The 575,426-nt window shown below is 44.4% G+C and overlaps 10 protein-coding genes across 42 annotated transcripts; 6 read left to right on the top strand and 4 right to left on the bottom strand.

The window, feature by feature from the left end:
• Positions 1-1,162: 1,162 nt before the first annotated feature.
• Positions 1,163-32,554, top strand: ADNP (activity dependent neuroprotector homeobox). Of its 5 annotated transcripts, none has more exons than XM_082773068.1 (8): positions 1,163-1,772; positions 6,588-6,709; positions 11,645-11,803; positions 13,128-13,173; positions 14,357-14,663; positions 24,754-24,866; positions 26,367-26,459; positions 28,359-32,554. In XM_082773068.1, the coding sequence occupies exons 4-8, from the start codon at positions 13,135-13,137 to the stop codon at positions 31,491-31,493; spliced, it is 3,687 nt and encodes a 1,228-aa protein (XP_082629194.1). In that variant the 5' UTR covers positions 1,163-1,772; positions 6,588-6,709; positions 11,645-11,803; positions 13,128-13,134; the 3' UTR covers positions 31,494-32,554. The 5 variants fall into 5 exon arrangements, with proteins under 5 accessions (XP_082629194.1, XP_082629196.1, XP_082629193.1 ...); XM_082773070.1 differs by having other exon boundaries at positions 11,648-11,803; XM_082773067.1 differs by lacking the exon at positions 6,588-6,709.
• BCAS4 (breast carcinoma amplified sequence 4) lies at positions 1,801-76,574 on the bottom strand. 7 transcript variants are annotated; one of them, XR_014318595.1, is made up of 10 exons: positions 76,472-76,574; positions 75,994-76,054; positions 69,305-69,376; positions 63,854-63,910; positions 61,446-61,580; positions 36,995-37,072; positions 15,611-15,833; positions 3,511-3,554; positions 3,351-3,409; positions 1,801-3,222 (listed from the first exon to the last, which is right to left on the bottom strand). XR_014318595.1 is itself a non-coding variant. In XM_082773095.1 (7 exons), exons 2-7 carry the CDS (start codon positions 76,048-76,050, stop codon positions 6,645-6,647), a joined length of 483 nt encoding a protein of 160 aa, XP_082629221.1. In that variant the 5' UTR covers positions 76,051-76,054; positions 76,472-76,574; the 3' UTR covers positions 6,584-6,644. The 7 variants fall into 7 exon arrangements, 4 of the variants coding, with proteins under 4 accessions (XP_082629219.1, XP_082629221.1, XP_082629220.1 ...); XR_014318596.1 differs by having other exon boundaries at positions 63,809-63,910; XR_014318594.1 differs by lacking the exon at positions 69,305-69,376 and having other exon boundaries at positions 63,809-63,910.
• Positions 76,575-83,247: 6,673 nt separating this feature from the next.
• On the bottom strand, positions 83,248-100,422 carry PARD6B (par-6 family cell polarity regulator beta). Its single transcript, XM_082773091.1, has 3 exons — positions 100,183-100,422; positions 95,918-96,140; positions 83,248-87,907 (listed from the first exon to the last, which is right to left on the bottom strand). Exons 1-3 carry the CDS (start codon positions 100,246-100,248, stop codon positions 87,081-87,083), a joined length of 1,116 nt encoding a protein of 371 aa, XP_082629217.1. The 5' UTR covers positions 100,249-100,422; the 3' UTR covers positions 83,248-87,080.
• A 5,860-nt stretch (positions 100,423-106,282) lies between these two features.
• Positions 106,283-172,404, top strand: RIPOR3 (RIPOR family member 3). Of its 13 annotated transcripts, XR_014318592.1 has the most exons (24): positions 106,285-107,066; positions 138,253-138,381; positions 142,687-142,829; positions 146,264-146,342; positions 147,085-147,108; positions 147,246-147,299; positions 148,077-148,226; positions 149,191-149,254; positions 149,659-149,702; positions 150,384-150,509; positions 152,684-152,829; positions 159,603-159,732; positions 160,394-160,975; positions 161,669-161,808; positions 162,009-162,141; positions 162,840-162,948; positions 163,541-163,702; positions 163,847-164,005; positions 165,124-165,326; positions 165,599-165,682; positions 166,616-166,706; positions 167,728-168,392; positions 170,237-170,309; positions 170,843-172,404. XR_014318592.1 is itself a non-coding variant. In XM_082773079.1 (23 exons), the coding sequence occupies exons 3-23, from the start codon at positions 138,281-138,283 to the stop codon at positions 167,826-167,828; spliced, it is 2,829 nt and encodes a 942-aa protein (XP_082629205.1). In that variant the 5' UTR covers positions 106,997-107,066; positions 107,813-107,892; positions 138,253-138,280; the 3' UTR covers positions 167,829-172,404. The 13 variants fall into 13 exon arrangements, 10 of the variants coding, with proteins under 10 accessions (XP_082629202.1, XP_082629198.1, XP_082629205.1 ...); XR_014318590.1 differs by having other exon boundaries at positions 167,728-170,309; XR_014318591.1 differs by having other exon boundaries at positions 170,237-172,404.
• Positions 172,405-172,555: 151 nt separating this feature from the next.
• PTPN1 (protein tyrosine phosphatase non-receptor type 1) lies at positions 172,556-215,232 on the bottom strand. 3 transcript variants are annotated; one of them, XM_082773088.1, is made up of 9 exons: positions 215,036-215,232; positions 185,923-186,013; positions 184,060-184,160; positions 181,975-182,073; positions 179,137-179,274; positions 177,587-177,796; positions 176,672-176,833; positions 175,808-176,043; positions 172,556-173,006 (listed from the first exon to the last, which is right to left on the bottom strand). In XM_082773088.1, exons 1-9 carry the CDS (start codon positions 215,096-215,098, stop codon positions 172,799-172,801), a joined length of 1,308 nt encoding a protein of 435 aa, XP_082629214.1. In that variant the 5' UTR covers positions 215,099-215,232; the 3' UTR covers positions 172,556-172,798. The 3 variants fall into 3 exon arrangements, with proteins under 3 accessions (XP_082629214.1, XP_082629216.1, XP_082629215.1); XM_082773090.1 differs by lacking the exon at positions 215,036-215,232 and adding an exon at positions 210,269-210,285; XM_082773089.1 differs by lacking the exon at positions 215,036-215,232 and adding an exon at positions 207,687-207,950.
• A 100-nt stretch (positions 215,233-215,332) lies between these two features.
• Positions 215,333-387,015, top strand: LOC309884285 (uncharacterized protein). 2 transcript variants are annotated; one of them, XM_082773098.1, is made up of 8 exons: positions 215,333-215,518; positions 215,763-215,900; positions 223,550-223,608; positions 358,711-358,924; positions 363,356-363,529; positions 366,034-366,114; positions 384,962-385,053; positions 385,571-387,015. In XM_082773098.1, the coding sequence occupies exons 4-8, from the start codon at positions 358,818-358,820 to the stop codon at positions 385,591-385,593; spliced, it is 477 nt and encodes a 158-aa protein (XP_082629224.1). In that variant the 5' UTR covers positions 215,333-215,518; positions 215,763-215,900; positions 223,550-223,608; positions 358,711-358,817; the 3' UTR covers positions 385,594-387,015. The 2 variants fall into 2 exon arrangements, with proteins under 2 accessions (XP_082629224.1, XP_082629225.1); XM_082773099.1 differs by lacking the exons at positions 384,962-385,053; positions 385,571-387,015 and adding an exon at positions 371,142-376,977.
• On the bottom strand, positions 376,884-378,588 carry CEBPB (CCAAT enhancer binding protein beta). The gene has a single exon (XM_082773092.1). The coding sequence runs from the start codon at positions 378,346-378,348 to the stop codon at positions 377,365-377,367; it is 984 nt and encodes a 327-aa protein (XP_082629218.1). The 5' UTR covers positions 378,349-378,588; the 3' UTR covers positions 376,884-377,364.
• An 815-nt stretch (positions 387,016-387,830) lies between the features above and the next one.
• On the top strand, positions 387,831-407,418 carry PEDS1 (plasmanylethanolamine desaturase 1). Its single transcript, XM_082773097.1, has 6 exons — positions 387,831-388,078; positions 390,965-391,084; positions 401,921-402,012; positions 403,147-403,291; positions 403,957-404,169; positions 407,237-407,418. Exons 1-6 carry the CDS (start codon positions 387,847-387,849, stop codon positions 407,356-407,358), a joined length of 924 nt encoding a protein of 307 aa, XP_082629223.1. The 5' UTR covers positions 387,831-387,846; the 3' UTR covers positions 407,359-407,418.
• Positions 407,419-454,782: 47,364 nt separating this feature from the next.
• Positions 454,783-526,900, top strand: EPB41L1 (erythrocyte membrane protein band 4.1 like 1). Of its 8 annotated transcripts, XM_082773560.1 has the most exons (25): positions 454,783-454,816; positions 463,823-463,872; positions 492,402-492,594; positions 493,276-493,440; positions 496,502-496,606; positions 496,689-496,731; positions 497,819-497,894; positions 498,234-498,452; positions 498,559-498,646; positions 499,312-499,464; positions 500,221-500,318; positions 500,821-500,996; positions 501,465-501,613; positions 504,511-504,702; positions 506,063-506,161; positions 511,154-513,844; positions 514,423-514,530; positions 515,723-516,121; positions 517,508-517,615; positions 518,063-518,143; positions 518,376-518,438; positions 519,346-519,441; positions 521,099-521,179; positions 522,185-522,301; positions 523,687-526,900. In XM_082773560.1, exons 3-25 carry the CDS (start codon positions 492,427-492,429, stop codon positions 523,693-523,695), a joined length of 5,484 nt encoding a protein of 1,827 aa, XP_082629686.1. In that variant the 5' UTR covers positions 454,783-454,816; positions 463,823-463,872; positions 492,402-492,426; the 3' UTR covers positions 523,696-526,900. The 8 variants fall into 8 exon arrangements, with proteins under 8 accessions (XP_082629686.1, XP_082629687.1, XP_082629688.1 ...); XM_082773561.1 differs by lacking the exon at positions 517,508-517,615; XM_082773562.1 differs by lacking the exon at positions 514,423-514,530.
• Positions 526,901-527,657: 757 nt separating this feature from the next.
• Positions 527,658-533,952, top strand: AAR2 (AAR2 splicing factor). Its single transcript, XM_082773582.1, has 3 exons — positions 527,658-528,467; positions 529,871-530,100; positions 532,624-533,952. The coding sequence occupies exons 1-3, from the start codon at positions 527,711-527,713 to the stop codon at positions 532,789-532,791; spliced, it is 1,155 nt and encodes a 384-aa protein (XP_082629708.1). The 5' UTR covers positions 527,658-527,710; the 3' UTR covers positions 532,792-533,952.
• Positions 533,953-575,426: the final 41,474 nt, after the last annotated feature.

Raw genomic sequence — 575,426 nt, forward strand, 5'->3', positions numbered from 1 at the left:
TGCAAACGGTGTACTTTTAAATGCAGTTGAACTAGGAAGTGTTGAAAAAAGGTAACAAATGCAGTAAAACATCACTAAATTCTTCATGAAATATATTTATGTGAGTTGTGGTGTAAACATTTGCGGAATGTGAGTCATAAAAACATAGGAATTTGATGTTTTATGAAGTCCAAGTAAGTTATGGCAACTTTTCTATGCTTTTAAACTTCAGAAAACAGACAGACTTTTCTTTCTAGCAACTGTTGTGTGTGTCACTGAGGCAGCAAGGCTCAGTGCCAAGTACGGCAGGGATTGAGCTTCACTTCACCTTTCAAGTCTGTGTGTTTTAGAAGCAGCAGCCACCACGGCTCCACTTCACGTCCAGCACCTTTGTGCCGAGCTCTCGCACTCGCACCGAGCTCTCAACTACCCCCAAGCTCTCTCTCACACTGGGCCTCGCTCCTCGCAGCGCCGGGCCCTGCCGTGCCTCAGCCGCCTGCCCCCTCAGCCTGGTGCTCACCGGAAACCACGGAGCCGACAGAAATAACAGAAATAACAGAAATAACGGCTCGGCTGCAGGAGCCCAGCCCGAGCCGTGCTGGCCGCAGGGACGGGCGGTGCCCGCCTGTTCCCGCCCTCACCTCAGCGCCGCTCCGCCAGCTGCGCGCGAGGCTTCTCCCTGAGGGGCCGCCGGGCGCCGCCTTCGCCCCGCTCGACGCCTCCGTGCCCCGTGCCGGGCCTCACCCTGCGCCCCCGGCCCCTGGGGGCCCCTGGGGGCCCCTGGGTGCCTCACGGTGTCCCGGTACCCGGCGCCCCCGCCCCGGGCCGTGCCGCGGCGCTGTCCATGGTGTGAGGGAGCGGCGGGGCCGGGCGGGGCCGCGCTGAGGCGGGAGGGGGCGGGGCCGAGCGGGGCGGGGCGGGGCCGCTCGGCGGGCGGCACGAGGCCGCGCGGTCACGTGCGCGGGCGGCGCGGTCACGTGGGCGCGCCCCCGGCGGCGGCGGCGGGAGGCCCCCTCGGGCCGGGATGTAGTCCCGGCCGGGGGCGGCGGAGGGATACCCGCGCGGCGGTCGGCCCCAGCCGCAGGGCGCGGCGCCTCCTAGCGGGGCCGGGGTAGATCCCGCCGCCGTCTCCTCAGCCGCCGGGGGGGGGCTCGGGGCCTCTCGCGAGAGCCCCCCCTCGCCTCAGCCTCACCCCTCCCGGTCCTCGCAGCCCCCCCCCCCGTTACCGGGAGCCTCCCGGCGGGGGCAGTGCCGGCGGGAACCCAGCTCCGCTCCGCTCCCCTCCCTCACCCCCCCCCCGGGGCGCGGCCCCCTCCCTCCCCTCCCGCCGGACAATGAGTCCCGTATGCTAATGAGCGCCTGGCGTCACTTCCGCTCTTTCTCGGCCGCCATCTTGGCCAGGGCAGGTTCTGGGCAGGAGGGACCCGGCTGTATTGTCCGCAGGGCGCCCGGGGAGACGCAGCCCCCCCCGCACCCCCCCCGCGCCTCCCGCACCCCCCGCGCCCCGGGGACCGAGCCCTGTGAAGCCGCCGCCCCCCCCCCCTCGGGGCTCGCTCCCCACAGCCGCCCCCCTCCCTCCTCCTCCTCTTCCTCCTCCTCCTCCTCCATCCCCCCCTCACGCAGCCCCCCCCCCGCCCCCTTTGTCTCCCCCGCGCCGCCGCCGGCTGCGCTGCGCCCGCCCCGCACACACACACACACACACACACACACACACAGACACCGCTCACACCCCCGAGGCTGAGGTGCCGGGGGAGCGCCCGCCCTCGCAGCCGAGGACAGAGAGCCCCGGGCAGGTAGGTGTGTGCGCGGCTCCGCGGCACGGCCCGGCTGCGGCCGGCCCCCGCCCGCCTCAGGACACGGCCTGGAGCCCCCCCAAACCCCCCTCAGGCGGGACCCGGCCCCGGGGTGGTCGGCTGGGGGGCTGCGGGGGGGGCGGGCGGGCCCCTTCCCTTCCCTTCCCTTCCCTTCCCTTCCCTTCCCTTCCCTTCCCTTCCCCTGGCCGCACACCCGTTGAAGCGCTGAGGCCGCCACAGCGGGCGGCGGGGACCGCTATGCCGCCGCCTTCCCTCCTCCTCCTCCCCTTCCCTCCCTCTCCTTCCCTTCCCTTCCCTCCGGCCGCTGAGGGGTCCCGTCCCGTCCCGTCCCGCCCCGTCCCGTCCCGTCCCCAGCATCCCGCCGCTGCCCCAGGGCCCCGCTGGCGGAGTTGGGGCCGGAGCCAGGCGGGCAGCGGCCCCCAGCCGGCCGGGAGGAGCCGGGGATGCAGCTCAGCAGCGGCGGCGCCGCCTGGCTCGGCCCTGCCCGGCCCCGGCCGCCGACCCCCGGCTGCCAGACAAAGGCGGGGGGGACCCAGGCAGGGCCCGAGCGCCCCGCTCCGCACCCCGGGGCCGCTCCCCCCTTCCCCGCGCTCGGCGATCGCAGCCCAGGGGCGGGGGAGGGAGGGAGGGAGGGGAAGGTTTCCCAAACAAGTACCGCGGTGTGGGTGATGCTGAGCCTCAGCCTGCCCCCTTTTCTGTTGTTTTTTTTTTTTTTTTAATCATTCTTTTTCTTCCCATCCAGCTACCCCCCCACACCCCCCCACTCCGTTCAATCCGGGACCGCGGGTTCCCGGTTTGATGACCGTGGCCGGGGAGAGGAGGGGGAAAAAAAATATTAAATAAATAAATAAAAAATACCAGCCCCCACCCAAAATGCAGCGCAGCCCCGCCGGAGATGAGGGCGGGCGGCGGCAGGGGGCGCGTTCCCCGCGCCGGGCACGGCTGCGGCGGGGAAGGGCCGCGCAGCGCCGCCTGCGGCCCCCCCGCTCCCGGCCGAGCCAGCGGGGCAGGCCCCGGCCGCCTCCTGGCACCGGAGCCGAGGGGCCCCGGCCGGCCTCGAAGCCCCCCAGAGCCCCTGAGAGCCCCTGCACACCCGGGTTGGGGTGGCTGGGGAGTCGCCCCGGGGGCCTGAGAGGCGCCTGGAGGGGCTGCGTGGCTCGGTGAGGCTGGGAGCTGGAGGGCGTTGGGTGTCGTGGTGGGACGCGGTTGTGGCTCCTGGTGCCATTTGCCTTGGGATCTCGCTTGGCTCTTCTCACGCCTTCCAAGCGCGCGGCTGCAGGGGGAGAAACTTTGGGTGTGGGGCGGCACGGAAGGGTTGGCTGCTTTGTTAGGGGCGGTGGGCGAGGCGGGATGAGGGGAGACCTCGACGGCCTGAGACTTTGTTAGACGTGTTGGAACCGTTCGGTAGGTGGGGAAGAGGTTTTGATTCCTGTTGGAAGAACTGCAGGTTTATCTTCTCCAGGTTGTTTTCACTAGCTATGTTTTTGTTCGTTTTTACTACTATTTGCCATTTGGACGTGAACCATGTGCCTGAGATAATGGAGATACCATTCCTACCTGCCAACGTAGCGTGGTCTCAGGTTGGCGTGGCTGCTGCGCAGCACGGTGTGCATCTCCTGCAGGCCACCAGCATTGTTCCCCGCTGCGGGATCTCTGCTACTTAGGAAAACTTTCCCTTGGGGTGGCTGATAACCAACAATTACAGGGCTTACAGCACCTTGCCATAGTTGCCATCCATCCAGGTGAGCAGGATGGATCATCCTGATTTAAAAAAAAAAAAAAAAAGCTTCTTATTTTTGCATTTATTAACAATTCCGGTGTTTGGTTCTGCTTTAGACATAATTTTTACAGATGTTGGGTGGTAATTTGGTACGAGCAGATCAACATCTAACACAACATGTGTTGAAACCTTAAAACATTGAGAAGAGGTAACAGAAGAGAAATGGACAGTTGTTAACAAAAATTGCACTTGAGGCTGATGGGTCATAAGGTGACTGTTACCTTTGCCGAAGATGCTTACAGTAAATGCTTACGTAAACTTCAGCCACAAACCAAAAACTTATTCTCTTCCAAAAGTAATAAAAAGGTGAACTTTTTTTTTGCTTACAGATTCTATAAACCTGTATCTCATTTAGGTTACTACTGCTTGTGCTTGAAAGAGTATTACGTGGATCTGCTAGAGCTGGAAAGTCATTGTGGGCTTGTGAGATCACTTGTGTTAGGCTTTTAGGGGAGAGGTGGCTGGATATGCGAGGGATGTTGAAGGTGAAAGGTGGCTGTGTCTGCCTGTAGGTAAGAGGCGAGTGGTGAGTGTTGTCTGCTCTCAGAGTGCCCAGGAATGAAAGCTCTTCACAGCAGAGGAACTTCTTGGCAGTTTTGGAAAGCGCGTGCCCATCAGCGTTAAGCATTAGCTTCACAAACAAACCATCTAGGAAGACTGTGCTTGCTCTCCAGGATGAGATGAATAACTGATTTTTTTCTCTGTATATGTAGGATAGAAGTTACCAGTTGTCAGAAGATGCCCATTAGCATTTTCAGAATTGGTATGTGTCAGCATTTTAATTGAGCGCGGAAATAATTCGACGGCAGTGTAAAGTATCATTTGTTAGGTACTTCCCAAACTGAGCTCTGCAGTTACCGCATTCACTAGTAAAATAGAAGGGGATGCCAGAGAGATTCCTAGATGAATGCCAGTACAAATTTTCTGTGGAAGGTAAGTTGTGCTTCTGTCACACTGCGGAGTGAATAATAGATGATTATTCCCAACCCAGCTTTACTACTCCATAATAATAGTAAATACTGAAAGTAAATATTAAAATTTCAAGTAGCACTCTTGCAATGCGTAACTCAATCAGAAGCACACTGGTAATCAGAAGTCATATAGCCCAAATGTGTATTCTACACCTTTATATTAAGATCTGATTGATGCTTAAAAAAAGGGCAGAAATCGTTTTATGGGAGAAAAGGCAGTGCTCATGGGTTAGTGTATTTAGTTTTGGGTAGCTGCAAATAAGACTCAGCAGCAAGATAAGAAATGTATTGATCTTTTTATTCCAGAATTGGGAGGTTATCTTTGCTCCAGCATTTGAAGTAAGTTTGAGAAAAAAAATTTGTGCATTGGAGATGGACGAAATAGCATCAGATACGGTGAGACAGTCTAGAGTCACTAGGACATAGGTGTCAGAAGAGGTGCACTGAGTTTGACTTGATCAGTTAGTTCGTGTGGTCCACTGGTGTGATTTGGTCTGCTTTGGATGGGCAAAGATGCGCTTCATTTATTAGTTCATTTGTTAGTTCAGCTGAGTCTGTGTTTTAATAATGCTACATTTTCTGTTTTGTTTTTTTTTTCTTTTTGATACATTTAACATACTTATTTAAAAGAACAACAACTGACTGTGTTGGCCTGCATCTAAATAAGCATTGTTATTTGTGATTGTTCAGATCTGCTCGATGCTTAAAATTATTTTGATGTTGGGTACAATTTTTATTAATACGATTTTAAAAGTGTAATAGTTAATGAGGTAGTAGTCCTGCTCCTGTAAATAAGTATGTTGGTGGAAGTTCACGTTTCCTAGTAATAGTATGAGCTATGGAGATGAGAATAAATGGTACTGGTGTAAGGATAGTGTAACACAAATACCTGTATAGGCATTGGAAGGTAAATAATTCCTAATTACATTAATTTAGTTAAAATATATGTATATATCCAATACCTTCTTTGTATGTGGAAGGTTTGTTTTGACTGACCTCACATATTTTGGGAAAATGCTCTTGCTTTCCTAGTCAGGTTGGCCAAATTGGCTTGTTCATTTTGAGCTTTCAAGAACTACTTAGAACTGGTGTAAGGACCAAACTCAGTTCTAGACTTGAAGAAAGATTTTCAGAGAGGGTGTAACTCTGGCTTACCTGTCTGAGGGCTAATATGCCTCAAGGAAAGACAGTTCTTCAGAACTTCACTGCAGCTGATGGTGAAAGGCAGACATGAGGCTCAAATTCAGCATCCCCTTCTTACTTCACATCAGTGCTTTTGAATGTGTACGGCAGTTGATGAGGCGATGGTTTTGAATAAGAGCGGAATAAATACTGTTCTTTCCTGCAGTGAGTCACTTTTCACTTACCACCCTTTATATATCCTTAGGTGGTTATTTTTTTAAAGGTGGCATGCATAAAAGATTGTTTGGGTCCCTGCTGCCTGTTGGGTCCCAATTACCTGTGTAATTGTCTCTGTGAACACGTCACACCTGCAAGTTCTTGCCTATCCAGATCATGTGACAGAATGGTTCCTTTAGAAGCTACTTAAGAAACAGCTTTTTGGAACGATTCACAAGAAATAGAAGTTTAACTATGAACACCTTGTCCACTGAGATACATTCCTCCAGTCATTTCCATGTAGGAAAGGGCACGGGCATGCTCTCAAGCCTGGCTTCTCTGGCTGCTCTTTCTTCCCTATCTCCATCTTCTTTGCTCCCTTTCAGACCTCAGCCTCCAGGCGTTCTTTCCTTTACCCCTTTTACCTCTTCTGTATATTGATTTCTGATGTGACTCTGTGTATTGATTCCCGAAGTGACTCTGGACCTGATCGTTCTTTGCTTGTGCTGCATCTGGGCCAAAGCGGTTCTTAGTGATGCAGATTCATAGCAGCAACAGTAAGGGGGCAAAACATCTCTTGAAATCTAAGTAGATAAAATACTGGTCTTAAAATGCTTTTTATTTTTTCCTTCTAAGAAATCAAACTCAAGTTTGTGATCTCTTGTTTTGTTTTGTTTCCCCATTCCTCCTGCTGCTGCTATGAAGCCTTTTGAGTATCGAAGGTTCCTGAGTCAGACTGAAGACAGCAGTAGCTGAGGTGGATTAATGCTGGAATGTAGTCAGGGATTGGACCGTTGGGAGCTGTGCTTAGACAGAAAGGGAAAGAGGTAAGAAATGTGGAGTGGTAAGACCGTTTTTTTTAAGCTCTTATTTACAGTCTTTACCCAATCATTTTTTTGGTAAATGCTTTACCCAGCATTTGTGCATAGCATGTGTGAAGTGGTAAGGCAAAGGAAAAACAATTAGCATCAGCCTACTTCACAGACTATTTTTACATTTTAAATACTTAGATGCTAGCCAGTTGGCGAGGTCCGTCAGTATCTGATACATCCTCTATCTGAGAAAACATGTATTGGCAGGATTTTAGATGAGCTTGTAAAAGTGTTTGTATGCTCTCTTTTGTTTTGTTGGTTTGTTTTGCCACTTATACCAGCATGCAAGCAATGCATTTTACTAGTTAGGACACACTAAGGGGTGCAGTTTCACTCGTGGTATAAATATATCTATGGCTACACTGCCTCTGCCAGGAGTGGTACAAGCCCCGCTTCCTGCCACCTCGTTCGTACCAGTCCTAGCACTTCTGCTTGGGAGTGTGGAGGAACTGCTCTGGCTGCAAAAGACTGCTTTTCAGTTGAATCAGTTCTCTGCTCTGGCTGCTGCACAAGTCCTGTTGCTGACACAGTGGTGGTGTCAAGAAAACATGATAGTGAGAAGATAAGACTACTAGTGGTGGTGTAAGGAAAACAGGATAGAAGATAAGACTGCCATTTGCACTTGCAGTCTTAATTTCTGTTTGCAGTTTCACAATCGGTGTAATCTGATCATAAATTATATCTATATTGATTACATGCTTCATTCCTGCACAGTTTAGAGATTTCTATTCAAATGTGGGGATTTTTTGAGTTTTGGATTGAAAGATTATGCTTGGTTTTATTTAATTTGTAACTGCAAATTCCCCAAATCATTTTTGTTCAGGGATTGTTCATGTTTAGTTACAATCCAGATGAGGATCACGTTTGGAAATTGTAAAGCATATTCATGCAGCCTTGGTTTTTCCTGATCACCGAAGTGTGGATATCATGGTGTAAGCAAATAATATCCTTTGTGCTTCAGTGACCTCTAGTCTTGCTTTCAAATTTCTGTAAGATGGGCAGGCTTTAGTACAGTTCAAATAGGAATATTTATGAAATAACCCTAAAGAAGCAAGACTGTTGTATTGAGCATGTACATTACACATTGATTTCACTGCACATATGTGGAATAAACATAAACGGTTATCTTTGGAGATCATGAGCAATCACAAAAGATACTCAAGATAGCAGTAGGGGGAAGCTTACTTCTTGGTGCTAGTGCCTCTGATTTAATATTTCCTATGCACTGAAGTATAATGGATACAATTTAAAACTGATTTTCAGAATGCAGTAGAAACTGACAGAATTGTTGGTGTTTTTATGTGTTCAAAAAATTTTTAGAAAATATTTAAATTTAGCTAACAACGTGCTTTTTAATTTTTAACGTCAGCCTATGTCATCAAAATAAGAAAACCCAACAAATTCCTGGCAGAGTGCAAGGTAGCAGATTACTGATGAAGAAATAAGGAGTTACTGTTCCTAGAGCAGTGGGAATTTGGCCATCTTGTATTTTACACTGGAGCACAGAAATCACACAGTGTACAAAATTTATACTACTAAGCAAAGGTTGATAAGGAAATAGTTAATTTCCTTTTAGCTATGCAGTTAGTGTACACACCCACCAGATGGAGCTTCTGGCACCAGTGGAAAATTCCAGAAATCAAGCAAGAATGAGAAGTGTGTGAATGACTTAGAAGATCCCTGTCTGCTGGGCTGCAGAAGATATTTTTTTAACCTTTAAAAAAAATGAATGGAAAGAAAGAAAGATCAGCCTTCCCGAGCCTTCTCACTAGAACTGTCTTCCATAGAAGTTCTTCCTCTGTGGTGGGAAGTTGGAGTTGTTAGCATCAGAGTCACCAAGTTGAAGATAGACAATAAGCTCAAAAAAAAAAAAAGCGAGAAACAGTTTCATAAACCCTTGCTGAAGTTCACATAGAATCACAGAAACAGCACGTTAAGGTCATTAGCCAAAGAATTTCCTCCAAAGGAATGTGAGTGTGGCTGCTTTTTCTATTTTTTGTTTGTTTGTTTTAGTACTACATTTGAGAAAACCTACTGATGTCCAGAGAAGTGGTATGAACAGTTCTTTTTCTTTGACACACTGATTTAATCTCTGAAATGGTTTCAAAATCTTTTTTAAAGTCTTTAATTGACAAAGGAACTTTTAAGAAATAGACTGTTTGGCTGTGAAGGACAGCCAGGGGGTTTAATGCACAGAGGTCTGCAGACGTTTTACAATACACTGACCAGGTACCAAAATACATTTGCTAATTCCCTTCAGTTCCAATTACCGTAGTTTTAAAACACCATGCCAGATTTTTACAGAAGATTTGATTGGGTTTTCTGTTTACTTTACATCTTTCTAATGTGCCTAGCCCTGTTTTAGGTACAGACACAAGCTAAAGGGCTTGGGGGCTTGTGCTAGCTGAAGGGTCTAACATGGCATTGCGCACACAACTGTCTAGTTGGAGTTGAGGTGTTAGAAGTTAGCTGGCAGCCATCCTGTTACATGGGCAGTAGCTGGTGTTGCAGATGGTGGAGCTGATAATGCTGTGGAGGTGCTCTGTGTTTAAAATGTTGCCAGAAGAGTAGAGCGCATGCTGTTACAAAACAGCCTCTGTCCTGGGATTATAGCAGACTTGAAAAATGAGCTCTTAGTTGTCTGGCATTTAAGATGTGCTGTTAAACTGTAAATCTCATTACCTTCACAGGAGATGTGGGTGCACAGCCCCTCTGAAAACTAGGCCAGAAATGCTTAAATAAGGAGAAGAGTGCAACTAGAAGAAAGTGGAAATGCTTATTGTAAGCCAGAGATAGCCGTGTCAGGAGTACACTCTGTGCAGTCAGTGCACAGAGGAGAGTTATTTAGCTGTATCTTGTACCTTCTCATGGAAGTTTTTGTTAGTTTTTAGTTCTCCCAACTTCTCTCTTTTCATTGGTGTTTCTGCTCCTGGTATTTTTGGTTTGCTCACTCTTCCCCGTGATACCTTTCTGCTTCCTGACTATCACTTCTCCTTGCTCAGCTGTCCTGGGACTTTCAGGTTCTGGAGCCCCAGCCTTCTTGCCAAAGATACAGGCTGTCGTTCTCCTAATGTGACTACAGAACATTATGCACCACACTACTGCATAGCATCATTGAAGCTGCATACACGAGGAGGCTGCATTTCTGTTGCTGCAGGAACCATAGGTTAATTTCCTTGCATATTTTTCTTGCATTTTTTTCAAAATCTTGCCCAGTGTTGCACTAACAGCCTTCCTTGTGAGTCTGTTTTATGGCTGGCTGTTTACGGCATGCTACTAACAATTAAACAGACGAATCATTAAAAATCTTATTTTAAACGCAGTTGGAATAGGTTCTATGATTCTAGGGAGATAAAAAGAAAATACCAAGAAACTAACAGTCTTGTTTCATTACACCCAGGAACACGCAGCTGTTGTCAGCTCTGATACAGGCCACTGTGTTGCACTGTAGCATGCAAACTAAGAACTTCTCCAAGTTAAAATACTATCAAAATAAGGGCTAAAATAAAAGTATTTGGGATTACACAAAGAAAGACAAAATGCCAGAAGCGTGGTGATTCTGGTCAGCAACACAGCACAGGGAAATGATACTGAGTCTTTGGGCCCAGTATGGGATGACTACTTCTGCGTGCTCAGTGCTTGTATCTTCAGACTGACACACTCATTGACACTGATCTGCTCTCAGTCCCGGTCAGTCCTCATCCAGAAGTGTTCTTTCTGCACTGAGGATGCAGTGGGAGAGAGGTAATTCGGACTTGACAGAGATACAGGGACGTAAATTCTCCTTTCTAGCTGGGAAGTAATCCAGTATGAAAGAAAAGAACCCACCACTCTCACTTATTTGAAGGTATGGCTGGTCGTCTTGTTAAAGCATATGCGGCGTACTGTTCTGCCTCACTGTGACATATCTTAAGAATTTTGTCTTTTTTAATTTTGTGAAAACATTTTAGTATCTTCTGTTGAAGCCATACTAGCTGAAGAAAAATGATCTTTAGTTTAAGCTGTGGATGTTCTGTCTGAATGATCAACAGAGAAAAAAATAACTGTTTTAAACAATGAAAACTGCTGTGGTAAACTAAGTGACTCCGCAAATGTTGCTTTTGTAAACATTGCATTTGCTTGTTGCAGTTCTAACGGTACTATTGCTGTGTCTGGTGTTCCTAATATTTTCAAAACTGAATTTCTGTCCATGGGTGATGTGTTGAAGAGATACCAAGTCTTCCTAGAGCAATGCAATCATTTACATGCCATTACCTGGAACGGTGTACTTCACATCCTCCTACTAACAGCCATATAACTGGAAACTTTAATCTGAATACTTCCCAAACGAGCATGTTTCCCTAGGGTTGTGGCTGGCAGCCATGTCACCTGTTTGATCTCCCCCTGTCTTGTAATTTAAGGTGTGACTGTAGTTGTATAGGAATTTTTTTTTTTTTTTTTTATTTTTTTTTTTACCAGTATGAGGGAGTGTTGGTGCTTCTGTAAGTGTGCTTGGTCTACAGGGTGCAGCTGTGCTGCTGGTACGAATAGCTCACGTGCGGTATGAACGGAGGCCCTAGACACTTAAGTCAAAAGGTTACATGAAGTGTAATAGGAGTATTCATCATGGTATCCTGCTGGATTTCTGACTTGGGTAACTTAATTGAATTGTTAGCACCGGAATATCCTTCGGGTAACATCACCTAGAGAAATTTGTTTAAAGCTACAGATCTGCTAAAACTTCCTGCAGCACTCTTAACCTTGCTGGATTGCACCCCACAGTAGCTCCATGTCAGTAACGGTACTGTGTATGTGGTTTTAGAATCCTTCGCAATGAAATGTATGTTATAAATGTGAGATTGCCCTTACTACATTTCTCATCTCTTGTCTTTAACACTCTGTTTTGTACAGCAGGATATGATGCTTCTTCTATGTCCGGGCTTTGGCCTCACACAGTAGGTGTAATATAATCGCTGAGGTGGGCGTTCTGCAAGGAGAATTATTTTTGGAGGCTTTTGCATGAAACTTGTCCAATGAATCTGAGACGCCCAAGCACCATTAATTTTGGAGGTAAATGCCTCATAATATGTACTGAATAGATTGGGAGGAGTTAAGATTTTAATTTGGTGAAGTACGTGCAAAAAATAGTAGAAAGGATAGTTCTGACTGTTTGCTACTGACATTTGGATGTTTTGAACTTAAAGGAACACCAACTTGAACTCTAGAAAAACTGTGGGCTTGGAGGGCTTTGAGCTTAACCATTCTGGCAGCTTTGCTGGACACTGCTAGTTAGTTGGTGGTTTAAAAGTTTCTCCCTCTTTTGGTTTATTAAGACCAACAGAGGCAAAAGTAAAAGCTAATTTTGACTACAAGGGAACTGCCAGAAGAGTGGAAAAAACTGTTTTGTGATACAAAAGTTAAAAGACAATATAATTTAAGTTGGATGTCCCTTTAAGTTATGTATTGGAATCTGACATTTCTTATTTGAATCACCATTTAAATGTTCAATTTTAGAACCTTAAGTATTTTATTATTGATATATTTTCTATCATTTGTCTATAAATTGGTCTGTCAAACTGGGCTGGAATATGCCCAACTGTAGGGGAGGGAGGAATGCTGTAGTTAAAAACAACAAATGGAAAAAATGAAGCCCAAAAGGGGGGGGGAACAAATAAATTAGAAAAAACAAACAAACAAACAAACAAACAAATGAGAGAAAATACAACAATGATGTCCCAAAAGGTTTTTTTTAATGACAGATTTTAAATGTCAGTACTTGTCTGGGGGGCGGTGGGAGGAAATTATTTGCATGAAACTGACTTAATTTAAAATTTACTGATGTTATTATGATTGGAACAAAATCAGGTTACTGATAAAATCGTGAAGATAACATGAAAAAAAAAAAAGCTTGCCATAGCAAACAACAGTGATGTGGTACTGGCACACAGCTGACAGAAATTTAAACCTATTTCAAAGATTGACAGTGTCTGGGTTGCACTGATGGTGTTGATCCTGGATTCTCATTGCTTTCTGGTTTTAATGGTAACTGTCATTGAGAAATACTCAATATTTAAAAAGAGGCTATTTAGTAGAGGGGTATCCTGTAGTTTTTAATGAAGTAATGTTTAGCATAATCTGAATTTTATGCACTAACTTGTTACCAAACTGCATGCATTTTTCTGATTGTGCTGTGTTTCACTCTGCTGCAGCCCTTCCCTTTTAGTATTGTAGATACTAAGAAATTGGGGTTTGAATTACTAGAATGAAAATCACGGGATCACGTTACATACCTAACAAAGTCAATGGACTAGAAGAGTGGGGTGGGGGGATATATTATACAGGGAAAAGGAGGAGGTTTTTAGAATAAGGGTTTGAAACGTTGCTTTTTCTGTAGGAAAAAGATGGAGTATTGCATGCTGGGAACAAGTGCTTTCCATAAGGTAGCTAAATTTTAAAAGTACATTTGTTTCATTTTGTTTTAGGCTTTGCTTAAGTATTCTAATCTAGTAACTTTGTCCTTTCTGCAGTTTTCATTTTGATTAGATACCTCTGCAAAACTATCTTCTAAACAAATTCAGAAACCAAACCAAACAAACCTGGGCCACAACTGCAGTTCGGCATACTTCAGAATGTTGCTCAATGTGTACGGAAGAGTCTTTAAAGAATATTAGCACCAGTATAAATTCTTTCTGTGGTCTGTTTTGTATTCTATGATATCAAAATTGCAGATCTTAACATCAGTAAATTTAAAGATGTGAATGCGTTGGATGACTAAAGAGAAACAACCAAAAGTAAAACAATTAGTTAAAAGGCAGTCTTAAGTGACCTCTTAAAACAAAACAAACTCACCAGGCATGCTTTTGGCAGAAACTGCAATTACATAGTTAAATTCTTTTTTCCTCTATTCTTGTGAATAGCAAGAGATAGCATACTTGGAGAAAGGTTGAGTAGATGAGTCAGGATTTACTGACTCATTACTAGTCACTATTAGTTACTTCATTAACTGCAGTTAAATGTTTTGGCCAGGTTTCCCGAGGAAACAAAGCTTATATAATTTTTCAGATTGTGGCTTGTCTCCTACTGGCCTGTCATTCCTCTCAGCCAGGAATAACGTTGGGAACTTCCAAACAAATCTGAGTGAGGTGGAGGTCTGAAAAGATAAGTGAGAACCTTTTAAGCTTTGTTAAATGTAGATCTCCAGTAAGAAAAGAAACTGAGGTTTGAACGTTAACTAGTGTTTCCTTCACAACTCTCTCCTGTTGGTCTGTTCTTTCAATTGGATGCTGCAATGCCCAAGTGGCTGCTAAAACCTGTGGGAGGAGTTGGAAGGGGGAGGGGAAACAAATCCTCCCGCTTAGGCCCAGGATTTTAAGGGTTTGACTTTTCAATATTGGATGCACGCCGACTGCTAAGGTGCCAGTTAGGTGTTGTGCCTGGAGCTGAATGTAGCAACCTGCCAGGCGTTATCTAATATGGAGCTAGCAGAGGGTTATGATGGAGGGAGAAGAAGCAGTAAATAATCTTGGCTCATTATTTGAAGTATTCAGCTCCAAATGAGAGTTGTTGGTGCCTGACTGAGTGCATGTATAGTATATTATTCCATGGAATACAATATTATTACAGGTACAGCAGCAGCTCATGATGCCCCGTAAAGCTTTTCTTTCCCAGAAAGAAAAGCAGGCTCGTGCCAGGGAAAGAGATATGTTAAAAAAGAGGAGGAGGCGACAAGACTATCTCAAAAGAAGCGTGGAGCCGCAGAAAAATGCAGAAACAATAAAATGGCACAGGGATGAAGAGAAGAGGAGAGAAAATGAGCAAGTTAAGGACAAAGATATCAAGAAGCGGTGGAGACAGGATGAGAGAGAACGACGAAAGAATGTGGACGCTATGAATTGGCGCAGGGAAGATGAGAAGAGGGAAAATGAGCGAGGTAAGGACCAAGAAGTCCAAGAACAAGCAAAAAAAAAGGAGGAGGAGAGGGGAAAAGAGCGACAAAAGGACGGACCTTTTGAAGCAGCAGAGGGATAATGAGGGGGAGAGGGAAGAGGAAAGAGTAAGAACAGTTCCATTTTATAAGTATGTGCAGAAATAACAGACTATTAGTATCATTTGGTTTCAATTTTATCTGCCTTAATGAATTACAGTTCTCACAGAGCCAATTATTTTATCAAATTGATCAGTATAGATGTATGCAAATTCAAAAGTTAGTGGGATAGAAAAGACTTTATGCATTGCTTTTGAAAATGTCTGTTTTGCACGCATGCTCACACCTAATACATTCTTCAACAGTGCAGTTGTTAATACTGTGTTTCAGATCACCAAAAAGTTCAGGTTTTCTCAGTATTCATAATATGAATAAGTAACAGTGTTAGGAAGGGAAGGGTCAACCAAACGTGCACGTAGGAGAAGGTAAAACTGATGTTTTATTTTATTTATTTTAATAATGTGCCCAAGAGATAGAAAGAAAAAAAAAAAAAGGTGTGCAATGACAAATGAGGTAAATTATTAGAAAAGTTGTATGGAAGTGTAAATTTCACTTTTAAGAAGCAGTCAGTTCAAGATGTGTGTTTCTGTTACGAGTTCTAAGGTGCCTGTATCAAGACCTTGGCATCAAATCTGTAAAACTGACAAACAGTAGGTGTTTACAGTAGGTAGGTCCCTTTTTAAAAATTGCACCTGTATTAATTTTTATGTAGGACTTTATCTGGAGTTACAAAAGGTTTTTTGTAGTAGCCTCTGAACATTTATTTTTGGTTTATGAACTGGCAATGCATTTATGCTGCATGGTAATTTAGCTCTTTGGAGTGCTCAGACTCATCTGCTAGAAATGCAAACCAATTTAGAAATTAGAGCCCTTGGAGTAAAAAAATATGGTACCTCTGCAAATATGATGGTAGCTTGCTGCCATTTTACAGCTGGTGATGTTGCAGCCCTTCTTCGAAGACGTCTTTGCCTGCAGCTGTTCACAGTAAACACTGGGGCTGTCACAGTCTTTGGTGCAATAGTGCCTCTTGTAAGCAGTAGTAAAGATTCAGCTACCTGAAAATCAGGCACTGATTCAGTTGGCTGCATCTTCTGGATTTAACATCTGATGAGCAACCTGGAAGCCACAATAATGAAGTGAACAGTTGTGTCATTAGTAAGACTACTAATTGCTCCATGACTGTGTACTTCTAATTTCATTATTCAACAAAGCCAAAATGGTCAACATACTGAATATGCATAAGTTTGGGTTTTGTTCTTTTCCAGTGCCGATCCTTTCAAGCCACAAAATAAGCCTTTGTAAGGGGAAGGGCAAGGGATAGATGTCTCTTACAATGAGTAACTTCATTGTGAGGAAAAATGCTCACAAAGTGAGTTACCAGCTTTCTACCCCTATGTTCCTGCAGGTGGTTTTTCATTGTAGGCCTGGAAAAACTGAGTATCATTACAAACTGATAAATCCAGGTCAAGAAAAAATAACTTGCTTCAAGTAGTATTGTTTTGTTCTGTAGCTTCTTTCTCTATTTGTTTCTAATTTTCACTCGATAGTCACTAGAAGCTTTGATTTTTGTAGTCTTTTTTCTTGACTGACTACTTGTTCTAACTGTTCTGAGATCTGTGAGCTTAGATAAACGTAGAACTATGTTCCCAGAATTCCCAAAGGAAATCAACAGAAGAGCCAGATAGTAACTTTCCAGTTCTTCTAGTATCACTAGCAATGTTGACATCATGTACTTGACTTGTATTAAAAAATGTCTTTCACTGCCTTGGTTCCCCCAGAGGACAGTTGTTTCAGAAGAATCAGTGGACATTGCAAAGAGCAGTAGGATACCTAGCATACAGATGCCTAAATGAGAATAAAATGCAAGAGATCAGTTTTTGTTTAAGCTGTTTAGAGATTCCGTAACTGTTGTTTTTTTTGTTGTTGTTGTTTTATTCACCACTTCACGGCGATGTTCTTTACAAACCTTGTTGAATGAAAATACTTTTTTCAGTTAAATGTTTAGGGTCACCTACAGTCTGTGCTTGCTGGTCATGGAGGGGTTTCCATGATGGTACAACCAGACAGGGTCGTGGTAAAGAAACGGTGTTTGCAGTGATGCATTAAAAGAAGAAATGCTAGAATAGTCCACTGATGCTGTCTTGGTTCCTCTACAGTATAAGATTTTCCTCCAGATTACTTCTTGAGGTTTTTAACCTATTTCTGTATGAAAACCACAATTTTACTAATAGGACTGTGACATCAGTCACTTATACTTGTTTGTTACATCTGTAGCAAACCTCAATCATCAAACAAGTACATTAAGCACTTTGAATAATGTCTAAAAAGGAAGGGGAAAAAAAAAAGGCAGATATGGACTATTTGCTGAAGACTGTAGTTCAGAGAAAAGGTCTGTCTTGATCTGAAACCGATGCACGTTTTCCAGAATCAGAATGGCGGTGTTACCTTGAGGTTCTCCTGAAGTTGTATACCAGAAGATCCTACATACTGTTCTAGATAAAGCTGGCAGAACTGAAACAGTCTTACTATGTTACTTGATAGTATCACAGGTGGTAGGATGCAGGGTAGCCCTTCTGTTGAGGTCCAAAATGCAAAAGACCCACTGGAGTCTTAAGCTTTTAGTTGCACCAAAAGAGAAAGAGCTTTTTGGGTCCAAAGACAGGTGGAAGAACTAGTTCTCGAAGCACAGAATTCTAAATCAGGCATTCAGTATTGCTTTTTATATCAATTTTCCACATAATGGCACAGTAATCCATTTTTTTTTTTTTCTATTTTTTAACTCCTCTTTTGACTCAGTCTTCAGGTGGTTCCAGTCCCTTGGTAACTGATGTGTTAAAGGGCTGAACTGCATGGCTATGTTAACTTGAAGTGCTTGAAGCTGATGCAGTGAGAATAGTTTATTAAACAAAAGGTAGTTTAAAAGTCACTCCGTAATGTAAGGGGAGGATGTGTCAGACTTCACATTCTGGATGTTTGTAGAAGAGTGGCTACAATTGTTTCCATCTGGAATTTGAAGAGCTAGGAAGGGTAGCAAGTGGTAAAGACATAATTTGCAGTTGAAAGATACTTTGAGTCTGTCTAAATACTAAAATCTGTTAAAAAAGAGATACACTGAAGAGTTTAGCATTGGTTAAAACTTCTTTGACTATGCTGTAGTTAATTTGTGCTAGACCTTGTTTTCATTCTGTCTTTTTCTGTCATGTCATAACAAGTCCTGTTCTCCTGTATCTTGAATATTTGCAATGGTAAGTTCCTCAGCTCAGCAGAAATTTTCTCTAGTAATGGGTCTGTCCCTCTTGTTCACTTGAATTATGTTTTTTCCTGAACATAGCTCCCACTGGTGCTCCTGAGAGCATTTCAAGATGATAAGCAATTTTTTCCCCTAGTATTATTTTCTTTCACCACCTATGGCTAACAAGCTCAGAAAACCAAGTAGAGAAAAATCCCTTTGCTTGAAGCAATGCAAACTTACAAGTGAGGTCCGTTTTCTTTTATAGCTATGAACCTGTGTTCTTTGAAGCACTTGATTTTAAATGAACAATATAAAATGTTGTTGCCTCTTCAGGCCTGCAGTTCTGGTTGCTTCCTAAAATGTGCTTATGATTATTATTTAAATCCATCAGTCTGTATTATGTTTTGGCTCCTTCCCATTTCAGGATATGATTCGACTGAGTAGACTGACCTGCTGGTTCCTATAGATTTCGCAACTTCAGAAGTCTTTGTAGTTGTTTTATGCCCTAATTTTGAGGTTGTAAGGTGCACATATCAGAAGTGCACTTGAGATTAAGTTCTTCCTTCCTGGGGCTCCGGAGGCTATTAAAAGTAAAACAGTGCTTCAGTTCTTAAAAGCACAATATCGTGTACACTTCTCAAGTTCTGTGAAGTCACTTACCTGCTGTTCCTCTGCTTACCTTGCAAATATTCCTTGTTTTTTTCTCAGAGCTTTCCCCACCCCTTCAGATTTTTGGATGAAGATTTGAGAGTACTTCATTCAGACCTTTCTCAACGTGTATGCACTAGTTAGGAAACTTGTCTTAGTTTTTGTTCGTGCTTTGAGCAGTGGCTGGTATCCAGAGCAGTGGATAGCACTGCATGAAGTTGTTCTAAACTCTCTGCCTTTGCATCTCCAAAATGTGACTGTGAAATGGAAGCTGAAGTACAGTTTCTAATTTAGTAATGATATTTTGCTCTTTTATAGCTCACCTTTTCTTATATTTGGCCACTGAATTACTCTGGGAATAATACCTGCCTATGGACTAGACCTTTATGCTAGGTACTGCATAAATACAGAGCAAAAGAGAGTTCCAGACACTTCCTATTCAGTTCTTTTGCTTATTTTACAGTTATTTTGTGTCTGGAATACTCAGACCTTTGGGGGAATAAATGCACTAAAGATGAGTGATACCTTATTAAATCAGTCATTTTTTATAATTTCTTATAACTAGGTTAGTAATCCATTTTATTAGGTACCTGAGGATACTACCTGGATGATCTCAGTAGGGAGGTTGTTGGTCTTGTGTAATTCAGCTTACGAACAAGGGCTTCCCAATGTATTTGTATTTGTGGGACCCAAGTCTAGAAATAGGACACAAAAGGGCAGACACAAACTGAATTCTTACATCTGTTGGATCATGAACTTGGAAATAACTGCTTGACTTAGAGGCAGATCCCATTATTCCTGTTACTGCATGATGATAAATACTCAGGTTACTCTGTAGAATCATATTTGCTGAACATACATGGGATCATCTTGGCTTATTTTCCTGTGAAGGTGTGTACAGATGTGCATTCCCTTACAAAGACAAATTCTGTAATGTAGTAAATATGTATCTAGGACTTTCTGTGCACAAATGAATAGGATGGAGTAGAACCAGGCAGGAATATAACAAAAATTAGTTACGCCTTAGTAACCACGAAACAGAATACATGGAAATACAGGGTACCCAGCTAACTGGAATGCTGTGCTGAAATTACTGTTGGATGAGCAATATCAGCTCAGGATAAATTAATTCCTCCTTCATTTAAAAAAAAAATGCCGCTGAGCTTCCCTTGAGCTCTTTGAGATCTCTGAAGATTGAATCTGTAGTATGAGGTAAGCAGTGCTTCTTTAACCATCAGGAACTGGTAGATGTGTAAAACTGGATCTGCTTGTGTCCCTTGGAAAGACTTGTGCCTTTTATTTGTCTTCCCTGAAGTGCAGGGTATTGGAGACTGTTCTCTTTTGGCATTCCAGTAGAAAAACAGAGAAATGGCGTTGAAGTCAGTTATTTTACAGAAGGATCAGTTGTGAGGACTTGTGAATCGTAATTATGGGCATCCTTCCCTGTTGAGCATGACAGATGCAGTGCAATAGCTCAAGTACCAGTTAAAGCACCCACTGCTGCTTGGGGTTAAGTAATTCTTCGGATCTGAGCTTTGGAGCAGTAAGAAGTTTTGACAGTGAAGTAGATGTGTTCCAAGTGTCCTGTCTTAAACATCAACTTTTGGTCAGGTGAAAGATACCTTTTTTCAAGAATAGCATTTGTGCCTAAACAGTGATTTGGGAGACTTAATCCCAACTGTTCTAAAGTCTACATTCAGGGATATGCCAGTAGCGTGTTGTGTATACTGCAGCTACAACTTGAGGTACTGGTTTGAAAAGAAATGAATGGAGGTGCTGAAAGCTCTTTTTGTAGTCACAAACCATAACGATATCAGGCTGTATCTGGCTCTCCACTAATTATGATTAAATGGTCAAGAAACTTCTTAAATTAAATGAACTATATTAACTTAAGGATGAGGTTGCTTCTTTAAGATTAGGTAAGCTGTACTCAGATATCAGGCAGAATTTGCAAAGTAAGGTTGTTCTTCAGTTTTCTGATGGAAAGATCTAATTATATCCTGTATAATGTGATAGAAAGATATTGATAATTTCTTGACTTTAAGACTTGGCTGTGAGGCAGGCGGAAGGCAGAGGCAAGAAGATAGTGCAGATATAATCGAGATTGTTTCTAGGCAGTCCTAAATAATTTGCTTTCTTTATCACCTGGGTTTATATATATCATGGTATGTTTGACACGTGCAGATGTATTGGGCACAGTCATTAAGAGAAAACAGTTGTTTGTTTTGTGGAAAAGTTGTTAGTGGCACTCTTTATTGACATAAGAGGCTGCTGCTTAATAAACATTATTTTGAGAAATGTAGCTGACTTTCAAATTTAAAAGTTATTGCCTAAAGACAAACTCTACTGACTCTTGCTTAGTCTCAAGTTTTTAAAAAAATATATCTATGAGAAAAATGAGCAGATTTCTTAATGTTTGCATTAATCTTTCTACAGTAGGCATTAAGAACTGGAGATATCCTGGAATAAAATTACTAGGACATTATTTCCTTGGATTTGGTATTTTGGAAATGTTCATTCAAGTCCTGAACGTACCTGACTATGCTGTTTCCTATATTTTTTGACGAAAAAGTTCAGCATTCAGGTATTTACAAAGAAGGTACTGAAGGCATACTGAAACAGAACAGTAAGAGCAATGCACATTGGGTTGCCTTTAGAGAAAAATTAATGGAGCCGTGATTAATTTCTTGGCTACATTCATAGTTTTCTACTCTTGCTCTGTGAACTGCAGCAAGAAGAGCTTTTAATAAATGGATGTTACTGAGTTTAAAAAATAATAAATGGTTATGCTGTGCTTTGGAAGTGAACCTGTGCTAACTTTATTGTAATTTAATGTTCAGAGCCATGTTTCCCAACTCTGTTTTGGGAGGAAAGTGAATAGAGTATTAAATACCGTTTTCTTTCCATCAAAGAAGGGATCTATGTTTAAGGATAATACATCCAGTCTGTGCACTGTCCTTTCAGATATGGTGGTGTCATAATGGCATGCCTAGCCATACCTTGTTAATACGTGTTATTCCTGGCTTGCTATTAATGTAGCTCTGGCATCACAAAAGTCAGATTTCTTCTTCAGACATGAAAGAAGTGACAGTGGGCTTAGTACTGGAAGGTATTTACAATGTGACTGGCCTAGGAAAAGAAACTGCAGGTTGGAGTTGCAAGTATTACAAATTCGTGTTTGCAAGGTGAATATCCATTGCTATTCTCAAATGCTTTTTCGCCATTTATGCATTTATTCTTTGTCATAAATGGTATTATTTTCATTTTACATCATCCAAAAGCAAGCTAAGTGTAGTACCAGTAAGAGGATAGAGCCTCTGACCAGAGGTGCTTATGCAGTAAAACTGATACCACAGCATGGGCAAGGATGGGTAGAAAAGCAGAACAGGACTTTACATGTTCTGTAATTATTTGTCAAAGCCTAATACTCAGTACAGAGGTAGAAAATTTTATGTATGCTAAGCAATTTTCTTTTTAAAAAAAAAAAAAAAAAAGCTTCAGTTTGTGCCTGTAAAAATGGCTCTTAATGAGAGAGAATAAAGAAGAAAGAGACATTCAGAATTTGCTCAGAAAATCTGGTAACAGAGCCATGAGCTTGAATGCAGATTTGGATAAAACAACTGGTTTGCCTGAGTCAGCTTTCAAAATAACAAGCAGTTGGAAACTCAGATTCAAACCTCATTTCCTAGTCCCTTGTGAGGACTGAAAAACTCCCTAGCCAGGAGTGAGTAGCATTCTGAAAGGATGACAGGAATCAGTCTAATTATTTAAATGATCCCATTATTCACCCTTGTAGCAGAATGTCTGAGGCCTCGATATTTTTATAATTGCATATGAAATACTTGATTATAAAGGAGTACAGCTGAGAATGGATACGGCGTAGAAAACACCAGTTCATGATTTTCCATACTGTGTCTTTAGAGGCAGTAACTGGGCTGGGAGCAGCGCGTAGTTTATAGTTTACTGCCATGACCCATTTAATCCTTACTTTTTTGAGATGCCAAGGGTACCTGTAGTAGTGCTCTCCGTAGCTTGGTTAGGGTTGGTAAATGGATTATCAGACTCTGCCTATGAAGTGTTTCACGTACATGATAATTCTTCATATTTGTAAAGTGGTTTGAGTTTCCCTCAAATGGAAAGTGGTAGATAGCATACAGAAAGCAGCTACTTTTCATGTGAACTTTAATCTATTTTTTTCTAATTCTAGTCTTTTTAATTGAGACTAGAGAGGAGTGCAAGCTGAAACACCTTTGCAATCACAGAAATTAGTGTGCTTGCATTTAGAGTTGTTGAGGTCAACAAAACAAGCTGTGGTTGTACTGAATTCTTTTAACAAATCTCACTTGGAGGAAGTTAATACAGAACATCGAAATATTTGTTTCCTGGCCCATGGTGTTTTTGTTTGTTCCTTTTTTTTTTTTTTTAATTACGCACTTGGAGGACTTTGACAGTGCGTGTTGAAGAGTTCTGTCTGATCAGACATTTGGTTATTGTAGTCACAACCCATAGCCATTGTACTCTGAGAAAATTTCTTAGGAAGTTCCTTGTAACTTAGAGATTGCCCGTCACCTCATGGCAATATAGGAGATTTTTTTCTAACTAAAATGTTCAATGGTTATAAATTTCTACTGATCCTGAATTCTAGGTTTCTGCTTGAAAGTGGTAAAAAAAAAAAAAAAAAGAAAAAAAAAAAAGAAAACATTCAAGCTTTTTTGAAAGCTCATTTTTAGTTCATGTACGTAGTCTTTGGCCCATATAGTGGATTATGGATTTGATAAGAATCAATTTATTGTTCCATCAACCAACATCTGAACTGTCTCACAGAAATATTAATGATAAAAATGCAGCTTTGTCCTCTGGGGTGACGTTATTTTTGCAGCAGGCATTGGAGCACTAAAGCCCAGTGAACGAGGTAACCCTGACACTTCCTTGCTGTTTAAGAAGCTTCCTCCCTTTTTCTTTGAGGAAAGCCCTGCCTCCTTCTTTATTGCTGGCTCCACACCTCACCCACCTTCCAGAAGAACTGTAAGCGTACAGTGCCACTGTAAAGGTAGCAATGTGCAGACTGAGAACTCCCATAGGTGCAAAATAGGGCTAGTTGTTAGCACTGGGAAGAGATCTTAACGCTAATGGTTGGAGCTGGGAGTCCACGTATCTTAAAAATTTAGACTTTCTTTTAGTTGGACAGCCTCAGGCAATAACAGACAGTAACAGCAGTTTAATTGGAATTAGCTATCTGTATAAGGAGAACTAAAAGGGAGAGTTATCTCGTAGGCTGAAAATACCTGGTTACATTCTGGAAGGTGCTAAGCCATCTCTTTTTTTTTTTTTTTTTTTTTTTTTTTCCCCAGTGACTTTATCTCTGAAGAGCTCTAACCAAGCTTTCAGGTCCCGTTCTGTTAAGAGCAGTGTACAGTGAGCAGCTTGTCAACTGGCCATTCAGACATTTAAAGCTATAAATACAGGAAATGGAGGAAACTGTTATATTTTTGCCTACCTCAGTTTTCCTCAATTCAAGGCATTCTTAACTAACAGTCCTGCTTTAGCAGTCTAAAGGTTTTCCCATCTAAGGTTGCTCACAGAATATTTTGTTGTGGTATTAATGGGTTCCTAAAATAAAAAGCTATGAAAGCTCTGACTTATTTCATAGGCCAATGTAGAGTACTAAGAATTCATGTGTGACTGCAGTTGAATGCAAGAAGCATCTTGCTCACTGAAGAGGTACTCCTACATTCATTACAAGACTGACACAAATCTTAAAGCTCAACTTAGCAGATTTCAAATCAGTTAGAATATATACGCCTAAAACATAAATTGTGGTTTAAGTACCTCAGCATAGGAGGTAGATTTCATCTAAACGCAAACACTTTACAGAAAGTTATTTCCAGATGCAGTTGATTACTCCTATAATAGTTGTTACATCTGTTTTTTTTTGTTTTGTTTTTTTTTACATGCTTTTTAAGTTTGTCAGTATCTAGCTTTATGGCCAGCCTCATTTAAGAACAAACCAGACAAACTGTGGTAGTTTCCTCAGTTAATGGTACAGCTCTGATACTGAATTATGGGTAAAATGAGAGAAAATAATTAAAAGTGCAACTCTTCATCAAACAAAACACATTTGACTTAAACCTTTTCTCTTACTTTCTTTTTCAATAGAAACTATGTTCCAACTTCCTGTCAACAACCTTGGCAGTTTAAGAAAGGCCCGGAAAACTGTGAAAAAAATACTTAGTGACATTGGTTTGGAATACTGTAAGGAACATATAGAAGTAAGTATGATACCTCCCTCCCAAGTGCTTTAGAGTTAGAATGTTCAAACATCAGTGGGACTGTGAGGTCTTTGTGTGACTTTTTTGGTTTTGGGCCTGTTTCATGAAATACTGATTTTTTACTGTAAATTTTGAAGGGTGTTCCTAGAATCCCCTGTATCAGATTCCCATACCTTAGTCCTGTGTTTTCATCAGCTTCTGAGAATGGTTCTAGGATTCCTTTTGAGCCATGTTGGTCAGGCATTGCTACCTCTGCACTACCTTTTTAAAACCTGTACAAAATGGGATTTAATTAATAACTTGAGCTAAAATGTACTTGTAAACACTTAGAAAGTTTAGCAGAGACAAGATACAATTCAGGCTATATATGATTGACCTGGTATATCCTGTAGATAGGTTGTCCTTCATTTTCCTTGGATTCCTAAAAATAATATTTACTAACTGAACACTTAGGAATAAAGCAAGAACTAGATGTGGTAGAGGATGATGTTGTTGGACAGAAGATGGTTCTGAGATTTTCATGGAATGCTTGTTGGTGCTGAACCATAGGTAATCAATTTAAAGAATCACGTATGTACATATCTTAGTTTCTAGAAGGGAAAGGTATTTGTACTGCTCTGCTGGACAAACTTTGTAACTGTTCTTTCAAAAAGGCAGCTCTCTCCTGAGCATGACCTTCAGAGTATGGACAATTCATACAGTTGTTTAGAGTACCCAAGGAACTGTGACTTGTTTGCTTGTCTTTTCTATTAGTATCTCTTTAAAGAGCATTCAAGTGAGATCCTTTAAGAGAAAGAAATACCTGACCTTCCTCTTTGGGAAATTCTGGTGGAGCAAATACGGTTTTTAAGGGTATAATTGTGATATATTGAATATATTGAATATATAATGAATATAATGAATATATTGAATGAAATATTGATAATTGGGACAATGTTACTTTTAAGCATTAATTTCAGTGGAAATAATATTTTAAGATCCTTATGTGCTGCTGACATTTATATGCCAAAGATGAAACGTATTTAATTAGATTTTTTTTTCAAACAGGAATTGGGCTACTAAAACATCATACATGTAGTCAAACTTTTATCTGAATTCCTGTGTAAAATAAATTTAAATAACAAAACCAACAAAAAAAATCACGAAGTTTGTGTTACAGGACCTATAAGATCTTAAACGTGTAGCATTAACCAGCTATTACTATTTCAGTGACTGCTTTTGAAAATAGGGTGGGTATGTAATGACAGCCTTGGGCTAATTAGGAGAATGTGTAAAGAAAAAAAAAATAATTCATGTGTTTTATATTATTGAGACTATTTACAGCTATTTACCTCCAAATAATGCATTTAAATATACAGATTTCCTTGAATTAATGTTCTCTACTATTTGCCAGCAGCACTTGAGAGAGGATCGCATGGATGCTTGCAAGAGTTGCTTAAGGGAGCAGTTGGTCTTGGGTTTTGATTATCTGTGCTCTCTTCCCATCTTCCCCTTCTCTAGGATTTTAAGCAGTTTGAACCTAATGACTTCTATTTGAAAAACACTACATGGGAAGATGTAGGATTGTGGGACCCGTCGCTTACAAAAAATCAGGTTGGTAATGGTTTATCTTGACAAATCCAGTTCTAAAGATGGTTAAAGGGTATTCTGCAATTATGCCAAGAGCTTTCCCTGCAGTTTTACCCATTGCTCAGTTGCCTTCACTTTAACAGATAGCAAAACCCCTTTTTTTCTTTTCATTTTTTTAGAAGCAATGATCTCAGTCTTTTAGTACGTATTGATAGCCGAATATTGAAGAAAGCATTGGTGACAAAATCTTATCCTTTGACAACTGCATGCTAATAGGCCATCTGTTTTCAAGCTTAGTACAAATTCACCTTCCTTCCAGTCAGATCAACTATTTTGTATTTTGTGTTTAATTTTGTTACCTTTTCTTAAATATGTTTTAATCATTTCAGAAAAACTTTAAATGAACCTATCTAACAGCCTCTCTCTCCACTATTGTTGTAGCTGTTTGCCACATCTGAGGATTCTCATAATCTGACTGAGGTTTGGTTTAGACATATGCAGTTCTACACAGTGAATTAAATGACACTAGAAGTCTTCCTTTTTAGATACTTGAGTCAGTAATAAAGGAGATCTGAATTGACCTGGAAGTAGGAGGGAATGATACTATTACAGTTATTTATTTGATTTTCCTGGTTTAACACATAGTGTATTAAGGTATAGATTGCAATAGGATCTACGAATGGTGCAATATAGAGTAATGTCAGCATTTACAGAACGGTGAGAAGGTGAGAAATCTCTCTATAAAATAAGCCCTTTCTTCAGCATCTGAAAGACTGGGTATTGTTTGTTACAGGAAATGGGAAACCATATTATGATGGATTTCTAGTGGTGGTGTTGGTCTAAAAATAGCCCTTTATTACTGTGTTCCATAAAATACACTGATGTTGTGCTTTTTTCTACTTAATTCCAGAATAAGAACCTTAATATAAAAGGAGACAGTGTTTTAGTTTTTGTATCGCGTCTCCAGCCTACCAGATGTGAGGCTTCAGAAGGTGGACAGAAGCATATATTCCTACTTATACAAAGGAAGTCTACAGCTCTAGCTACTTTAAATCATCTGTGTGTAACATGTTTGACACACATGACGAATGTTTGTAACTATGTGAATTTCATATCTTAACTCATCTGAAATGTCAGATTGCTTGTGGCTATCTCTGAGGCCAGTGCAGTTTTAGTTCCTGTTACAACAGATGACAAGAACTGCATCAGCAACGTGTTAAATATAACAGATTGAGGGAGCAGGGAAAGTAGGCAAGTATGGAACTTTCAAATATCCCTTTTTTTTCCTTCCCCCCATCCAAGATTGTTTTAGAGTTCAGGATTGTGCTTTGATCAGAAGGAAAAGGTATGGTTGCTTTAAGGGCTTGTGTGGCCTTAGTATGTAACTTAGCTTAACTCTGTTTGCACACCAAAAATAAGTTTTGAAGAGTGTGTTTCATCTTACAGTTTGTAATAGATTAGGAGACTGAACTAGCTAATGTTTTGTATTTGTCTTACACCTATGAATGTTTAGCAAATTTTGATGGGAAGTAACTCAGGTCTTGATACTGTCTCATTGGACTCCAACAACCATGCTTTCTTTTGCCCCCCAAAAAATGAGATTATGGTGAACTTGTCCGTGCTCAGCTGCAGGGAATGCAGCTTCTGTTGGCTGGAGGAGAAAGATGTTTATGATCTAGCCTTACATGCTGGGTTTACGGTTAAACTCTTGAAGACCTTTTATACTGGCGCTTAGCACCTCATGTATGTTCAGATGATGAACTTGGCCTAATCTGTAGGCCCAAAATTGCAGGGAATAAATCTAAATGTTTGAGGTGGTTGCAGTAGGTTGTGAGACTATAGTTGTTTAGAGAAATTCACAGAATTTCCGTTTTTAAAAACTGCTTTTCCATATTCAGTTTCTGCTTTGTTGTTTGTTTTAAGGACTATCGGACAAAGCCCTTTTGCTGCAGTGCATGTCCATTTTCCTCGAAGTTCTTTTCAGCCTACAAAAGCCACTTCCGGAATGTTCATAGTGAAGACTTTGAAAATCGGATTCTCCTTAATTGTCCTTACTGTACTTTCAATGCGGACAAAAAGACTTTGGAAACGCACATTAAAATATTTCATGCTCCAAATGCCAATACACCAAGTGGAGGCATCAGCACTTTTAAAGATAAAAACAAACATGATAGCCTTAAACCTAAGCAGGCTGACAGTGTAGAACAAGCTGTTTATTACTGTAAGAAGTGCACTTACCGAGATCCTCTGTATGAAATAGTTAGAAAGCACATTTACAGGGAACATTTTCAGCATGTAGCTGCTCCTTACGTAGCAAAGGGAGGTGAGAAGTCGCTCAATGGTGCAGTTCCATTAAGTTCCAGTACCCGGGAGGAGGGTAGTATTCACTGCAAACGATGCCTTTTTATGCCGAAATCATACGAAGCTTTAGTACAGCATGTTATCGAAGACCACGAACGTATAGGATATCAGGTAACTGCAATGATAGGTCACACTAATGTAGTGGTTCCAAGATCGAAACCTTTGATGCTAATAGCTCCAAAACCACAGGATAAAAAGCCTATGGGACTCCCTCAGAGGATGGGTCCCCTTTCCCCTGGAAGTGTTCGATCTCTTTCATCCCAACAGATGATGAACAGACTCACTATACCAAAGCCTACGTTAAATTCCGCAGGAGTGAATATGATGTCAAACGTTCACCTACAGCAAAACAACTACGGAGTCAAATCAGTACCGCCAAGCTATGTTGGTCAGCCAGGGGGGAGGCTAAACTTAAGTGGTAATGCACCAGTTTCTCTTTCACAGCAGTCTCAAACAATGAAACAGTTTTCAAGTGGCAATGGAAGGCCTTACACGCTTGGAGGGGAACAGAGGTCACAGGCCTCAGCAAGATACTCTCTTCAGTCTGCCAATTCGTCCTCTCTTTCATCAGCCCAGTTGAAACAAACATCATTATCTCAGTCACAGGCAGCTTCAAGAGTATTAGGTCAGTCTGGCTCAAAATCTCCCGTAGCTGCTACAGGTCCTTCTGCTGTCAATACATCATCCACACAAAAGTGGAAAATCTGTACAATCTGTAATGAGCTGTTTCCTGAAAATGTGTATAGTGTCCACTTTGAAAAGGAGCACAAGGCTGAAAAGGTGCCTGCAGTAGCTAACTATATAATGAAAATACACAATTTCACTAGCAAATGTCTATACTGTAATCGCTATTTACCCACTGATACATTGCTTAACCATATGCTAATACACGGTCTGTCTTGTCCGTATTGCCGGTCAACCTTCAATGATGTTGAAAAGATGGCTGCTCATATGCGAATGGTTCATGTTGATGAAGAAATGGGACCTAAGACTGATTCCACTCTAACATTTGATTTGACGCTGCAGCAGGGCAGTCACACGAACATCCATCTACTTGTAACCACCTACAACTTGAGAGATGCTCCTGCTGAATCTGTAGCTTACCATGCTCAGAATACTCCCCCCGTTCCTCCCAAACCACAGCCAAAAATGCAGGAGAAGTCTGATGTACCTGTAAAAAGTTCCCCACAAGCGGCAGTTCCCTACAAAAAAGACGTAGGGAAAACTCTGTGTCCTCTGTGCTTTTCAATCCTAAAAGGACCCATCTCTGATGCACTTGCACATCATTTACGAGAGAGGCATCAAGTTATTCAGACAGTTCATCCAGTTGAGAAAAAGCTAACCTACAAATGCATTCATTGCCTTGGTGTATATACCAGTAACATGACTGCCTCAACTATAACGCTGCACCTTGTTCACTGCAGAGGTGTTGGGAAGACTCAGAACGGCCAGGACAAAGGTACTTCGTCATCTCGGCTAGGCCAGTCTCCAGCTGTAGCACCTGTAAAACGTACTTACGAACACATGGAGTTCTCCCTGATGAAAAGAAGGAAAATGGATGATGATGACTCCCCCTCTGCCTTTGAGGAGAAGCCTGAAGAACCTGTAGTTCTAGCATTGGACCCCAAGGGTCATGAAGATGATTCCTACGAAGCCAGGAAAACATTTCTCACAAAGTATTTTAATAAGCAACCATATCCCACTAGGAGAGAGATTGAAAAGCTGGCTGCCAGTTTGTGGCTCTGGAAGTCTGATATCGCGTCTCACTTTAGCAACAAAAGGAAGAAATGTGTTAGAGATTGTGAAAAATATAAACCTGGTGTGTTGCTTGGTTTCAACATGAAAGAACTAAACAAAGTTAAGCACGAAATGGATTTTGATGCTGAATGGCTGTTTGAAAACCACGATGAAAAGAATTCCAGAGTCAATGTTAGTAAGACTGTTGACAAAAAAATAAACATAGAAAAAGACAATGAAAGTTCCTCAGACAGCTATGAGAATATAGAAGAGGAATACAATGAAAGCGGTAGTCCATTTGGTCCACATATTTCTGACATTGGTGGGAAAGCCTCTTCTGATAGCACAGTGGAGAACCCAGATGACAGCATATCCAAGGAAATCATTGAAGAAAATACTTTACAGTCTCCAGAGAAATCTGATCAAAAACAAGAGGAAAGCTCTAAATATGAAGAGATTTCTGCTGACGAGCCAACAAAACTGGTGGGTGATGTTTCAGATAGTGAAGGTGATCAGGATGAGCAAGATGATGCTGTTGAATGGAAAGATGGAGCTTCGCAGTCTGAAAGTGGGCCTGGTTCTCAGCAGGTTTCAGATTTTGAAGATAATACATCAGAAGTAAAACCAGAAGTGTGGACAGATGAATCCTCCCAAAGTGAAGATGCTGGTAGCAGTAAACCGACTGTTGAGACAAAAGAGGGTGGATCTGAAAGTGATGAAGAACAGTCAAAGTGGAAGAATCGTTCCTATGGAAAAGTAGAAGAGTTTTGGTCTAAGGACCAGTCGCAATGGAAAAATGCATCAGAGATTGAGGAGAGCTTGTCAAATCAGCAGATGGAATGGCAGAATAGCACAATTGACAGTGAGGACGGAGATCAGTTTGACAGCGTGACTGACGGGGTAGCAGAACCAATTCACAGCAGCTTAACTGGTGTGGAGCTGAGTAGCCAGCAAGCATAAGCTGCTTGATGCAGAAGTGTCAGTAATACCCGCTCTACAACTGTCTAAACACTTTCATTTCAGTATGACTGCTAAGCTTAAATTCTAACTGGTACTGCCTTTCAAGTGCTAGGTCATGGTGAGTGGTGTTCGAGGCCGCTGTTACTCCAGTGGTTCTGTAAGGATGCTGTTGGCTAATCTCGCTTGAGAATACCTGCTGGGACGAGCACAGTAACTTAATGTGAAAACAGATAAGCCGGTGGCTCCAGAATGCACACAGAGAAAAGCAGAGGTTTGTTTTATCTGCATTTTCAACATTTATTTCACTCTTGTACATGTTCAGTTGTATGTCTTTTTAAACATTACCCTTTTTCACATGGTAGTGTAGGGCCAACGTACAAACTACCAGTTCAACGTGTATAGTAGACTATGGGGAAATTGATTTTTTTCATGTATCATTCTGAATAGTTGAAATGTATATTTGTACAGTCTTTTAGACCTATTCAAGTGAAGCTTATGAAATTGTTCTTGTGTACCCATCATAGATTTGTTTCTCTTTTTTAGTGTTGCCCTGCTGTGTAATAAATGCTGTATCTAGTTTACCTAGCAAAAGCTTGAAACTGCTATAGTATGACTTTTGACAAACTTAGTTTTTGCACATAACCTTGTACAATCTCAAAAACAGAGGCCAGCAACATAAAATATATCTGGACTCTATTGTATTATAGAATTTTCTTGTTCTGAATATCCTTGACATTACAACTGATGATAAACGTATTTCAGAGCCATTTTCTGAAATCTTTTAAGCTAAAAAAGAAAAATCACATGCAAGAAACAAGTTTGCAGCTACTAATTTTGACACCTTTTAGATCTGTATAAAAGTGTATTGTGTTGAAGCAGCACACTGAAACAAAAGTGCTGTGTTTTGGATATTTAGTTTTATCTTTAGTTAACACCAACAAGGTGTTGTATTCATTTATACCATCTAATATATGACACACTGTTGTAGTATGTATAATTTTGTGATCTTTATTTCCCTTTGTATTCTTCATTTAAGCATCTAAATAAATTGCTGTATTGTGCTTAATGTAAATATTTGCTTTATTACATGCAAGTGCCACATGCCTGTTTGGTAAATCCCGCAGTGCTACATTTTTTTTTTTTTTCCCCTTGTCCAAAAAGTGCTCCACAGCTCTGCAGGAGCATGTATGTATAGTATTTTCTTACTGGATAGACTGATGTCTTCAAGGACATTGAAAAATCCTACAAAACTAACTTTGTCTGAATTTGTCTTTAGCATTCTAGAACACTACTTTATAAATAAAGTTATAGTGGTTGTAGTTCTGCATCCTTGAGAAACAGTCTATGAACTACTTGCATTTTTCATCCCTTTATATACTAATGAAGATCCTTTCACATATTAAAAAGTTACCTAGAACTTTGTCTCCCTCTGAAGCACTGTGCATTCAGGGTAGGGGATAGGGAAGGTATTTGAATACTTATCATTTAAACACAAAGGAGCATGCCTTGCAAGCTACAGCTTTTTTTTTTTTTTTTTTTTTTAAAGAAAAAGTAATTTGAATACTTAAACTGATTTTTATGTTTAAGATTTATTATTGGTTTGGTCATTTTGGCATTCTGGCAAGTGTGCAATACAAGACAGCTACATACCCAAAACTTCACTGAGATAATCAGTTACAGAAGGGATTTAATTGTGTTGAGAACAAAGCTATTGTTAAGTACAGCAATGAGCCTGATTTAGGCATATGTCTAATAAAATAACAAAATACTTTCTTAACAAGAATTAAATTTACTTGTGAAATTGTCATGAATGTGCTAAAGGAGGAAGTAGTTTTGTTCAGCATTTTAAGTAGCAAAACTGTTTCACAGAGATCTTTAGAAATGTATACATTTCTATAGCAATTTTGGGTAAGTATAAACTGTACTTTCCACTACTATAACAAACAAGCTACTATATAAGCCAAATCCAAAAATATTTTTATCTTCTCCTGTTCTGCAACTAACTTGTGCTGCTGACATTCTTTGGAAAGAGTATTCCTTTTTTGTTGTTTGTGTCTGAAAACAGTTACCTTTAGCTGAAGATGATTTAGCTTTGCTTATGGATCTTTTTTACCCTTTCACAGAAGGCTTCCGTACTGCTTTTTTAACTGAGAGGTAGAGATGTTGGACTGGGTCCTACCGATACGCTCGTGTTAAGGTAACTTTTAGGAACAATACAGGAAAAATGTTTTTGATGTTTACATCAGTAGATGAGCTCTTAGGGCCTCTCTGTCTTAAAAGGAAAACTAGAGCCTCAAAACAAGAGCCTCAACTCTCATTTTGTTATCAGGCTTTATAATCTCTTGCATGGAAAATACCTTTACAGTAAGGTCAAATGAGACTTAACTACTCCTTATAGATACCAGGTGGTGTTTCTTTTCCAGCAACACCAACTATTTGGAGTCCCAGAAAAGGCTGTTCCCTGACAAGAATACTTGGTTGTGTTCCTGTTGCACAAGGGACTGTCTGAATACATGACATTTCAGAATTTGTTGAGTGTCGTTTCACCTAGGCTTTAAGAGGTTAATTTAGAAAACAAAAAAACAAAAACCAAAAACCACACAACTTAAAGGTTGCTGCACTACCATTTAAGAGCTTTTTTATCTGTTAAGTAAAAATCACTTTATGACTTTGCATCATATTTGTCTCAGTATCCATCAAGGTTACTTCACATTGGTGAAGTTTACAGTTCAGGCCAAATTTCTAAAGTCTGAGCTCCTGGTTGTAGTCAGTGAATAGTGAGACTGAAATATGAAGTCATTAGAAGTGTTTTATTTGCCAGAAAATGCCATTAATAAGAAATACAATTTTATGTAGTGATTAAAGGTCTTGCATAAAAATGTTACTTACCAGAAATATTAAGGATAGGGTTGTTTCACTTTTAGCATAAGCCTTGAGTATTTCAAACAAGTTACTTTTAAAATCTGAGTATTAGTCTAGGCAAGAATTCCTTTCTAGATTTGAGGCAAACCACACATTTTGTTTTTGAGGAAGTCAAAAAGCAGAAGAGGAACAGCCCAATAAAACTAGAGAAACCTTAAATCCAGTTTGCGTAATCTTAGGTTATCGCACTATTATAGTTGTGTGAGGTGGAAGTTACCCAGTGTTTACATACCTTACTAAAGTTCTTTAGCAGAACTCCAGAAACATGCCAGCTGTGTATGCAGAGTAGCCAGCTCAAGCTGACCCATTAAGTCTGCTGGCTTTGGCCAGCACAATATAGCAGGAAGATCATTAACTTAAGAATATGCTACGTAATTTGCATCAGACAGTTTACCTGAATTGAAGCAAAGTTAACTTTGGCTTCATCCTAAACATGTTACCTGAAATCTGAAGGTTTAACTGTGTGAGGAGGCAGGAGGACATCACCATACACTTTGTTTCTAGACACAAGACAGCTTTGCACAACAAAAAAAGTGTGGCCTGGTAATTTGACTTTTGACAAATGCCTGAGACAGGTGAGGACAGCCTGAGATGGTTAGGGGTAGCTGCATTTTTATATGACACAATCTATTTCTATGGGTTTGTAATAGCAGTAATTTTGGACCATCATTTACTGCACTGACCTGCAGCTGACACATACTGCTTCAACAAGGACACTTTTCCCATTTCTTTACTATACTCTGCTTCCATCCCTTCCCCTTCCCTCCTTGAAGCATGGTTACAGAACACGAGCTTTCATCCAGCCTAAACAGTTATTTTCCAGCAGGAACAGAGAGACAGCTTTTGCTAAGCTAGTTTTCTATCAGCAGCACCATACACTAATGTCACACTTGATCTCAGCATTTTCCTTCAGGTACTGTGAATTAGCACTTCATATACACTAGCATTTGTACTCAGGTCAAAATCTTTTACATGATGTTCCAGAAATATCTGCATTGAAGTTGTACTTCACAAGCTCTTAATCTTACTGAACAAGTGACATTTAACACTGCCATCCTCTGTCCAGCTGAAACGTTTCTGCAACAACTTGCCAATTAATGCTTGACCCTTCAGCAAGACAGAAACCTGAATATTTACCCAGTATTTTCATGCTAACTTTCTATCATTATCACCAAAAAATTAGTAATTTTAAATACCTGCTAATACAGTAATCCATTTTGTAGTATGTATATTACAAACACTACTAAGGTAAAATAAGTTTATTTCAATTTTTCATCAGAACCAAAAACAAACGTCAGGAGCATGGTGTCTGTACTGTCTCTTCATTTCTGATAATAAAGCTGCTGCTATTTGGATAAATGGGTTGGTATAATTAGAGTATTTTGTTACCTTCATAATTAATTTTCCTCTCTATAATACCAGTTCATTTGTAATAATCCATTTCAATAACCTGCATTGCAGGGGCAGAGACATTGACTAGGTCTCTCTATTGCTTTATATTTTAATTCAACTTTATCTCCCATCATCAGTTCCACTAATAAATATGAAAAGGTTGAGTTCATTTATTTCTGCATCAGAAAAGCATTGGTCTCCATGGTTACTCAAAGCCATGTAGCTTTACTTTCACCGTAAGATTTTTTTTCCTTTTTTTTCCTCTCCTTTTCCAGTATTTACATTGGATCCTCCATTAAAGAGCATTTATTTCTGTTTCTCCAAATTGTGCTATATGCAAAGCCAATCATCTAAAATTGTTTATTTTTCAGAAGCAATCTACCATCTCAGCCAATACCCCCCTCATTGTTGCCATAGTGAGATTTTCTGTGTATAAGGGAGACGAGTATCTTCTAAGTATATAACCATCTCTTTCTAATGTTTTCTGTTCAGACAAGGGAGCGGGGTATTTTTGATTGCCCTAGACATACTTTGCAGTCCAAAAAAAAAAAAAAAAAAAAAAAAGCTACGGGTGGGATGTTGAACTATGCTCCTTCAGTGCTGGTTAAATAGAATCTTCATTACAAAATGGCACATCCAAAGGTCCATAATAACTTTGCAGAAAGTTTATTCACACCATTCAACTTACGTTACACAACAGCTTTTAAAACCCTACCCCTCATTTGAAGAGGAATGCTGGAAGCTCCAGCCACATGTGGTTTATTGAATTCTTAAATTTTGATACTTATTTTATTCTGCCTTGTAAAACCCGAACATTTGTGAAGCTGGCTTATTAACAAGTTGTATTGATACTGTTAGCATGCTATACTAGCATGCTCTTAAACCTGATCATTTTAATTATAATAATGTGAGGGTAAACAAAGTAAGTTTTTGTGTATTTTCTTTGCTGATTTAGTAAGCTTATAGTGAAAGCTACTGTGACCAAATCTTAGAATAAATGTTCCAGACTCTGTATGGCCACAGTACAATTGGAAAGCTTTAGCTGCTCATAGAAATACAAACCAAAGATCTGGCATGTAATGGTTACTTTGTCATTAGAAAGAAGCATGAGCCATAAGAACAAACCCAGCCTTTTCTAAAAAGCTGTTGGGAGACACAAATTAGTGGTTTGGGTATTTGGTACCTACGTAGTTCATAGGAAAATAGTCTTCAGTTCTGTAGAGTTTTGGCAGATCATAGGAGTGTGCTACTGATGGAGGACGACTCTGAAACAGAAACAGCACAGAAATTAATCTTATTGTTAAACAACAGGAAATAATACCTTGAGGGATTCTTCAGAATATGCACTGGAGCTGCATTCCAACTGAGGAAGAAGATGTGGATGATGAAGTGGCTTGATTAAACCTTTAGTAGCTTGCATGAATGTCAATCAAAAGAATGGAGAGCAGGTATCCTGCTGCTAACCATTATCTCACTGTAAAGGTAGGTACACATTTAGAAATTGCTTGAATTCAAACGTACTACTTAGTGTGCTCTGGCAAAAGACATGGTAGGCTCCAAATGGAAAATGACTTCATGATGTACTATGCTTGCAAACCGTATCTCTCAACTTCCTTTTCCTTTAATGTTAAAGTTAATTGTTTAAAGCTGCAACTCAAAAACAAAAAAGCCTTCCACTCTATATTCTGCTTTACTTCATGAAGGACACTATACTTCCCACCATTAGAAAGTTGTGGTTTTGTCTGCTTTTAAAATGAGTTCTCTACTTGCTCTGGTTCAAGGATATGCTGATGATTACTTCGATTTTGCACCTTGCATCCTAGAATGCATATTTAACCACAGCCTGTTGTAACTACAGTACTTACATAGTTAAATAGTATGTTCAAATTTTAGCACCAGGGGAAGTTACACTCCTTCGTAAGGTAGCTTTATTGCGTTTGTGCCTTTATGCCAAATACTTTTTTTTTTTTTTTTTTTTTTGGAGGTGGGGGAAGCAGCTTTCTTTCAAAACATGCTACTCTAAAACAGGTAAGAGCATCAGGAACTGGAATGGTAAAGTTACAAATGTTTTTCATTTAATCTCCTGCTTTTGCAATACATATCTTGGGAATCCATAATGCTGTGAAAAGATGAGGGACCTCTAGCTAGTAACTTCAAACCAGGTGCATTCCATATGAACAATGGTGAAAATGAGTCTTACTCCTAAATACAGGTGATGTGGATTCTTGATCACCTATATTTTGCACATGTGTTCTTGATCTCTTGTACAAGAGAGATGGGGGGGGGAAAAACCCTGCAGCATCTCATAATTAAAGTTATTTTCCAATACAAGATAACTGGCTCTGTAAACAATTCTGAAAATGTAAAGTTGTTTGCTTTCACACCTGATTCTATAGTCTTAGCTTAGCAATCACCTTAGCTGGATTAATATTGAACAGCTAAAAATAGAGTAGAACACAGGGGAAATCAGTTTTAAAGCACAGAAAATGCAAATTAGTTAGTAACACTGGAAAAGACTGACTAAAGAAATATAGAGAGGGATTTAGTTTTGCTTGTGGGGTTTTGAAGAATTCAAATAATTGATTAATCCTGTACTGAGGAGGATCAAATAATATTTCTACAGTGCAACTATTCAAACCTCTAGCTAAAATCACAGTCTCAACGGCAAATTAAGAACCTAACCCTCCATAAAGCTAAAGGTCTTCAGGCTCTAAACGTAATGTATATTTCCACAAAACAGTTTACTAGGTAGATGTAATCTTCACATTGATCTGTATTTAATTTTTCAGTTGTGTTTCAATTCTGTTTACATAAATTTCTTGATATTCCACTGGTAATACATTGGAATAGATGCTGTCTCTCCACATACATCTAGGCATGATTTAAGACAGAAATATTAATTTATATAATGATCTAGGAACCAGGTACCTAAGCTGCATTGCTCTGCTATCATTGTCAAAGCAGACAGGATGACTGGGGTTCTGCTGACAAACTCTCCATTGGCCATCTAGGAGAACAAGACCACATTCTCGGAGGACACTTACCAGATATTAGAAAATATAAACCTTGCTATGGGAGAGAAACACTTAGTGCAAATCATCAACAGACATATGTAGCTTTGCAGGTTTTATGTGCAGACCCAAGCAGGAGATAAGCTCCTTTTAACGGGCAGAATTCTAGACTCTTTAATGTAGAAGGCAATCAATTTTTTTCCACCTGAGATTGAAAATCAACAGCCAGTCAAAACCACTGAGTAAGAGAAGACAAAGAATCGGAATCGATCATGCAGTACTACTAGCAACTAGGCTCATGTCTGCAAAACAGAAAGGAGAGGAAAAAACAAGCTGTAACAATCGCCTGCGTTCACAGTGCAGTACTAAGATGCTTTGGACTCTCAATAGTAAATGAGAGGCAAAGATACTGATCCCTACAACCTGACAGCATTTTACAAGGAACGGGTCTGAGAAAAGCTCTCCTTCACAATGTACAAATGCCATGCAGGGTTAAAAGACAAGGGCACAGGGAATCTGTGCTGCACACATCACACATACTGAAGATGAAATAATTCCTTTGTGGTCAGGCTGCTTTGAAGCTTAAAGAAAAAGCAATACAGTTGCTAGCTAAGGAGGGGGAAAGGAAAACGGGAGGAGAGGGGGTGGCTTGAAATTCCAAAGCCTATTAAAGTCATAAAAAAATAAAGACTTAAGTGGCAACAAATGGCTTTTCACCTCCAGATCATTTGATTTGTGTCTGTCACAATATAATACAAGCTGGATTACGGTTCTTAGAAAGTTGGTGCTCTCATTAGGATGGCATCCATACCATAAATTAAAACCGCTGCTGGCAGTGCCTACAACAGCAGTTTGTTGAAGGCCAGGTGGCCATAAGCCGTGCTTGTGTCTAATCCCAGCTATAAAGGCCTCAGGACAAGGAGCTGTCATCTCGCTGGCCTCTGTGAGCGCCTAAGGCACCTACTGCGTGCTGACACACAAATCCTTATTTCTCCTCTAACTTGTCTCAGGTCAGGTCTCAGACAGCTGAGCGCAGTCCAGCAGCTTTGCCCTGCACCTGAATTCCAGCAGCAGCACTGACAGGGCTGTAATCCTTACACCTGGCACTAGCAGGAAGCTTGCTCAGCATTTCAAAACTGAACATTTACGACATTGGGTATTTCAAGCCAAAACACGTTTTAGCACAACAGAATGGTATCCAGCACTACCGAACCCCACTGAAGTCCCCTTCGAGAACAGCCTATAACAACACGAAAAACAAAGCACGCATATCTGTCTAAATCTAGGCACAGTTGCAGCCCAATCTGCAACTGCCCTGGAGTTTCTAACCAGGAGAAGGAAGCTAACAAGTAGGGAAGTCAGTGAAACGCGAGTGGGAAACAGAGCTCTGTTGGGATGCCTCATACTGCAGCTTTTCTCCCAAACGTGGAAGCCATTAACTTAAAGATCCAACAACAAGTGAATAAACTGAGGAAATAAGGAATAAAGAAATGATAGAGGAATTTAGCATTTGGAAGGAAGAATAGCAGGTTTAGATGAAGCTAGATGAAGTAGCAGAAATGAAAAGCTTAAAGCACTCGAGAGTGCTTTTGAAAAATAAAGTGCACGCAGTAATTCTGCACTTGCAGGCAACTAAAGGAAGTGGCATGTACAATCATGCCTGAAAGATTAAAACTTCTGGTGGCAGCTCCAGAGACTTCAGCGCGTTACACTTCGACAGGCAGCCCAGTCATCCAGGGAGACAAGTTGTGTGACTTACTATCCAAGGCACTAAAAGCACCCCTTGAGAAAATCAGTTTGAAGCCCCTAAAACGCAAGCCCCCAGCTGGGCGAGCAAAAGACATGAGAGGAGTACGAAGATGACCCATTTAAGAGCTTTGTGGTTACTCTGACAACTGCACCCTAGCATCAGAATGGCGAAGTTGGGTCAAAAGGTGATCGCTTACAGATTATATCACCTCCAGGAAACAGCTTAATTCACAGGCAGATTCCACATTCTGTTGAAGAAAAATACAAATGCTGTGCTGAACGTGTCGGCTGGCTTAATTTTCATAGGCAGCCTTCAATCAGCTTGCCTCAGCTCCGGCACGGCAACCTTACACTGAAGGCAAGTGCTGCAAGAATTCCTGGGGTGGACACAGGACATTGTTGCCTTGCTATTTAAGTATCTAAAAGATGTTCCAGTGATCCACTTTGGTAGTGCTTTGCTGAGGCAGATGTAGGGCATCCACCCCTGAGGGGCCGTGAGCCCAGCCCAGCCAGACAATTCACCCAGCTCTCCCTGGCTCTTTCCCTCTGCACCCCCAGGCAGAGCAGGGACAGGGATGGAGCCCATCCCATCGCCTGGGAGCCCATGGCAGACGCAGGTGGGCAAGCACAGGCCGCGGGGGCTTCTTGGGGTGCAGGGGCACTGGCACAGCCAGCAAAGGCACCAGCAGAAAGCTGTGGCATCACTGTGAGGATTTCTGACCCTATTCCGAACAGTGTGTTTATCTGGGCTATTGCAGTGTGCCTGATCATTACCAGCTAAAACGTTGAGCTATTTTCACAGACAGAAAATAGCAGATTACCTGAGAAAACGAGGAGGGATATTATTTCCTACAGAAAAAAATAAGTTAACCTTTCACATGCTGCATTTCCAGAAACTTAGTCAGCAACTTGAACTTCCATTCTTACTTTGAAGAAAATACAGCAATCGTGCCAGATTGCACACACCACCCTACCCCCCACCACCACCTTTTTTAAGACAAAAAACAAGCAAGCAAACAAACAAAAACCCTCACTTAAGGCTACCCCATTTAAAGCCTTGGTAGTTCAACTCAGCCAGATTTATTAACAATAGCTGTACGGGAGCAGCTATTCCTCATCCACCTGAGCTGAGCTCCTGGTCAGTTCTGCCTCTTCAAAGCTATGAAAATAAAATATTATGTCCACACTGCTGGGCCGTGATGCTGACTTTGCCTCAAGTGCTATTCATGTCTCCACGGCTCCTGAAGCCATTTATCGTACATCTGCTGCCCACCACCTGAAGCAGCACTAACACCTTTCCCTTGACACCAATAAACATATTTGCTGCTGTTAGCTTCCAGTGGAGGACCTCCAAAGCTTCCTGGAGCGCAGCTCAAGGAGCATTTCTCTGCAGAAACCTGCAACAACAATTTAAACTCTGCTATCAAAGATACGAGTTGATTCTTGCCTGTCTGGCAGAAATTATTTTCCAGATTTGGTCATTCTCAGGGGTATTAAGATCGATATGTAGACTGTAGGAATGATCAAAGCCAGGCAAAAATTGAAAGCTGTTTTTTGGGCAGCTCCAAAATCAGGCAAACATCCTCATTTTAACTAAAAGGCCAAAATTTTCCCACAAAATTTCAAAAATGTTGATTTTGGTCCCTATCAATCTTATTTTTTTTTATATACCATTTTATAAAACAATGGTAAAATATTTTTAACTTCAACTAAAATAGATTTAAAAGTTCAACATCAAAAAATACTTAAGAATAAAAAACTAGCAATTTTGACTCTTCTAACCAGTCTTGTTCTGATTATTGCCAGTCCATCTAGTACAGTGCTAGTGGCCTCTTGTGAGACAGTTTTGGGAAAACTATGAAATAGTCACAATATTTTTCACGTCAGCTCTGATGCTGAGCACAACCAATCCTCACCTGCACATTCTTCTCAGAAGGAACCACTCTGAATCAGGGGCTGAGGATAGAACAGTCTGTGAAAGCGGGTCAGAGTCCAAAAAGGCATCACCCAGCCGAACTGTCTGCACCCACCAGAAAGTGCTGTTACCAGCCAGTTGTATAAATGCACTGAAATCTGACCTTCTATACATCCGAATTTTTCTAAAGTAGAAAGTCGTTTCACTGCCCAACATTTCCACTGCATTAATTGCTTATAGTTTACTATCATATTGTCCAGATACCTCATACTGCCTGAAAGAAGTTTTCTCTCCTGCAGCTCCTCTTAACACAAAAATAAGTCAAGCCACCATTAAAATTGCATAACATCTTTGGACTTCTTTTGAACCTTAAATCCATACATATTTAAACATGAGATAATCCGCAGTTCTGTTCTCAGGCATACTATCATCCGTTAAACACTCACTATGTGCTAAGAAAATAATTTAATAAGGACATTTTTAACGGAGGAAAGGGGGTCTGACGTGCACTGCTGCCACATCAGAGACCTCTTTTGCTTTGGATGGCTTCCATGGTAATCCTTATCTCCCGTTTGTGGGGCTAGCAAACCCACTGTGCCAAGACAAACGAGCTCGGCTCTTCTATAGCGCGTGCTGAGTAAAACGCTCCAGTGAAAATACGGCGTCACACGTCATCTACACGAATGTGAAGAAACAAGCGGTGTAAAAACAGTGCTAAGGGTTATCCTTAACTAACTAACAAAGCTTCTCAGAAGCTTCTTAAAGCTTCTCAAAGTTGCTTAACCAGTGTCAAGGAATCACCTTTTAATTAGCAACTTCAAAATAGATCGAAGATTAATCCTAACAATAGCCTTACAAACTAGTCAAACACTGTTACACCTTGGGAAACCAAGACAGGAAGGTTGGATGACAGACAGACAGCAAGTCACGGCAGAGCCCAGATTTAAATCCAGGCTGACAGAGGAATTCTGGCAGATCCTGCAGCACTGGTTTAAAACTTCACTGCCTACAGCTGTCCTCCCCATTCCTCTCCCAGAGGTTATTTTTCTCTCAGGCTCAGCAGAAGGAAGCATGTCACCACACTGCAGCCATCCCAGTCCAGTCTGGCACACTACCTGGAGTCACAGAAGATAGCTGGGTTTGTGCTAAGGTGCCAAAACTATTAATTGCAAAAGCTAGATTATGGGTGTAAATTCTCTTCTTCTCTTCAAGAGAGCAGCTTCTGAAAGGGAGGCCAACAGTAAAGTCAGATCACTCCAATTTTCAGAACACAAGCCTCAGAGCCCGATTTATGCTCATCTCCCCAATTTATACTTACATTCTTTACCCTGTATGACTTGCAAGAATTGGACTTCATTCTCAACTTGACTTGCACTGCATCTTTTACTATGTCGGCAAGGTTAAGAAATTTATCTCTGATTCTTTAAGCCCAGAATACACCTTGGTTAGGAATACAGATTGCAGAATATTCTTCCTGAGAAAATACAAAAGTCTATTCTGACTCTGGGACCTGTGCCTGTCGCGAGCTGAAGCCAGCAGAGCCGGACATCTGACCTCACCACAGCACCCACAAAGCCTTCCAGTACCAACCTCAGTAAATTCATGCTACAGGATTCTGTCTGAAAGCAATGTTACTTTCTCCTTTTTCCTTTAAGTCCAGGGGATTACTGTGAAGGCTTTAAAGCAGTTTATTAGCTGTCTAAAAAAACAGAAGCCACAGAGGCTTTTGCTAAGAGAGCGCGAGACAGCGAAGAGATGCAACAGTTCTGAAGAACCTCACAGCAAGATGTGTTCCAACTGTACAGACTGAGATCTTGTGCTTTATGCATGCTATCCACCAGCCTTTCTTCCTTTCAGTGATGAATCTAGTCTCTCACTAATATAATCATTTCCCCTATATGCTGTTGCCAGAAGGAGCACGTCCTTTAAAAAAAAAAAAAAAAAAAAAAAAAAAAAAAAAAAAGAAAAGAAAGAAAGTCTGGATTCATTTTGCTGTTGCGATTTGTGATTGGTCTGACAGTCTGCATCTATGAGGCTTCCTAAAGGCAGCTTGCTCTGGTTTCAGCACTCTCACTCTCCCAAATTATTTCTCAACAAGAAGCGGGGATACATTTGGGGCCGCTCCTCATGTATTAATCTTCAGGAAAGCCAAAAGGCAGCAGGACTGAAAGAAAGAATGAGGCAAACTAAGATAAATAGCAACAATAATACCAAGCATTTCTATCTGCAGGAGCATGAAAGGCAGAAACTGGACATCTGAAATCACAATATCCTTCTAACACAAGTTAGAAGGACAAGCTCATTTTACTAATGAGACAACTCAATACATCCTTTGTCATGGGATTTACTGCCAGCTCTGCCCCCAGAATTCCCAAGTCCCTCTTTAGAGGTAGAGTCTAAGGAGGTGTGCAAGACGGGGCAGATCTGAATAGAGACTCTTACAGCAAACTGGTAAAAACAACAAGCAAGCGAAAAAACCTAGTGGTGTACTGGACCAAACAGATGCATTTGCGAATGTTTAAGTTGCTGGTTCACATCACTGTAAGGATGCTGTTTGTCATCTTAAAGGTCAGGGCAATCAGAGGAGGTTCTTGATGACTGGAAAAAAGCCAAATGTCATCCTCATCTTCAAGAAGGTCAAGGAGGAAGAGATGGGGAACTACAGGATGCTTAGCCGTACCTCATTCCCCAAGAAAATATGGAGCAAATCCTTTGGGACTCCACACCCAACACTTCAAACAAAAGAAAGTGATTGAAAAGAGACAGCATAGATCTAATTAGGTCAAATAATTGATACCTAACCCAGTTAACAGCTGGCTAGAAAACAGCTTTGGAGAAAAAAGTACAGGAGCCCTCACAGGCAACAAGCTGAACCAGAATCAACGGGGTGTCTCGGCAGTGATGAGAACTAATGGCATACCAGTGTGAGTAAAAGCACAACCAACAGACTTAGGGAAGCAATCACTCCAAACTATCTCGTACCCGTGAGACTGAATCCACAGTACTGTGTCTGGTTTTGGACTCCCCAATTCATAAAGGATTTACTGCACTGACATATTTGGATCAAGTCCAGCAGAAGACAATCAAGATGCTTGGGGGCTGGCGCACATATATTGTGACGAGAGGTTAAGACAGCCAGTTTCCTCAGCCTGAGGAAGAGAAGCGCAATACAGTTGATGTCTTCAACTATCTAATAGATGAAGACAGAGCTACTTAAAGAGAAAACAGAGCTGGACTCAACTCAGAAGAACACAGCAAAAAAGCTACACACAATTCATACGAGTTGCAGAGAGAGAAATACCAGTCAGACATATGCAAAAGATTACAGTTGATGGTGTACTCAAAGACTGGAACAGGTGCCCAGAGAGGTCGTAAAATCTCCATCCTCAGAGATGCTCAAAACTCGACCAGACAAGACCCTGGCAAGCCTGATCTAACTGCAGAGATGACCTTGCTTTCAGTAGGGAACCAGACCTGATGACCTCTGAAAGTTGTTTCTAACTTCTATTATTCAGTAATTGTAACAGAGGCACAGAAGCAATAAATTACTTGAACTCTGTCTGTGGTCTTAATCGTGTTAACCTTGGGCTTTAAACTCAGCATTTCCAGGCTATTTATTCCATTCCCTAACTGCTGAGGAAACCCCACGTGGTATTAGGGTTATGTAGGTTTTGGTTAAGTACGTTTTCTGCCTTCTTGCACAAGTTAAATTATAAATTAAAAGAAAAAAAAAAAACTGTATTCATACTATCCAGTGGCACTTCAAACAAAAATGTGCAAAGTCCAACAGTACTATCTATGTCTGCTACTCATGTCCAACACTCAAAATTAATGTATTCATTACTCACTAATGTATCACTTGCCAACTGTTTCAGTCCAGTTCCTGGGGGACTGAAAGTTACATCCACAGATGTTAGATAGCTTTTTCCCCAAAGGTGCTAAAGTGGAGGGCCAGGGATTCTCCAATAAACCTCCAATCCCATCTCTCAGTCTTTCTGCAGCAATGGGTTAAGGCATAAACAGCAGACTCCAAAGCTGTCAGTTTGAGACTTATATGAGCACTTTTTTCTTTATTAATACGGTGTCTGAGTCGAGCACATACAATGCCAGAATAGTAATAACCTCAAATTATAGGTCCCTTTACAAACCAATTCAAACCAACACATTTTCTTGTCTAAGATATTTAAACATTTGGAGCCTCTTGTGCATGAAACAGCAGCTGAAGTCCCCAAGGAAAAACTCAAACTGCTTTCACTTTCTGGAGTAATATCATAGACAAAAGCAAACAAAAACAATACCATCTATCTGAACCGTGAGGTAGCATTATATCCAGAAGGCAGTCTGTAATTATAATGAGAATCAGATAAAACTAATAAAAAAATAGATTGACCAAAGGGAGACAACAAAACACAAGGAGTTCACCCTCCTTTCCTTGGTGAATGATTCACTCCGTGTCTGTCGCAGTAGCCAAGTCAAGGAAAGAGCCTGCTTCGCAAGCTGGCTCTCTTGTTTCAATATTGCCATAATACAAAATAACCTTTCGACTCCTTGTCTAAGACGATAAAAAAGTAAAAAAGCAATCAGACAGTATGAATGTGCAACATGACTGAACTCAAGCTTATACTTTAAAGGCATTTGGATGTAGTCTACATGACTAAATAAGAATCTTTACAGTTATTGTACTCCAGTACTACATGTATTATCTATAAAATGCGGGCAACTAATCGGTATGAAACTTTGTATGTAAACTCACCTATTTTATTACAGTGGTCCCAGCAGCCCCAACCAAGTTGTCAGAACACCCCAGTGCAATTTATGACCAATGTCTCCTCTTCACCTGCTATGCACCTCACCAAAGAACTTAGCTTCATCTTCTTGGTAACTTCTTATGCACTGGGAGGCTGCTATTAGGTCCCTGTAAGGTTTCTCTTCTTCAGGCTGAATAAAATCAGCTGTCTCAGGCTCTTTTCACCGACTGGGGGCTCCAGCCCCAGTATCTTTGTGGCCCTCTCTAGAGCTCAGTCAAGTTTATCAACATCTTTCTTATACTGAGGCTCCCTAAACTAAACTTTGTATTCAAGGTGCATTGTAAGAAATGCCCAATAAAGAGAATAATCACTTCCATCAATCTACTGGTCATGTTCATGTTGATATTGCCCAGTAAGGCTGGTTGGTGGTAAACTGCTAACTCATGCTTAGCCTACTGTCTGAAAAGATCCCTGGGTCTTTTTCAGCAAAGCTGCTCTACACCCGGTCAGTCCCCATCTTGTACCACAGCAGGGTGTCAGTCCGTCCCAAGTACAGGGTATAGCGCTTATCCTTTTTGAATCTCAAGAGATTCAAGTGAGCACATTCCTCTGGCCTCCTGATGTCCTCAGCAAGGCAGCCCTGTTCTGGAGCACAGCTCTCAGTGTGCTGTAATCCATAAACTTGATGAGGGTGCATTCTGTCTCCTCCTCCGTGTCACTGATAAAGATGTTAGGCAGATGTCTGACAAACTACACCTGTAACTGAGATCCAGGTAGAGTACAATCTGTTAACTACTCTTTGAATCTGATGCTCTGTTTCTTTACCCATTTAGTCTACCCATCTAGATTCTAACATGCCAGGTTGGATACAAGGATGCTGTAGGTGTCCTTAGGAAGCATTGCGATACAGACAAGGTACGCAACATCCACTGCACTCCTCTTATCCACAGTGACATCACAGTCATGGCATTCCCAATGACCTCACAGTTAGAATGAATCTAACGTTCCTAAAAGGGAAATCATGCCAGCAAAAAACATTCATAAAGTATTAAAACAGATAGGTCTTGGTCCTACATTTCCTGTGTTTCCATGTAAGGCAATGGGAAATGAAAGCACACAGCACTTTGGACAATCCAGCAGATACCAAAAACATGGCAAGCATACAGCAGCATTAAATTTAGCCTGACAAAATATACAATATTCTAATGCTCAATGAGAAGGCATTCAGACAGTGAAACTGATCCACCCACAAGTTGTAGCAGATGGAAAATTACACTCAGTTTCCAAGAGTAATACAGCAGGAAACAAAGATCAATGAGGTTTGGCTTGTACGTCAACCTCTAGTCAGCAGCTATGGTGCTGTTCTACAGCAGTAGAAGAAATCTGTCCACAAACACAGGGAGAGCCACCACGCATACGCTGTCAAATCAAAGCTCAGTAACTCATCTCCAGCTGAGACCAATGTCTGATGCATAGGGTATAAAAACAGGGCAAGTATGCTGCATTGCTGCTCTGAATGCTCTCCTAACCGATAGGAATTTGCAGCATAAAGAATCTCAGAATTAGAAAGGTAACTCTGCTAAATGACTTTGTCTGATCAGCTTCAACATATGTAAATCTCTCACTTACAACAACACTGAGTTCCAAACTTCAGTGATATATTACGTGAAAAAAAAATTAGTTTTCTTGATAATAATTTCTACTTACTGCCTCATGCAATTTTAGATTTCAAAAAACTCTAATGAATCCTTCTTTAGTGTGGAAAAGAGAAGACTAAAATCCTAGTCTGCTTAGCTGCTTCTCAAAGACAGGTGGTTCTAAACTGCAGTTCCAGGTGCTTTTGCTAGTTTTGCTGCAACAGGCCCAGAACTTCAGTCAGTACTAAAGATGAAGCCATGGATTTACAGTGGTGCAAGGTTTTTATTTTCTTTCTCTGCACTTCCCTTAATAATTCCTAACATGCAATTTTCTTTCCTGCCTGCTACTGACCTGTGAGCTGAAGGCTTTCATGAGGCTGTGATGCTTGTTCAGAGACCAACACCATGCAGGGCTCACTCACATTAACCCTATTTGCATCACCTTGTATTTATTGACATTTCATTTTGGCTACAAGTTTTTCCACCCTGTCTTTCAATGTTGCAGTCTGTCTACACTCTCTGCAGTTGGCATTCACTTCTGTGATCTCAAAATAACTGTGTCAACAAGCTTTCTCATCTCATTGTATGCCTCATTTTCTGAATCATTTGTGAACAGCATGCTAGAGATACAGCTAGCATCTGAAAAGCTTCTTCAAAGTCTTTTTGATCAGGAGCAGATAAACTCTTTGGGATCCCAACAGGATGAAGGAGTCAGCCCCACACATGTACGCTTTGCAGGCCTGTCGTGGAACATATGTGAATAGAGATTTTAGCAGCTTGACGTGAGCACAGCCATTGTGCCTAACTGGGAAATGAATCAGCCCAAACTAAAAATTAAAGGAAAAAAAGCATAGTCCCACCACTGAGGTCCCATTTCTTTTTTATATAACAGAAATAGGGTTTTGTAGAAGCTATACCTGTTACCAAAAATAATTTCAAGACTGTAAGAATGATCATAGTATTTTGGTTTTACAATCACATACGGTCCCAATGCAGGTGTTCCGGAAATGCAAGAGTTAAGCAGGAATGGTGTGGCGGCTGGGATGGACTAACCAGACTTTTCTGGAAGAAACACGATCAGGAAAGAGCCCTCCATCAATACGGTCAAGTTGTGAACGAGTTTTGTACGAGTAAAACTCTGTGTGGGACCAGGCAAAGGCAAAAGGCCCACCAGGGCTGGGTGTGGGGGGGGTCTGGGCTGAGCCGTGAGGGTGACGGCAGCGCTGCGGAGCTGAGCCCAGCTGCCAGGGTGGCTCTGCACGTGCTCGATTTCTGCAGATTGTCTTGCATTTTTGTTCTTGGCAAGCCAGAGCAGCTTGGGAAGTATTTGCAGGTCTGGCTGCTTAAGCAGGAGCAGCCTCACGAGGAGCACACGACAATTGCCCAAGATGGGCTTACAGCATTACTGCTGCTGGAGGCAGAAAATCGTTTCCACAATAACTGCTTTCCAGCACCCCAGCTACACTTTCTACAGCATTTCACCACCCAGCTGCATTACAAAAAAAAAAAAAAAACAACAAACAACGAAGAGCGAGCATGTTATTTTCGTACCTTTTTTTTTTTTTTTAAGCCATATTGACACATGGACTCTGCGACAAAATGAATGCTACTGGAGGCCCAAAATATCTGCACTGAATATAAATATATTATGAAATAGCTTTTAAACTCAGCCCCGAAGCACCTCGTGATTGGCTGCCAGTGATGTCAGACGTGCACAAAGCCCAATAAAAGGCAGGGGTTAACAAGTCTCCTCGCTCTGCATAAACCCCATGCAGCAGCAGAGCGGCTGGCGGCCAGGCAGGGATTAACGGGACCATCTCGCAGGTAGCACAAATACCCCGACCTCAGGCCTCGGGGTCGAGCGAGCTGCATGCTGCCTGCCAGAAGTGTGCTCCTGCACCGGTCTCAGCAGCGCTTAACTAAGCGTTGTTTACTTGAGAGAAAAGCCTTCCTAAGGGACACCGTAAATCACTGTCAGCTTTAAGGTTTTAAAGATGCACTCGTGCATATTCAGAGCAATTACTTTGGTCTTATCTGGTAGTTAGGATCTTCCATTTCACGTCAGAGCTGAAGCAGCTATAGTCCCCTTTTCAAACAGGAACTTGGCCTTCCATCCTATTTGAATAAACTACTATTAGTAGAGGGAGGACCATATTTTTACAAAACCCTTAACAAAATTAGACTTAAAAACTTATGGCAGGAATATCAACTAAGCCTTTAAAACATACTATTTTGGAACTGGTTGCTCACAATTTGTTAACTCTTCCCATGCACTCATGCTTACAGCTTGCCAGACAAGGAATGCTCATTCACAGGTTGACATAGTTTTGACAAACTAAGCAATCCATGCAGAGAGGGATTAGCTGTATAAAATCCCATGTGCGCATGATTCTCAATTACCAGCAACCACTATTTGTTTTGTTTCTTACTGTGAATGCAATTTTTGGACCTGGCCTAGTTTCAAGTGTTATTAGGTAGATAGCATGTCATATTGTAGGAAGGAGTCTTAGGCATGAACTGAAAATACGCTGAATTTGATCATCCCATTCTAGGCAGTTTTGCTGCCAACATGGGCTATATATAGCCTATATATATATGTAATAGTTTGCATTCATACTTTGAATGCAAGAATGCAAGCAGATCATATAGAAATATGGAAGTGTTGTCTGATTTGCAATATAAAACTTTGTTTTTCATATTCTTGCCTGAGATGTGGGACTATTCAATAGAAATAAAATAGCAAGACATACGATTCAGATATGGAGCTGCTCTAAGGTATTGTATCACTGCCCTGCTCAGAGCACCATCACCAATGCAAGAGAAAATGCTGTATGCTGTTGTCTACTATGGCTCCTTTTGCCTCTTTTCATTTTACTATTAATGGCAAAAATGCTAAAACCCACAAGCTCAGTGTCTAGAAACCTCATGCTTTCCTCGATTACTCCTAAAGGATCCCTTTACTGCTGAACCTCAGCACATACCATCAAATATTTCAAGTGGAACAAATTCATTAACTTGTAAACACTACTTAACTAACTGAACGCCAGTGACAGAAACCTAGAGCACTGTTAAATCAACTTCAAGCAGGCACCGCATTTCATGTGTTAATACTTGCCATCTGCTCATGTTGCATTTTTTACCACAAGAAAAAAATGTGACTGCTGAGTAAAGACACTTCAAAAAAAAAAAAAAAAAGAAAGAAAGAAAGAAACAGGAGAAACCTGGCCTCACTTAGCCATAAACTATGGGTTCATTTTTTATTTTTTATGCACACATGCACTAAGAACAGAAAAAAAAAAAGTAAAATAGTCCTTTAAGTTACTGCTGCTTATAATAGCTACACTAGGAAATTTTAAAGATAAAGAAAAAAAGAAAGTGCCTGTGCATGTTTGGTACTCCAGACAGCAAGAAATTTGCCTCGGGGAGAAACAGTTTGTAAAAGAGCTGGGGGGAGGGAAATATGCTGGGAGACAGCATGCAGAAGGGAACCACCGTGTGAGTGTGCGTGCGTGCACATTTGTGTTGAAGGCCCTGGAAAAAAATGCTAGTCACTACGGCTCCTAGAGGCTCCAGCACAGCAAAGCACCTTTCCTGCAACGCATCCATTACGCGGACAGAAGTGCCCGCCAGCCACAGAAAATGGCCCAGCCAGAAGGGATGGAACCCTGCAGATCGAAGGTTCCCCACTTTGTGAAACATGCGATTTTTCAGCGAGGATTAGAAATCAACTTAAAAACAAACAAACACACCCTCCTAACTTCTTACCCCCTTGAAAACTAAAGGTGTTCAACATTTTACCCTAAAAGTCAGGCCTATGACGTAGGGGATGCTAAGACATGATGGTAAGCTTCATTTTCGTTTGATGGTATTTCATTTGATACTCAGTGTGTTTCTAGTAATATTCCTAAAGAGCACTCAAACCTTTCAGTAATGCGAGTGAAAAGGAATTTGCTATGGCACAAGGTCACCAAGGAATAAATATTTCTGAAGCCATGAAGTTCTGATTAGCTATTGCCAAGAAAAACAAACAAACAAAACAAACAAAAAAAAAACAGATCTGCATTTGTGCCTTTTTAAAACTCATGCTTTGAACTGGTGCTTATCATGAAAGCAGCCGATGGCTACTTTGGGGCATGGCACCTGCCATTAGTATGCCAGATCCGCTGAGGAGCAGCAGCAGCAGGGCAGTGGCTGTTGTCCTGATCTAGATGGGCAAATCCCAAAGCAAGTTTCCCTACAGAACCATGTGTGGTGATGGCGATCAAGGTAGAAACTTACCAACTGGAAAAAGAGACAAAACCTTTTCACAAAATTCACTGTGCAGTAACCATGCATGAACACTGGCTCCCATATACGCTCCTAGTTGCGATGATAAAGTCAGTCAGTGCATGAAACTTGAAACTGTAACTTCTGGATCAAAACCCATGTCATCCTTTTCCTATTACCAGTGCCTAGAACTGTTTTACCTTCACAAAACCACAGGCTCTTTGGATGTCTCTTTTCTTTGGGTGTATTCCTAACTTTACCTGCCATGATTTGATATTAGCAGAATTTTATTTGGCTGTTGGGCTTCTATTTATGATGACTGCAAATGATCAAAAACAAACAAACAAGAAAAACAACATAACTTTGGTCATAACCAAAGCAAGCAACTACTGGCCTACGTTGCACACGACTGAAAAAGGACACTAGCAGGATGTAACCATGTCACAAATATGTGAACACCAGACATTCTTAATTGTGCAAAAAAAACAAACAAACAAACAAAAAAAACTATCTGGCCCCAAATCCTTTGTATTTAAAGCTCAAGCCTCTTTTCTTCCACACCAGATCAATCTTTCCTCTCCACAAAGGAGACCAGGTGTTCCTTAAATTCACTTAGCATTTCACTCATTCTCACATTAATGAAACCCATATGTGTAAGTATTACCATCTTTAGTTCCTTACTTACTGCACTTTTCCTGAAACTTGAATTAATTGAGTAGCTTTCTCTGTACTAAAAAAAAAAAAAAAAAAAAACCGTTGCACAGATTTTATTAACAGCTTGCATAATTTTTAAGACTGCTGCAAAAATGTGTATTTACCTAGGACAGTTTTGATGCTTGAAAACAAGATGCACATCTCCCCTGTAGCAACATACAAGTTCCTGGTTTTGAAAGTATGTTGGACCAAGATTACCCCTTTTACTGCTACTTCAAGACTGCATATATTAAACTGAAAGCACAAAGAGAGAAGAGCTTGCACTAGGACAGCTGTAGTGATTTTCAACCCCAGTTGATTTCTGTCTCTTCTCTAGTGCCCCTCCGCACTGCATAAGCAGCTGCTAAACTGCCCCAGTTAATAGCCCAGCATATGAAAGAAAAACAAACGCTGGTTTCACGTTACTTCTGCATACCAACAAAAGATCCAGCCAAGTTGTCATGTTCATCAGAAAAGCCTGACAGCCACTTCACTTATTTGAGTTCAAGTTATTCCTGTCTCACTACTGCCATGTAATACAGGTATTTATTCTAGATGCATTTAATGTCTACCCATGCTCCTAGATGAAATGCAACTCTAAAAAAATAAAGGTCCCAACCAAAACTGATGTGAAAGACACACAACCACCGAGAGAACAGCAGTCATTCAAGAAAATGAGTCACAGAGGCAGCCAGCAGAATGCTGAAGGAGGCTTCCATATGTGACTGTCTCATACAGAAAAAAGAGAGGCACTGAAAACGAGTTGATAAAATATTTTCAGAAGGTGGTGGGCGTCCCAGTTAGAACCATCAGAGTGGCAGCAAAAGCAGGGGGAGAGTTAATTGGACATCTGTGTGAAAGTGAGGGAGGGCAGACAGGAAGGCAAGAATAAACTCCGTAAGCAGACCACGACATGGGGCGAGAGTAAGACTCACACTGCTCAGAGCACAAAAGTAGGACCCACGTTTGTCAGACTATGCCTGTTAAAAATTATAATTCCTTCAAACTGACCTTGTTTACCCAAGACATTTTGGAGAGCAAGCAACTTCATAACAGACTGTGGCCTTACACTAGATTTGTTAAAACAAAGAGGGGAAAAAAAAAAATGCCAGAGCCTCACTAACTTCACTCCTCACTTCATACACAAGTCATATCAGGTATTTTGGGGAATGCTAAAGTTCGGGCTGATTTCACAAACAACAGTATTTTGTGGATCATTTTGCATGTGAGTAGATATCTACACATACTTAGGATTAATTTGATTTGAAAGTATTTATGCAGGATCAAGATTTTCATTTCTCAGACCACCTTCATATTTCATTCACCTTAATCTATAAATGCACTTCCAGAAAAAAAAAACAGTCATAAAAATAACTTGATTTACAGTGAAGGTCACAGCTGAGTATCACATCAGGATACTGTGAAAATCCACAAGCTACGTGTTCTGCATTATAAAAGACACATCAGAATAAGAATTCCTTTCCAATATTTTCTTGTGCCAACTGCATGCAGATTTTAACAGAGAAATTACTCTGTGTGGAATATCTGGAGTGAGGATTTTTCTGCATAAACCCTTTACTGCCTCACAGTATCTTCTTGGGTCTTGTACCAGTTTATCCGGTTATAAAATTGATTGTTCATTCACTTCTGAAAAATCATGTATTTACCTTAATCCTTTAAAAAAAAGGACTTGAAGTGGAAAGCTGAAGTGTTATCATAGTTCAGCAAACAAGTTTCACGGAGACAGCCTCCTACTTAATGTTCTGTGGACATTTCAATGTAGTGCCAGGCTGTACTGCAGATTTATGGTACAACTATAATAAAGCCATTTTTATTTCTGTACGCCTCTAATTCCCATCAGGATGATGGTACACATCTATCCTTTTGGCCACCATTTGTCTGGTGCGTTTACGCAGCAACGGGTTTGCGCCTGGAACTACCGTCAATTGTGTGCTTCAAGATGCACATCCCGAGCTCAGTTAAGCCATACAGCCCCTACCATAAGTTATGAATTGAACTTTTGTGTGTGTGTGTGTGTGTGTGTGTGTACAGAATAATTAAGAATAGGAACAAAATAAAGACGAATTTCTGTTTTTGTCACACAGACCACAATTTCTACAGACATTCCTCCGATGAGACACTATTACAGAAGTATATATTACATGGTTACAGAAATAAATGGAGGAGCATACCATGCCGTGGAGACAATAATCCACAAAAATATGGTAAAACAAAGTTCCCAACAAGCTCACCACAACTATGGCTGGCAAGAACATAATTTCTCAGTGGATTACAATACATTTGAGATGTTTAACCCTAACATCATGTAATCTGCAGTATGTTTCTGCATCTCAGCTAGAGTTTAAACCGTAGCTGGTAGAGCATAAACCGAGGAAAACAGCATAACCCAAGAAACACAGGAACAGGGAAAATAGTCATCCTTTGTTTAATAGAAGAGAATATTTTTAATATATTGCAAAACATGGTTAATATCTCTTAACACCAGAGATATAAATGGCACACCTGTAACAAAGAAACTGAGATGTGCGAAAAATGCAGAGAAGTAATTCTGCTAAGATATTGACTCAACCACACCTTTCACAACATGCTGCTCGGATGGCCTGAGGGCATTCATGCTAGAGACACAGCGGCCAAGTTTAAGCTTTTCTTGTTTTATTGCTTTTGTTTTTTAAAGAATCTATAGCAGCACAGCACACGTTTATGAAAAGAAACCCCGAACCACCGGAATCGTGAGCTATTTTACATGCATTGTTTTGTAACAATGACTGCACACAGTCCTCTTTAACAATGGATATGATGGCACAGAGCCTCACATGGAAGACAGAAATGACAGTACAAACAGAGAATCTGATACAACCCAAGACATCCTATATTGCCCCAAGAAAACAGGCTGGTGCAGAGCTGCAATGTATAACATGCAAATGCTTAAATCAATAGTGTGAGCAGGAGCCACTGCTTGCTGCATTCCTTACAGCCGCCGCCAAAAGGAATGTGAAAAAAGGGCAGGGTGGAGAGATGTTTACTGCTTATTGCTCTGGCACCAGCTAATATCTTTTCTGTAACTAATTCATTTTAACTCTGCACATGGCACTGTTATGTAAAATGTTTCTGAAGCAAAATTTTTTCCTGCTTTTCATGAGCAAGCATCAAAGCCTAGTAAACCACGTACTGCAGAATATATTTAAAGCTCATCAACACAGACCAATAGAGGCACTGAAACTGACCTCTGGAGGAGGAGCTCTTTACATGCAGAGGTTGGGTTTCTATTTTCTGGCACAGATCAACCCAGCTTATAGAAAGGCAATATTTTACAAATCTTTACATATGTAGCCAGAAGCTTTTGTCAGTGAGATGCAATTATAGTTTAAAAGCAATTTTGATGACAGAAATGAGATGAGAGCACTAATGTAGGTGGCTTTCTGACAAATCAAGTTTTTCCTGTTTTTTTCATTCATTTGATCTCTACTGGAATTTTGCAACAGGAATTGGCTCAGTCTCTTTCAAAACATGAAGGGCCTAATCCCTTCCCACTGGAGAACAGGAAGTCAGAAGCCATTCTTAGCACTGATTAAAAAAGAATCTAGATTGTTATTTTAATTTCACTGTTGAATGTTAACTAGATTCATTTATTTTTTTTTTGCTAACGTTTCAGCGTGATGGCTCAATTAAAAGCTGATTTCCTCCATGCGACACCTGTTTAGTACAAGAGCCCCTTTACAGCAGTCATTCTCTGTAAAGGCGCAATCACACTACAACTTCTCCCTATGGCTGTGTATATAACTCATAACATGTGCTACCCAAGTCCTTATTTACACACCACTGTATTCTCTTGCTTTGGACACTCTAGCAATGACATTTCTAGTGCAAAGACTTTTCACACTTGCTGCAAGTGCATTCAGGCAAAATCATTCAGTAGGGAATGGGCAGCAGTTTGTATTTTGACTTCCATTCGCACCTGCTTGGAAACTACCTACTGTTGTGCATGTGCCTACTGGATGCTACAGCCCACGCTCCCCACTTCTCCTCCCCAGCCTCCTCTGATGTTCTCAGTGCCCTGATGTGAACGTCTGTACTTCTACTCCTGTGTGCAAGCCCCAAGCGCCCTCACCTCCTGTTCCTTCACACCAGTGGCACTGCTCGTTTGCGGTCCATGCACAGTGTTGCAGCTTCTCTCAAGTTGTCCTTAGCAGACGCCAGACTTCTGTAAAGAAGCTCAGACTCCACTTCAACAACTGTGCAAGCTCCCTCAGGGAAGCTGGCGAATGAGGGCTAAAGCTTCAGGTAGCTGAAATCTTGACCTCTGGGCCTTCTACACCCCTTTGCTTGTATCTTCCTATTTTGAAGCGTTGCCTTTCTTGACATACAACCATTGCCACCTCTCTGCGGCTCCCAAAGCAGCTAGCAGATCAGTCCAAATCAGAATGGGACAGGATCAACCTCAAGCATAGCTGCAGGTAAAATAAACTGACAATACTTCATATCCCATTACTGAGTTCCCAGTTCAATTTACTCAAATCTAGGTGTCAGGGGAAAAAAAAATAAAAAAATAAAAATCAACCAAACCAAACAAAACCATTAGTGAGCACCTTAGTCCAGACAAAACAGCAAAACCCTCCTCAGATGACCAGCTGCTGTTCTAGAGATCACATTAGTAGAAAATGGGGATTAAAAACAAACAAACAAATAATCTCTTTCCAAGCTCAGTAAGAAATTCTGAAAATTCCTAAGAGTATCATCAATAATTGACAACAATCTCATAACAATTAAAATTAACATGCTTTTAATATTAAACTTAAAAACTGTTATTGGAAAGAAATACAAAGCACATTAAGTTATGCTCCAAATAAAAATACACACTCATTGCTTGGCAGCACAAACCAAAACACTAAGGACACTTTGTGAGTACAATGGAAAGTAAGAAAATTAAAATGGAAACACTACTTTTTATAAGCTTAAAAGACATTTTATCTGCTTTCAATATGCCAGGCAATTGCAGGTACAAAACCCACTACCACTACAGTATTAAGGGTTTATGAATAATGATGTAAAAAGATCTACTTACAGTGAATTTCTAACTATCTGCTTCTTTACACTATGCGACAAAATTCCAGAACAATTTTTCAAGTACACCTACCATCCCTCTCTTTTCTGTATGCTTCTCAGACTGGGTTTGAGTATCTGTCAAGCCATTCTCATTATGTTTGAAAAGAATATGAAACAAAAATATCTTGGTTTTCTTATTCCTAAAGTTTCCCAGTTTGGATCACAATCACCTTTGAGGGCAGTTATGAACGAATTTTTGCTGGTTTAGATTATGTAAAGAACAGTTTTACAGAATTAAAGCTCCCTAATTTGATGTTTGTCCTTCATAAATTATGACTTTTTCTGAGTACATGATAGCTAATTGTGAACGCCAAGGATCTTTTCTACTTGCATATTTTCTCAGAACTGTGTCTGATCCACCATATATCAACCCCAGTTTTGGCTCGAAGAGGAAAAGGTAAACATCTTGTTAAATAACCCTCTCTTGTACCATGTTCTAGAATTCATGCAACACTGCGTTGGCAGCCCAGTAACTAATGGAATCACTTGGAGGAGAACATTTGCAGCATTGCCAATCACTGCCATTCATGAACTATGCTGTTGGTTTGACAATAAAAAGTCCCTGAAAAATCTAATGTGTATTTTTTCTTCATAGCACTAGTATGAGATTTTTGGAGGTTATAATTTTACAAGCCTTTCCCTGCAACTATACAAGGGTTAAAAATTATTCTAAAAATAAATCTCTGTCAAAAGTATTATCTAATGACACTGAAAGACATTTTCTGGTTTTAAGAAATGGCAGTTATCACAAAATGCGTGAAAAAATTGAAGAGTTACTGATGTTCAGTTTTGATCCATTGGAAAAGATACTAGTGATTTTAAAAAAAAAAAAAAAAAAAAAAAAAAAACTCCCCACACTAAAGTTTTCTAAAATAGATTTCCTGTCCTTTCTCTAAGATTGCTGAACCCCATTCAGCCAGGGCACAGATAAAATCTTTGGACAAAAGATTTGAATTCACAGTTTCTCCCATACAGAGTTCAATCTTTACAGGAGAAAAGATTTTCTGCTACAGAGCTGCAAACTTCACAGGAGAAAGTTATTTCCTCTGTTCCATTCCCCCAGGAGGTGTTATATTCTTATAACCTGTCAGACTTACACAGTCATATTTGTAATTTATATTTAGTATAAGGTCGTTTCTTTTCAAACCACCTCTGGATATTCCTAACACAAAGCGTGAATTCTGATTATTCAATTTTCTCCCACAGGTTTGACACCTCTCCCAGTGTTACTGTGCATTGGAATTCTATAGGAAACAACTTGAATACCCAAACACAGTCAAAGATAAGGAAAAAAAAAATAAAAAAAAGACTGCACCTTGCAATATAATGGCAAAACAATGGGAATCACTTTTCTTATCTGTGTTCATGCTAGCTAGCTCTCTCACCATGCTTTCTAGTTGTACTATATTTGGGGAAAAAGATGAGAGGAAGGGAAAAAGATCGATACAGTAGAAAGTTACACCATTCCCTATTTATTTTTCTCTTTTGTTCACTAATACTATCATTCCAAGATGCTTGCAAGTGTGAATACACAACTACACAATATTTGAGATTTTTCTTTATAAGGACAAAAAAATATATATTAAAAACATTGTATTATCTTTGAGCCCAACTCTAGCCAGCATCTGAGTAACTAGTCTGGCCTTCTCCGTTCTTCTTGGCATCCTGGTTATACAACATTATTTGTATAGGCAGACCAACCTTGCAAAAAAATCCAGCATTGATACTTTTCCCAGACTGGGTATCTGCTGCAGGCTTAACATGTTTGGAAAGTTTTAAGGAACAAAAATAAGCCAATTTAGATAACAAAATTAAGGAAAAGTATGTGTCGTTTAGCCCTTTTGAAAAGCTCCGTTGCCTTCATAATCTACAGCAGAAATTTTAAATTGGCAGAAAACTGTCCTCATATCAGGGACATCTTTTCCCATTGCTATGAAAATATTACCAAATTTGGACAAGTTACACTTTTTACTAGGGTTTTCTAAGATTCACTAGAGTTTGACAGCTAAATTATCCAAAGACCAAATCAGCATGCACCATCTTCTTTCCACACCTCTGCATAATCATTACACTCTGTGAGCAGTTAAGGTTTGTCCTGAACCTGTAGAAATTGAACTTCACTTCTGCAATGGAAGTTTACAGAGGTTGCTCTGACACCAAACAAAAACCTGAATTGGTTCAGCTGTCCCTATTCACTGATACCTGCATATTATTGCCTATCTGGTTTTATGCATATCAGCATAATACTGCACCATCTCTGTGAGGAGAAAAAAAAAAAAGGGGGCTGGGGAGTGAGGGGGGATATATGCACTGCTAAATAATTTCATTGAAAGAATCTTTTTAAAAAAAAAAAATCCCTTCACAGAAGCAAACCACGGGTATCTCTTTTACACAACTTAAAATTAAAAATCAAATCTCCTGGAAGGCCACATTTGATCTATAAAAGGTATTTAACATCTTCCCCATCCTCTGAAAGCAGCTTTAAAAATACTCACGTTTTTAAAAGATGGGATAGTTGCACATTGAAACAGTTTGCAAACAGCATTAAGAAAAGTGCCATGGCTCTTCTCTGCTTCAAGTACTTGCTCTTCTAGGAAGGAAACATGGTGTGCAACCATTTTAACAAATGCCTATGGAGATAGGAGAAACACCTGATGAAAATTAAAAGCACCTGATCTCGATTTCAGCATTACCCTAGATAGAGATCTGAAGTCAAAGAAAAAGCATTAACAAGATATCAGGATGCACTATTGCTAATATAAATATCAAAGGGGCATATATTCAGAAGTAGGCTACAGATACTTATAGCCATCAGAAGAACCACTGTTCATGACCTAAGGCTAGTTGTTTTTTTTTCCCCTCTTTCTAAGGGCACAGCTTTGCTCCCTCTTCAGCACACAAATTAAGTCCTTCCATAGTGTCTAAAGGGCCGACAACATTTCAGCAGTGAGGTGAAAACTCCTCTGAGCCCACACAGGCACTACAACTTCTGGTGGGAGTGAGAAAGTGGCCACAGTGGTAGGAGGGAGGAGAAAGCAGAGGAAAAGATAATAGCAGGTGCCTTTAGCTAAAAAAAGGTCAGGAATGACTGACCTAAAGCATACATCAGTTCAGTTTCAGCTTAAATTTGAGCCATAAGGGAAAGCCAACTAACTAACTAACTAACTAATTATTTGCTAAAACACAAAACTATAAACAATTTTGATACCCACTATTAATGATTATGCCTTGTTTTTTTTTTTTTTTTTTTTGAGAGAGAGGTTGATCACTGCCCATTTTAGGGATAAGGTAAGGTTGAGCAAGTAAATTAGTTATTCCAAACATACCAGTGACAACATCAAAGTTAAAACCCAGCAGAATTTCATTCCATTTACCCATTACACAACAGTCCCTCCCTTTTCTACTCTTGGGGGTACAAGTCATTTTCTCCCTTGAAAATCCCTATGGATGATAAGCTTTAAATTTAAAAGTTCTAATTAAGACATTAACTACTGCTCAAATTGCCAATTTAATCTTGTGTTCTCAGATTACTGCCATTACAGCCAGTAAAGTCAGGGAGAAAAACTGATTTCTAATCAATGTAGGTATTAGCCTAGTCTGATAACACAGAACGTCTATCAACAAAAGTTTGCTGCATTTTTCAAGGGCAACCTGTAGCCTATCATAAAGACGGGCTGTCTTCATAGTCCAAATTATCATCTTCCTACAGCTGTATTAAGGGAACTGGGTAAGGGGGCAGAAAGGGTGTTTTTCCCCTCTTTGTATTAGAGGGGGGGGAAAAAAGGAGCTCTGTTGCTTGCCATACTTTTGGGATAATTAATTGCTTAGTTTTTATTTTCTTCTTCTGTTCAAAGACCCAGCTTAAGTATACATTCAGGTATAGCCAAATTGTCAAGTGTGCTATTTCTTAGACGAGGGTAACTCAGTTCTGAAAATCAGACAGGTTTCAGTTGACTCCCACTTTTGTTCTAAAATGCCTTGCCTCAGTTTCCTGTGGCAATCTTTCTCCTGGTGCTGTCCATAAAATACAAAGTGTTTTGATAAATCTGTTATCAAATATAAGTGTAAAAAGGCAAACTACAAAAAAAAAAAAATAAAAAAATTGCATTTAACAAAACTTGCTGAAAGCAAAGTCAATTGCCCTGTCTCTCCCACAGCTGTATACCTCATCAGAGAATATTACCACTTTGTACAGGGGTAGAGCTTGAAGCTTAAGAACTGCCTATCTGGAATTAATGCCACAAACACTCCGTTTATTTCACTTCTAAGTCAGTTAAAAGTGATTTTAAGCATTACACAATTTATCTCATCATGTTTTAATTATATTCTTCCTAGAGGCAAACTTGCCCTTGGTTGACACAAATTTTAACATACTGCTTACTAAATATGGTGAGGGCATCTTACTGAGTCATACTGGCTTCCCTCAGTCAGGATACAATAAACACCAAAATACACGGCAGAAGATGGGGGCTCAGAGATCTCCCCGCAACTACATAAAGCTATCAGGAACAGCTTGAGTATGTTCAGCACTGGATGCAAGACTTTAATTTTTTTTTTAAATTTATAAGTGGTTTCACAGACACTCCTTTGAGTCACAAAACAAATTAACATTACTAGCATTATTATTAACATCAAAAACATAACTAGTGCTTTTAATCCAGCATTAGGAACTGTAGAATCCACAGCAATAAATTACTCTGTGATCTTCCAAAACCATAAACAATTGCATGGGCTGGACCACAGGTAAGAATCACATTGACTGAAAAACAAACACAAGTGCTTCATGCAAATACCTAGACAGTTAACCTATAAAACACACAAAAAGAAGGATGTAAACTTTCCAATACAATTAACAAACCTCCAATTTATCAATTTTGGCATAGACGTGGTTCATTTCCAGCACCTTGTCCTTAATGAGTGGAATGGTCTCTTCCAGGATCTCTGATGTATCGCTTCTAATCTGCATTGAAGAAAGAATATCACATGAGAATGAGCTTTGATGATAAATTCTTTACTATTTTTTTCATGTTAATATTTCAAAGTACTTCTACTCTGAAACGATATCATAAGGGCCCTTTGGTAAGTATGCTGTTAAGCAGAGATTGGGAAAAACACATTTTCTCAAGTAATCAGAGACAACAAAACAACCCATAGCAGCTGACAGGGCTCTGACCTCAAAACCAGCCTTCCTCTTCTCCCCAGATTTCCACGCTACTCCTCCCAAGACACTTCTCACTTTCCATTATGAAATGCCGCAGACATGAGGGGTAATGAAGGATTTAAAATGAAAATCAATAGTTTTTGAAAAGGATTTGAGTTAGCCTGTGGCAAATTATCCTCATTCAGGGGTAGCAGGAGGTCACTCTTGGCTATCAACTGGTGCTAAAAGACCATTTACACCTAAATAGTACAATTCAATTTGCAATGCAGTCTGATACTAACACCAAAACAGAGAAAAAGCTTGGTCAGATCTTTGATTACACCACTTGTAGCATCTAGTCTCCAACGGGGGCTCAGGACAGCGGGAATCTTCATGCAAAGTTCTAGTGTAAGCACCTCAGAGAAAGTTTCTGCTCCCAGCACCTGTCAGCTTCCACAACTCTAAGTGCCCTAATGCAGGAATTTTGTTTGGTTGCTAGTAGAACTAAGGTTGCTTGTGACCTCGATATGACAGCCTGAATTTTATTTGAAATTCTGTTAATGTTTGTGTTAGCAAGAATTACCTGATTCCCTACATAAACAACTCTGAGTGTTTTGTTAGGTGGCAGTAAGACGCACCTCCAGTCAGAGGGCTACAGCTAACAACGTACAAAAAAAAAAAAAAAAAGATGGATAGGCCAAGAGCTGGGCTATGCTTTATAAATTTTACTAAGTACTTAGAAATTTTATTGATGATACGACTCTCTTTTTTTTTTTCTTTTTAAAAGAAGTAGTGTTTTTAAAGGCTTAGAATGGACGAAGCTAGATACGTATAAAATGACTCCTAGTAAGATTTTATAGCATTTTTATTACCAGCATGAGTAAATGCAGATCAAGTGCTTAATAGTGCTATAAACATTCTGAGATATGAGATCAAACAGACATATCAAAATAGTACTAGCTTTCTACTGTAAACAAACCAACAGTGTCTCCTGTGTTACTGGTCGTAGCACTACATCCACCCGGCGGTGAAGCAACTGCAGACACAGCCACACGCTGTTATCTTTCCACTATGTGCTTTATATCCAACAGAAAACAAGCACAGACAGATGGGCCACATCCCTGTAAATGGAGTCAGACTTATAATAAAAATGCAAAAAGAACAGAAAATGAAGGAGCTAAAGCAGATGAATTCCAGAGTTGTCCTATTGAATTTTTGGGGGGGTCGATAGTAGGCGGGGGCATGCCAAGCCCAAACCTCTATAATAAAGGAGAAGTGAAAAACAAATTGGTGATCTGAGGTGAGGTTCACACTCAGGTAAATTACATCGGAGTATAATTTGAGCCTGTAATTCCCAAAGATAAGGTAACAGACTAAGAAACTTGTTCACTAATATTCCTCTCAGAAAGAACTACAGCAAAGCCACTCTTACAGCTAAATGCTAGATAGCTTCTGTAAATATAACCACAGTTTGGGATATAGCCAGAAAAAGAGAGATGTTGTACAGACCCAGTACAAAAACTATCAACATAACAAGGTCATAGCAGACACGGAACAAATCTAAACCATATTTATTTGAGGGTAAAAGCAAACAAGCAATACAAGATAGAGGAGAGTTGCTTTTCCAGCAAGCAGCCTGTGATGGAAGGGAATGACATGCAAATATGATTCAAGAAGAGTCATTCTGCAGCAGTCTGCAGAACCACAGCGACAGAGGAGTTCAAGAGGAGCCAGCACACGACAAAGGGAAATGATTCTCTTGGTACAGCAACCTCTCACAAGCCAGGGAAAACAGGACTAGTATGAAACCCCACGTTATAAAACAAGATTTATTTTCCGTTGTGCAATTATTTTACTTCATTTACTGAAGACTTATCTGAGTGCTCAGCACAAGCACCAGAACACAGCAGTCCTTGGGGGAAAATAAGAACAAAACTAAACTCTTCTCTTACTGGGTTTTACTATGCTAATTTGAGGAGTGAGTGAAGGGAAGGGAGGTTTGACTGGACTTTGTCTTCTAATAGTTCAAATCAGCAAGACAAAGCCCAAGGAGGCAGCAAAAGTCACTTAGCAGACAGCACAACCAGAGTATGAATGATGAATTAGGACACACACCAGGAACAGCACATTGCATGTAGGGCAGTGAGACCCAATTCCTGCATACACTGCAGTTCAAGCTGCACCAGTTAAACAAGCATGCATCCTTGGTATTTTGTCAAAAAAAAAAAAAAAAAAAAAAAAAGAAAGAAAAAGAAAAAAAAAGAAAAAAAGCTGGAGCCACAAGTAAAAGTAAAATATAGTGTGCAAATTCTTGTTGTCTCAGGGGTTTATTTGAAAGGCTCTCTGTTTTCTTTATATGTTAACACAAAGTAACATCAAAGAACCACCAGCAAAAGTAGCAGTGGTAAACTGAACGGCTCAGTGGTGAGAAAAGGGAAACCTGAGGTTGGCATGTTCCTAAGAAGTTAGCAAACCCCAGCCACAGCAAACCAAACATAACCTCTTCCCCTCCTTTCCCCAGTGACGAAACCAGGATTCACACCTAGGGTCTCAGGGAGGAGGTTCCCAAACTGTAAGTCCGTGAGACAACGATAAGCAGTTAGCAGCTGGTCTGTGGAACCACTGCAAATCAAGATTTACATACACATCATTTCCCCGGGTTGAGTTCTGCAAGAAGGTTCAGTGGTTTGAGAACCACTAACCTGTGGTTTTATAAACTGGTGGGTACACTGGAGAATCAACATATGTATTTTAAAAAAAGCAGAGTATCAAATATAGAGATTTTATATACATCCCCTACATCCTCTTCAAGGATCTGAAGCCAAAGAAATGGAAGTAGTGAATTTGTACCTAAATCAGGTGTGCATCTCTGAATAGCTATCATTTTCAATCAGGTTTTAAGATACACAAGAAGCACACAGAATTATATCCAAAAGATACAAAAATGACTCTGAAAACAATGTGAGAACAGCATATGTAAGAGTCTGGTTATTACAGTGAAGTTTTTTGCCTTTGTGTCACTGGTTCAAACTGTAGCTCAGTTAAAATCACAAGTTGATAATTACACTTAAGGAGCCGTGAAGCCACTTAAAAGACATTGATTAAACTTTGTTGAAGTCCATGCCCTAAGGAAGGCAAAATGTTAAGTACCTGACACTAACATGTTTCTGGCACAATCTTTTCATTGCAAGATGCTCCTTCCATGACAAGTGTGAGGTATAGTGGGCTGCATTTAGTGTCACTGTAACTTACCTACTGTACAGGTGTCTATTTTAAGTGCTGTGCCTAGCCAGTTATAACAGCGTGACTCTGGAACTAGCACGTTGTCCTCCTAGCACTGAAGACCCAGTTTTTCCCCGTTCTAATATTCAAACCTATGCATCAAGAGTACTTTTAAGTGAAAAGCAGCAGCACACTCAAGGGAGAAAAGCCAAACCCCCGAACGTGAATACTTTACTGAATGCCCAAGTGAAATAAGCAAGATTCCCCTTGTCTTTTGTTGGCATAGACAAAAGACCAAATTATTGCTACGCACAGCAGTTGGAATCAATTCAAGCACTACATTATATTTATCAGATTCCCAGATACCACTTGATGTGCTGCTGAAAGGAACCTGACATTAGAGGTACTGGATTGAAAGGAACAAAATCAGCACGCTAGCTCTGGTGCTTTGATGTTCCCAGGTAAGGTCAATAATCTGCATACTAGATAATTATTCACAGCCTGTAGGTCGTGGAAAAAAATATTTTAATGGGCAAAGCAAAGATAGTGTACTGAAACTAGGTTAGTGTTTTCTGTAGAAAAGGTTGGCAAGAGAAGAAGTCTCATAGGAGGTTTACAAGCTCACTGGATCCATGTGAACAAGCTAACCTTCTCCCATATATTGGAGCCAACAATGTAAGATACATGCCTGATTGATGAGAAAAAGCATAAGGTATATATAAGTCTAAGGTCCCACATAGAAAAAATGAATGAATGAACTTAATAGTAAATCAGGCAGAATACGATCATCAGTGAAGAGCTATTGATTCAAACCTCCTGGTTTGAACAGCTGATGTTACATCACTGAAGCAGTCATCACCTTGCAGGAATGAAGTCAAAAGATTTGGGGCCAATTCCTTCTATTCTACATTTTGCAGAAACTACACGTGCCACACTAGAGAATCTAAAGCTAACAAATATAAGCCAAGATGTATCAAAAAATAGACTGCATGCTCTGAGGTTCACATGCTCCTTTACAGCTATTTTTGTAAAAGCCGAATGGAAAAAGAAGCGCTTTAAACAGCCACTAATACTGAACTATTATTTCAAGGCAGCTATTTCTCCTTTTAAGTCCCCTACTAATCATGTGAGACTGATGAGCTAAGCTTTTGTTTCTTTCCACACTATGTCACTTCCTTCTGGAAGTAATGACGCCTCCCTTCCCTAAGCAAAAAATGCCCCACACGCAATAGAGATGTTGGCTGGTCACTTCTTACTGTTTGAGGTGCATTCAATACTTTATTGCAATTAGTAGTTGCTGCAGTTGATGACATACATACACAAAATGCTCGAAGACAGAGAAGAAAAACATTGTGGTGAGTGATAACGCACCTGCATACGGCTTGCATATCAATGAATTTAGGAGAGAGCCCCTCTAGGTAAACTTGGTGCATGCTAGCTAAACCAGCATTCTATGAAGCACTCAGGAAGTATTAAAATGCAGTGCCATTTCACCTAATTTTATATTTTTTAGCTTAAGGAAGAGAAAGAAAAGTCAGCTGCAAAACCAACATCCATTCTTTGCATATCAACCCCAAAACCCAAGCTGCCTTCAGACAGCATGGCCTTATGCAGAAAGCCTGACAGCCTGACGGAAGCTAAGGAGCAACGCACACCTCTTACTCTAGAGAGCTCATCACAGGCGATCAGGCAGTGCCGATGGCCAGCACAATCGGTGAGCTGCGGATGGAGCCCCGGCCACCAGCCCCAGCCCCGGCCCCAGCGGTAATGCGGCGGGGAGGGGCGGGGCTTAGCGGAGGGGCGTGACCTTGCAGGACTGATGGGCGTGGCCTGCTGTGCGAGGGGCGTGGCCTGGCGGCCGCGCTTACCGCAGCGCCACCTGGTGGGCGACAAGATGGCGGCGGCGCTGTCAAGATGGCGGCCCCGCGGGGCCCGCGCCGACATGGCCTCCGGTGCGCGACACGACACGACATGACACGACACGACACCTACCGCCTCCGTCAGCCCGCAGAAGGCCTCCAGCTGACCCAGCAGCTCCTCCACGGCCTCCTCCAGCGCTGCCACCTGCGGGGAGAAGAACACAGACGGCCCCGCTCGTGTCAGCAGGGGGGTCCCGTGCCCGTTGGGAGGGGGCAGGGTTTATTCTGCATTTATTCTGCATTTATTCTACAGCTCGCATTGGGCGTGAGTATCAAAAAGTGATTTATAAAGTCAATGTGAACGCTGGCAGGGAGGAGGGCACAGAACCGAACCGCACAGGTTCTGCCAAAAGCCAAGGGCCTGAGCACACCCCCAGCTGTGGGGGACAGAAGCCAACAGACTTGCTTTCCCTCCGCTAAATGGGGAACACGCCTTCTGTTCTGAGCATACTTCAGAAAACATTAAACTTTCAAAGTGCATGCAAAACGAGATGGAAATCTGGAAAATGAAGACCACTCCAAATCCTGGACTTCCACTGTAATTTAAATAATTTTAAAATATTGAATCTATTCTCTTGTCCTAGTAACATCTCATATTCTACAAAATAAAAATAACCTGAAGAAAACTTGATTCAAAACAACAAGAGCACAGGGAAACTATCCCGTTTGTTGGAGCTGTTTTGCTCATGTGGTTGTTGTAAAAGTAGAACAGCAAGGGTTGCCTCAGCAGACCTCTTTATCATTTCTCTTCTGGGTTGTAATGAATTATCTAGTTCCTAAATAAAGTTTATTATCCCTTCATCTGGTAATAAATTAGGAAACATGAGTGGCCTCTCAGATTCAAAGTGCAGCTATCAATCTAACAGTCAAGTGAACTCCCTAGATTTTTTATTGCTGCTCCTAGAAATGCCCAGGGACCTTCGAAAATAGGTGAGGTCTCCTCTGCATGAAACAACAGGAGAAAGGGAGTTGCTGTTGTGTACAGGCATCAGATAGGAGAAGGGTGTAGGAAAAAGAATAAGACAAACACACTTTGTCAGCAGTGGGTAGAATGGAAAACACCTGGCTCCAAATGTATTTTGGCGTTACAGCAACTCAAACTTGATTCAGGTGGAAGCAAATGGTAACACTGACACATATGTGAGGTTACCCGAAAGGCTGTGCTTCGTGTAGACTGAAGGCAGTCACTGGCGTGCAACTTCTCTCTTAACTCATAAAACCCATTCCACATCAATAGAGGAATCGTTCTCTACAGAGCCCTACAGAGCCTACATCATCTTTCCAGCATGAAGGTGGTGTTCTTACATGTCCGGAGACCTATTTGCAGCCAACTTTTGCAGCAGAAAAGGTTTGAGGGAACAGTTTCAGGTGTGAAGGTATCCCAGGAGGTAGCTTCTGCACTGACACTAGGATGGTGATAAGGAAGGGTAAAGAGTCTGCAAATCACAGGAGCTGGGGCAGGGCTCAGCTCCTAACATCCTTGTGCCTTCAGGGAGGGAGAGCCAGGCAACGTTCACAGCCTCAGTAAACAAATGAGAGCCCTGATACTGTGCTCAAATGGGTTCAGCAATAGCCAATTTAATGTAATAAATTCCTGCTTATCTGTGGAATGCCAGTCCAGATTTCAGCCTAACAGAAGATAAACATGCAGGTGCACAGAGAACTTGCAGAACTGAAAGAGAATTGAAGCGTGCTGAAAATTTTGAAGTAATTCATGCAAAAGATGTGCAAATGTAAAACACCCATCTTCAATATATATCAAATGTTTCTGCCATCATTCTCAGTTTTTTCTACAGAAAGGTATTTACACATTATCAGCTTGAGAATACCCGGATCATGTTCGTATACAGTGACAGTGGGATAGGCTAGAGGCTGGGATGTACAGCTCTAGAGTAGCTTCCTTGGTTAGCAGAAGAGAAGATAGCTTGGTTTTAATGCAGGGGCAGTCAGATCTATGAACACTGGAGTCGCATTCAAGACAGTGATTCAAAAACTAAGAGGACAAGTTATGATGTCACAAAGAGGAAGAAAAAGGTGACAGAAAAGCCTTAAGCACATGGAAAAAACGCTGCCTGTTTTTGTGAGGGCAAACACAGATGTGTATATAAAGGACAGGCTGAGGATATGTACCTATTGAGCAGAATGCAGACAGGAGCTCTGGCCATGGTCCAAGTAGCAGGAACGTGACCCAACTTGGCCCAAAAGCTGTGCAACCATCTTAGACCAGCATTAAGCTAAGCTTGCGTGTATTGTCTCAGAGAAACTCTTAGAAGCTGTTTTGTGTCAGCTTAGTGACCACACCTGGTGGCCTGCTGAGGTTTTTTCCTGAGCTGCCTGTGTCTCGTGTGAACTCTATGTGAAATTGCCATGGTGGTATAAGCTATCAAACTACATTCACAATGTAATGTCACTTATACAAGATTTAAAGCCTATGCAGAAAAGTTTCCCAAGTTTTGTGTACACATCTGGACAGAAGAAACCTCAAGACACATTACACTCCACAGGTTTATCAGAAGAGATCCATGGATGCTGTAAATCAATACATACATTTCAGTAGTGCTAACATGAGGTTACATCCCCTAACAATCTGTTCTGTGTCTGTCTGAAGTAAAGATTTCTGTGTGGAAAAGCTGTTTTCCTTCTGCTGCTCCTTTGCATGCTTAAATAAAGGACCAGAATTTCCACATCTAATTTCTCCTCAAAAAGAAAGCGCACCACCCCACTACACACAGACTAGCTCTGGAAAGATCACTGCTAAACAGCAGGAATATGCATTCTTTTCACATAAGAAAGAGTTCTCACTGACTGTATGTTGTTGAAAGACACATTTAGTTCGTGGAAAAAAACTGGAAGCTTTGCATCTGAAAGTCTGATTTCTTGAAGTCTTCATAAGGCAGAGAAACAAATTGGTAGCGTTTTTGTTAAGTGTATTTTACAGCAGAGCAATCGCAGTGGGTGGTGCATGCATCAGATGGCCTACAGAACAACTCTATCAAACTCACACATTTCTTGGCAAGTCTTTGCAGTCAGCTTCACAGGCCTGAAGCCACTCACACCGCCACATGTTCAGGGCTAGCACAGTTGGCTTAAAGAGATAGGCCAGAGCCGATACCAGACTTACAGCTTTGAAAAGGCTGTCCAATGGTAGCTATCATGAACTGCATAACTGCAAAGCAAGTGGAAATTCCACTGATTTAGTAGGGGATGCATTAAAGAAACATCCACGTAAAGAAGTTGCACTGGCTGTACAGGCTACTGTCCTGCTCTGCCTGAACGTGCAGACCCACTTCAGGTCAGGTAGGTAGCTTGCTGTTACTAGCTAAATATCCACCATGAGCACCTTGCGTTTGTAATGTGCATAAAGATTCAAACAGCGGAATAGCATGTGTTTAAGGGCAGAAGCAAAGTTTATTGACACCACCAAGAATAAGATTGAGCCAATTCCAAACAGATTCACAGTCCTTAATCTTCACTCTAAGTGTTACACAGCCTGAAACGTAACAGAAGACAACAATAATACAAAACAATAGAAAATAGATGCAAACAAACCTTAACACTATTTCTTCAAGGCATGCTACTACAAGACCACAGTAGGCAAGAAAAAAAAAAGCCACAATATGTCAAAAAACAAAAACAAACAAAAAAAAAAAACTTGGCCCCAAATAATTAGCAGTTACTTATCAATTGCAAGAGAGGAAAACAACATTATTAGGGGCTCAGAACATTTATGACACCTTCAGAAATGGTTAAAAGGGACCTGCTGCAAATCAGTGTAAACAACACATTTACAATTATCTTTAATTAGGTGCTTACTAAGCAGACCATAGGAGTTCCTTGCAGGTGATTCTAGGAATTATTGTATATTTATCACTAAGATCTGAAATAAAGCCCATTAAATAAATTTCAAAGTTATGATGAAAACATGGGGTGCCAAGTCCTCCTTAGTTAAGACAGTAATTTCACAATCACTTTAAAAATTATATAAGCTGACATCGATGATAAAAATAGTCTATCCTCTTCCATCACTCACTTATGCCCCTAAAGTCAACACTTTCCATGCGAGAGGAGAAACATTCTCAGCAGAATGAATCAGAAAGCTATTCTGGGTTGAAAATTAACCATTAATTTCTTTGCCAAATCACGTTAACTCAGATCAGTTCAACTCAATTCATAACAGAGCCACACCAAGGCTAGTACTGACAAAGAAAATAGGTAGTGAGGGGAGCAGTGACATTTGAACGTATCCCAAAACCTTAGCCAAAGGCACAACAGCACCACTTCCAGATGGCATTTTAATGTTCCCTTCTATCCACTGTTGATTCTCCTGTTTATTCATGGAAAGAAAACAAAAAAAAAATAATTAAAACCATTACTTTTTTTTGTAACTTAAGAGGGGAAAAACATGCAGTCTAGCTTTGAGGTTAGCTTTCTTTTCAGACTTTCTTTTATGTATTATATACTGTACCCATAGTAAAATCTGCTCCTCACCACTTCCCTTTGCTGTTGAGGAACAAAGGCATGTAATCTCTTTCCCTATCTTATCTAGGGCTTGGAATAGAGACACTTATGTAACTCCCCCCACTGCTACTTTCACTTCACCTCAACCTGAGTATTATGCTCCCATGCACCCTTGAAACTATTTATTTGCTTTGCCCCAGGATACATATATTTATTTTTTCATTTCTAGATTGTTCCTTTATACAAACATTTGGGTCAGGTATTGTATACCATCAATCCTTCATTCCTGTGATATGTGAATATAACATTGTAACTTATTCATTATAGAACATTTAAAAAGAATCAGCATTAAATATCTTCTACAAAGTTTTCCCAAAAAGTCTTCCACTTTCAATCACAATGTTAAGCTGCCTTTGTCAGAACTTGAAGTGCTCTCCTAGCATGTCATTAAGATGAAAAGGTAGGCACAGAAAACTAAAAATAGCCAAGCCAGAGAATCACACTGCTCTTTATAGCATCACAAACTCAACCAGGAAGGTACGTTTCAATATTGCTGAAAGTTACCAGGTTCTTCAGTACGATATCCTCCTATGCCAACTTCAGAACACTGAAAAAACAATCAATGCATAAAAGGAAAACAAGAATAGCAGAATGGCAAGTGCATTTCAGGACTGAAACTATAAGTCTTTCACAACAATTTGCAGGGTATCTTCATATCAGGTAGGATAATATGCCATGCAGCAGTCTTGAAAGCCTTCATTTACTCAAATCTTCCACTGGAGTCCACAAATACCTTATTTTGAATTCCATCATTATCATAGTTTTATTTGCTACAACTGTTACACAAAATTTAAAAATCATAATGAAAACTAGGAATTATATACTAGAGGTAATTTCTAATTACAAAATAAAAATAATAAAAAGCTAAACTACGGCAACTCTCTATGAAAAGGAACCGACAGCCTTCATTGTGATTTCAGCAATACTGTTTGTGATACACAATAAAGCTGAGCTAGCACGACAAGGCCCACAGGAAGAAACACTTAAGAACATGCCACGAAAGCTATGATTAATCCCTGCGTAGGAAAATACCTTAATTATATCACTGCTCTGAACAAACTACCAATATGTGCAAGGATCAAGAAAGATCAGCATTAAAACAAGTGCTTAATAGCAGCAGAAGATGCCTGAAGGAAACAGAATGACTTGCAAGTAGCAAAGAGCACAGGTAGTTTTTGTGTTCCCTGAACGAACTAACAACTTGGCACTCAGTTACAAAAACACACTATCTGCCATACAACTCTATACACGAAGCTTGTTTTTATTATTTGGCAGGTCCTCTTTATTTAACACCAGCTTGAGTGGTACTTGAAAAAAACAAAAACAAAATCCAAACAGCTGACATGAACTAATACTTCAGTGAAACTTCTTCCCTACTCAGCAGTTCACTCTGCAATGTCATCTTAACCAAGCAGGGAAATTCACTTTTGTAATTGTTAATAACGTTAGCAGTACTTCTTTACAGCCTACTATAGATGCCTGGATGACTACTGGAGTGGATCTGAATCCAGATGTAAGACAAAAGCTGTCAGTGGTTTAACCACATGAAAATTATGTGGATATCATAGACTAAGCATTATATCACCTCCATGAAAATACTGAACATGAAAAACAGAACAGTGATTCCAAAATTTGTATGTAACTGGTCTGATTTATTGCAAAGCACATATAGCCACATTTGGAAAAATGAAATTGATGGAGTAACGATGTAAAGGCAGAGAAATGTGGAAAATACTCAGGACAGTGAAACTGAGGAAAAAATTTCCCTTTTTTTTTTTTTTCCCTGGAGACAAATATAAAACCCAAAGTGAAGGAAAGGGAGAAAAAAAGCTGTTTTGAAGACAGTAATTTTAGTGTTTTTTCTCCTTACAAGAGAAAATTGTAAACTAATGTGCCCGAAGAGAATGTCACCTCACAGCATCTCCAGACTCATGTGAGATAGGAGCTACCTGCAGGTCAGAAAGGGAGATACTTGCAAATGCTCTCTATTTTCTGTTTTCATAGATTTCCTCTCTTTTCTAGGGGAACATGACCTACCAAGTGCAATTTCAGAACCTTCCTCTCTTTGGGATCTGAAATGCTCCCTGCCCTTACCAGCACGGTGAGGGTGCTGTGAGCGATCACCACTGTCACCACCCCGACGGAGCTACGCAGCTACACCGTGTCCCAGAGGGGACCACCCGCACCTAAGCTCCTCAAGCTAAGCATCCTTCCACTCCATCACAGCAGCGCTCTGATCCCGACCTTAGCCGCCAGAGGACTCGGTTTCCACAAAAACAAATGACAGAGTAGCAGCCACATCCATCTGCGTTCAAAAACAAACAAATAAAAAGCATGAAAATCGCTTATTCTGCTCTTCAGGAGCCCAGCTGCTGCTCAACTTGCCCCAGCACCGCATCCCCGACACAGGAGACCCCTGACAACCAGGCCCTCCTTCAGCAAACACTCCCTGTCTCCAAACACCACGAAACCACACCAAAACCCTCCAAAGCCCCCAACCAAAAGCACGAAGGGCACAAAGGCGCCGGAGCAGCAGCAGGGAGCCGGCAGCCCCTCAGAGGGGGGCTCGGTGCCGACCCCCGCAGCCCGGAGGCGCCGCGGGAGCTCCCTCAGAGGGCAGCCGGGGCCGGGCGAGCGCTCCCGCCTCACCTCATCCCGGCACCCGGAGCCCCCCGACCACCACCACCACCACCACCGCCAGCCCCCACCTCCCCCTTCCTACCTCGCTGTCCTCAGCCCCCGCCCGGGGCTCCGGCGGTGTCCCCGGCCGCAGCATCACCTCGCCGGGCCCCGGCCGAGCAGCCGGCGGCCCCCGCTCCGCCCCCGGCCGCCGCTCCGCCTCACGGCCCCCGGCGGGGCCTGCCCGCTCCTCGCCTCCCCTCAGCGGGCCGCGCGCGCCACCCAGCGGCGGCGGGCGGGAGCGCGCAGCGGGTAGGAGGGGGGGGACACCCGCCCAGCGCCCGCCCCCGGGGGGCTCTCTGAGGAGAGGGGCCTCAGGGCTGGTTTAAAGGGCTTGGTTACTGCCGTGCCGCTTCGGTCACGGAGCAGCGCTTCGTCAGGCACAGCTTCCCCCTGCCACACTTAAAAAAACAAATTTCTTTTTCTAGTGATGTGCTTCCACAAGCCCGCACTGCAGGCTAGAGGGGAGGTTAGATACTCAGAGATCAGGTGCTGGACTCAGTGCCGCCTTTTGACTCACTTGGATATTAAAGGCGGCTGCAGCTGGCAGCGCAGCTTTTAAGTGCTCGTAATTGCTCTGTGCCATGCGCTTCCCTGCGTGCAAATGAGAATTTAAACAGCCTGCAGCCCGGTTTCTGTGAGGCAGAGCAGAGCCCAGACCCTGACCCCACACCCAAGCTGCCGAAAGCTCCTGGCATCCTCCCCACAGACAGAGCTGGAGGAGGCACGCTGTGGAAGCTTCTGCAACCTTCCGGATTGTTCTGCGTTAGGCTCCTTTACAGTCCAATCTGAAACCAAAGCAGCATTTTAGACAAAGACAGATGATCAAGATGGCAGATCGAACAGAGACAGAAAGGGCCATCTGTTCATGGTAGCTGTTCTTCCTGCCCTACCTGCTGAGTAATGTGCCTCAAGGAGCGCTGCCTGGAGCAGGGAGAGTGCTCACTGAGAAATCCTCTCAGCTGCAAGGGGTCAGCAGCAGCCCGCCCTCGAAAGGTGCCTGGGCCACACAGCCTGTATGGGGCATTTATACTAGGGTCAAAGGGACTCTGTGGCAGCAGGGACAAAGCAGCATGCAGGAGTTCACACTGACTGGCTTGCGATGTCTAACTGGAGTCCATCTGCAGACAGCCACAGCCCAGGGAGAGGAAAATCTGTTAGACGCTGTGGAGAGCAAACCTGAGCAAAGCCAGATAAAATGTCATCCACTTCCCTGAAGAAACTAGAGCACTAACCAGACACCAGAGCATTAGTCTCATTGTGAATTACTATTAAAAATATTATATAAATACGAAATACTGTAAGAATAGTATATAAAACTACTTTTCAGTGCTTGCAGAGCCAAAGACTACAACAGGCCTGCACTGTCATCCAAAGCTTTTCTTGGCTTTGGGCAACACCATATTATTGCTGAATAATGGAAGAAATTTAAATTCACTTCAGCATTCATAAAGAAATGCCAGATTTATAGCCTGTGGTTTGCTGTGAAGATCAAAGAAATCAGGCTTGAAGAGGTACTTGAAGAAACAGAAAAAAGAGCTACCAGTTTGCAGGGTTTCTCCACAACATCATTTTTTGAGTAGGAACAGCCCCATTGATTTGAATCTACCCTATGTCATTCCTGACAATAGCACCAGACAGACCCTTCTATGCTTCACTTGCGACTTAAAAAGCACTTATCTGAAAAATCGTAAGGTATTTGCAGAACCTGATCTTCCACTGACCAGCACTGCATAGAGAGAAAACACATTGCATCTCTGGGTGTAAATCTCCAAACACTCTTTGTTTCCTTTGTTTCAATTGTGAACTCCCCAGGTCTGGGCAGACTTCTTGCTATGTATTTGCACTCCTTAACAACACAGTCCTGTTCTCTGCCACTCCTTTACCATTTATGCTGTAGTCCCCAGGGGTCTGTACTGTGTATGTTTGAAAGGTGCACTAGATTAAACTCCAGTGTGATCTGGAAAGCATACTTGGGAAGCTTTAAGACCAGAATGAAATAGTTCTGGCTTCTGTTGTACATCACAGATTAACTGTTACGAAACTAAGTTATCTCAAATAGGAGAAAGCATGTGAAGTGGTATGTTTAGAACCAGAGTCATGGGAGTGTCAAGAAAAGACTTAACAAGATCTGCTAGACTAGAAATATTCCCATATTAGAAAAAGCCCACTGCTGCAGTTATGTAATAATACTGAACACGCATTTACAATAGGAAGCCTTTACAGGTAAAGTTCTGCTATAACTGTTATAGTTCTTACATCAGTTGCTTCCTTTACTGCACTTAGCAGTTCTGGATTTAAGTTTAAACACACAGCTAGTCAACACTTATTTTAGATGCCCGGAAAAGAATACCACTAAATTAGATTCCTCCTGATTATTCTATATGAACTGTATCATCCACATGAGCAGTGTCACTACGACACTGCTAAATCTCTCAAGAAAACAGTACTAAAAAGAACAAGATAGACAATGCATTTCTGCTGCTTTGACCAAATGGCTTCATGACCTTTGTCTTACCTGTAAGATTGGGATAAATATTTTATATTCACTATCCTAACAAGTAAAGTATCAGTTTAAATATAGTCAAAATACAGGGAAGGTCACATGTTGAATTACTGACATTTTTTTCAAGCTACCAACTTTGCATGATGACTCAAAGAATCTTATTTTTTCTACATTATACAGATCCAATTAGTAACCATCTGAAATATTTTTGAAAGACAGTAAATAGCATTTCAATATTTAATAAAATGCCCAGATTGTCTTTTGCAAGTAGTTTTTGCATTTAATTTTATCCCATTTACTTTAAGTTTGCAAAGATACCTACTTTTTACAGAAAAAGTATGAAGGATGTTGTTAGATTTAAGCTACTATGATTTACAATTTCTGAAATTTAAAGTTCAAACCTTTTATGTAACCTCATGTAGCATTCAGAAAGTCACAGTAATCTGTTTATATATTCAGTGCTTTCTCCTCAGCATAAAGCTTCCAAATCCTTTGCATCTTCCAACAGAAAGATAAGAACAATTTTTATTTTTTTAACTGGGTTTGCACTATCTAGAATAATAACAAAGAAATAAAATTAAAAAATGGAAAAAAATGGAAACCACTGAAAAATCCAGTGTCTCATAACAGGAATACCCTTCTTGTCCATAGAGGTAACAATGTTACAGCCATGAGTCTAAAACAAGAGGCAAGGCTTGCAAATAGAGATAGTATCTCTTATATTAAGCTGTCAGTCTAATAATAGAAAAAAAATTAGCTATTGCAAGTTCGGTATTCCTCTCTGCAGTATGTTGGGGCATCCTTTACATGTATTAGCATCTCTTATTTGCTTTCTGCTGTTTCATCTTCTCTCCATTTTGTCTTGCAGCTGTGAAAAACTAGGCTGCTTATTTTAAGATCTTCTTTAGGCATGCCAGATTATGAGACAAATTCGTCTGTTTTAGCCACACCAATAGGATGTTTTTATTCAAGTACAAACCCCCGGACTGGATGACATCCCTACCTTCACTAGCTCTCGTCACATCATCTATTCTCATCTGTCCCTTGAACTCTATTCCATGTTTCTGAGCACTGCCAATGCATCTGTGACTATACAAAAAAAAGGAAAATAGTCTTATCAGTAACTGGGTATTACACCAGGTGCTCAAAGAAAGCATTCTGAAAAAAAACTCATTGCACTACAGAGGAAGAACCATGTTCTCCTCTAGAACGGAAACGTGGGTGGTAATAAATATGCACTTAAATACTTTCTTAAATGTAACACAGAGCCCAGCATAAATCTCTCACACTGATGAAATGCAAGGTATTTCCTTATACTTTCAGGTAATAAAGTAGTAGTTCAAGTGGAAAGGAATGTTAATTGGAAGAACAGGAAATTATATCTTATTAGCAACACTTCTAAATGGCTGTAACAAGAAATACTGGTAAAATAGAAAATACTTCCTCAAGTCACTTTACACTTCATATTTCCAAAGCACTTTTAAAAATCAAGCATACTACACTAAGTCCTCGGAGAGACGTTTATCTCCCATTTGACAAGGAAAGTACACAACTGATCTATCATAGCTGCACAAGGAGTCTGAATTCTTAGGTCTCGGCTATGATCTCACCTCTCCAAGAACCAGCTGTAACGTTTCTTGCATACTTCTACAGCATCCAAGAACAATACTGTTACCATCCAACGCATATTTTTCAGCATGTTAGTATTGGAAGCTGTTTATGAAGCTACCTCAAAGCATAAGCATGATTCTAGTTGTTGCATACAACAACCATATCCATCAGAAGTAATTCTGTCAAGTCTAAAACTTGAGTTTTAGCCACAACTAATCTCAAAATAACAAGAAAACTTCAAAGGGGTTATTATTTAGCACTAATCTCAATCTTTCTCCTGTATTGATACCATGTGTGTATTAATTTATTCCTTTTGAAAATTCAAGCAAGTTTATCTGCAACCATACATTAATTTTGAATTTCATAAAATAACTGAAGTTGTAACACCTCATTAAGAGCTTATCACCTTGAGAAAAGTTAAATGCTGTTGGTATTTAAAAGACAGACTGGGTAAGAAACAATCTTGAGAGTTTAGAACAAAGTATTTCTCCTTTGGCTTGAGAGTTAAGATAAGAACCTCACCCTCTGTATAAGGTGAAAAGATAAACGCCACTCACAGGAAAAATATTTGCACCAATAAACTCACAAAATAGAGTAAATGTTTGACTGACATAGTGTCTGTAACTTGTTTCTTTTACTTTTTGCTTACATACAACCTGGGTACAAGTGTAGAGATGAGGTCCCAGTTTAAGACCCACTTTGTGAGAAATGCTGACACTTCTTGGTTAAATTTTATGGGTGAGTGTGAGGAGACCTGTCTCCAGTTTTGTTTTCTCATATTTAGGGCAGAATGCATTTACCTATCTGATTGTGCACTGAGTGAAGACTTTTTTGGGCAGCTAATGGCTAGATAGACTGGCTGCTGTCACAGAAAGCAAACTTGTGATCTTGCAAAGTAGTTTTTCCTCAAATATTGTTCTCACATTTTATTGTATATTTTACAGTTACAGTTCTTCCTCAAGGAGGCAGCAGCAGGAGAAGGTAGTCTTCCTTTCACAATTAGTTTAGGAAAACAACCTGTAGGGATTACAGTGACTTGTAGAAAATGTTTATTTGTACAAGTATACATTGTACAAGTATACATTTTGTTCTCGTTCATTTTAAGTGTCCCTAAATAGCTTCCATACTGTGCGTCCCCCTACAGATTCAGTCCAGGTTAATATTAACATTAGTCCAGCCTTCTCTTGTCCAACTTGAAGAGATCTTATCAGACTTTATATCCTCATGGATACATACCTCCTATGCATTCCTGCAGACACATCCCTTAGTCTCTGCTGCTGCAATAACCTCATGCCATTGATTCTTGGTGGATTTTACTGAAGACAAATTCTCTCAGACATGGAAGCTTGCTGGATGGCACAGAAGCATTAATGGGTATTAATGGCCTAGCCATAGAATCCGTACCCTTGCTGGAAAGAGCACTTCCTACCTCTGTAAAAGTAGTACCTGCATTTAGCATCAGTTTCAAGCAGGCCAAAGAGCATCGTAGCAAGTACATTTGCAGAGAGCTTAAGTCAACACCAGACATATTCTGTGAAACCATACCTTATATGAAATTGTTTCATATAGTCTCAATATATTTTTGACCTCTAGGGAGAAAAAATTCACTATTAATCAAGTAACTCAAAGTTACTAAGATGTGGAAATTGTATTTCATTGCACTTTTTCAATCTACCTGATGGTATTTTATTTCCTCATACAAAACTATTTACACACAGGTTTACTGCCTTTTGAATTATATATTTTTCAGGCTGACCAGTCCCCTACTACCCACTTCTGTCACACAGAAAGAAAATCCTAAAATGCAGATAATTGCTACCACACCAGAATTTTCACACAGGATGAATTTTTAAATCTGACACTGTTTCAAGAACATCCTGCTAACTTCAGCATTCCTTTAAGAAAGGGGTGAGCTGTCAGGTTCTGCACAAGGAAATCCAGACAAAAGGCATTCAAAATCAAATGCATGATAAAGTAACTGGATTCTTTCAGCTGCATATCACTATTAAGATACAGTAGTACTGTTTGCAGACTTTGTCACCTCCCATGGCTACCTCATAGGCAAGTTTGTACAGTACTCTTCATACAACTGAAGCTACAGTCATGCACGTATAAAGGAAGGTACAGGATAGAAGTCATATGGTTGGGCCTGAGACCAGCAGGCACAAAAGCTTTACACAAAAGAGCTAAAGAAACTGAAGTGTTTTGTTGCTAGGTAAATGTTTACAAGGGCTGCCAATGCATTAGATATGGGACAAAATATTTGTAAGTGGATCGAGTACAAATTAAAAAACTGCAAGAGTTATAACATACTTACAGTAACAGTGAAAGTCTCCAAATTGCCAGCAGCAAATGGTGAAGGAGGATGAAGAACCTTCTTCTAGTTTCATGTCCTAAACTTTACCGCAAGCAGTCGTCAGACAAGTGATACAATGCAAGATCAATTATTTGCAGCTACTGTAGGAATGAGCACATCACAGGTCAGACAACAGGACTGAGGGACAAGTTTCTTGAACTCTTGCATCCTTTCCACGTGTAAAGATTTGTTTCAGAGGAAGGGAGGAAGGAGCAGAGGAAGCAAACATTTAAGACTACTATGAAAACAGAACCCACTTAGCTGCCCAAGAGAAAACTTAAGCCCAACTAGATTCACACTTCAGAATAAGCAAGGGATGCATTCTTCCTCATTTTTACCTAAGAGTAATTGAGAAAAAAATATTTCATTTCTATATCTGTTTATTATTCCAGTCTGTAAAAATATAAGACTAATATACAACTACTACAGCTAGCTTGATTTTGTAAAATCAATCTTCATTCAGTGAGATACCAATGTACATTATACATCGAAGTTGTAAGAAAAATACTGATATTTGACATTTTAAACAAGTTCATTCATGTAAAAATCACATTGCAAGGAAAATTTAATTAGAAAATACATAATATTCACAAAAATACACATGTTAAAGACAGCTTGTGAGAACATTGTCCTAAATTTAATTCAGCTGTGGAAAAACATATGATTCACAGTTAGGCTTGACTTATCCAGTACCTTAGCAGAACTTCAAAGTAAATGCATCTTAATTCTATGAAGAATTTACTCTTTCCTATTAAGGTGCACTTAAACCTCCCAGTCGCAAGAAAGGAACAACTTCCCCCATGCATGTACACGACATATAACACTACTCAGAGGAATTTTAGTTTTCCACTCCATTTTTGAAATAATTTGGATATTTATAAATTAATTTATAAAATCTGGATTGAAAATACAATTTACATATATATGATACGTAATACACAAAGATTAACATTAATAGCAGCTTAATATTGTCAATCATGCATAGCAACCGCACTATCACTTCTGGATTTTTTTTTTTTTTATAGCTAAAGATAAAAATTTGTATAAAAACAGTCAAGCCTTTAAGCATTTTCTTCCAAGGAGAAAATTGTAAAGATGTTAAAAATATAGGAGGTAGTGAATGAAAGGCTAACGATATCAGCATATTTTCAAAACCCTATACTGAGCCCCAGTACCATTTATATATAAAATTTAGCCATTCATAATCAACCATTGATCATCCTGAAGTAACAATTTAAAAGTATTTCATCATAGTATATGCATTAGTAAGATATGGAAGAACTTTAGAAGTTTCATGGTCACTGCAGCATTAAGTGATTATATGCTGTGCAGTCTGTCATTGTAACTAAATACACTAGAAAAACATTTTTAAGGTTTAATTTTTATTTTTTAATCAAGTCCCAAATGCTTAGTTTTACTATATATGTTATCGAATTTCTGTAAAACAGAACATTATTTGTTAAAAAATATCATTGCATGTATTTAGAGATCAATCAGTTTGCAGGAAAGGTCCTAAGAGGTGAATCCTCATGCAATTTATAGTGGGACCCTAGTTAAGTTTCTACAAGTCCTTAATACTGGCATATATATCCAAAATATTCATGCATCTGTTAAAAGCACAAATTAGGTAACACAAGAGTTTGGTAGCACACTCACTTTGGGTGTTTGTACTTGAGCAATGAATTGCCTTGTAACATTAGCAGTCTCAGACTCAACCCTCCTGTGTAAGCTCACCTTGCACCTAAGCTGCAAAATACTGAAGTACCACAGCAGACCCAGAATGTATTTCCACCAAATGAAACCATTACATCTGAAGTAAGTGCACTACCAGTTCATCTTCTGTATCTGTGGACCTCATTCTCTTCTCATCCACGTGCCTTTATTCCTTCGATAATTCACAATACATTCAAGTAAACAAAAGGCACAGAAGTGCAAACTAGCGTAATAAATGAAAGTCACCATTGGCTGATGATTTCATACAGGAAAGTCTTCTGATAAAGGAAAAAAAAAAGATATCTTAAAGTAAACAATCTTCCTTCAATAAAGGAAGTGTAGAGCAGCACTGACAGAAAATATGCATATTTAAGATGTACACATTGCAGAACCATTTATTTTTCTCATTTCACACTAAGTGGATGTAGTAACTTCATTTTAATAATTAGCAATATAAGTAAAACACTTAAATTCTTGGTCTTGTGGGAAAACATTCCAGGGCCTCTCCAAATGCATACTAAGGAAGCCATAAATCAATCCAACAAAACCACCCTAACCTGCACTTGCAATGCATGCCATTGCCTGTTATGCCAACTCTCCGTAAATCAAAAGGGGCATTAACAAAGCCTTCCTTGACATCTATGAGACTCAAACTCCAATGTTAAATACTTGAGATTATTAATTCAAAATTAAACATCACTAATACCTGTAGCAATTTTGTTTGTATAATTACAAAGAGCTTAAACAAATGGAGTTTTACCCTCTGATGTGCTCTGAAGCCTTTTACAGGTGCCTAAACATTACTCTCATGTTAGTAGAATTACCAGAGGTAGATGTTTCCCCAAGATAGACTGGGGAAAAAGAACAGGATTAGCCTCCTTTCCTGCTTATTACATCTCCCCACAGGGCAGAACATGCGTGCAAAAACCCGAAGTACTGGCTCTGGTAAGCACAGTACAAGAACTGGCCGCATCCGACCTCTCTCAGAGGCTAGCCTAGACTGCTAGATCCCTGCTGAGAAGCTCCATGCATCCTTCTCCTCAACCCTATTTGTTCCTATCTCATTTTCCTGCAACAACTTATGTTCCCACCGTAGGATCAGGTAGGGAACAGTGCCAAGTGGTGAAAGGGGAGATCTCAAATGCGGAGAGTATTGTAGAAACCTTTCCTTACAATTGTCCTAGTAAATTTGCAGCTGATTATGTGCATGCTTGCTTGTACATTTGCAGTATCAGGACTTGTCATCAGTATTTTGCTTTAAATACAGCAACTTTGTAAGATTCAAAACACCCAATCAGCGGTGCACAGGAAGATCAGTATTTATGGTTAAGTTCATTAGAACAAATAGTTTTAATAACAGCTCAAGTTCTATTAAAGCCTCATCCTGACTTCAAGCTTTTTTTCTTTTTAATCCAGGAACTTGAGTCAATTTAAACTGCTCTGAATCATTTAGGTTTGAAAAAAGTGACTTTTCACATTTGATTCACTACAACAAACTTTTGCTAGTAGAAATCTTTACAGCTTCTACTAGGTCTGATTTTAACATAGATTACATAGTATGTTATTTCCATAGCATTATGTTTACATCTGAATTCTTTAAAATTTACTGGGATTAGCAATTAAATCCAATGATATCCTTAAATATAGCAAACTAAAATGAGAACAGGTCTTTGAGATACAGAAGTATTAAGACTTTCACATTTGAGTTCAAAAATCGTAGTGTCATTAAAAGTAAGTTAACACGGCCATAAAAGGCAGATTAAGAACAGTAAAGGTGCCTGACTAATGAGCCTGTGGTTGCACATTCATTTACAAAGGGACACAACTTCAGAAGCCCCCACCTCCAAGCCCTGACTGTTGTCAGGGTGCTGACCCCTGTCACCTACCACTGTTGCTCAACAAATCAGGGAGTTTGACCAATCAAGAATCTCTTCCCACCCCACCTCCTGCTTATTTTTGTTTCCTCGTACGCAGAGCCACACAAACAGCTCTACCAGCAAAACAGCAGACCAGAACAGGAATGAAGTGGCTAAAGCAGCACCACCGTACGTAAGCAGCACTTCAGTTGAACATGAAACCACAGCACATTAGATAATCGACCTCACACAATAATGGAAGTTTGCTTCTATAGAACCAGTAGTATTTCACATAAAAAAAAATCAAGTACCTTTAAAAGAAAGCTCACAGCCATCTCTTAACTATCCTTCATTTTCAGTTTAAATTTTCCTCATCCAATTTCAGTCAGTTATGAACTAACTGTTATCTTTGTGAAGTATTTACATGGAAGTGCAGAATTAACTGAAGTTAGTCAACTTATATCATTTTGAATGTCTCATATTTACTTTTTTCTCCTTTTAATCTAACTGCAGTGCTCAGTAGATGGAGAGGTATAAAACATATTACATATTAAACCAAATCAAAACATGTATGGCATCCTTGCTAAGTACAAAGTACACCAATGTAATTTCATAGCGTTATTATAGTTCCATCTTCTTCTAATGATTTATGATCTGGATCTTGTACTTCATATTCCATGCTAATGCTGCCTGCTGAATGATTCAAGTTCATCTCGCTGGAAGGAAGGAAGCCGTTTTGTGTTGACTCATGGAGTTCAATTTGCGTCAATGATTCTATGCTTTCGCTGGTAGGTGCAGCTTTTGGAATCTGCTGTGGCTCGCCACTGTCTTCAATAACAATGTCCTCTTCATCGCTCTCTTCTTCTCCTTGCAAGAAATTTGCTAAAATATTTGGTGTGCTACTTGGAAGGCTAGATTCAGTAGACTGACCAGAGCTGCCAGAAGTCCGACTGTTCCTCACAACGTTATTTCTCTGGTTTGCTGGTCTTACTGTAATGATCAAGTTACGGCTGTTTGCAATCATCATGTCTGTAACCTGATCAAGGCTTTTTCCTGAAACTTCTATTCCATTCACCTCCAGTACTTCATCATTGACAGCCAGCAAGCCTGTGCTTTGAGCCAGACCTCCAGGGACAAGCCTGGATATGAAAATCCCCGGAACTTTCTCTAATCCATGGGGTGTTACTCTGACACTAGAGCCATCTCGTATATAGAATCCCAGGGGTTTGTCAGTTCCATACTTGTAAAGCCGTACCCTGCGATGGGTTTCTGGAAGGATATCTACGTCTATAATAGAAGATACCGGTCTGAAGTCTTGCGGCATGCTAATGACAATGTGTGGTTTCTTCTTGTGGTTATCTGGACGTAACACATTTGATAAGACATTTTTCTTCCTTGTCATAGTATCGGTACCAAAGGCACTGTAGTCTGCATCTTCTGTAAGACATAGCACATGGATGATTAGATCACTTTATATATGGTCCATATAGCATTGCTATCATGTTTTAGGTTAACAGAATGAAATGCCCAGCCTAGAAGGTTTAAGGCTTGCTATAGTAGAAACATCTCTCTATACTTGAAACAAGAGCTTTAATGTTATGGGATTCATCAACATTTGTAATGGTTTCTGTTTCCTACTACCAAAGGAAAAACAGTACCCAAAAAATGTAAAGGAAGTCAGCAGTAGTAGAGACAAAGAATTATATTCTAGCTGCTCGAGAAAGGTTAGAATGGAAAGAACGAGTACATTCCTAGAAACGCTTTAATTTTATTCAGAGTAATTCCACTTGCTAGTTTTCTCTCCTCAAGTTTCAGATCATTGGAAAAGAAAGAATGAAAAAGGGAAAGCAGCCAGTGTGCCTATTATTGCCTAGCTCCTGGAAGCTGGCCAAGTGACCTGGATTCAAACTTCAGAAAGCTTATTCCATTCTGCGCTCCTTTCCCTGCCCCCCTGTGCAACGTAGGTAAAATGGCTGCGGAGCAGGAACAAAGAGACCTTATACACAAACACTTTTCAAGCAAGATTTTTCAAACAAACAATACTGCCACGATTTGGTACAGAAGTGTACAAATGGCTTAGACTGTCTTTAAAAAAAAACACATGCAAGTCAAATATCTTTAACAGGAAAAAACAGGTTTTGCAGAAATAATCTGATGTCCAAAATGCCTATGTGCCAAAGGAAGCTTTCTTTAAGTATACTCCAAAAACGATGAACTGAAATGCATTCAGATCCAAATTCCTTTGGATCTACACTGGTATTGCTGTGATGTTGCATAGACTTTTCTGCAGTGGATTAAAATCAAGCAGAAGTAGTTTGCACTAACCCTGGGACTCAGAATGGAGGATTTCTTTGTAACATCACATTATGATGCCATTGGTATGGCCACAGAAATAAAAGAATAGCTTTACATTTTAATCTGTGGATTGAAATAACTATGGGAATGCTATCCTAGTGTGAAATTTCAGGAGAACTGTTCAATTGTTGATGAAGTACAGCATGAGTCTGTAAACCAGAAGACTTCCCCCCCCCATACTAAGATGAAGATATGAGTGCATGTGCCAGCTGTACTTGGACTTTTCATTTCAGATGGCTTAACCAAAAAAGAACAGAGAAAGTAATTCCAAAGCAATAATCTATTCCAACTTGCAATACTCTTTCCTTCCCTGACATCAAGGCTACTGAAAATGAGTTGCTTTTTTAAAATATGCAGTTCATCTAAGACAACTGTGGACTTAGAATTCTACAACATAGAATTCAAAATAACACAATTTAAAGTTAGCCTACCAATAAAGTGATTATAAACTCGTTGTGTGTACAGAAAAGTAATAGTTCATCAACTGTTTAAAGAATGTCCTGAAGAGGGCTTAAATTATATATTTATATATATAAATATATATATGGAAGTTTTTAGTTGAAGAAACAGATCACATCTGAACAGGCAAAGCCATCTACTAAAGACTGAACATCTGTATCAAACTAAAGTTTAAAGATTGTAAGTTTCCTTACAAGAGAAGTTGCTTAACACAGAGGGGAGCAACTTCTGAATAAGTTTCTGCTACATTAGTCTTAGAAGTGACTCCTGAGTATATCTCAGCTACTTTCAGATGACATGGATGCCTCACATAGTAATTTTTACTTCCGTTCTTCCTCACATTTGGCCATCTTGTCATCCAGACCACTGCTTCTGTAAAAACTGCTAAATGAAGAAAGGCAATACTAACAGACTGTTCCACGCGTTAATTTACTACAGACAGCCCACGATGCTCTTACTTCACACATACAAGTATATGTTGGCTTCTCTCCCACTTCACACACTCAGCTTCTGTGAAATTTGTTTCCCTGCCTTAGGATCTGCACATGTAATAACAAAGATAATCAAGAGTCTCACAAGGAAAAGTAAGAAAGGAAAAGCAAACAGAAGAATCTACCTGCACCAGCTACACTTGAGCACGTTAAATTAGGTGACTGAATACAAGAAATAAATTTTAGTTTAGTTGGGAACCCAAGAGGCTCTCTCAGGTAAGCATGGAATTAATGCTGTTGTTCAGCAGAATTTTTCAGTAGAAAAAGGTATAGTTTAAGACTAAATTAAAATAATAACAGATCTAACACCAAGCAAGAGAACTTTAGAAATAGCTTAAAACTCATTCTTCAGATGCTTGAGTGTTAAGTCAGTTTTGTGTTGGAAGAGAGGCTCTGTTAAAACAACCACATGCAAAAACAAACTCCCAAACCAAAGAACTTAACAGGTGGACTATGTCTGAAGTGTAAAACACTTCTCCAAATGCACACTTCCCATTTCCTGTATAAAATGCAGTTTGGAATATCCAACTGAAGATCAGCCATTAAAAATCCTGCACTCCATAGCTGAAAACTAATATGTTGATTTTCTTCAGACAATGTGGAGCAATTCTTTTAATCTTTGCTTTAAGTTTATGATCAAAGAAAGAAGTATGAGTAGTAGCTTTGCCCTTATCTACTGACAACCCATCAAACCAGTTTCAAGTTAGACATCTGGTCATTACATTGTGAGGATCTTTGCAATTCAATGAGTTGCAATAGCCTTACTTTATTTGGAACTACAGCTGCTTACAAAACAAGGGCAATTGTGAAATAACATTAGACAGAAGGGTTTTGCTTTAAAGATCTTTCGGTGTTAAATACAGAGTAATGCACAAGTACAGCAAGGAAGTGATAATACAGGTAAAGATTATCAGACAAACAATAGATAATGGTGACCTGAATGTCAGAATTCAGTAACAACGTTAATGAGTGCAAAGGTTAATTTTTAGGTCATGATTTCTCCTTCCCCCACCAGCAGCTGGTATGCATTGTAGTGATTTCAAAAACTATGTAAAAACTTCTGTGCAGTCCATGATTAAGCACTAAGATTTCTGATGCTCTAAAGCTCTGGTTTTTATGCTGCACAAACAGCGGCAAATTCAGCAAGACTAGTGAAAAAATATTTCAAGTACCAGAGAGACACTGCATGGACAAGACACATCGTTTTGCCTCATTTCAAAAGCTTTGCTTCTTTTTGGTTTGCATCGACACATTTCTAGACATCTAGTGCTGCATTACTCCCAAATAACTATTTCTTTTGGAAGTTCTCCATAAAGCCATTGACTAAGTTGGATGCGCTCTGACTGATTAGTTCCATATTGTTCAGACCTTAGGCCATATTTTTTATTAGAGTAAGCTCATCAAAAAAAAAATAAAAGAAAAAATGTACATGCAGAACATTTTGGGTTAGAGCATGAAATACTGACAAAAGCAACGCTAGTATGTAGGTACCAATTAATACTGGTACCAGCGAAACACTAGGTTTCTACTAGCTTTAGTATAGGCATTGCTTTGGAAACAGTATCAAAACATTGTAGGTATTGCTTTTCTTACAACTCCTCTTCCATATCAAGTATTGCAACACTAAAAGGTGTTCACTTTCTGGTTTTCCTCCTTCAATTCAAAGTGCACACATTCAGACTCTCGTCAAAGATTCAAAGTACATGGCGGTTTCATACATCAGCTACGACAGAACGTGTACCGTAGCGAAGTTCCCAGCTTCCTGCAGAGGGCTGGTAAAGCTCCTCCAGCTTCCTGGCAGGCCACATACCGTGATCCCCCTCCTGCCGCTGCCAGGCCCACACGGTAGGTTTGGAATGTGCTAGCTACACAAACATACAGACACTGCGTGCATCCCAGAAGATTTACTGGCTCTTGCAAATGATCAGTCTGTTTCTGTGCTCTACCCAACGGTTAGCTCTAGAACCATGCACATGGCTTTTCACAGCTTCCTTCCCTGACCAGTACAATTTTGGAGCACACAAAAAAGTCATCAGCCTGTGTGGCTTTCCATGACTATCAGCAGATTAGGCCCTACATTTTTGACCAAATCAAGTCTCTCACGTTTGTAAATCATGAAGTGTAGCAGCAAAAGGAGTGGCTTTGAAAGAAATCTTATGTAAGTACATCTGTAAGAACTTATATCAGAGACTCAAGTGCTTCTGAAACTAAGAACAAAAATGTATTGGAAGAGATATGAACTTCTAAAGGCTGTTACAGGACAAACACTATCAGAAATCTTAACACTGAGCTGGTACTTTTGCTTTGAGACATACTTCAAGTTAAATGACGCTTTGCTGAAGTGAAATAGCATCCCAAAATTGCGAGCTATGTACATCAAAACATTTAAGAAACTAAAGCAGAGGAATCTTGGGTTCTTGCATCGCAACTAGTCTTAACAGTGTAAGAATTCAAAACTAGTACAAACCTTAGGATACACAGTTAAAATCGTATAATTTGGAGGGGGGGAGATAGCAAAAGGTTGATGAAGAAAACTCATCTCTCCATATCTCATCCAAACAGCATGACTGTTTAACTTCACTGCTAAACAACTTTTCTAAAGCAATATTCTCAAGTACAAAGGCATCTTTGTTCTGGCACCTAGCTAATCAGTTTAAAGCTGCAGTGCAAACTATTTTGGCATAAAGCCAAAGGACAAGGTGTTAACTACAGATAATGTTAAGAAGAACGTCCACATAGCATAGAATTGATTATTTGTTAACTTCAAACTCAAGGTGGCACCAATCTGTATATGCTTACTACATGAAATTTAAAACAACCAGCAAGTGCCAAATCTGGTTTCAATTTAACGTAGTTCAAGACATATTTACAGTGTTTTTCTGATCTGCTTGCTAGGCAATGTAAAGTTACCCCTCAAGAATTACATTTGCATAAACCCCAAATCCTTACTACAGTGGAGTACGAATGCAGTTTACCATTGTAAAATAAGATCTAACAAATCATGTCTTATCTAGTGACACATTATAACAAAACAGTATTCTCAGAAAAAGGACACGATGCAGCTGGGATCTTCCCCACTATTCTAAAAAGCCAATTTGTCTTTTCACCAAAATAAAGCTTTCTCATAGCAGAAGTCTACTTTAATAAGTAGAAATTAATTAATTCAAGAATCTACTTTTTACTCTATAAACCCATGTACAGTGCAGAACTGATATTGTAATTTACTATTCTTACAAGTGAGCTTCACGGACATTAGTGAAATACATAGTCTGAGTTATTGTCTGTATTATTTATCTATTTATAATGCAAAATCCCCCATGTCAAATTGCCCTTTAGTGCCTGTGGGGACTGTTTCCCCTCCATGATTTTATCTCCAGTAAGATTTTTCTCACAGACAGAGCGACTCCCATGCATCTGGATTTAATCATGATACATCAGTCTAACATTTAAATTCCAGATGTCAACAGTACCTGTTAATCTCTTAAACTGCTGAATAAAACTCCAATAGGCAACTACCTTCTGCAAACAGATAGCCATTCTGAATTTGTGCAATATCAAGTTCTAATTTAGACCTAACACTGAAAAATAAATATTTTACAGAAAGGTACTAATGGTTAGAAAAATTTGAGAGGATTAATACTTTCATTAGAAGATCTCCAGGTTTCTTACCACATTAACTAGCATACACATACTTAGGACAGACAGCTTTCCAGTTTTGCTAAATTAGGAGTCAGAAGTGATTATTAGACAAAAGTATGCTTACTCTGATGTGACAAAATTTCTAGGTTAGACTTGTGTTACCACAACTGTCACATAGCACAATTGCAAAAACACCCCGTTGCTCTCACTTCAACCCGTTGAAGTGTTCTTTGGATGCAGACTAATACTATTTAACCTGGATTTTATTGTAGTCTGCACATATCTTACACTAGCTTTCAAAAAATAATGCATTCTTCTAGACCAGTAAAATACCGTAATAAAATTTCATATCTTAAGACAATACAAACTTTCTTCCCCACACTGCTGTCACATTCCCCAGTGGCTTTTTGCCAAAGACCTTAAATTCCCAACTATCCTCACTGTGTATACAAAAAGAGGACACTTTTTCAACAGAAAACCCATAGGGAACCTTTCAGCTGATTTTATATAGTATAGGAAAAACCACAACAAGCCTTACAAGAAGAAAAAGTTGAATTGTTTATCACTGTAGTTTCAGAACAGCACAGATCAGAGCAGCCCCACTAATAGGAAATGTTCAAGTATTTGATTCTCAAATTTAGAGGTATAGTCAATAAACTGCCACAGCCATGCAGATGAATTAATCACACCTTAACAGTAAGACTGCTGCACATGTACCTCAAACTCCGGCAGCTCAGTATTAGTTACATAACTTATCAGAAATAAAACACAGAACCAATTATTTCCACATTTTCCATCATATAGACACCTGTTCTGCAAGACAATGATGTTAAACCTCAATGTAATCAACAAAAGTGATCAAAGTGGTCACAAATAACTCAGAACAAAGTACAGCACTGGAAGTGCTGGACTCACCGGGCTCCTTATTTCCTAAAGCTCTACAGCCAGAAGACTTGTGTCAAAGGGAAGGTGATGATGACAGCTACTACTTTCTATAAAGCTTTTCTTGCCAATCAATTCCTGTCATGATAAACTTATGTGGGTTAATCTTATTTCACGTTCTGTACATTATATCAATTCTATTCTCAGTTTCTTGCAGAATTGTAAGAAATAATCCATCATTCTCTAAATAAAGATACAAAGAATGAAGTGTTAAAGATGCTACGCTAGTATGAATTGGCATTAAGAGTTTAACGCTAGTAACAATTTAAAAACATATGGTGTTAAAATGTAACCTCAATAATCCCAGTCTGACAAAGTAGCTTATCTGTTTTCGTCATATGGCTACAGTAAGAGATTAAATGGAATCATAGACCTCTTCTACATCACCATTCTATTAAAGCAAATGGTTTGTCCCCTTGGCAATTCAGGGATGAAAGTATATAGTCCTTGCTATACTACACTCAACAAGACAAATACATTGTCAGAAACACAGCAGCTGGCAAGCAGCCACACTGGTTTTGAATATTGTTTTTCTGTCAGGCTGCTTGTTGTGGAGCTTGTTCATTTTGTGGAGTGGGAAAGTCAATAAGAGCTTCTGATGCCCTAGTGTTTTCTAAGGAAAATATGTCTGCCAACAAGCAACAGCCAGAAACAGCGCACATCTGTACAGAATAGCTAAGGAACAAGTCCATTGACTGTGTTATGACAGGAATTGCGCGTGCACACGTTCACATACATACTTACGCACATACATGCATCCACACACACTCCTGTATGCAAGTAGGTAGAAAACCAACAAATGCAGAGATTAATTTTTCTTGGCTTCTCTGGAGTAAAACAATTTCAAGTCCCATTACTACATTCCACCCCCTTCTCCAGTTCCTTATACTGGATATATTCTGCTAGACAAGAACAAATGCAACTTCAAAATTGATTTCTGCCTCCAGATCAAAATGAAAGCAGACACTGAAAAAGACAAACTGAACTTGTACCTAGAAAACATGCTATCTTTAAAAAGCAAGTTGACAAACTAAGCAGCATTTACATTTGCGAAGTTTGCACAATCAATTTGTCGTTTTGAAAGCTTCTGGTTGTTTTATTAGAAAAGTGTGATAAGAATAGCATATTAAAAGTTAGTCTTTATACTGATACTTAATACTTTATGTAGTAAGACCTTCTAGATTCTTTTCCATGCTGTAATGGTCTTTCCCCATGTCTGATCAAGGCTGGAATTTTAAATGAAACACATCCAACATATGGAGCATAAAACCCTAGAAATACTGAGTTGAAAGTTTATTTTCATTTAATTAAATGAAACCAGAATGAAGCATTTGCTAGAGATTTAACTTGATTTTATCCAACCAAACTAAATACAAGAAAAATGCACAAAGCATAAATAGGTTGCCTGAGGAAGAAGCAAGAGAGAAGAATTGTAAATAAATTTCATGATCTATAATTATGGAATTCAGCGTTGTAGAAGAGGGCATTTCCTCCACACGTCATCCTGTTACTGCAGCACGGTACTGCAAACAAATGATTCACCCGCTTCAAGTGTGCTTACCTTTCCTCTGAATGAAAATCCTAAGTAGAGGATTGGCTGTGGAAACTGCTTTATGATAGTTGTCGTCATTATTGATAGGCAGCAGGTCTCCGTGAATGTCTGTATATCCCACTAGAACATCAACATTGGGTATCTTGTGCACGTGCTGCAGTAATCCATAGAACTCCTCAAACTTCCCAGGTTTGGACCTCTCCAGAGAAAACCGTCGAAACTCTGCTCCAAACTACAACAAAATATACCTTTATTTGCATGGAAATCCAACATATACTCAAGCAAAAGTATGTTTTGTAATTAAAAAGAGTAAACAAAACTATAACCAATAATTTTGAAGGGGAGTACAAAGGTCCATTAACATTGTTTTTTCCAAAGTTCTCATAAGCTGCTTTCACTGCTGTTTGTGTCGAAGCATTTGCTAACACGGGAAGCTAGCATTAAGGTGACAAACCAGTGCAAGAATAACAGCAGATTCTCACGTGCTTCTGAAACAGCCATGCTCTGGGTAAGGGAGGGAACTGATACCCAGCACTGTTTGTTGGTGTCTCAAAAACAAGCGTGATTGACTTTCTGTGGTATGTGACTACCTGAAGGTTTTCAAGGAAGTTTCTGAGCACATTAGAATGGCATGCATAGCTTGATACGTGGCTCTGGTTAATGCATACAAGGCTTAGTAGTGTTCGTATTCCTAGCTGTTCAGACCATAAATAAAAAGCCACTTTGACCTGACGAATATAAAGAACGGCTCTCGACTTTCAGTACAAACTATGTACGTGCCCTAAAGCTTTAGTGAGATGGTCTTAAGGCAATTCTGCTGTTGCTTGGAAAGCAATCAAGAGGGAATCCAACCACTACCCCCCTTAAGAGCATTCAGAAGATTTGCCTCTGCCAACAAGACTCAAATCTTGATTGCACAGCCATTTAAAATGTAGCTGCATCCAAAGTTTAAAACAGATGAGATGCAGACAATACACAATGCCACACACTTCATCAGTGGCACTGTGCTTTCAGGGGTTGCATGTGCATTTAGTCATTATGATCATCCAACAACAACAAAAAACCACAACAACAATAAAGAAACACCCAAAATAACCCAGCTCCCTATTCCACTAAAACTTTACTCCCCTAAGTAAGATACTTTTTTTTTTTTTTTTTTTAATAAACTAATGCTAACAATGCTTCAAGCTTAATTGTAAGCAGAGCACGAGGGCACATAGAACAAAATACTGGCTGAAGTCTGAGCTTCAGTGTCCTGTATGTGCTACCCGCAGCAGACGTGAGGATGCACAATACCAGGCCTCCAGACCAACCCTACCTCACATTTGATTACAGCCTTTTGGAGAATAAAAGCTTCAGAGTTCACACATACAAAGAAATGAAAACAAGGAGATAAAGACCCTGATGTTAGTAGGGTGTTAATGTGCTAACTCCAACACTACACAGCAAAGCACCCTGCCCTGCCCCAACACCTCTCCTTCCTGCAAAAGGTGCAGTTAAAGGCTATAAGCATTCCTCTCCTAGAAACACTCCAATAATAGGAACATTAAGTCAGGAGAATGATTCATGTGTGCTTACCAAAAAGCAAACAGCCGCCTGCAGGAGGCCCTCCCTCCACGTCAGAGGCAGCATGCTCAGTTATGACGTCAGTGAAAGAATTTGTCTCGTGTTCCTATTTAATCTTGCTTCAGCTATTTGAAGTATGAACGCTACAGAAACTCTCCAGGCATTGCACCAAATTCCATTTGCTTGGCTTTGAAAAACTATGTAGTTTAAATACTATTACGTTAAAAAAGCCAACAAACCTACTCTCAACTTGAAGGAAGCGTTAAGTCCTACTGTAGGAGGCAGACAAAGGACCAGCTTTTCAAACTTGGGATTTCAGTTTTCCACATGATTTTATATGAAGTTGGTGCAAACACCAAGAAACAAATCATCTGGCTATTACTTCCTAACGGGGCTTGCCAGATGCTCGATGCTATTAGGAAGCAGATAAACACAAAAGTAAAACCATGCAATTTCATGGGCAGTTTATTTTATCCTTCTGAATTGTTTTCGGTTTATATCAAATATTGCACTCCAAGCCATTAAAGAAAAAAAGATGCACTGGCAAAAATTAACAACTTGTAAGAAGTTTAAAGGAGACAAAAGATTCAGAGAGACTAATTTAAGAAAGGAAAGCTTCCTGCTGCTGGAGCTGGTTACAAATACTTGCTGTTACGTGGTAACTCATCTGGGAAAACACAAGCTATGTCAACTTACTAAGAAGTTACTAAAGGACACAAGTAAGACTGGCCTTTGAGAGGAATCTAAGTCCTCTGTAACACAGCCTACTGCTGCTATACTATTAGTGGTCTCCAGCAACAGTGACAGAACAAAACTTAGAGCTACCGTATCCATCTTTGTCTTATCAGTATTAGATTTCATTCTGAAAAAAAATACTGTCCCAAGTCATAAGGGGAGGGCAGGACAGGGACCTGAACTTTCTATCTCAGGATCCAGAAGTTTATCTGGGAGCTTTCATACCATCACCAGAAACTCTAAGAGGGTGTATAAAACTTGTCTGTGATTAGAGAAAGGGTTAGCCAGAACAAATACAGTATGGGGCTTCCCAGGGCTAGCTCAGACCAGTTACCCAAATTGAGCAAGCTAGGCTACAAAAATAGTTTTCCTCATATAACGAGTTGGGCTGTGCTGACATCTTTGTCAGTAAGGGCACGATTATTGATTTGGAGTACCTAAATAAGGAGCTGTGCATCACAGCCTTCAAAGCCAGGCGGTAATGCTCCCCTCCACCTCCCACAGAACCTTTCTTTTCAGAATTCCGTATTTTCATAGAAGGAAGATGACTACCATGCTACATTAAATCAAGGTGAGTTTAAATAATGCATTAGCGACAAGTAGTTCGAGGAATGCCTTGAAACCTGCTTTATAATATGCACTTAAGAGACAGTCCCTATTCATTAGAACTTCAGCACTTCTCTATGAATACCAAAGGGTGCATCGCTCAGCTGATCTCCAGATACATTTTAAATCAAGCAAAGCACATGATGGGGGAACATCAAACCTAGCGATCTGGGCTAAGGCAAGGCATATTCCACAGCAACAGCTATGTTTAATTAGTATTTGGAAGCGTGGCTGCCAGGTATTCCTGTGTATTTTGACTTTGGCCACATGAAGGTTAAGTTAACAACACTTTAAAAAAATCATTACCACCAACGCAAGCTAGAGAAGCCAACCACATGTTTTGTAGTAGAAGTTTCAGCATTTTGCCATATTAATCTTAAAAAAAAAAAAAAAAAAAAAAAAGGAAAAAGAGAAAAAAAAGACACCCATGTCCTAGCTGCTTCACCCACAGTGCAGTCGCGATACCCGATTTGCAGGAAACGACAGGACACAACACAAGCAAACAGACTGGAGACTAATTTAGAAAAAACAGAGACACACGAGATGCATTCACAGATAGAAGAAAACACATTCCTGTAGAGGTGAGCACAGACAATGGAAACGGGTTTTTAATCTCAAGTTATATGTATTTTTTAATAGCTTGACACCAATTAAGATGTCTCAGATCCCACATCTTTACTGTTGTAAATTTTAGTTTGCAAGTAACTGCAAAATGATAAGTCGAGGAAATATTATCCATCCAAACCAAAACAAAGAATAAAATGTTTCAGAACCCTAAAGATTTGCCAACAAGACCATGGCTCAGCAGCACACAGAAATTAACAATTGGAAGAACGGATGCAGAGATAATGGTGCAAGATGATTCAGAGAACCGTGCGAAGCTTTGACAGCAAGGAACTGTTGGTATAAGCCACAAGAGAGATACGGGCTTGATAAAGTAACTCCCAGTGTAAAGTCCTTGAGGAGTTTTTAAAGGCAAGTGCTGTGTTAAGGGAAGGCAGCCAGGTAGCTACTCTACCAAACAGGGCGAGCTGTAAGAATATGCTCTACTTTAAAAACAAATAAACAAAAAAAACAACAATAGAGTATAGAAATGTAGAGCCATTAAGTTAAATAAATACATATATATTTCTTTCCAGGTTTGGACGAAGAAGAGGTTTGGGCTTTCCGCCTAAAACCCCTCTTTCCCCTCAGACACCCGCACCTTCTCCCCCTCCACCTCCTTCCCCTCCTGGGCAGGGCTGGGAGCCCAACACCCCCCCCAAACCCTCAGACCCCTTTTACCCCCCCCCCCCGGGGACCACAGACACCCCCACAGCGCCCCGGGGGCGCTCCAGGTGAGCCCACCCCCGCCCCGCGGCACCCACCTTGCTCTTCACCTCCATCGTGCCCAGGCCCCGGCTGCCCGCGGCCCCGCGGTGAGGCCGGTTCATGCCGCCGGGAGGGGCCGCACCTCAGCCTCGTCCCCTTACTCAGCTCCGGGGGCCCTCCGAAGAGCTCTGGGGAAAGGAGCGAGGCGCCAAGGGAGGGATCGAGGCGGGGAGCGAGGCCCGAAGCCGCCCGCCCCCGGCGCCGTCCGCCCGCCGCCTCCCGCCGCCCTCACAGCGGGGCCGGGGCGGGGCCTGGCGGCCGCCCGCACCTGCCAGCCGCGGGGGAGGCGGGGCCGCGCCGCCGAGCCGTCACCGCGCCTGCGCAGCCGGGCGGGGCCGCGCACCTGCCGCTCGCGGGCATGCGCACTGAGGGAAGGGGGGGGCGCGGGGGCGCGCACCTGCGGCAGAGCTCGGCGGGGTTCCAAGATGGCGGGCGGCACCCCGCTGAGGGGGGGTAGCGGGTGGGACGCGATAGGGAAGCACGGGAGGGTTTTTTTTAGGAAAAAAACTCAGGGAGCGGGCGTGGGATGCGCCTTGGTAACCTTTGGGCTGGAGGAGCTGGGGCTCGTGTGTAAATACGGGGCTGTGGCGGCTGGAGAGCAGCGCTTCGCCCCCCCTTCCTCCTCCTCCTCCTCCTCCTCAGCCCCCGTGCCTGGCCTCAGGCTGTGGAGCGCCCTCTGCAGCGGGAGGTGCCTCTGCCCCTGCTGGGGTATTAATAATTAATAGAATTAAATGATCTTTAAGGTTCCTTCTAGCCAAAACTGCTCAGCAATTCCTCTGGTCCTCCGTGAGGAGCTCCTCGGGCCTGGCCGCTCTGAGGGCAGTGGGCGATGCCTCAGGTGCCCCTCAGCTTGGAGCAGGTGCGCCCGTGTCCGAGGATGTGTGCACAGGTTACGTGGAAGGTATTTACAGTTACACAGAGCATATCTGGAGGAGTGGGGTAAAAGTTTGAGTTCATGCTTTCAGGATGTGTTGAAGCCCATCCTGGCTGCGGAGTTGTTGGAGTTTGTTTTCATTTTAACCACAGCTAATACTGTGGGATCTGGTAACGTGTCAGAACAGTTGGCTTTGTGGCCTGGTTTATTGGCTTTATGCTGACAGGAAATCTATTTTTTCATATAAAGGCCTACTTAGTTTCCTTGTTAGGGGACTGACAAACCTACATAATGGGGAGACCATTTACGTTTTACAATCTGAAGAAAAAAGATTTTCCGTTTACATAATTTTGCATATACAGGCAGAAAGAAAGCGTGTAGATTGATCTAGTTATGTCAACAAACCTTTGAAATTATGTTTTGTTTTTTTTTTCCCCAGCGCATAAAACTGGTAGAAGGGAATTCAGTGTGAGGCATCCTCTTGTACGCTGTGTGCAGACGGCTGTCAGGAGTTCAAACAGCTCCTTGCGGTTGAGGCAAGGTGTGTGTCTAGTCAGTTCTTAAGTCTCAGCTGGTAATCAGTAATATTAAAAAAAAATCCAGTACTGAATCACTTTTAAGTCGGTAATGTTTTGTACAGTTGATCTTGTCATGCCAAAGGCAAAGAAATTGCAGCTATCACTCAAGCCAAGACAAGCTGTAATTACTACAGAGGATATTGTTAATTCTTAAGTATAGTTTGCTGTCAGACAGTGTCTAGGCTAATTCTGGTCTTCCCATCCTTCGTCTAGTATGTTTTGTTTCTACCCTGCAAAAAGATGAGAATCCAGCCTGCAAATTTAGATAAAATCTGTGTGTTGTAAACAGAAGGCAACAGATTACAGCTACGTGAGCAGGACTTGGATAAAACCTCCCATTTTGTCACTCTGTAATTAGAAAATTGGAAAGAGTTTGGACTACTTTCCATTTCTGTCTTCTATGGCGTGCTTGTCTTAGAGAGTCGTAGGAGAGCACCAGGAACACCTTTTACATCTTTTCTTTTTTTAAGCAATTGGTTTGCCATTTTTCTTTGGAGGAAAAGGGGGGAAGAACCTTCTGAAGATGATTTGTGCTTAAAGCCATTGTGCAGTTAATTTTATTGCTATAGATTTATGAGGTATCGTCTAAGATATTTTTTTTCTATCTTGAATTCCTCAAATGGTTGGAGTTCCATTCAGTGGGTGTGGCAGCATGCTTAAGGAGTCAGGGCAAATTCATTTCAAGTCACTGAAACCAACCTAATAAAATGTATTAATCACTGGCTTGCTTTCATCACGAGGAGCTGACGTATGAGGAAGGAATGCAATAAACAATTTGATTTCAGATAAAGGTAGGGAGAGAGGCTTTTTGTGCCAGGAGTAGCACAAGTTTATAGAGCTATTTTAGTCACAATTTCTGGAAAACCAATGACTTGATCACGACTATTCATGGCACCTTTAGTTTCAGCTCCTGTGAAGTTGAAAGACAGGTTGGGTTTCCTAATCTCTGGATAGCTGGGGAAGTTTGTGGGAGGACTTTTTTTTTCTCCTGTTTGTTCTCATAGGGAAATTAGTTCACTAAGTCCACCATGGAGTATAATGAGATGCTTCTTTCCCATCTCAACATTTCCCACTTTTTAATTGGAGTGGCAATATATATATAATATATATACAACCCTCCTGGGGGTTGAAAGAATACTTCTAAGAATAAAAAAATGTCTACCAGCATATATTGACTGTTACTGATGACCTACCAAATCTTTTATTGTGTAACTCAGAGCTTATGCTATTTTTACATTTAACTTAAGATATTTTTTATTTGTACAAGACAGCGCTTGCTCATTAGATCAAGCAGGGGGCAATCTGATTAAATACTGGAGTTGACGAGAGGTTTTTTTCAATAGGAAGAGAAGTTTTATTAAAAAATGATAATAAGGTCATATCACAGATTCTACTCCTTTCAAATAGAATTTGTATGTGTAGGCTTTCATTTTGATACCTTTTGCAGTTTTTGATATGTTCATCTTGTATAGCAGTTACATTTCCCTGCAAAGAGTGGAGTTCTCAAGAACAGTGTATATGCTTGGATAGCTTTGTTTTCAAAATGCTAGGGATATATGTGAGCTCAAGTTGTTTTTCCTTTTCCCTTTATAAGTACGGGCAAGCCGCTCTTGTTGTAGAAGTATCTGATGTTCACAAATGCAAATAATGTTGTAAAGCACTATTTATAGGTACCCATGAAGCCATGGAACATTACGTTCTGTTATTTTCATAATATTCTATTATCTCTTGTGATCCTGGAGTAGGATCCCTGAATTTACAAATGTGGCATTATATAAAAAGAAGGAAGGGTAGCTTGTTATGTTTTATCTCCATGAAATACAATGCATACCAACAGCACTACACAAACACAAGCACAAAGCTCGTCAAATAAACCCCATTATATAGCAGTTTAGTTAACTTATTAAGAACAGTAATATTTAAATAGGGCACATATAATAAGAATGGAGTTCTTTTCCTGGACTCGTGACACTTGGTGCCATGTACATTTTAAGGGAGGGGGAAGAATTCTTGTTTTGCTTTGCTTTTTAGTAACGGATGTATTTCTTTTTTAACTGCATATCTATAAAATAACTTTCAGCACGGAAGTAGTGATATAATAGTATGTTGCTTTTCCTGTATGCAAATCAGCAATACAACACACTCCTATCAAGAGTAGATTGGTAGTGCTGTGGTTGTATAGGTGCAAGTATATAGTTAGAAACCGTGCTGCTGCTAGATCTGCGTAGGTCAATAGATAACACGTTGGTGTTTCCTTCCCTAAGGTAGTATATGAACGTTAGTTAGTTATCTCTCCAGTACCCGCTATTTTTAATCTAGAATTTGGAAAAATTATGATGGACCAAAGGAATAATTGTTCAGAATTTTCATTTAAGCTTCACGTTGGTAGAGTTTGGAATTTTAGTTTTGGCTTAAAGAGAGAATTAGATAAAAAGCTCCACTTAATAAACTTTTTGGAGTAAAGATTTTGCTTGTCTCGATAGCATGTTCCTGCTATTGGTGCATAAAAATGCCCCCTGCTGGCAGCTGCAGCCTGGAATAAATGCTGCTTTAAGTGCTTTCTGCTAAATAATGGCAACTTACACCTTTGGCTACAAAGGAATGTTTTTAGACAGAATGATGTTTGATAGATCTTAAAATTACTTGTGACCACCCATGGTACGCTTAATAGAGCAAATCAGCATGCCTTGCCAGTTGTTAAAGGTAATTAATTACCTATCAAACAAGCAGGTAACATCTGAGCTGTAAAGCTGCCGGGCTGCTGTGGATGCTGACAGTTTCATCTGCACATCGCGCTCCTGTGCCGCTGCAGGGTGGTGCTGTGCCCTCTCTTCCTCCGGGGTGCGGGCTCTGAGCACTCGGCAGTGTTTGCAGCTCCCTTCGCGGATCTCCCGCACTCCCTCACTTACCGCCTCGGGGCTCGGTGCTGCGGGCAGCGCGGGGCGGGACCCGCCACGGGGGCGGGGCTTGTAGCAGGCCCCGCCCATCTCCCACCAGGCCCCGCCCCCCCCCCCGACGGCGTGGCGGGAGGTGCCGGCAGGGGGCGGTGCGGGGCCGCGGGGCGCTGGCCCCGTTCGGGGGAGCTGTGAGCAGTCGCCGTGCCCAGGCATTGAACTGGCCGCGGGGTTTTTGTGCCCAGGGTGTTGTGAGCACACATCAGCGAGGCGAACCCGGTGTGAAGCTACGGAGCTGAGGCAGGCAGACGTGTAGACGCTGACATAATAGGGCTGTCGCTGCTTATTAACCGAGCGGCACTGATCCGCTGTAATAAGTAAAAATAGAAAAGGGCAAGCTGGGAAGAGCAGCGAAGCCATTCAGTTTTTCCATGTATGTCACATTTGGAAATACTGAGTCCATGTGAGTTCAGCCACTGTCACAGTCCTGCTCGGCTTTAAGAGCGTATTCTCTACTTCTGTTGGCCTCTCTTCTGTTTTCCCTCCTGAGCTATAACACTGTGAACTAAAAATTCCAGTGCAGGCAGATGAATGTACAAAGAAGCAAAAACTCAAATGCTTAGAATTCTGGACCTGTGTAACTACAGTTTATTCTTATTATAGCACACTCAGAAAATCTCGGTAAATATTCTTTATATAGGGATGGTGTGCTTGAACTTCTGAAGTTTGTTGTGTTACAATAACAAAAGTGCCAATGTATTGATAATCTGCTTCTATGCAGATTACTTCATATTAATTAACATTGAAGTAACATTTTAAAATGAAAAGAATGCAAAATAAAAAAGGGTGGTGTAGAGAGACAAGCAACTGTTAGCATGCATATTGCTTGCACCAAGAGCTGCAAGAAGAATGATTGTTTTCTCCAGGTTAGCCTGGGGTAAAGGACCATATTAAGACTGCTAACTAGGTTATTAGCTAAGTTATTAGCTACTGCTAGTGTAAACAGAGGTATGGCTCACAGGAGCCTTTGTTAAAAGTCAGTTTAGTCTGGATCTTCCCTAGTAGCCTAGTCTACACAGTTTTCTGTCTATAGTTCAGTTGGTTTAGAGACCAAAAAAGAATGACTTAAGTCCATACTTAAACAATAACATTGTTTAAAGTCAATCTGATAATTATTAAAATTGCTTAAAGTGAATCCGATTTTTCCAGAACATTGGTGTGGCTGGAACAGTCAATGTATAATATTTTTTGCAACTGTCCTGAATATTTCATTGCAGAATGATCTGTGTGTATCATTGGCACACAACTTGATGGATGTCAGGTGGCTGAATTAATATTTGTGAGGTGCTTTGAGGTTACTGGAGAAAACACTCGCATTTTTAATGGCCCTTTAGGTCTGAGAGACATCAGTGTATTTTGTTTTTTTATTCATAAATATTATAATGGTGGCAGCAATTGAGTATTTACTGCTTTTTATATGCGTGAGAATACCAAACATATGTATTTTTAAAGGAAATTCCAGAAGACTGTGAAACTAGCTTGTAACAATAGTCTTTAGGTTTGTGTCCATTGTTTTCAAGAATATGTAAATTGTTACATTATAGAACTCACTTTGAACCCTGCTACATAATTAGCTGCACTAAACATCAGTATTCAATTTGGAAAATCTGTAGCCAAGTGTTTTATTACAATTTCATGGAAAAGGAGAGAATGTGAACAAAACCGTTGAGCAAATAATCTGAAATGCAGTTAAAAATAATGAAAACCAAGCACCAGCCGCATAAACACACCAGATGAAGACACAGCAAATGAAGGTCATAAAAAAATAAACTGGAATAAAAACACGACCAATCCTCAGCTGAACTAAATATGGCCATCTGCAGAGGGAGTGATGGAACCTCGGTCATTTGCGTTAGCTGAGGGTTTGGTCTGTGCAATTTATTATAAGTCAGGAGGAAATGACAGTAACAGTAAAGGTTTTTTGGTCAACAGCAGTTGTGTAGGGCTCCTGCAGAGATTTGGTGTTCTGACAACCGTCCTCCTGCAAATCCAGTTAAGTTGCTTTAAAATAGCCCCTGCGTGCTCCACCCTGCTGCGTGGCTGGCACACTGAGACACGAGTCCGCGCTGTTACGGCTGCAGTTCACAGCCCAGGTTTTAGCATAGCCCTGTGCTGTGTGAGCTGATCTGACACAGCTCACGCTGCTGGGCCTGAGGCAGGAGCACGCAGCCAGCTCTGCTGGCCCCCTGTAAGACTGGTAACCCCAAGCAGAGGCCGGCCGTGTGGCTTGCTCCATCTTAAGCTGCTGTAGTTGTATTTGCCAGGGGGATGCTGCTTCAAGCAGTGTGATTGGTCTTAAAACCCTCAAATACTGGGAAAGGCAAGAGAACAATAAGTAGAGTTACAGTTCTTAGAATATGTAATGTTACATGCACGAGTCCATGTGTTTATATCTCCTTGCAGTTTGTCTTCTCCGTGGGGTATCACTGGTGCCTTTTTTCAGCCCTCCAAGCACCTATCAGCTTCAAGATCAGGTATGAAAACCATTTTTACTTGCATTTCAGCACTGTTCATTCTAAAGCATATTAAACCCAAAGTGCTTGAGTTATTTGCTCAGCTGACTCCATCAGCCCAGCTTCTTTCCTATTGCTCTCACCTTCATGTGTGTCCATTCCCTCCTGCATCTTCTTAAAACCATGCTTTTTTCAGTGATGTGAGAGAAAAACCCTTTTCAAGGCTTTCATTTAAGCAATGTCATAAAGTACTGTAAAAGAGCAATAGCTCTGCCCTGACAGGTTCTTGGGGGAGATCTGTGGTCAGCTGGTGTTTTGGGAGCTTTAGCTTGTGTTTTATCCTCCTGAGACAGGATCATAGGAGGGCCTGGTGCGTGTCCTAGGTCTCGCTGTACGTGGTTAGAAGGGGAGCAAACACGTTTAGTAATAAAGTTATCTTACAAGCACATCCGACTTCCGTACAGTCAGCTCATTTGCTTCGCGGGGAGCGTTGAGCTTCCTGTGCTGTCAGTCAATCAACTTGCTGACTCTGTGGGGAAATGGTGAAAAAACACGTGAAAGTGAAAGAGGGATGAGACACACCGTAATTAATACAAGGTGCTGTGCCCAGGGCAGGAACGCAGATGTGCGTTGGTGTTTACAAAAGGCCTGGCAAGGCATTGTTCAAAAGAAAAGAGATGTGATTGTGTGGGTTCATACGGTGAGGCAGGGAACCTGGGAGGATCTCGTCCTGCTTTCTACATCACAAATTCACATCTTTTTGCCAGGCTTATGTGGAAGGAGTCCAGAAAACAAGCAGAAGGGAGCTCATTCTGGAGGAGCAGTGCCTGCCTGAGGAAGCAACGAGGTCAGTAGTGGGTGCAGCAGAAAGGGCTTGGGTTAGCAGAGAGTGAAACGGAGCAAACGACACATGGGCGGTAATAGAAAACCTCTGGGAGGACGGGATGGAGAAGGGGAAGGGGCGCTAGGAGAAGGAAAGATGCTGCTTAGGGAAAGGCTGGTGAGGGCTGGAGGAGGATGGTGAGGAGAACGGGGACAGGGGGGATGCCGGGGGGACAGGGGTGGGTGGCCCTGCGAGCGGAGCCCCTTTGCCCCGGCCCTGCTAAAGCAGCTGGAGCAAGCGAGGGGGCGCTTGGGATGCTCCCTGATTAATAGCAGAGGGTCCGGGCCGTGACCGCAAGCTCGGCATGTGCCGGAGCTTCGCTGCACTTTCCCAGCCCCCCTGCCAGGATGAGGGGGGTCGGAGGGAGGGAGGAAGGGAGGCAGCGAGCGGGACGGGGCGATCGGCAGCCAGCTGCGAGCCAGCAGCGCTCCGGAGCCGCGGCTTCCTGGAAGCGGAGCCCGGCCGGGCGGCAGCCGGCGGCGATAAGCGGGGCTGGCGGAGCCCTCCCGGCGGCACGGCCCCGGCGAGCCCGCAGGTAAGGCAGCACCTGGCAGCACGACCGAGCCGCGGGGCTGCGGCTGGCGGGGGGGAGAGAGGAGCAGGGTCCCGGTGCCGGTGGAGGACCGAGCGCCGCGGGGCAACCGGGAGGCTCCGGCACCGCGGCGGGGAGAGCTGCGGGAAACGCACAAGAGCTGCCCGGCTCCTCCAGCGGGGGCACCTCCGGAGAGCCGTGAGCCGGAGAGCCGTGAGCAGGCAAGCATCGAGCCCTCCTGCAGGAGCAGGGCGGTGCGGTGGTGGTTTAGCCAGGGGTAAGCGCGTTCGTGCCAGGAGACGCCCGGGAACCCGTCAGGAGGTGAATGCCTGGCTGGAGCAGGTGGAAAAGTCAGAGGAGCAGGGCAATGTTTATGCCATCCTGCGGGGGTTGTGTTTTGGAGGTGTCGCTGTATGGGCTGGTTATATTTTTGTAAGCTCTTTTTGACTGTGTAGAGGTTGTATTTTATTTGCTCATAAATACGGATTGAGGTTTTGGATCATGGCCCGGTTACATTTTGCTTCAGACAGAGTTTACTTTCCCCTTTCAATAAGCTTTAAATACACTGGGCCATATGGAAATTGACTTGTTCATCAACCCAAGAAAGTTGAACGAGTTTGGAAAATGATGTTACGTAATTCTTGAGCGTGCGAGTATCGAACCGGAGTCAGAGCAGCAGTACTCAGAACTCCCGATTCAGTCATTCACTTCATTGGTAACAAGACTTGATCTGTCTCTACCAGTGTTTTCACAGCTGTAAAATGGGAGCTACACCTTTTAATGAGGGGCATTACATAATCTTTTTGGAAAGACTTTACTGAAAAAGAAAAAGCATAGTAATGGTCATTTTAGATCGTGTAAGGGTAGTAAACAACACAACGTACATCTGAGGGAGCGTTTTATGTTGAATGGAGAGAGGTGTCTGAGAAAGATGTGGTGTCTAGTGGAACGTGAACGTTAGAAACTTCTCCGTAATGTTCATTTCTCATGCAGTTGCTCAGTTACATGCTGCTGCCCTGAATTCTGCAGAGTGGATGACATAAGCACTAGTGCTTCCCATATGGGAAGGAGGTGTTACTGAGTAGCAGACCAAGCCCACTGTGTGCCCCACGTCTAGAGAGAAGCTTATCAGGGATGCGACACGTGCGATATGGTAGTGAGCAGCTAGCTTGTTAAATTTTTTCCGCCCATTAGATTCTGAATATTGTTTAGAGGAATGAAAGGGCGTCCGTGAAACAACAGGTTCTGTGTCCTATCCTGTGCTCAATTCTAGAGTCAGTAACTGAAGTGAAGGAGTGGCATTTCTGTTAACAGCATGAAGCCAAGAATGGTGAAATATAGGCCAAACAGTGAGTTATGTAATGCTATTCCCTAAAGGGCAGTATAAAGACGAGATGATTTCCTTATGTCCAGATGAAGAGCAGCATCAGAGTTGCTCTGCAATGTTCGCTCCAGCCCTGGGTTCCTTAGGATCAATCCAGGCAGGGACCTGAGCCCCCATAATAGCAGATCGACCAATATCACTTTATTCCCTTCCACAGCTAATTCCTCCACAAATACTCCTTTGCGATATGCTTATAAAGAACCTGAGAAGTGGCGTGGGGCTATTATAGCTAGAAAGGAAGTCAGTCTACTGGGAGGGGAAAGTTACAATTGTAATGTGCCTCTCTTGAGGGCTTGAAGAATGATAATGTGGAATTGTAGTGTACCAGGACAAAAGAGAGGCTCTGGGTATAGAAAGTTTTGCAAAACAAAGCAAGGGAATGAGGCATGTCTCAAAGGGGTTGTTAATCGTGCCCTTTGGATGAAATAAATAGTAAGGCTACATTGGAAGAGAAGTAGATATTTCATGTAAAATAGTGGGTTTAACATTAGTTTAATATACACACTTGCTCTTAGCCAAAAGACTGAGAAAAAGGGAACAGACAGAGTTGAATTATCCAGATTGTTATTGACCAGAACTGGATTTTGGAAGGTGACTGGCTGGTGACAATCCAAAATTATACAGACAGCAAGTCTTGCAAAGACCATCAGCAGGCCTTTAATGACTACAGGTGCTCAGGGTCCTGGGTTTAATTCTGATCTTAAGATGACGCCTCCACTAGTCCAAGAGGGACTTAAAGGTCTGTTTCTGACTTACCAGTTTTTATCCACTTTTTCCAACTTTTCCATTTCTGTTGCCAGTTTATTCTCCCTCAGTGCAGATTGCTTTAAACCAATATGTCTTCAAAGACATAGTGCCTGAAACCATGATTTCTATCCAATGTTTTGGGAAGAAAAAAAAAAAAACAACAACTTGGTTTTCAGCCAGTCAGTGCATTTAATCATTACTAATTTAGAGGATCAGAATACCAGACAATCTCGCTTTCTTTGTCACTAATACAGAAAATGCTGTAAGTGTAGTTAACAAACCATTTTGTATGTAATTGATCTAGGTTTGAACTTGGCTATTTCTAGTTAAATAATAAAATCTGTTTCACAGGGAACTTAAAATGCAATTATTGCAAAAGTAACTGTGTCAGTGATATTTTCTTACCCATCAGATATGTTCTTTCCATTAATTCATCCCTGATTTACTTGATAGAGTAGTAAAAATCTATTTTCAGTATTTTTTTTTTAAACTCCTGCTATTCCAGGCTGAGAGTGCAATAATCCTTGCAAACTGCTCTGGTCCTTACATCATGGACTGAGATCCACTGTAGTGTTGACATCTTACCGTGTCAATCTCAATTGAACTGTATAATGCTCCTAATAACTTGCTTTAGATTATTCTTACAGATTAGCAAAAGAACATTTTTTTTAATCTCTAATAATGTACAGCCCCAAGTTCAGTTTGCTAAGTTTTTATTCTGTTTTTTCTTTCCTTTCTCTACAACTAAATTGTTCAGACTAGAGATTCTAAGAATGCTAGAAGGCTGAAGCTGGGATCTCTAAAACATAAACTGTTAATAGGTTCCTATAATCTCAAGTAAGAAAGATCTCTTGGTCCTCAACAGCTTAGAGGGCCAAGGACTGCATGCATCAGCATGGCAACAAGCAGTAGAGGCATTCACATCTAACAGACACTTCAGACATTCTGGCCTTACGTGCTTCTGACATATCTCATCTGTAAAACAGTGATAGTACAGTAATGTTTACATAGCATTGGAGGGATGATAAGAAATCAATATCAAGTGTTCTCAATGATGTAGGGCAAGTTACGTTTATGACTAAGAATGAACCTTGTTCCTCTTAGCTGCATGCTTTCCTCACATTTTTCATATGGTAGGAATAGCAGTAACAAAGCATTCATCGTTTTGTTCTAAAAAAAAAAAAAAAAAAGCTCTCAGAATGTGTGCTCACCACAACAGTTTTCTCTAACTATTGTAGGAACATTTTAAAACTTGTACTTTTAAGCTATGGTAAGTATTGATAGTCAACATTATGTGCGCCTATGAAGGCGGAAAGGGTTATATGGTTACATGTATTTGCAGATCTTTTTGCTTCACATTCTTGCAGACCAGAACAACAACATAACTTTCTTCTTTCAGGATAGTTAATGTTCTGGCCCAGAATTATAGCACCAGATGTGTTGCCACAGAAACAATTTAAAGGGAGAGGGAATCGCAAGCGAGTTGTCTTTCTAATGGAAAATATAAAAGTAGTATTAATGTTTTAGAGCATGTCATTGGTTTTCTACGTGTGTTATATGTTTGTGCATGAGACAATAAGGAAGAATTGTACTTTTTTTGTTTTGTCCATCTGTTATTGTTTTAAAAGCTCTATACAGGGTTGAAAATTGAAAAATACTGTATTATGGGCATGTTACATACCTCAGAGACATTTTTTATTAAATCCTGATTCATTTTTAGAAACATTTTCCCTGAAAAGTGTGCAGTGTGCTTGCAGATTTACTTAGCTCCACTTGCGGCATGCTTTGGAAAATATTTCCAGTAACAGTTGTTTCTGTTAAAGTAAGGAAACATATTCAACTATATAAAATTATCCCAGATTTTGATGCTGAGAATTAATAGCACATTCTTACTTACTGTAGTTGACATGCTGATGAAAAGAAGGAATGTATATAGGAAATATTTTGATTTAATCTTGCCTAGGAAGGCTTAAAGCAACCAAAGCCCTGGATTTTAGCTAGCATTTCTTTTACTCTGACTGGTTGCCATAGGGTGCTCTATTCAACATACTGTTTTCTCAACTGTTATGAAAATATTCATCTGGACAAAATGCAACATAAATTGCCTTAATATCTCCTTTTCACTTTGACCACAGAAGGGCATCTTTTTTTCCTACCGTTTTGTACGCTATTTGGGGGTAGAATAACAAGAAAAACATCCATGAAGGCCAGAACTACAGCAGAACAGGTTGGCGCCTATAATTGTATTGGAAACTCTGCAGATATGGATACATTTTGTGTTTACAAAAGGAGATTTTTCTTGAATTTAGGCTGATTTTATATCAATTTAATTTAAGAAAAATGCTGACAATTGTATCTGTACTAGGATTTCATTTTACTCAAAGACTTGTCATAAAATGCAGCATCTGTAACTAACATTGGTGGGCATTTCTTGTATGAAAAGACGGAAAAAATTCTAATATGACTTTGCCTGAAAAATCAGGGAAAATTTTAAAAAGGCCATGATCCACACATAGAGACTTGTTTCCACAGTTACTTGTCATATATGCTGTTGAAAGTTATTTCTCCTTGCAAATTTTGAAATACAGCTGTCTGGGTAGCTGAAGAAAACATAACTGCATTTTTCTTACCAAAATCCAGAGTGAAACTCATGTTGTTTTGAAGCGATGGAAAAACGTGATTATGTGCATCTTTGTGCATAATGCTACCTGGAGTTTTGGGAGGATAATAAGCATAGACTGTTATGCTGAGGAGCCTTTATTATTATTTATTTATTCATTTATTTATTACTTGCTTTCTGTGAAGTAGGTATTTTTTTTTAAATCTTATTTTACAGTGTAACATTGCTTTTTGTATAGCCATACTTTTAAATGTGTCTCAGCCTGGAAATATGTAATTTATGCCCTTTGTTCCCTATCCTTTATACAAATCTAGCATTTTTACTTTTCCGTTGTTGAAAATTACTTATAACAGAAGTATTGGAATATGTCAATGTATACAGGAGTTATGAACAGTTACGTAAGCTTATGAAAAAATGTTCCACCTCTTTATAAGTGTCCTACAGGAGTAATCTTTTGAAACCTATCAGTTTTGGAATTAGAGTGCATAGCATGTCACACATTTGAGTTTTGGCAGGTTCACAGGCATGTACATCACCAAACAAGATGTGCCATAAAGATAAGAAATGCATTTCTCTCTTGCATTCCTTATTCGGGCAGAGCTCCAATTTTGGGTGTGGAAGGAATGCAGAGCTGGGCCTAGCGCTTGTGGCTGCACAGGTTAGGAGTGAACTTTCAGTGTAAAATTTGGATCTGAAAATGCATCTATATTTTGCTAGAAGACCACAGTTATTTAAATCCAGGTTTCTGGCTTGAGTGTTCTTTGGGGCGGAATCAGTTCTTGTTTGCAAGCTGATCCAGACATCCCCATAATTAGTTAACATCCCTTTTGTTTGATTCCACGAGGAGACAGGTTAGTCTGTCTTTAGGTGGTAGAGATTTCCCAGACAGATATTGTAAACTTGAAATATAGGTACTTACAATTTTCTTTAAAATGTCCTTTGGGCCTGAAATTTCTTGTGCTTGGTTTCAATCCAGTGTTGAATAAGACTGGAAAGTCTGAATAATGTCAGTTCAGCTGCATTTGAGTTATTCAAGTGCATTTTAAAAATATGTACTTTCCACTTACATTTTTTCCATAATTCTTTGCACTCACATAACCTCTGTCTTATTATTTAAATTGCCACAGACGTGAAGAGGAAAAAATCATTCTCCAGTACCAGGACTCAACAGATAACCAAATAGGGAGGCAATTGAAAGACCTCAGTGTACTTTAAAGTCATAATGTTTACTGCTTTAGCGTTAGCATGAATAGGTTTACATTTCTAGTAGTGCAGACGAAACACAGTATAAATAACATCCAGTTTTCCTGTGCACTGAATTTCCGCAGTGTTTACTTTCTGTAACTGAAATTTTGTAAGAAGAGTTTTCAGTTTCTCTAGAATGTGAGGAAGGATTTTATTTGATGAGATTTATAAAGTCAAAGTGATAGGCCATGGTTTTCCCAAAGATTTGATGCACATTCCAAATGCATATGTAGCTGATGGAGCAATTATTACAATTATCTTCTCATTTGTGAAAAAGTGGCTAATACTTGATCTATATAGAAAATTCATAGGCTTTTCTCAAGTTGGAAAGATTCGTAGCTATTTAGCTTGTACCTGTGTGCCTGCTGTGTTTTGTTTGTTTGTTTTTATAATGGAAGAAAAAAACATAAATGCAGTTACAATGGATGGATCATGTTCAAAAATCTTAGTTAAGTTAGTTTAGTTCCGTCAGTAACATAACAGTTTCAACATCGCTGTTTGTTAACTGAGCATTAGAGTGTGCCTTTTTTCATGCTTTTAGTACATTAGTATTTGCATAGACTTCTTGAAAAGCCGTCCCTATGCTTTTGTTATTCACTGTCTGAAATGGAAGCCCACAGAGTGATCTTCAAGGTACTGTCACCTTTCAAGGGAGTCCTGTATGTAGAAAGCTGACAGGAAATACTACTTTAATTAACCACAACTCCCACTGAAACAATGGACCTATCCCTTGTGTAACTCTGTTGAAGTCATTGGATCTTATTCCTAATTCCACTGAGGCCGAGCTGTGCCCCTCCCTTTTTCTGAAGTGTTCACATGCCAATGTGTTGTGCAACCAACATAATTTGTTAACAAATAAAGAATTTAAATAACCTTAAAAAATCAGTGCAGGCATCCCAGCAGCCTGTAAACAAACATCAGAAGTACAACACAAATAAGTAGCAGTGCAAAGTACCTTAAAATTGTTCTTCAAGAACAACATAAGTCTAAGGCATATGTGCTCTGAAAGAGAAGGTTTGGAAAAGATCGTGTACTGCATCTTCTGGTAAGATCCAGACATAGTTTCTGTATCTACACAGCCTAACTTTTGCCTCCAGAGCTGCAGTAATACATGGTGAATCTTTTCCCACTGTGTGTGTGTGGATTTACTTGCATTCTAGCTTAATTTAAAGCAATGAGCAAGTATACTATGACCTCTAGTCATAGACCTCTCTCAAGTAAACCAAGTCGTATGGAGCAAAACGCCGTTTTGTCTGTTACAACGTTGAATGGACTGTGTGTCACTGCTGCGGGAAGCGTGTCTGTATTTAATTCTGGATCTGGATTTGTGTATTGCTGGGATTGCTTGTCAACACATCTATATTGTATCTGAGTGGCCATTTCTGAATTTTGAAGAGTACCCAAGTGATTTTCTGCCAGTACGGTCTCTGGGCTGTGCATTCTCAATGATGATTCAGTAGAGGATCACAAATGTGAGTTCGTAAGGTCAATGATCCATGTGCTGATGTTTGGAGGGTCATAGTGCAAGGGTGGGAAAACTGCCAGGGGATATAAAACATCACAGGGACATACAGTTCTATCGACCGCCTCTTCAGCCAGGCATGGTTCTTCGTTAATGGGAAGGCTTATCTCTGTGAAGCTTACAGTGCTGTTCAGCATTCTGAACGCTGCTGCCATCGTATCAGGCTCATCTGGCAAGATGTGTGGTATCTGTCTTTCACAAATCATGCCTGTCTGATGCCAGAAAATCAGGTCATTACACACATTGTTTAATATTGCTGGAATCATAACAATACTGTTGTATTTAAGTGTTTTGCCTGTGTGCTGTCCTGAAATTTAAAGCTTGGTGATCTCATCTATCACCAGAACTCCTTAAATTGTCAGTCTAGCAATAGCTACATGAACATGAACTATGCATTTGGCCATCTATCTTCGTGTTAAATCTCTTTGCCACTCCGACAACTGTAACTGAACACAAACCTGACTGTCATTTTCCTACATACCATGTTTTGAAGGTGACTGTTGTTTGACCTTGTTCTGTTTGGACATTGGAAGCTGACGAACTAAGGATCAGTATGTACAGTGACCTGGCTGACACCTTGCATCCTTTGCTCATTGGTCTTGGGTGACAGCTCTTCATGCTCTTGAGTCAGTGTGTGTGTTAGCACTATAATTCACTCCATCCATCTTGAAAAGGAACTAAGAGAACTTGCTTACAGGGGGATCTGTTTTTTGAAGTGGTGCAATCCTATTCTGCAAGGGTGGCCTGAAATGTAATTGGCTTGTAGGTAAATATTAAAGACTGGATAACATAGATGAAGTTAATTTGCATCACAAAAATAGTTACTGTTTTATGAGGCATGAAGGATTTACCCACAGATTTTTTTTAATAAACTGAGGATTTTAGTTGTTCTATGCTTGTCTTGTGGCCATAGTAATCTTTGTTCTGCACTTAAATGTAATATTGCTATATCTTTGTCTCAGATGAGTTTTTTTTAATGGTATAGCCACCATATGACATTAAAAGCATTTGCAGCTACCTTGATATGGCAGCGTTGTATGTCAATGCAATTTGTTCTTTTTTGCAGATGTTTTATAGCTGTATGTCTGCACTAACAATGTCCTTGCAGTATCTTAAGTGGCGCAAGTAATAAGCCCTTCCCTCTATCTGTTAAGTCCCTGTCTATGCTGCAGATTCCTGCCCTCATAGCTAGATTGGGTAAGGATTGTTGGTCAAAGATAACATTTTTCATATGGCTGAATTAGCAAAAGACACAAGCATAGAAGCAGTTATAGTGAACAGTAAACATGTAGTTCTACTTGTTTTAATTCTGAAGGGTGGTTTTAACTATGCTGCTAGAAAGCACAGCCTTGCTAGATTGCTTTGTTCATTCCAGGAGCACTTTAGTAGTAAATAACACCTATATTCTTGATAGCAGTGAGGTGCTGATAGCATAAATTATGACAGAAAATGGCCACATTGGAGGATTTTTTAAATTTACATTATCTACTACTAATACCTTGCAAAACCTTACTAGATGTATTATACACCCTGGTTTGTATTACACACCCTTGGTTTGTATTACAAACCAAGTTTTTTTTTTGTGTGTGTGTAGCTCTATAAAAGATTTGTGTTACAAAGTTTCTGGCATAGCTGTGAGTGCTAAGAGGAATGCTAAAAAATAAAATCCGTGAGGATTTAGCTATGCTAGCAAAATGCTCACTCAAAATACTCCTTTTGCCAGGATTGCCTGTGTCTTTTGGGGACAGAGGTAGACACAAGCTGGCAGAAGAACTCGGTTATCTCTTCTGTGGGAATTTTGTTGTTGTACATCGATGCAGAGTAAACCAGTCCAAGGTCTAAGAAAAACTCCTCGTGATGCTGAAAAATATGAAACACTAAACAGATGCAACTGCGTCTGTGAAAGCTTTGAGTCCTAAGGGAACAAAGACTTGGGTTCACAGTCTAAGAAGAAGTTTGAGACAGAGATCCGATAGATTCTTTTTTTGTGCACAAACCAAACTCATTTTCATGAGTGACTCACTGTCTTTGTTGATGATATTCATAACATTTCAAGGGACATTAAAATTAGGTTAGCTTTTGGCCTAAGTGTGGTTTGATCTCAACCAATCCTGCTGCTGATCAACTATTGCTTAGCACTTCAAGTTATGTCTGCTTTTTTTTTTTTTTTCTTTTTTTCTTTTTCTGGGGAGTAGCTTTCTTGTGCTTCTGCTAGGTGACTGAGAAGAGCCTGACACTTCCAGGAATTTATTATCTCTAGCAGAAGTCTTGCTTATGTCAGTTATTGATAAGTGAGAAAGTAAACATCTGGCTGATTAGGCACTGCACTTTCAGTGGCTTACCACTAGGCTGTTTTCATTTCTGTTTTTCACAGCACACGGTGGTCTTGCAAAAAAAAAAAAAAAAGTACTACCCTTTATTAATTTCTTAAATTATTTTTTACTGTATGGCTTTGGTAGACAGTTATCTACTTTTTGCTCCTTTCTAATGTAAAAGTATTTTTGTTTACAAATTTCACTTGCATTAAAGATAATTTCTAGTCTTGCTGGAAATGCTTTCAACTTAAGAAGTGTGTGACCAACTGTATTAACCTCTAATGAATATCAAAAGGGAGCCTTCTCATACCCAAACAGACATTCTCTATTTGCTGACTGTGAGATATTTGTATTAAATAGCAGTAACAAAAACACAGGGCTGAAGAAAGGAAGTTTATAGAGGCCAGGGCAGATGTGAACTCTGCAATCAGTTGTTTTGGTAGAAGGCATCACCATTCTCCTTTAGAGATCTCTTGTCAGAACTGTTTACGTGAGCTCTCCCTATCCAACTTCCAAGAAAATAGCTGTTTTAGAATAAACACTTGAAACAGTAGTCTTTGCTAAGCTAACATTTTTAGACTGAAATAGGATTAAGGGAGGTTCCACAGAGTAATGATCATTGCAGATTGTCATGGTCTTTCGTGGGCAAACTATGTCCAGAAGTCAGTCCATGAGTTTGACTCTTGATTTTATAATTTTGAAAATAATATTTTTGTAATTCAGTTTAGGCTTGAAATAATCTAAAGGTATCTTCTAGGCAAAATCAGACTGACAAAACTTGTATATCTAGTTTAAAAGTAAATTCAATCCGTTTTAGACTGCATTTTGCTCGACTGCTCATTTTACCATATGTATCCTAATATACATTACTCTTTCAGCTGTTTCCAAAGCCATCTTCTTTAGAGTGTTAATATTTAAGAACCAATTATATCCATTCTGTTTTGTTTGGATAGTTTGCAATTAAGCATTCTTTCAAGTGGGCTTTATTTAGCTAATTCCATCACAAAAATAAGCTCTAGGAGAATGAAGAGAAGTTCAAGCTAGCCAATGTTTATTTTTATTATTAATAATTTATATTATGGTAGTCCCTAGGGGAAGTAGGGCCCCACTAAACCCAGTTTCCTCTGTGTGTAATGACAGTGTCTCACATAGCCTTATACAGCAGAAGATTCTTTCTTTCTGCTGTGGCTTAGGGATCCACTCTATGCTTCAAGGCAGCAGATTGATGAAGAGCATATGAAGACAAATCAAAAATACATTTTTAAGAAGTTTAAACTAGGAACCAGAGGGAAAACTTGATGCATCTCTTCTATACAAAGCCATCACTAATGCATTTTTCCAGTATGGGAGCCAAATCACGATTGCAAAGGTTTGTTCATCCTCTCTCTGAAGTTATAGCAACTCTATCAGTGTCTTTGATGAGAGCAAGACTGGGCAGAGAAGCAGTGGGGCTAAAAAACACTTCTGAACTAGCAGCATAAGACACTATATGTTAAGACCATTCTGATAGGCAAGGGTAGTTTGATGAAACCAAAACAATTTTTAAATTTCCATCAGAAGTTGACGTTTTCACAGCATTTGATCTGGTCTGCCTCCTGTTTCATGGAATTCTTGAAAAATGTGGTTTAGAGTCATCTTACCCTTGCTATATGCAAAAGAGACACAGGGTCAAATCCTGAACTTTTGTAAATCATAAAATTACTAAGGTTGGAAAAGACATTTAAAACCATCTGGTCCAACCATCACCCTACTACCAATGTCACCTACTGAACCATGTCCCTAAGCACCACGTCCAACCTTTCCTTACATACCCCCAGGGACGGTGACTCCACCACCTCCCTGGGCAACCTGTTCCAATGCCTGACTGCTCTTCCGAGGAGAAATGTCTCCTCATTTCCAACCTATAACTCTATTGCATTCAATAGAGTTACAGCCGTTCATATCAGCTGAGGATCTGGCCTGCTCTTTATGGGATACTCTTGTGAGTTGAGTGGAGATACTGGGATCCACAAGGCTGCAAAGTGAAAGAGCCCTGAAGTTAGTGCAGCAGTGCAATTTTTCATTGTGTATTTACTGCCCTTCTCCCCTCCCCTTGTGTGGAGGTACCAGTCTTTTCTCCACTATTTCCATAATTTCAAATTCAAAATCTGACAGAAGTTTTCCTGTCCTATCTGTTCCATGCTCCTGTCCTCATTAGTTCAGTTTAAAGGGGGTAAAACATCTGTTTCCAAGTACAGCTGTGGTTAGTATGTAGGCTTTTTTTCTCCGTACAAAATCTCTAAATCTGGCCATTTAAGATTTTATGGGAGCTAGAGTTGGGCTGTGCAAAGTTCACCTCATTAAAAACAAACCCAAACCAAATAAAAGCAGAGAATAACAGCGTAAAAAATGTGGGCCATGAATGTCAGACCATATGTATTAGGAATTGGTAGGAAATGAAGGGGAAAGTACAGATATATAAACATAAATTCAGAGGATTTTTTTTTTTTTTCTTCACCAAGGAAAGTTTGTGGCTATGGAGTGTCTACAGAATGGGAAGATTAGTACAGAGTACAGTGTTGGTGTGGCTATGACAGCTACCCTAATTCACTGGAAAATAAGAGTACAAGCCTGTGTTAGAAGATACTGAGCAAATTCAGCCTAGATAAAATGTTCAAATATGCCAAATGATTTTTGAAGATTGTTCTGTTAGCTGGTCAATGAGAGCCGTTCTCATTGTCATGGTTTTGATATCCCCTTCTAAAAAATACACACTTTTCAGTTATCTTCATATACGCACCAAGAGTCACTAATCAGTAATGGGAATACTGATTTTGCAAAAAGTAAGTAAGTCTGTGCCTACTCAGCATTAAAGAAAGTGCTTTGCTTTAAAATATAAAACTTTACTCTCTCTCCAGATGTCTATTTCCCTGCTACATGACATTTTGTGTACTTTTTCCAGTGTTCTTTGGGTTACTGGTCCTAACTGAGCAACTTCATTATTTTTTGGTATGAGATTGTCTTGATAACATTTATGGAAATAAAACATTGTTGCCGTAGAAAGTTGACTTAATGGCTTAATTCTTAATAAAGGGACAGTTTTCATGATCAGACAGCTACATGACCGATGGCTTCTCCCACTTCTTCCCAGGCATGCCCCAGGACATGTACCAGTAGATTGTGATTGACAGACTTCAGTTTTTGAAGATATCAAAAGACATCCCATATACTATTGAACAAATTGCACTATTACTGGAAGATTGTCATCTGTTTTGGTTAATACACCCTTCTCAGTGAAATAATCAAAACATATCTATCCATCATAGGATAGATATGTTTCATTTCAATAGAAACTTAGAACTGGGACTTTGCACAACTCTAAGGCTGAGATAAGGAGCATTTCTTATTTCATAACTGACCTGGCAGTTGGCTTTTAGGAGGCTCCTGAATTAGCCAGTGGATGAAGATGTGATCACCCCCAGTAACTCTGCATGTAACATATACTAAAGCATAGATTGCGGAAAGCGGGAGAATGAGAAATGTATTACAGAAGAATGTTCCTTGGGGTTTTTAATTAAGGAGGGACCTCTCAAGGACAGAATGTAGGATCCAGTGTCTTGCTGCTAGGCAAATTTTCCTTTGTCAGAAATGGAAGAGCCTGTTCATCACTTGTAAATTGCTCTCTCTCAAAGCCATCTGCTTCTTCTCTTGGTAGGAATTTGTTTTTAAGTATTCATTATAATGTAGCTCACTGCAGACTCAAATTCTGCCAAAGCTGAAAAAGCTGCAAGTCAGGCTAGCGTGTGGAGCCTGCCACATTCCTGAATCTCTGATTCAGACTTGCAAGTTTGTCATCAAGTTTGAAATTGAAACCAGAGGAGCTTACAGCAAGCCCTGTGCTCATAAATCAGCTGATAATGGGTGAATTGTTCTGTGCCTTTCCCTGAAGAGGAAAGCAAAGCTCAGTGCAAAAGTACACGCAGCAACCGAAGAGCTATGATGTTGGTGAACATGGAGAAACTACATGTGGCTATGTGAATATGCTGCGTACTGGCAAAGGAAGTAAACAGGGATTTGGGCTATATGCAATCCCTGATCCTTCTCCTATTACAACATTACAAAACAGTTACAGCGGGATTTACAGCCAACTTTGATTCTGGGTAACAAATTTCCATGAAAGAAACAGGCCCTGCACATCAGCGTGCGATCTGTGACAAGGTCTCTGTTGTGCCTTATTTGTTTGATATCTGCTGCCACTAGAGGGAGGTACAAAACTGACCACAAAATTATGCCTTGAAAAATAGTTTCCAGGTCGTTAACTAAATATGGGCCAACTTTGCTGCCGGGATTCTACTGAAAATCTGGAATAAATGACTGATTAATTTCCTCTGGTTGTGCACCAGAGAATCACTGAGTGATTCTCACTGAGAATAGAACTTGGATCTGTATACTTAGAAAACTAATTAGAAATACAGCAACATATTGAGTTGCAGGCTTGAAAAACAGGTCATCAAGGACCTGAAAGTCGAGTCCTGTGTTCAAAGAACTACTCTAGAAATGGTTACGTGTGAGTCGCTACCTCCAGCACAGGAGAAGCTGTCTGAGGGGAGTGATTTTGCTATTTAAATTTATTGCTGTATGGCCAACCTGGAGACTCAGAACTTCATTTCCAGAAGCTGGCATAAAGCTGTAGAAGGGACTAATGACTAAAGCAGTAACCTGGATCAAAGCTGTTTATCTGACTTTCTCCTTATGGCTTAAATATGACCAGGAGGAAAGTATGTCAGATATGTAGCATTTAAATACATATTTAAGAATTGAATCAGCCCAGAAAGAAATAAAAATTTCAAGAGTACCTAAATGAGTAACACACTGAAGCCCCATCTTTCCATATAGTGTGAGTTATTGATGTAATGCTTATTAAAAATCAACGGAACTAGATCCTAAGAGCCTAAATTACTTCTGAGAATGGGATTATATTCCTACATCATGTAATATTGTGACAGACATAAATTTGGTGCAAATAAAAGGGACAACCTAACAATCTGATTTAGGCAGGTTTAGGCCAGGAAGTTGTGGAATGCATGTAGATGCAGGGATGTAGAGAAACAAAATCTTCCACTTGCAGCAAAATTGCTATGTAATTGCTCACGTTGCTCAGTTTTAAATGTGCAGAAATGTGTGGTGAATATGAGTGGAAAAATGACTGCTCATGGATCTATACAGCTGTAGCTACTGGGCTTCACAGCAGTGTAGCTAAACATACCACTTTGGTAGAAGATGGTTTCCTGCATGGATTGCCTTTTTCAGCAAAGAAGACTGAAGAAATCCATCTGTCCACATTGTTTTATTCTCATCATAGGAACTGGGGGGAGGAAGAGATTGTTGTCGACGGTAGGAAGACACAGACGCTCAGTATGAGTGAACAGTGAACTTCAACTTTAATGGATAGCTCAGTCGCCTTTTATCTAGTTTGAACATAATCAACTCATACATATTGCAAAAACTAAGCTCAGGATTGGCTAACATTTTCCCGCTCTTTTCAGGTAGTTTCTCCTTCTTTTAGCTACCTTCCCGCCTTAGGGACTTTCCCCATGGCTCAAGGGCATCGTGTCCTTGAGCCTGATTGGCTCTCAGCCAGCTGCGTACGTGCCCAGACTCTTGTGAGTTGAGTACGGTACTTTACTAGCCCATTGCCTCTTAACTGCCCAACATCCTCGTGTCCTATTTCAGTTAACCATTCTTCCACAATTCCCCCGTTTTTATTTTGCGCTACGAACACCCTCTCTGTGAGTTGCTCTAGTCTCTCAGCTAGGCAGCCAAAGACCACACGTGCAGCAATCACAATCACTACAATTATAAGTCAACTTGCTCCCAGGGACTGGAGAAAGCGAAGTCCCTCTTTAACTAACAAAACCCATCCACCCATGTTCCCAAAAACAGATTTAAGCCAACCTTCAAACCAACTATCTTGTAACGCAACCAGAATCCCTTGCGCCATTAGATCAGCCATGGTTGCTGTTATCCGTACTTGATGACTTTTCTTCAATGGCTGGTTTAACACATCGACTAGGCACCCAGGTTGGCCCTGTAGGGGAAGAGATACACACATAACCTCGCCCCATATAAATCACGTCAGCAGGCCCCAACCATTGTCCCGTTTTCATATCTCGGTACAGTACTCTCATAATACATTTATTATCATTTTCAGACTTAATGTAATGACGTGCCGCGGGTGGTTCCTCATCATCTCCAAATATACACAAATGATTGAGAACAAATAAAGTTTTATCCACCCTCTCTCTAACATCTGTAATGTCTTTAAACTTTTCCAAGTACTGCTTAACTGTTCCATTAGCCCTTTCTACTATAGCTTGACCAGTTGGTGAATGTGGAATACCAGTTATATGCTTAATGTCCCACAGTTCCATAAATCGCTTAAGTGGCCCACTAACATAGGCTGGACCATTATCTGTCTTTATAGTTTGTGGTACTCCCATTACTGCAAAACAACTGGCAAGATGACGTCGTACATCCCGAACTTTTTCCCCAGGCTGCGGTGTAGCCCAAATCATGTGACTATAAGTGTCTATTGTTACATGCAGATATCTCAATCTGCCAAATGCTGTGACATGAGTGACGTCCATTTGCCACACTTCGTTGGTTTTAATCCCTCTCGGGTTTGTTCCGATTCCGATTCCCACTCCCGAATTGTAATGACTACACGTTGGGCAAGCTTTTACTATCGCCTGCGCATCAGCTCTAGACAGTTTGTAAGCCCGTGCAAGTCCCTTAGCGTTCTGGTGAAAAATAGCATGAGCCTCCCGAGCTCTGCAAAAGGGTGACAGTGGTGCTTCAGTAGCTGTTGCGGCGACTAGTCGGTCCGCTCGAGCGTTGCCTTCTCCCAGGCCTTCTTCCCACTGATGACTCCTTATGTGTATTACTGCGTACGGTTCACTTCTTTGAGCTATGGCGATCTGTAGACTGATTATTAATTCTGACAGCCGTTCATTTTTTAAGTCTCTCAAGCCTGAGTCTTCTATACGATTTGCTATGCCTACTACATATAAGGAATCAGATACCACATTTAACGGAATATCTTTCCATTTTATAAATGCCCATACTACTGCAAGAAGTTCTAGTGTCTGTAATGAGTCTTTATCTTGGGCTTGTAAAATTTGATGTTTCCAACCATGCTCATCCTTCCAAGTCACTGCAGCAGTTCGAGAACGTTTTCCTGCGTCAGTGAAAACTGTCACTGCATTCTTAAGTGGGATAGACGATCGTTTTGGCTTAGTTATCCATCCCTGGTTTTCCATCCATGTCAGAGCAGTTGATTGTAACGTTTTTGCTACTATAGTAGCGCCATCCTGCAGTAGTGCAGCTTGTAACTCTTCAGAATTTTGTATATACCATTCCAAATCGCCTGGCTTCATGGGTAACCAGATCATATTTGGAGGAACCCCATCCACCTGCAATATTCGATTCCTCCCCTTCTTTACTAATTCTGCTAATGTTGCAATTTTTTCTTGAATTGTTCGTCGAGGTTGTAACGGAGGAGCTATCCACTCTAATACCACAGTTTCTCCTCCCTTCTCCCCCGTTTTTATTTTTTGCTGTGTTATGGCACCCATCAGGTATTGTGAGCCACATAGAATGGTAAGATCGAGTGGCCTGTCAGATATACGTCGGTGCGTGACACTCGTTGTGATCAATGATGCGATTTGTTGTAATATTTCTTGTTGTTTTTCCGATAGTGTCACTTTTGAAGCAGGATCAGTTCCTTTTAATAACGGCCGAAGAGGATTTAATAGTTCATTCGGAATCCCGACTACTGGCCTGATCCATTGTAAATCTCCCAGCAGTTTTTGAACATCATTAAGAGTTTTGATGTCCGATTGGATTGTAAGTTTTTGAGGCTGAATGGTGGAATCTGTAATTTTCCAACCCAAAAACTTCCAGGGGCTTGTCTCCTGAACCTTTTCCGGTGCAAGTACGAGTCCCATTTGTTTTAAGGTCAGTGTTAAGTCATTTTTCTGTTGTAGAGAAAACGGTTCCTTCTGGGCTAACAAAATATCATCCATGTAATGATAGATTATTGTCTCTGGCCATTTTCGTCGAATCGGTTGCAGAGCTGCGTCAACATAAAGCTGACATAACATAGGTGAATTACGCATTCCCTGGGGTAATACAGTCCATTCAAATCTTTGATCCGGACCTTCACGATTTATTGCCGGGAGAGTAAAGGCAAACCTCTGTTTGTCATTTTCATGGAGGGCTATTGTGAAAAAACAGTCCTTCAGATCCACAATCAATAAATGCCAACCCTCTGGTATCATAGCAGGATTAGGTAGACCAGGTTGCAGTGCTCCCATGGCACACATTTGATTATTAACCGCTCGCAGGTCGTGAAGTAAACGATATTTCCCCGATTTCTTGGGAATCACAAAAATTGGAGTGTTCCAAGGGCTTGTTGACAGTCTTAGGTGCCCTTGTTGACACTGCTCCTGTACTAGTCCGTGAGCATGTATTAGACTTTCCCGTTTTAGCGGCCACTGCTCAACCCACACAGGTTCATCAGTTTTCCATTTTAGTGGGATTGGGAAAGTCCAAGCAATGGCCATACCTATAAATGGTGGTCTGATGTAAGAACCATTCCCATCTGAGCAAGAATGTCTCTCCCTATCAGTGCTTGTACTCCATCTGGCAACGGTAAGACAGATACACTGCATTTTACAACTTTGTCACCTATTGTCCATTGCAGTACTGGTGATCGACGAGCAATAGTCATACCTCCTACTCCTGCTACAGTGGTACTGGATTTGAATGTAGGCCAATGCGGTGGCCAAGTTTGCGCACTGATTATTGTCACATCTGCGCCAGTGTCCAACAATGCCTCAATTTGCAGTTTCTCATCCTTTAAGCATACTGTGATTTTCTGTCGTGGTCTCTGCTGCATGCCAAGCGTTAATAACGCTACTTTTCCTGTGGAGCCAAATGCTCCGAATCCTCGGTCCTTATTGACCATCGGTGGTAGAGATGCCGCCAAGTGTGGCAACGGAATTAATTGAGCTATCTTTGTATCCTTTGGTACATGCATTGGAGGAAACATTGCAGAAACCATAATCTGTATTTCCCCACAATAGTCTTTATCTATAAGTCCAACCAATATTTGTAATCCATTCAGGGTAGCAGACGATCTTCCGATCAATAAAGCTCCCACAGGATCACCATTAATAGTAACTGGTCCCATAACTCCTGTCTTTACCCTGGTGGGTTTAGAGTCCAATAGCATTACATCTACTGCTGTTGCCAAATCCAAGCCGAGGCTCCCTCTGGTGGCTGGTCGGCAGACATTGGTGACAGTGCCGTTCCGGCTGCTGTCGTAAATGCCGCTTTTTGTGTCGTCGCGGGGCGGTCCTTCCCGCTGCTCCAGCCGTTTCCCGACGCACCATGTCGACAGGTCGCTGTGTTATGCATATTGGATTGGCAGTTCTGACACCACACTGATTTCGTTTTGCACTCTCGTCTCATATGTCCCATGATCCCACAGCGAAAACAACGCGGTCGCGGAGGACGGCCTCCGGGCGTTTGCAAAGGAGCAAGGGCAGCGAGTGCTTGATTCTGCGTTTGCTGCGCAGTCTCTCTTAATACCTGTGCCTGTTCTTTCATACTATCCCCTAGCTGTTTTATTACTTCTACCAACATAGCCTGCGTACCCACGGGTACCTGAGCCATCCTTTCTAAACCCTCCTCAATTGTCCAAGTTCCCGGTAACGTAGCTAATATACTACGAGTTGAAGGGTTGCAGTTTTGAATTGCACACTGCTTTAGAATAGTGCCCTTTAGATAATCAGGTACTCCAGCCGCTTGTATTGCGTTTGCTACTCGATCAATAAACAACCCAAATGGTTCCTCCCTTCCTTGCTTGATGCCCATATAGGATGGTATCCCCCCTGGCTCTCTAATTTGGTCCAAGGCTCTCCGAGCCAATCTCATTGATTCTTTAGCTTTGTCTGGACCCATCAATGCTTGTGCTTCTAATCTATAATATGGTCCGAGCCCCATCAATTCCTCCAACGTGACACCATGTAACGGATCTCCAGGTGCCCTTATCGTAGCTACTGCCTCTTGACAAACACTTTGCCAATGCGCATTAAAAAGAAGCTGTTGATGTTGTGTTAGGATCAGCTTCATTATACTACGTATGTCCCCAGGGAGCAATATATTAGTTCCCCAAATATAATCTAACATTTGCCGAGTAGGTTCCCCCTTTAAACCAGAATCATTTACAGTAGATCGTAATTGAGTTAATAGTTTCCAGTCTAAATTTGTCATATTAACCGTCACATTCCCCTGTGCATCTGGTGGCGAGTATACTACCGGAAAAGCTTGTGTTAACTGTGTTGCCGTTTCGTAATTCCCTTCACGCAGTGCCTCATTTGCTATTTGCCTCCATAGACCTTCTCTCCCCTGCGCCCCCGTTGTGAAGGGATTTGTATTCGATAGAAATAGGCTAGCACTGGTCCTTCCACTTGCTCCTTCCTCACTTTCTATTGGAGCGGTTGGAGCTGCTGGTAGTGAAAGCTTCTCCTCTGCTACAGAGGACATTGTTACAGGCACCTCCGAATTTCCCGAGACCCCCTGTGTAATGGTAAAAGTTCTAACGGAAGGTGGCAACGGGCAATCTGTTCCTTCCATATTTATTTGCTGTGGATTAACCTTATTAACCCTTCCTGGTGGTCCTAACTGCTCTGTTGCAGCAGCGGCAATTCTTTGTTCAGCTTTATATATGCCTAATGCATTAGCCACTGCTCTCCATGGATTCATTAAGGTTTTTAGCAGACTTAATATCTTTAATAACATCATCAAACAATTTGTCCCCAATTTACACCACTCTGTTTGTTCAAAAAACTGTATCAGGATTTGTAAAAGCAACCCTGCGCTACTGCGTATGCTAATATCCCTGATAATTCTTTTATCTAAAATGCTCCGCTTTTCTAAAAATCATTCTAAAAATTATACACCGCTTGTCTTTCATACCTTTATATATACAGTTGCAGCCTTTGCAAAAACCTCGGCGGCGCTTTTCCAGCGGGACCCTTTATAGGCTCATCCCGGGTGCGGGGACTCCTGTCCCTTTCACCTTTCCGATGCGGGTGCGGGGATTCTTGTCCCTTCCACCTCCTGGGCTGCGTTGCAGGACCGGTTCCTCCCTTATTCCGTCCCTCGCAGATTCAACTCCAGCGGATTCCCTGTTCCCGTTCAGATCTGTCCCTGTTCGGGCGCCAATTGTTGTCGACGGTAGGAAGACACAGACGCTCAGTATGAGTGAACAGTGAACTTCAACTTTAATGGATAGCTCAGTCGCCTTTTATCTAGTTTGAACATAATCAACTCATACATATTGCAAAAACTAAGCTCAGGATTGGCTAACATTTTCCCGCTCTTTTCAGGTAGTTTCTCCTTCTTTTAGCTACCTTCCCGCCTTAGGGACTTTCCCCATGGCTCAAGGGCATCGTGTCCTTGAGCCTGATTGGCTCTCAGCCAGCTGCGTACGTGCCCAGACTCTTGTGAGTTGAGTACGGTACTTTACTAGCCCATTGCCTCTTAACTGCCCAACATCCTCGTGTCCTATTTCAGTTAACCATTCTTCCACAAGAGATGAGTAGGTGTGAGGTGGGAGAGCAGGCAAATTGCAAAGGAGAAGCAAAATGTACCTCTTAGTGGTTCAGACATGGTTGATAACAGTACGAAGGGGAATATATTCAAAAGCTCATCACAGACATATTTTTCTTTATTACCATTATCTGTTTTACCGTATGAATCTGATAAACAGAATACCAAACATACATTTTCCATTATTTGCAATTGCAGTGGCTTTTCCCCTGTCTGTGTGGTGGACTAGTTAGAGGTTATGTGTATTGGCATGAGACATCAGTTTTGGATAAATGGTATCCTGCAAACAGAATTCCTGTGTTACACTGAATTACGTATAACCTATTCAGATTGTGCTGTGAATTTCCACGAAAGGATGCATCTGAAGAAAGGATCCCTGTTTATGTGTAATGCTGTGTTAAAATGGCAAGAGATGCAGCATCAAGGGCATTTTCTGTCTTCCTAATTCAAGTGTCATTAATCTTTAGAAAAATAACCGCATATTTTTTTCTTAGTTCTGCCAATAACAGTATAAATAGAATGTTCGTTTAATAATTGAACAAAAATGCTAAAAAGTTAAGGGGCCTTCATCATAAATTTGGAATGTTTATCTAGCAAAGTAGCCATTGCTACTGAGGTCAATGGTTTTGCTAAAGAATGCTCGAGAGCAAAGATTAAATATAGTGTGTATTTTCCCAGTGGATTCAACACTGTGCTGTACATAAGATGGTCACTTCATTCGTTGTTCTGTCAGCCTTCATTACATATACCTTTAGAGTAATTAGGGCTGAGTCATGACGTTATCACATCTCAGGAGTTTCATTAAATTTAATGGTGTGGATTCTTTAGATTCCCAATGCTGCAAAGTAAGTGCCAAGATCTAGAAATTTCCAGCCTGTTCCAGGGTACACTGAAATCACAGGAAACTTCAGTGGTTCAGGCCAACCAGCCCTAAGACTGTTCAGAAAGTCTGACATTATTGTAATACGCTGTGGCAATCTGATTTTTTTTTTAATCGGTATCATGAGAGACTCAAATGTCATTGTCTGCTGCAAGTGTTTTGAAGTGGATACCACCCGTCAGAAGCAGCCAGAAATGTTAGCTAACTACACTGTTTCTGAGTTTTGAAATAAATGATAGGAAGAAAAATAATTATGATTACATCAATATGATGCTAGAAAAATTTAGATCTTAACTTGGACTTTAAAAGTTTTCTGATGTTATTATGCCAGGATTGTCTTTTCACCTATTAAGTGCTTGCAGTATTTCTATCAGCTAAAACCCTACTGCCAATGCAGTTACAACAGCAAAAAAGATATTGTACTGGAGTTTATAATAAATTCGGGGAAGTGAAATTAGTAACTTAGAACAAAGATTTTTTTTTTTTGAAATATCAGATGATTTGTTGGAATCACAGATCATTCTTAAAGTCCAGAGAATGTCTCTGGAAGAGGATTATGTTGTGATAGTACAAAATGAAGTCAACTCTTTGGTTTACACAACTAGAAGATAGAATGGCTCTACCACAATCCCAAGTAAAGCTAATGTAACATTTCCAAATAAAATTATGTATAAAAATTACAAGAATAATCAAGGAGAAAGCATCAAGTGGTATAAGGCAAAATGTCACGATGCATGATTTGTCCAGAATCACAAACGTGATCCTAAAGCCACTTTACTGCCATTGGCATTTAATAGTTTTTGTATTTTTCACTGTGTTTATTTTCTACGGTGACTAATAATTTACTTGATTTCTACCTGGCTTTTATTCTGTGAGCAATACGCAGCTGCTGCTTGCTGAAGCCAGGGAACAGCAGTTTCTGGCGTACTTGTTGCCCAGGCTATCGCCTTGATGCGTGTATCCACAATCAGCTGAAGGAGCCAGAAGTCTGGCACACTTTTTGCAGATACACAACTAGGAGCAAGTGTTTGCCTCTTAACCAACAGGTCATTCTCAAATGGCACATTATAATATTTTAAGAAAGCATGAATATCTTACTCTAGCAATAGTTCATCAAATTCAAGTGAACCTCTCAAAGATATTAGACGAAAATCGTGGCTACTAATTTAAAGTACAAAACACAAGCAGAAATATTTTGCAAGAAGTCAGTGAGTCATATTTTCCTCATAAAATTGTTGAAACCATTGTGTCCAGAAACAATTAAGTATGTGACTAGGGTAGGAAAAGTTTAGCCATAAACACAAACAGACACCAACTTCTTGTTTGTAGAAGATCAAGGTCCTTTGGCTCGAGGAATACCCTGATACTAACAGATTAAGTAGAACACGCAGTTTGAGTGTACTTACTGCTGCAAAGAAAATCAACTGTTTGGTCCTGTATGTCTGGATAATTGGTAATTCTGAAGGCTAAATGCTAATACTTTACTGGTATATGGCAACTCATTGAAATAGGGACAAACACACTCCTTTAATTTGGAAAAAAAACAAACAACTCTTTTGATTTATATTAAAAATATATTTTCTAAGACCTGAAATCTCAATCTTACAACACTGCAGGTATTAATGTGTTTGAGTATATAAGCATCCAGCAGTTCAGAGGTCTGTTTACAACTCAGAAACATTATGTTTGATTCAAGCTTTTGTTTTTTTCCCCAGTAGCTCAGTGTTTCTGTCACCCCTGGCAGTAGACTCCATCAGTTTGGCCTGATGTTCCTGTACTCGACACATGCCAGCCCCATGCTAGCTACTGTATCCACATTCTGTGCTTTTTGGGAAGATTAAAAGTGAGGAAGTACCTCTGCTCCCCAGGGTATAATCCTGGCATTTAAGAGATCTGAAGACGTTGACCTACCCAGCAGAGATTACAGGTTGGAAGATAGATTGGAGCTCAGCTTTGTTGGGCTGTGGGGGGGTCCTTATCTGATTTATTTTTAGCCTAAAGGGACAGTTGAAATTGAAGACACGTCCAGATGCTCTTTCTCAGGGCAGTTGTAACATAGCTCAGCACTTTTGTACAGACACTCTGGCTAGCGAAACCCTGTGTTTAAACAACTGCATGTATAAATCTTTCTTACTATTAAAATGTTGTCAAGACATTCTTCTTATGGCCTTCTAGTCCGATGTGTGAAATGAGCTGCTAGATTTCTAGGTTACTACCAAAATACATGTGCCAGAGTGTACCATGAGATATTTGACTTTATCAACATTATTTTAAAATAAGAAAGATAACTTCTTTAACATTGTTTTCCTAGTATTATTCAGATTCTCTCATTGGAAGTGTAGTGGGTTTACGTGGCAAGGTTTTGGTAGCAGGGAGCCATAGGGGTGGTTTCTGTGAGAAAGATCTAGAAGCTGCCCCATGTTTGGGAAGGGCCCCATTGTTTTCCAGATCCGAGCCAATAAGCGATGTTGTTTTGCACCTCTGTGAGAGCATATTTAAGACAGGGAAAAAACGCTGCGCCACACAGCAGCCGGGAGAGTCAAGGGAGTGGGAGAACAGCCTTGCACCAAGGTCAGTGTAGAAGGAGGGGGAGAGGTGCTCCAGGCGCCGGAGCAGAAGTCCCCTGCGGCCTGTGGTGAGGACCATGGTGAAGCAGGATGTCCCCCTGCAGCCCATGGAGTACCACGGTGGAGCAGGGTTCCACGCTGCAGCCCGTGGAGGAGACCACGGTGGAGCAGGTGGCCCTGCACCGATGGAGGCTGCCGCCTGTGGAAGACCCCTGCCGGAGCAGATTCCGGGCCGGACCTGTAGCCCGTGGAGAGGAGACCACGCAGGAGCAGGTGATCTGGCAGGAGCTGCTGCCCGTAGGGGAGCCAGGTTGGAGCAGTTTTCTCCTGAGGGATGGACCCCGTGGTACGGACCCATATCTGGAGCAGTTCTGGAAGAGCTGCTGCCTGTGGGAAGCCCACGCCGGATCAGTTCATCAAGGACTGCATCCCGTGGGTGGGACCCCACAGCACAGGGGACGAGAGTGACCGAGAAGGAGCGGCAGAGAAGAAGTGCTGTAGACTGACCATAACCCCCATTCCCCGTTCCCCTGCGCCGCTCGGGGGGAGGAGGTGGAAAAGGGTGGATGGGGGGGGAAGGTGCTTTTGTTTTTTTTTTCCTTTGTTTTCTCACTTCTCTCGCTTGTTAGTTGTAGGCAATAAATCTTACTATCTCCTTATGCCGAGTCTGTTTTGCCCGTTACAATAATTATTGCGTGATTTTCTCGTCCTTATCTCAATCCTTGAGCCCTTTTCACATATTTTCTCCCCATTCCTCTTTGAGGAGGGGGAGTGAGAGAGCGGCTGTGGTGGAGCTCGGCTGCCCACTCGAGCGGAACCACGACAGTCTTTTATGGCGCCCAACGTGGGGCTCAGGGAATTTGAGATAAGGATGATAGTTAGTAGAAATAACGGGCAAAAATATGTGCAGGATGATTGTTAGGAATGTACAAGTTGTGAAGAATTTAAGAAAGCAGTAACTGTGATGTGTTAGTGTGGTGAAGGGACGAGGGGTGGTGTGTGTGTAAAATGTCCACCTTGTCGGTGCTGTGATGATGTTATGTTTATTTTGGTGTGGTGAATTCTTTTTCGTTTTGATTTAAGTGAATTTTGTGAAGGTTGTTGTGATAATTGTAAAGTGAGAGTATGTTGTGAGTAGTCTTAAATATGCTTTTAACAGAGGCGAGGGGTGGAATGTAGTGGGTTTACGTGGCAAGGTTTTGGTAGCAGGGAGCCATAGGGGTGGTTTCTGTGAGAAAGATCTAGAAGCTGCCCCATGTTTGGGAAGGGCCCCATTGTTTTCCAGATCCGAGCCAATAAGCGATGTTGTTTTGCACCTCTGTGAGAGCATATTTAAGACAGGGAAAAAACGCTGCGCCACACAGCAGCCGGGAGAGTCAAGGGAGTGGGAGAACAGCCTTGCACCAAGGTCAGTGTAGAAGGAGGGGGAGAGGTGCTCCAGGCGCCGGAGCAGAAGTCCCCTGCGGCCTGTGGTGAGGACCATGGTGAAGCAGGATGTCCCCCTGCAGCCCATGGAGTACCACGGTGGAGCAGGGTTCCACGCTGCAGCCCGTGGAGGAGACCACGGTGGAGCAGGTGGCCCTGCACCGATGGAGGCTGCCGCCTGTGGAAGACCCCTGCCGGAGCAGATTCCGGGCCGGACCTGTAGCCCGTGGAGAGGAGACCACGCAGGAGCAGGTGATCTGGCAGGAGCTGCTGCCCGTAGGGGAGCCAGGTTGGAGCAGTTTTCTCCTGAGGGATGGACCCCGTGGTACGGACCCATATCTGGAGCAGTTCTGGAAGAGCTGCTGCCTGTGGGAAGCCCACGCCGGATCAGTTCATCAAGGACTGCATCCCGTGGGTGGGACCCCACAGCACAGGGGACGAGAGTGACCGAGAAGGAGCGGCAGAGAAGAAGTGCTGTAGACTGACCATAACCCCCATTCCCCGTTCCCCTGCGCCGCTCGGGGGGAGGAGGTGGAAAAGGGTGGATGGGGGGGGAAGGTGCTTTTGTTTTTTTTTTCCTTTGTTTTCTCACTTCTCTCGCTTGTTAGTTGTAGGCAATAAATCTTACTATCTCCTTATGCCGAGTCTGTTTTGCCCGTTACAATAATTATTGCGTGATTTTCTCGTCCTTATCTCAATCCTTGAGCCCTTTTCACATATTTTCTCCCCATTCCTCTTTGAGGAGGGGGAGTGAGAGAGCGGCTGTGGTGGAGCTCGGCTGCCCACTCGAGCGGAACCACGACAGGAAGGAACTGTGAAAATGTGCTTGTGAATTGCATGTGAACGTAGCTATATGTTGGAGCTGCACATGACACAGTCAGTGGCCTTGAGGGCTGAGCTTTGTGCTGTCAAAACCAAACAACCCATAAGTATTTTTGAACAGTTATGGCTGTGCATAAGTGAGGTCCAATTCATCTCTCATTTCTACTAATTTGCAATATTTTCTTAAAGTCTGAAATTATATTTGATTTATAAATACATATGTGGCAACAGAATCAAGTCTAAGCAGATTAAGCAATTTATTTCTTTCACCAGCTGAGGTTTGAGGGTCTGTACATTTCAAATGTAACTCTTCATGCTGAGAGTTCTGTACCACAGACTTGTATTTCAGAAGTCATCTCAGCATTTTCCACGTCACTTTCCCTGTCAAGGGTCTCTCTGTTTTTGTTTTTGTTTTGTTTTTGTTTGCTTCCTATTTTTGTGCTTGAAAAGCTTCTGTTCTCTTGCTATACAGGTCTTAGGAATCCTATGAAGTCAGAAAAGCTTTTCCTGCACTTCTTTCCTTGTCCTGTCTCAAGAAATAAGCTTCCCAGGTTAGGGAGCTGAGGAATGGATCCTGGGAATCTGGCTCAGCCTTCAGGAGGGATGTGGTCAATAACCGTGAGGCTATTCCTTTTATTTCTTCCTTTAACAGCTTGTTATGCAATGACATTTTTCAGCAAGTTGCATGGTTTTTTTTTTTTAGTCTACTGATCCTTTTGATGGGGTGACTGTTCACAGACATAAGCATCTGAAAACCAGAGGAAAGAATGGAAAATATTTTGAAACTTCAGCTGTGATGTGGTTCAAGTATGCTCTCTGATTAGGGGTGTTAAGGAGGCATCGTTTCAAAGCAACAGAGCATAAGTGCTGTAGAGTATGATTTAAAGGTGATTAAGGTGCACCTAAATTTGTCCATGTAACAGATTTCTGTTGATGTTACTGGAGCTATGGAGTCCTGTGGGCTTCAGTGCACTAGATACAAAACCACTAGCCATACCCAAGATTTTTTCTCTATTTAACAAACTAGGTAGCTTGCAAAGCAAGGTAGCTTTTTGCCTCAAATGTATCATTTTCACATCTTCTTCTAAAATGCTTTGCCTGATTTTATTTTTTCACAGATGTGTTCATGAGCTTGGCAGATCTTGTAGAAACAGGAGTCTTTTAGCTCAGCTCAGGGCACTAACTGAATGGCTTCTAAAGAAACGATCAGTTCTCAGTTCTCGCTTGCCAACAGGATCTCTGCTTGTGGAAATCCATAACAGTTTAGTGACTGCCTTGGTAGACAATGATACCTAAAGCATAGTCACTTACAGTAATGCCCTGTACTTGTAGACTAGCCCAGAATCAGCAAAACGCTCCAATCTCATCCCTCTTGGGAAGGATAGTTCAACCTTTTAGATCTTTGTATGCAGTCTGGAAGAGCATTGAGTTAGGTTGCTCTCCAAGTTAGTGGCAGAGCCAGGAAAAGTCTTACCCTGACACTTCATGGCTTCTACCCTGAGTAATTGCACCCATGCTGCTGGAATAATGTGGGGGGAATAGGGGTTTAGTGCAGATGTTTCTTTCCAGTACCTACACAGATAGATTAGGTAATCTCACTAATCTTCAAAGTGTGTTCTATAATGTAGGAAAAATTTCTGCATGGAGCATCTCCATGTGGAGGTCTTTGTTGTCGTTTGTACTTCTCTATACAAATAGATACCCCAGCTTTTTCTTTTAATCAGTTAAAAATTCTCAACAACTTCAAATGGAGTTTTGTGTGAGTCAGAAGTAAGAACTAAGAGAGGAAATTAGGATTTGGCCCTCATTTTGGCCTCATTAAAACAATTAAAGCAAAGCTGCAAGTTGCGGTGTTTATATTAAACCAGCTTTGGGGAAAAGGAAGGGAATGCTGTATATTAATTGTCCGGGTGATTTTCTACAGCTGCTTTGAGAGATATGTCTGTTACTTATATTGTAACTTGGATTCTATAGACATATGGCACAGAACACAACTCTCCAGAAAGCAAAAAAGTTTGACTGATGGAAAACAGAAGACAGCAATCCAAAGGAAATCCTGCCAGAGGAGGAGCATGAACCTGAAATTTACTGTTGAAACCAGATTTCTGCCTTGGGCTTAAGTACCACACTCAGCCAATTCTACCATTGATTTCAGTGTGGCTCTGCACAGACGCAAAGAACTATTTTTTTGGACCTGACTAAGTCTGGAGCTTAAGTATTTTTCTGGCATTCAAACTGATTTGGAAATACATGGGTTGGCGTGAACTCCTTAAGCAGTGGGACAATTACAGGGCTTTTTAAAAATCAGAAATGCAGACAGACTGTGAATAGAGGTTATTCTGGCTTTTACATAGTGAATTTGTAAAATCAATCAGCAATTGCAGAGGGCATAAGAGATTTCATTGCACTGTTTAGTACTTTATTAATTGTATTGTGGATGGCAACAGAAGAAACCTGTATAGCAGAGAAGTCTTTTTTTTTTCTATTTAATCTACTGCCTGTTTTTCTGACTTTCCCCTTTCTTGCAGCTCAGCACTTGCAACAGCACAGGTCTAAGCCAGAACTGCCAAGTAGGTTTTGACTCATCTGTTTTTCCTTTTATTTTAGAAGCCAGTAGACTTGCTGATTGGCAGTCATGTCGGTCAAACTGACATTCGTCTCTCCTGGGGATGGCGGTGGTATCAGCAGGAGTTGTTCCTTCACTGGATTCAGCACTGTGCAAAGCAGAAAATTAGCGTAAGTAACACAAAAAAAAAGCACCTGATCATCTGGACAATGAATGTTAGGTACCGTGAATGTATTTTTTAACAAAATCATGTATATATAGAAGTTTTTTCTTAATCTTGATCTTAAAACTTAAATGAGTGTTGTCATGGTTCGCTGGTAAGCACTTACACTTTACACTATACTATCTTACTGCTATATACACTGTGCTTCAGAGGCAGCTGAACTTCTGGTTTGTGAGAGAGATTATGTATCATATTCTTCATAGTGTCCATTTCTTTTAGAAAAATGTTGATATGAAAGGTGTTACCTAATATTTTTTACAATCACTGACCTCCACTTCTCTGCTGTGTTTCTGCAGGGTGAAAAGCAAATGTGATCACAGAGATGATCTCACTTGCTGAAGTTGGTCAGATATAATAAAATCAAGAAGATATGGATAAATAATATCAAAAAAACAGTTTTCCACTTTCCATAAAGTAATGTTTGGGATCTCAGCATGCTCAAGAATCAGTATTAATGTTCCAGTAGGAGGCATTTTGCCCTGACATCTGTTCTAGTGACCCTGGTAGTAAAAGGTGTGTTCTGACTAATAGCAGCTTTCAGATAAGTGGAAGGCCTTCTGAATAGTTATGGTAATTGAAAATCTCATAGACTTTTAAAAAGATGGTGATATTAATGGTGAATCCTGGCAAAAAATGCCATTGATTCCAACTAAAATTCTCCTCCAGTTATTTAAGTGGAGTAGCATTACATGAGAGGAAGGACTGCTTTCTGGCAATGACACAAACTAGAGGAAGGGAGGAAGACAAAGAGTCCAAGAAAGCTACTGCAAATTCACTACTGTCAGTAACAGGTCAATAGTATAGCCAAGGTTGCAATCCAGTCCTTCAGTTTTCAGTCCAACATGGTAATTGCTAAACCATCCTGCACTGTTTTTCCCTTTTTGGTTATTTACAAATTGCTGTGTAGCCTTGCTTTATGCAGATAACTGTGCAGCTTTTCCACTATAAGTGTTCTTGTTCTTTTTCTTAATTTAGTGATCCTTGTATAGCCTGTGGAGTGCTTTCTGAAGATATGATACATAAATAGAAAGTAATATAATCCCTGACAACCAGTGCGTGTTAGAATAATAACAAATCATTTAGAAGTATCATATAGAGGTATTGGAAAGTATGCCTCTAAAAGTATTGTATCCCAAAAAATCCTATTGTGTATCACTAAAATACTGGAGTCATTTAATAAAATATATTTTCAAAGAAGCAAATGATTGTATTACCCTTTTAGGTAAATGTAGTGTGGTAAAGTATGAGCAAAAATGAAATTACAGCATGACTGTGATATGAACAAAAAGTCTTTACATTTGAATAAATTAATTTGTTGTGGAAGATGGAAAATAACACCACCTAGCAAAGACTGGGCATCTAAGATCTTGAAGAAAACACTGACAATAAATTGTTTAAGCAGACTTGAGCTCAAGTGACATAGTAGGAGTTCAAGCAGGGAAAAGATCTACCAGGAAAGGGGCTGAACAGCTGTTTCTCCAACAAAGAAACAGTCCAGTGGGGTAAGAATGCTCAAAACAGAAACGTTTCTATATCCCTTAAGATTATTCTCTTACTTATAGCTGCAAAGGTTTTCTAGCCAGATGCCTCTCTTTATGCATTTTTTTATGATGTTGCTTTTTGTTATTTAAATGTTTAGACAGACAGTTTTGTCCAGGAATTATGACATTAAGAAAAATTTTTGTACTACTCAGTAACAGCCTGGTAAACACCCAAGAGCCTTCTCCAGCATAGCAAAGAAATATTCTAATCACCCTCTCCTAACTTCTCTCTCTCTCAGGCACTGTTGCAAAACACAGCAGGAGATTGCGGGGCCCTATGCAAGGTCTATCCAAAGGATGACACACAAATCAGGTCCACATGGAGATTCTTAAGCAGATGCTAAATATATTTTTGCATTTGTTTAGCAACTTCCTTTTGAGGCTCTCAGTCTGACACACTATTTCATTTTTCCTCACAATGGAAGTAAATATTAGTAGTGATACCAAAATTACTAGGTTCACAAGGGAAAATGACATAGCATCTAACATTAGGTACTGTCCCTGAGGTCCCAAGCTAGCCCTTCAACTTTTCTATGCAATGCGTGGGTTTCTAAACATCAGTGCACTGAGTGCCTATGGGCTGCATCACTCACTAGCAGATACTGAGGAAAAGGGTGACTTTTGGCTGCTTAGCTGTAGTGCTTAGCTGCTGTACATGAAAGTGAAGGGAAATGATTTTCTGAATTTAGGATTTGCAGTCTAAAACTCTGAAGGTAAATATCAAAACTGTTTAATTCCCCCCAAAGTAAACAAACAAAAACCAGGAGTAATTTGGGCTTTTTAATTTCAAAAAGATAGAATTGCCTTATATGTTCTGTATGGTATCTTGCCCTTTGGAGTACTCATCTAAAACATGGAAATGGATACTAATCATTTCTTTGCATGAAAGAATTTTAAGTCATGATCCTTATAAGAGACTCTTTCAACTGTTGTTATTGGCTGGACTGTTACTTCCAGTGTTATTCCTGTTGAAACCCTCTCATTTTGCATGGAATACTCAAAGATTCATTATCTTAGGGAAATGTTGCACATTTCTAATTTAACATTTGTGTTCCTCATTATAGGTAACCTGAGTTCCAAATGGTTTGGTTGATTAACACTTTACATTAAGCCATCATAAAAAATAAGATAATCATTGTGGTGAAGAAACTAAATATCTAGTACTGTTTGGCAACAGATAAGGTGTTAAAAAATGAAGTTAAGTGGAAATTTAGCACCAGGATAACTAAAGTATTTACTTAAAGGTTTCTAGAGTAGGACTGGGAACAGCTCTCAGGTTTGCTGGGCCTATTTAATCACCAAGCTCGATAATCTCTTTAGGCATTGAGTCACATGCCTAGACCTTAAGGCAGCCAATGGATAATTATTAAGCCTGTTGGAGTTCATCATTTCCCCAGGTGAGCTGAATTTAGGACGAGGATTATAGAGAAGGTGGAAAGCTCCTTTGAGTGCAACCAGTTGGCTCAGTCTCATGGAACAGGAAACTTCTTTAGCTAATGTTATTTTAGAGCCTTGACTTACAGGGAGTATTAACAAAACTAGATAAAAATAATTAAGACTTAAAAGACTATATTAGCTAGAAGCCAAGCAGGAACCTGACAATCTGAAAGAACCATTTGCAGAGAGTTCATTTTCTGCTTTAAATATGGTAGATATATAACTAATGGTTAGGGGTGTTGTAATTCATCAGGTTAGCACAAGCAGTCCTGCATGTGGGATTTCTGTTAGAAACAGTATTTGGTTTTGCAGTTTGTCTTAAAAGTAAGTGAAGTGTTAGTTGCTGAAAAAACACTGTAATAATTATATCTTGTATGTAATCTGGGCTTGGTAGTAGGCTTTCCTAAAACATGGTAGGGCTTTAAGTGCTCCCTTTAGTGAGTACGGGCAAAAAGATAGCTGTTATTAAAGGTTTTTTATGTTAGCTCTGTCAATTGGAAAGATAATAGCTTATCCAGTCTCTTGGTAGTATTTTAAAGCTAATTGTGTGTGTTTGTCATAATCTGTGCTTCTTGTGTCCAAGTTAGTGCTTAGAAGTGTAAATGGTTTAGCTTATCTCTGGAGATTACTGGTAGCTGGAGAGCAAAAGTCTCTTGAATTCTACTTCCAGCTCACAGTTGTTAGGCCTTGAGCAGATCAAAAAGTCATTGCCTTGTTTTCCTGAATTGCAGGTGAGAGTCAGAACGGCAATGTCTGTGTCTTGCAGCATGACTAGATCTATAGTTGACTCAGCAGCTAGTGTAAATGTGTACATAGTATTAGGGCCTCAGCTAGTGGCCCAACAAGTCTGTTAAGACAAGTACTAACAGTATGATCCTTTACCTGTTCCAGAAATGAGCTTTTCTTTTCTTTGCTTAATATCCCCCACTTCCTGAAGAAATGGAGACCTGCACAATTCTGCCTTTAAAAAGGGGCAAAAGAGAACCATTAGGCTTCCTTGAGTCTGCTTCAGTCTTGGAGAAGGAACCACTTCTTATTTTTGTTGGAGTCAAAAAAAAAAAAAAAATGTAGCTTTTCTTCATTGGGTATGTGGGGCTGGGCCTGAATGTTCTAATGTTATCCATTGAAGTGTTTTCAGTGTGTCCAAGAGCTTTAATCCTTTTGGTAAAAATATATGGGATTTGGAAACTGGAAACTCTCTGGGTTAGGCATCTCTTCTCCGAGGTGATGTGTTTTGCATCTTTCCCATATTTCTCTTCTTTTTCTACAGAAAGTCTCTCAACAGAAGTTCAGTGAGATCAAGAATGTCACTGAAGTCACCCAAGGCATATTCTTCACTGCAGAAAGGGGCAGTCATCTGGGATCCAAAACCACTGCAGGTGAAGAAAATTTTTGAAGCTTTGAAGAAAGGACTTAAGTAAGGACTCTTTTTAAATATTGTAATTTACTGTACCTAGTCATGCTGCTTAACTCTGTGTATGACATTGTTCTCTGTCTCTGTTTGCCATTCTTTAAATAGCATGCTACTCTGGAGTTTAAAAATCTTTCATCGCTGGGTGGCTTGTTGTAAGAGAAGAGCTAAGCAGATCCCCCTGAAAGACTTAATTGACTTGAAGTGATGAAACAGATCTGTAGTACAACTCTATCTTCTTATGGCAGTGTAAATAAGATTACTAAATGTGTTATTTCAGTTTTATTGCTTTAAAAGTAGCACTGTTTCAGAGTCTTTATTATAGTTGACTGCTGTTGTCTATGGTTGTAGACATTGTTATGTTAGTAAAGACTTGACTAAAAAGGCTAAAGGCCCAATTTGTCCATTTTCTCCATCTGGCAGATGTGAGGTGTATGTAGCAGACATAACAGATCAAAGACTGGGCTGGCAACCCGAATTTGGGGTGTTCTGGCTTTGAGGGAGCTGTCAGTTACATCACCGAAACACTTTTGTTCACTACTGAAATGGCAAATAAAACAGATGAGCTTGCTTTCTTGGTGTTACAGACCAGAAGTTGAGAAGTTGTGGTAAATGCTGTTTGCACTTCACATCTTTGACTCCATTAGTGAGAGGAAACTGATGAAGCTTTAACTAAGTCCTGAAACCTTACTATATAAAATATGAATCATTAGAGTTCATGTTGATAGATCTGGTCTAATATTGCAGGAACTTCATTTACACCCTGAGGCAGCTGTTGGAAGATAAAATGTTGTCCCTTAGATTTGTAAAACCTGTTACTTTCCTGTTACTGCTGCCATCCCACTAACAGTTGATTCATGTATGTTTTTGCTGGCATCCCACTAATGAAGTTCATTTCTATATGTTTCTGCTTCCCTCAGAATTTTGCTACTGTATTAATTATGATTATAGTTGGTTTTTTTCTTAAGGAAAGAACATAAAAAGCACGGTAATAATTTATCGCACACTCATGTTTTTATTCTGATAAAGGACTACTAAGTTCTAGCCCTAAAAAAGAACAGAGGAAAAAAAAAAACACAGTCCATGTCTTTTTATGATTTAGATTTAAAACAAATAATGAAATTAAATGTTTTTGCAGAGTTTAGAATTTATCAGCGCTTAGAGAGAGAAACCATAAAGTGGATTAGTGTTCCCAGTTCTACAGGGAATGCCATATGATCTGAATCATGCCAAAACTGAGTAGCTAACTAATTGACTAAAGTAACCTACAGAAAACAACTGTATCGAATAGCAATAGGAAGTCCAAACTTTAAGTAGATACAGATTAAGTCCATTTGGTGCAGGAGCGACTTGAGTTTTTAGAACAGAATATGTTTTATGTGCCTCCTTCTTTATAGCTATAGCAAATAACTCTTCTGTTAACCATCTGGATACCATTCCATCAAGCTAGCAACTCTAACATGCCTAAATCTAAAAGTGATAAAGCTCTCCTAAAAGGAAAGCAAAATCTTTCTTGCTACCAGCCCTGGCTACTCCTGCACTGAGCAGTTAACAGGCAAAGGTAAAGAGTAGGCTGCTGAATGCTGCAGCCATTGAGTGTCTTGAAGGATCTGTTCTTGTCAACAGTAAGAAAAATGAAATGCATCAAAGCAAATGTGAAAAGTACAGCTGTCTGGCATGAAGTTATTTTGACTGCTCAGCGACTGTGTCTTATGTTGTATTTACAAAGTGACTTTTTCTTTCCTATTTCAACATTAGAGGAAAAAGTTACCTAAGCATGATCTGTATTAAAAGCAAAATTGGAAGGAGATGTCAGCAGTAATAGTTCAAGGCATTGTGAGAACTCCAAAGGGATAACCCATGCATGTAAGCAACTCTGTGGGAGCCAACTGGCATCAAGTGCTTCACACCTTGCAAAATAGTTCCTGTTCTGGAAAAAGTAACGGTTACGTTAAGAAAGTTTCTAGTATGCTAGAAGGTGGTATTCACTTCTGTTTGCTAATACACTGAATGACATCTGCCCTATCTTAACAGTATTTCTACGAGCTTTGTTCTGCAGCCCAAGTGCTTCATGTTGCAGTTCTTTGACTTTGTAAGGTGGAGTTGGTTGAAGACTTACTCCTCAGTGTCTGTAAGATAAGACTTGCTGAACAAATAAACTGTTTTTCTACCTAACAGAAAATGTTCCAGAAGGCCAAACAAAAAATAGAAAATAAAATAAAAGGGGCTTTGTGTGTTGGGCTGTTTTAAAACTTGCTGTTCTCTTCCTCCATCCCTCCTTTCTTCATGCCTTCAGTAGTTCTTCCAGCTCTGCTGCTTTTTTACCTCACATTTATAGAATAAAGCTTATCTTTCACTTTACTTTAAATGAAGGGAAACAACAAAAAAAGTCTGAATTCAGTGTGCATGTGCACATGTATATACATTATGCACCAGTGTTCGCTTTCTTGAATTGCAGTGTAGCATTCTCCTCCTGGAGGAGTGACAAGGATTAGGGAGATTCTTAATGTACATCATCTTTGAATGTTGGGTAGCAATATTGAACATCTGTGGGCACTCACTTTATACTGTCCTGGTTTCAGTTAGAACAGAATTAATTTTCTTCCTAGTAGCTGGTGGAATGCTGTGTTTTGGCTTAGGATGAGAAGAGTGCTGATAACACCCCGATGTTTTAATTGTTGCAGAGCAGTGCTTATACCAAGCCAAGGACATCTCAGCCTTTCGCTCTGTCCTGCCAACAGGCAGGCTGGGGGTGCAGTAAGAGCTGGGAGGGGACAGGCCCAGGACAGGTGACCCGAACTAGCCAAAGGGGTATTCCATACCATCTGACGTCATGCTAAACAATATATAGGGGTGGCTAGCCGGGGGAGGGGGGCCGGACTGCTCGGGGTTAAGCTGGGCATCGGTCAGCGGGTGGTGAGCAATTGCATTGTGCATCACTTGTTTGTACATATTATTAGTAGTAGTATTATTATCATCATTGTGTTATTATTATTATTATTATTATTTTCCTGTCTTATTAAACTGTTCTTATCTCATCTCAACTCACGGGCTTCACTTTCCATTTCTCTCTCCCGTCCCAGAGAGGGACGGGGGAGGGTGAGCGAATGGCTGCGTGGTGTTTAGCTGCCAGCCGGGTTAAACCACGACATATACTTAAGTTCCTCTTCTTACAGATGCTCTTGTACATCTGTCTCCTGATCCTCTATGAGTGTCCTACATATAGGACAAATATTTACTTATGGAAACCATCCCTTCTCATCCATTGACCCATGTTCCTCTATATGGCCATTCAAATATCTAGAGAGTAAAGCAAGAGAAGTCTTCTCTAGAGATGTTAAAAAGTTACTTTTTAACATGCTACTGAAAAAAATCTTTCAGAAGGTGTTATAATGAATGTACCAGAAGGATATAACACTTGAGGTTTTCTTTTTCTCCAGTGAATACTTGGAAGCACATCAGGCTGAGTTGGATTATCTCTCTGGTCGGCACAAAGATACGAAAAGGAACTCCAGATTGGTATGTTGCTCTTAATGTTAATGCCTAAATGACTTCTAAAAGGCTGGCACAAAACTAGATGGTATCTCTCACTTCTGGGACTCCCAGGGGTTTTACAGTTAAAACACTGAGGTAAGATCCAGCAAAGCAGCACACTCTAGAATTTATGAAGTAAGTTAGGTCTAGATGTGAGAAATGAAGTTAGAATTTCTCCGTTTCAACAGCCAACTGTGATGTTTAGATTGTATTCCTTTTCTTACTTAGGTGGTATCTCCGTGCATCTGTTCAGTGATCAGTGTTCATACCTGAGTCTGTATGGAGAGAAGCAGAAAGACCAGGCTTTGTTTTCAGTAGTTGGTGAATGTGTCCTAACAACTTAGATTCTGCTGTGTTCACAATTCCCTAGAACTGTTAGCAACAGTGCTAATGAAAAGACAACTCTCAGATCCAACTTTGCCTTCCATTTGGAAAGTAATATCTAGACAAAAAAAGTCCCGTGCACCATGACCAATGAACATCCAAGTCCTTTTTATAGCTGATGGTGAAAGAATGTCTCATTTCAAGCATCCGTTGGGGTGTTGGAAGTGCCAAACCAGCCACATGCAGAAAATGAGACTGATTCTAAACGTTTTTGTCTGTCTGCTTGTAGTAAACAGTACATCTTAATTCAGTGTCACTAAATGCATAGTGAGTTTTGCAATAAAAGTCAAAATATTGTTACTATGCATGCTCTCCTGTTCAGCCTGTGTTTTTTTTCTTTCAGGCCTTCTACTATGACCTGGATAAGGTAAGATTTGTGAAGATGAGATGAAATATTGTAGGTGAAGGAAAAAAAAAGTGTTGCTTACTGTGTTACTTAAAGGCATGTTTAGGAAATACTGAAATAACTAACCAAGTCCCCCTTCTCTCCCCCCTCTTCAAAAGCAAATTCGCTCTGTGGAGAGATACATTAGAAAATTGGAGTTCCACATAAGCAAGGTAAGGGGGTTTTATATGTTGCATGTGTAAGGCTTACATTGCTATGTAAGCAAACTCTCTGAATAGAAAATACTTTAACTATAATTTGTCTGAAGGGGAATTTCTGGGTACTTTCTGAAAGCTGTAGCCAGTCTGTTACTGAAGGAGGCGATTTTTATTTATTTATTTTCTTGAATGGTTCTATTCAGGCTGAACGTTTGGCACAGTCCAACCTGAGCTTGCCTGTGAAACCAATTTGCGTACTCTGCCAGTTTGTTCGGAAAATAAATAAATAACTCTGCTTTCGGAAGTTTCACACATTATCCCCCTGCCCCCTTTCCCACAAGGGGCCTAGATGGGCTGTTCTTTATTGTGTATGTCTATGATCTGCTTCCAAAGGAATTAAATCTCTCCTCTGACATGGGTAAAGGTGTAGGTGTGTTAATGTATATTCAGGGAATTAACTTTCTTCTCCCTGAGTAATTTTTCCCTGAACAAAGTGTTACTCTACTCCCTGTCTTCCAATCTAATAATCAGAGAGTGAGTTATTTCTCAATATCCCCTCCTTCTTTTGCTGGAATATCTACAAACTGTTGCACTCTGATCAGTCTGTAAAATGCAGGTGTTGCATTGTGGTGCAATACCAAGATAAATGGTTTTGGTTATGGGTGGTTTGAGTGTGTTTTTTTTTTTTTTCTCCCCCTCTGTTAAAGACTGACAATGTTCCTTCCCAAAACATATTAAAATTATGTCATGGTAATTCTTGTAAATTCTTTTCCTCACCTAAAAATCTTGTAGGTGGAAGAACTCTATGAAGCTTACTGTATCCAGTGCAGACTGCGTGATGGGGCCACTAACATGAAACATGCCTTTGCCTTGTCTCCTTCCACCAAAGCCTCCAGGGAGAGTCTAGTGGAGCTCTACAAGAACTTTCAGGGATGCACAGAGGTAGGGAATACTGCTCATATGTAGTGATGACCTGACTGTTTCTTAGCAAAAAACGTACCAGAACTTGCTGTTGGCTTTTTATTATTGGTGGGGGTTTAAAAACAAAACTGAAATACAGGTATATAATGCAAATTGAAGCTTGTGAGATAAATACCTCACAGGCAAAGCTCTTGAGTTCTGTGTGTCATTCCTTCTTTTTTTTTTTTTTTTTTGTCCCCTACTTAACTTGGCTTCATGCATTTGTGAGGACAACTGAAAAATTCATTTAATTTCTGCTTTAATACTAGAGTTAATTATGACTTCCACTGGAAGTAATGTGATGAGAATTAAATACATCACAAGTAAGCCATGCTATTTTTGTAGAACAAACAGTGGAAGGTAACTGAAGGTGAATTGCTTAAGCAATTCCATTCTCCTGTGGAGAGGCATCACAATTTTCTAGCTTAAAGGAGGCTGTAGTGAGGTGGGAGTTGGTCTGTTCTCCCTCGTGCCTGGTGACAGGACGAGGGGGAATGGGCTGAAGTTGCACCAGGGGAGTTTTAGGTTGGATATTAGGAAGAACTTCTTTACTGAAAGGGTTGTTAGACATTGGAACGGGCTGCCCAGGGAAGTGGTGGAGTCACCATCCCTGGAGGTCTTTAAAAGACGTTTAGATGTAGAGCTTAGGGATATGGTTTAGTGGAGGACTGGTTAGTGGTAGGTCAGAGGTTGGACTCGATGATCTTGAGGTCTCTTCCAACCTAGAAATTCTGTGTTTCTGTGAAAAGTGGTATGAATGATCTCTCCATTGGCCTCCACTAGTGCAAATGTTGTTGTCTATGAGTTAAAATATATATTAAAAACAAACAAACAAACAAAAACCAAACAGCCAAAGTTCTTTAAAGATAAGAAAATGGTATGTATGGGAAGGGTAGCTACTCCTCACTGCTTTTCACTCCTAGTGACTGTTCAGTCTTCCTTCTAGGACATGTGCTTTATAGAAGGGGCGTTGGAGGTCCATTTAGGAGAGTTTCACTTGAAGATGAAAGGTATGTTCTTCGCGTGTTTTCTTTGAGATTTATCAGATGAATAAATAGGTTCTCAACAAATCAGATTTCTACATAGGAAACCCAAAATTAGTGTTGGCTGCTTCCACTGTTTTTCTGGATCAGACCCTGAAGAGAATTCTGGCAAACTTGTTTGCTTCAGTGCTATGAAATAGATCTGCAATGGTATCTTATACTCTAGTACAAAAACTGACAAACTTTCTTTCTTTGTCTCAATTTAAGTTTTTCTGAAGAGGTTTGGGCTATAGGAATAGCTTCTGTGTGGAGCTGAGCACAAAGGGGTGTTTACCAGATTGTCTCTTTGTTTATTGTAAGCTGAAGCTTTGTGAGACATTGTAAAACTCGTAAAACTCTTCAAATATGATGAGCTTTTCTTTTCTTTTCAGGCTTGGTGGGCTTCGCACGTCTCTGCCCAGGGGACCAATATGAGGTGCCGTATACAGTGATTCATTTTACCCTTTATTTTACTGCTATGAATTTACAGTAGAGGAACCAGAGTGCAAGGGTGCGACACGTAGAAGGCGAGCGGGTAAACAGACTATGATTAAACCAAGCACTGCTCTGGTGAGGGCAGTGCTGTGGCACACTCATTGGTTGCTCTGGCCTTTGAGACTTAAGAGAAAAAGACTTAAGTGTTAGGAGAGGTTTTAACAGATGGCAGTGATTGTCTATGAAAACCAACCTAGCAGGTCTTTATCTTCAAAGTTGCCCTAGAATCAAGTAACAGTTGCTGCCTGTTTCTTGGAAGACTGCCCTTGGCACGATTTGAATGCATCTCAGTATATTACAGAGTTGCTCTCCTACTTGTAGTGATTCCAAATCAATTCCAATGAGCCTTGTATTTCAGTACTTCTGCACCAGGTAGACATAGTTTTACAAGTCTTTTGGAATGGATGGGATGTGTCGTTAGACATTGATTTAAAGTGTTAAATCTGACAGCCTGAACCTTGCCTCCAGCCTTCTACTTTATACGAGTTCCTAAACGCACAGTGATCAAAAGAACAGCTTTGCCTCTGCAGTACTGGAACAGAGTGAGGCTTGTGGGCCAGAGTGTTCTGGGTTATGTTGACCTACCATCCTTCTGTTTGTGGCTTCTCTTTGTGGTTTCCAGGTTTTTGTGCGACTGGGACGCCAAAAATGGCGGTTGAAAGGCAAGATTGAGACTGACGACAGCCAAACATGGGACGAAGAAGAAAAGATTTTCATACCTAATCTCCACGAGCAGTTTGAAATCAAGGTGTGGTGTATAATGGTTGGATTGGAATCAGTGTGTTAACAGGTCTTCTGTCTTACTGCTTACCTGTTAGTGTACCATGCATTTGTCAAAACTCCTGTATAGCTTTATTTTCTTAGTCTTGTAAAAATAGCAGTTAATCAACGTGTTGTGTATTGAACAGAATTCTACTTCTGTTCTTCCTTACCAGTGCTAGGAGCACTGTGTACTGTACTGGTGCATTTGCTTTCCCATGTTCTGGAGTCTGGTCTGTGTTTTTTTTTCTTTTTTTTTTTTTTTTAAAAAAAAAAAAAAAAATGAAAGACATCTTAAATCAATATCTAGGTTACTGTAGGGTAAATTTTAGATGTGGAGACACAAAGATGTGTATTACTTGTATTACCCATGTGGGATATTAAGTACCTAGAGTTCTGTTTTCTACTGAAAAAGAAAAATGGGTATATGGAAAACATCACTGCACATGTGCATTCTGAATGTGTAGTTCAAACATCCCCCTATGTGGGTGTGCTACAGATTATTTTATCATGTTTGCATTAAGTGATGCTCCATGTTTCCAATAAGCTAATGGCATTTATATGTCAGTACAAGGTGTACTTTAAGTAGTAGTATCAGGTTGCTGAAGAAAGATAAAGTACCTCAAAAGAGGCCTTATCTTTAACAGTAAGGGACCAGTAGTAGTGGTCCTTGATGTAAAGGTGATGTTTTGTGGGTATTTCTTGGAGGAAACTTGTAGTACTTGTGGACCCTTATGCAGCTGGCACTGGTTCTGGTACATACCTAGCAGGTGGAGTTAATCCTTAAACAGCAATTCCAGTGTAGTCTGGCACCTTTCATGGGCTGGAATCTGCACTGTGACTCCTGTCAACCTAAAAGGAGCTGAGATCGAAATCTGTGCTGGACCCTAGTCTATTAGGAAACTGTGCCAGTGTAGTGTTTCAAGCTCTGGCAGTGATGTTAAAGCAGCTATTGCAATGTTCCCCTCCTATCTGGCATCAAGAAGTGGGTTACGTATGTGGGACTTCTTGGCATCTTGCCAGCACAGCCTTTAGAAAAGTGCTTATAACATGTTTTTGGGTGCCGCTGTACAATGAAGATCAGGTAAGAGGCTAATTGAGAGGCTTTTCTTTTTTTTCCTGTAATAGTTGTAAAAATGTGTATTTCTATGACAATGAAAGGCTTTGTTTCATAAGAGCTAATGCAAAGCTTTACTTTTTCTGTCAGCTTATGGAAGTCTGACTAATGTTCTCCACACCATTCTTCTCTTTCTAATTTGTTCTTAATCTTTACCCAGAACAAATTCATAGTAGGTTTGAAAAAATATGAACTTGAAAAGTGCCAAAGAACTTTCTGAGAGGAGCCTAGGAGCACAGCTTTTGCTTATGTTTAAAGGAGATGCAGGCATGGAACTAATTCCTGAAGTGGACTTTCGGTACTTGTGCCAAAATTCTGTACTGTCTGATGCTTTATGCACTTGTTTTGGAACAACTTGATGCAGAATAGATATGTTTTCAATAGCAAAGATGTATAGCAAAAGTTTGATTTAGTTTGTTTTATTTAAGTAGCTGAAAAAACTGCAGGCCTGCACCTGGATTGCTAATGAACTCGGAGCTGCCTGCAGAGCTAGAAGGAAGAACAGGTGCTTATGTTCAGATTTTGCTCCACAGGTTAGCTCAGAACAGTTAGAAGGGTCACAGTAGATGGAGACAGCTGCACTTCGAGATTCTTCAGGCAGGTTAGACTTGAAATATTCTAGTGTAGGTAGGCTAATATACTTGCTTGTGTTATTTATATATAAATTTATGACAGTGTTCTTGTAATAAGATGCAGGCTAGACTCTGTACTATCAATGACTACTTGAGCTAGAATTTCCAAATTTCAGACTAAGTTTGTTCTTAATCACAGTTCTCCAAATAATCACAGTTCTCCAAACTGTGTTATTAGAAGTGCTGTACAGCTCTGTTTCTTTTCATGGCCCAGGCATCTCCTCTTCTGTGTTAGCAATCCATGGCATATTCCTTGTGGGATTATTGGCTCACAGCAGTTTAGGATGTATGAGCATCGAGGTTTTAAGTTTGTTGTGGGCCTCTTAGCAGATCTGAGCCTGGGAAATTTGCCTTTCCATACACATGACTCTTAGGATTGTCTGCTAAGATAAAAATGGATATTTGTCTCCACAGGTGACGGAACTGCGAGGACTGGCCACTATTCTAGTTGGAGTTGTGACATGTGACAGCATAAACTTCTTTACAACCAAGCCTCAGGCAATCATTGTGGATATAACTGAGCTGGGCACTATCAAGCTGCAACTGGAGGTCCTCTGGAAGTAAGTACAGCTTAAAATGAAAAAAAAAAAAAAAAAGGAGCCAGAAAAAGTGAAATTAAGATTCTTAAGTACATGTATGTCACTTAGCAGCATTCAGCATCGTAGTCCTCTTTCTATTTGCAGAGCAGGTGCAGGATAGATAGAAGCCTCACACTTCCTTACAGCAACTCCAGCTGCTGGGCCTGATCTCTGGATCTGTGGAACCAGCCCTCTGGAATGGGAGCACAGGGTGGAAGGGGCAGAACCTATTTCTGTGACCATTCAGTTTTTTCTACAGTTGTTACCACAGCCACGGCTAGCCACAAGAGCTGATTGTAAGCTTTTGCTTACTTTAAGACTGTTCTGAATGAGCATTCAACTCTAGCTCCAATCAATGTATGTACATAAGCAATCTTAAAGATTATGAAATGAAACTGCAAGTAGCAGCTTCTGGGCACAATGGAAAAATATACTTACTTAGAATCTAGGGCAACTGCTATTACCAGGCCACAAGTCATTAAAAAATTAAGCTTCTCTGAAGACTTAGCACCTTCGTATTTGCACTTTGACCACAGTTGTTGATATAAGGCCTGTTTGTGCACAGCAGGGAAGCCTGGTATACAGATGCACATTTAAAACAGCTCATTATTTTCATGGTGCCTGTGACTTGTTAAATTGTTTTATACTTGTTTGTACTAGTTTTTGTAGTTGATTACTGATGTTATTAAAAACAAATTCTCACTTTTGTGGATGCTGCACTCAAACTTCTTCTCTAGACATACCACTATAGATTTTTCAGGTTGTACTGTTACTTCTGCTTTGTTTTCTTATTTGGGTGTACCACTGCAGTCTTGCCAGGATTTATCTTCTAGTTGTTCTTCTAGAGTTCTTCAACTCTAGTTGGTTAAGTCTGAGTAGGTGTATGATGAGCCTAAATTAGTCCTTTCCCAACAGCAGTATCTGATATGTATTAATTTGTAGCTCTGTCTACAGATCATATGATAACTCTCTGAACTTATTAAGATTTTTTTTATTAGTAAGAAAATGAGTGACCTGCTTTCCTGAGAATCTCTGAAGAAGTGAGGAAAATGATTTTGCAGCTCATTAACTACTGCTTTTTCTTGGGTTTGTGAGGGTTTGGGCTGTGTGAATACCCTGATATAACCTTGCCTGTAGGATGCTGGTGTTTTTTTTCCTACCTTCCTAACGTGGAAAGCAGTTATATAATTCAGTAAACTTCACAACAGATCAGATTGGTACTGGGGAAAGCTTCTCAGTTTCTTGGGAAGCAAAGGCAGCAGCTTAAAGCTTGGGAATGTCAGTGCACACTGAGCATCTTGTCTGTAACAAATCAAAACTTCTTAGCTTTTTTTCAATTACTACTGTGCAGGGATTAATTTTAGTTGTTTTAGTGAAATGCCTAATTAAAAAGTGGGACATCCTCACTTGTACTTCTGTATGTGGCTTATTGTGGTGCTCAGTTCTTCTCAGCCCACCATGTCAAAGGAGCTTTTGAACATGACATCAAAGATTGGCCTTTCCAGAAGGTCCTTATGGATCTAGGCTCTCTTAGGGAAAAGCAGAAAACGAGCAATGTTTAGATTAGGAAGGGTACCATGTAATGGCTTGCAGGTCAGACTCACTCATGACACAGCCTTAAACAGTGCTTCTCTGACCTAAGTGGCTTCTTGTTTTCTTAAAAATCACCAAAAATTAAAAATAAAAAGTTTGTATGTGTTTAATGTGTGGTCTGCCAAATAGATCTTACCAAAAGAGAAACGTTTCCCTGCCCTTTGGGTAAAATAACCAAATGTATTTTATAGTCAGGCTTGAAAATCAAGTCTTAATACCCTATTTCTACTTTTAATTACCTTTGGAAGCATAATTAGACTTGAACCTTCACTTAATTGTTGACATAATTAAACCTTGACATAATTTGACTTAGGCTTTTAAGCCACAAACGGGAGAACTGCCACATGAATAGGAATTGCAACAGAAAACCTTTGAGTGCTGAGAAACAGTTTTCAGGTTGACTTTCTGGGAGAGAGGAAAGAAGAGCTTTATTGATCAGCATGCTATTTTCTGCCTGCCTTTTGTGTATACTGTGGTTCTTGAAAACCCATTCTGTTGAACTGTAAATACAATTGGGCTGAAACATAAGGCTTAGCACCAACATCTGAAACTTATTTTCAAACACACACTTTGCTCCAAGTCGATGAGAAACAAACTCACACAGCAGAGTTCTGTGTGCACCTGTTTATGGCAACTTTTTTCCTCCTGAGATCTAACATTGGGTATCAGTAGATGTTTTGGTGAGTTGCTGCAGCTGCTCTGAGGCTTCTGAAGCCTCTAACTTATTTGAGAAGCTGAGCCACTAATTAGTTGGGTAACAAAGCCTTATTCGGGAAGCTTGCTGTGATCATGCATTGTATGTTCTGTAAAGCTTCTTACTTGTGGCAAAGCACATACATTCTCATTTGAATCTGAAAGCAGACGTTCATGTTACAATTATTGACAAGTGTGTGGAGTGAGGATGCTGCAAGCTGCATGATACCTATTTCTTTTTTTTTAATGTAGAAACAGATTTTAAAATGAAAGACCTTTTAAAGGCCAGTTGAACTTTTGGGTTTTGACATTTGCATGTGTTAAAATTGGGAAAGGAAGTAGAGAAAGGGGGTATGGGGCTTATATGGGCTCTTAGACACCCCTAGCAAAGTCAGATGCTAAATAAATATTTGTCACTTCTTCCCACTCACCCCACAGTGCACACATACACCTCCAAAACTCCCATTGGCTTTAATCTGGATGTAAAAATCATCAAAAACCCTCTACACAGCTTTAAGGCAGAAGGGACTACAGGCAGGATACTGTTCGCAGAAGTGTCTTTCTTATAAGGGAAGTCTTTTCTCCCTATGATTTCAAGCCTAACATCCCTAGAAATCTCTGTGGAGTAAAAGAGACATGCTTTAATGAACTCTAGGTATAAAATTTGGTTTTGCCCTTATGGAAAGTGCATGCTGAGCGATGGCATGCTTGTGATGGAGGTTTGAGATCACTTCTCTTTTGTGCTAACCCACACCAATGGCCCTCTAACAGGTTTACTTCATACTTGCTCTTGCTGAGTTTACTTGCTTGGCTTTTGTCACTGTCAATAACTGACATAAATACGTATGTATGTTACAATTTTTTTTCTTCCAAAAGAGCTGTATGAAGAAAAGCCCTTCCTATTCTGGGATACTGTATGGTTTCTCAGATGATAGCCTATGTCTCCAAAGCAAGTGGTATTTGTGACTGAATTTTCTAGAAATGTGTAACTTAAATTATGTTGATACCTGCTTGTTGCAGCAGTTTTTGACTGGCAAAGACGGGCCCTCCCATGGCATTTGGGACAAACATCACCCAGCTTTTAGGGCTGGCAACAAACAAGCTGGGAGAAGGACTAGCAGTGATGCACTTTTTTGGTAGTTAATCCCCACTTGAATTTCCCTGTGTATGAGAAGACTTCAGCTGTGCATCTCTGCTGTGTTTCAGTTCTGTGGAAGGTGTTGGGATCCTACCAAGTGGAATCTCCAGAGCACTTCCGCACAGAAGGCAGGCTGGCAGACTCTTCTTCTTTGACAGCCTGTTTGTTTACAGGAATGAGAAGTTGCGTGGTGATAATTCAGGCTGTTTCTATTTTCAAAGATAAAGCACTCTAAAACAGCTGCTTTTTCTTTGATTCAAGAATGACTAAACAAACCTATCAGCTGTGCCCAAACGTCCCTGAAAGGCAAGCTTTCACTACGGACCTGCTTTGTGAGGAATCCAAGTGTAGATCACTCTTCCACTTCTAAATGTATATTTTCTTTAACTAGGCCACTAGTCTTCTGGCCTCTAATAAAAGTTCCTTCAGCTCCTTTATAGATTATGCCATGAGGAGCATGAATGAGCTTGGGCCTGTTGCAGAATTGCTTTGCTGGCCAGTTTGGCAGGAGCCTTGGTTTTTTTTGCCAACCTAAACAGCAGTCTGAATTCTCTCTCATGGAGGACAAAAAGAAAGCCTGTATTCTCTTCTCAAAACTTCAGTTAGCACCCTGTTCTGGGATCTAAGGGTACCAGCCAGCCACAACTGCTCTTGTAATTTCTGCCTGCTTTGAGCATATGCTGGCCTGGCTCACAAGGGTTCCTGGAGAAGGAGAGAAGACCTGAAGGGAGAATAAAAAAGAAAAAAAGTCTGTTTTTCTTTGGGGGGGGGGGGGGAGAGGGGGAGGGAGCACAAGGGGGGTACATCCCTACTCACTGTCCTGCTATAGCCAAAAACTTATATGAATAAATACTCACACAGGTATGTTTAGGTATTAGTCCATCAATATACTGCTGTGCTTTGGATCCAAATGATGTTTCATAGCTTAGTCCAATAACAAGCTGTGCTAATCTTGACATAGGTGCTCATTATGCCACAACACCAAACTCTGATCACCCTGCTAAAATTGCATCTATGTTTGCATAGTACATGTTTGCATGTATAGTCATTAGAAAAGGAAAAAAAAAATCTCATGACGTGTTAATAACTGAGCCTGCTACAGCTAACCAGAGTTTTTGTTGGGATCAATGCAAGCCTGGATCTGCAGGCTTAATGGGGACGTTCAGATATGTCTATCCACTATGAGCCTTATGGCTATTTAATACGTGGTGGGACTGGACGGAAGGAGGCTGGTTTAGGTGCTGTCCTGCCACTGGGAGAGAGGAGATCAGAGCCTTTGGAGCTGAAGACAGAATTGAGTTCAGCTCTTCTGTGCTCTGCCCCATTACGTCCTCAGAGGAACATAAGTAATCCAGGAAGTGTCCTCCTTACACACCCAACAGCAAAATAAAGAAGGGTGAGGAAATGATAGAAATCTCAAGTATTTCACCCCTCCGCAGGGTGGGGGTTTGATGAAACATCTCACTGGTATCTGTGCATGGTGCTGGCAAGGCTGAGGCACCTGAGCGTGTCAAAGTGCAAAGCTGCTGATGTCATGGGAGGTTCAGTCTAGGAAACACAAGCTCTGATGAGTTGTAAACCTCTTCAAGGTCAGGCTGGGGACGTGTTTTGGACATGAATGCTGAAGTCCTGCAGAGGTGCTAAGGCAAGCTAAAGGAGTGTCATACACAGTATTAGCATTGGCCTTAACAAAGGCGTTGTAATGTCGTGCATTTTGGTTAATGAGTGATAAGCAAAGGTCAACGTGCATTTGGCAATGTAGAAATAGAAAGAGGACAACAAAAATGGTCAGAGCTGGGGTCACTTTCATCACAAGGAGAAACTAAATAGTTTAGAATTTTTCACGCTTGAAAAAGTGTTGCTGTGTAGGCGTAGGTGTTCGCGGTGCACAGTGTGAAAAGGAGGCAACTAGCCACAGAGGACACCCCCAGTCAAAGTACTTGTTCTGTGTTTCAAAGTTAAATAATCAAACTTCTGCATCCTTCTGACCTACACAGATCTTGTGTCAGTGATTACAAGAAGTGGCTAGACAAGCTAAGGGCGAGTTTGTCTGCTAGTGACGATTGATGGCAATATTCTGCTTATGAGGTCTGGCGCGTGACACATCTAAGCTATGGATTGCCTGAAATTTGAGTATATGTCTGGGGAAGGCCTGCTACAGCCGACCTGTCTCCTGTGCGTTTCCTTACTGGCTTCTGTCAACGTCAAGCTGTTGGGTGAGATGGGCTCTTAGATCTGTCCCTACGTGATGCTTTGTTTGCTGTACAATGCGGAGCAGGATGACAGATTGTACCCAAAGAGCTTAAAAGCAAGAGATAATAGATGGTTTTGAGCAGACTTGATTCTTTTCAGTGTGTCTTCACCCTTCTTTTCACTCTCTCTTCCTGCTATTCTGCAGTAACAGCAACTGCCTGCAATTGTGGAGGGCAGCTCTGTCGTTGTGTTTTGCTAGAGGGTACCAGTAATTGTCAAAGGGGCAAGATGATTTACCTTGTTATTCCTGTGCCTTTCCTACCAAGAGTCATTTGGCATTACTGTATTGCTATATTACAAGCTACAAATGAAAAACCTGAGGAATGGATCCCTGTGTCTCTTAAGAAGCACCATGGATGGAAGCAATTTGCTTCCATCAGTAAACAGCAGGCTTTGGCTACGAGGTTCTTGCTGTCAGAAATCTGATTTATTTTCTACACAGTGAAACAATACAGATGGTTGTTAGTGTGACTGCATGGAACTGGCCTGTTTGATGAACCCCAGCTGGGTGACACTGGTTAATTTCGCCAATTAACCTGTATTAGGCGAGCTCCCATAGCGTTACCTCCATGCTGAGGATGACAGTGGTGAGTTGCACTGCGGGATGCTGTCCATGTGCAACGTGAGAAGTTAAGAGGAGGGAAATTAATTACAGTTTTCCTTTATTATATGTTTTATATTTCCTTTCTGTCTGATATGGTGTGTTTCTCACTAGCTGTCCAGTGGCTATCAGCAAGCAACCCGTACCATACTTGCCAGCACTGTTGGTCACATAGAAAACTACAGTGGGACAGGGAACTTGTCAGACTGTTGGTGTGTTGGGCTCTTCTTCCAAAGGCTTTGGCGCTTTCTAAAGGGTGTTGTGAATTCTGTGTAAAATATACACTATTTTCACCTACTTCCTTCTTTCTCTGCTGGTGCAACCAAAGACACTGGTCAGAGAGGCAGTCCCTCTTTCCTATTATTCACCCTGGTGTTTATTAAATGTCACAATTCAAATCCTAACTAATCCTGTTGCTAGACGTAGCTGTACTTGCTGGTTGTACTGACGCATGGGTTTTTGTTTCTTTTGCTACAGACCCTTTGACACAGAGAACCTGTTTTTGTCACCTGGAACCACTGCCAAGTTTTCTGTGGGTAGCAGGAAGAACTCTTTATACAACTGGACCCCACCAAATACCCCCAGCTTCAGAGAGAAATACTATCTGGTCAGTATGCTGAGGAAAACAAGATGCAAAGCGCAAACCTAGGATGTGATTTGTGGATTAGATTAGGCTATTGAAGAGCATACTCAGAAATGTGGAAATGTGTAACATTCTAGAACCATTGCAGATTATCTGGGGGCTTCTTTGTATTTTAGTTTTATTATTTTTATTTTATTTTAACCTCTATTAATTTGAGTTTCATTTTAGATTTTGTAGAAGAAAAGAAATCCCTGCCAAATATGCCTCTCTCAAATATGGCAGTCAGGACGATGGGGATCTGGGCGCGTTTCTAATACTCTGTAGTGGGAATCCAACTAGGATCCAGCCTCAGTAGTCACGGCGCAGAGCAGTACCTTAGAACTGCTATATAAAAAAAGCCTTCTTCTTCCTCAGCTCAGCTTTTTGCCAAGGGTAGCCTAAGCGAATAGAAAAACCTCTCCATGCATTCAAGAGGGTTTTAATCTAGTGGTTGTTTTATACGATCTCTCTGTTTCTGCAATGTGTCTCAAATACTGGTAAGGTTATATATACATTTCCCTAATATCGAGTCTAAGTCAGATTTGGTGTTGCCTCACCATGCCAGGAAACCACAGCTCTCTATCTTAGGTGGTGTCTTATGCTTTTCAGTTATATATGTGCTCACCTATACATTTGTTTGCTGCAGTCTGTTTTGCAACAAAGACAGAACCAAGGGGATGTAAGTGAAGAAGCTCAGCCTCCCAGCATACTGAGCTATTTGGCTGCCTGTGATTTTGGTGTGCATGAGAGGAGTAAGGCTCACGATCCCGTGGAGACGAGTGAAGCAGACTCATTCAGCTCTGAAGATCTGAAAGGGACAGAGTCTAGAAATGCAACTCCAGCTGCAGACCACAGGACATTGCCATTGGTGATTATTCAAGAGGCTTGTGCAGAAGAGCAACATCCACTTCCAAATCATGCAACTCTGGACATTCTGAAGAAGACTCCGTGTGCGGATGGATTTCCAAGTAACCCACCTAGTTTTCTGAGTCGTGGCAAAGGCAGCAGAGCTTCTTTCAACCAGACCAGAAATCGCCATCTGACAGAACAAGAAAACATTAGCCAGAAAAGCTTGAATGCTGCAAATGATGTAAAACTAGATGGATGTACAAAGTCAATTGATAAAACTCTCCAAGAACTGTTAAATTTGCTGAAATTACATGATGTCAGGCAAGCCCAACTGGAGAAATTGGAATACCAAGTTTTATCTATGAGGGATAAATTAAAGGTACGGTGGTGTTTTACTTTTGGTAGCTTCCACTGCAGGTAGTTTCCACTGTTACTCCTGGAGCTGTAAAAATTTCGTGACCCTGTAGTGGGTTTGATATCAGGATGTGTCAGTGGCATGTTCCCCAAAAATAAGTTTGGCCGCCAGAGGTCAGTCAGTACTCAGAAAAGGCAGCCTTGAGAGCTGACTACACAGAAGGGCTGTGTTGCATCTCTCAGGGACAGCCTTCAAATGCCATTCAGAGGTCAATAATCTGGAAAAAAATAAATTGAGAAACTGCATGCAGTCAAACTGGAAACTAGTCTGGGTTAAACAGAATCTGAAAAGTTCTTGGATGCTACACTGACATGCAGCAGCCTGCTCAGATTGCTACTTCTAGATATGAAACAGGGAATATGACACTAATAGAAGGAGATGCAGAGAAAGTCATACCTCGTACCAACCTTCACAGGTGTGGAAATCCAAAGAGGAATACAAACAGACTAAAACCTTGAAGCATGCTGCAAAATTAATTAGCAGCATTATTTTGGAATCAGTGATGTACCAAGAGCTAGCTTTCCTGATGTGTTAAGAATAAAGGAAGAAAAGCAAACTGGTTTGCTGTTCAGAATGATATGAAAATCAACAAAGAAATCATGCAAAATGGTTTGATGCCTGCAAATAACAGTATTTGTCCCTCCATTCTATCAACAGCTAAAGACGCTTCATCACAGACGTTCCTCTATGGAAAGTTTAATGGTGGAAACAGTGCTGGAAAGTTTTGACTTTTTAAATGCTGACTGCAGTGCTGATGAGCTTTCGTTATTTGGAAGTATAAGAACAGCCAGTATCAGGTAGGTACCTGCAGCACTTTATTACAGGGGACAAGGAAAAGGGGCAAGCAAGGCTAATCCCAGGGATACTTACTTACTGATAGACTCTGCTTGGCTAGGTATGAATTGCACAGAGCTGCTAATGGTATGAATATCCAGGATAGAAACAATTTTTTTAATTATTTTTGAATGCTCTGAGCTTCATTTCATTCATTCAACAGCACATACAATGACAGCACGTTTCAGTCCCTGAGCTGTGACATGAAAACAGAAGCAAGAGCTGTAACTACTGGTGATGACAACTTAGATGTACTTTTGATAACTCATCTGAAGCTGTGCAAAGCTCTTTTACAGGTAAGAGGTAGCCTGTGGGTTTCCAGGGCGGTGGTGCAGGATGGCAGTCGTGTCCCAGCAATGCGCCGTGTACATGTATGTGGGCAGATCACATCATACAAAGGTCATACAAAACCTCTGCCTTTTTTCAGCCTCTTGGTTTTTATGAAGTTCTAACAAATACTTCTGTGCCCAAAGCAGGCTGTCGAAGAAGTAGGATAAATTTTGGTTGCACTGTGTGTCAATAAGAGGTTGTTGTTGTTGTTGTTATTATTATTTAATGAATGGAATTACTGCTGCCTCTAGAAAGAACTGGTAGCATATTGGGAAGAAAGAATTCTTCTCTCTCCTTGAGACCGCATTCTCGTGTTGATTTCTGTTAGTGCTCAAGCACATTATTGTCCTCAAAGTATCACCTCTGATTTGGATGGCCTGCAGAGGACAGTTTATCTGTTACTATTGATCTGCTACACAGTTGTCAATGGATGGGGCAGAGAAGAATTTCAAATGCTGGACAGTCTTTTCCAGGAGAATGTGATTTATTTGTCCTGTTCTGCTGAGCAGCTTTGTACTCAGAAGTGATGGGAAAAGAGGCCTTTTGAGAGAAGCTGGTGTTTTCTCAGATTTTAGAAGCTTGATTCTATGAAACAAATACTCGTTCATCTTGAGTTTGGTACTGCCTTTGTTTCAGCTACTGAGATGAGCATGTTGCATTTCAGAAACTCAGATCATCAAACATAGCCCAGATTGTCCAGGAGAGCGTTTTGGAAGAAGTGTCAGAGCAGACACAAGTCCTGGGGGATGTCTTGGATACATCTGTTGAAGAAAGTGAGTAACTGCATATTGTCAAGGCATTCCAGAGGTGTGAGAGTTACAGGTTATGCTGTTTGAGCTTTCCCAGATACATCAGGGTTTCATTCTAGATTCCTTACAAGCATTCATGTAAGTAAAAAAGTTCTAACAGATAAATTCTAAATTCTTAGAAAAAACATGGCTCATGTTCAGAGGTTTGGAGTTTTCCATTTGTGAAGATACATAAGAAAGGATCTCTGAAACGCTACCAGCAAGAGGCATGCCACTTCTAAGAAGTGGAAATGGTTAAACTCACAGAAAGTTCTTTTGAAACTCAAATCAGGTAATAGGAAAAGTTACTAATGAACTGAGGGGCAGTAGAGCTCTGCTAGGCATCATTCAGGTCTCCTAATGGCTGTTTGGTACCACAACCAAAGATTGCTGAAATCAGTGCTTGCAGATGTTTAAAATACTGGCAGCAAATCTCCAGCTTTGAACTAAGCCTTCTATATAACGCAAACACAATTTATGCTGACACATCCCTAGATACGCCATGCAGTGCATAATTTCTTATGAAAAATCCAAAATGTGCCAGAGTTCACTGTTTTCCTAAAATGTGACTTTTCAGTTATTCAGAAGACTAAGAAGAAGAAGCACTATCTGAAAATCTGGAGTGATCTTGCAGATCCTGGCAGTATCTTGTTTGCTTCAGCAGAAAGATTCCATCATGCACTGAAATACACATCGGCGCTCAAAATGAAGGAAAAATACCCTGGTCAATTAGAAGCAGGTACCAGTGCATTCCTTGAACACAAGGCTGCTTTGATTTCATTTTGTTGCAAGGATTAAAATTGTCCTTGTGCCTTTAAAGAACATATTTGTTTTAAGCAGCTTACCCTTTTCTCATTTGTTCTTTTCTGTGTTATCCCTTCAGTATTGCGGAGGTTTCTAGAGCAGATTGTCACCTGCGATGGATTGCTCCCCTCTCCATACCACCAAACAGAACCAGTTACTTTATTCCAATTTTATAGCTACCTGGAGAAACATCATATTACCAGCCTGGACAAACACTTGGGAAAACTTGCTAAAGAAGGTAATGGCAGCACTTGGCTTCTTCACTCAAATTGTCAAGCCCAGGAGCTGCTTCGTGCTTTTCGGGTTACTGGTAAAGATAAACTTCCAGAGCAGAAAACAGCCCTACCATTGCATTGCCAATTTGCTTTGATTTTATTTCCCCTTACAACCATGCAAGTTTAGTTAGAACAGGACAGGCATGCTTGACTCTCATGTCTGACCAGGAAGAAACAAGCAGAGGTGTGAAGGAAACGTTCATCCTAAGTGTTTTAAAAAAAGGGTTCTGTGACGTACTGAAGTTAGAGCAGAAAAGAATTTGGCAGCAACCTACAGCTAGACTCAAGAACTGAGTAGATGTCTGTAGTTTTGTGTGGCTATATCAGCAGCAATGACATAGTTAATAGCAGTACAATTTCAGAGGTTACTAGCACATGCTTTCTAAGAGGTAGCCAGAGTCTTGCCAAAGCTTAGTCCAACAGCACTTTAAAATTTAGCCTGTATCAGAAATGAATTATTTTTAAAATGGTCCTGATACTGGATGCATCTTTAGTCTTATTTTTGATGCAGATGATTTATCAGGTAGGGGACAGGATTTGTGCATTATTAGTGAAAAAAAAATGGAATACTCTTCAAATTAAAATCGTCAATCCAGCATCTGATTCCTTTTTTTTTTTTTTTTTTTAAAACATACAAGGTTTTCTTTTTGACCAATACAGCAAGATTTTTCAAAGCTCCTTAAAGAATTATTTGGCTTGATCATTTTTTCTCCTTATTTTAGGACTGTTCTGGTTGTCCTAATGTCCAAAGGTGCAGGAGTTCTCTTGCATCATATGTTGTACTTGAGGCACCCAGGTCTTATAAGGACCTTGTTGCATCCCATGAACTAAAATTGTGATACTAGTCACTGCTCCGTTTGTCTGACAGTCTGGCATAGGAGGAAATGAAACAATGAAAGGGAAAGAAGACAGGACGGTCAAAGGGGCAGTCATCCTGATGTGCTTCCTGCCGTGCCTAGCTTGCTTATTAGCCATGTGAATAACTTCATAGGCTGAAGGAGACAGAGTTAGAGAGGAGTTTGTCTTGTCTTGAAAATGTCTTCATTTGTCATTTATTGAAGTTAAGTCGTTTCACTTGCAGTGATGCTAATTGAGGAGCTGCAGTGCCCTGGACGGCTGAAGACTCTTAAAAAATTGAAAGGAAAGCGATTGAACAAGCTCCAACCTCTACCGCAGACTTTACGGCTGCTTGGGATTTTACAGCTGGATGACAACCACCGCGTCAGCAAAGCAGCCACATCCTGCCTCTCCCGTGCAGCAGCAAACAAGAACTTTAGGGAAAAGGTTAAAACTTACAGTGCTTATCAGCTTCTCTAAGTAGGTGCTGGAATACATGCAACTTGTTTTATCCTAGAATAGTACCGTTGCACTTCATCAATCTATTCTTGAGCCTAAACCATGAAGTGCTCAACTGATTTCTCTGTATCCTTTATTCAATTTCACGTAGGTAAAATAGTGCTAATGTCAGTCTGAATTTGAGTGCTCAGTTACGCTTAGGTTATAAAACCTTTCTTCTTATCTGTTTTTTTTTTTTTTTTTTTTTTTTTTCCCTTTAGGCTCTGCTTTTTTACACTGATGTTTTAGCTGATTGTGATGCAAGACTTCAGCAAGCTGCGTGTTTGGCCCTTAAAAACCTCAGAGTAAGTATTTATAGCTCTACTTGTGTTTTGCTTCATCTGGCAAAAACTGCTGGGTGATGAAGTGTTATCTATTTTTTTTAAGCTTGTAGGGTTACTTTTACAGCTTCCTTTTTTTTGAGATTGATGAATACTTTGGCTGCCACAGGTCTAAAGTACTATTGCTGTTATTTAAAAGGCAGCAGGTAGAGGGAGCTGCAGTTAGCTTGGAGTGTCTCGATTTGATTTGACCAGCACAGCAAAATGGTAGAAAGGATGCTTCCTAACTTCTACAGTACTGTCACAGCAGACAGTATCTGATGGGGAGACACCTAGTGTGTATGAAAATGAGCACTGGAGTCATTTTATATATGGAGTCGGTTCTTACATTTTAACTGTAGAAATCAGAAGTTAAATCAGTTCATTTTATTTTAATAATAAGCGATTATAGTCAGAAAATAAAAGTAATATTTGTATTGCTATTATAAGAAACTGTCAGAATAGCTTTAAAGCTATCTAACAGCTACAAGTCTGTAATAAATTGTTTGCACACGGGATTATTGTGAGTACAGTTTCTACAAACATGAAGTCACAAGATAGGCCCCACAAACCGGTCTTACTCTCAAATAGTCAGATTTGCAAAGCAGCTGTTGCCATTGCACAACCTGTCAGTGAAGGTCCTGATTGCTTTATGGTAATTTAACAATACTGCAGCAGTGAACTGCATGCTAGAGTTTTAACACTTTCTCGTGCCCTGAAAAGAGAAAGCAGCAGAAGTGAGATTGTTTGTAAAAATCAAGTACAAGCTTATATGTTAGGGGAGAAAAGAAAGATCACAGTTGAAGTCAGATGCAAGAAGGGATGGGAGTCAGTTTGGAATGTGTTTATCTTGCAAAAAAAGTGTTCCTCAAAATGCTTGCTGAAGCTACCATTGGAATTTTACTTTTTTTCTAACAGGCTGTAGAGAGTATAGAGCAGGTCGCCCATCTGTGCCAATCTGAAATAGAGGAAGTTAGGAACGCTGCCCGGGAGACAACATTGTCCTTTGGTAAGTCTTGTGTTCAGCTTTCAAATATAGATTCTGAAAAGCAGCATGAAATAGGTAAAGCTTCAGGCCTGTCTGGTTTTGCACTATGTGTTGTACAGCATGAACACATCTGGGACAATGGAAATGTTTCGTGAACAGCTCTTTCATATACTGTTAAATTACTACCATTCGTAATCTTCCCCTCCTAGCTTTTGTAAAAATGACATTTGAACCTGGCAGAGTACAGTAATGCTGCTTCTAGCTCTGGGAGATTAGCTAAGATGATCTTTTATAAAGCAGAACACCAACAGAATAGTTCAGCCTGGTAGTCTGACGTAGCCACCTACAAACCAACTAGTTAGTGCTAATTTTCCTGTTCTCCACACTGCTGCATTCTGAATATTGGAGTGATCATGAGTACATACAATATTGTTTTGTACCTGTTACTTCACCTGAATTTTGTAGATACACAAGTGGGGTTGACCTGGTAATGAAATGTCAATGTTCTTAATTTACTGCTGTGTAATATGTGTACTTCTACTAAAGGCAAAGGACCATTGTCTAAGATAAGTTTATTAAATGCTTAGCTGCTGGGAGGATGTCCACTTATCAAGGAGATGGTTAATTTCTCTGTTCTTGCTAAAAAACACTTAAGATCATGCTTAGTTCTGGGGCTCTCCAGGCTTACCTCATAGAAATACTAAGATTCACGTGTATTACAAAACAGGTTTTCCAGTTGTGATGCTCCAAATTAATGTGTTTACAGAAAGCTTGATTGTTTTTTTTTTTTTTTTTTTTTTTTCCCCCATGGTGTCTTCTAGCATTTAAAAAAAATAAAAATTATATATATTTATATATACATATATATATATATATATATATATATTCCTTTAGAGATGTGTTTGTGTTTGTTCAGAGCTTAATAAGAACTCTCAGGATCGACAAAGTCACAACAGAAGTATTTCAGTGTAGCACTTTTCTCAGGGTGTTTCTAACGGCTTTCTTTTCCTCAGCATGGGATGTATTTTCTCTTTCTCCATAGGTGAAAAAGGACGACAAGCCTTTGAGAAAATGGACAGAATTTGCTGTGAATTAAGAGACACTGTGCAGCAAGAGGCTGAAATTGAAATCACAGTATTTTAGTAGTGGAATATGAGGAGCTAAATCCTACCTTCCTCACAGCCACAGCTGAGTACTGAGGATTTAGTTTGTTCAGGGTCTGGTTTACTGACACCCTGCTATGTACATGCTGCGTACTGACAGAGTACAGCTTTGTTTCCAAAGTGGGCACAGTTTGCAATCTAAACCAAATAGACTGGAATCTGTATTTTCTTACTCTCAGCACATGATGAAATCTCAAATCCGGGTTGCCACTTGAGTTAAATCTCCATCTCATTGGAACTGGCTGCCCCTGCATGAACTAGAAGTCAAATATGATCTATTTTCACTTAAAATATTTTATTAATTTGGCATTTCTCTAAGAGGAAATAAATGATCACTCTCCTGCAGTCCATCTAGAAACTAGCAGAAAACAGCTTGCTTTTATCAACTGCCACATAAATCAGAAAAATCTAGCAGCCTTATTAAGTGGCTACCATTCTTTTTTTTATACACAATTTAGTTGCAGAAGAAAAAATTGTTACTTTAAAAGCCATTTTTGGGGTAATCACTGCAACTTAGGCCAGGCTCAAGCAAGGCTTGAGAAGGGTAAGTAAGTACTGAGTGTAAATCCTCAGCAGTTTACACGGGGAAGTTATTTATCAGTTATTATCCATATACAGATCAGACTGCCCTATGGACAGATCTATGTAAGTAAGTTTAAAAAGAAAAACAACAAAAAAACACAAAAAGCATTTTATTCCTTTAGTCATAGACCAAGGTTTTGCATAGTCACATACCCATTGTCAGGCTCCTTACTCAACACTTATTTAATGTAGTGGAGGGTAGTCACAAAGAGAAGTCTGGCTTCAGGTAAAATACTTGAAAGGGTTTGGCTTGTGTGTATATATTTTATATATATAGTACTTTTTCTATTCAGTATTTATTTGTTGGATTTCATACTTTTTTCCCTACAATTCTAATAAAACTTTTGAGACAAATTTCTGTAAGTCCCTCACGCTGGTGTATGTCCAGAGTAATAGGAACAGGGATAAGGCAATCAACCCCTCATGGCAGGTAAGATACTGTGTATTGAGCTAGGATGTGTATCAAGGAAGCACGGTGTGTATTCCTTCTAGCTATGGGACTTTCAGGCTTGCATGGGTGAAACAGTCTGGGCTGTCTGCAGTATTTCACTTGGGAACATGCAGCTTCCTGAGACACTTCAACTCTATACTCACGAACTCTGTATAGCAGGACCGTGGTGTCAGGTCATGCTACTCCATGGCAAAGTTTAACCAAACTTAGAAGGGGCTGCTTATCTATGGTTTAACTCTGCTTTCAATTTACAGATTTATTTAAAAGCAGGGGAACAACATTTTCCTACTTTAGTAAGTTTTATGCTTCCCCCTAGCCTCATTCACCTAATCTGCCCCTTCACTACAAAGAAAAAAGAGAACGTTTTGTATATGTACAAAAAAGTTAAAGTACAGTAAAAGACAAGTAAATTCTTACAGTAATATTTAAAACATTTTCCAGTAAGAAAAATAACAAACATTGGGTTAATCCTGAGCTGCAAGTGGTTCAAGATATGAGGCCCTGGCTCTAGCACTGAGAAGACAGGAAGCGATGAGACACGTACCTTCTTTAAAAAAAGAATTTTATTGTAACAACTAAAATGAGAACTGAAAACTTGGATGGGAAATTGAAAAACTGTACAATTTTACTCTAACCTCTGAGGTCTTTGCAGTGGCTTACACAAAAGACAAGATACCTGAAAATGTATTATACCAAAACATTTAGCTTTTTTGTTTTTTATTTTTTTAAAAAAGTTTATTCTATGGCAATCTGTAAAAAAGAAAGACCTGATGAGTAAATATTTGCTTAAGGCATATAGCAGAGCAGCTCACTAACTTTCTAACAAGTTTAACATGGATATTTGTCCATTTTCCAAGAATAGGTTAACCAATACACCCACTTTGAAGTGCTACTGTATATACACACCCGAACTACTACATACATATACAAGACATCAAAACAAAAATGTTTACAGTTCAGTATTATAAGCCTTATACACACCTCACTGGTCTTGTGGGCTACTTCACTGTCTACCCCAGGACAGCGCCAATTCTCCTGGATTTGGAGCAGATGAAAGAAATAGCAAAGTACATTGGTGGAAGGCGGGGGGGGGGGGGGGGTTCAAAACTTCCTCTGCAGGAAGTTTCTCCTACTAGAATAATTTGCAGAAACAGTGCAAGTGAATTATTCTGGATTCAAAGGAAGATGCTTTATTTTACTGTCAAGCCTAAAATTTAAAGCTTTCCTTCTTGGAAAGAGCATAGCTGGGGGGTGGGGGGGGGGGCACTATTTCAAGAACCTCTATTTTTGCGTTTTTGCAGCTCAAAGCATGCTATTGAGATCTTCCAATAAAGGTTTTCTCCCTCATCCTCCAGTGCAGCTCTGCAGGCAGCACAGCAAGTCATACCCAGGAATCACTGAGCTATCACTCGCTTCAAGTGACCAGAGGTGAGGTGTGGATACGGCTTACTAAACACTCTGGAATGTCTGTACTATACTTACTCAGCTGAAATGAACCATGCTAAACAACCGGGTTACACTGAGTACGCAGAAATTCAATAGGAAGTCATGCCAAGTATTGGGCGAGTACATGTTATCTGATAAACACCAAATCAATCTATCGCTGAACGAAGAGACTTTCAGCAACACCCTTTGAACCACAGTCACTTAATGATCAGTTCATGCAAATATACTTTGGGCACATCAGTAAGCAGAAATATGTTCTTTCACCTTTCAAGCACATGGTATTTAATCAGGACACTAGAAGACTTTACATGCATTTTAATACAAATGATGTACAAATGTTGCTTTAGAACAATATTCTACCAGATGATGGAGAGAATAGTGGGGACAAAGCAATCACATACTGTATCTTAAATACACAGATGAGCCGTTATATATTACCATTTTTCTATACTCATTTTTCATGATTCCAATAATATAACTAAATATTGACTGATTACAACATTCCTCCTTTCCAGTACTGGTCTGACCAACAGTCTCACAGGTAAAGTATTGACTCCCAGTACTACCTGAGGATTTATTATTGTACTTGTGAAAAGCCCTTGATGCAAGCTTGACAGAACGCAAAATAGAAACAACTCCCACCCCCCAGTTTACCACCTTATTCACTGAAGGAAAAGAGCTACACTACAGACAGTTTTGCAAAAATAAATATGGAGTGGAAAGAGACTTACGTAAGATACTCCATAGTGATGTCTGCACTGAGAGTGGTGGTTAAGTGCTATAAATCTAGAAAGCATTTAAAGATAAAAAGAACTGATTATTAACACTGTTGCAAACCAGTTGTCATGGATTAGTTTCATTCACTACGTCTTTCAGTAGTGAATTGACTCTCGTCTTCTGCCCCATGACATCAGCAAAGAAGTCTTTGCTGCTGTTGTTTAAACAATAATAATTTGGTACTAACGCGAGGAACAGCATTGGCAAAGATGGTTCGGTGCAGTGCAGGCTTCCAGTCATGGTTCCACCAGTGTGCCCCAACCCTCATTTACAAGCTCTTTACATTTTCACCGAGTGGAACAACTCAGCTGCAGCACGGCACAGGACAAACCCACCCAGCTCACGTTGGGACAGCGACAACCCTGTCTGCAGAGGTGCAAGACTTACCCACCAACACCACCACGTCCCACCATCACTGAACAGTGCATCTTCAAGCCAAACTAAGCCAGTACTTTAAATCTTTGCTTTAGAAAAGCAGAACACGCAAATGCTTGCATCATAAGCCAGCTGATACATTCTCAGACCAACATGTCTTCTGTTGAGCTTTTTACTTTGTAAGGAAGCTGCCACAGCATTAATTGCTCTGGATTTCTTGAAACGCTTTCCTGTTCATTACTTGCACTGCCTCTGAGCACGTTACCTCGCCAGCTGCTGGAGGAAGCATGCTATGCCTTATGAAGCAGATGTACAGATGTAGAGTGAAACTGCATTTTACATTCCAAATGATGAGGTTTAAGAACTGGTCCTTCTCAATGCCAACCGAACAGCTGCAAAATGCTGGTGGACATGTTTTGGTTGAATTTCGTTTCCCGTTTCTCTCCCTCCCCTCACCTTCTCCTAACCCAGAATATAAAAGTAAAAACAGCTTTACAAAGGATGGTGCAATGTAAATAGACATATGTGCAAGTAGAGTGCAACAAAAGTCAATGAGAAGATACACTTATTTCCAAAAAAAAAAAAAAAAAAAAAAAGAAAAAAAGAGCTTGACATGTTGGGATACCCTGAGCAAATGCAGAAGCCTGTTTCTATAAACACATGTAAAACAGTAAGCTCTTTAAGAACAGTTATGCCAAGATTAAATATATCAATACCACAGGCACTGCCCACAACTCAGTCTTTAACAGATGAAGCAAGTTACAAAACAAAACAAAAAAAACACCCAACCACAACTGCCCCCCCTCTTCCCCCTTCAAAAAGTTTACATTCTTCAGGTATGTGGGTTTATTTTTCTTTTTTTGGGAACTCATCAATATAACTCATGTATTTGGTTACAACACTTGGAGAGTACAAGCAAGTTTCACTTGTGCCTAGTTTTTCTGAAACACGAAAGAAAAAGAACTGGCTTTTTAAAAAAGGCTAAAAACAACAATGTGTTGTAATTCTATTATTTAGTTAAAAAAAAAAAAAAAGAAAAAAAAAGAAAAACAGACTATTTGGCATTTTCTTTGCTTACTCCTGAATATTTTAAGGCCCTGAGATTAGAATATTATGTTCTTGGGACCACAGGGCTAGATAAAACCCTAGTGCATCAATTCTCTCTTAAGCCCTAACCAAAGTTCCGGCCTTGCAACCTAAGATCTATCTCCACTGAGACAAGGCTCCCATGCCTCAATTAGCTTTCTTTCACAGAAGCTTATTACAAACCGATCAAATCGTTGGTGTTTTCTGCAGGGTCACTCGTGCTGGCATGTCCATCAATGAAAACACACCCTGTAAAAAAGATAAGCCCCTGCTGTGAGGAAGGTGAACATGCATATATTCACTAGAAATGGCTTCCAAGTTGTCATCATGTTCTCATCATCCTCTTCTAAGTTGTCCGACTTCATTGACTCTTCTTTGTGGGGCGAGAGGTGCTGATTTTCACCAACAGTTCTCCTCCGAATTTCAGTGTCTTGACTATTGCTAAAGGACAAAGAAATGAATATTCAGTACCAGATTTTGCATTTCGGAGAGAAGCCAGGCAGACTTGATGAGAGCATGGCCTCACCCACTGAACATCACAAAGGTGGAAATCTCTTGCTATCACGAGCTGCAGCTGATGACACACCAAAGACTGTCCCTAATGATTACGGTTCAGGCTGTTAAATTACAGGTTTAGAACAGCACTTGTCATCAAAAGCCACCCAGAAAGAAAGGATAGTAAACATCCAGTCTGCACCAGATGCTCAGATTACTTATGCATTCAATCCCCAGGGAAGCTCTTGCTAGGTAACCATGCTTGGGGAGTATTCTGTGCCCTTTACAGAGCCAGGTGACTTAGCTTTAATCACCACCTACTTCCATTGCTCATCACAGATCTGCCACCTGCACAGCCAGAGACAAGAAACGAACTTGTACAAAGCCACATCCAGCTTAGGGGAACATTTCTATACAGTTCTAAGCCCAGGCACCCACTCAGAAAGTGAGAAAGGGGTGGAATTGTGAGTTGCTGCTGCAACTGTAACTTCGGAAGGGTGGCTACACACATTGTGATAGCTTTTAGTGATGGAACTGATGATTTCTCCACCTTTTAACGTTATCTCTGGATACTAGGCCTCCATCACGGTGACAGTATCCTGACACCCAAGGAAGCTTCTAAACTGAGCAGGAGCTTTCAGATCTACACTGCAACTCCTATCTGAATTTAGAAAGCAGAGCACCGCCGTGCCGTGACAACCAGCAGGGAGGTGACCAGCAGGGAGATGCTTTGCATGGGGACTTCCTACACATCTCTGACAGCTCAAGTCCAGAAGGCAGCAATCTGCCGTCCCAGGCACCACGTACCCGTACCTGGGCAGGAAAAAAAAAGCACACTTAAAACTGCTGCCTCTTTTTTGCTCGCTTCTGCCAGCACGTCTCCATGTCTTCCAGCCTCTCACTGTCTCATCCTTTCACACCAATCTGCCCATTACTCTCTGCTCCTTCCCCCTCCTGCCTGGCACATTTCACTTCCCTCATTTCTGAGCTCACTGTCCCAGGCACAAGGACAACAGTCATCGAAAGGAGGCCTCATCTTGCAGCTGCAGCACTAGTGCGGGATGAAAGAGCTCAGGATTCAAACCCTGAGCTTTTCTAACACAAAAATATTGTGTACGATAGGGTGTAACTTAGCAGGGTAACAGGCAGATGCCCAGCCCAAACCAGCCTCTGCGATTAACGAGGAAGATGAGCAGTTCCAGAGGATGACTCAACTCCAGCCTCAGGCAAGTGTCTGTAATAAAATTAATCTAAGCCTCTGCTCTTCAGAACTGGACATCTCTTATGTTCATTTAGACTAAGCTGCACAGAGTCTTTCCAGGAAATCATTTATTCGCTGAAAAATCCAGATTTATATAGCAAATGACAAGATAACAGCTTTAGATCCATACTCCCCATTGGGCTCAAAAAGCATTAGCTGACGTCTCACATCCTAGCAAATATTCTGGTAACAGCACTGTGTTGTCACTGAAGGAAAAAAGAGGGAGGTGCTTCTGTTCTAATGTTTTTGTCTTTTGTAGCTAAGCCTCTATTCGTGCCCTATTCTATTCCCAAGTTTTCCTTTCTTTTTAGTAAAGGTATTTGTAATTTGAGTATTTCATTTTCACAATCTCCCCTGCTGAATCAAAAAAATAATAAAAAAAATTCCTGATCTAAACATTGCATCATGTTAAGTGGGGAAAGGAGACACTTCCAATTTATCTCTTTGCCTCCAGCACAATTTGGAGGGAGATAACAGGTTCAGCCTCTCTGCTCTGCAGAATTAAGAGGAGGTTTATTTTGAAGGAAGACTACTGGAAACACGTCTCACTAATCTCCCGTTTCCAGAGTCACACACTCCCCCACTGGCCTAGCCAAATAAAATATATCAAGTCTGCCAGCTGCATCTGTTAAAAGGCCTTAGAGTTCTGCAGAGAATAAAAAAGTTTGATACTGTTATTCCAATATTCCTGTGAGAAGCTGAATATGTCTTCTTAGGAGACCATCTAGTGGGGGAAAATTAAACTTCCCCTTGATTATCCCTGGTGGGATTTGCCTAGCTGTTTTTGTTTTTTAATTATTATTTTCTATATATTTTAAAATGTTTATTCTTTGTTCTCTGGGGCGTTTAGTTGGTTGTTCTGAATAAAACTAGTTACCATGCAGGATGCCAGCAACACCAAGGCATTCTGACTTTAACCAGCTGCACGCTACACTAATAAGGCAGGAGTGACATCTAGTGGTTAAGCGTGTAGGAACCTTGGCTTCTTTGTTGTAGGTCAGTGACAGGTAGGAAAGTTCTGTGCTCACGAGCCCCTCTCCTCCTTTCATCAAAAGTAGCTTTGCCTGTAATTACTTTCACGTTTCTAAGTGCAACTAAAGCTAGTCAGCCTAGCTTTGAGCTACATGACTAATACTGCCACTAACTAGTGAATGTGCTCCTCTGTAACTTAACACACCGCAAGTAAATTTAGACTAAACCACCCCATTATGCCGTCACTTGTTCTTTAACTATAAGCAGGATCCCATAAATAGCCCTAGTTTATGGGTGAAGTTAACAAGAAAAAAAGCATAAGGCCTTCACTGAAAAGGATCCACCACAGATTTTGTTTCAGAACTGCTATTACACTAACTCAATCATGGGTGTTCTGGGCAGAACCTGTCGTATGAAATGCCATTTACGAGCAAGCTTCTTGTAACTTCTTAAAGCCACAAGGCAACCGGGCAGTCTTTTGGGGGCAGTTAGAGTGGGAAACTTAAGGAATTACCTGTCCGTGATCACTGGCACAGACGAACAAGCTCTGCCATCTGGAACCATCTCTTCCACAGTGCTGACTGAGCAACTGATCTCTTCCTCTGCCACTTCATGCTTAGGGAAGAATTCTGCGTGTTCGTGCATCCTTCCATTGTGCATTTCTGAGGTTCGCTTTGGTGGTCTGGGAGGTGGTGGGGTGTGTTCTGGTGGTGGGTCCAGGTCTTCATTGGAGAGCTCTTTCCACTGTTCCTTCAGGAAAAAAAATATAATGTGAAGTTTCCCATTATTTCTTTTACATAAACTACTCTAACAAGGCAGGCACTCTACAGTCTATTTCATGTATTTTTAGAGTGGCTGTTCATTTGCATCAATAAAAAGGAAAAAAAAAAAAAAAAAAAAGACACAAAAAACTCCAAACCTAAGCTATATCTAGTACATTGAAGACATCAGCTATGAATGCAAGAAATTTTAATCTATGTCTGGAAACTTTAAATAGCACAAAATAGAGCCTAGTTGATGGTTTTGCTTACCATAAAAGAAATATATAAGATTTAATCATAATACTTTTATACATTTTCTGGCATACTAGAAGTGTTCCCTTAAATGAAAGACAGCTGACGTACCCAGTCTACACCCCAATAACAGTGCTGAAAAGCATGCACAGTGCTATCACACAACAGGACTACAGGTAGTTTTTTGGTTTTTTTTTTTTTTTTTTTAAACAAGTCAGATAGTGAAGTGTTCTATTTAAGAACCCCAGAACATAAAAATCCACTGAAGCCAAAGTTAAAGCTCCTTTCTATTCTGTTCACCCCACTTATCTGCTACAGTTAAAGAGCTGCAGCTCACCACATCTGGCTCTGCAGTCAGTACTCACTTGCACTGAAGCATCTCCCATAATGAATTTTGCTCCTTCAATAACAGCTAAGTAGGAGAAACGAAGCTGATCCGCTGTCTGTATAAGTCCCATTCTGTACTTCCTCATTTCTAGAAGAACTTGTTTGACATCCACAGAAGAAGGATCTTTCCGTTTGTCCATCTGAAGGTACAAAATGGGAAACATGCCTTAATGCTCTGATGAGATTCAATACAGTGACTCCTATACTATGTCCTTCAGACCATCCTCCATATTACAGAACTAATAAACTAATTAAAAAACCTGGTATCAGCTACTTATTTGGCTTCTGAAAAGAGAGAGATGGGATACTGGTTCCCCAAAATCTTCTTGTATGTTTTCCTTTTTTTTTTTCTTTTGTCTTTCTTGTTTTTGAAAATACAGTAAATAAAATAATTTTAAAAATGGGTATTCTGACCTAGGCCTAACTTCTGTGTATTAGTTGTTCTTGCACAGTTAATAATAATAAATTTATTAAGTTAAAATTAAAAGTTAATAGTAAAGCCAAAATCTTTCCCTACTTACACAGGGTAAGTTGACTCCCTTAAAGGAAACACATTTAGATGTATTTTATATTGTTTCCGGATAGTTTACAGTATTATTTAATGAACACCTAGTGTTTTTTTTTTTTCTTAACCATAAGGGCAGTCTAGCCTTGTAAATTACTCTAAGAACTAGAGACTTTTCTTCCCCAGGCCCCAAATGGCCAGCTAAGAATGAGCTCTGCCTTAATTTTAAAGTGGAATACAGTCCAACACAGAATAAGAGTAAGATAACGAGAAATAACATGCAAGAATACTCCAGAGAAAACACCACAGCTCTTTGTAGGCTTAAAACAAGCCATTCCTGACCGTGACTCTACTAAATAGCACATTGTCTCGAAGCAGTAGCTCTTACCAGCAGAAGACATGTATCAACCAAACAGAAAGTTCCCGATCTTCCGATTCCTGCACTGCAGTGCACCACAACGGGTCCGTACTCGGGGTTCAGTGAGCCAGATTCTCTCACTTTGAACAGGAAATTGAGGAATGAAGCAGGTGACTCCGGGACTCCAAAGTCAGGCCACGTGGTATAATGAAAGTGCAGAATCTCTCTAGTTTCCTGCGTCTGTAAGAGACAGTACTTCTGAAGTCCTTTAGCTGGGACACACAAGTCAAAGCCATTCAAAGCACAGCTGCCTACAACAACGTTCTAGTGGGCAAACAATTCCTCACGTTTATTTTCCTAGCAAATAACCTCTCATACATTTAGAAATACAGCTTCAGAATTTTGATTTTTTTATAGCTTCAAACGTTAGACATTTTTAGCTGTAAGTCAATTTCAGATTTGTGTCTTTGGAAAAATGTTAGCTTCTTCCTTTGGAAGTAACTCTGGTTTATGCAGCATGGAGGAATGTGCCACCTCGACTTTGCGTGAGATTCAGACTACACTGCTACTTCTTGTACGGTGCACCGACACAACAGCTGACAAATTCAAATAACAAAGTTCCATATTCTGAGGGAGTTTTATAGCTCCAAAGCTAATTAACTAATTACAAATAATTATCTCTGTTTTGAGCAAAGTAAAATGATGTATAAGTCAAAATGTATAAGTATGATGTATAAGTCAATTTCCTTATACATAACCCATCTTAGTTTTCTCAGTACAGTTCAAATGCTTGCATCACCACAGGCAGCTGGCACTGCCGCTGCCCAGTTTTGGATGCCAGAATACCCTTGGAAGAGTTCTCAAATGGAAGTACAAGAAACTACAGAAGCCCTTTCCACTTTCTGCAGTCAAAACCCTCGCACAATCACAGGTGTTCCTTTACAGCTTCATTCCTCACCTGAAAACTTTCTTCCAGGCCTGCTGTATCACCTCTGTTCACGCTCTCTTACAACACTGAGGTACAACAATCAAAAACACGTCTATGGCAGGTGTCATTTTTAATGCACACTGCAAACTACAACAAACAAATCCTTATTCGAGTACAATTTCATTAGTCAAATTAGCATCTGTTTTCTCACTTTTCCTGGCAGAAGGAAGCATGCAAGATGCTAACAGCTGAGCAAAGGAATGTCCGTACCTTCCAGCAGTGAGCAGTATGAGGACAGGTCAGAATTCAGGTGAGAATGTCCCAACATACACACCTAGCTCAGCACCATCAGGAACCTCAGAAATTATCTTCAGTTACCTGCATTCAGTGGAAGTTAATGGCATTCCACCTGAGGCAGTCTCACCCAGGAGCTTCAGATCAGCTCTCACTGCTCTGCATGCTTCTGTTTTTCTCTGCTCTGTTAGAGTAATGCTCTAATACACTGCAATGTTGAAAACAGTCTCATGCAGAATCATCAATTGCAGGACAAAACCTGCTGTATTTCATGACCAGCTTTTTCAAGAGCTTGTTGATGAGGCGAGTCTCATCTCAGAGGTTAAAAAATGTGACTGGTAGTAGTTTAGGTACTTACTGTAAGGTTTTCCAATTCTAGCTGTCGTACTGTGTAATACGATTTTATATCTTCAGATATCAAGGTTAGTTTTAAGTTTGTATCTTCAAAAAACATTTCTTTTTCTTCCTTCCGTGGCCAGTACTGCGCACACTTTACCTAAAAACAAGCAGGTGCCATTTATATTTGTGTAAAATGCAATAAATAACTATTCTTAAATACACATTTTCAAATGAAATTATTTCTTCATTGCTTCTATTATAAGAAGGACTAATTCCAATGTGAAGAATACCAGTCTTCCTTTATGCTGCAGAACCATGTGTTCAGTACGTTTTTTTTTATGAATCAAGTTATTTTGACCCTGATTGAAGTCACAAAGATACCTAGGGATTGTGTAGGTAGAGCTCTCTTTCTCCTACTGAAGCTGAAAGGCTGCTACAGAGCTGCACCACTGTGGAATCTAATCAAAATCAAAGTCATTATTTATTTTGGCCTGTGCCAGACCAATCATAAAAACCAAAAAATTTAATAATTTTCTAAATATAAAAGCTGTTGTAACACTCTGCCAAGATCTGAATTTTTGTCTACTCTGCATTTAATGCGTTGACCTCATTGAAACATTTCCATTTCAAAAGAAGAGATGTTAACAAGAGCAGAATGTACCATAAAAAAATATTATGAATTCCACAAAGAAGCTACGTACAGAGAATTGCAACATTACTAATTTGCAAGTATAACATCAGATGAGATTTTTGTTTACTTCATTCATTTACCACAAAAATAAAAACAGCACTGAGATCATTTTAATTTTACATGGCACGATTTAAGAATAAAGTGCCAAACAAAAAAAAAAAACAACCTGTATTCAGCAAACATTCCTATTTCTCACTGAATTTCAGTTTCACGGTAAAGTTTTCCAGAGAGCTTAGTTTTGCAAAGGCTGCTACATGCTAGAACCTTAAACGAGTCAGTCAAACAGACAAGTAGCACATTTTGTAGCGGTGTAGGAAAAAACAGAACCTAAAGAAACTCATCAGTAACAAGAATAGGGAAGTCTGCAACCGAGTTTATGACCATTAAAACTATGGATATGATGCTGGTGAGAACTGGCCTGCTATTTCTGCCATTAAGCACTGCTTCTCTGAAAAGAGATTATGACCACCACTTGTCCATAGCTAAGCTTTCAATGGGAATGGATTGTTGGACATGGTTAGAGTGCAAATAATATAGATTTAATGCTGAAATGTAAAAACACCGATAAGAGAAGAACAGCATTCTCACCCCAGGATAATTTCTGACAGCATTTTAATGAATAAGAAAATCCTTCAGTATTTTGTTCAGTGGTACATGAATTCTAGTTTTGCCGAGACAAATTCTAATTTTTATTGAAAATGTATCCTCTGGCTTATCAGTGTATAGAACTCGATTAAAATTCTCTGCACTTTTATGGATATTAAAGTTTATGAAACAGCAACTCGCTTTGTGTCTAATTTCTCCACCAAGTGTGTCTGCAAACAATATTGTGTTGTGCTCCACTGTAGGTCCCCCACTGCTTTTTGCTGAGAAGTGTTAGCAGCCTGTCCCAAGGGATCACAGTAATTCGTTTTGTTCAGAACTATGGACATTGCAGAGAATGAGTGGGAATGGCTGGAAAGGAGAAAACTATTGAAAACTATGGTTACTGCATCTCTTGAAGTTTCATTTACACTAAAAAGGAAAAGCAAAACACTTGATATCAAGACTGCATTTCATTAAAACACAACTGATTGCACAAGAATTCTTTCCTGACTATGCAAAACTGTGTACCACCCAGTTATCACTGGTAGATACCCAGCATACCCAGCACCCCTACTCTGAAGTGTCTTTATACTGACTGCATTGTGATGTTTAACTTCAAATTGTGCGTTTCTGTCAGTTTTTAAAACCGCTTTTGTCCCAGATTTGCACAGATTTACCAAGTCTACTTCAGGACCACGGGATGGCAGCTGTGGAGTTAGCATATGAGCAAAGCTCCGAACCCACGGATGAAAAATTAATTCCATGCTTGATGGTTCCTGTCTTCACCACCACCAGAAGGGCTGAGGCATTTCCTCTCAAGACAGCAGCTACTCTGTGTGCCAGAGGAACCATCCCTTTTTATCTATCAGAAGGTTAATTACTTAAAATAACCCTGATTGTTTGTTCACCTATTGTTCCCCTTCATCATTTGTCTGTCCTGCCTAATGTAAACTTCCTAAAAGGTCCGGACAGACCCAAGCCCTCTGCACTTGTCCTAGCGAGCAAAGCCTTGGCTGAACAGCAGGTTCCCTATCTCTGACATCACTGCTTCAGACAGACACCAGTACAAGTACTTTTGATTGTAAAACAATGACCCTGGAGGAGAAACAACATACGTAGCAGGTAAGTTTAGAAATCAGAGCTCTTACTGCATGAAGGAAGCCTGGAGTCAGAGGCCCTGTAATTACTCTAAAGCTGTTTCATACTGCTTCTGAATGAGTGCTTGGTGTGAATAACCTTTGACAGGCTGACTGTGCGTGCAAGGAAGAGTGAGAACTACATTCAGATACCTAGGTTAGCAGTAGAGAGCAAATATTTATTTTTTGTGGAGAATTATGTTGTGTTTGTGTCTTACTTCAGCCAAATGCAGAAGAAATTAGGACCTGTAATTACAAACAATAGTTTTCTGGATTTATTATTTCACCAAGTACCCAACCCTAAACACAATTTGTTAGATAAAATTACTTACAGTCACCTTTTTTCCCCCCTTCTATTACTGTTCTTCACCTTTTTTTTTTTTTTTAATTTAATTTAAACCAAAACATGCAATGAACATACAGCTCAAACCAGATAAATACTTACGGATCCCTTTTCCATCACTCTGTTCAACATGACAACACCACGGCTTTTCTGTTCCCAAACCATCTCCCAAAAGTGACCACAAGTATTTGGCAAAGGTCCCTGCAGAGACAGAATCCCCAGAAATAAGCGTTATTCTCTGTTAAAGTCAGACTAATGTTCTCCAGTAAAAGTTACTGCCCTAGGCAATAAATTTAGGCAAGAAGTAGTAACAAGCAACTTCTAATTTCAAACTGGAAAAAAAAAAAAAGAAAAAAAAGAAAAAAAGTAGTGATATAGCTTTAATTTCCAATTTCCCACTATGAATTCACCCCATGAAAGCATGATTAATCTTCCCTACACACACACATAACAAGAAGACAGAAGTAGTCTCATTTGCAAGAAGAGAACTGGGAGCGAAAATTGCTGAGAGAATTTTCTTAGGCAAGTAAGCAAAAGTAATGGGGAAATAACTTCCCATTGACTAAGAGCAGAATTAACGTATACATTTACCTCTTCTGCAATACATCATTGTTATTCATAATACTTGACAGTCCACTGAACAGAGAAACATCCGAAAGACAGAGAAAATGCCAGATCACTAACAAGTTATATGGTTTTGCAGAATCTTCATGGATGTGCTTTTGGACTGAACAAAATGATAATTCCTTTTAAAGAACTACTGTCTACTTAGAATTTCCTTCTAACTTTATGGTTTTGCTTTGTTCCTTTGCTCTTCTCTACTTCAAAACCATTGTTCTGAATTTTGGGCAACACAAACAAACCTCTCACATTTGCTGTCTACCAAAGAGCACTGCAGGACAGCGCCCTCAAAAAGCCAGTCAAAACCATTAAATATTGGATCAGGAAAGGTAGCTGTATGTGGAAAAGTCAGATATGCTGCTAAGTAGCAGCAGTTCTTCCTTTCAACCCAATGATCAGCCTTCCCTCTCCTGAGTAAGGAAAATAAAAGCTGCACAGAAAAATTTTCATATTGAATGCTCCACTGTCTGCTTCTTCATTACAGATTTATCTTTATTCTCTAGAAACAGGAAGGAAGAACTTCTGAACTTTACTTGAAAATATTAATCCCAGTCTACCTTTATCTAAAATGTGGGAGGAAGGAAAAGAAGAGTCAAGATTAAAAGCCAGGACTATTTCCAGGGAACTGAACATTTAGGACAAACAAGAATTCCAGCACATTTGCCAGCTCTCAGAATAAGACGACAGTACCTGGGTGTTTTTGAATGTGCTACATAATTAGGTGGGGAAGTCACAGATTCAGTGAAAGACAGCAACTTTCCCTCGGCCAAATCCCCATCACTGAAGTCTGCATTCATGGCTTTCCTCTTTTCCTCTTTCATGTTGTAGATAAAAGCATCAGCACTGCCCAGTTTAGACATTTCAGGGACCATGTCATTAGCAGGTACACTATTTGTGAATGCCACACTAACATATTCACAAGGACATTTAACGACAGGCCGTAGAGCGCACTACCTCTTTTAAACTAAATGCAGTTAGGCATTAGGAAATCCCTAGCATACTTTTATCTGTTAGGCTGAGTAGGGCAGAAGTTATATAATGTGTTATATTTAAGTATGTTTGAACATCTTTAAGTCCATACTTAGGGTTCTTCTGTAAATGCAAAACCCTTCCACTAAGCAAAGCTCACTTCTGGTCAGAAAATTTATCAGACAATTTAAGATTATAATGGTCTGAAGTCTTTGTGCTGGCCTTCCATGTAGGAGAAATGTGATATATTTCAACCTCATCTAAATGTTGTTTATCATAAGCCAACACATCATAGGCAGATTTCTAGAAGCATGTTGGCTTCTGTTCTATAACAAAACCTAGGTAGGCCTAAAGTAAGATATACAAAGGGGCCAAAACACGCTACAAAAAGTCTGTCAGTGATGATGCAAAGGAGGAAAAATGTGTAGCATTTCTGTAAAATTGTTCCATGTACACAGTATGTTTATATAGACACAGAGATGTTTGCATAGACTTATCTAATTTCAAAATAAAGTAAACAGGCATGAGGTTAAAGAAATCCTACAAGAAACAATCCCAATCACCATATGATTTTTATGATCCACAACCTGCAATTACCTGGGTGAGGATGTAGCTCCTTTGGGCCTCTTCCATTTTTATCAAACTAGCATTGATATAGTCATTGTCACCTTGGTTTAGCTTAATTCGACTGTGATCAACTGCAGCACAATTAGAAAAACACTGGTTAATGTATAAGGCACAGAGCACAGTCCACGCACAGATCATCAAAATGTTATGATCAAAAAAGCTGAGTTTTCCCAAATAATCAAAAGAACTTAATCACAGCACCAAAACGTTCTCTGGTACTTGTAACTCTAGAAATGCAATATAGCGCCTACAAGAACAGCACTGCACCAGAGCACTGATGGCAAGTCACAGTCCATCTTCTCAGAATACGCTGGAGGAATAGAAGTATTTGCATCTGAAGTGCTCACAGTGGTAATGAGCAAAGCAGATCACACTGACCTATTTGTACGGTTATCCAGTTACTGTTTTTAAATAAATCTAGTTACACAATTGCTTATCTTTAGAAGCTTAAACATTCAAAATAAGCTTGTTCAAGGCTGAGAAAGGTTTGCCTAAACATATATTGAACAAACAGAACAGAGACTTCTTACTCTTTCTGTAGAGATTTAGCGACTTTTCCCAACCCAACCACAGTTTAAAATAGAAAGAACGATTAAAAAAAAAAAAATTACAGTAAATGTAATTTCACTGCTCTTTTGTTAGTTTCAGTTTGCTCTACGTAGAATAAAAAAACCACAAACCCAAGAGTTTCTACATTTTGCAAGAAAGGCAGATTGGAAGTAGTATTATCTAAAGGCAAAAAAAAAAGAACCATTTGTTACTCACAACCCCAAATATTAGAACTGCTTAGTAAGGCAACCTACGTGCAACCTTATTGTTTCTACAATTAACCTGAAGACTTAAGTAACTTCAAAGCACTAAGTATAAAATTTTGCTGGTACACAATGAAACTAGTGCCTTTGAGCAGAATATAGGCATTTGCCCAAATACACAGAAATTCTATAGGTTGTGTTTAAAACAGGTAGCAGTGCTGCACCCTTGAAGAAGAGGGAATGAGTCCTGGGTGTTGTCATTTAGTGCAGAAAAGGTAGTTTAGCAAACCAGCTGTGAACTTTCTCTAGTGTCCAAAATATCAAATATTTTTCACTGATCATTTGGCTACAGTCCTGTACCCCTCTGCACTCTGTGATTTCATTCCTGCAGTCTCTCTTGCACCTCAGAAGTCAGCATGCCAGGCACAGGCAAGTCTGAATGTTAGTGTCTTTCTACTCAGGAACATGGAAGGCAAGACAGGCTGCAACTCTGAACTGAGCTGTCACCAGTGTGCTGGGTACAGAGGACACATGCTCAAAGATGCACGGCCCACCAGAATTCACCAGAACGTGCAATGCGCAGTGATAATTATTTCAGAAACACGTCTCACACTAGTATCACCATCCTTGCAAACTTCCTGTTTTCTCTGTTCCAGATAGCTTAGGATTTATTTCCAGAGGTCATATGCTTTATGCAAGACTTCCCCATCTTCCTATAGCAGCATTTATGCTATATGGACTAGAAGGGTGCTGTAGTAAATATACTGCTATAGAAAGGACACTTCCACTTTTATTAATGCAATTTCAGCCACCATTCTTCCCTAGCATAAGAATTCAATGGTAAAGCAAGTTCCTTTTTTCAGTTTTCTGCTCAAGAACGCAGAATTAGTCAGCTGCTACAGTACAATCCTATGGATATAATGGCATCCTGTGACATCCATATTGTAACCAAAAATATTAACGAAATGAATTGACTTGAATGCATACGCATCTAACAGAAATCTTGTTCTTACATGGTGCTATTACAAGTCATTAGAGGTCAACTGTCTGTTGCAAACAATGGAAAAGAAAGTGTACTTACAGGGGCTGACATCTCTGTACCTATTTCTGTTTTTGTTTCTGGGATGTTTGGCCACTTTACATGGAAAATCACTGGCTTCATGCCTGATGTCCTGAAACAAAACAACAAAAAAATAAGTCTTAGATATGAACCCATCTAATATCATCATGCCATTTTAAGCTGTTTTCAGACAAACAGGCACTTGACCACAAATTTTAACGTGTGAGAGCTTTAGACAGTATGCACTCTAGGATTCAAGTTAAAAACTGTGTTTAAATTTACCAGGATACAACACTATTTGTGTGATAATAATATTATTAACTTCCCCAATAAAGTAGTAAAACATTTACCAGACATTATGCCTTTGCACTCCCGATGGAACAGGCTCTCTGACCCAAAGCACTTTCATATAAACTGCTCTATGCTATTGTTTCCATTATCAGTGGAACTATCACGTATTTTTTCTGTCTCATCAGGAATTAGAAAATATTCATTATGATAGAAAAAACACATCAACACACATGGAGTGGTGACTTGTCAACAACATGCTGCAGTCATGCCTTTCTAGGATCATTTACAACTTGATCTTATCAGCAAGATGCCATAAAGCTGCAAATGGCAAATACTGTTCAATTCACATGCTCATCTAAAACATATGTACCGTATAAAGTATATATTTAGGGTTTCTTCTCCTTCTCCCCCCCCCAATAGCTCAACTATCTGATACAATTTCAAAAGATAGAATAAAAAGAATTCTGCTGTCCCTGGATATTAGCCTCAGTTTTAACACAAGCACAACTTCACAGTGTGAATAGATACTGGGGAAGTACGAAATTCTTAAAAATTGTAGTACAAGGGGCTTTATAGTGACATTGTCAGATGTAATTGAGATTAATGAAAACTGAAGAAATGGATATACTGTAGAACTGATATTTTGATAGCATCATTAGGTTTAAGAAATCTTAAGACAGATACATCGTGCACATACATGGTAAGAAAAAAATAACCTGGCCCAGATACCATTGAAAAATCACCATTACAGAATCACAGAATCACAGAATTTTCTAGGTTGGAAGAGACCTCAAGGTCATCGAGTCCAACCTCCAACCTAACGCTAACAGCCCTCCACTAAACCATATCCCTAAGCTCTACATCTAAACGTCTTTTGAAGACTTCCAGGGATGGTGACTCCACCACTTCCCTGGGCAGCCTGTTCCAGTGTCCAACAACCCTTTCGGTAAAGAAGTTCTTCCTAACATCCAACCTAAAACTCCCCTGGCTCAACTTAAGCCCATTCCCCCTCGTCCTGTCACCAGGCACGTGGGAGAACAGGCCAACCCCCACCTCACTACAGCCTCCCTTGAGGTACCTATAGAGAGCGATAAGGTCGCCCCTGAGCCTCCTCTTCTCCAGGCTGAACAAGCCCAGCTCCCTCAGCCGCTCCTCGTAGGACTTGTTCTCCAGGCCCCTCACCAGCTTTGTCGCCCTTCTCTGCACCCGCTCAAGCACCTCGATGTCCTTCTTGTAGCGAGGGGCCCAAAACTGAACACAGTACTCGAGGTGCGGCCTCACCAGAGCTGAGTACAGGGGGACGATCACCTCCCTAGCCCTGCTGGTCACGCTGTTCCTGATACAAGCCAGGATGCCGTTGGCCTTCTTGGCCACCTGAGCACACTGCTGGCTCATATTCAGCCGACTATCCACCATCACTCCCAGGTCCTTCTCTGCCTGGCAGCTTTCCAACCATTCCTCTCCCAGCCTGTAGCTCTGCTTGGGGTTATTGCGCCCCAGGTGCAGGACCCGGCACTTGGCCTTGTTGAACTTCATGCAGTTGACCTCAGCCCATCGGTGCAGCCTATCCAGATCCTCCTGCAGAGCTTTCCTACCCTCAAGCAGATCGACACACGCACCTAACTTGGTGTCATCTGCGAACTTACTGAGGGTGCACTCGATGCCCTCGTCCAGATCATCGATGAAGATATTAAAGAGGACCGGCCCCAGCACCGAGCCCTGGTAACAAACTACTGAGCTAAATTCATCTCCTTTTGCAGGATGAAATTTACTTTGTAAAATAAACTTAACCAAATCAAGCCAAGTTTTATGTTAATTAAGTTATTTGTGCAGACACATATGTACTTGAGCACAGTGTTGATCCACACATCTACAACCACTGACAGAAAAGAGGTTTCTGTGCACGTAAATCTAGCGCTCCTGTAGGGCTGCTGGTAATGTACAGACCACTTGCATAGGAAGGCTGGGCACTCCTCCATTACCAGTTTCGCCTTAGCTCAGGCTCTGGTTTAAATTGTGGTAGCCTTCCAACATCAGAGCAGAAGGATTTTACACCAGCTCAAAAGCTAATTCCTAAAACACAGGCCAAACACGACTCTTTCTGATCGTCTCTGTTTTGCATAAATAATTATTTATAGTGATTTTTATTATATTTTTGGAGGTAGGCTATCTGCTGCAGCTTATTACTTGTTCATTTTTCTACCCCATTATTCAGGTATGTACTAATTGATACTGAATTTCACATGTAAAGTAAAAAGCTCTATTTTATATATACCTGCTCAAAATTAGTTCAGTATTCTGAAATGGCTCCTCACTGAAATAAGCCATGACATCAGCTGCTATCTTTTTATAACTTAACACATGGCTGCCAGTATTTCTGCTTATGAAGAATGCAGTCTGGAGAATATGATCTTGACTGCCACAGTCTAATATCTCAAACATGAAGCAGCTAAAATGGCTGTTTTCAGAAATTCGTCTCCGATGTTAGGTTGGTGGCTTTGTATTTTGCAGGGGTTTATTTTTCCTATGTACTGACTGAACAGGATTAATAACAGACAAAAACAGGGAACTAAGGAAAAATGGTCTTCTAGATCTCTAACCACATTTCCCACAGAGTCTACATATTTCTTTCTTTCTTTCTTTTTAAGTGTAAAACAGTCCCACAAAGTACAAAAAACAACACTTAGGATCCACGTTAAATATAGCAAAATGCAAACAAAAAAAACTTGCTGTAAATACTGGGTTAAATTAGCAGCAGCACCCATCTACACTGTTTCATTTCACAGCATTATCAAATTGGAAAAGAACTGTCCCCTCTTCAGAAAAGGAAACAGATCAAATGCTTCATTACAGAAATGAAATGATGCAAAGGAATTCTAATATAAAATTATTATACTCGTGTATATGCACTTAAACACTACCTCCAGAACATGCTCCCAGCCTCAGAGCTCCCCACATTCAGATACCAACATCACTCATTTAAGGATCTGACTTTTTATTGTCCAAGGAGTAGAGATTTGGCTATTAACTCACTGCCAAATACTATTTTTTTTTTTTAAGATGCCAAAAGTACAAAAAGAATAAATGAATTCTAGACTCCCGTATGCCTATAAGAAACAAAAAGAAAGAAATTACCCATATGCCTTCCAGAAACACAGGCAATTTTTTAAAAAAATATTTTTTCTGAAGCATGTTGCAACATATAGAGGAGAAAATTAAAGGGTGGGAGCGAGGGGGAGAAAATGAGGGACCTAGATATGGCACCAGGCAAGCCACTGTTTTATGAAAATCCAACTAGCATACAGAAATTCATTTCTGAACATGATACCAATAAAAACGAAAATCCTAGATGGCATGCATGCCTGGATCTCTGTGGTTAAATCCATGTCTGAAAAGACTGGGCATACTCTTCTCAGCAACATGGAATAACAGTGATTTTTTTTCTCTCTCTTTTTTTATTTTGTTTAAAGCTACAGCAGTTGGTAGAACATCTTCTGGCAAGAAACATAGACTGCTTCCAGGACATTAAGATGACTTCAGTGGAAATCAGATGGCCTTCAACAGAGATTACTGGAAGAAACATTCTAGCGATCAGTTCTGTAAAATGGCCACGTTACAGGCTCCCTTGGATGCTTCTCAGAAGCATCTGTGATTGCGGGAGTCAGCTATCAAATTAGGTAATTACGCAGTGTTCCAGAACACAGCAGTAACAGCACCACAGGATCTCCTGCTGGAGAGAGCAGGCTCATTCAAAGCATGGGAGCACTGTGCCACGGGCAGCCTGAAGCCAGTGACGCTGCAAGAACTGAAGTTAGTCGGGGATGAACACAGGGATTGATAAGGTTACTTATCGCCTTCTTGAATCACAGTCACACTGCAGAGATCCTGCCATTTAAAAAGGAAGCTCGACATTTCAGTTAAAAGGTCGTGCAACACAACACTTGATAAAGAGGAAGGGCTAGAACTGAAGTCAGTTTTCCAAAGTCAAATGCCTCTGGTTTTGAGCATGAGTCATCCTCTGCCACTCAGCTCCTGGTTGTAAGTCCTGGACCCAGTGCAAATACCCCTAAACATCGCGGAGTGGAAAGAGGAAGCTTGCCGAGGCGCTGGTTTTCAAACGGAAAGTTCTCATTGCTGGTTGTTTGTAGCAGTGACTGGGGCAAGAAGTTCTCCAGTGCTCTTCAGGAGACGGTTGCTCGCAGCTGCACGATGGGCCCCACGAGGCCTGACAGCATCCCACTGCCTGACACAAAGCCCACGCACAACACAAGGACGGGTGACCGAGCTGCTCAGACACAAGGTCTCAGTGTGGTGATGGTGTCCTCGTGTCCCAGACACCTTCAGCAGAATGGGGTGCTCATGGTGGCCAGAAGGCCTGCCCCAGCCTCCCTTCTGAAACCTCCTCTTAGGAATTCCCTCCGCAGCCCTTTCTTTCTGTTCCTCCCAAACTTCAAAAACTTCCCCTCATTTCAGCCTGTTAACCCCAAAATAGCCAGAGTCCCAGGTCTGCCAATTCCCTCCACCCCATAAGCATTTTCTGCCATCTTTCTGCTTGTCCTTACTGCCACTACTCAGCCCCTTGCTGGATTTGCCACATGTGAACTGGAGCACAACCCCACTGCTTGACCATGCTTTCCTCCTCTTCTTCAGACACCAACAGGAGGTTATAAAAAGAGCAGATCCACCTCAAAATCTTCCAGAAAGCATTAGGTAAGACCACACCAAGAGGCATTCATGACATCAGTCATTCAAGCACTGCAATTTTCAGCGATTTTCACGTCGGTATTTCCAGAGGAGCAGCTGCGATGCGCAGGCCTGAAGGGTCTTCGGATTCAGCGCAAGGCTCCCCGGAAACTCTGCAGCAGGCCTCAGCCCGATGGCACTATTTTATTGCCCCATAAATTCTGCAGTAGCTCAGACTAGGCGATAATGATATACTGCCATTTTAACAGTTCTGTTCCTACGGGAAACAGCAATTGCCAAGATCTTATCACAAGCTACAAAGGCACCCGGTAATATATCTGCTGAGCCAGTCACACTAAGGAAAGCAATTCACAACAAGTATATAAACACTTAAATAAAAAAGCAATTTTAGCTTAAGAGCTTAAGAAAAAGAAGTTTCCTCTTAAAGCTAGCGTTGAAAAAAAATGACTTCTATAAAAGGTAAGAAGGTTTTAAAAAAAAATAAAGTGAAAGCTGCTGTTTTCTAGGATGTCATTAAGGGCTGATTTCAGAATAGAAAACCCTACTACAATTGTATGATGTGGCAAAGACCTGTACAGAAGTCCGCAGGAACAACAGGTACTACTGGAGGATCCACAATGAACAGCTACTTTACACAAATGGGAAAACATCTTTAGTGTGTGAGGGAGCAAATTTACTCACTGAGAAGCAGGGAACTGAGTCCTTCCTTGCGAAGACATGAAGTGTATGTAGATCAACACTGCATGTAAGCCAGTTTGACAAGTAAAACTGAGCTGCTTATCCCTTTGTATCAGGACATTTGGATGGGGACAGGAACAGGGATATAATTTCTAGGTAACACGAAGGTCATCAATGTGCATCTAAAGACCACATGAAGACCAGACAATCACATAACAACAAGCTGCAGAATTTCAGCCAGTTTAGTGAAATAAATGTAGAATTTAATTTCCTTTAAAAAAAATAATAAATGTATCTAGTCTCTCAGTTTTGCTTTCAAGAAAAAGATAGCACTATTGATTTGCCTATTAATCTGCCTCAAAAAAAAAGCCAGTGGGCTGGTATGCCAAGCTTCTTCCTGAAGCCAAGTAGCATGAAGAGAGAGTGAGAAAGAGACAGGCTTGTTTAAAGTTCAACAACACTATTACGTGAGTTAAAAAATATATATATATAATCACACACTTGCAACATGGTTTTCCTAGAAAGCCCCTTGCTAATTCAGCACTATGTGGGCAATCTGGAACAGGTTGTAGCAATGCAGCGTAAGCAGGGCTCCTGACATGGCAGTCAGCTACTTGTAGGCATGGAAATAACCCCCCCCCCCCCCAAGAATGTAAACTGGGCATGATCATGCTATTAAATCATATCAACACTTGGGAAAGTGTACTAATTTCTTCTGTGCCCATGTTCACCACAGATTCCTTCTCACCACCGACTAGTTTCAACACACCTAACTGTAGAAATTTAAGGATCAGGAAAGTAAATCCTGCAGCACTTCACTGCACCCACCTCCTCGTGGTAGGTAACCAAACACTAAATGGTCAATTGAATGCCTGAACCCAAACAGTTGAAAGAACAATGAAACTTGCATACATACTTCTAGAAGCGAGAAAGTACTAACTTGTACCGTTTTCCGATTTTAACAGTACTGTATTTATTTTGTGTGTTGTCAGAAGGAAAGCATTGCTGTAGAACAAATGGCTGCAATTCTGAAGAACTCAGTTGTTGAGCTTCTCATACTGCTTCAGGGCCGTTATCTGCAATGAGCAAAAGCTGATTTTTCAATTCTGATTTTTTTCTGAAGGTTACAGCAGAGATTGGGTTGCTTGTGCCAAGCATTGTACTAAACTCTAATATTTGGTTAAAGAATTACATGAGGCTTCTCAAATTTCAGTAAGTTCAAAATACAGTTTGTCCTTGAAATTTATGACCCATAACAGAAGAAGTTCAGAGTAGCTGGCAGGAACACTCTACTTCTGCTGTTTTGTAGCCATGTACTCACTGCCAAAACAGGAAACAACTGAACGGAGGGTCAGTATAAAAAAATAACTGAAGTTTCCTTCTTCTCCATGTCCATCTCTATTTTTCCTCCCAGACATTCAATCGCTACAGAAGTGCATCTTAGACATTACTGGAAGGACAGAGACTTTTGAGAAGATGAAATGGCTTTTCTTGACAGCTGTTTTGAAGAAGCAAAGCTTTACTATCTTTATCATCAAACAAATTCAGTGCCAGGAAATAAACCACAGTCCTATTAGAGTGTCAGAAGGTTCTAAGTCAGTTACTCATCTCCTATAAGAAAAATAAGAGACAAGATCCAAATCTTGACTTACCCAAACACAGAGGTCTTCAGATAACAAATTTTGGTTTAACCTCATCTCAAATAAACCGGTGCATCCAACAGCCTGGACACCTACAGAACTCCCCAAGGAATTTAGGCTGTGTAGCAAATCCAGACCTTAGTTTGTTTGCGGTATGGATTCTGTATGAGTTTAAAACATGTAATTACAGGCTTCGAAAACTGACAGCTGTGGTTATAAACAGAGTCCTCCTTTCCTAGTTACCTAATACTTCATCCCAACATCTCACAAGCCACCTAATGGCATTATTGCTTTTACAGAACACCTACCACAAAAAACAAGGTAAAGACTAAGTGTGTGGACTTCGTAGGCTTCAGGGTGGGTGGAGAGGAAGGAGAGAAAACATAAAAACTGAAAGTATTAGAGGTGAGGAAGGGACAAGAAAAGCTTCTTCTCACACTTTCTTTCTCACACTTTCAACATGCCACATATTAGACCAGCTGCAAATGACACGTTGCAAACTGGAAACAAACGGAGGAGAGATGCCCTTAGAACCATTGCAGGTAGTTTAAAGTTTCTCAAAGGGATCTCTGACTTCATGAACTAGGAACTGTGGAATGACTTTTTATTTATACTCACTCAGAATCTTCTACAATCTTTCAGACACTACATAGTGTTAACAGCCTCAGTACTAGCTGGGCTAAAAGCATGAAAAAATGCATGACTTTACTGTGACCCCAAATTCTTGCATCATGTATTAGCACCAGTTAATCTTTGAACAAATGAGCTTATTTGATAGGAAAAAAAATTATGGATAAACAACTTTAAGGCTCTCTTGTTTTTGAGTGTCCCCTTTTCTGCAAGGTATACAAAGAGATGGTGACTTTCAAGATACCTACGTCAGTATCACTCCTTGCTCACTGATTGTTCACGAGCACATTGTTCACTTTTATGGTCATTAGTCACTGATTAGTCACTCTTTTTTTTTTTTTTTTTAAATCAAGAAACCTTATTTTTGCTCTAGCTCTCCCCCAAAATCATGCAACTATTTTCAAACACTTGCTAGACTTTGAAATACTTAAATTCATATACATGGTTCTCAGAAAGCAGCTCAGATCAATACACCAATTAGAAAAGCTTCACGTACAAATCCAGAAAGCCCAATTAATTTATAAAGCTCAGTGTTCTGTACAGAAGATGTTGTCTCTTCAAAGGTTTGCGATAGGATAACCTTTTGTTTAAAGAATTTCAAGGATTGTGCTTGAACAAAGATAGAAGACCAGATGAAAGCCAGTTAGTCTGCTTTGCACAGCCAATACCAACAGGAACAGCCAGCATGCATATATGGATTTCCAAAATTTACTATCTGCCACATAGAAATAATTTAATTTATAAAATTTGTAATTTGTAATTTAATTTGTGAAATTCTACAATAAGATTAAAGCTTCCTAATTGCTATCCAACAGCAGCCAACTGACATTACATCTCTCAGCAACCAGAGTTGCCTACTACAACCTACTACAAGATAGTGGAAGGCAACACCATGCTGACGTGGTTTACTCTGTTAGTTTTATCCTAAAAAAGCCCTTTGTTAAAAGGATAAAAATTTAATAACTGCATAATCAAAACTAAGTAAAAAAATGCATTTTCCATTGCAAACAGAAAGAACTGAGACAGGAGAAAAAGCTCGTCTTGTTCATATCTAAATTTTAACAGAAGAGATTCAAAAAAGATGGAAGGAATAAACTTAAGTATTACCCTTTCAGTTTTTAACTGTTTCAGGAACTATCATCAGGTGGTTCTTTATGTGCCATGACTGTGCAGACATATGGATAGCTTATTCTTGGAGCCCTGGAAACAGGTTACTCTACCAGGTAGCGGCTAATTTATCTTCAGAAGAACTAGAAAAATTACTGAAATAAAGACAGGAAGGCAGCAAGAATTCTTCTTCTCTATAAGCACAAACCGGTTGTAAACTTCATCACCATTACAGGAATTACCCTGAATCATTCTTATTCAGATTTAAAATCTCACCTTTAGAAAAACTTTAAGAGGAAAAAAAAAAAAAAAGCTTTATTATTTTAAGTCATTTCAAGTGATATCTAAAATATCGCTCATGCTTTGTTAATATCAGAAGTTTTACTTTAGGCAGAAATCAATATGCAGAAAGTGAATCAGTTCTGCCACACTTCCTGTAAATTGATTTCAGTACACTGAAACAAGTACGTTTAAAAATTTGAAGCACAAGAAGGTTCCTGTAAATGAACACAAGCACATAGTTCCATTTTCTAACTTACCGTCCTCGCCCTCTACACACAAAGTGCGTGTGATCTGATCTTTATAGGTATATATCGTGTGCTCTGCTGCAGGGACAAAAACTTGCCAAAAATTTACTCCCAATTCCTGTCAGCTGTACAGCAACCTTAGCGAGCAATGAAAATCATTACTAGGTCTGAAGATGTCTTTTCCCTCTCTGTTCTGACAAACTGCTTCCTTAATTTTGATAGAGACATCAGCAGGTTACCTGTGGGTTTGCATGCTGCTGGGATGGGTTTTTTCTAACTGCTTTTAAAGCATGTCTTTCCTAAGGAACCTACAGTTGCTGCCTTCCTCTCAAATTTCAGACTTACCGTAAGATTTATTCACACATTTAGGAAAACGATACCCAGATCCTTAATTGAATTGTCATTTCAGAATTTAAGCTTGGCCTGGCATCTGAATGACTCCAGAGAAATATTTTGGCTCCAGCTAGTGCACTGCAGGCAGCCCCCCCCCGGAGCACCACCACCACCCAAGTGGCAACAGATTTGATGCCTTCTCAGGTGAAAGCTGCACAGGTCTTTCCGATTCTTGTTCCATATCTCTCCTTTTTGATCCCAATATATGTCTGCTCCAAGACTTTTCATTCTGAACACATCAGAATTGGGCATGTGGGCACACTGCCAACTAAGTAAGTCTTTAGAATATCTGTCATTTTTATTACTACTGTTAACAAGGAATTTGAAAGTCTCCTAGTACAATACTAGGTATTGTACCAACACAGAAGGACATTACTTCTGCCTAAGGAGAGACTCCAGGCAGTTGTTTAAACTAATATTTGAACTACTGTCGCTGTTTAAAACTCCCTAAATCAATTTACATCTATTAACAAGATCATCTTGTGAACTATAACCAAAGTACTACAATTATTAAAGTACCCAGCGCACCCACACACAGATTGTGCTCTGTGGTCTTGATGAGTAATAGCACACTTAGCAGGTTGGAAAGCAAGCAGCCCTGCACATCTGAGGAGCTCAAGTTTGAGCCTTCCTACTAAGCCATGTTTAAGTTGTTGTTTTTGTTTTGTTCGTTTTTTGGTTTTGTTGTCATTAAAAAGAGACTTTGTTTTATATTAAAACATATTCTTCACATTCACTGAACTACAAACGAAACTTGTCTGTGGTATTTGTGTCCTTTCACCTTTTCCTGGAAAGTATGTTGACTAAAAGCCAAACAAACAGCACAGCACTTTAGCTGCTTAATAGACAAACACTGCAGTCATTTTGCTCAGGACAAATATTTTAAAGAAACAAAACGAAATCCCAACTGCTAGATTAAACAAACAAACAACCAACATGTGCCAACATTTGTGTATTCACCTTATCAGCAGTTTGAACGTACACAGTTGCAGAACTGCAGCACTATTTTTTATCCTTTAGGTAGATGACAAGTTAAACATATCTAGCTTACCAAGCTGTGCTTTAGAAGTATCGGTCACATTACCAGGAGATTAGTCAAGTCACGACATGATGTACTGTCTGGGTTGGAAGGACCTTCAAGGATCACCCAGTCCAACGCCCCTGCCATGGGCAGGGACTGCCCTGTGCTCCCTGTGCTGCAGCCACGTACATTCCTCAGGAACTAACACGACCTTTTAAAACAACAGCTGTCATGGAGAGGACAGGCTATATAATTCCCAAGTCATCTTAAGTTTGTCAAAGTCACTTTCAAATTAAGCTATCATACGCGAGATACAAATCTAATCATCTAGAACAGGTCACAGAAATTGCCAGAGAAAAACAAAGTCAGCACAAGCAGAGCTTTTCAGCAAGCCATCGCTCCAAGTTTAAAAGGACAAGATGCAGTTTCACCGTGGTGCACTTCATTAGCATGGCCCATACAGCTGATTTCCTGATGCATTTATGGAATTATCCATGAAATCATAATGCAAATAAGGCCTTCCAAAGCAGTGGGATTCCCCAGACATTTTGACTGGCATGACACATGTCTCGTGCTTCCTACCCCAGGGAAAGGCAGCTTTGCTCTGAAACTGGAGTGCAGGAATTGCCAGCATGGAGCACTGGTTTTCCACCAGTGAAAGAGTCTGTGAAAAGTCAAGGATTTAAACAAGTCCCAAAATACCAACAACAAATAAACTGAACACTGCCTTGCTAACTCACTAGCTTTACCTTTTCTCCTTAATTGAGACTGATCAGGTAGCATGCATGAAGCATGAGGGATTTTAGCTTACAGCAAGGTGATCAAACTGACTTAAGGGACAGATCTACAAAAATCAGGAGACATACAACTGTCTACAAAACAGACAAGAGCCTAGCAACACTTGGGATGTGGGTAGGATTGCCATCTACTACAAAGTCACTACCTCTCAATTTTATATTTTATAGTTCTAACCCTGAAAGCAAACCCAACAGCCCAGAGAAAGAAAACGTGTTTTCTTAAATAGTCTCCTAGTGGGAAAGAGAAGAAATACAGAACTTTTGCTTTTCAGAGAGTTTGACTTCACATCCATACATTCAGCATCAGAACAATCCCCTGGATGGGATATGACTCCCTGAATAAGATCACTAGGATTTTTAAACACAGATTCAGTAACTAGAAACATGGCTTTCTGAGTTTTCAGCTTGTTCTGCAGCACTACCTTCTCTTGCAAATGGATGAAGAGGGTCTAAGAAAAATAATATACCTTTCTATCTCTTCACTGGTGCCATATCTACATTAAAGTGGTGGTCCAGATACTAGCAATGAAGACCAAAAACAGTTTACAAATACTACTTGGAAATAAGATGACTTCAGAAGTTTTGGTGGGTGCCAAAATGAGTATTAAAAGATAGGTGGAAACAGAGATGGCTACATAACAGTACTATGATCGAAAGCAAAAATGCACTGTTGTCAGAGAGAAGAAACACTAATCCTAAAGAGCTTTTACAGCACTAGAGGTGCCTGAAAACAGAAAAAAAATGAGTTTTAAAAAAAGCTCCAGAGTTCTTTTCACATTTACTTATCAACTTCTTTACAAATTCAACAACTTAACTTGGGGCAATAACTCCTAGAAACCACAGCTAATGCCACAAGTAATAGGGACAGCAGGAGACCTCATGTACTCCAAGACTCATCACCCATTCATGTGGTATGCTGCTAGCACAGCATCGTAATTTGCATGCAAAGGCAAAGTAGGCTGCGTGTAAGAATACGCACATGCACAATCCTTTGCAAGTTCATTAAAGACTTAAATCAACAAAAATATCCTTTTAGAGTCCTTCTTTTATTTTTACAAAGGAAAATATCACACATTTTTTCACATCACTGCTATTGTTCTTTGGATGCCCTCATGTTGTTTGTTTTTGTTGCTTGCATTGCATTCCAAAAGAAACATTTATGTCAACTTGGACTGCAAAACATTAAAGGGTTTCAGTGAGACACAGAAAAACCTTTCAGCTAGAGTACTGATTTTGATCCACCTTATCTCTTCCAAATAGCCATTATTGCAGCCACACCTCCCCTCAGGAGCAGTGCAAATAAACCAGTTAAGGAATCACCCATTGAAGGCAGCCAGGAGATACTTCTTGGTTGCTATTATGGATGCTGCTTGTGTTCTCCAAGCAGATTAGTTTTCATCTGCAATGCTCTAACTCATTTGGTTTCTAACTTAGGAGTCAATGTTTCTCACTACCATTTTAGGAATCCAGCTACTACACTGTAACGCTGGTCGGTTGACAGCTGTGTTGGAACAACTATATACTTCGCCTTTCAGAAGGGAGGATATTTCTCTGAGCAGTTTTTTTGGCTCTTGGAGGAATGCTTTTGTCTTCCCTGGTCCCGAGAGGCAAGGGAAGAAAGTTTTAGATTAGCTTCCCTCCCCCATCGTTAGCACTGCAGCAACAAATTGTCATTGGAAGCGGACATCATTCAGTGCCATGGGAGCTGGGCCTGGAAATCATGCATTTCCTTCACGTTTTTGGTGAGAAAGTCTTTCGAAACACAGAAGTAGATCTAGGTTGATTGTCAATGGCCTATTTTCCATGATGACAAAACCAGAAACAAAAGGATTTTTATTTAGGAATCAGAACTATTTTCTGGAGTTGCCTAGTTTTTCGTTTCTTGATTTAAGCTGGTCTGGAAGTCTCCCACCATCATGAAAAACAGAAATGAAAAACATAAAGCTTAGGAAAACAGGATTAAGTTGCAACCATCATTTTCTGTATCCAACACCAACTAAACTCAGATGTTATCTGCTATAATTTTGAAGAGACACAGTAGGAAAGCTATTGATGTTAATAGAAGCAAAAAAGAAGTAACTTGAAAAAAAACTGAATTCTTATCTGAAGTTAAACTAGTTATATATGCCTTCACAAAGTACAGTCAGTTAAAGCAGTTTTAGACACCAGCATGCCATATGTTATATTAAAATTAGACTGACTAAATAGAAGGATGCAACAAATTCATGCACGAAGTATGACTATTCACTGTATGTGTATCCTGATGAATGCTTTTGCTTATCTAATAATCTTTGCAGAAAGTACCAAATAAAGCTTATTAGCAAACTACTAGGTGCAGTTTAATTTTGAAGTTAGTCTTGACACCATCTCACTGACTGGTAAGCACTTTACACAAAGTAACCTATACCAGTATTGTTTTCCAAACTCTTGGTTTACTGAAGTTTCATAGCCTGAAGAAGTACAGTTAGCTGCAGTGATTTTTAGATCTCTGAACAGAATTTATAACTTTTTTTTTATAGGACCTGTACATCGATCGTATCTTAAGGATCAAGAGAAAAACATTTTTTAATGCAAACAATAGCATGCAAGAAATTCTTGTATAATGGAAAAAGGCAACTTTCTCAGAGGGCAAGAGGAGGGGGGGGGGATATGTATGCTAGAGAGATTTTATGTAAACAACTTACAGAAAACAACAATTACTTCACTCCAGGGATCATGCCTTTTCCTCTGAGGAAGCTTTCAGTTCAAACTCATGCAAGTCACAGACAAGATTTCAGTGTACCACAGCCCAGATGCCACCTGAAGTGTTTTCTTTTGTCTGTATATTCACACTGTTTGTTCAGAGCTAAAAAGCAACAGGCTGGTTGCTCTATAAATGTTGATTGTACATCATTTATCGGTGGGATAAACGCATATTAATATGATTTTTAAAGGTAATAACTAGGGTACCATTGAGAACTAGAGACATTATAAACTGGCTAAAAATAGTAATTTGAATTCCAAGCTTAGTCAGCTTGGCAGAAACAGCTGTGTTCACTGTACCCTCTAATTAGTTTGCATATTATAAGAGTTCCAAAGGTTATTTCCCTTTCAGAAACCTACCAAATTAGCCTTCACAGCACAATACTGTTACCATATCAAATGCAACAGCAACAGATTGTTCAGACTTCAGAGACTTACCACTACTTTTTCTGTTACGTTTCATTTATATAGGCATATATTCTTGTCTGATAAGGTAAAGGCAATCTCCTCTCTATCTAGAACACTCAGAAGAGCCTGTCTTGAAAGGAAAAACACCAATTCATAGCTGTTCACTTATGAACGTGTACTCCTTGTTTAAAGAGCTCTGAACTCTAGTTTCAGTAATCAGCACAAAAGTGTAGCTTCTCTATCTATTTAGCAGCAATAACATGAAACAGACTTAAACACAGCTCTCAAAGAAAGTACACCAGAACTGTCACAAAGTTCTTCTGGGAGCCCTCTGTGTTTTAGAGATAGCAACCAGTATGCTTGTATCTTGGAGCCTTTTTTGTTCAGGTGATGGAAGAAATGGTTTAGAAATCAAAGTTATTTTTTAGCCAAAGTGTACACGCATTATTGTATCTTAAGTGATCCAGCCCCAGTTACTGCTAGATAATCTTCTGAATACATCGCATCACAAAGGTGAGATCTTCAAAATGCTGAGTCCCACCAAAGTCAAAATATCACTGAATTTACTTGGTAGAAGTAGTGGCAGACCAATGTTGAGCATGTTTCAGATTGTTTAGATGGTTATATTAATCGCCAGATTGTTAAAGATTTTAAAATTAAATATAGATGGCTCTACATGTACAAGATTCTTACTCTGCAGGAATAGGTAGACCACTGATGAAGAATGAGAGATAATGAACAGCATGCATTATCACAGTGAGTTTAAAATTAGCATCACAAAATAAGCAATTTTTAAGCCATCATGTTTTTGATTTATAGATATTAACTCAGTTATTTTATTAGTACTTTTATAAACAAGAAAGGTAAAAGAATAATAAAATAATTTATATTGGTGAAGGCATATTTTGAAACCTACTCTTTCTAGAGAGAGTTATGAATAACAACTATAAAAATTTGTTTAAGTTTTAAAAGGACAAACAAAGCAATACCAATAAATGTTTGATATGAAAAAGAAAGGAGTTATTTCTAATTCAAGTAAACCCTGTGCACTGCTTTGAAACACTACTTAGCTGCAGTCAGAGTTTAAACCAATTTGTTTCCTCTCATGGCCATGAGGTGTCACGTTGCATAAATGATTAAAAAAAAAAAAAAAGCAAAAAAACCCACCAAAAATCTAAAAGCTAAGTAACACTTTCTAGTATATTTACAAAAGTTAAGGGAATAGTCTCACCATGACTATGATGTGGCAAACATTTAGAGCATAACAGTATTATTTTTGTGTTTAAGATCCTATGGGACAGGCAATAGCCTTATTTCCAACTTTCTAGAAGTTCCATCAAGATTCTCAAAGTTTTGAGCTCGTATGTAGAGGAAGTACTAAAGCAAACAAGAAAGGAAGTGGCAGGAATTGTTAAATAGGAAGTTGTGAACTCCACATTACCTATTAAAGATATCTACATCTTATTTAGTGGTAAACTTCATTTCCTTGAAGATGTTTTTATAAGACGTTATTTTACTGGCTTTCTTGAGATGCAATTTTTAACTTAAAAGTATGAGGGCAATTACTGGATTTATTTAGTAACAAGAAATGTTGTTCATTAAAAATGGTGAACCATATGCTATGAAAAGTACCAATTCCATAATATAAGTGGGTTTCCCTCTTGTATTGTTTCTTCCCTACAAATAAGGGTACAATCCCAGCAGGTTCTAACACATGGCATATGAACACTTCACTCTAAGGGACATCAGTGAGAACACAGGCAATGGAACTGTACTCTTTATACTATTAGCAAAAGCTTTGTACCATTTCTAACATACTGAGATTCAAGTTTAAAGAGAACGTACGATTAACAGGATTGCGCAAAGCATGTTCATGCCTCTGCGTGCAGAGAGAGGCCAAACTCAAGCTTTGCTCCTACATGAGAACCAGCAAGTAGTCATGCCTTCTAGTACCTAACCTCTTTCAGCATACAATTCCCAAATCTCTTTTTGGGTACTTTAAGTAACTGTAACTGGTTAACAATCATTTGCAAAAAAAAAAAAAAAAAAAAAAAAAAAAGTTACAAGTATCCCTTTCTTAAATCAATTTCAAGAAAGGCTTTTGAACTGAAATTTGAAGAAATATACTGGATGACAAATCTAGATGAGCAGCTTATTTCATTTGAGATCTGCTTAACATTTCTGTTGCTATTATAATCACAGATACCCACTTCACTATCCTTATAATATTCAAATTTGGAAAGGAAAATTTCAGTGATGATTAAAAGCCTACTGAAATCACTGAATGGTGCAACCTACAGGTTGCCAAGCTACTGCAATGCACACAAAAACCTGCTGAGAACAAACAGTACTGCTGAAAACAGATGTTAGATAAAGCAGAATTGGGATACTCCTGTTGTCTCACAAGCTGTCTAATACATGTTTAGGTAACCCAAAAACAGCTACACTAGTTTTACTTAGGAAAAAAAAAAAAAAGCTTACAGCTTTCTAAACCTGAGACAACTAGCTCCTCACTACCTACAGATTGAATACAGTTTTTGGAAGAAATCAAATGCTGGTGCCATCTCCCCTGCCCCACCAACACAAGTTTACACATTCATTTACCTGACTATAGGGCTGCTGGGTCATGTAAGGGCTGAATGTGTCATGTGCCAAATGCATAAGCACGTTGGTCGATGACAGGGACAAACCTGGCTGTGCAGCCTTCACATGGCTCCAGGACAGAATGGCTGGGCACCTCTGTTCTACACCAAGGTTTAAAAGAAGTTGCACTTAAAGCTCAATGTTTACACAACTATTTTCAGAGTAGTAAACTGTTCTAAGAAAAAAGAAAAATCAATACTTTTTTTGGAAGAGAAACTAAACCCTTAAATGCTGACAGCAGAGATGTTAGATTTAGTGAAGTCACATTTGGAGAGGATACTCAGGTCTGAATTAGGTTTCAGAGCACTTTTCTTTACCAGCTGCCCTTCAAATGCAAATCAAAACACACACTAAGACTTCAGTCGCAGTGCGTATCAATACTGGTTTTTACTTAGAATAATTTGCACATGGGAAAGGTGAATAAACCTGTGTCTCTAGAATAGACAGCTTGTAAGAAAATCTATGGACAAAAAGCTTGAGAAATTCCTGTGAAAAGTTACAACTCCTCCACTAACCCAAAGCAAGCCATACTTTTAATGCAAAAATTCATTCTATACTTCATTATTTCTCCAAGTTCCAAAGCAATCCTTTAAGACACTGACAGAACCAATGGTGTTACTAAGGATTGTTTTAACCGTCACTGCAGGTGTGAGGGAGCTTTCCCCTTCAGCTGTGCAGGTCGTCTTCTCCCCATGTGAAAGCAACTGAGAGCTCAAAAAACAAGCCTCAGTGTTAAACAGGCACCTCACACAATCAAGAAGAACTTGCACAGGCATCCTAATGCATGGAGGATTAGCACCCCGCACTCCAGTACATGAAAGGCTCTGCAGAACTAGCCGGGCTAGGCCTTCAAAGGCCTATTTCATCCTCCCCAATGCTAATGAAACAGATTTGTCAGTGAAAGTAACTTGCATGGATCAGACAAGATAAACAACATTTTGCCACTCCATGCATCTGCTAATGCTGCGAGTTTAACATAATTCACTGGGAGAACACCAGCTCATTTGGCAAGGCCAAGCAGCATCCCGGTGATCAGCACCCCCTCGGGAGGCACAGCTCTCCTCTCCTCCTGTGGTCCCCCCACGCTCCCCACACCTCTGGCTCCACTGGGCTGCGCTTCCTGCAGGCCCCAGCCAGCGACTAGACGTGCTTCACCCGCTGGTGGCTACCTCCAACCTCATTTTGCAGTCTTAGCACACACCTGGAACACTTACAGGAGAGAAGATGGAAAAAAAAAAAAAAAGCAACTTCCAAAAATCTTAAAAAAATACCAACAACTTCACCTCCTCACATCCCTTTCTACCCAAGTCCCCACCAAAACACTGTTGCACTAGAGGCTTCTGAGCAGTGATCCACAAATAAAGGTTATTAACGATTAGAGTCACACACAAGTGCCTCCTATTACATAAACAGTGCTGGGGGCACAGCATTTTCACAAGACTCTTGGATTATTTTTCTCTAACCAGTCAAAGACAGACTTTTGTAGGAAGACATACTTTTATCTGGAAGACATTGTTAGAGAACAGTTTAGTATAAGGAAACCCTAAAGGTCTTTTGCTGGTTTTCTTTCTTGCTATTCGAGATCTCATGTATACGTTTATTATTTCTGCATAATAATGTCTGAGTGCTTGCTCCTAACCAGGTAGCACTATTAACTAATTTAGCTACTCCTAAAAAATAAGTACGTAACAGTTTTACCACCCTACAGCTCCACTTCATGTGGTAGAGAGCTTAGCACACAAATAATAAGGAATTTCCTGCTGTCAGTCAGTCATAGAGAAGTAGCCTGTACAATAATGCCATTAAGTAAAGCTTACCATGATGGATTCGGTTCCTAGCTGAGGTTCTGAATGCTAAGCTTTACGCAAACTATGTCTTACTTGTCCTTAATTTCTTGTTTATAAGTTAATCTCCATAAAATCTTTCTCCTCTGCCTGCTCTTGACAAGCTTTAAAAAGCCTGTTGTAAGATTAGACCTCTCCACCAATGTTCTCGTGCCGGCTAATAAATCCAGTAACTTAGCAGCTGTAAAGATTTTACATATTTTCAACCTCCTGTTCCAATCTTTCATCTCTGCAGAAAACAAGACGAGTTTGAGGGAAGAGAGAACAAGCTCTGGAACCCAGTGGTGCGCCCCACACACCATCCTATTGCTCAGCCCGTCTTCAGCAAGGACAAGCGATCGCCTCAGGCCTTGGAGCCTCGGCCTGCTCCCAGCCTTACTTCAAACGACTGAGGCAATTGCCCTCTAAAGGGAAATTATTGATGAGCCATCCATGTCATATCGCTCACTGGCAAATTCCCTCCCCCCCCCAGCTCAATATTGTATTTCTCAGTACACTACCAATTTAATCACAGCTAATGTAGTGCACAAGGATAAAAGGATGGGTTTGTTGGTTCACAACATGTATCGTCCTTCAGATATTTACCAGTTCTGAAACAGTACAAGGGCTGAACTGCTCAGGTCACGGCAAACTTTGGGCCAGTTCTGAGAAGATATCAATACTGGGAATGAAAACACTGTACAAGTTGAAACAAGATTCTCACTCGTCATACCACAGATACTGCTGGGCATTGCACAGTTCCGGGCAGGCAAGTGCAATTTAGTGTGAAAGGACTGCTTAGCCTGATGTTTAAGAACACAAGTAACAATTGTTGCTTTCCAATTTAATTAAACTGTTACAGATAATCCACAAAAATATTTTCTAAAGTTGGGTAGCTGTCCACTCCATCCTCTCTTGCTGGTTAAAACCCTCAATTTTTCTTTCATTTCTGGAAATATTCAAAAAATTTCTAGAACGTGTGCATATGTATTTTGGCTGTTTAATAAGCTATGTAGTATTTTTCCAGTTCTTGCTCCAATGACCCACCCTCTCCCTCTTTCCAAAAGAAGTTCCTCTTACTAAATCCTCCTGCTCATGTCAGTTCTGTTTTTCCCAGCAGCCCACATCCCACAACCATTCAGACCTGCGCAAACCAGAACAGGGATGCACAATTTTACACAAGGAGAGCAGAGGTTCAGTCCTACTTCAGGCAGCTGCAGTGACTGTAAAGAAGACATTGGAAAAAACAGGCCCAACGTAGTATAATGGAATCAAGATCTGAACCAGTATGGCTTATTTTTCCTGTCAGAAGAAGGAAGTATACTCTTCCTTAGTCAAAGATGCATTTTTTAAATAGATTTCACATTTTACTTCCTGCAATCACACTGAAAGGTCACACTGTTTATGCTACTGTAACCTGTTACTGTGGGATTAGCAATGATATAAACAAGCAATTCGCATTCAAATGTGCACAAGGGAAGAAGGTTATGAGAACATTCCTCTTCATGTGTAGACCACTTGTTCTTGTTCCAAATAAATATAAAGAATCTGAGAAACAGAGTGTCTTTTGTAGACCGGCTCACAGCATCAAGTACTTGATGAATCAAGCACTTCACAGAAGAAACATAAAATTCTGGGAACTTGAGATACAAGAAAAAGCACCTGAAAGATCACAAATAGAACAGCTACTTTAAGTTCAAAATACTACTATCTGGTAGCTTTTTCAACAAGCCATTACTTCAGCACAAGAAGTATTGTAAGCTTGCTGAGCAGAGGGCTCAGTTACCACTCTGCCTCCAGCCAGACCCGCACAGCTCCACACTGTCCACTGGAATAGCAAGGAATTTCTCATGTAATTACATACACAGGCAGAATACAAAATTTGCTTTGTTGTTGCTTTATTTCCTACTTCTACGTATGTAGAAACTGTTTTAACCTTCTTCTAAGTACAGGAAGAAGGCTGCACCACACAATTCAAATCTGATTAAACAATATCTTAACAGCCGGTGAGAGAAATCAATCTTTCTTGTTATTGATGTCTGCTGTCAGTGCTGAAGATGTCTTTATATCCCTCTAACCATGTTACCACAGCATCTATAACAACCAACGGCTGAGACGACTATAGTTTCAGATGGTGGGAAAAGGCACATACAGTAAAGGAATGCAGCAGGCTTCTTGCTGTTCTTTCCATTGGAGTACGCTGCAGTGAAAAGAAAAAACTAACTACTACTTCAAGGCCTGAATCCCAACACAGAAGGAAGTAAAATGTCCGACATGCAAAGAAGAAATCCAGTTTCGGTCCCTAGAAATGATAAACAGGCCTCCAAAACAAGTTTTTAATGCAGGTATCAAAATACTACCTAATTAAATCCAAAACGTACCTCCATGAGATTAATGCTGGGTTCAACAAGAAGTTTTTTTTCCTCTCACTTTCTTTCACAAAAGACTTGCCCAACTAGGAAGCAGCACGGCCCCAATATTTTTTCACACCAGAGGTTAACAAAACAGAAACTAAGGTACGTATTCAGTATCAGTGATACCAAGAAATTCTCCTGCTTAAAAGTACAGTGAGTACAGTGTAGCTTATCATGCCAGCAAGGACAGGCAGGAGACAAGAGAGTGGAAGTTAAAAACAAAAGTCACCAGAAAAAAAAAAAAGAAGAAGAAAAAAAAAAAAAGAAAAACACTAAACACCACACAATTTGAGAGAAATAACAGTTGTCCTAGTATTGATGTTAGTATTTTGAGTTGAAAGATACAGACAGGCTTTAGCTACAATGGTTAAAAATTCAGACCTCTCAAGTAAGCTGGCTGTATTTATGCTGCTGTCACAGGCAGATGCCCTAGATAACCAGCTCATTACTTTTAACACTACTTATGAATGCAAAAGACAATTACTTATGGAAATAATGTGTTCAACAGTTCATTTTCTTGGACAAAGTGTTGGGCAAGGTGAAAGCAGATGGAAATAGAACTTGCAGAACTAGAAATCAGAAAAGATTTTTTTTTTTCTCAAAAGTCTTATACTATGCTAGCTCAATTTCCTTCCGACCACGGACATCAGATTTTTCATTGCTGTCCCGTGAACTTTCCTCTTAAATGTAGAAAGCACAAACCCAGTTTGAAAGTAGATCAGCTATCACTATTAACAGAATCACATGAATTTCCAAGAATCACTTTTATCACTTTTTCTTGGTACAATATGACAGGCAAGCTGTTGTATCTTAGCTGTGTTTTGCGTGGGTGAGAGAAAAAGTACATCTAAATTCACAAGCCTTGGTAGAAAATGAATTGGCGTTTGTACTACATGATCTACAAAGTGAACACACAAAGGCATTTTGATGCTGTATCATAGTGCCTCTCCCAGCCAAACCAGCAAGGGCATGTCTACTGGCACCAGAAAGATAAACAAAAAAATGTTTCTTGTGCAAATCAACATGAGACAAGTTGACCAATGACTAAAAAAAACCATCTCAATGGTTAAATGCTGTAAACATCAAAGCTTACAGATTAGATCAAGTTCATATTATTACTTCTGAACATCGCAGAGAATCTGTTACTACATTTCGTTTTCATAAACTGGTTTCTTTTAGGAAAAAATGCACACATTTAGTGCATTGAGGAAGCCCTCCCCTGACAGGTAGTGATGCACCACACACGTTTAGCTGCAGACACAAACATAGTCTAATACTTAATAAAAAAAAAAAAAGTTTTGTATTTACATAATTCAGTAAAACGTCTGAACGCTGACACTTCAAATCAACACTGTGAATATGATATAAAACCATAGGCATGATCCTCTAATGTTACTCTTAGATCTGAATTTATATTAACCTTTTTCAAAATCAGTATTGCAGAAACTAACAGAATTAAGCAGGGTTTAATATATAAAAATCTACACTCAGGAAAGTTCTGATTATCCACTCCGGATAGGTGTGAGGTGGTGTTTGTTTGTTTTTTAACTTGTTAGCCTTGTGCAGTAATACTCAATTTTCAAATATTTATCCATCTGGTCGCTACTAAGCCTCTGACTAAACTCACATTTTGAAAACTACTCTGCACAGATCAGATCCTTCTCCACACTGGACAATAGGCCCCTGCTTTTGAAGAGAACACAATTGCAAAGGAAGGCTACAGTCACAGGAGAAAATCCACATATGATTCTGAATTGCTGAAGCATTACTGGAGCTGAAGTTGTTGTCACACAGCGCTAACCTAATTTGCAGGTATTGAAAAAAAAGAAGAAAAAAATACTAGAAAGTTACTTCATATATTAACAATAACAAAATACTGATACTGTATGCACACTTTTGGTTTCCTTTCTGTGTAATGAAAATAATTTTTTATTAAAAAAAAGCTCTCTAACATTTTACTGAATACAGTTCTCATTTTGCGTATGTGGAGTCTAAAGTAAAAACTAGTTTATTTGACCATGGTAAAAACAATTCAGTGGCAAATCTGGTGACTGATAAAACCTGCCCAATTCTCACATTCATTGGACTACAAACGACAGCAAGACTTCAAACTAATGCTGCTATTACAGACTTTTTTCTTCTGCTCAGACTCTCTTTTCTACTCCACTTTCTTCTAATTAAAATATGTCCACTTTGATTCATACATGAATTCTGAATTCTAAGGAATCAGTAAGTTTCTCTCACATTTGATGAGGCTAAATTAGCAATCCAAATAGATTATTATGTCATGCTGGTGACAGTGATCTGTTAACAAGAAAGTAGCAGCGATATTTCAGTGTAAACCACAGCCTAGAACGTCCCAGATAAAGAGAGCCCTCAGAGAACATCCATTTGCAAAGCAAGTCTTACAAGAAAAGATTTCATTTTAATGTTTAGTTGCCTATAAGATGAACTGTTAATTGAAACCTACCCAGCTTATTTTAAGAGTTATTTTAGTTTCAAAAATACTTAGTGTACCACTCACAAAACACATTTTATTCTCTACTTACAGGGACTATTTCTGTTTGAATTTAACATCACTTGGCATGTGGCAAATGCTGCATTCTCCATAACTGTCAGTTTCCTTCTATGTATATACCCTTACAGCAAACAGAAAAAAAGAGGAATAAGTAATGTGGAAGAACACAGGAAAAACATGAAACTCTTACAGGTATTCAGAAGCAGGTGAAGTACTGTCCACACGTACAATTTCTAGAATTTTGGCAAATGCCATCCCTTTAACAGTAATCCGTAATAGGGAAACACTGGGCTCCATTTTTAAATACTCTACTTACAGCGATGCTATCAGCGAAGATTTGGATTCAAGTACTTAGATTTTAAACCCTGGAGTCTGAAAAACAAGCAAAACTAAGCTGCTTAGTAGCTCAATTTAATGGGACTTGCACAATCGCATGTTTGCTATCAGCCGACGAAAGAGACTTGACCTGGAAAAGTTACCGGCACAACTAACCAGCGCAGCCGAGTGCCCTGGAACACGCTCAATGGTACAAAGGATACCAGCACTGGTAATTGAAAGTAAGCTCTGGCTTTCACGGAGAGGATATTGACTTTGCAAGCCGCAGAGACTCAGCTACTTACTCTGTCATCGTTAGTCTCTCCCATGCTTCTATCAAGATTCAGTGGCTGTACAGCACTGGAAGACATGGATATCCTTAGCTGTGCTGTAGGAAAATAGAGACTCCCTGCAACTATCAGTTCTAAACTAGCTTTCCATAACCAGAGCCAATTAAATTAAGCCTCGAATGAATCAACATAGCACAAGTTAAGAAGTGGCAAAGCATGCATGCAGAGACCTGCATTTTCAAGTAGCAAGAACTGGCAGAATCGAGCACAAAGATGCATTTGTAATAAGTTGTGTTCACGCCACAGTTTATCTGTTGCAAAGAAGTTTAAAGTTTGTGAGCACCAGCGTAAAAGAGAAACACAAATGCTTGTAGCGTGCAGTAGCATACAGTCTGAACTCTCACTGCAGCTTATAAACCGAAAACACTGGTAGAACTTCCTGTTCATTTACTTTAAAAATACAACGCAACCACAATATTATAAGTCTACAAGGCCAACCATTTTACAGTTTGTTACCCTCAACTTTAAAATCTATCTACATATTCCATTAATGTTTTTCCAGAGACAATGAGTACACACACACAAAAAAAAGCTTTCCACATCTTTTATTTTTTGAGAGAAATATCCAAAATATACACAACAGCAGTTTTCTGCATCTCTCCCATAATCTGGGTAAAGCTTATTAACTTTCATATCTTATAGTGCTTTAGCTTAGCTTAGAGGTTTGGGAAAAATAGCAACAGTCACGTTAATATTAGTTTTAAAATACTTTAAAAATTAATAAAGAAATTGAGAACAGTTATAATATTCCTCTTCCAGGCCTCAAATCAAACTGTAACTATCTATACCTCAACATTCCAAAGCGCACACAGCAGTACAGTTAGTACTATTTTCAATATTCTCATTTCTGAACATATTTGAAAATCTGGATTATACCCAGGTCTTTCTTATTTTACTACAGTAACTCAGAAAACAACACAGGATTTTGTATAATTTTGCTACCTTTACACGGAAAACAGTATGAGCTGTCCCCATAGAAGTTTCAGTGAAAGCCAACAGTGTCGAGTCTGCCTCCATCCCCTCTGTACAGGATCCCTAGTTGAATGCTAGATCACTAAGTAATTCACAGGTCTCTTCAATGTTATTAACACATCAAACTTAAAATCATTAACCAACATACTAACATCAACATACCTAGTTTATACAAACACAAGAAGCAACTCTACCTGTATTTGAGGGTTGTGTTTTTAAGATAGTATCTAATTATACCATCATGTGTGTGAGGAGTTAGAAACCAAAACACCCCCTAGAATTTTTAAAGTCTTCTGAATACAGAATTACCATTAAAATCTGATATTGAATTCACTGGTAGTAAGTGAGGATTCAATATTCCTTTGATGTTCTGGTCAAAAATTTCTTCCTGTATCTTGTCTCTCCTCCTCAAACAGCAAGCCTAAACTGTGCTTTTCTTAGCTTTGGGCTACTGTTTTTTGTTGTGACATCTCCAGAATGAATGCTTTTCATTCCTATTGATACTCCTAAAGGTATTTATGCACTCTGCATATCATTCAACTGCCATTAGGTATTTGTTTTCTAGACTGCACACCTTTACCACAATATCAAGTTGCTATCCATTCAAATGAAAGTCCTCGTCCATAAAACAGTAAGTTAAAGGAAAATGGTCAGCAGCTCAAATGTAAGATTTGCATTCTCACCATTTCTTATGCTTAGATCATAAGATAATTAAAATGAGACCTGAGTATGCTTTTCTACAAAAGAAGAGCAGGCCAGTACCCAGACCCTTTTAAAGTATTGGGCCTCTGAACAACCTTTACAAGATCTCATGGCTCACAGTTCTTGTAGTGAGTAAATCTAAATGAAAGTAAGGGATGATACTAGGTGTTTTTAAAAAAAAAATCAAAACATTGAGAACTTCATTTGCATTTACCCTGTTTCCTAGAGAACAGTTCCACTAACCATACAGTGCTCAAGGCAGAATCGTCACGAATACCTACAGTAGTTCTTCATTTTGAAATGTTTTTGTCCCCATCTTGTTATAATTTATACTCTAAAAAAAAAAAATCTTAAATTTTATTCTTTCAGAACTGTACCATTATCATAGCTGAACATAGCTTCCCCTTGTCCAAAAAAAGAAGCTTGGAAAATTTTAACTCTTCAAAGTCACGTGGCACCCAGACTTGTCTCCTTGCAGCCATCCTTCCAATTAGCTTCACCTCCCTGTGTATTCGTAATTCCTCCCTAATTCTGTCCTAACAGACAAGTGTCCCTCTCAATAATAAATTTAGCCAAGAAAGAAGAGGAAGTGACTCTGTTAGTAAACTGTGTTATGCTTCATTCAGAACACTGCCGAACTTCTTTGGATTTTAGCAGTTACAATCATAACACCTAGGCACTAGAAGCATGTGGTACAATTAACTGTGGTGCAATTAACTTGGAAGACTTTTTAGAAATAGAAGACTGCACCAATGACAAACATTTTTCCACTTACTCCATTCTTCAGGCAAAGATTGGATTTATAGGAAAACAGCATTGTTAATGCCAGCCAAGACATCAAAAACGTGGATTACAGTGAAGTACATTGTTCTTCTGGATGTACATGATCTGCCAAGAAGTCATTTTAAACAGCTGATATTTAAAAGCAGGATGTAGTTAGAAACTGAATTACATGATGTAGATGCACATACTTACTAACCAACCTTAAAATACAAACAGCAAGAAAAAAATAAAACACAAAAAAACCCACCTCTCAGGCTTGTCAACAGTTGGATGCAAATCACTGGAGTCTTTTTTTTTTTTTTTTTTTTTTTAAGTTATTTCTCAATCAAACCTCATTCTGTGCCCCAGTCTGAGCAGACTACTGAGTCACATCATTCAAAGAAAGCAGGACAAAAATATCACTGAATGCTACATTGAAAATATGCCACAGGCCCTCATTCTGTATTAATCTTACAGCTCCTTATACATTTCACTTCTGTAACTCAGTTGCACCCGTAGCAGTACACCACCTCCATTACAGAGCTATATTACTCAAAATCATTTCCTGAGCACTGAGCCTGCAACACACCAAATCGTCAAGAACAGTTTAGCAAAAACATAACGTCATATATGCACATGACTTTCAACTGATAGAGTTAGCAAGTGCTGGAACCCTGCAGGAAATGCAGTCCTCTAACAAAAAATGGGCTTTTCTGAAAAACATACTCAAAATTGCATGCTTATTCTCCAATTGCCAAACTGCTGGAGATATTCATCCTGCAAGCTACTGCTTTTACAACTTGCCTATAGTAATTCTGAAACTGAAGCTCATTTATTACATTTTCGTAAATCCAGTTTTTTTTGTTAATGTCTATTGCCAGAGAAATACAGTGAGAGGGATGCAAAGCCCAAGTTTTACATTACAAATATGATCTTAAAACTCATTGGAATATGCAATGTGGAAGCTTAAGCATTCAAATGGATTTTACAGTAATGCTGCCCGATCTGACTGAGCACATCCACCCAGCCATTAGCATGCTTCGTCTTCTCTCAGCCCTCATTTTGGATAAGCGCACACAGAACTTGCTGAAGACAAAGGGCCTAACTTCGGGTCCCCGTACCTCCGAAGCTGTGCGTGGTTCGCACGTAACCTTACCATCGCAAAACCGTTTGCCACACGGCTTTTTAGGAACGTCACAACCAGGCTAAATCAACCAAGTAATAAAAAGCAGCACCAGATCCCTGCACGAGTATCCCTAACAAGCCATTTTGGGGGGGGATCCGCTCTGCTATTACAGCGACCAAAACCTAGGTGCGCGCAACGCCGCTCGCCATCGTTTCTGTTTAAAGAAAGCAGCAGGCGCTGGGCTTCGCTCCCCGAGGTCAGGAAGCAGCCCTGGAAGGCTGCTGAGCACTCGGGGCCGCGCTCAGCCCACCGAGGAGCCCCCAGCAGCGGGGCAGGAGCGCCCCGAGGGCTGCCCGGGGACCCCAGGGGCTCGGTAAGGCAGAGGGGAGCCCCCAGGAGCCTCTCCTCCTCCTCCTCCCTCAGCGAAAGGGGAAGGAGGGCAGGCGAGCCGCGAGGGGAGGCGCAGCGCAGAGCCCCCCCGGCCCTCAGCAGCGGGTACAGGCAGAGGGACCAGCGCTCCCCCCCCGCCCCCCCAGCACCGCGGGGCAGAGCCGGCTCGGCTGCCCCTCACCTGGTACATGGCGGCCCAGCTGGCGGCCTGGTCCAGCCGGTGGAACTCCTTCTCCATCTCCATGGCGGGGACGCCGAGCACTGCCCGGCCCGGCCGCCACCACCACCCCCTCGTGCCCCCCAGCAGCAGCACCCCGCTGCCTCCCCGGGCTCCGGGCTGCTGCCGAGGCCGCCGCCGCCTGGCTCGGCACGCCGCTCCTCCCCGCTCCACCGCCGGAACTACGCCGCCCTCCCCGGCGACGCGATGTCCGGGGCGGCCACAACCGCAGCCGGGGGGCTGGGGGGGAGAGAGGGGGCGAGGGTAGACCAGAGCGCCCCAGGGTGGGTCGGGGCGGGCCGCCTCCTCCTCCTTCTCCTCCTCCTCCTCCTCCTCCTCGCCTCAGGGCCGCTCTCCCCGCCGCCCCCTTTCTCCCCCCCGAGGCGACGAGGAGCCTCTTTGAGGCAAAAAGGGGTGATTTCGGGTGCCTCGGCGCCGCCCCGCCAGGTAGGGCGCTCCCCGCAGGGCTGTGAGGGGAGCGGGCAGCGCCCCGGGGTCGTGTGAGGGGGGACGGGCAGGGAGCCCGCCAAAAGTTGTCGCCCCCCCGGGGAAGGGGCTGTGAGGGGAGCAGTCCCTCCGGGCAGGTGGCCATGGTGGGAGTGCTGAGCCCCGGTGTGCCCTGACCTGGAGGGCTGGAGGCAGCTCTGTGTGTGTTCAGGAGATGGAGGGGTTGTTATTTGCTCTTACACAGGCTGCACGCTGAGGTGGGTGCTGTCAGTTGAAGGAATGAGTGCCATGAGAAAAATCAGAATGGATTTGAGTCACCTGTCCTCTGTTCTCGTGTTCCTACTCAGAAATGGCCTTTACTATCCACGTCCTGTCCCAGCAGGTAAACGTTTGCCATCCTACCCCACCCTAAAACACAACACTGAGTAAAGCCTCAGCCTACACGTCTGGTACTGGGGAGCCAACGTGCTCTTCCTGAGGTCAAGACAAGGCGTTCCAAACATATGGACACAGTTATCCCACGCGTAATGCTAGAGCCCGCTTCGTTTCCAACGTGAGGAATTTTACTTCCCATGTCAGCCAACTTCTGTTTATTAGATTACTGTTTCTCAGGCTTTGTGCCCGTGTTGCTATTGAGGGTTGGTGTAGGCTTGGTGTACCTGGTGTCCCTGCAGCATCAGTGCTGAGCCAAAATGAGATAGGGGGTTCGTGTGGTAGATGCTTTTCAATTGAATGTGCTCACAAATCCCCTAGGCACAATATGGATTTAAGACAGAGTGGTAAGGTTCTCAACAGGCAGGATATATCAATGTCACTGAAGACAGAGGTATTTCGTCTCTTAGCTGCAGCCCTTGCACCACTTGGCTGTTCCTGCTAGCAGAAGCTTTTCCATTGCTTTTCCTAATCATTTGACCAGAGTCTTTGGAAGACTCTGTGTTTCAGTGTTCAGCCCCAAAGTGCCACCCTACTTGAGCCTCGCTTAATGGGCTACTAAAGGGCAAACGGATGCTCTCTGGGAAGAGAGGACTAGTCAGAGACATGAGCTGCACGGCCCAGAATTTGGGGAAGGGGTTAATGGGAATGCCAACAGTAAAGGCAAGCTACAGAAAGCAGCTTAATTGGATAAATGGTATAAGCTAGATAAACAATGAAACATTATTCTCTAATCACGTGCTACAATAGCATGGAGGCATTAGCAGGTGGTATTAAAAAGGTTTTTTTTGCTTTTCTTACTGCTTTCTCTTGACCTGATTTTTGGAAATAGGCAGATGCAATGTTAGCCCTGTGAATGAAAGTGTTTCCGCTTGTTGAGAGATTGATTTTCAGGGCACTAAAAGCACTGGATAGGGGACTGCATCTTCTCTCCTAATCTGGCTGCTGTGAGGCAGTAGCCTTATCTTGAGAACAGGTGGTGAATTTTTAACCTGCTGGACCTGGGAAGATAAAGACAAATTTAGCAACTTTGCTGCTTTCCCTTTTTCCTGTGATTTCAAGGTTAAGAATTATGAACATATCTGGGGAGTCTTGCTGTGTTTCAGTGAGTCCATACAGAAAGATAAGTCTTTATAATGTCCCCAGAGAGCAATGCCTGTGGATGGCCATTGTTCATGCAGGTGTAAACCTGATCGTGCCCAGAACAGGTCGGAGCTTGTGATGCTATAGCTACGTGCAACTGAATTACTGCAATGTGTAAACATTTTATAAAGGAAGATAGCACAGAGTCTTTTATGCTTATGTCACCTGAATGGGTGTAATAAATATAAGCAGTGCAGGTTCTTCAGTCAGTCAGCAGTATGTTCTGCTAAATGTGTACTCTTGTCACAGCAGTAATTGTCTTGAATGACAAAAGCTCATATATTGCCCTGAACAAGTTCATATTTTACTGTAGATTTTGCAGAGTAACCCAGAAAATAAGAGATTATAGAAGTTGGTAGTTTTTTACATAAATGCTCAGTCTATCACAGTTGCAATAAGTGTGACCAATAACACTTTACAATGTGTCAGTCGGGTTCAATGAAAGTTCTTGCTACACAACTGGAAATTTTGGAGGGGATAGACCACGTTGTCAACAGTTGCTTTTGCCTATATATGCTTGTACAAAAGAGGTAAAGAACAATTTGCAGCAGTGATATACATTAAGTCATATTTCAGAAAAGCACAGATAACTGGCTCGCATGCTACTGAATCCTTTTGGCTTTATTTTTACGTACAATTGCATGCAATGACATGTTCCATAGCAAGCCCCTTGTTCCTTGTTCCATAGCAAGCCCCTTCCCCCCCAAACTGGGATGCTCACCATGTACAGTTGGATACTAGTTTATATTAAACAATAAGCTTCAAATCTTTGACATTTTGTACTGCTACAGCAATGTAAAGGGCACATAAGGCCACCTTATGAAAACATCAAGTGCATTCCGTCTGTAGAAGATTCTGGAAGGTTCTAGAATTCCTCCTGTTGAGTTGGGGAGACCGCCCTCCCTTTTTTTTTTTTTTTTTTTTTAAACATTTGTAGGGATTAATAGTAATTTTTATATGGTCCCTAATATACACTAGGCACTAGCTACCCACAAAATAATGTGAAGCAGCCTGGGCTTAAAATGAACATTAACAGAACAATGAAACTAACTCTATTATTTTTATTTCATTTGAAGCCCATAAAATGACATACTCAGCTTAATCACGTTAAAGTCTTTAATTTGCATTTCTGTTAACAATATTCAGCATTTTGAGATGGCCTAGTTTAAAGTGCCCAATGTCATAAATCCCAATTAAACTGTTGGCAAATATGATACATTTTGTTTCTTCACTGTTTGATTTTTGAATACAGCTTTATAGTTGTATTAAGCCAGTTCTAGCAGGCTGTATCTCCAGCGTACAACTGGGGAGTATTTATTCACATTCAACACGCTTTATGCAGTTGCCTGTACATCCTTGTTCCATTATTCTATGTTAACATCTCCTTTTATTTAGCAGAAACATAACCTCATGTTAAACAGAGCTCAGACTTTCATCCTCTAATGCGTCCTTTTGGTATTACATCTTGGGCATTCCTTTTGTTTTCTCTTTTGTTTCAGTTAAGCATTTGGGAATGTTATTGTGGAAAGTTCGTTTCTGCATTGATTTTGCTCTTGCTAATATTACAACATCACACAAGGCTCTAATGATTCACATAATATCCCTTCGGTACTCTGAAGAACCTGCAGGTTCACAAACAAAATCCAGTGCAACTGGATGTTGTCACGTGGTGTAGACTGTTTTGCTACTGATTTTGTTCTGATGTTAGCATCAGCTTTACAGTGATAAAATCATTCTTGATTTACGTAACTGTATGCAAGATCAGGATCAAGCCTGGTATCTTCTATGTGTCTTCTATGGTAAAGCTTGCATTTTTTTTAATACTAAGCTTATGTACAGAAATTAATGTTCAGGCTCAGCTACCTTTAAAGTTCCCTGAAGAGGTAACTGGTTAAGAATTAAACTCGATAAAAATAGTATGGTTAGTGGAGACTCAGGATGAAAGGCTACACTTGGAAGCAGTAGAAACTATGAAATATTCTGTAGTGAGGTGCAAAAGCCAGATCACTTTTTCTTGTAGAAAGAGAGAAGTTAGGATCGACATGGGTTGAGGAGAAAATTACTGCAATCCAGGTGTTAGGACAGAAAGGAGGCTCAGCTTTTAGTCCTGCTGCTTGTGGGTCTTTAATCTGTGCAAAACAGTTTAAGATAAGGAAGGCTAATGGCTCTCCTCACCAGACTACAGAACCTCATGGTTAGGACACTGCTGTGAAAGCTGTGTTTCCCCAGGCAGAGGCAAGAGCTGAATGCAGGTCTGCCACATCCCAGTATTGCAGGAGATCTAACGGCTGAGGGATTTGTTGAAAGGCGATTCCCATCCACAGCTCCTGTCTGTGTGTTCTGAATATGCATCGCTGATGCTTTGAGTATGTTGTCAGGAATGTAAGTGAAGAGAACCTATTTGTGAGTTGAAGGCTTAGACTAAAGAGAAATGCTGTAATTCTGTCAAAAGTTGGGTAATTTTGTGCATGCAAAGAGGTCAGGTAGAGAATTTTATACTCCAGGTTTTAGGCTGATTACTTAAGAGACCTTATAATCTAGTAGAGAATCTGCTGGGCATCTTTTTGATAAGGACAGCTTCTTCCTGAAACCCGTTAGAAGCAGTGGCATTGCTTCACTGCAGAGAAAGCCCTCCTGTGAGTTCTAATCCATGTGAAGTGGTCCACTTGACCTTGCCTCCTAATGAGAACAGATAATACCCTAGAGGCTGGAGTTTGTGCTGAAGAGGAGATAAACAGAAGATAGTGGGAGTACAAGAGTGTGAGCAAGCAAATCACAGTTCATCAGCATGCAGCAGAAAAATTCATTTGATACACTAATGCCAAAAATCTTTGCCCCAGTGCACTTGAGGACTGTGATCATGGGAGATGGCGTTAAGCCCTAAATGCTACAGAACCACTGTGTTCCCATTGCAGCGAGGCATCTTTAGGCAACAGAGGTGGTGTTGTGTACTGAAGGTCTTGGTAGAAGGAGAGCTATGGAGCAGAGGGGCACATGGGTTCTACAACCTCCAGGTACCCTGTCCTACAGAGAGAATCAGCTCCTCCAGGAACGACAGGGAAAGGGGTCAGCGTGGAAGTGGCGTGCACTGCTAGACCTGTGGCTCCCTAATCAGGTAGAGAGCAGTTGTGGCTGTTGGGGTTGGCTCCACATAGGTTTGTGCATGGACATGGCTTCGGATGGAGCATGACTGGAACGTGGGCGCCTTTACACAGCAGCTTGGGCCAAATGGACCTAGGAGCTGGGCTGGATCGGGAGCAAAGGAAGTTGCAGACTGGAAAACAAGCATGGATAACAGCGATGAAAAGGAGATATACATGCAAAAAATAAAATTCTGATGGCAAATTAAAAATGAAAACGATTTAAAGCAACACGGGTTTTCTGACACATGGTTCACGTTCTCATACAGCTCACTGGGTGACAGCACAGCCATGTTAATATTTTGGAAGGTGCCATCCACTGGCTAAAATGCTTTATGTGCTCCAGCACAGACCTCTGGTTTCAGAGCTGGGGAAAGTCACCGTGTTTTGATCTCATCTCTCATATGGTGGTGGTAGATTTGTCACCAGGGTGTCTGTACGTGTGGAACCAGGGATCAGCTGAGCTGATTTGAGTTTCAGAGGGATGACTTCAGCATGTCGTGACGTGATTCATGCACTGACACAGAGCTTGGTGCCCTCCTGCCTTAACCTAACTCGTTGCATGGCTCTTACCAGTTCTCAAACCTTAGTGATTCAACCTGGCCCTGAAATTACTTCTGTTAAAGAGGATTATGAGAGAGAAAAATACTTGTAGCATTAAGAAACACATGCACTAGTCAAAGAAACCGCTTGATGTCACTCTTTTCCATGGTTCATACTCTATAGAGCTAAGGAAATAGCTAATTGTTTGCTTAGTTGGTGTGTCCTTTTTGGAAACATTGCTGTGGACAGCTGGGTAGGAGCAGAGCTGGTTGTGTAAGGAAACAAATGTTTTCCTTTTTGAAATGAACTGCTTTCTGTAATGATAATTATATCAATACCCTATGTTCTCATTACAATGCCTCTGATTCTAAATTTCAGCCTTGTCCTTGGAGAATCTGAATAGTTGTAGCTTATAAACTGTGGGCAAACAGGAAGGGAAGATGGGTAGGGTGGGAGGGAAAGAACAAGATACTGAGACTGCAGCACATCAGCATGTCGTAACTGGTCATTTTTCTGCTCCAAAACAAGTACTGGAACAATTTTTGTAGTCTTTTGTATGGTAACTATGGCCATGTTTTTTCACTTTATGAAAAATATGAAACGTAGTTCAAAATTATTGTTGTGCCAGTGCTGCAGGGTCTCATGCATCAGCTGTCCCCTTTTAAATTAGGCTCTGCATGAAAGCAGGATGAAAAGACCACCATTGAGCCATTTTATCAAGTAGTAAGTAAAGTTCTGTTTTTGTTTTTTTCCCTTTGTTTTAGGGTCTTAAGGCTGTTAGTGTATTTTTTGAAAACTGCTTTAAGAGTTGACGGCAGATTATTAAGAATTGTGTGACTTAACTTTCTACATTGTTCCCTTCCATTCTCCATTGTGAATATGCACTTTTTCTAGTGGCAAATATTTTAGTCTAAAATGCACCTACGTGGAAAATCATCCCTTGCATAACTTGGTTCATTCTGTAAGATTTTTATCAGTGAATTCTGAACTATTTCCTTCTCAGGAGGAAGCAGTAACATTTTTTTTTTATTATTTTTAGAAAATATGGCACTATTTAATGATAATTAGGATAGAATAGAATAGGTAATAGGAACGACTGGTTGGGAGATCTATTGAGAAGGTCTGTTTTCATGACATTTCCAGTTTTAGCTTGCAGTGTAATGAGGATAAATTAATCTCTGGTTTATGGATTTATATTTTCAGTTGAAGCCAAAGGGTACAATGTGTATTAACTAATGCTGAATTTGACTCTACAGGCTCCATGCTTTGGGATGCCTGTCTCAGTAGAACCAAAGGTCTTAAATATATTCCAGTCGAGAATATGGGCTGAAAAGGGCCACTTGGATCTGGGCTCTGACCCCTACAAATGTGTGCAATCATTTAATAGATGTTTAGTCCTCAAATTACACTCTCCACATACATCCACAGCAGCAAAATATTTCCTAACAGCATATATGAAATTTAAGATCCACCTTGCAAAATACTAGAAGTTGCAAAATCTGCAAAGCATTGCAGGAAAATGGCAGGGGAGATAAAAAAACATTACTAGATCCTTGTAATAACGGAGGATTAAGTAACTGAAAATGTTCTGTGATCTCAGGACAGAGCTCTTTTTGCACTTTAGAGACAAAGGCCTATTCCCAAATAATACTTCTCCAAATCCCCAAATAATTCCAACATGTATAGCCTGGGACACATTGCATTTTCACCCCAATATATTCTGCTTCAGCTTTTAGCTGGTAAACTGTCCATTAGAACCTGACAGTGGAAAAGAAAAAGAAAAGGGTTGGATCTCGCTACTTCCTCTGCTGCTGCTGCAAAAAAAGGAAGGTGCTTGTCCTCAAACATACATCCTTCCTTTGTTCTCCATGGTTCAAAGAAATTTGATGAGTTAAGTAGCAAATATGCAAAATGTGTTATGTGGAGCGTGGCAGTATAGGTGATTCTGCATGACTAGCTGCTAGGTTAGCTATCAGGCTTATTCTGTACTACTTGGAAAGAGAAGTCCTGTATGACTGGATAACCTGAATGCTGCCAGCAGGACCAGGATAATAAAAACTGTGCTCACTGCCTCAGAAAAGAGAGTGAGAACAACCTTTTCAAAGCACGTCGGTTTGCACTAAACTAGCTTTAAGAAATGTGTGTAGAGGAAAGAAGGAATATTTACGTGCTATCTATATATTGAAGTTCCAGCCATGCACATTTTGCTGCTTCTGATATTTTTCAGCCTTCGTGGGTTTTGCAGAATGTGTTTAGGGCTAATATTCTATATGGCAGCAGTGAGTAGAAGTAGAAATTTGTAAGAAAGATTCTAAAGAGCATTTTACCACTGGATGGCACTGTAGTCCTTAGTGCTCACAGTAATCACAGCCCTGAATTTTTTTTTTTTTTTTTTAGGTCAAGCTACAGCTAATAGGGAAGTAGTTACTGGAAAGACTTTTCATGGATAATGTGATGTTAATAAAATAAAATTGCACTTGCAGAGCTGGCTTTAATTTCACAGCATTAGATACAAGGAAATCTGTGTTCAAATCATGCCAGGTTGCTTAGTTTTCTAAATCAAAATTTCAAAATGCAATTGATGCTGTTGCATGGTATTCAGGGACTGTGTGCTCTTTACTGGAATGGGAGATGTTATTGTTATGGTTTTTGATTGTAGGATATTTTATCCCAAGGCTTTTTTTATGCTTTAGGCATTGTTTTATATTAATGAAAGAATCATGTTTTCAGCAAGCTTTCTTTAAATAATCCTTTTTCTTTTTCTTTACAACAGGGATGGCATATCTGAATTTGGAATCACCTTCACCTGAATATCCTAGGGCTACAGAATGGGTGAGTGTTTAAGTCTGGCATTATTGTGGAGATCTTGCAAGCATAAATATCTTTCAAGTTGAAGACAAGTGTTTAAGGAAGTGTCTGTAGTCATTCAAAGTTGTGGCTGCTCTTTATACATATGCAAGGAAGCATTAACTTAAATTTGGTTTATTGGTACACCGTTGGTTTAATACTGAGACGTTTATGTCACTGTTATCACTACAACCATAGCATGGCATTCAGTGCAAGCAGGCCAGCTGCAAATTTACCTAAGTTTGCTGTGGCATTTTGCAGTGTGTTCCAATTTCATTCCTGCCAGTACACACAGTCCGAAGCTATGAGAATTATATACATGAACTGCTGACTAGACTTGAAGCTGTATACTCAAAAGCCAAGTGTTTGGCAGCAATATTGACCCAACCTCACCTCCTGTGCCACCTGCTGCTGGTTTCTGTGGCATACCACCCCCTCAGTTGTGCCAGCCCAATTATTTATGCAGCTGCACTTGGAAATGGATCTGGGAACTCATCTACTTGAAAAAATATCCTAGGTTTTCTTCTGGCTAAATTTTAAGTCAGAGCAGGCCTTCAGTATAGGGAACCATGTGGCTAGACAAAACATGTTTTCTAGTAAAAAGGAGTGCAGTAACGCTGGGGCAGGAAGATTACAGAAGACAGATATTAACACCTCAAGCCACTATTGCCACTAAATACTTCATCTTGAGACACCACAACTAAATCTACAATTTCAGCGATTCACTGAAAATTGTGATTTAAGTTAAGGTCATACTTTAAATGATTCTGTCTGGACCTACTTCCATATACCATCTCCTGATGGCCACGGATATAGCATAGGTCCTGACAAGCATAGATAAACAATTAGGAGCACAGCACAGCTCAATGTGGAGCTTAATATTTATTACAAAACAAACAAACAAACAAACAAACAAAAACAAAAACAAACCAACAACATGAAAAGATCACTGTAGCAGCAGAAAATGCCTTGTGTGGAAGGAGTGTTCATAATTCTTTTTATCCAGGAATAGAATGAGTGCCTTCCAGTTTCCTGTCAACCTCTAGTGGAGGAAAGTAGTGATATGAAAATAGGAGTATGTCCATTTTAAGAAGTATTGTGAAGCAAGGGTGGCTATTTTTGTCCTGTCCTGTCCTCTAAAGACCAATTGTTTCTGGAGGCATATCTTACTTCTTTTATAGTGTGTGATTTCTAGCATTCTTAATATATTTCCCATAAAGGAAAAGGAGCTCAGATCGGCTCCTCTTTTACTTAGTCCAAGAAAGGCTCAATATAGCTGCTTTAAAAACCAACACCACATTTGGGATGTCAGTAGCTGGATTTACACATTGTATTCCCCCAGCACTGTAGATAAACAAGTATCTTTCAGCTGAAATATTTTTTCCAAGTCAGATGTAATAAAAATTCCAAAAATGGCCTAGTTCGATAAGCAGGCAAGCCAGAAAAATACTGCTGTGAGGGAAAGAAACCTCAGTGCGTGGCTGGCCTTGGTCACTACCTGCCAGGAGAAAAGGGACCTATGAAACTTTCTTCTAATGTATTATCAGACTCTTATCTACACAAACACTTCAGAGTTCAGGAAGAGCAGCCAAAGTCAATTTTTGCTTAGTGTGTTTAAAACAAAAAATAAACAGAAGGGAGAAGTGCGTGTGCAGGAGGAGGTGTTGGGGTGGAGAATGGATGGGGTGGTGGGATTGGGGAGGGAATGTTTTAACCTGCATTGACTCTTCTGAAGTCCTCTTGGAAGTATACACTGTTTTTTGAAATGACAATGACATTGCACAATGCATAATTGGGGTAGTGGAGAGCTGCTGGCTTGTGTCCAGGGGCCAGTGTTCTGTCTGACCTTAACAGGTAGGTGAGACAATGGTATAAATTAAAGAACAGCTTTGTCATTACTGTATGCCAGTTATCTGACTCTACAGTGCCTGAAAAATGCCTTCTGAAATGCATAAAACAGAAACGGGGTTTTCAGGGCTTAGTGTGTTAATATTTTAAAGCACTAAAATAATAAAATATTTGCTGATCCTGCAGTACTCCAGAGTGCCTGAAATCTTGTGGACTCTCACAGTGCGCACTGTCCAGACACAACAAAATCCTTAGAATTTCAGGAACACTTTGTGAATTTACCTGCCTTGCCAGCTGAAAAGAGGCACCTTAGTGTTACTTCTGTCTGGATCTGTCTGGTGATTGAGAGATTAACTATTCTCTCTTCCCACCCTTAACTGAAAGAGTGTTTTCAGACCAGCTGTCAAGTCAGCTTAGCCCTGTATTTAAATTGATGTGGTAATATTTCATCTGTAAAATTCTCCTTCAGTTTACTAGCACCTTATTTATTGAATGTAATGGCTTATAAAAACTACAGGGGCTAATGCTCTTGGAATAGCTTGCTGTTTGGTGGCCAATCAGCACTGTTGTTCAGAGTTGCACTGATCCAAAGGAAGCTCCAAGAATGACTGTGCCTCAAGAGATGTAATTCCTTCCAATTCTGTAATATCGATGCAAAGTATAAATGGTTTGGCATTATCTTTTATTATGCAGCCTTGGCCCTTTTGTTATGTGCAATCTGCTCTGATATTAAGGAAAAGGGCAAGTTGCAAGTCCCTTGTTTACTACTTCTTCTCTGTTGTGTGAATTAAATAGGGTGATGTAGAGAAATTCATTTCCATGAACAGGATTTCATTAGATTGAGTGGGAATTCAAGAAGGAATTCTAATCTGATATTGTTTAATGTTGCCTGTGTTCTGATTCTTCGAGGATTGTGTGAAAACTAGGGTTGGGGCAAAACTTGCAGCTTGTGAATTTTCCGATTTGTACTATACACACCAGCTAGGAAAAAAAAAAAAAAAAAAAAGGTCTTTATATTTAATGAAAGAAAGGAATTATATTAATGTTTGGTTGGGAGAAATCTCAAGAGGTAATATTAGGGATCAGCTAGAGGGATATTTCTTCCAAGTGTCTGTGTGATTCTCAAGCAGAGAGCTACAGAATATATTGGGAGTGGAAGGGAGTAGAGTATATTGACAGAGCTGCTGTGATCAGAGTGCAAGGTATATCAAGGAGTTGGAGGTAAAGATATGGCTAAGCAAAGCATTTCCATGCTCTTGCCTATTGCCTTCTCCCAGGCACATCTTCTGTTAGCTCAGCAGCTTGCAGCATTGATCTTCCATGAAAATATCTATGTAGGTATCCCTTTCTTATGATTAGTATGAGAAACACTGAGGAATCACCTGAGGAGAGGAATACTAAGAGCACAAAATGTATTGGAGCAGGGAGGATAAGCGTTCAGATGGACTTGAATAGACAGTAAATGGGTGAAGATTCTGTAATACCATCAGACATTCTATTCCAATGCTTCACTATCATCATTATTAGACATTTCCTTCTTTTTTATTTTTTTTATTTTTTCCAGTGCTAAAAGAGGGGAAGGATTAGCCTGTATGTCTTGAAGAAGTGTATAATTTACATATCAGTAATGATAAGTGATATTCCAGTAGAATTTTCATGTGCTAATTTTACATATTAAACTGTTTGGAGCAGATATTTAGGGCATCCAAATGCATATGTAAATGTCCATGAGAATGGTTTGCAAACCAATAAGGAAGCTGAATGTGCATGTGGCTGATCACACTGGTAAGCACCTGTAGGAGGTGTGGGATGTGAGCACAGTTCTGCCAACTGCACGTGTAGTCAGAGTAACGAGAAACCAGTTTATAAGCATTTTGAACTTATATTTGCATGTTTAGCATCTTTAAAAACCAGTTACTTTGTGCCATCAGCCAACAAGAATACCATGTGAATCATTTTTGAGTACTCTGGCTAAAGGACTAAATCATAACCTCTGCTTATTTATCATGAAGGAAGCCTTTCCAGCAGGGACAAATGCCTATTTTGTAGCTGATAAATTAGGAGGAAATTTAACCGAACCAATTTATTCTGTTTTCTATGAAAAATCTTGTCTGTGAAAACAGAAAAGCACTTACAAAATGTCAACATTTCGCTCCTATCTGCATGCAGATCGATACTGATGGGTCACAGCAACCTCTCAGAGAGCAGGTCTGCGTGACAACCAAAACTAATATGTATCTACAGGTCTCCAAAAAACACACACACAGGCCACCGGAGTGTCTGCTCCCTAAGAGCTGATTTACATCAGAGAGGTCTGAATGATCTTGTTTCAAGATGGCCTCTTTTAACTTTTCATTATAGCAGGAATTTCATCAGTACATACAGGCATGTTTAATCTTTAAGTAGGTATTCTGCACTGCTTGGTGTTTCACTTCGCTTCTTTGTCAGATGTCTATCTTATATTTAAACATTTTAATTACCACCACCGTATGCAGCATACATCTGTTGCTTGGGACAGCATTTGCAAAAGCTATTACCAAAGAAGCTTAGAAGAGATTTCTGTGGTACGAATGGTCAAGATGCTAGACTGAGCCAGGAACATGGTGCACACTGCTGCAGATACATTGCTTAGCAACTCTAAGTAATAAAACTGAGGTGTAGCAAAACTCCCTTCTGCCTCACTCCTGATTGCCTCACCTCTCATGATTTAGCAAACCTGTTTCTCATTTGGGTGCTAGTGCTCTGTCATTGTGCATAGATTTGGAAGTGTATGGGATGTGAAAATACCAGCAATCTGTTTGAAAATTAAGGATTCAGGTACCTAAGTACTATAACTCCTTTTGAAAATCACATACGGTGTTCTGTATGGTGTACAGAGTCTGAATTCAGCTGAGAAATAAATGGTAAAACTTTTTTAAACACCTTAAAAATAGTGTCTGGTCTTGATGTCATGAAAATAATTCTTCTTACCTAGATGCATAGTCCAGTAATACTGGCCAGATTTAGTGTACACTGTGATTTATTTTTAGCACCCCTATAATTTAATACGGAGCCAGGTGAAGGTTGATGGACTGAAAGTAGCTTTAATTTTAAAATCTTAAATGAAACAGCAAAGTCAGAATATAAATACTTAGGTTTTAAATTTAGCTCCTAATTTTTGGCAAGTTCATTGGTCAAATATGAAATACATTGCAAAGACCTGGATTTTCTGTTTTTTAAGTTGTTTTCCACTAAAGGCTTTTAATTTACTACCAATTTCATATGTGAGGCCAGATTCAGCAAAACATTTTACTGTACAGTGTATTCATACTGTATTCATACTTATGAATGTGCCTAACAGGTCTGCTGAATTAGTCAAAGTTCTGAAAATTAAATCGTCTATTTAAAAGGTAAGACAGAATACATATCCAATTTTTCCCTCATATGTCATGTTCTTTTATTACTTATTAAGATACTGCGCTGTACTGATAAACATCACATCTAGATATAATATTTAATAGATAAGAAACAAGATGGAAAGATGAATGTGTTCTCTTCTGCCCAAAGAACGAAGCAGTTAAAACTCTAATCAGATTCCTCTGTGTCTGATCTTTTGGTGATGAACACTAGCTCAGTGAAACCCTGAAGTATGTGGGACAAAAATCTGGCACAAATATAAATCTGAATCATTGCAAGCAGTTCTTGTAAACATTTCTCATCCAACAAACCCCAAATTCCTAAACGCTTGATAATGAACCTTTCTTACAGCTCTTTGTAACAGCTCTTTTTAGTTCAGGTGCAGTGAGGGCACGCAGCATAGTGTCACGGTTAAGATGTGGCCACATCACCCAGAGAAGTCAAGAATCATCAGGCCTCATAAATCACTGTCTGCTGAGCTGTAGTCACTGACCATGAAGTCATTTTTAAGCTGTGCCAATTCTGTAGTAAAATGCGTTAAATTAAATCATTGTGAAGGTTAAAGGTAGGGCCTAGCATTACATTTTGGAGGTTGTGTCTAGTCCGTTTTAGTTATCGTGATTGCATTCTTGTAGATTGGAGGAGATTTTAACAGGAAGTTAAATGGCAGGACCCCTTAAGGACCTTACAAAAAAGCAATGCAAAGTGGCAGTCCACATGCACTTCTAAACTACTTAGATTATTTAAGTGAAGGAAGCGAGTGGGAATGGTCATTAGCATGCGGCTAAAAGGTTTATTTTAGTCACGTTATTTGCAGACCTGACAACTGAGACATCAACTCCTCGGGAACACAGGTTATTGTCTGCTCTTTTCAAATTTGAAATGCACATTAGACAATCCAGGATTAACCCAAACTATGACAGTTTAAAGTCATGAAGCTTTTGGTATGTGTGTACAGACATCATTTTTGCTACCTGCCATCTGGAAATCTCAGATATTGTTGCAGAGCTACAAGTGTCTGGTTTACATTCTGTGGGGTTTGAGTAGAGTAGAGCATGTTTTACAAGATCTTTGTTGGGCCAGTTTCAATTCTTTCTCCAAAGCCTTATGCACAGGAAGGGAGGGAGCTGGGAGAAGTGACGCTGTTCCGCTTGGTGATGGGGATGGAGATGCAGACTCCCACCTGTGTAGCAGATACCAAGCATCCAGTAGTGTTACTCCTGATTTAAGTATGTCATAAACATTGGGCTATTAAAGAGTAAAAGTGAGAAAAGAAAAAATCTGTTTTCCCAAAGGAAGAAAATAAAAGGGTGAAGAGGGAAACAATGCTTAATTAGGTCCACTGAATGTGTGCTTTGCTACAGAAATGTGGGCTCATGTGGATTGCGTTAAGGAAACAATCTGCCCATGGGAAGCACCAAATGGTACTGTTGGGTTGTGCTATCTGGCCGCTTGTTGACCAGAATAAAGAACGAAAACCTCCTTTGTCACCTTAGCATTTGATTGACATAGCACCCATCTCAAATTGTGTGAGGAATGGTTCATTGACAGGTTGAAAATCAGGTGATGTATTTTACTAGATGTAAATTTTACTATATGAATTGTTTTGACCAATTTGTAGAAATTCGTTGGTGCAAGTTTAAATCTGGTGAAGATTTGGCCATCAGTGTTATATATCTGTATGAGCTCTCTGTGTACCAATATGCACACATACAATATGTAATTTATATTTTACATATATTTGCAAATGTATTTATTTTTTCTTGTATAAAAAAAATCACAAATACTAAGAATGCCTCATAAAGTAGAGGCCGTAATAATTTCTCAGTACAATGAGAAATTGTTTCTAAAATACAAGTATTCAGTATTGACTCTCTGTGAGGGACTTTGTTTACACGATTGTTTACAAATCTTATTTTTATAGCAATATTTTAGTACTTAATAATGAAGGCAAGTTCCTCTATTTTTTTTTAACAGTCTGTGCTTTTACATGATGGAGTTGAGTAGCATTCATATTCCCTAATTGTAGGCACATCTTAGCTATATACTCAGCTTTTAATTACCTGTACAGTGTAGATAGAGGTGGTGATTTAGAGCCAGGTGCATTGAATTGCGGTTCAAGGATACTGCTGCTCTGTATTGACAGGGGATTAAGAGAGGACAACGAACTTCCCATTTCGGTATCTAGTTTATTGTGCACAAGTCAGTAGTATGAATTCCATCTCTCTTAATAATAAATTTGAAATTACTGATTCTTTTTCCCCATAATGACATTTCTGGCAGTTTGCTGCTCATTTTGATGAAAATGAAACTGAGCTCTTATTGCAGGTCAGGAGACTTTAACGGTTATTTCCATACAACAGTAATTAATTTAATTAAATAAAAGTGGCCAGAAGTCCAGGAGGGAAGCAAACAAACAAAATTCCTTTTTGGAAGGTCTTTGTGTGTCAGTGCATAGCTTTCAGAGTCAGCAAAATCAGATCAAATACTTCTTTTTTAAATAAAATGAGGCATGATTTTACAGTTGGTTTCAGGGCCATTTCAGCTTTTTTCTTTTTCTTTTTCTTTTTTTATAAGGGACTTTTAAAATGGAACAAGGGACTTACTTTTGTTACAGCAAAGCATTCTCTAGTATTAGAACATCATATTTTATGAGGTGAAGACTCTCGCTTGCCAGAGCGTACTTTTAAGTGCTGGAAAAGGCAGTGTCTTCACAAAAAAAAAAGAAAGGATTAGTTTTGAGTGAAAAAGCATGTAGATCTATGAAATACATTCCAAGCATGCAATATTTCACTGAATCACAAAAATCTGTGGCTCAAGGTTTTGTATTCCCTACCTGTATATTTCTATTTCAGAGAAGCTTGTAAAAGCAATGAGTACTGGTCGAGAATGTTTTAGCAAAATAGTGTCTAAAAATGCTGTTTGGTTAGAAGAGAAAACAAGTCTTGTGGATGTAATTTTACAGAAAGCTTCTAAGCTCCAGAATGGAATTTCTAGTCAAAAGAAGAGAATATGGGAAAGACTCCCATTTTGGAAAATGAAGAAGCACTCATAACAGGAACTAACTTTTGTCTCCTCTGTCTCAGAGAAGTGCCTTAAACGAATGGCTCTTTGAAATTTGGCTTCCTGTACATGGGTTATGTGCTCATGTTCTGCTCTTGGAAAAGAAAACAACTGGAAGGTCTTCTGTCTGTTCCAGTCCAGAATGCAGCTAACTGCTGAAACTTTGGTACTTTTCTCAGATATTTTTCCCTGTCCAGCCGTAAGTGGTATAAATAGTAGCTTAAACCCAACAGCTTTTAGCCTTTGTATTATCTTACTGTGCATCTTTGTTTCACTCTGCCTTCTTTGGGCCATGTACGTATCGTGTTTGTCTTACATCTGTTACCCAGATGAACAATGCCATGGGATGCGTGACCCACCTAATGGCTTGAAACTCTGGCACCGTGTCATTGGTTACAATAGGTGGGGCAGTGTACACCCAAAACCAAAAATGTGTCTTTGGACAATGAGATGTTTGGGGCTTGTTTGTCTGTGTTTAGGTTTGCACATTGTGCACATAAGATATTGATCCCAAGTAAATAATGAAAGAGAGAAGATCCATTAAATAAGTTATTAAAAATACCATAGAACTTGTCAAATAAGTGATTTCACATGCAGTACAGCAGTTCCTTAGGGATTGGAGAAAATCCAGACTGTTCTCAAGCAAAATCCAGTTGAGGTGAGATCAGAATTTTGCATTGGAACTTCACAGTCCAAGGGGTTGTAGAAAAATGTTGAACTGAATAAGTTTTGTGAATGATTATTTTTTACTCCTGTAAAGCCAGGCGTGGAAGAAGTACATACATGTAAGACAGTACTATTGCCCAAACAATGGTAGATGCTCAATAGTAAAATCCTGTGAAACAGAAGTGGATGAATGTCCAGTTACCTCATGTCTCTGTAAATACAAGGCAAGGCATGTTCAGTGGTCTCAAATTCCCAGACAGGGATTTGTGTTACCCAATCAATAGCATCTCCCTGTTGGCTCTGAACTATCCTCTTTTCCCCTTCACAAGGCATATCCCATGATTTTCAAAAATAATATCACCTGACTCAACATTCATTTGCTGGGCAAACCGCCGTGCTGTGGCAACAAGGTGGCGTTGCATGGAAAATGATCCTTGTACAAACTCCTCCACAGCTGGGAATAGGTAACTTGTTTTGGAGTATTATTCCCCACAGGGCACACTTTCAAAAAGGGACTTTCTCTTCAGCCTATGCCTTCAAGGTAGCAAACTCAGTCTTTTACCCCCGTGAAAGCAGTTCCGATAGTCTACCAATGCACATAAATCTATGGTTTGTGAAGTGAAGCTAGTAGGATATCTGGTACAAATTAAGAAATAAAGCTGTGGCTACTTTGAAAATAGTCTAATGCTCAAACTGAGAGCAGTCAGTCAGAATAATTTACAAAGGAAATGGAAAAGAATGTTATGATTATGGTTTATGTTGGGAGATTAGGAAGGTTGTGTTTCACAGGTATAACTCTGTCTTTCTGAGATAATGTAAAATTGATAGAAAACATTTTTTTTTTCTACGTGAAGCAATGCAAGCTGTGGTAAGTAGGGAGAGAACAGGAATGGTGCAAAGCATCGTGATGCTGAGTGCTGCAGTTGAGCAAGTGGAAGAGCTGCTGGATGAGCCCCTGGGTATCTTTGCCTATGGTCAGGAAAGGCGCACATCTAGCTCCCATCAGGGACTGCGCTGTGACCAGGCAGGACGGTATTGTAACAGTTCTGAATTTTATCGCTGAGAATTGGCACAGTGAAATATGCCTATATTGCTACTGCTAATTAGCAGGCTCCAGTGATAATGAGAAAACTAAGATATATGAGAGATTTATTAGCCACTGGCACCCTGGTTGAAACTCTCCATGGAACAGATAACTGCTCTTTGGGCAGGGCATTTTTTCCATGCAGAGTGGGTATGCTATTGTCCATATTTGTCCAATTTCAGCCTAACTAGTTCCAGATTGCAATAAAACACAATGTTTGTGAACTTTTTCCTCTACATATGTCTCTAATGACTGGGTATATTCAGCCGAACACGGATTTGAATTCTCCACTTACTAATGCTGTGAGTTTGATGGTCATGACCCAGACCAAAAGAAAATGGTGAAATTGGCTTCTGGAATGTATGTGCAGTGCAATGTGCATGATTCTAGTTTAGCTTCAAACCGCTGAAGGATGTACATCGCTCATTCCCAGGATGTCCATCCTGTTTTGGATTGAACAAGAAAATGGTCCTTAAAGAGCCACTGAAATACAGAGAGCTGCCTGCTGGTGTTTGCTGAGCAACCTCAAATTCCCCCGCCTTTAATTGAAATTCAGCATTTCTGTGAAGAGCTTGAGAACACCAACAAACAAGAGAGTGATGGACAAGTTTAGCAGCAGGTTTTGTCTGAGGGATAACTACAGTATTACATTTCAAACGAGAACAATCTAGTGCTACAACAAGCACCAACGATAATTGTAGTTCTTGTGCAGAATTTTTAGCAGCAGTCTTTGAAGTGCTTTGTAAGGGAAGTCAGTAACCTTAATCCCGTTTCTTAGACAAAATCTGAATCGCAGAGGGATGAAGGGACTTCCCCAATATCTGAGTGCCTGTCAATGACAATTCAGAAATGGGGTGTAAGTGGTGGGCATCTCACTCCAGTGCACTGCCCGTGGGATGAGAGCCTGCCAAAGGAGCGTCGGAAGGGCACATCAGTCTGTCTGAACACCCCCAGAGCCAGCCTAGGGCTGACCTCCTCAAGTGCCATGCTGGGGACCCCGTGCTGCTGCCCACTGTGTGTGTCTGGGGGCTGTCAGCCTGGCATTCTGAACCCACATCAGCAACAAGAATTTGAGTTCTCGCTATCCAAATATTTCTTAATCTTTTCTAGATTTTATTATCTTCTTATTTTTGCATGCTTAGCAGTATTTCAGAAACTTGTTGGCCTTATTTTTTTCCCCAGAGCCTTAGTTGTGGCTATGAAGAGAGTGGAAAGATTGTTTTTCTGTCCTTAAACTGCTTTTTGGATTTTGAGTATTAACACTGCAAACTTTTCAGTCTCTACTTGACCTGTTTAATATTTAACTCAAATAAACACAACTGAGGGTTTTTCATACAAAACTAGCTATTGCAGGCCAAAAATCTTTGGATTATTTTGTTTCAAATAATTTGAAGTAAGAAACATGAAATAATAGAGCTTTTGTAATGCTTCAGCAAGTGCTACAACAACTAGAAGGGAAATCAGTAAGTATTTAAGGACATCTTTATCCGTGTGTGCTGTTCCTGTTAGCATGACCTGTTGGGTGCTGTGAAGAAAAACAAGCAAAATATTAGGCCTGCACATATAGTTTTCTGCTGCTTGTTCTCCATCTCCTCCTCTTAACTGGTTCTACTGTGATAAGTTCCTGCTTGTTGCTGCCTTTTTTTTTTTTTTTTTCCATAGTAAAACTTTTGTCCCAGCGCCAGTACATCATGTTCCTGGTTAGAGTGTGACGTCAAATGGTATCTGGCTCCAGGCCAGGGAATGCTGCTGGGAAGCAGTGAATGAATGAATGGATTTTCAATTCACATTGTAGTTGCCTCGTTCCGAGCCAGGAATCTTCATGTAATATTCAGTCAACTGGCTAATGTAAATTTATCGGTGTTCCTTACTAGAAGTAGAAGGAACTTCAGAGAGAATTCAGAACTGGTGACGATCACTATAACCAAAACGGGAGAAAGATGTGATTCAATGCATGGTGCCTGCTAAATATAGTAAGGAAAGGAGCCTTGTGCCTGCAATAGTTATTATCTGGTGTTCAGAAAATGAAAGGGAGGACAAATTCCAAATTTTAAAAATCTCTGTGGGCTCACACAGTATGTGTTCCTATCAGAATTAATACATCACTAACTCTGCATGGCCATACACTGCTTTGATCTGCACATTTGCAAATTCGAGGGATCACAATTATAATTCAAATTGGAATTTACCCCAGGAAATTCAGAAATTCCAAAGTGCTGATAAAATTTTGTCCGGCAAGTAGTTGGGGACATTGTGTATGTCAGCATGTGGAGGAGGCACATGAGCAGTAGCAGTGGTTTCCAGCCTCCTCTGAAGGAACCAGCAACAAACACAGCAAAACTATTTAGTATATCCTCTTTGATGCTGCAGTGTAAAACCACCGATTTATATGACCTGTGACAAACACAGCTGTGATGTGTGGATACTGTGTGCCCTGAACAGTGCTTGGGATGTCAGCCGATCAGCAGCCACGTGTCTCCGGACAGCTCCAGCTACAAGCTCTGAGCTGCTGAGGTTGGGACCCATAGGGGAGCTTGCGGCACTTCTGTCTGTTAGGACCTCTTTCATTTTCAGAGAGGTTTGACATTGCAGCCTGAGGCTCTTTTTACAGCTGATTGTGAGAGGACGGGGATGCAGTGAGCTGGTATCGTGTCGGAAACAGCCAGCATGGATGGACTGCAGAGCAGGGAATGTTCCAGGGGCTGTATTTGCCGAGATAGCTGGCTTAGAAGCAGTAAGATGAAACTTAGCCTCCAGTGAGAGGCCTTCGCTGGGATGAAATAGTTGTGAGTGGTAGAGCCAAAGGTGCCTCTAGCATGTCTGTAGCAGCACGGGCACTTCGTGCTAACGTGGTGCAGGGGAAAGTTGTATAACGTAGCTGGCCTTCCAGAGAAAAACAGCTCACACCAGCAAGTGCCATTTTCCTGATTTCTCTGTTTCTACCTTACTGGTTTCTCCTAGCACATCTTACACACCTCTCCCCTATGTGATATGTGCCCCCAGGGGTCTGTAGTGTAGACCCAGCCTGAGGCTTTAAGGCTCCAGCGCTCTTTTTCTTAGAAATTGCAACAGCTCCTTTTTTCCCACAGAAGTAAAGGGCACAGCAGTGGGTGTGGTAACTTAGCGATGGGTGGACCTCAAAACTTCGCATTTTATTTGGGTTAATTCCCCAAAATTTCCATGCTGCTCGCCCAACCAATTCAAGCTGTTTTGATCAGCAGAATTAAACACAGTATAATAGGACTGGCTTATATGGTGGCACTTCTGAATCCAGACAATGTCACCACACATAAGTACAAAGAGGTAAATAATGACAAGAAATTAACTGGACTTCCTTGAACCTCCCCAGAAATATTCTGTTGTATTCACAGCAAAGGTTCAGAGCGGCTCATGTTTTAATTGAACCACTTCACTCATCCCTAAATGAAAACAGTTGCAAATAGTGTCCAATGTACATAGCCCCAGGCACTGTAAAACAATCAAATGAAAAGACTTTTCTTTGTTTTATTTATTTACTTGAAGCTAAAGAAAAATGCCAAAATTCTGTCCTTGAACAAATCACCACTTTTCACATACTTTACCCCAGGCAGAAGTTCCAGTTTTTTCCTAACTTACGAGTTGTTTTTGTTTGTATTTGTGTTTGTATATTTTTGTATATCTTATTTGTTTACTTTCCTGCTTCTTAAAATTGTCTCTTCTCTTTAGAAGTGGGGGAGAAGGAAAGGAATTGAGGTGAAACCACAATATGTTTTCATTTTCATGTAACAAACATCTTTTTTTCACAAGCTTCTGCAGGCACTAAATACCAAATATGGTTTGAGACAATAAATTATAATGTCCTTTAGAGAATAAGGAGCTGGGAAGAGAACAAATGCAAGTGTTTGCAACATGTGTTAAGAGAGAAAAAGAGAGATAGCTAATGGAGATTTCTTTGTTAACTCTACATTGTCTCATAATTTATATTTGTAAAAGATAATAATGGTAATTATCCTTGTTCTGATCACTTTCAGTTTGTCTTTACACATGTGAATAAGTATCATTATTTCTGTTTTTCAAATTTTTGTGGTGAAAAAGTAGCAAAATCCCCATGGCAGTTAAAGCTGACATTTTCCAAAGATTGAGAGTCTTACATTAGTCTTCATTGGTGGTATCCTGTGTCGAAGTGTATCACCAAACTGAATCTTAAGTAGAGCAACAGGTAAGCTAACCAGTATTAGAGAAAACACCTGGAGGGAACGAGATAAAACTTCACTTGCCACTGATTTCAAAGACGACTGAATTACCTGTAACGACTGTCCAGGAAGATTTCCTTTTATGTGTCAATGCAGCTTAAAGAGAAGCCATTAGTTTATATTAGTCCAAGGTAAATTTCTACAGTAATGAAATTACGTAGGGGGGCCTTAGTATAGTGGGAACAAAACTCTTGTTTTGTTAGATTTGATGTTATTCTGTATGTGCCTTTTTTCAGAACCGCCTCATTAGGCACCTTCAAGAAAAGGCTAGATATTATTTTGTAGGGTCTCCCAGGGTCACTGGAATTTTAAAGCACAGTCAAATGAGCTGGATCCCAGTGACTCCTCCTTTTGCTAGAACCCAGCTAGAGTCCAAGGAGTCCAGCATCAGAAGCAATTTAGTTTCTCCGCCCTGAATTCTGCCAACTGTGTCCTTGTTTCACCTTCTCCCACCCAAACGTACTGGAATTCTTTCCTTCCTTGTTCATTCAGCATACTGTGCATGTCTTATCACCGGGTGAACCCCACATACTTAAGTGCTCAAACAAACCATACAAAAATTAACGAGGCAGGTCCTATGAAAAGCTGAAACATGTTATCTATGTCCTGCTTTAACCATCTCTACTGAAAAATGTAAATTAGATGGATAATGAAACAATAAATGAGTTAAGGAACAATTCCTACCTTCGAGACCAGTGTGTCTTACACCTGCTGCTGCTGACATTGAGCAGAAGTCAAAGGTAAACTCTGCATTGTAAGACTTGCCCTTAGAAAGCTGAACACTGAAAAAGAAATCTGAGATGAATTGGCTTCATCAAGAACTGCCCTGATTCTTTTAAGTAAGGAGGAAAAAAACAGTCTTCTGATTTTGCAACTCTGTGTATGTAGGTAAATTATGAGGAATGTTCAGAAAGTCAAGTGAGTTCATAAGTTATCCCCTATATTTTTTTGTTTTGTAAACAGATGTGTGTTTGTAAGTAGCTTTTGGATGCAATTAAGCATGTATTAGTTTAAAAAAATTATGCCAGAAAAATCCCCTTTGTGGGTAAAGATTAAGTACCTTTGAAGGAACAGTGAGAATCAGCAAGACTCGAGTGGACGAGGACAATGCCCAGTTACCTTATAGCAAAAACCTGCCCATGAATGCTGTCTCTGGAAAGAACAGGTTTGGTTGAAGGGATAGCTACCAGAAAATCCATAATCCACATAAACACAAATCTTTTGTTTTCAGGACATCATGTATATACTCATAATGAAAAAGCATATGCATTTGTTTAATATTTGGGATTTCTCAATCATCTGCACATTTTTAGTAAATACTACATAAAAATATTGCTGTAAAATCAGCATAATTTGCTTAGACAGGAGTTGGGGATTTCTTGTGAAGAAATTGTAGAATCATAAAATGTTTGTGTCTGGGAGGGACCTCTGGAGGTAGTCTAGTCCAACTCCCCAGCGTACAGCAGGACCAACAAGCACAGAGCAAGTTACTCAGGATCACGGCCAGTTTGATTTTGAATAGCTCCTACAACAGAGGCTCCACAGGCTCCTCTCAGGGCAAGCTGTTCCAGTGTTTGACCACCCTCACAGTAAAAAAACCTTTTTGTTATGTTTATGCCTTTCTGTTTCCTGGGTTTCATTATGTGCCCATTTCCTCCTGTCCTGTCACTGAGAGCTACTGACTGTGGTATCTTTTCTTCCATCAGGTATTTATGCACATGGGTAAGGTCACCCTGAGCCGTCTGTACTTGAGGCTAAACAGTCCCAGCCCTCTCAGCACCTCCTTGTGTGTCAGATGCTCGAAGCCTTTACTTGTCTTAGTGGCCCTTTTGTGTGCTGTAGAGCCAAGGATTGGACAGAGCACTTCATAGGTGGTCTCACCAATGCTGAGCAGAGGGAAAATACCCCCTTCCCTGACCTGCTAGCTAGGATGCTGTTGGCCTTCTGTCCTGCAAGGGTGCATTGCTGGCTCAAGTGTAAGTTGCTCACCAGGGCCCCCAGGCCCTTTTTTGCAAAGCTGTTTTCCAGTGGTAGGTTCCCAGCCTGAGCTGTTTCGTAGGGGTATTCCTCCCCAGCTCCAGGATCTTGTATTTGCCTCTTGTGAACTTCCCGAGGTTCCTGTCTACCCATTTCTCCAGCCTTTCAGGTCCCTCTCTATGTCTGGTGCAAATGTCTATACTTCATTCAGGTGAAGAGTCAGTAGAGGAAAGACTTGAGTACAAGAAAGTATTAAGCATGCACTTTAAAAATACACACTCAAGGAAGTTTGAGCTGAATTCCTCAAATCTGGAGCTTTCAACACACAAAGAAACCAAAATCTGCGTTCATGCATTGCTTAAAAGCCTAAATGACTTATTCTTTCTAGTAAAAATAACACTTAAAGTAAATGACAGTTACTAAAAAGTAAAAATTATTGAATTTTACTATTTCTGCTAACCTTTAATGGAATACGTAGTATGCACTTACCTTCAATGCAAATGATATTCAGATCTACAATATGCTATTTGGATTCCGATTCAGCAAAATGTTTAAACAGATTACTTCAACAGAATTTTAACCTACCCAATGTCAAGCTTGCTGTTGACTAGAATTTTATTTTTTTCATCTATAAAGCTTCTAATAAACTAACCCTTACAACATCAGCAGATACATGAGGCTGTTGCAGGTGTTGAAACATAAATCCTTTTGTATAAGAGCAGGCACTGATCTCAGATGATGCTGGGTTTTACTCTTGTGAGCTTTTAGAAATAGTTTTTAGTTTAGCAAAAACCCCAAAGTGCCTAATATGGGAAATATATTTCTGATGTAAAGTCACTTTTATAATGATTTTAGAGTTGCAAATGTGCTTGGCTGAAAAGTGACTTGTGTGAACAGGAACATTGAGGGCTCCACTGGAGGAAGATCTAAGCCTCAGCTAGGAAGGGAGCTTGCTCAAGATTTCCCATGGCCCCAGAAAAAAAAAAAAAAAAAAAAAAAAAAAAAAAAAAAAAAAAAAAAAAAGAAGAAGAGTGCATTGTGGTGTCAGAGAGAATTATATTTTTCTCTTCTCCCCTTGCCTTGTTGTATCTGATGATCTATTATTTTATGTCACAGCTTGGTATTTTAACTGTGGAACTAACCTCCTCATAAGCAGAGCAAAAGGTGATGAATGTTATGCTTCTTTTTGAAAGCACTCTTAGTGATCTTTTGGGTTTGTCCTTGTCTGTGTAGTGTAAAATTATGTTTGGATGATAGTGTTTTGCTTGGCTTCTTTCCAGACTTTTTGTACTTGCTTTCCCACTTCTCTGTATATGAAATATCCAATCGGTGATACTACAAAGAGGTCTGCTACCCTGTCCCAGGAAACAGAGGCATTGGAGCTGTAATGTCTTTCCATCTCTTTATAAGGGAACAGAAGTGCTCTCAATGTCTATGATTTCAGGTTGAGTAAAATTGCAGAGGTATCACCTGCAAAAGGATGAGACTTGGTAGCTCAGGCAAACTGTTTTCCCTGGAATACATAGTGGCATTGCTACCTTTTCAATTCCAGTTTCTCCTGTATTGTGAAGGTCTGTCATCTCCAGTAGTTGGGCATGGGACGTGGTGTGTAGTGTGCTGTACTGAGGACAGCAGGAAGATGAGCCAAACACATTCTGAAGAGCACTGTTGGTTGCCAGCATCTGCGGAAATCCTGAATCTTACCCAGTCCATTCAAGCAACAATCTAGTGATGGAGGTTTCCTCAAAATCTTTTCCAAAAGAGTTTCCAAAATTGTCATGGAGCTTGTACATACAGTGGAAATGTTACATGGGTAACAGTATAGATTTTATGGATCATATTTGGGCTTTCTTGTTGAGTCATTTTAGAGTCCTTACTCATAAATTTCCCATTGTAAAAATGGAACAGAATTTGATCCATTACATTTAATGGAAAAGATTGTAGAAACTTACCAGCAGAAAGGTCCTTGAAATTCTTCAAGTCTTTATCTAGTACAGCAGATCTCTCCTGTCTTGGTATCATGCTTTGAATAAAAGAGGATGTAAATAGAGTACCCAAATTTGCATGGTAATCTGATCCTTCAATGACAGCTTAGGTTTATATCACTACATAACTACTATCGCTATATAACTACTGTTCTTTCCTTAGCTACAGTACACAGAAGGATTCAAGCAATAACATTATGATAATAAATTTAAAAATCTCAAAAGACAGAAACTTCAGAATTCAGTTTAATATTTAGATTTCTATCTTAAGTAGATGTATTTGTGTCACCAATGTGTGATGTGAAAATTTTCAATTTTATTCCCGACTACCTTTGAATTCATGAGTGATTTTGGATGAACTATTTCTGCCTTACATTTCTTTTAACAGCCTTTGGCATATCTTTTCAACATTCATATTAATTGCTTCTACAGTCTGTATTGAATGCATGGGAAAATCAAAGAGAAAAATGGCATCTTGTAGACTTCGTGTCTGTTTGACTCTGCCACCCAATGGCCTACTTTATTATTACTCACTGCTCTCTGCATTTCTTAGGACCTGTTCCATTATTATTTTATTTCTTTAAATACAGACTTGTCTCCAGTGACACCAAGTTCACATCAATGGAATTACATTGTCCAAAGATAGGACTTGTAACAGAAAAATGCCACATGGATTTATTTATTTTTAATCTAGATTATGATATCTGTGGTGCTGAATACCATATTCAAACAGCTTACATCTTGCTTTTGGAAGTTTCCAATTCCTTTGAGGTCAAAGTTTCTTTGATGTAGCACTGCAAAGGCCTAAGACAAAAGAGAGGACAGAAAAGAAGGGATTGCAATTAAACCCACTACCTTTTAATATCAGTTTTGCCAGAGAAACACAAAATGTCTGCCCCTGAAGTGGTTAAAAATGTGAGATCACAGCATATATAAATGAGAACTTTTAACAGAACTTTAAACCATAAGCCTGAATTGCGGTACAGCCTCCCGACCCCTTCAGATGACAGGTTCATCTTTCTTTAGGATGAAAAGCTTTACTCTGTGTTATGCCAGAAATGTGCCAAAGACATCCAAGCAAAGTACATACGCGCTGCAGAAAGCTGAGTGGGGTGTCGGGATTACTGCTAGACCAGTCGTTCCTCTCAGGTGCTTGTTAATGGAACATGGAGTTTTTGAGGAAATGTACAAACTCATTCGTCCTTATCAGCACGTGGCCAGAAGAAGTGCTGTCAACTGTCAAATCTGGCAAGCGCTGCACATACTGTACCCTGAGCATTCGGTCACGATGCTGTGGGGTTGTTTACTTTGCTGTTCTATCTTGAGAGTTGTACAGGTGTGTACCTTCTGGGAAGATAAAAAAGGGTGGGGGCTGAGAGGGAGGGAATGTTTAAGAAGTAGGGTGATAAGGTGCAGAGTGCTATGTTGGGAAAATTTGGTCGAGCCCGAGTACAGGGGGATTTTATAAAGCATATAAAAGGTCTTAAAGCTTATAAAAGGTCTTCGATGCAGGGAAAAACAAATAGGCACTTTGAGGTTTGGTGCAAGTGTAAGCTTATCCCACGGACAGTGGTCAAATACCAACATCTGTAATGATGGTAATCTGTGTAATATTTACAGGACTTGCAACCCAGCTAGCCTTGAAATAGTAAAAAATGCAGATCCATCTCAAAGCAGATGGGAGCTGGCAATATTATATACTATGTGGTTTTAAATTGCATTCAGGCTTTACTGAAGGCAGGCTGCATGCCTATTTCCCACCCCATTTTATTTTGCCATATTGACACGTGAACATTTGGTTTTATTGACATATGAATATCTGATTTTCTGTTGACTTCAGGATGTCAGTCTTGTCTTTATTTAAGAGAATAATGGAGGTGCTGGCTGGACAGGACCTTTATTGATAAGCTTCTTCGACCTCTTGCTTGAAGCAGGGCCAGTGAGTTCAGTGCACTGTGTAAGTCAGAGCTTTAGGATGTCAGAGTACTGCTGCAAATGCTGAGCTGTTTGAGTGGGATTGGTGAAAGCAGTGGTAGTAGTGATAGATACATACGATAAAGTGAGCCTTCATAGCTTGAGCTAATCAGAAGACTCCTGCCTAAGCTGGGAGGTACTTACAGCTGCTTTGGAGTGCCAAGATTTCAGTAAGAAAAGCCTGAACTCCAACACCCATAGCATTTGGTAATCCTGCTGCAATTGTGGGGCTCACCCGACACCTGGGAAAGCTCTGCGAGGAGTATTTTTGTCTTTTGCTGTTGTGTCAAACAGCAGGCACACGGGCTTCACTGCAAAGTGGGGTGGCCGGCTGGGTTGGGCGGGCAGCCTGCCAGCATCTAGTGAGAGATTATGGGGAATGTAGTTTGCTGCTTTCAGCAGCCTCCAGAAGGAGTGGCAAGGCACTCATTCCCCAAGGCACTTCGGCTAAATCTGCTTTACTCAGAATATGTCAGAGTACTTTGGCGGCCTACTTTATCTTGCACCAGTGGACAATTGCAAAGCCAAAGTGTAGCTTGAGGAATACTGAACATACTGATGTACTTTCACTACCCTATGTGTTAAAAATACATCTCTCCATCAAAGAAAACAGAAGAAGAGCTGGTGTGTTCTAATACTGTATGTTGAACATATGTTTCTAACCCTAAAAGCAAGTGAAGTGGCTTTGTAAAGACATGATTCATGGCTTTCTTTTGAAAACAACGCTGGGTTGAAGTGAACAGTCCCAATATTTTGCATTTTAGTGGTAATTTGTGTAACAGTGTGGATAACAGCTTTTTTCATAACAGATTATTTTTATAAGATTGTAGAATTGTATTGAGATGTTAACTCTGGTTTCCTAATGTTTGTGTGTTACCGCTACGCTGTGTTTATTTAACTAAAAATAATGGCACATAGGAGTAATGACTAACTGTGTATATCCACTGTGCTGTCAGGACATAGGATGGCTTAGGTAAGGGATAAGTTTATTTATTTCAGTTCCTTGTGCCCGTTAGTCACTTGATGAAAAAAGATTAAATTTCCTGGGGCCTGAAACTAACATTACCTATACCAAGGTTCTTTGCCAGTCAGTACCCTCGTTTTCAAGGTATCAGGGACAGCTGTAGTCTTTGTAAATTAGCGAAGGATGAGGAAAATTTATTAGTGTGCCTTCTGTCATGTTAGGACTTCACTGACAGTGCTCAGCAGATCTCTTTGTGATTTCCTCTACAATTTTCCTTCAGTTGATTTTGTGTTAAGGGCTAAGGCTTATCTGGCCTGCATTTTTTAGAGTAGATGCTCAAATATTCTGTAAAGATATCTCAGGGCTAATAAATTATCTCCTTCCTGTCAACCAATATTTCTTGTTGTGAACCAAGCTGAGATTTATTTTAAAGGGAAAGCCAGCTTCAAAGCCCAGCTCCTCAGAAATATGTGTCCTCCCACAGCCTGAAAGCCAGTGATAGTTAGCTACCAGTGCATATGCAAATGCGATTCATTTATTAATGGCTTATGTGCTTTGATGAACCTTACAGGCCTGAACTGTAGCTTGGAAGGAATACTGAGAATTAGTGACTTACAAAATCTTGGGTAATAAATTCTTGGGCCCTGCTTGTGGAGGTAGCGCTGCGTCTGAGTTGTGGGGCTGTGTCCCTGCGTCCAGGCGGTGCCGTGGCTGAGGTCTGGGGGTTTTTAGCAAAATGTAACTCAGATGAAGAGCAGTTCATAGCAGATTGGTGCCAGATTAAGAGCAAAATATTTCAGGGAAGAGAGGAAGTTTGGCTGTACAAGGGAGATAAGCAGAGTGATGCCTCTTGGAAAAGTGCAGCATTCTGTCACCTTTTCTCATGTCCTGCTAATTTCCTAATTTCCCCCGGGCTGTCTGTGCCCTGCCTGCTTCAATCATCTTAATTCAGGCCAGAGCAGAATCTGATATTTAGTCTCCATTTTCTTCTGCCTTACTTTTCGTCACATTGGCAGTCCTTACTGGATCAGTAGTCTGTACTGCAGAAGGCATCTGTCCTGGACACACAAAGTAGGGAGCCTCTTCAACTTTATAGTCATTTGAAAAAGAAGATGGCTTATACTGGGCTCTGCAAAACCTCTTCTACTTCACTGTGTAAGAAGATCAACTCCTGTTGGATGCCTAGTGTACAGTGCGGTGTGTCTTCTGGTATACATTTTGCTGTCTTTCTGAGTGCAATTAAATTGCAAACTGGGGTGGTTTCTGATTCCAGACTCACCAGAGTACAGTTTTAAGCTACATGAACAGCAAAGCCATCCTGACTGATAAAATTCCTTGTAAAAAAAGCACCATTTCCATGTTGCTTTCAGTCATGGTGGAAGCGTATCAGTGCTTCTGTTACTTGAGACAAAGGTCTTAGCTCTAAACTGTGGGTATTAAAAATTCCTTAGTTTACAAGCAGTTAAAAAATGCAAATGCCTATTGTCCATTCAATAATACTGGATATCTACATGTATAGCTTCAGTCACTACTTTGAAGCTAATATAAATGAGAGGAGAAATGGGCCGTTTCATGAAACATTGTTTACGGAAACATTGGGCGTCTAAAAGCAGAACTGATGCTGCAATAAACATCAAAAAATGAAAAAAAAAAATAGTGCTGAAAAGCCGTGAATTCAATTTTACTTTTCGACTAAATTCAAGCTAAATTGACTTTATCCTCCTTAGTTGCTACAGCAAATGCATTAGGTGTCCTAGTGTGGCGGTAAGTAGGCCATCATGCAACTGAGCACACACCGAATGATGAAATTCCCATTTGTATTCTATACTGTGGATATTTGCATATGTGACATAATTTTTGCTGGCGCAGATAAAATAGCATTGAAAACATTATTTTTCAATTCTGGGAGAATGTTTTTTTTCAGTTCATAAATGCATGCAGTGGAAATAATGTTTCTGAATAAAATCAAAGTGCTTAATGAACTGTTCAGTCATCTGAATGTTTCCATTTGGAATGCTGAATAAAGACTCCTATTTCTAATCCAAGACGGTTTTTATTAGTACTCAGTGCATTTAGCACAAGCACAGACCAGTTCTGAAATCAGCCAGAGTACAGCTTGAATAATTGGGAAACTATTTTCTGCATAAACACTAGATTTATTAAGGCCTTTTTTTTCTGTCTCATGAAAGACTAGTTGCAACTTGTTTGAGGAAGCCATCAGAACAATTTATACATTCCCAGGATCTTTAAGCAAAAGAAGGTAGCTTTACTGTACAAACAGTGCTGCATTTAGAAACCTATTGCATCTCCTAGAGAATGCCAAAAAAATATTGGTACAGCAGTAACCTGCTCTGTAACTTCTTCAGAATTTATCTGAAACTGGAATCGTACCATTCTCAAAGTCCAGGTGAGTAATTCAGATGAAAGATGGACAAATTATCAGCTTTCTAAAATGCGAGTTGTTTTTATTTTACCCTCCACCTTGTCGCTTTGTTGGCTCACATTACCGTGTTCCACTTAACACTGCTCATCCTTCAGCTGTACCTTGGTACCTGACAATTTATGTACAGTGCCCAAGAATGTGCAGTTAATCATGGATAGGTATGCAATGGTAAGAACCACCATCTCATAGAAAATAAGTAGTGCCAAGAATATATGAAAAACAGCAGCCACAATTCATATTAATTTTTATTTTAACTAATTCTGTTGTGCAGATGTGTGTGACTTTATTCCAAAGTTTCCTTGTCCCCACATGTGGTACGTGATCAGTTGCCTTACTTCCAGGTCTTAGATAGCTGTGTTCTTCACACTGTATAAATATCCTTTGTGCTGGAAAATTAAAAGGATGCATTTGCATTGGTCTTGGGGGCAAAATGAGGCATCTGCGTTTAAAGCCCATCTCCCAGCTGATGCCATTAGCCATCAGGCTGGTGTTGTGCTGTGGTTTTACAGTACACAAACAGGGTTTCTTTCAGATGGCCTGGAGCTGAAGATCTGCCTCAGGAGCACAGCGGGCAACTCCTGACATCAAATAGGAATTCTGTTCATGAGACATGCTAGAGTTAGTGCTGAGTAAACTCCTGCACAAATGCAGCGTGACTGCTGGGTCCTCCATACCAGCTGGTTTTGGTTTGCCTGGCTTTTTTTAGGCCATGTCTTGCCAGTGTAGACATAGCAAGAGACAGATGAGTGACCTGTCCAACTCCCATTAATCTTGACTTTTTTGAATCTTTAAGCTTTTCATACTTTCTCCTTTAAGTATCTAGCTAACAGAATAAGTCAATAAATAAATTGGTTTTTGCATAGTTAAACTGTCTTTAATGCAGCAGTGAGCAAGTGGTGCTCTGAGTGTTGGTGAGTTCCCGTCCCACTTGTGTAACCTGGCACTAACGATCGGCACTGGGCCATGCAGGGGAGAGTCTACACAGGTGAGTGAGGAAATGATCGAGCCATTCCAATAAAAAGCAATTTTTCAGTAGCTCTCTCTCTGAGTGCCTGTTCAGTATGTCACACAGCAGAGGAAAACTGCAATGTAAGGACCCAGTGCAGTGCCAGTGTATATGATCTTGTGGTTAAGTTACAGTTTTGAGAGGGTAAAGCCTGCTTTCTCCAGGAGTTTAGGCAGTTTTGTACAGTTGGATGTCTTCATTGTGTTTACTTTCATTAAAAGCACTTGAAGTGAAACGCAGTTTTCTGCTGTTCTATCAGGAAAACAAAACAAAACAAAAATCTTATTTAGATTCCAATAATTTTTCTTGACCTTTTATTTGCTGTAGCAAAGCAATAAAATACTTGCATACATTTTTCTCAGCACTTAGGAATTAGTTTGCTTTGGTCATTTTATGTCTTTTCAGTTGGTCATTTTATGCCTATTTGGTGGGGGTTCCTGACACTTTTCGACAGCATATTACCAGTCCAGATCCATTTGTAAATTGAATATGAAGTTTATTCTCTCAGGGTTAAACTTGCAGGCCACACTACATGTGTTTAACTTTGTAGGGGTAATCCCACTGACAGTCATTGTTTATGGCATGTCATATACGCTTAAGTCTGGCCAGCTGCTGGATTTTGGAAGAGGAATTCATTTTTTATTGAGTTTTAAATGGCTATGTAGTTTATAAATCTTTGTATACGTAGGCACATCTATATGCCTCTGTATATGGTCACCAGCAGGGCTTGCATACTAGGGAAAAGCAGGAAAAATCACTTTGCTGTAAATATACCATTAGCTAAATTTCAGTCTTTTTTAAACTATTAAGCTGAAACGGTGCCAGAGTGAGCTGTTGTGTTGCTGGAACTAAGTAAATGCATATTGCAAAGTATGAGATGAAAACGTGTAAGGAATGTTGCCTGTTTGCAACTGCATTAATTTAATGCAACTGTAGGCAGTATTCAGTGTCAGGACTGGATGTGAAGAAAAACAAAATCTTGCCTGATGAAAACATCTGGATTCAAGTTCTGGTGCCAGTAAGTTCTTCCCCCACTGGTAAAAAAGATTGTAAAACCACATTCTTTTCGGGTTATGTGATTCATAGGAATGTTCTTCAGTGTGCTCCAGCTCTTCTTCTAAATACAGAGTTCAGGGTCATTGGCTGGCAGCGGCAGCGTTCTGGGACCAAACCAGAGGGAGGTCAAGGGGCTGTATCCGCACTTCTGCTGAGTTTGCAACTGGCAGGTAGGGGAGGATTGAGCTCCATTTCAATTCCCTGAAACTGGTAGAGTCCAGACCAGTCCTGGAGGGAACTCGGGAAGCAGGAGAGCTCTGCAGTGACTGTGTTGAACAGCGTTTGCTGCAGGGAACGGCTCCATGCTTCGGCTTCCTCTGGCCCTGCTGGTGGTGCTCAGGCACCTTTGGGGATAATCAAGAACTTTGTGCTGCAAAGTCAACAGTGCTGCTTGTTGTACAGAGTTCCTTCTGCAATGGTTATGATCTTCAGCTGCTCCTGGAGCTCATCTCCAGTGGGTTTTGGCTCTCCTATTGGTGGTTTGGAGAAACAGTGAACATGAGCAACATTTCAGCAGCTCCATTAGCTTTAGGTCCTCTACCCCTGTCCCCTGCCCCAGTCACTTCTTCCCAGCCCTCTGATGGCCCCAGCCACTGCTAGAGCCACTTCGGGAGTGGTGCCACCTGCTCAGTAGCTGCTTCCTGCTGGGTGATGTTTCTGCCTGTTCAGTCTCTGCTTCCCTCAGAGCTGGGGCAGCACAAAGGTGGAAACCAGCAGCTGGGAGCGAGCAGCAAGGGGTGGCAGATGCTTGAGCAGTATTGCTGCCAAAGGTCTGACCGTGACCTAGACCAGGGTAGCTGGTGCAAAACCTGAACTTATCCTACATTTTCTGACTGTGAATATGGTAAGGATGTGGTTTCATGAGATGAAGTCTTAGCTAGAAGTTTTGGTTATTTGCCTTCAGCCCAACTCTTCCCCTCGTCCCTGCCCAGTGTAGATCAACACTGTCACCATCACAGATGCACAAGAAGCAGGGTCTTAGCATAGAGAAATGAGAAACTCTAAGGATAGAGAAAGGTGAAGTTTTTGGCCCCGTGAAAATTATAGAATGTGGCACAAGAAGTTAGGAAGTTAGTGCCTCTGTGCTTAACTGGTGCTTTTCATGTATTTTCTTTCTTCCTTTAAACTGGTTTGGCTTTTTTCCTTAGTTATTTGCCAAAAATTCCTGCCCTTCTTCAAGCAGGGTATGTGTTTGAAGTTTGCTGTCTCCAGATCAAGTTTGAAGAGCGCCCATTTTTCATTGATTGGTGTGCAGTCTTAATGTGGAGCATAGCCAAACCCTCATACTCTGCATTTTCTTCTCTACTGGAAGCTGCCACTGTAGAGGGAGAACTGCTTAGCATGTTGCAGGAAAGCTGAACGTGTGCCATGGCTCGTGAAGGCATCATAAGCAACAGAGTTAATGAGCTGTACATGGCAGGACTAGTGAGTGTTCTTCCACTGAGTTATGAGCAAAAAGGGAAGGATGTGGTGGTGATGTACTTTTGAAATTTTATTTTGAAAATGAGAAAATGCATAGTAATCTGGTGCCAAATATGCTGCCTGCAGTTATTTCTAGGAAAAAAAAAAAAGTCAGTTTGTCCGCATTGAGACAGTGGTTCTTATGCAAAGTGAAGTCCCACTGTAGCTGTTCATCTCTAGCAGTGGTTTGAACCTGCCTGGTTCAAGCCTGCCTACCCTAGTCTGTGCTCAGGCCACGTCACAATTTGCTTTAGCTGTCACTAAGTCCAATATGCTCTGTTCCTGGACCCAAACTTTATAAGTAGGTAGAGTTGTTTCAGGATAACTGCAGCAATTAAAGCTACGATTTTAGGTCACGTCTACACTAGGTGTGTGGACTTTACTCAGCTATAATGATGACTGAGATCCTATTTCAAACAAGCCCTAAGGGTATGTCTGCACTAAATCACAGGTATAGATGCAACATGTACAGGCATGGCTAAGCTGCTTTTAAACAATAACAATAATGGAGTGGCAGCACAAACTTTACAACAGATTGTCTAAACCCATTGGGAACTCGGTAGATGTATGCAAATAACCAGTTGTATTGAATTTCATGCCTCTACGTTCCCATTGCTATTGCTAACGCATGTTGTAATTGTATTTTCTAATGCAGTGTGTAGAAATTCTATGAAGCTGTGTAGTTGCCTTGTTATAGAAAATAGGGCATTGATTGGAAAAAACAAATAGTGTAAAGGCAACATGTCTTTGAATGCGAAACTCAAAACCGCAAGAAGCATTCACATAGTGTTTCCTGTTCAGGAGGGGGTACATGGCTGACGTCCTTTCAAGTCAGAAACTAGGTACAAGCTCTCATAATGACCTCAGTGGAGGAGCTACATATCAGGTGGTTTTTTTTAGTGTTGCTCTGGTTTGAAATTAGAACAACGGAAGGAAACACCAGATTGCTCTTTCTAGTGAAATGCTTATCTGTCATAAGAGGCATGTGGCTTTACAGTTGTCTCTCCTGTCTGTCTCTGATGCAAAGAGTGTGTCCTGGATTTGAAGTTCAACCATTTTCTTTTTTTAATTAAAGGCAATGTTATGGTCTGCTTGCAGACATGTCTCTTCCAATTTCAGTTGTTTCAGTTTGTAAGTAAGAATTTTCTGAAGCGAATTTTAGGAAGAAAAAAATCTTCACAGAATAAATGTAAAATGGTTCCTGGAGAGGAGCTGGCTCAGTAATCCTGGCAAGGGACTGGGCAGCTTTTTTGTATGTAGTTTGTAAGTCCTCATCCAACAGGTAGTCATTACCTAAATAGTTGTCTTTATTGAAGAGCTATTTTGTAGCCTACAGAACTGAAACAGTGGGTCTCAATTCTGTTCCTGGAGGTTAAGGGGATCCTTATTATAAAAGCAACATTCTTATTCTAAGTGTAGATTGGAAATAAAAGAAAAAAGAGAGAGAATTCAGAGACAGCTAAGACTAGAGTGTCAGAAAACGTATTTTTTAAGGAGAAATCCCAAAGGGCTTTATTTATTTCACATACCCCAAACAAGGTCACTATAAGGCATAATAAATAATATGAATCAATATCTGGACCTGAAGTCATACAAATTCAGATGAGCAATAAGAAACATTTTAAATGGTTCAAAAAATTACTGAGCATTTTATTAGATTTTTCACCTACACGGTTCTAGAAATATTTTTCTAAAATACGTGTACTCAACCTCAATTAGAGTTATTGAGAAAGGAATTAATTCAAAGGAATCAAATAACTTATTTTATGTAGGAGATGAAGTTAAATGACTGCAGCATGCCCTTTTGACCTGCTCCTATGCTCAGACACATGTAGAAGAGGTTCCTTTAACTGCAGTCTAGTGGTGTGGACTGATGTAATGCACTTTGTGTTATCCTGTGCCAAGAATGAGTAGAGGGCTCCAATCTTCCTAGCACCTTTTTCAAGTCCTACAGCAAGACTGAAAAATAAATGCGAAGTTAGAACAAAGCACAAAGAGAAGCTTGACGAGGAAACCAAACTCTCGTTTTCTGTTTGTGTGTATTAATCCATATCAATGCACAATGAAGCAGGCTTTAGTCACTTGATTCGTTTGGCAGCTACACTGAATTGATGGTTTATTTCTGGATCCTGAAGGAACCTTTCATCCTGTAATGTGTGTGACCTTCCAGATTTGAGTGAGACTCAGCTGTTTCAGTCTTAAGAGGCCAAGAATACTATATCTATAGTGTACACCACATGTACAGGCTCTGTGATAAATAATCCTGGGAAATCAGTCTTCCCAATAATTAGTCTGTTTTCATGGTTAGTCTTCATCCTGTTAGTGATAAAATGATAACCATCAAAAAGATCTCAGTGGATGTGTTTTTCTGCTTTTGAAGTTGACCAGAGGTAGGGAATTCTGCTTGTGTTAGATCCAGTAATCAAAGAACAAGACATACAAAAAACTGGCAAAGCAAGCCATGATACCTGATCAATAAAGTCAAATCAATTCAAAAAGGTTAAGAAATGAGTATTCTTAGCTTTGGAGATTCAACAGCAAAAGCATATTTGCGAATACTTCACAATTAGCCAGAATCTCTTAGTATCGTTTAAGATGAGTATGTCTGACATATGAAACAAATTTCCAAATTAACAAATTAATTTTAACAAATTAAAATAGTCTACAAATAATTTGGGGATGGAACCAAAAATGTCAAAGCAAGGGAAAACAAGATAAAACTGACTCTCCATGGAAAGGCAAGCAACATAAATGCATGCTATTCCGGTCAAACGAAAAGCTTTTAGCTATCTTTTGCCCTTCATGGATGGGTTTTTTGTTTGTTTGCTTTGTTCCTGTTGGTAAGTTGGCTAACTGACTTTGGAAAGTGTTTATTTCATTAGGCAAGACAGATTGAAATATGAGATATACAGATAAATTGGGCTGGCTTTTCAAGACTGCTTATATGTGTTTACAAATATTTCTGTTTACTTAATTTGTGAGAGCTAATACTGTCTTCCAGCTGTTTATCTGGCTGGGGTTTCAGATACTGGGGTTAAGGATTCGTTATGGAAACCTGAGGAGTAAAACAAGATGGTACAAAAATATCATTTAAAACTAATAGGGAAACCCTTTGAATTTGTGTTGTTTCTGTTGTAAATCTTGAAGCTACATCTATTCAGAAGCCATATGTTTATGTGAGATAAAATCTGAAATGACCAATATCAACATGGCAGCACTGTGCTGGAGAGGGGCAGTGGAGGCTTGACTAGGAGTCAGCTTCCACCAAAAATAATGACATAGTTTTACCTTATTAGTTTCAAGCTAAATGTCCTTAATTAAAAGCTTAGTGAAGAAAGAGGATTTAAACCTTATATAGGTCTGAGTTTAAGTAAAACATCGCTGGAACTTGTGACTATCTTGATCTGAGGCTTAGATTCAGATTCCCCTTACGTTTGGCTTCAGGCCAGGTGCAAAGGTCCTTAACATCAGTTTAATCAGGATAATCAGAGTAAGAGCTAAGTGAAATTTGTTTAAAAACCATGACACTTTTGATAATGATTTGAAAGCGAAACATTAATTTTTATTTAGTTTGGCAAATGAGATTTAGTAATTGGATTGACCACAGTAGAATGAAGTGCACTTCCTAGGCCACTGCTGAAGGGCTTCAAAGGTTAGCAGCACGCCAGAGAACAGGGCCAAGACTTACAGCTTGTCCCTGGGGGCTGTCACCGATGGGGCAGCTGATGGCAAAAGCTAAAAAACATTGAAGCAGATCTCTCTAATTCTCCACATTCTGCAAAGATCTGACATTTGCATGGCATTTTTTAGATCTTTAGATAAGATTTTCAGTGACATGGTCATGTGTATTTAGTGTAAATCATTAACGCTTGAAAACCTGTGATATTGTTCTCTGTCAAAAGGAGGAAAACGGGAGGGAGAGGGGGTGTGTGCGAAGCAAAGAGAAACATCTGCCAGAGAATACTGTGGTGTAGGAATGGTAAATGATCAGGCACCTCAGCAGCTGGAAGGAGCTTGGGTTTTTTTTCAGCCTTTCTCAATATGACAGTAAACAGGAAAGCAGCCCCATTTTAGCAGGGGACTAGAGGATTTTTTGAACCTTCTTCTAATCTTGGCTTCCAGCGTTTCTGATTAACCTAGACCTTGCTGTGCATGGCAGAGCTTTTCCACCTAGTCTGCGTGACAGCAGTGCCTGGCTGTGATTTTCCCAAACTACAGACACTGCACTTTCCGAGTGCTTCCTCGCTAGAAAGCAACCAGAATGCTCCAGCACGGCCAGGGGTTTACGACTGTTTGTATGAACTCCTTGCTTCCATGCTAATCTCATTCCTGCTCTGTCTTCTCTGCCATCCAACTCTTCTCAACTGATAATTAAGGAAAAGGAACCAATCTGTTCTCCTGGAGTGTTTGCTGCTTTGTTTGTGTCCCTGTGGGATGAGTACAGTTTTGCACATTCAGTGGAAGAGATGATTTGGAACAGCCAAAGGTACAAAGTTGGAAAGTACTGGATGCCTGAAAGTGGTGTTTGTGTCAGAGGTGCTTGCTTATGAAATACTCAGCTTGAGGCAGGCGTGCAGGAAACAGTAACCTTTTCGTTTTCACTGCAAACTACTGAAACAGCCCTATAGCACAATGTGATAATGTAAGTGCAATGCAATGAAATATTACAATGCCGAATAACAAAAATCACTGGATAGTTGTGTTGCTGCTGGGTACCATGGCTTAGGGGCAGAGCTGTCTTCAGATGACCCCGATGCTGCTTTCCCTGGGCTTCAGGGAGCCCTGGCACAGCGCATCGGAGGCAGGCCCTTCCCTGATCTCTGTGGCCTGCTCTTCAGACCAGTGCAGATATTAATTATGGTTTTACAGCTCTTCTGAAAGCCTCAAAGCAACATTTTCGTAGCAGAGGGAAGCACAGAGTACATCTTGCGGACACCCTCTTTTGCTGAATCATCCCTCATGGTCCTACCAGGCAGGGAAATGTTGTATCGCTTGCTTGCCGCAGTTGGAGGGTCAACACACATGACAGTTTGGGGAATGGAATAACGTTGGTAGCCAGCATTCATAAGACTTCTGCTGATTAAAATCAGAACTACCATACAATGGATAATTGTCCACTGCTCTGCTGACTAGTAGCTGCAGTGCTTGCTCTGTTGTCAAAAGGCTTTTTTTTTTTTTTTTTTTTTTAATGTAAGGTCATGGGTAGAAATACTCAGTTCTGTACCCTTTTACTCATATAATGACGGCCTTGGCTTGTCCTCGCTGGTTATTTACAATGTGGCCTTGTGGCTTAAAACACAACAGAACTTTCTGAAATGATCACTTGCTCTGCACTCGTCTCCCACACTTAATGCACTAGTCTAGATTTTGAACTCTCTGGGGCGTTATGTCTGGGTGGTAATGCCCAGCTACAGGGCCTATAGTGACCCACAGTGCAGCCAGTATATGTAGTTATAGTACATACTGGATATAGGGTAGCTGCTGTATTATGATGAGAAACTGATGGAGTATTGCCTTAAAAGAAAAATTCTCCCTCTGGAGTCACCTGCGCCATATATACTGCTCTTCATTCAGCTTAATCTGTGATCCCACTCTAAAGAGGAATCAATCCTCTGTGTCTGAGAAGGCAACAAAGGAATGATATACACATATTATACACAGTGCTTGCAGCCTCTATAGTGTCATTTTGCCTGTTACCCCAAAATAGCACACAGTCACCACAGGAGCAGAACCTGGGTAAAGTGAAGTAACACTGCGCAACAGCCACAAGAGAAACATGGAGAAAATCGAGCATGGCTCTGTAGATCCAAACTGCTCTTTGGAAAACCAGATCTGAAAAGCATGGTGTACAAGGGAAGGGGTCAGATAAACACAGTGGGGAAAGTGAATTTTCCATTTTGGATTTGTGTATTGTACTGTAAGCTGAGCCATGAGTTTCTCTTGTGTAGACTGAAGAGGAATTCCTGCAAACATCACTACAACCCGGTTGTTCTCAGAATTAAGAACACATTCACTTCTCCCAAATAGTAGTTGAATCAACAGGGATTATATTTTAGACTTAATCCGTATCAAAGAATTGTAGCAAGTTATTTTGTACTGAGCAGTAGTGAATTGCTTCACATATACAGGATAAAAACAGGTCAACAACTAGCTTCCTTGTTCAGTACGTCAGTGCCGCGGGGAGATATACATCTATTTGACAAATTCACATCTGTGACTACGAAAACAGCATGGTTCTGTGATGTGCTGGGAAAAGTATTTTCAGCGGACATAAGTATAAATTAAAACTATTGTGAAATGGATTAATAAAATGGTGTATTGAATGCCTGCTATGCTTCTGGTTTCCCATGCGCTGAGGCAGATGAAGTGCAAAGAAAGGATGAGCAGGGGATCAGAGCACCTAAATTACAAAGGAGTGTCTGGAAAAGTCCTTTGTTCAGCAAAATTGAGGTTGGGGGCAGATGATCATTGTCTTCTGTAAATGCCTCAGGGAACAAGATTAGAAAAGGAGAAAGAAAAACTGGCTTAAGAACAATTAATATAGTTTGGCTAGACATAAATTTAGATTAGACATTGAAGCAAGCGTGTAACTATCTGCCAAAATAAAAACTACTCTTTGTGAAAGCAGGGAAAGCAAAGGGCTGCAGCAATTATCAAATGGAGTTTGGTAAATACACGAACAGGGTTAGACGGCTTGGTTGCCTCCAGTGGCAGGGAGCTGGCCTAAGAGGCATGGAAACCTTTCTGGTCCTTACGGCCGTCATAATGCAAACCCTGCCACCTTCTTAAGGCTGTAGTGGCATTCTGTGGCCCTTACCTGCCTATACACACTGCCAGTGAGGTACAACAATTCCTAAATTTTGCATGCACCTTCCTTCCCTCAAACTTTGCACCTGCAAAGTCACCACAAATTATTCCCAGCCACCTGTGGGGTTTTATTATGCACCCTGCCTCCAGTAGACCAGTGATAGTCACCTGCACGGTAACATCCTGCTTCCTGCAGAAGGAGCTGACTGCTCACTCCTAAAATGTGAATACAGCTTGTGTGCACTACAGCTGTGTGCTCAGCAGATCCTATGGTGTCACGAAGCATCTTGCTCCTACTTGGTGTGAACAGAGATTTTGTGACTGGCTGTCAGGAAATTCCCACTTGTGGCGGCGTTACCTGGCATTGAACGTGCTGTACTCTCTCCAGTTCTTCTCACCCTTCTTTTTTTTTTTTTTTCTTTTTCAAATTCCATTTCACAATAATGTGCTTCTGCCAACACTACCAAAGGCATGTCATCAGTGGCTCAAATTGTAATTTTCTTGTCATGTACTGTTGCTTAATTATTTATGTTACTAATTAGAAATATGGATAATTTAACATAATCTGTGGATAAGGGTAGAAGCATCAATATTCTGCATGTATTTTAAAGGGGAAAAAGTAGATATAAAGAAAATGAAGAATGTGAAAATCACCTAGCATACAGCATTTGGCGTTTGATAATGTTAATTTCTTCTGCTAGGCAGGTCCTGTTGTTTGCTCCCTTACTTTCACATTTCTACAAAAAAGGATTGAGAGAAATAGTTAGATCCAGCCTTTGTATTTAGCATAGTAAATCATGTAGCTCAGTTTCTTTGCCATCATTATTTCTCTGGACCAAATTTATTCCTGATACATGTCCACTGATTCAAACCAGAAATTAATTTAGCCCTTTTTAAAAAAAAAAAAAAAAAAAAAGAAAAAATGCTCAAGTTGGGTGGAACTGCAGCTGTAATTAGAATCAGAGTCTGAAACAAAAAACATTAAAGGACAAACTCTCTTTGGAGAACCTGACCTTGGACATCTCCTATCCATATTATAAAAAGAAAAGAAAAAAGTCCTGGTCTGTTGTCTCTGAGGACAGGAATATATGATGTCAGTGTAAAACTGCAGAGTAATGCCCAGTGGATAAACATCACCAAAGAACTGTAGTTGTATGATTAAGAATTGTTTCGTAACTGAAAATTATTGTGATTCAGGTGATGTAGAAAACCTCAGAGGATCGTGTAGCAGTTACAACTGTGATGCATTTAAGACTGTTTATTCTCTAAGGGCTATATTTTTAAAAAGTGCTTCTAAGGAACCTGCTTTGGCAGGGGGGTTGGACCCGATGATCTTTCGAGGTCCTTTCCAACCCCTTCAATTCTGTGATTCTGTGATTCTGTTGGCACATCAGATGTCATCTTAATAACCGATCTTTGTGTGTCCCTCTGCTATTTTTCCACAAACCTTAAACATTTACACGGATATTTCCTTAGTCACACCAGTGAAGTTTCTGTTTCCACTGCTTTCTGGCTTATCTGTATTTATGCAGGGGCAGCATTTCATACAGGAGCTGTAACTACAGTTGTGGTGAGCATTCAGGCATAGGGCATACGGTGTACAACCAGATGGAACGGACCCGATGACACGGGGGCTGCCCTGCTCCTCCACGATGCTTGTGATATTCAGCACCAGGGCTGATACCCAAAAGCTGGCTGGCACAGGTGTGTGCCTACCTCTGTTGCTTTGGAAGTGTTGTTCCCATGGATTGCAAACACGGTACAACAGAAATGCCTCTGGGAATGGAACACCACATTTACTTCTGGTATCCACATTTGAAATGTTCATATTCTAAACCCAGTTTAGGCAACTGCTACAGAAATTACCTTTGGATTCAAAAAGGCCAAGAAGAGAATGGATTGCCAGTTTACTATATATAACTGGGGGAGGGGGGACAGACTTGAGTAAGTACGAGAATTTTTAAGACGGATTAAAGCATAACAAGAACTGAGAAGAAGATGAAATCAGACATTGAGCTGTAGAAAGGACATCTATTTTTGTCAGTGACTACAGAACCATTGGAACTCCCAGTGCAACACTGTCACTCCGTGACTTGTCTTCCAAGGAATACTGGATTCCCTTCTGAAGGACTTGCTGGAGTCAAGCACCATTACTGGTCTCATTAAAATGGTCACTGGGGTAATATCCAATGACCCATGATACATAAGCAGTCAGATTAAATCAGGCTAGCCCTTTCTGTCTGTAAGTCTTGTGAATGTAAACTAATAAAACTTCAGGTTGGAATTTATAGCAAAACTACTAAAAGGTGCAAATGATGCATAACACAAAAAGTTTTGTTAAGGAGAGGATGAATCATATCTGAGGAAATTATAGCAAAGAGAGTTACAGTGAGGGAAATCCTAACAAGGCGAAAGAGAAAAACCTATTTAGTGAACATCTGACTTTAAGTTGCTGTGTCAACCAAATTCTGATACAGATCTAATGATACATCTCACAAGCCACCTCCAAATTCCCATAGGCATGGCATTAGCATTTCTGGTATGGATTGAATCTAACCTAAGTTCTGCTGAGGATAGAGGGAGGCAGCTATAGCTAGGAGGAAGAGGAACAGGGAAAATCCCAAGCACCTTCCCATAAGCCACCTGAAGAACTTGTCCCACAAGCCTCAACTGTTTGTTTCCATCAATACCACCCTTTGTACACAAAAAAACAATCCATGCCTGGACCTGCTGGTAGCAGGGAGAGCAAAACAGCCGGCGGAGCTGAGATGTGTGTCAAGACTTGTTCCCGCACCACGAGCAGTGTAGCCAAGTATAGGGATTAAACAGAGAGAACCAGCCCCTTCTCCCTTTGGAAAGGCCTGGCTCGTGGTGTTTTGTTTGGAATCAAAATCTTCAGATATTTTAATGATAGCAATATTGAATCTTACCTTCAGTAATGGGAGTCTTAAGATTGACTTAAAGCGTGACACTTCATTCATGAAGACTAGATTTTTTAAGTGAAAGGGGTTCTGTTGATAGCTTCTACATTCATACAACAGAAGAGGCCAAGCTGTAGCTCACTAGCTGTATGGCTCACAAAGAAGTTTAATAGGGTTTGTGAGAACAGCTGAAGGAAGGCAAAAATATACATCATCTTGGCAGAAGCAAATGTGTTCCTGCTGGGTATATCACATATTGAACAGATCTCGTGCAGGACTGCATCCATGTTTGAATCTGATTTGTAAATGTAGCTTATGGCCAAGACAGGGCTGGAAATTTCTGGTGCATCATGTTTAGAAAAACACTAAAATATTGCCAAACTGAGGACAAAATTATGAGTTAGCTCACCAAGGCATCTTACGAGAGCTGGGTGAATACTACTGGCAAGTATTCATTTGACTAATTTGTTTCCATCAGCTTCAAGTAATATGTGTACTGTGTCTTCATTCTTCATCTGGTCGAATTCCATGGTAAATTAAGTATGTTTTTTGTCAGCACAGAATGTGTTGCATATTATTTTTAGCATGAATTATTTATTTTTTGTTCTTGTAAGTGTTACATATTTACACGGGTAGAAATAGTGATACTGAAATCTTTGAAGTTGCTTTGTGTGTTCGGTGTCTGGACTAGAAATGATACTTTGAGATTCTAGGTCAATGCGATTTATGATCGAAAGGCTTCTCGTACAGGGAGTGACAGCACTGCTGTAACTGCTTGTGATTTACAGAGTGAGTGGCAGGATTTGGCTGGACAGAGTCGGAGCTTGCCATGTTAGAAGCTTGTGCCGCCTAGGTATTAGACCTATTTGGGGTTAAGTTGAGCATTGCAACATCTGCTGGGGAGAGGAGTCATGGAACCAAACAAGACAAAATGTTGCGGGAATAGGCTGCATGGAATGGGATACAGCAGAACTGGTGTTCTGGAAAAATGAGGGGATAGGATTGATTTGGGCATGCACAAGTAGACAGAAGTGTGAATAAGCACCTGCAGAATAATGTTGTGTACTTCTCGTGGGGCTGACAACATGAAATATGATGCAACTTGGAAGGGTAAGGGGGCAGAATTTAAAAATCAGAAGTAGATAGATCAAAGCTACAAGCTGAATGAAATTATTTCCTGGCTTTTACATCATTCTTATAATTGCCTGCAATCTGAGGCTCTTTTTTACCCATTTGACAATTGCTGCAATAATTTCTGTCACTCCTGAAAATTCCCTCATAATAACAGAGAGAATATATTTAGAGCATTCTGATGAAATGTGTGAATTTTTGCTTTACTGACTGTGGGATGGTAGCAAAAGCCATCCCAAGCAACAGAGATTGAGCATCTGAGAACAGATGAATCCTGTTCTCAGCTACCTGTATTTCAGTATGACTTGCTCTTTGTGCTGTTGTAACTAGGAGCAGAACTTACGGCAATATAGAAGGATAAAATATGGCTTAGGTTTCTGAAATGTTGTCAGACGTGTTCAAATATATATGGTATATATATGCAGATATACGTAGAGATTTCTGCAGATATATGCAGGTATCTATACGCACACAGTACCCAGCACTCTAAAACCCTGATCTCTGCTATGGCTTCCTTATTATACACGTGGGTTCATAAGGTTTAGATTTATTTAATTTAACATGTACTTTACATACACGCAAATTAGATTTAATTTATTTTTAATTACTGACAGGTCATTTCCTTGCAGCTGTATAGTTCCTTTTCTGTATTCCATAATGGAATACCTTCTGGTTAGCCTGTCTGAAAGCCTTTTAGGTGAAATCCTGGTTTGTGGGAAATCACACTGAAGCCGCAGCAACACAGCAACTAGCAATTAAAAATAAGCTGATGCAAAGAACAAGAACAGCACGTGTAATCAAAAGACAGACCAGACGCACTGCATTCTATGAATTTTTTTCTCATTCTGTTGTGACCTGTTGGGTTTGCCATAGCCTTTCCTTGATGCTTTCTATTGCTCTCATGAATTACAATTTGTGCCTATAAATTGCTCTTGGAAAAAGCCTGTTCACTTTTGCCTTGTTTCCCCTCCTGCTCCTCACCTTTCTCCCCTCCCCTCCCTGGGAAACGCTCTAATTGTTTACCTAGACAAGGATAAATTGGTGCTTGTGATTGTGGTACAAGACATCTCATTTAATTTTACTTGCAATCATAGCTTATTTAATTCTGATGATTAGGGTTGAGTCCCTTCTTATTAGGGAAAGACAGGCTGGAGCAATGCTGAGCAAATGGCACGGCATCGAGTCGGGGCTGGGTGAGGGCACTGGTACCGAAGGAGGAGTCAGACTAAGACAAAATGTAAGCTAGAGGAAAAATACCTGTGCTCCCCAACTCCTGCTGTTATGGCTTCACAGAGTAAGTATTCACACTTCTGTTGCTGTGATTCAGCTGAGGAAAGATGGCTTACGCTATAATTGAGGATTTTTCAGTCCCAGGCCAATTGCCAGCATTCCGTGGCTGTTCCCCAGCAGTCAAATTCAGTTTATTTACATGCCCAAATTTGAGCTTCTCAGCCTCCCCAGGTTCAAAATGTTCTGCTTCAGACTCCTGCTCTGTTCTTCTGTCTTCTTGTATGATTGCAGTCAAATCCTTAGAAATTTAGATACAGATCTCTTAACTTCATGTGTAAGATTTGGTCTGAATGAATCTTACTGCAGTCTGCATTTGGCCTCCTCCTGTAACCATACTTGTATTTTATACTGTTTATTTATATACTTTATATATTATTCTTTCTATTTATTATATTATTCATATATTATTCTTTTATATTTATATACTTTATATATTATTCTTTATATCTACACACTCTTTTTGAAGCTCTGGACCTTTGAAAAGGTTCATCCTATGGCTTCAAGCTCTCATGCCCTGTAAGTTTCAACACTTCATGAGGCTGATTTGTCAATGTTTAATAAGGAGGGTTGTGTTATGCAGAGATAGCCTGTCAGAGGCCCAGAGACATGCTGGCTTCCTTATGGGTCACCTGGAATTTCCAATGGAAGCCAGGAGGAAGGCGTTGCAGGGGAGCGGTGACCTCAGTGTGCCTGGGGATGACTGGGCTGCTATCTGCAGCTCCAGCAGTGCTTGCGACTGAAGCAGCTGGGTTAGTAACACTGCACATAGCTGGTAACACATCTGCAAGTAGTTCTCGGTAAGGAGCCTCTTTGACACAGTCCAGAGTGGAAATCCCCAGCCAGAACAAATGAACTGAACTGCTGGTGGTGGTGTCATTTTAGCAACAAAGAAGTGAGGTGGGTCAGGAGAGACTCACTCACAGGGCATGTGGTTTGAGTGCAGTAACAGTTGACTAAGTTGGGGCAGAGAAAGGAGCTTTGGAATAATGATAGAAAACGTGTGGTTCAGTGAGCTAGCCCTGGCTCAAAGAGTAGGTACATTAGTAGGCTGAAACTCTTGTTCACAACTGGAAAGAATTCTGCCCTGAATCCTAAGGAGCTGGTGGAAGGAAGTGCCTACAGGTTTCTCTTGGTTTGCATATTTCTCACCTTCAGTACTACAAGTATATTGCTCACAGTTCTTTGCAGAGGATTATACAAAACATGCTAAATGTCACTTCTGTTGGCATGCTGAATGTTGTGGGAGATGATGTGCTTTATCTTCCAGGTGGTTAGCACTGACCCTGGTGCTGTTGGCTCATGGGGTCCCATCTCAGTGAATGGGTAGGTAGGTGGGCTTTTTCTTGGAAGCCTAAGGAAGAAAAAGAGTTATAGTTCCTTTGGGTCAAGAGGGGTTTAGGAGTGCAAGTCTGCTGGAATAGGATCAGACTAGACTGATCAGCAGGCAGAGCTATGTGGGCAGTGCAGGGATGATACAAGAGTTCTAGAAAGAGTAGACACAGGGAAATTACTACTACAACAGATTTTGTGAGACAGATAAGCAGTAAACTTAAATGAGTGAGTAACGGTTGACAAAATCTTGTGCCTGGACCATAGGGGATGAAGTTCTGGACCACATCAAGACACTGCAGCACTTCTCATCCATATAGGATCAAGGATGTTGACTGAAAATGCATCCACTATGGTGAATAGCCATAGAAAATAGCTTAGCAGGTGGAAACATGAATGTCTGTTTCATCATCAGCAATGCAGAATATGTAGGAAACTGTCATATTATGTCATATTATATCCCAGTGCCACAGCAGCCTCACCTGCAATAAGGCAGCAGAAGGAGCAATGACCTAGATCCAGGAACTTCCCATGAAGAAGCCACTGCCTGCAACATGGTTTTACCAAATCCAAGGTCTTGCCAGTGAACACAATACAAAAGGAGGTTGCTGCTGGTGGTACTCCTACATTTGTGGCTATGCTCTTTCATCAATGAGCAGTGTGATGCTAGCTAAGCTGTAGAGCCAGCTGCAATGCAATCCCAGCAGCACAATAAACATCTCCAGGCTGAAGAAATGCGACCAGCTGCTGGGGTGTACAATATAGCTAGTTTGAGGTCAATAGACAAGTACATTATGTTGATAAGAAACCTGTGAAAATAAATAGATATTATCACCTGTAGTTTATAGTTGTTGACATACATGTCTGTTGCCTTTGACTGAGCAAACAATAAATTTGGTTGCAATGCAACATTAGAAAAGTCCCAGCATGAAATTAGAGCGAACAGTTATTGGGAGCTCTTGCCAGCATTTGAGAAGAGGAAAAGAGTTTTTAATGGAGGAAAACAGCTAGAGGGAGAGCCTGAATTTAGAAACAGATCTCAATGTTCCATAAGAGAAATATAATACACTGAGTCAACAGTAAATATATCCAAGAGATTACTGATGAAAGTAGAGCAGACATGAAGGAATCCTTTTATCACAATACGGGAGCACTGGGAGTGGAAGAAGCCGTTGGGACAGAAGTTCTGGTTGCTGGAGAGCCAGATGTTGCTTGTGCAGGGCAGTCTGCTAAGTGGTAGCAGGCACAAAGCCCACATAGGTATGATCAGAGAGAACTTGGGAAGGTTTTCTACAAACACCACACCTTTTTGTTAAGATCACACAAACAACTAGCAGGAGAGGACCAGCAGGACCATACATAACAGGATAGAGGTAGTAATAACAGTAATACCGCACGCTGAGTCAATAACAGAAACAGGAACAGAAACAGGAGGAAGAGGCTGATGTGAAGAGCATCATCCTTCTAAGACACAACCCCATCTTACCATAGGAAAGATTTTATGGGAGACAGTATACTTCTAATCTGTGCTTTTTTGACGAGTTGGTGCTTAAACAAAAATCCGAATAATGTAATTTTTTATAAAGAAGGATGTAGCAACTGATACAAGTTTGGAGGGCAGAGCATGTGTTGTAGGGGAGACTTTGCATTAGAGCCCAGGAGCTCAACCAGTTGGCACTTGCAGAGCTGCCACGGGACGAGGGCAGAACTTCTGGGGGCTTTTCTCTCCATGTCATGAACCAGTGAAGTTTGCAAGCAAGGAATCATGTAGTTACACAGAATACAGTACAGAGAGTAGTGGCTTTCTTCAGAATTTCACTTGGGGATAAGTAGTTCAGGTACATCTTTGATCCCAAGTATATTGCTGGTCCTCTGCTTTTTAGCTGTTGCATTTGGTGCTTTCTAAGAATGCTTTCAGTGGCCCCGGAGGGTTGCGAGTACCGCTGTGGAGTCAAACCAGCAGCAAAATTCTGATCGGTTTTCCCCCACCCCCAGGTTTGATGTGAGTCTTATCAACATTTCCTTTGCTTTTTAACCGTTTTTTTAACCATTTTGGCTGGTAGAAGGTTTTCAGTTTCATGCTGTTTTTATGTTTGTTCGGTCCTGTTGTCTCATTGCCGGGCTCTGTTTTGCATTATATTCTGTTCTTATCTTGTCCAGGTGATTACAGTTACAGCTAAACCCCAACCTCAAGAACAGTGTATAAGAATTTACTCTAATGAATTTCTCACCCGTTATTATAATGGTCCAAAAAGTACTTGGAAAACAACCTTTAAACAAATACCTCAAAGGGGTAGGCTGGATAGTAACAGCACTGATTTCTGTAACATTTAGAGCCTGATATTGTAATCAGTGCTGTGCTTTATCACTTAAATTTATGAAATATGTAGAATATTTCTCATCACAAGCTAAAAGTTTACACTCATTTAACGTATTACTTGGACGTGGATAAAGGCAAAAAGAGAGTCTTTTGTTTCAAAAATATTTTGGAGCAGTTTTCCTGTGAAACAATCAGAGCAAGGCCACTCTCCAAGACGGATGGATCTGGCTAGAACCCCAGCATTATCAGAGTTCACTTTTCTGCACAGCCCACTTCACATGAATGTGCCTAAGATGCACAATTTTCTTTCAAATCTTTAGTTTCTGGCATTATGGAAGCAAAAAAAAAGATGTTCTTGGAGTATTTCAGCAAAATTTACAGAGTAGAATTGCAGTAACAGCAAGGCAGTGTTCTTCACCTAGTTCTTTTGATAGTATGTTGCTTTCATGCACTAAAACTAAACCTTTATAGTTTTCCTTAGCATTTGACTGACTTGTGCATATAAAAAGTTATACATAAATGTATAAATTTAAGGTAGCAGCAGCACTTCATGAAATGAAGGCAATGAAAGTGAAGGTCAGAGATCATAAAGTCTGTTCCACCTCCACAGCCTGCGTGTTTGATTTTGCAAATAGATTCTTAAATATTGGTGTGCTGATATCTATTAAAAAAGGTAATGGACACAGTCTTCTCATAGCTTTCATAGGAAAAAAAAAAAAAGCTTCTTATGATTGTATTGTAGCTTTGCTGTGGCCAGATTTTTCATCAGTAAACTGAAATAGCACTATGAACTTTACCAAAGCAATGTTTTCTTGTTCTAGCTGAGGATCTGCTTTAGTGATTTCTCCTTTTGATGTAAAATATTTCCAAAATGAAAGGTATGCTCCCGATCTGTTACAAAAATGCAATCAGGAATACTTACGAGTATAAATCTTGTTGGATCAGACTCTTAAAATGTGTAGTTAATGACATGCTGACTGAAGCATTTCATGGAAGATTTAGTTGATGGAGAGTGAGGCAAGAGGGGAGTGTTTGCTTTTGCGTGTTTATCTTCCCTTGTACTGTACAATCCATTCATTACGTTTCCCAGTTGGGATGTGTAAAATACAGCTGCGAGTACCTGCTGCTTTACTTGACTCTGAGCGAAGTGTTTTACCAAGCACAGAAAACTGAAGTGCTGGCTCGTTCCCCTCCCTGATGCCATCATAATTATGTGATTGTGTAGGATGCTCTTGTGCATCCTCACTGTTCTTTTATAACCCTTACACGGCCCCCTTCTCCCACATTTTGGCTGTATATGCATCCCTTACAATTGAAGAAATGAGATTTCATCTCTGAATGGACACTTTGAACCAAATATTTTGGAAAAAAAAATACTTTGCAAAAAATAACCCCCCTGAGATTCAGGGGCTTTCTTATCACAGAATCACAGAATTTCTAGGTTGGAAGAGACCTCAAGGTCATCGAGTCCAACCTTCAACCTAACGCTAACAGCCCTCCACTAAACCATATCCCTAAGCTCTACATCTAAACGTCTTTTGAAGACTTCCAGGGATAACTTTTGCTTTTGTAAAGCAAAAAGGAAGTGTCTTTTCCCAAAGTCTCAGCCACTGTAGAACTGATGGTTACACCTTTGCTGTCACTGTCCTCAGTGTAATCAGAATGTTCCCTTACCTGTTACCATACTTGTAGATCTTGTGTTTGTTTTCCCCTGTTTTGGCATTTCCCTACTCTAAAATTGAAAGCAGTACGACTGAAGAGTTTGGTGCAGAGGAGCCTAGAGAATGTCTGTTAAACTGCAGAGAAACCCAAATACTGCGTTAGGAGCGTGAAGCAGCTAACAATAGGCGGCGTTCAGAGGAAAGTAATGTTACTTGCAATTAAAATTATTTTATCTGCACTTGTGAAGCTTCCTAGAGTGCTTCATAGTTAACAGCAAAATTTAGCTTCTATGCAAGGAAGAAGCCAAAGAGTTAATGATTATGAAGAAAGCTGGAGCCATCAGGATCCTGACAGCTTAATTACTGTGCTGACAGCATTTGCTGTTTCAGTGCTCTGATGGTATTTTCATCTGTAAAGCCCGTACCGACGTACAGCAGCGGCTGGGACTCAGACACACCTTTTTAATGCACCTGCTGGCAGAGAGGATGTGTGTAGGTGGCTCGCTCAGGCGAAGCAGGCAGGCGGCGAGGAGCAGCAGTGTAAAGTACCTGTCAGACAGTCTGCTCCTGCCCCTGCCGGAGAGGGGATCGAGAAGGTGCTGGAGAGAAGAGAACAGAATAAATGGTAGTCGGTTTAGTTTTATCTGATGTTTATTTTGCAGTTAATCTAGAGCATCAGATGAGCTAATACCATAACAGCCTTTCTTTTAAGCATAATGTGAACTTTGAGTTAGTTTCACTGTTAATGAGAATGAATAAAATAGACTGCCGGTGTCTGATACCATCGCACACGGCCACCCTGTGCAGTTAAAAGGGATGCTCTTTTGTGAACGGGCTGCGGATGTTAAGACTTATCTTTTCCTTTCTGTGGTCTTTGGTGGCTCTTTGTCAGCAGTCAGTGTGCAACTTTGATGTATAAAAGGAGAGAGCAGGAAGTAAAGGTGTGAGGGTATTTATAGTAGCCTGCCTGTAAGACTGCTGTCACACTTTTTGTTAAGAATGCAGGGATGCTTTTCAGTAAGTGTAGTTGCCAGAAAGAAACGCTTTCATGGCTTTCCTAATCTCTCAGTTCAGTTTACCAAATAGTTTAGACTGGCTGTCAGAAAGAACTAACAGCCCCTATTGTGGTTTCATGCACTAGCTTTCATTGGCACAGTGAGAGCTAGTTGTTATTTACACCCCTTTGCAGGATCATCGTATCTGACTGAGGGTCTTCTGTGTTTGCTGGGGAGTACTTCTGCTTGACTTTGAGATCCTAGTGGGTCTGTCTTCTGTCTTCTGCTCAGGGTTTCCTAGCTTGGTAAATTATGGTCAGTCAGGACGTTGTATTTCAAGCTGTTAGGGGTAGAACACGTTGGAACGGAGATGCCTGTAACACACAAGCCACCGACAGTCTCAGACTCACCCTACTGTTTTTGGCTCTGCTTGAGTGCCAGACGATGGGCTGAATGTATGATGTGGAAAGGATACGCCGTCTCCCTGGGTCGGAAACTGGATATGATAAGAAAATGCTGTGTTATCAAAGCTGTGCTTTCCCACAAATAATTTTAACAAATGAAATTGTCCGTCTGTAACTAAGCCTGAGTTAGCCCTGATCAGATCATAACTGCTGGTCATCCTTTACAACACAGACCGCATGTGTACCTAGGGGCAATATGTCATGCCCATCACATGTTAATCCCACAAGACACATGTTTTGTTTCATCACTGTGTTTGTATTTTGAAGTATACTAGTTGTTTGTATAAAGGGCAGAAAAGACAGTAAGACAGCATCCCTTAGCTCACCACCAGCACTATTCATGTTGCCTGTGCTGACGTTAATTAATGCATGATTGTTTTGTAAAAACGCTACTGTAAAAATCTGCCTTTAACCCCTGCCAGCTTTCCATCTCTTCAGGTGCGGTCTTTTAGCTAAGCTTAATCAATACTCTAAGTCTATCAATTTGTAATAGAAAATGAAAATTAATATGTGGCAGATTCCACTGAGAATAATAGCAATTGCAACCTGTATATTGCAGGCAAAATATTGCACTGTGAATAAAGAATCCATTTGATTGAAGGCTCTGTGAATCTGTTGTAAAGAAATGCAAAAGGTATGTTGCTTTTTTTTCAGATACAATGCTTTAATTGCCCCTCAGGAGTAATCTGACTTCTAGAAAACAGAGCAATTATTCTTGGTAGTGTAGGAAGTGACCTACCTCCTGCTTTTGCTGAAGCGTGACCCAAGCGATGAAAGACCACAAATATTTTGAAGAGGTAAGAAGAAAAAACACATCCACATTCAGTAATGCTAGGTGTATCTTACCTGAGTACAAACATAGTCAAGACATTACCATTTGCTTTGGCTGTATTTAATGCACAGTGATTCAGCTGTGTGGGAAAAATGAGTTAATGGCTGTTTAGGAATACATCCATGCTTTATAAACCTAATAAACACAGTATAGTGCACATTATATTCTAGATCAATTATTTTAAAATAGAAAATACAGGACCCCTATAGGAAAGATAGGACTAATATCACTTCAGAGGTCAAAAAAGGAAGCGTTGATGAGCCACATGTTAGAATAAACAGGAAAGAAGACTTAAGGACAGCCTCCTGATACTTGGCAGGATTTGCTGCAATTCCATGTTTTAACCCAAGGAAAAGGTACTTTTATCGTAATATTGGCTGCAGTGTACATTTGCCTTTAGGAACGCTTTTGAAGTTATCTCTCTCAGCATTCTTGTCTGGAGATGGAGAAGGTTTGGACTGTAAATGGGCTGAAGGGCTGCACCGCAGGGCTCCAAGGATAACAACACTTCGTGGCTCAACACAGCTGGTGGGCAGCAAGGAGTGGAGGACCCCAGGGGCTGATACTGGGGACAGTATTATTTGAGAATTAGAAGTTCAGTACTGAGAAGAGCTAAGTTCGGCTGCAGGGATAGGGTGACCTCATGCTGAAAATCAGCTGGATCAGTAGCTGCCTGGCTGAAAAGGAGCTGGGGATTATGGCCATGTCAAACTGAATGTGAACTAGCAGAGCAAACGAGCAGGACAAACCACATACTTGGCTCTACTCAAAAAAGAGCGGCCAGCAGATGGAGGGAAGTTGCCACATCTCCCTCCACAGCACAGCACAGTGCTGGTGAGGCTGCACCTCCAATGCAGCTCCTGTTTTGTGTCCCCCTCTTTCTGCCAGCTCTAAAGGGGTGTGCAGAAACTGGCCATGGTCTGTCAGAAGGCTACTGAGCTTGTGGGTCTGGTGACGAGGAGAGTAGGGAAAGGAATCTCAAAGCTGCTTGAAACTGTTTGAAAGGGGATTACAAAAATGGTAGGGGCAAATTTTCCTGTACAGGGAGACAATATAGCAAGACAAAGTGATCACAGAGTGTAGCTTGGGAGGTTCACGTTGGAGATGGAAAAGCCTCTTCACTGAAGCCATCCTCAGGAGCAGATTAGCCAGAGAGGCTGTGGCATCTCCATCCTTGGAGGTTGTCAAGACTCAATTAAACAAACCCCAGCCACCCTGATCTTGTGTTGATAATAGTACCACTTTTAGCAGGAGATTGGACTACATAACCCCTAGAGGTCCTTTGCAATTTATTTATTTAGAAATATTACGTAGCTTAACTGTCCATCTACCACAGTTAAGAATTTCTTTCACTTCTAGTTCAGTGTATAATTATCACATGTAGAAAGAGTCAGATAACCAAACATTCATGCTCTTTGTAAAAAAAGTCCCTTGTAAAGTTGAGTAAATTTAAGTTTCATTGTGCACACAGAATGACAGCAGTAAGCAGTTCATCCTCAGGCTACAACTGAGAGCTGTGTGAAGAAGGCAGCCTAAATAACTGTTTAAGAAAAATACAGAAAATACAGCAGTCCAGTCAGCCACGAAGCACAGCATCCGTTAATCAGTGAAGGGTACTGACTTGCCTGGTATAATTGGCTGAAAATCTGAGTCAGTACCAGATTTAGGATTTTGCAATCCTTTCCTGCCGAAAACCAGGATTTTCCAACATTGTGTATTAATACGTCATTTATAGCACTCCCCCCCCCGCCAAACGCTAAGGGATTAACATAATCTTTATTGCCATGTGGCATTTTTGGGCCTTACATCATTTTTTCCTGAAAACAACCTAATGATGGTTCAACATGCATGATTTAGTAACTGACCTGGTACATCGCCCAGACTGGAAGATGTCAAGTGTCTGCTCAGCTACCCTTAGTTTTTGGCAAGCGTTCTCTCAGTGATGCATAATAGCTGATGTAGCATTGCCATCCACATCTCGAGCTCCTGCATGTAATTGCTCAGACAAACAGGAAAAAGGCCATTATCTGCATGGATACACCAGTCCAAAATCTATACCTGTTACTGGGGCAAACGTGGCCTGGTCTTATTGTAAATGTAATTCTATTGTAAATAATAAGTGGTAACTGCACTGAATAAGGACTGACTCAAGATCAAGAATATTACTAAGATACTGGGCTCCATTAGGCTCAGTGAGGACAGAATAAGATCCAGGGGAATCTAAAATGGAAAAGGAAATAGATACAGATGTTTCTGTGTTAAAGGAAAACGTGGCAGTAAAAATGGAAGTTCCAGTGTGATCTCTGTGATGTCTGTGGCACTCCATAAAGGATGACTTGTGTGGTTACTTAAACTACAGATCCCACTCCCATTAAAATTGGGCTTGTAACTTCAGAAGAAGTGGGAGGCAGTCACATGTGAGTAAATTAAACATAAAGGAGGAAGTGGGGATAGTTAAGGGTTTGGTAGTTCCAGATGAAGTCTGTGCAAGTAAACTATTTGGGTATCTTCCAATCCTAGTATTGAAGCAGTAAATTCTCGTAAATTGGATTAAATAGAATAAAAGCAATACCAGTTACAGGAGTGGAGGAAAAACACTAACTTAATTTTGTATGATACTTAGCATAACATTAATGACCTTAACCATAGAGTTACTAAAAGATGAATATGAACAAGGATAAAGATCTTAATAAGGACAGATTATAAACTGAGGATTAACTACTGTAAGAAAGTTGTGGCAGATCTCTCTACACAGTAACATAGAACTAGTTAAGAAAAAGCGTTCTGGGAATTACATGAGGAATAATCCGTAGAGACATTAGGAGATTAACTGTGATCTAACACAGCAGTTGCCAAACAAGAGGCAAATCATCACATCCCCCTGCATGGACACTTCTGATACCTGCAGCCCGCACTGCTGCCTGCCTGTCTGTGTCTGCCGCTCTCAGGACGGAGGTGGGATGGTGGGAGAGCCTGGGGGGGAGAGGTGCTAGAAGCACAGCCCAACTTCTCACCTCTCTGTCCAAAAGGAGAAGTGTCTCTGTCTCTCCAACAATTCACGAGACCCCAGGTGTCTTTCTGCCACTCTCATCTTCCCTTCTTCTGGTGATTTTCAGCTGAGAGAGTGTTAGGCTACTGCTCTCACATTCTTCACCCCACTAGGTGCCCTCTACTCCCTCCAAGCAAGTGCACGTGGATGGTCCCCTTCTGGGAGCTGCTCAGGAGCACTCGGTAGCACATCCCCGACCTGGATGCGTGCCGTGGCTCTGGGGCAGAGGCACACACTTGTACAGGCTGGGGCTGGGCTGGTACAGGATGTGGAGACAGACAGATGCAGCCTAAGGAGTTTGCAGTCTGCTTTCCTTCCACCAAGCTTCATCATGTCTTTCTGTAATTAACAAAACCTCTGAGAGACAATGTGCTTTTAGCTTCAGTCCTATTTCTGTCTTTTATTAGATAATTTGAGGGAGCCAATCTCTAAGTCTACCTGCCACTTGGTGTATGTCAGGATCCTGACAAAGCCCTAACACAGCAGTGTGTCATGGTGACGGTAGTGTTGTGTATGTCCAAATCTTCTCCTTATCTTTAAGCTTTGCTAATTCCTGCGACATGAAGTATCCATGGCACACAGCTTCCCATGGGGATTTAAAAGGACACCAAACAAAACATTCAGTGTTCCAAAAGAACCAAACAATGAAGCTAGTTCAATTCTGGATCAACAAAAGTTCTCAGTGCAAAATTAACCTGGTAAAGTCTGATTCTTGTAGTATATGGCAAGATTCCACCTTCATCAGGGCAGCGCCAAAACAAATAAACAATCATACGTGGTGCATAAAGTGAAAATAGTTGAAGTGTTTTACTATGAGAGATTATTTGCCCAGGTGTTCTAAGTGTTACACATTGGTTTTCATAACTGCTGACAGATATGTCAGTGGGGAAGGTTCAGTTATGGGTACGTGCCTTGTTAGGAATCAGGTAATGAAAGAGAAAATCCCACAGACTGTGGCCCTGATTCAGGAAAGTAATGAAGTGTGTACTTAGCTGCTCGGGACAGCAGTGCATCATGTGCTTAATTTTAAGAATGCAGTTATATATAATTCACTTCAGTGAGATTTAAGCACATAGTAAATACTTACATGCTGTCTTAAACCTTTGAGTTAACCCCAAATTAGAAATTATCTTTGTCCATGTTGAATCCATTTCAGTTTTCTTTTCATAAACTCTTAGGCAAACAAAATAGGTTCCTTTGGGGCAAGTGAATGTCAGGAATTCCTTTTATCACAACAAGATTTTTATTTTTTAGTAAAATCATGTTTGTTTTGTGTTAGAGTTCTGGGATAAGAAAGTTGTAGTAGCTAGAATATTATAGCTGGGGAAAGAAAAAGAAGTAATTATGTGAAATTAAGCACCTAATAAAAGAGGTTGACTATCAGTCCTAACTGAGGTCCTGCCATATAATGTACTGTCTTTGGATAGGCAGGATACAGAGTTTTTGTTTGTTTTGTTTTGTTTTAAATATTTCATATAGCAATTACTTTTTTGGCATTGGCATTGGTAATGACAACTTGTCAGATTGTCTGTTTGTTATTACAAACCATCTTATGCTTCAGGTTATATTGTTATATGTAAACTGCTGTGACTGTTTTGTGGTCCATCATTATATGCTTCAGTTTTTTTTAGTGAGCATGTCTGATTTCATGCATTCGGAAAAGTTTTCCTTCTAGCCTATGTTCTTTCACCTAAAATGTCTAAGTTTAGACTTTACTTCATGTGGGCACTTAAACGTGAATTCATGCGTGGAATCAAAGCTAGCTTAAATATGCAGGTTTATTTGAAATTCAAGAAGTGCTTTTTAGCATCAGCTGTAGATCTCATTTTCAATAATTTATTTTTTATTTGCACTGGTACAGTACAAAATTACGGTAGGTCTTTTACGGTGTGCCCTCTGTCACAGAGAAGGAAAAATAAGCCATACCTGGATGCTCAGAGACATTTCAGGCAAGTTCTTTTAGGAAGAACTTCTTTACCGAAAGGGTTGTTAGGCATTGGAACGGGCTGCCCAGGGAAGTGGTTGAGTCACCATCCCTGGAGGTCTATAAAAAATGTTTAGATGTAGAGCTTAGGGATATGGTTTAGTGGAGAACTTGTTGGTGTTAGGTCAGAGGTTGGACTCGATGATCTAGAGGTCTCTTCCAACCTAGAAATTCTGTGATTCAGTGGAAGTCTACCAGTGAGCTTCAAGAGCAAAGAAAAAGGAAAAGCATGACAGAAAGCTGTAAGAAGCCCTTACAGCCCCTTGGCCTGTCTGCTACTCGATTCTGTCAGAAACCTGCTGCAGTTTTTGCATCGTCTCAGTCATTGAAACCAGCAGCAATAATCAGCAACTGCAAAGAAAAGACATCTAAACAGAGGACTCTGATCATGATGCGAAGTCCTGGTGTTGGTAGTGAACAGAACGGAGAGGTTGTGCCCTGCCAGGGGGCAGAGGAGCCACGCTCTTCCACCTGCAGCCCCCAACCACCGCAGGCCCCGTGAGGCCCCGCCAAGTCACCCTGGCACTGCGGCCGTGCTTTGAGCTGGCTGCCAAGCGGCCCAGAGCTAGCTAGAACAAAAGAAATCCCCAAAGGCCACGTTGTGTTAGAATGGGAATTAACATCCTTAACCTTTTAAACCAAGAGAACTCCAAATAATTACTTGAGACAGAACAGAAAGAAAAAGAGCTTGTAAACAAGTCCCGCCGACCAGTGGCTGGGCACGGCCCCTCCGGGCTCTTCCTGGGCCTTGCTCAATCGCCTCGCCCTGCGCCGCTGTCATGTCAAGCCGCGGGCTCCTCGCTCCTCGCTGGGGCTGTCTCGCTCCCATTTGTCTCTCGTGGTCTTTCTTCTGGTCTGGAAGCTTCTTTCCCAGGGCAGATTGCTCTTCAAGGAAAGAAGCAATTTCTCACTCCCTCCGCAGGATTTCTTCAGACCCGAGCCTTGCTTGTTAAAGGAAGAGAACACACGAACGGGAACAAATCAAGCAGATACTGTCTGTCAGAGCGGTCCGTAACAAACTACAACAAAATGGCATTTAAATGATTTCTCCAAAGTCACACTGAGTGTTTATGGCATAAACAGGATTAAACCCCATATCCCTTGACTTTTTTATGTGTATGCTTCCTCTTTGAATAATGCCTTACTCTTGCCCAAAGTGCTGGGGGGTGAGAAGATTCTTTTCACATTCTGTTTTCATATGGGAACTCTGTAGGAATTATTCATGGGGTTGTCTGTAACACTCCACAGTGCACATGGCATGTCGTAAAGGAGAATATAACACTTCATGAAGGAAAATATAGCACTTTAATACTTTCCTAATTGCCTTGCCGTTATTCTATACAAAACAAAAACATTCACAGTACAAACACCTTGCTTTGGTGAGAGTGGCAAACCTCGGGAAGTTTGAGCTTGCTTTGTTGGGCAAGAGAAAGGGAAGCTTATGCGTGTAGGATTGCAAAATGCTGTTTGGGATAAACTCTGTCCAATGCCTGTTGCTATAGGGAGAGCAGCAGTTCTTCTGCTGGGCTACCAGAATTACAGAAAAGCAAAATCTTTTTAGCATTAAAATTACCAAGTTTTGCTCTGCTGCTGGTGAGTCCCCAGTTGATTCAAGGAGGATCTGTCCTCAGCAGGTTCATCGTTGTTCAGAACTGAGTAGGAGACAATTTGCTTTATATCCAATGTACTGGGAGAGGAAACAGGGCTGGAGAGGTGAAGAGACTCATCCACTTGTGCTCAGTGGTACAAGCAAGGCATAAACCTACATTTCTTCCAACTTCCACACTGGTATGCGATCTGCTACAATGCATCACTTTTTCCTAAACCAGTATTGTTTATAGTAAAAATATGAAACCTAAGAAGCTTGAAATGCTCAGAGCTAGGATACTGTGGTTAACTCTAACCTTCTACGTTTGTCTGTGGCCCACATTTCCAAGTCCTGCTGTAAAAGTGCTCAAGCTCTCAAGTAAATTGTCAAAACTGAAACTACTGAAGTATTAACTTCTATTTCAGGACAGACATCCCCTCCTGTGACTTCCTAGACAAAGGCAATCTAGGCTGATCCAGTTGTTTTACATAACCCAGAGCCCTGATGAGGGGTAATGAAGTGCAACACCTTCCTTGGTTATAGCAATGTGTTGGTTAGGGTGGTAGCTCCTAAGTAACTCCATTTTTTACAACAAGCTGTCTTGAGTGGTCAGATTCTGTATTAGGTAACTCAGGCTAGTAGACTTTTGCTAACGTAAGTAAATACACAACTAATCACTTTTTAAACACAATTAATATGCAATCCTTTTCATTTCCTCTTCTAGTTTTTTCTCAGGAAAAAAAAAAAAAAAAAAAAGAAAGAAAAGAAAAAGAATGCCTAGTCCTGTTGTCTGTAATCCTGCTATTGTGTGTAAACTCTTGCCATGATGCCATGAGCAACGTATGAGCTGCCTGCATCTCATCACTTCCCTTTTCCTATTGCTTTTACTCACCCAGTAGGAGCAGAAACAATGGTATCAGTGGGAACAGCTTGCAATTCCATTGCCATTTTTGATCCAGGGAACTTTTATTTTTTCTCAGTAAAGTACCCACTGCATTTAGATCTATATTTAGTTTCTTAGAAAGAGAAACACAGTCACACAAATGCCATATGTAGTAGATGCCGAAATGCATATTCTAAACCAGTGATTAGTTTGTAAGGTTTTTTTTTGTAGTCACCAAAAGCAAAACTGCATTATCCTACTGTGATTATCCTGGTGAAGCTATGGACATCATGGGATCACATGATGCCATGTGGCCAAAAATTAGAGGAACTGTAATTCATCATCAAGGTGAGGACAGCTTTCAGGGAGATACCACAACATCCTGTCGCTTTGGAAATTCTAGCTACATAGCTGGGAAGCTACAACTTGCTTAACTTGTGTTTTTAATTTTGTCTCCCAGATGTGTGGTTCCAGATGTAGAGGGCTAGCACGCAAATCTCAGCCTTAGTCCCATAGTAACTCGGGAAATTTTGATTTTGATGTATGTAATATCAACCTGTGACCTTGCATGTTAGAAATACTGAACATTTTCCATTTGTGGTGAATTAACTTTCTGAATATAAAAGAGAAATTTAGAAAAAGGAGAATTTCATTTTAATAGCATATGAGATGTAATGGTTCCTTTTACGACATGATACATAAAAAACAAATCGAGAAAAAATGCACTGTAATTTTTCACTAAGCTGGTAAAAAATACACCAACACCAATGCCAGAGTGAATGGTTGTTTTACGTGACAGGTTATAGTTATCCAGTGTATTAGTTCTGTAATCAAATCTAATCCCAGTGTATCAGAGCCAAGTAACAACCAAGCTACTAAAATAAGACTCATAAGAAGCACAGACCAAATGAATCATGGTCTGTACTAGTAGAGTGGTGGATCGCATTCAATGACAGAAAAGAAGATAGTCACAGAAAGATTCATAACTACATAATAATAATTTCAAAATAGAACTATCTTCACAGAAATAAATATTACACATAAAATATGACAACTAAATACAAAATTCTTGGGATATATTGTGCTTAATAAATAAGCTCAGAACAATGACATTTGAGCATAATAAACACCCTCCTGGGCCAGTGCAATAGTTAGGAGAAGGAGATGATTTTTAGAGGAAGCCATGAGCCTGGCCACTTTCTGATTCCATTTCCCATTTCTTCATTCTGAAGTTCATTTCCCTGATTTTTCCAGGGCATCTAGAACTGCTGTTTTAGCGAGGGTAGAGAGAACATCTCTGCTTAGTGTCTGTTAACGGTCCTGTTGTCCCTGAATTTATCTAACCCTTTCTCATGCCTGCTGATACTTTCTAGTTCTGCAATTTCTTTTGGCATTGAGTTCCAGAAATTCACTACCTGCTGTACAAAGAAGTAGTTTTTTAACTGATCTGCTTTTATTTTCAAGCATCTCTCAGCTTTTTTATTTTGGTAGTTAATGAAAAATAGCTAAATATTGAGCTTTTCCACCACGTAACTGATTTTGTAATCAGTAATTTGTAATCAAGGGTTATCATATCCCCCCTCAGTCTTCTCTAAACTTGAAGGATTTCAACTTTTTTAGACTATCGTCAAAGGATAAACAAGTTCATTTAACTCATAAGCAGATGGACAGTTTGACATATACATGGATTAAATGTTAGTCCAAAGTTAAACAACAGAGGTGGAAAGGGGGTAAGTTCTTGGCGCAAATGATATGTGTGAGAACTTCAACATTTGACCTGGGATCAGGATTCTGCCTTAGTAGTCGTATTGCTTAGGATGTTCTCTGTCCAATAAGTAACATATCCTGTGATAATGTATTTCATCTGAATCTTTTGAACAGGTGAAACTAACTTTACATTGAAACTATCTTTACATTATTTGAAGTAAGGCCACTATTCTGCTTTGAAAACTGACATACAGCACTCCTTAGTGAATTTGCCAGCAGCAAAGTTATCAGAATCTGCAAGTTTATTCTTTATTGTTGATTTTGGGTGAAGTAAGCAACCCTTTTATATCTCATTTCTTGGATGGGAAGATCGTTATAAAGACCCTTGGGCAAAAGATGCCAAATAAATGTTCATATATACACATACAGACATGATGTATTTCATTGCTGACATTGATCAAAACTCTATTGGCTTTCATTATGTACACTAAGAGTTGTGTGTGTGTAAGAGGAAAAATGAACTATGCCTTCATTCAGCATCTGGATGTTGTCTTCTTGGATAGTCTAAATGAACTCTAAATTACAATGATATGTAAAGAAATTATTGGGTAGTCTGGGTAACAACAGGATAGTCAGGATAGCATAAATGTCAACTGAATACTGCTGCATGCAGAGAATTATCCACAGGCTCATCTATTTCTACAGCAAAATTGCCCATCTCCTTAGGAGAGCTTGATTTTTAATTGGTCTGGTTCCCTCTCTCTCCTGGAGCTGATAGTTTTGAAAAGCTACTGAACTATCTTTTTGAAAGAATATTTTGTCTGGGTTTTTGTTTGTGTCTTGGAATGAAAATGAACTGTAGGAATCTTGTAAGAGATGAAGACAATGGTCAACAGTGTCCCAGTGCAAACAATTGTGTTTCATGGACCAGATTCAGAAGGCAGTTTGTATTCAGAATACCCATCCAGTGGGAGACCTGCATATTAGAGAGCCATAGATCAAGACCACTTATCAGCATGGCAATTGAGCTGTCACTGTTTGGAGCAAAGAACTCAAATCTTGCAAAGGTGAATACCAAAAATTGCCTTTTGTAGCCATAGGTCTTTGCACCAAGTCTATGCTATTTACATGAAAATAATCCTGGCGATGCAAGTTCATCACTGTCCACAGACTTGAGCTTAACTTAAGCCTTGCCTTAGAAATCCTGAAATACTTTGACAGTGCTCAGTTTCTTCATGGCTGCTCAGATAAATAGGTAGTCTACCTTGTACTCTGATTGCAGTGTGAAAGCTGGTGCTCTGATTCTAAAGATTGTTCCTTTTAATTTTCTAAGTCTTAATGAGGCAGGCAGGATGTAGAGTGAGACAGGCATTGTCATCTGTCCTGAAGACAGCGATGAGTCAACTATGCGATGAAGAGCTTGGGAAGCAGCAGAAATTTCTAACCGTCCCATTTACATTTTCAGTTCTTTGTACAGATATAAGGTGCCAGAAACTCCTCTGGAGAAGACCACACTAGAAATGATTGGGTGTTGGGCATCATCAAAATTTGTCACTGACTCTCTGGTCAGTTATACAGAGTTATCGTTATCACAAGACAGCTGTGGCATACAAAGAGTAAGTCAGTTAAAAAATAAAAAAAAGCCTTTCCATCTTACTAGTGCACATATTCTGAATGTAGAAGCACCTGCCCCTCCTTTTTCCTAGTGCGATATAATTGGACTTTGTTTATGGATGAATAAAGGGCTTCATTGTAAAGATTGATAGACTCTAATTGGGAAAAATTTGGCAAAGATTATTTGTCAGTTTTATGGAATAACACTACTTGTCATGCTTTTACCTCCAGGAACTGGAGAGAAGCCAAGGGAGATTGTTCTTGTTCTAACTTTTCATGAAGAGCCTCTTTTCATAACACACACAAAAAAAAGTTAGAGGAATAAAAAAAGAAAGAAACTCCCCCAAACAACATAATTTAAACACACAGGATCAGGAAACGAGTGGCCAAAGAGCCAGGCTGTCACTTTAAGTAGCACAGTTGTGTATGGACTTACATGGCTCTTAGCCCACCCCAGAAAAATCAAAATTATTCTTTGTTAATAATACTGTTACTAACAGTATTACAGTTTTGGTGGTCTTACTCAAAACAGGATGCAAAAGTCCTGAAGGGAAATTGAAAAAACAAAAACAGTCCAGTAATTGGTAAACAAATTTTGGTTAAATTCATTTCAAAGAAATGATTTTAGAAATTACTTGACCACTCTGTGTAGATACCTGCAGATGAAAGACATGCAACGCTTAGGACATTTCAGTCATGCAGACAAAAACATAAGGAGATTCTGTGCTAGAAACAAAAGTTTTTTTTTTTTTTTTTAAAGTATCTCTCAAATTAGTAATATAGAACTTGCTAGCAGTGAAAGTAATTAAATGGTGTAATTGTTTATCAGGGACAGCAGTGTCTTCACCAGTTTTTGAATGTTTAATATGAGATCAGATATCTTTCAAGAATATGTGCTTTGGTTTAGGTTTAAGAAAAATTACAGAATTATTGAGGTCAAATTAGAGGATCGTAATATCCCCTTCTGACTCTTACAACCTCTGTACCTATAAGTCTACTTCAGAGAAACTTCTGTTGGGCTGGAGGCTGACGTGCTGGAATGCTGGGAGTTTCAGCATATCCTGTGAATGATCACCTCTGATGATCCTGTACCTGAAGGAGAATTTCATATTGTAACGTGGACACTTGATAGGATAGACCACATGGGAAGCTGAGGAATTTGTCTACCTTCTGATATTGTAGTGGTGTTTATAGCAAGCCAGTGACTTCATTGTCTCTCACTGCAAGAATTAAACAGGGGGAAAATCAGCTTAGATTCTTTATTTAAAATGCTATCTTTTTCCATAGCCATAGGTTTTTACCTCAGTATGCAAACAGCTAAATAGCCACACACAGAGTATAAGATGTGAGATGAGATGGAGGTGTTACAGATACCAGGTAAAAGTGAGATAAGTCACAAAGTCACAAAGAATTATATCTCAAATCACTGTTCTGTTCCCTTCACTTCTCATGTATCACCTAGTGATGTAAAAACAATTTGTTAATCTCCAGAGACAGGCAGCTCTTTGGGATTGTATCATATGATTCTGTATTCGTCTGAGAATATTCACATAGCGGCCCCACTTCAAATTATAGTTTTCCTTTGAAATGGCACAAAATACCACACTGCCTTAGAGATGGGCTTTCACACAGTTGTGATTCAACCAAACCTGGATGACAAGGTTCCCCTAAGGAAACGGGAAAGTTTTCCGTTCCCGATTCTCTGACTTAAAATTCGTTCTGAGTCCATAAAAGAGAGAATAGTTTGACCCAGTATGGTGGTGATGCATTCTGCACCCAGATGTCTGGACTTTATGTCCAGATGTCATCTGCAGTGTCCTGAATCCTTCTCATTCCCAGAAACATGGATAGGAAAGTAGCCTTCTTCTCCTGTCAGTCTGTGTAATGAGCTCTCGTGTTAATGTTCTGAGAAATGGTCTCAACATTTTTTCTGTATAAACTCCTGCTTATGAAATTGGGAATCAACATAAATAGCTTATTGTTGCTTAACTGCATTTGTACTTTTCAGGTGAGATAACTTCTTACAGTATGGGATGTTCAGAATATGTCTTGACCTCCAGTTGGCCTAGCGTGAAGTAACATTTGCATGATGATGTCCAGCCTTTCGCAGGCAGAAGGAACATATCTTTACATACATTCTTCACATCCATATCTTTTGTTTTATCGGTCAATGTCATAGCAGTGGAATGTGGGAAATCTGCTATTTCTCAACCATTTTGGAGGAGGCTAGACTAAAACACTAAGTGTCTCCTTTTATGAAGTACAAAATGAGGCTCTGGTTATATTATGCTTGATTAATATTTTCCTAATTATTCCCATTAGCCTTTCTCTGTGTAATAACAACTGCAACGAAGTTATGGGTCTGAGACTTGTGTACTCGTAGAACTGCCGTTGGGCGGGCATAGGATATGCTCTGTGTTACGTGTGTGCTGTCCTGTGCATAGTTTTACTTGGGGTTCCCTGATTTTGTTTAGCTGAGATACTTTGTCCACGCTTGGAGCCAGAATTAGCTGTTTGTGTGCTTACTTGTGTCTGTGGCACTGCCTATATTCCTGCATGTTCGTTGAGCTCTGATTTTGTAGCACATTCAGCCTATGTTTTTTCAGACTTTGTGCTATCAGTCTCTCTTGCTGCAAATTTCATAACAATAAATTTCTCAGCAAAACTAACCAGCAGAAACACAGATCTTCAAGGATCAGTGGGAAAGGGGGTGCTACCCCAAACTCGTCTTCACCCTTATAATGCTCTTCTTGCTCCCGAAAGTACATAGCCTTGCCCATATTTCTTCCATGGTCTATTAAAGAGATTTTCAGAAGTAGATACTGGTCTGAAATAAAAGAAAAACAACAACCTAATGTTGCCTAATTTATATCATCTAACTTATTTTAACATTAGTGAGAAGTGAGAGCTGGAAAGCCAAGGAGACTGTGCTATAGTCACAGGAGTGGATGTTATATTGGTAGTCAGTGCCCCTGGCAAGATCTCTTGTGCTGGATGCTGAACAAACAAATGCAGAAGAGAGACAATCTGTGCCATGAGGGCTTCTAAATAAAGCAAAGAAGAGGGCACAAAAAAATCCTAGGTGCTCTTCTGTGTTACATATATAAGAAAACTGTAGGTCTTGAGTTAATGAAAAGAAGGGAAAAGAAGGAATGAAAACAGAAGACAAGGAAAGAACAGGAGAGGGCAGTGGTGGCATTTTCCCTAACAGGAGGAGATCCTGAGATCAAGTTGGAGTCAAATGCTATACCCAAACTGGCAAATCAGTGCTTGCAGTGTTGATGAGAAGCTATTCTGAAGAATTATCCATGATGTTATAAGACCTGTGAGTAGTCATGTTTTCTAGTGTTCACCTCCCACTGTCCCAAACGATTCCATGTTTGGTACTTGCTAAGCAAATCACTTGTACTTCTAAAATTATAGATCATTAATAATAGTAATTACTAACAGTATGAGATATCTTGACATCTTAGTAGTGCACAGAAAAAATGAGTCTTTAGCTTTGCATTCCTTGAACTGGAAGAAAGGTCAGAAGGGAAGAAAATTGCAAAGAAAAGGAAGACCAGGAAGTGTTACCGCTGGGGAGCTGAAGGCAGAATGAAACGGGGCTAGAAGAGCTGATGTTCAGTGGAATCCCTCTTCTAGAGTTAGGGCACTGCGCTGTGGTGTCTGTTTTGCTCTCTGGGGACACTTTGGTTGAATTCCAGAAATTGACGTTCTTTATAGTTTTGAACCCACATTTTAAGAGAGGCTTTAATCAATCACTTGTGAGGAGGTCATGTGCACTATTGTTTGTAAATAACTGAAACACGAAAGAATGTGACTGTGTGCTGCATTGGGAAGTGTATCCTTGCCCACCAGTGAGAACGGAGAGAGAAGGGCACAGGCAGGGGAGCTCCATCTGCCACAAAGCTCCTGAGACACCCGGACGGGGTTGGAGTGGATTGTGGTCTTTTCTGATCGGGTTCTTGCTGCCAGGAGCTGAGTCTATTTCCAGTTGTGAAGAAGCACAGAAGCAAACACTGCGTGACTGGGAATTGCTGTTCACAGTCCAGGAAGGGAGGCAGGCTCTGATGAAGATGGTCATGCCAGCGCTGGGCAAATACTGGTTGAGAAAAAGCCCCTGTCTCAAGAGCTTACATTTCAAAGGAAAAGGAACAAACACATGTTAGAACAAATATATGCTAGCTTTCCAAACAAGATGACACAAGTGAGATTCTAAAAACAGGCAAAAGATTTTGTTCTCTGAAAAAGCAGGAGGAAAACCGGCTAGCTAATCCCAGCAGAGGGAGACTGCAGAGGGGGGACGGAGGGAATGGAGAACATTCCAGCCCATTTGTTGATGACTAACATACTTTAAAACAACAGGCTGCTTTTTAAACTTAGAAGGTGACTTGCTGAGTGGTTATTCACTGTTCACTCCCTGGTCTTGATAAGAGCTCCCACAGGACATTCAGTTCTTTCCAGCGTCTCCCGCATGGGTTTATCTGTGAACATCAGTACAAAGCAAAGGGGAAAGAGGCCAAGCAGGTTTGTTTAATCTCTTCTGTGACTAATAATGGTGTGCAGGGCTGGCTGCTCTTTAATGCAGCTTGATATAACTAATCTGACTGGCCCTTTGAGCATCTTCCTATGGGGTGCCATGTTGATAATTACTGTAGGACAACCAATGATTTTAAGAGCAAGACTCAAATTAAATTCATTTCCACCTAGCTGGGAAACCCAGAGGTCTGGGAGAATATCGCCAGGCTTATCACAAAAACTTTGGCTCTGGATTTGCTGAGGCCACGCAGGACTCTACTTTTTTTGGCAATGGTAGAATTTAAAAAGACCGATTCTGGCACAATTTCCTTGTTCAAGATCTGTTCAATTGAGTTTGATTCAAGCTGGCCTGCTGCAAACGAGGAGTTGGAGCAGATGACCTCCTGAGGTCTCTTCCGACCTAAATTATTGTATAATTCTATAATTCATATTTATATGCTATTTGCATTGTATTTTGTAAAATTAATATTAATTGTTTACTATTAGTGCCATATGTACGCATCTTTAAGCCCTATAGAGATCATTTAACCTGTATTAATGGTGTCACTTTTCTGGGATTCAAAGGTCCCACAGATCTTTTCAAAACTAAGAAGGCAGCTTCATCACACCGATCAGGATCAAATTCTTTTGACTTGTGTTTACTTCCAATATTTGCTTGTTAAATATACCTAGTAATAAACATTCTGGAGGATGGGCATTGTATTCCATATGAAATGTAGTGTTGGGCTCTACAGCACTACTACAGTACAAATAATAAAGATGAGTGTACATTTTTAGCTCCTACCTGGTATAAACTGAGTCAAAATGGGGGAAAGCAGGATGATCAAGGATCAAGCCAGAAGCTAGAGACTGAGGAGCTGGGAACAGAAGCCAAACTGGCTGACCATTTCATGTCTTGGCCCCTGAACTGCAACACAACCTCTCCTCTTCCTCTTTGGTCTCAGAAATGAAAACATAACTACAAGTGGACAAGTGGAATGAAAGCGAAACACTTGCCTGCGGTGCTAGCGCAGCTAAGGAGAAGCCTTCAGACATACAGGCCTACCGGGGACAGCTTGGGATGTTGACTCAAGCGCTTTCTTTTGAAGTACCATGTTATAACATTGTTCATGTTGCCTTAACAGTTTTATTCTATAGTTGGGGTTTTTGTCTGCTGCTCCCATGTTTGACAGCCATAGGATCAGACGGTACAAGAGGCTGTCAGCCTTCTAATTTTCAGCCTTCGTTTACTGGTAGTCAGTTAATGCCTGTTTGCTCCTGTACCAGCAATAATGTTTAGCTTAAACTGCTCACTCCTTCATTTCTTATTTTCCCCTTGATGTATTTATAGAAATCTTATACTTTTTCACTCTTCATTTTGCTAAGCTCACTGACTGTCTTTTTTGTATTGTTCTCTTCTCGCTGAGGGACAATTCACCTTTCTTATTTCTGAAGGGGACCTGAGGACTGGAAGTACACTTCCCCACTCTTGAGCTTGTGGTAAATAATAATCCAAGCAGTAATGCGGGGAGAAATCAAATGTTCTGCAGACTAAGGCCTAATGACTCCGTTCTTACAAATGGGCAACTGTGGAGCATTTTATGACTGGAACAGGAACACATGGAGTGTGCCTTTAGTGTATTGCAGCCTGCTGAAGGACGGGGAGTGGGTGAAGAGGCACTCTGCAGGGCTCCAGAATGGCAGCCTTTGTGCTCGGTGTCCGCAGATGTTGTCCTGTGATACACTGCTGCTGGCCATGAGGCCCATTGCGCCAATGGGGATCTGGCCATGGGTGCTGTGGCCTAACCACACGCCGAGGAAGATGAGGTCGCAGGATCAACTTCTGCACATTTCGTGTTATTGTTTTTGTTGTTGTTGTTGTTTTTTTTTAAGGTTGAACTCTCCCAGCCACATGAAGAACTAGCAATTTTCACCTTAGTAGAGAAAATACTCAACGCATAAGCCATAAAAACTCCAAACTAGAGAGGCAGTGAAAGGACTCAGCACTTTCCCTGGTTGTACTCCCTGCTGGTTACCCAAAGGGAAAGGCACAGTGGGCCTGGCTGCCCGGTGCCCTGCGGTGCTGGTGGGACGACCTGTCCTTCGGTGCCTCACGCTGGGCACAGAGAGACTGTCTCAAGGAGGAGAGTGGTGCTTATTGATTGGGAATCACTGACCCACATTCCTTGTCAGATAACTACCCAGAACGTATCAGGGCCTAGTGTGACAGCAGCAGCAGCATGCACTTATCAGGCTAGAAACGGAATTGAGCTCTTACAGAGTTACTTACATTTTTAGGCTTTGGACAAGCATATCCACTTCCTGTTGAAAAATGTAACGGTGATATTTTTAACTTGCCCTGATGTTATATGTATTTGTCTTTTCACTACTTTGATGCACAGCAAAACAACATTTCAAAGTACCATGTACGTTGTGCTTGCCAGCTGACGAGGATTGGGATGTCGCCGCCCAAGTTACATTTTTCATTGGCTCCCTGTTCTTTCAGTCAGTACCCAGAGAGAAGAGCAGTGGGACCTGCCCTTGCAGCTTAAATTCAATTTGATTAATAGTGATTAATAATTAAGATGTTTGGTTATTTTGGTCTGGCTTTTGTTCAGATTCTTGTTCACTCCCAGCAGTGGGAGGGCTACCTCAGCCAAAAAAAATCCATGCCTAGATTTTTACTTTCGGGAAGTTCAGGGTTTTGAGATCCAAAATTAGGTTTTCAGTTTGTGCCAGAAGGGAATCAGGCACTAGATTAAGAATTTGGATGCTTTCCCTCACAAAAATTTCTGGGAGTTGTGTGTCAGGTCCAGGGTTTCAGATGTATTCCCACTGTAACTTCAGAGTTGGAGTCACGTCTTATCTTCTATTGCATAGATATGAAGAAAAAATGGGCTTGAAGGGGGAGGGAAAAAAAAAAAAGGTAAAAAAAAAAAAAAAAAAAATGGAAAAATAAGATCCTGGAAAAATGGAAAAAGTAACAAGTCACATGGGTAAACGGGGAATTGAACTCAAGGCCACCAGCATGCAGTTGAGGGATCAGATAAGAAACATCGCTTTGTATAAAAGTGTCTCGTTTTCATTGTTCTCGATGGCTCTCCCAGACAGTTCGGGTCAAGGGGTTATTTTTAAACTAACCATTGATTCATACAAGATGCTCGATTATGAAATGTTGGAATCTTCTACCAGCAAGGGAAAAACCTCCCTGGTGAGTGACCGTCTGGAAACCCACAAGAGGGAAGGGGTTAATGGTTGTTCAGTTTACAGCTGGGAATTGCTGGTATCCAGGAAACAACGCAGAATGCACAAACCATAAGACCAGCTGGAGCCTGCTGGAATCCCATTCATTTTGGCAGAGGTGTCTGTGGTCTCTGAATTCTGACATCACTGCCTTTTGCGTCACAGAGGAATGCCTTAACCACTTCTCCCTTTCTATTTTTTCCCGTCTCTCTTGTTTGTGTGCCTGACTCAGATTTGCAAAGCAATGGGAAGAGGCAGCTCACAGACTCCCAAAGTCAATGCTGCTTATAAGTGACTCCATCAAAGATAGATGATAAGATGCAGGAAAAGCTGCACTAAGGAAGTATGGGGTTGGGTGTGATATTTTTCTGTTTCCAGGCTTACGTAGCACATTGCAGTAACAGCGAGCAGTGTGTCTGACTGGGCCCCAAAGATCAATACTGTCTCATGGCACAGATACTTCAGAGTGTATCAGAACAGCTGGAAACCCACTTCCTTGGTGTGCTGTGTCCTTCCTTCCCATATGAGAAAAACAGTTTGAAGACACTACAAGTCCAGGCTCTGGTTCCTCTCTGTAAATAGCTCTTCTGAAACCTCAGTCCCTCTGAGCACAACTGAAAACTCGTAGGCTGTTCAAAGACACATCCTGCATACTTAACTCTTTGTGCTTCATTTTCCTTAGCTATAATCCGAGGATAACAATCCCTGAGCTCTCCTGCCTTTTTCTCCTAGCATGTCCTTTTACATGGTGAGCAAAGCCACCTGGATTTCCTTATTACTGCCTGTGTGCATGGATTGTCATTTTGTGGTCCCCGGTCTTTTTGCAGATCTTGCTGGCATAGGAATAACAGTAATAAATACTTTTTCCTCTTTAATATCTTCATGGCCAAAAAACTCTAGTGTTACTTTTCAGTGTAGTTTGCTGACCAGTAACTAACATAATATATGTGAAAATTCAGGCAGCTGCGTATTGGACTGATTTGCCCAGAAGGTGCACTGTCAGGCACGTGGCACTGCTGAGGTTGGCTGGTGGCAGTGAAAACCCCAGTGCCTAGTGAAAACCTGTGCCCGTCCCCACTTCCCTCTGGAAAGGCCTGACCTAGATATAGAGCGCACTCTGTGGGGAAGATGTTTCATTTCAGAAAGGAGAAATATATTGTGTTTAAGCATTTTAGGACTCTGGTCTTTTGAAGCCTGTTGGTGTCTGGTGTTTGTCCTCAGCTGCTGATGTGCAGCAGCTGATTGATCTGTTACTCTTGTTTGCATGATTAGCATTCTGAGCCTCAACTCGCAGCCTTGATGTGAAGTGCAGAATAGCAACATCTTTGAGAAGGAGTCATTGTTGTAATCCTGAAAAAACACATATGTGTGACTGGGTCACCAGGGAAAGGGAAAAAAGAAAGAAAAAAATGTTCTTGCAAAATTTGGGATAGGCAGACAGTTAAAAGACTAATTTGGGTTTCTGTTCTAGAAGCGAAGTTCTAAGAATTTAATCCAGAACGTTCTTATGAAAGTATTTCACTATTTAATCTCAGTTGTTCAGAATGTATTCTAATTCACTGAAGGATTTACCTTCCTTTTTGTGTGTGTGTGTGTTTACACATGCATCAGCAAATATTTGTTTTGTTATAAATAGATCTGCACCCACCCTTAGCCAGGTTTTCAGACCCTGAAGGAATTTCTATACCTGAAAGATTCCGAGTTGTGCATATACGTAACGCTGTACTGTCAGTATGTGATGATTTCACACTTGAGGTCTACGTGCTGGGGGTCCGTGGTCTGCGCAGGGCTCGGTGTTAGTGGAACTTGGTAATTACCACATCCCTGATTAAAAGTGCCCATAACTTCCTTGTGAGGGGTGAGGAGCACCAGTTGAGGCGGTGCATGCTGCCTGTTCAGCAGCCCACCTACCTCCTGATCAGGCATGGGCTAAGCCATCGCCTCGGTGTGTGCAAGGTAGGTAAGATGAAGGCATCCCTTCTCCTCCCCAAGGAGCTGCACCACGTGTTTGCAGACATTGGAACAATCCAGGCCAGTCTGCGTTTTGCTTCCACAGGGCTCTTACTGATCCTGCTGAGAGATTGCAAGGCTGGGAAAGAGAACAGGACAGAACATGCAAGCACCAGCTGTGCCAGGGGTACAGCAATGAGGCTAGCGTGAGTACCATGGCATACAGGTTTCACAGACTTCCTACCAAGCTGTTATGAAACCACCTCTTGAAGTCTTCAGCACATTGATTTTGCTAGATCCATTGGCAGTACAGAATTTAGATGCGGCATGAATCTATCCATAAATTAGAACTCCTAAAATTAAGGGTTTAACACAAAAAAGCTTCCAATATTCACAAAATCTGATGTTTAACGCTTGCCGTTAGCTTTTCTGGGCTCTGTTGAGTGTTCAGCACAGCAGTGTGACCTCTTGTTTAGGTACACAACATCGGAAAATGTTGCCTTTCACTTTCAAAGCAAGCAGTGCATTTGTATGGCGTTGTTCTTAAGAAAGACTCTCTTAAGAGGCCATGATTCTTTTTTTTTTTTTCTTTTTTTTTTTTTTCTGTAGTCTCAGGAACTGGGCTCAGAAGCTCACGGTTTAGCTTATTAGAGGGTTTCAGCTTTGCAGAATGCTTTGACAGCTTTGCTCAGTGACTGCTTCAGATCCGACAGTCCTGCTGTATTAACGGCAGCAGACCTGCACTGCTTTCGATTTTTGCTTCTTATTTTCATTGGCAGAAAGTAAGGCTTTTCATGGCAGACAGAACAAAAGCAACAGGGGTAAATAACCCTTCCATGGAAAGTGCAATGCTTTTGTTTCACGGCTGTCACAGACAATCCCAATCTGTTAATGGGGCTTCTAGGCAACACAAATAAACACCACAACTGACAATACTATGTTGGGCATGGATCCACACTCACAGATGTTGTTGTCTTCCACTGCTTAAGAGGCAATATCATAGAGATGAGTACAATCATTTTAGTAGCTGGAAGTGGATTAAAAACGGATAGCGGATGCAGTCTTAAGAGCTGAGATGTAGGTTCATTGCTGGGTAGTGCAGGCTGAGCTCTGACGATGCTAGGCTCATTAATGCAACCAGAGCAAACACCTGGCATCATTTAAAAAATTGACTAAAAAATGTTTTTTTTTCACATTAATACTCAGGAGGAATTTGCCTCTGACCCCTCCTGGGTGTGGTATGAGGAAAGCCACAGCCATTGGAAGAATGTCATTAACGTCAATCAGGCAAGGATCAAAACCCAGCCCCACCCACCCTGCTATGGTGTGAATGTGTCACACAGACACTAACTATTAACAGCAAGCAGTGCATGGAATTTCTGTATCAGTCTTCTTTCAGCCCTATATGTTTATTTTTTCCTTCCACGTTCTTTTCCTGTTTACCACACTTTTTCTAATCAAATCACCCATCTTGGATTGCGCAGGCGAGTCAGTCAAGCACTAGTAGTCACTGGTGGAGCCTTTGTGCTTTCCAGTCTCTCCTTCCTGTCTTCCCATTTCTGTTATTACAGGTCCTGTCTTCATGATAAGTAGCTTTTCCGTCTCAAAGCTGCATTTTGAAAGATAGCTTGAATTTAAATCAATAGTATGATCTGGATACCTTACAGATACTAAACAACATGTCTAGCTCTCACCGTGTGTAGACCATTGAGTAGGAGACTGGGCATCCAAGGAACTGTCTGTGCATGACCCTAAGTCAAATGATGGTAAGCAGTAGTTAAGTCTTTAGTACAGCACATGAAATCTTGTACCAATGAGGATGTAGTACTGCCACCATCATGTGAACTCAGCACGCACCAGTGTCAATGGTAGGAGTGCTGTCTTAATCTCTGCTTATTTTTAATGATTGTCCACCTTAAAGCTGAAGTTTGCTCTTGCATTTTTCTATGTGGAATGACAGTGTGTGAACTTACCTAGCAAATCAAACAAACTAATCATTCAAAACTGGGTGCAAAAGAAGGCATACATACAAAATTGGTCTAATTTTGTACCAAGGCTGGGTGCAGATGCCATTTGAAAATCATTTGTGTTGTATTACCTTCACTCTCCATGTACGGTGCTCCTGTTGCATCTTTTCCTTTTCTTGTCATTACTGTTCATACTTCTATTTATGATTAAAAGGGGAACTAAAGGTCTGAAAGATTATCAAAGGATAAAAAACAACACACACAAGTCACTTGCCCAAAGTCATGTGGCAGGTCAGTGGTTGTTCTTAAATCCATTTAAAAGTATCCATTGTATTACACCGGCATCAAAATAATGTAAAATATCATCCCAGCGTAAGCACAGTAGCAACAGTACAGGATACGTCACAGAGCTTGCATGCAGGAGCTGCTGATGGGTTTTGTGTGATCGTATATTACAAAGTTAGTCCTAAGGGAATATTTTGCAGTCAAATGATGGCTGAGAGCTCTGGCCCACCACAGCTTCCTGTCCGCTTCCTCAAGGGCAAGAATCAATGTATGTCACATCTGCAAAGTCACACGGGATTTGGATTATTCTCTACATTTTTCTTTAATTATTTCTCCTTTTCTGCTTCTTAAGAGACTCTTAAAATTTTCAAATGTAATACGAAATAATAATAACCAATTAAAAACCTGTGGGTATTGAGTGGGAAATAACAGACCCTAACAAAAGTCAAGGATTATCCTGGGAAATTACATTTGTAGATGGATCCTGAGCATTCAGTCCTGTGAGGCAATCTGAGGTTTTAGCTGTGCTTACAATGAGGCAGCATGCAAGGTAAAGTTATGGCAGAAATCGCCAGAGTAGATTTACTGCTGGATTCATTGTGGAGGTAAAGGAGCTGCTCTGTCTCCATTCCCCTCATTAGCACTCCTTACTGTATTACTTGTGCTCTGAGTCATGTTGGACCCCATTCATATCGAGGCTGTATCATTCTCTGTGTTGACCAAAATAATTCTGTGGGCAGCAGCCAGGGTGTAGACATACAAGCAAAAAAAATTAAAAAATCCCCATATACTGTGTTTCCCTTATGAAGTTAATACAAACCATATGAGCAGAAGCATTCTTTTTTGTGTGCTGTGACTCCACCAGGACAATCAATTATTATTTATGTACCATTTAATATACACTGAAGAAAAGGGCTAACAATATTCATACAAAAAACTTTCTCAGGCATAAAAAAAAACACAAACTGTTGAGTCGAGTCTGTGATTAGTAGCATCCAAGGGATTTTAACATGCACCACGCTCTCCAGCTGTATGCAGATAAGCAAGGTGTCTCAATAGATAGCTGCCCAATCAAAGAGTTATGGTTGGACAGTATGTTTATATAGAGAGTGATGTCTAGAAATTTTATGTTTTCAGATGGTATTTTCTGTGAAAATACATACAGCCTATGTGGAGAAGCCACAAAGCCCAGATGTTGCTTTGCTTCTTTTATGGGTCAATGCCGGAGTTTAAAGAAATCTCCTTCAAACATAATTAGTTATATCTTCCAAAATGGCCAAGAAAGGTAATATACATAGGACTAAAAACATCCTGGCCCACAAAAACAGCATGTGAAAGCATTGGTCCTAGTTATTTTACCTACACTACAGTTCAAACACCTTAACTTTCTGTAATGAAGACAACACGTTTAGGTATAACTGGACCTGAGGCCGTAACCTGAACTGTGTATGTATAGCATGTACTGGAGTCTGTACTACATGGTTCCTGAATTGTATTCTGACAACACCAGGTAAAATAAAGATGGAGGAAGAACAGTTTAGCATCTCTGCAAACAGAAGAAGTTCAGCAGGAGTGTAGGACCAAAGGATTTATCCTTATCAATTTCTGTGATCATCAAATATTATTTGAAGTTCAGAATAGTGAGCAATTGGCCTAAATTAGCTTCATTGGCATATTTTGAATACTTACCTGTGAAAGGATCGGGTAAAATCTCAGCAAGGATTTCTGGATTTGCTCTTTTTGCGTGTAGGCTTTCTCATGTGAAATCAGGCTTTCAGGATCACGATCAAGGCCCTCATCCAAAGGCTGCTAAAGTCAATGGAAAAACTCTCATTGTCTTTAGTGGGCTTTGGATCAGGCCCCAAGAGTTGAGTCATACTTTGAATGGAACATTGTTTGAAGCAAAACAGGCTCAAGGCTTCATTCACGTAGGGGATTTAACTGTTGAGTGAACTTTCCCAAGCACTTCCTGCTGCCTCCTCTCCTGGGGACACAAACGGGCAGGGAGGTGACCGTGAGCCTGATCCTGGTGGTCTTCAGCCCCATCTCTGCTTCCTTTTCTCTGTCTAATGGTGGGAGATGTCTCTGTCAATGATCAAAATCCAGATGTCCCTCCTGTCTGGTAATGTAACAGTAATGCTCTGGGTACGTCGTGCCCACAATATATCCCATATGATGACAGCATCCACATGCTGACATAACAAGAAGGCAGCTCCCTTTCAGTTGACTGAAAACATGTCCAGCCTCCTGGGCCTGAAGGACCAAAGCTGACTGTCCTCAAGTGCTTTCGTTAGGAACCACTGGCACCAAGAGACTGGGCATCGCTAATCTAATCCATCTCTTTCATATCCAAACTGAATTCATACCTAGCATCTTCCCCCCAGAATGTGGAGGCGAGTGTCTTTACTTATTTTAAATTCAGTCTTAATATTGTTATCTAGCCAGTTAGTATTAGTTTGACGTAGAGTTTTAGTTTCAATTCCTACAAACATTTGTGTGACTCCAAGTAAACTATGGGAGCTTGTTGCTTCTGGATGGAGAGGGCCTGGAGGATGTGGACAGGAATCCTTTCTGGTCAGCAGAGGTGCCATACAGACTCTTCTGTTCAGTAAGGTTTCAGAACAGGGAAATAGTAGTTCTACCTCATCCTTGCTGTGCTATTGCTTATTTCACACCATCAGGACAGGGAAACTGGATGGAAGGATGTGTATGTACTTACTTCTGCATGTGACATTTAAGAGGCAAAAGGAAATGTGAAGATTTTCTCCAGATATGTTTTTGGTAGATATCCAGAAATACAAAGGATGTTTTGGTGCCCTTACATAAAGGCACTTCGTATTGACTAATTTCTGTTTATTAGGAGATGCCAAAAGTGACTATCTAACAAAGCTGTCAGTCCTGCCAATTGATCATATGTCTTCAATTCTTACTGCCAAGTTCTGTGTGTCAAAGTCATAAGAGCCCAAGAAAAATAAGGAGCCAAAGGAAGAAGCCCAGCCCATCTATTCAATCTAAATTATGGTTAACTAAATATGACTTTATGTCAAGATGATATCACATGTGCAAGATGCACTTAAACCATCCATGTACAAAGGAACACGAAGCACATAACCCACACTGCAAGAAGTACACATGTCAAACCACACTGTCCCCAAATACCTGGCCATGTAATCCACATACTGAGTCTACAAACATGTAGCATATACCCGTCTTCAAACCTGAAAAACATAAACATGCAAAACAAGTCACTAAGTATGAAGCAGTCTTTCAGACCAGTTAAAATTTTCAAGCTCTTCAAGTATTTTCTTCTCTACACTGGGTTAAAACGTTCACCTTCCCCAAATTGTAATGAGGAACATGCAAGCATTACCCAAAAGTAATTACAAGCCCAGTAGCTAGGACAATTAGTTGGGTTGTGAGAGATTTCATAAGTCAAACCCAGAAATGGAACTCATGCCCCAAGTCTAATGTGAAGGTATTAATCACCAGCCCAGTGCTTGCTTTAGGGCGCTCCTGTTGTGCTGTTCTGTTTTGATTAAAAATTGAGCAAAGCACTGGACCTAAATAAAGAGATCATTTTGAGTACCAACGGTCAGAGCGCTTCTGTGGGATGTTGGAGACTAAGTTCAATACATATTTAATATTTATACAAAATAGGATGTCTACAGTGCTTGTTCCCATGAAGTTGCAGGTTCAACATAGAATCATTTTCCTTTAAAGAAAATCAGAGAAACACTTCATCGGAAAATTCCCAAGTAGCTTTTCCTCTTGAACTACCTATGGAGTTTGCCAAAGTAGCTGACGTACAATGAGATTTTTGCCCTCTGTAATTTAAATCCATGCTTTTTTTTCTGAGGGTGATTCATTTTACAAAAACACACAACAAATAAACAAACACATAACTGGAGTTAAGGAGCATGTGTTATGGATTAGGAAGAAGAGCACCCCTCGAAAGCTCAGCTGGTCCTGCTCATTATGAAGATAGTTTTTTTTTTTTTTTTTTTTTTCCATTTCATTGTCTTCCTCTTTGTCTGTGCCTCTTTTCTCACAGTGTCTCTCTTCATTTTTTCTCTCTGGTACAGTCTTTACTCCATGTGTAATTTGTTTGCTTTCCTTGCTTCTAGGCTTGGTCTAGACGAGAATGTGGAATGTGTTAGCTAACACCCGTTAGCTGTGCAGAGTAAATGACCAGTTAACAGCCTAGAGTAGATGACTAGGCAGTGAGCCTTTAACTTGTTGGGTATACTGCAAATCTCGTGGTCTAGAGCATTTTCTTTCTCTGAATGCTGGATTTTTTCTAGAGCAGTGTCAACAGCAGTCCCTTCACCATACTTTCTGAACACCTCCCAGTCTCGCAAAAGCAACACTGCTGCAAGCATTTCGTTCTCTCATTCTCTGCCCAGAGGGAGGACTGGGGTTGGAGGCAAATGTGTTTTTTTTTCTTTTTTTCTTTCCATATGCTTGTTTTTGTTTAAAATGACTTATCTGTGCTGTGTTTGTATTCGAGAAGGTGGGTCAAGGCTTGCCTGACGCTTGGAGCGGCGGACTGAGGTGCTGGAGATTTTATTCCAGGGGCTCAGGGCCATCTCTCTTTTCTTAACAAATGAACTTTAACTGAACTGAGCATGCTGAGCAGTGGTGTTTGCAAACATGTGTTGCAGATACAATGGAGAGAGACAGGGAGAAATAAGTACAGGAAGCCTAGGGCACAAACAGGAAGGAAAGTAAAACCATAATTTGATTTAATGTATTATTTTCCACCTAGTTTGAGATTCCAATTTTCCCTCCTCCCTATTCCTTCCCACTGAAGTTCCTGCAGCAACTTCTGAGCTGCTCCAGTAAAATCACAGTGAATGACAACACAAGGAACTTGATAGAAAGTAACCTCATTTTCCCCATAGGTCCATACAACTTTTTGGTTTATAGGAGGTGCATGTGTGTAACTAAATCCAAATTTGGCACAGATTCGACTTCTGAATCAATTCACAATGAGCCTTATTCATTCCCTGTAGCTCCAGTGCAGCATCTCACACTGGAACGTGATCAGCTCCTGCGTACAGCAATATTCCTGCCTTTTCTTCTTTTCGGCATGTGAGTGGGGAGGCAGATTATACCTGGAATGTATCTTGCCACAGCAGACACAACAGCTCTGCCCTTTGGAAACTGACACTCAAAATTTCTTAACCACAGCCCGGCTGTCACAAGAAGAGATGATTAAGTAGCCATGGGGCTGGGGCGGGCCGGGGGGGCTGCGAGGGGTTGGGAACTGGCAAAGAAACAACTGAACAAATTCTGTGAACACTAATGCAGGCCAAAAGCTGGAGAACCGCTGGAGAGATCTCCAGTTTGAAAGCCAAAGATTTCCAGGCAGAAGCCAGAAGGGCTCTATAAACGTAAATGAGTGGGTGGACAGAACAGATCAGCCATGTATTCAGAGGTCTTTGGATTCACTGACCCTCTTTAGCACCAGCCGCTGCCTTTAATGCGCAGCTGGCCGCTGGAGGAGCCCGTCCCTGTAAACACAGGGGGAGATCAATCCGGGATGGAGCCCGGAGCCGTTTGCCCAGCGCCGTACTGCCCGGACGCTGGGATCTTTTTGATCATGTCCCGCACGTTGTACAGTACTCGGATGAATCACTTCCTGCCCCTGCCCTTTCTGCTCGCCGCTGCATCACGGCCACGCTGCACTGGGGCTGGCTCCCGCAGCCGGGGCTGAGCTGTTTGTGCTCTCCGCGCTGTCCTGGCGCCTGCTGGAAGGCAGAAAAGGCTGCTGTGCGTCTAAAGTGCTGTGTCATACTTGGTTATTAATGACCGAGAGCCACATGACACCAAGTTCTGGGAAGCTCAGGCAGATTCCAGGAAGGGGTCAAGGAGTTCAATAAACAGTTTTATTAGAACTTGAATTGCAACCAAAAGGCTACACATTTACTTTTTTTTTTTATTAAATGAAAATTTAGTGAGTGTTACTTGACTTCAGAAATCCTATGAATGGCAGAAAAAGCCCAGAGGTTATCTTTTGATTTTTATGTCACTGCTAGTTCATCACAGTCCTTGGTAAAGGAACCTGAATGCTCCTTTCATTTGCGTTTTGTCAGTTGCCTCTCCAGGTCACTGGCAAACTGGGGGGTCAACTGAACTTCAGTCCTGGAAGAAGTGCATTCTGATCGGAAAGCCAGACACATGTCTCAGTTGTACTGATGGAAATTCAGAAATTAATGCAGCAATGTGAGATTTACACCAGTACATCTCACCCTAAAGTCTAGCGTAGGCATGTCACACATCACGGTTGAAAAAAGAAATGCAGACTGTAGATTAGTTTACTAAGTTAGTACTGTGCTGGGCTGTCACCCAGGATGAAAGATGCTGTACCAGTGCATATTGCTGAGCATATTGCTGAGTCTGTGTGAGTTAGAAGTGGCATTCACACAGACCCCAAGGAACCATGAGGTGTCTGTGAAATGATGCGGGGTGCGTCTCAGCAGGCAGGTGGCCACATCTCCGTGTCCCCATAGCCAGTGGCACTAATTGGCTCTTGCTTGGCAGCAAGCCCATGGACTGAATAAGTTAGTGCTCAGTAAAAACAATTTTTCAGTAAATTGCCTCTGCTAAAGTAATTGCTTTTACATTATCTCTATTGCACACTCGTTAGGACCAAGCCACAGTTGTGTCTCACTGAGCATGCTTTTAATTAGGATTGCTGGCTTTACTTTTACGTTGTCCTTTATTGCCACCAAGCACTAAGAGCTGTCTAGCACTGAGCATGGTATAAATTGATTGATTTGTTCATCCATCAATTTCTATGTGTTAAAAGAAATGGGAAATACATTTCCCTTTGAAGATGACCAAAAAGCATTAATTATAGTGAATATTAATGCTCTGCTGGATGAGCATTGCTGCTCCACTCTTCCTAGTGGGTATCGAGGCACGGAGATTAAGGGTCCAAGCCAACTTATTCCAAAGTAAAATTGAGCTGGTTTTGACCTTTCTAGAAGGTGAATGAACATGCTGAAGTTGCTTGGGAAGCAACTAGTAGAGATAAAACTAAAGGTTAGGCCTTCTGCTTCATAATTGATCTGTCCATGGGACAAAATCTTCTTACTGCTAGAATTTGTTGGCTGCTTGCTACAGACCATAGCACTGTATGATACGATAGCAGTTCTGCATTCAAATAAAGAGAATAAAATTTTCTCCACAAATATCACTGAGGGTACCAAAGTTCTCGCTGGGTCATTCACTGGGCATTGTAGCTGCATTTGGGGTAAAACACAGCAAGTACTCAACAAAACGTACAAAGCTACTTGGCAGTCCTTAATGGAGGAAGTGAAAAAATATTGCATCTGTTTGAAATAAAAGGGGAATTTTAGAGAGGCAGAATGGAATTACCCAAGCTGGAATCTGACTTCAGTTAGCTGGTGTTAACTCTTGCAAAAGCAGCCACAGATTTTTCAATGATCACACTGGTCAGAAGTTCAATTTGACCTCTTGTCCTGTGGGTGGCATTTCAGAGGTCCTGGTACCTCCTTCTGCGAGGAGGTAGGCCGGCCTGTTGCTGACTCAGAGCAGATCACTGTATTTTTAATCTCTAAAGGCTCTTCCACAGCACCTGGAGTTTATCAAAGCCTGAGCCTAAAATTCACCACCACTTGCCATGGCCACTCCAAGGTTCCCCTTCCCAAGGCCTGGCATACCCAGGCCTTGAACATATCTGTTCAGTGCTGCAGGGCAGTGGCTAATAGCTGTGGCTTTTCTGTGGCATCTCTATCAAGAATTTATGGTCTAATGGAGATTATTTGCAGAGGCTGTTGAAATTCTGTGGTTCACACTGCTACAGAATACTCCATAAACTTCATTTCATATAAAAGCTGCAGATAGATATGCAAACAAGATGTATTTTTTGAAAGTCTTTTAAGTCTCCTAGTCCCCTGCATACACATAAGAGTTTTAAAGCTGCAAGTCACCTGAAACAAAGCCATTAAAAACTTACTTGCTCCAAAATATAAACCATTTCTAATCAAACTTGTTGCACGCTTACAGTCAGTCTGTCTTACAGTTTGCTAGGATTTCTAGCCTCATAGGAAATAAAATACAAAAAGCAGAAAACGTAATGAATCTTGGTTTTCTGTGCCCTTCTGTCCGGCTGTGTGTGTTCTTCCGGGTTTGAACCCCATGGGAAGATTTTCCCATAGGTGGGTGTTTGCTGTTCCCACTCATCTGCTTTCCGTGAATGCAAAGGCACTTCAGCTGCAGCTTTTCCCTTCATAGATGCTTTAATAAAATCTTTATCTGACTATTACAATGAAACATAAAATCTTAACATAATTTAGACCTCTGTCTTTATATCAGATTTAGTGGTAAATTGCCATTTGTTTCAAAGTTATAAAAGACTGGCGGATAAACGGAGACACGTGTATGTAATCTATGCAAGCGTGGCACAACCACAAAAATCCACTTCCCTTAGGAAACCAGGTTGAAGAGAAGAAGTCTAGCAAGAAAAAGTCAATGCAGGAAATGGGAGAGATGGCAAAAGAAGACGTAACATTTCTCTGGATAACTATTTCTCCCAAATATTCTGTTGAAATACTGTGTTTTTGCAAAATTTATTTGCTGCTAAAAATATATATATATATATAAAATTAAACTTGATTTTCTATCACTAAAATTTCCATGGAAAAATTTACATCAACCATGAAAAGAAAGCTGAAGAAAGCTTCCAGAAAACATCCAAACAAGACAGGCAGATCTTTTAGTTGGAAGATGTAAGGATCAACAGAAACATGACATGGGAAAATATATATGGGCTGAAGTGAAAGTTCCTAGGAAGTGAGGACCATTCAGTAACTTGCTTTAAATTTGGGCAACAGTGAAAAAATTACCCTCAGAAGTTGTCCAAGCAACAGTGTCCTGTTTATATCTTGTGGTCTTATGAGTAACTGAGTGGAAAAAAACAAGAATGAAAAGATAACAATTACAATAAAATTAAGTTAAATAAGCTAGTGACTCATTACAGAGCAGTAAAAACAAAAACAAGATCATTTAGGACTCAATAACAACAGAGGAATTAAAAGGAAACACAAAAATGGCTAGATTGTTTTCCTTATATATACTGTGATCCACTCTGAGGTAGTAAAAGAGGAGGACTGATCATCCAGTTATTCAGTGGGAGGCAGCAAATATGAATTACAATAATACAGTACTGTGGCAACAACATTAATTTTAGTGGAACAAAGTATTTTTTTCCTTAAGTGCCATAGAGGAACAAAACAGCATACATCCAACCAAGAGAGAGGAGTGGAACTGACGACACCATTTGTCTTACTTACTCAGTCTTTCTCCATAAATGCATTCAAGCTATGGATTATTATTACCATACATTTATTTGGAACCTGATTCATAACTATTTCATGTTGTTAGGCTTTAAAGAAGAATTCTCAGTGAAGACCTATATGTCATCTGCCTCACAATTTTGATAGAGGCCCAGGGCTAATCCCAGAGCAAGGGCAGTCCAAGAAGCTCACAAAACATTTCAGCAAACCAGAGCTCGATTTCATGTGACTCTGCTGGGACAGTTTGTGAAGTCCCTGTGCTCCCAAGGCATGGTGCGACTGTGCACGGCACGTTCCCACCTTGGTGCTTCTCGCCGAAATGTGCTGTGCAGTGCAGGAGGTCTGGCTGAGCCCTGCACAGCCCTAGTGCTCTGATTCAGAAAAGCTCTAAAAAATTTATTCTACAGATGAAAATGTATTCTATAAAGGAATGCCTTGACTTTTCTTCACCATTAATTGCCAATGACAGGAACAAAATGGAAAAAAAAAATCTCCCGTGTTTGTGGTCATTCTTCTGAATAAATGCTCTTTCTCTCTCTTTTGTCAAATATTTCTAATGTTCTCTTTGCCATGATCTCTAATAGATCACTTATTTACAATTCTAAGTATGAAAGAGAGGTGAGCACAGTGACTCCTGGACTGGTTTTGAGTCTTTTATGATATGCTCTACAGACCCTTTGCTCTGCTGCTGTGGAAAGGTTGACCTGCTATTCCTGAAGCCTTAAACATTCTGTGGAAATACATCCTGTTCAGTTCTGCTTTAGCATTGCAATCCAAAGAACAAAAAGCACTTTATACACACAAACAATTGGTGTTCGTACCACTAATTAGGTAAAGTAGTACGTTGGAGGAAAGAAAACAAGACACAGCAAAGTAATTTCCCCTTATTTGCTCTGGGAGTCACTCGGAGAGCAATAAATAGAATCCAGATCTCCTGACTGCTCGTCCTGTGCTTCAGCCACGAGACTGGGCTTCATCTGACAGGCACTGATTTCTGGGGTGTGCATTGTTTTTCTGCACAGATGGCAAATCCTCCTGCAGAGTAAACAGCCTGAAAAGGGAACAGCTGCAGATGCCTTTCTGACAAGCACCTCTCCTGATGCTGGCCATGTGAAGATTTGTACCCGTCAGATGCATTACACTGTCCTCAGCTCTGCTGTGGTGTTTACAGCCCGGTTCCCTGGAAGTCAACACAGCTTTTCACAGCTAGTCCTTCAATTCCTGAAAAGACATGAGTCAAGTACTTTTAACTGTTTTACACCAAGGCTTCTACATTTGTTGCTGTCCTTTGCCCAAGCTGCTTCTGTCCCTTGGCGTGCTGCAGCTGAGCAGGAATGTTCTTCTTAGCGCTCCTGGCACTAAGAGCTGCAGCCGTGAGGTTAACATAGGGCTGAAGAGGTTTCATGCTCGCTTCCATTCACCAGCCCGTACATTTCAAAGCTTGTAAGGCTGAGCAAACACATCCCTCATAAGCAGTTTGGTTCTTTCACTACCATGAATGATTCTTCCTAACTGATATCATATATGGCAAGGCCCCTGTCTCTGAACTGCACGTGGTTTTTTGTTGTTGTTGTTGTTTTTTTTAAGGGAAGAACTTGTCTCTTTGGTCAAGAAAGCCAGTATGAAACATTTTCTTGCCCCAAGCCTCCCCGGTGCTGGTTACCGAAGGCATGACACACAACTCTCTCATGTTGCATGTTTGTGTTCACTGTACAAATGTTTACTGCCGACATCAAGTTCCAATTTGCTGGATGCATGCTCTGGTTTTGATGAAAGTGTGCTGAATTTATACATCTGTTCTAAAATAGTAACTTACCAACTGGGTTTAGTATTTTAAAATGTCACTGCCATTGCTGTAACAGATGCTAGCAATAAGTTGGCAGCCCGGTTTTTCCACTGAGGAGTCATTCATGGATGCTGCCTTTGTAGCAGAATCCGTCAGTTCTCTAAGTCATGACTCAAAGGGAACGCCACTTCGCTCTACTTGAAATGCTGAGGATCATGTCCCAGGTGATTATACATACGCAGTGCTATTCAACCCTGGAGATGTACTTGGTTTGTTACTTGACAAGGATAGTAGAAGAAGCTCCCTCTTTGGAGATATTACAAAATAGAAGGTGATAAAAGAGGGGGGAAAGTGAGGAGCTTAGAGCTGGGAATAACGCAGAAGTGTTTTCTGAGAGTTTTTTGGAAATTCACTGGAAACCACCAAACTGTAAAGCTGAGGCCAGCACACAGGGTGAGTTCACATCGACATGTAGTCCGCTCGGCATAAACTAACAGAACTGAGTCAATCTCCCTTCCACCTGCTCCTAAACCTTCGCTGGACGTGTAGACAAAAAGCACCACGCAGACTTGGCGTGCTGCCGGGCCATGTAAACAGGAAGCAGAGAGGAGGTGTCCTGGCAGGAGTCCTCCTCTGCTTTCTGCGGCCCTGGGAAAACCCAGCTGCACCACTTCGGGCAGGGTCGGCCCCTGCGTCGGGAACAGAGCCGCAGGAAGACATGCAAAGGTCACCCATGATGTGACAGCATGGCTGAAATCAGAAGCCTGAAGGAGTGCTTAGATTTAGGAAAATAGGAGAGGACAGTAGCCCTGGTGAATGGGCAGACAGTGTCCTCAGACCGATGAAGGAACAGGGTAGCAGTAGCAGCTTTGGTCTATAGAGACAATTAATTAGGACTGAGCTTAAAGTTATCACCGCCCTTGTGTCGGTCACCAGCATTCACACTGCAGAGCTCAAAGGTCAGCTTTTGATGGTGATACAGCCCAGACCTGGAATATCCGCTGAGGTTCTACATGCAAGGTTAACCCAGCCTCATTCCCAGCTTGGCCTAAGCCTGTCCTTAACCCCGGTGTGCTTTGTAACTTATTTAGGAACATGGGTGATAGGTCAGAATGCGGCAGCCCTGTGATTCTGGTCCTTCCGTGTTGCACTTGCTTTCTCTATGTCCGTAAATAGAGACAGTCAAGGAAGTTAAAAGTGGTTGTCCCAAGAGCAATTCCTGCTCAGGTGGCATTCTGCAAATAGGAAACTCACTGTGAATGTGAGACAAGCTACAAGGCGCAGTAAAGAGGGCCACCTTTTTTTAAAAATATCAGTATAAGCAGGACTTGCTTTATGACAGAATGGTCCAGCACAATGTTCTAGTATCTCTGTCCATGTAATACTAGCTCTGCTACATGAGTGGCAGAGAAAATTAAATTAACTACCAGAGAGTAAGAAAGTATGTTACACTTTGCAGGTATCAAACCTGTTGTTTTGATTATCTCCCCTGAAATTTTAACAGGCTTATGCCAACAAAAAATGTTACAGGCAGTGAAATTTGTCATCAGTTGAGTTTTGCTAAGCAAATGACGTTCTACTTGCAAAGTGTTTTTATGGCAGTGTATCTGTGTTTGCTGGGCCTTGTGCTAACACAGGAATGTGACAAAACCAAAACTTATAACTGGCATTTGTATTCCAGCAAATGCTTTAGCACAGTTGATTGTGGAGCCAGTGCAAATATTGCCATCCCTGTCTGAATGCTGGGGTGCCACACAGATGCCCGGCAGGCTGCAGCCCATGGGGAGCTGGGGTCCCTTCCAACAGAACCAGGTTTTGTTTCCTGCAAGGCACATGGTGAGGGGACAGGGAGAAAGCTGCAGGCACACATCAAGTGGTCTTGAAGCAGCTAGCCCCTGCCAAAGGAAGATAAGGAGACATGAATTAGTTACTCTGGAGCCAACTCCACTTCTTCTTGAATAACGTCAGCTTTGTGCTTAGTCAAAGCATGTCCTCGCTTTGAATGCCTTGTTTCCATTCCATGTCAATTCTCTAGTGCTAAACTAATTTGCGGAGGCTCTGCCAATGTCTCTGCCAGAGGAGCTTCCATCACTGCTATATTTATTTACTCAGAAACATCACAACAGTATATTTTCGCCCTCTCTTCCTTTCAAATTATTTTCAGCGTCAGTCCCTGTCTATCCCAGAAGCCGCTCCCTGCGCAGTGATACATCTCAGCAAGAGGACAAGGCAAATCCAGCAGTAATGTCCTGGGCACGTGTTGCACACTGAAGGTTAACAGAAGGCTGACTGGCTGGTAACCCTAACCGAGTTCCTAAAGTTCTGCCAGCCAGCAGGCTGCAATGCCACCAACACGCCAAAGCAGCGCAGCCTCATGTGGGTACCTACAACCTGCCATATAATGTTTGCTTCAGTGAGGAACCTGCTCTGCTGGAGCCAGGGTGACTTGTCTGAGCTGTAAGCCACAGTGACGGTGGCTACCTTCTTCTTATGGAGCTTTGTGGGTCGTGAAAGGGAGTGGATGTGCTGCTGGGCTGCTCAGCATCAGTCCCTTCTTTGCTTCTTCCAAAATTCTTTTGAGGAATCTTGGAAGGGCCATGGCTGCCCCATTGCTCGCTGAGCCATCGTAGGCTTTGAAAACTGGTAAGACAGATGACCCTGACTGCAACTGCATGACTGTTTATGTCTCATTTAAGATAAATTGCCATATCCTCCGGGGGCATGGGTTCAGTCCATGCTAATATCTAGCTCTTGTAATGATGTGCTCCCTCAAGACTACTCCATCATTCTTGGCATTCATTATTTGTACTCCAGTAGTGCCTGCAGGCCTCGTTCAGAGTTGAGACCAGTAATGCTGGTGTGTGCACATGGTGGGAACCAAGCCCTGCTGCAACTCCTCTGCAGCCTGAAGAGTGATCCTCATGTACTCACTGCTGAAAATACTGATCACTTTCAGATGGATCTAGAAAAGAATCTTTAAACATATTGAGAGAGCCAAGACCGATTGCTGTTGTTGTTGTTTTTAGCAAGTAACAGCATCAAGAAACAGGGATATACCCCAAGTGCCGGCCTGATGTCATGGACAGGCCCATGCATGCTCCGTGGTCCCAGTGCCACAAACTTAACTCACAGCATCTGAGTCTAGCAGCTCCACGTGGTTTCTTTAAAGCGTTTAGGTCAGGGGAGTAACTACTGATTTGTAACTAAAATCTGTCCTTATGTCTGTCCGTTCTGCCTGTGTCTGCTCCTTCTCCTTGAAGCCTGGTCCGTCCTTGCGTCCTGACGGCTGGGTGGCTGCACGCAGAGCGTCCAGGGGCTGGGGAGGTACCGGGGCAGAAGGCCAATCCCTCCCTCTCTCTGAGGGCCGGATGAGGAGCCTCCCTAGGATGATGCAGGCTGATCCTGTTCCCCAGAGCTAACCCTGATGCCTCCCTGACAGGCAAACGGGCCCTCCCAGGAGCTGAGCCTTTCATGACACGTTCCCTCCCCAGGCAGAGTGCCTCCAGCAGGATAAAGCCCAGGACACTCCCTCTCTCCTGGAAGCTGAAGATACATCGAGAAAACTGTTCCCTACCTTCACGAACTCAGCCATTTGCTTTTTTTTTTTTTACCTTCTTTTCCTCACCTGCTTTTTTGTGACACTTACTGGGACCAGATTTAATGGCCCACTGTTCAGAGCATACCAAGGATAAAGCCTTTCTGGTTTATTTTCTCCGTGGCATAAAGCTCAGGATTAGATTGATTAGAGGTTGTCTTCAGTTTTCTGTTAAATCTTTTTTAATTATACATCTTTTTTAATCACGGTCTCTTGGCTGCTTTTAAAAGGGAACGCAGGAGGTTTTGGCTTTGGAACCGAAGCTAATGACTTTCCAGTAGCTTCAGAACAACAAGGTGCCAGTGCCACCTCTTGTTAGTGAAATCTGATAGCAGCAAGCCAGTGACTAATAGTCCGGGACTAGCCTTTCTCTCTTTCACTGCTGTCACGTAAAGTCACTTCTGAGCTTAGCTTATAGGACTCTTGTGGATGCTGGACAAAAAGTATTTAAGTCTGAGCACCTTTGCAACGTTGACAAATTTTGGAAGACTCGGATCTGCTGTTTGTGCTGGCAGACAGAAGCACAGAAGTGAGTTGGCTTTGCCATGAGCAATGGTACAGGTTGTCAGCAGGAGTTCTGAACTCCAGAGCTGGTACAGAACACAGGCACCTCATCGCCTGCTCCTCTCTTTAGGTGCACAGGTCTTCAGGAAAAAAAAAAAAAAAGAAAAAGAAAAAAAAAGCTCTTTTTACTTGCATTTTTCAATTGTCAGGAAGTGTGTGTATGCCAAGGAACAAGAGTATCACATTTGAATTACTGCTAACTTCTACTGTAATCGTGCCCAAAATCCCAGAGTAAGCCTGGACTCTGTTGCTATGTACTGTGCAAAACATGTCAAGAGAAACTACAGCATAAATGAATGGAACAGAAAAACTAAGAAGAGAAACAAAACCAGAAGGAGGGGAAATAATTTCAATAGGATGTCAGAGCTGGTGATAGAGCTTGGTCAGGAAAAACCAAGTAGTGAGCCCACATCTCCTCTCTAGTTAATCATACACTTACTTTACCATGCCCACTTCCTTTTTTTTTGTGTTAAGAAAAGCGCATGTATCCAAAGGTGTGGCAAATTACAAATTTCGGGTACAATTTGTCTTTTGCCCAATGCCGAGGTCCATTCCACAGCATTAGGAGGTGAGCTGCTGTATGGTGCCCCGCCACGGAGCTGCTCAGCTCCTTCCTTCTGCACCTTGGGGATCAGGCAGCTAGTCCCACCTGCACCTGGGGACAAACCCTGGATACCTGTTCACACCTTGCCCTGTGTATGCACACTCCACCCAAGAAAATGAAGGTGCACTTGTAGCACGTGCAAAAATATCAGTGCTAGCTTAATCTAATCAGCATAAATACTAACAACCACAGAGGTGCACTCTGCTGAGTGGTGTTTAACGTGCTAATAACCAGAGTACACACTTTGAAGGACTCTGCATACTCTGGCTGTTAAACCCAGGTTGCAACGTTTTTGCTCCTGGTGTTACCTAGCTGTGTTGGACTAGCACAGGTAAATGAGCATACGCTGCAGTTAGTCCTTTCCCCGTTTGGGATGCAGGGCACGTTTAAAGGCACAATACTTTACAGAACCCAGCTACACCTGCACTTAAGGCTTTAAAGAATGCTCTGTTCAGAGAACCAGCATACTTTTGTATGGCAGATTGTTACCCTGTCTGATAGAACTGAATATACTGAACTTTTTTTTGATGTTATTGATTTGGTATTTAATGCCTTGCTACCAACCAGCCTGGCACACGTATCGTGGTCTTTGCAGCATTCATACAGATCTCATCTCCCTGAAGAGAGGTGAGCTGAGAGAGCGGAAGGGAGGGCTGGGGTTTACCTGGTGAGCAGTTGATTGATCCATGTAGTACCTTATACATAAGACAATGCAGATTGCCAAACCGTCGTGCTAGGAGGAACAAATTCTAAGAATGTGATTTCCTGAAGGCAGCAGCAGAGAAGTTCCATTGTTACAGCCCAGACCAGGCGCTGGGGCAGTGCCCTGCCAGAGATGGCTGTGGATGGCACTGCCTCCAGCACAGCCAGAGCAGGAGCACACGCTTGTGCAACCCCGGGTAGTGCAGCCGCAAGGGCAGAGAATTTCCTCCCCGAGTCAGCTCAGTCATGCTCCCTTCCTGCACTGGCTTCCTCTACTGGGAAATTCCAGTCTTGTTAACGTTGACTCTCCCTTACCCACTGCAATTTTCAGCTCTCCTCTCAAAGTCTGGGAAGAGCCAGATACCAATATGGATGCAGATGTCAATACAAGCTTTTCTGCTACAAACTGGGGATGACTTCTTTTATCAATGGATGTAATTACGCTGAAATTAATTAGTCCCGCCTTCAGGGTTAAGCATACACTCACTGCTCTTTTAGGATCAATAATATGTATCAGTACATTTTTCTACCAAATAATATAGACCTTGATTATTCAAAATTTGACCTAATTTTCACTGCAATCTCCTTGGCATAAATGTGTTAAAGATTTAGCTTAAGTGCCAGTGTTTGCCAGATCAGGGCACCAGACCATGCTTGGGAGCAAGGTCCTGCCTGTATTTAGCTGCTTCATTCATGATACCAGGAACCCTCATGTTTGACTAGGACTAGAGATGCTGCTGTAATACAAATAATTATTAGGAAGGAAGCTGCTCTGTAGTTCAGTGAAGATTTTTTTTGCCGTTGGCCTGAAAGCCTGCGTCTCAATTCTCCTGCCAAGCCTTGGAGCTCACACCCCATGGACAGACGCAAATGGGTTTTTCCCATCAGTTTCATCAGAATAAAACTGTTCTGTGGTTTCTTGTTATAAACTCTTTACAGAAGCTAATTACTGCTGGCACAGAGTTAACCACCAGTTGTATAAGTGAAATTCTGCTCAGCTTTGTATCCTGTGCTGCATTCACAATACGTAAGAAGAATGTGCTGCCCAGCTGTGTGTGTTGTCCTGCAGATGCTCTAACGCAAGATCGATCCATCTGCCCATCAGGTAGAAGTTAAAAGTCCTCTTTTAATTTTTAAATAAACAAGGAGGAAATCCCAGTGTTCTTGTCAGCATTTCCCCTCTAAACACACTCAATTCTAATATTCAAGGCTATGAGCAGACTGCAGTGGAGCCTGCAGATGTGTTGACATGCTCACCTGAATTTTTCATGTACCTTGTTTCAGTGACATTCATGTAGTATGTCATGTATAAAGACCCACTTTGGGGCTATTTTACCATCTAAGTGCTGAGCAGGTGTTTTTATATCATTTTGAATAGTTGCTTTAGCTTTGCAAATGAAGGAAAAAAATCTGTCTCATGGAGACCAATGAAATTTGCGAGGTTTGCACTTTATTTATGGAAAATTAATTCAGCAGGGTCAATGGGGCATCAGTTTACAGGATGCCCTAGCTCCCACTGATGAGTAATCTGCTAATTAATAGCCTTGGAAATCCTGCCAGGATCCTGCCAGAGTGATTGCAGCACACCAACAGACCTAGCTCAACCCATCAAGAGACGTTCACATAAGCAACCAGAGCTGCTGGGCAGAACAAGACGACTTCGCGCTATTTCTGCCGGTCTGTTTTCCAGACAAAAAGATGTTAGGTCATGTATCTGTCCTCAAACCTGCATCTTGCTTATCATATTCTTGACAGCATTGGTCTCAATTGCTGAAAGTGAGACCTAGCTTCTGTTTTAGCAAGATCTCAGTGTTTTCAAAAGCAGTAATTAAATAAAAAAAATCTGACAGCTTCTCCTTTGACCAACAGGAACTTAACAAATATATCTCTGCACTCTAAATTTAAGAAGCCTTTACACTGAAGATGAGGTAAAATAGCTACCTTTTTTGGAGATAAGGGGTTTATACATTAGGGTCTCGCTTGTTTTGTTGTTCTCTGATTGTAAAGTAAAGGCTATACAAATTCAAACTGAATCTGTCAGTGAGGCATACAAACTTGAAGGATTAGTTTTATCAGATTCCAAGTTATATTGCCAACTGCTGTCTCTTCAGAGTCTTGAATACTGGGAAAATCTGTTCTAAATCTAAAACAATAATTCAAAAACCCGCAAAATCCGCAGACCCCTGTGTAGTATCCTCATTAGCCAACTGATCCTGCCTCTTTGTAGACCATAAGCTCTCGGTGTTCAGAGCTGCGTTATTTGGTGAAGCAAAGTGATAGCTGTTAGGGTAACCCATGTCTCAGATGTGGGAGAGGCCAGTGCAAGAGGTCAGAATCCCAGTCCGTATCAAATATGACATCTATATTGATTTTAGTGGAGTGAATCTGATTTCTGTCAGCCAAGGATTTGGCCCACAATAGGCACAGTGTGTTCTGTTCTTCTGTCTGTTTGGGGTTAGGAAGATGAAGGTGTCTCATATCCAGAAAAAAACATGCCAAAGAAAAATAACAAGCAGCTGCTCTGAGATGTGTCTGGCTCGTAGGGGTACTTCATATTCACTCCTGTTGGTAAGACTAATTTTATTCTGCTGGGGCTTTGGCTTCTATACAATGCACTATTCCCAAGATTGCTAATGAAAACCATTATAAGTCTCTAAATTCTTAAGTTTGGGAAGACGTTCATGATGAATAAGCGCGAGGAACCAAAAGCTGCGTGCTTTTTAATGCTTCCCTTTTCTAACTAGAGCTGCTGGCAGCCAAGGGGCTATTATATAGCTGCGATTACTACTCTCTGCCTTGCAAAGAGGTGCCTTCAGTGTTTCCCCTTCCGTAGTCCTCCTGGGAGTAGAGATGTACTTGCCCCACTTCCTCAGAGCCCACTGACGATGCTGGCCTGCAGAATGAGCCCCGTTCCAGTGTGCTGTCACATCTGTTTGGAATTCACCCCTTCTTTTTTGTTTGTTTGTTTTAAAAGTTGTTTTCTTGCCAGAAGTAGCTTCCTTAAAAAAAAAAAAAAAAAAAAAAAAAAAAAAAAAAAAAGCATTTAAATTTGGGAAGATCTCACGTGGGGAGTGCATGTAAATCGGTATGGATTATCTGCTGTCAAGGTCTTTGCAGGAGAGGGTTAGCCACTTGATGCCAGGGCTGATAGCACTTGTTTCCCTCCGTGTGTGTATACACGGAAATGGGCTCTTCGATTTCTTGTTTACTGTTGCAGTCTCAGAGGATCTAGCTCGTCTTTCAAATCATTATGCTAGTCACTGGGGCACTTGGTTCATGTGTCTCCAGAGGAAGAATTAAATGCTTGTGTTCTCAGTGGGTGTGTGCCTCATGCACCTAATCTTCCTGTGAGTGCCAGTGCATTTCTGTGAAATGTTGCACTGGAAAAACATGTAAAAATAGTTTTCCTCTAAATGTAATGTGGAAACATACGTTGTCAGAATGGGTTTTTCTTTTTCTTTCACTAAGACACAAAGTTAAAATAAAGTCACCACAAGAGAGCATACTCTGCACCTTCTCTGCGGGACTCTTTTACACTGAGCGAAAAATGGCATTCTGGATGTGGGGACAGCTGAGCCCTTAAAGCTGGAAAAGTGAAGCAAATGACACAGACAGCCACAGCAGAACTTCATGGAATCTGTTCCTTCCATCCCCTCTCTAAACATACTTCTGTCTAGCTTCTCAGTGCTGTTTCTGAGAGCTTGCTTTCTTGATATTAAAAAGGTAAGGAAATTTTAAAAGGTCAAATGAGACACAGAAAATCTAAAAAGAGCAGCAGAGAGTTCCAAGAGATTCCAGTCAGGACTTAGAGATTTGGTTTCCTCTTCCAAACCTTTCCAGGAAAGTTCATGCTGCTGCTTTCTAAAGTGTAAATGTTTGTCTTCATAATTCTCTCTTGATGAAATTCATTTGACAAATTAGAAGTATGATTTTGGTGGGACGAGGAGTGGAATACAGGTTCACAAATTAATCCTTCATCTGGGAAATATGTGTGGCATTTTGAATGTCACATAGATCATAGGCAACATCCACTTTGACCTCCAGTGTTTTTGTCACGTAGGAAAGTCCTGAAACTTCCTAGTCTAGTACCACTAGATGAGGAAGATCTGTATCTGTACATAGCACTTTTATGGACTAACAACATACTGCAAGTCGAAGCACTTTTGGAAAGTTTTAATCTCCCTTCAGGACCACAAAGAATGTCAGCTGTTTACTGTTCCTTAATAACCTAATAGCACATCAGTGATAAGAAACAGACTACCGAGCCTATGCTCAGTAGGGTGTTTGTGGATAAAATTACCTATCTCACAGTTGTCTGATACTCTGTGTCCTCAGCTGAATGTCCAAAAATGGAAATGAACACAAATGGCTAGTCACTTTTGCCAAAAAATGGCATCATTTAATTGTTTGCTTGTTAATTTCTAGTGAGCTCAGGAAGGCAGGCAGATAAGAGGGGGGATACATCCTATGACAAAGCTGAACCCCGGAAAAACTCAGGCTAGTTCTTCTGAGTCCAGGTCACGTTCACTAGAACGTAGTCGACCACTTCTCTCATCAGTGGACAGATCAAAGCCCCTCTGATAACTGAAGCTTTCATTTTTATCATCGAAGTGCTATCTTTTCCTTGCTTCTGTCACCTTCAGGAAAGCTGTTACCCAATTCTGGGTGCCATTTGAGGAAGCAATGATTAAGTAATAAGCAGCAACAGGCTATGTATGACGCTGCACCAAGAAACTTCATCTCTGATTAACTGCAGGTTCCGTAAATGTTACCCGTAGTGGAGGGACCCCTGGATGCTTCCCTGTCTGAAGTTCCTTTCTGGACACTTTCCTCATTCACTCACTGTTCGTTCTTCTGCAACAGCGAGGAAATGAAGAAGAGGAAGGAAAGGAGGCAGTAAGCAAACAGACAATGGGGAAGGGGGCAGATTAAGGTACCAGAGGTACCCTTAGAGCTTATGCAACTGGCCTGTGCTCAGCAGTGTCCAAACAAGGCGCAAAAGCAACCTTCCTGTTAGACAACAGCCGTGAGAAGGAAAGCAGAAGTTTGCCTTTTGGTTACAGGAAATCAGCGCGGACCAACCACCGCCCTGTCCGTGCAGCGCAGGCCCTGCCCTTTCCCCTCACCTCCCATATCCCATGTCTTCATCAGTCAGAGAGCAGTCCGGGGTGTTGTTCAGCATCAGCTAATGACGGGTATCTTTGTCCCAAGTGAAGCAATCCCAAGACCCATTCCTCTTGTGTGACTTACCAGAGGCCTGAGGGCAATTCCAGAGACCAGTTTTTCAGCTTATTCAGACTGTTATTTTTGTTATGTGAGAGTCTAATAAGGCAGTAGCTTCACTTCAGACAAAAAGATAGGAAGGGGCAGACTCCCTTCTGCACACAGACGTTGGCCAAGTGTAGTAGAAAAGTCCTGCTTACCTAGGGGAGCTGGCAGCCACAGAGCACGTCTGATAGCCAGCTGCCCACTGTCAGTGAGCGCCTTCTCCCCGACCAGGAGGAAACTCTTACGCACGAGAAAACACGTCAGCTGATTGCCTTGCACCCTGCTTTTGGACCTGAGGATCTTCTTGCAGATTAATCACCTCCTCATGAGACCCCGAGCAAGAAAAACCTTTCCTCAAGCTGTATATGCTTGTTTTGTGGTAAATGCTGTGGCCAGTTTTTTTTGTTTTTTTTTTTTTTTTTTTGAATGACTAATCAGATACTGCATTTTTGCCTGAAATCACATTATCTTTATACACTCTTATTTTGGCCAAGCGTTTGAGCTTTCTAAGTGCCATGAATATCAGATCCAAACTAAACATTTTTTTTTTTTCTGTTGTATGTATCACCAGGAAGTTTCAAATGGAGCTGGGAGCAGACCTGGAGAACCACTGTCAAGACAAATGATGTCAAAGCTTCTTGTATTTGCATTGGGTTCTTAGATGCTTTCTTTATTTAATTCCATTGAATACATTTTTTTACAGAGAATGGAGTATTATGTTTTGCTCAAGCTCCCTGCTCTGTGTGAGGGAGTCTGTTGAAGAGCTGTGGTTTGAAATGAACTCATTTGCAACTTAGAGTTTCAAAAAATATATATTATTATTATTATTAATTATTATTATTGCGAGATGCTGGAACACAAGCTGTCCTTATCTCCCAGTAAAGTCCATAGGGCTAAGCTTCAGCATTCAGCATCTTACAAAATTAAATTATCATATATGATTGTACGCTGAGACTGGAAGATACCCCCCAATACACCTAGGCATGCGTTTAAACTATTTGTGTGTATTATAATGGTGTTTAAGAGTCCCAGCTGTTCAACAGCAGTCTGTTGTGGTGTAAGCGTGTTGGTTCGGGAAGCATGTGCTTTGTTTTTGTGCTGGAGAGATAAATGGGGTTTCTTGAATGTGTCAACCCCAACACTGCCATTCAACTGAGTCAAAGGTACCAGCGGAGTGGGTGGATTTTTACAGAAGGCCTGGCTAATTTTTAGACCATTAGTAACATGTAGTTGGGGGAGATAAGATAATGAACAGCATGATCCAGTCTCATGCTGCAGAGTGCAAAGAGTTCAGCTGCTAGAGTTAAGAAAGAATTATTTTCCTCATCTAGCCATTGCACAATAGCAGAGGTGCTTGAGTGAGGGGATGTCTGAACCGCGGGGTGTGGGTTACAGCAGGAGGCAGGGGATCGCACTTGTGGTTTATGGCTGACCGGTATCGAAAAGACATTTTTCTTACATTTCAGAAGTAGGAGCTATATACCTGGTTCTGGGATGGCAGCCTTGCCCTTCAATTCCTGAGCAGCCTACAAAGGGCACTAAGAGACAAGCTGGGACCTGGGAAGTGGAGTATTGGTGGGAGCCTGTTTCCACCTCTGTGCTGAGCATGGGCTAACAACATTGTGCATGATGACTTCGTGGTTATGAAACACCTTTAATGTTTGTGAGCACTTCAGATGAGAAGGACAAAAGATTATCATAAAGAAAGTGATTGTTTAATATTTGGATGCGCAAGTAGCAACTGCAGGGCTTAACATAAGGGAGTGTTTCCTCAGTGTGGTTTATGTGGATCAGTGTCATCCCTTGAAGTAAGTGATCTTCTAATTTCAGCCTTACCAAGCATAACATCAAGAGGTACTGGGCTTTTATATAATTGTGAAGCTGTTATGGACTCACAGAAAGTACAGGAATGCCCTTTGTTTTCCGTACAAACCCCACTAATTCTCTTCTTAGTGAGTGTGAGTATGATTGGAGACAGGAATTGTCATGCAGAACTTGAGAGAGGTTTTCCCAGCGAAGAAAAATGGTGTTCTCTACTTCAGCTCTAATTTTACCATGTACACAAAAAAAATGTTGGGTGCTAATTTAATTTCTGTACACAACATTATGCAGACCTTAGAATTCCTTACTGATTTTACATACACTGAATACATTAGCTAATATTCATATTTACGAAGAGTATATACATAAGTATTTAGACACCTATATACTGTTATAGCACAACTTTTCTTGAAGTTAGATTATAGCATAGTGCAGGTAATTAAACAGTGATCTCTATACAAATTAAAAGGGTTGGCACATCCTTTTAATATGGAAGTACAATTACAGTAGTTTTATGTGCATACTGGCTGCATAAAAGCACACCTACAGTTCTGAGAACCCGGGCCTGTGTTTTGTACGTGCTAGTGCTGTTTGCACATGCAAATATGAGGCTTACTCACATAGGGAGGCTGCCTTTGAAGCCCTACCGCTGCAGAATTGCTATGTAAATATGCCTACACTCCAAGAGACAGTGGATTTTCAAATGGTTTGGGAAACACTATGTGAAAATGAAGCCTCTTCCCATTTCCTGTTAGCCCTGCCAGATCTGAACAATGCACAGCTGAGCAGATGCGTTTCCTTTTTCTCCTTCCCAGATTGTGCTGGAGTTTCGCTGGAATGCCGCAGCGCTCCGAGCAATGGCAGTTACAGGCTGTCACCAGGCATGCTGCTTGTTCAATTTATTTCTGACTTGTTTACTATTCATTTTAATTTAAACATTGCGCAGACTCGAGGTAAACCAACTATATGAACAGCTGAGTGCCCGTTCTGTGCACACCTGAGCCTGGCAGCTCAGAAGATGAGAAGTGTGCAGATAACCCAGTCATGTTGCGTCTGAGCAGATTTTGGCTTTCCTCATCCTGCTTTGCTTGTGGTAACGTGGATGCTTGCAAGCACAATCACAGTATTTTTATTTTTTTTTTGTGTTGTGATCGGGCTGCCAGCCAGAAAACTGCTGTCAGGGGCCGGTGTAATGGGAGCAGCGTTTCTGTAAAAGGGACCGAGTGAGTAACGGCACGCAGGCGGCACCGGCCGGGACAGCACGAGTGTTAAGACACGGCTTTGTTTGTGAAAGTCTGGACTCAGAATCAGCTGGGAAAGCCACGCAATTCCAAGTGCCTGCTCGCAATGTAGGTCAGCTGAATGCAAAAGCGAAAGCACAAGTACCAGCAGCGTCCGCAGGGGGACGGGTGTCAGCCTGCAAGCGCTGAGAGCCCCGCGCCGCCCGTGTCACCCTCGCGTCCCTGGGGGGCGACAACGGGGGCTGCCCGGGGCCCCTCGCTCCATCCCTCCCGCACCCGACCCCCAGCAGCCCGGATGGCGGTGGCACACGGCCGGCCCCCCCCCAACCCCCGTCACGCGTCCCGGCTTCCAAGAAGCCGAGAGCGGGCTCGGGCCGGGGAAATCCCCGGCGGCCGCCCCGGGGCCGGGCGGAGCGGGGAGGGCGGCTGGGGCTGAGGGGACGGCCCAGGGGACGGCTCGGGGCAGGGCTGAGGGGAGCGCTGAGGGGACGGCTGAGGGCAGGGCTGAGGGGATGGCTCCTGAGGTGGCTGAGGGGAGCGCTGAGGGAAGCGCTGAGGGGACGGCTGAGGCGGGCCGCCGCCAAGCGCCTCGGAGGTCGTCGTCAGGCCCCTCCGGGTCGAGGCTCCCCGTGAAAGTGCTTCGCTAAGCGGGTGTTTTCCTTCCCCGTGGCTGAATAAAAGCGCCGTGCCCGTACAGAGTCTTTCACTTGCATGAAACCTCTTGAGTTTTTAAGCGGATCGCCGTTCCGCGGCGGCGTGGATGCTGTTCCAGGATGCGAGCTGTGTAATGCAAATTAATTGAGCTCCCAAAGTGGATTCCAAATTAGCATCCGCACAGGAAATTAATTAGGAGGAGCTTTTGCCTCTCAAAAAAAAAAAAAAAAAAAAAAAAAAAAGTCGAGCACCGCAGTGCTTTGGGCGTTGCAAATGCAGCAGGCTGGGGCTGAGGTGTTTGAAAAGTGCCCTCACCCAGCTGCCACTGCTCCCAGAAAGCCCCAACACACCGAGTGCCTTCTGCAGATGAAACCAGAAAAGTGGGTCACTGTATTCTAAACTTCTAGACAGCATAATGTATTATTAACAATTCCTAAGGGGGTATTAAATATAATTATTTCTAAGGATACAGCAAATTGAATATGTTACTGTGGGGCAAGGGAAGGTGTGAACTTGCTGCATATCATCTGTGCTGCGGTTTGCCCTGTGTGCTTACTTTTACCCTGTGGTGAACATGAAGCTACCCCCGCATGAAAGAGGAAGTCTCTCTCCAACCTGAGACATCGCAGTGAGCACCTCAGTAGAAGAGTAATATTTTTATTTCTCTTTAATTGTGTGAGGATGTTTCTAGTGCTCGCACATACACCTAATGTGCAAGCTATGTCAAATTCTGGCTATGGTAGTATCCTATGGCAAAGTGTTCCTCCAGTTCACCAGAAAGAGCTGCCAAGGCAGGTGACGAATGAAGAGCTCGAACTTCAGTGCCGAGGGAGGCCAGTCTGTGAGTAATGGTCTGTCACTGCCCTCAGATCATGAGCTGTTTGCATAACTCTGGCCCAGGACAAACCCAAGCCAAAGATGATGGATGATGCCATACAAGCTTTCCCTCTTGCTCCAGTTGGCTCATTCCAGTCTAATCTAGATCAGCTGGCCCCCAAAGTCATTAGCACTCTATAGCCATTTATTGGCAAGGGTGACAGGGTTTGTGGCCTCCCTCCCACTGTTTGCAGGATGACAAAGTGGTAGGTAAGCACGTAGAGGAGTGATCTGCAGCTCATGGTCTACTCCGAAGCTTCAGCAGCAGTGAGGAGAAGAGATGAGACCGAGGCAGGTAGCCTAAGCTGGTGTCGCTCCTCCACAGCAGCCACTGCCCAGCTGATGTCCCTGGTGTGCAGGGCTGCTGTATGCACAAACCAAACAGTATCACTGTGTCCTCAGGGTTCAGCCACTTCCTAAATCTGTGGTTTGGTCAGCAGAATAATATTTAGTGTTTGATGGCCTCGGAAAAGTGGCTAAAATTAGAAACAAGGCTGAATGTGATTTCCAGCTTTTTTTTAAAACCAACTTTCATGGCTGGCATTTCCTCCTTGTCCCTCCTCCTTCCCCCACAAGTTAGCTGCTTCTTACTCATGTTGGGGGCTCAAAAGAAAGCCAGTGGTGTCATTGAGCACTGACTGACTTCTTATGAGTATGTAGGAAGAATATATATATATATAGGACAGAAGCATGTTGGACATACAGGACTAGTCAGAAGCTAGCTAGCTCATGCTGTGCCTGCTGCTAATAGCAGGAGCCCGACTCGGTGACACAGGAATACTTTCCAGTCCAGTGTTCTTTGAGTTCCAATCCATTCTGCTGGGCATAGCACTAGCAGCTTTGACAAACACACCTTGCTGTTTCCCCCATCCTTTTTATATATCTGAAGCAACTAGAGGCAGTAGCATGCCTGCTTCTATTAAGTGGGTTTAGAATCTCCTCCAGGTAAGCTGTTCTCTTCATCCTTAGGAGAACTCGTCTGGCTCCTGCTCTGAGCAGAACCCTTTCCCTTGACAGATGGCAGCAGGCTGCAGTACATCTCCTCTCCCCTTTCCTATCCCTTTCCTTGGGTTTGAGATTCAAACCAGTATGGACACCGAAGTCACAAAGACTTTTTCATCAGTAATCCCCCCTCATTGTTGCTTGGCATTCTCTGTATGCCTTCCAAAACAACCAGATGGGAGAATCATGGTCATGGGGAAGTGGCTGAGCTGCACAGAGGGATATGATAATGTAGCTACCCCTTTACCCCGTATGCAGGCTTGGGCTACTCCTCTCCTCTATATTTTCACTAGAGAAAAATAAAAGGAAACCGTTAGGTCAGCAACTCAAAAAAATCAGGGAAGGAAAAGGCTTGTCAGCAAAGGCAGGCACCTCCAGCAAATGAAAAGGAGAAGGACGAGCTGTACACAGCCTGTGACTTGGTGAATGCTGCCACACATGATGGGGGCTTCTTGGCTGAAATCACGTTACAGTGGGTGGGGAAAGTTCAGAGTGAGGAAGGCAGCCTGCTGTTTGTCCACACTCTGCCGTTGGTAAGGGGCTGCTGAATAATCTTTTCCTCATACTCATATCCAATCCTCTGGGCACAGCACTAATTTTTAGGACAGCTATGGCCTCCCTCTTTTTTCCTCTTTCCTCTTCACTCATATATCTAAAAGCAGAGATGTGGCAGCACTCTGATTTGAGTGTAACCTGCTGCTAATTCTAAGGTCGAGGACCTGTTACAGTTCGGCTTGTTTTCTTGGCATCTCCTACGGCATTATTGCCCTTCAGGAATTCAGGCAAAACCTCTGTGACACTCATCTGAGGAACCTGCTCCTTCCTCCAAGCACACTTGGTGTTCTTGGAACTGAAGACTGTCTCATCACTGCTCTGCAGTGAGTCCTTCTCCAAACCACCTAACGTCAACACTGAATGATACCTGACGGGAGATTTTTCCGTCTCTGTCCCTGTCCTAGGAGGGTTTCACTGTCCGTCTGAATTGAATCCCTTCATTCTTCCCTTGGCTCTCCACCACCCCTTTTGTGTTGAAGGTCCCAGTAAATCCAGGACTGCAGTTCTGCTCACCTCTGTTTAGCTGGGTACTTCTGATGGGCCCTCTCCAGTCCTTTCGAGAATTTCAGTCAGACTCTCCAAATCTCTGAAACCTGAGCTCATATCCGGACCCAGAAGGAAGCACGTTTCTCATGGATGGGGACTTTGCTGAAAGAATGTAACCCGTCTCTTACCTCAGTGACTTCATATTTGTGGGAAAACAGCAAAACAGCAAGCAGCAGCACAAAAACTAAATACATTTTGCCCTCATCTGCCATGCTATTAGTGTTTTCTGTGAAAGGATGGCTGAGCAGGGGGGCTGACTTTTCCTTGTTCCTTTTTCTTTCCTTTTTTTTTTTTTTTTCTTGTTTAACTTCAAAATATGTTGTTGTCATTTTCATGAGGCATGACCCAGCCTGGGGCCTTTTTCACTTCTTTGTTTGTTCTGAAGTGGGGCCGTGGTTTCCCCCCCTTTCAGGCAGTCTTGGCTCCAGGCACCTCAGCAGAGTGGGGAGTTGCTGGCCCAATTTATCTGTGCAGCTTCGTCTTCCCAGCCAGTTGTTCTGCTTCTGGGGCACCAGTGCAAGTCTCCCCCTTCTCCTCCTTGCTGCCTTATCAGAAACCCAGCCTAAAACCCATATGGGCCATTTGCCAACGCATAACTCAGCTCAAACATGGAAACTCTGGATACTGCCTTTTTAACTTGTTTTTCAGGTAGTTCCTACCCTTTGAACACTGATATTTTTCAGGCTGTCATTCAAATAGTTCATCGGGTCTCAACCCCAGGCTCAGAGATTAACAAATTGATGTGCCTGATTTTTGTGGGCTAGAGTAAAACAGAACGGGACTTTACAAGCTACCTAAAGTATCCTATCCTAGTGAATTCCCTTGGGAACTCCTACCTGTGTACCAAACCTCGCTTCCAGAGTTTGGGCACAAAACCATTGTGCTTTCCCCATGAGCATGTAAGCTTGGGTCTCCCTTAGGGCACTCGTGTCCTAAGTTGGGCCAGGGTTATCTATTAATGCCAACAGATGGCTTTTGCAAAGGATATAAAATCGTGTGTTTTCCAGTTTGAAATCAACCTGTAGGAAGTTGGAAAACTGTTCCATGTGGAAGATCCTATCTGCCCGTGATAAAAGGAATCACGTCAGCCCTTAGAGTGCTGTGCAACACACCGTGATCAGCGTGTGCCTTTCTGCAAAGAATGAAACGAAGCCCTGCTCCAGGAAATTAGCAAGCTTGTCCTTGCCAGCCCCCATCTTCAGCCTCATATCCACAGTTCTGTGGCATCTTGAATGCTTGTTGGAGCTAGAGCTGGTGGAGCACATCCCTTCATGAAATGAAGGGCAGAATGGCAATTCCTTGGTTCATTCGAGACAGGGAGGCAGGCGTAGGTGAGAGCATGGAGGCATGAATCACTGCTGTTGTGATCTTATGCTCAGTGATAATGCTAGTTTCAGTTCTGCTTGTAGAAACCTTGAAGTGTCTACCCAGTAGTTCTTTGGTTTCCTCCCAGAAAAAATGATATTGCTTGTTTGTTCACAAGTGCTCGCTTTGGGAATAATGCGCAGAAGAAAGAAAAGAAGGTGTCCCTTCACTTGGAAAATGAAGCCTTTCAGGGAAGTGAAAAATAATCCCACAGAAATGTCCACGTATGTGGAAGACTTCTGAACAACCAGATAAAGCAAAGCAGTGAGACCCTGGAACTTGCTTGTGATCAAAGAGAATAAACTCCATAATTTAAGCTGCTTTTGTAATTGTAGTCCTTTATCAACAAACATATTGCTGGAGGGGCTGGCTGACTGGCTTGTGCAGATGTGTAACATCTGTGCACATTTGGCCTCTGGAGAGTGTCCTAGTGATCGTTCATTCCAAAAATTTTATTGGTTTTCTAGCTTTTCTCTTGAAAAGCTTTTCTCCAGCTAAAGGAAGAATGCTTTTTCCAAGGTCATTTTTGGTGAGGCTGTTTTCTGGTTCACATCCAGCAGACCAGGGGAGGTGGACCACAGCAGCAGAATTAGAGCTCATTTTTCCTTACTGAAGCAGCCCCCCAAAGCCTTATCGAGGGCATGCCATTGATAACAGCCCACCCTGGGCACGTAGCTGTGGGCACTGCTGGTTTACATGCAGTGCAGAGGGGACAGAACTCACCTACTGTTTCACTCTAATCTTTTTTAGCGTGTAAAGAAGTCGGGAGTCTTGGTCACGAAATGAATACTGCTCAGAGATGAGCACTGTGGTACACACTGAGCAGCACTGGTGAAGGCTGGGCTTTTATCCCAGCGTGCACGGCTGGCTACTACAAGTGTACGGGATCAGAATGAGAAGGCAACAGCATCAGGGCATCCCCATCCCCATCACAGCTGCACATAGAAAAGGGCAGCAGACCTTGCTAGGCTGATCTGGCAATGCAGGGGGCATGAAGGTGATGTCCCCCCACTGCCACAACACCGACCCGTGGCTGTGTGACACGGTCCCTTTAGGACAAGATTTGTGTTAGGAGAATTTCTCAGCTCTGCTCGGAAACATGGAGCCAGCTTCTGCAGATGGGAGGGTGTTTCACCATCGTTACTGTTTGAGGATCCGTGGTGCCTGTGAGGCACCCCACGTAAATGGCTGTGCCTGCTTTCCCTCTGAGGGTACATTTTTCCCTCTTGTAAGCAGAAGAGGTCAGATACCAGCTTCTGTAAGAAAACCCTGCCTAATCTTTCTGGCTACACTGTGATCCCAGTATGTTGGCTTTCAGAACCAGATGCATGGTTATGCTTTTGCCAGAGTTTCTCCAGTGCAGACCAACTGTTTAAAACTTGCATTTGTCCAGGTACCTGCAGGGAAGGAGAAGGGACAATGCAAAATACAGTGGCTTTTCTATTCATGTTCTTCATGCTTTGTGGTTTCTAAATTCCTTCCACGTGCTAAGACGATGCGAGGGTCCTTCTGGAGAAGGCTCTTACTCTTCTGCCATCAGCATCTAGGTTTGGGTGGATGTCTTGCTTGCAGCCCCAAAGGGACACTGTCTGTGACCAGCCACTTCCCAGCTACAGAATTCAGGGAGCCCTGAATTTTGTACAGGGGAGGAAAAACTTATTTTTCAACATCTTCTTCCCTGACAGACTCTGATTTCCCTCTCCAACCAGCTGTAGGCTGAGTGATCTTTTGTGAAATACAGACTTCACGAGTAACTTGATTATTTGCTGTTCAGAATGAGTTTTTCTGAATGTTCCTCTATGACCTGGGGTGGGGAGAAAATAGCAACATACAGGCCAGTGTAATAAATGTATTGAGTAATATGAGCAACTGTGTTTCAAACTTACATTCTGGGTTTATACTTCGTCCAAACAGAGGTAAAAAAATAAAAGCTGGTTTCATGGAAGGAGAAACTAAGGCACAGTTCTGCTGGATTATTTGTCCAGTGTCATTGGCTTCTGGGAATAGGAACCAGAGTTCAATCTCATGTGAGAATTGCTAGATAACATGGATCAAAACGAAATGTATTCCCTTCTGGAATATTATTGAATTTCGAGATCTTAGGAAGAGGCAAAAGTGTTTTTTTTTTTTGTTTGTTTGTTTGTTTGTTTTGTTTTGTTTTGTTTTTGTTTTTGTTTTTGCTTTTTTTAAGTTGGGCAAGGAAGTTCCTTCTAGCTCCTTCTTTTCATCCCTCTCCAGTTTATAAAGTCTAGCTTAAGTGCAGCAAGAATATTAATGGAACCTAACTCTGTCTTCCTTTTCCACCTTTCTTCTTCTCCAAAATCCCTAGATTTAGTCTTGCATGAACCAACGCCATGCACTAGAGGCATCTATCAGCTGCCCCAGCCTTTTTGGTTCTTGTTACCTTTATTCACAGTGCTCTGATTTCTTGTAACTCGTCTCCCTGCACTTTCGTTTGCAGTACGTGGCTCACACTCGGGGCCTTGTGGGAGCAGGCAGCCTGCGATCCCGGGAAGGGGGAGTAAGCTCAGCACCTCCTGAACAGCCCCCGCCTCCTTGCTGTGTCAGCCCTACACTCTGTGGTTTCTTTGTTTCAGCCTGGCAAAGTTCCACCACCCTGAAATCAGCTCAGCCCTGCGAGCTGGCAGATGGCATGGATGGTCTAAGGTTGGCCTTAGCTTTTGCTTATTTATTTTGTTTGCTGATGGGTGAGCACTTTGTCCTCTTTGAAAAGCTGACTGATCCAAAATCCAGCTACTCTCTGTTACCTGATTGCACCACAGGTCCTGGAAAGACCACTGACATTAACACGCATCTTGAAGGAATGTTTCCAGATGTAATTTTGACCTGGTCTGTTTTTTTACCATCTCTTGCAATCCAGGAGTGCGTACCAGTAAATATGACTGCAGAGACATCCTGGCTGTGTCACCGTGTTTGCACAGTGCATAGCTTGCATGGTGCCTTTTTAGACGTGTTCGTCACTGCGGGTGCACTACAACTGTCAAATAATCAGTGCAATCATAACTGCACCATCGAATAAACTACAGATTACCTTGGTTTGGACACTCTGATTTTATTTTTTGGACGTTTTGGTGTTTGTTTGTTTGTTTGTTTTTTTCTAAATTAAAATGGTTCTTCGCCTTTCTGTATGTAATACCTCTCCCTTTTAGCTGGCTTCCAGCCAAGACCTCTTCCCCCTGTAGGCGAAGCCGACCAGCTGCTGGGATGACCACGCGCCACTCTTGCCATGAAGAGTGTACCCGTCTCTCCCTCGGAAAGCAGGACTTTTACCATACAAATGTATGGCACAAGATCCCGTTTTAAATGCCAAATGAGATTCTGGGAATCCTCTCCATGGTCCCAGAATACTTTTAGAACTGTTTATCTAAGCTCTCTAGTGGTATGCCAAACCACCAGGTGTTCCTGTATGCCTGGGGCTCTGCTTGTTCTGGAAGGCTTCCTTGTTTTCTGTTTGTACAGTTATCATGGTCTGGATAGTGGGATCGGGGCGCCTCTGCCAGTGCTGTATGCGTGTTCCCGTTGACTTGAGAGGACCTTTTCATGCTTCTCCAAGACCACCAATGTTAAGGTTATTCTGATCCCATTCCAGGGTCTACTTCCGAGGAGTGCAGTGGGCGTTGGACAGGACTCTGTGCTGGCTCTAAGCTGGGTCGTCCTTGATCATCGTAAATACCACCCATGGGCATTGCTTGCTTCGGTACAGCCCCATTCCTTCTCAGGCAGGTGGGACCTTAGCTCTGCGTTCATAAACATGTTTTGTTTAACCTTATGCAGCAGCCATCGTGTTGCTGCTGTGTGAAAATGAGCTTATTGCGGTGAAAACTGGGTGAAATTCCATAGCCTTGTGCTGTGCAGAAGGTCAGACGGGATGTCCGTCACATAGAGTCATAGAACGGCTTGGGTTGGAAGGAGCCTTCAAGGTCTTTTGGTCATTTCCTCATCAAATACATACTCAAAGTGGAAGTTGATTGTTTCTCCCTGTGAGGCCTCCCATTAATCCCATGTTTTCCAGTTCTGCCTGTGTAAATGCAACCACCTGTAGTTGTGTTTAATCAAAATTACTGTTTCTGACCTGATTTTTCAGGAGTACTGAATTGCTGTGGACTTCAGAGAGGGGTGTTTTGTAATAAGCACTTCCCAATAACTGCCCCCAGCCTTATCCGGGATGTGAGAGAGGCAGGCAGGAGGATTTGGCATGCAGGACACTGGGAGGTTAACCAGAGTTGCAGTGCACATTCTGATTCAAGCAACCTCTCTTCAGGTATCCGACAAAATGACAGAAGAAGAAACTGGTCATGAATAACAAATCCTTCCTGCTTCACTGGGGTGAGGGAGACTTTCACTAGGTTACTCGTAACTGATCTGTATGGTGACAGCCAGGGAGAAATTCTTACTGAGGGATTGCTTGGTACAGGCAACTAAATCTAGGTGCCAGTGAAGTGTTGTGCAGAGCCTGATACTTCCATGAGGCCTGTGCTTTCAAGGGTGTGTACTTGCAAATATTATAGACATTGTATAGATAAATAACAATACAAATAGGCTTAAGAACAAAGACCCCAGATTTCTGCATGCTCAGTGATGGCTAAATGATGCAAACAGACATCCAAAACAGAGTAAAATTTAAGTAGACATATTCAGAGGTGCAGAATTGGTTTCAGTGAACATCTTGTCTTGGAAAAAGGTAATTTAAAAAATGGTTTTTAAAGAAAACTTCTAATTGACCCATCCCCTTTTTTTCTTCTCAATGTTCAGTTTGTGGAAGTCAACATTTTTTTCAAGTAGGTACCAGGGAAGTTTTGGAAATCTCAAAAATATTCACAGGAAAGGAGAAGCAATTCTTGCTGATCTCAGCTTGGATCCTTGGGGGAGTATGACATTTTCTACAAAATTGACAGAAAACAGGTAGGATTTTCACTGCCTGCCAGGCAGGTTTGAAAACTTGCTTGATTTCCTTCCAACTCACCCGCCCAGCTCCTCAGGAGCCTGCTGACAGATGGACGGAAAGCTGAGAGCCAGAACCCCATCTCTGCAGCTCTTCCAACCTCTGGGCTGCCACCAGCCCTCTACTGGAGGTCTGGTGGGGTGACTGCCGTACCTCTGTGCAGCCCATCACTGGACTATTTCAAGCCAGGTCATCCAGACTAATGGATCTCCCACAGCCTGCTGGGGTCTTCAGGATATCTGGCTCCTGGGCAGCTTGGTCTCTTTAGCAATATTAACCCATGGGTGCCCCAGCCCCTCGGCAGTTCTACCTCTCCCCAAGGGCTGGGAGCTCAGGATTGCTGGTTTCCACTGGTTGTCTCCTCTGAGGGTCAGGCGGCCGTTCCCCTAGAGGGCAGGTATGCAGACTCTCCAGCTGCTCCATCAAAAAGTATTCAGCCTTTTTGGTATGGTTTGGTTTGGTTTTATTCCACTACAGAGTGAAAATAGCAAGCTAAAATCCAGAATTTCTTTCCTGACAAGAAAGCCAATCCATCCAGTTCAGCTTTCATTCCAAGTAATGTAATTTTTTGAGGAATGTGAATTTGTCCAGTAATTCACGGTGATTTCATGGAAGTAGCTTGTATTGAAATTATGCCAATTGAGGAATATTCTCTAGGGTATAACGAGGAGTGTTTTGTGAGAAATATTAATCCTTTTGGAAGTTGTAGAAGAAGTGAATCCTGGATCACCCTGGGAACAGACCCTTCCCATCTTTGAACACCTTCTGCCCTAAGCAACAGCATTGAGTCAAGCCTGATGTGGGTCAGGCTCACATTATTCAGACCATGTTTGCTGGTTCATGTGCAATACAGCATCATCAGGAAAAAATGCTCTGATAGAGAAACCTGGTCCTAGGGCAGTATAAATCCTTGATTTCAGACATGTAAAATTTTAAATTTGGGAAAGTTATCTGATGGAGAGCCCAGTAGGTCAGGGTTTCTTCCTGTCTTTGATACGTCTTTTTTTGGCCAACAGAATTCCACAGTACCTTGTCATCAGGCTCGTCAACTTTCCTCATGCTGAAGCTCCCTCTTTGGATGTCAGAGAAGGCCAGCTTATGACATCTCCACCGACCATGCAAGGTTTGGCAGAGGCTTTGCCACATGCTCAGGATTGTGTCTGGGACCACGCTAGCTCACTTTGTCCGAACAGTTTTCATTAGCTACTGAAATGGGCTGGGGTGAAAGGTGAAGTCTGGAGATAAAATTTCCATAGAACCCTCCTGGTGAATCACCGAGAGCCTATGGAATATGGCTTGTAGTCAAAAGGTTGACAACATTTAGCGTCACAGAGCTCTCAGGGACTGGAACCTGAGTGCTTTAGCCTTTACTAAACAAATACTTTTAATGATTTGAGCCTTAACAGGAAAGTCCAGTGGGGGCTGTTGAACTCTGGAATTCGCTGCAGGGGGGCACAGGAGAGATTAGAGGCCACGGCTAATCAAAGAAAATCTGCTTTACATTGTACTGCTGCTTGCACAGCCCCCAGTTCCTATCTGTGACTCCCTTCTGCCTTAGAGGGAGCTGCTGCATGTGTAGCCTGACCCTTTCTCTGCTGAGCTTTGCTGCCGAGACCTTCCAGGGCAGCCTCTGTTTCTCAGGTTGGGAATTCATGTCAGCTTTTTCAGTGACCACTTCTCTCCCCTCAGCTGATTGTCCCCGTTCTTGCACCGCTCCTGTTTTGAATCAGCACACCTTTTTCCATGGTTGTGGGGTAAACTGAACTGTCAGCTGAAAGGAATTTTTCAGCTGTTCTGGTCCACTGCACAGCTGCAAAAACAGCTGTGCCAGCAGAGTGGTGAGTGTGGAGAGTGGGGGTTGTCTGTGCCACTGAGTGTGAAACCACAGCCTCTATGGTTACAACTGAAAAATGCTGCGATGCTGACAAACCACTAACGGCACAGGCATTGGCTAGTTCTTCATTTTCCTTGCAGGTAGTGGAAGATAAAGCTGTGCCTTCAGGTTCTGCAGAGCCAGTAGCTCTTCAAACCAGTACATCCAGATATTTAAAATAAAAAAGCCTCCAAACTGAAGCGTAGGTGACCAGCTGGTTTGTTTCAAGGTTCATTCCAACCCAGCTCTCACTAGGGTCTCTTACTTTTAGGTGTTTGTGATAGTTGGAGGCAACCTGGGTGACTTTGTACCGAGGCAGAGGAGACATAAGCACACTGTTCTGTTAACTCATCTTCCCTTCAAGCACTGTGGAGCAATAGCTTTCAGAAACAGCGTGGTAAGATGCAGCCAGAGTGAAGTAATATCTCAGATAGCTTCCTCTGTTTCTGCAGTGTTTCTCTAACTGTGTTCATAAACAGCTTTGAAAATGCTTAACCTTGTGCTGTGCATCCACCGTGGTCCTCCTTAGCTCCTCGTTGCTCCCGTGGAATATTTAGATGGATGGGCCTAAGCACCAGAGCACCGCTCTGCATCAGACAATCTTTTGGCCGCTTTCACATCCCAGTTGGAACATGTCTTTTAAAAGGCAGCTTTTTGCAGTTTCATACTTCAACTACCAACTAAACTCCTTATCAGTGTGATTCTATCAACAGGAAACTGGTAAGAAAAAAAAGAAGTACCCAACCCCTACACCATGATGTTATCTAATCTCTATCCAATCTGCTTTCTGCTTGGGGACACATTCAACAGACTGCAGTAACTGTATGTCAGAAGGTCAAAGAATACAGGCCGGGGACAACAGTACAAATAACCAGTTGGGACTAAAAGAATCCAAAGTTAAAGCAGATTTTTAAAGCTGCTTAGTAATCAAAATATCTCACTGTGCAAATCAGCAAATCAGTTTCTTGTGGTTATAGCTCCTTGCTTTCTTACTGGTTGGAATGTTTGCCACTGCATCAAAGATGTGACAAGAGAGGAAAGAAAGATGCACAGAAGGATGGACATAGGGTTTTGTCTCAAACTGTGTACCTGTAGTTTGCACATTCAGAAAAAAAGTGATTTCATGTGGAGAGTAGACTTTTTCAGAATGCTAAAGTCAGTGTTCCTGAGGGGTTTAGTTGTTACAGTTGTATGGTGATACAAGACCTAGCTAAAAGCTCTAAAAGAGAATGAAAATTATACAGAGGTTTACAGTGCTGAATTGCTAATGTTTGTAATTACAGTTAGACTGCTGTCAGCACCTGCAAAATGCTATGAAGCTGTTTTGATTAGAAAAGATTCAGACTACCTCTGGTGCTTCTTTTTAGGTGGGATTGTGCTCACCAGAGACTGAACACCAGCTGAAACAGCTGAAACGTGGCCCTTACATCATATGCAGCCCTGGCAACAGGGAAAACTCATAGAGCAGATCATCTCCCTCTCCTGCCCTCCAGAAAGAGGTGCAATAAGAGCAAAAGAATACCACACGCCTCCTGACCAGCTGAAACAGATGGCCTAACAATCTTGTCATCCCTTCCCATGACCCCCGTGTTGCCTAAACCCTCCGCGATCCGATTACTGGTTTTAATCTGATTGTATTATTGCTCTAAGCGTATTATTTTAAGGACTCTACAGGTATGGTTAGCTGGAATATGCGTGAGGCTGCAAATTAGATGCTTTAATGAAAGTGGACATGGGTGCATGTCAACAATCTGCTTAGGAGGAGAGTGAGTAGCAGGCAAAGTGGAAAGATCGAGAATGAGAGTTTAGAATCAACACATTCGTAGCACTTTCTCTTATAGATTATGGACTTAACTCATTCCTGGTTCCGGGACCCTTTTCTTGGAATTGGTAGGGATATCCTCTTAGCAGAAGAGGCTAAAGCCCTATGTGACTCAGTTTGGCCATGTGCAGAATCCTGCCACATTTACAGTATGAGTAACAAAAATGGGAGTAGGTTTTAAGTGCATAAACTACTGGAAAGGTTTGTTCAGGAATAGTAATAATTGGAAAAATGTCCTTAATTGGTCTAGGAGTTTAGCAGACCTCACTATGAAAATCTGTAATTGTGAAAGCAGTAATCACACGCTGAAGAACTTTAACCCTCCTTTCTTTCTTCTGCATGGAAAATTAAAAAAAATAAATCTAATCTGATTGAGGCACTTCTTAGTATGCTGTTTGTAAGGAGCAAAATATGCCACTGATACCTGTTTTAGACAAAGGAGAGATGGTAAACCTTAAGGATTGGTCTGGTGCAGAGATCAGAAGATGCTGCACTCTCCATCACTGTGGTGCTGCTGCTTTCAACTCTGCCAATATCACAGTCACAGTATGAATACACAGTGGAAATTGCTTCTTGTTTAGTTTGTCTACTGTTCTCAATGAAGATCTGTACTCAGAGTATTGGTGCCTTTTATTCTTAGTTCAAGTCTTTGAGCTGAACTCATCTGATGATGGACCTTAGGCGATCCTTACATTATTTGGATAGGAGACCATCTGGGACTCTTGGGTATAGTAGGCACCAGCCAGGGAACTGTGGTTGGATACTTGGCTGTATTAGAGCGTGAGTGGAATTCCAGCTTGTTACTGAGCTGGGGAATGAAAATGAAATGTGTTGTATCTTACAAGATGCAGCAAGGAAATGTGCTGCTTTTTCACATGCAGTGAATGGAGCTGACACTTGAGGGATTTCAAGAGGCATTCCTGCTGCTTGATCACTGCTGTTTGAACTTGAACAAAGAATTCAGATTTTTTTATTTTTTTTTTGCGTCCTTGTTTCTGACTGCAAATGTAGATAATGAATCTTTGAGAAGTTCTCTAACCTCTGCAGTTAAAAGAGTATAGACATGTGGTATGTGTGTGTGATGTATATAATCCCAGAATGGATATTAGAGCAATGCTTATTGAATAAAAAGGCTAACTTTTTGCTTGAAATATATGTGTCTTTCTAGAATTTTGGCCTTTTGGTCTTACCATTTCTTAAATTGAATAATTTTTTTCCCATTTCTCTTTTTTTCTCTTTTAAAATCAAAACGTCCACAGCCTGGTTGCAGAAATGGCTGGAGTCTATGCTAGGTGGATTTAGGTTTTGCAGTCACTGAAACCTAAGAAAATTGTCTTCTTTGCCTATTGCTGTTCTGACAGGCAACATTCAACCTGTGTTAGTGGTGTCATCTCCTTGGTCTGATGAGCTGTGTACTCACTTCCCTTCAAGTGGTTAGGTTAGTGGTTGTTTTGTGTCTATAATTTGGCTATGGGAAACAGATCTTCCTAGCAGTGTGGTACTAGAAAAATCCCTAGAACTATTTATTGTTTTTTTCTTCCTACTCGATATTGCAAAACATTGATGATAAATTACAGAATGTGAGCAAATCCTGTGCTGTGATCGTGGCTGCACTGCTGATCTGTGCTTCCTATAGCAGGAAAGGTCTGTAACAGGGGTGGGTAACAGCTGCCTGCTGTAGGTGACACGGGTGGCAGTCAGCTCTGGCACCATGTTCTGGTGCATTTACTGCTCTTGTTTTTCCTTGTTCAGCCACTACTTGAGCTAAAGCAACACCTTGAAGACTTGAAGACAGAGAAAGGGAATTCAAAACCTTGTTTATATCATCTTAAAGTTACACGGCTAAAGCAAGAATAACGCTCACCATGTTTGTGCAAGGTGCCTTTACCAGTGCAGCTCACAAGTTCATTAGGCCTGGTCCTTGCAGAGCACCTGCTCTCATTCAGCAGGGTTTATGGGTTTGGGTACGGGTCTTCACATGGAGATAGCTGTACAGGTGTGAAAGTGCACAGTGAAATAAATGGCTGTGCTGAAATAACTCCTAACTGATGGTGTCAGGAGCAGCGTTTTGGAATGAGGGGTAGGATGATGTATGTACCTTGGAGGAGGAAGAGAAGAGGAGGAAAAGGGTAATTACTGCTGGGGTTAGCTGAAGCATTTCAACTTCTTTGTAAATAAAGCCTTTCTGACGAATGCAGTAGGCTGTGGGTAACACATCTTCTTGCTCCTTACAGCTTGGACACGCTCTCTTCAGTCAGTACAGCCCAGTTTCACAGAAACTGGCTGCTGGTCGCAAGCATCAACAGAGGCAGAGCTGGTCCTGGGAAGCTTCCATTTCCTAACGCAGCCACTGGGGCTCAGGGCCAGCTGAGGTGAAGAGAAAGTGGAGAGAAAATTAGGTGCTAAACCGTCACATACCAGCTTTAAGTAGATCTTTCTGAAGTTAGCTCAGCCTGAGGTTGGGTCCTTTTCCAGAAACTCTACAAGCTCTGCTGTTACCCAGTCCATGTCATAGGCAAATTAGAAGCACGGACCTCCTCAAAAGAGCCTCCTGGAGAGAGATGTGTTGGGGTGGTTTGAACCTCAGCAAAAAGCAATGGTTATATAAACAAAGCATCCTGCCCCCTGCATTTGAAAGAGAGTATTTATGAAAAGAATGCTCTAAAAACCCACAAGAGGTGAAGGGACATGTAGAGCCGCCTACACCCTCCATCCTCCGTACACACTCAGTCACTGCAAAAACAAACAAACAAGACGGGACTGGCTTTGCCGGGATGGCTAGGGAGGCTCAGTCAGACTGTCCTGGCTGTAAAAAGTGAACGTGTATTCTTTGGAAAATGAAACATTGATATGAAGAGCGGTGTGCAAATAAAGGATTAAGAGGAGGGAGGAGTGGCGGCAGGGCAGGCACATATTGCTGCTGAGAGGTGCACGGTGGGGTAAGGGAGTCTGTGTGCATGGCAGTGCGCATTGTACGAGTGTTTAACTGAGTGTGACTGCCCGCACGCTGATACCCACCCTTCAGAAGGGAAGGACGGGAGGGCAGGCTCTGCCACTGCAGCCCTGGGGACAGCTCCTGGCCTTGTAAATTTATTTCTTTTGGCTCTGCCATAGGCTCATGGTGCTGCCTTGAGCAAGTCATGGGTGTGTGCTTGTATCCGTGTGAGCACACGCATGTGCGTCCCCATGTGCGTTTCTGAGCATGTTGCGTGTCTGCACTTGCATGCAGCTGTGTCTGTGCGGGCGCGTGCATTAACACGTGTGATGCATGTGTTTGTGTGCTGCACTCTGAGTAAACATGGATATATCTCTGCATTTCTGTCTGACTTTGTAGGTTAGTGTTTGGTGGAAGCTGTGCATGATACATGTGAAGCTGGTTTTGTGTCTGTGCTTCCCGTGTGCTTAGCCATCTGGGGATGGGGCTTTTCCAGCTTTCCAAAAGCACAGGCAAATCTGAGCGGCTGATCGGAGCAGGATAACTACTGGGCATCTAATGCAGCAGTGCGGTTTTGCCTTGCTCCCTTTGTAGAAGCCTTACCTGTATTTACATCAAACTCTTTGCAGAAGTGGAAGGTGTCAGTTTGGATTCCACCCACATTAGGATTCTTTAATCTGCTCTATGAACATCATGTCCTTTGGATACGGTTGTACCTCAGAAGTTAAGATAAGGCTGTATCTTTTCTGTCTGCATCAGTATGATCAGTTTATTATTTCATGTTGGCTTAAACATAGAGGTCCAGTAACAGCTGAAAGCAACTGGGAGCTCACTGAAACTGGGCAAGAGAATGTTTGGTTGGAGTGCCTCTTAACTTAGTTGGTGACACATGGGACATGTATATGGAAAGTTCCCAGACTCCATAGGCAGTTACACGACATGACTGAGCTCTGAAGAAGGTGGGTAGGGACATCAGATGGGTAGGGACTGGCCTGATTTTAAACAGGCCAGTAATTCACCTAACCCATCTTAAGGACAGAACTGTTTGCCTGAGATGCTTTGATTTATTTCCACCTCTTGTTGTAGACAACATTTCCCTGTATCCTGTTGTTTTAACATCTCTAATAATCTTATGTTACAACATATTATTTTTTTAAAGAAAAACACTTCTCTGTGCCTACCAAAGCTGTTTTTCCCTTCAGACAATACTCTGTATTTATTTGTGAAATAATACTCTGATACTATCTGCACCGTGCTGTGAATCGCAGTAGCTGGTTATTATGTCCTGGCCACATCTAATAGGTGCTGTACTCAGCAGAGCTGCCTTTTGTGGGGTTGGTTGCTCTTGTAGGATGACATTGCCTTGTTGTGGGCACTCAGTGGTATCTTCTGTTCACAGATGCGGTGCCATGGTGTATTGTTTCCTGGCGATGTTTGCTTTCAGTGGTGGTACCATCCAGAGTCAGTGCAGGTAGCAGTGCACACAGTTTGCAATGTTTAGCCCGGCTGCTTTGTAGTTACGCTTGTGGCATCGGTTTATGGAATATTATATGTTGTGAGCCCAGGTTTGCCATGTAATGATAGCCTGTGTAGTCTTCCAGTTTCTTATGGGAGCTGGGAATTTTTCTATTTGAGAAATTCAGCATTGAACCTCTTTTTGGTCTGCTGAGTTTGTGCTAGCCTGTCCATGAGCATCCAGTGCCACTTTGTATCTGAGTGTCAGTCCTTTATAGTTTTGGGCTTCCCATGAAATAGCTGTGATTTCTCTGTCAGAAGGCTTTTTTTTTTCATTGTTTTCCCCAACTATAAGATTAAATGAATCTTCAAAAATAGCAAGTTCATTGCCAAGGACTGTGTAGTAACTATGATCAGTGTTTAATTGGCTTTAGATTCCAGCAAATGTGTAACAAATTAGCTTCAGTCTAAGGAATTCATCTTTCTGCAGGCAAATTAAAAACTGCAAACAGATCCTAATGGCATGGCAGTGATGTGGTGTGTCTCTCCTTTGTGCTATTGAAGTGCATAGTATTGTGGTTCACATGTGACTTGGTTCGTAAAGCAAGTCAAAATAACGCTTGATAATTTTAGCTATTTTACCTGAGCATTTGCGCAAACAGCACCTGATTCTAGGAAAAAAAAAAAAAAAAAGGTAATTTGGTAATTTGAAAGCATGACCATGTGTACAAAATGTATATGTAGCTTACTGCACAATTTGCACGCACAATTACCCTGGTGGCAAATGCAATTACACATGATGTTTCTACAGTTGCATGCACAAATTGGCAAGTGCTATTCAGCTTGGGATTTTGACGTAGCCTTGTCAATTTATTTGGCACGAGAAGACTTCAAAAATGGTGTCAGTCTGTGAATGCAACAAGCAGACCTTTCTGTAGGGTATGCCTCCATCCTAGCTTCCTCCAGAAGTGGGAGCTGAATTCAATATCCATTGCCTGGTCAGACATTAACCTTTTCCCTGGAAAGCACTGAAGATTTCTGAACTTTGTGATACGTCCATCTGTCCCAGTGGAGCAAGCAGCACCTCAGTCTAAGTGATCTGATTACCTGTGACAGGATTTGAGTTCTCTGCTGAAGGCTGTGCCCTGCACCAGCAGAAACGACCTGTATCTGTTCTGATCTTTGGTATATGGCCTGGGAGTGTTATTTAAGATGTTTGCATGGTTCAGTAGCTCAGGGGGTGTTTGTTTGCTTGTTTTTGTTTGTTTGTTTTCATCCAGGGCCCTTCTTTTCTTTGTTTGTCTTTTCCTTTGGCTTAGTCAGGACATTCTTCCCTTGCCCCAAAAGCCTCCTCGTCAACAATCCGTAGCTCTTGCCCAGCTGACAGGTGTAGGTAAGTACCCATACTCCACACATCAAAACAGGTCGGATCCATGTTTCCAGTGTTCAGCACTTGCAAATCAAGACCATATTTTCAAAGCAGCCCACATCTCATCCCAAAACGCCTGTAGTTGTAACTGAGCGTCAGAATGGCCGGTGCCTCGCAGGTCTCTCTGAGATGCTGCATTTTTCAAAGGATGTGGCAACTTCCTGGAAAGGTCATCACTTTTGAGTTCCTCAAAATATTTGAATGCACGCTACTTGTATTCCAGAAGGTAAAGACACTGTTTTCTTACCAAGCGCAGCGAGGCAGTGGCAATAATTACTTAGTGTATATTCCTGCACTACGCAGGATCCGCAGACTGTGGAGTATCTCCTGTCTAGACAGATTCCATTAGTTCTTTCAGGCTTTCACCTCAGGAAAATGCCTCTTGCATTGTTTATACTGTCTGTCCACAGGTTTACATAGCTCATTATCATCCCTGGAGATTTTTCCTTTTATTTTTCATGAATGAAATGTTTTGCAATATACCAGTGTGTGCCTATGTCTCAGTAACGCTGAAGACAAGACGGATTTTCAGACACTCTTTTCTCTTTCTCATGGATTCATCAAGATTTTTGGTGGCTTTTAGTGGTCACTTCTCTGCTTCCTTGACCCCAGGTAAACCTTAGTCTGGTGGCTGCTAGGAATTAAATCCAGGTCCCACACTCCTGTAATCACCAAACGTTCCTCTAACATGGATTTTCCAGAGATTTTAGACTCGGTGATGAAATGACAGCTCAGGTAAACTTTCTGCCTACTTAAAATTCTACCTGCAGTTTCATATTGGCACAAAAGAAAGTTTATTTTCCTAGTTCTGTTTTCCTTGTCTATATGTTTGTGTTACTGGTACTGCTATTTGTACTAATCCTGATAGGCACAGATAAAGCCAGATGCAACTGAGACTGCTCCTGTAACCCAACACAATTCTATAACCAAGAATGGGAGCCACTGCTATCTTATCTCAATTTCAAGCTGAATCTGCATCTTGAATCAAAATTATACAGATCTTTGAGTCCAGCAGGCAATACAGTAGATCAACATGAGTGTCCACAAAACTATTTATTAAATCTCCCTGGCACAAGCGAGCAGGGAGCAGACCGGGTTATGAATGAAGCTGCAGATTTCCTGCACCCTGTGGGTCAAACCAAAGATCTGTAGCAAATCAGTAACCTGGAGGGAATTCCTGTGGAAACTGCTTTTATCCCTGCAGCATATTGAAGGAGATGAGGCGAGGAGGATTCATGGTTACTGACTCCCCATCTCTTGCTGAGGTGAACTCACTGACTGCTGGTGACTGATCTCAAAGGGAAGCCAGCTGTGTAAGTAATGAGTGAGTAAGAAAGCTTGCAGAGGGCTGAAAGTTTGCTATGGGTTAAATTGCGTGTCTTCATTTTCTGCTGTGGCTGGAAGGAGCTAGAGGAGAGCCAGAAAGTTACTTTGCTCCGTGGGAGATCACTGAAATTATTTTTCTGGCTTATGCAAAGGATCTGATTCTCCTGTCATGTAGCGAAGCTTTGTAGACAAGTAACCTTAGCTGAGCTGCTTGATTTACTTCAGTGCAAGTGAAAAGAGAAATCAAGATATCGCTTCTATAGAATTGGGCAAACAGGAGCAGTATGCATTTGTCTCCATGTTGGCCTTCTTCCTTTCACTAAGATCTTTTATTGTTAAGCTGTTACTTCTTGGGCATCTTCTCTCAGTAAGTAATTATCTTTGATTTGTGAAAAGAACATGATTGAAATGATTCTTCGCACGGGGATATGGTGGGAAGCAAGTCTTCCCATCTGTGAAATGTTCTTAGGCAGCCAGGCCTAGTGATGGACTTCTTAAGGGAAAGAGGAAGGAAATTACAAGGCCGTAGCCCCCCTCCCTCGTTAGACCTCAGTTCCCATGTGGTGGAAGAGCATCTGGTTGATTATGCAACCCTCCCTACCAGAGCACGATTATATATACCCTGCTGAGACCTTTTCTATGTGATTATGGCCAGGGCCATATTGCTAACACCATCCTTCGTCATTCTTCTGCGTTAGCCCCTTGTCTCTGTACCCCAGAAATGCAGAACCCTCACATCAGATCGCCTCAGGTCGCTGTAGGGGGGCAGTGTGAGACTCAGGGCCCAAACCCAGCAGACACAGTGTGCCATGGAGGTGACACCGTCCCTGTCCCAGGGGGAAGGTTTGTCATTTGCTGCTCTGCGTGATGAGTCAGGGAGCAGAGGAAGCCAACAGGGTGAGAACATGAGAACAGAACAAGTTGTTTAAAAGAGGCACACAGTGGGCAATCCTTACCTTAGCTGCACGGCCTCTGGCCAGGAATTTGTAGGGGAAAAAAAAGACACTTCTTAAATGCTCTCCCTGCTCAGCGTTATAAATCGGACACCGGTTTGATTTAGTGGTAGCACAGGCAGAAGGATGTTTTTCTCCTGTTGCTGTCCTGAGGAATTCCCTCTGAGACACAAATGTCAAGGTCTGTATTTTGTTTCTTGCGTGAAATCTGCACGTATTCCCAGGTCTGAATGGGAAGTCTTTTGTCATCCTAACAAACTTCTCAGGCTTTCCAGAGAGCTGCTGTGTTCAAACTTAGTTTGAACAAACATCTTTTTATGCTTTCTGCACAGAACCCAAAGTCGACGCTGGTGCCAGTGTAAGTGGCAGCCCGATGGTTCTGGCAGCTGTTTGGGATAAGGAGGTGCCAGGTGCTGGTCCCAGCTCTCCCCTAGCCCTAGCAAGTGCCTGACTGCAGGAATGCAGGCTATTCACACGCTGCTCTTCCTAATCCAGTTGGGATCTGTCAAGGCTTTCTTAACAAACACTTTCCTAACAAATATGTACAAAACTGTAGCCTGATAGAGATCTCTCTTCTGTTCAAAACTACTTTTCATTGAAAATTCCCAAGCAGCTGCAGATGACAAAGCTGTAGTTAAAGCAAGCACCAGGTGAAAGCTTTCCTGGGTCCTTCTCAGCAGGTTTTTGGCTTTGCACGAAGAGCCAGTAGCAGGAGCTACAACAAGGTCAGTAGCTCTGACTAGTACCCACAGGGGACAGATTGCTGGGAGGAACAGGTCCATTTTTCTCACCTCTGTGTTCATACTCGATAATTCTAATGCTGTAGGTTTATTTGCTAAAGAGTGTGAGGAGTTGTAACTGTGACAAAGACATCTGTGCTGCCAGGAGTCCCCAGTACAAATACAGTCCAGCTGGGACAGAAGCTGAGTTCATGCTGGGCATGTTGCTGGCATGGTAGATTGACTTAGCTGTACTAGTGAAGTAACAGACCCAGTTACTGAGTGCCTGAATCATACACGGTGCATTTGTTTACCATATAAACAACGAGGTGGCTTTGCTTGTCCTTTTAGCCAAAGAAGAGGTACTATGTAAATGGAATGATTTAACAATATTTGACTATATATCAGGTTCTCTCCTTCAAAGGCTGTCCAAGTGGTTTATTTACCATAAATCTAACCTTGGACTAAAGCTGAGATGCTTAGATACCGCAGTGATAGGCACCTTAGAAATGCTAAGGCAGAGATAAAGGGAGTACCATCAGATCGGGTGAAATGAGAAGAACTGTCTGGCCCCTTCACAAATACCAAGGATAAACAATAGCGATCTTTGTACTTGGGCTGTAGGCGTGTTGTCAAGGTAAATGAGACCTGGCAGAGGGCCCTATTGTCTCCTTTCCCACAACTCATTAAGATTTACTTGTTTTATCATCAATGAGTATAATAACCTGCGCTCTGATTATGCCACAAGGACATCCCAATGCCAGTGATTCATGGAACAGAGATTGCGTTAATCATCGCAAGGGTCCTCTCAAAGCTTTCCTCCTCGTCCTGTGGGAGGTGGGAATGTTCTTCGAGTGGACGGCTCAGCAGGGAGCACTGGGCTGATATTGCACACTTGTGTGAGGTCCCTCGCACCCTTTATCCAGCTTCACCCCCTTAAGTTTATCCACCAGCGACACCCTTCCCTAATGTGCAGCATCAACACCCACACACGGAGGATGAGTTGCAATAGGGCTGGAGGCTACTTCGCTTCGGAGCCTTTGCCAGCAAGGATTGCAGCACATAATGAATCAGCTGGATTATGCTTACCTTGAACAGGTCTGCCAAAAACTCTGACCTGATTTCCTCTCCCCCCACTCTCATATCATTGCGAGGAGCCAAATGGGCCCTGGATGCAATACAGTGCCACTAGCTAAGTTGCCAACCCACAAAATTTTGCAATAATACACCTTTGTCTTTCAGTAGCATCTATTATCAAACAGTTCATAGTTATTGTTACAGACCTCAGTGCTTCAGTGGAGCAGATAAGTGTTATTCCCCAGAGAGAAGGACCAAAGGAGATACTGAAAGATGAACAAGATCTCGGAGCAATTCAGTAGCAAAAGCAAGACCACGCTGGGCTGCTCTGCTGCACCAGCTCTTTATGAACATGCACCTGGTAATTTCCAGGGGCAGGCATGGTACATGAGATCTCAGCACGCCAGTTCCTTGTGCTACTCCACAACTCACTTCTTAAGGAGATGATAAAAGCTCAGCAATGCAGATAGAGTGGTACAGGGGGACGTCCCTCAGCAGAGGGAAGCTCGAGTACGGCTGTCCCAGCACCTTGAGCTCAGCTCAGGGGGACAATTACTGCTGGCTGTACCAAGCCCTTGACAAAACACTTTATAGATGCTAGTTTAGAATACGTTCTTGGACATATATATTCTATAATACTGGAAAACTGCATTTAAACATTGCTTTGTCTGTGGAAGGGTAATAGACGTGTGAAGGCTTTAGTCTATTAGGCCATGTCTGTGTTCCTGGCAGTGACTTTGCTGGAGATAATGCTGCAGAACAGAAAATACAACATGCTTATCTCTCCTGCTCATTTCTAGCTGAACTAATGGATGTACCCTAGCTATCGGAGAGTTAATTGCCTAAGCAGTGTGACTAGTGTGCCTTGTAGGGATTTGTTCTCACTCCCTTCTAATAGGGAAAGCTGTGTGCAGCAGGGTCTTGTTTTCGGGTTTGTTTTTAATACACATGCAATACATAATAACATTGGTGTACGAGGCAGCGACATCAAAGTGGAGGAGAATGGAACATGGTGAGAACTGTGAGGATTTTTAGTTCCCGGGGAGTTTTTTCCACAGCCTTGGACTGGACCACAAAACCCAGCACTTCAGGGTCTCTCCAGTCCTTTGGTCCCACTCTCCCTGGAGGGAGCCCGTGGCACCGTGCAGGGCGAGAAGCATGGGATCCTCCTGGCTGCAGAGCGGTGCCTGAGGCCTGTGCCTGTCACACAGCACAATGCGGAGCTTGCCCCCATCATCTTGTGGTGTGGGGACAGGGCTCAGCCCATTCCACTGAGACCTGGGATGCCACCACCCCTAGCTGAATTCTTCAGCTTTAAACCCCGGGCAGCCCTCTGCATGCCTGACCTCGGGTCGAGGGCTCACAGAAGAGGGAGCAGAGCTGGTATTCCGCTGAACAGCATTGCAGACAAAGGAGGGCAGGTCTGACTTGTTCAAGCAAATGCATAAACCTGTGTTTGAATATCAAAACAGTTTTGTGATACTATTTCAGCATGGAGGAGCTATGGAAGTAGCTCTTAGAGAAATGAGTCTGGGATCTCCTCAGATCCTTTGGTGTTTCTTTATTCACAGGAGCTATTTAATAGGATGCATTGCATACACCTAGCTTGTGTACTGAAATAACGTATGTGTTAGGTATAAAGACTTCTTTCAAGGATTAACTGTCTCCCCGGAATCTTTATGGTCATGTAAGAGTTCATAAGTGAATTCTTCAATAAGATAAATGACTTATTTGCACATATTTGAAATTTCACAAACAAGCAAAATTTTTAAGCCAATCCTGCACAGCTTTGCCAAGGGGAAAAAAAACTGATCCAAACACCTTTTTGGTAAGTGAATGTTCATGTCAGTTATGTCAGCAGAAGTGAAGTAACTGGCTGAAATAGCCAGGCTGCCCCATGCAGAATGGTACTTCCTGTGAGCCAAGCACTTGACGGTTTCATTGCAAGCACATATTGCATTTGACCTTGTCAAAATTAGTTCAGAAAGTGAATGTGAGTTTGTTGCCTATGCGAATCTTAGCAAGACAGAGATTTAAAAAATAAATGTCATCAAGACTATTTTCAGTAAAATCGTAAGACGTTTCTCCCGATGTGCATTCTCAAGCATTTTTACCAGGAAGACTCTAACAATGATTTTTTTTTTCCGGTCAGTTGGGAAGCATATTTGTAATAGTCTGCAAACTGTAAGTAGGCAACATCTTACACAATGCAGCGTGCAATGCACTGACCATTGTAGCTCCCAGGATATCCAAAAGGCACCATTAAATGATGCAAATGTTTGAGGCGCATTTGCAGGACAAAATTTTAGGTAAAGATTTTGTTCATTTGTATGATACCACAGAATTCTTCCTGTTTTTCTGTGGAAAGGGATGTCCTTGTGACCAAGCAGTCTGCTAAAAGCTCTAATTCTGGTGAAATACAGCAATCAATCTTAAATATGATAGTTTTAGCAGCTGTGTGGGCTGTGTCTGTGTATAATACTCCTCAACGAATGATGAATGTGAATATGTTTCTGCCTATGGATCACTTTCAAAATATTTGCCCCAGCTTCATTAGTGGGGTAATTAACACCAGTCACCAAATGCATCGCCTTGTGAATGGGGAATTCCTAAGAAACTTCAGGGTGGCTGCCCAAGTCTAGCTAACAGAATACAGCTCTGCAGGAGCTCTAGTAAGTCGGGACATTTCTGTGCATAGCCCAGATAGTCTTGGATGTTTTGCAAACTAAACACTTGTTCAAATAAAAAAAGGAATATTGGGGACTGGAGCCTGTTCTGTGGGGGACCTGCCAGTCTTCCTCGGGGTTTTGCAACCTCCGTGATGCATCCTGTGCTCTTTTCACTGTCGTCTCGTCCACAGAGTGTGTTTGTGCGTGAAAACAGGGGACGAGTTCTGTACTGAGTCACGCTGCAATCTGCTAGGTATGTCGTGCTGGTATGCCAGGGTGGTTACGTTGTTCTCTTGATAAGGGTAACAACAGAAAAATAGATAGCCAGAAAAACGAGGGAAGGGAAGTGGGGGAGTGAGCGTCAGGCTCGTGAGTGGTGCAAGACTGATGGTCCAGCTGGCTATCAAGATGAAGATAGCCTGGGTTGGACTTGAACTGCGACAGTCTGTCCCAGGCCGTCTCAGCACATCACCTGAATCATTGTGAACCCCTGTGAGGTTTAACAGGGTTTTGTTGGAGCCGCAGGAGTCGGCTCCGTGAGTGCAGTGAGATAAAACAGGGCTGCCATCGCCACATGGCAGGGCAGGGAGGTGACAGAAAGAAGGGGAAGGCAGGGGAAGGCTGGGCCAGGCACGCTGACCCGAACGGCAGCAGGGCTCGTGTGCCTGGCATGTGCCTGGCCACACGGCTCTTCCTGACACTGCAGCCTACTGAGGGCTAGGCCATGTGCCTCAGATTTGTCCCCTTTATTCTCACACAGCTGTAGGTTGAGTTAATATCCTGAAGTAAAGGAAACTAATAGTAAAATCCCGGCCACCTCTCTGAAGAGGGGCACCGTCCTGGTTGGCGTAGTGAGACACAGCTCCATTGATGCTAGGAGCTGCACTTGCTCATGCCAGCGGTGTCGTTTGTTTTATTAGTCTGCATGGGCTTGATCTAACTCTTGCTAAAGTCAAGGAGTGAATGGGAAGCCTGTCCCGACAGCCAGCCTTATCACCATCCGGAGAGATGGGGCTCCTAGCACGTTACCTCTGCTGCCAAGAATTAATTGTGTTCAAGTCAATGCCTGAGTTAAGACGAAGCTGTGCCTGACTGACAGCTCTCGCTGCGGCAGGAAGCGTGACCCAGGAGGAGCCAGCCTATAAATGAGCCATTTTGTCTGGAGCACCTTCCCTGTGCGCTGCAGGTGGGAGAAGCCAAGCGCTTCACCGGCCTGCTGGCTCCTAGCGGGGTGTGCAGTGGGACTGAGAGCAGCGTCTGCCTCGCAGAGGGGTTCTCACGGCTGGCAGCGAGAGGCTGCCGGGGCTGAGGGGTGGGCAGAGCGGGCCGTGAGCCCTTACACTGGCTGTTCAGTGAGGTGTCCCCATTGCCTGCTGGGTGCTGCGATGGGAATCGCTCCGGTTCAATAACAGCAATCAGAACGTGAACATCGCATCCCTGAATAATACCCGAGGTGTGCCTCAATTCATGCTGTTTTCTTGGGTTTAAGCCAGATCTAGGATCGGTCAGATCAAGCATTCAAAACTGTAGCAGTGTCTGCTCAGTGTCTTTGTGACCCAATGGTGAGAGAACAGAGGAATATTGGGGCACGGAGCACTGGAGGGAACGTAAATAGCTGCTCTTCTGAGTAATGCTTCCTTCATTGTAAATGGATTTTGGTTTTGTTTTGTTCATTGTTTTTTGTTGTTATTTTTTGTCTGGTTTTGTTTGTTTGTTTTTATGAGTTATGAATATAGTCGCAGGGACAATTTCTGGATTAGAGTCTTCAGTTGGTAAAAACTGGCCACGGATCCCTCCCTTGTGCCTAGACACAAAAAGGACATAAAATGCTCCTCGTCTGTTTTGTTTTGGTGCAGTTGTTGTTGAAAATGATGCTAGGTGTACACAGGGCGTGTTGGTGCTGGGCCTTGTGGGTGAGTCTGTCCAGAGGCTGAATAAGCCTGCCTGACGCCCTAGTACTACCTAAAGTGTCTATATTGGAATAAGCAGGGATTTTTTGTTTTCATTAGAGATTATTATTAATTACAACTATTACTATTTCATTTCAAAGTACAGCTTAGGAATTGCAACATTTTCCACTTCTCCCTTGGCTCAATATCTCAAAGCATTTCAGATTAGACTGGGAAACGCTGTCACAAGGGAACAGAAGGGACCTCAGAAGCATGAAAAGGCTTCGGTCTCAGTCAGAAGAACATTTACGAGCCACAGATCCCCCAGCAGTCGGCTGTACAAAGGCATCACCACTGGATGAATTTCCATGCTCCCATTTTCTCTCGATTTTACAGTTCCACCACCCCGGTTTAGCTGAGTGGGGTGTTTGAAGCAGCGCCTGTGGGAATGGCTGTGCCGTGCAGGAGCAGGATGGAGCAGCCCCGGCTGCATTTCTGCAGGTGCTCACGCACCGCCTGGGCCCGGCAGGCAGCGTTGCTGATGGGCTGCGTGCCAGCAGCTCCCTGCTGGCCCCCCGGGAGCTGCCACCCCACCAGGACACTGGCTGGGCGCTGCTTTCCAAGCAGCAGGTACCACCTTCAAACCATAGCTCATTTCAGAAGGGCACCACCAATGCCTCCCTGTACCCCCAAATCCTCTGCTTGCACGTGTGGCTACCAGCTTGCACATGTGGCTACCAGCTTGCATGTGTGGCTAGCAGCCCAAACTCCTTCAGCTGGGGCCTAGCAGAGCACGGGTTGTCCCACTGCTTCAGGAGCACGCTGTGTGGCTGATGCTGCCTGCTCAGCTGCTTGGTGCCGTGTCCCGAGTCCTTACACAGCGTCCAGCTGCACATAGAAGGAATTGAGAAGGGAAATTGCTCTGAAAGCACTGCGCCTCCTCTGTCTCTCCTGAGGGATCCAGTTCACATGTCCAGCCTGCTGAAAGGCTGAGCTCTCCGGGCGAGGAACGTGTATTATCTAGTTTGTATTTTATGGCAGTATATGACTGTTTTGTTATAATAACAACAACAACAATAATAATTAGGGCTGTGAGAGCCCTAAAGGGCTGGAAAGGAACCAAGCCCTGCAGGTTCTCTCAGATGTTCAAGTCTGACGAGCTCGAACCATCCAGGTTTAACCCCCAGCACCGGTGCCCTCTCTCACCCTACCGGCTACCATCGGGAGCAGGAAGTCTGCCTCTGCCCTCCGCGTGTCAGCCGGGAACCAGGATACCCTGGGGCTTCTCGAGGGAGGATCCCGCAGTCACTGGGGAGGATGTGAGTGAAACTCACTGAACTTTCGTGGATGTGGGCTGAGGGTCGTGAATCATCAGATCTTCAGCCCAGGCCAAGCCCGAGTGGGTCTGACAGTCTGCGCAGCGCCACGCTGGTTTGGGATTGCAACACTGGCCTTTGCCCTCCGAGATCTCTGGGTGAAAGTCCCCCTTTCATGCAATTTTAAAAACACTGTGAAGGCACTAAAAGTGAGTCTTTGGTAGGAAGTGTTATAGGTGATGGAAGCCTCCTGTGAAACCTCCATCCTGGTGTCTTTCATTGGCTATTCTGTCTGGGCAGCAGCAGGATCTGGAGCTGATACTGAAAGAAGAAAACAGATTTTTTCCTAGCTCTCCACACTTAATGGACCTGGAAGGAGACAAGGTTGCTGGTGCACCAGAGGGGCTGCACTGATGGCGTTCAGGTCACTGCAGAACTGAGGCACCGCTCTCCTTTCCCAGCAAGGCCGCCCAGCAATGGGAGCGTGGGATGGGGGTCCCGGCCCCGCCGAGCTCTCCTCAGCTCTAATCCCAATTCCCACAGTGTTGCCTCAGCTAATCGCTGCCTCAGTTTTCCTCACTTGTAAAATGTGGGGGTAATAACTGTGCATACCTCACAGAGGGCTGTGAGGATTCATTAATTAAACGATGTTCGGGAAGTGCTTTGAAGATGAAAAGCCCTATATAAATGCTGGGTGTTACTAGTGCTTAGTGAGTACCTTCACAGCCACAAGCAGGGCGTGCCTGCAGGAAGCAGAGCACTAGGCTGAGACTGATGGCTAAGTGCCTTTAAAAATAAATACGATCAGTAAATGCACTGCAGGTCAGCTTCCCTCTCCTCCCCCTTGGGGTAAGCTCCCACCTCAAAGGAGCTCAGGTTTTTCTTTGCCTCCTCCACTTCTGCAAAGCACAAAGGAGCTTTGGGAGTGATGAGGAGAGGATCGTGCCCATGGTAGTGATGCTAGGAGACATCACAAGCAACCAGTTCACTCACAGGTACAAAATCTCTGTGTTCAACGAGCAGCGTTGTCCTGACAGGTCCCAGAAATGGTCTGAGCAGGGCGGCAGCTCCCCCGAGCCCAGTGTACCAGGAAAATGCATGTTTGTGTGCTGAAATGCCAGGGTTGCATGCACGAGCACTGTCACTGTTAAGACAAGCACCCCGCTGACATGCAGGTGGATGACATGTACGAAGTCCCATGACTACCTGTGCAGTCATACTAATTACATGCATACTTTAGGTAGACAAAGGCAAATCTGTACTTGCTCCTTCATATACATGTTTGAATGGAAACACAGATGCCGATTTCCTCTTCTTCCCAGTGCCCCTGGAAAATCTAGTATTTAATATTCACCTGACTAGGCAGAAATAAGAGAAAAGGGATTTTTGATTAGTTTAATTGTTTTTAATGACAGCCTGCCACATTTGACAGATCCTTCTTGCGAAGCTTCAAGACAGGCAGACTCTTCTTTCAGGGTTGCTGTGCGAGTTTCTGTCCTTAGTAAGATGCACTGAAGTTCCATTTTCTGAATTGGGTGGGAAGGTCACTTCTTTCACAATTCTCCCCAGGTTTGTCAGGGAATAACATACCTAAGCAATAACGTCTGACCTGGTGCAGATGTCCAGATGGAACTAATGGCAGAAACTGATAAGGTAAAAGCTGTGTTTACTAGCTTAAGCAAGACTTGATTAAAGAAAATCAACAGCTTAAGACCAAACATTGAAGCAGATTCAAATGTCCCTCTATAAGAGATTGAGGCAAAACCTGCAAATTCTTCTGAGATGGATCTATAAAGTGCTTCAAAAGCAAATGCTGGTTATTCAGTGGACTGATTTATAACACTGAAATTCATCAGACATTTCATTGGGTCTTTATATTCTAAAATTATCTAGAAAAGAAGATGTAAATACCTGAGTCATAGCTAAGCAGACCTTATCTATTATGCCAGGAATAATGTTGGGCTGCTGAAGGGAACATGAAAAGAGATGAACAGAAATATCTTGTAGATATTGAGGGGAGGACAGACGTCTTGGCTTTGGGGACACAGAGACCTCATGGGAGCAGCCAGCAATGAAGAAGCTCTGCTCTGTGCAGGGAGCTTTCTTTCATCCATTCTGGAGTGCCCTTTTGGCTCGTTCCTTCTTATCATAAAGCTTATCAGGCAGCCTGGCCACGTTCTATAACACACAGAGCACTAGGCTGGGACACAAGAAGTAAAGAGTACTGCCACTGGCAGGCTGTGATACCCCGTGCCTCAGTTTACCCATTGATTGAGGTGATAACCTTCCCAGAGTGCTGTGGTGATTAATTATTAATGTTAGTAAAGCATTCTGAAGATGAAGAGTGCTACATGCTGGCTAAAGATATTAATTACCTCAGACTCATGATGAAATTGTTATATTTACATAATGAACCAGGCACGGAAGAGCTGCAGAGATGGTCTGTCCTGGTGAACAAATTCTTCTAATTCAACTATCTCTGCCATCTTCATTATCTAAATCAAATCAAATCCTTTTTTCCACGGGGAATCTGCTCGTGGAGCAGGCAGAGCCCACATGCTCCATGTGATGCTCCCCGGATGGCAAGCAGCCACAGCACCTTTGCTAATTTCAGTCCCTGCCCAGCCCATGAAACTCACCTCACCCAGAACTTGTTTCAACTTCTCCAGCTGTTCTTGGCATGTGTTGAGATTTCATAAAGCTGATGCCATCAACTCCCACACACATGGCAAGAGAGAGTGAGAGAGAAAACCCACACACAGTAACTAATATATAGGGAGAAGAGATATTTGCATGGGAGAGCACAAACATGAGGCTTTTCTAGCTGGCTCCAATGGCTTCTGACTGTTAATGCTCAGATGCAAAGGGATATGCAAAGGAGGAGGGTGACTCAGGGAGTCCTTCCCAATGCACAGCTCCAGGAAGACGCACGCTGCTTTGAGCAGGGCCGCTCGATTAGTTTTTATGGAGGTCAGCTGGTTGATGCTTCCTGCAGTCCCACAGCAGCACAAAGCGGTGTCATTGCTTCGACTCTGCCAGCCTCGGTGGGCAGCAGGTGGTGTCCTCCCAGCGGGAACTGCTTCCCAACAGACTGGTGAGGGATGGAGAGGGTGACACGTCTCGGCCACCAGAGAGGCCTGGAGAAATCTTACTCATGGTCCAGGTTCAGAATGCAATCTACCCCCTGAGTTATTTTTGCTAGATATTATACACCATAATAGTTGCATTCCCCTTATTGGTCCTTTCTGGATTTCCTTTATTTTTTTGGAGGCAAGTGCATGATTTTCCAGGCTTTTCAGTCTCTGAGACTTGTCAGTCCATAATTCAGTATCCAGATGATGCCAAGGCATTTAATAGATCCTTTTAATGTAATAATCTCACATCAGTTTCAATGTGAAAAATCTTGCAGCTGCACACGAGGGAGGGTTTAAACACAAACCCGAGTACAGGCAGTGACACTTTTCCATACTCACATTTAGACCTGGGCAAATTTCCAGGGGAATCCACCTTTGTCTCCTACAGCCAGGACTTCAGAAGGAGCAATGGATTGTTCAGCAGCGAGCAGTCAGACAACAGTCCTGCTTAGGGTCTGATCTACCTAGTACAGGACAGACAGCTATTGTATTTGGGATAAGACAACAGCAATAATACCAAGACTCAGTGCAAAACATGGTTTGTTACACTGAAGTCAATGCCTTAGCTGAGAACAGAGTTGCTTCCTTTGCTCTTCATGCCCACCTTGCAGCCCAGCGCTGCTTATCTGCTCTGCTCTGCCTTGTTCAGTGTGGGATCCAGCTGGTGGGCTGCAGTTGCTTCGTTAATCACTAACGTGCTGCACACTAAGAAAGTACCTAAATGTGTTTTATAATGATTGAAAGGCTACAAGGACAGTGTGCTGACTGCCTTATTGCATACTCAGAGAGCCCTGCAAAAGCTTGGCCAAATTGTGGGGTTTAATGGACGCCAAGCATCAGGCCTTCCATTTCCTCTTCTATTTATGTTCTCTGTTTTAATGAAAACCACAAATCTTTCCGGGTGAATTGTTTCTTAAGTGAATTTAGAACAGTTAACACTTGCATTTATTAATTTTGTAGAAAAACAGGTATTACTGGTTGCTTAGGACTCCAAGTGCTATCTCAGAGCTCATTGGATGCCAGCTGCAAAATCTTGGTGCTAAGCCTTTGTTGATGATTAAGCCAGGGATGTTATTTTCAGTGCCATGGAGCACCTCCAGCTGTGGCTCCACAATGACCCGAGGAGGACTCAGCACCTCGGACAACACCTCTGCAATTAGTCTGCAAAGCAAAAATAAATGCAAAAAATAATAATAAATGTTTAGGACCAGATTTTCGCAACTGTGCGCACAGAAAGGTAACTGTTTGTATAACCTCAGCATGCATCTGCTGAGATCTCTGATACTTTGTGGTGATGGCACATCTGAATTATTCTTATGAATTGCATGCTTAAGCAATAAATGAGAGCCAAGTCCTAAAGCTACTCATGTCCCAATCCATGAATATGAACTGATTGTATTTTTAATATGAATGTTTGGGTTTCTGAGATCAGGCACTGAGTTTTGATATGCCCTTATCTGAGGAAGTATCTGTGGTGCCTTCTCCCTAAGGTAGCACTCCCAGATCCCACTGTGCCCTGGAGTTTTGTTCCACGGTTCCTTGATTGCATGATCAGAAATGCTCTTTCAGTAATTTCACCTCATTTCTTTTCACTAATGACAGATCTTTTCTCTCTGCAAAACCACCTTCAAATTCTTGATTTCTTTTACTGGGTCACTGTTAGCTCTTCTGTGCTGGAGATTTTTTGCAGATAGGCTTTATGCCAGTCTCCTGCATAAAACTGAATTACATCTTGAGCAGGTATGAACTTGGAACAATTCCTACCTCCCAGGTAAAATAACTCATCGGATGCATAGGCATACTGTGAATCCTGCACAGACTGAAGAGGCTGGGAAGCTGAAAGGAAATTTTTCTAACTCGCAGCTGAATTTCTCCTGGTGAAGGATATGTACAACCAACTGCAAGAAAACAAATGATTGTTCTGATTTATTTTCCACTGTAGGAATAATTGGTAACATTGTTCTTCTTGGCAAAGATGAATAGTTGGAACCAGACTATTTCAGAGACAAAATATCCACAGGGAGAGATTTTTGAGGCAGTCATAGGATGCACCCTACAGAGTGTGATTCTCATGACATTAAAGCAGTGCTAATGGCACTGTGATTAACTTCTAATGAAGAAAGAAATGAACCTGATAAACACAGCATAAATGTTCTACGGCAAGGACAATAAAAATATTAAATTTTAGGCAAGGTCTGGCTCTCTCTGAAGCCAAATCAGATGAGCTTACTGAACTTAGCCATAACAGGCAAAAGAATTTATGACTGTGGAGGACGAAGAAATACTGCCGTGAGTCTGAGTTGCTGAATAACTCTATACCACAGAAGAGATCCCCCAGAGTTTTGCAATAGTAACTGTTGTGCTACTTTGTGGAATTCTCTGACCCTTTGATAATGTTTCCTCCTTTTAACAGCACAATCCGCACTGCTTCTTGAAAGCTTTTAGAATATTTTTCCTTATGCTTTTATCCTAGAGAAGAAGGCAGGCCTGCATTTGGTATTTAGGACAGGGAGCTGGCAATCTGGATTCTTTTCAGCTTTGTCACTAAACCGTGGTATGACTTTGGTCTACTCATTGTAAAGCGCCACGGCTTAGGGAAGCTATGGGGAGTCTCTGTGCCTCGCGGAAAGGATCCTGTGTGTGCCTACTGAAGTGACCGCTTTCCCTAGCCTTGCACTCGGCAGTACCAGCTCCTTCACTGCTTCTTTGCCGCCTGGCAGAAAGTACTCCCACCTGTACCACGCTGAGGTTCATGTTCTCGGGGTACCCACAGTCTGTGATATCCATGGAATTGTAACGCCGGAGCTTTGCTCATTTACCTTATCCCCAACATCAGCTAAGCCTCTTAGTAAAACAGGAGTTTATTTAGTAACAATTAAAATTAGACATTTAGATATTAAACTGGGAGGAAGTAATCAAGTAAAATGAAAATTATTCCAATTCTAGCTGAAATTTTGCAACCAGAGGCTAGTGTTTTAGGCTCTCCTCCCCAGAATCTCAAAGAATGTCCACATGCTCAGGCACTGGGATCCATTAGCCCCAGTCCTGAATATACATCATGCTCCATCCTTCTTGGAGCAACTCTTTGAAGTTCTCCACAGTTTTGTTCCCTAGAAATTAAGTTTTATAATATAAATGCATCTCTAATTGGCTTTTACCAAAGCCAGCAGCAATGGATATTTTACCAGTGGTTCCTCTGGGTTTAGACCTAATTGACCAGAAGGTGTGTGACCTCTATAAATACACCTGCTGGCCTTTCCTGGGAGCGAGGTGCCTTATTATTTCTCCTTTCCTCCTATCCAGCCTGCTGGCTACTGCTTCCCACCCACTCTGAGCTGCTCCCTTGGTTTCCTTGTACAGAGTTATTAGTGTTATTCAAACATTGGTTATACACAGATTCTATTAAGCTTATGATCTGTGTTAGTGGTTTCCTATAGAGACCTATACGTGCTACATTGTGCATATAGGTTAGTTATTGATAACAAGTTGCTCAGGGGGGACTCATCTATGAGAACAGGAACTTCTCAGCTTTATGCTCTGACACTGTCACTTAGGCTATAATTTTCAAAACCCTCCAACAATAACATGCTTAATTTTTAATATCTACCTTCAGGTGAGTCACTGAGCACCTCAAGCTTCTGTTAACTTCATTTGGATTTGAGGTGCTGGTCTTGAAATGAGGCCACTGGCATTGGGCACCTCCAACTTCCCCTGACTTTGGCTTTTGGGTGCCTGTACACACTAGAAACAAGCTAAACAAAAACATGTTTGTTTTTTTTTTTTTTTTTTTTTTTTTTTTTTTTTTTTTTTTTTTTTTGAAGAGCCTTCAACATTAAAATGGGACTTCCAATTTCTAAAGGCTGACAGGGAATTAGTTTTGAGTCAGTCTTTGTGTGGTCATTTTTACTCTGCAATGAGCGTATTCTTGCACAGAATTACACTAAAAAAATTGTCAAGAGACATTGTCTTTTGTTTCCATGAGTTTGCAAATATTCCCAAGCAAATGTGATGTAAGCCAGCAAGACCCAGCTTTTATCCTCCCAAATAAAAGACCTTCCTGAACAACATAGACCCTCAGCTAACTTTGAGCTCCGGTGGCTGCCGGAGGGAGCGTGCTGCTGATCTCACGCTGCCAGCAGCCATAAGGCCCAAGCCTTTTGCCATGGCACTGACACGGTGCTGAGACAGCCTCTGCCTGAGCAGGCGTGCATTGCTGTGTGCCCAAAGCAACCAGGAACAGCACTGCTGTAACAGCAGCTAGAAGATTATACAATGTATGTGGCAAAATAATTCCTGTCTCAGTGCACCAGGAGCTCCTCCCCATGTAAACAAACTCTTGGTCACTTATGAAAGTTGGACTTTGCTTCTTAAATTATTTACGTCTTGTAAATTTAAGGTACCCTGAAAAAAATGGAGCAGAAAATAGATATTCAGGTACTTGGCACCATTTTCCAAAATTTCTGTTTGCATTCCCAGCAGCCTAAGCAGATAGATATATTATGAATCTGGCCTTTGATGCTCCAGGCTACTGCAAAAAGTTCAAAGCAGACACACACTGAGGTCACTGTTGCATCTTGCTGCGAGTGTAATGTAGACATCTGGAGCACTGCTAGGTTGGCTCTCCCAGGCAATGGCAGCTGGCTGTGCAGCGGTGTCCTTCTGCCCAGGCAGAACAGTGTAGCTCGTGCGAGCTCAGTGCTGCTACAGCCAGGCTACCACAGCGACGTGGACAAGGGAAATTATGGCTGCAGCAGGGGGGCTCCATATAGTACTGGCATGGCATCACGTTTTGATGAGACTTTAGTAAAACTAAGTTTCCCAAATTCCTCTGATGAAGGACATTTTATGTGTTCAGTCGGTTTCATTGCCTAATTATGAACAGCAACTAAGACTTTCACACACGTAGTTTGTAATTATTCACATTTTGCAAAATTCCCTTGCCTTGACTTCTCTATTACTACTAGTAGTGTAGTAGTAGTAGTAGTAGTACTAGTAAGGCATACTGCACATTTTATTATTTATCCAAGTTCCATAGACCAAGCCACGTCATCAAGCCTCACATCTTCAGCTGACAGCAAAATGGCCCAGACCTGAAGCAGCTGGCTTGATGCTGCTGTGATTGTGGCTCACATGTACCTTGACAGACTCCACAACACCTTAGGAAACTGAATTAAACTGGTAGTACACAGGCATGCAGCACATACCACCGAGGCTGATTCTGCAGATGGTCAGACCATGAGTGAGCTTGCCCACAGGAGCAGTCCAACCCAAGGACTCCCACTGATTGCAACACTGCAGTGAGATTATTTGCATACATGAATCTGTGCGTGTGGATATGTTCTTGTATTTATCAGTCCTGTAGTTCCTAGGTACCATCAACTTCCAGTGACCTTTCTGGGAGTTGGCGGCATTTAGGGCTGCATCGTATCCCGTGCATCTGTCCTAATTCAGCGACTCACTGAACTGCGCCAGTAAGACTCATGCAGATCTGTATGCGATTTACGGAATGGGGAACACGTTGAGTGCCTTTACGCGCCTCTAATCAGCGATTTAATTGTACTTTCAAAACACTGCTTTGAAAACTGTGCTCTCGGTGAAAAATAAAGCCAATGCTAATGTTTTTTTCCTCATGCTATTAGGTTGGGTCAGATTGGGAAACGCGTGTGCAGGCAGGCAGAGGCCGCCAGGCCGGCTGGCTTTGAGGCCTTGTTGGCGAGAGCTCAGCAGGGCCCTGCGCTGGGGCCTGGGCACCAATGTCCCACACAAAGAAAACAGTTCCTCGAGGAGATACCTTGAAGCCAAAGTAACTGAGCAGGGGTTCTGCGTTATGTTATTTCTTTTCTTGTTGGTGTCTGTACACTGCAGCCACAGTGGTGGGCAAACCACAGCGTGGCCTGATTGTCTGGGCAGATGGACGGAACAATGCCGGCCCCTTCTTCACGGGCTGCTTCTCCTGGAAAAGGCTTTCTGACTCGGCTGTGGGGTTTTGCAACAGTATGGAGTGAATATGTCCAAATGGGAAAGTCTCCAAATGGTGACTGGGACATTAGTACGAAGTATTATTAATAAATGAATTGACTTTGTTTTTATTAGCTAAATAAATAAACCTAGGCTCATATTGTTGGAGTGAAACTAAAACTGGGAGAGACAACATTAAGAACACAACTAGAATAAAAGCTGCCACACAGTAAATCAAAGAAAAAGAAAAGTACATGGCTATTAATGTTCTACTATAACATTCCTCACAAGCTCTCTGCAGTGTGGAGAACTGCAAGCCAACATTTTTCAACAGTCCCAAAGAATGCGAAATGTAAATGTTTAGAAGAGTGTTTTTCTTGCCAAGCTGAGAGCAATCATAAACATCAGCTTCTACTAGAAACATTTTAAAAAGATGCACTCCTTGCTGCCAGCTTTGGAGAGCAACACCATTTAAATTAGATTGGAGTGTCCTTGGATTCTTGACACTCCATTGCTACCTTTTATTTGCCAAAAATTGTTGGATCGATGTTATGTTTGAATTTAAAGTATGAACTGCAACTGTATTAAATATGTTGCTTAAATGTTATGTGGATAAGCAGTCAGTTAACCTGCCTTGGATTCATTTTGAGGAAGACACGGGTCAAAAGAAAACGTTGAGGGAAAAGAACCATTGTTTTAATTATTGTACTTATTTTCTGTGCCATTACAAATGTGCATGGTGTGTCAAGTGGCACTCACAGATTTGTTGAGGTGTAGTATTGCCATAGCTAATATCCTAAAAGCTAACCATGACTTACTCCTTACTGTAACTACTCTGCCTTTCAGCTGAGAGGTCTGTAAATATCATTAATAAAATTATCCAGTAAACCGCCATTGTAGATCTGTATTAGGTAATACTAAACTGCTGATCCTGACAGCATGTTATTTCTTCACAATAACATCCTCCTATAAATTGTCATCTGATAATCTTAGCCAAAATGTTAAAATACAGGAAAATTGAAATGCTTTGCGAACTAAAGCCAGTTTCAACTGATTGTTTTAGTTATATCACCCTCAGATTCCAAACAAATCAAATTATATAATTTTAGCATTTTCTAAAAAGTAAAACATTTTAGCTTTGGGATTCAAAGTTTCCATTTTAGTTTAGTGCTTAATTATATTTTTGGAAACCCTTAAAGCAAAATTAAATATTTGAATCAAACCATTTCCGTATGAACCAAAACATCTTTTTTGTCAGTGCTGCGAGTGAATCAAATTTAATATGTTTTTAGAAGAAAGAGCCGTCTCTGATCACAACCCAAAGCATCTCCTTATATAATCAGTGCTCATTTTGTTCACCTCCCTTATTTTGCACCATGAGAGCAGATGGACTTGGGTTCACCTGGTCATTTGTGGATCATAGTTATTCATCTTTGCACTTTTCATTTCAATAAAAGACTTTGAAATAATCTAGGAAAAATCTGTTCTTAGAGAAACTTTCCTGGTGTTATGTATAGCATGCCACTTCTTTGGAACAACTTTGTAAATTTGAAAGAGGATTTTCAAAGGCATAGAGAGCAGTTTGGAGCACCAGTCTCAGATAAACAGATTCTTAAAGAAGGATGACAAAGCTAATGCTACTTTGAAACTGTAGTACTGAAATAGTAATGGTGAAATCATGAGATTTCATTTTCAAAAACAGTAATATATTTTTAGTTCTTTTTTTTCTTCCTTTTTTAATTTGTATTTTGGGATGATCACATGCTACTTCTACAGGATACTTCTGCAAGTGTGGCTGCTGGGACTGTCCAGCTGCTCTGTTCTCCTCCAGTAGTCCCGTCTGAGAACAGCTGAACTTGTGGGGCATATGATGAAAAGCAAGGAGAAAACACCTCGTCATTATAAGCAGATGTTTTGAATGAATGCAGAAGACTGAATTAATTTCCTCTTTTTCTCTCTTTGTTGCTACAGAAACAGTGATCTTTGGAGTTTACAACTGTTACCTGTGTCAAAGAAACAGAGACTAAAAATGAGTGTAAGAGCAGAGAATACCTGCAGCCATCGCAGGGTGGAAGGACATGAAAAAGATCCAACAGCAGCAAATAAGAAGATGTGAGCTATGCTATGCTCACAGTGGAATCATTAGGAATTTTGCCATGAGAACAGAACGGAGTTGTTCTTTCAGGTATGAAATGCACTGTAAATTACAAATATTGAGCTCACATTAAGAGGTTAAGACAGGAAGCTGTTTTCTTTCTAGGATGAGCCAAGAAGCTGCAATAGCTGGGTCTCTAAACTTGTGTATTCTAGCCAAGCCTTGGCAGAAGTCTTGCTTCCAGCATCCCTTGAGGGTATTTTTACTTCCCAGTAATATATATCATAGTTCTCCCATCCCTTCCTTGAGTTCTGGTGTCCTTCTGTCTCTTTTCCATCTGATCAAGAGCCTACATAGTAATCCAAAGTACACTGGAGTCAGTAGATGTCTTTGCACTGTCTTTAATAGGCTCTGAATCAGAACAGAGAGGTCATAGTTAGGTTTGTAATTCGTTTTGCAGATAAATTGGAACATTTTGCCATTGTTTTGATTTGAACCTCAGATAGTCCTAGAAATAGCAGAAATAGCACATACATAAAGCCAGGTTCATGCCAATGGAACAACCAGGAGAGTTTATGTATGCCATCCCAAGAGAAACGGGATCTTGGTGGCGGAACCAGGAAAGCAGTCTCAGAGTCCTCACTTCCCTCCTTGTGCTTTCACCATTTGATCACACAAACTCCCCCAGATTATCATAAAATTGTGCAAAGAGCAACATCCAGTAGAGACCAGCTCTGCCTGGCTCCTATGAGCCTGCCAAGGCTGTTGGGATAGCGAGGGAAGAGAAACACAATTCATTTTAAGAAGGTTTTCCTCCCCTATTTTGTCGTTGTCTTTGTGGTGGTTTGTGAAATGCTGGGAAGGGACATTACAATGAACAGAAAATGTTCCAAGGAAACCAGCCTTCTCCATGCCATTGCCCAACAAGCATCCAGCGTACCAACCGCGGAGCTTAGCATAGGAGTGTATGACACGACACACATGGGGACTGTGATTTCTGCTGGGATAAGGCCTGTCTGAATTCACAGCGCAGAGAAAGGGCAGAGAATTAGAGCCTGTCCCTGCCTGGTCAGGCTCTCCCTCACCTCCAATACAAATGCAGGTGCAAAATTATCAAGACTGTATTTTTTTGCATAATTTAAAGCTGTAAAATGGAAGCTGCCTTTGAGCATTTGGCTCTTCCTCTCTTGCAAGTTAGGGCCAGATGCAAAAGAAGACTTAAGCACCTACAACTCGGTAGGTTCCTCCCTGCTCAGGATAACATTTCTTCCAGTACCAGCAATTTTATGTCTAGACATGCCCAGAACTGCTGTGATCTGAGCAGCTTAGTACATAGTTCCCACCTAAAACCTGTTGGGATCCTGAAAGAAGTAAAGGAGCCTCCATTTTCTCAGGCCAGCCAAATCAAATGGAATGTTCTGAACAAGCCTCATACACACCAGCAGGACCAGTCCCCTTGTATGGTACAGTCATAACTACTTTCTTTTAAATTTGACCAGAGGGGAGTGGTGATATCTGGCTGAACAGTGCTTTTGACTGACAAACACAAGCAAAGTCAGAGACGTTCTTAGCTATTTTGTGTAAGGGTCCAGGCCTGCCCCGGTCTTGTGGGCATTGTCTAGGAGAATAAACATTCCCTTTGGGAATGAGATTGGAAATCTGAAAGTTTCCACCACAAAGAAGAAAGGAAAACACACACACACACACACACATGCCCCTTTCAAGGAAAACATAAATGTAGAGAATTAAAAATAATAATAATAACAAAAAAAAACCTGAAGAAACCACAGTTATTTTGCTGGCTAATATCACGAAGACATGATAGTACTTGCAGCTTCCTGCTTGGACCTGGCTTGCTCCAAAGTTATTTTGTGTGTTAATCATGTGGTTTAGATGATGAAGATTAGGTCTGAGTAAGCTGTTTCAGATAAAAGGGGAAAAAGCAGCAACCAAACCTTCACCCAAAACTCCGACCTAAACTTTTCTAAGCTTTGAAAAGAAAAAAAAAAGTATTCACTTTTCTTTATTATTCTTTTGTTTAGCAATTAAGATTTTATTTAAAGGTACAATTATTCATTAGCTACAGTTATTCATTCAAAGTTTTAAAAGTGCAGAATGTTGTAAGAAGGATTACTGTTATCAGTACAAACACAAAAGTACATTTCTTTCCCTTTTCCTGAACTGAGCTTTCTAATAGCACTTTTTTTTTTTTTTTAATTCTTTTTACTGTTTCCAGTATAACCAACAGCATACTGTGTAAGTTTCTACACAGTTTTTTGTTTTCTATGCATCTTGGCCTGGAATGTTCAGTTACAGATTTCCCGATAAAGACTCCAGCTGACAGCTAGCAATTTGGCCAGTATTTCTCAAAAAATAGGTATATAAAATCACGTTCTAAAACCAAACGGAAGTGTGTAAGGGGTCTGATTCTCAAAAAACAAGAATTGCTTGTTGCTCAGCAATTTTGAAAATTAAACTATGTTCTTTAGTGCTTTACTGTGTAATACTTTTAGATACCTATTTTTAAGTATTTGCCTCAATGGGTGGGATACTTTTGTGTTTGATTTGCACACATTTGGCATGTAGTGTGCAAAGGAAATACATACCTTCTCCATTTATGTGCTGGCTGGGCAACTCTTTGCATATGCGTAACAAGTCCAATATTTGCTTATGCAGACATTATATAAGTACAATTGTAACTGCTGGCCCAATCTTCCATTGCTTTTAAATTATGCAGACTGGGAGCCTGGCACTTCCAGATGTGCTAGACAGGGTTTTACACACCCTGTGGACTTGTTCTGAGTCCCATGGGTTTGGACACAGCTGTAAGGCGGTGGGGAATCGGGCTCTAGGATATTGTATGAGAACACTTCTATTTAGAAAATCAACCTTCTAGAAAATCAAGTCTCCTGCATTTCAGTCCACTATAAAGCACCAGCGTGCAGCAGAGCTGACTTGAAATGACCCATAATGGACTAGCCATGGGGCAGGGTACCGGTCAGGAGATACCGTAACATCAGGCATTTCACAACAGAGCTGGACCTTGATCCTTCCAAAGTTCAGGCAAATAAATGAGATGCTCAAATTAGGAGTCTAGCTCCTTCACTGCAGTCACTGTCAAGAGCCATATAGCTTTAAAAAGAGATTGAGTTTCTGAGACATTAAGGAAACAGGGATTCTAACAGTTAAGCACGATTAATCCAAGCCTTAGAGCCAAGAACATGCAAAAGTGAAGTGTCACAGAAGGACATAAGACTGTGGCAAGCGCTGTCTGGAGACTGCTATTCAGTCGTTTGATTTTTCTGCACATCTGCAATTAGTGATTTCAAGTGGGATTGTTGGAGGGGATCTGCTTTTCGTGACAGCTGCTGTTTGTGCAGCGGTTCAAACCCAACTGCAGTCAGGATATATTAAAAATGGAATGAGTAAGCTGCTCTAGAGAGTGACTTCCATCATTATAAACTAAAGAGGCTCGGATTAGCATTTGAACTTTTTGAATGCTTATTCTAATTAAACCACAGAATCTTCTGAGAGCTTCATCCATCACTAATTAAGACATGCAACCATTTATCTGTGGTTCATCCGTGCACTTAGCAGTTTGTGCTTTAGTGGGACTTAGCAGTGCAAAGTGTCTGCGCTGGGCTAAATGCCACTCAGAGGAACACATGGACTAATGAACTCTGCACTTTTATATTAACCGTCTTACCCCTTCCGTACTCGGGAATACTAGTGTGGCTTCAGATGTGGAGCTAAAACAAATAATCCACTTCAAAAATAAACTGCCCTAGGAAGTATCTTTGAGCTTTTTAATGTTGAATTAAATATAAAAATAAAAACACGTGAATGCAAATAACTCTTCCTGCAAAGAATGCAGCACAAACTTCCGAGTGTTTTGGTAGTACCTGAGAGCTGGGATATAAAACTGCCTGTAAACAACAGTGAATCTGTCTGGCAGCTCTGTTTTATTTCTCTCTCTTCTCCATCTCCCCCAGTACAAATTAATAAATATTGATGAGAAAGAGAAGCAATAAGACTTATCTATTAATTTCTCTCCTTTTATTTTCTGGACATGCTTAATTTAAAAGTGTGTTGGGGTTACCTTTAGTCATATATATGGCTGTTTGAGCCTTTTATTAGCCATGATTCATTCTGCATATCAGCACAAGGTGGTGATCATGCTTTCAGTCTGTATCTGTTCCATGATGCTCGGTTATCTGTCTGCCCCTGAGCTATCGGTAGGTATGGATTTGCATGTACACTGTTGTCCTATGACAATAGTATGCCAGGAATGACCGGTCTGGTATTACCTGGTCAGGTGAGGTTCCATTCAAATAATGTACATGCCACCAAAACAATTCAGATCAAAGGTCTGTCTTTCAACAGAATTAAAATATACGGACTTCTAAAGCAATTTTAGCAGTTGGCTTTACAAATGAACTTATGTCAGCTGCTCTGTATGATGACTGACTAAATTACTTATATATCTAATCTTATCTAGCTATCTGTCTGTCTGTTTTTCAGCATTTCAGTACCCATCACCATATTATCTAGGCGCCACCATAAGATTAAGAAGCTCTGTAGTGACATTCTCAACATGATCTGCTCAGAGGTCATTAGCAGAGCCTTTCATACTGGCAAGGATCGGAGGAGAGCAAGGAAGTGCGCAGCAGAAGGAGAGAAAAAGGAAAAGAGGCGGTAAGCAGTTGGAGCCATTTTAGTTGTGCTCATCCTGTGTGGCTTGCTTAGCTAGTACTGAAATGTAAGAACCTCATGTCAGCTGTCTTTATTTTGATATGAGGACTATAGTACTTGTTGTTACACTGCTGTTACATCAGAAAATTATCTCACACGGCCTCCAGATTGCTGTCTCTGTGCTTTCTTCAGATGCTGTTTACCTGCTTGGTCTTCATGATTTCCGTATATTACTGCCTCAGAGCAGGATACGGCTCTCAAAAATTCCTAGTAGAGAGCAAGCACTGCATCTCAGAGAACCACCTTCTCCAAACTAATATATTAGCTAAGGTTTTATTTTTAGCTTAGCATGTGGATCCTACATACAGCTTGAACTTGGAGAAGGAAAAAAGGTGTTTTTTAATGTCCACAGAGTTACACAGGACCCATGGACTCAGGAGAGATAATTTTGTCCCATGAGACCCAGTCTTGCTTTCACTGAAGTCACCTGCTGTAGGCTCTCTGATTGCCATGGGCGCACACTGAGGACAGTCTGGGGCACTTGCATTTTGGAAGGGTGACACTGGCTCTACTGTGTGTGTTCACTGATGCAGTTTGTTGCTACCGTTTCAAGAAATACACTGGTAAGTGAAAAAATGGCCAAAGCTCTTTATTTCACTGCTGCAACTAGGAAGCCGGTTCAGTCCTGAGGAGGCCAATAGCAGTATGCTGATACACTCAAAAAAAACCCTCTGGGGGTCCTTTGTACCGCTTTTGGTACAAAAACATGGGGATTTACACTAGGGGATAAATAGTTGGTTCCAAAGCAAGAAGGAAAGAGCCAAAGTTGGAAGCTAACCACAATACGTGGGTGTAAGCGATTACCAAAGGCTTCCAGTAACTCTGCTATCATCAGAGACTGGCTTTATGGGTATGGCCTCAAGAAGTTTCCCTCCACTTAATTAAAGAGGCAGATAAGTATCTAGGTGGAGTGTGCAGATAGGTTCTGAATGAGTTATCCACTAAGGCTGGTTCGCTGCACCTATTGTTAAAGCCAAAATATAATATCAGATTAATGCATTATATTTGCCTATTATAGCACTATGTCATCATTATATGACATGTTATAATTAAAGCCCTGCGTTAGAAACAAAACTATTTGGCTTGGGATAAGTTGCCTTTATGACTTCTGTGGTTATGATTTCCTCCTTTTCTTAACCCCTTAAAACTGCATAATATAGCTATTTGTAACTGTATAAAGAAAGTTTCTAGTTTCAGATTCTAATCTCAGGTAATTCAATGTAAATAAAGTCAAAATCTGGCAGATAGGCTTTTCCTGTGTCTGAGTATTTGCTAATAGAGGGAAATGCCACGCTGCCCGGGTTGAAGGAGTCACAAAGATGGGCATTAGATTAAATACGCGCACACACAACTCGCCATCTAGCCCTCGTAATCTGTCCACATCAGTTCCTGATTATGTACAATTCCCCATTACTTTTTAGGAGAAGAAGCCACTCAGCATGCTTTTACTCTTCTTTTTCCTTCCTGGAACTACAGGAGGTAAAAATTGGTTATTAGACTGGTTTCTGGACCTAGCTCTCAGGAAACCATTCTCACGAATGCAAATCTGCAGAATGGGTGTGTGATTGCATGCCTAACTCAGAGATACGATTTAAGATTACAGTTTGGGTAACTGACTATGTTAATGTGTTTAATTAGTGATTTGCATATGCAAGCTTTTAAATTTCAGTAGTTGGTGATTCATGCATTTAAGTGCCAACCTTAGTCTTGCTGTCAGGTTTAGGTAGACAGTGTGCCAGCAGTACCCCCTATCTCCCACATCAAGTGCACAGGGCAAGTATTGTCACCACTCAAAAGGTAATTTCCTGAAAATAGTCAGGCCTAGTCTATTTGAGAAGCAAACGTGCTGTGGGGTTATGAATTTTCCTGCTGTTGTTTGGTAGCAGCTTTTATTATTTAATATTTTGCAATACCCTTATATAAATCTAATTGATGTCTTTTATATTAGTAACCAAACTTTGCATTTGTTTAGTTTGGAGATGACCACCTTAATAAAGGTTAATTATGAGAAGACGATTGCCAATAGCTAGGGGTGATATCCCACTGTCTTAGTCAATCGGTGAGAGTTTATTCTGTTGCTGCAACGCTGTTAACTCAATAGTTTGCTTCCTAATTCGTGGGTGACCTTTCGCCTAGACTTGGACAGAGCTGGGTTTGGCCTTGGTAACTTGCTTGTGCAGTTTTAGGCTTTGAGCATGCCAAGCACTATTTTGTTATTTCTGTTTCACATACATCTTGGAAATGCATGTTCGCTTCACGCAGGAAGGCCCCAGGTATAAATGCCAGATTTCTCAGGTCATCAGTCTGGGATATACATGGAATTTGGATTTATAAAGCTTGCTGGAGACACATTTTTAGCATTTCATCTAAAATAAGAACATTCCTAAAGCGAAAAGTAAATAATGTAAAAATAATAATATGCAACAAGGTGATTTTTTTTTGCACAGAAAAGTTATTTCGTCAGCTTTTGCTGTTGGACCCGGCTCAAGATGGGCCTGTCTTCCCTGCACAGCTGCTTGCTCACACGGGTAAGTCACTAAACTTGATCCCACTGTGACTGCTCCTGTTTGCACGGAAAGGAAGCTCTGAAGGGATGACTCAGAGGGCAAAACGGGATGGAATGGGCCACACATGGGCATTCCAGAGGAGTGTGTTCTCCTCAGTGCTGATTAATTTTCTGCTCTGCAAAATACTTAACAATACAAAACACTGGTAATTTCTTCATTCTTTAAACATTTCCATCAGTCTCTTAAAGGTGCTTTTATGAAGTCCATTCTGTCCTTTTCCATGTTGATTGATGAGTCAGACCTAATTACATCAACAATTTATTATCATGACATGTTGTCCCTGAGTAGCATGTTATTACATACTTAGTAAAACTGCAGACATACCCACCAATATCAGGAATTACATACTGTCAAGGGGAAGGGAGTTTGAAAGGAAAATGCTGAGGAGTCAGAGAAATTCTGTGAACACAGAGCTCGGGTTCCAGGAGAGGAAAAGGAAGATAGTACCCAACTTTAGGATCATTTCAAATACCTTAAAAAGCATGAGGCATGATGAAAATATGGCCCCTGCAGAGGATTTCATCATGAGGGATAGGCTTCTGTACTCTACGAGTCAGAAAAATTACTTTCTAATAGCATCTGCCTATTTTACATACATAATGAGCCAAATTCGGTGTGGTCATGCTGCTGCCTGGAGAGTGTTTGGAGTCAGGGACAATTGTGCTTCCAGTCATTTTCACCAGAAGACTGTCCTAAAGAGTGTACACTATAAAAATAACTGAAGGCTTTCCCTGGTGAACTCATTTTCATTTTTAGCATTTAATACAGACTAAGTAATTGATACGTGGCGTTATTGATGTCTCTTATCTCGTATTTCACACTTCTTTAAACAAATAACACCTGAAACATCCACCTCTGTTCTCTCACATCCAGGAAGTGTCTTTCTTTCTGCGGAATAAAGAAGTGAAGCGTTGAAGGGTGAGGTAGCTTGTCCAAAAAAGCAAGTTTGAAACAATGCCAGAGACAGGACTATACTTTCTTTTTTCCAGACTCAGTAGGCCATCATTCCTGCCTAGTTATATGGGGCAGAGCAGCGGAGGCTGAAAAGCAGCTACCTGGGTATAACATGAAGCACAGGACCAGTGCAGCGTGCCCCTGTACCACACCAGGGTCCCCCAGCTTGCTTGGCTGTGTAGTGAGACCAAAACCCTCCGGAGATCCCAAGCTAATGCTCAGTCCCTGCGGGGAGGCTGGACGAGGACTCAGATTAGCTCAGAGTGTAAGTTCTGTGAAGTGCTTATTTGGAGCTCACTTTTACCCCTTTCCTCCCCTCAAGACATTGTGGCAACTCTCAGAGGGAAGAACCTCACACTGCATTTATAATGCTGGTAGCAATGGGCTTTTCTGTCCTAAATTTGTGCACAAGTGATTTGGTTACAAACAACTGTGGATGTTGACGAGCTGTGGATGCAGGAGGCAGAGTCAGTCAGAGTTACCAGGACATGAGAGTAAAAGGCAGCATTCCTCCCAGGCGAGTTTTATGCAGTATTAAATGTATTTGACGTGGATAATTAATTTTGCCATTTTTCCACTTCCTACCCAAGTGCCAATGAGAAACCCTTCTCAGCATAAAGCCTGTTTTGAAGCAAGGGATGCAACGGCCTGAAACGCCTGAAACGCTGGTGTCTGAAATCCTTGTTTTACACCAGCAGAGCCTAAGTGCTAAATGGTGAGAATAAGGAAGGAATATGGGGCTGCTGGGAGGTGGTCCTCACCCTCCTCTTCTCTGACTGCACATGAGGATGAAGCCAGCTTCTGCCACAGATCCACAGGCAGAAGCACTTCCTGCAAAGATATCTTTTCCTTGAGGAAGAAAACCAACCCTGTAATTTCTGGACATTGGAGTAAGCAAAATAACCCTCCAAATGGGAGCAGCCTGCAAAGAACAGAACAGTGTTTGCCTCGGTGTGCAGAAACCAGGAATTAATAAGCCCAAGAGGTCTATATTGCCATCTTCCTTATAGGAATCTGTTGATCAGGAGATTAGGAAGGCACTACCCTGAGAGCGCAGCTACTACCTTGATTAGCAGTTTCACAGTCTCGTAAAAGGCACCTCGTTTTGCTCTCCCATGTAGGTGGAGCTTTGTTGGCAGGTGGAGCATAGGAAAGGATTGCCAGTATTTTTTTTCCCACCTCTAATCCTGCACTGAATGCCTAAGAGGAGCTATTGCAGAGGAGGGGTTCTGCCGAGGGCTGCCAGCTGCGTCCCCCTGCTCCGTGGGCTCCCTGAGATGCAGTCGCTGCTGGAGGAGGGGACACAGACACGTTACGGGGCGTTTGTCCCTGAGCTGCCCTGTGCTGGAGAATGCTGCCCTGCTCCTGCCTGTCTCGGGATGGCTGGGTACCAACCTGCTGCTACCCTCTGCTACCCCTGGTTAAAGCAGGATTTTGCCTTTTTTTTTTCTCTCTCTTTTTTTTTTTTTTTAAGAGAAACCTTGTAGTTTTACCTGTCACAGTAAACTGGCTCTAATGCCAGTAAAGCACGCCTAATTGGCAGGATTTAGAGACTGATCATTTCAATTTATGCCCAGAACAGGTAGGGCAGCAAAGAAAGCCTCTCCCACCCAACCCCACCCCTTCTCACCAAAGTGCCTCAACCCTGCCCTGAAGGGACCACCTGGAGGGCTGAGAAGGGAGTTCCCTCCCTGCGCGCAATAAAAAGGCACAGTCCTACAGTAAATACCAGGGTAAGCTTATGGCTGTTTAATAGTTAGTGTACCTCTGGTAATAAAGCTCTGGCAGGGCTCGTGCAGAAGAGCACCTGCTAGTGAATTAATGCAAAAGCAGGAGCCATTGGATAAGTCTTTGCCTTCAAAAACTTGGCAAAACCCAGCAGAGGAGAATTTTCACTTCATGTTACCGTGAGGTCAGTGAGAAAATAGTTCAGTGCCCCTAGTGTGTCTGTTGGAAACAGTTCCCATCACTGCCACAGCCTGCAATAGCCTTCCCAGAACCAGGCGCTGGTTGGTCTCACTTCCTTCTTTTAAAGCCTCTTTGCCCCATGGAGATCTGCCTTTTAGTCTTTTTTGCCAAACCCTTTCTAATCTGCCAGCCTCACTTGTGAACTGTATCCCCTGCAACCAGGCACAGGATTGTATTGCAACAGGTTTGTTTGCATCATGCTCACCCATTCCAGGTGCCTCATCCTCCGCAAGCCAAAATCCACAGGAGCTAATTCTGGAGAAAGGCACAGCTGACCCATATTTGGTACAGAAAGAGGAAGAGAAGTACCAAGGAGTAGTGGTTTTCCCCTGTAAAGTGGGAGTATCTGTTCATCTAAATAAAATGCTATGAAAAGAAAAAACAAACAGCAAAGCCCAGTGCAACCACCGTGTCGCTCTGAGCCTTCAGCAGACCCGTCTTATGCAATTGCAGAACTAAAATAAAAATAACATTTTCCAGTAGCCATTAGTGGCACTCAGATTGCCCAATGCAGGAATCATTGCTTTTCTCAGCGTCTGCTTTATCAGTTGCCTTCCAGCCCGTAGAAGTCCCTGGTTCTTGGCAGCGGCTCCTGCTGATGTGGAGTGGGTTGTTGCCTAAGAGTGCTTTGATCACCAGCCAGGTACTAACACCATGCGTTGGAGCAGTGGCTTGCCAGCCCCGGCCAGCAGACACACTGAATGGGCTCCTTCAGCACAGGAGGAGGAAACCAGGATTCATTTTGGCCCATCTGGGTGCATCTCATGCAGCATCTTTTGAACACCCAGAGTTTCTGCCATATTTTCTGTGCCAGCGGCACAGCTGCATCACAGCAGTGATCCAGAGGCCAGGTAGCTATCCGTGCCTCGGACTGGAATGGTGTGTTTCAGCAGAGCACTTAGCACATCCAGAACTTGCAAGCTGGTGTTCAGCTTTGTTTTGCTTCTGCTCAAGTGCTTTGTTACACTGGGACCCACTGGTAGCTGTTAGAGCACAGGCAGTGTCACACTAGTCAGATTTTCCTTCTGTCCTGAGGAGTACAAAAATGCTGAAGCCACCATCATCACCTTTTGTATGGGAGGGGACAGCCAGATCAGACCATGTGCCTGGGTAGCTCTGTAGAAAATTTCCTAGGGCATGTGGTGCAAAACAGAGGATGGCACAAAAATCTTCCCAGAGACACAGTGATCTCAGATCCATGTATATACAGATCCATGTAAATGCATCCATGTAAATACCGATCTGTGCATTTATCATTACTCATGGGAGTAATAACAGTTCCACTGAAATCACTGCAGCTACATGTATAAAATGAAGCACATATGTAAGATCAGGATCTAAATATATAATAGGCAAATATACCTGCAGCTATGGCAACTGCACGTTAGAGATGCACATATGTGCACACAGTTCCTAGTACATTTAGGGGCTAACTATCTAAAGATATATGATAAACTGGTGAGAGGACCAGGACCAGAAACTGTGTCCTTCCATTCTCATACTTTCGTTAAAGCTCGGTATTTATGCCTTGCTGCTTCATTTCTGTCAGAGTTCTGCACTCATTAACTCTGCAGCTATATAATTTGCTTTGAAAGTGTTTAAGGACACTGCGAACCCCATAGCTAAAGTCCTGCATGAAGGCCTTCTGCCTCCCCTCCTCGTCCTTCAGATCTGGGGACTCAACACAGCAGTCGGAGCTGTTCTTAACTTGGAGCAGAACAATGTTTTCTGCCACCATGAGTGGGCATCAGGAACACATCAGCGAAACCACAGTGCTGCTTGGAAGTTATCTGTCTTCATTGAGCTGGTGTAAAAGCCAGCTTGCATGCAGAAGTTAGGCATAAGTGGCTATGGTCCAGCTTACATTCCTGTAAGCAATCAAACTCCTTGATGATTACTCCTTTTTTTTTTTTTTTTTTTTTTTTTTTTGTGTAATTCTACTCATCTCATTGTGTCAAGTTATCCCACAGATTTTGTTCTGCTTCTTGTACGTTTAAACATTAGACACACTTAAGTATCTCGATGAATTACATTCTAGGTTCCCTTTCTGTCCTTTTGTATTTCAGAAAACAATAGAGGCAGAATCCATGTCCTCCCTGTTCCCTGGAAGACACCTAGACTCGGAGAAATGTGGCGAATCACAGTCAGAAACATCCACCCCCGAGTTATTGTCTAGATGACAGAGGCTGGGGAAATTAGCAAAACAATGTTTCTGCTAGCTAGCCACCAGTGGTCTCTCCTTCTGCTTCTCAAACCGGCTCCAGGCACTTTCTCTTGTTCTTGTGATTCCCTTCCTGAATTACTTCAGCCAAGTAATTGTTTCATCATGTTGCACAGAAATATTTTCCCATCGTGTCACCGTGACATTCATTTCTAAAAGCAAAGCCTCTCTGCTCACTTACACAAAATATAAATCAAGCTCACAAAACTTTTGTGGACCTGGATCACAGGTGAGCTAATGTAGGAGGGGAACGCAGTCAGTGGATGAGGCATTAGAGGGATTTTTGCATTGTTTGAAGGAGACTGATTCCTGTTACTGTAATTTCTAGACAACATCAATGAGCTACCTACCACAGGCTTAATGAAGTGCTGTTGCAATGGACTAGCAAACGCAAGGTATTTATAGAAAACAAACCAGCTGTTGCACTTCTTTTATGTGGGGATAGGGACCATAAGCTTTCGTAGCCTCTATCAAAAACTCAGCTCCTTACTCTGCCTGGCATGCTGTTCAAGCCCATCAAAACGAGGTCTGCTGACAAAGCCAGCGCTTCTGTTGTGTGCTGTAGGGAGGGAATGCGTGAGTTCTGAGATGATTTATTATTCTGCAAATTTTATGAAATTGTGAGCCCTAACTAAAGCCTCTGATTTAAGTACCCTGGACTCTGAGAAAGTGCTTTGATAGCTACGTAATGTGTGATACAGAGGCAGGAGCAGATGGGACAGGGAAAGGCAAAAAAATGATGTAGATCAAAGCCTTCCTTAGACTGTAATTAGCTAGAAAATATTATTGGAATTAAATACCCCAAATTTGTGGTGGCTTCAAAACAAATGAGGGTTAAATTTGGCTCTGCTCTGTGAAAACTGTGACAACCAGTCAGAAGGTTTGGAACCAAATGTGTCCCTCTGGTAAACACAAATCAGTTAGTTTCAGCAACTATTAACCCATTTATCCGAGTTGGGAATTCCAGCCCTATTGTTTTTCACACCCATCCAGATCTAACCACCAACATTTGTAGGAGGGGTAGAAAGCCCTTTATTCAAAACAGAACAGTCAAACAATTTAGCAGGTACGAAAACAATCACAAAGGGATTTTAGTTCCCAGTAGATAGAACTACCCAAATCAGAATCGGAGCTGTGCTGAACTTGAGAGCTCTTCTTTACTGAGGCTCAGGACTCAAATCCCACAGCGGTTGTGCTCCCGGCTGCTGAGCTGCAGGGTCTGGTATCACTGCAAAGAGAAACTGTCTTGGGATTTCACGTAGTTTTGCATCAGGCTTACACTGCATCATTCATCTCACATGGTCCTGATGTCAGTGCGCGGCTATTTCCAGGTGCTTACATATTCCACATGGTTTGGGCTGCTCAGCTGCCCAGGCTGGGTCAAAGCAGGCCTCAATTCACATGATAGAATCAGAAACCTCCGAAAATCACGGGATATTACCCAAGTTTACAGCTTGTACAAAGTTTAGCTTTCTGCTGAAAGGATTGAACTTTCAGAATATGTTTTGGGTCCCAGCAAATAGTTAAGTAGAACTCCATTCTTTTAATCATTTCACTAGTCTGTTCAGGGTGCATTGCCCAAAAGAAGAGCCAATTCCCTCATGTATTTAATGTATAGATAGTGCCACTTGGTTCTACTTTTACTTTACTGAGTAGTTAAAAACAGAACAGAATTGTTTCCGTGGGAGTAGTTCATTATATGCCTAGTTTCGTTTAGATTTCTTGATTGTACTACGATCCTTGCAACATACATGCATAGGTTTACATTTTTCTTAACACTTCACATTAACATATGAGTTTTGCCCTAAAATTCTGACTACTAAGCATGTGCACAGAGATAAACATGCCAAAAAAAAAAAAAAAAAAAAAAGGCTAACCTGGAAGAGAGCTTTTTTTTTTTTTTTTTTTTTTTTTTCCTTAGTTCTTAGTAGGAAAAAGAGAAGTGGATTCATCATTACCCCATCCACCACATGATCATCTCTAACCAGAACAAACCGAATGCAAAACCCTGCTGGTCTAGTTCGGTGGTGGTTTAGTTTGTGTTGCTCAGAATAACAGGAAAATGCAAGACAATACTTATTGTATCTTAAGTGATACCATTATAAATGACAAAAGAAGATGTGTAATTTGGCCTCATATACATTTTTGTCTTTATTAAAGCAGATACTAAGTTGCATTGACTTTTATTCTTGTCACAGCTAAGGAAACATTGCTTGAAAACTACCTAGTACGAGAGTAACTTCATATTTTCATACACATCCACATTAATAACAGTTGGTCTAGTGAGGAAATTGTAAAGGTAAACACAAATCCATGAAGATTTTTTTCAGGTTGTAATTTTGATAGAAGAAGGCTATGGCAAGAATGAGGAAAAAAACAAAATGTGATCGAGTCTCCCAGCCCAGTAACCCATTGGTGCAATTTGGGTGATTGTATTGGATAGAAGATAAACAATTAGTATAGAAACAAGTGTAAATTTTCCTGCATCTTCCAAGAGTCAATAAGGGAAGGCAGCGGGCAAAGTGTCAGAGCAACACCACACAATGCCAGAGCTGTATGGGGCTATACATGCTTTGGACAGATAAGCAGAGGCTAGCAATTGCTATTAATAGACAGAAAACCCGCTAACAAAATAATACTTATGTTTTTTAAATATTTTGGCTTAAAATTGTACATATGATTCCTTTTGCAGAACTAAGCACAACTGAATTTGAACGTTAGCAAATGATGAAATGGTGCTAGGTGCTTTGGACACCAGTGCTAGGGATGTGGTCTTACAGACTTATTTCTAAATAGGAAGAAACTCTGTTATTTTGGTAGTAACAAGAAAGATCTGTACGAATCAGCCGGTGTAGCATTCAATTTGAAAGGGGAAAAACAACCCCGAACCAAATGATGTTTATAAACTTCCATAAAATTCAAAACAGACTCATGGCGTAAAGGCCATAACTCCTCGGCGTGGTTTACCTGCAGGTAGCCTGCAAAGTCCTACCGCAAATTGCCCTGAGTCACTTTAGGAAGAGAAGCTAAAGAAACCTTGTGAGAAGACAAGTGAGATGCACCACGTACTGCTTTCAGTCAACCAAATCTTGCTTGTAATGGGAAGCTATATCAATATTTGGAGCCGAGCCCCTGTTCAGACAGGGATTTTCCAATGTCCCCACCCCCACCCCTGTAATTAGAAAAAATATTTGGACTCTTTTGTCTGCTTTAGTACTAGAATTAGTGCTCAGATTCATTTCCAAGCTACTTTTTCCCAAACTGTTTCCAAACTTTTTTTTTTTCCTAGGAAATGTTTTAATTCCAGGGGCTTTTTCATATGCTTGTTTATAAAGTAGGGTATTTCATGACCTCTATGCATTTAATCATGCTAGAAAGCTCCTAAAATGTAAGTTCTGTAGCTGACAGAAGATTAAGAAGGAGTCAGGAATTCTCTGACTCTTCCAGGTTCCTTCTGAGACTAGTGTAAAATCAATGCATTTGTGCTCTCAGTTTTCCTCTCTGTAACTGCGTCCTTTTGACAAAAACTCATCGCTGCACAAGTTTCCTCCTGAATGAGAGATCTTTAATACAAATGAAGAGATACATGGCAATACAGCAGGAATTTAAACATTCTTTAAATTGCAGCAGCGCTGCCCTGACTCTCCTGGAGCAGGCAGAGTTTAAGGACGGGGATTAGCTCATTCGTGCCTGACAGAGCTCTATCTCCAAAACTGGACTATTATTTAAACAAATATAAATACCTTTAGTACATCTTATCTTTCAATCTACCCTGCCTCCCAGCCCTCATAAACTGAACTTTTGTTGGAAGCTTTGTCATTTATAAAGAAAGAAAGAAATGTATCTGAGGACATCTTCAGTCCTGCAGCAATTCTGCCCTCAGCAGCACTCAGCTCCGACTGGGAACGCAGCTTGTGAGTTTGGGTAACATTACATGGCCTACAGCACAACAAGAAAATAGGATCTAACGATGTGGATAAGTTTCGTAACTAGAAGAATAGTAGAATAAACAGCCACAGGAGGCTGGAGAAATCAGCGTCACGAGGGACAGTCAAGACAAGATCTAACGTCTATCCTGCCTGCAAGAACTTGAGTCAAGCCGGTGCAGGAGCTAGCTCACCCGAGAAAATCTATTCTTAGGGTCTCATAAAACCAGCTGAACTGTGCTGTACAAATTAAAACAGCAGAAATCTGTAACAGGTCTAACACTTTGTGCTTACAGTGCCCAACTCCTAGCAGGAGCTGCGGAGGCACTGCGGGAGCAGGGGACGCACAACAAATTTCAGGAAGAGCGCCGGGATTTTGCCCCGCCAGAGGAAGATATGATCTTAAGTGTCAAAAATGCACAACAGTTCTTTCAGTAGAAAACATGCTTTGCTTTGAGAAACATTAGAAATAAACAACAAACTCAATATTTGTCCTGAAATCTGCTGCTTTTTGCATTGGAATGTATAGCAGCCAATTCCAATGCATTGGCTCGATCCAGAAAAGCCCTTCTGTATTCAGCTGTCCAACAGCACAGACAGTTAAGAAGTTTCTGTTTGGAGGCACTCGACTTAAAAACTTAGTGCTTAAATTTGGCCTGACAGGAAAATGGAAAATGCTGAGTAAGAGCTGATCATTTTCTCAACTCCCTGCGCGTAACCAGCTCGGGACTGTTAGCTGCTCGCAGAGCTGCATACGGCAGCGAGCAGCGGGGGCTCAGGAGCCGTGCTGAGCCTGGCTCCTTCCATCAGAGGCAGAGCCCCAGCTCCCCTGGGAACAGAGGTGTAGCCCAGCACCAGCATCCTCCTTCTCTGCCCCCCAGCTTATCTGCCACTGTTCCCCAAGCACAGAAGCACAGAAACAAACACCTCTCAACAGAGAAACTCCATCTACAGGTTTTTCGGAAAATGCCTCAAGAGAAAGGATAAGGGAGCTGTTCGTGTGCCTCTCACCTGGCCGGCTGCAGGAGAGCTTCCTGAGCAGTGACCGAGTTACCAGCATCCAACAGACATGCTACTTTCTGATGTTTGTTCCTGTAAACTACAAACATAAGAAAGGCTGAATCATAGCTTAGAGAACAGAAACTCCTTAAGGAAAAAATAAATAAATTAATTAAAGCTTCCTCCCTTACTTTTTCTTCCTCCCTCCCACTTCAGAGTCGGAGTTACTTTGCCAAGGACCGGCCCCGGTTTGGACAGCACACCTCGCTCTACACGTTGGGAACAGCAAGAAGTGCAAAACCCGAAAACGCCAAACAACCACCTCCTCCCCACACAATACCCAAGCGGCAGCTAAAGCAAGTGATTAGAGGAAATAAAATGAGGCAACGAGAACTGGCTGAAGCTTCCAGCCCTGCTCTTTGCTGGCTTTCTCTTGGGGTTTTTGTTTTTGTTTTTCTCTGAGTCACAGAGAAAGTGAAAAGACCAACAGAAATCCTGCTCCCTGATCACAGCACCGAGCCAGATGCAGCTAGAGTTTCAGCGCTGCCTTTAAGCTAGCTTCAAACGTGCCTTCCAAATAAAACAAGCTACTTTTTTTAACCTAGTCATAAAGTTTATTAAAATTGTTCATTAATGCTTCAAACGTAGCAAGAATGCATAGATCCCAAAATATACATATGTATTTTCTTATAGAAATAGATTATTCTTTATAATAAAAAAAAAAAAACAAACGTAGGAACATCTTTAACAGATTACTCAATCCATGACTGACAGTTACACGAGATTGCATCATGTACGCAGCATTCCCAGCCATGCTTCAAGGATTGCATCACTTCGCCCTGCTCTCCTCTCGCTGTGTTAAATACCCCCAGCGCCCAGCAGCCCGCAGAGCCCCGCGGCCGCCGGCCCCCGACCCCCGACCCCCGGCGCGAACCCCGCGCCCAGGCGGCCTCGCCGGGCCCCTCCGCCGACGCGTAAATAAAGAGCAAACCGAGCAGAAAACCCCGCCGAGCCCGGGGGGAGCCCCGGGGGCACGCTGCGGGCCCCCAGCCCCGGGCTCCCCCGGCATATGGGGGGGGGGGGGGGGCGCAGCGGGGAGCCGGCCACCGGCGCTCCCCTCCGGCCGGCCCCGGGGAAAGGGGGTCAGCAGCGCGGCGAGGAGGCGAGCAGGGGCTCGGGCAGCTGTTTGAACAAGTTCCTGAGGGTGCTGAGCTCCCGGGAGAGCTGCTCCACCTTCTTCTGCAGCCGCTCGTTCTCGGCCGTCAGTTCCAAGACTTTGTGCTGCGTCTCCAGGTTGCGCATTTTGGCTTTGTCGCGGCTCTTGCGCACCGCGATGTTGTTCCTCTCCCGGCGCAGCTTGTACTCGTCGCTGTGCTTGTCCACGCACTTCTTGGGCTTGTTCTTGCCCGCGGGGGGGGCCGAGTAGCCCCCGCCGGCCGCGGCCGACTTGGAGGACTCGGAGGGGTTGGGGGTGCCGGGGGGGCTGGAGGAGGACGAGGTGGACAGGTTCCCGCTGCTGCCGCTCGGCACCGACTGGTAGCCCAGGTAGGAGCGCACGGTGCTGCCGTAGGGCGAGGACATGCCCCCCGGTCCCGGCCCGGCCCCCCCTTCTTCCTTACGGGGCCCTTTGCAAGAGTCCAGGGTCTCGAAGACCGGCTCGGCTTTGGTCTCCACGATCTGGGGCGGGAAGCAGCCCGGCAGCCCCCCCGGCTTGTGGCTCTGGCTGCCGCACGGGTGGCCGTGCCGGCCGAGGCTGATGTAGGTGTAGTCGGGCTTCTTGCCGCCGCTGCCTTTATAGTCCTCGGCGAAGAGATCGGAAAGGAAATCTTGGCCGCCGCCGCTGCTGCACGGAGGCTCAAAGTTGCCCCCTGCTGCTGCTGCGGGAGGAGGCGGCTGCGCCGGCTGCTGGGATGCTAAGGGGTCCAGGTAGGGGCTGAAGTCGATGGCTCGCTCGTGGTCCCCTACGGTCAGCTCGGTCATGGAGCGGCCCCCGGCCGCCCGCGGGTGCAGCTTGTTGAGAGCAGCCAGACAGTCCGCCTCGTAATAGAAATTCGCCACTTCCATGGATTTAAAGGCGGGCGGCTGGATGGGGAGGCATGCTGCGTCCCAGGCCACCAGGCGTTGCATGAAAGCAAAGGGGGATGCGGGGAGGAGAAGACGGCGCAGGGGGCCCCCCCGGCAGAGGATCGAGCTGCCGCCGTCGGGGTGGGGGGCTCCGGACCCTGCCTCGGGCTCCGGCGCTGGGCACCGCGGCTGCTGCGCTGCCCCCCCCGGCGCCGGCTCAGTCCCTGCGGCTCGGCGGGGCTCTGCCGCTCCGGGTGCTGCGGCTGGAGCTGGCGCTTCTCCTGCGGACCATCTGGTTGCGGGGCCCGCGTCCTAAAAGCCTCTGCCTTAGGAAAGTTCCTCCGCTCGGTTATTTATAGGGGCGGCCGATCCCATAGCAACAGGCGCGTCACCGCCTGGCCGCCTGCCACGCCGAGCTGCCGCCGGCCCCGGCCCGCGGGTGCGGAGCGGGTGCGGAGCGGCTGCGGGGGCCGGCACCGCCGCCGGGACCGCCCGGGACGGGGCTGGGACCGCAGGTGCCCCCCGCTCCCTGCCCGGCCCCGGGGAGGGGGCAGCGATGAGCCCCGGGGGGGTGCGGAGCAGCCCCGCACCCTGCGAGGTGCGCGCGTTTGGGGACGCAGGGGTGCAGCGCTCCCCGCCCCGCCGGGCTCGGTTTGCCCCCGGGGAAATGCAGGCAGCGAGGGGTTATTCAGCTGGCTGGTTTGGCTTTTTCCAAGCGCTTTTGGCAAGGCGGGGGAGCGCTGCGAACGGAGGGCAGAGCGCGGTGCTCGCCGTGCGGTGCTCGGGGGAGGAACAGCCGGCGGCAGCTCCGCGGGCAGGGGAGCGCAGCGGCATTGTCCAGGGGCCGGCAGGGAGCGGGGAGAAGCGGCTCCGGGCTCCCTGCTCGCCGCTGGAGCAGTCACAGCAAAGCCACAGCTCCCCTCCCCAGCCCTTCGTGCCGGGATGGTGGCCTTAAAGTTTGTCTCGGCGTATTTACTTTGCACGATGTGGTGCAACTGTCAGGGTACACAAGCGATAGGGGATCTGTGCCCTGGACCCAAAGGGGACCCAGGCGGTTCTGAAGCAGGCCGGTACGTGCGCGGCTACATGGGAGCCCAGAGCCTGCAGAATGGCAGGGTAAGTTTGGGAAGGAAGACTGAATCTTGATGTCCGTTTTAATTAAAGACACCCACCTTGGGAATCAAACTTATATTTTCACTCTCTTACTCCCACATTTACCTGTCTACAAGCCGGTGATTCATCGCCAGAATAAAGGACATTAATTTAAAACAAAACATATAATTAAAGGAAGTAGGAGTGTCCTTCGCCTCAGTAAAGAAGACCTAGCACTGCAGGGAAAATGACACTGCCTCTTAGAATAATGTGAAGCAATCCTGCGGTGTGGGAAATATTGTAACGTTAAGCCAGAGGAACAGGTATTGCATTATACGATTCAAACAGTCAACTGTTCATAATGTTCAAACCTCAGAACTTTGAAAAGAGGAAGAATTCAGAAATCAGTCAGTGGACCATCACACTTTGTCTTTCTTGCATTTTTTTTAGTTTTCTTTGCCTTTTCTTCTCGTGTTCTAAAGGGATTTTTCTTTCCATAACAAAAGTACCCTAACTGGTTTTCAGGCTTCAAATATTTCTAGTTCCATCTTTATCTACCAAGTTAATCTTTGGTGAATGCACCAGAGATTAAATTGGAGCTGGGCCTGGCCAGAGATCTGGGTCTGGAGGTTGTAGCTGGAGCCCATACCTTCCTAAATACAAACATCTGTATTGGGTGCAAATACTGGCAAGTCGCAGGGAGCCGGGGCTTGTTCTCCTGGCTGTTTACCCTCTCGTTCTGTGTCTTTATCCTGCCTTCTGATCTGGCAGTTACATCCAGCGGCTGCCCTAACTGGCCCTTGCAACTGAACTCTTGAAAATCAGTCTCATGCGCTTCCTACCTCCAAAACAGCTCGGGAACCCACAAGCAGAAGATCTCCTGCTGAAACGCCTGTTTGGTTTTTCCTGGCATTACCCCGACGGGTTGCCACGGCCACTGGCTAAAATTGAATGCTAAAACCGATCGATAAGTTTGGTGGGCATTTTTTCAAGACACTCGTGGAGATCTGAGTTTGCCCTCTCCAAATTTCTGCCCTGTTCCCTGCAGCTCAGCGGCAGAAAGCCGTACTCCCGCCCAGGCTGATCTTCCCTAACAAAATAAAACGTCTGTGCAACTGTCATGTGAAATAGATTATATCAGGGATGGTGTGGCCCACACCTCCTTTTCCAGGCCAGTGCTGAGTAATCCCGTAGTCACTGAGATCACACGTCAGCCGGAGTGGTAATTGAGGTTGGATGCCCAGCTTGTCCCCTCCTTCCCTTCTCCCCCCTCACCTCCCTGCTGCACCGAGATCTCTTTAAACTTCCTCCAGCTCACCTCAAATCCCAACATCCACTCTCACGGAGCCAACGTCCATTCTCAGCTTCTCATGGGAACCTTGTTGGCGGGACTAACCACTCATCCAAAACCCTAACGTTCGGCAAGCAGGTTTTGAGCTAACTCCGGTCTCTTTTAAATTGTTTCTGCACTTGTCATAACAAATGCATGGCCAGAAATGGGGTTTTTGAAATGGGAACAGGTGTAGGGCGAAGCTCGCACCACAGAGGGTTGGGTGGAGGTCTTGGCACACCGAGCTCCGTCCCTGCAAGTGCCACGGCTTGGCCTGGCCAGGTGTGAGGAGGCTGCTAATGGTCCTGGAAAGCCTTCTCCGCACAGAGGTGCCTGGATAGGAAGAGAGATGCAGACCTTCCTGGTGAAGGGATCTGGGCACTGGCCTCACTCTCCGTAACAGGTCTCCCGACAGAGCAGATTGCAGCAGAAAGGCAGCATTTCTATGAAAAGCACCCTCTTTTTACTGATTTAATGACTTAGTTTTTCAGAACTAGTCAGTTGGGGAAGGAGATGGCATTAGTCACAAATTACTTAGTGAGAACATCAACATTTTTGAGCAGCAAAAGATGTTTTTCTGATGCAATAAAATCCAGATTCCTCTTTATTTGCGTGTGAAACAATATAGATACTGGAAGGGTAAGACAAGGATATGAAAAGAGGCAAAGTGGAGGAAAGAATTTCATTGTCACTGCTCAGTGCTGTCATGAATTAAATTCTGCTCTCCAGTTTCCCTTTTGTGCTGTAGAAGCCACACATTTCCAGCTGCAGGCTCAGACCTACAATAAAGCATTGCAGAGACTCTTTTTTTTTTTTTTTTTTTTTTTTTTCCTGGAAATTGTCTCCTTTTCTAGGATTTCTTGCAAATTTTCCAGTTCCCACACTCCAGGTCTATAGCAGCTGTCCCTAGAAGGACACTCACTTTGGGGAGGTGTTATTAGTTTAATGGTCACAGATCAAACACTGAAGCATTTCTAAGAAGGTCTGTGGGCTGGGGTTCGTACTCTAGATAGAGGCTGTCTATAATTTCTTATGCTTCTTGCTATAGACCCGTCTCATGTATTATTTGCCTTGCAGCAGCTCATAGCAGATCGATAAGATCAAGGCTCCATCATGCTAAAAGCCCAGTGTGAGCACAGCTGCTCACCCACAGACCTGCAGTCTGAAATGTGAAATGCGATGTGGAGGAGCAGAAGAGGAGCAAAGAGGCAAGAGGGTAGTGCTAGAAGCTGACAGCAGTGAACAAGGTGCTGTAGGTGGTATGCTCAAGGTGAGCACAGAGGAGAACGTGAAGGGTTTCAGAGCAGAGTGGTGTCCCCATGTGTGAGCACACTGGGGGAGAGCACAGGAGTGGTGTGGGAAGGTCTCAGGGGGTAGGATGTGACCTTGCCTGAAAGCCCGGCTTGAGCAATGTTGCAATAAAAGCTGCAAAATAGAGAAGTAAAATTGAAATTTATTTCTGAGCATGTTGTGTGCTCTGTTTTTAACTTCTTCCTAGCCCCAGGTCCCTCTTTATACAGCCGCACACCTTCTGCCAGCAACGACTCATAAGTTGTACCTGGCAGACGCCAGATTTCAATCTATTGCTTTCAACTTGCTCTTCTCCACTGTTAAAAAACAAACAAACAAACAACAAAAAAGCCAGCATTTATGAAATGTCAGGCAGGGACAATGTCTCAACTCAGAGAGAGGTTGGCAGAGACAATGTCTCAACTGAGGGAGGTTGGCTCTCCTTCCATCTCCCCCAGCTCTTAGACCAGGCTGGAGACTTTGCCTCATTTTAACATAAAAAACTATTGCCACATGCCTTCCTCTCTTCTTAAACCGCAGCTGTGGTACTCTGCCTTGCAGTCTCCAGTGGCAGGGAGCTCCCCAGGCGGGTTGCAGGCTGTGTCTCCTGGCCTCCTTCGGTTCTTTTGTTACAGACCAGAGTCCTCCCCCTCCCCGAGGGCTCCCTCACCCCTCGTTCCCATGTGACTTGGGGATGCTCGGGTGTTTGTTGGTCTTCTGCTCATTTTCTGCTCACCTCTGACCTAGCATGCTTGGCCTTTGCAGTGCTGGGTTGCTCAATCCCCTCTTTATCTACATGTTGCTCTTTGCCCTACCGAGTGCTGCAGAGACGACACCTGGAGATTGGCACCACTGCCTCCAGCCAGTGGGACAACATGAGCAAAATACCTTCCCCTACCAGACTCTGAAAAATTTCCAGAGCAAATTGGAGGTCAGAGCACCCACTCTGCAGCTCTGTGGAGGAAAGAAAAATAGGGGGCGTCTGAATGCACACAAATGCCCATGGAAGGGAGCAGTGACAAAGCAGAAGCCCTAGGCGCCAGTGCTGTGTTGCAAAGTCTGTACTGAAGTCATTTGGCTGGCAAGATGTGGGTTTTCTTTCTGAGCAGGGACAGTAAGAGGTGACTCTGTGTTTTATGAGTAGCCTGTCTCCTTGCACCCTCACCACCCTCCGCTCCACCCCAAATAAATTAAAAAAGTAGAGAAGTTGCTGTCCACTAACTTTCCAGAGGTTCTCCATGGTTGTCTCACATTTCCTAGGTAATCATAATCTCTGAGTTTGATGAATTTGTTGCAGAGCATGTGTTAATCCTTTTTTTTTTCTTCTTCTAGAGTACTCAGACTTTCAAAAAATCCGTCAAGGGAACAGGAATCTAACCCTTTTAGGGCACCCTGACAAGTGTCAGGAGTTCCCAGGAATAGATATCGGTAATACATTAAGGAAATTTTTAAAAGAGGGGAACGATTCAGAGGACCTGAAGCTGGGGCCAGGTAACTGGAACCTCAGGGTGTGTATTGGTGGGGGTAAGGTAAACCGAAGGAAGTCTTAGGTTGACAGGAGAGTGAGCCTCAGTGAAGAATTATCAGATTTTTGATTAAAAGCATTAAAGCTCCACTCCACAGCCTTTACAAATACTTTTTATTCAGCTGCTCTCGTGTTGAGCACCATGGGATAAGTGGGGCTGCCAGGGGATCAGTTAGGACTTGGTGGTGGTGAACGCTGGCGTAGAAGAGCAGCCCCCGGGCTGGTCTGTGTCAGCTGGCGGCTGGCCTCGATGGCCTGGGCACCAGGTGGGGATAGCCGCCGTGTTCGTCCTCCACGCGCTTCGTTTCTGGGTGCCAGTCATCTCCCTATCTTTGCATTTATGGCTTTGGAAGGGAGCCGTAGGAGTGGCTATTCTAGCTCTCCCACCCACTGACACTTTCCCATGCCAGAGAGTCCAGCAAGGGAGCTGCAGCCAGTTTCTGCTCCCTTCGTGCCTCACGGATTAGGAAGAATTGCATAAGTGAGGGTAAGAGGCAAGAGAAATTAGTCTGAACTCTGGCTGCTGTGCACTGCGGCCAGCCCCGTTCAGTGCTTTGTGAGCAGGGGGTCTGTGTTCAAACACGGCTCCCAGATCTTTGTGGCGGGCGGCTCTTGGGCACAGGTGGGTAAGGGGAAATACAGAAATGAGGCGAGGTGGCTGCTGTGAATTCGCAGGGTGACACAGCCGCCAGGACCTCTGGTGCCCTATAAATCGAAATCATTGCCACCACTCAGCCTTGGTTGTGAGGGCTGCACTCTGCTCCTCTCCAGCACGCTGTTGAGCCTGCAGCTGGTGATAACAGGAGGCAGATGAAAGACCAGATAATTACTTTCATGAAGAACACGTGAAACCTTGTTTAGGTGATGCCTGTATATAGCCGAATTGGCAGACAGGCACAGAAGCTGGAAGGGGACATCTGCCCCACGCTCCCCTTTGGCTCTGAGGAGGACCCGTCACCGGGGCAGGGCTGTGCTTTGTGGGTTTTATTCTTTATTTATTTACAAGTTCCGTTGCTTTTCCAAACAGGGGAAGCCTGGAACCGAGGGCCGACGGCCCAGGCCTCACCTGTACCCGTGAAGCCAGCGGCACGGCCCGGCCGCGAGGTGGCGGTACGAGCCTGGGCACGGCTCAAGGCCCAGCCCCAAGGGCCGGGCTCGTACCGCCACCTAGCGGGGCCACAGCGCCCTCAGCCCGGCCGTGGCCGTGTCCTGGGCCGGGGCGAGGCGGGGAGAGAAGCCGGCAGAGTGTCTGGCCCCTCAGGGCAGCGGACATAAAGTCCCTGCAAAGCCTTCTCACGGCTTGGTGCTCTGAGAGGCGACCCGTCACGACGTGGCTCGTGTCTGTGTTGCTGGTCTCCTTTCAAAAATAAACAACACAAAACAACCCTTTAAGTCTCTATTCTTTCAGAACAACCCTCTAAGTCTCTTTGTTCTTTCAGATACAGCCACAAGGCAAGAGAAGAGTGGAGCTGGACTCTATTTGCTCTCAGAACTTCTTCGCCAGACTCCCTGCACGTGGTTTGTCAGTGCGGTGAGTTGAACCCCCTGGGTTTCGAGCCCTGCCGTGGCTGGGCACACACTGCTCTTTGTCGTCTGGAGCTGTGTCTTGACAGACTTTACAAAGCTGGAGAGAACTTGTCCCTGCTGCCTGTTCCCTGTGCGTCCCCAGCACCACCAGGAGCTGGCAGGTTGCCCTTGCCCAGGGTACCTGCACACAGCAGGGCCTTTCACAGTACAGAGCAGGGAGCTGAATACAACCAGCACTGCGGGGGCTTGGCTATAGGCTACCCTTAAATAAAGCAGCCAGGGATTTAGCTCTGTTATAGGCCTCTTTATGGTAATATGGTCTATGATGTGCTGCCAATACAGTCTTCATCTTCTCCAAATAGCATCAAGATTTTACTGCATAATTACCTTTTTAATACGGATTTCTGTTCAGAATCTCAACAATGTTGTCCTAACTATACTGACACTGTACTATGTCACCAGTATGTTGTCTGATGCATCACTTTAATTCGCTTTATTTTATTTTTCTATATTTCAAAAAGGCGTTGGACTCATGCAATGCTGAATCCTCATGGCTTACCCCCCTGTCGTGGGACACAGTCATAATAACTGTTCCAAGTCTAGGAGGTTCACCTGAGTCTATGAACTAACCTGCAATTTCTCCTACCTCCTCAATTAATGTTAGAGGAAAGAATGTTCTTCAAATGTGTCCTGAGCATTGGTCTGTCACTAGGAAAGGACCAAACCCTTTCCCCAATGGTCTTCTGCCTTGTCACAATGAACTGAGATTAAAATGGGCTGCAACAGCACCTTTTTTCTTAGGCTAGGTTTCACTCTAAGCAGTTACACTGACATTATTATGCAGCTTTACTCTGGCAGATACCAAGACAAAACTAAAAACCATTTTCCAGGAGAACATTATTATGCATTCAAAGCCAAAGCTTGCTAGCAATTTGCTGCTTTTTTCATGCTGACAGCCCTATTGCCTTGACAAAACAAGAAGATTAACAGATGTTGAAGGTATCTTGGCAAACCCTCCAAGAACCGTACCTCATATAAAACTGTTTATATATTACATCTAGCTTACATGTTTGTAATGGAGGCATATGCTCACATATCTCAAAACACATTTAAAGGTGCCATATCCTACTGAAACAACATTAATTCCTTCACATTTATACCACTTCCACACTAACACTGTCGAGGTCACTGTGACCGTAGCAGTATCGTAGAAAACTCCTTAGCATCAGAGCAGCGTAACCTTGTAAATGTCTAATGAAAACATCAGTATCCCTTGATGCCAGACTGTTCCCATCACTCAGTCTAAACAGAGCCCAGTCCAACAAATTGAGGCACCCCAAGCTAATGCCTTTTAATTGGTTTATTACCCAATTAATAGAAAACACAGAGAAATCCTCCCTCAGACAAATACCTTCTTTTGTCAGCAGCAAATCATCACTTATAGTTTACAAAACTTTTGATACAGTAAATGGACTCATTGAATTCCTGAACCAGCTTTTCATTAAGAACTGATAATTTGAGCATATGTTTCCACCTAATAATCAACTTGTGATCTTTCAAACAGCATGGCAGAGTGAGGCTCTTAACCTGCTCCAGAGACATGGTAATTTTGGCACATTGCTAAGTGACAATGTGGAGCAGTTCCTTGATGGTTAGGTTTGCTGGGTTCTGTGAAGTTCCAGGACAGAACAGCCTGGTCACAAGCAGTGTTTCTCTCCTGCTGTCTGGAGGGGAGCCCACATGTCCCCCCTGAGGGAACAGGAACCACATTTCCCCTGGTGGGTGTGATTTGCTGGAGTGCAGCCGTCAGGGTGGGAGGTGAGCCCCAGGCCCAGCCAGCACCAGCCCAGGTTGTGCTTTCCCACCACGTGTGCCTCGCTGTCCAAGCGTGATGTGTCTCATCCCTCATGGTGCATCACCTGTGGACACACAACCTTCGAGTTAGACAGACATCTGGCTCAGCATTTTGCCCTCTCTAAATGAATCTGTTCTTAATTATTTAAACGGAACCTGCTTAATTATTTGAAAGACTTCTATTTTTTGAAGCCGTTTTATTTGATCATCAAATAAATATGTTTAAAAAAATTAACAGGCATGACGCAGTGCTTAAACATCGCTTGGGGCTTGTTTATCTGTCTTCGTGTTCTGTGCTGGAATGTGTTTGTTGGGGCCCAGCGTACCTCAGTGAGTGTCTGTTAAGGAACACAGGCCTGATTACCAAATAAAGGGACCGAAATTAATGGTACTGGCACGGAAAAAAAACAAACAAACAAACAACATGATTGGCAGGACCGCAGCCTGGGCGCCCCAAGGAGCAGAAGGGCGCCCAGGGAGGCGCTCAGGGCTGCACCCGCCGATAACCGCACGCCTCCCCGCCCCGCCTGGCGCTGGGTGGCGGCACCTCGGCGGGCAGCGGCGCCGCCAGGGGGCGGGCGGGCCTGTGGGGACGGGACAGAGGGACAGGGGGACAGGGGGACAGAGGGACAAGGGGCTGAGGGACGGACAGACAGACAGGGGGACAGGGGGGCAGCGAGCAGCGCCCCGCCCTGCCGCCCTCCCGCCGCCCTCCCTCCTCCAGCCGCCCTCCCGCCGCCCTCCCTCCTCCAGCCGCTCCCTCAGGGCAGCCCCTCCCCTGCCGCCACCCCATTGGCTGCCCCTCTGCGAGCCGCGCTCCCCATTGGCTCTCGGCTCGCGCGGCGGCGCTGCCGATAGGCGGGAGGGAGTGGCAGGGGCGGGGCCAACCCCTCCTCCTTCCCCCCCCCCAACTTCTCCTTCCCCCTCCCGGCCCCATTTCCCGATGCTGCCGCCGGGCGCCTCGGCGGGGCCTGGCCGCCCCGCGCCGCCCGCCGCCCCTGGGGAGCGGCCCCGCGGCCGGGACATGGCGGCCGGCACCGGCACCAGCACCGGCACCGCCCCGCAGAGCCTCCAGCACGGGGAGCGCGAGCAGGAGGCCGAGCCCGAGGGCGGCAGCCGGCGGTGGGGAGCGCAGCACGCCGGGGCCCGGGAGCTGGCCGAGCTCTACTCGCCGGGTGAGGGGGCGCTGAGGGGGCTTGGGGGGGGGGGCTGTGAGGGGGTTTGGGGGGCTGTGAGGGGATTTTGGGGTTGTCGGGGTTTGGGGGGTGCCGGGGTGGGTGCCCGGGGTGCTGCCCTGCCGGGAGCTGCCTCACGGGAGGCCGGGGAGGGGGCTCCAGCTGGGGTCTGCCTGTCACGTCCTCATTATTATCGCTGTATTATCGGCGTTATTGCTGCTACAAAGCCAGGTGAAGGGGGTCGGTCGCAAAGCAAGGGAACAACCGGAGCCTTCCCTTCAGGATATTCCCTAGGGGCCTTGGGGTGCCCGCAGGAGGGGCGTTGGGGTTTTGGTCGTGGTCTGACAGAGCCCAGCCCAGCAGGTAATTCTCTCAGCCCGTTTGTGAGGAGCAGGGTGTGAGGTTGGCCGTGAGCTGCTTCACGTGTGCAGGCTCAGGCACAGGGAGATGTCGCATTGCTCGGTGCCGTGTGCCCACGGTTCCCGGCAGGTCGGCCCAGCTCATGTGTTCAGAGTGATCAATGGGGCAGCAGGAACTCTGGCTTGCACAGAGCCAAGTAACGATAAGCAAACACGCGTTCGTTAATTCGTCAGTTCTCTAGGCTCTTCAGGGCAAGTCTGTGCCCATTCCGGCTTGTGTTGGTTACATCATCCGTGCCTTGAGAGAAGGAGCAGGGTGACCTTTTCCAGCCGTTGGTAGTGATCACTTCTCTGTAAAGCCCAGGAATCAGTCACCAATGTAACCTGCTCACTGTGCTCCTGCTCATAAGGAAAAGACTTCCCTCCCCAAGCAACCTGCTGCCCTCATGTTTACCTGCAGACTGAAGTTCCTGGGAAATCTGTGGAGCAGTGAGTGTAGGGGTGTCTAGCAGAAGTGACTTGTGGTAAGCTTTTAGATGTGTGTATTTCTCCTGTCATTACATAAATAACTTATGTAAACAGTGTCAGGACACGTTATGGCGGAAGCATGTGATGGTGAACTACTGAATTCTTGATAACACAGATTACATACAACCATGCAGAGCGAATGTGGCTCTGGAGTACTTCCACAGCCTCTCTGGGTGTGTACTTCCTGAGTTTGGCACCTTATCCCTTCCTGTGGGCCAAACATTTAAGTTTGAGTACTTTTTAAACATGAATTAGTGATCTTCTGGCCTTCAGGCCTTTGACTGCTTCATCTCCCGGTCTGTCCAGAGCCTGAGCTGTTTTTCTGGACTCAGGTGTCCTCGGATGGGTGGTCTTGGGATCCCCACGTTCAGAATACGGGCGGTGTTTGAACAGACTGAACTCGTGGGACTTGCTGGTAAGGAGCCCAGCGCTTCCTTGCAGTTAGCTAATTGTTCCGTGAGGACCTACCCATTTAACTCCTCTAATCAGGGTGTGGTTTTCTTAGGCTGGAAGTGAGTGTTAATTAATTCTTCCTTTCATTACCCCAGGGATCTCTTTATAGAATCTCACGCATTGTGACCTGATGCTGTACTGAAATACACTTGTTCTTGTGTCTTACTGTTAGGATTCTCTCCTCTGCTGCTCCAGAGGACATGAGGTTCGGTATTCGTGCCCTTTCTAGAGCAGATCTCTGAACAGTAGGAGTCTTTGTTCAGGCTTCTTTAAAAGCCGCTGCTGTAGGCGCAGCGGGGATGATACCGGTCCTCTTGGATGTTCCCAGCCTCCCTCTTGTTCTGTGGTGTGGCGTTTGGAAGGAGAACTGCGAGCAGGCAGTAGGTCAGCGAAGCAGAGCAGTGGGTTGGGAGCTCAGCTCCTGAACACGAGGTGCGGCCGTGCCAGGGCGTGCTCTCAGGGTGTGCTCTCAGCCTGTGCTGGCGGCTCGCATCACGCCCAAGTGGCGCAGTGCGTGCGGTGCCGCAGGGGCAGCAGCAGCAGGAGGCTGCAGGAGCAGCTGCTCGGGGCAGCCACGGGCGAGAGGCGGCTGCACTGGCTGGCCCCAGCAGAAGGCAGAGCCTGACCCGGCTGGGCCGAGGTGACAGCCCAGATCTCACCCTGGGATTTAGCTGTTCACCTTCTGTTTCTGGTGCCTTAATCCACGTGGGTCTCACGTTGACTGGTCTCTTAATCTTAACATCAGTGCCTTGTGAGGATCTAGTGGTGATTAGCAGCAGAAAGCTGCCTCTCCGTCTGAATATTCAAAACGCTACCACATCCTGGTGTCTGTTCTTTTTTTAATCGGCATTAAATTAGGTTATTGTAGAGGTGCTAAGTAGTATGGAGGATTCGTGCCAGTTATTTCTCTCTATGTGTTCAGTGTCTTGTCATGACAGGACAGCTGAGAGGTTGTAGTTTGCTGTCTGAGAGCAGGAAGGCAAAGGCAAGACCGCAGGAGTTGAGGGTTAAATTAAGTAAGCTCCAGAAGTGTGCTTGCAGTGTTAGGAAAGCAATTCTACGGCCACCAAGATACAGGGTGATGCTTTTTGCTGTTAGTACAACAAGGTCTGAGATTTTGAACATCATGTCCCGTAAGGTGATTTAACTGCAGGGCTTCTGAGGCCAGAAGCCCTTGTTCCCAGATTCAGCTGTACCAGCAGCGCTGATATTGAGCACCACGCGAATTTGAAAGATGTGATGCAGAGGAGCTTTATGCCAGCAACCGCAGGGAAAGCAAACTAGGACAACATGAGTTGATGTCTGGTTTGTTGCTGTTATTTTGGGCAAGGGCAGAGGGGAAGGGGTTAGCAGTGGCTCAGGGAAGAGGAATGTCACTTGACAAACTACTCACACCTCTGATGAATAATAAGCCTCTGTTTCACTTCCCTGTCAGACCAATGGAGCAGGTCATCCAGGCAGTAGAACAGCTGTCTGTATTATTTCAAACTTCAAAATGTCCTCACAGATAAAAGTAAAACATGCTCTTTTCCTTCTTTTCCAACAGGGAAGAGGCTACAAGAATGGATCTCTGTCATCTTATGCTTCTCTCTGATCTGTTTCAATTTTTACAATCTTCTCTTCTACTTGCGACTGGAACACACGCCCTCCATTATTGTTGGGATATGTAAGTAAAAAGTGCTCGCTTTTGTCAACAAGGCAATATTCTCTCTTGTAATGCTGGAAACAAACATCTCATCTCTTATGCTTCACTTCCTACTGGAACAGGAGGGAGACAGTTGTGCACACGCAATAGTTCCTGCAAGTGTAAGGGCTCTTCAGAGGGAAAATAGCTGTCAAGGCTGTTGGAAACAACAATCTAATCCACAAAATTAGAAGAACTTCTTGGAAAGCAAAAGTTCAAGAGAAATCTTACAAAAGGTGTCTCAGGCATCAAACAGGCTTGATTTAGAAATAGAGAAATAGGTATTTGTAGCATTATGTTTTCACGTCAGGATGTGAATTTTGGCCTTTATCCTGAATGCTGACGTCTTTCCAGCAAGGTAGCTGGAAATTCCAGGTGCAGCTCTTGTGTAGTAAATGTGACTCTGGGGGTCTCATTACTTTGATTGGAAGTGGAGCCAAGCAAGCTCAGTCTCATATCTTTGCCTCAGATGTGTGGAGCTGTTTAAATTGCCTGGATCTTGGCAGTACAGTGCTGGTTCTTCTTGAATGACCCTTCAAGTATAGTGTAAGTTGCAAATGCTCTGCTGCTTCCTTGCAGCGACAGAGGTTATATCTTCATGTGGGATGACAGAAACATCGCTGTTCTTTGGCTCTCTGCTCGTGGATCTGTGATTGCTTTTCTTTGAATTTGGAGTTTGGTAACCAAGTTGTTCTTACCAGGATTGATACTTTGATTTAAATCAACTTCCCTCTTTCTGGGTGTTGGTTGGGGTGGGGAAGGGGAAGGAAGAACTTGTTTCTGCATCCAACCACGGACTTTCAGAAGTTATTAGGAAAGCAGTAATTGGCTTTTCTGCCTTACTAAAGGAAATGCTTAGCTTAGAATTAGGTGGCTATTAAATGGGTCTCTACAAAGTTCTTTACATCAACCAAAGTCTAAACATGCGCAGAACTTGAATGCTCTCTAACACTTGGAGCAAAAAGTACTGGTGTTTCTATGAGCTTCCTGTAATTAGCATAGTAATTAAATACTTTTGCACAGAAACTTCCTGGAGAGTGAGCAGAAGAGAGGGCAGGGGAAGGGGCTGAGCTGCAGCTGTGGTTATCTGTGGCTGACTTGGTCTGTCGGGGATGTCCAGCCAGCTCCGGGTAGCTGGGTCAGCCTCCTCTAGGTGACAGTGCTCTGGGGGCAGAACTGTCACCGTCTGTAATGTAACCCTACTCATCTGCTGTCTGTGCCATGTGTATTTTTTTCTAAGTACTGGAAGGCTTTAGGGATTTCCTTGGAAAAGATACAGGGAGATAAACTGTGAGAGAAGCTCTGCAGACTGTGTCTATTGGCTACATATGTATGGGAGGGAACATGAGAAAAGATTTAAGTTTAGAAACTGGGAGTCAGCTCTGCAGCACATACCCTTTGTTATTGTCTGGTTTGGTGTGAGGGGAAGAAGAGAACAGTAACTTAGCACTTCACTGGACTTCCCGTATACCTGTGGTGCATACTGATGGCTATATTAACGTCTACCTTTGGATGTATGCTGCTTACATGTTTTTATATGAAATGTGTCCTTAACTGGAAGGAGAATAAATCCATTAGGGCACCATATAAACTGCCTACAGGTGTTCAGCTTCTGAGCTTTACAATGAAAGCAATTTTTCTATGGACTGTGTGAGGCGTTGCATGTTTCAGAAGTGATAGTTGTTCACTATCACTGTTGTGTATTACTAATGATTAAAAAACACAGCAGATTCAAATATTGAAAGGTGCTGTGAGTTTTTGTCAAAGCTGAGAACTGCTAACACCTGCTGTCTGCTCAAGGTTGCTGGCTTTTACTCGGTTGTAAGGAGCAGCAGTGTCCTCCCACTATGGATTACACCAGCCCTCTTGCATAGCTTAGTCTTGCCTGCTCTGACTGATCAGGTGGAGGTGCTGAGAGGAACAGAGGTGAGCATGGCATGAGAACTGCTCCGTGCTGATGGGGGCAGATGTGGGAGAATCAGTAACGATTGCCAGCCTGGAGTGCGTGCAATCTGTTTGCAACTGGCTTTCATCTCAAAATTAATATTGATAAAAGCTCAAGTTCTCTGATATCCTGTTTACCGGTGTAACTGATAAAGCAGCCAATTCACTGATAATGTTATTTAAGCAGTAGTGAATGATTAAAGCAGCAGAATCTGGATTCTGTGCAAATAAAGCAGTGTGGAAATAACTGATAATATGTACAAAAATGAGTGCAATAAAATAAGGACTGTGCACACTGTTGGTTTTGCTGTCAATGTATTACTTCGTCAGGCGAAGCACGGCTGATGTCTCACTCACAGCGATGATTAGCTTTTATGAAGTTTTGTGAGACTTCTCTGTGCCACGGGTAATATAAAGGAATATTGCCACGGACGCTGTCAGGTGGCTTTCTGCTGAAAGCTTTCCTGATGCTTACGTTAGGATATTGACCTTTGAGTTGGGATCACAGACTAAACCTCCTGCTAATAAAGGAGCTTGAACCAGCTCTGTCTTGAGTTCACATCAGGTCTCTGTCTCTGGAGATTACAGTGATGTGAGAAATCCTGGGTGATCCCTGATCCGAGGCTGGCTCTGATCTGCTGCCGTGGCTGTTTGGATGGACTTTTGGAGGCCCGTGTGCTCCTGTGTAAATGCCTCCTTCCCGTTCAGAAGCAGGGAGCAGTGTGGACGTCCCGTGTCCCTAACTAGAGGCTGGTATCCTTGGTCCCAATGCCTTTACAAGCACGCAGCTGTAACGCGGTTATGCTGTAACTAACTTAATCTGGAGATTGCTGGGACAAAGGTGGTCTGCTCCTCCTCCTGCTGCCTGCCTACAGGCACCCACTTCCTTGTGTGATGAGCGTGGCTTGCTCAGAAGCTCAGGCGACGTGCTGGGACTCCCGTGCTGATCCAGCTGCAGGTGCCTGGTGCAGCAGGCAGGCGCCAGCGCTGGGGTGCTGCTGCCCAGCTCTGGGAGCGGCTGTCTGTGCTGATAAAAGCTCTCGTGGGGGAGAGGAAGAGGAACCCACGTGGTTCTCTCATCTCCTGCCGCTTCAGCAGGCGGGAGGCAGTTCCTTTCCCTTCGCGTGGTCACAGAAGTGTAGGCAGAGGATGGATGACTTTTCTCCTCCGTGTTCAATCCAGTCCCGCCCTATTCTGAATGCCTCCAGCTGCTGAGCAGTGAAAATTCCCCTCTGTGTGCAATCTGGCGGCTGTGCAGACTGGAGCCTGGTGCTCTGGCTGTGCAGATGTGTGTGGTTAACACCGGGGTGGGCCTGGCTGGGTCGGCTGGCTGTGGTGGATGCTAGAGCCCCCCGTTTTCAGCTGTAACCCGACTGTCCCTGCAGCAGGACTGCATCCCAGCGCTACGGCCGAACCGCAGCAGCCTCAGCCGCTTCGATAGAAGCTCAGCAGTGCCAGGAAGGCTGGTGTAGGTGGCCTTTGTGTGTAAGCACCAAAACAAATGAGATTACTCTTGAAAGCTCTTACACCTCCAGGCATGTTTGTGGTGTCGAGCATATTACTCAGCACACACGAGGCACGCGATATGTGCTGTGCTGATAGCAGCTAGAGAAAGGTGGGAAGTTGCCGCATGGATTCCCTTCCCTTCTTTCTCATCCTCATGACTTCCTGTAGGGTTTTAAAGCCTTTTTTTTTTTTTTTTTTTTTGCCACATTGGTTGCCTTGCATTTTATCTCCAGACATCTTATGTTCTTAATGGATCTTGTTTAATTGCAGCCCTATGAAAATTAGTTACTAGGCTTGTGTTACCTGTTCATATGCATAAAAGTCCCCCACATATGCTGATACATTTAGGGACATCCTGTGACACAGCACAAGGTAAAATGAGTCATTGCTGACTTGAGGGACAGTAAACTAATTCCTGTAAGGCTTTTATCGCGTTTCATTATTGCAGAAGTTGTGGGCTGGCCAGAGGGCACTTGCAGAAAGAAATCACTTGTTTCGTTTTCAAAACAGAAACCTTTGTCTCAAGCTTGAGCAGCTCTGCTGCAAAGCTGTACCTTGCTCAGCTGCATTGCAGAGCCGAGTGATGACCATGTAATGTGTGAAAGCTCTGGCACAGGGTGGAGGAAAAGCACTCCTAGGCACAGGCACTTCATGAAGTGAGCTGCTTTGCATAAGTATCAGCTGCTTTGATTCCTGCTGCCCTACAGCAGGAGGCAGAACCTTCTGGTACAATCTGATGTTAAGATGAGTTTCCATTTGAAATTTTGATTTAAAAGGTCTTTGAAATTACAGCAGGGAAACCACAGCTAATGAAGGAAAATTCTCTGTTGGGTGCTGGCCTGAGCAAGAGAAGTCCCCTAGGCACCTGCTGTCTTGTCCCATCTCAGTAACTGTACTTGTATGTTCTAAACTGTATCACCGTGTGAAGACAGACCCCACAAGTTGTCACTGAAGAGGTAAATCTTCGATTCAACTACTTGTTGCGTTTCCCCTGCACTGACACCGCCTGTTTGTACCGCACCATCTCCTGTTAACACACAATGCAATGGAGGAACTGAGGAGCTCCAGGGCCTTCCTGCTCCGAAGGATCCTGGGGGCTGTCGGTCTCAGAAGTGGGGTTACGGGGCATACTTGGCCGATGATTTGGCACCAGCTACGTGTTCTCCGTGTAGTTTGGTGAGGGATGGACTCCCCCAGCGTGCTAGCAGCCGTTCTCAGCAGGACGGATGGAGGAGGTAACCTTGGGGGGGAGGTGAGCTGTTCCCCTGCTGGGTGCTGGGGACGTGGCCCCATCTGTGCTTCCCTGCTTGTGTGCACAGGACGTGTTACTGCTCTTTCTGTCAGCCACGGGGGCTGAGAGACAAAGGAAGCTGTGTTTGCTCGCTGTGTTGTCAGGGGCTCTCTTAAAGTTGCAGGGACTTCGGCTGGAGGATTTAACAACAGGTCTCAGCGGCCCTGGTTTGCTCCAGATAGTGCCTCTTTCAGCTCAAAACGCTGGCAGTGCCAGAGGGCTGCCCTCATGAAGGAGTGGGCTGTAGGGAATGCTGCCAGGAGTGGCCAGCTCGGTGAGTGCAGACCTCGAACACAAGCGGCGTTATCGCTGCTCACGTCCCCAGCCAGGCCAACGTGTAGGTGTTGGGTCTCCCGGGGGTGCGGGCTCCTGTACACAGAGCTGCCCGGTGCTCCTGAGAGCTGAGCGCACCCGGGTGGTTCCTGGGGGACTGTTAAGTGGGGGAAAGCAGAGAATTGGCTTGGTCATTCATACTAATGAAAGTATTGTTTGGGGTTTTTTTAGCGAGTGGAAATTTTGCTCTTGATTTTCATTTAGTAGCCATTATTCTGTTCTCTTCGTTTTCTTCTGGAATGGCGTAATTGTTTTGTTTTTTTTTCTGAGCATGTGTCACCCACAATGGAGGTACTTGTTTAAAAACCTAGCGCTCAGGTAAAGTTGGCAGGATTTTGTTTAAATGTGCCAGCTGTTTTGCAAACTCTTCGTCAGCTGAAGAAACAGTAGGAATAGCTTGCTGAGCACTAACAGGCTGAGGGTAAAGACAAAAATAAAACCGGGCCGTTCCTGCTATTGAGTTTATCGGGCAGTGACTCTAGCCAAGTCATGCCTCTGGTAGATCAGCATTTGCTCCAGGATCTGCTGATGCTTGCCTTCAGGTTGGGCAGTACCCAGGTTCCTCGAGGCTCTCCTTTCGCTGGTAGCTTCTGGCAGCACCACAGGCTGTGTGGGTCCTGCCCCTGAGGCTCACGTTTGGGTCCCTCTCAGCTGGAGGCAAGGTGAGGGATGTGTCCGTGCTCCTGGCGGTGATGCTGGGGGCAGTGAGCTCACTGAGCAGGGAGTACCTGGGAGAAGAAATGTTTTTTGTGTTAACATCCTTGCACAGTAAGGTTGTGTGACAGGCTGGGCTTTTCCTAGTCCCTGCAGTGTGCATATCACAGACACTGTTATTTGAAAATCCAGCTAAAATGTAACATGACTGTTATTTTAGGTGGGTCTTTAGACCCTTCCTTTATTTCATAGTTGAGCTGTTCTCTGCTCCCTCACACCGATAGCTGTGCGTCTAACGGAATGGTTCTCCTATGACTTAACCAAAGCAATTACCTCTTCTCCTCTGGGCTGCCGTGCTCTGTGCTTGCCCACATGTCAGGAATTTTCTTAGTGCCCTAACTTGCCACAGGACCAAACCCCTGCCTGCTCTGTGATAGCAGTGACTGCACTGCAGTAAAGCACTGACAGTGGGTGCAGATGATTCCAGTTTTATTTTTATAAGCATACATGTAACAAGTGGCTGATACTGCAGCATCTTGGTGTCCAGAAATCCCAAGATTTCTCTGTGGAGTTGGCCGCTCTGCCCTGGCTCAAGCGCTGTACTGTTCAACTACTTCCTAGTCACTGATTCGAAATGACTGTGCTTACTGATGTTTTATGTGACACTACTGTATAACTCTTTGTTGCAAACGTGCAGCATAGCTGATCTGCTGACACCTGGTGCCTGAAACACGCAGCTCTCACTGGGCTTCCTTTTACCCTGCGAGCAGCCAGGCTGCAGGACGCGGGCTGCTCAGAAGAGATGCCCCTGTTGAGGTGGAAGCTCTCAGCCCTTAGGTTGGTGCTCCAGGAAGAGGAGGAGCAGGAGCTCTTCTGTGACGTGAGCTCCTGCACGTTGTGTGGTTTCTGAACCAACCGCAAGCAGCAGCGAAAACTCCTGCTCTCAATTCCACACCTGGGTCAGCTGCACTTCAGCCCTGCCACGCCGTGCCAGCAGGTGCTGGGGCTGCTGTCTGAGTGCTTCTGCAGCCTCTGGCAGGTCCCCGTGGGGGTCAGGTGTGGGGCTGGGATCCTCAGCAGAGCCCCGAGGGTGCTGCTGTGCCTGTGCCAAGGGTCACAGGTACAGCATGGCTGGAGGAGAGCGGCCATCCTAGTACCTGCGTGCATCACTCCCGAAATGTCTGCAGCCGACACAAGCTTACTTGTACGCCTTTGCTCTCTCTCAGTGTAGGCCTCTCTCTGTTCTCCTGATTCAGCAGTCTGCTTGCACAGCCAAGAAATCCTGGTGTTCTCAGCGTGTCCTGCAGCCCACTTAAGTGCAGTGCCTTCTGTGTTTTCAGCATAGCTGCTTCTTCAGCAAGAAACCAGAGCTGGGCTGCTCCTCCGCGCCCCTGCCCAGCAGGTGGGAGTAAAGGAAGCGCTGTGCATAGAGCAGCAGTTCTGTCACAGATCCTGCTTCTAGGAGCGTGTGAATCCACTGGCTGCAGTTCATATACGTACACTGTCAATAGCCTCTCTTCCTGACCTTATGATTAATTTATAACTCATGTTCAGGGTTGTCAGGCTATTGTACCTCACCCTCCCGAACCTGATGGCAGAGCATCAAGATCTGTACCACACTAGAGAAGTAACTGGACACCTGAACCTTGATTTTTTTCCCCTCATTTTTAACTTGGGGACAGTGCTGGGTGATGAGAATATTGAGACTAATTCCTTGCAGACAGGATGCAGTGTTACAGTGCTTGCCGTGTATAACCTGTGGTACAGTCTCTGCTCCGTTTTTACATCTCTTCACACATGACTGCTGAAGAAGCAGCAAGCCCCTCCGCGGTACGGCTGCAATACGGCTTGTGGTGGTTAGCTTTTCCAGGCTGCCATAGTGTAATGCACTGCTGCAGGCACCCTTCATTCTTTCCTCTGAGCTTTTAGCAGTTCACAACAAAGTAAGATGAAATGTCTATTGAACTGTCAGTATTTTGTCTCCACTCTTGTTGTTCCTCCTGCTGTTATTGCAGACTCCGAGGATAACGTGTGCTGGAGGCGCTGTGGGTTAACCGGGTGATTAGCTCAGCAAGAATGGTATTTGAGTTGTTGTAAAGCAGAGTGCTGCTTAGATATCTTCCCCCTGAATCAAGGCTATTTGCTCTTTCAGTTGCTAGATGCAGATCCAAAAGCTATTGTGCTCCACCCTGTCTCGCTGTAGCCTACACGTGTGGTCTGAAATAAAACAAGCATACAGAATGTGCTGGTTCGGAAAACTAAGCTGTGTGCACCACAGTAAGGTGAGACAGAAAAATACCTTCTGTATACAGAAAGTGTCTCCTACTGTATTGAAGAGTTTGGGCCAATGGGATTGAATCTGGATGGATTCAGCAGTGAGGACCTAATTTCAACATGGAAGGAAATCGTTTGGGTGTAGCAGGTGCCGCAACAGTTGATCCTGATGTTTTTCTTCATTTTTAAAAAAATGACAGGGGTGGCAAAAGGCATGTAGAAGCGAGGAATTAGCTAAGCAAAAGGTAACCACGAGGAGGGGTACATCTGTACTGCATGCACTGTAGGAAACTGCTGTGTCCTGAAGCTTAAGAGCACTTGATCAATAGTAACAGAACAGCCTGGTCCTCATCTGTGCTCTGAAAAAATGCCTGCTCTTTAGCAATCCTGCTGATGTTAAAGAACCTCACCAAGCTGGGCTCTGGAGGCAGCTGACCTCAGTGCCCTGATGGAGCAGGAGGGTCAGGTGAAGCCCAGACTGTGGCCAATGTAAATAAGTTGTGGGGCTTCAGGGAAAGATGCACATCAGTGGGTTTTTCTCAGATTGTTTTGAGTTGGTGAGAGGGGGGGGAGTAACAGGATGCCCTGCAGTCAGAGCAAGGTGAGCTGGTATGCCAACAACTCCTGATTTGGATTACAAGTGAGTTGGAAGTGCTCTGCCACCTGCATAGCAGGCAGAGGTGTACCTGCCCATTGCAGAAAGCCTCAGTCCTGTAATTGAGAAGCTGTGCTGGGAAAAGTCTGCAGAGAACCAAATGCTGGCCGGTGGAGGAGAAAGCCAGGAGCTCTGCTAGCTTCACAGCCCTCTGAAGAAGAGTTGGTAATGCAGTGGGAGCAAAACAACCCTCCCGCATGGCACCTGGCCTTGCAGCTCCCTGCTGCTGCTGCTGCAAAGGCTGCTACAATGGGTGACCTCCCGAAACACCCTGGCTCTTGTAAACATCACTGGGGGGAACTGCAGAACGGCATTCCAGCCCTTCTGAGGTGGCCCTGTGACTACCTTGGTTTATGTGGATGGCTGTGGGCAGTTATCAGGCTTCTGGGAAGTGAACTGCGAGGCGTGCCAACTGTAAATGAATGTGCCTTGTGCTCTGAGTCAAAGGCAGTAGGGCATTGCTAGCTAAGCTGCTTTGAACACACCATCGTTGTGGTTCTGTTGCTGTGACTCATTTAACAAATGACTGCAAGTTCTGTGTGTAGCACTTGAATTGGCATGAGGTTTGTTTGATATCTGGGGAATTTGCACTGGGGTCAGACAGTATCAATTCCCAGGTGTGTATATAAAGGATTTGACTTCTAACCAGTAGCTGTGCTGAAATCTGGGTAGTGCTTCTGCTGTTTGCTTTTTGTAACCAGAGCTGCAGGTAAGAGGTGCGTGCTGCCTCGCCCTCTGAGAGTGTTAGTGCTGACCCCACAGGGAATCACCAGGTGGGCAGTGAACAGCCAGCTCTTGCTGTTCATGTGCTAACCTGAAAGGACAGCACTGCAGTGAAAAAGGATCCTGATTCGTAATCTGGTTGTTCTGCAAATGTGGGCCCCATTCAGGCAGTTAATCTCTATCCAAACCTTCTCGGAGCAAGACGTGCAGGCTCACGGTGCTGCCTCTGGATGCCTGTGTTCTTTAGAGGGCAGCATCTGATCATCTTCAGTCCCTCAGGCATGGAGGTCCCAGGGCAGTGTCACTCTCTGTGCTGTGTTGCCTTGTTCCCCCAGCCTCCCCATTAAAAGTAAGGGCATCTTCTCTGAATATTCTTCCTCAAAAGTGCAGTGAGCCTGGCAGGAGGGCTGATGCAGGAGGGCATCTCAAACTGTGCTGGAGGCTTTGTAGCTCCAGGTCTTGGGAACCTGATGGTAGGGTTTCTTCTACAGATGAAGAATGATAGGGTGCCTGTTAAACACCATCCAGCAGATCGGTGACTGACCAGGAAATGTACTGCTGTTCTGATCAAATAGCATCTACTATCCTTACTCCTAAAGGTCAGTGTTACTCAGACACTTGGGTGAGAGATTATCCAGAACAGGAAGGCAAAAATGTGACTTTGTTTGCCAGAACTGAAAATCTCCTTTACTTGACCACAGTTCTAAAGTTCTCGTGGTTGGCATCTAGAAAAACCTTGTTGCAGCAACCTCTGTTGGATGGTGTATCTGAGTTCGTATGGACACATCACAAGTGTAGGCTGCCCTTGCACAGAATCGTCAGTTTGGATTCCAGGGTCTCTGCCTCTAGCATTGCGAGTGATACGATCACAGTGTTGTATGACATTGCAGTCTTATTTAGTCAACAGTCTTGCTGTACCAAGGAGTGGTTTCTTAATTGGTGCTTATGTAGAATTACTGGTGTTCAGTGTTCCTTGCTTACAGATGTAAGGGACCCAGGGAGAGGAAGGGTCTGCAGATAGAAATATCTCTTGGGGTAGCTTTAACAGATGTTCTGTGGCCAAGTAATCCGTTAAACACCATGAAAGAAGATGGGCATGTCCAGGGAGAAGGTGCGTCTAAAATAAGATCTAAGTGACTCAATTTAATTTTATTAGTATTTTGTGTACCAGCAATTGCAAAGATTTCCGAGCTGTTCTGTAGAGGAGTGGTCAAATACAAAGTCTTGGTGTAGCTATAGTGAAGATAGTGTCCAAATAGTGTCTCGTTAACCATTACTGCTAGCTGGCTGATCCTAGTCAGATAAAAGTTTACAGCCACATGAGATCTGCCCAAAGTTAGAGGTAGGTAAGCAAATAAACTTCTAAAATGAATAGAAAATGTGAATGCTAGTGAAAAATGCTTTTGTGTATCTAACTGTATGTGTTTCTTCATTCAAGTTGCAGGAGTTATTACTGCTGACTTCCTATCAGGATTATTTCACTGGGGAGCAGATACCTGGGGATCTGTGGAGCTACCAATAGTCGGAAAGGTTTGAGATTCTTATCCTTAAGCTTGAAAAAAAATTAATGACATGCTTTTCTGAAACTCTTCTAGTGTACTCAGCTGTTAGACAGGTACTTTTCTTGTAGTCTTGCCAGTGTAACCAGCTCTTCCACCCAGTACCCTCCTCCTCTTAAGTGGCACTTGGTACAGTGCTCCCAGGGCTGTGTTTACACTTGACCTAGGTGACATGTGCAAGGTGACACTGTTCTGTTTATCGCCCCGATTAGGGTTTGCACACAGTTTTGCAATACCAGTGTTCACAGGCCTTCCCGACAGACGGTGGGCACAGCCAGTTACACACCAGCGTAGAAACCTCACTAGAGACAAGACTTGTGTAGAGCTTCCGAAAGGCTAATAAATGCCAAGAAGTGTGGAATTTACCTGGCCTGCTTCATTGGGAGTCTATTCCTGGAGCTAAATTCTCTAAAACCTCTGAAAATACAAAGAAGCTTTAGCAAGAAACTTTCTAGTTCTGTGTGCACCTGCACCTTGTTGTGAATGTAATAGTGTTAGAATGGTGATGACTGAATATTGAGATTTGAGGTGTATTATACATCTGTGGCTACAAATGCTGGATGCTTAGATGAGATTGCACTGACTTCTATAATAAGCTGCAATCTGTTTGTTTTTTTTTTTTAAATAAATTTCTTTATAGCTACTATTAATTACTCCTCACAGTGCAATATTAGAAGGATCTCTGTTTTCAAAAAATATGTGGGATATTTCTTGTAATTATCCAGAAATGAATGAACCAGCTCAGCAAAATTAAGCCTGTTGGGTTTAGGTTTATTTTTATTTACCTTCAGTAGATTTGGTAGTCCTTGAATGTCTGTATCTGTGGACCATAGTTCAAGGGGGAAAAAAAAAGGCACTACAGGAAGCTATGCACTAAATAAACAACAGAGTTCAGCCTGCTCAGGATACCTTTGCGTAGACTGTACATGATGCATGTGTTGAAGGCAAATAACTACGCATACTTCACTGTCCCTTGCCTACTTAACAGATTTGCTCTTTCCTCTCTGAGATTGTATAATTCAGGTGCTATTTCTAGTTTTTCTATTTTTCTTTCCCATGATAACTCCTGAGTTACAGTGTCATGTTTATCAATTTGTTTTCTCAGGCTTTCATTAGACCCTTCAGAGAACATCATATTGACCCTACAGCAATTACCAGGCATGATTTCATAGAGACTAACGGAGACAACTGCTTTATGACGCTAGTCCCATTGGCAAACATGGCATACAAATTTGTTTCTTTTTCCCCAGGTAAGCTGTTACTCATAACTTCTGTGAATTTAGGATTTTTGATATATAAATGAGCAGTTCTTAATATGAGGATAAAAGAAGCCAATGTATGGGAAATGACTAGTACTAGCTCTTGGAAGCGTGATGCTCCCTGGTGGAGGGAAGGGAAATTTTTTCTTGAAAGGGGAGCAAACTGTTCCTTCCAGCCCAGCAGTGAGTCTGGCTGAGGAATCTTTTAAGGAAGCATTAGAAGTAAATGTACTTTCTACAAAAGGAATCAAACTGCACACGAGGAAATTCATTGTTCTAAACATTATAAAAATGCTTCATCTGTGCATAAATAACTTTATTTGCACACTAGAAGGGCAAGAATTAAAGGGTGAATTTAAATGTATGGATAGGAAATTCAGACTTTAGGTTCCTGTTTGTGGTGAGTTGGCAGATGTTGGCGCATCCTGGTCTGTCTTGTGACATTCTGAAGTTGCTTATGGTGCACTGCTCTTGTGACACTAGTGCTAAAGCAACTTCGTTGAGGCCCTTGTTAGTTCCTGTAGCAGCAGCCAGGTCTTAGCAAAATGTGTTGTTTTTTTTTTTTGTTGTTGTTGTTTTTTGTTTTGTTTTGTTTTTTTTAGTAGAAATTCACATTTTTGTAAGAAGTACTTAAAGATATAAACCTTGTTTTGCAGAAGCATTATATGAAACATGTCCTTGGGAGTGTTATGTCTTTGCCCTCATCATCTTCATCACCATGACGAACCAGATTCACAAGTGGTCTCACACATACTTTGGTCTTCCACGCTGGGTCATATTTCTACAGGACTGGCATATTATCCTGCCACGGAAACACCACAGGATCCACCATGTGTCGCCTCATGAGACGTACTTCTGCATTACAACTGGTACTGTCATCAGGTTCATAGCTGCTCTTATAGTCTAGTACCATTCACCTGGCAAGATGTAATTTAGTGACAGTCTATTAAATACAGAAAGACATTGAGACATTGTGAAGCTAACTGTACTCTTAAGTTTTGCTAAAGTTATATAAAGCTGTAGTTTTTGCATTAAAAACGTGTGAGGAAAATTCATAATTAGGCACAGGGTAACTTTCAGTGGGGTAGGCAGTGGTACTGAGGTCTAATTGCTTACTATCTTGGGAATCTTATGCTAGCGATGCATTTTGCTCATAAAAGTGTTAACGCAGGTGGTGGGCCTTCTTACACAAGGAGCATCGTAGCACCTGCAAGTGTGGCTTACCTTGAATGCTTGCTTCTGAGGCAAAGCTTCTGGACTTCTAGCATTCATTCATTGTGATTTGGGGCAGAGGAGAAGACAGACTTGAAGAGGATAAGACAGACTTGGAGGAAACCGGCTTTAGGTTCTTCTTATGTCTATACTCCATTTTACACCCACTGTACAGGCTGGGGTACTCAGTCACCAGTGTTGCACAATCCTGAATAAGTTACCAAGTTAATTGAATGACTCGATATAAGCTGCTCTGGTTCTAGATTCTATCATTGGCTTTGGCAAAGAGTTTGTCAGTTCTGAAATCTCTACCAAGAAACCAATCTAGTTCTTACAGCCAGAATGTCATGTAAAAGCATTGTACAATTAAGTCTGACTTGACAGATCATGGCAAAAATCTTGTCACTGTAAGAGCTTTTATTCAGTTCTCCTGTTTTGAAGTGGTCCAGGTAGAACACTGCAAGTTGATGCTTGACCATTTAGTGTTATTCTTTAGTTGCTTTTGTGTTCTTACCTACAAAAAGTTCTTCTGTTCAGTCAGTGCTTTCTGCAAGTGTTCATACCATGCTGATCTGCCATAAGATGGCACGACAGGTTGTATGCTTGCAGTCTTCCAGTGGAGCAGTGTGTCTGCAGCCCTAGTTCTTCTAGGGCAGAAGCGAGGGAGAGGACAAATATGCAAGCATGTGCTATTTAAAATCGTGTCTTTGCTTCATAAAACATGGCCATTAACTGTAATGCACCTGTTAGTGGCTAAGTGCAGAGCACATATAAGAAAAGACTGCCAAGCCCAACGAGTGTCAGAGCTGACCTGTGCATGTAAAGGTCTGCCACTGCGCCACTGCCAGGGAAGGGGTCAGGTAACAGAACTCTTTGGTGATCCGACTGCTAAAGCCTTTGGACTGCCTCCCATTTTTAGACACTGGGAAGAAGGAGCCTGCACCTTGAGGGTCTGTGCCTGTGCTAATGAGAATTACATGAAACGACTTCCTAAAAGGCATCAGCATAGAGTGAGTTGAGCGGGGCTGCAGTAACACATGTGCACAAGGAAAAGTCATATCCAGCTACAGGAGGTGGCTGAAAACAGCACCCGTTCCGATGGATCGTTAAGGCTATAATTATGTCTGGTTGGGAAGGATAGCTGTATAGAAATAGGTTGCTTTTCAGCAGTGGATATCCTGAATGTTCTTTCATTTTAGTGTTTATCAGATAAGTGCGTAGCCCAAGGCTTCAGCAAGACGCGCATTCCTTCTGCTGCCCTTGTCCCTGCTGCACGAGTGCTGCTTGGGTCTGGCAGAGCTGGTTCTGCAGCAGCTTTTCTGTGTCCCAAACTGGCTCATAGTACCCTGCACTTGAGCTATCTATCCTCTAGCGTGAACTGCCACTGCTAGCTTACTGTTTCCATTGTGGTAACAAAAGCTCCTTCATTCCTGCCTTGCCTTTGCTTTTTTCTTTTTTCCAGGACCGTATATGAAATAAAGTATAATGTGTGTATTTACAGAGCAGCTCTGTAAGGGTGGGATAACAGAACCCAATGCATATCCGTTTCTTCCTGGCTGTAGAGAAATGTCTACAGGAGAATAATACTTCCCAGTGCTGATTTTTTTTTGTAGCCATTGCAATATTTAATAAGAGGCCTAAAGTTACTATAATAATACATTGTAATAAAACCCTGTGAAGTTGCTTCTTTGTGCACTCTGCAGCCAATTATTTGTGGTTAGGTTGGCTTCAAAACACAGTATCAGAAAAGTGAGTTAGCTAATGTACTAATTAATATCCCAAAAGTGAGATGTAAAGCCCTTCTGAATTCAGCATGAGGCCTATTAAGCCTGTATGACTTCCAGGCTTCCAGTCTGTATAACAAAACACTTCTACAGAGCATTCAAAATATGCTAAATTTGTAGGCTAGGAGAGGTACATTTAAACTCTTGCTGCATGGAATGGAGGATGATGTTTACTGTTATTTTTACATAAAATGGTAGAAACTGGTCCCGTATCAACTGTTAACAGAGGCTGTTACAGGGAAGCAGAAGTGGTAGCTGAGCTGCACGCTTTCAGGTGTGTGCTGCTAGCAGGGCTGCCCTCTTAATCCAGGAAACAACCACCTTCAGTGTCATTAAGTGCAGCATGGTACTACAGCAAGACCTCCCCATCACAGGCTTCATTAGCAATCACTTACGCAGACTTAAAAAGTACTGTGCCCTCTCTTGGTAAAACTAAAGTATGAAAATTTTAAAATAGAAAACTGATATTGGAACTGTCAAAACTTGAGGTTTTATTTAAGGAAGAAGTTGGTTTACTTCACTGAGCCTTATTGTTTAGGTTGCAAACTGCAACCTCAGTTTTTCTAGGAAGTGTAGCATTGATAATGTACTTCAGTACTATGTTGTGCACTTTTTTTCCTGCTGTACTAGTTAATGAGAAACATGGGGAAAAGCCAAGCTGGCTTTGGTGATTGGGGGGAGGAATAGCTAAAATTGTTGAGTTGTTCTTTTGTTTGAATTTCAACACTAAATCTAAGGTGCTACTGATATAACTGTCTTGTTTGTAACACATCCCTTCAACTTGGTTTCTTCTCTGACAGCTGTTCAATGGCTGTAGAGTAGTCCCCTTAACTAGTCGCATTTCTGTTGTGTTTAAAATAAAGAATATTAAATATTGCAATACATTGAACTTTGGATGCTATGATGAACTAATCTTTTTTTTCCCTTTGATATCATTTAGGTTGGCTGAACTATCCGTTAGAGAAGATAGGATTCTGGAGATGTTTGGAGAACATTATCCAAGGACTTACGGGGGAGAAGCCAAGAGCAGATGACATGAAATGGGCTCAGAAAATTAAATAACTTTTGCCAGCCTTCTGCAGTCCTTATCTTTGTTGCCAATGTTTTTTGTTTTTTGTTTTTTTTTAAAAAGCCATCAGCCAAACTCAAGACCTGCAAAGAAATAAGACTCTAAAGCACAAACTAAAAAGTGCTAACAGACTGTAATTAAAAGAACTAATTCTTAAAACAATACTTGAAATGAAGATGATTACTCTTACTGAGCACCTTTGTTTAGCCATGTCGCTTACATCTTAGAAAATACTTCATCACTGTATTTCATAAAGCTGTCAGGCAAGCCAGAAGGCAAGACAGTCACTCCATTGGTACGTGGTGGCATTGTAAACGTGTTGTATCAACATTATTTAACACTTCAGAAATAGCTTGTTGCCTAAGACCTATGGGAGAATGGTGACAACAGTTTGTCACTTCACGTTTGAGTCCAAATACACTGCATGAAAACAGTGTGTCAGTACTGGAAGCCTATAAAACCATCACTGTTCAATGCACTTAGTGTTTGGCAACCTTATAGTTTCATCTTCACTAGTAAGTAAAACTAACTGATGTAATGTGGAACAGACTTTGAGAATCCCACTCCACCAGTGGGCCACGAATCCTCAAGTGTCTTCAGTTTCCCTTAATGTAAAATTATTCTACTCTCTACGTGGAATTGAGCAAACCGTTTCTGCATAAGCCTTCAACTGTACCTTAAGAAGCCTCTGCAGAGGGGGAGGGCACCCAGTACAACACTTGCTCGCATTTGTTTGTGTGGAGTGCTCACTGATGAGCTTTCTATTAAGTGTTTCCTACCCTGACAATAAATGTTTAAAATAGTTATAGCATTGGGCACATTGCAAATAGCCGTATTCAAGAGCTCAAGGTATCAAACTTGTAATGTTAGAAGGGAAATGTCAATGACTGGTGTTTTGTTCTTTTTTTTTTTTTTTTTTTTAAGGTGCTTGCTTGTTTCTGTAAATAATATAAAGCCTTAATCTCTTCTGGTGTAATGGAATAATATTTTAATGTGATGTTTGAATGTATATAATATATTTATAACAAAGCAGTTGGATAATACTAATCATGTCTGTCTTGTTGCTCTTCATTCATATATTCTCGATGTTTAATACAAAATCTTGTTGCTATTCCAGGCAGCTGAATATTTTTCAGCCTGCTAGGTCTTGTTTAGGTTGACGTGGTTATTTCTTCAGTTCAGTAGGACCTTGACCCTATGCTTCTCCAGACTTCAGCACCTTTCCAGAAGTGCAACTAACTGCAACAGCATTGGATGACAAGGAAGAGCTCTGCTGCATTGGGGGGGGGAAATGTTCCCTTAGGAAATTCTGAAGCGTTTACATCCAAACATCCAATAGACACTTAAGTGGATGTAATTTGCATCTTGTTTCCTTTCTAAATGAAAGCGTAATGAAGGTCAAGCCTAAGACTAGTTGTAAACTATTACATTCAAACTGTACTTCCTTGAAGTGCCTGGTATAGAAGGGTTTAAGTTCTAGGTTCAGAATAACCTTGTTCTCAGTTTTTAAATATCTGTTTCCAATGATGGATCACGTTTTAAAGGGTTGGGACTTGGCACCTCTCCTTCAGTTGAGTCTGCTCAATACTGATGGGCCTGAGCTGGCTTCTACAAATTAAAATTGCAGTTGGCACCGTGGTTACCAAGTGTTTAATATGTTTAATGATTCAGACCCTTAGGGAGAACTTTTTACCATTCCATGAAAATGTCTCCAGTTACCATAGTCAATATTGTGCATCCACCTACATTGGACAGTAAAGAATGCTTCTACTTTAGTAAGCATTTAGCTGTACACCTGTACCATTATGAGGCCAAGCAGGAGAGTGGTGCTCTGCTCTCAGAGGCATTGAAGAAGTATGGAGGAGCCCGTCTAGTGAGCAAAACAGAGATTTTGGGGAGGAGCAGACAAAAAATGAGGTGGTGGTGAATGAGGTTATGCCACCCTTCTAGTACAGGGCTAGTGGGCCAATGGAGGCATCCCCATACATGGGACCTGGGCTGATGATAATTTTTTTTTATTTATTTATTTTTTTTTAAGAAAAAAAAATCTTTGTAACAGTAGTTTGTTAATTTGCCTTGCCACAGATGTTACTGAGTAGATGGTTTCTTTGTTTACTTCTGTTTTGAAAACATTCAAAATTTTTGTATAAAAAAAGGAAGCAATCTTCATTTTGGACTTAATTTTACCTTAGTTTTTGGACCTGCTAACAAACTTTTTTATAAGAAAGGTTTAGTTTTCTCTGAGTACAAACCTAGGTAAAATATTACTTGGGAGTCATTTAATACAGTAAATCTTGTAATAGAGTTTTTCTTGTTTGGTTGGATTTGGGTGTGTGGTTTGCTGTTTTTTTATTGTTTGGTTTGTTTATTTTCCAGTAAAACCTGGAATGCATCCATTGTTCCAGAAAAGTAAAATATGAATTATCAACCATGCCTGTAAGCATTTGCCACATGGTATGAAGACGTTGGAGTTGGCTGCTCTCTTGGTACCTGCCTACAGCCACAGAGAGCTTAACCAACCTCCTCAAGGTCATTAGCAGCAGATCTGTGGGTTTCAGCTGAAATCAGGTGTGGGCCTGAGATCTTTCATGAGATGGCACAGAGGATCTTGAAAGGCTGTTGTTGTCACCATGGTGGTCATGCCACCATATCTGTAGTGATGTGCAGAGAATTCTGCACTGTCTCCAGCATCTGGTCCTGCTCCAACACAGAGCTGTCATAAGGTGGGATGAGCCCTAGAGAAAGATGTCCCACAGTCATCTCAGTCAGGGTATTGCGATGATTGTCAAAGTGAGAGCCCCAGGAAAGGCCTGAACACCAGGGTCAGATGCTCAACATTTTGGAAAGGTAGGTATTTTTAGTTATTTCCTGAACCACCACCCACTTCTGAAAACTTCTGGTCTTTGCTCGTTGTCCTTGGAAATGAATCCATGAGCTAGCTCATAAGAGATTTAGGTGCAATTTGGTCAGACAAATCTTTAGGAGTGTTTAAGTTCTTGCAGCAAATCCAACCTCCCAGGATGCATTTAAATTTGCCTTAGTCATGCCTTTACATAGCCCTAGCTTATAGTCTCTATATGTAACAGCTACATAGGCAGGTACAGGGCTGTAAGTGGAAAAGGAGACTGCACAGGTTATGGTGAGAAGTTCTGGTATTAGAGCTGAAAACCTGTTAAGCCATTTGCAGGTACTGTGGGAGAGAGATGCTGATTAGGCAGTGTAGGAACTGGAGTGAAATGGTTGCATTTCAGCCCTGCACTCAAACACTTGGACAGGGAGCGCTGTGAAGGCGAGTCAGAAACTGGCCCAGACCTTGCATATCCCATGCCCTCTCTGGGATAAGATATCCCTGATAAGATATATAAGGGTTGAGGTATATCTGGGAAAGATATATTTAGATAAAATATCCCTGATAAGATATATCAGGATAAAGGAGGAGTTGGTTGATGAGGATTGGGTTAAGGACCAATTAAGCAAACTGGACATCCATAAATCGATGGGTCCTGGTGGAATGCACCCGCAGGTGCTGAGGAAGCTGGCAGAAGTCATTGCTAGGCCACTCTCCATCATCTTTGGTAAGTCATGGGCATCAGGAGAAGTGGCTGTGGACTGGAGACTATCATGTCAGAGCATCCTCAGGTCATAGAATCATAGACTCATAGAACGGTTTGGGTTGGAAGGGTCTTTAAAGCCCACCCAGCACCTCTCCTTGTTGGCTCCTCTGCCACTTGGAGAAGGAAGTTATCAATGCATTGCAGGAACCTCCTGGATTGCTATGCCCTGCTGTGCTGTCCCTCCAACAGATATTGGGGTGGTCCTCCATAAGGACCAGGGGTTGTGAACATGAGGCTGCTTCTATCTATAGAGGGCCTCATCTGCTTGATCTGTGGTAGACTCCCACTATAGTGTCCCCTGTCCCTGCCCTGCCTTTATTCCTGACCTATAAGCTCTCAATAAGCTCCTCATCCATCCCCAGGTGGAGCTCCATGCACTCCATCTGCTCATCAACATAGAGGACAACACCCCATCAATCATCACCCCTGTCTGTCCTTTCTAAAGAGCTTGTATACTTCCAACACTTCAGTCATAAGAGCCATCCCACCACATCTCCATAATGCCAATGAGGTTGTAGCCCTGCAGGTGTGTGTACGCCTCTAATTCCTCTTGTTTATTTCTCATGCTGCGTGCATTTGCATAGAGTCATTTAAGTTGGGCCTTCAATGAGGCTTTCTGGCTGGAATTTCTTTGTGCTGTTTTTCAGGTGCTCTTCTCTGTACCTGTGGTCCTTTTCCAGGCTCTGGGCATCTACTGCTGCCACTGGCATCAAACTGGGAGGAGTGGGATGGATTGAGGTTCCTCTTGCCCAGCAACTTTAGCCCTCTCTCACCAGCTTGGCAAGCCTGTGACCAAAGATGCTCTTCCTCTCTTCTGACAGATGGACTCCCTCAGCTCCCAGCAGACCAGGTTTCTCAAAGTAGGTGGCATGGTAGCCGAAACCCTGCCTGTGCCACCAGTCCTGTGACCATCTGTTTCACCAGATTCAACTGGTCCTTTCAATCCCCTTCCCTTTGACTGTGAGGACTGATGAAAAAATATCTGCACTCCACAGTCCCTAACTGCTGCTCCCAGGGCTCTGTAATCCTTCTTGATACTCCTCAGGCTATTTCTGGCTGCATCATTGGTGCCCACGTGAAACAACAGCAGCAGATGTCGGTGGGCATCAGCAGCAGGACAGTCAGTGGACTGTACTAGGCTTGGTAGTCTCGGTGTCATCCCCCAATACAAGCCTCCAGTAAGCAACACCTCTCTTTAGAGAGTGCATCAATTCAGCAAACGGGTGCCTCTGTACCTCTGAGGAGAGCCATCTAATACTATCACCTGCCAGCTTTTCTTAGTTGTGCTGGCTATTACATGGGGAGCAGATTGGCTGCCTTACTCAGCTCCAGCGTCTCTCCTAATTTGACAGGCCTTTCCTTTTCACTCTGCAGAGCAGTGAAGGGGTTCTGTAAGGGCACTTCATGCTGTAGGGAAAGTCTCCTCTTCCTGCTGGTGCCTGTTATTACAAGCTTCCATCATTCTGCATTATTGGCTCCCCTCCCTTCTGTGTGTACTCGTGGGGGAGTTTTTGGCTGTTTGGCCGTGGGCTGTAGGGCCACTGCAGGCTGCACTTGGAACCAGCTAATTTGTTCTCAGCCTTTCTGATCCTGCACAGCTTTCCCACTGCCGCCTGCAGCTCAGCCACCTGCTGCAAGAGATCCTCTCCTGGGCAGACCTTTTGCAGCTGCGGTGGTTTTACTGAAGTGGGCAGCCAAGCTCCACCACAGCCGCTGTCTCACTCCTCCTCCTCAAAGGGAAAGGGGGAGGAAATACGACGACAAGGGCTCAAGGGCTGAAATAACGATGGGGAGATCGCTCAGCAATTATTGTCATGGGCAAAACAGGCTCAGAGTAGGAAGATTAAATAAATTTATTACCTATTACTAACAAGCTAGAGAAGTGAGAAACAAAGAAAACAAACTAAAAATACCTTCCCTCATCCACCCTCTTCCACTTCCTCCCCCTGAGTGGTGTAGGAGAATGGGGAATGGGGGCTGCGGTCAGTTCATAGCACTTTGTCTCCGCCACTGCTTCTCGGTCCCTCCCTGCCCCTGCTCCTCATGGGGTCCTTCCCCAACTGATCCTGCGGGGGCTGCCCACAGGCAGCAGCTCTTCAAGAACTGCTTCCACACGGCTCCGTCCCACGGGGTCCATCCTCCAGGAGTAAAATGCTCCAGCAAGGGTCCCCCATGGACGGCAGCTCCTCCCAGACCCCTGCTCCTGCGGGGGCTCTCCATGGGCCGCAGCCTCCTCCAGGCCACATCCACCTGCTCCACCAGGGCTCCTCCACGGGCTGCAGTATGGAGATCTGCTCCATGTGGGACCCATGGGTGCAGGGGGACAGCTTGCTCCACCAGGGGCCTCTCCACAGGCCGTAGAGGAACTGCTGCTGCGTGCCTGGAGCACCTCCTGCTGCACTGACCAAGGGGTCTGCAGGGCTGTTTGTTTCTCACTCCTCTTTCTCCCAGCTGCTGTTCTCCAGCAGGTTTTTTTTTTTTTTTCTCTCCACATTTCATAAATCTGCTCTCACAGAAGCACAAACAACATTGCTTATTGGCTTGGCGCTGGGCAGCACTACAAAAACCTTGCCACATAAAGCCACTACAGCAGGCAGATCTGCTGCCCGTCCCTGCCCAAGGGGAAAGGTCTAGGCATGTCCAGCAGTCTGAAGCCTTCACTTCAGCCCCCACCTTCAGCAGCTCTGTCTGGGTGTGGGTATCAGCCACAGCTGGGGTAGATGATACAGACCCCCAGCCAGAGCTGCAGCCTTTGCTCTTAAGCAGGTGCTTTCTATTCCCTATTAAGGGTCAGGCAGGAGTAATGTCCTTGACCAGTGCAGATGGTCACAGAATGGTGCTGGATGCTTGGCTATGTGTTCTTGGAGTCGCCCACTCAGTCAGTGGGATGGCCTTCTCTGAAGATGTGCCCTCTTTGAGCACCCTCCAATGCACACTGCCACACCACGCTTCTCCTGTTTGCAGCGCTTCTGGCCACTAGTATGCCATTTAATTATTTAATTTCATTGTATTTTATTTTTTGTTGAGCCATTTCTCATTGGGCTGAGACAAGAGGGCCTGCTCAGAGTCATCTTTGCTTCTCATTCCTGGATCCATCTAAACCTACTTCAAATCTGTGTAGGACTTCATTCAAGGTACTGTTTCCACCAACCTCTCTCTAGCCAAGGGCAGCTCAACTGTTCTGCGCATCAGATCTGAGTCTCAGGTGAGGTGTAAGTGAAGCTGGGAGCAGCCAAGTGGTACTCACTGTATTTTGGGTGGCTCTGCTGGTGTCCTGGAGCTGTGGGGCCAGCTGAAGGCATTCCACCAGTCTTCTTGTGAGAGCCTGATTCAGAAGTTCATTCGTCTCTTTATGTAAAGCCTCAGATAAACTCCATTATATTACAAATTACTGTTAGTTTTTTGAAGACCTACTGCTCAGAGCTTGCTGAGGCATAGAGCATGTCTAACATGGGACAAAATGGAATCTGGCCCAGAGGACCCAGAGTTATCATTGCTGCAGATGGTAAATGCCAGTTGTGGTGCCCAGCAGACAGGTGTTCACGGAGGCCCCCTGTTACTATCTTCTTTTTCTCTCATCACATGAGCATCCATTATCTTGGCACACAGAAGGAAGTGATGTTTTTGCTTCCTGCCTAGCAAAAAAGAGGAGGGTTTTCAGACTTGCTAGGTGAGGGTTGCTCAGTGTGGAGTGGGACATGGACTAGGTCTGGTGGGTCCTAAGCACGGTTCCACAGGGAGTCCCTGTATCACTGTGCCAGGATGCAGCACCTTCCCAATCCTGGGTTACAGTAGATCTTGTGGATGAGGGTGGAGATGAAAGAGGAAGCTCTGACCCCAGTGCTGTTTTGGTGATTTCCGTAATGTTGGGACTCTGCTGGGCCATTCTGCTTTGCTCAGCAGTTCAGGTGCTGATGCTACAAGCTGCTGGATGCTTCCTACATCCAGCCAACGTCCTCTGGTCCTCATACACTGAGGGACTGGATGGTAGTTAGTGCTCCAGCATTTACCTATTGGTTTTCTTTGATTCATGAGATGTTAGCAAAAATGATCAAAGCAGACAGTCAAAACTCTTTATTTTCCCCTATGGATTATTGGTGGCAGAGTTTTTGATCACTTTCAAGGGAAGACCTAGTTAGTAAGTAACTGAATTAAATAGTAGGTGCAATGTGTGAACTGACTTTTTACTGCTTTTGTGGCTGTCATGAAGATTATTCATACCAATGAAATAATGGTTTCCATAGCAACTAATGTACTTAGGAAGGGAAGAACTGGAGACACAAATAACAAAGACAAAGCCCAAAGCTCTAACACTAAGAGGCATATACAAACATAATAAACCACAGTGCAATGCACTGGGAAGGTTTCAGTATGTGCTTCCTCTGACACTATACAAGATGGCATAATGGGGTTGCCACAAGCAGAGGGGTATAGGGAAGAAATTGGCGAGGGCAAAGGACTGGCAGGATAGCAGGCTGTGTGACTTGGAGCAAGGGCCATAATATCTTCCAATGTGTTCAGGTGCTTGTTACTGCAGAATTTCTTGGTGAGAAGCTGCCACAGCTCCCCTTAAAAGCGTGGCAATCTTAAAGCTAGGTCAGTGCATATAAAATCAGCAATGCATATAGAAGACACAAAGGAATTAAATCTTACCTTCACCTCTGCTGTTGGGCCACACCTGACTTTATCTGGATAAGTGATTCACCAGCTGTGTGCCTTATTCTGGCTGTAAATCCTGTTTCTGTAGCCCTGAAATGCAGTGATCCCATAAGCAAGAGAAAACTGCCTCAACCTGGCAGCATCACCCTCTGAGTTGTTTGCTGAATTACAGGGGCTGCAGAAGAATGTGTCCATGAGCATCCTGGCTCTAACCTACAGACCCCAGCTTATCACCCTTGGGCATTACTGCAGGTTGAAAATAGCTTTTATATCTCAGCCTGCCAAAGAGCCTTTTGGAGGTTATTAAATGCAAGAGTCTAAAGAACAGGTTGAATGAGCAGCCATGAAGGCAGGCCTGGATATTGTCATCCTTTCTCAGTGCATGGGCGGGACACTGACTTCTAAGGAGTCCACATTCCAGTAACAGCCTGTTATACTGCCACTGCCCAAGGAGAAGTCCTTGTTTTCTGCACTACATTTCTGTCTTTGTGGTTAGAAGAGTAACCTGCTAGTCAGGGAAGAAGATTTACTCATGCAGCAGTCCAACAAAAGGTCTTAGTTGTCAGCTTTTGCCTGAAATGCACAAGCCTAAAGTCTCAGCTCGGCAGGAGCCTAGAGTGCTGTGCCAGACTTAGTCCCAGCACTAGACTGTCACCATGGAAGGAGACAAACAAAATGAGAACTGGGCAGGCATGTTGGCCACCCCTTGGTACAAATGCAGAACAAGGCATAGAAGGATTGCAGGCTGGTTTTCCAAATCTCCCAGCATCACTCTGCTCTTCCCTTGTAAGAATCCTGGTTCCGCCGGATGTCAACATGCATGGGAATCCCTGCTGGTTTGGCTGGACTAGGGTCAGATGAGGCCTGCACACATGAAACCAAGACTCATCTCAAATGACCTAAGTGCTGGAGAACTACAAGTATCCTATAACCAATATAACTAGTTCTATGCCCATCAAATACTCCTGCCCCACCATCTGCTGAAGCCACAGGTTCTTCCAGGCTTTCTGTACCAGAGTCAAGAAGAGCACAGGAAAGATTTTATACTGGTTGGTTAGTAAACCAGACAAGTCAGACAATTGTTTCCCTGAAGACCTACAGCCATGCACTTTTGGTTAGGAAAACCACTGTGTGTTTTGGAGTGTCTCAAACCCTGTGGCCAATGTGCTGTCTGAAGTGTGTGGGCAGTTTGATGGCAGGGGTTGCTTAGGGAAGAGATAAGGAAGGAGGCACTGTGCTAAATCTAAACAAGCAAAGGAGGACAGTTAAGACTGACAGTTCCCTTCTGGCTCTGGACCCTGAGCACTGTGAGCTGTGGACAAAAGGTCCTGCAAGGCAACAGACCCTGAGACTTCAAAGGCTGTGACAGCCTTCTGAAATCTCTCTTGCAGTCTTTCTCTTTTCAGAAGCAGACTGTAAGTACAAGCTAGCAAGGAGGATGTCACCCCTGTTCTTCGTTCTCCAGGAAAAAAGGCCTAAAAGTGCCATCACGACTCAGGGTCTGCAGTTTTTCCCTTTCCCTTTCTCTCTGTTCCTTCCTTCCTTCCTTCCTTCCTTCCTTCCTTCCTTCCTTCCTTCCTTCCTTCCTTCCTTCCAGCAGTTCCCTTTCTGCATTTCCAGCACACCTAGGCATATGCTATATAAAAAAAAAAAAAAAAAAAAACCACACACATGCACACTTCCTGCATGCTCAAATGCTTTTGCCTATTGCAAATATCCCCTGAGGTCTTTTACATAAGTAAGTGATGGTTTGCTGAGACAGAAGAACATTTGCAAGAAATACAAGAAACAGCATTGCTCCTTCCTGAGGTAAACCCAAATCTCAGCTTTTAGGTCAGGAAGATGAAAGAGGGACAAATTAAGATGCTATTTTCCAAGACAAACCAGAGTTCTGCCCTTTTCAATCCACAAAGCACTACAGCAGCTTTCATGTAAAGCCAATGACAGGCTCCACATGGTCCCAAAGGGACCATCACCCCACCAGAGCATCATTCGTTGTGAGGAGGGGCCCTGTAAATAGCTCAGCAGAGGCTGTGACTCACCTCTGAACACAAGATGGTCCCCAAGAGGTACTTCCCTGCTTGAGGCAGGTAGGAGGATTTGGCTGGTTGTTTGTGTCTGTGGGCTTCAGACACCATGCAGACACCCCCACCTGGCCTCCAGCTGCATTTGTCCCATCTCCAGGCATTTGGTGCCCCTCACAGCACCCTCCAGCATGGGGCTGATGCGGAGGCAGGAGACCCACCATCTCTGAGATGGAGACTGGAGGGCAATGCAGTGGGTTGGGGGCTCTGGGAACTCCTTGCTGGCTGAGACTGCTGGGGATCTCCCATAGTGTTAACAAGCAGCTAAAGATCCAGTGCTGTTGTCTGTGGCCTTTTATGCCAAAGTGAATCCAGAGAGGATAGAAGAAGCTTGCCTGTGGCTGTCAATGCTATTTTTCTGCTTGGGAAATGGCTCTGCAAGTTCTGGCACCTCTGGTGGCTCCTCTGCCACCATCTGGCTCTGCTATTCTCAGCCCTTTGTCTACAGTCCTTCCAATTTTCCCCTTGCTGCCTTCATGGTTCTGTACCTGCTGAGTTCCGGCTCCTTCTGCCCAGGGGGAGGACTGTGGTTGCACATGGAAGGATCAGGCCAATGTTCCTCGTCCCACATCTGCAGGCCACACTGGGGTTTCTGTGAGAGCAGATGGCACCGAAGTGGCTGAGATGTCACCCTGGTTGTGTCCAGCTCTAGAGGTGAGCTTGGTACACGGTCTCACGGAAGCAAGAGGCCTGCAGTGCTCCCCAGCTGATGGTTATCGTTGAAGAGCATCTTGGCAGAGATACCAGGGCAAAGTAGCAAGAGAGACAGCACCTTTCCTTCAGCCATCTTCCAGCTGGAGTACTGCAACCGACAGTAAACCACCAGGCAAAGTGCTGAGCTGTGTCTGGAGTGTTAGAGGGACTCCGAGAGTAATGACTGCAGCCTGGCTGGCTGCAGGGAGAGCTCATGAGCCTAGCTTTGTCTTCCCTCTCTAGGCCATCATGCAGAACATCTGCCTCCCACCGAGGGCAAACAGCACAGCGCATGATTTTGGGGAAGACAAATGGTTCAGGCATGATTGTCCTCAGAGTTTTTTTCACCTTTGGCCACCTCGGAGGTATCTGGGCACAGAGCAGATAGGCCAGGATTTTCAGAAGCAGCCACTGATGCCAGGTACACGGACATTTCAGTGATCTGCTATGAGATGACACCTGCGAGACTCAGCAGGATGTGAAATGCCTCCCCTCAGAAAACCTGAGCCGAGTGGTTGCTCCCAGACTCTGACCCAAGGTCCCTCAGCTGGAGGTGTCAGTGTCCTGTATGCTCCCCTGTCCCCTCTGCAGGTTATTACTGCTCTGAAATGGAGTTGATGGGATGAAAGCAGCACTGCACCTCTGCTTCTGAATGAGCTCCAGTGCCCTGGATAAATTTGCTTGCGTGGGTGACTGAAGCCAATGCAGCGAGGTGGGATTCTGCTGCCAGACAGGTGCTGGTCTGGCAGCCGCTTCTGGGGGTGCTGGAGACCGGCACTGGGGGTCAGTGGTGCTGTAGCCAGGGCACACCAGCGCACATCTCCATGAGCCTGCCATTGCTGGCAGGGGCTGTAGGTAGAGCCTCAGTCCTTGGTCTCCAGTTCTGACCATCAGGTGGCAGCAACAGGGCAATGTCATCATCGCAAGGCAGATGAATCAGTGTTAACTCCAGCCAAAGTTAAATCCTAACTTTCCAAGCTGCCTCATAAGAGAGGTGAAGTCTTTGGTAACTTTGTACCTCTGGTTAAAGGCTTTGCTTGCCACCATATTGAAGACTTCAAGGTTGAGCAATGCCATCATCCCAGATCTTGTGCTGCTGCTTTTACTATAGAAAATCTTTAATCACCTCCTATCAAATTTCCCCTCACTGTTTCTAGGGAGTAGGACATTTTCAGGCAATTACTTTATTTTACAAAATTGTGGGGGCTTTATGAAAGGTGAGCTCATTGCTGCGGAGGAAAGGACTGCCTTGGACCAAGGTGCATTTTGGTAGTACTGCAGCCACATGTCTGGGCTCTATGTGGGGCTTTGGTGCTGGAGCTATGGAACGGGCAGGGTATGGTATGGCATGGTGTGATCATGGTATGTACTTTCTTGCACAAGGACACGTCTCCCTGCAAGCCACCATCAGCAGCACCGTGTTCCCAGGAGGCCAGTGTCTAGGCAGTTCACTTCCCAGCCCTGTAACAGGTTGTTGCCTGAGTTTGGTCCTCTCAAAGCAGCCGTCTTCCCAGGGGCCTGCTGGATTTGCCCTGAAGCATGACCTGGTACCCCATCACCACAGGCCATACCCAGGAACCACATGTGGCACTGGGCAGAAGTCATGTCATTCCTCTGCCATGGGTGCAGGGGACCGGGGCTGTGCCACGGCCCCTGGGCAGAGTCTGTTCCTGCCACCTGGGCAGCCTCAGGTTGCGCCTTTGGTGTGGGGCCAAACCAGAGCTCCTCCTCTCTTGGTCAACTGGAGCACAAATCTGTGTTTTCAAAACCTGGTGAAAAAAGGCTTTTGGTTTTAATATCTCTCAGTGCCTCTGGATTTGATAGTGAGCTGGCAGTCACTTAGCACTCTTCATGAAGCAAGCTTAAGTCTAAATGTGAACAACCTCAAGCTGATAACCTAGTGCTCACTAAGACATCAGCTTATTGCCACATCATTTCCATTTTCCTTAATTTCCTCATGTTGATTGTCTCTCCTTCCTCCGTCCCGTCTGATAAGAGAAATAAATGTACAATTGATTCACATCCAGAGCTCAGCGTTTCAGGAGAGGTCTCTCCAACCCTTTACTAAAGTGGGAATAATCCCATTTAAACTTTATGGCTATATCTAGGACTAGTTTGGACTTGGGCACAGGGTAGGTTCCCAGCAGTACAGCTCATAGCTACCCAGCAGTGTGAAGCCTTCCTGCATTCAGCTCCCCCCGTGGGCTCTGCCTGCTGCTCCAGGACTGTGGGAACCACATCCATGGGTGCAGTGCCAAAGTGGCACGTGCAAAGGCTGTGGTGAAATGCAGTGGCACAGGGCTGTGCTTTAAGCACTACAAAATACCACCTCTTTCACAAGAATCTCCACTGTCTCATTGCTCTCCTGATAGATAGCTGTCCAAACAGAACTCAGGGCCTTTGGACAATAGTGAGTCTTCTTGTTCTCTTCAGCGGTGTCAGGTCAGGTGTTGCACAATGCCTCAGTGACAATCCAGACTTTACATGTGCCATGCCCCTTTCCCCATGGCCTGACACCTTGTACTTGATGCAAGGACCTCCTAGCACAGGAAACTCTGCAGGTTAATTGTCTACAGGTGCAGAAATGTTAATTTGACTTTTTCCATCTTTTCTGACATTTGTCTCCAGGATCACAGGATTCACTCTTTCCACACAAACCATGACATTTTCCATGTAACCTGTTGTCTTCGTCCCGTTTCTCCACATCTTTTATCCCCTGCTAGGAATATTTTTCTTTTTCCCCATCTGTGCTCCAGGCTGACTACCTATTTTACAGACAGGATCACCTTGCATGGGCCACCAAATAGCCTTAGCGTTTGGATGAGACAAGCTGCAGGGCTTGGGTTTGCATTTGTTTTCTCCATCCCTTCATACCCTTTACCTACAAAAGAACCTGATCTTGGGCCATCTTCCAGAGCTCCTGTAGCACTTATCTGCCAGGAAGGTCTGCTCTCAGGAGACTTTGTATGGGCTCTAGTCCTGCTGAGCATGTAGGCTGTGGTTCAAAGACAAAGAAGAGGCAGAGGAAGTGGCATTTTTCCTGAGCTGGGGCTACACTCTAGGGTTGCTGAGCTCAGTGGGTGAATGGTTCTACTGCTTATCAAGGCATTTCCCCCAGTCTGCCCAAGAAAAACAAACAAACAAACATGATTTTGATCCCTAGGGCTTCTCTAGAGTATTGCAGAGCTTCAATTCACCAGCATGCACAACGAGTGCCTGAGTAGCACTTGAGGAGCAACTGATTAGCTCAATATAATGAGTCTTAAATACTTCCTTGTCATCTCCCTCTTCTAGCTGTTGCCTGTGTCTTTTTGCTCAGGCACGTATTCAGGTTTCTATAGGCATTCAATCCCATTTCTTTGCTTGTGTGATTACTTACAATTCTTGTTTAAATTCTTCTCATTTTCACAGAGTAATTAGGAAGAGGAACGACCTTTGTTCTCGTAGTTAAAAAGTAATTAACTATGCTTTTTGCTTCATGGTTGTTTTTTAATTAGGACTTTGTTGATGTCTTTTGTCCTTGGAAGAAAGTAAGGGCTAGAGCATATATTGGATGCAGCTGTACTGCCCAGGGCTGAGAGGGGCGCTGCCTGGCCTGGCAGAATCCACAGAGGTGGCCACAGATGTTCCTGTTTGCACAGATGTTCCCCACCATATTCACATCCTCTGCCCATTGTAATCAGGGGCATTTCATCTGCCCTCAGCATTAAGGTAACTGGAAAAGGCTCTATATAAGTGGGGTTTTGCCCACTTTTCCTTGTTCAGGTCTGTAAGTATTCCTTGGCACTTTTCTACCAGAATGGGGCACCTACACCATCACTAGACAAGCCCTGTCCCTTCCTCATAGCTGTCATCAGCATACCCCAGTTATCAAGCACCTGTCCTAGAGTGATGTGTATATGACACCAGCATGGCTGAGGATGGAGACCTGTGTAGGGGTGTTCACTGATATTAATCAGTTTCTGAGGACTGAAGATATGCTCTGAAATCAATTTGCTTCCAGAGCTGCTGGTTACTGTGTAAGCAATAGCAATACACACATGGGGCTGAGTAGGAAATGAACACTTAAATTCCTCAGACCAAAATATGTGGAGTTGCCCTGCCCTTTGCATTTCAGGCTGGAAAGTTCTCTGTATCCTGTAAAGGAACATCTTCATATGAAGGATATGTTTCAAATGAGGAGTAGTAAAAGGATCCCCAATCAGGGCTGGGATAATGCAGGTGGGCTGGTAAACTGGAGAGGAAATCACGAGCTTCAAAAAGCAGGCTCAGACACCATGGCAGAGCAGTGCTCCATGCCAGTCAGGCTCCTCTCTGTTCAGTTTCCAGGAGGGGTTGATGCAGAGGAGTGGGGCAAGTTGGTTGTTCTGAGAGGCACCTCTCTGGAAGGCATGTTGTAGGTATTTTTAAGTCCATGATTTTGCTTGCATTTACCTTTTTGTTCAGCATATGTGGACTCTGATCCACATATTTGATCCACACACAAGGGGACAAACCTGGAGCTGAACTCCTGAGCAAGTGGCTAGGAAGGCACTGGTGGGGCTGGAGTGTGATGGAAGTACTGGCACGGCATGTGCCTGCAAGTCGTAGGTGCAGGTGGTTGATGGCAGTGTGTTGGCTGGGATCAAGGCAGTGCAACAGCTCCATCCTGCATGTGTACTCACGTGGTAGGCCGTTCTGGTTTGCTGCCATACACATGGTCCCCATCATCTCAGTGCAGGAAGGTGGTGAGGCATGGCTGTGTCAGGGCTACAAGCAGCCATGTGTCCCCAGAAGGAGGTAGTCTTGAGACAGTTCAGTTTGCAAGAGGAGGAATCCTCATGGGACTGTTTGGTGGCTGCGCCCTGGGCTGAAAGAGGAGCGGGTGTCCCATGTGCTGCTCCTCTACACCTCCTGTCCTCACCTGCACAGAACTCCTAGTCAACTCTCACCTGAAGGTTGCCAAGCAGAAATGTTTCTCAGGAGAGCCTGGGAGTTTTCCAGGCCCAAAGCGTCTGTGTCCTGTCAGCTTGTTACTTGCGTTCCAGTGCTTGCCGTGCTCTGCTGACTGCTCCTGAAACTGGTCTCATCTGACCTGACAGCTGGGCTTTGCTTCTTGCTGGCAAAAATCATATTTGTAGAGTGCAAGTTTGGTTCATTCTTCATATATGCAAAGGAAATCAGTATCCCCCCTCTCAACTCACTCTCTGTGTCTGAGAGCGTTGTCCAAATGCTTCTCAAACTCTGGCAGGCTTGGTGCTGTGATCATTTCCCTGGGGAGCCAGTGCCCAACCGCCCTCTCAGTGAAGAACCTTTTCCTACCACCCAGCCTGACCCTCCCCTGTCCCAGCTCCATGCCATTCCCTTGGGTCCTGTCGCTGTCCCCAGGGAGCAGAGCTCAGCGCCTGCCCCTCTGCTCCCCTCGGAGTCGCCATGCGGCCTCCCCTCAGCCTCCTCCTCTCTGAGATGAACAAACTGAGGAACCTCAGCCACTCCTCATACTTCTTGCTCTCCAGACCCTTCACCATACTTGTAGCCCTCCTTTGGATACTCTCTCATAGTTTTGTGTCCTTATTCTCTTGTGGCACCCAAATCTGCACACAGATGCACACCACTCCCTGCCCCCAGACCATCAGCAGTGTGTCTGATGGTGAGGGCCAGTTCTGGATTTTCACAAGGTAGATGGGTGACAGGCGCTGTCACACCCAGCAGCATCACCATGACCCTCCTGCTAAGCTAACCCTTCCTGTGTGAGTGCTGGGATTAAATGGATATTTTCCTTTAAGGAGCGCTTTCAGTGCTGTTACGTAGGCCAAAAATATGAGATGTCATGCATATATTGAATGCAAAGTCAGGCACTTTTGAGGCTGATTCTGTTGGAAGATGCAAGATAATTACATGTTTAAAATCCTTTCAAGGGAGCTTGGCACCAGGCAGCTGTCACGGTGGGTAGGGAAGCAGGCCAGACAGCGCCCGTCTCCCTGAGTGCCGGTACCAGGCGCTGACAAGCTGTGACACAGCACGAGGATGGCACCAGCAAGTGCACTTGCAGAGGAGGTCCAGGGGTCTCAGCTGACACCTGGGCAGGGTCTCAGCCTTGCGGTGCTGCCTGCAGAACCATGCTAGGGCACCACAGCAGGGCAAGGCACAGATGCTTTGATGACAAACCGTTCCCTGGCCCTCTGGATTTCCTTTTTTTTTTTTTTTTCTTTTTTAATGCTTGTCAGATAATGGCTGCAATTGTTAGCTGAACATTGGTTTCAATGTTATGAATGGCAGGTACTTTTGGATGGAGATTATTTGCATATAATAACACAAAAATTCATCCATAGAACAGCTCTCCTGGAGCACAACGACATCTTCTGCTGTGCAGAGAGCCAGGACAAAGCCCACTCCCCATTTGTAATCCCCTGGAAGCCACTAAATAGCGCTTGAATGGTGCATAAGCAGGGTGAGGGCTGTGTGCCAGACCTCTCCTTGCAGAGGAGGATGTTATCCCAGATACATTATTCAACAAAAGGTGTCAGTCCAGCTTTTTGCACTAGCTGAAAGAAAAATCATAGCCATTTGAAGCAAGCTTTTTGGAAACTAAAATTATCTTCACGTTGCATTTCTCCTCCAGTAATGACAGCAGTAAATTTTCTAAAAGTCTGAGTCAGACGTCAAGAAATAGAGTAAAAATGTAATTGGCTCAAATACCATAAAATTTAAAAAAGGATCAGAGTGCCAAGATGTTTTTCTTCTTTCTCCTGTTTCTAACTAAGCCTTTAAGATGCTGGTACCATGGTTTTTCGGGGTGTGGGGCTTGGGGACTTGCAAGGAACTATAGAAATTTCCTGTTTCTTATTTATTTATTTATTTATTTATTTATTTATTTATTTATTTATTTTTAAGGCCAGTGCTTACCTGCTTTGGTCTCTACAATCATCTCTCACCAGCAAAGCACTCATGTTTCCACGCTGTCAGGCCAGGGGCTCGTATGTGAACCCTTTCATTCTCCATTTCCTAAGGTATTTTTTGCCAATGACCAAGTGTAGCATCTCTAAGAGACAGGAGCCCTTAATATTATAACTAACAGCTGAATGTAAAATGAAGAGAAAAAACCCTGTCCATTCCTTCTCTTCCACCGACACTTGCATTGGCCAAAGAAGCACCTGCATTTGTACAGGGCAGGAGTTTCTCTTACCAGCTTGTCTGTTTGCAGCAGGGCACAGGGGCTGTGGATGTGGACTTCTCTCCAAGCTTAGCCAATAGACCCACTACAGTAGTGCCCTGGACAAGGAACTGTGCCCGTGGGCTGGCCTCACTGGCCCTTGCTATCTAGGCCCCTGTAACTACTGCCTTGGAAGCTCTGTCTGTAAGCATAGCTGTGAAAAGCAGCTGTAGCCCTGAGCAATGAGCATCGCGTGGTGCCCAGTCATCCATTCTTTCTGGAGACCTTCTGCAGGCTTTTGCCTACTCTGGGAAGCAGCCTCTTGTCCAAAAGCTTGCTGGGTGCCAGGGCAGTGGGCACCGCTGGGTTTGAGGTGGGGATACAGATGTCGTAGAGAGGTGCTGCCTTTCCCAGCTTCCTCCTGAAACCCCTGCCCATAACGAGGGCCACTTCATCTGCTCTCCTCTCCTGCAGTAGATCTGGCTCCTCACATTCATCATCTCTGTCTGCTTGCTTCTCTGTGTTGTTCCCACCTTGCAAAGCACTTGTGCAAACTGGCCGGTGTGGAAGCTGCCTTGGACTGCCTCCTCATTCCTGCCCCAGCGGTCTCCTGGGGTGCATTTGGAAGAGTGCTGCAGGGAGGGCAAGGGAGGTGATCCTGCCCCTCTGCTCAGCCCTGGCGAGGCCACACCTGGAGCACTGTGTCCAGATCTGGGCTCCCCAGTACAGGAGGGACATGGAGCTCCTGGAGCAAGTTCAGAGGAGTTCAGGCTGTGAAGATGATCAGGGGATGGCAGCACCTGTCATATGAGGAGAGGTTGAGAGAGTTGGGACTGTTTAGTCTGGAAAAGAGAAGACTGAGGGGAGACCTCATCAATGTGTATAAATGTCTGAGGGGAGGGTGTTGAGAGGATGGATCCGGTCTCTTTTCAGTTGTGCCCAGTGACAGGACAAGAGGCAGCAGGCACAAACTGAAGGACAGGAGGTTCCAGCTCAATATGAGGGGGCAATTCTTGACTGGGAGGGTGACAGAGCACTGGGACAGGTTGTCCAGAGAGGTTGTGGAGTCTCCTTCTCTGGAGATACTCAAACCCCACCTGGATGTCATCCTGTGCAACATGCTCTAGGTGATCCTGCCTGGCAGGGGGGTTGGACTGGATGATCTTCAGAGGTCCCTTCCAACCTCATTCTGTGATTCTGTGTTCTTGCAAATACACAGAAGAAAGTTTCTCTTTGCTCAGCACACAATTTCCATCTTAACCTTTCTTAGGCCAGTACTGTAAATAACGTAGGTCAATAACCTTTCTTAGGCCAATTGTCTTCTTAAATATCACTCTGCTTTGCGACCTAATACAACCTTTACCAAAATCAGTGCGAATCTCATCAGAGCCAGAACACTTTGGACTGGTGTCTTTTCCTGGTTTCTAGCACAACAGAGGGAGTGAAAGGAAGAGAGGTTCCACACTGCTGCCTCATCTGGCATCACACACACTTTGACAAAATGCTGAGCACTTTTGTTCCCAGGCATAGCAGTTACACAGGTCATGCTGTAGGACACCGCTCTCAGCCAAAATGTAGCTGTTTGTTAGCATATAGTATACAATGGATTTCCGAACCTGATCCAGGAAAAACAGGGCTGGCAGGGGACTCAAAGTGTTGAATCCCTGCCTTTTTATAAAAATGGAAAAAGCACAAGCACCATTTTGTCACACTTATTTGTGAGTGGGAGGTAGAGCAGCTGTGCAACGACGGGTCTCCTGTATGGTGGAAGCTGTTCCCACATTGGTGCATGTCCATATGATCATGTGCAGCAACATCTATCACACATCCAAGAGCAGATCTGCTGAAGGCTTGTAAGCAGTCCAGTGCAGGCACAGGGAGAGAGGAAATCCTCCGGGGCTCCACCTGCTGCTCGTCACTGGCAGGCAGCCGCCTGGGCACGGGCTGCCAGCAGCCTCGGATGCTGACCTCCGTCTGCATGCAGCCGGGGGGTCCCTGTGGTTCTGTGTCCAGATGTCAAAGGAAAAAAAATAAAAAAATTTCTGCCTCAATCAGTGTCTTTTTGGAGTTCAGGAAAGATAACACCTGTTTATTTGTATGAAGATGAAGCAAAAATCATAATCTCAGTGTCCTTTTTAGTAGCTGGTCTGCCAGACTTACCATTGAATCTCATATATGGCAGCCTCTGAGTCTGCTTATCTCTGGCTGTACTAGCAATGCATTTGATCAGCTCCAGCAGTTGTGGATGAAATCACATCTGGCTCCATTTGCAAATGATATGTCATGCTGAAGTGTTTTATGTATTTTTTTTTTTTCTGTTAAAAATGAAAGAGAAGATAATGTAATTGGAAATGTCAGGCTTTGTGTGGTGTGGGTGGGATGCCTGTAATTTTTCAGCCAGAGTAAAGCTGTGTTATTGAGAAGCTCTTTAAAGGCAGACAAGCTGAAAACATGTTTTTTTTTAAACAACACACAAGAGGTTTACAGTCTGTCATATGCGTCTAATTGGCTTTTATTATATGAGCATACTGATAGCCTCCAAATATGTGCTCCATCATTCATCCTCTGCTGCTGTGCCTCACACATTGCCTCCTGCGGCTGTGCTGTCATGCTGCTGGCCAGGCAGCCCACAGACTTTGCCATGACTCTGATTCCATCCATCTCCCCACCCCTTCTGAGTACACCCCCTTTTAAAAGGAGACCTTTTCCCCTGGCGATTATTGTTCATTTTATTTCAATAAGACTGAAAAGCCCTTCGTATGCTAGATGCTGTGCAGAGAGAGAAATGTTTGTTTCTGGAAGAATATGAGTAGTATAAAAAATTAACAAATAGTCAGAGAAGTCATGTGAAGTCTTCAGGTGCTGATTGCTGGGTATACCACCTCAGCCAAAGGACAGATCACTGACAGGTGCCTTTCACTGCAGATTGTCCTACACTTATCCCAGTGAGCATGGGTGAGGCTCTGAGCCAGCACTACCCTCCCTGCAGCTGTACCATCCTTTGCTTACTCACATTCACATGCCACATCTGCAAAAAGCAAGGTACAGACCCCCTCCCACCTAACCTCTCCCTCAGGGGCCAGGAGACAAGCTAATAGCCTGAGATAACCCAGCTCACACAAGAGCTGGATGAATAGTTTACTCCAGGGTATTTTTCTGAAAGCCATTTTACTGCAATCAGACTTTCTGTATGAACTGTCGATGCTTAGTGACTTATGTTTCTTTAAAAAGTTCTTAAAAACCCTTCCTTTAAAGCACATTCTGAAAGTATATTTTTTATTGTAAATTTATAATATAAAACTCTTTAAATTATCATAATGAAATGTATAAACTTTGTTGAAATATAACACTTCCAAAATGACTTTTGGCATGAACATACGAACATGACAATTTTTACATAACTGCTTCAGAAGGAATTTCAAAATGTCAGAATTTCGTGAATAATAGTGATCCTGCTGCCCTCTCTCCTCTGACTTTGAGTGGGAAAATTCTGAGCTGCTTCGTGCAGAGCGTGGTGTATGTTCTCCAGGTGTTGAAAGCAGCTGCCAGGCTTCAAAGGCTGATTATGGGCTCCCTGTGCACAGGTTGTGTGTCAGAGTGTTCAGTTGGAGATGACATAAGATTGTTGCTGCTGTTGACAAATCTTTTCCTTTGGGTATTTCAACAACAGTCAACAAGTTTCTTCACAATTGCTCTCCGCAGCTTGCAGTCCTGGTAAGCAGATATGCATAAATGAAGTGCTCTCTCCAACATTGGTCATTTCCAAAGGTGGCAAAAAGAGGGCAGAGCTGGTGAGAGCTGAAGTTGCACACCCTGGAACCCAGGGTCAGTCTGAGGCTCCTGGGAAGAAGCAGCCAAGCAGCCTGGCAGAGGCTGGGGCTCTGTCCCACAGACATTGCTGCCTCCCTCCTGCTGAGAAAGTGTGATCCTGGTCTGCTAGTCATTCATGTGCCTGTCTGGTGCTCCTGGGGCCCTTTGAGTTTGTGTTTCTGTCTCTCATATGTAGCGACATTACCACATCAAAGGGAGCTCAAGCTCCCCTGACACTCATGGTGTTGCCAGGGGCTTTGCATGAGAGACGTGGGTAATTACTTCTCTTCCTCTCTTGCTAGACATGAGAATTTATTAGCTACTTTATTTTGATTAGCTAGTTTCTGTCCTCCAGGATATCATCTCCTTCAGTTACACATATGAACTTTGATACGAGGAACAGTGTTTTGGTATTACAATCCCTGCTCACCTGGACAAGAGCCCAGGACAAAGAAAGAAGAGGAAGAGGATCTGCGCTGCTCTTTGGAGACAGACCACCATCAGGCATTTAAAACTCTAGGATCATCTCATCTATAGCAAGCATGGAAAAACAAAACAAAAACATAACAACAAAATAAAATAACCATCCCTTTGACAAGCAGATGTGACAGGTTCACTTTGCACAATATTTTTTATTACACCTTTACCCAGCACACATGCAATATAAAGATTTATTCAGGTTCTTAAATCAGAGTTATTCACCCTGCTTTACAGGTGAAATTAATCTTTTCCTTCCTGGGCAGAGACAAAGCCTCCATCCTCAAAGCCATTGCTGCTGGGCATTCGGTGTCCTTGGCAGGCCAATCAGCTGTGAATAACTATCACATCCAACATAACCTCCTTTCTGCATGCAAAAAGAATTGACACACTTTCTTGTTTTCAGGCAAGCTGATCGTAAGCATGCATTCCCAGCCACATCCGTGCAAGCTGGCACTGCCACAAAGGCATAGTAGCCCACAGCAAAATCAAACTCCACTGCAGATTATGCAAGCCATCTACAACTGCTTTTTTCGGGCTGCTTCTCCCATTGACACTTGCTTTTAATATTACAGTCTATTGATTTCCATCCTGCCTGCACTGTCTTCTCAGCCCTCAGCATTTAGCGAGGCCAGCAGCTGCTGGGGATGGGCTCTGAACATTTGCCTCACCTGGCAGCAGCCCCTGCTTTGCTTTGTTCAGGTACAATTCCATCTCCCTGCTGTTCTGCATGTGTCAGTTTTTTCTGACATCAAATAAGAGGTGTAAAAGGAGATTGCCACCAGGCTGCTGCTGCCTTCATGCCATCCACACACAATGAGGCCAGGTGCTCCAGCTTCAGTGACTGATGTCTGGGTGGGAGCGGGTCACCTGTGGCACAGGGACATGCAGGGCATGTTGTTTTTGTCTTGTAGGATTCCCTGCTGTGTTCCCTGTGGTCAGGACATAAAACAAGTAAAAGCAGCAACAGAAAAGGAGTTAGCCCCTGGCTCCTCGGGGAAGCAGGGATTAATATTTCCATTCTCTAAATGGGAAAACTGAGGCACAGAAAGTGATACAACATCTAGCAGAAAGGGAACAGAGGTAGAGCAGACTGAACAGCAGAGAAAAACTACATATGTTTTTTTTCCCGTGGAACATCCCTGTTTCCCCTGGTTTTGTTTATCCTTCACGCTCCCCATTGGGAACTCCGCACCCAGCTTGACATACTTTCTTACTCCATGGTGGGTCATGGATGTGCCATTGTTTTCCTTTCAAGTGCCCTGCTTACTTTGCTGCTGTCTGGGTTTCTGGGTGGTGACTGTGTCCTGCAACTGGTGCCTTGCAGAGATGGGACATCTCGTGCTTTGGACGTGCTCAAAGCAGCCATGTCCTCTGCGTGGGCAGCCTATGTACCCTGCCACTGTCCTTGGCTTTGGGAAAGCAAGTTAGAAGAAAAATGGTCACATAAAATGTCACACATGTTAAAAGTTCAACTTTCACCCAGAAGCAAAATGTTCCTCCCCTTCACCATGGCATAAGCAGGCTAGAAATCTGATGAGAGCCCAGCAAGCCAAGGGCAGTGTCACTGGGAAAAGAGCCTCCTTAGCTAGCAGAACAAAATATTAATGTTTTCAGAGCCCAAACAGCATGTTCTGTGTTCAGGGTTGCATTTCTTCCATCTTCATATCTGCACCTCCAGGACAGCCTGGCTGCCTTGTGCACATCCTAGGCCAGAGGACCGGCAGTGCCTGCTGAGCCCCGTGCCCCTGGCACTGCCTGCCCTGCAGGAGCCTGGCCGTGTCATGCTGCGAGCATGGTGCCTGGGCAGGACCCACGCTGGGCCATTCTCTTTGCTCTGTAAAAGCCTGGTGTACTTTTAAGAACTGTATAAATGTCAACCTGCTGGCAGCACTCCCGGGTAAGACATGGAAATGGGTGTCAGGGCCCAGAGGCATTGCTGATGGGAAGCCATTCTTCATGCAAAAAAAGGGTCCCAGTGCAGCTTCCTTTCTGACCCTCCTTCGGCTCTTCTTTTCAGAGGCTGCTGCAGAGAGCTGTCCAGGCTTTCAGAAAACATCTTGGCTGGAGGTCAGCTCAAGGCCAGGCTTAGCAAGGATGCTGGAAGTGCCTTGGCAGTTCTCTTACGTGGCTGGTGCCAGTCCCTCCAGATTGAGAGAGAGAAAATGAAGCAAACCTCATATCCTAATGACTGGGATTTGCTTATCATTTGCCTGGGTTTCCCACTGATTTTTTTCCCCATCACTCACCAGGATAGACAGTGCTAGCACAGTGCCCGAGCAGATAGAGCCACACTTGCCTGTGCTGCCTGCTTTGCTGCAAAGTGTGGCTGATGGCCAGCCGGACATGCTGTGGCAGAGAGCTGTGTCAGAAAGGAAGAAACAATCAATTTGGGAAAACCCAATGTGAGGCTCAAGGCATCTCCTACCTCCTGTCTCACCTGAACATCTGCCTCAGTTTCCTGTCTGCCTTCAGTCACCTCTCTGCCCAGGAAATGTGTGTAACCTCCAGCTTGTCTGAAGGCCCTGTGAAGCACTGTCTCATCTGCTCATCCCAGACCTAGTCTGCTGTGACTGCAGCCTTTGGTGTCAGAATAATTCTGGCTTCTGATTTTAGCTCATCAGTGGCTGTAGAAACACAGCTGTGGCCTCTGCAGCTTTGTGAATGGCATGGAGTTCACACAGCTTCTTTTCAGCAGCTGGTCAGATGCATCCTCCTCTGGCTCTGGTGGTCTGCCCAGTGCCCTCATCCTGACATGTCCATCCACAGGTGGTGGCTTGGGAGCAGAGAGGATCCCTCCTCCCCATTTCCCCCTCCTGCTGTGGGAGCAGAAAGCAAGGAGCCACCACCGAGTGTGGCAGAGCTGGTGTAGGATGAGGTGGGGAGCTGGGGACAAAGAAGTCTGAAAGTGCTGCTGTGTGTGGCTGCCAGTGCTCCCCAGGTGCCACGCTCAGGACCCAGCAGGTCATGGAGTCGCCAGTCAGGCACTGGCCTGGGGGCCTCAGAGATGATGAAGGGTGAGCCCAGAGCACGGGACAACCCTGGCATCCTGCCCACAGCCTTGCACTCATCACTGCCCTTGTGGGAATGAGGGAAGGTTGATAGATGCCATCGCCCCACCTTGTTTTTCCCAAGGTGCTTTTTCAATGCAAAATGCCAGCAAGTCTGTGCAGTGTGAGTAAGTATCTGCCTATTATGGCATCTGTGGTGAAAATTGCCTGCCAGACACCCAGGCAGGGGGTACAGAAATGTACTGAAGAGCAGCCTGGGGACATGAAAATGGAGCATTGTTTTAACCCCCTGCCTTTTGCAGAAGGCCCTTCAAATGAGAAATACACTTCTCCCTGCCAACATCCATCAATCTCAGCTGAATACACAGACAAGTCCCCTTCTCCCGAGGAACGTGAGTGAGTGCTGGCATGGTGTCAGGGGCCAGGAGGAGGAAAGCCACCCGCAGGCAGCAGCGTTGTGCACTGCTCCTCAGGCTCTTAGCACCACAAGGGCAGGACAGTGGCATGGGTTTTGCTGTAAGGAGGGAGTTCCTTGATGTCCAAGTACAAATTCAGTTTCCCGAGAAACTGAGTCTGGAGAGCCCAGAAGCTTGATGGCCATCATTAGGTGCTCTAGAGAAAATGTGGACACCCTAAATTAGCTATGGTGGAAATACGGATCCAGCCTTAGGTCTCGTCTTGAGTTATGAACGTCATAGAAATCAATTGCTAGAGGACTTTCCCTGTAGGTGAAGGCTGGGGGAGAAAAGTCCCGACCACTGTAAGCGAAGAACAGGTTCAAGACCACCTGATGAAACCGAATGAGTACAAGTCTATGGGGCCCAATGCCATGCATCCCAGGGTCCTGGGGGAACTGGCTGATGGAGTTGCCAAGCTTCCCTCCATCATATTTGAAAAGTTCTGACAGTCAGGTGAAGTCGCTGGTGACTGGAAAAAGGGAAACATCACAACCATTTCAAAAAAGGGTCAAAAACAGGTTGTGGGGAACTACAGACCGGTGAGCCTCACCTCTGTGCCTGTGAAGATCATGGTAAAGGTCCTCCTCCAGGAAGCAATGTCAAGGCACATGCAAGACCAGGAGGTGATCTGAGACAGCCAGCATGGCTTCACCAAGGGCAAATTATGCCTGACCGATCTGGTGGCCTACTAGGATGGAGTGGGCAGCAGGTGGAAGGAGGTGACTGCGCCCCTCTGCTCTGCCCTTGTAAGGCCTCATCTGGAGTCCTGCATCTAGGTCTGGGGCTCTCAGCACACTAATGAGGTGAGTCTGTTAAAGTGAGTTCAGAGGAGGTCCACGAAGTTGGCTAGAGGACCTGTTGCTGGAGCACATCTCTTATGCAGAAGGGCTGAGAAAGCTGGGGCTGTTCAGCCTGAAGTAGAGAAGTCTCCGGGAAGACCTCAATACAGCTTTTCATTACTTAAGGGGGGTGGGGAGCTTATAAAAAAGATGGAGAGTGACTTTTTTTTTTTTTTTTTTTCAGGCAGACGATGACAAGACAAGGGGGAATAGTTTTAAACTAAAAGAGGGTAAATTTAGATTAGAGGTTAGGATAAAATTCTTTGATCAGAAGGTGCTGAGGCACTGGAACAGGTTGCCCAGAGAGATTGTGGATGCCCCATCCCTGTAGGTGTTCAAAGCCAGGTTAGGCAAGGCCCTGGACAACCTGATCTAGTGGACATTATGCCTGCCCATGGCAGGGGGGCTGGAACTAGATGGTCTTTGGGGTCCCTTTTGACTTGGGTTAGTCTGTGATTCTATGATTCTGTGAGCAATCCACCACAGCCAAGGGGGCAGGATGAATTCACTACTGCTTCCCTAGGCTTATGCAAAGGGAAAATCACTGGCATTTCTGTGTTGAGACTTCTGCCTGGTTCAGGTCTCATCTACAACAGCCTCAATTTTAGCATGTTAGGGCTTTCAGACATTTGACATTTTGTCTCTGGTGACCTGGGCTCACTGAACACATTAGCACTGTCTCATCTTCAGCACAAAGCCTGCCTGCACTACCCGCTCATGAAGGCCATTAACCACCATCTTGCTGTGCCAGCATGTGGGGCTCTGCAGACAAGAATCATCCTGAAACATCCCAGGGGATTGGGAGGGGATAGGCACTCTCTGCCCTCCATCTCCGATGTCATCATGCAGTGTCTAGACAGCTCCAGTCACCACATTTAATATCTGGCCAAGTACCTCAATGAGGGAGGAAGACATCCAGCATAACACAGGTGCTTCTTCTGAACTATGGAGCTTGATAACCTTGCAGACAAGCTTGTTGGTAGGAGGTACAGAGCCACCCATGTTTGTAATGCTACCATTGCAAAGTGTGCACAACCTCTTGCTGTGCCTCAGTTTCCCAGTGTGTAAAACAGATTGCCATATCAGTGCCCTGTTGTTGGTATACACTGTTGTTGTGCTCAGGGATGGAGGGTAAGCAGATCTCATTTACACATAATGAATAAAACTGTATCAGCAGAAGGGAGATCAAAACAGCAAAGTTGTCTGTTTTTCTCATCAGTATTCCCGTTAATGACTGCAGTTAACCTTCTTTGCCCTCACTTAAGACAGATCTGGCATGTTGGATGTTCTTTTACAGGCCTTAATTACCAATACATTTCCTGTTCTCCCAGACTGGAGGTCTGGCACATCTGAGCAGGCTTGTCTCTGTCATTTTTTTTTTTTTTTTTTTTTTTCCGTTTCTATCCACAATGGCTTTGCTGCGTCAGCCAGAGCATCAGTCAGCCCACCTCCCTGGCAAGGGTTAGTGCTGCTTCCTGAACCGCTCCCTGGAGAGCAGAGCAGCTCCTCAGGGCTCACCTATGCTTTATTCTGACAGACCCTGTACCTCAGTGCATGCATATGGAAGCATCTGAGCCACCTCCCCTTTCTGCCAGCACTCGCCACTTTTTCTCAGCTAACTTGCCTTTCTGAAAGCAAAACATTTTCCTGTGGTGCTGGAGCAGCTGCACTCTTAATTCAGTTGAGCACTTCCGCTGTTTTAATTTAATGCAAGTTGCTTGTATGGCATAGCTGAGCTGGGCTCATTAGCCACATTGATAAGATTGTCCTCAGCCTTCTCCAGACTATATAGTTCCAGCTCTCTCATCCTTTGCTTGTATAATGCATACTCTGAGCACATAATTATCCTTGTGACACTTTGCTGGGCTCTTTCTCTCTCCAATATGCCCACATCTCTTCTCACAGGGGGGAACCAAGAACTGGATACAGTGCTCCAGGTGCAGTCTTACCCAGAAGGATTTCCTCCCTTACCCTGCTGGCAATACTCTTCATAATGCTGTCCGGAACGTTGTTGGAGATTTTTGCAAGGGCACATTGCCTTCTCATGTTCAACTTGTCCACCAGGACCCTGACTGGGTCATTAATGAAAATGTTAAACAGTCTTTGCCCTGGTACTGAGCCCTGGAGGACACCACTGGCATCCACCTGGAGTTTGTGCCACTGATCACAACGCTTTGAGCCCAGCAGTTCAGCTAGTTTTCAGTCCATGCCACTGTCCACTAGTAGATCAGTTCAATAGTTCATTAGTTTGTCTATGAGGATGATATGGGACACAGTGTTGAAAGCCTTGCTAAAGTCAAGACAAGCAATATCCACTGTGCTGGGTCTGTCTGGGATGGAGTTAACTTTCCCTGCAGCAGCCCACACAGTGCTGTGCTCTGCACTCGTAGCTAGAACAGCACTGGTGTCACTCCAGTGTTGTGTCTATTGCTGCATGGTGCTGGCACCACATCAGGATTCCCTCCAAGACCACAAGAGCCAGCAGGCTGGGAGTGGGGAAGTGTTGGGGAGGGGACATCACCAGGGCAGCTGACCTAAACCAACCAAAGGGATATTCCATAACACCTGATGTCACAGTCAGCAACAAAAAGGGGGGGGGGGTGGCTCTTGTGGGAGAGGGGGCTGTCCACCCAAACAACCATTACGCATTTTGGGGCCCTGCTTCCTAGGATGTGGCCAAACATCACTTGTAGATGGGAAGTAGAGAATAACCTTTTTTTTTCTCCCTTTCTCTGTGCTTCCAAGCGGCCTTTTTTTTTTTTCTTTTCTTTTTTTTTTTTTTCCCCCTCTTACTTTCCCTTTAATTAAATCATCCTGATCTCAAACCTTGAGCTCTTTGTATCGTTTACAGACCTCCAACTAGACTCCAAGCACAACCCTCTGAGCTCTGCCATCCAGCCAGTTCTCAGTCCACCTCACTGTTCACTCATCTAGGCTGCACTTCCTGAACTTGTCTATGAAACGCTCTGCAAAGCAGCTTGCTTATGGATTATATGAGGTACAGCCACACAGTCTAGATGCTGGCTGTTCTGCTGACGTGTGAGGTGAACTGAGGCCACACATGACAAATAACAATTACAGACTGCTGTTTCCTGCAGTTTATTAGAGGTTTGCATTCTGCTGCTGGTGTGAGGGCCTGATGGAAAGAGCAGGTTGGTCAGTGGGGCTTGCTTTTAGCCAGGGACAGGGGATGCCCCAGGCCATACAAAGTCTCTTACATTTTGCTGGCAGGGTAGGGTGAGAAAATCAGCTCTGAAAATAAAAGCAGAACCTCCTTCTCCCATGTCAGCACCCAGTTCTGGAGTGTGAAGAAGTACACCGAAACCCCAGGCAGGGAAAGAGAGAGCCATGCTGAGGCTAGCTGAGGCTCCCAGGAGCTGCACTCTGGGCTGTCCCTTATGGTAAATGTCACAGTCCTCAAACTGAGGGGCTGCAGCCACCTGGTCCCTATTAATCAGTAGCCTCCATGGTCAAGCCATATTCAAGATGATTCACCTACCCAGTGCTGCTACAACACACCTGGGACCACAGGTGAGACCCTTACAGTGATGTGTCATCTGCTCCTCAGGCTGGGCAGCCCTTGAGCCTTGGCTCCTGCATCCCCATGGCTCTCTGCATGACTGCTAGCACCTTCTCATTTCTCCCTGACACCATGTGGTGAAGGGGCCTGTATAGGGTTTATGTGGCAAGGTTTTGGTAGTGGGGGGTCTGCGGGGGTGGCCTCTGTGAGAAGAATCCAGAAGCTGCCCCATGTTAGGTAAGACTCAGTTTCAGCTGGCTCCAAAGAGACCCACCACTAGCCAAAGCTGAGCCAATAAGTGATGTTGTTTGTGCCTGTGTGAGAGCAGATTTACAAAAGGGCAACAACAACAAAAAACTGCTGGGGAACAGCAACTGGGAGAGTGAGGAGTGAGAAACACCCCTTGCAGACCCCAAGGTCAGTGCAGCAGGAGGGCAGGAGGTGCTCCAGGCACACAGCAGCAATTCCTCTGTAGCCTGTGGAGGAGCCCCCGGTGGAGCAGGTGGATGTGGCCTGGATGAGGCTGTGGCCTGTGGAGATCCCCCACAGGAGCAGGGGTCTGGGGGGAGCTGCTGCCCGTGGGGGACCCAGGTTGGAGCAGTTTGCTCCTGGGGGATGGACCCCATGGGACGGAGCCGTGTGGGAGCAGTTCCTGAAGAGCTGCTGCCTGTGGGCAGCCCCCGCAGGCTCAGTTGGGGAAGGACGGCATCCCATGGGAGGGACCCGACGTTGGAGTAGGGGAACGGAATGACTGTGAAGGAGCAGCAGATGATGAAATGTTGATCTGACCACAGCCCCTATTCCTGATTCCCCTGTGCCACTCAGGGGTAGGACATAAAAGAGGGTGGATGGGGGAAAGGTGTTTTTAGTTTTTGGTTGGTTGGTTTGGTGTTTTTTGTTGTTGTTGTTTGTTTGTTTAGTTGTTTTTTAGTTTCTCATTGTTCTAGCTTGTTAGTAATAGATAACAAAATTCATTGATCTCCATAAACAGTTGAGTCTGTTTTGCCCATGATGATAGTTGGTAAGCGATCTCCCTGTCCTTATCTCAACCCTTGAACACTTTTCATTGTATTTTCTCCCCCTCTCCCTTTGAGGAGGGAGACTGAGAGAACGGCTGTGGTGGAGCTCAGATATCCAGCTGAGTAAAACTACCACAGGGCTGGGAGACACCATCCAGAGCTTTGGGTGTTTCCTTCCCAGTGCTCCATTCCCTGCCTGTTGTCAGCGTTGATGGGCCTGGTGACAGTGCAGCATGGTGATAGAGCTCTGGAGTTCCTAGACGAACCACGATTTTCCTTGGCACCACTGTACTATCTACTGTCTTCCTCCTGTCTCAGCCTGCCATTGAGGTAGAGGGTCCATCCCAGACACCGCAGAATCAGACCAACTCAAAAGGAGAAAGAACTTAATTTCCCATGCAATCTCATAGTGATGTCAGACAAGCTGATTTGGGGTGTTTTCTTGGGTATCAGCTATCCCAACAAATTTCTTGCACCTTCTTACTGCTCGATGTATCTCAAACAATTTCTTAAGCACTCCAGAACAGTCACACTCTGCAGAACTTGTCTTGCTCTTTTTAGACTAGCTTTTGATGGACTTCAAAAGGGCTTTTGCACATTTCTACCGTCACATCATGAACTGTATGACTCATGAAAGCTTTAATTTCCTAAAAGCAGGCTGACTTAGTGCTGACAGAAGGGAACAGGGTTAGAAGGGAAGGTGACAGTGGGAAGGAGGAGGTGGAGGAAAACAGGAAGAAATGACGAGAGAGAATCTTCTAGGCTTGGGACATGACTTGGGGACAAGAATGTGATATGTAGTGTGAGAAGCAGAGTGCTCTTGAAATGCAAATATTTCTGAATATCCACAGTTCCCAGCCAGTGTGGTCCAGGGGGAGGATGTGGCTGTCCCTTTACAGGTCCCCAGCCTCAGCAGCACATTGGGTGCTGAGCTCTGCCTCACAGACTGAAATTCACAGGGCCTGGGAGGCTTGATGCTTACAACAGTGGAGTCAGCAGCGGGCAGGGGACCTTGGTGGCTGTAGCTCTGGAAGGATGCTGGAGACAGCACTTCCTGGGACTAACTGCAGTGAAGAGAAAGGATCCAGACTTCTAAGGAAACCGCCTTTCTTTGCTCTCAGAGTTTTGGGAAAATGTGCTTTGATTCAAGAACAAGGCTAATATTTACCTTTTTTCTCAGTCTCCAGCTATCAGCTCAGGCCAAAACTGGTGATAGGGAAACCAGGAAACCAAGGAAGAAAGGAGTGAGTAGAACACTGAGGCAGGAGCAAGAGAATGGGACATGAGGAGAGATGCAATGAAGAATAGTAAAGAATGAAAGCAGAATAAGAACTGAACATGGAGGCCACCAGTCATATTACTCAGCAGTCCTCTCAGCCAGCCTTTCATGGATTGTAGTGTTTTAAGTTTCTCCAAACCTAGAAAATTCCCACATCAAGAATTTTTAACTTATCACCAAGACTGTTAGATACAACCCAAACTAAGAGACATTACATGAGAACAAATGCTTAAATCCATGAAAATCACAAGCAAATACTACATTTTATTATTTCTATATCAACTCCAAGAGCTTCAGAGCTGATTGGAGATAGTAGTGGGAGAAGAATCAGCAGAAATCAAGAAGAACCTAGGAAGAAGGAAGATAAGAAGCTGAGCGTTGTGTAGGTACAAAACTCATAAGAAAATCAGATTCAGATTTATATAGGCGGAATCCCATGTCACCAGAGAAACACTGACTTGCCAGCACTCACATAACCTGAAATCTGATTTTGCACCACACTTACACTTTTTGTTTCAGTCTAGGAATAGCTTTCTGTTTCTTTCTAGCCTTAAAATATCAGTTTGTTTTTGTGATTTAATGCCTTCTGAGCGGAATCCGAAGCATTTAGCATTTTACTACACAGCAAGCTCCCTTTGCATTTCCTTATGCCTTTGGGAACATATGAAATTTGTTTTTGTACCATGGACTCATTTTGCCAGGTGGGGAATCATCACTGCTTGAAAGATATCCAGGCAGTCATCATCCTGAAGGTTAGAGAAACCTCTATGACAGGTACAGGAACTGGCTGCTGGGATGGGTTTTGTGGGGCTATAGGCTGCCGTTGGCTTTGCAGAGGCTCATCCTGGTACAAGTGGTGCATTCTGGAAAATCTGGTCACTCTTACAGGCACTGATCTATTGGACATGACTCTTTAAAAAGTTCAAACCAAGATGTCTCCACCTGAGCATCTGAGCTTTTCAGCAGGCAATCTTTTGTCCAGATTCTGCCATCTTTACCACTTCTCAACTTCTCAGCCCAGTTGATAGCGCAACCCCATAACAAAGATCTGTGGTGACATATATCCTATTCCAGATCCTATTGAGCCAGACACGATGGGTAGCAGACAATGCATCACCAGCCTGACCAGGTAGCCACATCCACCCAGGTGAGATTTGCAGTGTCAGCACAGGAACATGGCCTCTACATCCCAAGAGCTGGCAGCAAAGTGGGGAAGTGAAGGATGAGGGGTGGCAGCAAGTGGGTGAGTTTTGGGAGGCCTGACACACCTCCTAACATCTGTTGTTCCAGCCGTATTTGCAATGCCACCTCCCTCCAGATGGCTCAGCTACCCCAAAGCTGGTCCCTGCTCTCTGTGCCCTGAACATTACAGCTGCCTGCAGTGGGTCAGGAGGTGCCTGTGGAGGAAAGGACTCATTGGACATCCAGCCATGGAGCTAATTGCTTCCCCTCCTAACTCGCACGGCTGGGAAGCAGGCTGTGGCCATGCAGCTCAGGTGCACATCCAGCCTCGAGTACTCCAGAACTTCAGGGCTAAGACCTTAGGATGTCTGGGCCAGGCAGGACCCACGAGTAGTTTTCTGGCACAACCTCCTAGAGGACCTGCTGGGGACAGCGCCCTTTCCCAGTTCCCAGGGGAGATCTCCGCACTCCTTCTGTCAGTGGCTTCCCGGCTGTCTCACCAGCAAGCAGACACACATGGTAAGCAGCAAAGCTTTGTTCTTCTGAGGGCAGCAAGGAATGGGGTCCCCATTTTGCAGCCTGCAGGAGCCCAATTAATGGGTGATGCAGTAGGGTTTGCTGCTGCCCCATATTTCCCCCATTCATTTCCTGGGGAGCAGGAAATATGTCCAGCTCCATCGGAGCAGCCTCCCCATCATGTCCAGGTGCCAGAAGGCTTGTCCATAGGAGATCAACCCTCAGTGCTATATTGCCAGTGCCATGGGCAAAGCAGCCTTTGGTTGCCCACCTAATAAACAGCAAATCTGCCCTGGTGCCTCTCAACCTTCTTTGTCTCCAGTTGCTGGAGACCACCTGGGCAATGCCTCAGGGCATTTAGGGCTGAAACTGACAGGCAGACTGCAGCACTGTCAGGAATTCCTCCTGAGCATCATGCTTATTCCTTTGAAGCCTAAACCCATCTGCAGTGAGGGGGTGTAGAGCCTTAAGCACAAGCAGGAAGCACTGTCAAAAAACCCTCGTCAGTGTTGTTATGCTAGAGAAATCTTAAAAAAAAAAAAAAAAAAAAAAAAAAAAAAGCATCACCACCTGCAAAAAGAGCAGGGGCTATCACTGACAGCCTTGGAGCTCCCACACACAATGTCAGCACTACTAGCGACAGGCAGAGGGCTCATTTCTCAGGTCACTGCGCTCTGTACAACCAAGTCTCCAAGCCCTGGATCTAGCTGAACCCTTCTCAAGTGACATAGCAGCTCAGGATCTCCTCCACTGCCCCACCAGGAGCACTGCACTAGCTCCCTGGTTCTACATGCCTGAAAAAATCATGGAACAGATCCTCCTTGAAGCTATGTTAAGGCACATGGAACACAGGGGGGTGATTTGGGACAACCAACACGGCTTCACCACAGCTTCACACAGCAAAGAAGAGCTCTGTTCTGGGCTGTGGTAGGACCACCGTGCTCCTCCTCAGCTGATGCCACACCAGGCTGTGTCTCCTGTGCAGGGACTGATCCCTCCTTGGTGTGCCTGTGCAGGCCAGCTGTGACCATAGGGCTCTGGTGAGGCTGAGTGGTCCTGGCGGTCCTCTGAGCTCATAGGATGTCCCCAGCAGGGTAAAAGTCATCAGCTTGTGCATGTGGTGCAGAAAGGGCTTGGCTCCCTTAATAATATGGCTGGCCAGAGCTGGACACCCTACCTGCTGAAGGATGAATGAATATCCAAGGGCCGCGATGGACCTGTCCTGTGAGCAGAGATTTATTCCCTGTCTGAAAAGATGAGTGACAAGAAACAAGGGGTGGACACAAGAAAGCTGGACAAAAGCCTGGATCCCCAGGATGGGTGAGAAGGTGCTGTGGAGGCTGAACAGGACTGAAGGAGAGATCACAGTGCAGACTCCTGAGATCTGAGTGGGACAAACATAAATGCCAGGAGAAAGGGGACAAAATGGAATTGCTGAGAACATCACCTAGCCACTGAACATAACAGGGACTCGGTGGGACAACACAGGCTGGGTACATCAGTATAGAAGGCAGAACCCATTCAGGATGGGACAAGGGAGTAGGGCAACACTGTTATACATCAGAGATGTATATATAAAGATGAATATAAAGGTAAGTACAAGCGTGGAGAGATTAAATCAAACAGACTAAGACAGAAAATTAGTTCTGCCTAGATGTAATAAGACTAGAAGAAGAAAATCTGTGCACGAAAGTCCATGTCCACTTCTAAGTGAGATAATTAAGCAAATTCTAGATGATATGTGAGAAGGCTAAATAGTTCAACACCTTTTAAGCTTTAAATATTTACAGAAGGGTTAACTATGACCAGAGTACTTCTAGCAACAGGAGACTAGGAACAAAAACAGAACAACAAGTTTGGAAGATGTAGCATGGACAATTTGAAATTGACAAGGTATGATAAAATTTACCCTGGAGTACATAAGGAACTAGCCATAGTAATCTCTGACCATTAGCAATTATCTCAGGAAACAGATGGAGCATGTATGAGGTCCCTGAGGACAGCAAGAGGGCAAAACTTAGTACACTGCATTGAAAAGGGAGAAAAGGAAATTATACATTAGTTACTTTGGTGTCTGAAAAGATACAGAATGAAATTATTACACAATCGCTTGTCAAGCATCTCAAGGATAATATGTGACAAGGAACAGCCAACGAGCATTTGCTAATAATACAACATGTTAAACCAATCTAATTTCCATTATTGACAGGGGAGGTGGCACTGCTGATAACAGGCAACAGAAGATATATGTCTTGACTTTCATCGTGTTTTGGTGCTGTCCCATGGGATGTGCTCTGCAGAAAACTGAAGTGATGGAGTGCATTTGAAACATCTCTGAGCTGGATGTACAACTGGTTAAAAACTGCTGCAAGCAGGGACTGCTTAGATGCTCTCAGAGTGGGAAGACATGTTAAGTGAGGTCACTTTGTGGATACGTCCTGTTTGCTATTTTCATTTAGCCAAGAGGTTGATGGAATAGTGATTATGCTTATAAAATGCTGAAATAATAGAAAATAGCAAAGGGCTGCAACAGTTTAGAGGGACATGATCAGATTTTATTTTTTTTTATTTAAATCTTGATCACTCAGTAATTGCTTGCAATTTATAAAATGCAATTCAGTGAGAACAAGTGCAAAGCAGGAAAACTGGAATGCACAAATACCAAGCAGATACTCACTGACTGGAGAGCAATCTTGCTGCTGGGGAGTTTTTGTGAATCCCTGTAGATCAGGCTGAGCAGCCTGCTGCTGCTGTGAGTACATGAATGGTGGTGTAAGCTGGGTGTCCCTCCTAAAGCAGGGACACAACACTGTTCTGCTCTCCCTTGGGGCAAGCTCAGCCAGACGAGCATCATGCTGGATTTTGTGCTAGTCATTAAAAGGAGGAGTTAATATACATGAGAAAGTACACAGAAGATGCTACAAGATTAGTCAGAAGTTTGGAAAACATGAGATGCAAGAGGAACAAACTGACTCTGTCTAGCTCTGAAACCTGAGAACAATGAGCACCTGAGCAGGGGTATGACAACAGCCTTCTGAAATGCTAAAAATCAATTGAAGGAGATCATTTTTTTTCAGGTCTACCAATGATATTTTGTGTAGTAATTGGCTTGACTTGCCTACAGAGAGATTTAGGGAAGGTATTAAGATTGCAGGAAGGTTTTCCTTGGCCCATGTCATGAAGTGTCAAAGGCTGGCTGGGATCTAGCTGCTCCAGAACAGCATGCAGAGAGGAGCAGCTCCTTGTGGCCTCCTTTGCCCTCTGGGGCTCTCTGGCACCCACAGTGGTGCCGGCACATGTCCTCCAGCAGGCTTCCCCAGTGAAGTGGGACCAGGTGGGGCAGGTGGGGCTCTTGCTAAGAAGCTGCTCATCCTCCTGCAAAGGTCCTGTAGGGGACCATTACCCAGGGTTAAGGGGTAGAAGCAGTTTTGGTGAGCTGCACCAGTGAATGTGAAAGCCAGCTCCATAACTACATCTTCAGTTCTTCCCGTTCTGATCTGCTCCTCTGCCCCACTGCCCTCTCCCCTCCCCTAAGTCTGCCTCTGTTTTGCATCTTCTCCATCATCTTTCTGCTGCTGTACCCCTACTGCTCTCCACCTTTCCCATCCCTGCAGCTGCACTTCTCCTTTCTAGTTCTTCCTATTTATTCTTATTCCTTCTCACAGCAGCTATTTAATTCAGTAGCAAGACATTTCCATTTGAATTGCTTTCCTGACTCTATCCAGGACAGGAGCTGAGCCAGGGTGCTGCATCCTGTCCTAGCCTCATATTCATTAGTGTCACGTGGACAGTGCTGTCTGTCACCAACAAGCCCGCTCTGTATTCATGGCAGCATGCTCCCCATGCCCTCCTTTCTGCCTGGTTAGCATCAGCCAAGCATGGATTACAGAATGCATGGTGCTTGAGTCACTGTGTGGAGAGAGCCATGGCGAACCTTGCCTGGCGACAGGTTGACTGCTCCCCATTCTCATCCCAGAAAAAATAAGACGGCAGCCCTGCAGCCACTTGGAGGGGATCTGCTGGGTTTACAGGGTGCTTTTCTGAAGGTACAACACACACATACCTGTACTGCCTCTGTCTGTCAGTCCTTGTTGGCTAGCCTGAGAACCCCCCAGCCAAGTCAGGCACCAACTCATGCAGAGTCCATTGAACTGGGCCTGGAACTCGCCATGGAGGCTCTTCTGCCTCCCCTGGCAGTTTCTCCTGAAGGGGCTTCCCCTTCTCCTGGACGATGGAGATCCAGGAAATGCCATCCTGTAGGTTACTTCTCCCCAGATATGAGAGGCCCTGTTGTGAAAAGCCCAAGACCAGGACAGAGTTCTGTTCCCAAGCCCATGCCCCTTGAGGTCCCTTGGGCTGGAAGGCAGATTTTGTGTGGGAGCCTGTGGGCACATGGCTGCACACCCTCACCACCTCCTTCTCTTTTCTAAGACTCATTTGGTTGTTCCACTTCTCAGAGCTCTACCTCTCTCCTTTGTGACCTTGCAGTTCACCCAGGCTAATTAAGATTGATTATCCTCCCAGCACCAGGTGGACACATGGGCAAATAGTTTCCAGCCTCATGGGACATTTATTTCCTTCCCTATTAGGTGCTGGTTAATAGTTAACTTTCAGAAGTTTTCCTCCTGTCAAGCGGGAGCTTTTCAACATTTTTTTTAACCCCTTGGTTAAAGAAAACCCAAGAGCCAGTTGGTATGTGGTGAACTTCTCTCCATGCAGGGTGGAACTGCTGTTGAAGATGCCTCCACGCTGCTGCAGCAGGAAGCAGGCAATGACAACACTGCCAGGTCAGCATGAGCTGCAGGCAGCCACCTACAGGTGCCAGCAGCAGGATACAGGTGAGGGTCTGGGGAAGGTTTGATTTCACTTAGAGGATGTAGAAGACTGGTCTGATGGCAGGCTACAGGTGCAGCTGAGGATCTGGGGGAGGTGGGCACAGAAGCTACCTGGCTTTTTCCCACCAGAAAAAGAGCCTGCACCAGGCAGGACTATGGGCAAGAGGGGCTGGGACTCCATAGCCCTCTGTCACATAGGTGACTCAGGAAGGTGAGCACCCAGCAGTAAATGCACAATACATTCACAGTAGTTGGTGCTAAGGCATCAGGTGCTGGGAGCTCCCCAACAACTGTGACCTTCAGCTCTCTTCTAATGGCAGGAAAAGAAAAAAAAAAGAATGCACGGGTTACTGCTTATTCTATCTACTAGTTGTGCTGTTCCCCAGCAGTTTGTGTATTTCAAAGAAAAAGAGGGTCTGCTATTAACAGTTCAAAGGGGTAGAATATTTCACAACCTTGTTTTTGTCTTACTGATGGCCACTCACAAACCTTCAGCACATGGTGACCCTCATGCCACAGAGGTGAGTAATTGAGGTTGCTCCCTGGCAGACAGCAGCATGGCATAACGCCTTGTCACTTCACCCAAGGTGGGGAATAGCATTTTTTGACAGGTGTCTTAAAATATCACTGGATTTACGTTCTCTCTGCCACGATGGAAAAAGCAAACAGACATAGAGACTTTGCACTTGAATTGTTAAATTTTCATGGCAACTTAGCAAGGCTGATTGAAAGTCATTTTCCAGCTAATTTCAGTTCCTCTGCATTGCTCCTTAGCTACAGGGCCAGGGCTGCAAATGCGACAACAGGGAGCCGCTCAATTGCTGCTCAGAGTCTTGCTGTGGAATAAAGCTGACCTGGGAAACATTGTTATCAGCATTTGATAAGAGATCATAATACTAATTCTGGTCCTAAAATCTTTCCATAATAGAAATGATCGACTCATATTTATCCCAGCAATTACAGCTGCAAAGAGCTCACATGGTTAGAGGACAGCCACATTCTGCAGCTGAAAGAGATATTTACATGGATAATGTGAACCAGCTAATGTTAAACCAGCACCTAACTTTTAGAAATTGTCCTGCTACCCCATGGACAGGCTGTCCCCATATCTGCCTGACACATGGGTGTCTTGCCAGTCCCCTAAAACATCTGACTTTTGGCCTTGTAAGACCAAGGAGGCAGGACCTGGCCTTACTCCAATGCCAGCGTGGGTTTGGGCTTGAGGTCTGACATTTTCAGTGGTATTTTTGAGGATGTCTGCAAGGTGCTTTTACCAGAAAAGCACCTGACTAGTGTATCCAGCAGTGAGGACTGTCCGTCTGTGCCTTCATGGGGGTTCAGAGCAGGGGTGTGGGGTGAACCGCACAGCTCCAGGTAGGTTTTGGATCGGTTGGTCAGTGCTGGGGCTCAATTAAAGAAGTTCCCCCAGGGGCTTAGACCATTTGGGAGTAGCCATGTGCTCCAGAACAGGAGCAGTATGAGAAAGAGGCACTTGGAGAGAGCAACAAGCAGGGCCTTCCTAGTTGCGGGAGGCTGGAGAGGGCCATGGCTTCTGACACCATGGCACTGCCAGACTGCCAGATTGTTTGTGCTTTCCCTAAGATATGTGTTCTCCATGCCCTTGCCCTCTTAGAGATGGTCCACATGAGTGGTCCAACAGGGTCTGTCCTTGCTGAGGCCCTGGTGTGCTGGCTGTGGGACATGTGCAGTAGTGGGACATGGCAGGGGCTGACAAACAGCTCTGATGCGTGGTCCTTCTGCAGCCCCCTCATCTTTGGTCCTTCACTGAGTGTGAGCCATGAACGTGGGCTTTGAGCCTCACCTCCTCAGGAGGATGCATGCACATTTGCAGGCACCCACCTGCAGGACAGCAGTGTGCAGGGCACAGCTGCTTGCTGCCTGTCTGGCGGGAGAAGGCAAAACACAGTGACAGGCATATCTTCCAGGGCTCCTTGAAGTCAGCATGGAGAGCCTGGTATTGTTCAAAGGGAAAGTACCTTTTTAGTTGTCATCTTCTTGGCTGCCCACGTGTGCCTCCTGCACAGCTTCCCACTGGCTGTGGGCAGGACCTGGCAGCATGCACCCTGCCCGCCCTGTATGCCAGATTCAGGATGAAGAGGCTGAGGTGGTCCTTAGCTGAGATATTGCTGAAGCAGCCAGATCAAGGGTAGATTAATTTGAAATAAATCCCCTTCCTTCTCCCCCAAAATGGTTGGTATCTCCTCATGGGTGCTCTGCAGTGTGATTGTGTCTTTTGGGAAGATGTGTGAGACCTGTCTCATTCAGGGAGGGTTGGAGCACTCTCCAGCTACATTTGGAGCACCTGGGATCTGTTTCCATCCAGTGAACTGCCTCTGGGTGAATTTCTGGCATGTCTGTTGGCATATTTGGCAGGAGATGGGAAACATGAATCATGCATTCAAACCCATGAACACCTCGCCAACATCCAGACCTCCATCCAGACTGTTTAGGAAAAAATGCGGCTTCAGCAGAGGTTTTGCAAGCTGTTCATCACTCCCCACGTGCTGATCCCAGGTCTAGGGTCCTTTTTTACTCTTCCTGGCAAGTCCTTGCAGCATAGCTCCCACAGCAATGTCACTCAGCCCTGGCGGTTTTATATCATTACATTTTGGGGAAAAGTTTTCAAGGGCTCCTTTCATTTAGAAGACTTTCCTGGAAGATACTGTAAGTAACCATGGGTGTGCTAATTGCCTTGAAGGCACTGGAGGAACCTTCTGCTCCTTGTGACCCACGTCCCTGCAAGAACTCCCCTGCATCAGCAGGCAAGGGGGTTGTGCCCACCTCCCAGCCAACTTCAGCCCAAGCATGGAGCAGACACCTGGGAACCCCTGATAAAGTGTTTTTCTTTCTTCACCCATCCTGAAGACTTCGTGTATGAAGTTGAGTCCCAAATGCACCTTAAAATCACAAGCGTTCACTGACATTATGTTTAATGTTGAAAGAGGTTCAAAAAAGGGCTGTAAGCCCACTTGGGTCATAAGAACCTGCCTGGCAGTGGGAGTCTGAAGAACTTGTGTTGAGTTTCTTCAGAAGAATGCTCAGAAATGCAAGTGGGGGCTGTTAGGCATCATGGGGGGAAGGGGGAGGGGAAGGAGGGGGGAAGTCTGTGTGTGAGACAGCTCTTTAATCATGGATTTGACTCCATTCACCACGACGCTTTGGGCCCGGCTATCCAGCCAGTTTTTAGCCCAACAAAGCATACACCGGTCCAAGCCATGAGCAGCCAGTTTCTTGAGGAGAATGCTGTGGGAAACGGTGTCAAAAGCCTTACTGAAGTCAAGGTAGACCACATCCACAGCCTTTCCCTCATCCACCAAGCGTATCACTTTGTCACTAATGTGAGAGAAGAAGATGCTTTGTAAGCGGGTGCTGCCACATCAACTGAATCTTTCCTGCCTCAGAGCACTGATGTTGGCAGAATGGTGTTTGTGTTAAGGGAGTAAACACTAGCATGTTTGTGCTCCACAGTTTCTGCTTTGTTCTTCATCATTTTCTGCTTTTTCTCTCCTTGATGCCTAGGGTTTCTGCTGGGTGGGTCTCGGCTTGGCTCTCAGTGGGTAGTCTAGTGTCAGACTCATTTTGGTCAACCCCTGCCATTCTCAAGCTGGCAGTTAATTAAGCTGTCAGAACCATCCATTTAATCAGAATATGTCAGACACATGCCAGGGTCTCCCCTCAGGAGAACTGATAATTTCCTGGCAGCATCAGAATGGAAAGACACAGGATATCCCATCGTTCTGCTGATCTTATGACGTTCAGGGTAAATCCTCAGCCTCACTGGTCTCTTATCAGGATGGAACTGATGCTCTCCGGGGACTCATGACCCAGGACTGCATCTGGCTGGTCTTTGCTGAAAGCCCATCAAAGGAATGAGAGTCTTCCACAAGGCTCTTGCCAGCATGGGGAAGCACATGCAAAGAGGGCAAAGGCTGCAACTGGGAACAGAACCTGTCCAGCCCTTCCTCCTTCCCCTTACAGCCCATGGAAAAGAAGTAATCGGTTGTCAATGTTGTCACTCTTTTCACTGGTGTCTCCTAAGCCTATCACTGACTTACTTTGGACCCCATCTGTGCCGTGGGTCTGCTGAGATGGACACAGTGAAAGTGCTTTCCTGGTTACTTTGCAGTTTATAACTCGTGGCAAGAGGCAACCCACATCCTGCCCTGGTCCTCAGGTTCCCTGCCTAGAAAGTGGGCAAATATGCCTTCCTCCCTGCGCCCCAGAGATGCTGCAGTTCTTCCCACTGAAATCCTGTTACCCCTCCAAGCTGGAATGTGTTACAACTATTAGGCAGGTTATGAATCTCTTTTGATTAAATTTTAAAAATTTCCTGTCCCTTGTGTTCTTAGTTGTCAAGGACATGCATAACTACCCAAAGTTGTGCTCAACTATCTGAAGATCGGCAGGCCTTGACTACATTTTGCCACTAGATCTTGTTACTTGGGAAGCAGGATGAAGGCAGTGGGAGGGCTGCGTATCCCCAAAGACTCCAGGGCTCCAGACACATAAGGATACTACGTTTGATCTAAGTTATCTGGTGAAGAAGTCTCAGAGACTTCTTCAGGCTTTGGGTCCCACTCAAACAACCTGGAGGAAGATGGCACAGATGGCCCTGCATGAGTACCAAGAGCTGCATGTGTTTTCTTTGGATGGAAACATTGGCCTGAAGCTCCTGGAAGCTCACCAGTGGGTTCCCCACATCCAAAAGGCATGCAGGGCAGAAAGTGCCCAGGAGTGCAGTGCCAGGAGTCATGCTCCCTCTCCAGCAGGGCTGACTGCTTCTGCAAGCCCCCCTCAGCCCTCAGGCACGCTGTACCTCACAGCAGGCACAACTTTGCCAAGTGGGAAGGAGATGAGGAGCACATGGAGTATCTCACTGCTCCCAGCTGGCAGCTGGCTCCCTGAGAGCCACAAAGGGCCTTTTCATGGCCTGCATAAACAAGAGAGGCAAGAAAGGTTGTCACCGCAGAGCATTACTTCTAGCAGCAGCTCAGGCAAGGATTCTCAGAATAATCTCTTCCCAAAACCACATGCTCTTCTTTCCATGCTGCTGGGTTTTATGGATTAAAAGCTTTCGGTGTGCTCAGTTCCTCCACTGTCCCCCACAGCCCAAAAGCTGGTCACAGGCAGGGCTTGACAACTGCAAGGCAGATCTGGCAGGGAACCAGATCGTGCTTGTGTGTGCTTGTGCGTGTGCACGTGTATGCACATGGGGATGTGTTCACCTCCTGTTGCAAGTGGGCAGGAACATGATCACACTGACTTTTGCTACATCCTTGTATTTGCAGATCTGATGACGAACACTTTGCAATGATTATTAATAACCAGAGGTGTGCTTCCTTGACACTGTTATTGCAAGGACTAATTAATAGTTTGCTCTGTGCCTGGAAGGAGTGCTAACACTGCTTCCAACAGGGAAAGCGGTCATGATGAGACAGGAGTTAATAGAAACCATGTAACAGCAAGGAATGTAGAAATGCAGTCAAGGGTCACTACTGAAGTATGTCCTGACCTTTTTTGGTTTCCATCCATAAATCCAGGGCAGACTCACTGCAGATATTAGCTGTAATGGGAAAACTTGCCGGAAAAATTTAAAAAACTATAAAAATACAAGTTCTTGAGGAGATCTAGTAAGAGCCCAGTGACCAAATCTGTCTTACCATTGAAACATCAAACATCTGCAAGACCTTTCCTTTTATGCCAGTCCTCATTTATTTGTACTGGTATTAGTATTTTCTTATGTTGTTTTTTCAGGCTGATTCTGCCAGACAATGGGAGTGTGGCCAGGAGATCTCACTTCAGCTGCGAAAGCGTGGGTCCCAGGTGGTCCAAGCAGTGAGCAGTGCTTGCAGGCTCCTCCATCACCTCGCCACTACAGGAGGCTCAGGGATTTCCCTTGTGCACAGCTGAGCAACAAAGGTCTCCATGTCCAACATGGTGCAGGTGGACAGACAGTTCCCTAGGGCTGCTAGTGGGTCATGGATATTTAAATGGATATTTAAAAATATATATATATTAAATAATATATTTTAAAATTGATATTTAAAATAATTGGATATTTGAAACAACTTTTCTAATGAAAAGCTAACTTACTGAGAAATTTATTTGATTTTTCTGAAGAAACAACTGAGTAAGTATGGGCTGCTTTGAATTTCTGTGGGATTATTGTTGTTTCAGTTAAGCTCCCAAAAACCTTGTAAAGTTCTCACTTCCTCAGTGCTTTCTGGGAAACAAACAAGCAAACAAAAAACAACAACAAAAAAAACCTGTTCCCTTCCCACCACCCCATTTGTAATGTGTGGCCTGAGCAGGTATCTCTATTGTTCCCATCACTGAGCAGGAATATGATGAGGATGTACAAAAGCTTATTTGTCTGTTATTGAATAACCAGAAGAGGATCCATCATAAGATGGGGTGATCAATATTTAGCAAATTAAGCTCTTCCTCATTTCAGTGGGCAGAGGGCTGTATGGCCAAGAATGCACATAAATTATGTTTTCCATGTCTTCGGCACTGCTGAGGGCATTCGGTTTTAGCTGAAACTGTTATTTTAGCTTAAACTGAGGAGTTTTAACTTCCTAGTAAGTGGAAGACAGCTCAGGCTAGGCCATTTGTACCAATGCTAGAAGGGATTCCTCACTGGAGGAATTTGTTTTGCATGTTCCTGTTCTGGCTCCTTGGCTTCACAGAGGGAATACTGCCATGCTAGGTATTAGAAAACTATCAAGAATACCTTATGGATGTGGTCAACCACTGTTCGTTTTTGACCCCAATTCACTTTTAACATTTAAATTTCTTTTCAGAGGATGACAGAATCTGACCCATCAGACAGAAACTGTTATTTTTCCAATTGGATGAACCGAAAGATGAAAACAGGCAGTAATAGTCTTCAAGACTGTGCACAGATCTACAACAGTGCCTATTTTAGCAACACTATTGTTCAACCTTTATCCTGTAAAAGTTCCCTACAAAACCAGCACAGCACGACAGGCAAGTGATGCCCCTTGTGACTGCAGTGCAGCTGCTGCAGCAGCAAAGGGTGGCACCCATTCAGCAGCACCTGGTAGCACAGCACTGTGGTAGAGGCTTGAAGGCGAAAACTATGTCTGCAAGGGGAATCTGAGCAGTCAGATGAAATGACATTTATTTGTAAATGAAAGCCCTCCCTCAAGCTTGGCAAGCTTGGCCCTGACACAGTGCTTTTTTTTTTTTTTTTTTTCCTCCAAGAGGTTCCTTCTATTTACCCAACTTTCCAGCTGGGTTTCGCTGCGGCACAAAGAGGCAGGACCTGCCTGGGTTTGCACAGTGAGTCAACAGCTCAGCGGGGGATTAGAGCCCACAATCCTGCTGGCAGTGCTGCCTTGGCTCTAACCACTGGACCATGCAGCCTCGTTTTGTGACTGGTGCTCTCTGCTGCTGTGTGGCTTGTCAGGAAAAAGCCTCGATGTGGCTAATAAAGGGACACTTCATAAAGCAGTAGAAGAAGCCAGACTCGTTCCAGTTCCTTGTCCCGGTGAGGGTGCTGAGGGCTGGGTCAGACCAGTCAGACCTACATTTCCTGGGGTTGCTGGCAGAACAGGGAAATCCAGGGACACCACACAGTGCTTGGAGCCCTGCGTGCCCCAGCTGGAGCCCAGCACAGCACACGCTTGCTGGCCCTGGGCATCAGGACAAGAATAGCCAGGAAGGGGGAAGCCCAGCCACACGTTAACCTGTGCCTGACACACCACTTCTCTCCTCCACCCTCAGCATCTGCCGGGCAGAGAGGGCCGCTTCAGCTTTGTCCTCCACAAAGGTTTCGTGGATGGCTACAGCGGAGCCTGGTGCTGGGGGCGTGCACGCGTGGGTGGAGAGCAACCGCACCCCCCGGAGAGGGGCAGCCAGAAAATATCGAAGCCAGACAACCACACCGAGCTCAGCGACAGCCGGCTGGGGCGGCGGGGCTGGTGAGGCTGAGCCAGGCGGGGCTCACCGGGGACGAGCCTAGGAACAGCAGCAGCAGCAGCAGCAGCAGCAGCCCCCCCACCCTCACCCGTGCCAGCGGCTGCTCCGTGCGGGGCCGAGCCGAGCCGGGCCGAGGCAGGGGCGGCTCCCGGCAGGCGGGGCTGTGTCTGTGGGCGGGCAGGCGGCGCGGCTCGGGCTCGGGCTCGGGCTCGGGGCCGGTCCCTTCCCGCAGCGCCGCCCCGCGCTGCGCTCCCGCCGCACGGCGGGCAGGCGGCAGGCGGCGGCCGCTGCGGCGTGGGGCCGCGCCCCGGAGGAGGAGGAGGAGGAGGAGGAGGAGGAGGCGGCGGAGCGGGCCCAGGTGAGCGCCCGGGAGCGAGGAGCTGGGGATCGGGGTAGGGGCTGGGGCCGCGCTGCCCGCCCGGGGTGCGGGGAGGAGGCGGCGGCGGCGGCACGGGTCGGGTCCCGGCCCTGCAGCAGGGAGCCGCCCGGAGCTGCGGGTTGCTGTAAGAGCCGCGGGGCTTTGGTTTCGGGGAGGCGATTTACGGTTTGAGGGAGAATGCGCGGAGAGCCAGGAACAACTTGGAATGGGTCCGCGCATATTTCTGCGGTTATTTTTGGAGTATCGTCATATGGCAGGAGGTGGGCTCTGGAGGTATCCTTGAGCTCAGCATTTTCTCCATAGGCTGGTTACCCGGGAGATCGTCTTAGGGGATCCGTGTGGCCCTCTTCTCTGTCAGTGCTTTCTGTTGAAAATGCCGTTTCCATTGCTGCTTCTGCAGTGGTATTGTTTCCCTCCTGCACGCCCAGCCCTTCTCTCGCAGCGTGTTGTGGTAGGGACCCTTCTGTGGACAAACAAAGGTCTGGGTATGTGCAGCTGGATATTTGCAGCAATGCTGCAGGAGCAGGCGATGGAAAAGCCGCGTTTGATGTAGCTGTCGGTGGTGTGAGGTGACTCCTGATCTGCCACCCCCCGCTGAAATGCCCTGAGAGGTGTGGCTTTTCCAGCTACCTAGGGAGGCATCAGCCTCTGCCTGCACTTAGCTGTCATTTTCCCTCATATTCTCACACCGGGCTTGTTGAAAGTGGCTTTTGCATCCAAACGGCTTGAGGTGTGGGAAGCCTTTTGTTACCGAGGTCTGCTTCTGGCAGACCTCTGCTGCCTGGCAGCCCTCTGGCTCCTTTGCAGCCCTCTGTCCCTGCCTCTTGTCCTTTTGACTTGAGCTGCTACAGCTACGCAGGCTGTGGAACTGTCCTTGTGGCCTTCAGCAGTGTGCCCATGTTGTCTTCAAGCACATTTGGAGCTGAGGGAAGGCTGGATTTGGGTAGTGATCCTGACAAGTCAATTGCTCTTTAATTGTTTGTTTTTGGCATTTGGTTTGGCAGGCACGGAGCCTGTGCAAGTCTCCCCAGGGTGCTCAGAGCCATGCTCTCCATGAGGACCCCCAGCCTGGCAGGAGAGGCAGGGTGTGTTCTTTGAGCTGTGTCAGACCCTTGTTATTGTAGCATATGGCAGGTATACAATTACCCTCTTTCGTCCAAATCATTCCCTTCTTATGCAAGGGCAATCCCCAGATTTGGTGAATCATCAGCTTGTAGCCATCCCCTGGGGGCGTGAGCTGCCTCCCCTGCTTGCAGCCACTGCTGTGAGCAGAGCATTCACATCTCTTCACAATCATTGTGCCATGTTTATTTAGTTATGAAGCTGCTTTAACAGCAGCTTCAGATGGCGATGGAGTCATTAAACCAGACACTGCTGTAAATAGCAGAGCCCTGGTTGTGACCGCAGGGGTTCAGGGTGTCTTGGGAGGGTGTGATGCTGCTCTGGGTTAGCTGCAGAGCCTGCATGTTTGCACTGACGGTAGGCTGGCTCTGCATGAAGGTTTTTTCCCATCATTTTGGTTAAGCGTTGATGTTGTAGCTAGAACTATCCAGCATTTTTATTTTTACTGATTTTTGAGACATCAGCCTTTTCCAAAACTCTCAGGAGAGATGTTTTGTTTTGTACAAAGCTTCTAAAAAAAAAAAAAATGTCTGGGGTTATATTTCTGTGCAAAAAGCATGACTGTAGAAAAGAGCCTGCACTCCTGGTGCACAAGGTTTTGGTACCTTTCCTGTCTAGTGCAGGCAAAGAGCTTAGTGAGTCCTGTTTGCTGGGCCGCTGCCATCGTCACCACGACATATGACAGCCTTGCAGGGCAAGTGTCTTCTGGCATGCTGTTCATGGGAAGCCAGGAGAGGTGGCCAGGTTGGCTGAAGAAGGCAACCTTGGTGGAAATTTTTCAAAATCAATTTTCTTCCCCAAGGCAGCTGAGTTCCCTTTTAAGCTCTGGTTGATGACCTTGGTCCTGGTGAGGAGGTGAATCTCTCCTTGATTTACAGAATAACCTCTCCTGCTTTCTGCTTGCAGCACCAAGCCCTTGTCCTGTATATAACTGAAGTGTCTCTGTGTTGCCTACACTCCTTGCTCTAGCACTGCCGAAGAGTTTTGCATAACTAAAAGAGGGTTGCATGGACAGAAAGACAGGTCAGGTGCCTGGCTAATTTTGTTCCTAGAAAAATATTTCCTGAAGATAATTAGGATTTCTAAATTAGGAAGTTGTGGAGAATGGCCTGTTGGTTAAAGAACAGGAGGTGGGCTTGGCTGTTCCCAGGCTTGCTCTGGGTTTCCTGCCTGGTCTCACAGGCTTTGCTTGAGTGTCCTTTGCCTTAATTTTATTCAGCTATGAAATGATGACAATTCCCTGCTGCCTTGGGCACAGTGATATGCTGCCTGAGCGACAGCTGGGATGCTGATGGGGAAGCGTGCGTGAGGAGATGGGTTGAGCATGGGCTCAGGCTTGGTGGCAGATCTGTGTGGGTGTCTGGAAGGCCTGTGTTTAGCTATATAGTAGACTTTCATGTGGTGCCTGTCACTTGAAGGTCTGAGCCTATTCTGAAATCTGAAGCTCTGTTTTGAGCATAGATAAAAAAAACAACACAGAATGGCGGAGATTCCCAGGCCTGGTGGCTGGAAGCTCCTGCGCAGGAAGACTTGTACGGTTACAGATAAGTTACTCTCACACAGCATCTAAAAACGTGCTTGTGCTGAGGCTGTGACAGTGACGGCTGCGTGGCTTATTGTTCTCATTAGAGCAGTCAGGTGGCTGTGAGTCAGCAGGTTTGGGTTTGTCACAACCGTGGCGATTGTGCCAGAAGACCTGGGAGGTTCGGCAGCTATGAACAGTGTGGGCTCTTCCTCCACCTGGGCGGGTGGGGGTTTGAGCCTGGATTGGGGCTCACTGTTGGCTTGTGCTCTCCTCTGAGCATGGAAGAAGTTGTGGTGGTGGTGGGAGTCTGAGAGCTGTCTGCCTTGGTACCTCCTTCCTGGCTGGATGGATTTGCCTGCCTTGGTTCTCCCTGTTACTCAGGGTGGCAGCCTGCGAGCGAGCGGGTTTTCTCCTGCTCATCGCCTTGTCTGGATTACAGGAGATGGGAACAGTGGTGGGAAGAGACTGTCCTTGGTGGGGACGTGGCACAGTACTTCCTTGTGGTTCCAGACCCATCTTTCCTCTCAGCCCTTGAGTGGAAGCTTGTGGTTTGTCCAAGGCCTCAGTGAGCGTGAAAGGGAAGAGATTTGGGTGTCTGTGTCTGCTGCCGTGGAAGCAGCAGCTGCTTTCTGCAGCAGCTCTTCTGTCCCCATGGTGTGTCTTTGGTGCAAAGCAGGATGTTCAGCCCAGGCCTGTGGATGTCCCTCATCTGGGATGATAGTTGCTCCATCCACCCTTCCTTTCTCCAAGGAGGTGAACTGTTTGGGGGTATATAGGGGCATCCGAAACAGGAGGTGTTTTGGTTGAGCTTTTCTACAGCTGGGGCAGAAGCCAAGGTTTGTTTTCCTTGTGCTGGACAGGGGAATGTAGGACTATATGGAAAGGGAGGGTCATCTTAGAACTCTGTTTGGTGATTTGGTACAAATGCTTCATGTCTGTTTGTCTCAGTACACAGCTGAGGGTGCTTTGAATTGAAGCTGAGAATTATGTAGTGCCCTGCTTATAGTGTATGCATGTACATGTGCATAGTCATGCACACATCACAGGTTTACTGTCTGGGAGGGAGGGAGTAATGGACAGAGCCTGAAACACAGAAAATAATGGTCTGGAAGGGGAGGGAATTTCCTTCCATCTTATGCTGATGGTCCCCTCCATAGGGGGCAAACAAAACAAAACAAAAAACCTCCTCCAATGCTAGCTGTCCTGTGGGCTTGATGGTGTCTCAGGACGAGTCTGCCCTGTGTGGGAGCAGCTGGGTCTGGGCGAGGAGCATCCTGGCTGGGTCTGGTGTGATCACAGAGCGGAGAGGAGACTGGGCTGGCCCCATTGTGCTCAAACCACGAGACAAATGAGGTTGAAGCTGCAGATCTGCTGTTCCCAGCAGATCAGCAGTTTTATTTGTGTACTTGGCCTCTTTGTAGAGATGAAATGTGGTATCACTTTAATATCTGATCCATTTCCCTTTCAGAAGCCAGCTCTCTCCCCATCAGCTGTAATCAGACCCCATGGTAGTCTTGTTGGGCTTTGTTTTGCCTTATCTCTTCTGTTTCCCAGTCCAAAAGACTGATGCTCCTTTCCAGGGTATTGGAGACGTGGTCAAATCTGGCTCCAGGTGCTGTGCTAGTGTAAAATGCATCCCGCGTTTGAGCTGATGCTGAATGAGGATTTACAGTAGAATTTTTCTGCCAGGTTCCACCCACCTGACTCTTTCCTCTTCTGTTCCTACTAACCCACTGCCTTGGCCCTACTTACTGACTGGTGGCGGAGCAGAGATGTGTGCTGGTATACTTCATGGAGTATCAGATGAAGAGGAAAACACAGGGTGGAGTCATCTTTTGCACAAAGGAAATGCTGAAGTATCGTTTCTGACTTGGGTGGATTTTTAGGTGGCTGGGGAGAGGTTAAACAGGATCTTAACACATTCACAGCCCCCTTCCCACTTCATTTTCCTGTGAATCTGTTGCTGCCGTGGTATCCTTCAGAAGGTATTTTTAGCTTTGCTCCCCCGCTCCCTCTTTCTGCCCGTATCAGGCTTTTGAATGGAAACAGATTTCTATGGCAGAGCAGAATAAGCCATTTCACGAGGCATTTTGTTACGGGTAGAAGAGACGGGAATCTGAATGTTCATTTTAAATGACATATCCCCTTTGTAATCAGCAAATTGTGCTTGCTGTGGTGACTGCCAGCAGAAAGCTGTCCTGGCTCATCCGGAGGCAGCTAGGTGTGCACCCTGGCAGCCTGCTGCAGGGGTGATGGGCTGCAGGGGGGACGGGCAGCTCCTTCACACCCTTCCCTGGCCCTTCGGAGCCATCATCCAGGTGGCCCAACATGAAGGGCTGCAGCACTGGGAGCGGTCCTGCAGGTTTTCCTGTCTAATTATCCCGTTGGGGAACAGTACCCCTGCATACGAGAGAAGCAATTAAATGTTCTCGTTAGATGCACTATTGATCTGGCAGTGTCTGCTCCTGCTGAGCACAGTATGGCATGGCACCTGACAAAATGTTGAGTCTCATCTTTGCCAGTGACCAGAGGGAGGTGGCAAAAGTCACAAAGCGGGGGAGTGATGCTGTGCAAAGGTGCGAGGCACCCCTCGCCAGACAGTGAGGTCTACTGCTTTCCAAGGGAAGGTGGAATTTTTGCCAAAAACACAAACCCAACAGTGATGCTCACCTTTGGGTCAGGAAACTTCCAGCCTGAATTCTCAGTAGCATTGCCTTTCAGGAGAGTTTTATTACAACTCCTGATAGGTGATGTTGTTCTACCACTACTCTGCAGAAACAAAAATACCCTTTGAGGTCTGGTCTGGGCCAGAGTATATGCATGCCTACGTGAAGCAAGGACCATGACCTGTGCAAATTCATTGGGGCTCTTCCTTGGGGAACCAAAAAAAATGCTTTCTGATAGTATGGCATGAGTACATCCTTGCTGGTTACCTTGGTCTAGTGTGTAATACATCTGTAAGAAATACAGCTGACTTTAGGATGACTGTTGAAAGTAATAAAGGGGGTACAGGTAGAGAAAACACAGCTGCTCCTGCTGTGTTTTGGTGGCAATTTCCACTGTAGCTATAAGCCTGCCTGGCCATTTCCATGCTGTTGCTTTGAAGCTCAGTCCCACCACATGTGGGCAGGACAACCTGCAAGGCCAGCGTTACCCATGGTGGTGTTGTCCACGGTCATCTGCTGAGTGCTGGCTGGGCTGTGTGTGCTTAGGTCACTGGAGCTGATGTGATCGCAGTGTGGGGTGGAGCTGTGCACAGCTGGATCTCTACCCAGGTGTGCTTCATGTGCTTCACGTTCCACTAAGCTGCCCTGGGGCTGCCGTGCTGCTCTGCCCTACTCGTGGTCTCATTCTGATGAACAAGTGGAGGGGACAGTATGAATCCCCTCCCTTGCCCTCTGTTCACAGAATATCCCAAGTTGGAAGGGACCAAAAGATCATCTAGTCCAAGTCCTAGGTCCCTAGAGGACCACCCAAAAAATCAGACCATCTGTCTGAGAGTGTTATCCAAACGTTTCTTGAACTCAGCAGGCTTAGTGCCATGACCACCCCTGTCGCAGCTTCAAGCCGTTCCCTCTGGTCCTATCGCTGGTCACCAGAGAGGAGATCAGTGCCTGCTCCTCCGTTCCCTCTCTTGAGGAAGGACTGATGAACATTTTTGCAATGCTCTGGCCTAGATTTGAGCAAGCTGGGCATGCCATACGGCTTCCTCCTAACCCCCGCAAGGAGCTAAGCCTGCCAGCATTGCTGGCTGGGCTCTGCCCCTTGAAAGGACTGCAGCATTTGTCGGGCTGATTCAGCCTCCCGCCTGTGGTCAATGTCCCAGTGCCTGCTTTGACAGCCAGCACTCACGCTTGCCCTGTCAGGGTCAGGCTGGATAATTGCTGTGAGTTTGTGACAATGTGGGTCATCACGGGATGTTTCCAAGCCGGAGGCACTTGTCTGTGGCTGAAATGGCGTACGGCAGCCTTGTGCTGGGAGAGCTGCATGGCAGAGATCGCGATACAATCTAGCAGGCATTTTTGCTAGCGGGAGTGTTACAGGGAGTCAGAAGCTAGCAGGGATGGGGGAGGGTTTGCTCTCAGATGCCTGCCTTCTCAGAGCACTTCATTAATATGATATTAATTGATGCAGTAGCTCAGATCCCAGAGTGTCTCCCTGCTGAAATGCAGACAGCCCCGGTGAAACCCGCTTCAGCAGCAGCAGCAAACAGGAGGGACGGATGCTCCGTGGCTGATTGGGAGCACAGGGCTTTGTTTGGCAGCACACAGGTGCTGGTGCTAGAGCACACGCAGATGGGGGATGCTGGGTGCCTCTGCCCTGCCCTTGGTGTCTGCCCCCTCTGTCTTCCTGCTCTGGGGGAACGAGTTGCAGCCCCGGGGTGCCGGGCTGCTGACAGATGGGAGCTGGGCTCCTGCTCCTGGGTGGACCGACAGGCTGCTGCGTGCCTGCTTGCTCCCCTCCACATCTCGACTTGCCCTCGAGCTGGGACAGAGGATGCCGAGTGCATGAGTTTGGGACCAGCATGGGGACCCCCCAGGAATCCCTGGGCTTGGTAGAGTAGGAGCAGGGCTGTGGGGGGTTGTTGTCACACCAATGAGGAGAGTGGCTGGGAGTGATCCCTGCGGATCCCTGGGGTGTTGTGCAGCCGTCTCAGGGCTGGTCTTTGAGCCTGGTCAGCCTGGCCTGCTGGGCACCTGTGTGTCAGCTGCTGGCAGTGGAGCTGCAAGAGCTGGGCTGCTGGTGGGGCTTCTCCACCTGCGTCCTCAGCCGGGGCAGCACCTGCCTGAGAGAAGGAGGCAGAAGCAGGAAAGAAGTCTGCTGTGGGATCGAGGGGTGTGAAGAGTCAGGAAGGTGACGCTGCTCTTTCTTCCCTGGACTTTACCCCGTGCAGTGAAGGGACGCTGGCCAGGGCAGTGCTGGCAGCCGTGTCCCTTGGGATGGCCTGGGCAGTAAATTCTCCCAGCTCAAAGGTGATTTTGTTTCCCTGGAGGTGCATCAGGTCTGGTGGACAATGTAACGTCCTGTCCTTGTTCGCAATGATGTGGACTGGAGCCAGCTGTAATATCTGAACTAGCTGCTGAAGGCTGACAGTGTAAGTGCTTGGATGCTGCGTGTCACCTTGTGCTGCTTGGGGACTCTGTCCAAATGGAAGTGGAACAGTTTTTGTGCCCTGAGCAAGCTTTTGAGAAAGTTGCTGTGGATCTGTGTTGCTCCTGTGGAGCCAAAGCCTGCTCTTGGCACTTTCATACAGTGCAAGCTGCGTAGGGCTGCATGTGGCTGACTTTTGTTGACAGGGAGTGAAAGGGTTTTACTGCATCTGTGTGAAATGTGGAACAAGTGAGCTCTGAGTCCTTGATGCTGAGTGCTCAAAGGGCTTTTGGTTTGTTTTTGTTTGTTTGCTTATGATGTTTCTGAGGTGATTGAATTTTGCATAACCAAGTTATTCTGCCTTTGCATTTGTGCTTATGAGAGGATTGCCTGTGCATGTTGAACTTATATTTGAAAATTAACCTTTGTAAAAAAGGAGGAGGTGTCCTTGCTGTGCTGTTGGACGTTGCTAATTCCTTTATGTAACTGTAGAGACCACTGGACTGCAGCTCTTCTCTGTGCGTGCAAGGGTCTCCTTTATTTTTTCCTTGTTCCATTAGACATAGCTGTCATCCAACACATGGCTCTGAAAATGCTGTTGCAGGATCCGGTTCTTGGAGCGTTTCCTTTTAAAGCTGCTCATTTTACTACTGGTATGCCAAACCTGCCTGTCTCTCTGTGGATGGGTGAGCCAGACTGTTTCCCCATGTATCGTGCGTCATTGCCCAGGAGGACAGTCCTGCAGACCAGATGTTGCCCTCACTGCCCCTTGCCTGGGCTATCATTGTCAGAGGGGCTGTGCAGGTGAGACAGAGGGACAGAAGACAATGACATGGCACAGATGGCCCTGAAATGAGAACTTGGGTAGCAATTGGCTGTGCAAGCCAAGAATGTATCTGTTTCACTTCTCAGAGGTGTCTTGGTTCTGCAGTGCTGCCTGTAGTAAATACTTGCTTTTACCAGTCAGATTAGCAGGGCTGGCTCTGAACACATGCAGCGAGCAGATATGCTGCTTTAGAAGGTGCTGTTTTCACGTAACTCTCTTTGAGAGTAAAGCTGCATTTAAAGAAATCTGTAGCGGAAATTCTTCAGCAAGCGAATTTGTATGGTGTCTAAAAGCGGTGCTTGAGTGGTTTGGGCACCATCTTGTGATGAAACCCCTGGCTACTGCCTGTCCACGTGCCTGTCATCATCCCTGGGATGATATTTTTTTTTCCTTTTAACCAAATCCGATTTCTTCTTTGCAGGTTCTGAATTGTGCCTGAGCAGAGTGCTGAGATAAGCCCCTGGAAGCAGTGTGAGTTTATCTTGAAAGCCTTTATTCTCCTTTCTAGATCTCATGTCAGACCAACTGGGTTTTGTAGGGTAGAAGGGCTTGTGCTGGCTGGTGGCAGGAGATTGGAGATGGTGCTGCAGTATGACAGAGTTTTGTGTGGTGGCTGGTTCTTTGCTAGAAACCTACATAGGATTACAGGAAACCTGGCCTGCTACTGCTGAAGTGCAGAACTCTTGGAACTGGGATTCTTATGGCTTTTCTAATGCTTTGGGATTTTTCCTATTTTAGGAGTTAGGCAATAGCCCATTTGCCAACAGGAAGGCTCCTACCGGCTGTCTGAATCTTTGCTTATTGACAAAGCTGGTTTGGGTCACACTTACATTAAGTTTCCATGTGCAGCCTTTTAGGGAAGGCAGTGCATTTGCAAACCAGCAAAATGTGCCACTGTGTTTTGTGAGGAGGTCCCAGGATTTCAGATGTCATTGGGCACGGCTGGCATGAAGTGTGTCCCAGGTTTGCAACTTGGAGTGGAAGACAAGCGAGGACAGAGGTCTGAGCTGCAGATTTAAATTTTTGGGGAACCGGAAAGAGTGAAGGCCTTGTGGCCCAGCCCTTTTTGGAGAGGGCTGTTAACACCTTGGGTCCCTCCAGGTGGCTGGTCTGCTCTGCTCCACTGCCTTGGTGCATTACACTGTCACCTCTGTACCTCCTCCAGCACCCTCCACCTCCTCCAACAATCCTGGCTGTTGCTGGTTACAACACCATGCACTTGAGGGTATGGCTCCTGCCTGTCTGAGGCAGGCAGTGCTCAGGTTATGGGCAGGGACTCCACATCCTTGCTGAGAGCTGCAGATGTGCTCCTTGGGGCTGGAGGTGTCCTTGGATCTGAACATAACAGCTCGTTAGTTCTTAGGGGCAGTTCCTCACCAGCAGAGAGCTAGGAGACTGGCCCTCCAGAGGGCTTCTTTGCAGGTCCAGTTCTGCCCATGTTCAGAGGGAAAACAAGGAGCACAGTTTCCTGTCCCTTCTCTCTGCATAGACATTTGGGTGTTGGAATACCAGTTTTGGAATTAGAGAGGTAGAAGTGCAGTTCTAACTTGAGTGTTGGTTTGCACATGACCCTGCGTCACCACGTGCCTCAGTTTCCCTCTAGCATGGGGTCTGAGTGCTGCTGCTCTGGGGTTCTGAGTGAGGAAGGCTGCCTGGCATGGCAGTGTTTGGCTGCTGTGTGATGCCTGCTGGGAAGCTTTGCCCCTGTGCTGGAGGGGTGAGTCCCTGTCTTTACAAACAGGGCTGTTGAGGTTCCCCTGCAGAGCTGTCCCCTTCTTGCTACAAGCTCCTTTTTCTTCCCTCTCTGGGGAGAGGAGTGTCCCTTCCCATCCTGGGCAGCTCCTGCCTGCCCTGCACGGCTCCCTCTGGTCTGGCATTTAAGACTATCCCTGAGAAACGCTGGGGAGCCCCCAAGGCTCCTTGCTCCCTTCTCACTGAACGTGAGCTTGGCTGTGCTTGAGGGGGCTGGGGCAGGTGGACAGGGTGAGGTGTGTGGCGATGGGGATGGAGTCTCCCCTGTGCTGGGTGCCACACCAGAAGCTTTGAGTGAGCCCCGCTGCAACTCCTGGCACCCCGCCATGCCCTTGGCTTTGCTGGCAGCCTTGGTGCCCTGGGTGCAGCAGGATGTCAGTGGCGCAGCTCTGGGTGTGTTGGGTTTTTCGTGTCTCTTGCTTGCTTGTACTTTGTTTAACAGGTGTCCTTGTTAGCTGTGCGAGGCACAGATGCACCAGCAACTTGGAGAAAACACTTGCACATTGAAGCAGAACTGATTTGTTCCTGTGCAGTTCGGGGAAGCTTGCTGAGCCATGCGCTGGGGTGACAGCACGGAGCCTGTGGGCCCAGTTGCCTGGCAGGTCCTGGCAAGCAGAGCATCGCTGGGGCAGCATGTGTGGCCTGACCCGCTGCTGTGCTGTGCTGAGGAGCGTGTCCCTGCCCTTTGGTGGGGGCTTGTGATGCTCCCAGTCTTGGCACAACTGTCAGCCTTTCATTCTACATTTCTGCATCTTCCCCACAGCTGACTGTACCTCATCAATACCATGAAGGGCTTGCTGCTGAATTTTGGCAGGCAGAGGTGAAGAGGAAGAACTCTCCTTGGGATCTTGCTCTAAAGAGGTGGCCTTCCTCCTGGAAAGTGATGCACAAGACGTGACTGGAGGAAATGGCACTTTGAATCCACTGCTTTCAGCCCTGAACAGGGCTCTTTTGGGGCTGAAGATCACAGAGTGGTTAGGGTTGGAAGGAGAACACCTGGTCCAATCCCCCTGCTCAGTCAGGAACACCCAGAGCAGGCTGCCCAGGATCATATTCAGATGGATTTTGAAGAACTCTTGAGGAGGAGGGAGACTCCACAACCTCTGGGCAACCTGTGCCAGCGCTTTCCTCCCCTCTACAGTAAAAAGGAGGACTAAGACTGTACAGTATTTCCTGGTCAGCTTGCCTGAGAGCTCGTGCTTGCCTTTAGCAGTGGAAAGAGGTTGGGAGAAGGCAGGGCTGAGTGTTTGACTAAGCTGGGTTCCCTGTATTGGCTCCTCTTGTTCTGGGTACTCTTCACCTGCAGCTGCTCACACTCTTCTTTCCCAGTGCTCTGCTTGGAGGCTGGGCTTGTGGTTTCCCGGCTGTCTGCTTCTGTGTCCTTCTTGCAGCTGATCTCCCTGGCTGCTATGTGCCAGTGCAAGACAACAAACCCCATAGATAGTGCCTTCTTCTTCTTGGTTTTGCCTGTGAGCAGATTGCCACAGAGGCAGCAGGTGACTTGGAGTATGGATAGGAGCTGCTTTCTGCAGTCACTGGTGGAGGAGGAGTGTTCCTTGGTGATGCATGGTCCAGATGTCCTAACACCCCTGCCCGCTTCTGACATAGGTCTGAATGTCTGAATGATGTGTCCACAGGGCATATCTGCACATGGGTGAATTAGAACTTCTTGCTTCTCCTTCTTAATGCACTAATTTTGCTTTTTGAAGCTGGTCACAGTTACCAGCCTTTCGTCAGCTTCCCTTCCTCTGCTAAATATGCTGCCACAAAACAGCCCCAGTGTCTACTGCAGTACCTTCCCTGCATGGCTGTGAGAGCAGGAGGGGAGGAATGGCTGCGGTGCTCCAAGGCTGAGCTTGTCGTGGTCTGAGCTAGGCTGACGGCTCTGGAGTGTGTGGCCATGGCATCTCCCGAGCAGCCCCTTCCCTGCCACTCCCCAAAAAAGTGCAGCAGAGTGTGGAGGCCTGCTGGACATGGCCAGCTCTTCACATGGCAGTTCTGTCGCCAGTGCAGAGACCCCTGTGCTGTCAGGACGTGCACATAGCACTGAGATGATTTAGCCCTATAACTCTGCTTGCAGGCAGTTTCTAAGAGCAGCAAAGCACAGATGAGCACAGAGCAGCTGCTGAGGTCCCACCCCAGTGCCCCAGGCAGGATTAGCTCCTTATTGCAAGAATTGGCTCAAGAAGTTGCACTAATCACATTTTGCCTGAGAATTGCTTTTGGTCCATTTCACAGAGTAGCTGGGAAGATGAAGGTGCTCTTTCTTCTTTGGACTTTACCTTGCATGCTGATAAGACTTTGACTGGGGTGGTGCTGCCATCCCTGTCCCCCCAGGATGGCCTGGGCACAGCCCGCGGGAGCTGGCACCCACAGTGTGGGCAGGTGTCTGCTCAGTGGCGGTACTGCCCAGGGTGGGTGCTGCGGAACCGTGCCTGCTCCACTGCCCTGGCTCAGGGGCACTTTGCTCTTCATCCAGGGCCTGTCCTCACTGGGTATGTGTCTTGGTCAATGAAGCTTGCTCTGCGCCATATCAGCTGCTTTGGCGTTGTCTAAGCAAATTGGTTTGTGGTATGTGGCAATGTGTGCCTTGAAGGCTGGTGAGAATGCTGCCAAGCTCCCTCAAACTCGTATTGGGAAAGGCTGGCTTCTGGCCAAACATCCTGCTTGCTTTGGCTGCTACTTTTAACCTCTTCTGTATCGCCTTAGTTAGGAGCCTGCTTTCCCCCAGCTTGCCCTACCACTGGGATGTGGGCCCACTGCTGACACACCCCTGTCTCCCTGCCCAGCTGTTGAAGGTTTCTCTGCCAAGATCCATGCTGGGGCTGTAATCTTGCCCCACCTGTAGGTGTGCATTCAGTGTCGGCTGGTTGGCTGGCAGGAGTTGTGCCTTTCCTTTGAAGATAGAGCTTTGCTGCTCTCGTGGTTGTGCGTTTCTGAAGGTGTTGTGTGGGGCTGCTGTGCTTGTTCATCTGAGCTTACAGGGCTCAGCTCTCTCCTGGGTGCAGCTCAGGGATGCCGTGGCTCACCTGCCTCCCACTGCCCATCTGGTGCCAGTCCAGGGGCTGTGTCTGCCACAGTGGCAGGGTGCTTTTTGTGCCTCTGTGTATAGCTTCTTGGGCTGCTGGGAGGGTCTTTGTCGTGGCTGTTATCTTTTATATTGTGGGATTGCATGAGGTTGCCTGGAAATGGCCAGTTCTCCATCAGGCCATGTGCTGCCCAGGTGTTCAGGTCTCGTCTGGTGTCCTTCACACCCCTACAAAGGCTGCAGGACACCTGGTATAGCAATGGGGCGGTGGATGGGGCTCTGGAGGGAGCTTTGTGTTGTGGTGAGCAACTTTCGGAGCCTGAGAGGCAGCTGAACGTGTGGGTTGGAGAGTGAGGTTGGACCCCTGTGGTGTCACGTGGGGGAAGATGTCCTGCTGCCACGTGCACATAGCAGCCCAAAGGCTGTTTGGGTGGAGCCTGCACTGTTTTCCTGCCCTGGAGTCGCATCCATCAGGCGACTGCAGCACAGGCCCCACCTGCCTCGAGCCGAACTGGCCCAGGCCACATGGGCAGGCTGGCAGGGGGCTGCTGCTCCCGGGGGCACAGCTGTGACCATGCTCCTTCCTGACCCCGAGGCGATAATTCAGTGCTGTGTTTTGGATGAAAAGGGCAGGAGGACGGGGGAAAGAAAAGGCTTGCTGTAATTCTGTTAGGATTCTGTGTGATGCCTTCTTCACAAGGCAGCACGGCTGCGAGCACCGAGGTGCTGGTATCTGTGTTGCCAAGGAAACGGAGGCTCGTGGTGGCTGGGGAGATGGAGACGGGGCTGGAGCCAGCGTTGTGGCTCTGAGCCAGAGGCCACCCCTCTGCTGCCACCGGCGGCAGCCTGGTGGCTGTCCCCAGGCTTTGTTGCAGAGGACACATCAGATGGCATCCATGCCTGCATCTTCCTGCAGCAGTTCCCGAGGTGCTGGTGACAGTAGGTCCATGAGGGTGTTTCCCTGGTGGTCTGGACCCAGGGCTCCCTGAGGGGGTCCCCTGAAGCTGGGGCAGACGAGAGAGAGGCTTGCGGAGGTGAGACAAATGCAAGCGCTGCAGGTGTTTGAGCCACCTCCACACAGTTCCCTTGTGCTGGCCCCAAGGGCTCCACTCTTGCCAGAGGGTCTGGTGCTGGATGGGTACTGCCCGGTTTGTCGCAGGTGATGGGTTGGAAGGGAGGTCTTCCCTCTGCTGCTCAGCTCCTCCATCCTGTAAATGAGGCATGCAGACCCCCCCCTCCTGGGGAGTACAGACTTGTACCCTCTGCTGGAAGGCACCCGTCATGGGCCACCTTCAGCTGAGGAGCGACCACGGACCAGCCAGCCCATGGCCTTTGGAGCTGTGCCTTCTGTGGGTCTTCTCCTGTAGGCCCAGAGGTGGGTGCGACCTGTCACCCCTCTGCCAGGGCCTATCTGTGCCTCGTGGCCACAGTGGCCTCCTGCCAGACAGACTGGGACACGTGGGATAGAAGGAGTGGGCTGGGATGGACACGGCTGAGACTTCTTGTCTGTAGCCCAGGGCAGTGCAGATCAACGTAGGAGCTGTCGCTGCCTCTGCTCCCTTTGTCCTGGCTGTGGTGTGGTCCTCAGTTTTGCTGCAAGGACAGGAACCACGCCATCCTGTGCCCGGCTCTGCTTGGCACAGACGCCCTCACAGTGCCCACCACGGCGCTGGGGAGGTGCTGCTGCTTCTGGCAGCAAGGCTGTGCCCAGATGGTCAAAAGTGCGTTGTGTGGTGGGGCTGTCCTGCAGCACCATGGTGGGGCTGAGAGCTCTCCTCTAGTTCTGCAGAGCTCAAATCCAGACCTGGCAGGTGTCGGCTACACTACGATGATATTTTGAAAATGTTTCTCTACGTGCCAGATCAGGGGAAAAAGTTATGATCAGGAACTTCGTGCATCATGTAAACTTTAATCTCTTTGCTGATTGCTTCAGTGGTAAAACATTAATTTCTTTCTTTGTGCCGTGACTGCTGAATGGTGCTTCCCCACTGCAGGGTGAGCTTAGCTGCGACCCCAGGCACAGCCAGCTGGATCCTGATCTCCCAGTTTAGGTCTGTCTGCAGCAACCTCCTGGGCAGGGCTTTGTGCCCCTACATGCCTGTGTTATTTAGTGGAACTTTCCTACCAGCCCTGTGTGACAGCAGGAAGCTCTGGTAGGCCTTTCACTGGTTCTCGCTGAGGGCTCTGCCCTTGGGTGTGGTGGAAAGGAGAGGCTTAATTCAGTTGTAGGTTTTTTTTTTTTTCTTGCTTCATTTGTTTGTTTTTAACCTCTCCAGCCTTTTCTTTTCATGTCATTTAATTGTCCAAGTTCCCTGAGTGCCTGTCACCTGCTGGGGGTGGGGGGAGAATTTGGAAAACAACACCTGCTGAGGATTGTCCAAGAGGTAAATGGAAGGGCTGGGGGAGAGCAACAGAAAACTAGCAATATTTGCTCACCAGCAGTTGCCCCCCTCATCCCTGGGAGGCCTGCTGGGATGTTGGGTTCCCCAGGGAAGACCTGGCTGGATGTTGAGGGGGGACAGCAAGGCTGGAGCTGGTTTACAGTGGGAACTGGGGCTCTCAGTGTGTCTCTCCCATTTTGGTATTGGCATGGATTTGTGCATCTGTTTGTCAGAACTGTATTTGTGCATCATCTGTATAACTGACTGTGATATCCCCATCTACTCAGGGAGTCTCTGCTCCTTCCTCTGGAAAAAGCGGGTGCTCATCTGTTCCTGTGCAAGCTTTCCCTCTGCAGCTCCCCTGCAATGGGGGAACATTTGCTTAACAGGGTTCTTGGAAATCTGATTGTGTGTGGAAAGTGGAAGAGAGGTGCCAAGAATGAAAAGGGTTAAAATTAAGCAGCAGACTTGGCGCCATACCTGGGCTGGGTTCTTTCCTGGGCTCTGCAGGGGCACTGGGCAAGGCGTGCACTGCCCTGGGCAGCAGAGGGGCACCCACTGGCTGGCTGCATGGCCCCAGGCTGCAGGCAGTGACTGCTGTGTTTGAAACCTGCTTGGGCATGGGGACTTTGACTTTCTGCTGAAGAGAGAGAAAAAAATGAATTTTGATCTTTATATTTGCAAATAATACAAAGCAAACGAGATGAATTGGTGGCATTGTTTGCAGTCTTGGGACAAGTTTAAACCAGCGCCTGGGGAGGTGTCAGCAGCTCAGCCTCTAGCAGGAGCAGTCTGCTGTGCGAAGCAGCTTCAAGGTGCACGAGGGAGCGTGGTGTGGGCATCAGCAGAGGAGCTCTTTGTGCTAGCCAGCTGCTAATCTCTCCTCACTCAGAAACGAGCTGAACAACAGCATACCTTGCAGGCACTGTCCAAAAAGATGTTTGCAGGAACAGTTCCTTCACTGAGCTGCAGCTCCTGATTGGTTTCACTTACTGATATGATTCTTTTCTTCCTGTGGACTTGCATCACTTTCTTCCTTACAAAAAAAATTTTGCGATGTTTGGAAGAATTTCTCCAGCATGTTGGTCTGTATCAGTTGGGAAGCAGCAGCAATGTTGAGGGTTGTGATTTGCCCTTGGTGCAGAGCACTCCCTTCTTATGCCCCCAAAGGCGATGTCCTGTGGGTTGGCATGTTACGGAGGTGGAAAAGTGCTGTCCTGGGCTCGTCGCTGGTTACAACCAGTGATCTGTCGAGCAGCAAATGTGAGCATGGTGTGGTGGAGGATGGAGGCAGTGTGGCAGGTTGGGAATCCTGCTCTGCTGGCGTGGCTGATTGCCAGCTCACAGCATGCAGGGAGCAGGTTGTTTGGGCAGGTGCTTCTGGGTTTGTAAGGCTTTGCTGAGCCTGGCTGTGTCCTCAGCACTTGGAGCTCAGGGCCTTGGGGGAGGAGAGCCAAGCTGGAAAGGGTTATGCCGGTGAGAGCACAGGAGGAGCACAAAAGCATTGCTGTCCTTGGGAAAGCAGGTTGTGTGGTGTTATGGAAGTGCTGCTTCCCAAGCAGGCTGGGCTGGCCGCCTGAGATGGAGTGGAGTGGTTTAGATTTATTCTTTTCCTTTTTGTATCCATCATTTGTCAGCTTCCAGAAGCTACTGGACTCGCAGTGGAAGGTCTGCCTTGTCTAAAAGCATTTCTCCCTTTCCTCTAGGCCTTGGGTACAAAGCGAAGCTGGGGGCCATGCAGTGGGAGGTTGGTTCTGCCTGGTTCTGCTGGCTTGCACCAAAACAGGGAGAAGAGCCAGGAGCCACAAGGCTCCTGCAAGGCCCCAGCACCAGATGCAGCCCCTCGGTCAGGGCAGGGGGCTGGGAGATACTGGGCAAGGTGGGTGAGCACGTCTTCCCTCCAGACAGTGACAGGTTATGTAGGTGAAGCATGGGGGCCTTTAGTCTTCATGATGTGGTGGCTGTGTCGAGACAGGGTTGGGCAGAAGAATATCCAGGTGCTTCAAAAGGGTTTGGATGACCTGTGAAGGCATCAGTGGCTGCGCTGCTCAGGTGTCAGAACTCCAGGCTGTCCCTCAGGGCAATTGCAAGCCTGTCTGGGGAAGTTATTGCCCTGGGTCTGTTTTCTTAACAGACCATTCCCAGTCCCAGGTGTTTGTAAGGCACTTGGAGAATCCTTTCTTAGAAACAGCAAAATGCTTTGGATCAAATGAGATCCTCTGGTGTGAGAAAGATCTGTTTGTAGCCTCTGTAGGCTGGAGGAAAGGGAGGTTGCTGTGGGTGGTGGCTTAAACCCTGTAGCGCAGAGCATCCAGAGGGTGCATCACACAGGTGCTGCCTGTGTGACACGTATCAGAGGATTTTTCATGTTGAATGTTAAGCGAACTGCTTTCTCCGTTGCCCTTTTCCTTAACACTTGGGAGGTCCCTGTCCATGTCCAGGACCTTTGCTGAAACTTGTTGAATGCCTGGGGTCTTATCATATCATGGTATCATAAAGCTCCTGTCTCCCTGCTTCTAGCTTCTCCCCTATACTCTGCTGACAGTGCAGATATCCCTTTTTAAAGGTATGTGTTTGCCTGGTAGAGGCACATTCCTGGCTTCACAGAGCTGCTTGACTTGGTGGAGGAGGCAAGCTGTGCAATGCTGCGTTTTGCAAGAAGCCTTAATAAACTTTGTGCCCCCTACGCTCGTTCCTGGAGCGGAGGGCAGATTTCAGGCAGCCAGTGCAGGGGGACAATTTGCAAGGTTTGCTGACAGTGGCACAGCTTGTGGTGTGTGGCTGCCGGGGCTGCTGCAGGCTCTGCTGTGCGCAGGGCTCTGCCCTGCCAAGCTCTGTCTGTGCCGTGCCCTGCCCTGTGCTCCTGGGTGCCTGAGCCCAGCAGCTGCTCCTGTGCTGGCAGTGCCAAGTGTCCTGTGCCAGCAGTCACCACAGGGCCAGCTGTGGGGACACTGCTGCTTGTCACCACCAGCCCAGCTCGTACTCAGAACAGGAGAGGGCAGGTGCCTTCAGTGTTTTAGCCTCTACTTTTCTGGAGGCAAAAGCCTCCTGCGCTGCAGGAAGAGCGTGGAAGTAAGGAGCTACCCAGCAGCTGCAGGGGCACGTGTCCAGCAATGGGCAGGGCATCAGCTGGGTGCTTGCCCTGTCCCACATCGCAGGGCTGGGTGCTGGTGTGGAGGACGGCCCTGTCCTGGCCTTACATGGCCCTACAAGAGCAGGGAGGAAAGCAAACTGCGATGTGAGATGTGGATGAGGCATCGCAAGTTGCTATCTGTGCCTGCTTTTTTGTCTCACTGCTAACGTCTCGGCAGCACTTGAATCTGGAGAAATGTATGGTGTTTTTGCAGGGCTGAATCATGCTCTCATCTGACCCACCAGTTGAGAGATCTTCATTTGAATGCTAACGAAGTAGTGTGAAAGGTATTTCTTGGCTTCCTGAGCTGTCCCCTGGGAAGGGTCAGAGCCATTTATTCCTGAATTTCAGCTGGGAGGTGTCGCTTGAAATGGTAGGAGCTTGGTGGCTGAAACCCTGTTAAAATGTCCCTGGTCTTGACAAACAGCTGTTTGCTGATGTGTGTGATGGGAGCTGGACAGCGGGGAGCACGAAGTGTTGCTTTTGCATCTGGACAGGCTTGGGCATGGAGCAGCCCAATCCCACCAGCATGGATGCACCTTGGTGCCACTGGGCAGGGCCCTTCTGGAGTGTGGGGAATGGGACAGAGGTCAAAGTCCTCTTTCCTGCTTTTCTCATGCCAGAAGGGCTGTGTGTGTGTTTTCTAAAGCAAGGCAGAGTCTGCCAGGATCTGTGAACTTTCTCATGGTTCATGTTTTACTGGAGTCCTGTGTGGCACGATGCTGTTGACTTTGGAGCCACAGAGGGGCTGGCCAGGCTTTCTGAGAAGAGCTTGGTGAGATCTGTATGGACTGTCTTATTGACACCAAGCTGGGGGCTATTGTTACAGAAGATTGCTGCCCATCTCCAGAGGGCAATGCCACTGGAGGAGTGGTGTGGTTTGTTGCAGGGGAGGCACTTTTCTGGCTGTCAGGCATGTTGGAAAAGTACGGCTTCATGCTCCAGGGTCAGATGTCTCCGTGCTGCTGGGCTAACACATGATGAGTAAGCAGATGTCCAGGCTCTTGGCAACTGCTGACATAATACAAAGACATAATTGCCCAAACACAGATTCAACATGTGTCAATGAAGTCTGATCTCACTGCATGAGAGCAGCTTTGCCAGTCTCACTCAGAGAGGCTGCGAGCAGGCTGTCCTCACCGTGTCTGGGCTGCATGGATAGTACTGTGGGGATCTTTGTGAGGTGGACCCCAAAGCTTGTGGAAGTGTTGCATATGATCCCTGTCCTTGTGTAAACATTTTACTTCAGGGTGATTTCCTCCTCCCATTTTACCCTTGAATTTTTTCCTACTTGGCCCAACTCGTAGCTCAGCAGCTCCAGCCCTGGCCTTTATGTGCCCTGTGGATGATGATCCACCATCTGCTTCTCACCACAGTGCTCAGCAGCTTCTTCAGCCCTGGGTTTGACTCCTTTTCTCCAGTCCAGCGCCCTGGTTGCTCCCAGGAACTCAGGATCTGGTCAGTAATTGCAGAGCATACCAGCTTAACAGCCCAAGCTTGCCAGGCCCTGCTCAGGGCTGGAAAGCAATCGCCTATCCTGCCAAACATGTCTCTGTTTGGTTTGGTTTGATTTAATATTATAAGATACGGCTGGTAAAGGCATATATTGATTTGAGACTGGAGGAGACTGTTCCAGCCTGCCTCAATGAGACCTTCCTGCCCTCCGTTACCAGCTGGGCTTTGGGATAGAGCTGGCTTCTGCTGGAGGGACAGGAGCTGATGTGTCTCTGTGGTTTCACTGGGAGCATTCCCTTGCGGTTAGTTAGTGGTGATCTTCTCTAGTGCCAGGATCGTGCTTTATTGTTCTCAGCTGCCTGAAGATAGGAGCTGTGTAGGGCCAGGTCCTGCTGACACTGTGCTGCTGTGTGGTGGGCCAGGCTTGCTCTGATGAGCAGAACGAGGCAGCAGAGCTCTGTCTGGGCAGGGCAAGGTCTGCCCACAGGCTGGTGGAAAAAGTGTCTGAAGTGAAGAGGGAATACACTCACTATTCAGTACGTTTCTAGCATGACCTGCTCAGACAACACGTTGAGCAGGACATCATGCTATGTTGGTCTGACATCTCATTTCCAAAATCCTTCTGGCAAAGGGATGGGAGGGAGCAGGTTTGAAGGTGATGGAGAAAGAGTGGATTACAGGGACTGTGGCTGTCAGATATGTTTATTCAGTAGTGTGGATGGACCTCAAGGCTTGTGGGTGGGTGGAGGAAAGGTGTCTGCAAGAACCTCGTGGTTCCACGGAGGCCTGGATAGTAGTGGCAGAGGATGGGTGGGTGGGTGAGCCTTCAGGCTCTCCAGCGCCGTGCCATTGCTGTGGTAACTGCTGCGCGTGGTGGCTGTGGGCTGCAGAGGCATGTGTTCATCCTGCCTGTTGCGTGCACATTGAAGTTCTTGCTGGGCAGAGGAGTTGGGTCACTGAGAACTGGAAGATGCCTTGGGTGCTAAACAAAGAGGGAAATGCTTTACCATAAAGGGAGAACATCAAAAGAGCTTGTGATTGCCTGGAGAGACTTGGATGCTAGAACATCCCTCTCTGTGAGTGATTTGAAGAAAAAGTGGGACATGAGGAGGGGATGTAGAGAACTTGAGGCAAACGTGGGGGTGAAGGGTCTTAGAAATCTAGCATTGCTGTACTGCATCTGTGGTTACATACCAGCAGGTAAATCTTGGTGCTGCAATAGCAAAGCTTTGTTATCCTGGCTAGCAGAGATCTGCAGGAGCCAGGCAGAGAGGAGGGCTGAACCATGGTGTCTGTCCAGCTGTGGGCAGCAGGGTTACTTGGAACGGACCCTCGCTGCATGGCTGAGACCCCAATGGAGGAGGAGGAACCAGTGCTGCCTGGTTTGGACACAGCAGTGCTCCGTGGCCTGGGAAAGGTGGGGAGATGCAGATCTGATATTGTGGGAAGGTAGGAGCAGCTCTCCCCTGGTGCCCAGGGGACAGGGACAGCCACAGCCCAGGACTGCAGGGCTGAGATTTGGATGAGACACCGGGGAACGTCTCTGATGTGAGGAGCAGCAGGCTGTGGAGGGAGAGGAGTTTCAGCTGCAGAAACTATTAAAGGCTTGTCAGGCTGGTGGACCAGCTCTGTGTGTTGGGCTGAAGGGGATTAAACGAACTCTCCAAGCATCTCTGCTGCAGTGCTTGCCTTGCTGATGAAAGGATGCGGTGACCTCCTGGGGGTTTGCAGGGGAGGCAGCGCAGGCACTGGAGGCCTGCGGGATGTGAGCGCAGGCGGCTGTGGGGACGAGGGCTTCCACGTCAGCAGCATCTGGAGCCTCACCTCTGTGAGTCAGCGTTTTGGGCACTGATGATTCACAGCCATACTGCAAGACAGCCACAGGCTGATGCAGGGCTGAAATTAATTGTCTGGAAGGAGGGCAGCTCGAGAGGAGGGAGACAAGCTGTTTTCCCTCAGCTTTTCAGTGTTTACCAAGCAGGGCTGTGAGTTATGCCAGCACTGAGATGTGCTCAGCCTGCAAAGCATGCTTCACCTTTCAGCCCCCTGCCCTGCCTCCTGTTGCCGTGGCACTTTGGTGAGCAGGCGGCTGATGTCTGGTTGTCACCGTCCTGAGGCTGCAGAGCACAGCCCCCTGTTTGGCTGTGCCTTTTAGGACATTGTTTCAGTCATATGCATCCCCTACCATTCTGAATCTCCAGGGCATAGAACAGGATAATCTCCCTCCTCTGTGGGTGCATGTGCCCGGAGACACCTCTGATCTCCAAACCCACAGTGCCAGGCTCCTTGTTCAGTGCATGTGTTTTTAGGATTCAAATTAAAAGTGAAGACTGAGATGCAGGAGTGGAGATGATCCTATCGTGTGCCATGTGCTCAAGTGGGGTGAAAAAGGAGGCACCGTACCTCTGCTTTCAGGCAGACACTTCAAGAAGCAGCCTCTCCTGGTAGGAGTCTCCCATATTTGTCTGCAGTACACTGGTGACCTTGGAGCACACGTGGACACCCCTGAAAATCCCTTGAGCTGTTCTGAACCAGCTCGAGGCTGAGTAACAAGTACCGTTTTTATGCTTCAGGAAAATTAGTCAGGGTTTTTCTGAATTCTTTCTGGGCTCAGTTAACCTCAACATGAGGTTTAAATTGTCATAACTACCACAGATGTGTTCTTCTCAGAAGGCCTGGCCCCATCCTCGATGCTGTAGCTCAGCTCAGAGTGTGGCGAGGTCAGAGGCTCAAGTAATGGGTCCTCAGTGCATGTGTGTCCAGCTCAGTGATTATCAAGCTTGAGATTTCTTTATGGACACATGAAGGATTTTGCAGACGAGGTGCAGAAGCCCTGCAGCAAGCTGAAGCCTGACAGCAGTACGTTTTTTGCTTTTATTTTGCAAGTCATTGTAGGATTTTCCATTTGTGCTTTTTGTTTTTTGTGGTGTCTGGCCACTCCGAAAAGCCAAAGGACAGATTTTCCCCAGCTCTGTGGCAGATTCCCCCTCTCTCTTTGGGAGACCAGTGAAGCGTGTTGCTAGCGTGGTAGACCTGCAGCAACATAAGGAAGGTTGTGCAAATCCATGAGACTCTTGTCTTCCCTCTCTGAGGCAACTAGCTGAATTTTGTCTCTCTGCTGCTCAGCTCGATGGGGAGGTGTCTGGCTGGCTGGCCATATACACCACATCCCTTTCCACATGCGTTGCCTGGGCTCCTGGTCACCGTTACTGGCTCCTGCTCAGCCCTTCGAGTTGCTTCGACACCTCATTGGTCCTACTTTGACGTATCTGTTAAATGCTTTCGAGCATGAAAATTTCCAAGTCACAGATGTTCCCACAGCAGATGCAATTCATTTCTGCTGCAGGTATATTTTGGGACTCCAGTGTATGAGTGAGCACTGCAGCGCTGGGCACCGTGGGCGCGTTGGAGGCCAGCGTTGGGGTGGCTTTGGGAACTGGACCTGAATTCCTGGTGGTCGGTGTGTCACTGTGAGGATACAGCACTGCGTTAATGTGGTTTTGTTTTCTGTCCTGAATATAAAGCAAGGACAGAAAGCAGCACAGGCAGAGCTAATTGCTGCCGATAGACAAATGGGATGTATAAAAAGGGTAAAGTGGGAGAGGACGAGGGTAAATCTGTTCCAGAAAGTCAGTTGTTTTGTGTATGAACGCTTTGTGTGGCAGAGCCAGCCCAGGGCAGGGCTGGGCTTGCCACCCTCCACCCCCCAGAGGCAATACCTTGGCCCCTGGGGAAATGCCTGGGAGGGGAGTAGATGGGAGAGCAGAGTGGCCTCCTTGCTGCGGGCAGGGGTAACTGCTGCTTGCATCCTGCTCCTGTGCTTGGACCCTGCTCTGGGGCTCACCCAGTGCCCAGGCTCTCCAGTGTCTCAGCCTAGCTGAGCCTTGATCTAGTAAAGTGGGCAAGCAGCAGTTGGCTCCATGGATGCTTCCCCTCGGCAAGCACCTTGGATTCAGCCAACAAATCTCCCGGGGAGCTTTGTTTTGGGTCTGGTGCAAGGCATGGTCTGTGGGAACCCCAGGTACTGAGACACCATCTGAGACAAAGTGGAAGTGAGTGCGCCCGGCAGATGCGGGAGGCACTGGGAGGTTCCCCAGGCCAATGGGGACCATGAGCTTTGTAGGGGAGCAGAGCTGCGAGGCTGGAGGCTGCCTGGGAGAGGCTTAGTGCACAGACCAGGCACTAAGGATCGCTGCACTGGGGCCCGTGTGCTGGACTGTCCCAGTGCTTTGAGTGGAGGCGGGCAGGAGCTTGGTGGCAGTGCTTGCAGAGGGTGCTGTGGGTTGAGGGGCCGCCCACAGCGCAGCGGGGCAGCTGTGGTCCCAGGGCAGGAGATACCTTCTTGTCAGCAGCAGTTGTTTTTCTCAGCAGCCCCAGATCTGCTCGTATGTCCTGAGTCCCTGCAGGGTTCCCTTGCATCCCCTGTGCAGGTCAGCTGCTGAGCTGACGCATGCTGCTCTGCTCCCCACCCTGCAGCAGCTCCAGGATGACTTTCCCTTTCTTCTCCCTGCACTCTGTTATCCTTTCTTCCGTCTGTTCTGTGCTTTATAACATTTGCCTCTTATCTTTGATAATTGCCTGTGAGGCTTGAACGTCTCCAAGGCCTAAGAGATGTCTTTGCTTTGGAAAGAGGCCAACTCTCTGGCTAAAAAGGTCATTTCTTCCGTTCCTGGGCATATTCAGGGAGTGTGAGGCCCCTTCTCTGCAGCAGCCTGGGAAGACAGGGATATTTCTCCGTTCGGCCAGAGATCCTCCTTTTTGCATGTCCACTCTGCATTTGAGCTGTGGGTCTTCACCAGTGGCTGTGCTGCTTGCTAGCTTGATCCTGCCCTACCTGCCCAGCCCTTCGCCTTGCTGCTGGTGCTGCAGCGGCTGCTCTGACCGTGTTGGGAGGTCAGTGCCCTGTGCTGGACTCGCCAGTGGCTTGCCAAGTGCTGCAATACGCAGGGAGCCCTTGCTTTGCAAGTTCCTCTCTCATCCTTTAGGCTTATTTGGAATTATTTGCTCTGGAATTTCCTAGAGTCCCAGCCTTGCTTTGATCTGTTCTCAGTAGTGGGAATGTGGTTCATGGTGCCTTTGGTGCTTGTAATGTGAGATGTTAAACAGGAGATCTTAAACAGGGACAGGTAGTTCAAGTCTGGTATTTCAGGGAAAGACCATTTTGGGCAGGGACCAGGCATTATGCTCCTGCAGCCTGTGCAATGCTCCTGCAGCCCTTCTGCTCGGGCCACGGATGGACAGCGGCTGCCCCCAGCCGTAACTTCTTTAATGAGTTGATCTACGTTGGTAGGCACCAGGCCCAGTAATATTTCTCCTCTGGTTGGTGTCTAATATCTGGACCAGGAATTTATTCTCAGCACACTCCAGGAGTCTCCTTGCTTACAGCCTGCTGTGTGGCTTTTCCAGCAGGTGGTTGAAAGGATCATCAGGATGACAGAATTCATCGGGATGAAGGCCTGTGAATACAATGCTTCTTGTAGTTGAAGGCCTCATCAGCTGGCTCCCCTTAATTAGATGGCCTGTAGCAGACCCCAACCACGAACTGTCCCTTATTGGTCTGCTCCTTAACTTTTACCCCCAGGCTCTCAATCTGTCCATGGCTGTTTCTCAGAGACCTCTGTTCCCCAGACCTCTGGTGCTGCTGTGGGGCAGTGGATGTGTGGGTATGGGTGTCCCTGGGCATGCCCCAGGTATGTGGGTACCCTTGTGGTGGCCTGAGCTGGTCCACAGCCGGGTGTCAGAGAGGCAAAGGGAAGGGCCTTTATGTTTCCTTGCTGTTGGGATGGGATTTTGATTCTAGATTCCTCTTCTCTTTATCTTTAAACATCTGCTCTGCAGGACTGGCAGCTTGGGGACCGGTGTAGAAGAGGACGAGAGTGAGAAGATCCCTGTCTCTTTGTCCCTGCCAGCCCCCGCTAGCTACTCCTGACTTTTGAACCGTCCTTAGGTCGCATCCGGCCTTGAAGAGCCTTGTCCCCTTAAGCAGCTTTTGTGAGCAGGAGAGCACTCAAAATCAGAGGCTTATTTGGGGTTGAAGGAAACCTTGAATCAGGCTTGTAGATAAAACTGCGCCGTACAGGAGAGAGCATCTCTTCCTCCTGGTTTGTGAATGTCTCCAAAATAATGGTTGACAGACAGTTTCACCAGGCTGGCGTAGGGGGAACTGAGAGCAGTACCTCTTTGCCCCAGCAGAGTGCTGCTGCAAACCAGGCTTCTCTTGCCTCTGCTGGGATCTAATGGCTTACTGTGTTGTTGAACTAAAACCTAACCCCAATTTAGCTGTGACCCCTTCTAAGAATTGAGACGCATCCCACACTGGTCAGAGGGAGCTGGCAGTCCTTCAGCATCTGAGTCACTGAGCAGCATTTTGAATTGCTGCAGGGAATACAAACGTTTGCCTCCTATGTCAGCTGTGATTGCAAGGATGAGAGAGAATGGTGCTGCAGTTCAGCAGGGTGAGCAGAGGTGGTGAAAAGCAAGGGCAGACGAGTCAGCAAGCCACTGTGTTTGCAGGACCTTGCAGCTGGCACGCGTAGGTCAGTGCTTGCTCTGGGGGAAGCATCACAGCCCTGGGGCTGGTCTCTAGACTGCTTCTCCCCTGGGAGGCCTGCAGTGGATTTTGGGGTGAAGGTGAGTGACCTGGGACAGCCCAGGCTTTAGCTGGCTTTTCACTAAGCGCAGTCACACCACAGCAGAGTTAGGGATGGCACCACTGCTGATGTCTTCTTTCTTCTGGCCCTAACTCTGCACTAAAATGCATGGAGGTCTCCGAGACCCTGCCAGAAAACTGTGGCATGCTGCCTGGACCTGTGCTTCCCTGTGGGGCTCATTTGCCTCTCCCTAGAGTTAAAAGCTAAAACCAGGGGAGCTTGTCCATGGGGGCAGCTGTTCTCCAGGCAGTGCATGCTGTGCTCTGCCACCACTGTGGCTTCCTCCCCTCCTGGGGTGCCTTCCCGTGGCTTCCAAGCACCCCTCTCCTCCTGCAGTGCCTGAGCTGAAGCGCCACTGGGCATGCAGTGAGGGCCTCCGAGCATTCCTGGAAGTCTGGGGCTGCCCAGTGTCCTTGCAGGGACAAGTGGGGCTTGGTGGGGATTGTCCTCCAGGGAATATCCCTCTGTCTGTATTTGGGATTGTTGCAGTTGCTTGCAAGAAGTTGAATAAGGCGTCAGGGCTACATTCAGCTCTTTAACCACTGAGGACAGTCTCTGTGCTGGTCCTGCAACAAGTGTCCCTCACCTCTGAATGCAGTGATGATGGCTGCATTGCTCCTGACTCTTTTTTTTTTTTTTTTTTTGGGGGGGGGGGTGGTTAAACAGATGGCTTTCCAAAAACAAAGACAGCCCAAGACAAAACTGAGCTAATTGTCCTGGCAGCGGGTGTGCCGTGACTGTCAGGACTGGCTCCGTAGTGGTGCTGATGTGCCGTAATGTGTTGCCACGGAGAGCGTGGCAGTTTTCTTTTCTACCAGGTTTTTGTAAAAGTCACTCTTGCTGTTCTGGCAGCATGCAGCCGCCTTAGGAAGGGGCTCCACGTTGTCCCACTGTTGCCCACATATGCTGGGTCTTGCAGTTGAGCCCTGTCCTGCCCCCACAGCCCAGCATGGCCTCCAGCCCTCTCTGCCTGTGCTCAATTGCTATTTTGGTGTTTCGTTTCTACTCCAGATCTCCACTGCCTTCCCTGACCTGGGATTTTATGCAGATGTTTAGCTGTTTGAGGCTGAAAGGTGTTAAACCTCAGTCCATCTGTCTGCTGGCCCAGCTGCTCATGCAGTAGGACGGATGCTGCCGCCCCCACCTTTTATTTTGCTCTCTTCCTACTCCTGGAGCTGCCCATGCCTTGCCACCAGGGCTGTGTCTCCTTGTCATGGGGTCTGGGGGTGGCAGGGCACCCTGTGAAGGGCTGGGTGCTTCTGGGTGCTGGCAGCCAGGAGTGATGCAGCCTGAACCCCCCAGCTGGGAGGCAGCGCAGGCTCATGCCGTGGGCTGCCCAGCAGGGTTCCGCTGCTGGTAAGGTCTCAGGTGCCTTGTGATTCCCATGGGCTGAGCTGCCTGTGGGTTTTGGAGTGAGAGAAAAGCCTTCCCCCGAAGGCAGGTTGCCAGGGGCTTCACATTCTGCAGAGCCTCAGGCTGCAGCCAGCTGGCCCTTCCCTGGGTGCTCCCCACCGGTGAAGGCGTTTGAGATCCGTGCGTCTCCTCTGTGATGTTTGGTGTGCCTTAATGCTGGCCAACGTGTCCAGCCCGATGCAGATACCTGCCATGGGGGCAATGAGGGGCAGCTGCCTCCTTGCCTGTGTCCCCATCCCCGTTGATGTTCCTGGGCTGGAGGTGTGGGTGCTGCAGGTCCCTCTTAGCCTGGCACCCAGGGGCTTGAGCGCCTTCCTGCCTCTGGCTGGGTGCACTGCTTCTTGCCAGGGACTGCCGTATCACCATTTCTTCTCCTGTTTTCCACACACTTCCCTGAAGAGCTGATGCAGGGGCGTTTCATGTGCTTAAGGGCTGATCGGATGGTGGGGGTGTCCTGTGGTTATTGCCAGGCCTGCTGAAGGCCCACTAGCTGCCCTGGGGTGAGCGGCACGGTGCTAGGTGGCAGTGCTGCTGCTGCCTCCCTCCTGCTGTGGGCCACGCTGCTAGGGGCTGGGGCGTTTGGCTGAGCTGTTGTTGTGCTGGGGTGTGCATGACATGATAAATTAGGTCCTTCCCATCATGTGTCAAGTCCAATCGGAGCCATGGTTATGGGCTCAGGGTCTCTCTCTGCTCCATCGCTCCCTTTCTATCTCCTCCTCCTCTCAGTCTCCTCTCAGCCCTGGCCTGACCCTGTCCCTCTGCTTTCTGCTCATCGCTTCCCTGTTTGTGGTTGCTTCTCAGCTGCTGGGGCTCTGTGGCTGCAGCATGCTGTGGAAGAGGATTTTGGCTCTGTGCCTCTGTGCCCTCCACGTTTTCCCCTGTTTGGACACTGCGAGGTGGCTGTAGCCCCATGGCAGTGGACGGGGATCTCCATGGAGCAGCACCACATCTCACCACCTGGCCCTGTGAGCTGTGGCCAGGTGCTGCAGTGGTTCTGGTGGTTTCACAGCTGCGGGCGCTTAGAGATGAGTGACACCAGATCGAGCTGGGGTGGGAGAGGTGCCTGCCAGCCCAGCTGCTGTGCTGGGAGGGAGGGAAGGAGGGCTCCTAGCAGGGGCAGGGTTCCAATGCTGCTGGAGAAAGGCCAGGTCAGCCCTCAGGAGCTGTGCTGGATTGTGCAGAGGGCTGTCCACAGGGTTTTGGGTCTGACATGTGCCCACATTTCCAAAGGGCACAAGGAAGAAGCTCATCTGGTGTGTCCCACTGGGAGCTGTGGGCTTGGCTGGTCCATGTCTGCTCTCCTGGGGTCAGGGAGTTAATTAAGGGTCCAAATCATCCAAATTAGGGTCAAAATGTACTGAGCATGAGGGGCTGTTCAGAGAAGTGTGGGATGAAGTCTTTGACCTTGCTCTGTCCTGCTACCTCTTGCTGGTTGGGGAGCAGCCTGAGCCTTTCTCCAGCATGTCCCTGGCTGTAACCATGCTCTTGCCACCTCCAGGGCACTGAAGTTCCAGCATATTTTGCAGGATCCATGCTGGTGATGGTGGGGAAATCTTCACCTTAAAGCCTGTTTCTCTGATATGCTGCCAACACCCAACTGGCTTACCCTCAGGGCTGCAGCCTCTTGTTTCCCCCTAAGGTGGATGCTCCCCTGCTGTCAGACTGCCTGCCTGCCCCAGCTGCCTGGACAGCCATGGACAGCCCTGGCTGCCAGACACAGGAGCAAGAAGGCCAAGCTTCAAGAAGTCATGGCTGAGAGGTGATCACTGCTAGGGTGGGACCTGTCTATGGGGTGCTGCTGTGTGGCCATGCTTCATGGCAGGGCAGGAGCAGAGTGCTGCATTGTTTTAGGGGTGCTGGGTCCATGGGCTGCATGCGATTCTGCAGTCGTGTCCTCCCTGGTCCTCCTGCTGAGCAGCTCTGCTCGTCATCCCACTCTTTGCTACGTGAGAGCAGCCAGAGGCCTAACACTGAAAGCTGCCCCTCCCTGAACTGTGCAAACTGGATGCTCTCCACGAGCCCCCAGCCTGCTGCAGCGTGGCCCTGCAGCCTCTGCTTCCCTGCAAGAGTGAGTGTGGCACAAGGGCAGGGGGTGCAGCCCCCATGCTGCCTGCTCCCCATGGGCTGCTCAGGTCAGGGATGCTGGGCGCTACCTGGGCTGTCCCACGGCAGCTCTGACGGTGCACCCGCTTGTGTTTTGGGGTTTCCTGCCACTAACTGAAAGCAGGATCCTCTGCTGCAGTGATGTGAGCGCTGTGCTTTAATGGATACTCAAGAACTCTGTGCTGTTGGGTACCATGGGAGTGCAATACACATGTGATGCAGTAACTGGCCCCAGTGTGTGCTCTGTGGTGTTTTTCCTCCCTGGGGGGCAGAGTGGGACAAGGAGCCACACGTCCCATAAGCAGAGAAATGCTGGATGTCACACTCAGCTCTTTGGTGTGGACAGGGCTGATGAAAGAGCTGCTGTTCAGCTTTTGCTGTCAGTACATCTTCAATCTGACTGCTGAACTAGTGCAAGTGTGGTACCTGGATATCCTATTTCAGAGCTAGCATGGTATTTTCTGCCCTACAACCCATTAAAGAGACCTCGTCATGGCATCAGAATGATTGCAGCCTGTCCTCCGGTACTTGGCCTGGGATGAGTCAGATATTTGCAGGTGAGAGAGGCTGAGCAGTGGGAGGGAGGCGGACAGGGCTGGCATAATCTTCCCTGCGGGGTCTGCGCTGTGCCCGAGGACTGCAGTGTGGGTGCAGAGCTCCTGGTGAGGTGGGAGCCTGAGTGCTGCGGGGGGGAGAGCAGGGAGATCCCCGGCTGGCGGGGCAGGAAGGCAGCCCAGTTCCCAGCGCCGCTGCGGCTGCAGTACGCATCAATCAATGCACGGGGGTGTTGGAGTTGAGGAAGCGCCTGCTCTGCAGAAAGCGCTGCCTTGTGCACGGCATCAGCCCAGCAGAGAGGAGCTGTGCTGGCAGCATGGGGACTGGGAGATCACGCCAAGGTAGGAACTGCCCTGCTATGCAGAAGGCAACCGTGCAGGATGCTCTGTGGCACTGCCTGCTGCCCAGGGCCATCCGGACCTGGCTGCTTCTCTGCAGGCAGCTGCAGCATCTGGGCTTTCAGCAGCAGCACCTGCCCAGCAGAGCAGCAGTCTGGGTGGGCTGTGGGTCCTAGAGACCATGCAAGGGGAGAGGGGGCGGACAGTTTTCCAGTTGGGGAGCAGGGTGCGGCCCTGCAGGTCTCCATCCCTTCCAGCCCTGCAGGAGGAGGAGTGGTGTTGGTGCTCCAGGAGCCGGGAGCACCCCATGTTCCTGACCTCCTCACCCTGCTGTCACCAGGGCAGCTGGTAGGATTTTTTGGCCCTGTTGTGAGGCCTGTGGCAGAGCTGTGTGTTTGCAGGCAGAGAGCCCTCTCACACGGTGCTCTGGGCTGCTCCCGCAGTGCAGGGGGCTAGCCATGGTCTGGGGTTTGTGATCCTTGCTGGGATGGCTGGGCACACGTTCCCTTGGGCTCCTCTCTGTTTTTTCCAGGATGACTGAAAGGTGCTGCCTGCACTCCTTACCATACCTGAGGCCTGCCAGTATACCTGCATGGCTGCTGGGGGCCTGGCAAGCTCCTCAGCCCCTCCGAGGGCTGGAATCAGCTCTGGAAACCTGCTGCCTGCATCTGAGCGATCGGTGATGTAGCTGGGCCCCCACGTGTGGAGTTGCGAGGCTGCCACCTCCCTCGTGGCGCTCCCCACACTGGTGCTGTTTTGCTGGGAGCACCCCATCTCCAGCAGTCCCAGGGGCCATGGTCTGTCCTGTGGTGTGGCAGCGGGTTTTGCTGCCTGGAGCAGCCCTGTGGGGCCCTTGGCAGCTGCTGTACGCAGTGGTGAGGGAGAAGGGCACCGCCTGGTTGTTGTCCAGCTCCGAGCACCCTGGTTACTCTGAGGTTTGGGATGTGTGTGCAGGCATTCTGTCCTGCACAGGCGGCTTTGCAGGAATACACGTGTGCTATAGGAATACATGCTGCAGAAACAGAAACCTCCATCCCCAGCTTCTCCATAGGCAGCATCCTCAGGGAAGAGAAAGGAGAGGATGGCTAAGCCCGGGAGCAAAGCGTGATGCTCAGCCTTTAAAGCTAACCCAGCAGCATAGAGTGAATGGGAAGGCTCAGGCAAAACCCGGTTTGTTTGGAGGCAGCAGGGAAGGGGAAGCTCTGGGAAGGGAAGCACTGCGGAGGCTCAAGCTGTGATGTGCTGGGGAAGTGTGGGGGCAGAGCTTCTGGGTAATCCATGAATCCACATGCCAGCTTGAAGGGGGGTGAGGAGGAAAACACCAAGGAAAAGAGAAGAGGGAGGAGATTATGGGAGATAATAGGCATTGCAGGCAGGTCCACCTGTGATCCCATTAAGTTTTTTTGTTTTTTTTTTTGCTATTCTGGTGTGCCTGTCTCTGCAGCGTGGAGCTCTGACCAGCTCCAGCTGTGTGACCTCAAGTTCGCCATGCTGTGAATATCCTCCAGCTGATTTTGCATCAAGTTTCAGCATGAGTGAGCCAGCTGTTGCCACAAATCGGGTTTGGGGAACCCAGCTGTGCGTGGCATGCAGTCCTGTGGCCTGCAGGTGCGGAGGAGTCCTCCAAGTGCCCCATCCCTGCTGCCAGACATGGGGTTGGGAGGGTGGCGCCCACCCCCTCCTGCCCATCCTGCCTTGACTGCTGCTGGCCTCGTCACAAGAGCTGGGGAGCAGGGGGGCAGCAGGGGTGTCTGGAGCAAGGCGTGGGTGGGCAGAGCCTGCGATGGGCTGGGACAGGGCAGAAGGGGGGCTCTGGGAGTAAAAGGCAGCTGGGCTGTGTGAGAAGGGCAGGGGTGAGGTGGCAGGTTGGGGGTGTAGGCAGAGGGCTCTGGGGCAACGCGTCCCTGTGCTGGAGTGGGATCTGCAGCTCCAGCAGAGCTGGAAGCCACTGGCAAAGCCACCACTGAGTGCCAGCCTGCACCATGGCATGCCACCAGCCCTGGTAATGCCCTGGCCTCAAGTCTCAGTGGTGCAGCAGCGGCCCCATGAAGTCAGAACCTGCTTGCTGCTGGCTCCAGGGGTGCTGTGGTTTTGTCAGCAGAACTGGAAAGGAATAGTGGAGTTAATCTTGCCTGTGCAGATGGGCTTTGAAATGGAAATCGTGAGGCTGCCAGGTGGTGGGACAGGAGTGCTGAGGAGGTGCAGGGTGGCAGCCTCTGGCACAGGCAGCTCAGCCCACACACCAGAGGGGCTGTGCTGGGCACGGCTTTGCTCCAGGGGGATGCACGAGGAGTGACACCAGGAGCCAAGGACAGCGACAGGACAGCATGGGCAGGCTGCTTACCCTGGAGGTTTGGGTCCTGTCCTGCTCCTGCTTTAGGCAATGTTTAGGAAAAAAAAAATGAACTGTTTGGGACAGCATTTCCACTAGTCTCAAACAGAGAGTTTAGCTGCACTTCTGATCTAAACCTCTCCTGTCAGTTTGTGGTGCCAAATGTATGTTAGGTTGTAGCAAGCTGCCAAAAGGATGGTTTATTTCCTTTTCCTATTGCACCCATGGCTCTCCACATCAGGGGTTTCCTGTGCAGAGGTGCTGAACTTTTGTCTGCAAGGGGAGGTGGCAGGAGCTGAGTTTTGCATCCGAAAAGCAGTGTGAGATGGCAAGCACTGCATAACCAGTTTCTTGCTGCCTGGAAGTGTGCTTTCCATCTTTGAAGCTCAGATAATTCCTGCTCAAGTCATATAGATGCTCTGGTAATAAACATCCTCTGGTTTCAGAGCTCTTGAGTGATGCAGCAAAATCCTTGGGGGAAATGAGCTGCCCAGGCTCCCTGGGGGGGGGGGGAAGGGAGAGAAGGGGCTGGAATTGCTTGTTAACAACGAGCTGGGAGTGTGGGCCATGTTTGTCTGTATGGAGGATGGCTGGGAGACATGGTGCAGTGGTGGGAAGCCAGGCTGTGTCCCCGAGCACTGTGGGGATGGTCTGTGCACTGGTGTTCCTGCCTTCCTCGGAAGCCTTCTCCTGTGGCTGGGCCTCCAGCAGGCATGGGCCACGCTGTTTGATGGAACGCTGGCAGTGCTTGGAGGGTGGCAGCGTCCTACACGGGGACAGGAAGGAGCCAGGCTGAGGCTGACCCCCAGTGCCCAGCCAGCTCTGAGCATCCCTGGCCCCTGTTTCTGCCTTCCCCGTGCCTCTTTTGCCTTGGGGTGCCCCTGGGGATGTGTTCAGCTGGGCTGGCGAAACAGGGCACAGCCTGGGCTGCAGAGATGGGGTCTCAACTTGGGCCCTGGCTGCTGCTGCCCAAGAAAAGCTCCAGAAAGCTTGGTAATTATGAACTATGAGTTATGAACTTGCCAGCCGCGATGCCCTTCCAAGTAGCAGCTCAGCCTTTTACTCCCTGAGCTGGTTCTGAGCCCTGACCTGAGAGCACTGAGGGGCCCCACGTGGCCTCCTGGACGCTCATGGGGATGGGCTCGATGGGCCCTTGCCGTGCCCCTGCTGGGTGTTGGTGCTTGGATTGCTCTGCATCCATGCTAAGCCTTAGCTTCCTGCTGTGGCCCAGGGATGCAGGTGCTGGTGCTCCAAGGAGCCGGGTGGCACCTGAATCCAGGAGGGAGAATGGCCGGTGGGGGTGAGCCATGCTGGGACTGGTGAGGGGGGACCAAGGGGGGTGGCAGAAGGTAGGAAAAGGCAGGGTAGGATGTGAGTGAGGAGATGAAATGTCTTTAGGGCCACATCAGGCCCCTTCCTTATGGCTTGGTGCTTCTCCTGGCAACATTACACATTGGCTCAGCCGCCCTGAAGCTTTTGCGTTGTGCTCTCGCCTGCTGCAGCAGGTCCCCGTGCCTTATAGGCTGACACACAGGGCCCCTGGAGCTCATGCTCCAGGTGGGCACCGCATGCACTCGTGCAGGTGATGAGAGTAGTGATGAAGCCCCAGCCTGCCAGCTTTGGGTGAAACCGATCCAGTCATAGCTGAGGTGTTTCCGTGGGGATCAACATTTTGGGGTGGGGACACACATACTTCATTTGTAAGAAAGTTTAGAAACTTTAAGTGAAAAATTCAGGGTGGTTTTGGCCCAAAGTGACTATTGCTATTTAGAGACTCCACATTAACTTAAAAAAATCACACATCAAGAAGTGTTTTGAAGTGTTTCACGCACCCATTTGAAGTGGGAGCTTGTAACATTTATCTGAAGTTGAAAAGCAGCAGCCCTCCATCCCATTTCCTCCATGGAAAAAATAAACCAGTGGTGACCTTCAGACTATTCTCATGCCCTTAGCTGAGTGCTTGGGGTTGTCAGGCGAGCGGGTGTTTCTCAGGAGGCAGAGGCAGGTCGTCCTGCCTGTCCCTGGCCATGTCCACGTGGGGCTGGCCACTCTGTTCCTCTTGGGACAAGGGCAAGGGAGAAATTCCAGCTCTTTTGGTGTCAGCTGAGTCTCTCTGTGGTGACCTCAGGACTGGGCTGCCACAGCGGTTGGCTGGGCAGGCATGCTGCTCCTTTTCTGCCTCTCCCCTACCACCCGGGGAAGCCAGGTGTAGCAGTACTTCTGGATGAAGTTTCACAACTCCCCTCTCTGCTGAGGACACCTGAAAGATGCAATGTGAGATGCTGCGGGGGTTCCTTGCTGATGGCTAGCTGAACTCCACCATGCTGTGCTCTTGTTCCCCCTCCTCAAAAGAACGGGGGGGGGGGGGGAGGAAATATGATGCAGAAAAAAAAAAGGGGCTCAAGGATTGAGATAGGCACAGTTAAAAGGAAAAGGATAAAAAACAGTAAAGGCCACACAGAAGCAAATAGAGAAAACAATTATCCTCCAATTCCCCTCAGCAAGTGCTATGCAGCCACGCCTCGGGCAGCAGGGCCTCAGGGCAGCAGGGCCTCAGCACGTGTGGCGGTGGCTCAGGAGGACAGACGCTTTCACAAGGAGAGCCCCAGAGCCCTCCCTTCTCCTTCTCCTGCTCCTCTCCTGGGCAGGCTTGGAGCTGTGCTGCGAGCTCATCCCTGCATTAGCACAGGCAAGCACTGCTAGGGGATGAGCAGCCCAGGTGGCAGAAGGGTGATGGGTACAAAGGGTGCTCCATGCCCTGTGGAAGCGGGAGCCGTCCCCAGGAGCTCCCACCAGCCCCGTGGCTGCCCACACCTGCCCTGCAGCCTCGAGCCACGTGCTCAGACTGCCCGTGCTGCCTTGTCTATTGCTACTGTGCCTTGTGCTGCCCTGGTGAGGGCTTGTCGGGGGCATTGGCAGAAACCAAAAGCGGGGCTCAGTGCCTCAGTTTCTCCACTTCATACTCTGAACAGCAAGGTCTGGCTAGAGGTGCCCATGCCAGCAGATCTACTCTCAGTTTGCACTTTCCTGCCTTTAGTACAGCTTTTGTGGGGGAAGGAGATAGTGTGCTGCAAGCATAATGTGCAGAAAGGACAATGTCAAGGGCACCATTTCAAAAATACGTTACTCAGCACCCCAGTAAGGGACAGTAAGCACTGAAGTTGCCTTCCCCCTGTGTTCCTGGCCCTAGTTTTGTTTTTGCATCTTACACAGGATGGACAGCTGGAGCTGGAGGCAGGTTTTGTCCCGCCTACCGTGCAGGGTTCAGCCTTGCTGGCTGTGGGAACCCAGCGTGCTGTGCTAGTGGGAATACAGAGGGGAGAAAACAGCCATTCCGGATGCAGTATGGAGAGTTGTCCGTGTTTGCAAATTCCTGTGTTAATGCAGCATTGTAACCTGACTCAAAGCCTGATTTTTTTCTTCCCTGAATAAAATATTTCATTGGTTTTATATATGTATATTTTGTGTATAAATATTTATACATATTTATGTAGGAGATTTATATATATACATACGTTCTGCTGCAGTTACCAAAAGCTCTAGAGCTGGGATACAGCCCCAGCTCCCTGAGTACAGTGCTGGGGAGGGAGCCTGGTTTCCTGCCTGCCCCCACGCACCCTGCCTGCCCTGCTGCCCCCAGCTCCCCGGCAGGCTGCAGTTGCCGTGGGGTTGAGGTGCTGCCATCGCTCTCCATGCCTCCGCCTCAGGCTACCAAAAGGTTGGAGGCTGAGCACTCTCTCGTCCGTGGTTGGCAGGGCAGAATGCACACAGCAGTCTGCGTCAGGGCAGCTTGGTGCTAGGGACTTTGGGTCCACATGGGAGCGGGGCTGCTGGTGTGACGCTTTCTGTCTCTGTCTCAGTGCCAGGGCAGGGTGACGAGCAGCCATGACAACTGAGACAGGTCCTGATTTGGAGGTGAAGAACGCACAGGAGGAGGCCCCACAGCAGCAGCTGGAGGCGGCCACCCACGGCCCCACTGCCGTGCCTGCCAGCCGGGAAGCTGAAGCCAACGAGAAGCCTGGGGCGCAACCCGACGCCCGAAACATGGAGCCGGTGAGTAGGCAAGGGACAGGGGCTGTGGCCCAGGTGGGACAACAAGGGAAAGACTGCGGGTCTGGATGAGCATCAGGCCTTCAGCTATTGCCAGCAGCTCCTGGCATCAGACCCATACTTCGGAGCAGGGCAGAGCCTGGCACTCAGCTTGTCCAGCCCCCAAGCCTGCAGCCGCAGAGAGGAGGTGGCCCCAGCTGCTCTGTGACAGACCCTACGTATGTAAGCACTGCTTTCTGCAGGGCCGTTTGCTGCACTGTGGCTTTGCCAAAAAAAAAAAAAAAAAAAAAAAAGGTCCAAAGTGCTAATAGTGGCTAGGAATGGCACTGCTGCTTCATGCAGATCAGGGCTGGGAGCAACTGTGGTACCCTAAGAGCTGCCACTAAGCAGGGGAGCCCCAGCTCTGTGCTGCTGCCAGTGCTTCCAGCAGCCACGGAGCTGCCTCAGCCCTGCCTGCTGCAGGAGGCAGCCAGATAGGGAGGTCTCAGCTGCTGAACCAACACCAGGCTCACAGACATTCTTTTTGCAGGGTCACTCTTCCAACCATGACTGTGGCAACAGCGGGGAGTGGGGGTCAGGGGTGAGCTCCTGGCTGTGGGATCCTGCATTGCTAAGGGGCAGAGGAAGTGCTGGCCTCCTCTGCTGGCCAGTGCCAAGTAACTCTGTGCGTCTCTCACCTTCCAGGGCACAGACATGGAGGAAAAGGACTACAGCGAGACTGATGGGCTCTCTGATAAAACAACACCTAGCAAGACTCAGAAGTCGCCCCAGAAAATTAACAAGAAAATCAAGAGTGCCCTCTGCAGAGTGACCCTGCTTGATGCCTCTGAGTATGAATGTGAAGTGGAGGTGAGTCAGAGGAGTGCACTGGCGCTGAGCAGGGGACATGTCTCAGCCTAGGAACCCTGCCCAGCCCACAGCTGGCCTCCAGCAAGTCCTTGATGTCAGGGCTGTTCCAAGGACAGCTTTGGAGTACTTGTCATACAGACAAAATGATCCACAGAAATGACCGTTTAAGTCGGAATTTCAAAACAAACAAAAAATCTGGAAGGATAGACCTTAGCTGGAAATTTCAGCTTAGAGAGTCCAAATTTGTTAGCTACTCATTATGGAAAACAGTGTGTAGAAAGCAGAAGCTTAATAGATGGAGATAAAGCTCTGCATGAAAATATGTGCATGACACATATGTATGCCAGTGTTTCTGTTGACACCTCAAGAGCACAGCGTGTTTGCTGTCCCACTTGCTAAGGCACAGGATGTGTGTGCATGTGTTTGTGCAAAGAGGCCAACATGTGCAGATACACATGGCTCCCTGAGATGGGTTTGCATGTGTGCACACAGACCCACATGGGTTTTGGCAGCATTACAAACTGCACCTCACCCCAGTCTCCCTGTTTTCATCCATTGTGTCCTTCCCCATAAAACTGGCAGGCCAGGGACCGTCTGGGACGTGTGCTGAAGCCTGGCAGGAGTGCGTGTGTGAGTAAATAGAGGTGATACACATGCATGTATTTGTCAATGCACCCTCATGTGCGTTGGCAGAGCAGCAGGCCTGGGCACCCTGCTGCGGGTGTGTGGGCTGCTTGCTATTTGTGCAGTGTCGCAAGCGTGCAACGCGAGTGTGGGCGAGTGTGTGCTTCCCTGGTAGTGGCTGTTGCTGCAGGAAGGGACAGAAGGGACTAGCGCCCGCCAGTGGCCACCTTTACACTGGGATATATTGCAGGCCTGCTTGAGCTGCTGGAAGCACGGTGTTAGGAGGCACCATCAAGCCCAGAGTTTGGGCTGGGATAGGGGCTCTATGAACCCACTCTGGGGAAGAGGCAGCTCAGAGAAGGGTTGTGAGCCGGGCGTGCCCATTTCTGCACTTGCTTCTGTCTCCTGCCTGCATTCAAGGAGGCAGCACATCTCTGACCTGCAGCATCTTCCTGGTCAGAGGGACATTTCTGAGAAACTTTACTTAAAAATGCAGAAGTTGAAACTGTTCAGAAGCAGAGATCCTGGAGCCTTTGTCAGGGAGACCTTTGCACTTGCTGCTGGTGAGTGGGTGGAGGGGGTTTTGTTCTCAGCAGGGTGGCAACAGCTCAGGCTGTGCACAGCAGACCTGCATCTGTATGCAGGTCCTGGCTCCACGAGGTCTCAGCTGCACAGGATTAATGAACATAAGGAACGCTCCTGCTCTCTGTGGCTGCACAGGAATAGTGAATGCCCCAAGGCAGCTGGCGGGGGAGGTCTGGCCTCTGGGTTCCAGCGCCAGCAGTGGTGCCTTTGATCTCTGTGCTCCAGCAGCCCTTACTGTCACTTTAGTGGTAAAGTCTGTCACAGAGAGCTTTAGTGGCTGTGGAAAGATGGATTGTCATGAAGATGAAAGTCTCTCCCAACAATATAACCAGAGCTGAGTGGTCCTGTGACTCCAGTGGGCTCATGAGGCAAAGGAGTGACTTCGGTCAGCCCTGAAGCAGCATGTGGTGGTGTCATCCTTCCCCAGATCCCCATTCACATTTGCCAAGCAAAACCTGCATGCAAACACAAGTCTGGGATGTACAATGGCTGGCTGCTTTGTTAGCAGAACAATGATTCTCAACAAGCTTAGGAAAAGCAGAGCATTACAGTCCCAGCCCCCCTAGGCTTTGTTTCTCATTTTGTTCCCGGTGCTTGATGTTGGCAGTGAGCTGGGGCATGCAGGGCTTTATTCACAGTGAGGTCAAGTTCTCTGTTGTTGCAGTGCAGAGGACAGCGTTGACTCAGCAAACACGGAGCTTCTGCTCTCTAAAAGTGTAATTTGGGGTGTAGGGGAGAGGAGGAGGAATTATTTAGCACAGAAAGGCTTGTGCTGAATTTCTTCTTTCTCTCTGTTGGGCCCCCTGGAAATAGTTTTGCCTTGTCTGCACACAGAGGATGTTAATGCTTAATTCTGTAAAAATCAAAAAGGGAAACCAAACCATTTGGTGTTACACCCCTGGTGTTACACCCCTCTGTGTGCTGTGTGCTGAACCCCTGCCGTGGAAATCTGGGTTAGCTGGAAGGGGAGGATACAGAAAGGGTATGGCAGGAAATGCTGGGGTCTGGAGGAAATTTGGATGTCAGGAGGAGATCAGGGCTGGGGTCTGGCAGCAGTGAGACATTGTAAGTTGTGCTGGTTTCTGTGAGAGTGGCTCCAGTGCTGCAGTGCTTGGTAGAGGTACTCAAAGAAATGGGTACCCCTCAGAGAGGGTAAATCAGGAGCTCCTGGTCGGAGAAGTCTGTAAATGCGTGAGAAACACATGAACCTCTCTGTGAGCAATCGTGGGCCTCACTGCCACCGGTAGTGAAGAGAAAATGTATGAGTGAGTTAAGAGGACCAGTAATGAGGGCACCCTCCATCGTAGCATGTGTCTTAGGCTCTTCGTGCTTCTCTTCCATCCTGCTGTGCTGTGAGGAGGGCGTTGGGAAGGAGCTTGGCCTACAGGCAGCAGCATCCACCACGAGGTCTGGGACGCGTTTGTCCCAACCCTTTGCTCTGGAGCAGAGGTGCCTGGTCTGGCTGCACCCTGCTCTGATTTGGCACCGCTGTCCCCTGGTGTGATGGGGGATGAGCCAGGTGGCCGCTGGGTCTCCACCAGTCTGTGGGACCTGCCACGGGCTGCACCGTGGGCTGTGTGGCCTGGGGAGCACATGGTGCCCTGATATGGGGTCTGTGGGCCCAGGCCAAGCACTGCCAGACGAGGGGGCTGCTCTTAAAGGCAGCCCCCAGCAGTTTTGTGTGGTGGCCTGAGGGGGCCAGGGCTGCCCTGATCCTGGGGCTGCTCCCAGCCAACACCGATGCAGGTGGGGACGAAGGTGTCCTGTGTCCAGCAGGCGCTGCCTTCACCTGCTGGCTCTCTGGAAACACGAGGGAGCTGGTTTACTGTGAGCCTCTCTGTATCTCCTGCAGAAGCATGCCCGAGGCCAGGTCCTCTTTGACATGGTGTGTGAGCACCTTAACCTCCTGGAGAAGGATTACTTTGGCCTCACCTTCTGCGACTCCGACAGCCAGAAGGTGAGCATGGGGGACCCCTCTACGGCCACCCCACTGCTGAGCAGGGTCCCCAGCCCCCTGACATGTTGTCTTCTCCTTTCAGAACTGGCTGGACCCCTCCAAGGAGATCAAGAAGCAGATCCGCAGTAAGTGGTTGGGGAGGGCCATTCCTCCCCAGCGCTGGGCTCCCAGACAGTTTGGCCCCAGCCACTGCTTGTGGTTGGGCTGAGCCCTCACCTCAACTTGTAACTCTGTGCCCTTGGTGGGTTTCAGGTCCCCGGCTGATCACAGGACAGGGCAGGGATGTGGCCGGGAGCCTGGTGTGCCACGGGGTCACACATGAGAAACCTGGGAGGTAGTAGCTGGAAACCAGGCCCCATGCAGGTTCAGCCGCTGTGGCAGGGAGCCTCCCTGCTCATTGCCCCCTCCCTAGCACACTGTCCCTGGCTGCTCAGTCCTTGCTGTGCCCTCCATCAGCTCATTTTAGTAGTGTGGCAGAAATGATCGTCCTTTTCTGTCAGGTTAGTAAGTCAAATCAAGTGATGGGGCACTCCAACAAACTCAAGCACTGAGGCATGGTCAGGGCCAGGAACAGCCCAGCTTATTCAGGTGCCTGTTAGCCCTGCCCACCTCCCATCCTGTTCGTGACAGGTGTGGGCATCACAGACCTTGTCTGTGCTTCTGGAGAGCATCTGAGACCTGGTCCCCACCCTGGGTACCATCTCTTCTTGCCCAGAGCAGGGAGGATGGAGATTGGGTGGAGGCGGGGTGAGCTTACTGGGATGGGTACTGGGATGCAGGAGTGCTATTGTCCAAGATGTTGCCTTGCTGCACCATGCACTGGGGAGCCAGAAGGGCTGTTGCCTGTGATGTCACCTCACTGGGACATGTGAGGCTTTTGCTGTGACAGTGTTAGTCTCTGCATGGAGTAAGCTGAGCTGATTGGTCCCAAGATGTGATGCTTTTCTCTCCCCAGCTGTTTGGGGACGTTTACCCAAATTGCACTGTTGTCCTGACAGCTGAGTGGCTAGAGCAGCTGGGAGCTGCACAACAGGGGTTCATCTCCTTCATGGCAGCCTTTGGAGCTTCCTGACCCTGTGTCAGGGTTGGGTGGAGTCCTGGGACCCTTTAATAAGTGCCTGGATGCTGTGTGCACACCCTGTGCAGGAGTGAGGGAGATTTCTGCAGGCAGCCAGTGTAGCCCCTGCCCTTACTGCTCCCTACCTTTGCTAGGTGGACTCTGGAACTTCGCCTTCACTGTGAAGTTTTACCCTCCTGACCCTGCCCAGCTCACGGAGGACATCACAAGGTGAGGACTGCCCTTAGGAACCTACAGTGTGGTGTGCCCTCGGGCACAGCTGCTGGAACAGCTTCCAGAGGGCCAGGTGGGAAGCATGAGGAGGGGCAGCACTCAGGACAGCAGCAGGGGTAGCCAGGGGAGTTGTCAGAGGTTCGTTGTCTTTCCTCTGTGCGTGGCATCTCTAAATCACACAGAATGGGGCTGGGAAGGCATCTATCGGAGGTGGCAGTCGCACAGTGAATGGTGCAGAGGGGGTGTTCTTTACATGCAGAACCTCCACAGGGAGCCCTAGCCTGCTTCCAGGGCATGTGCCTCTGCCTTGCTCTTACCCTCTGTCCCCTTCTGCAGATACTACTTGTGCCTGCAGCTGCGTGCGGACATCATCACAGGGCGCCTCCCCTGCTCCTTCGTCACGCACGCCCTGCTGGGCTCATATGCCGTGCAGGCTGAAATGGGCGACTACGATGCCGAGGAGCATGTGGGCAACTATGTCAGCGAGCTTCGCTTCGCCCCCAACCAGACACGGGAGCTGGAAGAGCGCATCATGGAACTGCACAAGACCTACCGGTGAGCTGCGGCAGGGAACAGGCTATTGGTGAGGGAAGGCACTGGGGAGCTGACCTGTGCCCCGTGGGGTGTCTGGCCATGTGTCCCCGTCTCTGTCTCTCTGCAGGGGCATGACTCCTGGGGAAGCAGAAATCCACTTCCTGGAGAACGCAAAGAAGCTTTCCATGTACGGGGTGGACCTGCACCATGCCAAGGTACTAGGCTGTGGAGCTGTGGGAGCGACGGCCAACGCCAAGCCCCATTGTATCCTGGTGCCAGCACACCCCTGGCACATCGGGGCTTACAGTAGCTCCAGCTCCTGTTTCCTACAGTTGGTGCAGTGACAAGAGAGAGAGTTTAAATGTGCAAGCTGCTTTGGGTGCCTGTTGAGCACAAGAGCTGAACAGGGCTGGAACTGTTATTTTAGCAAGGGAAAGTGCCAAGTTGTGCCTCAGGGGAGGAACAAGCCCAGGCTCCAGGACATGCTGGGGGCAGCTGGCTGGAAAGCAGCTGGGCAGGGAAGACCCTGAGGGTCCTGGGGGACAGCAAATTGAACATCGATCAACATTGTGCTCTTCCAGCAGAGTATGTCAATAGTAGGCTGCATTAGGCAGACCGTTACCAGCAAGTAAAGGGAGGTGGTTCTTCCCCGCTGCTCAGCACTGGTGAGGTCACACCTGGAGCCCTGGGTGGCCTTCTCTGATCAGGGAGATTGAAACACATGGTCCCTTCCAACCTCAACCATCCTGTGATTCTGTGACCTCTGCCAGCTGGTCCCACTTAGCAGAGCGCTAGGCAGGAGGGAGCATGGCACTCTGGAATGGACTGGTCCTTACTGGGCTGCTGAACTGTCTCCTTCTGTCCCTCTTGCCTCCTCCAGGACTCAGAGGGTATCGACATCATGCTGGGCGTCTGTGCCAACGGCCTCCTCATCTACAGGGACCGGCTGAGGATCAACCGTTTTGCCTGGCCCAAGATCCTTAAAATTTCCTACAAGAGGAGCAACTTCTACATCAAAATCCGCCCTGGTGAGGTGAGTGCAATGGGTCCAGTGCAGCCTGAAGTGGAGCTGTGCGGGGTGGTCCTTTCCTAGCCTCATCTTCTGCCCCAGGAGTCCCAAGCTAATGGCTTCAGCTGGCCAAGAGAGGAAAGCTCCTGTGGTGAATGGAGGCTTTCAGCAAGTGCTTTCTTGTTTGCACTCTCATTTTCTCACTGATATAATGTCTTTGGCCACAGCAATTCAGAAGGTTCAGGACACCCTACACTCCTTTCCCCATAAGCCAGACACTGCGACCCTGCTGGTAAAAGAAGGTGTCCCAGGAAGGGAATTTCAGGACTGTTTTTGATATTCGTCTTCCATACTTTTTTTTAAAGAGGCTTTTCTTTCATTTTCTGTCATTGTTTTCTGACTTTACTTTCACTCTCTTTTACTTGCACTGATGGGAAAATGCATTTCCACCCACACATTTCCCAGTGGACAGTGCATCTGAGATGGAGAGAGAGACTCTAGCCAAAACAAGCCGTAAAAGTTTTATGTTTCTTGAGGGAGTTTCTCTCACACTGAAAATCCATTTACAGTTGAGGAAAGTGCTTAGGCCAAAAATTTAGGAGGTATGATCCTACCACCCAGTGGGGCCGGGCATGGAACTTTCCAGCATTGTTCTGAAGATGTTTTCTGTGTCATGGCTCCTGCCAAGGCAAACTGAGGGCCTTGGCAAGGCAGGTCCCATCCCACTATATCCTCTAGGGCAGGATCTGCCTGTAACAGCATGTCTCTATCTCCCCCAAGTACGAGCAGTTTGAGAGCACCATTGGCTTCAAGCTGCCCAACCACCGCTCTGCCAAGCGTCTCTGGAAGGTCTGCATAGAGCATCACACCTTCTTCAGGTGAGGAGCCCTTCTCCAGGCATGCTCCTGCCTCTGGCCCATTCCAGCATATTTGTGTGGGGAAGGGTAGCTCCTGCCTTGCCCCCAGCTGCCTGTGTCCTTCCCAGGCAGGAGCCGGCCATCCTCCCACTTGGTGTGGGTGGGCTGTCCCCTGCCTTTTAACCCCCTGGGTCTGGCCACTCTGCCTTTTGTGTGCAGGGAGGGAGCAGCTCTGCCCCTCTGTCAGCCACAGACCTGCTATGCCCCGGGTGCAGAGGCTCTTGTTTGTCCTCCTCATGTGTGGAGCCATCTCTGCTCTGTTTGCTGCCCTGTGCCACTGCTGCCCAGGACCACTTGCTGGTTCAGTCCTCGTCTTACGGCCTTAAATTCCCCCCATCTTTCCTTTAGCTCTGTGCTGTGGCTGGCCCCTCTCCTTCACCACGGTCTCAGCTCTGCTTTGCACACTGGTGTTGGGGAGCAGGGCTGGGACTCACCGATGCGACCCCACCTCTCCCATCCCCAGGCTGGTGTCCCCAGAGCCACCCCCGAAGGGCTTTCTGGTGATGGGCTCCAAGTTTCGCTACAGCGGGCGGACGCAGGCGCAGACCCGGCAGGCCAGCGCCCTCATTGACCGCCCAGCTCCCTTCTTCGAGCGCTCCTCCAGCAAACGGTACACCATGTCTCGCAGCCTTGACGGAGGTATGCCCCAAATTGGGGAGGGGGAGGGAGATTGGTCCGCTGGCGGGAGCAAGAAGGCAAGGAGGAAGGTTCAGAGGGGTGCAGCCAGGGTCGCTTCTGGAGGCTGTCCCCGACTAGGTGCCCCTGGCCTGTCCCCACACCAAGTGGTGGTTCAAACCCTGTGAGCAGCAGCACAGCTGGCTCTGCTGAGCCAGGGCAGGGGTCTGGGCAGCCTGGGGTTGGGGCTGTCCCCAACTTCTTGTACACAAAGGAGGCATGGAGGCCAGGGTGGTGGAGGGAGGGAGAAATGGGCTGAACTTTGGGTCATCAACACAACCAAGAAGCCCTAGGACACATATTTCCTGCTACAGATGCTCTTGGGGCTCCACAGCCACCATCTCCTAGCCAGACTGGGGTGGAAGGCTGGGGCAGGTAGGGCTGGGAAAAAATGCTTGCTGCCTGTGACCTGGGCTCTCCCTGCACACACAGAGTTCTCACGCCCAGCCTCTGTCAGTGAGAACCACGATGCTGGAGCAGAGGGTGAGAAGCAGGATGAGGATGGTGAGTTTGGCAGTGGGAGACGGTCCGAGACGGAGGATGAGGAGGTGACTACCCCAACAAAGATCAAGGAGCTGAAGGTACAGACCCCGTGGGCAGAGGACTGTGAGTTAGATGGGTGGGCTGGCCCACGCCCACAGCAGACATGCAGCAGGCTGGGACGTGGGCATCAGGGCTCCGTCTCCCTGTCTCAGGGCCATTCTGCAGGTGGGAAGGATCACATCAGGGAAGAGTCATCTGGAGCCCTTTCTCTACCAGGCAAGCCCAGTGCTTGGTGTGACCCGTCCTGCTTGGGGGCATGGCTCTTGGCCTCACTGCCGGACACAGAGCTGTCATACCCTACCAGCAGCTCCAATTTCCCCAGTACCCTCCAGCTTTCCTCAAGGCTGGTCCCCCAGCAGAGCCCAGGCTCTAGGCAAGACTGGTCCCCAAGCAGGGCTGATCACGGGGCAGTCCCGTGCTGGTGTGCAGGATGGGGAAGGGCCAGGCGTGCCAGCGGTCACCACTGTGCAAGCAAGGAGTTCCCTAGCCATGGGAAGCATGCTGGGCCCCTGCTCCCTTGGCACCCTGTAGCTCTACACAGCCCTGCTTGGGCACCCCATGGCCATGCCCACAGCCCCATTCGTGTGCAGCTATGGCCCTCTGCTCTCCGCCCTGGCACTGGGTCGGCTCAGGGCACAGCCCAGCCCATCTCGGCCCTGTACTGAGCGGGGGTTCGGTCCTTCTGTGCTGGTAGCCAGTTCTGACTGGGGGCAGGGGGGCACAGCCAGGCCCTGTGCAGGCACCTGAATTCAACTTAATTGTGATGCTCTTGAGAAGTTTCCTCGACTGACCCTGCTGGTTACTTTTAACCCTCTCTTTGCTGCCAGCCGGAGCACGAAACAACCCCCAGGCACAAGCAGGAGGTATTCTCTCTCTGGAGTATCTTAGTTCTCATCGGTGCATCATATTGTCCATCCTTTTCAAAGCACCACTGTGTGTCACCCTATTTACTGGAATACAAGATGCACCGAGGCGGGGGTTGGCCTGCTAGAGACACCCGATGAGCAGACAGCTGGGGATCTGCCCCAGAGCACACACAGCATCTTCTATCCCACTAAGTAAGGTAGTCCTAACTGTATGTGTGAGCAAGAGCCCTCCCACGGCTCAATGGCCAGGCCACCATGCCGAGTCCTTGGCCCACTGGGAAGACTTGGCTTCTGCTCATGTTACTGACTCCTCCATGTCCTCTCCTCATGTTTCCTCTCTGTCCAACCCTGTGGCCCTATCTCTCCCACTGAAGAGACAGCACTGGCACAGGCTGGCCCCATCATTCCCACCTCCTGGCCTATGCTTTGCTTTTTGCTTTCCTGACTTGGGCTCTGCATCACATGCCCTGCACAGAGGCTCGCTTTTCATGAAGCCCCTTGCTGCCTTTCTACCCTGCCGGGAGCAAACGAGTCCCTGAGCATCCTTTGGCACTGATCCGTCAGAGGCAGACACTGACGTCCACCCCCTTGCAGCGGAGGGGCTTCCCAACCAACTGTGGCTAGCCTGGCCAGGGTGAGCTATCACAGGCAGGAGGGAGGCTGTGCTCTCCCCTCACACAAATTACCTGTCTGCAGTGCTACCTCCAGCAGAAATGGGCAGCAGAGATCCCCCCAGCCTGGGTCTGCTGATTCATCCCAGCCTAAAATTCACGGTTGCTCTCCAGGTTTCTCTTCTACTCATAGTGGGGTTCAGATCATCGCTGAACCAGTCAACAGAGGCCAGTGCAGCCCTAGCAGTGCTAGTCAAGTGGCCTTGAGATGGGGCTTGCTGTACTTCCACTACGCAGCCCTTGGCATCCTGCTCAGCACAGCAGGGCAAACCCTGCTGGTGCAGTGGGCACCATGGCTCCTGCAGGCTGACATCTCGCCCCCCAGCCCAACGCTGGTCACGGTCCCTCCACTGTCTGCTTCATTGCTTACCCCTGCTGCATGTGCATGTGCTGCTCCCGCAGCCCTGTGCCCCTGGCACCACCCTGAGCCTAGAGGTGGGCAAACCATGAAGCACATGCAAGTGGACAGGAGAGTTTCTTCATTAATTCTGCTGAGCCTTCAGGATCTGTATAATTTGTCTGGGCTTTTCATGGGACTCCTTTGGATCTCTGGGATTTCACTGAGCATAGAAATGGGGGAGGGGAGATACTTCAGTCGACTCATTTCGAACCTCAAACCAGGTTTGAGTTTGAAGCAGAAGCCGGGTTCTTGTTCGGAGCTAGTTTGCCCACCTCTGCGGCAGAACAAGGGGAGCCACCCTGGTGCCTGTAACATCACCAAAGGATTCTTTAACACCTAAACGTAACCTCGCGCTTGAGCTCTCTGAGCTGTCCTCTTTCTACAGTAGGCAAGACCCAACCCCACCCCAGACTGCCGTTGGGCCCAAGCTGGTCCATGTTGATGCAGGTTTGGATCTGTGTTGGTCATCTTTGACCAGCCCTTGACCTCGTGCCCCTCAGCAGAAATCCCCCTTTGAAGCCATTCCTTTGGAAATGCCAATGGGCGACTCCCTGAAGCTCTTACTCGGAGGACTGGCCAGTTTCCTGCCCTGCTGGGACAGAGGCTCTTGGTCCCTTTGTGCCTTGCATGTGAGAGCAGCAGAGATGAGGTTGCTGATATTTCCAGTGGGCCCCTATCCCTTGCCTGATCCCTAAGGAGAGCCCTCTCTCTTCCGTAGATGGCTCAGCTCATCCTCAGCAGCCCATGCTGGAGATGCCAAAGGGGCATATTTTGCCCTGCACAGGAGGAGGGCCACTGTGGGTGTTCCATAATTGCAGTTCCCTGCAATGGTCATAGTGAGAACTGCAGCCCAGGGTGCTCTTATATGCTATTCATTTGGCTCTCAAGACCCTGAATTCAATCCCAGTGTAAAGCAACCTCTCCCCAGTGTCCCTGATTGTCTCTTTTGCCTTGGCTAGTGCTTTAACCATGGTTACCTTCCTCTCTCCTTCCCCAAGTTTTTAGACAAGCCAGAAGATGTTCTGCTAAAGCACCAGGCCAGCATCAATGAGCTGAAACGGACCCTGAAGGAGCCCAACAGCAAGCTGGTTCACAGGGACCGGGACAGGAGGCTGCCTTCCTCACCAGCCTCTTCCTCGCCCAAGCATGAGGATGAAACACCAAAGGGAACCCCAGAAAAGGCCAGCGAGGTTTGTTCTGCTGCTTGTCTTACGGATGAGATCAAGCTGTTCATTAGTTGCCTGGTCTCTGCCTCTAGCACAGTCATGTTGAGAGCACGGTGGGAACTATGTGTTGGGCACAGCGGGTAAAGCAAGGGAGCCTCTGGCCAGGCTGTTGTCTCTAAGTTTTGTAACGAGCTAAGTGTTTCCTCTCTGCTGGTAGTGATCTCCCTTTACGCCCAGGCGCTGCATGGGGTCAAACTTGTCCTCTTCAGAGGGATGTGTTTGTTGGCTGTGAGATGGGGCCTTCTTCACCCTTTATCCTATCGGGGCTCCTGGATGTCAGCACCCTGTGCAAGTCTCGCCCAGTGGGTGTCCCCAGGAGCGCGGGGTTGGGCTCCTGCACAGAGGTGTTTGGTGGCATGCTGACCTGCCACGACCTGGCTGGTGGGAGTGGGAGGAGGGGTGCTGGGTTGAGTGGTGCTGTGCATTCTGCATTTGTGTCCTCTCCTCCTGGCATTTTATCTGCTGGCTTTGCAGTGGGACATCTGCCCTAGGAGAGAAAGGAAGATGCTTGGGTTGCTGGAGCAGGACATCTGGGCTGTGCAGGGCACACCCCCCCACTGCCCAAGGGGAGTGGATGCCTGAGGGGAGTGGATGCGGTGCAGCTGGGCTGCATGGGGTTGGGCTCATGCTTGGCTCAGCCCAGGCAGTGGCCCAGGTCTCAGTGGTGAGGGTATTCCGCAGCTCGGACACCCTCCCTCCCATGTGGGCTGAGAGCACTGGACCCTCCATGCTTGCTCTCCCCACCTCAGCGTCCTCTCCCCTGCAAGAGCAGTGGAGCCAGCAGCCGTGAGCTTCAGGCCTCGTACACTCTGCATGTGGGGCACTCCCTGCCCCAGCTCTGTCCTGGAACTGTTTCACTGAGCAAGTCAGGTCATGGCACTGCGGTACGAGGAGGGGCTTTGGGGAGAGGCTTGTCTGAGGCCTCTCCATGGGGAATTTGTGGTGTGCACATGTGCTTGCTGGTCCCCTGGAGATACGGGGCTGGCTCGGCTGGCTGCAGAGCAACCCAGGCAGAGGTGAGTTACAGGAGGTAACAACCTCAAAAGTGTCAAGCTGGAAAGAGGAGGAAGGTTTTTAACCTCACATCTGTTTTAGAAGCATATGTATAGCGTACAAAGAAAGACCTAAACATAACATCTAGACCTGGCATAGCTGGTGATCTCTGTCCACCCATCCATCCATCATCCACCCACTTGTTCCTTCATTCCTTCTCATGTGCTCTCTCTCTTTCTGTGTCTGTCTGTCTGTCTCTTTCCCTCCCTCTCTCTCTTTCTCTCTCTCTCTCTCTTTCTCCATGGGTGCTGGGGTTTCTGTGCTGACACAGAGGATGGAAGAGGACACCTTAGACGATTTTGCATCTGAGCACGGAGCTGCCCTGTGCATGGAGTCTTTCACGCAGAAAAGCCTTGTCTCCTCTCCTGAGGTTATCATCATCCCCTTTCTCTTTCCACCCTCGGCTTCACATTTTGCCCTCTCATGGTGCCCCTCAGGCAGTGTGAGGCGTTCCTGCCCTCTAAGCAGAGCCCAAGCTGTTTGCTGGCACCCCTGGATGGGTCTCTGGGGCAGGGCTGCTCCTGTTCCTATTGCTTTGAATCTGTGAGACAGTCCTGAGAGACCTTCCAGTGAAGCCCCACTGGCCAGTGGTGGCAGGGCATCCCCCAGGGCTGGCTGTGCTCTGGGTGAGGGTCTGTGCTGCAGCTGGTGCCAGAGGTCCCAGGAGGCAAGTGCTGAGCCCCACAGCACAGGTTCTCTGCAGGTGTCTCCTCCAGGAGCAGACAGGCGCCCAGCTACAGGCTGTTTTCAGCAATCCCTTGTGCTTTCCCCTCCCTTCAGCTGCAGTTAGAGTTGCTGAGGCCCTGGCACCCAGAAGTAGGGCTTCTCTGGATGCATTAAAAATGTTGTTTTGGCACCTGTACAAAGCAGGATCACCCTGCCTTCCGAGGCCTTGTGTGCTCCCTGCCTGCAAGGGACATGGGCACAGCACTCCTTGCATTCAGGGATCTTTGTCGTGTGATAGCGATGGTTTCCTGGGACAGGTGAAAAAAGTTACAACTGAGAAGAAGAAAAGTGGTCTTCGAGACTTGGTTCTGATGTGTTTGGGTCCAATCGTGCTGAAATGTAGTGCACAGCGGTGCTGGGGTGCGTGTCCTCCCTGAGTGGCCCCAGAAAAGGCAGCAGGGGAGCAGCAGCAGCCTGGGGCAGGTGGAAAGGGTAGGGGTGGAGGGGACAAGGGTGAGGCTGGTTCCACCCTGATGCTCCCTGATGTCCCCAGGTGTAGAGATCCCAGCGCTGGCAGGGGCAGGCTCTGCTCCACCAGGACAGCTGGAGTGTGAACCTGGGCTGAAGCTCGTGTCTCCGAGAGGGGGGATGGATATGAGTGAGGGTTTGAGCACAGCCTCAGGCTTCAGCAAGGATAAATGCACCTTCGGTGAGGCTTGGGCTCTGTGGCAGCATCTCCTGTGTTGTTCTGGGGCCCTCTATGTGCCAGTACTTGGGGGTTGCTGTGAAATACTTCTAGGTGCCAGTACTGCACTAGTCTACAGAAGTGAAATGCAATCTCTGCCACAGCAGAATGTGGCAGCCTTTGCACAGAAACAGCAGCAATGAGGTGTGCATGCTGCACTTAATGCACGCCTTCCTCTCTTCTGCCTTCCAGAGGCCCTCGGGGTGCCAGGGCTGTGCTGAGGTGCTGACAGCCAGCTGGTCTCACCTGAGGTTTCTCTCCACACATCGGCAGCTGAGATTCAGCATCCGATGCATGCAGTCTTGCCCGTATGTGGCTGGTGCTCTCCGTGAGGAAGTCAGGATCCCATGAGGATGATTGCACGAAGACCGGCGCATCTGCAGAGCTTGCATCATGCTCAAGTGGAGAGTCCCTTGGTGCCCATGGGGTTGCTGAGGTTGGGTTATCTGCCACCCCTGCCTATGTGAGGTCACTTTTCCACCTTCCCCTCCTTGGTTCTCACTCTTGCTGGGGGAAGAGTGCCGGACTGGGGGTTGGATGGAGTCTCCTCAGCTTCAGGTGACAACAGTGTCGTCTTGATCTTGGATTCTTTAATTCTTCCCTCCTTATTGTGAGGCTTGTGCATTCCTTTCAGGTGTGCTGGGTCTTTCTTTGCAGGGGAGCAAAGAAAAATGGCAGGTACCTTGAACAGTGCCAAAAGGAAAACCTCCTGACTGCTCTGGGCTCCTCTGAGGATGTGAGCTTTGCCTGCAGCCATCAGGTGCAGAAGGCTGTCTCTGTTCCACATTGTCATTGCATTTCTTTCCCATCTCCGTGTTTGTCCTTTCTTGTGACATGAAGGCTGTGGTGAGAATGTCCTTCCCAGCTGCTCCTGTTCTCTGGAGAAGGCATGTTAGGGAAAAAACAAAACAAACCAACCTCCAAAGCTCCAGAAGTTCTCTGCTTTCCTGGAGGTATCCAGCTGTTGTCACTGAACATTCCCAGGAGTCCTCAGGCTCTGGGGGTCTGCCAAGAGCTGTGGAACCAGAGCTGTGGCCAGAGCTAGCCTTGAGCCATCTGCAGCAGAGAGTTCAGAACATTCCACAGGGTAGGTGGCTGTTTCCCTTGCATGGGCTATGCTCATCCCAACAAAGTTTGAGGAGTAGCTGTTTTAGAGATAAATCTGGAGATTTCGTTTTTTCCTTACTGGTTGTGAGGTACTGCTGTGGATCAACACATTGTTCCAGGCTTCAGAAGACTTAACCTAACGCTCTTTAATGTACAACAACATTTCTCTAGAGCCTTACTTCGGAGCAGGATCCTGACCAGGCTCATCATCTTTGTCTGGGGAAGGTCTCCTCCAAAGGACTCTGTCTTACAGACAGAGAAAAGGGAAGAAAAAGCTGAAGAGATCTGTACTTGTGCTCATGCCCTGTCTATCAGTGCATTTGCTGCAGAAAGGGTCGATCAGTGAGGCTGTGTTGCAGGACCAGAAGAGCTGTACCCTCAGGGAAGTAAGTAGTCCTCTGTTTGAATCAACCGTGAGCATTCCTAGTGTTCAGAAAAGGCTGGAAACTGACCTGGGCGTCCTGGTAGTACCCATTTAGCTCATGGTAGTGGTGCTTCCTGGGTCAAACTCACCCACGAAAGACACAGATGTGCCTGGGAGTCACTGAGTACCTCTGCTGTGGCTTCTGTGGACAAACAAGAAACAAAACCACGTGGGGAGACCACTGGGGGAGGAAGATGTGGAGAAAGTGGCCTGAAGAACAGACAGTTTTGGGGAACGCAGGCACACTGAGAATTGACACCAGGAGGCTTGTGCAAGGGGTGCTGTGGGAAGCTGGCAGAGGACAGCTCTACTGAAGGTCTAGGCTCCTCGGTGCTCACAGCCAGTTTTCATGGTGCAGGCTTGCTCCGTAGCCTCCTGCTGCAGTGCAACAGCCACTTGCTCTCACCAGAGCGTGGCAGGGAAAGGAGCCAGCACTAGGTATGTTGACTGCCCAGGTGGTGCCAGCACCACAGCCTGGGATGCTGAGTGCCAGCAGCCATAGACCTTTCTTTGGCACCTGGTAAAGAAGGCAGGAACTAGGGGGTGGCATCTTTTTTGTTGAGGGCTCTCACCAATTTTTAAACTAACGTTTTGAACTGAAAGAGGGTAGATTTAGATTAGATAAAGGAAGACTTCTTTTACTCTGAGGGTGGTGAGGCACTGGCACAGGTTGCCGCAAAGGAGCTGTGGATGCCCCATCCCTGGAGGTGTTCAAGGCCAGGCTGGATGGGGCTGGGGGCAGCCTGGGCTGGTGGGAGGTATCCCTGCCCATGGCAGGGGTTTGGAATTGGGCGTTCTTTAAGGTCCCTTTCAATCCAAACCATTCTGTAATTCTGTGATTTCTGATTCCCCTCCTTGTGGAGGCCTTTCCATTATCAATTGTTTTTCCTCCTTTCTCTCTCTCCTCTGATCTCATTTTCCCTTCTCTCTCTGTGCTTCCTTCTGTCCTCTGTTTCTCTTTATTCGGTCTCAATTAGGTTTCCGTTCTCGGTGTAACCACTCCCAGCATTCACCCTGGCCCCTCTGTGTAGGGTACTGACAGTCCACCTCTACTTTACATTACTTTGTTTTCCTCTTTTGAGTAGGGAGAGTGCAGCCAGCCCCAGCTCCCTGCAGCCGACATGCAGGAAGGTGCTGCAGCAGGTCAGTTTCTCTCACCCTGCAAAAGCAATGCTGGCTCTGTCCTACTGGCCAGTGTCCATGGTGTGGGCAGAGATAGCCCAGAGTGGCCATTGGAGCCCCGTGGTGAGCTCTACAGGACCTGCAGCCCTGCCCTTCGTGTGTGTGCAGTATGTACCTGGCTGAGGAGGCTGCTGGGCTTCCTCATCAGTACAAATGCCCATTGCTGTTTTCCTGCTTGCTGCGTTCTCATGGGTTATTTTCAGCCTTCAGTTCCAGAAGTGGAAAAATTTTATCCATGTTTTGTCCTTGGAGCTTGTGAGGTCTTCAGGGGTCTTGCGGGACAAACACATGAATGTACCAAGTGTATGTACTAAAAGTAATCTAGCATCCACCCCTGCACAGCAGCATATAGCTTCACTGTATGCTATATCAAATACTCACTGTGTCTTTGCTGCAGGATGCTGCAGCCTTCACTTGGTCCTTGCTGCAGTCCCTGCAGCTATCTCAGCTGCTGAGCCTGTTTTTTAATTTTACAGTTAACTGTTTACAGGTTACTTTTCTGAACTGCATGGTTTCAGCATTGCTAGAAACCTCTGCTAAATAATTGGTTTTGATGATATTTCTCAGGAGATCTGGAAAGGAAGGATGGACCTTGGAGTGAATCCAAGTGGCAGCGTCTGGTAGGAAGGGGAAAGGGCCTTGCTGATGCCTAAGGTGGCTTCTCTTCTTGCTCATGCTACTTCTTGCTCAGTCCAACTTGGTTTTAGGGCATGTGGATGAAACTGAGAGTAAAGCTAGACAAAACAACCACTGCTTACAACAAAATCTCACCCTTAGCTCTCATAGAAACTGTTAGGGCCAGCTAAAAACAGGAGTGAAATGGAGAGTCCCAGTTTGGTTTAATCTGCTGTATTCCCCAGCCTCATGGGGAGCTCTGTAAATGTGCCTGCTGAGAGCATTGCTCCCACTTCTTTGTTTCCAAAAAAGTGACAGATTTTGCAGGTATGTTGGTAGGCCATTGCCCATAACAGAAGGTGGTCCAAGGCCCTGGAGAGTATAGAGGGGCTCAGCCACTTTCACAGCATCAGCCCCCTTATTTTAAGTACCTTCTCTCCATCAATGCCATCAATTGTCAGGCTCTTCATATATACCCTGCCTCAACTCTTGCATGAACAATAATATTAATTTAGTCAACCCCATCTAAGGCACATCAGCTTTCTGTTATTCATCAAAGCAATCATCAGCTGTTAGGTAAAGTATGTTTGATGCTAACTCTTCTTGCTCCAATTGCAATGCAGGGCTCGGAGCATTGGGTATTTATAGAGAGAGAAACTTCTAGGCTGGAAGAGGTAGCTCTAAAGAAAGCTCTGGGAGTCAAGAAAGAAGAAGCACGTGCAGGTACTTCAGAGGTGGAAATGAGTGTGAGCATGTCGAAAGTGGAGATGGCAGTAGGGAAAGCCAAGGAAATGGCAGGCCAGGAAGAGACAACAGATGCAGATCTGGAGACCTGGAAGAGAGCAAAAATGATTGCTAGTCCCGAAGATTTTGAGTCTGTCTGGGAGGATGAGATCTATGAGAAAGAAACCAGGGAGGAGCCCAGCATGGAGGCAAAGTGCTTGCCACCTGAGAGAGCAGAGGAGGAGCCCAAAGAGAGAGGCGAGGGGGTAACTGCAAGTGAACCAGGTCTGTCCAGGCCAAGCCAGAAGCCTGAAGAGAAGCAAAGGACCAAGACTTCAGGGCCAGATCTGCCCCAGGGAGAAAGCAAGATGATCTTTGAGGAGTATGTTTCTGCAGCCTCCAGGAAACAGGATTCCAGAGTGCTAACTGCAACCACAGAGTTCATTAAAATTAAAGTGAAGTCTAGTGATGACAACACAGAGACTTCTGCTACACAGAGGATCATCTACTTAGGAGACCTAGAGGGAGATGAGAAGGACAACAAAACACATCTGCTTTCAGAGGCGGGAGGACAGCTTGACTTGGTGGAGAGGCCAGAAACTACAGTGAATGAGCCAGGAGAGGGATCAGAGCCCACAGCACCCATAGAAGAAAGGTCCCAGTCCACTTCCTCAATGTATGAGCAGCAGAGAGCAGTATCAGAAAAACCTGCCGTAGTGCCAGAGCAGCCTGAGACAGGCTGTGATGAGACAAGCCCTGCAGGACGTCCTCCCTTGGAGCAGGAGCACTGTTTGTCAATGAAGCAAGAAGTAACAGCGAGTCTTAGGGGCTATGAAACACAGGAGAAAGATGAAACCACATTGTGTTCCCAGGAGGTGGGCTCAGATGAAAAGGATCTACAAAGCCCAGAAGGAGGATTGAAGCTGAGCGCCCTGGAAGGGGAAGGCAGTAGGGCTGAGGACCCTAAACAGAGCCCAGCTGCAGGAGAGCAGTGGGGCACAGACATCTCTGTGACAGAGTGGAGGCTCTCAGAAAGAACCAGACCTGATGGGAATGAGGAGGAAAGCTCCAGAATGGTTCTGCAGATGGAAGAGATAGAGACTAAATCATCCTCTTCAGCTGTGCCTCAGCAGGGCTGCCCTCATACCTCTGCAGGGCTGGAGGAAGATGAACCCAGCACTCCCACCCCTGGGCCCTTTCCCCGGCAACCAGGCCCTGTCCCTGCAGAGCCAGCCCAGGACGCAGAATCCGAAGGCCAAGACCTGTCCCGGGGCACCAGCCTTGTGAGAGGTGTGGGCACACCGGAGGATGTGAACCCCTCAAAAGAGGTGACATGCAGGGAGGCAAGTTCTGCAGTAGGTAAAGGGACTCTCAAGGACATGAGCCCTGTGACAGAGTATGAAACACCCAGGGATGTGAGTCCTGAACCTGAAGAAAGACCACAAGATGTGGGCTTTGCTACAAGGAAAATACACCAAGATGCAAGTCCTGTTGCAGGAGGACTACACCAAAACATAGACAGTGCAGCAGAGCCAGTCCTGGTCAGAGATCTGGCCACAGGGGAGGATGTCCGAGACTCAAATCTTGTCACTACAAAAGGAGTCCAGAGAATCACAGAAAAGCCACTCCAGGAAGAAAAGCTTGTGATAAAAGAGCTCTCCCAGAACACAGGGCCCAGATCAGGAAAGCTGATGGGAGATGAAGGCTGTGGAGTGCAAGAATTATCCCATGACAAAAGCCTTTACATGAAACAGCAGCCTCCCAAGGCAGAAGAACCAGAACAAAAGACTGAGACCATTATAGGACACCTGCCCCAAAAGGGTCCCGAGTCTGGAGGGCCACTCCACACTGCACATACCAAAGCACAAGAACCGCCTTGGGACTTGGAGTTCAATGTGGGACAAGCTCTGCAAGGCAGGAGCTCTGTGGTAGGAGAACTTGCTAGGGACAGTGACCTTGCTCTGCGGCAGCCAGTGCAGCCTCCCGAAGAAGAAGCTGATGTCCTGCACTCCCACTCCACTGTAACGGGAATACGTCAAGAAAGCACAATGTTCCAGCCTTCAACCTTCAGTGAAGAGCTGCAAGTGAGCAGTGGGATACAGAAAAGAGAGTCTGGGCCATCGATGTGTACTGATGGTAGGACAGAAACTGTGTCCCAGGAGCACAGAGGTGTCACCAAGGTCCCACTCCTGGGCAGCTGGCAGGACAGTGAGAGCTACAAGAAGACCTCAGTGGCCTCTAAGATTAAGATGTTTGAGCAAAGTGAAGCTGAGCGAAGGGCAGCCCAGGAGGAACAAGAGCATTTGCCTGAAACTGAGATGCCACCAAAAGCAAAGGGGAAGATGAATCTGACACAGGATGTGCTTTTGAGCACAGGCCTCATCTCACCTCTGTCGCTGACAGGTACTCCGGTGGAACTGGCATCCAGTGTGGGCTCATTTGCCCTCAAGGGGCAAGGGGCTAGTTCAGGAAACTCCTCTCAGCCCCTGTCTCTGAAGGAAGATGTGTCTGTTGATCTGGAGCATGGAGAAGACAGTGCTGACCTGGCTTCCCCTGACTCCGGCTGTGAACTCACACTGGCAGAAGCCGTGGTAACTCTTCCAATGAACTGTCCGGATGGAAAGTTCATGCGCATGTTGTGTGGCTCTTTATTTACCATGTTCAGTGGCACCTCACACATCCATTGACTGAGAACAGTCGCTTTGCATCCCCTGTCCTTTTATGTATGTGTGTGCGGTCAGGCTTATTTGCTGAATGCAGACCTGCTGGCCAGTTGGTTCATTGGCTTTTTGTTTTGTGATACGTCCCCCCCCGCCCCCCCCCGCCTGACATTTTGGCAACCTGGAGAACGCCACTTGCTAAACCTGAAAATGGGCACCCAAGCCTCATGTCCAGGAGCAAGAAAGGGAGATGGGGGGTTGGATTCAGGAGGTGTGGCTCTGCCACAGGTGTATATACACCGATCAGCAACATGTCCACGCTTCCAGCTTCACCCCTGCATTTCTTACGTTGATAACCCTTCTTGCTTAGCGCACCAGCCTCACCCATCCTCCCCTGTCTTCGGCAAGCTGGTGGCTGGATGATGAAATAGCTTTCTTCACTCTTGTAAGCATTAGATCAGCTCCTATAGAGTTAATTTCCTTAAAACTAACCATTTTCTCTAATCCAGAGCAAATCTCAGGAACCAAGTGGGGAAGAAAAGGATTTATCTGACCCGTCTGTAAAATCCAGCATGAAAGAAGAGAATTTAAAGACTGCTGTTCCAGTGGTCTTACAGGTCTCACTGCTGTTTTACTAACTGCTTTTTGCCATAGTATGATAGCTCACCTTAAGCAGCTGAGGACTGTATGCTTCCAGCTCCTCTCCCCCTGGTAGAGCTGTTGTGAATGTATTTATACACACACACACACACACAAACACATATGCGGCTGTGTTCCTCTTGCATTTGTTTGACACCCTGTTTCTCATACCTCTCAACCTCCCAGCAGTGCAAACAAAAAGTGCCTTTGCCAGCAGAGCCTGGCACATTGCAGGGGATGGCTCTGGCAACAAATGCTTGGACCAGAGTCCAGGAGGTGGGCATTAGTGGGATGATTTCTAAGGGAGAAATGCCTAGAGCAAGATGCAAAATAAAGCAAACGCATGGGTCTAGATTTCCCATCACTTCATGACAAAACATGGCAAGAAGAGATGTACCCTCTGATGGCAGAGTTGAGAGGTATGTCTGTGTTTGGGGAGCAGCTAGTGGAGGGAGGTGGTCCCTGGGCTCTGATCGTGCTGTCAATTACACTGACCCAACACATGATCTGATGCCTTAAGAGTCACCCCTGGTTGCGCGAGGCCTTTGGAGGTGGGCTGGTGGGCAGCTCTGGTGTGTCTAGCCCTCCTCCCTCTGGGGCAATGTCCCCCAGTCCCACATGGATGCTCCACTTGGGCTGAGCTCAGTGCAGTTGGCACGCTCCTCTGCTTCTCCTTCACCATACCTTGCTGATGGGGCCCTTTTCTTTAAAACTCTTCTTTTTTCCCTATGTCTTTTTTTTTTTTTTTTTTTTTTTTTTTTTAATTCCCAGTTTTACCGGTGTATGATAGCATTGGCGTTTGAGCTGTTTCTGAATGTCTCTTGACAGAGCTGTTGTTTTGCATACATCTGCTTTCACCAGGTGCACTGATGTGCCTCTAAGCTGGCCAAGCTTTTCTGTGTGACTGACCCTTTTTTCCAGCGATTAATTACCAGTAGGCTTTTGGCAAAGTCAGATTAAATAACCCTTCTCCCGCCACCCCTGCAAAGTTGCTGCTGTCAGAAAGGTTTCAGTTTCCATGCTTGAGTTGTGTTGAACTCTACTCTGTGATGTTCGCTGCAGCCTTTTCTCCTCCTCTTCCTCCCCCCCTCCTCCGTCAGCGCAGCCCGCGTTGCCATGCCATGCCGTGCTCACTTTCTGCATCTCTCTCCATCATTGTGTCTCATTCAGAAAGCGGGCTTGAGGGAGGGCACCGAGGAGAAAGCTAAGCCACCTCGGCACAGGGCTCCTGAGAGTGACACTGGTGATGAGGAGCAGGACCAGGAGAAGGACGCGGTGTTTCTGAAGGACAGCCACCTGGCCATCGAGCGCAAGTGCTCCAGCATCACGGTCAGTTCAACCTCCAGCCTGGAAGCAGAGGTGGACTTCACAGTGATTGGTGACTTCCACGGAACAGCCTTTGAGGACATCTCCCGGAGCCTGCCCGAGCTGGACAAGGACAAGAGCGAGATGGAAGATGAAGCCCTGGTTTCCTTCCAGCACACTGACAAAGTAGTTCCTGGACTGGAAGAGGATGTCAAAGACAGGGAGAAAGTCTCCCAGCCCAGCACAGATGTCTCCCAGCTAGAGGTACACAGGGAAGCCGTTCCACCAAGATTGCTTCGGTGCTGTCATCTCTCCATGTTCTCTGTCCTGGTGCTTGGTATTGCCTTCATGGTGTGCAGTCCCACATCAATTTGGAAGAGCATGCTAGCTTTCAGACTGCCTGGGTTCCTGTCTGGTGTAAATATTTTACCCTGATGCATGCTCTTGTCTGTCTTGCATGCTTCTTTCTGTTTGGGCAGGGGCATGGCTCTGTCGCATGTTTTGTGCATCTGCTAACCAGAAGAAGTCACCACTGTCTCTTAATACACTGTGTCTGGCTGCCTACCCTGTCCCTCACACCACTACAGCATGTCAGCAGCTGGAAGTGCACGTTTTGCTAACTGATGGCTCTGTCTCTGTATTTTGCATGAAGTCAGTGCCCAGTTTGTACAGCGAAGAGAAATGTGCTGCCAACTATCCTGTCTGCTCATGCCTGGGCAGGAGAGGTTTGCAGAGTAGCCTGTGAGAGCAGCTCTGAAGGTTGTGGGGGACCAGCTATACGCTGGGAGTGCTTATAGCAGGGCTAAGAAAGCTGCATGTGGCACATGTGTGTCTGAGGGGAAGCTGAGCGTATGCTGCTGAGAGAGGACAGTAGAGCCAGCCCCACCTTGGATGAAATATAGCATGATCTCTGCACGGGACCAGAGCATCTTCTGCTTGGGCCAGTCAGCGCTGGCCACAGCTCCCTAGCCCCAGCCAGGTGAATTCCCCAATTGCTCTCTGGAGCTGCTCGCAGCATGAGTCCAGACCTGGAGCCAGGAAGAAGCTACAGAAGAAAGCAAGTTTCCTCTGAGACAGCCCTTGTTTGGAGCATCATGTGCTGCTGGGCTGTGGGCTTGGATTGTCAACTCCAGCTCTCAGCAGGGGCAGTTGTCTCAGAAATGCTGGGCATATGCTGGAAACCCAAGTTTCCCCAAGTTAGCCTCTGTCTGGCAGCCAAGTGTCACTGCAGCTGTCAGGAACTGAAGCAGATCATAGAAATGCCAAAGGTCACAAGAGAAATAGAATTGGTGGGTGAAGACCAATTTGCCCAGCCCTGCGGTATCTGTAAATCTGTCAAAAAAAATCCCTGGCAACCTTGGGATGGAGCATCGGGTCTGATTTGAGGTATGTCAGTCCTGTAGGGCTCTTTGCATGGTAGCTATTAGCCCAGTGTAGCAGCTGGGCTCTGCTCTTGGTCTGGTGAGGGCCAGCATGACACGTGCAGGTTGTCACACACAGTGGCACTTGCAGAAGATTACAGTGGGGCTCTGATCAGGCACACTGGTGCAGGAGGAGCACTGAAGTGTCCTCCAGGCAGGGCTGCCTTGGTGTGCCCAGGGAAGCAGGTTTTGTGGGAGCAGTGGCTGATTTCCCATGTTTCTTCTACAGTCACGAGCCCTGAAAACGGATGCTGTGACTTTTGGCTTGGGGTTGGGCACAAAGAATCCTGAAGACGCCTCTGCTCCTCACCAGATCAGCACCCCAGAAGCAGCCCAGGTGACATGGCTGGGTCTGTCCTCTTGTGGACCTGCTCTCAGGTGGCTCTGCAGAGCCTAAATCCAGCAAAAACTGGCCCCAGACACCAGTGCTGTGAGAGCCAGTAGCTAAGCTAAGACCATTGGGGTTCTTTGCTTTCTCTTGTCTCGCTGTACTCCCCAGAACATCAATTCAAAGCCTGTCCAAAGTTACTCTGCATTTACTTTTCCATGCAGGCACCCTTGAACCCTTCCCCTACACGTGCTTCCCTTGCCCAGCCTGCCGTGCTGCTGCAGTGCTGGATGTGGCGATGTCTGCAGAGGGGGACGGTCACCGTGTGCTCCGCACTGTGCTGCTGGGCCCACAGGCATTGCTTCCCTGGCAGCAGGGAAGTAAAGCTCCATCTCTGTAGACGTAGCCCCTTCACAGGCACCTCCAGGCTCACGAGGCTGCCTTTGCCTTTGGCAGGTGGAAGGAAGCGCCCTTGGCCACAAAGACACGACAGCTGCTGCTCAGGCAGTCACCGCAGAGACTGTGCCAACAACCTCAGTAAGCGGGGCTGGCCCTCACGGTGCTGGGGTTGCGGATGTCCCGTGCCATCCCCCTGTTTTGGGGAGGGAGGCTGGCACAGGCCGTGCTGCTGGGGTGGGGAGAGGAAGACCTCGCCTCGCCAGCGAAGGCTCTGGGGCAAGCTGCCCTGCTCCAAAGCTGCCCTCTGGAGCTTGCCGCGCTGGCCTGCGCGTTGTGCCTGAGCTCACCTGCCCGTGTGCTCTTCTTTCAGGATAACACCACCAAGCCTGGGAAAGGGGCTGGCCCCGTGACAGAACTTCGCTCTGTGTCACCAGTGAGTGGGGTACGGGAGGGAGGGAGGGAAGGAGAGGGGTAGGCAGTCCCTTGGGGCTGTGCTGGCCATCCTGCTGGCCTCCTGCCTTTGCAGCTCAGTGACCGTGGCTGATCCTGTGGTACTGGGCGAGAGCAGAAGGGTGCATGGGTACTGGGGGGCAAGAAGGCTGGGGAACCATGCCTGTGGTGTTTCTCCTGTGGTGCATGTACGCCCTGAGCATCAGCTGAAGGAGGATAATTCCCCAAAATAAAGTAGCCAAGTTCCTGGTGAAGTCTCAAGTGGGCTGAGATATCTTTAGCGCTGAGGGTGCTGCCAGACTACCCAGGGTCATGCTTAATGACTCCTAACTCCCTGGAGGTGACAGCCGTCAACAACCCTGCCCAGCAGCAGCCCTTCCTGTATAAAGCATCTTCCTGCTTTGATTATTCCTTTGAAATGGAATCAAGCGTGGCCAAATGCCATGTGCCACCCTATGCTGGTCACCCGGTGAGCCTGGAGCCCAGGGAGGCAGTGCTTGGCTTAGGCTTTCCAGATGCTTCCATGAAAAGCAAAGTGCTGTGTTTAGGGACAGAGGAAGCCTGAGAGCCCTGCCTTTACAGTGGCTCTAAGGCACTGATGGGCAAGAGTGAGATGCTGTGATCAAATCATCTCCTTGCTGCGGAGACTTTTTTGTTGGTCTAGGCTTGGGGTAGCTGTTCTGCACCGCATGAAAACACCCATCCAGTCAGAAGCACAGCATGTCATCTTTTCCCTTGCCGTGCTCTCCCCTCAGCGGGGCAGACACGCTCACCTCAGCAACATTGTCCCAGTGGGAAGGTCCCAGACCTTTGGAAGCGCCAAGGGAGCCAGTCTTAAATAAAGGCTCCCCTGTGGCAGCCTCTGCTGACACTGCTGCTCTGTCCTGCAGATCACCGGCAGCTCTGCTGGGAAGGAAGTGCTCACCAGCATATTCAGTGCCACTGCAGAAACCCTCTCCACTTCCACCACTACCCACGTTACCAAGGTAAGAGCATCTCCAAAAGGGGCAGTCAATGTCCCTTGTGCCTTTGGTACCACATGGCTCTAGTAATTTAAAGTCCTATCAGTGAGCACTGCTAACTCCTGAGCAAAGATCCTTTTTCCCCTTAGAGACAGATGAACCCCATCCATTGCTGGTGTCTTGTAAAAAGACTCGTGATCAAAGAACCCAAAGTTCTGCAGGTGACACCAGGCTCGGAGCCAGACACTGATTTGGTGGCTCTTCCTCTCCTCACCTCATCAGTCCCTACAACTGGAGGGGTAGAGAACAAACCTGTGCTCCTGACTCCTTAACTTGTTTCCCCAAGGCCATGAGGTCTCTTCTGATTGCCTTCGGACTTTGTCTTGAAACTTCATTACTGCCTACTTGAAAAAATAGTAACAGGTAATAGTCTGAAGGCTGAAACAAGGCAGGAGGTTTTCTCTTCATGTCCCTAATCCAGGCCCCAGGGAAGCAGCAGACCTCCATGTGAAGTGGGTCTGGTCTGCATATTGGGCCTTCTGTTCCCTTCAGAAGGGAGTCTCCCATGACAAGATCTGTCTCTAAGAAGATGCCTTTCCCCTCCTTACAACCTGAAAAAGTGGCTGCTGGCCTGTGGGAGATCATCATCTGGCCCTTTGCTGCACTCCAAGAGCCCCTGGCCCAGTTCAGCCCTGCTGTGCTACCCATTCAGTGCAGCTAGGCATGACTCCAGGGGATTTCAGACAAGGATAAACTGTGTTAGACTGACTTTGGGTGTTAATCACCCCCATGGACTGTGCCCAAGTGCCATGCCCACCTCTGTGCCTTGGTATATTGGGAGGGAAGGGAGTCACTGGATCAAGAAGGAAAAGCAGAGCTTGGCATTGCTGAAATATTGGTCCTCAATGCAGCAGCGGGGATGGAAGAGAATGCATTACGCTGCCACCAGCGTGTGTGCAACTCCCTGTCCTTGTAACTGGTGTGTGTTAATCCAGGCATACCTCAAGTCAGATCCCTTGTCCAGAAAATCCATAGCACAGCTGCCAGGCACCTCACACCAGTGCCAGAGCACCTCACCTCATCTCATCTATGGGAGCCATGTTCGTGTTGGTATATTGGATTTATTAGAGATTGGCTCAGGCAAGGGGGAGAGATGTTAGAAAATTAAGGAGGTGTAGCTGCATCAGAGGACCTCACCCATAGCCACTTCATTCCCAAAGTAAGTACACATAAATGAAAGTAGAAACCCGGCAAGAGTGGTGCTCCACTACCTGCCTGCCACTGGCCCTTTTCCTTTGCTGTTACTCCTACACTCCCTGTGATTAGCTGTGTCGTGCTAGCTCCAACCATGCACTGAGTCAAGCTTAGGGGGAGATGCATGAAACAACCAGGGAGTTCCTAAGATGATGCTGGCCTTGTCCCTCCTCTGGTGGGCAGTTACACCTGCCAGGAACTGGTTTGTTGGGTGCTCTCCAACTCCTCTCCTTCACACGCAGACAGAGGCAGCATGATGACTCTTGGATTCTGAATCTTACTATCTGTCCTGTGACCAAGCGGCTGCAGGCAAGGCCTTGTGTTAGTCTTTTTTCCCCAAAAGCCTGTGGGCTGCAAGGTGTGGGGCTGAGGCAGGGCACCGGTCCTGGAGGGCTGCAAGTGAGTGCTGTGTCTTTTTCTTGTGCAGACTGTGAAAGGAGGATTTTCAGAGACCAGGATAGAGAAACGCATCATTATCACAGGAGATGAAGATGTGGACCAGGACCAGGTAGGAGCACAATACCCTGGCTTTGCCCAGCTGTGGCTGCCCCTGGCTATGTCACTCAGTGCTTCTGGTTCTGGCTTGTACATGTTTGGTCCTTCACTCTGAAAACAGAGCCCTGAGGCCCCAAACCTACCAGCACTGCACAGACCATAGAAGGGGGCAGTTGTGTACCTCCAGGAGGTACAGTGGTACTCACGGGAAACCCCAGCTCCATCTCGGAAGGAGTAACATCAGTCATCACCCACTTGGCCTGCAAAAGGACAGGATCATTTGGTTTATACTGAGCAAGAGTTCCCAGCCCAGCTCCCATCAGCACCTGTTGCAGAAGTGAAGCAGCAGTACAGATTACGTTTCCAGTTGCCTTTTCTCTGTTGCAATACCCTGCAGTGAGACAAGTTCTCCCTTTCTTTCAGTCTTACTATGGGCTGACTCCCTCCAGGTGACTTTGTTTTGCATCTGCCTCCATGACATAGGAACAAAAAGTGAAAAACTTCTTACTGACATAAATCCCTCAGGCTGCAGGGTCATTTCCCTGTGAGCTAATTCTTTGGGATTTGTTGCTTAAAAAATGAAATTGAAGTTCTAAAGTACTTTAAAGTGATCTTCAGCAGGCTCTAAAATTAATTCTAGATTTTTTAGAATTATAATAAATTTAGTAAAAACACTATTTTAGTTTTTTTTTTTTCTAGGGTATTTCTGCAGAGAATTGCTGCTCTTCCTTTGCTTGGGTTTCTGAAGGGAGCCTGGGACATTGTGCATCTCTACAGAAAAGACAGCAAATGAAGGGCAGTGCACAAGGCCTCCCAGTGCTGTACAAACACCTGGTCGGTGATAGGTTCCAGCCTTTTCTGCCAGGCCATTATGTGTAGCTTCAGCTTTGAATCTCTGCATCTGTGTCTGCCTGGAATCCCATTCAGCTCCAGCTGCTTTTCATCTGCTGGTTGAGAGCAATGCTAGTACCAGACTTGATGGAAATGTTAATGAATACTTTCATCATTCTGATTTTAGGCACTGGCTTTAGCAATCAAAGAGGCAAAACTACAGCATCCTGACATGCTGGTAACCAAAGCTGTGGTATACAGAGAAACAGAACCTTCTCCAGAGGAAAGAGACAAGAAACCTCAGGTAGGTGGAGAAGTTACCAGGTACAGCTTATACCTGCTGTGTAAGAGATGTATGTAATAAAGTGTCTGTGCATATCCCGGACACCATATCATGTGTAATAACGCAGTGGAGTCCTTTGCAGAGGTTCTTCACTGATGCTTGCTTAGGTCTCCATGCGATTGCGTAGGCAGAGCATGCATTTCCACAGTGCATGGGCTTTGCTCACCTTCCTGCTCAAACAGCCCGGGCACATTTCCACAGCTAGTCATGGTCGGTATTTGGGACTGACCCCACCAGCTGCAGGTGCTGGTAGCAATTGCTGCTGCTTTGTGACACAGGAGTGGCAGCTCTCAGCCAGCAGTTCCAGTATGATGGTGATTACAGGCATGGCCACATGGCTGTGGTTATAAAGCCAGTGCCACATCACCAGAAGCAATGTTGTATATGTCACCTTGCTCTCCCACTCAGCAGAGGGTTCAGAACCATTTGCATGTAAAGAGGAAGGACCTGCTCATCTCCCTGGGGCAGGGAGTGGGAGAGGTGATACCAATATGGATAGCCTGAGAAACTTGGCAACAGGTTTTGTAGTCATTCCCAAGTATCAGACCAGTATTGGCAAAAGAGGTTTTTATAATCCCTGTTCCCCAGGTTGTCCTTTTAGAACCATGCAGGTGCAGGCAGCAGCACACAAGGTTTGCATCTCCCTGCAGGTACCTCAAATCAGATACAGCTCCGCACACATTTTTCTCCAGGGCAAAACTGGCTTGAGGAGTCCTGCTCTACTCTTACCCCCTTATTCTGACCCCTTTGCTCCCCGATCAGATTGCTACAGCTATTTTGTAGCCATCTGTACAGCAAGACCATGGCACCTCTCAACAAACATCTGTACTAGAGCAGCTAAGGGGCAGAGGAGCATGTTGAAAAAGGGAAGGGGAACTTTTGAAGGCAGCTTCACTACTGAAAAATGTTTGAGGAGCTCAGTTGCGAGCTAGACAGTACGTTTCAAGAGGCCTCTTGGAAATGGGATTTCATGTTTCTTTATTATATGAAGATTTTCAGTTTGGAAGGTCAGAAAAGGCTGTTGCATCTGTCTACTTTTACTTCCTTTAACACAGCACAAATAAGCCTAGACATTTTTGCATCTCTTAGGGAGCCACTCAGTTATAATTTAATGGCCTAAAGTAATCAGTGATCCACTGATATCTCCCCTATACACCAACACCAGCTGAGTGAGAACTAAAAGGTCCTTCTAATGACCGACATCCTGGTAAAGAAGTGAAAATAGTGTCCCTAAATGTTTGCAAATTTACTGTCCATTGCCCTCATACAAACAGGAAACCTGTTATAGTCGAATAAGTCAGAAAAGGAACACCCCGTGACCAGTCATTTTCATCTGCCTTGTACAGGAATCTTGACCAACATGTTCTTGGAAGTCAACATCTGTATTCAAACCTGGAGAACAGTGAAGAAGGAGCCTTCATGCTGGATTTGTCAGCAAGACATAGACATCCTGGCTGCAATGTTTATGGCGAGAGACAAAATTTTTAAAAAAGGAATAGCAAATATATTATATATATATATATACATACACACACACACACACATATATATATATATATAAAAACAGGAAACAAAATGCATCCTTGCACTGCTGCTATATGCTGGAAATGAATAGCAAACAACACCAACAACAAACAAAACCACCCTCTTTGCAGATAAATTGAAGAATTTACTGGATTGGTGATAAAATAAGATTATAAAAACATAATTATAACAATAATACAATAAGCCACCATCCTGCATGTTACATTAAAGGATACACAATCATGAGTTCATTTGTTGCACATTAAATGGAAAGGAAAACTGCTTTGCAACAAAGCAAGAAATAAGCAAACTGAAATAAAACAAACACAAGCAGAAGCAAAACCATTCCCCACCTCTGGAAAGAAGAGAGAAAAACATTGAGTTTATTACTTTAGAGTTATTTTCCGATTTGGAAGTTTGATTTCGCCCTTCTCCTCATTCCATGCTGGTTCTTTTGCATCTTTTGGGGTTCTGTTAACTCTTCCCCTTCTCTGTGCACTTGTCCAACCTCTTGTTCTCTGAAGGTATTTAAGAATTGATTTCATTTCAAACAAAACAAATTATATGTATATGGTTTCTCATTTATAAAAATGCAGCCTGTAGGGGTTTCATATGGATGTGCATTTAAGTTATGTATATTATTATATATAACAAGGGGGGAGGGGGGGAACAATACTGAAATAATTCAACAGCACTGGTAAACATGATGACATTTTTAAATTATTACTTATTTGATTGACTGTGGTTGGTGTATTTTAAGACTCTTAGATCACATTGGGACTCTCAGTCCTGCAAGAAGAGAACAGGGAAGGTGTCAGCCGCTGCTGTTTGGAGGGAGGAAGGGGAGAGAGAGAGGTGGGAGAAGTCCTGCTGACTGATCCACATGACAGAGGAGGGCTGGGTTTCCTGTTGCAGTATGTGGTGTTTGGAAAAGGTTGCTCAGTGGTGAGTTGGCAGGGCAAGGAAGGAGGTTCAGGCTGCTCCTGCAGCCCTAGATCCTCTCCCTGGCTCCCACCCAAAGGCATCAGCATCAGCTGGGATCAAGGTTGCAGCTGCAGGACCATGTTCATCACTTCTCTTCAGCTCATTGAGCTGTGAAGACTTTTGGGTTGTTTTGGATTGATTTGCATTGTTTCTGGACCCCAGTAATGCAATTACTTAAGATTTGTAGTAGGAAGGGTTGGAGGCAGAATAGTTGTTTCTGCCCTGCTTTCCTTCCGCCCCGGCTGCGATGGTTAGTGATGGTGATGGCAGAGCAATGGCAGTCCTTCCCTGTCCTTGCCTCCAGGTGCTGCCCAAGGGCAGGCAGTAGAGAGACCACGTTGTCTCCATCACTGCAGTGTCCCAAATGTACGAGGCTGGATGACAGAGCCTGGTTCTTCTATGTAAGGAGGCATGTGTCAAGGAGATACCAGTGAAACTGCCTGCCCCACAACTCACGATGACTCTGCCTTTAGAGACAGACCTTCTCTATGGCTGCCTTTGGAAGGGGATTATGGGCCAAGCCCAGGGTCTTGTACACTGTGAACCAGGCAGTTAGACTTGGAACAAAAATCAGAAAGGAAAGGAAATTAACACATTTCCGTTTTGGGATTATCTCTATCTCCTGCGTAAACAGAAGGGCCCACAATTCTGCACCATTTTGCCTTTAGTCTCCCATCCTTCACATAGACTGCCCAGAAATAGGTGCATTTAACCGGTTTCTGCAATGGATCTGAGGATGACGGTGAGCAGGGAGAGCCTGAACCATTAGGATGTTGTGGGCAGACCTGCCTTACCAAATCTCCTGTCTTGGTCTCTGGCAGCCTTGGATCATCAACTGCTTGCTATTGTGTCCTCATGAAGTCTGTTCTCCTTCTGGTGTATAGGTTTCCCCCGCAAGCATTGAAGACTTGAGCACAGGCTACTTGGACAGTGGACAGAGCTGATGGCTGATGCCAGTGCAGTCATGTTCCTGAAGAAGTTGGTTGTGGGGTCTCCCTCAGCTTCTGTCTGAGTGTGTTCATCTGCTTGTGACCTGCTGCTTTTAGAGACCGGACCCCAAAACAGAAAGAATTAAGCCAGTTGCAGAGAGGCTAATTTTCTCTCTTTCCTTTTTATGTACATCCAAGCCAGCTGTCAATAGCAGTCACACTTTCAGAGGGACACACCGGGTGACAGAGGACCAGTTCTCAGTGCCTGCACAGGGCATCTAGCCCTTCTTGCCTATTAGCAATGACCTGCACACCGTGCTGGTTGTTCTTCAGCACACTGTAGTTCGTACTCAGAGGAGACCATGTGGCTTTGCTACCCTTACAACCAACCACAGGCTACTCTGAAGATAGATACCTGCATTTTTCATCATGTGTACCATTATAAAAATGAAGGTTACTCTTTAAATTAGGGGCCTTACACAGTTAGAATTGATGTGAGTTTGGACTCAGACTAGTTATGTGTGGAGTGAATGGATCCAGTTCCCTGGCTTCCGTAACTTGTTTAATGGGGGTGACGATGTTCAAAAAAAAAAAAAAAAAGAAAAGAAAAAAAAAAAAAAAAGAAAAGAAAAAGAAGAAAAAAGGAAAGAAAAAAAAAAAAAGGAAAAAAGTTCACTGCTTGTTCACCTGGTGAGGTGTGGGTTTCTGCTGCTCAGCAACAACTGATGCCCCTGCAGGTTTGGCTCTTGCAGCCTGCCCCTTGTGTTGCTGCCGTTTTGGATAGCTGATTACCATTTGTTTTCTTCCAGGGGCCTTTCTGTTGAAAGGAATGAGAGACATGAGTGCCTGTTTTTACCTGATCCCATAAATCCATTCCAAACCTGGCCTGCAATTGCATGAGTAATATTAACAGTAACAATAACAATAAATATTTATTTTTATTTGAAAAGCACCTTACCAATCAGCTGCAGTGCTCTGTTGTTCCTTCACTAACTCCCGTTTTCTCTTCCCTTGTTCTCCTTCTCCCCCCTTCGGTCATACTCCTTTTCAGTGCTCGGTGGTGTATGCGTGTGTGCTCACTGTTCTTGTATTCAATAAAAGTGAAATAAATGTGTTTGATGCTAAACCAGCTTGTGGCCTCATTGGACTCTTTCCCACCAAGAGGATGGACCAACTGGGGGATGGGAGGCATGTCCAACCAGGTTTTCTGCACATTAAAACACTGGCCTCTCCCTTGTATATAGCAAAGACGCCAGTTTGGGTATTGCTGTCTAACGGGGAGGTGAAAGAAAGGTGTTCTTTATGGCTTATGCCTCAGCTCTGCTGTGTGGCGTATTTGTATGATGCAGTTAGGAAGGCTATAGTGGTCGTGAAGATGTTCAAAACACAGGGAGGAGGGGGCTGCGCTTGTCTTTGAGGAGCTTCCCCTGCCCTGGGAGGTGATGCTGCTGTCCGGGTGTCTGTCCCGGGCTCTCAGTCTGTCTGTCCCACCACGGGGCTCTGGGTGTGCAGCTAGGGGCTGACTGCCAGCTTCGGGGGCTGGATAAGCGACAGTCCTTCCTGGGGGGGAGGAGGGACGCGATTTTGGGTCGAAACGAGGCAACTGCTGGCCTTGGAGCGGGAGGCAGCTCTCTAGGAGCAAGGAGGGGGGGGCACAGGAGAAGGGCGCCGGCTGCCAGGCGGGGAGACCTGCGGCAGCGTGGGACTGTGGGCAGGGAGAGCATCCCTGGAGGCACCCTGCGAGCTGCGGGGAGCCCCGGAGAGCCTTTGTGGCCCGAGCGGGCCCGGAACGGCGGCGCTGAGGCGTGGGGCTGCCCGGGCGCTTTCGGGGAAGGAGCGGGCGGGGCGGAGCGGGGCAGGGCCGCCTCTCTCTGCGGGGCCGCCCGGCGCTGGCGGTCGCAGCGAGCCGAGCCGAGCTCAGCCGAGCTGAGCCATGTCGGGGCCGCAGCTGGACCCCGAGCTGGCCAAGCGCCTCTTCTTCGAGGGCGCCACCGTGGTGGTGCTGGGCGTGCCCGAGGGCACCGAGTTCGGCATCGACTACAACAGCTGGGCCGTGGGGCCCCGCTTCCGCGGCGTCAAGATGATTCCCCCCGGCGTCCATTTCCTTCACTACAGCGCTGCCAGGGGAGCCGGCAGCCGGGAGACGGGGCCGCGGGCGGGCTTCTTCCTCAGCCTGCAGCGCCGCGAGGTGCGGGTGCTGCGCTGGGACGCCGGCAGCGAGGCGGTAGACCTGGCGGCCCCAGCTCCAGGGGAGGCTGAGGCCTTCAGGGAGAACCTGCAGGAGATGGACAAGTTCCTCGGGCCCTACCCGTACGAGAGCTTGAAGAAGTGGATTTCCCTCAGCAGCTTCATCAGCGAGCCGGTGGTGAGGAAGCTGCAGCCGGAGAGCGGGCAGATCAGCGCCTTCTCCGAGGTGCTCCCGGTTGCGTCAGGGAAGCACAGCGAGGACCGTGCAGGGCAGAAGCTGCCCCCGTACGATGCGGGGTGCAGGAGCTATGCCGAGGGCATGGCACGGCTCCCCGAGATGAAGCCGAGGGCTGGCACTGAGATCCGATTCACAGAGCTGCCAAAGCAGATGTACCCCGATGGGGCTACTCCGGAGGAGATAACCAGGCACAGCATGGACCTGAGCTACGCGCTAGAAAAAGTGATCAACCAGCGATACGCCAGCCAGCCTCAGGATTTGCTTGGTGAGTACAGAGTGTCCCACTTGGGTGCTTAGGAAAAATGAAGTCGTTTCACTGTAAAAATGAGAGCCCCAGCATGAAGCCTTTGGACTTTGTCCACGTGTGGCCTTTTAAATGCGTGACTGCACGGGACAGAGAAAGTTTTTGGGGCTGCAGTCTGCAGGGCCTGTATTATTAGTGGTACCAGGGTGCGAGTGCTCACATTCATAGTGTCTGTTGCTTCTCTTGCTCCTTGGTGCTGCACTAATACATTTAGAGCCTGGATTGCCTCACATTAAGTTAAAAGCATCCACTGCAGCTGGCTGTGGTTGGGGGGCACTGCAGATCCCCCCCTGGCCAGCAGGCACAGCATGCTGCTGCTGGTGTGCAGGTGCCAGCCTGGCAATTTGGCTATGAAATGATTTGAGGACAGAGCCAGTAGGGTCCTGGGGGCATTGAACAGGGCTGAACATTGCAGTTCTCAGGTTCTTCTCCCCTTCCTGGTGGTGTGCTGGTATCGGTTCACCAACAGGCACCAGCAGGGAGGCACATGGAGATCCTGTACTGGAGCTGCGCCTCCTGGTCACAGTGCTGTAATTACTTGCTAGCCTTCTCTGACAGCTTGTGATACAAATAAATATCAAATCTGTGGCAGTCCTGGGGGGTGTGTTCAGTGGCAGCATGGACAAAGGACATGAGCCAGAGCGTCAGGATTGCTGAGCTTTGGAGTAAGCCTTTGTTTTTCCCTTCATCCATCTTTTCTATATTAATGTTATATAGTTCATTCTTTATCAAAATTGTTGTAGACAATTCTAGAATACACAAAGAGCTGCTTACATCGTCATATGTTAAGTTTCCCAGAGCCCTGGGAAATGGTGACACCATTTTTCTGGCTGATGCTAAGCATCCAGTGAGGAAATGTCCTGGCTCTTAATTCAATGATGGAAAAACATCCATTAATCCAATGCTCACCTCTTCCAGTGTTCCAGCACCCTTCTGCTCAAAGGCATTTGCACTCCTGTATGGCTTTAGAAACCCAGGTACAGGAGGAACAAATGCTTGCAGAGTACCAGCTGTGTCTGTTTTTATAATGGTGTATCCTGAGTGTTTTTAAGAAGATGGACGACACTGGAAGTCCTAAGGTAGCTCTGTACTTTGATTTCCAGCACAGTCACTCTCCAAAGATGATCATTAGAGTTACAGCGAGCTCTGCCCAGTTATGCTAAAGCTGAAGAACAGAGCATTAGGAAATAGTATTTGGAGTATCAATTGCTGTTAGCAGAATCACTTGGAAGGCAGAATTTTGTTTATATGCAAAAGTTAAACCAAGCAGCTATGCAGTCATTTACAGAGATTTTAAGAGGACGTGTACTTTGGATATTGTTTAACTTATGTAGCTTTTATTTTGTTTTGTTCAATATGTGCAGCTGAGTTGCAGTTTGCTTTTATTTGCTTCCTGATCGGGAATGTATATGATGCATTTGAACACTGGAAAAGACTCTTAAATATTCTGTGCCGTTCTGAAGTTGCTGTTGGAAAGTATCAAGACCTTTACACAAATCTCATCTTTGTGCTGTATCACCAGCTCAATGAAATCCCATCTGATTTTTTTGTGGACATTGTCTCCCAGGATAACTTTTTAACCAGCACCTTACAGGTACGTCTGTGACTATCCCTTGAAAAATGGGAGTGGGAGGAGAGGACTTACAGAAATGCCACTTGCTTGTCATCCCCAAGCTTGATCTGATGATGAGTTTAATGATGAGTTTTATTGATCTTCTGCCTAGAAGAGTTTGACGTATTATCAATTTGAGTTAGTCAGCATGCACAGAGGCCAGCAAAGTGAGGCAGTGAGATAAAAGACAAATGAAGATAGCTACAACACAGAATGGGGACTGTGTCTGTTTTGTTGTTTTCCTTGCAAATAATGCTGGAAGTAGTCTGGTAACATTAGCACAGTTTTAGAGTTCTGGAGCAGCTCATCTAATGTGACTGGATTGTACCAGCATACTTTTTCTAAAAATGATTCATGCTTTTAGCTGCATTAAGCTGAACAGCTGTGAGAGAGGCTGAGCAAGTGCAAGATGATGTCTGTTGATATTTTTTAAAGTATTTATTTTTTAGATTTTCTTCCCCCAAATACCATTCATTTAAAAAAAAAAAAAAAAAGGGAAAAATAGTGTAGCATAAAATACTGATGATGATAATTTTTGGTCAGCTTGAATGGTATGATTAGCATGCAGAAAAGTTGAAGTTAAAATTATTTAGTTTAGGGCATTGATAGTATTTAAATTTTAGTATTTAAATAGTATTTATTTTTTTTTAAATAGTATTTAAATTTTAGGGCATTGATAGTATTTAAATTTTATTGCCATTCCTGCTCGTTTTATACAAAGGTAAAGGTTTCCTAGAATTAAATTCTCACTCATAGGAAATCTATGGTTAGTCCAAAATGTAGAAATGCTCTGCTTATACTGAGGTGGGCCTGAGCAAATCTATAAACCAGCAGCAGTAAAGCCACTTACTTCCACTCACTTTAACCATGCGAACGGATCAGCAAATAGACAGAAATTTCATATCTAAGGAAAACTTAGATTAAAAAAAAAGCCGTAACCGAATACACTGGTAAAACTCAGCAATAGAAATTTAATCACAGCAGGAACCAGTAGTAAGTTATGTTAGAGATGCTTGTGGCAAATTGGTATTGCATTCTCCTTTCTTAGGGAATGGTTTCTTTTCTCTAGTTGTAACTCCAAGATCCTGCTGTACATTTTGGAGAGGGGAGGGGGGGCTGAAGCAGTGCTAGGGAGTTGTGTTACCCAGTCTCTTCATGTGCACAGTCAGCAGAGTTAACAGTCTTACTTGGATGTGGACAGGTGGATGGAAGTGCCAAATGGGAGAGGCTGGGGGGTGTTATCTGTGTGTTCAGCTTTGAGCGCAGCAATTTTATCTTTGGAGTTTGATCTAAAGCAGGAAGAGTGCAGCATAACCTCCATTGAGTATGCAACCTTGACAATGTTTAAAGAAAGAAAGATTGATGAAATAAGTTATGAAATTTAATGTGCAATTCATTGAGGAGAAGTGGGAGGTATAATCTTTTAATCTTTTTTGTCATAGCGGTCTTTCTGTGTAAGGGAGCTGTGTTACCAAGAGTTAGTTTTACACTACAACGATCAAGGAATGGGCAAATGATCATAAGCAAAGCAACAAACTTTGCTGTTCATTGTCAGTGTTTTATGCAGCTGTCAGTGGGTCTCTTCCAAGTAAGAATTAGTTTTTTACCCCAAGCAGTTTTTCCTTCAATTCCATTGTGCAATGAAATTTTTCTTTGACTTCTGAATTATAAATTTCTTCCTATGGAAATGAATTCTGGACCACAAGTTTGGTATAGGATCAGAAGTGGGCTGATGAGAGATGGGATTTCAGGATAAATGACCTGTTTAATCATACACAGGTACTTTAACTCTTAAAATGCCAACAGAAGGCTGTGAATTTATGAAAAGTTTACAGATTTGTGCGTTTGAATGGTGGGGAGGAGCCAGCCTCAATGGTTATTCCAGATTTCAGTGCCCTGTGCTGAAATGAATAGCTGTGCTCGGAATAACTGGACTTTTTCAAGAGAGCTCCCATTTCTTTCTTACCTTCAAGACATTTTATTGCATTTCCTCTGTTTTCTAAGGTGTTGATTATACAATATTACAAAAATATGCTGGGAGATCTCGTGGTCCATCCAACCGTGAAAAAAAAATGGTATAATTACCTGTTGGCCTTGTTGATTCATGCTGTAAAATTGGATATGTGGCAGATAAAAATTCACAGTCTCTTTTTTTCCCCTCCTGCTCTGCCAGAGGGTTTTTCTTGCTCACACTTACGTATTGCAGAATTCTGAAATATGCTTATTTAATAACATATATACTTCTGCCTGAAACAAAGTTACTACCTTAGTGCAAATATTTCTAAGGCTAACTCAGTGGAATACAAGCAGAACGTCCGTCTGTCTTGGCTGTGGGATGAGAGGCAAAGTGCAGGCTTTGCACTTAGGTTGCCCCCAAGACGTTTTCCAGGATGTCTGATCCTTTCCCAGTGGACCTAACTTTAAACTTTACGTGGTACACACTGTTGATGATGCACAGTTTGTGCCACAGCTGAGTTCTTACTGACATTTGCTCTGTTCTTTTAGGTGTTTTTTTCCTACACGTGCAATGCTGCTGTTGAAAGGACCCTAAGGAACAAGGCTGAAAAATTCAAGGCTCACCTAACGAAGAAATTCAAGTGGGACTTTGAGGCAGAGCCTGATGACTGTGCTCCTGTAGTGGTAGAACTTCCTGAGGGTGTGCAGGTGGACTAAGCAAATCACCCACTTAAAAACAGCTTTTTAAAGAACTTTGTCTCTACGCCTTCTTTAACTTTTCCAGCTTCCTAAAGTCTGTTTCTGCATCTAATTCCTCTTTGTGCTGTAGAAACAAATGTAGAAAACATGGAAGGAGGAAGGATTCATCATCTCATGAGAAGATCAGAGTTACTGGAGCTGTTTGAATACAGTCGTATGGATGTTTTGGACACTTCGTTTCTGTTTTCTAGCTCTTCTGCAGCAACTTCTCATTCTGTACTGAACCAACTACTAGACCCTTGGTCTCTTCTGTCCTCCTGGACTGGAGGTTGCACCCAATTCAGACAGAAACTGCATTTAACGCTTGGAGCCTTTACTGATCGTGTTTGCTGTCTCAGGAGTGAGGAGTGTAAGCCCACAGTAGGTCATCACAGCTTTTTGCAACCTGAGCCCAAACTGTGAATGGGGAACCTCTGCTTTTCTAGGCTTGAATTACAGGAATATAACCAGAACTGTTTCAAAACTGTTGGAGACTTATGCTGCTTACTGTGATTTATTCCCATGTTGTGATGGAGGACTCAAAGCCACAGCAGAATTCAGGCCTATTTTATACCACTTTTATACTGCTAATACTGAGATTTTATACCGCTAATACTGAGATAGCTTTTCTTCTAATTCTGTTGAAGCTTTTGTATTTACTGCAGATGCTCTGTTTAGCATGATGTAAACAAATGTTAAAAGTTTGATAATGAGAAATATAGTGACTGGAAAATAGTCACACAGGTTTTAACAGAGGAGAGCCAGTTTAAGATAAAAGGTCAGACTTTCACATGAACTGGACACTTCCACTTTGTTGTAAACAGAAATCTCAAGTGCTTTCACAGGTGATGGTCTTTCCTTTCTCCTCATCCCCACAAGGTAGGCTGTAAGAAAATTCTGTGGGGCTCATTCAGAGCTGCACAAGGATTTAGTCCTGTAACTTGCTTGTTACTTTCTTAGCTGTTAGACTCCTTCAGGTATTTGTATGCATGTCTAACAAAATTACATGCTTGTTAGTCTGTAAAGTTTAAAATAAATCTTACTCTCCTGGCCTTGCCTACAGAAAACGTCTGTACAAATTTTTTATGAATTATTTAGCCTAAGCTTTTGGTATTATGACACTGCTGTGTCCCTCACTTTGGGATGTCCAGTGTCACAATGGTATCTGTGGTATCAAAGGACAACTCATAGTACAATGGTATATGGCATGATGCAGAGATGTTCTAGGAAGAAGGTATGTGGTGATGTGGTGCTATAATCAGAAACTTACCACAGGAATCAGCTGTCACAAGCCCTTGTGTGCTGCTTCGTTACCATTTCCTCACTTTCCCTACGGGATTCAAACTCCATTACTCTGTTGTCTTGATTTGTCCATTTTAAATACTCAGTATTGGCCAAGTGCTCCTAGGGGAGGTTACTCCAACTCGGTGAGTGTTTTGTTCTTAAATCTTTCTTTACATGCTTTTTTGTCCTTGAGATCTTGTATACTGTTTGACTGTGCTCTTCTTCTGCATTGCTCTTTGTTTGCTTATATCCACAGGGGGTACTGTTTTTGCAGTTGCCATTTGGACAAATAATTTGTAAGGAGTATTTCCAGATTTGATGAAAGATGCCTTTCAGTTTGTTGGCTCTTTGCACCAACCTGATGACTGGTTCTGTTGCTTTGGAGCAGAACAGGGGTTACTGATGTAAGTAAGCAGCAAAGGTAGCATGGAGCCCAGGGACCTTCCTGTGTGGAAGGGAAACAGGAGGATTAGTGCTCTGCTTTTCCTGGCTCAAAACCAGCCTGTCCCAGCAGCCTCTGTGACTCTCAGCAGACTGTCCTGGCAGTGCTCGCACTTGTTTGATGGATAGGTTAGTTTGAATGTGTCTTTGGAAATTAATTACTGGTTTTTGTTTTTGAGATTTAACAAAGCGTGTAAGAGCCAGATTCCTATAATGAACTACACTGTTAGCAAACAAGAACAGAAAATGTAATTGTCCTTCCATTGTGCTTTTTTTTTTCCTTTTTGCAAGGTTGTAATAGCAAGAGGTAATATCTTTAATTAGACCCACAAAACAGGTGGGGAAGAAATAGGCCTTTGGGGAAACTGTTGTTAGATGTGGAACAGAAGTGGTGAACATTCAGCTAAATACAGGTTGAGGTCAGGTGCTCAGAATTCACCTCTGTTACGTGAATCAGTTGCATACTTGAGGGGAAGAGGGAAGCTGGCACATACAAAGCAACATATGTTGGTTGTTGGCAAGGGGAGGGGGGTCGTAAATCTGGGAGGGGAAAGAGGAAGGCTGTTATTCTTGCTGAAGTCTGCAGGAAGGAGGATATAAAAGGAAAGTTGTAACGTGTAATGGAAGAAATATTTTCTTGCCTTTATATAGCCTAAGGTGATCTGTTGCTATAATAACACTACCCCTTCTTTCCAGCTAAGACAGATATAATAATCTGGAAGCAAAAGAGAGATTTGTGTGTGTGTGTAAATATACATTACTGCAAGTTAATGAAGTGTAAGAGGTGATGTCAGCAATGAATTAGGGTCAGGCTGAGCAGCTTCTGGTGCGTTGTGAAGTAGCACTGATGTGTGAGGTATGTTGGCTTTCTGATTATGTAGAGAGTTGTCCAGCTGCCAGAGTTGTGCAAATGAGGCAAACTGGTATTGTTTCTGTCCTGTGACTTGTGCTTGCACTGCAAATTGTCTTGAAGCTTGGACTCTGCTCAGTACTGGGTGAGGCTAATCACTTAGAGATCTACAATGGCATGAGCTGACCACTGGATACCCTGAAGATGCACTGGAAACCACGTCTACGATGCAAAGCTCATTGTGGTTATATTCAACCCTGAGAGCCACCATTCCATTTTTTTCCCTTTACTCCTAGGCTCAGTAACATTAGCCAAACCAGAGTTTTGAGACTCAGTGATATTTATTCTGTTTGTGATGGCCTCTGTTCTCCTGCACCAGACTGAAGAGAGTTGCTCCTGTTTCATCGACCCTGCAAGTTCAAAGATGTGAAACCATCTAGCTGGGGTTGGAGAAAGCTGCCCTCCCGTCCCAGTGCTGTGGCACTCCCTTATTTTGTTGGGAAAAGAAATGGCCTGCCAGTTAATGCTGCTTCCTTTGCCATTCGACCTCCATCTTTCCCACTGTCAGAAAGACAGATGGACCATTTCCATTGTTTTTCAGGTGGACTGCTGCTGATGGCTTCATTGTGTCACCAATGAACATCTACAGTGTAGTTTTGCAGTTTGTTTTCACGTGGGAACTATCTCACCAGTGTTTTAGCTCCTGTGACAGCAATGCTTGCAAACCTCGCACAGCACCAAGGCCATGCAGTGTTAACGCTGTGCAGACAGGTAGAGGTATTTTTGTCTGCAGTGCAAACTGAAGATGAAACCGAGCAGATGCTGAAGCTGTAGAAAACAATCACTGACACTGCATAGCTTGTTAGTACTGTGTTTTTAACAATCTGAAGTGAGCTTAGGGTTGTTTATTATTTGAAACAGCAACTCTTCCTCAGTCCTTTTTACACTGCTTAATGGTGAGTTGAATTTGTAGTTATTTGCTGAATGGTCTCTAATGCTAACTCAAGCTTTTCTGTGTATGTCTTATTTCAGTTAAAATCTTCTATGTTTTTATTAGGCTATTCTATTGTTTGTTAGTGTTGTACCCTTATTTTTCTAATCCAAAAATAAGAAACGATAGAGACCTATTTGTCATTTGTGCCTCTAGCAATTAGCAGGAGAGAGAGATTTTTAAGTATCTTGACATACATCACCTTTGTTTGGGGCAACGTTTATTTCCGCTACTGCTCAGGTGCACCTTTGACAGCTGGACAAAGAAAATGTCAGCTGTTGTTGATGGAGCTGTTGGCACCGAGCTTCTGGAATATGGACAGAGACGAAACAGAATGTCTTGATCCCTTCCTCTGAAAAAGGAAATAACCTTCCCCTGATACTGCTGTGCTTTGTCCAGCAAAGCTATGGCAGTGGTTTATTCTGCAGCCCTGTTACTATAAAAGGGATGTGCTGTGAATGGCCATTCCTTCGTGATGTGGTCAGCTACTTCACAGCTATTTCTGCTCCCCCTCAGAGAATGTACACCTCCCATCTTCACTGCGTGCAGGCTGCTGAGCAGACTGGGAGCCTGTCCCACTGAGGTAAGTGTTGTACAGGCCACAGAGTGGAGCTGAAGTACAGCTGGGAGGATGTTCCAACCAGCGTGGCCGAGCTGGAGCCTGTAATTAATACAGAGGAGTCATTGACTCTGCGGGGGCCACTTTAAGAGAGCATAAATGAGCTGCCAGGCAGCCTTACTACAAATAAATAAACTAAGTCTAAATGGGTTAATCAATAGGAGGAAAAATCCATATACACAGACTTTCAGAGCCACTGTTTTGGATTCATTGGGTGTGCTTCAGCCGGCTCTGAGGGCTTTGCACTTTCAGGAGGAGCATGCTGCTGTCAGGGCGCAGCAGCTGGTGCAGAAATGGGTCATGCAGCTGTAGCAGTGGGGCAAGGTCTGGACCTTGTGGGCCTCCAGCAGAGCTTGGCTTACGCTCCCAGCAGCGCTGATCAGCTGCAGTTTGGAGGGCCCCAAGGATTTAAGCGGGAAGGCTGTGCGAAACTCATGGCACGTTGGTAAGCCCCTGCCATGCCTCAACTTTGGGCAGGCAAGAAATGAGGTGGAGAAAGAATCACACAAGGGTTAATTGTTTGTCTCAAGCCCATTTGTAGGGATGTGATAGCTGTGCTGGTGGCCTGGCTGGCCATTCCCGTGTCCTGCACCTCCTCCAGCAAATGGGATGTGGATCTGAAGTGCAGAGAAACTTCCCAAATTTCACATCTCCAGAGCCTTAACGCTTGATTTTTTTCCCCATCTGCTTGTGATCCTGAAGCTCAGTCACAATGGTGTGGGTGCCCTGGAACAGTACCCTGCCTAGACAGAGGTGCTAGTTAGCAGGGGCACTCTGCCCTACACCATCAGTGTCCCTTTGTTCATTCACCTCTTGCCAGGGTTCCTCATCTTGTAAAAGTCCCGTCTCTTTCCACCATAGCCATTAAAAGTAATTCTGTATATCTAGCAGGACTTGCAAAGGATGGGTGGTGAAAAATGGGGGCAGTCAGCAGCGAGTGGGGGGGGGATGAGGTGGGGTGCCCCAGGCCTCCTTGGGAGCGGAGGGAGAGGAGCTCTTGGCTGCAGCTGGAGATACTGAAAGCCTCTGTGCTGGGTCGGAGGCGAAGGATAGCCTTTACCTGGGGCATGTGTGGGACTTGCCAGAATGGGAGGTGGTGTTATCCTGGGCTGCAGTTTTCATCACTTACTCTCAAAGCTCAATCTAGCAACGTTGAATTTATTTAGGAAGCCGAGGTTTATTTTAAAAGCAAAAGTTGCTTTTCCTTCCCAGCCCTTGTCACTATGGCTGAATTCATTAGGATGAGAAGACAGCATAAAAGTAATTACCATGATTTTTATAAAGCAAGTTTAAACCCTAATACAGATGACAAACTTCATATTTAAAGGTATTCATTATTAAAAAAAAAAAAAAAAGAAAAGAAAAAGAACTGGTCTTTTGTTTTTAGATTCAAGACTCCCTGATTTCCGTCTACCTGAGGAGCAGCTTTATGGGTGAGGAAGAGCAGGTGAAATCCAGAAAGGCTTCATCCGGGAGGAGCTGCAGTCTCACAGGAGGCTGCTGAGGTCTGGAAATGAGGGACATGGAGGATGTTGCTATCAAAAAAGCTAAGTTTGGAGAAGATATTCCCTCTCAGCATTGAAGTGTAGGCACTGTTTTGTCCTTGCTTTGGAGGTATTGCATGTTGTATAAAATCCTGTGATAAAAGAGCTGCTGCTTCTGACTGAAAGCAGAATTTACTATTCTTCAAGAAACACGGGACAAGTGCACTTGAGCAAGCAGAGATGACCATGTTTGTTCAGAAAGGATCTCCAAGGAGAATGGATTTCCTTGAGAATCTGACCAGTTTAATCCTCTTTTGATTTTGCTATTTTTGGGGGGCGACATGCTTTTCATTGGTTGGTTGGTGGTGGTGGTTGTTTTTAAAGATGCTATCTTTGTTTAGATGGAGTTCTGTTAATCGTTTTTGGGAGTCTGTGTTGGGCATCCCAAGCTTACAGAAAAACAATTTTCAGTGAAGGTGAAGGACCTTTGAATGTCTCCATCTTCACAGGTTTGGCACTGGATACTGCAATTCCTGCATGCATGCTATATGAACAATTTTATTTAGCCAGTCCATTCTTGTGGTTTAGGCACTCAGCAGCTCTGGGTGCTCATGTAGCGAGCTAGAGACCATCCTACTCCAGCCAGTCCAAGGCATTGGTTGTACTGGCAGTTCTTCCACGGGGTGCTCCCTATCACTGGGTGCTGGTGACGTATTCTGTGTTTGTGCTGGGCTTCCTGCCACAAAGGCAACACTCATGCTGGTGCTGAGCCTTGCATTCACATGCTCATCTGGGAAGGGACTGGCTGCTCTTGGAGCCTGCTCGCAGGAGCAACAAAAAAGACTTTGCACCAGGCTGTTCTGGGACACCCCACACTTTGGGGTTCAGCTGATTGGAGGGGAGTCCCGAGACCTTGCTGACATCGGGGGGATTCAGCTGGCAAGGGACCTGAGCCCAGGGGCACACCAAGGGGGCAAGGAGGGCCCTGGTCCCACTGCCCTTTGATGCCCACGGGCCTGCGAGCAGCAGGGACGGCCTGGTGGTCATCGTATCACTGGGGAGGGGAGGCGATGCAGGGCTGGGTGCCCTGCAAAACACGTCCTGTTTTCACTAAGTGTGGTCTCTTGTTTGATGTCCTGTTTGTTGTTTTTTTTTTTTGTTGGTGTTTTTAAAAAAACAGCCACTTTAGAATTTAAAAAAAACATCACTTGAGATTCTGCTGATCATTACTGTGAGCCTTACAAAATGGTGAGAGACCTTCTGTTTGCAATCCAGCAGGGACCTGTTAAGCACATCATCCAGCGGTGGTGTGTGACCCCTTGGGGCCTCTTGTGGCTTCATTTCATTAGCATGGGATCACCAGGGAGGGCTGTGCATGTGTAGCATTGCCAGAAGTTCACACTGCCTAAGTGTATTCGTTTAACGGGCTTACTTTCTTAATGAGACCAATAACCAGAGTGATCTAATGTTTGTTTTGGGGGCTCTCATTCCCTTTATTCCTCAGCAGAAGCAGACAGGTCAAGAGTTCTCCACGTTAGCAAGATGTTCTGCCTTCCTTTTTATCCACCATTCCATGCAAAGATTCTTTTACACTCACAAAGAAAATGTTATCTTTAATTTACATTTTTTTTCACCTCTTCCTTTGCTTCTTCAGTGACAAAGCACTCATCTGTGCTTCAAAACACCAGCCAACTTCTCTTGCCATGTCAGGGGTCCCAGTCCACTTCTAGCATGACTGACGCCTTCTGCCTCCGCTGTGCTGCAGTACTGAAAGGAAACTGCAGTTTTTGTCTTCAACCAGCTATAACCTTTTTTTTTTTTTTTTTTTTTTTTTTTTTTTTTTTTTTTCCCCATGTCCATCTGAGCTCACTGCGCAGGTTCCCCAGGAGCTGACTGAGCAGCATGTGCAGCACACAGTTCTGGAGGTGCAGGTGCTTGCAGAGCACAGCTGCCAGCCCAAGTTACCTCTGAACCTTGCTCTGGCTACTGCAGATGCCTCTCAAAACCTTCTGTCTCCCTCTTGTTGCATGGTGGGTGGGCTCAAACCTGCGTTGTTTCAGCTCTTGCAGTGAAGGATGGAGGTGCTATGGAGAGGTATACCTGGGATGAGACCTGTGGGTCTGCAAGAGCTCAGCATCCACAGCCAGCCCTCTGTTCTCTGAACACACACTGAACACACTGGTGAGCACCTGTGCAAAACAGGTGTGAAACACTCCATGAGTACAGTGAAAGTGACCCAAGGCCCTGGATGTCCTGAGATGTGGATCCTCAGCTGCTCTAGGAGCAGCAGAGGGCACTGGGGTTATATCACTGATAATGATATGTTATATCACTGATAATGATATGATATGATACCATTTTGGTTCATGTGAGCAGCAACAAGAGACAGGAGCAGAATTCAAGGAGCCAAGCACCACAATTGGGAGAGAGCTGTGGGAAGGAGATAGGGAAGAGTAGATCCATCCTGCGACAGGATAGTTGTTTCTAGCTTAGGGCTATGGATCTGTCCATTCCTGGGGGAGGATGGGTGGGCAAAAAATGGCCTTTTCCTTTCCCCTCCACCTGGTAGAGGGATCCTGACTTTGGTTACACTGTCACCTTTGCTGGGAGGTGGCAGTGATGGTGTTTGTTTGCCCCTCTTGTCTGGAGTCTGTGCTCCGTTGGCAGGAGGGGATCAGCTCCCCATGCCTGGGAGCATGTTTTCATTTTTGCTTCGGGTTTTGTTTTCTTAATTGGATGAAGCATTTTGACATGCAGCCACAAGTTCTGTGAGCAGGCTGCTGAGAAGACTGGCATGCTCAGGGGAAGCTGGCTAACAATGCAGGGAACTGCATGAAGCTTCACTGGGGGATGCCTCATGCAAATGCATAATATGCATAATTTACTGGGACTTTAATATTAATTATCAACATAGCCTAACCCCTTGTAAAAACAATTAGCAACAAAACTGCTTCTGCAGCTGTGTAGATGTCTTGTTCTTCCAAAGGCAGCAGTGGGGCTTTTCCTCCCCTGCTCCGTTTTGCCCCTTTTTTTTTCCCTTGGAGCAGGAAAAGGAAAAAGACAACTTTTAAAAGCTCCATGCTGCTCTCCAGGGCCATCAAGGAGCTTGTCCTCTATCTCTGAAGAGCAGCACAGTCCCAAGGATTCCTTGCCCAACCTTTCCTTTCAGACATGGAGACGATTTCTCAAGTTGTGGCACTATCAAAGTTTAGGGGAGGTTGACAGTGTGGAAGGATATGGTTGGAGGGGAGGAGGCTGAGGAAAGGATAACACGCCATCTGCTTTTCAGCCTGCCTTCATACCCCAAAGGAGGCAGGCAGCCAGCCCAGGCTGTGACTCACACGCCCCTTGCAGCATATTTGTGTGTCTGTACACAAACTGCTAGAAGGGCCTGCAGAGAGCTCTGCTGTACAAAAGCAGGGTGTTGGCGTCTCCCTGTGCTCATGACAACATCGTTCCTCTGTCAGAAGGCCTAAAGGTGAAGAACCCATGGCCTCTCAGCACTCCTGCTCTGACCTTCCCTGTCTTTTCCTTTCTGCAGATAGCATGGCCTTTTTTTTTAATTTTTTTTGAAATTCTTGAATGGTACAATGTCGAGCAGGCCTTCCAGTTTGTGGGGCTGGGGTGCAGGAAATGCCTTCTTCTTTAATGGCTGCACTTAAGCAATCTTTCTTTCTAGAAAATGGGAGACTGAATGGAGAGTATCAACCCATAATGCAGCTTTCCTTCTCCTGCTAATGCTCAGTCACTAGTGAGGGGGGAAGCACAGGCTCTCAGCTCCTGCCAGCCAAGTGATGCACTGTCATTAAAGCTCTGAAGCAGGAAAATGCTTAGGCATATTTTTGAAGTGCCTTCCAGAGCCTGGAGTGAAATCTCACAGCTGCAGCACAAGGCTGAATCCCACCAGGTGCTTGGAGGAGCTCTTCTGTTCTCTGCATGTGGGTCGAGAGCCTGTGCGCCTCCTCTCTGGGCCTGGCCAGCCTGGGGATCAGGCTGGGGGCCTGCTCTGCTCACAGGGGCAGGTGGTGTCCCTGGAGCTGTGGGCAGGTGGCTGCACGGTTCAGTCTGGCTTGTGTTTCCCTGGCAAAACTGACCGTGCAATCGGGTATCTCCATTTGCCTCCTGAAGTTCTGAGACATGGTAGAGGGCACATTTGGACTGGGATGGTCCAACCCGGTGATCTTGCCGAGATGTTTTACCTTTCATTGAAAAAATGAGGACTACTATATGCCTCCCACAACGGGACATCACTGGGATGTGCAGGGTCCCAGTTCCCACACCTGGTGTCTGGTGGTGATTAAACTCGCTAGGTGCTGGAGACACTGCACGAGGCTGGCAGACCAGCACTGGACCCGAGTGGGAGGCTCAAATACTCCTGCTCCTTCCTGCCTTTGGGGTGTGCTGCCCTGCTCCCTAACCCACAGCTCCAGCTCCCCGCAAATGCCCTCACTGCTGTGGAGCAGGGCAGGAGAGGAGGGGAGCAGAGATGGGGCCAGCGGGGCACCCCCTTTCTCACCACCCCTGTGCCGATGAGGGAAGAGCAATGCTGAGCTGGAAGGCATTGCCTCTCTGCCCAGTGGCCACATTGCTTTGCTCATCTTTTCTCCTCCCTGCTGCTGCTGTCATTTGGCTGCTTTTTCTAGATGAAAAGCGGCCTTTAAAATATAGGACAAGGTCACCCTTCCCTTCTCGCACAGCAATAGCAGTTCTGTGCAGCTGTGCTGTGGTGCTCAGTAACAGCAGTTTTGCAGAGGCACTGCCTGCAGGTGCCAAGTGCCTGTGGGGACGCAGAGCCAGTGGTGACACGCAGCCATCAGCAAGGGCAAGAGCCAGTGCTGCTGGGGTGCCCTGCTCCCGTCCCACCACTAAGCCCATCCAGGGCAGCATTGTGCTGCTGGCCAGAGGGCTGGGGCTGGCATCCAGCCATGCCGCCGCTGTTTCAGAGCAGGCTTCTTTGCATTGCACATCCCCTACACCCCCGCCACCAGCCGTGCTTCAGCACGTGCCATCAGCTTCATGCCATGCTAAAGCCCTGCCGGCCACCCCACAGTGAAGATGCCCAGTCCTGCCCGGGTGTCTGCACAGCAGTGGGACTCTGGGATGGGTTCATGATTGCTCCTGGGCCAGTGTGAGCTACTGCAGGTGGAAGTTTGTTGCCTCATGAGCAGGAAATGTTGCTTGCTTGCTCCTCCTGGCACTGCCAGTGCTACTGACAGCTCTATTTGCTCATGGTGCATCTTGGTGGAGGAAACAGCACGCCAGCAGTCCGATGAGTGTTTACAGAGCTGATGCCTTGCAGACACAGAGATGTTACCAGAGTCAGGTGGGCATGTTGTGAACAGTCATGAACAGTGTCAGAATGGGACCCATGGGTGCTGTCTGGGAGGGCTCATCAGTGTCCGGCTGTCTTGAGCCCACTTCATTGCACCTTTCTGCTCACTGCTACCAGACATTGTCCTCTGAGTCCCTAAGCCCTCTGTGGTCTGGACAGTCAGTACTCCAGCCTGCTTGACCCAAGCTGAATGTGCATGTGCAAGCATGTGCAAATGAACTTCCTTGGGAGCAGTCCAAGCCTGGAAGTCATTTGCCCTCCCTCCAAGCATAAAGAGGTTGAATATAAACAGGCTTGTTATCTCAAGGGGAAACAGGACTCAAGGACTCCCAGAAGCAAATGTTGAGCAGTGGCAGCCTGTCTTGATGTGAAGTTTCCTCATGCCTGTCCTTGATGACTTTCCAGGTGGATGCCAGTACTCCCATAGTGCTTTTAATTAATGGAGAATGAAAAACCCAATGTCCTGGCCGGCACTGTGTCTGCGCAGTGCCCAGGGCTGTGCAAGCTACTGATGGCTGTTCTGTTTCCTTGTGCAGCTGTATTCTGCCAGGATCTAGCTCTCTGATTGGAGTGCCTGAGGCCTCCAGAAGAAGGCAAGCTGCTACCCTGGGCCTGGGACCCTCCTGTTCCCCACGGTGCTGCAGTGTGCAGGGGGGAGTGATCCAGAGGTGGAAGAACGGGAGGTCAAGGGCACTGGCAAGGGTGCTGTGAGCACACTTTTACACTGAGCTGTTGGCTGGGTGCCTTCTACCTGCAGATTTTCCATAGCAATCTCTTGGCAAAGAGATGCTATTGCTGGAGAGAGGTGGCCGGTTGTCAACCCAAAATAACCAGATGGTGTTGTGCCTCTGAATGTAGGACAAGGTGGACCTGTAGCTCCCAGTGTTCTTGAACTGAGTTGTGTCTGAAGGCCTCCTTTCGACTCTCTGACTGTTCGTGCAAGGCTCAGACATTTTATTCCAGCTCCTCACCCAGGGCAGGACTGGCTCGGTGGATCCAAAGCACCACAAGAGCTGAGTAAATCCACGGTCACCTCATGGGTGCAGTGATGGAGGCAGGATAGAGCTGCTACAGGGGTGTACTTGGCCTTCTGGCCAAGCTCAAAAAGCTCTTTTTGTCACAATAGCATGACAGACTATGGTTTTGTTGTCAAACTATGGTTTTGTTGCTAATATTGTTTCCAGCCTGATTCCTGAGAGAAGGAATTGCTAGTGCAGCAGACCCTGGTGCCATGTCTGCACATCCCAGAGCTCAGGGCAAAGGAGGAGGTGGGATCTAGCTCTTCTGGTGCTGGAGGTTGTGCATGCCGATGACAGCACCCATCTCTTGTGCAGTCAGGTTCCTTCCTGCACGTGCAAATCAGATTTGCTGTAACAAAAATACTGGCTCTGCACATCCAGTGTGGCTGTCCCATTCGTGGACCTAGCCCTCTGAGTGGCACCAGGTGAAGCATCCAAAGGGTTGGTCTTTCTTCAGCAGGAACCTCCTGTGCCTGTCTCTTGCTGAGACTGGGAGAAAGGCCCTCTGAGCAGAGCCTGTCTTCTTTGAGTGATCACAAGAGCATTTCACTGGATCAAGTCTCTAACCCTATCTTTGTTCCAATAAAACCCAATAGTATTCAGGTTTACAGAATCACAGAATCATCTAGGTTGGAAGAGACCTCCAAGATTACCTAGTCCAACCTATGACCTAACACTAACAAATCCTCTACTAAACCATATCACTAAGCTCCACATCTAAACATCTTTTAAACACCTCCAGGGATGGTGACTCAACCACTTCCCTGGGCAGCCCATGTAGGTTTAGTACCTACGAAGTGTATTTTGACCATGCTGACTCATTTACACAAAACATTCACAACTGTGTGATGTTTACTCTGCTCTCTCAAAAGCATAAATGCCACATGGCTCACCAGAGCTTCTTCTTGGTCCTTACAAGTCAGGTCAAGTAGACACAGAAGGGATGAGCTATTCCACACTGCCTCCACCAGGGACTCTGCAAAAGAGCTCTGCAGTGAAGTTCAGGCACCATTAAACATCATTAAACTTGTCCTAACAGACTGGCAACATGAAAATTTCATGTGGCTTATTGTATTTTAGTAACACTGGGCAGAGCATGTAAAAAACCTAGATCTTGAGAAGGATGAAGGAAGAAATCTGGGCCAAGCCAGGCAGTCAAGAAGTACATTGAAACTAGACCAGAATGATTTCAGGCTGGTGGTGACCTGTGGGGGATATCCAATTACTCTACCAGAACAATGTGTTTAGTGCTGCTTTGTTTGTTTGTTTTGCTTTTAAGCATCTATGTGATTTGGGGGCAGGGATTTGGGAAGTAGTTGCTTGTTGCAGAAGATTTTAGAAACTCTGACCCTTTTATTCCTCTACCTGTGTGGGTGGGGAATGAATGGTAAGAGTTTAAAGGAGACTTGCACTCCTGCCACCATCTCACCAGCAGTGCCTGCCTCTAAGGCCTCCTAGGTAACTGCAGTGTGCTGTGTTGGTATTTGCTATGGTAATGCTGGTCCTGAGCCCCATGGGATATCTGTGGGGTCAACCCACCCCCATTTGTACTTTTTGGCCTTGTTTCCTATAAGAGCTGTGATGTGCTGGGCTGTTTCAGAACTTGTCAGAGCTTCGGTGTTACAGGTGGGGCAGGACAGAAGCACTTGGAGAAGAGAAGCTGTCTGGGTGTGCAGTTGGCTGTGCTAAATGACCCAAGTGGCAGCAGACATCACCCCAGGCCAGGGGTTTGCTTTTGGTCCTCCTCCAGGGACTGCTTTGCACTCCCATGGCCGTACCCCAAGCAGGGGTCGGTGTCCTTGCTGCCAGCATGTTCCCAGCTGAACACAAGGGCTTTGGGAAGTTCCCAGAAGTGGGACTCAGCTGAAGTCTGAGATTAGCCAAATTACAGACATGGAAGTTGAGCAGCAACACAGAAATAATTACTGTAGCACTTATTATAATGGCTGCCATGAATTGTAACAGCAGATAACTCAGCACATGCATGGCACTACAGCCTTGCAGATGATAATTTCCAGATCATTTCCAGATCCTCCTCATTTCCAGGGGTGAGGAGAGGGAGCAGGACACCTGTCTTCCAACCCTGCTCCCAAGGACACATCAGGTCATGTTCCCAAGTAACAGTCAGTGGTTATACAAAGGATCCTCCTACAGGTCACACCCCCATTGCAATGGAAGGACAGCAGCACTTAGCATGACCAGGCTTCTCTCTGATCCAGCTCTTGGGATGCCACAGGAAGGTAATTCTATGCTGTAGGCTGGCTTCACTTGTGGAAGACAGCCTGGTGGCAATCTCTTAAAGCACAACTGACCTCTGGACCCTATGAACTTGCACCGTCCCTTACCCATAACCTGTCGCTGGCCCTGACACTATTTTAAGTCTCCCACCACAATGAGCTGCTCTCCTGCTCAGGACACTGGGGTGAAATCCTGGGCTGTGAAACAAATGCACTCTTATGGGTTGCCTCTGGCATATATTTGGCACTTTACATGCAAAGACAAGTTCTCCTTAAGGGCATATGAAGCAAGGGGGTGAGACCTATTGAGCACAGTATGATCACCAGGACCTGAGATAAGAGCCTTGAAGTTGGAGAAACAGGTAAGAGCCAGGGTCACAGGGTGGGCAGGAGAGTTTCCTGCAGCTGGTTCTTCCTTTCATTGTTTCTGACCTTTCTCTTCTTGCTTATAGGAAGCTCCCAAAAAGGCGTATTCACCAGGATTTTGTTTTCCAAACCTGAGCCATAAATAAAAGAATTAACATCCCTGGTACAGCAGTGTTTTTCAGCAAAGGCAGCAACATGACTCTCTAGGACTTGCCATGGGGAGAGATAGGGATGTGTGGAGGGCAAGAAGCCATCCTGGAGTCTTCTAAGGATGTCTGTATGCAGGTTTCACTTCTAACCAGCCCAGGCTGCCAGCCTTGCCACCCAAATGATGCATGCAAACCCAGGCATGCTTAAAGGCATCAGCAACTCATGTGTGCAGAGCTGTGCATCTCTGTGCATTTAGAAAGCTGGTCAACTCTCTTGTAGCTGGGGAGGGGAACAGGGCTTGTATTTGTTGGTGACCTTGGCTATTATTTTGTATAAAATTAACCCATACTTTCTGCAGCTCATGGGTTTGCATGGGGATAATAGTGCAGTGAGTGTCCCACAGCTCTGCACACCTACCAGACCCTGCTGCTGTATCTTGCACTCAGGGACTGAACCCAAGGGCAGTTTTACTTGCCTGAGCTGGCTGCAGTCCCAGGCTTCAGATCACTGTTTCTTCAAGGCCTAAAACTAGACATTGCTATAAACTGCCATTTGCCTAACTGAGACTTTGAGGAGGGGCAAGGGGGCTGCACAGATCCCACTGCTCTGTCATAACACCCCTTGCTGCAGGGTCAGATTTACAGGAAAACCTGAGAAGCCTCTTCTGCCACTGTTAGAGGGGCATATAACTGTCCACACGCCTTCCTGAGGGGCTGTGCTGCAGAGCCTGTACACTCCTTGGCATGCAAGTGTCCATCTCCTTTTGTATATCACTTTATCAAAATCACAGCCTGAAGGTATGGGCCTTTGCCTGTCTCTGCCCTACTCCTAAGTGCTGGCCTGGGGTCACTCCTGATGCGGCTCCAATGCCAGCTCCAATGCTGATGGCTTTCTCCTCTCATTCACTGAGAGTGCTTATCCAGGGCAGTGATGTTGCAATAAACACCCTCCTGGGTGCATGGCAGAGAGGGCATTACATTGACCCAGTCATCAAGCTCCTTGGACAGAAAGAATGGCTGAGGAAAGCCATTCCCCCACATCTTTCTGCCACAGCTGGTCCCAGTCTGAGCCCAACCCTGGCAGCCTGGGCTCCTGCTCCCCTCCTCAGCTGGAGCTGCTGCCTGCTCTGCTGCTGCTGTGCGGCCGGTGCCAGCAGCTCCTTGTGCGCAGCGCACAGCCTGCCAGCCAGCCCTGCCTGCACTGGGCCCAGCCCCGCGCTGCTGAGCCCGCCAGAGACTTCGCAAAGAACGTCTGGGGGTGTGTGCAGGGGATTTATTTATAAGCTCTCTGGTTTCACCTGTCTGCTCAGTCATAACAGTCCCAGACACGCTGCCTTTCCTCCCCCGTTTTCCATATGCTAATGCTTTCCTCTCACCTGCCAGGGGCTGCTAATAGACTTGTTCATGTCAGCGTGATAGACAGCCCTTTAATTTTCTCCTCCTGCAAACTGCGTGGCTCCAGGAGAAGGAGGCCATCTGCCATAAGAAGCCTCATAGGCCAGCAGGTTCCCAACCACTTGGGTCCCTGAAAGGTGGGAGCTGACATCTGGTTTGGGACAAGGCCCTTGCTCCATGTTGTCATGCCCCATTTGTTCCTGGTGTGTAGCTGGGGATGGCAGGACGCTGGTCTTCACCAACATTTGGTGTGTTTGCAGCCTGTCTCACAGTCTTCTGGGTCTGCAGCGGGGAAAGGTAGGACATGGCCCATGTTGACTGGCCCTCAGCCACTGCCACACCGCTCAGTGCCAGTCCCTGCAGGCAGGGGGGCCCAGGGCTGGCCCAGGGCTGGCTATCTGGGGCCACCTGACAGTGGAACAGTGCCTTGGCACAGGCAGGGAGGGCCAGGCACAGAGCTCAGCAAGGTCCTTCAGCTCTCCTGCACACTGCTACCCGCAGGACCTTTCCTGCTCCTGTCCCCAGGCCTGCCAGAAGGGCTGAAACCATCTCCAAGTGGATGAAACCATCCCCAAGCTCTCTGCCTGCCTGCTTGCACTGTTCCCTCTGCTTTCAGTTCCACGGATCCTCAAGCCAAGGCAGTTCTCATACTGTCTCTCACTTTGCTTTAGGGGCCCTCACTAATCTATTTCTTTCAGAAGGGTGAGCATGAACCTCCATTTGTCACCTCTGTGTCTCCTGCAAGCTCTTCCATCCTTGCAGGGGTCTGTGCTGCCCACTGCCCTGCATCAAGCCCAAATGCAGCCCACTGCACAAGCCTGCCTTTTCTCCTTGGGCCTCACTGGACATAAGACTGTTTTTCTCACCAGATAATGCCCATGTTGGACACCTCCATCTGTTCTTGGACCTTCTGAGCATCTTACGTTTCTCATCCATTATTCCCTTCCTCCCCTCCCCCACCCTCCTTTATTTTTAAATTAAAAAGAAAAAAAAAATGTTTCCATAGGAACTTGGTGAGAGGCTGATATCCCGACCTCATTATTTGCTCAGTGAAAGGAACTTTATTTTCGTCTGTTTGTGTACATTGTCAGATTTTGGCTAAACCTACTTTCCTGACTTTGTACAGTGTGTTCTTTTAAACTTCATTTCAAATGCATTCATCCAGTGGCTTAATTTATCCCATATTGTGATCAAATTTAGCTGAAAGTGATCTGCTTTGCCAATTTTGAATATTCATCAGCTGCCTCATTCATTCACTGAAGCAAACCCTGCTCAAAGCAGGCGGCTGTGTCCGCAGCAGCCTCCGTGGTATGCTGGCAAGTGGGACATTTGCTCAGGGCGCTGCCTTTCCTCTTCCCATTATCTGCTGCAGACACGTCCCCTGCAGCCTGCCGCTGGTGCTAGTGTGAAGGCGAGCTGTGTGCTCGCTGGCTGGCAGTGCTGGCACACCGGGAGCCTTGCACCACGCTGGCTGACTCACCGGGAACAGCCGGCCTCAGCACAGGCTCCTTGGTGGCATGCTGCAGTGCAGCACAGCGTGGTGCAGGGCCATGATCACAGGGCTGCTGGTACCATTGATTTTGGACCTGTCTGAAGCAAGGGGAAAGGAAGCTGCCGTGCCCAGAGGGAGAATCACAGGAGATTAAGAGGTGGATGAGGTGTATATCTTTGCCAGGGCCACCAGTAGGGCTTGGAGGTGGTTGAGGACAATTCTACTTCCCTCCATGCCTGTTTGGGATTTGTGCACAGACAGGATCTCCCAAGCCCCTCCTCGTGATCCAGTTGGCCCCCTGTTTATCCAGAGGGTTTTATCCTCTTGGCAGTGTGTGAATGCACAGGGAGGTGATTCTTCCCCTCTGCTCCACTCTCATGAGACCCCACCTGCAATGCTGCATCCAGATCTGCGGCTCCCAACATAAGAAGGACATGGACCTGTTGGAGGGAGTCCATGTGGGAAGGCCACAAAGATGATGAGGAGACTAGACTACCTTTCCTATAAAAACAGGTTGATGGAGTTGAGGATGTTCAGACTAGAGAAGAGAAGAGAAGAGAAGAGAAGAGAAGAGAAGAGAAGAGAAGAGAAGAGAAGAGAAGAGAAGAGAAGAGAAGAGAAGAGAAGAGAAGAGAAGAGAAGAGAAGAGAAGAGAAGAGAAGAGAAGAGAAGAGAAGAGAAGAGAAGAGAAGAGAAGAGAAGAGAAGAGAAGAGAAGAGAGAAGAGAAGAGAAGAGAAGAGAGAAGAGAAGAGAAGAGAAGAGAAGAGAAGAGAAGAGAAGAGAAGAGAAGAGAAGAGAAGAGAAGAGAAGAGAAGAGAAGAGAAGAGAAGAGAAGAGAAGAGAAGAGAAGAGAAGAGAAGAGAAGAGAAGAGAAGAGAAGAGAAGAGAAGAGAAGAGAAGGCTCCAGAAAGTCCTTACAGCAGACTTCCAGGACCTAAAGGGGGCTACAGGAAAGCTGGGGAGAAACTATGTGCAAGGGTATGTAGTGATAGGACAAGGATAATGGTTTTAAACTAAAAGTGGGTGAGTTTAGATTTGATGTAAGGAAGAGATTTTTTATTCAGAGGGTGGTGAGGCACTGGCACAGGTTGCCCAGAGAAGCTGTGGATGCCCCATCCCTGCATGAGGCTTTGGGCAGCCTGGTCTGGTAGGAGGTGTCCCTGCCTGAGGCAGAGGGGTTTGAACTGGGTGGACCAGTTTTGTTTTTTTTTAAAAAAAAGGCTGAATTTGCTGTAAAGACTTGGGGTAGGTGTAGAGAAGGAGCGAGAGGATATATATATGTTTGTAAGGTCTCAAGAATCTACAAAATATCAGGGTTCCACCCTTTCCCCTTCTCCCCTTGGTGTGCAGAGCAAGAACCCCACACACCTGCAGCACTAAAATGGCATACAGGTGTGTGGTTTGGGGGATCTGAACAGCCCCAGGCAAACATCATGACCAAAGGGAGTTAGCAAAGCGTGAGGCAACATTTGTAAAAGGGAATGAGCCATTTGTGCATCATCTTTCTCTGCAGAAGGGCTAGCATGAGATGCCCAGTAAATTCAGAAATTCATGCATATTGCTGCCTCCAAGTCTCCCATTTAATCCATCTCTGGGTATTAATGTCACTTTACAGCTCTTGCACTAGTGTTGCGCTGCCCCTAGAGACTAGAGATTGCTGAGAAGGAAGCACATTGGTGCTTTGTCATGGGCTCCCAAAGCACCGTGCCACTTTACACTAGCTGAGCATCTGCCCCTGATCTGGTTTAGCCAAATACAGCTCAACAAAAACACTAAGTGGATTGATTCTTATCTCTTCTCCACTAACCCAATCTGTGAATTAGATCTGTCTGTTTTTTTCGCATGGTGTACAAGTCTGTCCCTGAATCATTCAGGAAATTTGTACTGTCAGGCTGCCTTGGTGGCTCAGCATAGTCACAGAGCTGGCTTGCTCCAGCTGCCTAATGCCATCCACAGCTGTGCCAACCCCTGAGTTACTGGGCACAGTAAATGCCCCCTACCCCATCTCCTCTGTGTCCTGTGCAGACCCAGGTCACCTCCCAGCTCCCTTTGGCTGTTGCAGCAAGGGAAGCAGCAGGTTCCATCCCTGCACCGATTCATTCATTCCCTTATCAGCAGCCCTGTCCACACTGAGAAGACTTTGAAGGCAGCAGCTGGGAGTCCTGCTGGGGCAGCTTTCCTGTTTATTACTGTGCTGGCAAAGGCTCTGGCACAGTAGGAGGGACAGGGGAAGATGAAGGGATAAGCAGGGTCAAGGCTATTGGAAGTTCCTGTCCTTCCTTTGACTTTGGCAGGACTGCTCCTGCCTCTTGAATCCTTCAGGCTACTGGGCCAGCAATATTCTCTGCCTGCTTGCACCGGAGACAGCACCTTACAGCCCTGGAGCAAAATCATACAGCCCTGCCAGGACATAGCATTGCTTGCCTTCTTCTCCCAGGTCAAGAAAGCCGAGGTGAAGAGCAGGTGGTCAAGGGCTCCATTTGGGCATCCATTTGATGCCCTCCAGGGGCATCATCTAAGCTCAGGGTGGTGTGATGTCCCCCAAGCCATCAGGTCACATCTGCAGAGCCCTGTGAAAACAGAGCATCCCTGCCTCCACAACTCCAGGCACAGGGCAGGAGCAACGCTGTCCCAAAGCCAAGACTGAGACAAAATATCCTGGACTAAAAGCCCCTACTTATAGAAAGAAATAAGGAAAAAAAGAAAAAAGGGAAGAAAAAAAAAAAAAAGGAAACAAACAAACAAACAAACAAAAAAGTACAGCCCAAAGCATTCTGCTCCCCAAGAAAAATGGGGATGAAAGGCATTTTAGCCCCTGAAGCCCACCTTAACCCCATCATCCTTTCATCAGAGAGCAAGAGGTGGCCTTAGCAGAAATGAGCAGACTTAATTATCTCCCTGCTGCTTGCCAAGGACAGGCTGTCTCCAACCAACAGCACTGCAAGATGTGCAGTTCCTGCTGGAGCCACATTACACCAGAGATGTGCTTGGCCTTTTGCAACCATCTTTATGGCTCCCTGGCCTTTCTGATTACTGGGCTTGTTGCTATCATTTCTTGTTTGTGGCTGGTGCTGGCTTTTTAATTTGCCAAGCTGCTTGCTAGGCAAGAGCAAATTGCCAGTTGGAATCAATTGAGATTGGATATGTGTTCTACCAGGATAGCCACTGTCTTGGGTTTCTTTGTTTGTTTGTTTCTGTGTTTGTTTGTTTCTTTCTTTAAAGAAAAATATAACCACCAAAGCTTTCAGAGACAGGTTAAAGGTCACTCATCTCTTCAAGGCTCCAATTTAGCTCAGCTTATTCATATTGTGAAGGTAAAGGACAGAAAGAGAATAATTTCTGGACATGTCCAGAGAGCTCTTCTCCTCCCAGATGTACACCTGACACAGCTCCCTTTCAGTCCCAGCTGCAAGTGTAGCACCTTATGCTCAGCTGCTACTAAGCATCATTTGCAAACAGGGATGCAGCAGAGATGAATGTTAGAATGGCTTTGTGACACTAAAACACATTGAGAGAGAGGCTGGTGTGAGGTTTTATGCTTTCAGATGGCCATTCAGATCTAGACCCGCTGCCCCTCTGAGACCACCACTCCCCTCTACTCTGCCTGAGCAATGGCAGTGATCCTTCTACTTATGGTGCTCCCATCTCTCTCCAGTGAAGACTGAAAATGAGGCTGACAGAGCTGGAAACCACGATTCTCTTCTATAGCAAACAAGGTGGGGAAAAGACACACACCTCCAAAACCCCAGGCCACCTGGGACCTTTACATCTCTTCCAGGTTGCTGTGCTTTCCCTCATGTCTTACCTCCTTTGTGCGGATGCACACGCAGTGCACTGTGCTGTAAGTTCTCTTTCGCAATGTCCCAGCGTGCCAGCATTCAGCACTAATAACAGCTAGTCACTGGGCTGACTTGATTTTTGATGGCAGAACAAGGTAAGTGCTGTGCCTTGGCAAGACCTCACCCTCCTCCCTCAGCAGTGCTGACAGGAAGATGAGGAAAACGAGGCAGACAAATGCTCCTGGTTGTGTTTTGTCCCTGGGAGCAAAGAGGAGTGGAGAGGAGCTTGTGGTATGTTGGCAGTGACACCTGAGCATCCGATATGTCATGGGACAACCAATCTCACTTCACCACTTCTCGTGACTCTTGGGATAGAGCCCTGATGCCAGCCATTATCACCTTGTATGAACAACAGGCAGCAAAGGCCTCTTGGTGCAAACTGGGAGGATTTAATCCCTCTGTGAGCAAACCAAGGGCAGAGGAGGTTTGCCGTGTTCAGCCTCACCCATGGTGGTTTGGAGCTGGTGTCAGCTCTCGTGCTGTGTTGTCCTCGCTGCAGGCAGGACTGGGAAAGCCAGTGCCAGGCAATGCTGTAGATCCATAATGGTTCCAGTGATGGTGGCTCTAAATGTTTCTTCACCAGTCTACAATTGTTGTCTGAGCACAACCACTGCTGTGGGCCCTGCCCACCCTGGCTTCAGCCCACTTTGGCCCCTCTCACCAGAGCACCATGTGAGGATGTAAGATGGTCACCCAACTTTTCAGAGGTCTCAAATCATCTCCTTCAGACGCATAACTGGCCTCTCTGAGTCTCCTAGCCCTGGGCTGGTGCAGGATGTGATGGCTTTAGGACAGACTTCATCAACCACAAGAGCAAGGTGATCAGCACCCCAGGGGCAAGCACAGACCTACGAAAAGCCCTGCACAAGGCACGACTTCTTGGAAAAGTGGCAGGGTGGGAGGGAAAAATTAAACTGTGCTTTCTTGTTTCTCTTCAAGCAGTGGATGAGCTGGAGAAGGAAGACTATCAGAAGACAGCTTCATTTCTTACACCTGCTCTGAAGCACATGACGTTTTTAATATTTTCAATTAAGGCAGGCAGAGGAAGCTAACTATCACAGGGTATTACAGAAAATTGAGGAGTTCCGCACTCTGCACAAAACCTGAGCAGCTGAGAGGTGGCTTTGAATAAAGTGCAGAAATCAACACAGAGCACAGAAGAGTTTGTGGCTCTTACAAATCTAGAAAGGCAAAATCACCAGGGCTACTGGATCCCTGATAAGAGGTAAGATCTCTTAGCAATTCAAATATAGGGGGAAAAAACACAGAAAGTCAACAGAAAGACACAGAATTAACCTCAAACCAGGTAGGATTTGCTCACCAAAGGAAGATATCCAGGCTGGCTCCTGGAGCACGAGTAGTCCTGTTGCTGTTGACCTGTTAGAGGTCATTGCAGAGGGAACACCCTGGCTCAGAGTTTACAAGCTGCAGCACACGGGCACTCGAGTAAAGTGATCCGTGGGGAACAGTGGTGAAGGGGGACAGCCACCCTCCCTCTGCAAGGTGTTGCTCAGGATGGGGAAAGAAGCAGCTGGTTCATTCATGCTGGAGGGGTGCGCTGGAGGGATGATACACAGCAGGTAGCAACAGGGGAACATGAGAACCATTTTTGGTTCAGTGTCCTGTGCAGCATGGTGCAAACAGAGGGATGAAAAAAAGCCCATATCCCTTCCCTGGTCCTTGATGAGTAGAAGGAGAGCTGAAGGAATACAATGCATCTCTATGCAAGTAAGCATGTTCTGCATGTTCTGCTGTCTCAACCAGCTCCCCCCACAAATAAATTCCTGCCTCAGGTGAATCCACAGTGATTAATCTAAGGGTGATGCCCTTAGAGAAAGCGAGCACATTTTTTTGAGGATTCAGCATCTACAACAAGAGGTGTTTTCATCTTTGTCCATTGTCTTCAGCATTGAAGTACTTCCCAGAAAACGGTCCATTTTGGAAAGTATGGCAGGCCCAGGTTTGCCACTGATGTTTTTTTAATCTAAGAGAAACGATCAAAGAACATGACCAGACCTGTGAGAAGTTTTGTGAAGAGTCAGGTCTAATGAACTAAATTCATGAAAAGGATATCCTCAGTAAATAATGTCTGGGACAGTGATGAACAACATGAGGTGCCAGACTTGGCTCTGGGAGATCACTGGAAAACGCCAATTATAGCAGCAGGAGGGACATCTGGCCCAATTAGCAGCTGTGGGAAGTTGCCTAATGTCATCCAGACACCCAGGATCCCCAAGTCTCACTGAGCTGCAGGGGCTGTGCTCTGTGCTGCTGTCACTGAAGGAAGGACTCAGAGAGGCCATGAAGGAGCTGGGGCCACTGCCCCTTGGATGTGGACGTTGTCCGCACGTGACATCCATTGCCTGAGGTGCTGGTCTGTGCCACGAGGTTTCTTACAAACACCCATGTGGGGATTTTCCTGTCCCAGTACTGGAGCTGAGATTAGTCCCTGTGGTTACAAAGGGCTGTCAGTTTGCTGAGACAGCTTCACACAAAAGATCTGTCAGCTTCCGAGGCTGTCTGGCAGGAGGGTGACAGTGTGCTGTGCCAGAAGCTGCTGTTATCAGAAAGGGGAGAATGGGAAATGTAACGACATCAGAAACAAACTGGGCAAGAGAGGGGGAATGGCGAGGCTTGGGGTGACATAGGCAGCAGCACATTTTGGTAGCTCAACTGGAGGATGAAGGATCTTTGCAGTGCCCACCTTCCCCATCTGTATGGCTGCAGCCAGGCCTTAATGCTGAGGAACCCCCATCCCTATTGCTTCCCCTGCACTGGCAGCATCCTCCACCTTCCTTCCCTCACTGTAGGGGAAGATCAGGTTCAAGACCAGATAAGGAACCCGAAGGTGCACAAGTCCATGGGGCCTGAGGAGATGTATCCCCGGGTCCTGAGGGAACTGGTGGATAAAGTTGCAAAGCCACTGTCCATCATATTTGGGAAGTTGTGGCAGTCTGGTGAAGTTCCCACTGACTGGAAGAAGAGAAACATAACCCCCATTTTTAAAAAGGGAAGAAAGGAAGAGCTGGGACACTACAGGCCAGTCAGTCTCACCCCTGTGCCTGGCAAGATCATGGAGCAGATCCTCCTGGAAACTGTGCAAAGGCACATGGAAAATAAGGAGATAATTGGTGACAACCAACATGGCATCACTCAGGGCAGATGTTTCCGGTCAAATCTGGTGGCCTTCTACAATGGGGTTAAAGCACTGGAGGATAGGGGAAGAGAAACTGACATTATTACGTGGACTTGTGCAAAGCACTTGATACTGTCCCATACGATATCCTTGTCTCTAAATTGGAGAGACATGGATTTGATGGATGGACATCTCAGTGGGTGAGGAATTGTCTGGATGGTCACACTCAAAAAGTTACGGTCAATGGCTCAATGTCCAGGTGGAGATCAGTAACAAGTGGTGTCCTTAAGGGGTCAGTATTGGGACTGGTGCTGTTTAACACCTTTGTTGGTGACGTGGACAATGGGATGGAGTGCAAACTCAGCAAGTTTGTGAATGACGCCAGGCTGTGTGGTGCAGTCAACACGCTGGAGGGAAGGGATGCCATCCACAGGGACCTGGACAGGCCTGAGAGGTGGGCCTGTACGAACCTCATGAGGTTCAACAAGGCTAAGTGCAAGGTCGCACACCTAGGTCAGGGCAATCCCAAGCACAAATACAGGCTGGGTGCAGAATGAATGGATTGAGAGCAGCTCTGATGAGAAGGACCTGGGGGTGTTGGTGGACAAGAAGTTCAACATGAGCAGGCAATGTGCGCTTGCAGCCCAGAACGTCAACCGTATCCTGGGCTGCATCAAAAGAAGCATGGCCAGCAGGTCGAGGGAGGTGATTCTCCCTCTCTACTCTGCTTTCATGAGACCCCACCTGGAGTCCTGCTTTCAGCTCTGGGACCTCCAGCACAAGAATGATATGGAAGTATTAGAATGAGTCCAGAGAAGGACCTTGAAAAGGATCAAGGGGCTGGAACACCTCTCCTGGGTTGGAAGCGACCCCAAAGACCTCCCAGTTCCACCACCCCTGCCGTGGGCAGGGACAACTCCCACCAGACCAGACTGCTCAAGGCTCCATCCAACCTGGCCTTAAACACTTCCAGGGTTAGGGCATCCACAGCTTCTCTGGGCAGCCTGTTCCGGTGCCTCACCACTCTCACAGTAACGAATTTCTTTCTTACATCAAATCTAAATCTCCCCTCTTTCAGCTTAAAACCATTACCCCTTGTCCTATCACTATACACCCTGGTAAAGAGTTCCTCTCTATCTTTCTTGTAGGACTTGTAGGAAGTATTGGAAGGCTGCTTTAAGGTCTCCTCAGAGCCTTCTCTTTTGTAGGCTACCAGGCGATATTTATCTTCTGTAGGAGTTAAACGACCCTGTGTGGTCTTGTCCTTAGGCTGCTGCTGGCTGCTAAGCCTGGGTGGGCTGCAGGGTCCTATCTCTGCCATATGAGAGTCCAGAAGAGCCTCGAACTGGCAGGATGGAGTGAGAAAGGGGGAGTTCCCCCTGCCTTCAGCCGGTTCCCTGCCAGAGGCTTGTTACACACCAGCTGCTGGGGATTGCCTGTGCAACACTGTCATGCTGACCAGCATGATGTTTCTTGGTCTCTCACACAAGGACAGCTGGCTCCTTGGAGGAGTATTTCTTGATTTGTGTACATGTGCTGGCACATGGGGGTGGACAGCTTCGCCTCACCACACCAAGCCTGCCAACAGCAGTTGTCTGCATCCTACACAAAGTGACATTGCTTTCTGGGTACCTGTCACACCCAGAAGCATCTGAAAGTGCCATTGTCACCTTCCCTGTTAGGCGTGCAAGCCACATTTTGCCATCCCAGCATCTGCACCGGTGGGACGCTGCAGAGCTCCTGGGTGCATCCACCCATGAGGGCAAGGCCGGCAGGGCTCCAGGCCAGGCACAGCATGGCCAAGGGTAGCTCCAGGAGGCTCCGTGGTGGCCAGCCCTTGCCACAGCCCAGCCTGCAACCGGCTGGGCCCTGGCTCTGCTGAGCCCATGGGTCAACTTGGTGGCATCAGCCCCGGCATTCAGCACTGCTCTGGCCTTGCTGGGTGGTTGCTGCTTGTGTCCAGCCCCCATTACTGCCACCAGAGCAAGGCTGAAAGGGTTAGTATCCTTTAAACTGTGGTGAAGGAATACAGAACGAGCAGAAATCTTGCTTTATATAATATGCCATGTGAATAAACATGGTTTATGCATCTGGCTAAGAATTTCTGCAGTGCTTCTGGATGTTTCATGCAGCCAGGGGAGCCACAGAGAGCAGCATACTGTCTCTTGCAGAGCATTATCAAGGATCAGGGACCAGGAGGACAAATTGCCTCTGCTGCCCGATACCCAGCTCCTTCCCAGACCACAGGCTAGGCACTAGAAGCCATACACTTGCTGTACATTTGCACACGAGAAGAGCAGTTACCATACAGGGGAGGATTTTGAGGAGAGGAGCTCAAAGCTCTGCTGCCAGAACAGGCTGTGGCCAGTAGAGGATGTTTGTGAGGAAAAGCTTAAGAAGCAGAACAGGCCCCAGCTGCCCTTCCTGGCCATCTCATCATGGTGTCATGGTGTTCAGAAGCTTCTGAGGTTCTGTGCAGATCATCATCTCAGATCATTGTTCTAGACCTATTCCATCTTGAGTCCCTTTATTCTCTTTGCCAATCTGATGCCCTGTGGAGGTCCACAATTTCCTCGTACATTTGTATGGACAGACCCTTCCATTTCCAAGTTTTAAGCCTAACAGCTTCCTTGCTGGCTCAGCTCCTGTATAGTGAGAAAGAGTGAATAACTCTCTCTGACTTGTGTTCCCATCCTCCTTGTCTCATCACCTATATCCTGCAGACCCTGCAGGAGCGGTACCCAGCCACTGGGCAATGTTTGACATTTCTGATGGAATGCTTCCCTTCATTTTTATTATTTATTTATTTACTTACTTATTTGTTTATTTATTTATTTTTCTCAGAACAAAGTCTTTTGTCTTCCTGAAATTCTGAAATAAGGTGCAGGACAAGTTTATAGTCTGGCTAATGCTCACAACAGGCAAGCAGCAAACTGGATTTCCATGGCTTTTTCTGCCTGGGTCCCTGGGGCCTTGGTAGAGCCAACAACAGGAGGCAACCTGTGTTTCCCTGCCTACCTGCCCATGCCAGCCAACTGCTTCTCTTCTGATCTGATCCTGCTTCAGCAGGAAGTCCAGCCCTGGATTGTATAGCAACTGGCTAGACAAAACCCATCTGAATTAGCAGAAATTAAGCAAGCTGTATGTGAGACAAGGAGCCTGGACTGGGCATGAAATGGCTCTGTCCCTCCCCTGCAGTTAATTTCTAGATTGTCAGAGCCATTTACAGATGTCTTCCTGCTGCAGTCTTCTTGTCCAGGAATACAGCAGTAGCCAAAACAATGACAAATAATAAAATTCAGTGGTTTTATACATTAATTGTGTCTTTCAGGCACATGTTCACATACACAGTACAGCAATCTCAAATTACTTGATAGGCAAGAGGCTGCAATGCTACCAGATCTCTGGGTGTGTTGACAAGAAGGTGAATCACTATCTAGACAGATTCAGGCAGACAACTGCCATATGAGCACAAACCTAGGTAGACAGAGAAGGGAATAGGTACAGTAGCTGATCAGTAGGTGGAAAAGCATTAAAGATCCTTTCATGGTTCATCTACAGTGCAGTAAATAAGATTCATCTAGAACAGCCAGTACATCTCTCTGCAGTCCGCAGGAGCACGAGTGATGTACATTTGGCATGGTCTACACTGAGAGCAGATGTGGTCCCTGGTTAATAAAGCCAATGACTTTTGGCTCCTAATCTTCAAAATCTGGTCATACTGAACTGTGATCTGAGATGTGCAAAAGAAAGGAAAATCTCAACTCTGCAGAGACAAAATTTTAGGTTTCGGGTACAAAGTTTTTCAATTTCTGAGATTTTCTTTCTTAAAAATTGAGACTTTTCCCTGAAACTCACAAAATGGATATGCTGAGAACAACCCAAATCACACTTGTTTATTTATTTATTTATTTATACTTTACTGAGTAAATAAAGAATAGGTCATTTTAATGTAAAAATTTGCAATATTTTTGAAATCTGTTGTGAAGAGAGGATGACTTGCATTTGTAATGAAGGATGAGGAGACTGGCAGAGAGCATTTCTCTATTTCATTACATGTATTAATCACTTGATGAGTGGAAAAACAAACAAACAAACAAACAAAAAAGAGAGATATACAGATGCACAGACAGTAAGAGAAGGAAATCCGCAGGAAAAGAGCATTTTGTGAATGTCCATTCAGATGAGGGACAGAAAATGGGAGGAATAGGATGGAATTTGGGCAACATGTAGGTAAATAGATATTAAACCTGGATAAAAGAATACAAGCGGGAATGGGAAAGTGAGCACTCTATGAGAAGCAACAGACTGCATATTGCAGGAGTTACTCCACAGAGAGTGAGGAGAACCTTCTGCCCTGCACAGGGAATCAGCTGCCCAGCAGAGCTGGCCATAGTGCTCATCCAGTAGATTGTGCTCAACGAAGATCACCGAATGCAGCAGCAGCTGACCCAATGCTGAAACACCAGCCCTGGACTACTGGGCTGGATACTTTGCAGGACTGCATGTAAAAGCCTCACAAGCACCAGATCATTTGTCTGCAGGGTGCTGCAGAGCACCAGGAAAGCTCAGCCCTCTGTCCCAGGGCACTGCAGCTGTGCAAACACTTTACCTAGACTACTCTTCATCTAAGTTTAGAGATGGACAGGAGACAGACAGCTTTCAGATCCACCTACCTTCAAATCCTGTCAAGTCCTAACATTTTTTATTTTTTTTCAAATTTCACTTGGGAAACAATATTTACTCGCAAAACTAATTTTGTTTTCAAGATCATTACTCTAGTTCTCTGTTTTGTATCACTTATTATTTTTATATGGTGGTCCAGTGTACATATCACCTCATCAAAAGACACATCACGGTGTGTACAATCATTACTGATATATCCTAATACAATTGTTTTGTAGTGAAATGTTTTGACAATTCACACAAGATAGTAAGACAAGCACACTGCATACTAATTAGAGGACCAGAAGTTTTCAATATATTAAATAATGATTTTAAACTAACACAGAGCTATTGTGTCAAAATATTTCATTAAAACACAACGAAACACTTTGATCTAGAAAATAAGATGTTTCGGTCTATGCTAAGTATATTCAGAATGATATAAAACAAATACAGTAATTTGAGTAAAATAATGGAAGAGCAAGAATCCTCTACCCCAGTGTGAGTCTGATGCATGTTACACAGTACTGCTGTTGACACATCTTGAATGACAGAAATGTAAAGAAATGCAATTTGTATCCATGAGGGAAAGAAAAAAATAAAATAAAATAAAATAAAATAAAATAAAATAAAATAAAATAAAATAAAATAAAATAAAATAAAATAAAATAAAATAAAATAAAATAAAATAAAATAAAATAAAATTGTATGAAATGAGCATTTTATTTTGAAACACAATTTGTTCTTTTGTTTTCCAAACTATATTTGTTCCAGAATTGCTTATTTTATAGGACAATTTTCTCCTGAGATGAAATTAAAGCAGGTCCTCAAATGTGCCAATTTCATATTAAAAGCAGTTTCCAGGTTTTGGTGAGTGGTAACAGCAGCTCATTGTCCCTCCTTTGGATATCTCTTGCCTGCCCATGGATGGTGCAGGCCAAGCACTGCCTGCCTGCGCCAAGTGGCAGCGAGTGCCAGGCTCCCTGTGGGCTGCAGCGCCCGTGTTGCAGTCACGGAGCCTGGTGACTGCAATGACCATGGCCCAGACTGCTGCAGCAGGGCCAGAAGTGGGTCTCCCTACTCTCCTGTGATGCTGACACTCTTTGCAAAGGTTTCAGGCACACAAGGATGGAGCCGACACTGCTGGTTCCTCGCCAGGCTCCCGCCGGCACAGAGCAGGGCAGTGCTGAGGGACAACTACTCTGCTGGGAGTGCTGGGATCCACCATGGACCTACAGCATCGTTGGAGAAGACAGCATCTAAGGGAGTCACTGTCAGCCTCCAGATTTCCCTCTGGGCTCCAATTCTGTTCCTTGTTTGCACAGGTGAGGCCCAGCTCCCTCGTGGGGCTATGGTGTCACTTTGAGTACATCCTGAGCTTCCCAGGAGCATATCCGACCTGTGTGGTCTGTCACTGCTAGCACTGTCACTGTGTCAGACAGAGGACCTGTTCCCCATCCCACGTACTGTGAGGGGGCAGCCTGGGGTGAGCTGCACGTTGTTCACCCACTCCTGGTTGCACTCGTGGCTCAAGCAGGTCCAAGGAGCCACACAGCAGTTTCCCTGCAGCACCATGCAGCATTTTCCTCCTGTCCCCAAGCCATGACCCTCTTTCTTTTCTCACTCTGAGCAGTTCTCTGGCCCCCATTCAAATTTCCACAGCGCGTGTGCCAGCCTGCCCCAAGAGCTGCACGCGGCAGCCAGGACATCCCATTGCTCAGCCTCCCTGGTCAGGCGGCAAGCCTCATGTCTTCCCTTCAGCTGGGTGTTTCATATATATGCTAAGCAGGTAATCCTGGCTGGAAGACATAACCCATTCATCTTACCTTGGCTTGAGATCCATACATTTCTTTCTCATGCTTTGCAGGGTAGTGCCAGAACTCACTGGCAGTACCAGCAGCAGGGGAAGTGCCGAGATGCTACAAATCTGTCAGGGGCACTGCCCAAATTCCTTGTTAGGCACACAGGTAGTGCAGCTCTCAGGCATGTGCACAGCCAGTCCCATTCACCTCTCACAGCCTCAGTGGGGCAGACAAACAGATGGACAACAACCCTCCCTCATGCAGGTCCCGCAGGCATGCAGACGACCACCCTGTGGGGGTGTCTGACCGGAGCACCTGGCCTCTGCTGCCCACCGCCGTGGCACTGGGCACCCTGGGGCCCGGAGGGATGAGGTGGAGCAGAGAGGCTCCTCGCAGCCACCTCCAGCTGCCACAAGAAAAAGCAAGCCTGAACGCATGTGTCCAGGGCTCATCAGCTCCTCCCCCTTGCCCCCCCCCCAGACCCCACACCCCAGTGGCATCTCTGAAAACTTGCGTGGCCTTGGACCAGGTGCTGCTGCTCCATGAGAGGCTCCGGGGAGGAGCTGGGATGCTGGGCTGTGCCAGAGCTGCTACTTTTAATGCCCCAGTCCCACACAGGTAGTAGCAGCCATCGGGAAATGTACAGATTGTCAGTAAAGGAGAAAAAAATGGCTCTCCGTGAAAAAAAATATATATGTGTATGTCACTAAGAATGACAGGATAATTCAGAAAAGTCTGCTTTTCTTCCCTGCAGCTTCAGTCTCTCAGTGGTGTCAATGCCTTGAACAAATGTGGATGTAAGGGCTGCTGCTTGTTTCAAAGGTTCAAAATCATGGATTTGGTATAAAGGGGAGGGCTGCTCTCATGGTGCATGCCTGGTGTGGTCTGTCCATGCTGTTGGTCTGTCCCAGTTGTCCCTGGCCACAGGCAGGGTTCTTCCTCTGCATTTTGAAGCAGGTGATGTGCCTGAACCACCCTGGTTGTGGCCCAGGCACAGCTGGGAGCCGCTCCCATGCAGGTGATTGCTGCTGACCAGGTGGGCTCCCACCTGTCTTGGGGACAGACATGGTGGGGACTTGGTAATTTTTCCTTCCAAAACTGGTCCAGGGAGTCAGCCATCTGAGTCAAGTCCCGCGGTGAACCTCCATCCCCAGCACAGATGTGATCCGATCCTACTTTGTGAAGGGCAGGAGGATCTCCTCATCTCCCAAACACAGGGACAGGCTCTATGTAACCCTGGAGAGCCCTACTCACAGCCAAGACTTCCCTTCCTGCCTGGCACAAATCCACACAACCTGGAAATAGCTGCTTCCCTGCTCTGCCTGGCTTTTGGTGGTTCTCTCCATGCCTTCTGCTGCCCAAAGCCTGGGAGACCCAGTGTACATCTTAGCCATACAACGGCTGACAAGTTGTTCTAGGTGGTGCCTTCATGAAGGCCTCTAAGGCTGCATCTGCTCCATCTCCTTAAGTGAGACCTGAGTGGAAAGCAAGTGTGCACTGCTTGGCTGGGTGTGTTGAGTTCAGCCCTAGCCTTCTCCTGCAGCTCTGCTTGCTCTCACCAAAGGACCCTTCCTCTACCGACAATATTGTCAAGGCTGTTCATGGGTTTTAGAGATGTCCATTAAAAATAGGCCTCAAGGAGATCTGTGCTTCTGATCTGCTCACAGCAGTGCCAGATGTACCAAACCAGATGTGCTATTTACAAGGACTATTAAAATTCTTCCCAAATTAATCTGTCCTCCCCAATAAGGGATGTAGCTCCCCTCTCAGACTGGAATCACTGCTGTGGTGGTCCAGGGGAAAAAAAAAAATCTCAAAACCCAGTGACAATAATTAATGTACGCCCAGCTGTGGGGCCAGCTGGCCCTGGCTCTGGGCTCCACCCATGCCAGCAGGAGCAGATGTCAAGGAAGGAGGAGGAAGAGGACAAGTTCACATCAACTTTTCTCCTAGTATTACCCAATATTTTCAGCTCAGGGACTACACAAGCCAGATCTGGTTTGTGGATATTTAATAACCTCCCTGAGGACTTCACTTATTTCCATTTATTAATTTATTTTCTTGCTTGCTATAGGTGAACCCTCATGCATTTCTCTTTCAAGCATTTACCTGGTCTCCTTCTATTCCCATACTCTCTTGGCACCTGCAACATCCCATGGCAAGGAATACCACAGGCCTGCCTCTGCTGCATCCCAACACTACCATTTGGCCCAAGCCTTGCTGCCATCAGTTTAGTGAAACTGATGAAGTAATATGCTGTGAACTTTCTCTAGTTCCAATTTCTTTGTGTGCTTGGGGGAGCAGAACCGCAGCTGGTGTTCAGGAGAGGGCAAAATCGTGGTTTTCTGCTTGCCATCTCCTTCCTTCTCAGCCTGACCGCTGCAGGGCCAGACAGCATCATGGTGCTGGGCAGCTCCTGGGGTCCCATGCAGCCCCCTTGCCCCACGTGCCCAGGCCATATGTCCTCTGAAGGATCAGGGAGCCCTTCCACTCCTGAGGCACCACAGCATTCCCTGCACTTTACAATGGCCTTTTTATTTCATCTCTAAAATGTGCCTTGTGTGCTTTCTGTGTCTGAAAAATAGAAGAAAAAAAAAAAAAAATGAATGTGCTATCTCCACACTGCAGGGAGGTAATTAAGACTAATAATGATCTGTGTTGTAAGTGATTTTAAAAACAAAGCACAGCTATTTCTGTTTCTATTAGGCTTTTGTAAAGCTTTTATAGGCTTTCATGAAGCTTATAGTTGGCTTTTTTAGATAATTAACTGTTGGCCCTATCCTATGGGATGCTGATGCTGCACCTTCAAACCTGCCATACTCTGCCACCCTGCACCAAGAACCCCTAGTCTGTGGATGCCTCTCAATCCATTGAACAAAATACCTCCTTGTGTTTCTTGACTTTACTCCATGCAGGTGTTAAGCTAATTGCTCTGTGATAGCTCAGCGATGCCACTTGTTGAGTTTGCCAATCCTCAGCCCCTGGAAATCTTGCCTTTTTTGAGGGAACTCAGACCTGATCTTTATCTGTAAGCTACATTTCTCTTGTCTCCAAGTAAAAGCTGGTCCTTTCCTCAGCTGAATTTTTCTAAAGAAGCACCCTGCAAAATGGGAAGTGACACCTGACAGTTGGGTTTTTGTTTTGGCCAGGAATGGTATTTGGAGATGGTACCTGGAGATGGAAGCTCCTGGTCACCACCACCTGCCATACCCTCACCTCTGCGGCCACCACTTGCTAATGAGATGGAGCAAGTGAAGGAGATTTTTGCTGATATGCAACTGCTGCGTTTTTTTATAAAGCAGTAGTGGATTTGAACCAAGAAAAGGAGATTTGATTCCTTTTGTGGTAACTTGATGGGCTTGATCATTAAGCATGAGAGAAAAAAAAAAAGAAAAAAGAAAAAAAAAAAGGAGTCCCTCTGTTCACCATTGCACATTTTTGCCTCACTAACTAGAAAGGATGATTTTATGGCATACATGATGTCAGACCCTTAGCCCCCTCAGGAAAACAGAAGTGTTATTTGAGACATATCTTTGAGAAGAAATATCTCACACTGGGCACAATTTCAGAATTGCTTACTATATCCGAAGCAAATAAAGTAAGGTATCAAAGTCCTTTTGAGAAAGCCTTTTACAAGGTAACTGGAAAAGCTAAAAGAAAATGTGTTAGGTATGACCTGCCAATCAAACGTCTTATGAGATCAGCTGAATATAGCATGAAGAAAGGCAGGGAAGATGATGAAAAAGATTAGTCTAGTACCGAGGCCTATTCATCATGGTAAAACATCCCCAAAATAGCAAGAGCTACTGCCCAGCAGGTCTGTGCATACCTGGTTTCCAAACCAAGTCCTCCCTGGGCAAACCCCAGTGTGGTTTGGGTCAGAGGTACTGGCAAACAGACAGGTTTGGAAAGGTTTCCCCAGCCTGAGCCAAGCAAGTACAATCCTGCAGCCATCAACGTGGTGGTGGATGTCTGCCCACCTCTGCTTTGCTCTGTAGATGACAGTTTCATCATTTCTAAGCGTTTTGGTTTGAATTCAGTGAGGTTGTAAAAATATTCATTTTATCACTAGCTCAGATGTTGAAATCAAATGTCATTTAGAAGCAGAAACCCAGAATTATTCTGTGAGAAAAATGCTAAAAAGAGGTTCTTCAAAACTTCTGTCCAAAAATAAAATTTTCTACCAAGGAAAAGTGCTCCGCTAGCTCCCGTGCTCCCTCAGCCCGGCTGCCCCTAGAAGAGTCTGGTCTGTGCATCTGCTCTGGGATCTTTCCAGCATCACTGCACCCATTATCATACACCTCTGACAGCGGGGTGAGCACACCCAGCAGCTCCAGGTTTCACCAGGAACTTCATTGAAAGTGCAACCTGCGACAGTGCTGGCTCACATGCAGGCAGGTGTCCCAGATACTCTCCATGCTGGGGGCACGCTCATGTAGAGGAATTGGAAAAGTACAAAGTGTAAAGGTTTATATACCAGAAAGCAAATACAGCTACCAAAAATTATTATTTTTAACCTCTCCAAATCTGTAGTCCGATCACATGGATTTAAGAAACAGCAATTTATCCTATTGTACTTTTCAGCGAGGCTGTTTTTTTCATGCTTGGACTTCACCATGGAGTTACCCCTTGCTCCCACCAGAGAACTGGTGCCACAGCAGCCTGGGTTTATTGTGTCTGCTGACTGAGCAAACCCAGGATACTGGGCTGGGTGAGAGCTGGGCTGCCTTGGGTATTATGGCTTGCCTTTAGACTCAGCTTCCTGGCATTCCACACACCAGTTTCTATAAGGAACCCAATTCTCATCAATCACTGACCAGTTGCCAGTGTAAGATCCTAGTGCCAGGGGAAGACACGGGTACCCAGAGGGATGCTGCACTGGGAAAGCCAGGCTGTCAGCTTCTCTGTGCAGCCTGTTCCCAGGTCCAGCCCCTGTCATGAACATCTCGTGTGGCCAAGTGACATTACACCATTACACTGCCATCTTTTTGTGGTTAGAACACTGGCTTTTCTGTGCACATATTTCACCTGCATCCTCCCTGGCAGAAACATGGCTTGCTCCTGGTCGTTTGCATGCTGAGAGCTATTACTGTGCCCACTGCAGCTGAGAGCAGTGTATAAAAATACTGAGTTTTGGGGAGGGTGCGTAGATTTTGGGTGCATGGTTTTAATTAGAAATTGACATTTCTAAGCCTTTGGCTGCCAAGCAACAAGCATCTAGAAAATTATCTCAGTTGTGATATGTAGGTACCCAGAGTCCATCCAGTATTCATTGCTGCATTTAAAGCCTCAGACAGGGCCACCTCACCATTCTTTGCACAGGCATTCGTCAGTGGTTGTTGGCAATTAAATTGGAAAAGAACCACAGCACAGTGGCTGACTTGGGATGCCATCACCCCCCCCAGCACTGCTGGAGTAGCAGAGCATGAACATGAAATGAGGTGGGAATTAAATTTGGTACCAGAGGCAGCAGGATGCTCTAAACATGGAGTCTAAGCCCTGGCTGAACGGGCCCTGGATGCTCTGTGGGTCAAGCCCAGGGCTTTCCATATAGCAGCCTGGGAATTCATCCCTGTATTCGGAGGGTGACCGTGAGAATGCAGCTGCAGCCCAGAGCCCATACAGACAAAATGGAGCAGGAGGCAGGGAGCACAGAGAGACACTTGCACAGCAGTGCTGGCACTGCCATCTAGCCTCCCCAGCCTCATCCCTACAGAACAAGCAGCTTCTTCCTCATCCTTCCTTCCTTTCTGGAATGGATTCTTGCCTCGCATTAGCCGACTGACTCACTGCACTCTTCGCAAACTGTTTTGTCCTCCCTGGCTCACAGCACCTCCCCTGGAGCTCTGCAGCTGGGCTGGCAGCAGAGGAGAGCAGCGAGGGACAGCCTCCAGGAGCTGAGCGCTGCAAAGCAAAGTGCAGACACTGGCACCTGGGCACCTGCTGGCTGGTGGGGAAGTGTGGGTGAGCACAGTGTGCTGCCCTGTGTGGCCCTGGCCCTGATGGCTGTTACACAATTACCCAGAGCTTTGCAGGGATTAAGTATCTCTCAAGGAAGAGCTGGGCAGTATTGTGAACTGTTTCCTAGTCCCCAGGACATGATTTCTTGCACTAGAATGTGCAGTCTCACTGGAGCAGACTGATGGCCTGTCTGGTGTGGCACTTTATGTCCAACAGTGGCTCGTGGCAAATGCTCCCAAGGAAGTCATGAAGTGTGGATAATGTGCTTAACTCTGCAGTCCCTCTTGTTGGGGAGATTCCCCTGATCCAGCTTGCCGGCAGCTTCTGTTCTGTAGCAGGAGGTCAGCTGTCCCTCATTCACTTCCCTATCTGACCTAGTGTGGCTGCAGATGCTCCTCTTCTCTCTAAGTGCCTAAGCTTTTTTTCTGAAGTGCCTGAGCTCTTTGATTCAGTTTTATCCCATTACTCCTCAGCCTTCCTTCCAGACATCGCTGCACTTAACAAGATATGGCCTTACACTCTTAGCTCTCCTGCACTCGTTGCTCATCTTATGCATTGAATTGACTTTGGTGCCTTACAAATACTAGAGTGTGGCTGGGTTTTGTCCAGTTAATTATTTCACCTACCCAAGTCCTTAGTTCTTGGTGTGCTCTCTCCTGCACACTCTCTGAAGTAGTGCTGTTTACCATCAGCTACAGGTGATGACTGTAGTTTGTGTGGAACCTGCTTCTCTTCAGATGTGCCAATGGTCTGTCTCATTCAGGTAGGGTAAGAGATCCATAATCTGGTTTTAGTTGCCCAAGGGACAACTGCCCCATCCTTCCTCAGAAAGAAGGTGAGTTTCAAGCCTCCAGTGAAGCCACATTGTCTGGAGGAATGAGACATTACCTACCTGGTTAGGAGAAATTTTATGACAAGGGGTAGAAGAGGCTGGTGTGATGGACCATTCCTCTTTGGAGGGAACAGACTTTAATAACAGCTGCCACCAAAAACGAGTGCAGGGGGACAGGGAGTTATCTTCTGTGAGAAGGATACAGAGAGCACAGGGAGTCTGGGACCAAGGTTTGGGCATGTGTGCGTGCTCTGAATAGTGTTGTCTTGATTTCTTGGTGGTTAAGCCAAAAGATCAGCTGTGTTGGACTTTCCCTCATCAGGCAGGCAGCACTGGTAGGCACTAGTTTCATACTCTGAGTTTTGTTTTCTGTCTCCTAAAAGACAAGCCTTTGGTTTTGCCTGGAGAGCCTGGAGACTCCTCAAAGTGAGACTGCACTGAAGCTGAGCAGTAAGGGGGACCTTTATGGGTCAGTTCTAGTTTTTGTGACATCTGGTCTGATTCTGGCTTTCACCTTTAGCAATTTTTTTTTTTCTTTTAGGGGTATTGCAGCCAGGCTGTTACTCAACAGTGTTTGCTTTCAGCAAGGATCAGAAAGGAGAAAAGTTTATTTCTAAGTATTTCAAGAATCAAAGCAAACCAGGCCTGTGCTCTGCCTAGCTGGGACACTTAGGAGGCCTGCGCTGAGCCTTTCTGAGCTGTGCACATGGCTCTGAACAATTACAACCCAGTCCTTTCACCCCTCAGTAGTCTCCTGAGGTGCCTGCAACATCCTGAACGTGCAGGGGGCTGTAGGTTCTCAGAGGAAGAGCCACATCACTCTTCATAGGAAATGCCAATTTGTCTCGTGTTCAGTGCATCTCCCCTTTTCTGTCCTCCTGTGTCTGAGAGCACGGGCACCTGGGCCTGAGCCTGAACTGCAGTGCCCCTCTTCAGGCTCACTGTGTGCCTCTCCCTTGCCCACTCCAGCTCCACAGCAGTTACAGTTGTTATTCTCAGTCCTACAGACTCAACAGCTCCAGCACTGCTTTGTGCACGATCACCACTACGTCTATGACTCTACACTGCCTCATACAGTGCTATAGTGCAAGTCTCATTGAGATCTCAGTGAGAACTAAATCAGTTTTCTTTGGCTTTGGTTCCTCCCTAAATGACTCTGTTTCTCTCATCAAATTGACCTCCCACCCAGCCTCCTGCCACTACCTTCGTAAGGGGTGTGAGAGATTCTGACTTGGCCAGTGCTATCTTCTTCTGCTCCTCTGTGGAACAAATCCCCCCCTGGCAACTCAGTGGGATTCTTACAGACCCCCCTGTTTCCCCTGGCCACCCTGTCCCCTCCATCCCATGGGGACAGCCCCCTCACACCCTTCCTCTCCTCTGTTCTGCTCACTCCCTAACATCCTGCTGTGCTACAAGCCCTTATGCTTACAGTGCAAACATTTCTGTGCCTTGAGAAATCCCCTCAGCCTGTTGTTCTTCTCCCTCAGGCCTTCTCCTCCTCACCTCTATAGCCACACCATCTCTGTTCTGTCCCACTTGCTCAGCACAGAGTCCAGGTTTCCCGTGGTGGTTTCAAAGCTATGCTCATTCTTCATCTTTGATCTTTCTCCTAGTCTCTGCACATTCAGCCATGCTGCTTAGAAGTCTGATCCTTCTGGGGTTCGCCGATGTCCTTCCCTGGTTTTCTGCCTGCCTTTCTCATCTCCACTTCTCTGCCTCTTCCTTACGCCCGCCTCTTCTGCTGGATGCCCACAGCATCCTGTCCTTCAGCCCTTTCTGTTCTCCTTTCACACATTATCTCTGGGTAATCTCCACCACCCACCAACTCCAACTGCTATCTCTATGGTGACTCTCAGATCTACCGTGCTGTGCCAGACTTGTCTCTTTCTTTCAAAAAAATAAAAATAAAAATCAGCCAGCCTGGCTGATGTTTCCTTGTGGTCTAGCCCATCAGCCCAATTCAGCCCAGTGAAAGGAAAGTTCACCATCCCTCACGGCAGCCTTCCCTTGTCTCTGCTGAGCATACAAGACCTTGGTGCTGCCCTGCCCGGCACCACCTTCAGCTTTGCTCCCTCATGCACCTGTGGCCCCAGCTATGCCTGAGTCCCACAGGTTCTCTCCATAACGTGCTTCCAGATAAAGCCTTTCATATTAATTCATCCTGCTAGAATTCTTGTCTGGGCTTGAGCACACTGCAGTTTGATTACCACCAAATTCTTCCATCTGGCCGGACAACAGCAGCCTTTTTAATGAACTACACTGGTTCCTGTATAGATCTTTTCACCTTTGCCTTGACTCTATAACATATCTTCCTATGCCCCCTTGATACTTTCCTTTACCACCAGGAATGTGATCCATATGTCTTTACATGGAAAAGCCTCTACAGCCAGCTGCATCTTTCCTATTAGTGTCCATGTCCCTTCTTGATTCCTGTACACCTGAGAAGTGAGACCTGGGGCTGTTTTCCAGATAAACCTCTTTGCACTCTCTCCCCAGCTGCCCTGCATTCCCAACATCCTTCCTTATTTCCCTCCTCCCCTTGTTGAAAGCATACAGGTAGCCTTCATTGCTCTGCAAAAGGAGCCAGGCACCCCTGGAACTTGGGAGAGGAGATTGCCTGGGTTAAGAAAGCCTTTAGAGGGTGCAGAGAGCACTGTGGGGCTTGTTGTTCCTCTCTACTTGGTTATTTCCCCTTGGGGATGAACTGAATGGTCAATTCTGTATTCAAGGCTGTGAAAGCAGCTGCACTTTTGCTGAATCTGCTGCAGGAAGGAAAAAAAAATCTCTATATTTCCATTTTCCTTAGAGAATGAAGCTTTTTCCCCAGAAAGCCAAGCTCTCCATTTGGAAAAGGACTAGGGTGAAGTGATGAGAAAATATCTGTGCATCTTGTACCCCTGTTATCCCTCAGGTCTGACTCCAAAGCCTCTGAGCCGCACAGCAGCTGCAGGGTTAGTCTGCAGAGATGACCATGGTTTGGATCCCCAAATGCCTCACTCTCATATGGGACATCCCTGGTCATCAGGCCTCCCAAACTCCTGAGTTAGCAGCCACCTCCAAAACCACAGCTAACCGAACTGCCCGTGGCCAGGCTGTGAATCCATAGCAGGGGAAGTAGCCCAAGAGCCAAAGTCTTGCCCCTGAGCACAAGCAGAGCTGCCCCCTTCTGCCTTGGGCCCACTGGTACTTAGGAGCTCCTTGCTTGTCCAGCACACACCAAAGGGGCATCTGGACAGAGGGACCGTCTAGGTGCCGGTGCTGGTCCCCAAATAGGATCCTAGGAGGGGGCTGTGCAGGGGCAGGGGGAATTCCTCCCACCTGGCTGCGGATAAATGGTGCTGGCAGGGATGACCAAAGGAAGCTTGAGGAGTGGGGCTCCTGCTGCAGCCCACCGCCGGCTGCCAGGCCGGGCAAGGTCACCCCCAGCCCATGGCAAGCTGGTGCCTGGGAAGACACCAGGCAACGGAGCCATGGGTGAAAGAGGAGAGACAAGTGAACAGTTGATCCTAATTTGTGCAAGGTTGTAAATGAAAATCGCTGTGGCAGATGGTCAGTGGATTAATTTCCAGAGGGTTAAGAAGGCCTCAGATTAGGAAAATCTGAGCAACTTTGATGTGGGGTGCAGGATGTCGTGCTGGGGTCCAAGACCCACAGAGGTCAGTGCTTTCTGAGGGGCTCCCAGATGCGCGTGGGGCTGGAGCCTTGGCTCCAGGATGCAAAGAAGGGGCAGGGGCAGGGGCAGGGGCAGGGGCAGCGGCAGGGGCAGGGGCAGGGGATGGCCCATCATGCAGGCTCCCTGGCAGTCCTCACACTGGCCCAGCTGCACGGAAAGGGTGCCCCTGCACTTGATGCACGTTGGAAGCCAGGCTGCTGGCTGGGGAGGCTGTGCCCTGGCTGGTGCCAGCCCTGTCCTAGGGGGACACGGTCCTGTTTCATGGGGGGGCCCTGATGCCAGCCTGCCCTGACGGCTGCCCACATTCCCCAGGCTTTCTCTTGCCCCTGCCACCGCCACAGCACCCCCGGGCGCAGTGCTCGGCCCGCTGGGGGGGCTCGTGCTGGCCCAGCTCTGCTCCCTGCTCCAATTTCCTTGTGGAAATCCCGGAGTCTTCTCCAGATCCAGCTCTGGTTTTGGGGGCAGCCATCGCCCGCTGTCTCTCCCGCTCCCTCTCTCTCTCTCTCTCTCTCTCTCTCTCTTTCCTCTTCCCTCCTTCTGCTCTCCTTCCTCCTCCTCTCCCTCCCTCCTCTCCGCACTGTGCTCTCCGGGGGCTCCGGGTACCGCTGCAGTATCTCCAGCCACCTCCATCCAGGAGGCTGGGAGCGCGGGGCGGAAGGGGAGGGCTGCGGGGGGGACAAGCTGAATGAATGGGCATCGCCTCGGTGCTGCTGGAGCCTCCGCATAGGGGCGAGGCGGCCGGACCGCGCCGCGGGCAGGGGGGCAGCGGCTGCCGGCCAGCGGCCGGGGCCGGGGCCGGGGCTGGGGCCGGGCCGGGCCGGGCCGAGCCGAGCCGGGCCCCCCGCCTGGCCCTCCGCTGCCGGGGCGCTGCGAGGAGCGGGCGCTGCCCCGCCGCGGGACCGCTCCGGCACGGGCGCTGCGTCCCGGCGCTGCGGATCGAGGTGAGCGGGCGGCGGGGCTGCGGCGGGGCCGCCCGACGGGGCGGGTGCGGCTGCGGCTGCGGCTGCGGGCGCGGGTGCGGGTGCGGGATGGGGCCGGCGCGGCCG

Source organism: Aythya marila (assembly GCF_965140915.1).
Source record: "Aythya marila genome assembly, chromosome: 16".
In the NCBI taxonomy this organism is placed as follows: domain Eukaryota; kingdom Metazoa; phylum Chordata; class Aves; order Anseriformes; family Anatidae; genus Aythya; species Aythya marila.

What these genes read in the sequence shown, in the direction of transcription:
- CEBPB (XM_082773092.1), bottom strand. Translation starts at nt 378,348, where the DNA reads ATGCAACGCCTGGTGGCCTGGGACGCAGCATGCCTCCCCATCCAGCCG.
- PTPN1 (XM_082773088.1), bottom strand. Translation starts at nt 215,098, where the DNA reads ATGGAGATGGAGAAGGAGTTCCACCGGCTGGACCAGGCCGCCAGCTGG. An exon ending in GAGTGATGGAAAAGGGATCC is followed by an intron (nt 179,275 to 181,974) that starts GTAAGTATTTAT and finishes GCTTGTTTTTAG; the next exon opens with GTAAAGTGTGCGCAGTACTG. An exon ending in TAGAATTGGAAAACCTTACA is followed by an intron (nt 177,797 to 179,136) that starts GTAAGTACCTAA and finishes TGTCTCTTACAG; the next exon opens with ACGCAGGAAACTAGAGAGAT.
- PEDS1 (XM_082773097.1), top strand. Translation starts at nt 387,847, where the DNA reads ATGCTGCCGCCGGGCGCCTCGGCGGGGCCTGGCCGCCCCGCGCCGCCC. An exon ending in CTCCATTATTGTTGGGATAT is followed by an intron (nt 391,085 to 401,920) that starts GTAAGTAAAAAG and finishes TCTTCATTCAAG; the next exon opens with TTGCAGGAGTTATTACTGCT. An exon ending in ATTTGTTTCTTTTTCCCCAG is followed by an intron (nt 403,292 to 403,956) that starts GTAAGCTGTTAC and finishes CTTGTTTTGCAG; the next exon opens with AAGCATTATATGAAACATGT.
- LOC309884285 (XM_082773098.1), top strand. Translation starts at nt 358,818, where the DNA reads ATGAAAAAGATCCAACAGCAGCAAATAAGAAGATGTGAGCTATGCTAT. An exon ending in GAACGGAGTTGTTCTTTCAG is followed by an intron (nt 358,925 to 363,355) that starts GTATGAAATGCA and finishes TCTGTTTTTCAG; the next exon opens with CATTTCAGTACCCATCACCA. An exon ending in GCACGTGGTTTGTCAGTGCG is followed by an intron (nt 385,054 to 385,570) that starts GTGAGTTGAACC and finishes TATTTCAAAAAG; the next exon opens with GCGTTGGACTCATGCAATGC.
- RIPOR3 (XM_082773072.1), top strand. Translation starts at nt 106,962, where the DNA reads ATGCACGAGTCCATGTGTTTATATCTCCTTGCAGTTTGTCTTCTCCGT. An exon ending in CCTATCAGCTTCAAGATCAG is followed by an intron (nt 107,067 to 138,252) that starts GTATGAAAACCA and finishes CTTTTATTTTAG; the next exon opens with AAGCCAGTAGACTTGCTGAT. An exon ending in CAACTGGAGGTCCTCTGGAA is followed by an intron (nt 152,830 to 159,602) that starts GTAAGTACAGCT and finishes CTTTTGCTACAG; the next exon opens with ACCCTTTGACACAGAGAACC.
- EPB41L1 (XM_082773560.1), top strand. Translation starts at nt 492,427, where the DNA reads ATGACAACTGAGACAGGTCCTGATTTGGAGGTGAAGAACGCACAGGAG. An exon ending in TGGACCTGCACCATGCCAAG is followed by an intron (nt 498,647 to 499,311) that starts GTACTAGGCTGT and finishes TGCCTCCTCCAG; the next exon opens with GACTCAGAGGGTATCGACAT. An exon ending in GTCTCGCAGCCTTGACGGAG is followed by an intron (nt 500,997 to 501,464) that starts GTATGCCCCAAA and finishes CTGCACACACAG; the next exon opens with AGTTCTCACGCCCAGCCTCT.
- BCAS4 (XM_082773093.1), bottom strand. Translation starts at nt 3,553, where the DNA reads ATGATCCATCCTGCTCACCTGGATGGATGGCAACTATGGCAAGGTGCT. An exon ending in AGACCACGCTACGTTGGCAG is followed by an intron (nt 3,223 to 3,350) that starts GTAGGAATGGTA and finishes TTCTTCCAACAG; the next exon opens with GAATCAAAACCTCTTCCCCA.
- PARD6B (XM_082773091.1), bottom strand. Translation starts at nt 100,248, where the DNA reads ATGAACCGGCCTCACCGCGGGGCCGCGGGCAGCCGGGGCCTGGGCACG. An exon ending in CGATGGAGGTGAAGAGCAAG is followed by an intron (nt 96,141 to 100,182) that starts GTGGGTGCCGCG and finishes ATTTTGTTGTAG; the next exon opens with TTTGGAGCAGAGTTTCGACG. An exon ending in GATTTTCATTCAGAGGAAAG is followed by an intron (nt 87,908 to 95,917) that starts GTAAGCACACTT and finishes TATGTCTTACAG; the next exon opens with AAGATGCAGACTACAGTGCC.
- AAR2 (XM_082773582.1), top strand. Translation starts at nt 527,711, where the DNA reads ATGTCGGGGCCGCAGCTGGACCCCGAGCTGGCCAAGCGCCTCTTCTTC. An exon ending in CCAGCCTCAGGATTTGCTTG is followed by an intron (nt 528,468 to 529,870) that starts GTGAGTACAGAG and finishes CAATATGTGCAG; the next exon opens with CTGAGTTGCAGTTTGCTTTT. An exon ending in TTTTAACCAGCACCTTACAG is followed by an intron (nt 530,101 to 532,623) that starts GTACGTCTGTGA and finishes CTGTTCTTTTAG; the next exon opens with GTGTTTTTTTCCTACACGTG.
- ADNP (XM_082773068.1), top strand. Translation starts at nt 13,135, where the DNA reads ATGGAGTATTGCATGCTGGGAACAAGTGCTTTCCATAAG. An exon ending in GAACAAGTGCTTTCCATAAG is followed by an intron (nt 13,174 to 14,356) that starts GTAGCTAAATTT and finishes ATATTATTACAG; the next exon opens with GTACAGCAGCAGCTCATGAT. An exon ending in ACTGTAAGGAACATATAGAA is followed by an intron (nt 24,867 to 26,366) that starts GTAAGTATGATA and finishes CCCCTTCTCTAG; the next exon opens with GATTTTAAGCAGTTTGAACC.